Consider the following 478,075-nt stretch of genomic DNA (forward strand, 5'->3'; position numbering starts at 1 on the left):
AATGCTTTGAGAAGTTAAAAGTGCTACATAGATACGAGGAGGTGGAAGAAATCACAAAGCTCTTTCAGCAGTCCTAATAAAGGCTCTTAATGTACCTCGGGGAAATATTTAATCTACTTATTTCCTGTTTTTTAACTGCATTTCTCTTATAAGCAGGTGTTTATTGTGCATTCTTCCTCGCCACCTGCGTTGTGTACATACAAAGTGACAGACAGAGGTCATGTCTTCACCACGAGCAGAACAGAGCCATGGGCTGCTGCTGCTGTTATTGTTCAGTTGCCAAGTAGCGTCTGACTCTTTGCAACGCCATGGACTACAGCACTCCAGTCTTCCCTGTCTCTCATCATCTCCCGGAGTTTACCCAAGTTCATGGTCATTGAATTGGCGATGCCATCCAACCATCTCATCTTCTGTCGCCCCCTTCTCCTCCTGCCTTCAATCTTTCCCAGCGTCAGAATCTTTTCCAATGAGTTGGCTCTTCACATCAGATGGCCAAAATATTGGAGCTTCAGTTTTAGCATCCAAACTTCCAAAGAGTATTAAGGGTTGATTTCCTCTAGGATTGACTGATTTGATCTCCTTGCTTTCCAAGGGACTCTCAAGAGTCTTCTCCAGCACCACAGTTCGAAAGCATCAATTCTTTGGCTCTCTGCTTTTTTTATCATTCAGGATTGAGAAAGGTGTACAACAAGGCTGTTTATTGCCACCCTGTTTATTTAACTTATATGCAGAGCACATCATGTGAAATACTGGGCTGGATGAGTTACAAGCTGGGTCAAGATTGCAGGGAGATATATCAACAAACTAAGATATGTGGATGATACTACTCTAATGGCAGAAAGTGAAGAGGAACTAAAGAGCCTCTTGATGAGGGTGAAGGAGAGTGAAAACACCAGCCTAAAACTCAATACTAAAAACAATAAGATCATGGCATCTGGTCCCATCACTTCATGGCAATTAGATGGGGGAAACTTCAAAGTCCTCACCCAACTCAACTATACAGAACAACTCACCTGGGCAACTGTGTCAAGGTCTCAGCAAAGTGAGGGTCTCTCCAGATACAAGACCCACCTTCCTATGAAAGCAGTTCACAGGTTATGTTTTTTTGTTTTTTTCCATTGAAGAAGGTCTTGGGTTCTCAGCCACTATGTCACAGGCTTCTCAAGAGCAATTTTGATTATGGTAGAAGGTAAGTCCTCAGACTTCAGGCTTTGAAGAAGACTTTATTACTAACCCAAAATCTTTATACAGGAAGAAATGAGGGAAACACACACACACACACACACACACACGACAAAAAGTTTCTACAACACTCACACCCCATCATTTGACTGACCTTTCTCAGCTTACAAATTAAATCTACCAAAGAAACAATGGATTCTTTTAGGTACAATGGATTATTTTAAATAAGAAGCAAACTGATCTCAGCCAAATATTGCAGCATGGCGAGGTGGTCTGTGCAGTTCTCTTAAACTGGAGCCAGGGTTAGCAAGTTCTAAAGCATACTTTTAACTGACTTTTGGAAGAGGTCACACTATTTGTTCAGTAGAACTAAAGCACAAGGTTCTTATTTGTTTTCCAAGGTCTAAACTAGCAGTCTCTGTGACAGCAACTTTATTGTTGTGGGACAAAGAGGGAGGGAAGATTTCTTCTGTAAAATGATGTCTTTCCATTTTACTGCACCAAGTTTACAGTGTTTGCTATGAATGACACAGGAAATGTCACTTGGCAACTATCAGGTCAAGGAGTTGCAGGCAGTGAGAGAACAGTCTTCCCGGGCAAGTAGTAACAAATTGCTGGCTCAGTGGTAAGAATCCGCCTGCCAGTGCAGGAGGTGCAGGTTCCATCCCTGGGTCAAGAATAGCCCTTGAGGAAGGAAATGGCAACCCACTCCAGTATTCTTGCCTGGGAAATCCCAAGGACAGAGGAGCCTGGTAGGCTACAGTCCACAGAGTCATAAAGATTCAGACACAAATTAGCACTTAAACAGCAGCATACAAAGTCTATATTTGAACAATATGTTTTAGAAAAACAAGATCACCAAAAAACAAAAACATATTTGCTTCCTTGAACTAGGACTTTTCATTCCTTGGCTTGTGTTTTCGTACTAACAGATCAGAAGTTTCTGAGCTTAAGACTGTGGTGGAAAAATAGGAGTTTTGTTTTTAAAGCAGTTTAAGTCATAATTTTTTGTTGTATACAAACAAATTCACGTATTTTTCCTTGTTATAAAAACATATAAATCCCTAAAAACAGATTTTAGGGAATCTCCAAACAGAGTACTTACAGCTTTATCAATGGAAACTTTACACTTTCAGTCAAGTGTTTGGTTTTTTTTAATTGTTTGCTTAGAAGGAATGTTCCAAGGGGTCAGTCATTCTTGAGACGTTGCAATACAAAACACCACTGTTATTCAAAAATATCTGTGTTTGTTTTGCTGAATGTTTATGTTTGGGGGGAGTTTGCTGTGATCTAGTATGCTCCATCAGTGGTCAGGCACAGGAGATTATGAGGCTGCTCTTATGCCACTGACCTAGTGATTGGCTATGGGTTCCTCTTGTGAAGCTTGTGAGGCTTGTATGTGACCACAGTGGTGGCCATGCAGCCTCCTGCCTAGCATTTTTCTAACTGTTTTGATCTGGAAGCCTTCCCTCAACCCATAAAATTGTTCCAAAATGAAACGTTTATAGTAAGTCTATGAAAAGAAGGCTCACTATCATTAAGAGGCCATACACATGGCTTCCCTCATGGCTCAGCTGTAAAGAATCAGCCTCCAATGCAGAAGACAGGAGAAGCAGGTTTGATCCCCAGGTCCGGAAGATCCCCTGGAGGAGGGCATGGCACCCCACTCCACTATTCTTGCCTGGAGAATCCCATGGACTGAGGAGCCTGGTGGGCTACCAGTCCATAGGGTCAAAAAGAGTCAGGCATGACTGAAGCAACTGAATACATGCACACACACAAGCCTAGCATTGACTTATTTTCCAACACAACTGCTAGGTTTAGGGAACTGGTTTCTAAACCTTCTGCTGGGGTATTGGACACAGATAATGAAGATGGCAGGAAGAAAAGTCTTCCTAGCAGATATAGCAACTGCAATGGTGAGCAACATAAAGATGGTTAATAATCCTGTGGGAACATGGAAACTCAGCATTTTCAAATGCACATCTCAACATCTGAGTTCACATGGCCTGTGGTTCCAAAGAGTTCTTCATGTCTTTGTAGGTTTCACATAGTCTTCACTCAGTAGATGCCATAAGGTAACCTCTTTTTCCCTCTAGAGTAGGGGTCAGCAAATGTTTTCTGTAAAGGACCAGATAGTAAATTATAGGTTTTGTGGGTCATAGTGTCTTTGTTGTAACTTCTCAACTTTGCCATAGACAATACATGCAAAACTGGCCATGGCTATGTTCCAGTAAAAACTTTATGGACAATGAAATTTGAATCTCATATAATTTTCACATTCAATGAAACAGTTATTCTTATCTTTTTTTCCTTTTAACCACTTAAGAATATAAGAACCATTCTTAGCTTGCAGGCCATACAAAAACAGATGGCAGGCCTGATTTGGTCTGTGGGCCATAATTTTCCAACTGCTGTTCTAAAGAAAAACAGCTGGAACATAAGTTGGAACCAGCCTGAGCCGTCCCCCTTACAATTCACATGGGGTGAGTTCTCTGGCTACAGAAATTCATGTTCATTATGATAACTGGAGAGGTCTCAGGCCATTTAAGGTCTTCACTGAAAAGTCTACTTAATTCTTGCTTCACATCACAATCTACCTCGTCAAAGCTTTTCAAGCTTCTGGGTTCTGTGGTTAGAATTTAATGCTGGGGGCTTTACATAAAAATTGGAAAATTTATCCCATAAAACCAGAAACTCGATCAGAGTCTACATTGAGGAATGTGTTTTTGGAGCAAGGTTTTGGCAAAGTCATATGTCTGCTTTCCTCTAGGGCAGTGGTTCTCCAAGTGTGGTCACCAGATTGACAGCACTAGTAGCACCTGGGAACTCTTTAGAAATGAAGATTCTTAGGCATTACCACGTACTATTGAATGAGGAGCTGGAGGTGTGGCCCAGAAACCTGTATTTTTTAATTGAAGTATAGTTGCTGAACAGTATTATATGTTATAAATGTACAATATAGTGATTTACAATTTTTAAAGGTTATGGTCCATTTATGGGCTTCCCTTGTGGCTCAGCAGTAAAAAATCCACCTGCAATGCAGAAGACGTGGGTTCGATACCTGAGTGGGAAAGATCCCCTGGAGAAGGAAATGGCATCCCACTGCCTGGGAAATCCCATAGACAGAGGAGCCTGTTGAGGTACAGTCCATGGGGTCACAAAGGAGTCAGATACAACTTAGCAACTGAACAACAATAAGTCCATTTATAGCTATCATTATAAAAGACTGGTTATATTCTTTGTGTGCTACAATATATCCTTGTAGCTTATTTTATACCCAAGAATTTGTACCTCTTACTACCCTGCTACTATGCTGCTCCTCCCCATTTCCCTCTCACCACTGGTAACCATCAGTTTTTTTCTCTATATCTGTGAGTCTGCTTCTTTTTCATTATATTCACTAATTTGCTGGGCTTTTTAAATTCCACATATAAGTTATATCATACAGTAGTTGTCTTTCACTGTCTGATTTATTGCACTTAGCATAATATCCCAGAGAAGGCAATGGCACCCCACTCCAGTACTCCTGCCTGGAAAATCCCATGGATGGAGGAGCCTGGTAGGCTGCAGTCCATGGGGTCTCGAAGAGTCGGACACGACTGAGCGACTTCACTTTCACTTTTCACTTTCCTGCATTGGAGAAGGAAATGGTAACCCACTCCAGTGTTCTTGCCTGGAGAATCCCAGGGACGGCGGAGCCTGGTGGGCTGCCATCTATGGGGCCGCACAGAGTCGGACACGACTGAAGCGACTTAGCAGCAGCAGCAGCATAATACCCTCAAGTCCATCAGTGTTGCTGCAAATGGCATTATTTCATTCCTTTTTATGTCTGAGTAGTATTCCATTGTATGTATGTACCACATCTTCTTTATCTATTCATCTGTCAATGGACACTTTGTTTGCTTCCATATGTTGGCAACTGTAAATAACACTACTATGAACAAGGGCCCCTGCAGCTCCAGGAGGGGGGCAAAAACAAGTAACAGCTTAACTTGATCACTTCCCCAGGAGGGGCAAACTGATTCCTTATATGGAGTGAAGGTATGGACAGGCCCAAGGATCAGGCCAGAGGAGTGGCTTGAGTAGTTGGCCCACCACTTTGATGGTGTTTAGTGTAGGAGGCATGCACAGTACTCCGTTTTTGCTCCCAACACCCTATTTTGGGTGATTCATGAACCCCAAATGTTCATAGCAGCATTAATTATAATTGCCAAGACATGGAATCAACCTAAATGTCCATCAACAGATGAATGGATAAAGAAGATGTGGTACTCTTGGTTATTCAAGGCCTTTTGTGTTTCCATACAAATTTTGAATTTGCTCTAGTTCTATGAAAAATGTCTTTGGTATTTTGATAGGAATTGCATTGAATCTGTGGATTGTGTTGGCTACTGTGGTCATTTTTAACAATGTTGATGCTTCCAATCCAAGAACACAGTATATTTTTCCACATGTTTGTGTCATCCTCGATTTCTTTCATCAGTTTCTTTTAGTTTACTGAAAACAAATCTTCTGCCTCCTTAGGTAGGTTTATTCTTAGGTATTTAATTCTTTTTGATGTGATAGTAAATGAAGTTGTTTCCTTAATTTCTCTTTGTGAGAGTTTGCTATTTCCCTTTATGATAGTTCATTGTTTCTAGTAGTTTGGAAACTATTCTCCTAGGGAAAATCCTTGAACCTTCTATAAAATAAGCATATTATAATTAGGACTTGGGGTTATCACTTGATAGGAGACTGTTGATACATTTAATTCACTAGTAGAGAGAGGACATCCAGCTATCAGTCAAGTCCTGGATGATTCCAGCACCAGCTGCCCTGTGCCGTAAGCAAAGAGCACACACAATAACAAGCTGCTTTGTTGGTAATGCAGGTGCACACAGGCAGTTCTGATTTGTTCTGTTCCCTCGAATTTCCTGGATGTCCCCTCCAACTGATGTATTAACTGACAGAGGGGACTCAGGAGTTATGAGATGACTGTGTGGATATAAACAGGTTGTAAAAAGGGTGAAGGAGGGAAGCTGCTGTTTTCCTGATGGCCTTTTTCTAATCAGAGGCCTCATTCTTTAAGTCATATAGTTGTTTTATGGTTGGTAAGTGGCAAGAGGAAATAGATGGTCCTTGAGAGAAGCAGCTTCAGTGGCTGCAACAGCTCAAGCAATTCCCCGACTAATCTCGTTTGTGTAATTGATATAAGCTATTGGTCATGGTTAGAAAGCGTAAGAGGTTAGGAATATACTGGAGAGGAAAAATAATGCATTGGCCAGGTAAAACAATAGAGACCTGAGTTGGGATACTGGATAGTATTAGAATTAGGAACTGTGGAATGAACTGGGCTGACATACAAATGAATGTGGTAAAGGTTTCAGGAAAGCAGTAGACATGTCTGTCAACAGAGCTAAAATTCCCCGACCTCTTTCTTCACTAAGTGTCTAGTGGACTCTGGATTAAAACTAAGACATCCTGTTTAAGGAGGTTATTAATGAAGCCCTCAAAACTTCTGCTTCTTTTGAACATGGATTTTAGGGCATCAAAGTGGCCACATAGGCAATTTGACTTTGGCTTTAGCAGGAAGTACTCTAAGCTCATTCCCCATCTCATTAGGGTATCTCCCCACAGACAGATGGGACTTCTACAAAGGTCAGTCCCAAACTGACTAAACTCAAACTAAACCACAAGTACAGTGCTTGTGATTTAGTCATTGTATTTTCCACTCAAGTTTGTCCAGATAGGAAAATCTGATCCATGTGCAAAATGCTATATTTTGCATTATATTTGAAAATATATATAAACATTGCTATTTTTAATTTACAAAGTGAATGTCAATTCAATACACACACAGGTCAAGGAGGAAGGTATGTTCATTCACCAAGGGTTGAGAGATGGTTTGAAGTCATTTAGTAAAATGATGCTGATTGCTCTTCTTCAGTTCTTGGGGCAATAATCATTCAACCAGATAATGGAAATAAAAAACAAAAGAAATGGATCAGAATATCATTTTTTAAAGGTAACTCATCCTTTAAAGACAAATTTCAGTGAAACCTGCCTTTTGTTGTTGTACAGTCACTCAGTCGTGTCTGACTCTTGCAACCTCGTGGACTGCAGCATGCCAGGCTACCTTGTCCTTCACTATTTCCTGGAGTTTGCTCAGACTCGTGTCCATTGTGTATGTGATGCCATCCAATCATCTCATCCTCTGTCGCCCCCTTCTCCTCTTGCCTTCCATCTTTCCCAGCATCAAGGTCTTTTCAAAAGAGTCGGCTCTTCGTATCAGCTGACCAAAGTATTAGAGCTTCAGCTTCAGCATCAGTCCTTCCAACAAATATTCAGGACTGATTTCCTTTAGGATTGACTGGTTTGATCTCCTTGCAGTCAAAGGGACTCTCAAGAGTCTTCTCCAGCACTTCAATTCAAAAGCATCAATTCTTTGGTGCTCAGTATTCTTTATGGTCCAACTCTCACACCTGTATATAACTGCCTAGGACCTTCAAAATTTTCTACCAAACAAAACTGCCTATAGAATTTCTGTTCAAGCAATAAGACTAAAACAGGCAAATTCAGTTCAGTCACTCAGTTGTGTCCAACTCTTTGTGACCCCATGGACTGCAACACACCAGGCCTCCCTGCCCATCACCAACTCCCAGAGCTTGCTCAAACTCACATCCATTAAGTTGGTGATGTCATCCAACCATCCCATCCTCTGTCATCCCCTTCTCCTCCTGCCTTCAATCTTTCCCAGCATCAGGGTCTTTTCAAATGAGTCAGCTCTTTGCATCAGGTGGCCAAAGTATTGGAGTTTCAGCATCAGTCCTTCCAGTGAATATTCAGGACTGATTTCCTTTAGGATTGACTGGTTTGATCTCCTTGCAGTCCAAGAGTCTTCTGCAACACCACAGTTCAGAAGCATCAATTCTTCAGTGCTTGGCTTTCTTCATGGTCCAACTCTCGCATCCATACATGACTACTGGAAAAAGCATAGCTTTGATTAGATGGACCTTTGTCGGCAAAGTAATGTCTCTTCTTTTTAATATGCTGTCTAGGTTGGTCATAGGTTTTCTTCCAAGGAGCAAGCAAGGAAAATAGATAAAACCCATCCCTAATGTTTGTCAGTTCCAGGGGTAAAAGTATGAGTGGATATTCACATAACCATTTCTACACATATTTAAAAGTTACACATCAAGCTAGAAAATTATGAAAGAAAAGATATTCTATTATGCTAGCCAGAAAAAGATACTTTCCTAACAACTTGGAAGCCCATATTCAAGTTAAAATTCTTAGACTATTTAGAGTTCTGTATCAAAGATGGAGACATGGAGAGAGTCAGTCTCAGGCCAAGCCTTACTCTCCCCAGCCCTGCTCTGTTGCATATTTCCAGGAACTGCTACACCATGCATGTAAACACCCCAGCAACCTAGCTAAGCTTTTCCTTATACCTGCAAAGAGTATACCCCCTCCTCCCAACACGTTCACTGTAGGTGTAGGCAAATGAAAATCAATGGCACAATCAAGAGTAGATCTAGGAGAGTGGCTGTACAGGTTCTAGAACCAGTCTTGGGACCATTTGTGCAAGGAATTCTAGGCTTCCAGCACCCAAAACAAGATCTAGGAGAAAGTGGTGGTAAAGTGACATGGACTCTTGGAGATCAGTTTATGGCGACCAAACTGGTTCACCTATGTCTGTCCTGCTGTTAGCACTGAAAGTCTCCTGTCCTGGGAAACCCTTCTTCAGGAAATTAAAAAGTCCCACTTCTCCATTTTGCATCAAGTGTTAAAGGAGAGTTCAAGGTCCATATGACAGCCCCCAAAATACAGGTTGAAATGATTACTTTTTTAGCGTCATAGAGATAGGGGATTCCCAGGTAGCACAGCGGTAAAGAATCTGCCTGCCAACGCAGGAGACCAGGGGATGCAGCTTCGGTTCCTGGGTCAGGAAGATCCCCTGGAAAATGAAGTGGCAAACTCACTCCAGTGTTCTTGCCTGGAAAATCCTATGGACAGAGGAGCCTGGCAGGCTACAGTTCGTGGGGTTGCAAAAAGTCGGACACAACTGAGGGACTGAATATGCACACACATGCAGTGTCATACAGAGATGGCGAACATTGTCCATCTACCGTAGTCGTTGTCACTGTCTTTTGTCCCCTGGTTGAAAAATGAGACTTTCCTGAAGTGATTTTAAGAAGCCTGAAGGCATTTTCTGACTTCTATTTTTATTACATTAATTTTTGAATAATTCTAATATAAAACTAATGGGCATACTTCTTTTGTGCCATGCATTAATTCTTTTCATTCCAAGCTAGCCTTTCAGAGCTAAGGAAATTTAAGAGTCTAAAATTTCTTCAGATTGGGAGACAAGAATGTGGCTGGTCGGCCTCAGGGGGAATCAACATCCACCGTTTTTTAGGCTCTAAACTACTGCTAGAAGTGTCTTGACCCCCTCCTAAGTAAGATCTGCGACATCAAAAATTCTTTCAAGCTTTGTTGTGAATCTTCCCAGTCCTCTCTGATATTGTCTCCATGGCTACTACTTCAGACCCAGCCTGGGAGACACAGCATCCTAGGGGCAAGACTATAGATGAATTTTGACAAAGGTATCCTTAGGGTATAAGTTGATCTACAGAATTATCAATATCAAAATAACATTCATTCAGTGGAAGCCTCCACGTCTGTATAATATATACCCAGGAAGGAAGGACTCTGAATCAATCACTGTGAAAAATAAGGCTTTCTAGGGTGAAAAGTCTGGTATTGCGGGTTCATTTTATCTAGATATTATCCTCTAAGGGTCCTGGGAAATAATGGCCAGAAGGTCTTCAGCTCTTATCAGAAGCCAGGAAAGAATCCTAGGGCCTCACTCTGGTGGGGCTATGGGAATAAACCCTCAGGAAGGCTTTTCCAGGTACAAGAGAAGCCTTTTTCCTTGAATGTTGATTTAAGTTTTCCACCGTCTAGAGTACTTGTGTCAGAGGCACTCAAGAATTTTGTATCTTATAAAAGATTTTCTTCCTGCTTCCATCTTAGCTCTATCTGCTCCAGCTAAATATGCCTCAGGCTTTTCCTACATTATGACCTTCAAAGTGAAAGTGAAAGTCGCTCAGTTGTGTCTGACTCTTTGTGACCCCATGGACTACACAGTCCATGGAATTCTCCAGGCCAGAATACTAGAGTGGGTAGCCTTTCCCTTCTCCAAGGGATCTTCCCAACCCAGGGAATCAAATCCAGGTCTCCTGCATTGCAGACAGATTCTTTACCAGCTGAGCCACAAGGAAAGCCCAAGAATACTGGAGTGGGTCTTGTATGCCTTCTCCAGTGGATCTTCCTGACGCAGGAACCGAACCAGGGTCTCCTGCATTGGAGGTGGATTCTTTACCAACTGAGCTATCAGGGAAGCCTCATGACCTTTAAAGGAAAGCATAATTTCAAGTTCTCCCTCTTGTGCTTGTTTCGTATTCTAATAAACTTCTTAGACCAGACAGCCTAATGATTTAGTGTGAACTAAGCAGTAATGGGAATCTCTTTTTAAACATTGGACCAAGCAGTGTTCCATGGTCGACTAATTTAGACCAGGGATGGAAACAGAAGAATAAAATATTTTATGGGGTATTCCCAAGTGGCTCAGTGGTAGAGAATCTGCTTGCCAATGCGGGAGATGTGGGTTCAATCCCTGAATGGGGAAGATCCCCTGGACAAGGAAATGGCTACACACTCCGGCATTCTTGCCTGGGAATTCTCACGGACAGAGAACCTGGGGTGCTCCAGTGCACGAGGTCACAAAGAGTCAGACACGACTTAGCAACTAAGAAACAACATAGGAAAGATAACATAGATAGAAATAGGTGACACCAAGGATGGATCACAATAAACTGTGGAAAATTCTAAAAGGGATGGGAATACCAGACCACCTGATCTGCCTCTTGAGAAACCTATATGCAGGTCAGGAAGCAACAGTTAGAACTGGACATGGAACAACAGACTGGTTCCAAATAGGAAAAGGAGTACATCAAAGCTGTATATTGTCACCCTGCTTATTTAACTTCTATGCAGAGTACATCATGAGAAATGCTGGGCTGGAAGAAGAACAAGCTGGAATCAAGATTGCCGGGAGAAATATCAATAACCTCAGATATGCAGATGACACCACCCTTATGGCACAAAGTGAACAGGAACTAAAAAGCCTCTTGATGAAAGTGAAAGTGGAGAGTGAAAAAGTTGGCTTAAAGCTCAACATTCAGAGACTAAGATCATGGCATCTGGTCCCATCACTTCATGGCAAATAGATGGGGAAACAGTGGAAACAGTGTCAGACTTTATTTTGGGGGGCTCCAAAATCACTGCAGGTGGTGATTGCAGCCATGAAATTAAAAGATGCTTACTCTTTGCAAGGAAAGTTATGACCAACCTAGATAGCATATTGAAAAGCAGAGACATTACTTTGCCAACAAAGGTCCGTCTAGTCAAGGCTATTGTTTTTCCAGTGGTCGTGTATGGATGTGAGAGTTGGACTGTGAAGAAAGCTGAGTGCTGAAGAATTGATGCTTTTGAACTGTGGTGTTGGACAAGACTCTTACGAGTCCCTTGGACTGCAAGGAGATCCACCCAGTCCATTCTTAAGGAGATCAGTCCTGGGTGTTCATGGGAAGGACTGATGCTAAAGCTGAAACTCCAATACTTGGGCCACCTCATGCAAAGAGTTGACTCATTGGAAAAGACTCTGATGCTGGGAGGGGTTGGGGGCAGGAGAAGAAGGGGGTGACAGAGGATGAGATGGCTTGATGGCATCACCGACTCGATGGACATGAGTTTGAGTGAACTCCAGGAGTTGGTGATGGACAGGGAGGCCTGGCATGCTGCGATTCATGGGGTCGCAAAGAGTCGAGACACAACTGAGCGACTGAACTGAAGTAAACTGAACTAAAGGATAGAAAGACAAGGGCAGCCTGGTTTTATGACCAAAAATTGAAATGACATAGCCTTCCAAAATGAAACCATTCAAGATCAGAGGTAGCTTTGTTGGCCCCAGACAGCAAAGGGAAATCAAGAGCAGAAACTGAAGATCAGATAGCAGGAGGCCACCTTCCTGCCCTGGATCCTCATGGGACCAACCTCTTCACTGGCCTCCAGGACCTCAAGTCTACATATCTTGCCTATTATGCCAGATTGATGGGGGAAAATAACAGTGCTTCCTATTTTCAAGTACACTCTGTCATTCATTAAAATCAGCAAGCAGAGTAAAAAAGAAGGAAGCACATACTTCCTAAAAGCCAGGGCTTTAATTTTTCCATCTTACTAACACTTAAATCAGAGGTCAGCAAACTTTTTTCTGTGAAGGGCCAGATAGTAAATAGGTTTTCTAGGCCATACAGTCTTCATCACTACTTAACCCCGCTGTTACAGTGAGAAACCAGCCATAGAATGAGTGGGGGCTCTGTTCCAACAAAACTATTTGTGGACACTGAAATTTGAATTTCATATAATTTTCACATGTGGGAAAAGAATATTTTTCTTTTTATTTTTTCAGCCATTAAAAAGCCTAAGAGCCATTGTCACTGAATAGTACACTTTAAAATGTTTAATGGTTCATTTTATGTTGCCTGCATTTCAACTCAATAAAAAAAAAAGAAAAATTGAGCCATTTGATTTGTGCACTATACAAAAACTGACAGCAGGCAAGATTTGTTTCTCAACCTTTGCCTTAAAGATGCAAACATTATTCTAGATACTCATGTTGAGCTAAATTAATGCTTAATATAGTATTTAAGATCCACTAAATCTGTATAGCAAAGTGATTCGGTTTTATATACATTTATATTTTGCATATATATTCTTTTTTAGACTCTTTTCCATTATAGGTTATTACGAGGCATTGAGTATTGTTCCCTGTGCTATACAGTAGGTCCTTGATAGTTATCTGTTTCATATACAGTAATACTCATAGTTTATTTAAGATCAACAAAGTAAGCTATGTGTAATAATCAACATTTTTTTTGAGATGGAGAAACCAAGGTACTTACATGTCTTATATGCAGAGAACATTATGAGAAACGCTGGGCTGGAAGAAGCACAAGCTGAAATCAAGATTGCCGGGAGAAATATCAATAATCTCAGATATGCAGATGACACAACCCTTATGGCAGAAAGTGAACAGGAACTAAAAAGTTCTTGATGGAAGTGAAAGAGGAGAGTGAAAAAGTTGGCTTAAAGCTCAACATTCAGAGACTGAGATCATGGCATCTGGTCCCATCACTTCATGGCAAATAGATGGGGAAACAGTGGAAACAGTGTCAGACTTTATTTTTGGGGGCTCCAAAATCACTGCAGGGGTGATTGCAGCCATGAAATTAAAAGACACTTACTCCTTGCAAGGAAAGTTATGACCAACCTAGATAGCATATTGAAAAGCAGAGACATTACTTTGCCAACAAAGGTCCATCTAGTCAAGGCTATGGTTTTTCAAGTGGTCATGTATGGATATGAGAGTTGGACTGTGAGGAAAGCTGAGCGCCGAAGAATTGATGCTTTTGAACTGTGGTGTTGGAGAAGACTCTTGAGAGTCCCTTGGACTGCAAGGAGATCCAACCAGTCCATCCTAAAGGAGATCATTCCTGGATGTTCATTGGAAGGACTGATGTTGAAGTTGAAACTCCAAAACTTTGGCCACCTCATGCGAAGAGTTGACTCATTGGAAGAGACCCTGATGCTGGGAGGGGTTGAGGGCAAGAGAAGAAGGGGGTGACAGAGGATGAGATGGCTTGATGGCATCACCGACTCGATGGACATGAGTTTGGATAAACTCTAGGAGTTGGTGATGGACAGGGAGGCCTGGCATGCTGTGATTTATGGGGTCACAAAGAATCGGACATGACTGAGCGACTGAACTGAACTGACTCTTCCCCAAATTAGACCCCACAAACCAGTCAATGACAGTATCATGATTTGAATCCAAGTCTTCCTGTGTACACTCCTTTCATGAAAATGATAAAAGCCAACATATATGGAGTATCCAACATGTGTCAGACACTGTTCTAAATGCTGTAGACCAGTGCTTCTGAATCTGGTGACATCTGAAAGTGTCTGGAGACATGGCTGGTTGCCATAGTGTCGGGAAAAGGTGCTTCCTGGCATGTAACAGGTAGAGGCCAGGGATGAAAACTCCTACAATGTACAGAGCAATCCTCCACAATGAAGAATTACCCAGCCCAAAATGTCTATCATGCCAAGACTAGGAATCCCTACTTTAGCGGTATTATCTCATTTAATCGTCACAACAACCCTAAGAGATGTCGTTATATTTCCCCATTTAATAGACGGGGAAACTGAAGCCTGGCGGAGTTAAGTAACATACCAAATCTCACCCTGCCAGAATTCTGGGCTCAAAACCAGACAACCTGGCACCACCAGGCCATAATTCAGAACAAACATTGCAGTTTTTAAAAATACATTCTTTAGTAGGATTATTTTATTAATGCTCTCCCTAGATTAAAATGGACATGAGTATATTGGTCTCTTCTTACCACTGAATCCCCTGTGCCTAGCCTAGGGCCTGCTCCATGGTTGTTGTTCAGTCGCTAAGTCATATCTGACTTTTTTGCAACCCCATGGGTATAGCCCGCCAGGCTCCTCTGTCCATGAGATTTCCTAGGCAAGAATACTGAAGTGGGTTGCAATTTCCTCCTCCAGAGGATCTTCCCAACCTGGGAATTGATTCCCCATCTCCTACATTGGCAGGTGGATTCTTTTCCACTCAACCACCTGGGAAGCCCCTGCTCCATGGTAGACACTCAGGAAATCAATGAATGAATGAACATACACCTTTTACATAAGAGACTCCAGAACCTCTGCTTTTACCATCAGTGAAACTGTCCATTTCTCTCTCTGTGGATGGATAAAGAGATAGATAGATTGGTGCAGTCAGTTCAGTCACTCAGTCGTGTCTGACTCTCTGCAACCCAGTAGACTGCAGCAGGCCAGGCCTCCCTGTCCATCACCAACTGATGGAGTGTGCTTAAACTTGTGTTCATCCAGTTGGTGATGCCATCCAACCATCTCATCCTCTGTCATCCCTTTCTCCTGACTTCAATCTTTCCCAGCATCAGAGTCTTTTCCAATGAGTCACCTTTGTATCAGGTGGCCAAAGTATTGGAGTTTCAGCTTCAGCATCATCAGTCCTTCTAATGAATATTCAGGACTTATTTCCTTTAAGATTGACTGGTTTGATCTCCTTGCAGTCCAAGGGACTCTCAAGATTCTTTTCCAACATCACAGTTCAAAAGCATCAATTCTTTGGTGCTCAGCTTTCTTTATAGTCCAACTCTCACATCCATAAATGACTACTGGAAAAACCATAGCTTTGATAGATGGACCTTTGTCAGCATATTAATGTCTCTGCTTCTTAATATGCTATCTAGGTTGGTCATAGCTTTTCTTCCAAGGAGCAAGTGTCTTAATTTCGTGGCTGCAGTCACCATCTGCAGTGATTTTGGATCCCAAGAAAATAAAATCTCTCACTGTTTCCTTTGTTTCCCCATTTGTTTGCCATGAAGTGATGGGAACGGATGCCATGGTCTTCATTTTTGAATGTTGAGTTTTAAGCCGACTTTTTCACACTCCTCTTTCACTTTCATCAACGGGCTCTTTAGTTCCTGTTCACTTTCTACCATAAGGGTGGTGTCATCTGCGTATCTGAGGTTATTGATATTTCTCCCGGCAATCTTGATTTCAGCTTGTGTTTCTTCCAGCCCAGCATTTCTCATGATGTACTCTGCATATAAGTTAAATAAGCAGGGCGACAATATACAGCCTTGACGTACTCCTTTTCCTATTTGGAACCAGTCAGTTGTTCCATGTCCAGTTCTAACTGTTGCTTCCTGACCTGCATACAAATTTCTCAAGAGACAGATCAGGTGGTCTGGTATTCCCATCTCTTTAAGAATTTTCCACAGTTTTTTGTGATTCACACAGTCAAAGGCTTTAGCATAGTCAATAAAGCATATATTTTTCTGGAACTCTCTGGCTTTTTCTGTGATCCAGTTATTGTTGACAATTTGATGTCTGGTTCCTTTGCCTTTTAAATCCAGCTTGAACATGTGGAAGTCCTCAGTTCATGTACTGTTGAAGCCTGACTTGGAGAATTTTGAGCATTACTTTGCTAGCGTGTAAGATAAGTGCAATTGTGCGGTAGTTTGAACATTCTTTAGCATTGCCTTTCTTTGGGACTTGAATGAAAACTGACCTTTTCCAGTCCTGAGACCACTGCTGAGTTTTCCAAATTTGCTGGCATATTGAGTGAAGCACTTTATTGGCATCATTTTTTAGTATTTGAAATAGCTCAACTGGAATTCCATCACCTCCACTAGCTTTGTTTATAGGGATGCTTCCTGAGACCCACTTGATTTCGCGCTTCAGGATGTCTGGTTCTAGGTAAGTGATGACACCATTGTGGTTATCTGGGTCATGAAGATATTTTTGTACAGTTCTTCTGTGTATTCTTACCACCTCTTCTTAATATCTTCTGCTTCTGTGAGATCCATACCGTTTCTATCCTTTATTGAGCCCATCTTTACATGAAATGTTCCCTTGGTATCTCTAATTTTATTGAAGAGATATAGTCTTTCCCATTCTATTGTTTTCCTCTATTTCTTTGCATTGATCAATGAGGAAGGTTTTCTGATCTCTCTTTACCATTCTTTGGAACTCTGCATTCAGATAGGTATATCTTTCCTTTTCTCCTTTGCCTTTCACTTCTCTTCTTTTCTCAGATATTTGTAAGGCCTCCTCAGACAACCATTTTTCCTTTTTGCATTTCTCTTTCTTGGGGATGGTCTTGATCACTGCCTCCTGTACAATGTCACAAACCTCCGTCCATAGTTCTTTGGGCACTCTGTCTATCAGATCTAATCCCTTAAATCTATTTGTCACTTCCACTGTGTAATCATAAGGGATTTGATTTAATCATTTGACACCTGAATGGTCTAGTGGTTTTCCCTACTTTCTTCAATTTAAGTCTGAATTTTGCAATGAGTTCGGGGTCTGAGTCACAGTCAGCTCCTGGTCTTGTTTTTGCTGACTGTATAGAGCTTATCCATCTTTGGCTGCAAAGAATATAATCAATCTGATGATATCCACCATCTGGTATTGTCCATGTGTAGAGTAGTCTTTTGTGTTGTTGGAAGAGGGTATCTGCTATGACCAATGCATTCTCTTGGCAAAACTCTGTTAACCTTTGCCCTGCTTCATTTTGTACTCCAAGGCCAAACTTGTCTGTTACTCCAGGTATCTATCGACTTCCTATTTTTGCATTCCAGTCCCCTATGTTGAAAAGGACATCTTTTTTTTTTTTTTTTTGGTATGATTTCTAGAAGGTCTTGTAGGTCTTCATAGAACTGTTCAACTTCAGCTACTTCAGCATTAGTGGTTGGGGCATAGACTTGGATTACTGTGATAGTGAATGGTTTGCCTTGGAAATGAACAGAGATCATTCTGTCATTTTTGAGATTGCACCCAAGTACTGCATTTCAGACTCTTTTGTTGACAATGAGGGCTACTCCATTTCTTCTAAGGGATTCTTGCCCAGAGTAGTAGATATAATGGTCACCTGAATTAAATTTACCCATTCTGGTTCATTTTAGTTCACTGATTATTAAAATGTCGATATTCACTCTTGCCATCTCCTGTTTGACCACTTCCAATTTACCTTGATTCACGGACCTAACTTTCAGGTTCCTATGCAATATTGTTCTTTAGAGCATCAGATTTTACTTCCATCACCAGTCACATCCACAACTGGGCGTTCTTTTTGCTTTGGCTCTATCTCTTCATTCTTTCTGAAGTTATTTCTCCACTCTTCTCCAGTAGCATTTTGGGCACCTACTGACCTGAGAGTTCATCTTTCAGTGCCATATCTTTTTGCCTTTTCATACTGTTCATAGATGGATAGATAGATAGATAGAGATATGTAGATCACGTATGCATGCATACTCAGTTGTTCAGTCATGTCCAGCGTTTTGCAACCCAATGGACTATAGCCTGCCAAACTCTCCTGTCCATGGAATTTTCCAGGCAAGAAAACTGGTGTGGGTTTCCATTTTCTCCTCCAGGGGATCTTCTCACCCCAGGGATCAAATGCACATCTCCTGCATTTTCCACTGAGCCACCTGGGAAACCCCACACACGTTTACTTAAGTGAAATCTTCAAAGAACTGAGAGTCATCCCTTACCATTCTGGAACTCTTTTCAAATCTTCCTGCACACATTTCTTCTTAAACATGGAGCTGAATAATTAAACTCAAACATTTACTCTGTGCTTTTAAACTCACAGAGGACTTTCTATCTGTATTATCTTGTTTTCACAAGAACCTGTGCTCCGCTATGAGAATGTGAAACTGGGAATCTGAGGGGGACTTGCTAAAGGTCACATGGCTGTTAAGTAGTGGGATTGGGTCTGACCCCTGGTCTTTGGTATCATTCTCTCATTTTTTTTCCACTTAGGCCTGCTACTCCCTCTCAGTGGTTAACCTCACCTTGACAACTTAGGGTCTCCTTCTGCCCATGGGTTGCCCTACATGTGGTCTAGTGAGCTACAAAGCCATGTCAAGTGATTATACTCTCACTGGGCCCTAGGTGTGGAATTCTCTGTGCAGATGTATTTATTATGTATTAATATAATGTCTCAGTTTCTTCAGGGCTTCCCAGGTGGCTCAGTGGTAAAGAATTCACCTGCGAATGGAGGAGACGTAGGAGACACGGGTTCGATCCCTAGGTCAGGAAGATCCCCTGGAGAAGGAAATGGCAACCCAGCCTAGTATTCTTGCCTGGAAGATCCCATGGACAGAAGACCCTGACAGACGGACTATAGTCTTTGGGGTAGTAAAGAGTAGGATATGACTTAGCAACTGAAAAACCAAACAGAGTATACAATCTGAGAGACTTAATACAGGCATACCTCATTTTAGTGCTATTTGGTTTATTGAGTTTTTCATAGATAGAAGGTTTGTGGCAATCTGAATTGTAAGATGAGGGTTAGCACTTTTTAGCAATAAAGTTTTGTTAATTAAGATATATACATATATATAGTCTTTTTAGACATAACGCTATTGCACACTAAACAGACTATAGTATGGTCTAAACATAACTTTTGTATGAACTGGAAAACCAAAACATTCGCATGACTTGCTTCATTGTGATATTTGCTTTATTGCAGTGGTCTGGAACTGAATCTGCAATATCTCTGAAATATGCCTGTATATGATTTTGGGAATTGTGTCAATATTTATCCCCAGGACAACAAGATTATGCAATGTGAATAAATCTCACACTGACAGGAAGAACTCCAAAGAGGCCAACACAGCTGCCAAGGCTCACTGAGGAGAGTCCTGCTGTGTCTAGTGTCTAGCTGTCTCCAGAGGGGAGGGGGAGCTGGGCATGGAGGATGGAGGGAAGTGAAATTAGATAAGACCTGCCCTCTGGGGTCTCCTTCCCGAGGATGTGAAGGCTTGAAAGCCTCCAGGGCTGCTGCATTGTACAACTCCAGGGGGCACTGGTTCCCCCACACTCTAAGTAAGTGTATATGGTAGCCCCTGATTCTCTTTCAGAGGAAGCTGATCTGCGGGGAGGGAAGCAGACTAGGGACTTGGGCATGTCACCTCTATGAGGGGCTAGCTTTGCTTTCTTCTCTTGGCCACCGTAGGTGGCAATATAAAGTTCAGTTTTTTAAATGTTTCCCTCCTGTGTCTGCATTGCTTCTTACCTCTCCTCACCATTCAGTGAAATCAGACCCTCCCACACAGCCTTCAGAGAGGTGGTTGTGAGAGGTTGGTGGGGGAGGTAACAGAAGGGCACTCTGTCCACGCTCCTGCCTTCACACTCAAGGCAGTGGTACTGATGCAGGTAAGGATGCAGGGGTCCAGGGGCTACCAGAAGTGACATGTGGTCAGGAAAGAGGCCTGTGGCTGTGCTGGGGTGGAAAGGAGAGCCCCAGTTCCAAAGAGTAACAGTTCAGGGCAGGACATTCGAGACAAGCTTCCTCCTCCCAAATATTTCAGACAAAGGGACCCTTCCAGGTGAGGCAGTTTGCACATGCCTTTTGGGTCCAAGGGGAGTGAATTTACTGTTCTCATGTCTCAGAACTGTGAAAATTATTTCTGGCTTCTAACTCATAGCTATTTTTTTTTCTTTTTTAAATTTTCTCTATTAAAGAGAAGGGTACTTAAAAAAAAAAAAAAAGCTGTTATCTTGTAAATAAGAGGGAAAAAAACTTCCCCAGTTGTTTTCCCTTGGAAACACATTTACTTCCTGTTTCTACTTCATGCCTTCCCCCTTTTATTCATGTATTCATTAAGAAAGACTCTTACTAGCTGCCCCCTTCCTGAGCCTGCTAAAGGCTGGAAACCAACAATGGCAGGCCAGGTCCCTACTGGGGAATTGTTGACGACTTACCCAGGAGGCGCCAAACAAAGGCAAGAACTCTGAAAGCCACAGCTGGGGCGCAGCCCCAGGAAGCAGGAGTTGGTCTCCCTTGCAGGAATTCTCTCCGTGGAGGGAGGTGTGCAAAGAATCAGAATCACAGCTCCCCAGGGAGGTCTAATAGGCCCACCTGCAGAAGCATGTCCCTGGCCCCAGCCACGGAGGACACCTTCAGAGTGGAAAGACCCCAACCCATGTCGTTTGGAGTAAGTGACGTTTTAACACTCTTAAAAGGTGAAGAACTTCCCTGGCAGTCCAGGGAATGGACTTCTAATGCAGGGACCACAGGTTCAATCCCTGGTCTGGGAACTAAGATTCCGCATGCATGCAGTGTGCCCCTCCCCTCCCCCCACCCCGGCCAAAAAAGTGTAGGTGTTTCTTCCGTAAAGAAGGGAGGGAAGACAGACCTGGGCAGAGGGACCAGCATATACTAAGGGACAGAGACTTGGAATAGTGTGAGCATTTAGGAATCTTCTAGAAAGGTACCCAAGTGAGGGGACACAGGTAGGAGTGATGGGAAAACAGACTGAGCAGGGAAGGCTAGCTATGATCCAGGCTTGAAAAGTTGAGGAATCCCTTCATCTCTAAAGTAGTTTCTCTGTGTTTGTAGCAAGTTAATTTCCTCCTGTTTGGATAACATTAAGTATTAGGCTGTGAGAGAATGGGGTAGGGAGAACTTTCAACAAAGCCAAAAGAAACCCACACCTTGACAATTCATTCCACTATCTGATAAGCACTAAATTAATTTCCATATTAACACATTATGTGGAGATAAGACACAGAAACAGGAATCACAAAAGACACACAGGGCTCTTATTAAATTTCCGAGACAGTGTGTGAATTAGTCTGAAGCCCAGGAAACATAACACAGGAGAGCTTTGCAGGGAGCAGCTGTACAGAGATGGATTACCTGGAGAAATAGGTTTGGCTCTGGAACTGATGTTTTCTTTTCCCTGTGAATAGAACAAGATAAGACAAGTCTCTTACAAAATGTAACTGTTTCTGACACTCTTTCCCCTTGACTCCCGCAGGCACCTCACGAAGTGCTGCCAGGCACCCAAGCAAGCTCTCGGCAAGACCCAAGAGTTCATTATCCAGCCATGTGGGCCTCTCCAATCCAGGCCCCAGCACATCTTGTGGATGAAATTGTGCAAATCTAGGGGAAAAAGCCTGTTCCCGATCCTCTCAGGCTTGGCTCTGTTCTGTGTTCAGTCGAGCTTTGTGAAGTGAAAGTCTCTCAGTCGTGTCCGACTCGTTGCCTCTCCATGGACTATACAGTCCATGGAATTCTCCAGGCCAGAATACTGGAGTGGGTAGCATTCCCTTCTCCAGGGGATCTTCCCAACCCAGGGTTCGAACCCAGGTCTCCCACATTGCAGGTGGATACTTTACCAGCTGAGCCACAAGAGAAGCCCAAGAATACTGGAGTGGGTAGCCTACCCCTTCTCCAGCCAGTCTTCCCATCCCAGGAAATGAACCGGGGTCTCCTGCATTGCAGGCGGATTCTTTACCAGCTGAGGTACCTTGCATGATGAATTAAAGAATTTTCCATGTGGCTGAAGGCATTGAGGAACTGTACCACTGGTCCCAATACTATGCATTTTTAACTTTCCCCCTTTTAACCAGGAGCCAGGGAGAAAAGATAGACTCCAGCTGAATTCTTTCTACGCTAAGACATGAAGAGCCAGAGCTCCCCAGAGCCCTGCAAGTTGCATTTCTCCAGGTTCACTTGGGCAAGACAGAACCCTTCATTTTCCTTCTCCGTTTAATGAAAAAATTGAGCTACATGATTTCTTTTCTTGTTTTGTTTATTTATTTATATATTTTTGGCTGTCCTGGGTCTTCGTTGCTGTGAGGGCTTTTCTCTAGTTGCAGTGAGCGGGGCTACTCATTACTTATGGTGCACAGGCTTCTTGCTGTGGTGGCTTCTCTTGTTGAAGAGCACAGGCTCAATAATTGTAGCACAAGAGCTTAGTTGCTCTGTGGCATGTGGGATCTTCCTGGATCAGGGATCAAACTTGTATCCCCTGTGTCCCCTGCATTGGCAGGCACACTCTTTACTGAGCCACCAGATGAGCCCCAAGCTGCATGATTTCTAATATCCCTATGTATGTTAACATCCTATCATTCCTAGGATAGTAGTAATTAATAGCAACCTGTGCTTTCACAGAGCTTCCCAGGTGGCTTAATGGTAAAGAATATATCTGCCAATGTAGGAGACCCAGGTTCAGTCCCTGGGTTGATAAGATCCCCTGGCGAATGAAATGGCAACCCACTCTACTATTCCTGCCTGGGATATTCCATGGGCAGAGAAGCCTGGCAGGCTACACTTCATGAGGCTGCAAAGGAGGCTAAGTCAGACACGACTTAGCAACTAAACAATGGCAACAACAACAAATGCTTTCCCATTGTGGTGAGCCCGCCTAGAACCCTTCAGTGAAGACTTTATTACTCAGATGTTAGGAATGTCACTGGAGAGAGTTGCCTCAAGCTGCAGAGAGTGCCAGACTGCCCTGGGACAGCCCACCTGGTGGACATGTTGTATAAGCACCCAGCCCTTTCACCTTTACTGACACTATGCCAAGGGCACTCCAGCTCCAGAGCTCTCCATGCAATTGGCCAAGTCTTTCATTTGGCCTCACCTTCTCCCTCTGCCTCCTTCTTCTATGACATTGCTCCCGCATGCTCCTTAACCAGCATCCTGCAGGCTAACCCCCTTCTCTAAGTCAGGTACTTAGGGAACCCAGCCTACCATGCCTATTCTCATAGACATACAGTTTGAGCCTCTGAGGGACCTCCACCCAGGTCTCCTCCCTCATTTTACAAACAAGAAAATGAAGGCTCAGAAAATTATTTACCAAGTTTGACCCATCGGCAGAACCAGGACTAAATCTTCCGCTTCCCAAGTCTCAGGGATGTCCTCTTCCTATCACACCTCACTGCCTTCTCCAGCTTATCTCATTTCCCTTGCCTGGTGGAAAGAGATACGTAGGCAGAGAGATAAATTGATTTAACCATCCATCTCCACCGCAAAGGAGACTAATAAGCAAACGCATGAATTCCTGAGTTATTCACTGCATCTACTTTAAATACATAAACTATCGGTTTTCGTTTGAGGATTTGTTTTTAACCTCCTTGTGAAGCCGAATCACATAAAGACACACAAGCTCTGAATTAGGAACCAGGAAACGAGTTGTTGTCTCAGATCCTCACTCTTTTGTTGCAAATATGCTGCTGTTTGATATTAGGCTCTTTCATATCCCAAGATTGATTGAGGTTAAGGGGTGCTGCTGCTGCTGCTGCTGCTAAGTCGTTTCAGTCGTGTCCAACTCTGTGCGACCCCATAGACGGCAGCCCACTGGGTTAAGGAGTGGGGACGATGTAAATCATATTATGAAATAATGACCAGTGAGGATGGTTATGTCAGATGCTGTCTTTGGGGGAAGTTGGGTGAAAGATAAACAGGAACTTTCTGTATGCTTTTTGCAATATCTTGTAGTTAAAATTATTTCAAAAGACAAAAGTTAAAAATAATAATAACTGAATGATAGTTTCATTGATCATAACAGGGAATGTTTAGGGATGACTTGAGGTGGCGTGAACAGGGAGGAATGGACAGATTCTATAACATAATCAAAATGTTTAATTGCAAGGCTAGTGCATTCTGAATGTCACTCAGTGGGATGGAGGACAATGTTTCACCAGGCATTTTTTGCTTTTGTTGTTTAATTGAAGTATAGATATTCTGCAGCATTGTGTTAGTATCTGGTATATAGATGTGATTCAGTTTTACACACACATATATATATATGTTCTTTTCCAGATTCCTTTCCATTATAGATTATTACAAGATACTGAATATAGTTCCCTGTGCTATAAGGTAGATCCTTATTGTTTATTTATTTTAAATATAGTTGTGTGAATCTTTTAACCCCTGAAATTAGGATAAACTCCTAATTTCTTACTCCCCATCTTCCCCCTCTGGTGACCATAAGTTTGTTTTCTGTGTTTGTAAGTCTGCTTCTGTTTTGGAAATAAGTTCATTTGGATCATTTTGTTAGATTCCATATATAAGTGAAATCATATGATACCTCTTTCTCTGTCTGACTTCACTTAGTAAAATAATCTCTAGGTCCATCGTGTTGCTGCAAAGATGTGCCACATCGTCTTTATCCACTCATCTGTTGATTTAGGTTGCTTCTATGGCTTGGCTATTGCAAATAGTGCTACTATGAACATTGGGATGCATATATCTTTTCAAATTAGGGTTTTCTCTGAATTTATGGACATGTGTTTTTTAATTTATTTTATCAAAGTATGGTTGATTTAATTTCTGCTCTCAACAAAGTGATTCAGTTATATATATAACACTGAATTTTTTCACATTCTTTTCCATTATGGTTTATCACAGGATATTGACTATAATTTTATGTGATATACAATAGGACCTTGTTTTGTTTATCTATCCTACAGTATATAGAATAGTTTTTGTCTGCTGATCCCAAACTCCCCATCCATCTCTCCCACACACCCCCCTTCTTGGCAATCACAGGTCTGTTCTCTATGTCTGTGAGTACAGGCGTGTGTTTTTAAAAGCATGTCCTCCATGACTTAAAAAACTTAAGGCCTTGTTACAGAATACAGATTTGTCATGTGCCCAATACGCAGTGAGCCTAAACAATACAGAAATGTGGGAGTTTGGAGCAGAGAATGGTTTACTGCATTTCCATGCAAGAAGAACAGGTGGCTCATGTCCCCAAACACCCCCAAATCCTCAAAGAGTTTCAGCAAAACCTTTTTAAAGGCAAGGTCTTTAAAAGAAAAGGGGGGACGGGTCTCAGGGTATGTGATTAATTCATGCACAATTCTCTGATTGGTTGATATTGAGGTAGCAGGGCAGTTAATATGATCAATCCTTAGGCGCCAGTACGTCTGGGAGCTACGTGCTCATGATCATCAAGTAGTTAATTTCTTCCATTTGGTGGTGGTTTTGAACATCTGAAAAACTCAGGAAATATGGAGGTATGCTACAGGAGAGGATATGGGGTAGAGGTCTGTCCCTGGGAAGGCACCACAGGGTCCTGCTCCCTTGCAGACTTATCTGGATTTTTTAAGCCAGAGCCTTGAAAAATGTCTGCTACAGCACCTGCTTTCTGTTCTGGTTAAATCTTACAGTCTCCCCCACCTCGAGGGCTATCATCCACTGGGTCTGACCAACTCCTTCATTTTACAGACGAAGAAAAGGAAGCCCCGATAAGTAAAAAGCTTGCTCAGGTTGTCCAGAGAGTGGCTGATTTCATAGAATAAAAACAGAAAATTCCAAGTTATAAACAGACACCTGGCCTGTGGTTTGCAGAGTGTCTTGTCCTCTCCAAGAGCCTAGTGTGGGAGAAGCAGAAGCCACATACAAAATGAGTGCCTGGTTCGTCTGCCCAGAGGAACAACATCAGGGATGGTCCCTTTCCAGCCCACCGGCTCTAGCCAAGAGCTGCCAGCAACACAGTCCTGCAGGCTGTCCAAGGTAGTCTCCTGGAGAAGGATCCTGAATGCAGGAGCTGTCCACAACTCACTCAAGAACTGAGGATTTTCAGTTTTGAAACTAACCTGCATTCCTGGGTACTGTCAAGTATAAATCAAATGTCACCTTAAAAAGAAAAAGAAACCAATCAACTAACTGAAGACAACTGCCTCCCATCACAATGCCATTCCATAAAATTTCCATTTCTTCTCTGAGTTCTGATGTTTCTCCCAAGAAAAGAAATGTTTTTGCAGTTACAAGATGCAAATATGAACCAAAACTGCTGTTGATTCAAAACGTATATTATCTTAGAGATGTTTGGCTTCCTATAAAATAGTCATGGTTTCTAGTGCATATTTCAATGTTCATAGGGATAAGAAGGACAGTGTGAGGTTTTATCTGTGCACATATTGAAGGCATTTTTTTAAATTACTTGTAAACTGCAATATATACACAACCAAGTGTACAAAGCTGATTAATTGTTATATATTATAGATCTGGTAGCCACCATGCTGACCAAGATAGAGAACATTTTCAACACCACCACAGTGTTCCTAGGGCACACAAATATGGACATGACATTTAAATATTATGCAAATTGAGGCCTCCTATGCCCTCTGCCTGGGTGGCCAGCTTATCCCAGATGTGTAATAGACTCCCAGAGGTAGCCAGGGGAGATTGGAGGAAAAATTTCTCTTAAAGGCAATTGCAAGACATTCAGGCACATAACTTCAGAACCTCTCCAAGCAGTCCCATGCCCTTGAGAACATTTTCTTGACAAAGTAAAGGAAACCTTAAGGGACAGTGATCCCCAACATCTTTGGCATCAGGGACCAGTTTTGTGGAAGACAGTTTTCCACGGACTGAGGCAGGGGGATGGTTTTGGGATGATTCAAGTGCGTTACATTTTTTTTTTTTTTTTAATCTGGCTGTGCTGGTTCTTCATTGCTGCCCTGGGGTTTACTCTGTTGCAGCAGGCAGGGGCTACTCTCTAGCTGCGGAGCTCGGGCTTCTCATTGCGATGGCTTCTCACTGCAGTGGCTTCTCTTGTTTCGGAGCATAGGCTTTAGGCACTCAGGCTTCGACAGTTTCAGCACATGGGCTCAGCAGTTGCAGCTTGTGGGTGTAGTTGCTCCTTGACATGTGGGATCTTCCCCAGCAAAGGATCGAATCCATGTCAACTGCACTGGCAGACAGATTCTTAACCACTAGACCACCAGGGAACTACCAAGGGCACTACATTTATTGTGCACTTTATTTATATCATTATTACATCAGCTTCACCTCAGATCATCAGGCATTCGATCCCATGGGGACCCTGCTTAAGGCAAGGAAAAGGAGAATGGGAGCTGGATGAGGATGGCAGTGAAAGTGAGGTTTAAGGAAAATTCAAATGTGGCGGACCAGAGAAAAACAGCAGCGAAACCTGATAGGCTTGACTTGTAAATTACAGTTTTCAGTAAAGAATGATAATGCTTGCAGGTTTGTTTAATAGCCACTGAGTGGTGGAAACTTTGGTCTAGAGGCTGAAAAAAAGATGCTCCTGCTCCCTTTAAATCCCTAAACTGATGTTTACAGAGAGATGTCTTTTCTCTCTCCTTGATTGTCAAGTCCAGTGCCAAGTATCAGCTTTGATTCTGTTTTTTTCCAGTGGGAAATTTCCTTCCACTCTAAAGTCAGGATTTAATAACATAAAGCTGCTGTCAACCCGGGATTTGAGATCTGATTTCACCAACCTTCTTTTTTCTAGGTCACATTTAAAAATCTTTCGTACTTAGAATCTTCTACCCAGAAGGTTTCCTCTGTCAGGGGCAAAAACCCACTTTTCAAATTAGAAACTTTCCTCTATCTTCCAAAATCCAATTTCTAGTCTGAAAGAAGAGTTCCCCAGCTTCATCCACCTCCCAAAAGCACAGCCTCGTGTCCTGCCTGTGTTTTACCCAGGGCCTGGTTTGCTAATGAACTAAGCCAAGCTGTGCTGAGGACTGCTGCTGCTGCTGCTAAGTCACTTCAGTCATGTCCGACTCTGTGCGACCCCCATAGATGGCAGCCCACCAGGCTCCCCCGTCCCTGGGATTCTCCAGGCAAGAACACTGGAGTGGGTTGCCATTTCCTTCTCCAATGCATAAAAGTGAAAGTGAAGTCGCTCAGTCGTGTCTGACTCTTAGCAACCCCATGGACTACAGCCCACCAGGCTCCTCCGTCCATGGGATTTTCCAGGCAAGAGTACTGGAGTGGGATGCCATCGCCTTCTCCATGCTGAGGACAGTTTTGTTTAAAGAAGACACTTGAAGCTGTGGGCTGCCTGGAGACCTTTAGCATCAGATGGTGTTAGGATCTCCAGGTGGTGACCTTTGACTAAAGGAAGAAAGACAATAATAAATAGAAGGCATCATTTTTCAGAGGGTTCAGCTCATCCACTGTAATCTATAAGCCTTTTAGCTTTCTTTGCTGCCTAGCACAAGTGAACATTTTGAGAAAATATCAAATCTCAATGAGAAGGATTTTTTCTTTCCCTACAAGTTGGGGTTGAGGGGGCTATACACACATCTGTGTGTGTATAGCAAGAATCCCAGTTGAGCTCAAATCAGAGTCTACCCTCTGCTCTAGAGCTAGCGGGGTCCCATCATGCCTTGGAATTTCTATTTGCCTTGAGTTGATATATACAGAGGATTTGTTTCCTGGCTTCGGGAAGGAGGGAGAGTTTTGTGCACAGATATCTGGACCGAGAAATCCCATCTTGGCTTCAAGACCTACGTTTTTCCCCACCATGTATACCTGTCTCCTTACAATGTCATCTGATTACAATATGTAACTATCACACATTCATTGTAAATAATTCCAACAACTTATAAAGATATAATACTTTAAAATATAAAAATGCAATAGAATGTTTATTTTATAAAATTTATTTTATTAGTTTATTTTATATATTATTTATTTTATAAAAATGGTACCATCCTAAATAACAAAGACTAGTATTTTGGTGACCACTCTTGCAAGCATCTCTTTATGCATATATGCACATATCTCTGTAATTTTACAAAAATGGGATCTTATGTAAATGATCATTTTTCCTGTGGACACCTTTCCCCGCCTCTCTCTGTCCTCATCCCGATCAGCAGCCCATACCCATCTCCATTTTCCCCAATTAACGCTTGTGTCTTAGCCAGAAAGCAGAGCCTGAGACAAGGATTGGCACACAAGTAGTTTATTTGAGGCAGTGACCCAGGGAACAGGAATGAAGAGCTGGAAAGAGCAAAGCAAGGAAGAAAGAAAGTCAATACAAGCGCTCTTTATTGAACTGGTCATGGCCATGAGCAATTAGGACTCAATCCCCCAGGGACCAGCTAAGGAGCTATTGGAATACAACTCAGAATTGTCCACCTGTGGGAAGGGAAGATGGAAGCACTTATTTATTCACTAATTTCTGTCTCTCATTGGTCAAGGATTGCCCCCTGAATATTAATTTCCTTTTATTTCTAGATTGTGCACAAGTGAGCAGCTGCCAGACTAGTTTAGGAGCCATTTCATCAAGTGACTTCAGAGAGAGCTCCAGGCAGAAAGTGAGAAATGAGGTTCAGCTCAGGGAAGATGCTGGAAGGTCATACCTGCACGAAGCTGGTCACTTCAGCAATGGACATGGCAAAAGGTAGGCTGAAGGGATACAAGGCATGAGGCATGAGAGCTGACTAATATATTTCACTCCTTAAGCTACTTGCACCCACTCAAGCCCTTCCTGGAGTCTATTCAGTCCCAGTCTTTCCTTTTTCATTGTTATACTTGACATATAGTATTATATTAGTTTCAGGTGTACAACATAGTGACTCAATATTTTTATTCACTATGAAATTTTCACAACAATAAGTCCAGTTACCATCCTTCACCATACAAAATGGTTACAATATTATTGATTATATTCCCTATGTATACGTTACATCCCTGAGACTTATTTATTTTATAACGGGAAGTTTGTACCTCATAATTCCTTTCACCCATTCCATCTGCCCCCCTGCCACACACCCCCACCCCCGCAACCACTGGTTTGTCCTCTGTATTTATGAGTCTGGTTTGCTTTAATGTGATGGCCAGCAGCAGTCTCTACAAAAGAGACAGGAGAGTCTGTAGACCAAGCTGCAGTCCTCCCAGCTGTACACGGTCCCAATACCACTGTTGATGTGCATTGTTTCTTTCCCCCATGCTCATTCCAGACTTCCCTCACCCTGGCCAAACTTTTCATCCCTCATCTCTGCAGAGTCAGGGCCTTAGTTCTCTTACCCCTATTTAGTCATGGTTTCTGTGATGGCCCATTTCTACTTACCAATTGACATGAAGCACAAGTATCCCATGGGTTCCAGACAGGTTCCTTTCTTACTCCATTGGTGATCAGCATTTCTAGCTCCTTATAGTAATCAGGGTTCATTATCCTCACCAATGTAGCTATTTACAGTCCACTTGCTCAAGAAAGCTAAAATGACTAGGCAGTAGTTATAACTTCAAATCCAGTAGAGTAAATATGCCTCTCAACCCCTATTCTACTCCACAGTGTGGGAAGTGCAAATTCCTCATGTAGATTCCTGGGAGTAATGGTGAGAGTAGCTAATCTTCTTTCACCCCTTGGTACCAGGACCCACGTATTCTAGCTATTATGGACATAAACCATATTCTGGCCATGATTCAGTGCATGTATAACATATCATGAAAGTCACATTCCAACACCACTGAGTGTTGTGCCCAAGAGAACATCTTACAGGAATCTTTACTAAATCCATCATCCTTCTTCTTAGCTGTCAACTTCTAGTGATTCCTATAGCCATACATCCAATGGCACACATCTTTCACTATAAAATGGTTTTGAGCCAATGTTTTGTAGGCTCTATGTTGGTAAATCAGGCATTCTGTTGACCCTTGCTTGGTGATGCTGACAGACTGGGATCATAATCTCATATCCAGAGTAGATGTCACTTCTTCTAAGAACAAACTGCTGCCCTATCAGGGTGAAAAAATCTGAAAGAAATTCACCCACCACCAGGTGACTTATTGGTCTCATCGAGTGATGTTATCCCATCAAGAGCTTCTCTATGATTACTTTGGCTGGAAATCTAGGCGCTCATCAGTGGCAATAACTTGATCAACCTCAATAAGAAGAAGCTCCAGGTGATGGACTAGTTATATAGCATTTATTTTGGTTCCTATGGCATTCAAGAGACCATTGAAGAAGACCTTGGTGACCAAGGAGAGCAGCTGGCTGTTATCTACACAAAAGGGCTATCCTCTGTGGTGAATGCTCTCTGGTAAGGATTAACATGAGACACAAAAATCTTACACACCATGCCCACTTTCATGGACACAAATGCCTCATCTCTTAACTTCCTCAACTCTCATCTTTCAGTCTTGTTCCTCGGGCCCTTAGCCACTCAGCCAAACCACTTACTCCTGCCAGCCATCTGTGTATAAGACATATCTCAGATTATCTCTGCCCCCATGTAAATTAAATCATCAATGTACTACTGTAGCTCTTCCTGCAAACAGGACTTTTCTTCTCACCATCCCGTAGGGCCCCCTTGGGTGGGGCTGTAGGGCAGAGGGATCCAGCAACATACTGAACTTATCCATCTGTGAACAATCTCCAAGGTTTTTCCTCCTATGTCAGTTGGTCATAACTCCCTCCCTCCCAACCACAAGGCTGACTGTATTAAGTTGAGGAGGAGGCAATGGTACCACAGAGGCAGGTGACATGGGAGTCAGGGCTGCCTGTTCATGTCACTTACTTGTGCCCTCAGTGCCTATTCATATGCAGTTCAAAAATCTACCGTTCTTTCTGGACAAGTACCTGCTAATCACAGGATTTAGTGCAGGCCATAATGCCAAATTTTGATTGGCACCTGAGGTCGCATAGTCCCTTGATGGTTCATGGCAGATGGTCAGGGTCCACTAGGGCCTAACAGAATACAAAGTAGCATACATTTGCTTTTTAAACGGAGTTAATCTCTGCTGAAGAAGGTGTGACTTTGCACTACATCCCTAGGGTTCTATGCTGTGATTTTCCTATAAGGGTTTTCCAAGGACTCCACACAGCATTCTTATCTACTGTAGATACTTCTCATACTGTTGGATTTGCCAAGTCTTATGACTCAAGTGGCAGAACAGCCTGCCCCAAAGCCAAGATAGGCTGGAGAATCTTCTCAAAACAGACAGGATTCTGAGTGACCCAATCAAAGGACAAGAACTGTATTCCCAAATGTGTTCAATGTAACCTCCAGAATTGAAAGAGGTACAAGTGTAATGTCTCTTACCTGGTATAGGAGGTACAAGAAGAAAATCAGTTATCCTTGGCAACTTGTTGGGACTGTCCTTGCACTTCCCATGTCATCACGGGCCTCAAACACATCACCAGTGTGCCAGATGCCAGCAGTTGTTACCAGTCTACTTCCCACCAGCAATGGGGTCCTTATCACTGTCTGATCAGTGAGTGAACCAATCCCACAATGCCAGCTGAGGTTCTGCTTTCTAGGGTCACTGCTGTGATTAACTTTGTTCACCTAGATTTTCCCCAGAAAGCAGAGACTGAGACCAGGGTTTACATGCAGGAAATGTATTTTGGGAAATGATCCTAGCGAACAGAAATGGTGGTCGGGAATGAATGAGACAGAGAAGGAAAGAAAGCCAGTCCTTCACTTACTGAGCTTGCCCTAACTGTAGGCAGCTAGGGCTAGAACCCCCCAGGAGACTGTTAGCTTCCTTGGCTGCAGTAACAAATCACCTCAAACTTATCAGCTTCAAACAATAGAAGTGTATTTTTTCACAGTTCCATGGGGTAAAAATCTGAGATCAAGGTGTCAGCAGAGCCATTCTCCCTCTGAAGCTTCTAGAGAAGAATCTTTCGTTGCTTGCCCCAGCCTCTGGGGTTGTTGGCATTCCTTGGCTTGTGGCCACACCTCCCTCTGCTCTGTCTTCACATCACCTTCTCCCCTGTATCTGTCTTTTCTTCTGTCTCAAGTGTGCCTCTGCCTTGCTCTGAAAAAGACACTTATCATTGAAATTAGAGCCCACTCAGATAAACCAAGATAATCTCAAGATCCATAATTTAATCACACCTGCAATGACCCTTTTTCCAAACAAGCTAACATTCATAGGGATCTAGAGATTTGACATGGATCTCTTTGGGCAGGTCATTTTTTGACTGACCACAGATATCTGAGGAGTTCAACAAAATGCACCTCAGAGTTGCCCATCTCAGGAGAGAAAGAGGAGAGGATTAATCCACCACATCCAAGGCCTATTGGTCAAGGTTTGCCACATGAGTGTTAACCACTTGGAACCTGCAGATTGCGTAGGCAGGTGTGAATGCTGGGTGCATCCAGCTGCATCAGAGATCTGGAGTGGAAGAAGGGGAGTTGAAGTGAGTGCTGTCAAGTGATGTCTACTGAAGCTAGGAGCTCTAGAAAGTTTGGCAAAGAAGGTGAACCAGTGCACGGGAAACAAAGGAATAAAATAAACAAATGGGCCTATATCAAAAGTAAAATCATTTGTGCAACGAAAAGGTAATCTATGGGGTAAAAAGGTGGCCCACAAAATGAAAGAAAATATTTAAAAATCATATATCTGATAAGGAGTTAATATCCAGAGTATATGAAAAACTACAACTCAACAGCTACAACAAAACACACAAACAGATGGGAAAAGGGGCAAAGGGCTTGAATAGGCATTTCAGCAAAGAAGATAAACAAGTGGCCAATAAGTATATGTAAAGATACCTAGCATCACTAAATATTAGGGAAATGCAAGTCAAAACCATAATTAGTTACTCACAGCCATTAGGATGGCTACTATCAAAAACAAAAATGAAAACAAAAACGAATAAGTGTTGGCAAGGATTTGAAGAAACTGGAAACCTTGTGTACTATAAGAGGAAACACAAAATGGTATAGTCTCTGTGGAAAACAGTGGGGTTTCTCAATAAGTTAAAGCTAAAATTATCATATGATGTAGCAATACTACTGGGTATACACCCAAAAGAACTGAAAGTAGTGTCTCAAACAGGTGTTGGTATACCCATGTTTAGAACAGCATTATTTGCTATAGCCAAAAGATAGAAGCAACCCATGTGATGATTAACAGACAAATGGATGAAGAAAGTGTGCTCGATACAGATAATAGAATATCATTTGGCCTGAAAAAGGAATGAAATTCTACATGCTACAACATGGATGAAACTTGAGGGCATGCTAAATGAAATAAACCAATCACAAAAGGACAAATGCTGTATGATTCCTCTTGTGTATGATACCTAGAGTAGTCAAATTCACAGGCAGAAAGTAGAATTGTGGTTACCAGAGCTGGTGGAGAAGAAACAGTGAGCTATTGGGTAATAGGTTTGGAGTGTCAGTTGGAAAGATGTGAGCTTTCTGGAGAGGGATGGTGATGATGTACTAGTATATTCACGACAAGGTGAATATACATGATGCCACTGAACTATACACTCAGAAATGGTCAAGATGATAAACTGTAGATTGTGTGCACTTTACCACGTTTCTTAAATTTTTAAATAAAAATTTTTAAAGGTAAACTGAAAAAGATGTTGAGGCAAAAGAGGTATTTGATACCTTTATAAAAACCTAAGTTACGTCTTGTTTCTTAATATTAATGCATCTTATAAATGCCCTATTAACTCCTTTACATATGCACATATACCAAAACATACAGATTGACAGTGTACATTATTGTACAAATAATGTATAATACACTGTACAATGTAACCTGTACAAATACACACTATTTGTACAGGTTACACTATTGCACAGGTTCCATTTTGTACAAAAATGGGATCAAATTTCATATACATTTCTACCTCTTTTATTTGCAACTCAATCCTTTCAAGTCATCTGAAATAGTTCTAGTTCATTATCTCTAATGTCTACCTATAATTTCACAGTATGAATATATCATGATATATTCAGTCAATTTCTTTTCTCGATGGGAAATCAATTTATTTTCGGTCCTTCGATTCTAAAGCACATCTGCAATACACATTCTTCTGCCTATTTCTGATGGCCTGTTATTGAGCTCTGTGAACAGAAGAGTTCAAAGTTGAAAGACATAAGGACTTTGTGAGACTGGATACTAGCAGTGATGCTCTGGGGTCTCCACGATAAGATGTAAGGGCTCACCCTGTGGCATTGTCATCTGAAGACACAGGTGATTAAGGCTTCAAGGACCAATGTGCCAAGCAGAATGCATTCTTGCACATTTGCCAGCAGCAGAAGGAGAACTTGAGCACAAGCAAGGCACATCTGGAGACTCCCTCAGATCACTGAGGGATTCTGCGCCCAGGCTTTGAGTTTCCACAGTCATCCCATGATTATTTGTAACATCAGCTTGGGTACCTCTGGGTTGATCAGGGAAAGGCTCCCATATTCCTTTTCAAGGTAAAGATGATCCTCACCTTTGCTCTAAGAAGTTCCAGAGATGACGGACTCTTGAAATCATCACAGGGATGCTGCTCTTTGCAGAGCAAGCTAGAGAATTGCATAAGCAGCTTTATTTCTCCTCAACAGTAAAATAAATCTGGGAGAAGACACTGGGGCTATAAAAGGCAAGTGTCAAAATGATGAAAGATTCCATAAAGTGTGTGGTATGCATAAGAGAGAGAGAGAGAGAAAGAAGCATTTGGAGTCTTTATCCATTTTCCCTCCCTCTCATTGAATCTTAATTCTCCACTTTATTATCCCCCATTTAAAATTAAATTCTCCATGAGGGACTTCCAACAGAGGAACTATATCCAGATGACCCTGCCCAGGGACCCACTTCACCCAAGCACATCAATCTCCTAGATTTATTCTTAAGCTCACAATATATTTAAGTAGCCAGTGTAAGAATGGTTAAGTGTTCACTCTGGGAACACTGGCTAGATTATTGCTAAGTCATTTACATAATAATTTCAGTGGATCTGTATGCTGTTTCCACCTGGTTCTACTCTTCTTATGTGTTCAGACATAATTACAACATTTTAGATATCTTTAAAACTCAGAGGGTGGAGAGAATGACAAGACAGAGAGAGAGAAATAATTAATTTCTGAAATGACCACAGGTTTCAGCCCCACCATCTGCTCTGCTATCTCTACCGCCTCCTTTCAACTTGAAGCTCCACTCCCATCCCCAGGGCTCTGTGATGTTTACAGGATAAAGTCCAGTCTCCCCTGCCAAGTTTTCAAGCCCAGTCCCAACCTCATTCTCCAATTTGATTTCCTGATGTCCCCACCCCCAAGTACAAAGTCACCTTGGCCACTCCCCAAGCCTCCTCTTGTTATCTCCCATGTAAATGTGTCTGAGTTTCATACTATTCCCCTCTCTGATGTTGTCTGCTCTCTGCCAATCAAGGCTCCGCTTCCTTCTGTAGCCAGCTCAAGTCCCACCCACCTTTTCTAACAATATTTCCAAAAATGTAAAACCTCATTGGTGAGGGATGTTTTCATCTCTTTTGTTCACTGATGTATTTCCACAAAGCCTGGCACATCACTGCAAAATGAATAAAAAGCTAAGTTTACTCCTGATCAGTCCATCTTACCACTGGCCAACTTGAGGACATTTGTCACTCTTAATGACCTGCACTTAGATCCTTTGTCTTATTTGGTCTCACCCGAACTTCAGTTAATACCTGCCCACTGTTATCATTTCATCTTTCTTCTAGATGGAACAATTCCAAAGGGTAAGCATCTCTTCCAACTCACCTTCCCTGTCATTCACTCTCCCATTACTCAGTCCTGCTGTTAGCTGCGTATTTCACTTTTCAATTATATGGTCTCAACAATGTAATAACTATATATGTTAATTTTCATCCTTTGCTGCCCCCAGGGACAGAGGTTAGTTAGTTTGAAATCTCCAATCAAGCATCCATACACCATGAGCCTTCAACCACCGTTATAGCCAATCAACACTGGAGGGTTTCCTGAGAGCTTAAGGGATGCTAGAGAGTATTTTTCATCACTGAAATGTAGAAAGCTCAAGGCATGGGGACTGCATACAAATGTGGTCAGACACCTCTGTCATTGCTCAAATAGCTTCAGTGTCTCTCTCTTGGGAAGTTGTATCAGCTTCCTAACTCAACTCCCTGACCCCCACTCTCCTATGCTGTTTTCAAGATTAGCCAACTCCAATTGTCTTTTTAAAAAATTTTATTGATGTATAGTTGATTTGCAGTGTTGTATTTAATTTCTACTGTACAAAAAAATTTTTAATAAAATAAAAATAATTTCTGCTCTACAACAAAGTGATTCAGTTATACATATATACATTCTTTTTCATACTCTTTTTCATTATGGCTCATCACAGGTTATTGAATATACTTCCCTGTGCTATATAGTAAGACCTTGTTGTTTATCCATTCTATTCAATATATATAATAATTTGCATCTGCTAGTCCCAAACTCCCAATCCATCATGCCCCTACCCCTCCTGCTCCCCTGGCAGGAGTCTGCCTAATGTTCTGTTCTCTTTGTCTGTGAGTCTGTTTCATAAATATGTTCATTTGTGTTGTATATTAGATTCCACTAAGTAATATCACATGGTATTTGTCTTTCTGACTTTCTTCACTTAGTATAATAATCTCTAGGTCCATCTATGTTGCTGCAGATGGCCTTATTTCATTCTTTTTATAGCTGAGTAGTATTCCATTGTTTATATGAGGAATTTATATCTATATAATATATGTGGATATATTGGATATCCAGAGAAGATAAAGGATATCTTCTTTATCCATTCATCAGTCGATGGACATTTAGATTGCTTTCATGTCTTGGCTATTGTAAATAGTGCTGTTATAAACATAAGGGTGCGCATGTCTTTTGAATTATAATTTTGTCTGGATGTATGCCCAGGAGTGGGATTGCTGGATCATATGGTAGTGCTGTTTTTATTTTTTTGAGGAACCTCCATACTGTTTTCCATAGTGGCTGCACTAATTTACATCCCAATCTTTACCATGGAAAGTGATATTTCCAAAACACAAGGCTAACTGTTGTTCACTCACTCTCTTAAAACTCTTCTGCGGCCTCTATGTAAAGCACAGCAACTGAAGAGTTTCCAGGCCACTGAGGCCACCTCCCCTGAATACCTCTGTAGCCTCATCTCTCAACAGCCAGTCCTCACTTCACCTCCTCCCACCACACAAGCACATGCAACTGTTTGTTCTACTCTTAGGCAGCTCACACTCTCAGGTGAACCACGCCTGGGGACTCAAACCTATATAATTTCCCACTTTATCTGCATTTTCTGCATAAGAAATGGTGAATTGTGCCTACAAGCCTCTGTGAGGCATCTCATCCACAAAGCAGAAATAATTCCTTTCACCACGAATTCGTCCCTGCAGAGATTGCAATGAATCCATTGAGGATTCTATAATTTTCATTTCTTAAAGGTTGGGAAATAAGGTGACAAGCAAAAAGGAATTGTTGAGCAGACAGAAAAGGCTAAGGACTAATGTTGTGCATCTTTGCTTTGATGTGAATTCTTTTTTAAAATTTTTATACAATTTTTAAAGATTAGTTTCCATTTGCAGTTGTTATAAAATATTGGCCATATTCCCCATGTTTTACAATACATCTTTGAGCCTATTTTATTCCAAATAGCTTGTGTCTCCCCCTCCCCACTCCTAAATTGCCTCTTTCCCCTCTTCCCACTGGCAACCACTAGTTCATTAGCTGTGTCTGTAATATTCACTAGTTTGTTGTATTTTTAAGCTTTCATATGTAAGTGATATCGTACAGTATTTGTCTTTCTCTGTCCGACTTATTTCACTTAGCCTAGTGCCCTCTAGGAGAAGGCAATGGCACCCCACTCCAGTACTCTTGCCTGGAAAATCCCATGGATGGAGGAATCTGGTGGGCTGCAGTCCATGGGGTCGCTAGAGTCGGACATGACTGAGTGACTTCACTTTGACTTTTCACTTTCACGCATTGGAGAAGGAAATGGCAACCCACTCCAGTGTTCTTGCCTGGAGAATCCCAGGGACGGGGGAGCCTGGTGGGCTGCCGTCTATGGGGTGGCACAGAGTCGGACACGACTGAAGCGACTTAGCAGCAGCAGTGCCCTCTAAGTCCATTCATGTTGCTGCAGTATGAATTCTTTTTAATCTTGAGATGCAGAATAATATATTAGTTAGGAGATGAACTCTGAAGCTATAATGTTTGAGGTAAAATCCTAACTTTATCACACTCCTACTGTGAGTCCATAAGCAAGTTATTTCATCTCTTGTTGACTCAATTTCTGAATCTATTAAATGACAGCAATAACAGCATCTTCTTCTCTGGATTCTCGAGAAAATTAAACAAATACCTACAAAGTACTTAGCAATACCCAGCACATAGCAAGGACTCAACAAAGCCTCTATTATTGTAGTCACTCAATTTATATAATCCAAAAATCAGTACATTGTTACCTTTACAGTATTATCATAGGCAGAGGGTCATATATAGTGAAATAATTATACGACTCACCATAATGCAGAATCAGATCATCAGGCATTAGATTCTCATAAGGAGCGTGCAACCTAGATCCCTTGCATTTGCAATTCACACTAGGGTTTGTGTTCCTGTAAGAATCTAATGTCCCCACTGATCTGACAGTAGGCGGAGCTCAGGTGGTAATGCGAGTGATAGGGCAGGGCTGTGAACACAGATGAAGCTTTGCTCACTCACCCCCTGCTGTGTGGCCCAGTTCCTATACCAGCCTGTGGCCTAGGGGTTGGGGACCCCTGTCATAGGAAATGCTCAGTAAGGATGAACTTGTTGTTGATGAAGATGATGATGAGAGCATCGCCATGCTTGACACCTTGACTGGCCACTTCATTCGTGTATACAGTAACAAATATATTTGAAGTGCCTACACTGTGCTCAGGTGCTAGACTAACGCCAGGTCATTTGAAGCATGCCATCATTCTGCCGCAAGAACAAGAAATCCTCTCCCTGGCTCATCTGCCATCCTAAGTTGGAAATGAACCTGACACAGTAACAGGCATCTCTGAGGGCCCAGGCTTATTCCACAGCTACCTTACTAACTGTTCTAAAGTAAAATCACTCTCTGCCATCTAGTCATTTCTGTTTCTAAGATTAGCACTGTAGGAGGTAATATTGAGCAAATACCCTGATTTGTCAACCAAAGAATGTCCTCAATGACTAAGTCTGAGATGAACAGGTCACCTCTGGGTACCCAAGAGAGCATAAAGAAATACCCTCCTGCTGGGGAGATGATCCCCTCTGGTTGTTCATATACATCAGGGAACTGAGAAGAGAAAAATCAATGACAGCCTTGGAAGGGGGATTCATAAGAGAGAACAGACATCCTTTAGTCCATCATAGTGATTGTCATCAATAAGGAGAGATTTCTGGAGAGAAGGATAAATCTTTGGGTCCCAAATTCCAGCCATTTGTGCACACTTGAAATGTCTCCCTTCATTTCCAACCTTGTAGGATTGGCTGGTGGTTCGTTTAGAAAGCCAGTAGGGTTTCCTCACAAGTGCTCCCCCTCACCGGATGTCACCCTGTAGCCCCCATCACTGCTGTCTGCTCTCCACCTAGTTCTATTGGGTTGGCCAAAAAGTTCGTTCAGGAACTTGAACAAACATTTTGGCCAACCCAATACATCAGCCTGTGTCCTTTCCATTATGTTCTTTAAAGAACTGGTCCATGCAGGTTCAAGGGCATTGGCTGGTTGACCCAAAAGAGAAAAACAAAACTGGGTTCTGTCCAAAGTTTACTTTCAGAAGATTGCTAGGTAGTGAATTGTGTCCACCCTCATCACACACACCCCCCTACCCCACTCAAATTCATATGCTGAAGCCCTAACCCCCAATATGATTGTATTTGGAGAGAGGCCCTTTAGGAAGTAACTAAGGTTAGATGGGGCTACCAAGTGTTGTTACTAGTAAAGGACCCACCTGCCAATACAGGAGACATAAGAGATGTGGGCTCAGTCCCTGATTTGGAAAGAACCCCTGGAAGAGGAAATTACAACCCATTCCAGTATTCTTGCCTGGAGAATCCCATGGACAGAGGAGCCTGGCAGGCTATAGACCACAGGGTCGCAAAGAGTAGGACACAACTGAAGCGACTTAGCCGTAGCAGCAAATTTAGGTGAGGTCATAAGGGTGGGGCTCTAATCTAATAGGATTAATGTCCTTAGAAAGAGATGCTAGGACTTCCCAGTGGTTAAGAACCCGGCTTTCCCTTGTGGCTCAGCTGGTAAAGAATCTGCCTGCAATGCAGGAGACCTGGGTTTGATCCCTGGGTTGGGAAGATCCCCTGGAGAAGGGAAAGGCTACCCATTCCAGTAGGACACGACTGAGCAACTTTCACTTCACTTCCGATGCAGAGGACTCTAGTTCAATCCTAGGTCAGGGAAGATCCAACATGCTGAGCTTTGCACCTTAGCTACTGAGCCCTGGAGCTATGGAGCCCATGCACCACAAAGACAATAAAGGTCACGTGTGCCACAGCTGAGACCCAACACAGCCAAATAAATGAATAAATATATATATATATTTTTTAAAGAAGAGATGCAGAAAGCTTGCCCTCTTGCTCTCTTCAAATGCACGCTTGGAAGAAAGGCCATGTGAGGACACAGCAAGAGGTTGTGTCTACCGAGCCAGGAAGAGAGGTCTCACCAGAGCTCAAACACTGCCAGCACCTTGATCTTGAACTTCCCGGTCTCCAGAACTGTGAGAAGATAAACTTTAAGCCACACAGTCTGTGGTGTTTGTATGGCAGCCCAAGCTGACTAAGACAGAGATGTTTGTGTGGTTTAAGGGGATGTCTCACTTAGACTTTGGGCAGCTGAGCTGGCTGAGGAGATGTAACGGGGCATTTGATCACCCCCTAGATGCAGACTTTATGCTGGCAATGAGAACCAACTCCATTCCACTCTTTATGACTCTCTGGAAGCATCAGAATCCTCTCTGGCGATGCGTTTGTTCTTCTGCCATGTGTCAAATGGAGCTTCAGATGCCTCTAGGAAACCAGGCTTTGGAACACCTGGCTTAGTGTACAAGCAACTCTCAGGAAGGCTTTGTGCTCCATCCTGGCTGCCTAACTCAGAGCCCACCCCAGGTTCCTCCACTGCAGGGATTGGGGGCAGGAGGGTAGTGCTAGAAACCTGGCTTCCAGTTGAAAACAAACCATGCTTTAAAATATATAGTAATGCATACAACATAGGTAATCTGTTATAATAGTAATATATACTTACTGTAGAAAAATTGGAAAATTCATTTTAATATGAAGGAAAATGTTAAATCACTCATAATTGCATTGCCTAGATGCATTTCCTTCCATCCTCCTCCTTCCAGTCATGTGTATGTGTGTGTGATTTTTTTTTTTAACAGAATTGGTATCATACTGTACATAGTTATATATCCTCCATTATAGAACGTTACATCATGGGCATTTTGTGAAATCTTTACGTCTTCTCTGAAAAAAAAATAAGATTATTATAGCGCATTTTTTTTGGCCATGCCACACTGGCTTGTGGAATCTTTGTTACCTAATAAGGGATTAAACACATACCTCCTGCCCTGGCAGCACAGAGTCTTACCCACTGGACCACCAGGGAAGTTCTTACAGTGGCATTTTTAACATGTAATTTTTATCTAAATCTATAATTTTATTAATATAAAAATGCTAAGGGGTAAAGGGGGAAAGGATGATTATAGCATTATTTCCTCATGCGTTACACTCTTTAGTAGAGATTGCCAGAACCTAGGGAGTGCTACCAAAGGAAACTGTAGAATCTTTTTTTCTCAAGAAGAAATTTGAAAACAGAAGAGACCCAGCCAGCCAGGGAACCTTCAGCAGGTGCTGAAATAGCAAGTCAGTGAAATTTTTTTAAAAAGTCAGACATGTCAGTCTTTTGGTGTCATCTTTAATCACTTCAGGGCTTCCCTGGCAGCTCAGTGGTAAAGAACCAGCTTGTCAAGGCAAGAGACATAAGAGTCGTGGTTTGATCCCTGGGTCAAGATGATCCTCTGGAGGAGGGCATGGCAACCCACTCCAGTATTCTTTTTTTTTTTTTTTTCACTCCAGTATTCTTGCCTGGAGAATCCCTTGGACAGAGGAGCCTGGTGGGCTACAGTCCATGGGGCCACAAAGAATCAGACACGCCTGAAGTGACCTAGCACATGTGTTGATCATTTCAGTTTTTCACTCACCCTCACTGTTGTGCAGACACAGTCTTAGAAGGATGCTGACAAGCAGACAGGTAGAGTGTTTTCTTTTTTGCAGGCAAGTATCTAAAATCCTAAATTATGGAGGCCAACTCTTTCTAGCTCATGGGTTAGAAAACTGAGGTCTAAAGAGCCAAGGCTGAGAGAGCAAATGCGGGGTAGTTCCATGGGCTAAGAACTCCAGCCCTGCCCGGGTGCTTACTCACCGTCTCAGTCCATTTGGCTGCTGTAACAAAATACCACGGACTGGTGAATACCACTGGCTTCTAAACAGACATTCATTTCTCAAGGTTCTGGAGGCTGCGCGTTCAAGAGAAAGGCACCAGCAGGTTTGGTGCCTGGTGAGGACCTTCTTCCTGGTTCAAGATGGCATCTTCTTGCTGTGTCCTCAAAAATCAGAAGGATTGAGGGAGTCCCCTGGGGCTTCCTTTACAAGGGTGGTAATCGCACTTATCAGAGCTCCACATTCATGACCTGATCATCCCCTAAAGACCCCACCTCCCAACAGCCTCATATTGGGGCTTAGGTTTTAACATACACAACACAGATTTGGGAGGGATACAAGCACTCAGTCTATAGCACTCTCTTTCTCATATTTTTATTATAATGAATTTTTCCAGGCATACAAAAAAAGTAAGGCAAAAATAAGGCAAGTATCTTGTGGCCACCACTTGACATCAGAAATAGAAATATAAATGAAGACTCCTGCTCTTCCTCCCACCTCACCCCCAAGTGGTGACCTCTACCCTGAATGTGTTGTTCTTTGTCCCCATGAAGATCTTCCTGCCTTTACTACTATCCTCTCTTTGTTGTTGTTGTTTAGTCGCTAAGCCATGTCCAGCTCTTTTGCGACCCCATGGACTGTAGCCCGCCAGGCTTCTCTGTCCATGGAATTCTCCAGGCAAGAATACAGGAGTGGGTTGCCATTTCCTTCTCCAGAGGATCAATCCCTGACCCAGCTATTGAACTCGCGTCTCCTGCATGGCAGGCAGATTCTTTACTACTGAGCCACCAGGGAAGCCCTACTATCATCTAATAGATAGTATATTTTCTGCGTCTTTTAAACTTTATATTTCTGCTGTCATATTTTGGGATCCTTCTGCAACCATTTTTTTTCCAGCATTTTTTAAAGTGTCAGATCAGATCAGTCACTCAGTCGTGTCCGACTCTTTTCGACCCCATGAATCACAGCACGCCAGGCCTCCCTGTCCATCACCAACTCCCGGAGTTCACTCAGACTCATGTCCATTGAGTCAGTGATGCCATCCAGCCATCTCATCCTCTGTCATCCCCTTCTCCTCCTGCCCCCAATCCCTCCCAGTATCAGAGTTTTTTCCAACGAGTCAACTCTTCGCATGAGGTGGCCAAAGTACTGGAGTTTCAGCTTTAGCATCATTCCTTCCAAAGAACACCCAGGGCTGATCTCCTTTAGAATGGACTGGTTGGATCTCCTTGCAGTCCAAGGGACTCTCCAGAGTCTTCTCCAACACCACAGTTGTACCCATGTCTCATTCTCTGTAATAATCTATATTATGACTATTTCACAATATTTTTTACCTGTCCTTAGGCTTGTGAACATTTTTAGGACATTTCCACTATCACAGTGGTGCACCTGTGAGCAGTCATGCAGAGATCCCCTGATCTTGCTATGCTTTGCCTGCTAAGCTAAGTGGCAAGTACGTGGAGATTATTTGTGATAATGGCTGCTCCCCAAATACGTGGAGATTCTAGTTATCTGTGGCTGTGCACCATTCTCTTGTAACTAAATGCCTATCATGTCAAGCTGGGGAGGGTGGAAAGGAGACAGAGCAATAGTGCAATAGGTGAGTTGGATCCATGACAACTTGGCACGTGGAGATATATGTAAGGAATACCCTTCTAACAAGTGGAATAAGGAAAAGAGGCCTAGGGGGAAACCTTGGCTCTGATGTCACCCTATGATCAATTCCCAAATTCTTGTCCTGGGAGGAATTCTGAGGCCTCTATGAGGTGTGGGATCATATATTCAGATATTTATTGGTTGGGAAGCAGTTGAATCAGACTTTGCCTTTTTGATCATTAAATTTTAAAAGTCATGGATTTGACTTTTAAACATTTAGTTACAAGTCAAACACACTTGACTGATTCTCTGGATTTGAAATAGTGTTTTTTTTCCCCATCATTGTCTTCTCTGAATTTTTTTAATAGCTATTTTTAAGAGATGGCTCTAGAAGACTTAAAGCAGCACTGTCAAATAACATTTATTCGTTTGAAATTCTACCTTCTCTTTCTGTTTTTAAGACTTTCAGAAAAAGTTAAACATTTAGCCTTCCAATTTGGTCAGCTTTAGCAAGTGCTAAGATGTTTGCCCTGAGTTTTGAGTTTTTAATGAAGCTGAAGTGAAAATTACTCTCTTGACCCAGCTACGAAGGCCATTCCTTTACGTAATGGCCTTCACTTGCATCGGAATCAAGCTTATTATCAACTATCCACCACAGAAAATGAAATTCTCTAAATCTCAATGAAACCATGTTTATCTTTGGCCCTTCTTTACTAAAAGAGCAAAGGATTTAGATACAAAGAGAACAGATAGTTGAAATCTGGGCTTCCCAGAATGTGCTTGTTCCAAAGTAGGTCAGACTGTGTTGCTATAAATCTCAACAATTCTCTTTAATTCTTTCACTGGCTATACTTGGGGGTTAAGAGGGAGGGGAACTCATCCAATTAATTAAAGAAAAAAATCACCCTAGAAAAAGAAAAGCTCCTAAAGGACTGATGATCCTCATCTCTACCCACAATGAGTTCATCAACATGAAAATTATTATCAAAAGGAGGACGGGTGGTGAGGCAATTATGCTACAGTGGATGTTCAGTAGCCTGCCATACTTGACCACAAACATTCAATCTCCCTCCTGCTGTCTGAGCAGGAGGCTGACACAGTGCCAGAGAAAGGCCAAGACTGAGCCCCAAGAAGAGGAGCCTGGAATGAACCTCATCTCTCAGCTTGACATCCTTCCCCAGAAAGCCCAGAGAAGGGCTTCTCACACTGAGGATTTCAGCAGCAACTTGCTAGAGGGCAGAGAATTTGATGGAAGTATGTGAGTGATGGGAACATACTGAAAGCTTTCAAAATCTGTGTGTGCGTATTTTTCCTGAATGCAAATCCTTTCTTTTCTTTGGCCTCTAACTTATATTCCTACCTTAACCACAGAGCAGTACTCCCATTCCCAAGAACAACCTTGCCAGAAAGTAAATAGCACCATTTTGCTACTTAATCAAAAGGTTGCCAGTTTAAATTTTTTCAGTTACATATTTGTGACTTCAAAGACTTTTATAAATCATTACAGGCCAGCAAAATCTCCAGGTTTTAAGGGATTTTTAAAGGTCTTCTAGCTTATTACTGTATCTGAGTCTCTGCAAGAAATTATTCTAGAAAAATGACTCTTTATGAGGCTCTTCTGGAAAAAATTTTTCTGTGTTTCCCAATTAACCAATCTAGGACAACACAGTAACTATTGACATATTATTTTTCCTATGAATCTAAAAGCTAGAGGTCCTTTTTAATCTTCACTGGGAAAGGATATTATTCATGTATTATTATATTTTATGTGTCTAAAGTTACTTCTTAATTGTCTTCGTTGGCTGTGCCAAAAATATGCTGCCTAAGACACAATCTCAAAACTCAGTGGCTTAGCAAAAGCACTGATTTCTTGATCAGGTATTTGTGGGTTGTGAGAGATCTGACTGATCGAGGTTGACCTCAGCTAAGTTGGCATCAAGCTGTGGTTGGGACCAGGGCTACCCAATTTGTCCCTCATTCTCCTCTGATCAGTGGTATCCTGAGGCATGGTGTTCCCTTGGGGAAAAGTAGGAGCACAAAGAATGAGCCCAATCCCATTGATGGCTTTAAAGTCTGTCCTCCTTTCCCATCACTAACATTCCTTTGGCCAAAGAAAATCACACAGCCAAACCCAACATCAATGGAGCCAAAAATTAACTCCTGCTCTCATGGTAGGAACTGTAAACTCACATGGTAAAGGGTATGTGCTGCTGCTGCTGCTGCTAAATCGCTTCAGTCATGTCCGACTCTGTGCGACCCCCTAGACGGCAGCCCACCAGGCTCCCCCGTCCCTGGGATTCTCAAGGACAGAACACTGGAATGGGTTGCCATTTCCTTCTCCAATGCATGAAAGTGAAAAGTGAAAGTGAAGTTGTACTAGAGGACAAATGAGAAACACAGGATGACCATCTTGATCTTTTCTATTTTAAACTAAAGCAGTGGTCGATAACCCTTTTGGGAACCTTAGAAGACCCCAGAGAGAATCTGATAAACCTTCTGTATTTGAATGATGGCTTTCCCAATGATTGGCTCAGTAAACTTGGGAAGTTTATTCAGCTTCTTCTGAAGTTCCTGAATCTATAAAATGGGAGAGCATATCTACTTTTTTTTTTCATATTGAAGTATAGTTGAATATTGTATTAGTTTCAGATGTACAACAAACTGATTAGATTATACATATATGTGTGTATATACTGCTATGCTGTGCTCAGTCATGTCTGACTCTTTGCAACCCCATGGATTATAGACCGCCAGGCTCCTCTGTCCATGGGATTTCCCAGGCAAGAATACTGGAGCAAGTTTACATTTCCTTCCCCAGGGGATCATCCCAACCCAGGAATAGAACCCACATCTCTTGTGTCTTCTGCATTGGTAGGCAGATAATTTACCACTGATACTCTGGGAAGCCCCATATATGTATCTATACATGCATTGAAATTAAAAGATGCTTACTCCTTAGAAGAAAAGTTATCACCAACCTAGATAGCGTATTGAAAAGCAGAGACATTACTTTGCCAACAAAGGTCCGTCTAGTCAAGGCTAAGGTTTTTCCAGTGGTCATGTATGGATGTGAGAGTTGGACTGTGAAGAAGGCTGAGCACCGAAGAATTGATGCTTTTGAACTGTGGTGTTGGAGAAGACTCTTGAGAGTCCCTTGGACTGCAAGGAGATCCAACCAGTCCATTCTGAAGGAGATCAGCCCTGGGATTTCTTTGGAAGGAATGATGCTAAAGCTGAAACTCCAGTACTTTGGTCACCTCATGCGAAGAGTTGACTCATTGGAAAAGACTCTGATGCTGGGAGAGATTGGGGGCAGGAGGAGAAGGGGACGACAGAGGATGATGGCTGGATGGCATCATCGACTTGATGGACATGAGTTTGGGTGAACTCCGGGAGTTGGTGATGGACAGGGAGGCCTGGAGTGCTGAGATTCATGGGGTCGCAAATAGTCGGACACGACTGAGCGACTGAACTGAACTGAACTGATGTATACATTAAAATCTTTTCCATTACAGTTTATTATCAGGTATTGAATATAGTTCCCTGCACTATACAGTAAACCCTTGGTGTTTATTTATTTTGTACATCGTGTGTGCATCTGTTAATCCCATACTCCCAGTTTATCCCCTCCCTCACTTCCCCTTTGGTAACCATAAGTCCATTTTCTATGTCTGAGTCTCCTATTTTGTCAGTAAGTTCATTTGTGCTATTTTCTTAGATTCCACATATGTGATATCATCTATTTGTTTTTCTCTGTCTGACTTACTTCACTTAGTATGATAATCTCTAAGGTCATCTACATTGCTGTAAATGGCAATATTTCATTCTTGTTTATGTGTGCTAAGTCACTTTAGTTGTGTCTGACTCTTTGTGACCCTATGGACTGTAGCCCACCAGGCTCCTCTGTCCATTGGATTCTCCAGGAAAGAATACTGGAGTGGGTTGCCATGCCCTCCTCCAGAGGATCTTCCCAACCTAGGGATGGAACCTGCATCTCTTTTGTCTCCTGCATTGGCAGGTGGGTTCTTTACCACTAGAACCACCTGGAAAACCTTTCTTGTTTATAGCTGAGTAATATTTCATTATATATATGTACCACATCTTCTTTATCCATTCGTATGCAGATGGACATTTATGACTGTTGAAATGACTAAATGAGATAGTATACACATAAAGCTTAGAACAATGTGATGTCCAGAGTAAAATATGCCCAATAAACAGAATCTGTTAAATCTGTTAATACTGGGTCATTCATTCAGAAGACATTTGTAGAGAGTTTACTACACTCCAGGTATTTTTTTAGGGTGTGATGATACAAAGATAAACGACACAGCCCTTGAAGGTGACAAGTATTAATTATGCTTGAAACAAGTGACAGTCAGTAAAAGTTCCTGGGGAAGAGGCACCTAACTGAACCTGGAGCATCAGGAAAAGTTTCTTGAGAGAGATGAGACCTGAATTGTTATTATTGTTGTTCAGTCATTCAGTCATGTCCAACTCTTTGCGACCCCATGAACTACAGCACACCAGGCTTCCCTGACCTTCACCATCTCCAGCAGCTTGCTCAAACTCATGTCCATTGAGTTGGTGATGCCATCCAATCATCTCACCCTCTGTCATCCCCTTCTCCTGCCCTCAATCTTTCCCAGCATCAGGATATTTGCCCATGAGTCAATTCTTTGCATCAGGTGTTCAAAGTACTGGAGCTTCAGCTTCTGCATCCATCCTTCCAATGAATATTCAGGGTTGATTTCCTTTAGGATTGACTGGTTTGATCTCCTAGCAGTCCAGGAGACTCTCAAGAGTCTTCTCTGGCACCACAGTTTGAAAGCATCAGTTCTTCAGGTTCAGCCTTCTTAATGGTCCAACTCTCACATCCATACATAACTACTTTATAAACCATAGCTTTGACTACAGGGACCTTTGTTGGCAAAATGATATCTCTGCTTTTTAATACACTGTCTAGGTTTATCATAGCTTTTCTTTCAAGGAGAAATTGTCTTTTAATTTCATGGCTGTAGTCACCATCTACAGTGATTTGGGGGCCCAAGAAAATAAAGTCTGTCACTGTTTTCACTTTTTCCCCATCTATTTGCCATCAAGTGATGGGACCAAATGTCATGATCTTGGTTTTTTGAATGTTGAGTTTTAAGAATGACAATTTGCCAGATAGATGGGGAAGAGGGAACAGGGAGAGCATTCCAGGCAGAGGAATAGCCCCAAAGAATCTGGTGTTTGCAGAGAACTGAGTCATTCAGTGAGTCTGTGGAAGAGGGACAGAAACTAGAAGACTGTGGTTAGAGCAGGAGACAAGCTCAGTTATCCTAAATTTGTTTTCCTAAGAAGTTAGATTACACCCCAAATTATCCATCCAGTAATGTTCCAATTGGAGGCATTTTTACAACTTCTTCAATTTACATTAATGCTACATGGTCTCATTTAAACTCCTGTGGCCTGGTGCAGAGAGAGTCCTGGCATCTGCTGCAAGAGAGCCCATCAGTCACAGCTACTGGAAGGGAAAGAAGACCTTGGCTACCTCTTCAGTTAAAGTGAAAGTCACTCAGTCATGTCCGACTCTTGCAACCCCATGGACTATACAGTCCATGGAATTCTCTAGGCCAGAACATTGGATTGGGTAGCCTTTCCCTTCTCCTTGGGATCTTCCCAACCCAGGGATCGAACCCAGGTCTCCCACACTACAGGTGGATTCTTTACCAGCTGAGCCACAAGGGAAGCCCAGCTGCCTATTCAAATCCCATGCAATTCAGCTGGGGTTTAGTGGAATGTCCTGTGCCCAGCACTCTACTTGGTACTGGGATGGAGAGGTTCTGGTGGGATGTAATGTGTGAACAGCCATGAGCTCTGCTTCTAGAGTTTTCACCGTGAAGAGTTGGGTTCCAGCTAAAGGGAACCCAGAGTGCGTTGCTTAGACTTGCTCTGGTTATCACATTGTGCCCTCTTCCCTCATCCTCCAACCTGTTCCAGCTCAGGCCACCCCCACTCTGGGGGTCATGCTCCGTGTTTCAGTAAGCAGGATGGCCAAGACATGCTTTTCTGCTTCCTCTCCACAGCCGCTCCCCCGCCTCAATGTTTTCCTGGGGGATGAAAAGTGGAGTCAGCTGGGGGAAGGTTGAGAAATAAAGAGAAGCTTGGACTCATTATGTGTTGTGTTTCCTTTGGGAGAAAAATAAACAGCTTGTAAAGCTTAATTCTGAACCTCCTGAGCACTGAAAATAGGGATTTCTAAAAGCTAATTCTAGGAATGAATTAGTAATGAGTTTCTCCTGAATTTTTTAAAGTTGTACTTGTCACACCATTCAGTGGTCATTACCCCTTTCTGATGAATCCACAAGATTTGGTTTGGGAACCTGCAAGAAGTTCAGAGCTTCAGGAGATACTCTTGTGTTGTGTGTCAGTGATTCCTCCAGGCCAAGGTGGTTCTTTCTGAAGAGTGAATAATCACCTCTCTCTCCAGAGTGCTACGGTTCCTGGGGACCCCTCGGGCTACAGTGTCCTCCTCTGATTCCATTTCACTAGATCCTTACAACCTTCAGGCCAAAGCCCGGACTGCTTCTGCCACCTGAGGTCATGCAGTGCTTTCTTACCATGACTGACTCAAACGCTTAGTACCTACACCTCTACACAATTGCTCCAATCATCTTCTCTTATGAGTACTGGGCACCATTTAATTTCAGTTCTCCCCAAGATATTGGAAACTAAATGTCAGAGACTCCTTCTCAAGCCTTCCTGCTGCCTTAGCTCAGAGCCAGTGGTGGAATTCACTTTCTTTTGACCTTCATTTGTGAATGACGATGATGGAGCTGACTCCCTCCAGGACAGCTTTGGAGGCAGGTCCTACCTCAACCTGAGTCAAGTAGGATCTGATTTTCTAATTCTATTCATTTCCTGTTGCAGCTGTAACAACTTACCACAAACTTGGTGGTCAAAAACTTATTTTAGGACTTTGCTGGCCGTCAAGCGGTTAAGATTCCATGCTTCCACTGCAAAGGGTGCAGGTACCATCCCTGGCTGGGGAGCTAAGATCCCACATGCTGCATGGTACAGCCAAAGAAAAGAAAGAAAAAGGAAACTTATTTTGTAGTTCTGGAGACCAGACGTGCAAAGCAGATATCATTGGGTTAATATCAAGGTGTCAGCAAGGCTGTATTCTTTCCCGGAGAGTCTAGGGGAGACTTCTTCTCGTTGCCTTCTCCATCTTCTAGAAGCTACCCACTGGGGAGGGAAATGGCAACCCACTCTAGTATTCTTGTCTGGAAAATCCCATGGACAGAGAAGCCTGGTGGGCTACAGTCCATGGAGTTGCAAGGAGTTGGACATGACTAAGTGATGGAGTACACAGAAGCCACCCAGAGTCCTTGGTTTGTGGCCCCTCCCTCCATCTTCAAAGCCAGTCATAGCTGTCTGAGTCCTCTTGCTGCATCACCATGATGCTGACTCTTCTTCATCCTTCTTCTATGTGCGATGGAAGGACCACGTGATGGAAGGACCACTGGCCCACCTGGACAACCCAGGATCATCTCCTTTCCTCAAGTCAGCTGGTTAACAACCTTAAATTCTATTGGCTCCCTTCATTCCCCCTTGCCATGTGCATATCAGATTCACAGGTTTCTGGGATTAAGACAGAGACTTGTTTGAGGGCTGTGATTGTAACAACCACACAAATCAAGGTGAAGATATGCAAGACCAACATTTCCCAAGCTTGGTTAGGGGATACATGTAGTCAGAGACGGTCACTGGATGGAATGCTTCCAAATAGGAAGGGCAGAGGAAATAGCTCAAAGCAGCATTTCATTTCCTCCTCTCAACTCCTTTTATCCTCTCCGTATTTCAAGTTGCCAAAAAGGTGGGGGCTCTTCTCTTTATTTACGACTGTTGCTCTGACAGGCTAATGACAGAGAGCTTCTCTAGCCTTGAAAAGAGTGGGGAGGACAGATGAAACGGTAGATAAAGCCTGCCTTTCTTCCATCTGCCACAGGCCTATCAGAGCTGTCACTTAACCTTGCTCGGCAGAGGTTTTCCTCATCTCTTCCATGAGGCTGAGGCCATCTGCTTTCCTATCTGTAATTAGTTGCATACTTATGTTTCTGTCGCTACTGCACTGTTATTATGTTCAGATTTTTTTAAGTATGATGTGTGCTTCCCCTATTTGAGTCAAGACTTCCGCAGACAATGGTACATATTTTCAGATTGATTGTTACCTTCTGCCTTACTGGTGCCTGAGAGCAGGCACTGCACTTAATGGATACTTGAGTGGATAGGGCTCTGGGTGGTTAAGGAATCTCTGGGGGATGTTTGGTGTCTTTCTGTGGCAAGTGAGGTCACAAGCATGCTCTTAGCTCCTGAGGAGGTGGGCGAGTTGTAGTGAATAGAAAATTATCTGCCATCAATTCTGAAAGCAGTACAAGCTTTAAAATCCTGGGCGTTAAAATCCAGGATGGGAGGGAAGTGTTGCCAGCTGTCTAGGAGAGACTAGAAAGGGAAAAGAGGATCTTAAGTTTTTGTGTGTAATTCTCACCATTTTGTCTTCAAAGAGGGAAAAGCTGGCTGTGGGAGCCAAGCAGAGGGATGGACATGCTCTCACCTTGGGGACAGGGAGGAGGGTACTAGGGATGACCCAGCCATGTGCTTGGTAGCTGATGGAAGAGGGAACTGGTGAAAGAAAAGATTGGCAACTCCCACTAGTAAGAACCTATTGTACAGCACAAGGGACTCTACTCAATGGTCTGTAATGGCCTATATGGGAAAAGAATCTAAAAAAGAGTGGCTATATGTATATGTATAGTGGATTCCAGTACTTTAGCCACCTCATGCGAAGAGTTGACTCATTGGAAAAGACTCTGATGCTGGGAGGGATTGGGAGCAGGAGGAGAAGGGGACGACAGAGGATGAGATGGCTGGATGGCATCACTGACTCGATGGACGTGAGTCTGAGTGAACTCCGGGAGATGGTGATGGACAGGGAGGCCTGGCGTGCTGCGATTCATGGGGTCGCAAAGAGTCGGACATGACTGAGGACTGAACTGAACTGAACTGATGGTGGATTCATTTTGCTGTACACCTGAAACTAACATAACATTATAAATCAATTGTACTCCAATAAAAATTTTTTAAAATAAATAAAAGAGCAGCAACTTCCTTTGCCAACTCTATCAGATATGTTCTCTTGTGAAAAAAAAATTTTTATCATTAGTTCTAACAACTAACATATCAACAGCTTACCTGGCAGGAAAAAATACTGAAAAAACACTTTAGAAAACGTGCTCAGGAAAACAACTACTCCCCAGAATGCCCGCCTCGGCCCCGATCTCTACTTCTGGGGACTGGAGGGTGAAAGGGGAGTCAGGGCATGTGGCCTTGGAGTCTCCAAGAGGGATACCCACTTACTGCGCCAGGAGCCATACTTCCTGCCAGGACCAGCATCTTGTGTGGGCGGATTTGGGTGGGAGAGATTGACACTGGAGCTGCCCTTGGTCCCCGGCTGGGATCCTGCGGCCCTGCCATTTTTATTTTCTCTTACTTTATTTTATTTTTTTGTTTTTTGGTGGAAAGTCGAGGGAAACTCGGACTGGGTATTCAGAACTCAACTGTGTCATTAGACTTAAACAAAAGCTGACACTGGGAATGGTCAGGGGTTCTATCACTTAGGTATTTATTTTTTCTTATATAAGCATAGTTGATTAACAATATTGTGTTGGTTTCAGATGTACAGCAAAGTGATTCAGTTATACATATACATTTATCTATTCTTTTTCAAATCCTTTTCCTACTTAGGTTATTACAGAATATTGGACAGTGTTCTCTGTGCTATACAGTAGGTTCTTGTTGGTTGGTATGAGGTATTTTATTTTTGAAAGTATTACATAGTCACAAGCTGTAATATTTTAAAGGAACAAAAGGGTACACAGTGAAAAGTCTTCCCCTCATCCCTAACTCCAGGGACCTAATTACTTCCCTGGAAACAATTGATGTAATTAATTTCTTATCTATCCTGCCAGAAATATGTAATGCATATATAAGCAAACATATCTAAGTACTCTCTCCTCTCCCCTTTTAACTTTCTTTTTAAATTTTTGAGCTTTTAAAAAATAGACTATATTTTAGAGCAGTTTTAGATTCATAGCAAGCTTGAAAGAAACATATGGAGGTTTCCCATATACCCCCTGCACCCACTTATGCACAGCCTCCCCCATTATCAACATCCCCCACCAGAGTGGTACATGTGTTACAACTGATGGACCAGTACTGACATGTCATTTATCACCCAAAGACCATCATTTACATTAGGGTTCACTCTTGGTGTTATATAGTCTCTGGATTTTGATATGTGCCTAATATCATGTATCTGTCTTTATAGTATCATATAGAGTAATTGCATAATTTCAATCGTATAGTAAAACCCTCTAAAAATACTCTGTGTTCCTCCTATTCATCACTCCATAGTTTGGCCTTTTTCAGAATGTCATATAGTGGGAATCCCGTGGTTTGTAACCTTTTCAGATTGGCTCCTTTCACTTAGTACTATGCATTTAATATTCCTCCATGTTTTTTTCATGACCTGATAGCTCATTTCTTTTTAGTGCTAAGTAATATTACATTGTTTGAGTATATTAGAGTCTGTTTATCTGTTCACCTACTGAAGTACATCTCAGTTGCTCCCAAATTTGGCAGTTAGGAATAAAGCTGCTATGGACATCTGTGTGCAGGTCCTTGCGTGGACATAAGGTTTCAGCTCACTTGAGTAAACACCATTTGCTGGATCAAATGATCTCCCTTCCCTCTTTACCCAAGCAGTAGTATTCCATAAACAGTGTACTGCATCTTGCTTTTTTCCTTTTATTTTAGAGATTACTCCATATCAGTTCCAATGAATTAAAGGCAGTTTTTTTTTAATGTATGAAAAGGATCATGAATCTAAGCTTTTAGCAACCAGTATGCTTTTCTATTGGTTGCCTTCTTACAAGACATGATCATGGAAGATGAAAGTTCCTGTTGAGGGAAAAAAACATGGTATTAATAGCTCACCAGTTGGCACCCCACTCCAGTACTCTTGCCTGGAGAATCCCATGGATGGGGGAGCCTGGTGGGCTGCCGTCTATGGAGTCCCACAGAGTCGGACACAACTCAAGTGACTTAGCAGCAGCAGCAGCAGCAGTCTTACACAGGAGCAGTGGTGGGGGTGTGGGTGGAGGGAGACTGGAAGTGGGGACACCATCGTGGGGCACACAGGATGGTTGCAGGATCTGGTAAAAAGAATGAAAGATCTGCAATCAGAAGCTGGTAGAAAAAAAAAAAGGAGAAGCAGGTTCAGATTCTGGCTCTTCTTTCTAGCTGTGTGACTTTAGACAAGTCATTTAAGGGTTAGAATCCTCCATTTCCTCATCTATAAAATAAAGTCAATAAAAATGGTTATCTCATGGGTTTGGGGAAGCATCAGACGCAATAATGCATGAAAGCGCATTGTAAGATGCTTTGTAAGCTTTGTAAGATGCTAAGTGCTAGATGGTTCTATTCATTCTCTCAGCAATATTTGCCCAGTGTCTGCCATGCATCACACAGAGTTCCAGGAACTGGGAAACTGGATGGAAAGATGGCAAATCCCTGACACCATTGGAGTTTATGTTCATATAGTGTGGGGAGAGTGAACAAAGAAGCAAACAAAAGATTCTGATGTATACTGCCATGAAGGAAATAAAACGTGGAGGATTTCCCTGGCAGACCAGTGGCTAAGACTGTACACTTCCAATGTGGCATGGCCAAAAAAAAGGATAAAACGTGGAGACCTGATGGTGAGTGGATGGAGAGGGTGCCCAAGTAAGATGGGAAATCAGAAAAGTGACCTGTTCAGGGGCTCCTTATAGAGCCAGTGCCCCATCACACAAGGAAGTAAAGATGTAGAGGTTGTGAGTAAACCCTCTGTGCCCACCCAGTGCCAAGGGAGGGCCAGCCTCGGGGAGGAAGGATGCTAGAGGGGCAGCTTGCTTTCCTTTCTCTCAAATTACAGGTCCTCTTCCTGGCGCTTCTCTGCCATGAGGCATGTCCGGGGCTGATGGCGCCAAGCAGGGCAGCGAGGGTAATATTAACACCGCTCTAGCCCATGGGCAAATCTAAAACAGGAGCCCTGGGGAGGAGCCCATCCGTCTACCTGCCTTTTCTCTGGCTGCCTCTGCAGCTGGGCTGATCTGCTTGTTTGTTTGTTGTTTGAACTGTGTTTTCTGCTAACATGGCAGAGCAGTGCATTTGTGTACATATGTGTTTTTGAGATGGTGTGCATTCAAAACAGAAGAAACCAACTTTTATATAAATGTATAAGCTTACATAGCAGTATTTCTAAGCTCTTGCTGTGTTTCTAAGTGCAGTGAGAACAAAATAGTTTTTCAAATTCACCCTCCGTTCAAAAGAAAGACATAGAGCATCCCCAAAGGAGGCAAAAGAGGTGTGTCCCACGCTGGAGAAAGGTAAGGGAGACTCACCTGGATTCCTATCTCCACATGCTCAGGCTCTCAGCCTAACTGCAAGTGATTCCCAGGCAACCTTGTGAATAATAGTAGCAATAACCATCCTCTGTTGAAAATATAATATATGTAAAGTACTCAGGCTAAGTATATCCATATGCTTCTTTTTTACTGGGGCTTCCCAGGTGGTAAAGAAACCACCTGCCAATGCAGGAGAATCAGAGTTGTGGGTTCGATCACTGGGTTGAGAAGAATCCCTGTAGGAGAGCATGGCAACCAGTCCAATATTCTTGCTTGGAGAATCCCACAGACAGAGGAGCCTAGCGGGCTACAATCCATGGGATCACAAAGAGTCAGACAGGGCTGAAGCAAATGAGCACGCATGCATATACTCAGTCTGCTGCTACTGCTGCTAAGTCGCATCAGTCATGTCCAACTCTGTGCGACCCCATAGACGGCAGCCCACCAAGCTCCCCTGTCCCTGGGATTCTCCAGGCAAGAACCCTGGAGTGGGTTGCCATTTCCTTCTCCAATGCATGAAAGTGAAAAGTTAAGTCACTCAGTCGTGTCCAACTCTTCACGACCCCATGGATTGCAGCCTACCAGGCGCCCTCGTCCAGAGAAGGAAATGGCAACCCACTCCAGTGTTCTTGCCTGGAGAATCCCATGGACAGGGGAGCCTGGTGGGCTGCCATCTATGGGGTCGCACAGAGTCGGACACAACTGAAGTGACTTAGCAGCAGCAGCAGCAGCAGCAGGCACCTTCGTCCATGGGATTTCCCAGGCAAGAGTACTGGAGTGGGGTGCCATTGCATACTCAGGCTAAGTATATTCATATACTCCTTTTTTTTAAAATTAATTTTTATTGCAGTGTAGTTGCTTTACAATGTTGTTAGTTCCTACTGTACAGCAAAGTGAATCAGCTGTTCATATACATATATCCCCTTTTTTTCTGGATTTCCTTCCCATTCAGGTCACCACAGAGGGTTGAGTAGAGTTCCCTGTGCTATATGGTAAGTTCTCATTAGTTATCTATTTTATCTAATACTTACAACTAAATTGCAAGTTTGGTACTTCTGTGGTGAGTCTCAGGAACTAATAGGCAGGAGGAAAATTAAAAAGAGAATTTGTACTACCCTCCAAGGAAAACTCTACTTAAATAAATTCATGCAATTTGACTAGAGACACAAGTTAGCAGAGCTGGGATCCTAACAAAGGTGTATCAGATTCTAGATCCAGCATCTCTCAACCTGTAGCACTCCATTCAGGCCCCTGAGCCCTGCTACAAGGCATCAGAATCCTCAGGTTGCTGGTCTGCTTCTCAGGGCCCTCACCAGAGACCATCAGGCAGACCCAGTTTCCTAGGCAGTGTCTTTGCTCTGGCTGCTGAAGGTAAGAGGTCCTGAGTGGTCTCTGACTGCTGTGTGTAGCACACAGGTAGGCCTGGCAATATCTCTGCCACTGCCATATTTGGGTTCCTGCCTCCGACTGCCCTCCTCTGACCAGCCTTAGCAAGGTGGGAGCTGCTGCTGCTTACTCACTTCAGTCGTGTCCAACTCTGCATGATCCTATGGACTGTAGATGGCCAGGCTCCTCTGTCCATGGCATTCTCTAGGCAAGAACACTGGAGTGGGTTGCCATGCCCTCCTCAGCAAGGTGGAAGACCAGAACAGAAATCTATTCTGATCTTTTCTCTTTTACTAACTGTCTATCAAAAGTAACATAATGGTTACCAGCATCTGGTGGTTTCCACCTGGAGGACAGGGGCAATATAGGGGTGGGGGAGGGGGAGGTAGAAACTATTGGATGTAAAAATAGGCTCAAGAATTGTACGACAAGGGGAATGTAGCCAATATTTTGTAATAATTATAAATGGAAAGTAACCTTTAAAAATTGTTTGAATAAATAAAAATTTAAATTAAACTAAAAATGTTTAAAAATTAACCTAATCCCCAATGTGGATTAGTGGTTGCCTAGGGCTTGGTGCAGAGAAGGCAATGGCACCCCACTCCAGTACTCTTGCTTGGAAAATCCCATGGATGGAGGAGCCTGGAAGGCTGCAGTCCATGGGGTTGCTGAGGGTCGGACACGACTGAGCAACTTCCCTTTCACTTTTCACTTTCATGCATTGGAGAAGAAAATGGCAACCCACTCCAGTGTTCTTGCCTGGAGAATCCCAGGGATGGGGAGGCTGGTGGGCTGCCATCTATGGGGTCGCACAGAGTCGGACACGACTGAAATGACTTAGTAGTAGTAGTAGGGCGGCTTGGTGAGTGGGAGGAATGGGGAATGACCATTAATGGATACAGGCTTTGTTTCTGAGGTGATGTAAATGATCTGGAATTACTGGTGATGGCTGTACAGCCCTGATTGTACTAAACCCCACTGAATTGTACACCTTGAATTGGTAGATTGTATGGCTATGTCAAATATAGTACAGGAAAACTATTTTTTAAAAAGTTCTTACCTGGACTATCCCCCATTTCTTTATGGCTATTGGTTGATTAGCTGTGACGAGTTTCAGACATGCCTACAAATCTGTGATACTCTTCCATTCAAGAGATGGAGCTTAATCATTCTCCCCCAGAATATGGCCTGGGCTTAGTGATTTTATCCCAAGGAATGGGGTGTGTCAGAAGTGAGAGAGCATAACTTCTGAGTCTAGGTCATAAATGGCATTGTAGCTTCCTTCTCTGCTTCTGGCTCTTAGATCATTCACTCTTGAGGGAAGCCAGCAGCCATGTTGTGAGGATGCTCAGACAGCCCCCTGGAGAGGCACGTTTGGTAAGCCTCTGAGGCTGCCTGCTAAGAGCCAAATGAGTGAGCCATCCTGAAAGTGTTCAAGGTTTCAGAGAACTGCAGCTGCAGCCAAAACCTTAACCACATTCTCTTGAGAGGTCCTAAGCCAGAACTGCCAGCAAAGCCACTCCCAAATTTCTGACTCACACAAACTATGAGAGTAAATTCTTACTGTTTTAAGCCACTAATTTTGAGATAATCTGTCTTACAGGGATAGGTGATGTGAGATACAGAAGTGTACATTAGTAGATAATTTATTAGATTATATTGGCTAACCATTAGCCATTCTGAACTAAAATCTGGGCAAACACTGTTGGGTTAATGCTGTATCCTCCCTGAATAACACCTTTCTATTTTAACAGAGGAACCCTGGAGACACAGTGCCCCAATTCAAAAGCAGTGTGACAATGGTGAGCATTCCAGGTTTGGTAGAAGGCCTGTTGGGAGGTTATTTTTGGTCCAGGGCCGGGGAGTTTATGTGACTTTCTAATTATTCCATGCCACCAGCTGCCTGTTCTTCCTAGGAGCGTCTCTACCCATTCCTCAGGCAACCCAGAGAGACAATTCCTGTAGGAGGCAACTCGGGCAGGGACTTAATAATGTCACCACTGTCCAAGTGATAGAAAAATGCTTCTGTCTCTCCAGGACTCTCTTGCCCCTTTCTTCTCATGGCATCTGCTCTTTTGACTGTATCTCATCTCCCGTGAATAAAGGTCAGGCATTCTCTGCTTTATCTCCTTCACGGAAGGGGTCTTTCCATTCCTGTTAAGTTCTGTGTTTGCTGCTTGCTGACTTTTTTTTTTTTTCCTCTTTCTTTTTTTTCATCTTTTTGTCTCCTTTGACATTTGTTGCCTCTATAGTCCATTGGAAACCCTGGAATTCCACTCACAATGGACAGAAAACTGGGGATTAGAATGGAAGAGGCCTAGGGCCCACAGCAATTATTTCAGTGTTTTTGTGTTTGGTGGAAACAGAAATGAAGCGCCTACACACAGACAGCACACAACCACCAAAGCGACAGAGGGTGGAGTAGGGGGTCATCAGAGTATACCCCGCCATGTTCAAACCCTGGAGGGGCTGGCTGATTCAAGTTCACAGCCTTCTTCCTCTCACCCAGGCTGAGGGTTATTACTGGGTAACAGAAACCAAAATCCTTTAGAGAGGCTTAATAATAATCTCTCAAGTACACAGCATCTCCTTGGCTACCATCTCTACCTTCCGCTGTTCCTTTATCTCCATCTACATTGCATGTGTCCAAAGAGTTTCTCTTTTTTGTTTGTTTGCTTTTTATTTAAATAACTTAATTTTTTTATTATTTTTTGTATTGGAGTTCAGTTGCTTTACAATGTTATGTTAGTTTCTGCTGTCCAGCAAAGTGAATCAGCTCTCAGTTCAGTTCAGTTGCTCAGTCGTGTCCGACTCTGTGACTCCATGGACTGCAGCACACCAGGTTTCCCCGTCCATCACCAAATCCTGGAGCTTGCTCAAATTCATGGCCATTCAGTCGGTGATGCCATCCAACCATCTCATTTTCTGTCATTCCCTTCTCCTCCTTCCTTCAATCTTTCCCAGCATCAGGGTCTTTTCCAGTGAGTTAGTTCTTCACATCAGGTGGCCAAAGTATTGGAGCTTCAGCTTCAGCACCAGTCCTTCCAATGAATATTCAGGACTGATTTCCTTTAGGATTGACTGGTTTGATCCTTGCATTCCAAGAGACTCTCAAGTCTTCTCCAACACCACAGTTCAAAAGCATCAATTCTTCAGTGCTCAGCCTTCTTTATGGTCCAACTCTCACATCTATACATGACTATTGAAAAAACCATAGCTTTGACTATATGAACCTTTGTCAGTAATGTCTCTGCTTTTTAATATGCTGTCTAGGTTTGTCATAGCTTTTATTCCAAGGGCCAGTGTCTTTTAATTTCGTGACTTCAGTCACCATCTGCAGTGATTTTGGAGCCAAAGAAAATAAAGTCTGTCATGTTTCCATTTTTTCCCCATCTATTTGCCATGAAGTGATGGGACCAGATGCCATGATCTTCGTTTTTTGAACGTTGAGTTTTAAGCCAGTTCTTTGTATACATATATCTCTTCTTTGTCCCCAGAGTTCCTCTATCTTTCACCAACAATGCCAATAATTGCTAAGGATCCCAGTATTAACTCCAAGTTTTCCGTTGTGTGGTCTCATTGGGTCTCATTCTCTTTGGGAAACCAGGAACCATATCATGGCCCCAGGATTCCCACACTGGACTCTGAAGTGCATCAGAGTACCTGGAGGAAAACTCACAGGAGAACCCAGGATATTTTACATTTTTGAGGGAAATGCAGCAGTCCTCAACATTGAGGGACACCAGTCTAAGACAGTTCACAATTCAGCATCCCACCCAACTCATTCCTTTAATAACACTATATCTTTGCTGGGGTTTGTGTGGTCATAATGATGAAAATGAAATATCACCCAAAATTCAAGTTGAAGCAGAAAATGATGTGGCAGAGTCCAATCTGATTCCAAGGTTTGAGAAACTGTGCTGGTTCCAACAGGAGTCCTGTTCATAATTAATCATGATCTTTTAAGAACAGAGTGGTAATATGTGTTTTTCATTTAGTTTATGTACATTTTTTTGAGTGGCAATAATCGTTAGGACATAAATACCCATTTAATTGCTTAAACCCAACTATTTAATATATGGAACTGTATTAATTCCATATATTTCTTTTTGCTTCAGGGCACCATGAAAAAACAACTCACAAACTAAGAGAGCAGAGAAATGAGCAAGTTTGGGGGTCTCTGATGAGGCCCATTTTGACCTGGCTTGGCCTCACTCATCTCTGACCCTCCCTGGCTCCCTCATCCATAGCACTCTGGGTGTGTGTGCTCAATCGCTCAGTCATGTCTGACTCTGCAATTCCATGGACTATAACCCACTGGGCTCATCTGTCCATGGAATTTCCCAGACAAGAAGACTGAAGTGGGTTGCCATTACCTATTCCAGGGGATCTTCCAGACCCAGGGATCAAACCCATATTTCTTGGGTTATTTGCACTCTGGGTGCTACTCCGCATGCTTCCTGGCCTCCAGGGCTTCACACATGTCCTTCTCTCTTTCAGCATGCCCTGTTCCTCCTTTCTCTCTTTAGTGTATCTTCTCACTTCCCCTGTATTTGCAACAATCTCAGTACCTGTCACATTGTATCACATTCACTTGCTTGCATAGTTGTTTTCCCACTAAACAATGAGCTTCTTGAGAGCAGAGAACAGATCTTGCACACCCAAAACTGACTGCTGGAAGGAAAAGGGGTAAGTATGTTACTGAAACCTTTGTTGAGAATTCTGCTGGCTAGACTGCTTCTTACCCTCTCCTCCACAGACATTACTATTATCACTAACCTTAGCTGCACTGTCCCTACTGCAAGTACAGAGGACAACTGTGGATCCGCTGACCTTCCTTCCCTCTGAACATAGTCCTTTGATAGAAGGTTATCTAAGGTCTAGCACATGGGGCTTTTGCTGGGATACTCTGGCCTCTTTTTAGGTTTGTATGTACTGGGGCTGGGGCTTCCCAGGTGGCACTAGTGGTAAAGAACCTGCCTGCCAATACAGGAGATGCAAGAGATGCGGGTTTGATCCCTGGGTTAGGAAGATCCCCTGGAGGAGGGCATGGCAGCCCACTCCAGTATTCTTGCCTGGAGAATCCGATGGACAGAGGAGCCTGGCAGGCTACAGCCCACAGGGTGGAAAAGAGCTGGACATGACTGAAGCTACTCAGCATGAACATTACCAACATGCAGCGGCTGCAGCAGTAATAGAGGTTCTAGAGTAGACTGTCAGCCCAGGCGTATCTTGTTGCAAACAACAGAGATTCCAAATTCTTTGAGGAAGGAAGAAAGAGCTTTTTGGTTGTTGTTGTTTGATTTGGTTTGGTTTGGTTGGAATCACAGCTTCAGGCTTGTTCTATTAGCCCAGGAGTAGCATCACCAGGATCCTGGGGGCAAATGGGGCTTACCAGAGCCTGGAAATCTAGTCAAGAGTTCAGAGTTTGCTCCAAATCCAAAGCAACCCCAGTGCCTAGATCATTGTGAGCCTCACCCTAGGGCTCCATTATCTTTGTGACAGTTTCTTTCTCTTCTCTCCAAGCCCCTCTCAATTGTCCTCACAATACCAACTAACTGCCTTTCTCCTTTCAACTGCAGTTCAGAGTCCAGAGACAGGGGGAATCTGATTGATCAGTGAAGTCTCTATTTGAACAGAGATTTTGCAGAGCCTGTACCCTGGTTGTACTTAGATCAAGTGTCTACTTCTTTCCCAGTTTGCCACAGTTAGGAGGAGAAAAGGCTCAGAGGGAACCAGCATGATGACTCACTGGAAGGAGATCCCTAAGGGAGTTGTGGGTACTGCAAATGGCCCGAGAATCTACCTCTTTGGTCCATAGGGTCTTTCCAGTTATGTAACATTAACTAGCTATCTTCTCAACAAGCATTATTTGTTTCAGGGTTTGTATTCATCACTCTGAAATTGTCAGTTACGGTCTATACCCTGATAATGCTCAGACATCCAGTCATGGAGCCGTCAGTATCAAGCACATCATTTAATATTTACTGTGTAACATACTGACAAGGTGACTCTGTTTCCTTGAGCAAATCTCATTCTCTTTTGGGTGCTCAGTTGAATTACCTATGATGGTGAGCATAAATAGGCCTTACCTGCCCAAAGAGAGAACAGAGACCAGCTCACCTCTAAGGTACCCTCTCACACCAAGAGTCCAGGACTCTACAATGATTTATGAAGCTGAAGTTTCCAGGCCACTGAAGTGGGATCTGTGAGCAAGATAAATGGATTGATAAGGTGGGAAAAGAACTTCTTAATTTGAGCAATGAAACTCATTAAATAAAGGAAACCCTTTTAATTGGTATGTCCAAATAATTGAGGACTTAGTTCTTTCTCCTTGGCCTGAAACGATAGGTATTTTGCAAGAATATACACCAGAATTGAATCTTCAATGAGACCCTTGCAGGATCCAGGGACATTCCCAAGGCTAACTTTGAACCTGAATAATGAACTTTCCCCTACCTCTCCCATGAGACTGTGGTCTAAACCACACCATTCTGCCACTGTATTCTTTGATGTTTTGCATTGTTTACTTACAGATTTTACTTTCTTTTGAACTACTCTCTCTTAGATTTTCTATGTCTCTCTTTGCAGCTTTTAAACCCTGTCCCAGATGGCTCTTTGGACTACACTTGTACAGATACTTAAGCTTTGTCCAAAAAATAAATCACCATCCTTGGACCTTGCATGATCCTCTAGCTCTCTCTCTACCCCTTACATGCTGGCTTCAGGAAAAAGTGGTCTGACCTTGTTTTAAGCAGAGTTATAGGAGACACCTAATCTTCCTCTAGGACACACCCTCTTCAGGTCAGAAGTACCCTATCCAGTCCAGAGCCTCTAACCTCAACTTCACCTTCCTTCCTCCCCTCTGGTACCACTGGTTCTCACAGTTCCCTGGGAGGCCTCATTCAAACAAAGCTTGCTGGGTACCACCTCAGAGTTTCTGGCTTAGTAGATCTGGTTTGGGGCTCCAGAAAATGCTTTTCTAACAAGGTTTCTTGTGATGCCAAAGCTGCTGGTGTTCAGGTCAGTTGTTGAGAAACCTTACTGGGAGATGATTTGCTCCCCTCCCTCATCCTGCCCTGACCCTTGGCAATACCTTAAGGCATTCTTGGTTGTCATAAATGGGGGAAGGCAAGATGTGGTACTGGGATCTGGTGGGTAAAGACCTGGGATGATGCTAAACATCCTAAAATGCCTAGGACAGTCGCACATCTCCTCCTAACAAAGAATCATCTGGCCAAAAATACTAATGGTGCTGAGGAAAGCTTGAGAAATCTTGCTGTGCAGATTATTTCTCTATGGCTGGCCATAGATCACCGATCACTCCCTCTCTATTCGTTCAATCCGTCTCTACGGCCCTCTGGGTCCACCTCCTGTATACGTGTCTCATCTGTCTTTACCTCTATTTTGGCCGTGTGGTATGCAGGCTCTTAGTTTCCAGACCAGGAACTGAACCTGCACCCCCTGCAGTGGAGTCTTAACACTAGACTGCCAGGGAAGTCCCTGTCTTTGCCTCATCGCTTCTGCTGTCCATCCTTTTTGCAGATTCATCACCTCCCATATGGATTACTTACTGCAGTAACTTCCTTTTTTTGTAAACAATATTTTATTGTGTATATTTCCTAGTAAGTTTTTAAATACAATTTCAAAGGTTATACCTCATTTACAATTATTACAAAGTATTGCCTGTATTCTCTATGTTGCAGAGTACAACCATATAGCCTATCTCACACTCGGCAGTTTGTACCTCCCACTTCCCTACCCCTAAGAGTGCCTTTCCCCTCCCACTGGTAACCACTACTTTATTCTCTATATCTGTGTATCTGCTTCTTTTGTATTATATTCATTAGTTTGTTGTGTTTTCTAGATTCCACATATAGGTAGTATTGTACAGTATATGTATTTCTCTGACTTATTTTACTTAGCATAAATAGAAGGGGAAAAAGTGGAAACAGTGACAGATTTTATTTTCTTGGGCTCCAAAATCACTGAGGATGGTGACTGCAGCTATGAAATTAAAAGATGCTTGCTCCTTGGAAAAATAGCTATGACAAACCTAGACAGTGTATTAAAAAGCAAAGACATCACTTTGCTGACAAAGGTTCTTATAGTCAAAGCTATGGCTTTTTCAGTAGTCATGTATGGATGTGAGAGTTGGACCATACAGAAGGCTGAGCACTGAAGAATTGATGCTTTCAAACTGTGGTGGTGGAGAAGACTCTTGAGAGTCCCTTGGACAGCAAGGAGATCAAACCATTCAATTCTAAAGGAAATTGACCCTGAATATTCATTGGAAGGACTGATGCTGAAGCTCCAATACTTTGGCCACCTGATATGAAGAGCTGACTCACTGGAAAAGACCCTGATGCTGGGAAAGATTGAGGGCATGAGGAGAAGGGGGCGACAGAGGATGAGATGGTTGGATAGCAGCACCTTCTCAATGGACCTGAGTTTGAGCAAACTCCAGGAGATAATAAAGGACAGGGAAGCCTGGCATGCTTCAGTCCATGGGGTCACAAAAAGCATGACTTAGTAACTAAACAACAACAATACCCTCTGAGTCCATCCATGGTGCTATGAATGGCCAAATATCAATCTTTGTTTTAAAAAAATTTTTTTCAATCTTTTGATGGAAAGTTAGAGATATTCAAACAATAAGAAGTGCTGAATGAATCAAGCACCAGATTGGAACCCTGAACTAATTTTGGCCCTACTCTGTGACTGTGAGTGTGTTTGATCACCCTTGGGACCTTAGTTTTTTCATCTGTAACATAAGACATTGAATAACTTCTAAGATCCTGTATCGCTTAAATATCATGATATTATATAGTGGGATAGAGGGAATTCATCCCAAGAAGTATCCTCTTTTTCTCTGTAAAAGAGGTCTTGTTAAAAAAATCCCAGCATACCCAGCAGAACTGTCCCTTTAACATCAGCTGGCTTTTTGTCCTAAACAAATGGAGAAGCCTCAAAGAAGAAAACAGTGCAGAAAGGCTCCAGAGATAGCCTTTCCTTTCAAGCCAGAGTCAGGCAGGAGCCTAAGCAGACTGGAGATGCCCGCTTTGCTTTTGGAAGATGCCAAAGTTGTCTCTTCAATCAAAGAGGAATTTAAGAGGAGCACAAAAATTCTTTAATGTTCTTTGAGCTGCTCTCTGGCCCACACCCAGGAAACATTGTTATTGTAACTGAGACATCAGGACGTTTGGCAGTGTAATGTTCTTATTTGGCCCAGTACAGCTCTTTATTTATTAAAGCCTTGGGGCCCTTCAGGCCATGGTTCAGTGTATTAATTTATGTAGCATGCCTCCCTAGAGAGAAGACCAATTTAAATACCCTCAGCTTCACTATGACCTAGTTTGCCACCAAGATATTAACTCTGAAGCTTTTTGTTTTCTCTTCTTTCTTATTATGGCTATAAAAGGTACATGGAACCTGCCCTTGGCAAAAAGTCAGGATGGACCATCCCACCCTTTCCATTTCTATGTCCTTCTCTTTCTTCACTATATCAATGTGAACTGAACCCCCAGTTTAATTCAATCAGTTGTAAATTAATTCAACAAACCCAGTATTTATTGAGACTAGCTATCTGCAAGCCATATTCTGCAATGCAATGGTGTTTAGTTGTGTCTGGCTCTTTGTGGCCTCATGGACTGTAGCCTGCCAGGCTCTTCTGCCCATGGAATTTTCCAGGCAAGAATACTGGAGTGGGTTGCCATTTCCTAATCCAGGGAAATTTTCCCACCCCAGGGATCAAACCTGAGTCTTCTGTACCTCCTACATTGGCAGGTGGATTCTTCACCTCTAGTGCCACCTGGGAAGACCCAAGCTATATGCTGAAAATGAAAGTGAAAAGTGAAAGTCACTCAGTCGTGTCTGACTCTTTGTGACCCCATGGACTGTACAGTCCATGGAATTCTCTAGGCCAGAATACTCGAGTGGGTAGTTTTTCTCTTCTCCAGGGGATCTTCCCAATCCAGGGATCAAACCCAGGTCTCCTGCATAGCAGGTGGTTTCTTTACCAACTGAGCCACAAGGGAATCCCAAGAATACTGGAGTAGGTAGCCTTTCCCTTTTCCAGCAGATCTCTCTGACCCAGGGAAGCATGAATTAAATAAGACCCTATCTTCAAAGGGGCTTCCCTGGTGGCTCAGACAATAAAGAATCTCTCTGCAATGTGGGAGACCTGGAATTGATCCCTGGGTTTGGAAGAGCCCCTGGAGGAGGGCATGGCAACCTATCCTAGTATCCTTGCCTAGAAAATCCCATGGACAGAGGAGCCTGGTGGGCTATGGTCCATTGTGTTGTAAAGAGTTGGACATGACTGAAGTGACTTAGCATGCACAACACACCATCTTCAAGGGGCTAGGAATGTCCTGCAGAGACAGACTGGAGACAGCCTCTCCAGGATAGCATGGTGGGTGCAAAACTGGAAGTGAGTACCAGGGATTGTGGAGGAGGGAGTGGGCTCCTTGCTTGAAAGGCACAGGGAGGGGAGATTTCTAGAAAGGGTACTTGCCTTGGATCCTGAAAAGTGGTAAGAATTTGCCAGATTAGGTGAGTGTGTTTTTCAGCCTGGGTCAAAGCATGATGGGGTAAAATAACATTCCATACTTGGGGAACTTCAAATATTGATCATTTCAGTTGACTCAAACATAAAATGTGTGAGAAGAGGTATGAAGATGAGAAAGGGGCCAGATCATGGTGGGCCTTGTTCTTTGAAAATAGATGTGAAGCCCCAAGAATGACGTCTGGCATGTAGAATTACCTATGGTTTCAACTAGACCTTCCACCATTGTTATTCTTTTAGGATTTCCTTGGTCAACTGTTGCTCTCTGGGAAAGCCGCCACAAGTTGGCCTCCATTGTGCCCCTACAGGAGCTGCTCGGTGGCACCCATCTAGTTGAAAGTTGTGGAGGTGGGTAAGAGCTTAACTTGATATCAGATGGCTATTTAGGTGAGAGTGACTAGTCAACTGATCAAACAGTGAGGCTTTGGCGATTGGGATGTGGGAAAGTCCTGCCAATGCCACCCTCATTGTGTGTGTAAAGGGTATAGGGGTAGGAAATAAACTTGACTAAGGGTTTTTGAGATGGTTAGTACCATATGGCTCCAGGAAGGTGCCTTTTACATGAGTATCTATCCCTAGTGCCCCTGTTTAAATTTCTACTATAGTGAAAGTGGGAACCTCAGTAAAACAGGCAGAGAGGCACCAGGACTCTTAAGTGTGTCTGAGACTCAGGATACACAGAAAGTCATAAAGCAAGAGAAAATATTGGGTATGTTTGTCAAAACATATGATGTTTCACCAAATGCGGAAATTCAATGAAGAGCAACATCTCAGCCTCCTCATCAGGATGAATACACAAAACTAGCTTTTAACATTGTTGTGTTAACACAGAGATTGTTCCAACCTCCACAGGATTTGCTTCAAGTTCCCAGCCCAGGTGAGCTGGTGAATTATTCTTGAGCATGAAGTCTCTCAAATTGCTGGGCAAGGACCTGCGGGATGCAGACAAGGGCCACCAGCATGGTTCAGTCAGTGCTGTCCCCCACCTCACTTCTGAATAGCGCTGCTGGGGCAATGGCATGGTCTGAGAGAAGGGGGGAAGGGACCACCGCCATCTTTTGAAGTTAGCCAAAGAAAACACCCATTCTTTTCTTATTACTGACATAAATTGTAATTTGTAGCCTGAAGCATTAGGATAAAATATCTACAAACACATACTCTCTGCCCCCCAGCTGCTGCAGCTAGCTAGAGGACAAAGAGAAACACAGAAACCTAAACACCCATGGCAGAAGCTTCCACAGAAAAATGCCTGTTTCCAAATTAATGTGGGTAATGTTACCATTTGCTTTGTTACTGTGTCAGGCTTTGCTTCCAGGGGCAAAAATGTTTTGCACAAATAGATCATTAGTACTGCAGGAAGTTGAAGTTTACTCAATCACTATGGGAGCCACGGCCTTCAGAGCTTCTGACTATGACCTAATGTAAGAAATACACTTGCTATTATGACTCAGTGCGTATATCCAGAGCCGAAGCAAGATCTCCGTGGTGTAAATGCTCCACCAAAGTTCATTGCTAGCTGTCACCTAATGTCACTGAACTGCTGAAGGTGGAGTTGGAAAGAGATGTATACGGTTAGTTGTCTGTCAGGACACAATGACTACACCTACAACAGCAACAACATCAGTTAAGACTGCCAAACCAGGGTTGCAAAGAATACTTTGGGAAACACTCTCTAATTTGCGAAATTTGTGAAACAAGGAAGAGTCAGTGTGCATGACCTGAAAGTGTACTTTACAGACTTCTCGTGTCTTTAGGAAACCTATTTCAGTAAACATCCTCCCTCATAATTTCAACTTTTTTTTAAAATTTTTAAATCACTGCCTTCTCCAGTTTTTCTCTGATTCCTCTTTGCTTCAGCCCATATGTTTTCTTTGGAAACAGTTTTTATAAAGAATTAAAAGTTTGCTTCATATTCCATAAAATGAAGTGTGTGTATGTATGTGTGGTAAAATTCACATGACTGTAGGTATTTTGAACAATTGGATGGGCATGGGTAATTTTCCCTTAGGCCTTACAGTTATTGTGGAGATAAAAAGAATTGTCTTTCTGCTTAATGAATCACCCTGGAGTAAATGGCATTCAACAATAAGCATTTATTTCTCACATTTGAGGTCTAGTGGCAGAGCCTATCCGCTCTAACTTATTATTTTGTCTGTGGAGCAGCTGGAGGCTCCACCCTAAACTGAGTTTCTCTGGGGCAACTGTGCCCCACACATTCCTCATCTATCTCATGGGACCAGTGGGCTAGACTGATGGAAACATTCCTTCTCATGGCAATGGCAAGAGCTCAAAGGCAGTAGGAAATCTGAAGGACCCATTGAGGGCATCACTTGCCTCTTTCTATGAGTCAAAGCAAATCATAGGGCCAACCTCAGAGTCCAAGTGTGAGGAGGATGCCCCCGTCACAGAAAGAGGGCACTGTAAAGTTACATGACCAGGGGCACAGTTCCAAGGAGTGGTGAACTGGGGCTTAGGGTAGGCTGAAAAGAGCACCACAAATTTGTCACACTCTAATCTCTGGAAATTTTGAGTGTGATTAAGATGTGATCAAATTAAGGATTTGGAGATGGAGCAATTATCCTGGATTTTGTGGATTTGCTCAATGTAACAACAAAGGTCCTTATAAGAGGGAGGCAAGAGACTAGAGTTAGAAGAAGGACCTGGGACAATGGTAGTAGAGGCAGGAAAGGTGATCTCATATGGGATCATGAGCCAAGGACAGAAAACAACTTTCAGAAGTTGGAAAGGGCAAGGAAACAGAATATCCTCTGAAGCCTCCAGAAGAAATGCAGCCCTGTCAGCACCTTGATTCTAGACTTCTGACCTCCAAACTGTAAGTGAGTCAATTGGTGTTGTTCAAGCCACTGTGTTTGTGGTAATTTGTTAGAGCAGCAATTGAAAACCACTACAGATTCTCGTATCTGGATGTGAGGTGCTGCTATAACAAACATCTAAAAATGTGGACATGACTTCAGAATCAGATAAGTGGTAGACGCTGGAAGAAGTTCTAAGAGCATGATAGAAAAAGCCTAGATTGCCTGGAATACACAGTTAGTAGAAATACGGCTGTTAAAGATTGCTGGTAAGGGCTTGGGAGGAAATGAGGAAAATGTTATTCAAAACCAGAAAAAAAGAAGATTCTTGCTATTAATATATAGCAGCAGAAAGGTTAGCTGAATTGTGTCCTACATTTACATGAAAAGAAGAATTTGTCAATCGTGAAATTAGATATTTAACTGAAGAGATTTCCAAGCAAAGTATTGAAGGTACAACCTGGCTTATTCTTGTTGCTTTTAGTAAAATCCAAGAAGAAAGAGATAAATTGGTAAAAGTACTATTAAGCAAACTGAACTAGGACTAAGTAATTTTGGAAATTCTCAGCCTATCCAGATTTTGGCTAAAAGTTGGAGATTTACTGTTAGGAAAGCATGCTCTAGAGGGAAGCCAAGGATATGGCTGGACAGTCTTTTGCTAGTACCTGGAATCAAATATATATCTCTGGGAGATGGTGAGGGACAGGGAGGCCTGGCATGCTGCAGTCCATGGGGTTTCAAAGAGTCAGACACAACTTGGCAACTGAACAACAACGTATATATATATGTATATATGTGTGTGTGTATATATATATTCTGTAGTACAATGATTTCTTTGAAAAAATTAAGCATGTGATCCATCAATCTCTTTAGCCATCTCATAGACCTATCCAAAAATATGTGGAGAAGCATGTTGTCTAATGGACGACATCTCTGGGACAAGCATGGGAGACCCATGAGGTTTTTGATGTTGTAATATGAGAAGAAATATTGCCAGCTTGAACTTGAAGGGAACAGAGAGAGGACAAAACTTAAAAAGACTGTTGAACTCCCAAAATTCCACACGCACGAAACAGATGGGTTAAACTATTCAGGTGAAAACTGGTCCTACTCTTCTTTAAAAAGGAAGCATGACTGAGAGTGGATTCCTGGGTTTAGACAATAGAGCCACAGAAGATTAAAATAGGCCCTGAAATAGTGTTTCATAGTTGGACTTCAAAATTGCTCAGCACTAGTGGCTTCTTCTTCTATTTTATTCCTTTTTGAATGGGAATGTCTCTAACTATTATCCTATGGCTATCTCACCATTCTATTTGGGGGATCAGATCATTTGTTTTCAAGTCTCACAGGTCTAGGGACAGAAAAGAATTTTGCCAAGGATGGATTATACCCACAGTCTCACTCAATCTTAATTTCCATGATTTAGTAAAGTGGTTTGGAACTGTCAAACTGATAAATATGCAAAGAGATTTTAGACTGTACGTTGATGTTGTAATAAGTTGAGACTTTGGAGGATGTTGGAAAAGGGTCATATATTTTGATGTGAGATGGATGTAAATCTTTAGGGGCCAGAAGACAGTCTGGTGAGCTGAAGGATCCTCCAGGACTGAAGAAGACTCTTGAGAGTCCCTTGGACAGCAAGGAGATCAAACCAATCAATCCTAAAGGAAATCAACCCTGAATACTCACTGTAAGAACTGATGCTGAAGCTCCAGTACTTTGGCCACCTGATGCAAAGAGCTGACTCACTAGAAAAGACCCTGATACTAGGAAAGATTGAGGGCATGAGGGGAAGGGAGGGACAGAGAATGAGATGGTTGGATGGCATCGCATACTCAAAGGACACAAGTCTGAGCAAACTCCAAGAAATAGTGAAGAACAAGGAGGCCTGGCATGTGCAGTCCAGGGTGTCAAAAAGAGTTGGATATGACTTAGTGACTGAACAACAACAACAAAGATGTTTACAACCTAATTTCTGAAACCTGTGAATATTACCTTATATGACAAAAGAGACTTTGCAGCTACGACTGTTAAGCATCTTTGGGTGGGACAATCAGCCTGGATTATCCAAGTGGTCTATATAATCACAGGGCTCTTATAAGATGGAGGTAGTGAGAAAGTGATGTGATGACAGAAGCGAAGATTGAAGTGATGTAGCCAGCAGCTGAAGAATGCTGCAACCTCTAGAAGATAGATGCAGCAAGGAATTCTTAGATCCCCCAGAAGAAACCAATTCTGCTGACACTTGATTTTATCCCCTTGATACTCATTTAGAACTTCTAACCTCCAGAACTGTATGAGACAATATGTTTGCATTATTTTAAGCCACCAAGTTTGTGGTAATTTGTTACTTTTGCAATTGGAAACTAATAAAGCACCATCAATACAATCATATATAGGAAGAAACCTAACTCTCCTGTTTTTACAAATAATGTCATCTTAAGCATTATGATTATCTTTAAAATATACTCTATCATTTTTAAGGTATGAAATTTGTAAACATTTGACATTCTCAAGTGTAATTTGCCTTCAAATCACTACTGGGACCAACTTGTCTTCCAAGAGAAGGCTTCCCTTGTAGCTCTGTCAGTAAAGAATTGGCCTGCAATGCAGGAGTCCCAGGTTTGATTCCTGGATCTGGAAGATACCCTGGAGAAGGAAATGGCAACCCACTCCAGTATTCTTGCCTGGAGAATCCCATGGATAGAGGAGCCTGGCAGGCTACAGTCCATGAGGTTACAAGAGTCGGTGCCGGGGACGAGCCCCGGCTGATCCAGAGTATTCGAAGGAGAGATGGCGTAGGCGAAGATCAGGAAACAACTGCTTAATTAAACGTTAATTAAGGATATAAAGAGTAATAGAATGAGGATAGCTCAGTGAGGAAATTCAGTGGAGAAAAGAGGCTGAAATAAGGATAGCTCAGTGAGGAAATTCAGTGGAGAAAAGAGGCTGAATAATTCAGCCAGAAGGTAAGAGAAAGAACGACATGGTGAGACCAAATTTCGGTGAACAAGGCCCACACTTTATTTTTCAAAGTAGTTTTTATACCTTAAGTTATGCATAGAGGATAATGGGGGAAGGGGTAGAGTCATGCAGCAAGCCAGGCTTTCTTCCTGCAAACTTATCATATGCAAAAGCTTAGGTGATTTGCATCATCTTCTGGCCCAGAGGCCTGTTAACATTTTAAGACCCTTTCTTCAGAAAACTTATTTTTCTCTAAAGGTGATAAGTCAAGCACCACCCTCCATAAGCATTAGATAAAGTTGCATTCCTACAGAGCAAAGGTGTGGTGGGCTATAACAAGAAAAAGAATTAACTCAAGGGTCCCAGGTTACAAACATTAAAGCTACTACTTACACCAATTATATTAATCAATACACTGCCAGGGACACAGCAGGTAAGGGATATGGAAACTTAGCAGCAAACATTGGCCCAACAAGTGAAAATCCCTTCACCAATACAATTTCTAATCAATCTTTTAACTACTCAAAAGAATCTGTGTTTAGACAGTTTAGAACATCTCCTGCCTCTCACAGTTGGGAGGCTCTGAACAATCATATGTGGCCGGAAAAACCTATTCAGGCAGGCTAGAGGATTTCCAAAGGAGTTTGTAGGTTAAACACTGTCACACCCAGGAATTATTAACTGGAGCTGTAAGCTAACTCTTTTTTTCAGAGAGGTAGTGGGGGACAGCCCCCGTAAAGTCAGAGGTGTAGGTGAAAGCACAAAGCAGAAAGTAGGCAGACTCTGGTTTTGGGTGTAAATGCTCAAGAATTTCCAGGGGGACTCCTGAGGCTCGATCCCGCCTTTGCGTATGCCGAGCCTCCTTCCTCATGACCTTTGTCATGGGCGGAGCTCCTCTCGCTGGCTACCGGCAGTGATAGAATTCCAGTTGAGCTATTCCAGATCCTGAAAAATGCTGCACTCAATATGCAATATGCACTCAATATGCAATATGCCGGCTCCCGGCAAGTCGGACACAATTTAGCGACAGTAGACTAGACTAATAGGATCTGAAATACAGAAATTTCCATTATAAGCAATTATAAACAAGTATAAAAGTTAAAAATTACCTGTGATGGAACAACAATCATTAATGGGAATGTTAGGAGTCACTCAGGATTACATAGTGGATAATTCTCAAGCCATTAAAGATAAGTCAGGTACTGGGCAGGAAAAACATTCTTTTACTTGGGAGAGCTGCTCCAAAGACAGAATCACATGAGTCTCAGCTTTATAAGGTTTACATGTACAGTTGTTATGTTGTGGCTTATAATTTTCAATATGAATAGGTCAGGAAAGGTGGTTTATCTGTAGTACCTTAAGTATCCCCTTTAGTTTTCAGTGTGCCCTTCAGAGTGGTTTCTGATCTTCATTTCTTCCTGAGGGTGGGCAGCACAACATAGTAGAAAGATTCAGGGCTCCGGGGTCAGGAAAATTTTCCATTTAATCCTGACTGACTACTCAAGAGTGCCTTCTGGTGAGTGTATTAGCTAACTTTTCAGTCTTGGCTTCTTTTTCTATAAAATGGCTACAGTAAAATCTACTCTATAAATTGTTAAAGAGCTTAACATAATTCACATAGAATTTAATAAGCAATTCTGAGAAACAATGGACTTGATTGTATGGACAGAGTTGTGTTTTCTAAGTTTATAATTGAGCAATTATCTAAAGGATGGTACCTGGAACAAACATGGAAAGAAATGGAGAACATTTAGTAACACCAACAGACACTGTTGCATTGTTGTGAATTAATTTCAAACATTTTCTTCTTTGAACCTAACACCATTGTTCACAAGTGGTGAAATGCAGAAAATGAATCACTGTTCATCATGTAAGCCTGGGCTTGACCATCAGCTGCCAGAGCTTTCACTATTGAAATACCACTGTCTTATTTTCTTCCTCTCTAAACTTGTAATCAATTCTCTCTTGAGAGAACGTGATGAAACATACAACTCCATCCTAGTAAGCATCTTTACATCTATAAGTGGTGTTATTTAGCAATTATTATTATAAGTTACAACCTTAACTCTATAAAGAAAACAATTGAGATAATATAATTTCCCTCAAAAGCACTGAAGTATATTATTCATACAAATAGAATATATGTAATACAAATATATATTATATAAATGCATATGATATATATACATGAATATTACACCTAAATATACTTTATTTCTCTATATACACATGCTGCTAAGTTGCTTCAGTCGTGTCCGACTCTGTGCGACCCCATTGATGGCAGCCCAACAGGCTCCCCCGTCCCTGGGATTCTCCAGGCAAGAACACTGTTTTGTATAAAAAATATCCTGAAATAATAATCATCTGTCATATCCTTTATAGCAGTGGGTCCTCAGAGTTCAAATAATTGATGTCTTTCAGAAATCACTAGGCAACCAGGTGGTACAATTATTAAGCACCTGCAGGAACTTGGCTTCAAAGTGAATTTATTAGGATCAGAATCTGTACCATCCGTATCCAAAGCACAGAAAGTCCTGACCACCAGATGTCACCATTCTTCTATTTCCCTCCCAGTGTCCAGAGAGGGAGAGATGTTTTTCTTTCAAGGGACTGAGAGAAAAACGTGACTCCCAACATTCCTGGGATTTTACCAAAAGGTCTCATTAAGAGGAATCATCCTGCCCATACAGATTTCTTTGTGGTTTTGGTCATTATCCAGACAGTTTCTGACAGCAGAGGATCTAAGTGGCTGATAATTTGGGGCTCATCTGGTCAGGAAGTGTTAGAGTCATTTCCTTCAGCTTGAATTAAAAGTATGCCTGATCGATCTAATGTGCCTAGAGCCTAGAGTAGCTCATTGCAAGAGAGGCTACAGGGTGTGTTCTATGGATACTAAGATTCTGGAGACAGGAGACCTCCCTAACCAGCTGGGTGGCCACGATAGCTTACTTACAATGTGAGGCTCTTGGACTAAGTCATTTCTAGGGTCTAAGAACTCCATTATCTTTAGTTTTTAAATGCCTTTGCTGAAGAGGGTGAGCATCAGAGTAGGGTGATCTAAGTTGAAGAAAGAATACCCTAGGGGAACAGTAAAATGGGGGTGGAGAAATTCTGCAGGGAGGGTAAGGGAAAGTTGAACATAAACCCTCATACAGTAACTTGCAGTGACAAGGGCTTGGAACTCGATGGGGTTATTAACATTGTCATTTCCACCCCTAGGTAATTCACCAGGCCACTCTCCTTCCATTCCAGATACTGCTTAACAAGGATCTATAATACTTAGAGATGTAAATGTACAATGTTCTCTCTCCTGGGACTTGGTTGGATTTAATATGTCATGTCAGTCAATGTTCTCTGTGGTGCCTTCAGGGCATGGGATGCTTTATCTCTTTTTAAATTTATAACAGTGCAACATTCGGTTAGGCGGTCCAGGGTGTTCATAAAACCTGGGGGTGGGAGTGGGAAGGAGTAAGAGAAATGGAATTTATTTATTGAACACCTACTATGTGCCACGTATTGCTAAGCACTTTAGGTATATTTTATTTCATCTTCAAAATAACCTCAAGAAACGCCATTTATTATGTTCGTAGATAAAGAAATTGAATTCAGATGGTTAAGTGGCCTGCTCAAGGTCACAAAAACCAGGCTGAAATTTATACTGCTTCATGTAACCCGTTCCCCAAAGTTGGAAATTGAGACTCAAGGCATTGATTCAAGCAGCCTGTACCTATAGATGGTTGAGTCCCTAATCTTCCCCCACTGGGTTTCACTGCTGGAGGAAGGTCCCTGGTCCTGAGTGGCCTGGACTGCACCTCTCTGGAGGATGCACTGTCACATCAGTATGTGCATACTTGCCCCTGACCTTGCTAGATTATTATTTGTGGCCGCAAAGTGTCTCCCTTGCTCCCTTTTCCCTTTGGGCTGCGGAATTGAAGGGTTGGTAGAAGTCCTCTCCGACAGGGTTGGGAGTTTGCAGACGGCCCCTGAGAGGCTGGGGCGTTCCGAATTGGCTGAGCGCTCCGCGGGGAGGGCGGGGAGTTTGCCGAACGTCCCTGGCCGGAATCCCTGCCTTAGAGAGCTGCGAGCTCAGAAGCTGGAAGGAAGTTGGAGGGGTCCGTAAGGGAGGGAAGGAAGAAATTGCAGACAGACCCCCCGCCCTGGTCGGCTGAGCCCTGGAGGAACGTCTCTGCAGTGTCCAGGCCGACTGTGGACGCGCCGTGCGCGGCCCCGCCAGGGCTGAGAGTTTGCAGACTGTCCCTGCCGCGGCCCGCTCAGCGGCGGCCCTGCGGCTCCCGCGGCTGCCGCGGCGGCCCCGGGCGCGATCCAGCCCAGGTAGCCGCGCCGCAGGCTCGGGGCGCCGCGACCCCGTGCCCCGCCGCGCCTTGGGCTCCCCTGGAGACAGCGGCTGGCAGGCACTCCCGGCTGCTGCTACCGCTCAAACAAGGAGGTGAGAGCCAGTGGGTCGGGGCGATCGCGTCGAAGCTCTCCATCTCCGCGGGGAGATGAACGTAGAAGGGACCGCTGAGGGCGCGGGGAGCTGGGCGCGGGGGTGGGGGAAGAGTCTGCACCGTGGGTTGCCCGTCTGGGGTCTTCCGCCCTCCGCTACCCGGCCGCCTGCCTGGGTGCCCTGGCCGGGTTGAGAGACCCGGGAGTGCGGCCGGGGATACGCCTTGAGGCGCCCACCTGCCCGGGGCAACCGCTTCCCAGGGGAGACTGCAGGGCTCCATGGCCCTTGGGAAGTGGGGGTTGTGGGCTTTTCAAGGGACTGTCCGGAGAAGGCTTTAGTTGCGCGGACTGGAGGCGAGCAGCCAGGGATGGTAGATGGGCGCTCGGACCCCGGAGGAGCTTGGTGGGGTCACGCTGAGGGTGTGGGCCGGGCTGGGGTGCCCGGGACCTGGGAGCGCAGGGCGGGCTCAGCCACCGGCCGCTGGGGAGTAAAAGAAGGAAGGCTGGCTCCTGGCCCCTGGGAAAGAGAGATGTGGGGGGCGGGTGCTCTGGTTCAGGGGGCCAGGGAAGCCTGGGGGTGCCTCCCACCCTTAAGGGACCTTCGCGGGCCGCGGATCCCGCCCGCGCGCTCTGGAGGCTGCCTGGCCGGAGAGGCTGCGGGGAGCGCAGAGCCCACACCCGCTCACACAATCCCCGAGAGCATGCTCAGTGCGGCCTTGGGAACTTCCTGCCTAGTCGCGAGCCGCCCAGGCCCCCTCCCGGCCCCCTCCCGGCCCTCGGCTGCCAAACTTGGGGGCGCGGCGCGCGTCAGTGGTCCTTTCGCCTCCTCGTCTTTGCCCGGCTCCCGGCGTTGCTCCCATCGGTCGTCCCTGCGGCTGAGAACGGGGGCGTGAATGTCGCCCCCAGCTTCCCGAGGCCAGGTCCGAGGCCGGGTGGCCAGAAGCATGGCGGTGAGGCCGCCTGATGTAAGGACCCGCTCGGGATGCGCTCGCCGCGCGCGCGGACCAGGCGCGGTGAGCAGACTGGATGGAAGGGGGTGTGTGAGCCCGGGGACGTTCGCGCGCACACACTTGCTGTCACACACAAAGCCGTGGTTTCGTAGCTGCCGCGCGGAAGAGAAAAGAGGTGGCGCTTGCATTGTCCGGCGGCGTTTGGAGCGCAGACAGGGTGCCGGGCGCTTGCGGGCTGAGGTAACCTGGCGATGCAGAGGGTTTTCAGAGATGCCCGAGTCGAGGTCTGGGGCCCGGTACTCCTGTCGCTGACTGCCAGGCCCGGCCCAGGGCGGACACCTCCCTCTGCACCCGGCCCTGACTGCCCAGTTAGGAACGGCTGGGCACTTTGGGGGCGGTGAAGTTTGGGAGGGGAAGGCTGAGGTTTGTGCGGGGTTCCCCAGGGAATGACAGTACTGCACCTGTAAACAACTCGGATCCGAGTGTTAGAGGTGGAATCTCATTCTAAAGAGGGGCGGGTGGGAAGCCGGTGCGCCCCGCCTCCGTTCATTGCCAGGACCTGAGCGACTCCGTGGGTTTTTATTCCGAGAGACACACCCACCGCCCCCCACCTCCCCCCTCCACCCGTCCCCCAGTTTAGCTACCTACATCCTGATCCTTAACTCGGATTAGAAGTTCTTCGATTTTGATTGGAGAAAATCACCAAAATGTTTTTCACGGACGGGTAAACCATAACAGGTGTTTCTTAATAAATGAACTTTTATTCCTCCCGCCTACCTCCCCCTCCCCCCCCCCCCCCCCCACACACACACACACACAGCACAGATTCTTTTTGCTCTTATTGTTCAGGGCTGAGATAGGAAACCCTCACATTTGGTTAGCTCTGTTAGGATTACAGCAAAGCTCCGCTTTCTAGACTTTTTAGTTTCTTCAGTTACTAACTCGAAATCCGTGTAGTCAACTTGAAGTAGAGAGACCCTGAGAAGAGGTGATGGCATTGGCAGAAGAGGGTGACCTTTTGCCTCTTTTAGGGACCGGGGGGGAGGGGAGAAGAAGGACCCTGCTCTGCCGGACCCCTGAATGGCAGACCTGGGTTTCTGGATAGAGGTTTGGTCTTTACATTTTTTCATCCCCTCCTTGGTTCCAGCCCACCTTCTCGAGTCTGGGATACTTGTGACTGGAGTCAGTGGGAAAGGAGTCTACTGTACCAGTTTGGGACTTTGCAGGGTTCGAGCCTACACTAGCGGCTGCAGGTTGGTTTGAAGGTGCCTGCAGTGACAGGCAGGTGGGCTGGGTGGCTGTGCTCAGATCTGCTAGTGGCATCTGTGTTCCAGCAGCTCAAGCGTCTCTGAATTGCCTCAGGTGTGCACATCTCAAGTGCTTTGTGTTTGGAATTGTGAATATAGTACTCATATATATATATATATTCACACATCCGTACATGCATTTTTATAAAGAAGCATGTACACATGTATGTGCATATGCAGTGTTCTCTGGTAGCAGCTTGGGGCTGGAAGGGACCTTAGGAAATCACAGGAATTCAAATTTGCTCCCTTCCTGTTGAGTTTTCTCAGTTTAAACATCACCAACCAGCCTTTGCCCAGTTGGCCTCCAAAAGCATTGCAGCGCCAGAATCCCCATGATCCTAGCCCAGGGAGTGCCTTTGATTCCTCTGTATGAAGTGAGCCTCTTAATACTCCTGTGGCTTTAAGTCATTGCAGAGACTTAATGCTCTAAGTCATTGCAGAGTCACTCTCAGGTTGATTTTGGCAGGGGACAGATGGTGACCACTGTCCCCTGCAGAGCTATCTGGAAACTTGCCAGGAGCATTCATCAATAAGACCTTGTTTGGGAAGTTCTTGTCCTTTTGCACTCTGGTCCTCCAGGCAGGTAGTTGCTCTGCTCCTTCCCTAGAGGCCTAAAGAGCCGAGAGGATTCTTTCTTTTCTCCTCCTCGTGTGTCTTGGCCTCCTAGCTGTAGGAGGTTGGAGTGGCTGTTGAGGGTGGTGTTCTGCACTGATGTTACCACAGGAGGTCTTGGAAAAGTTGGTACTGTGGGGGGCATGATCTCTGGGGGTTTGTTAGAGGGGATGTCAAATTTGGGGGAAGGGTTTTGGTGTCAGGTGAACTGTTAACAGACAGTTTTGGCTGAAGGAAGATGCGTGTGTTTCAGAATCTAGGTACTTTAAGAAAGAGAGAGGTAATACCTTTGAGAGAGTGCCAGGTGGGTGACAGTTGAGAGTCTTACGTGAGAAATAAATTTGGTACTCGCCAGGGCACGTTTTACTAGGCTGCCTTTAAAGTTCATAATTGCTTTGAAGTATAGAGTCACTCTTAATGGCTGGAAGATGGTTAAACTTAAAAAAATTTTTTTTTCTTTAAATCAGAGTATGGTTGATTTACAATGTTGTATCAATTTCTGCTGTATAGCAAAATGACTCAGTCATACACATATATACATTCTTTTCTATATTCTTTTCCATTATGGTTTATTCCACAATATTGAATAGATGGCTAAACTTTAAGATTTCTGTTTGAGATTGAGTTAAGGTCTCCCCAACCCCATCTTCTTAAAGCTGCCAGTCTAAGCCATGCCCCTAAACAGTCAACACTGAAAGTCTGAGCATAGCTGTAAACCTCAGTGCCAGCTGAGGGTTTTCACTGAGTGTTTATCAGGCAGCCACTTTGAGCCGGGTTTGGTGGGTGCTGGTGCTGGGTATGAAGACGTCCTCCTTCAAAATTATCTTCTCACTTTTAATGCATCTGACTTTCTCTTTCCCTGTGTTAAGGCAAACTAATAGCCCTTGGAAAGTTGCCAAGATGGGTCCCAGGAGCCTTAGTCCTGTAACAATGTTCTCAGCTAGAAGAGTTGGAACTTGATCTGTGTTTGCCCACTTTGTTTGTGTGTGCGCTCAGTCATGTTGGACTCTGCAACCCCATGGACTGTATCCCACCATGTTCCTCTATCCATGGGATTTCCTAGGCAAGAACACTGGAGTGGGTTGCCATTTCCTCATTTTTTTCATTACCATAGTTAAGTCTGTCCTTCCCTGACTTTGTCATCTCTGGAAAGCTGTACGTGTGCATGAGAAAGGTCATAGGAATCTTTTTTTCTTCAGAATCCCACAGTTCTCCTGTTTGAGCACCTACCCTTCTGGAAACAGGACAGGGGCCTTTCTGTCAGGGCCTTTGTCCAGCCTCAAAAATCTGGACAGGCAGGGGGGTTAAGCTGTTGTGGCTGGTCTTGTGGGAGCAGTTCTCCCTTTAAACGCCACCCCCCCACCACCACTGCCATGCCTGTGTTAATGCTTGCTGGACCTTGGCCCCAGCTGGGGCAGCAGCCTAGGATGGCTAAGGAGTATTGATCCCACCTTGTCGCCTATGAACTCAGCAGCCAGATGTACCCAAATACTTCCTTATCTGCAAGAGTTAAGTACTGCTGTTTGCAATTGATTTACTTTGTTTAAAAATGTCATCACTTCAAGGTTATCTGTAGAAGAATAACAGCCTCACTGATTTTGCATCCCTAGGGGTTGCGGGTAGGTGCTGGTCCTTGAAGTAAGGTGTACTGTCCTCGACTCCTGCCTAAGCCCCGCCCACTGATCCGGCCTAAGCCCCGCCCACCAAGTCCTGCTCAAGCTCCGCTCACTAGTGCTGCATTCTCAGCCCAGCGCGCTAAGTCCTAGTGTGCTGGTAAGATGCTTTTTCTTTTTTTTTTTAAAAAAAAATAATATCCCACATGGAACAGTCTTCCAGTATAATAGTTTTGGATCTCTTTCATGTCTCTGTCCACCCATGAGAGTGTGTTCTGTTGGTGATCAGCAAAGATTGTATACTTCAGTTGCGTCGCTCAGTCATATCTGACTCTTTGCGACCCCATGGACTGCAGCATGCCAGGCCTCCCTGTCCATCGCCAGCCCCCGGAGTTTACTCAAACTCATGTCCATCGAGTTGGTGATGCCATCCAACCATTTCATCCTCTGTCATCCCCTTCTCCTCCTGCCTTCAGTCGTTCCCAGCATCAGGGTCTTTTCAAATGAGTTAGTTCTTCAGATCAAGTGGCCAAAGTATTGGAGTTTCAGCTTCAGCATCAGTTCTTCCAATGAATATTTAGAACTGATTTCCTTTAGGATGGACTGGTTGGATCTCCTTGCATTCCAAGGGACTCTCAAGAGTTTTCTCCAACACCACAGTTCAAAAGCATCAATTCCTTGGCTCTCCGCTTTCTTTAATAGTCCAACTCTTACATCCATACATGACTACTGGAAAAACCATAGCTTTGACTAGGCGGACCTTTGTTGGCAAAGTAATGTCTCTGCTTTTTAATACGCTGTCTAGGTTGGTCATAACTTTTCTTCCAAGAGGTAAGTGTCTTTTAATTTCATGGCTGCAGTCACCATCTGCAGTGATTGTATATCTGGGTGGAAAAATGTCCAGAACAGGTGGGCAAGAAACTTGGAGAGATGGAGATGAAAAATGTATCTTCTATACCTGATGTGATGGCAAAGGCTTCATTTGTATCTTGTTTGCTCCTGGCTACAACACTGAGATGGAGACTATTGTTATTCCCAGTTTATACAGTAGGAAGACTGAGGTATTTGGGAGGTTATGAAAGCTGGCCAAGGTCATGCAAGCAGCTGGCTGAGGATTTGAACCTGGGTGGTCTAGGTCCAGGGTCCACATTAGCTTAGTTTTAGGCTAGCAAGCTCACCTTGTACTGGCCAGCTCCTTCTTTCCAACAAGGCCAAGAAGAGTCTTAGTCACTTGAGTTGGAAGGGACCTCAAGGAGATCCCCCGGGACCCCTTCTCTTTCTAGCTGCAGTCCTGGAGGTGTAGAGGAGCAGAAGGACCTGCTTGAAGTCTCCCTGCTTGATGACAGTGGCAAAGCCGGACCTTGGTCTCTTAGGAACAGTGATAACAACAGTGATAAAAGCAGATGTGTGCCTACTTTGTTTATAGTCATGACGCAGGAAGAGAATGTGATGGTTATTTGACATCTGTCCCTCCCACTCCCAGCACCCTGTGTGCTCACATCCAGTCTCACCCTGCAGTCTGGTGGGGAGCAGGTGCGTGTGGCCCTGTCTTTTGTGCATACCCAAATAGAAGAATCTGAGCAACTTAAGTGCCTTTATATGAGGTGTTCCCTTGCTTAGGTCACCTTATAAGTTTCACATCTTAGGGATATAGTCTGGGAAGGCTTTTACATTTTATTCTTAAATATTCATTCTCTGTCTCTGTGTCTTAGGGCTCCTGGCTGTGGTTTTTTGTTGTTTTTTTTTTTTTGGCTGTGCTGGGTCTTTGTATCATGTGGGTGTCTCTAGTTGCCCTGTGGCATGTGGGATCTTAGTATCTGGACCAGGGATCAAACACTCGTCCCCTGCATTGGAAGACGGATTCTTAACCACTGGACCACCAGGGAAGTCCCCTGCTTGGTGTTGATTTCCACCCTTTCGGGGTATGGGGTGGGCCAGAGGTAATCTGGCAGATGAGTCAGGGCTATGCCCCAACATTTCCAATGAAAGGCCTGTAAGGATGTTTCCCCAGTGTCTCTGGGATCTTAGATAGAGCTGAAGTCTCACAAAATATTCCTTTGACCACAGAGATTTTCATATTTCGTGGAATTTTTCCATCAAGTGTACCATCGAGTGCTGTTTCTCTTCATTTTATTCCTTATATTTGACTGGCCTCACATTAGGCACGTCGTTGTTCTCACCTGTTCTTGATTCTGAACTTTTGTGGTTAATAAATAGTCCCAGCTGTTCATGGCGGAGAACGCAATGGCACCCCACTCCAGTACTCTTGCCTGGAAAATCTCATGGACAGAGGAGCCTGGTGAGCTGCAGTCCATGGGGTTGCTAAGAGTCAGACACGACTGAGCGACTTCACTTTCACTTTTCACTTTCATGCATTGGAGAAGGAAATGGCAACCCACTCCAGTGTTCTTGCCTGGAGAATCCCAGGGACGGGGGAGCCTGGTGGGCTGCCGTCTATGGGGTCGCACAGAGTCAGACATGACTGAATCGACTTAGCAGCAGCAGTAGCAGCAGCTGTTCATGGAGTTTAAAGTCTAGGCCTGGGCAGGGCCCACACAGAAGAGTTAAATTCAGTTAAAACAAATATGCAAATGAAGAACACATTCATTCAGCCCATGCGACTGCTTTGGGCTTTAATTTTTACATTAGAGACTAAGTGGGGATTGAACAAACTCAAGCGTTCCGTTCAGTCCTCAAATTTCATATAATCTTGCTGCTGCTGCTATTGCTGCTGCTAAGTCGCTTCAGTAATGTCCGACTCTGTGCGACCCCATAGACAGCAACCCACCAGGCTCTCCCGTCCCTGGGACTCTCCAGGCAAGAGTACTAGAGTGGGTTGCCATTTCCTTCTCCAATGCGTGAAAGTGAAGTCACTCAGTCGAGTCCGACTCTTAGCGAACCCATGGACTGCAGCCTACCAGGCTCCTCTGCCCATGGGATTTTCCAGGCAAGAGTACTGGAGTGGGGTGCCGTTGCCTTCTCCGGCGTATAATCCTACACATGTGGCAAAGGAGGTGTAGAATAAAGAAATAAAACAGCGGTATTGAACAAAAAGAGATTGAGGAGAAGCTCAAGTTGTTTTTGCTTTTGCTGGCACACTCTTTAGTAGACAGTTGAACTGTTTACCTAAGAAGATCTAGCCCTCTACCCTCACTGTCTTTTGGGATATGTGTTTTTGTATGTTTAGAATAAAAGGTTGTGGTCCTTCTCAGCCTAAAAATAACCTGCTTCCCCTAGTGAAGCTATTTTTCCCCTCTTGGGAAGTTGAGATTCAAAGAGCAGAAGATGACCAGACTCCTGGAGTTCTCTGGTTCCCCAGCTCAGCACCCTCAAGAAAGCGGCTAAGTGTTGATACTGCCACAAGCTGGGCCAGAGTCTGTTTACGTACCTTCATTATTGCTTTCCTGTGAAATAACTATGTTGAAAGAATAGAGACTTTGACGACAATCTCCTTGAAGCTGCTTTTCCTTTTTCCTTTGGCCATCTGTTATTTTCAACTTTAATTTTTTCATATACTAGTATTTATTCTAATGAGTTTCCCTGGTAGCTCAGCTGGTAAAGAATCTGTCTGCAGTGCAGGAGACCCTGGTTCGACTCCTGGGTTGGGAAGATCCCCTGGAGAAGGGATAGGCTACACGCTCCAGTATTCTTGCCTGGAGAATGCTCATGGACAGAGGAGCCTGGAGGGCTACAGTCCATGGGGTTGCAAAGAGTCGGAAACGACTGAGCAACTCAGCACATTCCAATGAGAAATGTTCTCAATGACCAGTTCTTTCTTTCACGCATCTCGTTTAGGAAAGCACTGTCTATACCTCTTGTTAAGTACAATCTTTTTGTTTTCCTTCTTTTTTTTCCCTTAGTACTTGTGTTCGCTATACTTCTCTCACCCCATCTCCTAGAATTTTTCTCCATCTCCCTCCCCAGTAATGTTCATCATATGAGGAGTTGTTGTTGTGTAGTCTCTGAGTTGTGTCCAACTCTTTTGCAACCCCATGGACTGAGGAATCCTCAGTCTTAATTGAGATCTTTGCAAGCCTAGCTTCCAGCCCCTCTGTCCATCAGAATGGCCTACCTTCCTTAACAGAATTCTCAGCTCCAGTGGCTAAGGATGGTCAGTTTCTCCCTCCTCCCCTTCTATCATGTCTAACTGCTGTGCTTGCTAGATTTAAAGGCAACATTATGTTGGGCCTCCCTGGTGGCTCAGATGGTTAAAGAATCTGCCTGCAGTGCAGGAGACCCAAGTTCAATCCCTGGGTTGGGAAGATCCCCTGGAAAAGCAAATGGCAAACCACTCTAGTATTCCTGCCTGGGAAATCCCATGGACAGAGGAGCCTGGTGGGCTACAGTCCACAGACTCGAAAAGAGTCAGACATGACTGAGGGACTAACACTTTCACTTTCATGTGGGTACTTTTTCACTGTACTAGATAAGTACAGGACAGTGTAATTTTCTTGGGCAAATATTATCAACTTTCTTCTATATGTCCACCATTCCTTATTTCCTATTCTGATGGGAGCGCCAGAAAGGGAGAGTTTCCCGCCACCATCCTCCTCCCCCACCCCGGGTTGGTTAAAAAATTGCATCTGGCCCCAAGGGTTTCTAAGCAAGGAGCCAGGCTCTATAGGCATGACGCCCCATTGCCTCGCAGAGGGCGTGACCCCAGAGTCATGTGATCAGCTGGGCAGCACAGGTAAGCTGCTGCTCAGGCAGCGCAGGTCTCTGTGCAGTTAGCCAGCTGTCCTTGGGCAGGTCACCTCACTGCTCTGTGACTCTGGTTTCTCATCTGTTATGTGAGGCATCTTTTAGTGTCTCCTGCATCTGTGGGATTCTACTAGTCTGACTTGTTGGCTGAGCCCAGCATACTCATCTGCTGTAGACTGTTTAATCTATCAAGGGTATTCTTAAGTGTGTTCCTTTTTTTTTTTTTTCGCATGCCAGCACCACATGAGAATCTTGGTTCCTTAACTGGGGATTGAACTCTTGCTCCCTGCAATGGAAGCAGGAAGACTTAATCACCGGACTGCCAGGGAAGTTCCAAAAAGTCTCTGATTTTGAGTTCCTCTTTGGCTGTGGCTTGGAGTTCTGTTTTTTAAATCCATCATTTAAATCCATCATGTACATTTGGGTGTACACATTTTTCTCCCTCTTTATGAGCATTATTTGTGGGCTCATGAAGTCTCATAAATTGTGACTGTGTGTGTGTGTTCATGTCCACACACCACTACGGCTTGTTACCTTATTGTCATATTATCTACAAACAGAAATGAATGTGATCAGAGTTGGAACTGCATCTCTGAAACAGCCCTCAGTTAAATGAAACCTTTAGGAAGTTTCTGTGGAAGTATTTTTAAAATACGTTTTTTCTCCTAGTACATGCTTGTCAGTTATAACCAGGGATCTTTGGAGATAGTGTGGATAAGTAATGATTTTATTGTACTTCCTTGTAGACTGCAATAACGTGTTTTCCCTGATAATGAGTTGCTTATTCTGTCATACTGCCTTTTCTTTAATTGCCCTGATAACCAGAATCAGATGCAGCTTTCCTTTTTTATGCCATGCTTGGTTAGTGCTTTCTGGATTCCATAGTTTCTTTTTCCTGGTTCAGGGGCTCTGAGGGACTTTCTATTTCCTCACTGTCAGCCTCTCTATGAAGATGACAAGATTACATCATCTTTCTGTCACTGCTATAACAAATAACCACAGACTTGATGGCTTAAAGCAACATAAACTATTGATTTATTATGCTGTGGGTCAGAGGTCAACAGGGGTCTCACCGGTTAAAACCAAGGTGTGCACTCCTGGAAGCTGTAGGGGAGAATCCTTATCCTTGCCTCATTTAGCTTCTAGCAGCCACTCACATTCACAGGCTCGTGCCTCGTTCCTCCAGCATCAAAACCAGCAGTGTTGGGCTGACTCCTTGTCACTCTGCCATCAAACTGGGACCACAGCTTGGAAAGATTCCTTGACTGCAATGGCACCCCACTCCAGTACTCTTGCCTGGAAAATCCCATGGACGGAGGAGCCTGGTGGGCTGAAGTCCATGGGGTCACTAAGAGTCAGGCACCACTGAGCGACTTCACTTTCACTTTTTACTTTCATACATTGGAAAGGAAATGGCAACCCACTCCAGTGTTCTTTCCTGGAGAATCCCAGGGACAGAGGAGCCTAGTGGGCTGCCGTCTATGGGGTCACACAGTCAGACACACTGAAGCGATTTAGCAGCAGCAGCAGCAGCAGCAAGGATCTATATGATTAGATTGGGCCCACCCAGATAATCCCGGATAATCTCATTTGAAGGTCCTTAACTTCATCATACCTCTCCTGTTAGTAGCATATTCACAGGCTCCAGGGTTTAGCATGTGAACATCCTTGGGGCCATATTCCTGCCTGCCACAGTCCCCAAAACTCTTTGTAAAGAAATGACTTTTTAGTTATTATGTAAAGGAACTGTTCTTTTCTGTTAAGAAACTTTACTCCCCAGAAAATTTGCCTATCTCCTTATTCCTCATCTTTTTGAATATACTTAGCTATTCGCAAACACACAGTGTCTAAGGTTTGAGTTCTGAGATAACCAGACACTGACCTACACATGTTCTGTGTTCCAGCTCATATTATGTTAGTAGTTGCTGTGATGAGGAAACTGAGGTGCAAAGGAGACTTGCCCAGGGTCAGGTAGCCAAAAGTGGCAGAGCCAGGCTGAGAAAGTGGATCTCATTGATTCCAAAGCCTGTGTTCTTTTCACTCTGCCTTCCTGCCTTAGGAGTGATAATGGAAAACCAGAATGAGAAATGATAATGGGAAAACTAAAATAATGTAAAATCTCTCTGTTTCTGCCAAGGTGGTGACAAACAGTAATAGTGTCTGCGGCAGAGTGATTGCTCTAATGGCCCCGATTAGTGGCCTCCTTCTTTGTGTCCACACTCTTTGCCTTGTAACTTATAGTCCCCATCCCTCTCCCCTACTACTGGCCTCATGACTACTTTGGCCCCTGGGATGTTAGCTGATGCCACATAAACAGAGTTTAAGAGCCTACGCATTTCTATTGCCTTTTGCACAGCTAGGCGTGCTCACTCAGATCCCTGCCACCCCCGGGAAAGTGTGCCTGGGCTAGTCTAAGGGAGGGACTGAGAGATGCAGGGGAATGAGCCAAATTGTTTCAGTTGAGGCCTTTCTGGACTAGCTGGCTCCCAAGTGAACGACCAGATGCTCAAAGTCTCCAGAGCTTATCTTGCCAAGATCTGTCCTAGGTCATCAGAACCAGCTAGCTGATGTGTAGAGTTGCAGAAAGCGTTGATGATTATTTTAAGCCACAGAGTTCTGGGGAAGTGTGTTATGCAGCTCTTGCTAACTGATATATAGTTTATATCAGATGTTTGCAGAGCATAAGTAGTGATTTTAATGTCCTTTTGAAGACCATTTTGGACTACTTGTAACTAATTCATATTCTTTTTTCAAAATTTTGATACATTTAAAAAATATTTTTAAGATTATATGTTAGACTCAAGAACTTGCCCATTATTTCTACCCTTTTTTCTTTACTTTTTTTGGGGGGACGGGGGAACATGAAAGTCTTTAATCTCTTACCAGTTTCAGTCAGAAGCAAACTTGTGTTTTTCTTTTCAGATTCTTCTTATCGTTTCTAATATGGTGGCTTTTGACCCTCAGCCAACAGTAAGAAATACATATTTACTAAAAGCTCACATATACAGATGTGTATGTTGTTCAGTTGCTAGGTAGTGTCTGACTCTGCGACCCCATGAACTAGAGCACACCAGGCTTCCCTGTCCTTCACTAGCTCCCAGAGTTTGCTCAAACTGGTGTCCATTGAGTCAGTGATGTCATCCAACCATCTCATCCTCTGCCACCCCCTTCTTCTATTGCCTTCAGTCTTCCCCAGCATCGGGGTCTTTTACAATTAGTTGGCTCTTCACATCACATGGCCAAAGTACTGGAGCTTCAGCTTCAGCATCAGTCCTTCCAATGAATATTCAGGACTGATTTCCTTTAGGATTGATTGGTTTCATCTCCTTGCCTTCCAAGGGACTGTCAAGAAGCTTCTTCAACACTACAGTTTGAAATGTGTTGCAGCAAGAAAAGTTTCATGAGACAGTACCTATCCTCTCTCCTCATGGCCTCTGATATATTCTGCTATATTTTATTTGTTTAAAAAATGCTGGTCAGGAGTCAGCACCATGGCCTGCAGCCCATTTTGTAAATAAGGTCTGGTTGGAACACAGCCAATCCTCTTTGTTCATGATTTGTTTATGGCTGCTTTCAAGCTGCAGTGACAGAGTCAAGAAGTTGTAACAGAGGTTATCTGGCCTGCAGAGCCCAAGGTATCATTACACTTCGGCTCTTGAAGGCAGAGTTTTCTGACCCCCTGTTCCGAATTGGTTTCGTAACCCATGGCTGACCTGTGATCCTCCATTTAGAAGACACACTGTTTAAGGGGCCATTAGCTCTCCCCATAATGCATCTGGAAGTTACACTAAACAAATCCAGCAGACGTGAAAACTAACGCTTTTCCTGTGTCACACGCAAGCTCTCTTATTCACTTAGATTCAACAATTAAGTTTTTGCTATTAATATTTAATGTTATACCTGATTGACTTATATAGGAAACTTTTAAAGGGTTTTGAAAATGTTTCATTATAAGCATGCTCCCCTTCTTTCTAATTTAAATGAGGCTTTCTTGTGGAAAGTAGCTGGAATTTTAAAATGGACACAAATTCTATTCAAGTGCTAGTTATTTATTCATTAGACTCCAGCAGTGCCTCTTTTTGTGATATAATGGAGTCCATTAGTGGGAAAAAGTTGGAAAACAGTCACCTTGGGTTCTTTCAGAACCCCTTTGTGGCACCTAGTCCTTACTGTCACATTTCTGAATTAGTATTATTTTTGAGCATAATAAAATTTAGAGACATCAAATCATGGACTTATGGAATTGAAAAGACTTTGGAAAAAAAAATATATATATATATATTTTTTTTACTGAGAAATTTGTTGTTGCTCAGTTTCTCAGTCATGTCTGACTCTTTACCACCCCATGGACTGCAGCACACCAGGCCTTCCTGTCCATCACCATCTCCCGACACTTGCTCAAACTCATGCCCATTGAGTCGGTGATGCCATCCAACCATCTTATCCTCTGCTGTCCCCTTCTCCTCCTGCCTTCAATCTTTCCCAGCATCAGGGTCTTTTCCAGTGAGTCAGTTCTTGGCATAAGTTGGCCAAAGTATTGGAACTTCAACTTTAGCATCAGTCCTTCCAATGAATATTTGACTGATTTCCTTTAGGATTGACTGGTTTGATCTTCTTGCAGTCCAAGGGACTCTCAAGAGTTTTCTCCAACACCACAGTTCAAAAGCATCAGTTCTTCAACTCTCAACTTTCACATCCATTCATGACTGCTGGAAGAACCATAGCTTTGACTATATGGACCTTTGCTGGCAAAGTAATGTCTCTGCTTTTTAATATGCTGTCTAGGTTGGTTATAGCTTTTCTTTCAAGGAGCAAGTTGGCACAGCTCCAAGTCTAAACCACACCCCTGTTCTCAGATAACTCATGAATGTTTCTCCCACCCTTTTCAAATCCTTTTACCTCCACCTTCCTATATATTCGATGTCTCTGGCCAAACTGGGTTAAATTGACTTCTGAACTAGGTTCCCGCTTCATTTTTTGGCCATTGAAGCAGCAATGACTTTATTATTGGCTGTGCAAATCTGGTTAAAAAAAAAAAAGAACCTAGGCTGAGACAAGGGGCCTCTGCCTAGGTTAAGACTCCAGCCCAGGTCTGGTTGACCAGTTTGGTTACAAGGTGATCTTGGATACAAAACCCATTTGTTACCTGAACCTAGAGACCTAGCTTACACATGAGGAGTATTTTGCATGTTTCAAATAAATGTTGACTTTTCCAGTCCGTGAAGAAAGATTGTGGTTTGTTTATTGGGAAATTTACCATGAGGAAAATCACATGGCATCACCACACCACGTGTGTTAGTCAACACTTGTAGCTCACCTGGTTTTTGACACAAGCATCTAACTTCTTAAGCCTTCTAGATTGGTTTTGTCCAACTAATTGCATATTGAAATACAGGTTTAGTTTGTTATAAATTATTTTCCTTTTAGTCTCATTTGCATCTGGTCCCATCACTTCATGGGAAATAGATGGGGAAACAGTGGAAACAGTATCAGACTTTATTTTTTTGGGGCTCCAAAATCACTGCAGATGGTGATTGCAGCCATGAAATTAAAAGACTCTGACTCCTTGGAAGAAAAGTTATGACCAACCTAGATAGCATATTCAAAAGCAAAGACATTGCCAACAAAGGTCCTTCTAGTCAAGGCTATGGTTTTTCCAGTGGTCATGTATGGATGTTAGAGTTGGACAGTGAAGAAAGCTGAGCGCTGAAGAATTGATGCTTTTGAACTGTGGTGTTGGAGAAGACTCTTGAGAGTCCCTTGGACTACAAGGAGATCCAACCAGTCCATTCTAAAGGAGATCAGCCCTGGGTGTTCTTTGGAAGGAATGATGCTAAAGCTGAAACTCCAGTACTTTGGCCACCTCATGGGAAGAGGTGACTCATTGGAAAAGACTTCGATGCTGGGAGGGGTTGGGGGCAGGAGGAGAAGGGGACGACAGAGGATGAGATGGCTGGATGGCATCACTGACTCAATGGACGTGAGTCTGAGTGAACTCTGGGAGTTGGTGATGGACAGGGAGGCCTGGCGTGCTGGGATTCATGGGGTCGCAAAGAGTTGGACACGACTGAGCAACTGATCTGATCTGATCTTATTATTAAAGCAGTAAATACATATGTTTGAAAATGTGTTCAGGAAGTTTATCTAAGAATTGATTTCAGGAAGTAAAGAGGTGGAAGTTTGCTGTAAGCCTTGAGCTTTGGGGCTTATAGAGTTTATACCACAGCACTAGGTCAAGTGATCTGGAAAGAAATTCCCCTCTACCTATGAGTCAACTGAATTGAATAACTGTGTTTCTCCACATTTGAAACAATTTACTTTTAATTGGAAGGTAATTGCTTCACAATGTTGTATTGGTTCTGTCCTACAACAACCTGTTAAATAACCCTTAACACAGAGCCCACAGAGAAAAAAAGAATAGGGATGCTGGCCCCATCCTGCTCCTTCCAAGAGACTCTCCTGGGTGTAGATCCTCCCCTCCCCCCGCCTTATCAGCAGCTGAGGCTCCTGCTGGGTTCAGGTTCTAATGTAGATCTCAGTGATTCTGGAAGAGCCTGAAGAGTAGGGGAGGAAATGAGATTATCGCCTGAGTTTTCATGTGAACTACTACAGGCCTCTTTGCAAGAGATTCAAGGGGATCTGTGAGCTTGCATCGAAAAATATCACACCTTGATTTTCACACCCTTTTGACCAAAATTGAGCAATCCCTTAACTTCTGGATATTGGTCATGATCCACAGTAATATTGGCATTGTTTGCAACTTTGTCACCAATAGAAATTTGATATTTTTGTATCACATTTTAGGTATCTAACAGATAACCTTGAAATGTCACGCTCATTATGACTTAGAAATTACAGTGGTTGTTACATGCTGCTGCTCCTGCTGCTAAATTGCTTCAGTCGTGTCCGACTCTGTGCGACCCCATAGACGGCAGCCCACCAGGCTCCCCCGTCCCTGGGATTCTCCTGGCACGAACACTGGAGTGGCTTGCCATTTCCTTCTCCAATGCATGAAAGTGAAAAGTGAAAGTGAAGTCTCTCAGTCGTGTCCGACCCTCATCGACCCCATGGACTGCAACCTTCCAGGCTCCTCCATCCATGGGATTTTCCAGGCAAGAGTACTGGAGTGAGGTGCTATAACCTTCTATGTATTAACAAAGAAGCAAATGTGTTACTATGTTACAATTTTAAAAGTTTTCTCTAATTCTATGTATTTTATGCATTTCAAGCATTTGGAGGAGTACCACCTCATCAATCTGTGTAGGTCTGGGTGGTACAGAAATTGTGTAGTAGAACTGGGGAGTCCTTGAGACACTACAACCCCACACTGTGCCTTGTCTCTTGCTTTCACTGGGGAGTTGACTACCTCCTGACTCAGCCTTTCCGCAAGACAGCCAGGTATGGGTGTGTAGGGGGCGTGGAGTTATCTCCAGTTGGCTTTTTCTTCCTAGACCTGGTCAAAGAACGGTTCTTGGTTTGCCCTTGGCTCATTCTCTTATCAGACACGAGGAGGCAAGATTGTCGGAACAGTCTTCAGGGAAGGCTTGTATTGATCAGTACAAGGTACAAGATGCATTTAAAACCAAATGTATCAATCGTCTGAATCTGGAACAGAAGTGTGATTTCTGGTTGAGCTTTTCAAGTGGAGAAAAACCATAGACATCCTGCAGGAAAATTCCCTGTGTACAGCCTAACTTCTGTTATCCTCTTTGTGTGTTTCAGAGTTTAGAATCACAGGACTCTAAGAAGTAGCCCATTGCTCAAGAAGTAGATCACTCAATTGGCTGCCTTGGTGTTTTCCTAATTTGTGGGAAAAGGACCATTTCCCAGCAAGTAGGGTTTGGAGTGGAGGTAGACAGCTTCATAAGGGGTGCCCTTTGTCCTGGGTGCTACCTTGCTGCCCAGCAAGTCCGCCCTAGAGGGTGCCGTGCCCCAGCTGTAACTGGATTTCTGGGAGTGGTGTAAGTCTTTTTCTGTTACTAGAAACTTCAGTGGGGAGGAACTGTCTTGACCTCAGAATAGCCTGCTGTTGTTCCTCGATGTCCTCCAGACGCAGTTACTGCTGTGCTGCTATGTACATCTTTTTTGTCCCACAGCTTCTATATTTAGAGCCTGAAAATGCTGAAAATTTCCTTTCTATTTCTTTAGAAGTTGAGCACAAGAGGGATCTTTACACATGCAATACTAATAATACCTTGAGCAACCATATTACATAATGGAATTGTATTTGTTCATTTTGTGTTTCAGAAAATATTATGATTTAAGACTGGAATCGAATAGTTTCAAATGTCGCGTCTTCACGAAGGCGTGTTACAGCTGGGGCATAGCACCCTCTAGGGCAGACTCACTGAATGGTAAGGTAGCACCCAGGACAAAGGGCACCCCTTATGAAGTTGTCAGCCTTCACCCCAAACCCTACTTGCTGGGAAATGGTCCTTCCCCCATAAATGAGGAAAACACCCGGGCCGCCAATTAATTGTATGACCTATTTCTTGGGCAGTGGACTACTTCTTTGGGTTTAGGTGTTGATCATATTTCTCATTGATCAAAACCACTACCTTGAAGTAAGATCAGCCCCATTACAAGGTCTTGTTCCTGCTCATGTGAACATAGGTGTCTTTAACAAGCTGTCACTGAAGTGATAGCATTTTTCTTTCTCTCTCTTTGTAAAAAGGGAACAACACATGCTTCCTGAACTGATGATGCTATTACAGATGCAAGTGGAAGATTGTGGGTACTATTTGGCTTAATTTTTAAAATGAGATACGTTGGATCCTTTTATTGAGAAACTATCCTATCATTGGATTGGTAAGGCCAGTGTTTTTTGGTTCAAGAAAGCAAGAAATTCACCAAGCTCACTCAGTTAAAAGGATCTCTTATCCCTCCCCTGCTCCTGTTTTGAGCCACAAGCACTTGGCTTACTTTTCACAGAGGTTTGGTTTGGGGGTAATTTTGATCTTAATCCTACCTTTGTGGAGAGATTAAATGAAGTCCTGAAGATCTAGAGAATAGGAACTAAAATGTCCATAAGTGATTCACCTGCTGGCCAGAGATGGCAGAATTAATTGTGTGGCTGCTGGACACAGATGCCAGTTCCATTGTATAGATTTTGTCACAATGAAAAATGGAAAATGCAGGTCCTGTCTTCAAACTGACAATCTAAAGGTGAAGATCTCACAGAATAACGCCTTTTCCAGAAGGTGGACCTCTTGAGCATGTAACTAGTGTTTGCAGGAATACTGGGCCCTCCTGGGAACCAAGCCTTGAAGACACTGTCTAATTTCATGCTCATGACAGCCTTGTAAATTAGAATCTTTCGTTTTCATTGAACAAATGTGAAACCAAAGTATGGGAAAGTTAAATGTCCTGTCTTGAGTGACTCACATAACTATAAGGTGATCATATAATTTATCATCCAAACCTGAGCAGTCTTTTTTTTTTTTAATTACTTATTTGGCTGCACTAGGTCTTGTTGCACTCAGGATCTTTCATCTTCATTTTGGCAGGAGGGATCTTTAGTTGAGGCATTCGAACTCTTAGTTGCAGCATGTGGAATCTAGTTCCCTGGCCAGGATCTAATCAGGGCCCCCTGCATTGGGAGTACAGAGTCTTAGCCACTGGACCACCAGGGAAGTCTTGAAACATGAACACTCTTGAGAGTGAAAGGGGTGCTATTAAATTAATGATGAAGCTAGGATAACAGCCATAAATGGGGACATGTGGCCCCCTTACTAATACAGAAGGTACAGATTGGGGGTTTAATTCAGATTTGATTCCAGAGCCTGTCTGCTCACCTGTATTTAATTAGATGCATTAAATTGGGCTGCTACAAATAAATTGTTAAGGCACTTATTGAATAAACTTCTGAAGGTGAGTTCCGCACTGGTTAGAGAGACAAAGAGAAATTCCTCTTAGGCTAGGTTAAAGTTTCCTTTGGCAAGAAAAAGGTCAACTAGAGATCTTTCATGGAAAAGGCAATGGCAACCCACTCCAGTACTCTTGCCTGGAAATCCCATGGGCGGAGGAGCCTGGTGGGCTGCAGTCAATGGGGTTGCAAAGAGTTGGACACGACTGAGCGACTTCACTTTCACTTTCATGCATTGGAGAAGGAAATGGCAAGCCACTCCAGTGTTCTTGCCTGGAGAATCCCAGGGACAGGGGAGCCTGGTAGGCTGCCATCTATGGGATCGCACAGAGTCGGACACGACTGAAGCGACTTAGCAGTAGCAGCAGCAGAGATCTTTCATATAAAAAGGTAAAAGAGGTTTTGTTGGAAAGGCAGATGGTTTTTCTCTTCTGGAAAAATGGTTTTTCCTTTTGTTGTTGTTGAAAAAAATGGGTCTGCTGTAACATTTCCAAGAAAGATAGAGAAAGACTCATAAAATTCCATATGTAGGGTAAACATCTTCAGAGTCAGTGGTTGTTGCCATAAAGGGTAATGTAATGAATTCTCCATGGTAAGGTGGGTAGGTCCTTTACTACCCTTGTCTTTAGTACTCTGTCTGTGACTGTTATTAACAAGGCAGATCTGTGTGGTATAACCATTACTGTGAGATTTTAAGATAAAAGTCCTCACATTTAAATATATTGCACTCCCAGGATTGGATACCCTGGCTTGTGACGAGCCTCTGTGAGCCTCAGATATGCTTGTGTGAATACAACTAGCAGAAGTGCAGGCACAAAGGTAGGTAAAACTCAAGGTACTTGAAACTGATCGTACAGCCTGACCACGGAAGATAATAAAGAACATTACACAGCACTCCGGGATTTATGTTTTCTCTGTGTCTCATTCTCTTGCCACCTTCCAGGCAAGTTGAGGTGTGAAAACGAAAGTTTCCTAACAGAACACTGCTGTAAATCCCATGGCCTCTAAAAACATCTGCTGGATTGCCGCTTGTCATCAAGTCAGCGATGCCAGAGAATGGCATGCCATTCAAAGGCCACTGCTGGGAACCAGGGCAAGCTGGCCCGGTGGGGAAGAGTTATGTGTCTGGCTGGAAATACGGGATCTGGCTTTCAAATGAGAGCTGTTATTTGGCTTCATTCTACACCCAGGTCCCTAAGGGATGTGCGTTCTGAAACTTGGAGCATCCAAAAAAGACTGACTCCCAGAGCAGGCAAAATGAAACTTTCTGGTGACGGAGGAGAAGGCTTCCTCCAGCTAGTGGGAGCAGGAGCGGAAGTGGGGGGTTCGGGGATTGCACCTGCTTGTGATTTGTTTGAGCAGCTCCATGAAGAAGACCGCAATGCTTGGTGGGGTTTTTGTTTTTGAAGGGCCAGATTTCTCCTTGGAAATAAGAGAACCATGGGTCACAAGACAGGAAAAGAAAACAGTCTTGGACGAGAGGCATGAGGGGAAGCAAGGGGATAAAAGAGGTGGCCACAGCCTTTCTGCTGTGGGTAATGAGAACCCGTGGAGGATGCAGGGCAGCTGTCTCGGGTAACCAGAGTCTTCTTGGAACAGGACAGGAGGCTGGGAAGTCAGGAAATCTGGGGGCTGGTGCTTCCCTCCCACCAGTTCACTTTCTTCTGCAAAAGTGGGCAAGTTGGGTCAGAGGTTACACACATGACTTCCAGCTCTCAGTCTTTGATGCTGAACCATCTTTGCAGGGCTAACCAGAGTGGCCCAGTGAACCTCTATGTCAGGCATAGGGGCACAAATGCATCACCTGGCCCTACATCTAGGGTGGGGCCCTGTCGTAAGTTCCCCTGTTGGCCCATCAGCAAGGAGAACAACTAACTTTTAGGAAGCTTTTGTTATATGCCAGGCAGGGTTATAGTTACTTTCCATTGATCTACATCTGTATTAGCTCTTTTAATCCTCCCAACAACCCTATGAGTTAGGCAGACTGCTCTAATTCTTGAGATACCGAGAAATGAAGCAATTTGTCCCAGGTTTCACAGCTAACCATTGGTGGAGTCGGGATTTGATCCCCGGTGGGCCTGGCTCTAGAGCTCACTCTGTGCAGCTGCTGTGTGTGTGTGTGGTGGTGGCTGGGGGCGGGGTGGTTGTTACATATTGTTTACATTGCTGGACTGTCAGCTGCCTGAGGGCAGCAACCTCTTTTGTCTTGTTAACTGTTGTAGTCCTAGTGCCTGGCTGAACATAGGCTCTTGAGGCATTTTTGTTAGATGGATGGATAGATGGATGGTTGGATGGATGGATGGTTGGATAGATGTATGAATGGATGGTCAGATGGCTGACTGGCTAGATGAACAGATGGATGGATGGATGGATGAGATAAACAAGGTCTCCAGGGAGTTTAAGGAGGAAAACAGACTCATAAACACCCAATGCCAGTCATGGTCAGGCAGGAAGGGTGCTTAGTCCAATCTGGGTTATCAGAGACACCTTCCTTCAGGGGCTGATGCCTGAACTGATCCTTGAAAGATGAGAAGAATTTGGGAGAATCTGGTGGGAGAGGCATGCCAAGCAGAGGAGCCATGTGAACTAACTGTAGCATTGCCCCAGGTAGCTATGCCTGGAACAGAGATGGTCAGGCAGGGGCTGATGGAGATGGGGTGAGGTCAGGAGAAGCCTTCCTGGGGAAGGCCTTTGGGCTTGCCCCTGAGAACAGTAGAGACAGAACTCCCAAAAGGGTTTACACAGGGGAGTGAAATGGGCAGCTATGGATTTCAGATGGGGGTGTTCCCGGTTACAGTGTAAAGACAGGAAGGAACAAGGACAAGATTGGGTGGGGGAGAAGCTACTGTGGTGGTCCCAGCAAGAGATCTTGGGATGCCAGTGTGGGTGCGTGGGCGGGGGTGGCTAGAGGGAGAGGAGGGGAAGGTCATATTTAATGTCGGGTGTGTTGAGTTCAAGGGTCCTGGGCTGCTGATGTGTGCCATACACATGCTCCTGGGTGAATGCAAACTAGCTGAGCTGGAGGAGAAGACGGGATAGATGGGGGTTTGGGCAGTGCCTGCATCAGGTGCAGGTTAAAGCCAGGAGAGTGGATGACATCTTCCCCCAAACAGTGTTACCTTGAAAGAGCCAATCCCTGGAAGCTGAGCCCAAAAGAAGCCTGAGGGCAAAGGCCAGAGAGGCCTGGTCCTGCTGGAACAGAGCAGGGTGGCTCAGGTTTTATTGAACTGATCACCGAGGTGATAGCATTTTTTGAGCCCTTCCAGTGTGCCTGGCACATGGACGTGCACTGAGGGTGCTTTCACTCAACTGTTCTTTATGAAACCCCTATGAGGTAAGTGTTATACTCATCCCCACTTTACAAAAGAGAAAAGCGAGGAACAGAGCGTTAGTCACAATTACCCAAGGTCACATGCTTCGCCCTGCCAGACTGCCCTGATCACATGCCAGACTGCCCTGATGAGATGAGCTCCCCGCCCCCCGCCCCCCCACCCCTCCCCACCTATTTTTTTGTCAGTATGGATGGAGAAGGAAATGGCAACCCACTCCAGTATTCTTGCCTGGAGAGTCCCATGGACAGAGGAGCTTGGTAGGCTACAGTCCATGGGTCGCAAAGAGTCGGACACGACTGATCGACTTCACTTGTCAGTATGGAAATCTCTGCAGACCTTTGCAAATCTTGAAGCAGAGCTTGAGAAGAGGAGGATGTTGGAACTTGTCTTGAGGGCAAGAGGAGGTAAGGTCAAGGTTTGTTTTCTGAAAGAAGGAGCCAGCTCAGAAGGAGATTTTGAAGATAGAGGCAGGAGTCACTCTGGGGACTCAGGACCCAGGTATCACATGGTGGATGGCCAACACAGAGGAGGAGGAGGAGGAGCTAGCTGGAGGGAAGAAAGCAGGAAGATCAGAGCTGTTGTCAGAATTGAAGGGGAATCCTAGGGTTCCTTCCATAGGAAATATCCAGAATAGGTGGGGCTTCCCCTGTGGCTCAGTGGTAAAGAATCCACCTGCCGATGCAGGAGATATGGGTTTGATCCCTGGGTCAGGAAGATCCCCTGAAGGAGGGCATGGCAACCCACTGTAGTATTCTTACCTGAAGAATCCCATGGACAGAACAGCCTGTGGGCTACAATCATGGGGTTGCAAAGAGTCGGACCTGACTGAAGTGACAGAGCATGCACATATCCAGAGAAGGTGAATCTGCAGAGACAGAAAGCAGGTTACTGGTTGCCAGGCCCTGGGGGAGGGGTAGAATGGGGTGAGCTGCTGAATGGGTCCAGGATTTCTTTCTTGGGAGACAGAATTGTTTTGGAACTGGACAGAGGTGCTGGTTGCACAATATTGTGAATGTACTAAATGTCACCGAGTTGAACATTTTTAATGGTTAATTCAAAGGTATGTAAATTTTACCTCAATTAAAAAAAAATTGGAAGGGGACAAGTGGGAATGATACAAAGTAGGTCACATCCGGTGACCAGGATTCTCTGGCCCCTGCTTGCTCCCTGTTATGTAACAGCTTTATTGTCAGCATCTCCCAACAGCTGATGGCAATTTGTTTACTAGAAAGTAAGACAGGGCTGTGAGATTCCATCCTGTCTAGTACGGGAGCAGCGCCTGGCACATGGTGGTACTCGGTAGATGTTGGAATGAATGAAAGAATGGTGGCCTGGATGGATGGGGTGGAAGGTCAGACAGGCTCTGGATGTAGAGTGTGGTAGGGGCTGCTGGTTTGGAATCTGGCTGAGGATAACTGGAAATGGAGCTGAGGATAAAAACCTGGGTTCCTGTTGGTAAAAGGTGGCCTGCAGGAGATGAGGGTGTGAAGGCACCTGTAACAAATGCTTTTCCTGGTAGTGCTGAGTGCAGAGGAGCAGGCAGCCGATTAGGTTGAGTTTGCTGCTACAAGGGGTGGGGTGATTACAATGGAAAGACCAGGAATTGGGGGAAGAGAGGGCATTGGTGGTAATAGTTCAGGGAGGTAAGGGATTCTGGAGAGGTCAGCTCTGGACATGGAGAAAATGGAAGCAAATGATCCCCGAACTCGGAGACATGAAGAGCAGGTCATTGGTGTTGGGAGTGGAGACCTGGACAGCTGACCCGAGCTAGAGGTAAGGGTGTGGCTCAGGTGGAGTGAAGGTGACAGCCATTGAAGGCCTCCAAGTGGTCACAGTATTGCTGGGGCAGTCATTTCCCAAATTTGGTACTCGGGATAACCCATAAGGATATGGGAAGAAAAGGTGAAAACTTTAACTTGTATTTTTTAAATTAATTTATTTTAATTGGAGGTTAATTACTTTACAATATTGTAGTGGGTTTTGCCATACATTGACATGAATCAGCGATGGGTGTACATGTGTTCCCCATCCTGAACCCCCCTCCCACCTCCCTCCCCATCCCATCCCTCTGGGTCATCCCAGTGCACCAGCCCTGAGCACCCTGTCTCATGCATCAAACCTGGACTGGCGATCTGTTTCACATATGATAATATACATGTTTCAATGCTATTCTCTCAAATCATCCCACCCTCTCCCTCTCCCACAGAGTCCAAAAGACTGTTCTATATATCTGTGTCTCTTTTGCTGTCCCACATATAGGGTCATCATTACCATCTTTCTAAATTCCATATATATGCGTTAGTATACTCTACTGGTGTTTTTCTTTCCGGCTTACTTCACTCTGTATAATAAGTTCCAGTTTCATCCACCTCATTAGAACTGATTCAAATGTATTCTTTTTAATGGCTGAGTAATATTCCATTGTGTATATGTACCACAGCTTTCCTATCCATTCGTCTGCTGATGGACATCTAGGTTGCTTCCATGTCCTGGCTATTATAAACAGTGCTGCGATGAACATTGGGGTGCACGTGTCTCTTTCAATTCTGGTTTCTTCAGTGTGTATGCCCAGCAGTGGGATTGCTGGGTCGTATGGCAGTTCTATTTCCAGTTTTTTAAGGAATCTCCACACTGTTCTCCATAGTGGTTGTACTAGTTTGCATTCCCACTAACAGTGAAAGAGTGTTCCCTTTTCTCCACACCCTCTCTAGCATTTATTGTTTGTATACTTTTGAATTGCAGCCATTCTGACTGACATGAGATGGTACCTCATTGTGGTTTTGATTTGCATTTCTCTGATAATGAATGATGTTGAGCATCTTTTCATGTGTTTGTTAGCCATCTGTATGTCTTCTTTGGAGAAATGTCTGTTTAGTTCTTTGGCCCATTTTTTGATTGGGTTATTTATTTTTCTGGAATTGAGCTGCAGGAGCTGCTTGTATATTTTTGAAATTAATTCTTTGTAAGTTACTTCATTTGCTATTATTTTCTCCCATTCTGAAGGCTGTCTTTTCACCTTGCTTATAGTTTCCTTCGTTGTGCAAAAGCTTTTAAATTTAATTAGGTCCCATTTGTTTAGTTTTGGTTTTATTTCCATTACTCTGGGAGGTGGGTCATAGAGGATCCTGCTATGATTTATGTCAGAGAGTGTTTTGCCTATGTTCTCCTCTAGGAGTTTTATAGTTTCTGGTCTTACATTTAGATCTTTAATCCATTTTGAGTATTTTTGTGTATGGTGTTAGAAAGTGTTCTAGTTTTTCTTTTACAAGTGGTTGACCAGTTTTCCCAGCACTATTTGTTAAAGAGATAGTCTTTTCTCCATTGTATGTTCTTGCCTCCTTTGTTAAAGATAAGATGTCCATAGGTGCATGGATTTATCTCTGGGCTTTCTATTTTGTTCCATTGATCTATATTTCTGTCTTTGTGCCAGTACCATACTGTCTTGATGACTATAGCTTTGTAGTATAGCCTGAAGTCAGTTAGATTGATTCCTCCAGTTCCATTCTTTCTCAAGATTGCTTTGGCTATTCGAGGCTTTTTGTATTTCCATACAAATTGTGAGATTATTTGTTCTAGTTCTGTGAAAAATACCATTGGTAGCTTGATAGGGATTGCATTGAATCTACAAGATTGCTTTGGGTAGTATACTCGTTTTCACTATATTGATTCTTCCAATCCATGAATTTGGTATATTTCTCCATCTATTTGTGTCATCTGATTTCTTTCATCAGTGTTTTATAGTTTTCTATATATAGGTCTTTTGTTTTTTTAGGTAGATTTATTCCTAAGTATTTTATTCTTTTCTTTGCAGTGGTGAATGAAATTGTTTCCTTAATTTCTCTTTCTGTTTTCTCATTGTTAGTGTATAGGAATGCAAGGGATTTCTGTGTGTTAATTTTATATCCTGAAGCTTTACTATATTCATTGATTAGCTCTAGTAATTCTCTGGTGGAGTCTTTAGGGTTTTCTATGTAGAGGATCATGTCATCTGCAAACAGCAAGAGTTTTACTTCTTCTTTTCCAATCTGGATTCCTTTTATTTCTTTTTCTTCTCTGATTGCTGCGGCCAAAACTTCCAAAACTATGTTGAATGGTAGTGGTGAGAGTGGACACCCTTGTCTTGTTCCTGACTTTAGGGGAAATGCTTTCAATTTTTCACGACTGAGGATAATGTTTGCTGTGGGTTTGTCATATATATAGCTTTTATTATGTTGAGGTATGTTCCTTCTATTCCTGCTTTCTGGAAGGTTGTTTTTTTTTTTTTTTTTTTTAATCATAAATGGATGTTGAATTTTGTCAAAGGCTTTCTCGGCGTCTATTGAGATAATCATATGGTTTTTATCTTTCAGTTTGTTAATGTGGTGTATTACATTGATTGATTTGCGGATATTGAAGAATCCTTGCATCCCTGGGATAAAGCCCACTTGGTCATGATGTATGATGTTTTTAATATGTTGTTGGATTCTGTTTGCTGCTGCTGCTGCTGCTGCTAAGTCGCTTCAGTCGTGTCCGACTCTGTGCAACCCCATAGACGGCAGCCCACCAGGCTCCCCCATCCCTGGGATTCTCCAGGCAAGAACACTGGAATGGGTTGCCATTTCCTTCTCCAATGCATGAAAGTGAAAAGTGAAAGTGAAGTCGCTCAGTCGTGTCCGACTCTTTGCGACCCCATGGACTGCAGCCTACCAGGCTCCTCCGTCCATGGGATTTTCCAGACAAGAGTACTGGAGTGGGGTGCCATTGCCTTCTCCGTCTGTTTGCTAGGATTTTGTTAAGGATTTTTGCATCTGTGTTCATCAGTGATACTGGCCTGCAGTTTTCTTTTTTTGTAGCATCTTTGTCGGGTTTTGGTATTAGGGTGATGGTGGCCTCATAGAATGAGTTTGGAAGTTTACCTTCCTCTGCAATTTTCTGGAAGAGTTTGAGTAGGATAGGTGTTAGCTCTTCTCTAAATTTTTGGTAGAATTCAGCTGTGAAGCTGTCTGGACCTGGGCTTTTGTTTGCTGGAAGATTTCTGATTAGTTTCGATTTCCATGCTTGTGATGGGTCTGTTAAGATTTTCTATTTCTTTCTGTTTCAGTTTTGGAAAGTTATACTTTTCTAAGAATTTGTCCATTTCTTCCAAGTTGTCCATTTTATTGGCATATAATTGCTGATAGTAGTCTCTTATGATCCTTTGTATTTCTGTGTTGTCTGTTGTGATCTCTCCATTTTCATTTCTAATTTTGTTGATTTGATTCTTCTCCCTTTGTTTCTTGATGAGTCTGGCTAATGGTTTGTCAATTTTATTTATCTTCTCAAAGAACCAGCTTTTGGCTTTGTTGATTTTTGCTGTGGTCTCTTTTGTTTCTTTTGCATTTATTTCTGCCCTAGTTTTTATGATTTCTTACCTTCTACTAACTCTGGGTTTCTTCATTTCTTCCTTTTCTAGTTGCTTTAGGTGTAGAGTTAGGTTATTTATTTGACTTTTCTCTTGTTTCTTGAGGTAAGCCTGTATTGCTATGAACCTTCCTCTTAGCACTGCTTTTACAATGTCCCATAGGTTTTGGGTTGTTGTGTTTTAATTTTCATTCATTTCTATGCATATTTTGATTTCCTCTTTTTGATTTCTTCTGTGATTTGTTGGTTATTCAGAAGCATGTTGTTTAGCCTCCATATGTTGGAATTTTTCATAGTTTTTTTCTGTAGTTGACATATAAACTTACTGTATTGTGATCAGAAAAGATTCTTGGAATGATTTCAACTTTTTTGAATTTACCAAGGCTTGATTTATGGCCCAGGATGTGATCTATCCTGGAGAAGGTTCCGTGTGCACTTGAGAAAAAGGTGAAATTCATTGTTTTTGGGTGAAATGTCCTATAGATATCAATTAGGTCTAACTGGTCCATTGTATCATTTAAAGTTTGTGTTTCCTTGTTAATTTTCTGTTTAGTTGATCTATCCATAGATGTGAGTGGGATATTAAAGTCTCCCACTATTATTGTGTTATTGTTAATTTTCCCTTTCATACTTGTTAGCATTTGCCTTACATACTGTGGTGTTCCTATGTTGGGTGCATATATATTTATATTTGGTATATCTTCTTCTTGGATTGATCATTATGATCAATTGATCATTGATCACAATGTGATCATAATGATCACATTGATCATTATGTAGTGTCCTTCTTTGTCTCTTTTCGCAGCCTTTATTTCACAGTGTATTTTATTTGATATGAGTGTTGCTATTCATGCTTACTTTTGGTCTCCATTTGCATGAAATATCTTTTTTAAGCCCTTCACTTTCAGTCTATGTGTCCCTTGTTTTGAGGTGAGTCTCTTGTAGACAGCATATATAGGGGTCTGGTTTTTGTATCCATTCAGCCAGTCTTTGTCTTTTGGTTGGGGCATTCAACCCATTTACATTTAAGGTAATTATTGATAAGTATGATCCTGTTGCCTTTTACTTTGTTGTTTTGGATTCGAGTTTATATACCTTTTCTGTGTTTCCTGTCTAGAGAAAATCCTTTAGCATTTGTTGAAGAGCTGGTTTGGTGATGCTGAATTCTCTTAAGCTTTTGCTTGTCTGTAAAGCTTTTGATTTCTCCTTCATATTTGAATGAGATCCTTGCTGGGTACAGTAATCTGGGTTGTAGGTTTTTCTGTTGCATCACTTTAAGTATGTCCTGCCATTCCCTTCTGGCCTGAAGAGTTTCTGTTGAAAGATGAGCTGTTATCCTAATGGGAATCCCCTTGTGTGTTATTTGTTGTTTTTCCCTTGCTGCTTTTATATTTGTTTTTTGTAATTTGATTAATACGTTTCTTGGGGTGTTTCACCTTGGGTTTATCCTTTTTGGGACTCTTTGGGTTTCTTGGACTTGGGTGACAATTTCCTTCCCCGTTTTAGGGAAGTTTTCAAGTATTATCTCCTCAAGTATTTTCTCATGGTGTTTCTTTTTGTATTCTTCTGGGACTCCTATGATTTGAATGTTTGGGCGTTTGACATTGTCCCAGAGGTTTCTGAGGTTGTCCTCATTTCTTTTAATTCTTTTTTCTTTTTTCCTCTTCTGCTTCATTTATCTCCACCATTCTATCTTCTACCTCACTTATCCTATCTTCTGCCTCCGTTATTCTACTGTTGGTTCCCTCCAGAGTGTTTTTGATCTCATTTATTGCATTATTCATTATTGATTGACTCTTTTTTATTTCTTCTAGGTCCTTGTTAAACATTTCTTGAATCTTCTCAATCCTTGTCTCCAGGCTATTTATCTGTAACTCCATTTTGTTTTCAAGATTTTGGATCAGTTTTACAGTCATTATTCTGAATTCTTTTTCAGGTAGACTCCCTGTCTCCTCCTTTTTTGTTTGGTTTGGTGGGCATTTATCATGTTCCTTTACCTGCTGTGTATTTCTCTGCCTTTTCATCTTGTTTAGATTGCTGTTTTGGGGGTGGCCTTTCTGTATTCTGGCAGTTTGTGTGTGGTTCCTCTTTATTGTGGCGGTTCCTCCCTGTGGGTGGGGTTGGACGAGTGGATTGTCAAGGTTTCCTGGTTAGGGTAGCTTGCATCAGTGTTCTGGTGGGTGGAGCTGGATTTCTTCTCTCTGGATGTCTGTGGGTTTGGTGTGACTTTGGGCAGCCTGTATATTACAGCTCAGGGCTATATTCCTGCATTTCTGGAGAATTTGTGTGATGTCTTGCTCTGGAACTTGTTGGCTCATGGGTGGAGCTTGGTTTCAGTGTAGGTATGGAGGCTTTTGGATGAGCTCTTATCGATTAATGTTCCCTGGAGTCAGGAGTTCTCTGGTGTTCTCAGCTTTTGGACTTAAGCCTCCTGCTTCTGGTTTTCAGTCTTATTCTTACAGGAGTCTCAAGACTTCTCCATCCATACAGCACTCCTTTTGAAGACAATGGGCTGCCTTTCTGGGTGCCTGGTGTCCTCTGCCAGTGTTCAGAGGTTGTTTTGTGGAATTTGCTCAGCGTTCAAATATTCTTTCCGTGAATTTGTTGGGGGGAGAAAGTGGTCTCCCCATCCTGTTCCTCCGCCGTCTAAGGACCATCCACTTTAACTTGTATTTTTCCCTTGAAAATTAAGGATTTATGTTTTAGTTATATTTACATGTTTCTTATTTTTAAGTAAATAAATTAGGGGTGCATGCTCATTTTTACTAATGGAATGTGTGGTCAAAATGGTTGTAAGGAATTTATTTACAAAAGATAAACAGACTCACAGAATTCAAAAACAAATTTATGGTTACCAAAGGGGAAAGGTTGGGGGAGGGATAAATTAGGAGTTTGGGATTAACAGATCAGTCGCTCAGTCGTGTCCAATACTTTGCAACCCCATGATCTGTCAGGCTTCCCTGTCCATCACCAAGTCCTGGAACTTGCTCAAACTCATGTCCATTGAGTTGGTGATGCCATCCAACATCTCATCCTCTGTTGTCCCTTTCTCCTCCTGCCTTCAATCTTTCCCAGCATCAGGGTCTTTTCTAATGACTTGGCTCTTTGCATCAGGTGGCCAAAGTATTGGAGCTTCAGCATCAGTCCTTCCAATGAATATTCAGGACTGATTTCCTTTAGGATTGACTGGTTTGATCTCCTTGCAGTCCAAAGGACTTTCAAGAGTCTTCTCCAACACTACAGTTCAAAAGCATCAATTCTTCAGCACTCAGCTTTCTTTATAGTCCAACTCTCACATCCATACATGACTACTGGAAAAACCATAGCTTTGATTAGACGGATCTTTGGATTAACAGATGTACCCTACTGTCTATGTCTGTGTATCTGTGGGATTAACAGATACACACTCCTATATTATAATAATCAACGAGGACCTACAGTATAGCACAGGGAACTATACTCAATATTCTATAATAACCTACTTGTGAAAATAATCTGAAAAATAATGAATATATGTTTGTATATGTATAGGGGCTTCCCTGGTAGCTCAGATGGTAAAGAATCTGCCTGCGGTGCAGGAGACCTGGGTATGTATAACTTAATCACTTTGCTCTGTACAACATTGTAAATCAGCTATATGCTAAAATAAAATAAAATAGTTGCGATAGTGACTGGTTTGGGAGGTTCACAGGCCTGGGATGACATCTTTGGGAGTAATGTCACATGGGAGAGCAGGTCATATGACTTGCTGAAGGAGAAGCCCTGTGTCTCCTGTCTCTCTCACCATTGCCTGGTTAGCCAGATATGGGTATTTTCCAGAAAGGGCATAAAATTTCTGTGGAGTCACTGGCTTTGTGCAAACCCATTATGCACTGTGGATTACCTTTTAAAATTAATCACCAGCAATTTGCTGGATATTCCTTGTAATACCTGAGTACCAATCAACATCAGTTGTTTCTGGAATCCATCCCCAACCCCCTTTTTTTTTTTTTGAGTTGGACCTTTTCCCCCCTTTTCTTCTGATTTCATGAATATTCATTAATGTTGTTCCCCCTCCTCCCAAGAGACTATGACCTAGGAGCAGATTTTTTAAGAACCTGGATAATGTTTTCCTAAACCTGGGAATTTGAGCTGAAATAACTCAAGATTTGAGGAGTCAGGGGAGGAGAAAGTGGGGTCCTGGGTCTAGGCAATCTTTCTTCCAATTCTGACTGCTGTTATGAGCTCTGTGCTTCTGAGCAAAGTCGCTTACCCTCTCTGACAACTGATTTTATTTTAAAATCAGAGAGGTGATTTTCTATCTGATAAGGTTATGGGAAAGATCAGAGGACTTAATGACACTTGTGGAAGCCCCTTAAACTTGCTAGGGCTCAATAAATGCCAGTTTTTTCTCTTCCTGGAAACCCCTCACCACACCGCCAGTCTCCTGTATCTTTCTGCCCTGGTGGAGGAGCCAGATAAGAACAAAGGGTGAATCGCTGACTTCCTATTAAGCTGGTTTAAAGGTATCGTTAACATTGCTGTTCTTTGCCTTGTGATCTCTTTCGTGGGTTTCTTTCCCCAGCCTCTATACTGTCTCAAGGAGAGTTTGGGGCATCCTGAGTTTTCTTAAGGTGTTTAATGTTGAAAGAACTCCTTAATTATGAGGCTCCCTCACCTCATGAAATGCCTTCTTGAGGAACTGATTTCACAGGAAGCAGAAAACAAAAAATGCAAACACCCTTCCGCCACACCTCCCCCCCCACCCCCACCGCCCATTGCCACCCCAATTTCAGATATTAAGTCAAAGGAAATGAGTTTGGAGAGCATTGTAAATAATGTTTGAGTAGGGTTGTTTCAAAAGCTGTTTTGTAGTTACAGAACAGGAACCTTCTTATATGAAAATGATGACAATGTTTGTGGCCTGGGGACCCTCCCCAAGCTCTTTTGTTGTTACAGACGCTAGGCTTGCTGGGTGCCTGTCTTAGAAGCTGGGTTTCTCTTATCTCTGGGTACTACTTGCTTGGACAGTCTGTATCCTGGGTCTGACTATGACCCAGGTTTTATTAATCAGAGTGCTATATACTTTGAGAATGTAAGGATGGAAGAGGCTTTAACAGTCATTCTTCAGAAAAATATGGATATGAAGAAAAAATAGGCCTTTGAATTACTCAGCTGTCTGTTGTTAGGATACTAGGTGTGGTAGTCCCTCCCCATCCCAGGAGAATATTTTAAAATATTTTGTTGTTTAGATGAAAATAACTACCTTTTAATTTAAAACTGGAGTTTCAACATAGATGCTGATGTATTGGGGGGCTTTCTTTTCCTTTTCCTTTTTCCTTCCTGAGAGAGTGATTTTATAATATCAAGCTCTGTTGTGAAACTCCTTATTCTTTTATTTCTGTGTTACAAGGTGGGATAGTAGTCAGCGTGGATATGAGCATTAGGGCTAATTCAGGAAAAGAGCCCAGCGCTGTGCCTGCAGTGTAACAGTCACTCAATACATGGTAAATTCCATTTTAAATTCAGATGAAAGGGAAAAAAAAGCATTCAGATTCTATGTAGGCAGCACAGCACAGTATGAAAAAGAACCTATTGATTAAACTCTTAGAAAGTTTCCAAAAACCTCCTTTTAAGTCCCAAGATATTGGCACTCCTGTGATGGATGTCTTGAGGCAGATAAAACAGTGGAGGCTTTTGAGTGGAAGGAACAGGGATCCTTTCACGTGAAGTGATACTTGAAAAATACTGCTGTAATTAAAACATACAGTGTAGTTAGTTTTCAGGAAATGTACATTTTTCATGTCTTGAAGGAGCCTTACAGAGTTACTTTAAAAAAATGGCTGGTTGTGGTCGGAGGACAGCTTCTACTGGAAATTAGCACATGATAAAGTTAAAGTTAATCTTAAAGGAAATCAACTCTGAAGATTCACTAGAAGGACTAATGCTGAAGCTCCAATACTTTGTCCACCTAATGTGATGAGCTGACTCATTGGAGAGAAATGCTGGGAAAGACTGAGGGCAGGAGAAGGGGATGACAGAGGACGAGATGGTGGGATGACATCACCGACGCAATGGACATGTTGTTGTTCAGTCGCTCAGTTGTGTCCGACTCTTTGTGGCCCCATGAGCTGCAGCACACCAGGACTTCCTGTCCTTCACTGTCTTCTGGAGTTTGCTCAAAATTTGAAGCCTGGCATGCTGCAGTTCTTGGGGTCACAAAGAATCAGACATGATTTAGTGGCCGAACAACAAAGTTAAAGTTGTTTTTTTCCTTGTCCTTCTGTTTGAGATCTTATACCTTATAGTGTAAGATCATATTCCATAGCTTATTGTGGTAATATTTATGCTGGTGTGACCTGTCCTCCTCCCTCAGTACCTGGGAATCGGTGAGCTTGAATGGGAAAAAAAATCCATCTTTATGTACAATGAATTCTAACTGAAGTTTGGCATTTTCTTCCATTATGAACCTAGGCAGCAAATCAAAGTAGTGTTAAAAGGATCCTGATTTTGTCGTCATATGTCTGTACTGAATTATAGCTGTGCAGAAACCACCAGATGTTATACACACACATCACTACTTCAAAATAATGCTAGATCCCAGAGCTATTTTTCCATCTTATTACTTGGTGTATTAATAAAGAAACACTGATATATTACTGTATCACAGTTTTAACACATAGTGACGATGAAATCTAAGTATCCTTTGTTTTGAAATGTTTTGTGTTTTATGTATTTAAAAACATCATATGGAGGAGACTTCTAGAAGCATCACCTCATTGCCCTGGGGTCTGAGGCATACAAAAGGTTAAGCTCCTCCTCTTTGTGATTTAAATTTTATACCAAGGAACTGGGACTAACAGAGTGACTCTCAACCCTGGCTGCCTATACAAATTACCTGGGAGCTTCAAGTATTGCTGGTGCCTGGGTGGTGTGGTGTGTGTGTGGGTGTGTGTGGGTGTGTGTGTGGGTGGGTGTGTGTGTGTGTGTGTGCGCGCGCGCGCGCGCACTCAGTCGTATCCAACTCTTCATGACTCTGTCCATGGGATGAATACTGGAGGGAGTTGCCATTTCCTTCTCCAGGGGATCTTCTTGACCCAGGGATCTAACCCACATCTCTTGAGTTTTCCTGCATTGCCAGGTGGATTCTTTACCACAGAGCCACCTGGAAAGCCCCACCTGAGTCTTAATGCCAGACTACCAGACTAATTAAATTAGAACTTATGGACATGAGGCCTGTGATCCCAGTGTGTTGCTGCTGCTGCTGCTAAGTCACAGTGGTCGTGCGTGTCCGACTCTGTGTGACCCCAGAGACGGCAGCCCACCAGGCTCCTCTGTCCCTGGGATTCTCCAGCCAAGAATACTGGAGTGGGTTGCCATTTCCTTCTCCATTGCAGAAAAGTGAAACGTGAAAGTGAAGTCACTCAGTCGTGTCCAACTCTTCATGACCCCATGGACTGTAACCTACCAGGCTCCTCCGCCCATGGGATTTTCCAGGCAAGAGTACTGGAGTGGAGTGCCATTGCCTTCTCCCTCTGTCTCCTTTCTGATTCTTTAATTAGAACTTCATTTTCATGCTTACGGTAGAAAATTCAAACTGTACAAAGAGCACAACTCACTCACCTTCCTAGATATAAATGTTGCCGACAATTTTTTTGCATAATTAATCCTTGCAGACACACACATCCACACATACACCCCAGTGGGATTATACTGTACATGTTACCCCATGCAGATATACTATACAAGTTATTTCACATAGCTTTCAAAACTAATTTCTGAGCTAAATTGGTCCTTGAGATTAAATTCCTTTTCTTTGCTGTTTTTGATTTGCCTTCAACTAGGGAGCCTGATCCCTCTAGGCACAATTCAGGAGTAGGTGGAAGACTGGATTCTTATTTCCCTCTTTTTTTTTTTTTTTTAATTTAATTTTATTTTTAAACTTTACATAATTGTATTAGTTTTGCCAAATATCAAAATGAATCCACCACAGGTATACATGTGTTCCCCATCCTGAACCCTCCTCTCTCCTCCCTCCCCATACCATCCCTCTGGGTCGTCCCAGTGCACCAACCCCAAGCATCCAGTATCGTGCATCAAACCTGGACTGGCATCTCGTTTCATACATGATATTTTACATGTTTCAATGCCATTCTCCCAAATCTTCCCACCCTCTCCCTCTCCCATAGAGTCCATAAGACTGTTCTATACATCAGTGTCTCTTTTGCTGTCTTGTATTTCCCTCTTTTAAGAACTAGTGGGATGGACAGGAAAGAACAGCATTGGGGTCAGGCCTATCTGGGGTGTGGGCCTTGGGGCAAGCCACTTATCCTTGCAAACTTCTCTGAATCTGTTTGCTCAGATGGGGACTATGAAGGCTTCTTCTCAGGGCTGCTGTGAAATCTGTGCAATGTTGGTGACAGGTAGCTATTATCAAGGGAGGCTTCCCAGGTAACTCAAATGGTAAAGAATCTGCCTGAAGTGTAGCCAGCTATTATCAGGACTCTCTTTGCAAATTGTATTCCCCAAAGGAGCTTGATATAGTCCTTGGTCCTCTCAGAGTTCTTTTTTCAATTAGTACACAGAAAACAAGAGGTAAGTTTAAAAAAAAAAATCCCTGTGCAACCACTGCAGACAGTCTAGAGGCCCTGAACCCACATTTTGGGATTGCTATCATCTGGCTGGTTTAGGAGTTGGGTCCAAGGTCACACTGATGATGAGTTAGCCTTATCCCTTCTCAGGAAAGTACTTAGACCAGATTAACATATTCTTAGAAATGGACAACTGCCCCCCCTACCCAAGTTTATTGACTTTGTATTTCATCTCACTTGCAGAAGCAGTTATGCTTAGGGTGAGACCCAGTATTAGATCATGTGACCAGAAACAGAATTCACCGCAGATGGTGTGAATGAAGACTAATGAAAGGAGGAGTTACAGAGGCGTTAGCCAGGTACTGTGAGGCACGCAAGGATGGACAACAGTGGGAAGCCAGTGTGTCTGCTAGTCGTGAGGGGGATGGGAGAAAGTAGACTTATTGGAGCCCAGTGGAATCTGGAACTGGAGAGGAGCATTCAAGTAGAATCTACCTCCAAGATGGTGGCATCCAAGAAGCGATGGAGCTGGGAAGAGATACCTTGCCCTGTCTCTTCTATTCTCCAGTCTACTGCTGGGCACAACCATTGGGAAGCCAGCAGGCAGTGGAGCCCTGGTGATGTAATCCACAGGTGCCAGCTGGTCAGGGCACAGGCTAGGGCTGGGACTGTTTGGAGGTGGCCACAGAAAATAAACAGAAAAGCGGCACACACAGTGGCTGTTAGACATCAGTAAGTGAATGAAGTGCTCGCCAGTGGGCTTAGCACCTAAATGGAGCCCAGTACATGGTGTTCCCTTCCCCTGGCATCTTAGGATTTAGATGGCAGCTTGTTCAACCCTGTCTTAAACACCAGCAAGGTTATTCAGGGAGACAGAAAAGGAGGGAGACCTTCACCTATTAAAAAGCAAACCCTCAAATCAAGATCTGTCATATTTTTCTGAGCTCTGGCTCTCTTGCTGTCTGTGTAGAGAAGCTATCAATGTTTGTTGCTCCCTAGTTCATGACTGCCTAGTTGAGAAGATGTCAATTTGGAAACACCCTCATATCTTTCTCCTGACACCCATGCCTGGAGATCTCCAGTAGTAGATTTCATCTCTGGCAGCTAGGACTGGTGCCCAGTCAGCCTCACCAGCCATTCTGCAGGTCAGCCTCTCAGAACTCAAGAGAAGATCCAGCTGCTTCCATCTTTAGAGCCTCCCAGTGTATTTGAAAAGTGGGAAAATGCGTATTAGGATTAACATCACCCTAGAGAATCTTAAATGTTGTATGTAAGAACTACATGTTTTTAACACAAGAAAACATAATATGACCTAATCATGCTTTCCACGAGATAATTAGAGGAGTTACAAAATGATGGAGAGAGCGCACACTCTGGGTGGTGTGATCTGGTAATAGGATATCTGTTCAAAGTTACATGATGAATGACTTCCACTTCAGCCCCATCGCTGTATCTCTGTGAGGCTCTGTGACTCAGTGGGAGAAAGTGCCAGATGTCTGGGCCTGAGGCTGTTGTGACTTGGGCTTTTGCCAAATTTAACCCCCATCCCTCCAGGTTCTATGTGCTTTGACTCACCTTCCCTCTATGCCTTCCGAGACCTAGATTTGGAAAGAATGTCTGTGTTTTGCATAATTGTCAGGCTGATAAAACATAAGGGAGACTTGCAGGAACTTCTCATGGAGCAAGGTGGACCAGCTCACCATCATGGGGACACCTCATCTTTCTGTCTCCAGATGCTGACTTTTGTAGATCACGGCTAGTGCATAGAAACTTCACCAAAGGAAAACAAAGGAAGAAAATGTAAAAATTAATGTCTTTTTTATTTTTTTAAATAATAAGTGTTTGTTGAAAGATTTAGGGGCCAGAGACTTGGGCTGGTGAGCATGGTGAACTCTGTTTTATCTCCCAAGTTACACATAGACATGATTGAGACTATCATGGTTTTAAAAGAAAAGTTGGGGGACTTCCCTAGTGGTCCAGTGTTTAATATTTTGCCTTCCAATGCAGGGGTTGCAGGTTTGAACCCTGGTCAGGGAACTAAGATCCCACATGCCTCACAGCCCCAAAATCAAAACATAAAACAGAAGAAGCAGTGTTGTAACAAATTCAGTAAAGACTTGAAAGATGATCCATATAAAAAAAATCTTGAAAAAAAATTAATAAAAGTTGGGATCAGTCTCAGACTTCAGCCGTCCATAGGGCAGTAGTTTACCTATTTCGGTTGTATAAGAAAGGACTGAAGAAGCTTATTAAAAAGGGAGATCTCAGCCCCTGCAACCCTGTCCCAAGACACGGGGTCCACCTTTATAGCCAACACCCCAGGTGGTTCAAGAAGCACAGTTTAGGAAACACTTCCACATTTCTTAAGTTTTTATTTTCTTCTAGTCTTATTGAGAGACATACAGATACATGGGCTTCCCTTGTGGCTCAGCTGGTAAAGAATCTGCCCACAATGTGGGAGACCTGGGTTCAATCTCTGGGTTGGAAAGATCCCCTAGAGAAGGGAAAGGTTACCTACTCCAGTATTCTGGCCTGGAGTGACTGTAGCCTGCCAGGCTTCTCTGTCCATGGAATCACAAGAGTTGGACACGGCTTAGTGACTAAGCCACCACCACCATAAAGTCCTTGGAGTTGCAAAGAGTCGAACACAACTGAACAACTTTGTTTCACATACAGATATATACTTATACAGCACTGTATAAGTTTCAGTTGTACAGCATAATGATTTACATTCACCATGAAGTGATGAGCACAATCAGTTTCGTGAACATCCATCATCTCATATAGATACATTAAACAAATGGAAACATTTTTTCCTTGTGAGGTGAACTCTTAGGATTTACTGTCTTAACAACTTCTGAATATAACATAACAAGTATAACAGCAATGTTAATTGTATTTCTCATGCTGTATGCTACATTCCTAGTACTTACTTAGCTGATAACTGGAAGTTTGTACCTTTTAACTATCTGCCTCCTATTTCCCAAACCCCACCCGTGCTTCCCCTTAAGCCATTTTTGAGGTACTGATGCTTGATCTGGAGATCTTTGGTCTTTTTTTTTTTTTTAATCAGAATTGTAAAAATCTTCTGGACCTTCTTCCAGACTGTATTTTTTCATTTTGCTTTTTTGACCCCTGCACTTCAGGCAGCCTGTCATTGGCAGGACAGATGCATCAGAAGTAAATTCCCTGGAGGCAGTCCAGCAGTCCTGCTGTCTTATGGGAGGAAGTTCTGTCTGGCTTGAAAACAAAGAAATAAAACCATCCCTTGAATTCAGTGGTCTGTCTGAAGAGGTTGGAAAAATAATCCAGTGGTGTCTATTGGTTTCAAGCCTGTGTTGTTATTAATCCTGTTACAAATAATAATGCTTTCCATTTACAGGCCCGCTGTCTCGGAGGAATTTTGTGTATCTGGTACTAGGCCCTGCTGGGTGATTAAGCCACTCATTCGGCATCTTACAGGCCACTGGAGGACCATCAACTCCGAGATCATGGCTGTACTTCCCCTAGAGCTCCCTGCGTGGTGCTTTAACCGATGCTTATGTTTCCTTGGGAAGGGAGGCTCCTCAGGGCCTCATGCTGTGGAGGCTCAGGCCCAGAGAGATGGGGTGCTCTTTCCCATCCTGTCTCTTTATGTTTCCTACATCATTAGAAGTCTGTTGGCCCCTTCAACTGGAGCAAGGGCAGGGCTGTAGCTTTCTCTCTCTCTCACTTTTTTGTTGTTGTTGTTGACAGATGATATTTTATTTATTTTCAATGAATTAATTTTGACTGCACTGGGTCTCCATTGCTGTGTGTGGGCTTTCTCTAGTTGAGGCACAGGACTGGGGGTAATCTCTTGTTGCGGAGCATGGGCTCTAGGCCCTTGGACCTCAGGAGTTGTGGCTCCTGGACTTAGTTGCTCTGAGACATGCGGAATCTTCCCAGACCAGAGATTGAAACAATGTCTGCACTGGCGGGTGGATTCTTAACCACTGAACCACCGGGAAGTCCACTTTCTCTCTCTCTCTCTTTTTTTTTTTTGGCCAAGTCCCCTACCAGGGATTGAGCCCCCTACCAGGGGCTTCCAATGCCCCCTGCATTGGAAGCATGGAGTCTTAACCACTGGACCACCAGGGGAGTCCCTGTAGCTCTTTTTAAGATTCACTGTCATCTAGGGGAAAAGATACAAGAGCCCTACAAAACAAGAGGCAGTTAGTTTCATGCTTTTGTCAACAAGAGCAAGATGTAGCATTTTTCACTTTCCAGGTTTCACAGTTTCAATGTATAAGACAGAGACATTGCAGCTCAATAAGGCAGGCAGTGCTAAGAAGAGTATGGGACAGAAGAATGGTGGGTGGGGAATGGTTGCCAGAGAGGCTTCAGAAGGACAGCTTGCCCACTTCTGTAGCCTTCAAAGACAAAGCTCTTCAGAACTCTGAAATCCAAGGGGCCTTTTCACAACTACAGTAAGTGAGGCTGTGACTGATTTATATAAGGAAATGGTCCCCACTCTCTCCTATCTAGGCCCCGCCTCTCCTGTTGAGGTCCGCCACGCTCCACAGCTGGCCCATCTGTGAGTTAGAGGGCTGAAGCCAGGCTCATCATGGGGAAATGGCAGCCCCGCGGCTTCCAGACCCGCAGAAGACAGGAAGCCTAGCAGCTCTGGTGGCTGGTGGGGTTCCCCACTGCCAACACAGCTCTCAGTCTGTGGTTTTGGGTCTCAGGCTCTGTCAGATGATTCAATGAAGCCTCACACCCCTGCTTACCCTTTTAAAGTCAGGTCACTCCGACCACACCCCTCGGACTGTAAATGGAACCCAAGGAAATGGATGAATACTGTCTTCCCCAAGACCCATACCATTTCATCAAGCCATAGACAGGACTTTTCTGGAAATGTCAGCCACCCTGAGGGATGGGCTGTCGTACTTTCCCTGATGAACTACGAGGCAGTCAAGGAAGTTAAGGGAAACTCTGTTCACTCAGATGCTTGCAGAAAGCCTCTATCTCCAGGTTTGAACCTGTTCCTTGTTGATGTGGTCCTGTTGCTGTTGGTGACCTTTCCTGATGGCAAATGACATCCATGCTGAACAAGCAACAGACTTTTTCCTCAGAATGCTAAAGTCTGAGATACAAGTGAACTTATTTAGAAAACAGAAACAGACTCACAGATATACAGTTATCAAAGGTGGGTGAAGGGCTAAATTAGGGGTTTGGGATTAACATATACACACTAAAATAGAAACAGCAAGTCCTGTTTAGCACAGGGAACTATATTCAATATCTTATAAACTACAATGGAAAAGAATATGAAAAAATATGCATAAATGAATCACCTTGCTGTACACCAGAAACTAACACAACATAGTAAATCAACTATTTGTTTAGTCACTAAGTCGTGGCCGACTCTTTGAGACCCCATGGACTGTCACCCCACCAGACTCCTCTGTCCATGAGATTTCCCAGGCAAGAAAACTGGAGAATTTGCCATTTCCTTCTCTGGGGGATCTTCTTGACCCAGGGATCGAACCCAAGTCTCCTGTGTCTCCTGCATCAGCAGGCAGATTCTTACTGCTGTGCCACCCATAAAAAAATTTAAAGAGTGACAGTGGCTCCAGTTGAAGAAGCCAAGTTCTATTTCTGTCACAGTGACAACCTTGTGTTTTGGGTTTATCTCCCAGGACAGGGAGCCCTCTCAGCTCTTATGAGTTAGGATGCATTGACTTTTGTTCAGAAGCTTGAGAACTAGGCAAGCAACCCCTCGGAGAGACCACTTTTTCTCTGCACCCAGATATTTTTCTTGATGAACATCTTTTCTCCCACTACCCAGGCCCAGACATGCTATTTTTTCCTGGGAAGATGCAGTGGCCCCTGCATCTGTCTTTTCTTCCCTATCTATACAGCATCTTCCACAAGCTTTTGAAATGCAAACCATATCACTGCCGTCTGTCTTCTACCACTGAGAGGCCTTGTCTCAAGATGATCCAGAGCTTGGATTCTGAAATTGGTCCTGTGTGTGCTCAATCACTTCAGTCATGTCCAACTCTGTGAAACTCTGAACTGTAGCCCACCAGTCTCCACTGTCCATGGGGTTCTTCAGAAAAGAATACTGGAGTGGGTTGCCATGTCCTCCTTGAGGGATCTTCCCCATTCAGGGATCAAACCCGTGTCTCCAGTGTTTTCTGCATTGCAGGAGGATTCTTTACCACTGAGCCACCAGGGAAGCCTGAAGTTGGTCCTACTGGATTCTAATCCTTCACTAGCTGGGTGACGTGGGGCAACTTACATTCTGTCCTCATCTGCAAAATGGAGATGATGATGCTAACAGAACCTACTCATGAGTTGTTGTAAGGGTTATCTTTTTACATGGAACACTTAGACCACAACTGAATAAATTGTTTATTGTCAATGTTCCACCTAAAATTCATGGATCTTTCAAGTCTAGACTCCAACGCACACACCTAACCAAGCCTCTGAGGTGCAGCAGGATACAAGGCTGGACAGCTTCTCTTATTTCCCAAGGACTCCTCCTGCTTCCTTCTCTGTTTTCTGCCCACCCTGGCTTCTCTCAGCATCTCCAAAGCACCATTCTTTCTCCTGCTGCAGGGCCTTTGCACAAGCTTTTCTCTATATTTTGAATGTTTGCCTCCTTCCCTCTTTGCCTGGCCGACTCCTGCTCCTCCTCTATGTCTTAGTGTAAGTGTCTTTTCCTCAGGGAGGCCTCCCTTGACCACTGAGGTGAGAAGAGAACCCTGTCATTCTGTGTTATGGCACTCCCATTTCTTTCTTTCACAGTGTTTGCCAGTTTATAGTTTCTGTTCATCTATAGGTTTGCTTGACTGATGCCTTCAAGCTCTCCTCCCTTGTGTCTGTGTGTGTTAGTCTCTCGGTCGTGTCCAACTCTTTGTGACTCCATGGACTGTAACCCTTTAGGCTCTTCCATCCATGGGATTTTCCTGGCAAGAATACTTGAGTGGGTTGCCGTTTCCTTCTCTAGGAGATCTTTTCAACCCAGGGATTGTACCGGGCCTCCCATATTGCAGGCAGACTCTTTACCATCAAAGCCACCAGGGAGGCTCTCTTCTCTTGAAGCCAAGGATGGTCCTTAGCACGTGACACAGGCCTGGCCTGCCCTGGCTTACACTGCTTCGTAATATGTGATGAATGAATACTGCTGCCCCAGCCAGGCTGTGACCTCCTGCTCTGGGCCTGCAGTTGGTGTATGACATCGTGTTTGCCTGCAGACAGAGAATTTTGCAAACACGCCTAAGTTATATAAGTCGGCCATGGAGGGTCGCAGGGGTTATAGAGTTTAGTGGTTCTCAAGCTATCAGGCATCAGAAACACCAGCAGGGCTTGTTAACATGCTGATTGTTGGGTCCAGTCCCCCAGTGTTTGATTCCCTAGGCCTGAAATGTGACCTGAGAACTTGCATTTCTAACAAGCTCCCAGGTGAGGGTGCTGGTTTGAGAATCACTAAGACAGATGTGTAGATAGCAAAATAGTCCCTGCCACAGTGTTCTGAGACCTGTAAATCATGGAATGCTGCCAAAGAAGGAAAGACTGAGGAAGAATGAACAAGGTGGCTTGTTGTGGGCAGTTCAGCTGAGTTTGCACTGGTTCCTGTTTCACTTGTGTGTCGTGTGTGAGTTTGTTAATGACTTCACAGTGGGAAAAGTTCTTCTTTCTGCTTTTTTGGACTGAAGTGGTAGAATCTCAGGGCTAAAAGGTGGGAGGTACAGGATCCCCCAGGAAATGAATTTTTTTTTTAAATTGAAATATAATTGCTTTGGGGGAGGAATGTTTTCAAGGAGCTCATTATAATCATATAAAGGCCCCAGGGCAAGGATCCTGGAGGTCTGATGGAAGTTGGATTCAGGAGAGTCATTGGTGGCAGCTCCTTCTGCTGCCCAATCCTCTAAGAAAGCTCTTTGTAAGGGACTCTCTAGGGGGCCCCTTGGGTTTCTATTTGCTGCCTGAGAATCATAGTTAACTAGTGGCCCTAGACAGGTAGGTTTGTCTGGAGGCCTGATCCCCTCCTTTCCCATCACAGCCACCATATTTTCATGATTTCAGGAGGCTCTCATGGGCCCTGGCAGCTTCTCATCCCTCGGTGTCCAGGAGGGAGATGGGGTTGCTGGACTGTCTTTGGAGTCAGACACCCCCAGGTTTGCTGCTGCTTCTAGTAGCAAGCCTCTGGGTAACTTGCTTCTCCAAACGGGAATGATGGTATCCAGGAGAGCTTATGGTATAGGGATTAAGTTGAAAAGCCAAACAGTGGCATCAAGTTGAAAGGCCTTGCTAGTGTTCACTGTTAGGACCATGAGTCAGTGACTGGATCTTATTAAGCCTTAGCATCCTCGTTTATCACATGGCGATTAGAATGGTACTCACCTCACAGGGTTCTCGGGAGATAAAATATTTGTGACAATTGGTGGAATCCAAGGCAAGTCTGTAGTTTCGTTAATGGTGTTGTGCTGATGTTAATTTTTTGGTTTTGACAAATGTTTCACGATTGTCTAAGAGGTTGGCATATTCAGGAAGCTGGGTGAACAGATAGATACAGGGACTCTGTACAATCTTTGAAACTTTTCAGTGAGTTGAAAATTATTCCAAAATGAAAAGTTTTTTTTTTTTTTAAATGTTGGTGAAGTAATTAGGGTGCTTGTGATTTAGTTAGCCCTCAGTACATGATAGGGGGCTTCCCAGGCGGCTCAGTGGTAAAGAGTCCGCCTGCCAATGCAGGAAACTCAGGTTCAATCCCTGGGTTAGGAAGATCCCCTGGAGAAGGAAGTGGCAACCCACTGCAGTATTCTTGCCTTGGAAATCCCATGGACGGAGGAGCCTGGCAGGCTACAATCCATGGAGTCACAGAAGAGTGTTGGACACAACTTAGTGCCTAAACAACACACGGTGGCCATTACCATCACTACAAGGACAGCTGCAGTTACTACTTCTGACACCCTGCAGGGGCATAACCCATGTGTGTGTCTAGCTGACCACTCGACAGATGGTATGCTAGTTTTCTACTGCTGCTGCAACAAGTTGATACAAACTTGGTGACTTAATACTGATTCGTTAGAGTCCTGGAGACCAGTAGAGGTTTCACCTGGCTAAAATCAAGGTGTCAACAGGATTGCGTTATTTCTGGAAGGGGAGACTCTGTTTCCTGGACTTGCCCAGCTTCTAGAGGATCTTGACACTCCCTCCATCTTCAAAACAAGTGATCACGTTACTGTGACTTCTGCTTCTGGGATTCCACACCTCTCTGATTCTGACTCTCCTGCTGCTGTTTTATAAGAACACTTTTTATAAAACCTTGGGCCCATCTGAATAATCCAGGCTAGTCTTCCCATCTCAAGATCCTTAACTGCATTATATCAGCAAAGTCCCTTTTGCCATGTAAAGCAACATTGCCAAGTTCTCACAGTTGGGACAAGGACATGATCATGGGCCGATACTTTGCCCACCGCAAGTGCTAAGTCATCTTCTCCTTTCTTCATCTGCCTGTGTTCTTCTTCCCCTTTACAGCCTGTAGATGGGAGGGCCCTGCTGTTTGATTGCCTTGGGTGGAGCTTGTGCCCATAGGACTTGAGAGGGCAGCTGTCAGCTACTTCCCTTGGAGGCCTGAGCTCTATGTGAGGGAGAGTTCACATTGAGGTTCGAAGTCTAGCAGGTGTGCGTGATGTGCAACTGGGTGCCATGTTACTGAGGTAACGGACTTTGATTCTTCAGTTTTGGGCTTGGTGCTTTGGGCACCCAAAAGGTGACACCAGCTTTCCCTTGGTTAGCAACTGTGCTAACGTACTAACTGTTGAGTCTGAAGGTAATTACATCTCACCCCTTACAAACACTGACTGTGGGTCATGGATGTTACTGGGTGCCATACTCCCTTAGTTCTTTGTTCAAGGCTTTATTTTCACCCCTTCTTTTTCCTCTTTACCTGCCTGTGTGTGCATGCTTAATCACTCAGTCGTGTCCAACTCTTTTGTGACCCATGGACTATAGCCTGCCAGGCTCCTCTGTCCACAGGATCTCACAGGCAATAATACTGGAGCAGGTTGCCATTTCCTTCTCCAGGGGATCTTCCAGACCCGGGGATAGAACCTGCATCTCCTGCATTAGCAGGCAAATTCTTTACCACTGAGCCATGTGGGAAGCCCCTTTAGCTGACCATCTCTGTCTAAATTCAGACTCTTGAATGTGGCAGCCACTGGCCACATGTAGCTGTTTGAGCCCTTGAAGTGCCGCTAATCTGAACTGAGATATGCTGTAAATACACACTGACATTTAGAGACTTAGTACGAAGCAAAGAATGTAGATTTCATTAATGATGTCGAGATGCTGATTATATGTTTTACAATAATATTTTAGCTATATTGGGTTAAATAAATGGCATTGAAATGAATTTCACCTGTTTCTTTTTACTTTTCAATGTGGCTACTAGAACATTTATTTAAAATACATGTGTAGCTTGCATTCGGAGAAGGCAATGGCACCCCACTCCAGTACTCTTGCCTGGAAAATCCCATGGGTGGAGGAGCCTGGTAGGCTGCAGTCCATGGGGTCGCTAAGAGTCGGACATGACTGAGTGACTTCACTTTCCCTTTTCACTTTCATGCATTGGATAAGGAAATGGCAACCCACTCCAGTGTTCTTGCCTGGAGAATCCCAGGGACAGGGGAGCCTGGTGGGCTGCCGTCTATGGGGTCGCACAGAGTCAGACAGGACTGAAGCGACTTAGCAGCAGCAGCAGCAGCAGCTTGCATTGTTTTCCTTTTGGTGAGTGCTGGTCTAAATCCGTGTGTGTGTGTGTCCCTGTTATTCCTGTCACTGTGACAAGTAAAAGGCATCTCTCCTTCCTTCCTTTGTCTTTCTTTCCTTTCTCTCTCCCTCTCTCTCTCTCTCTCTCGCCCCCCTCCCCCCTTCTCTTCACTATTTTTACAATGAGCCTGCTAAATGAATCTTTGGGAATGTTACATCCTTTCAAGCATGATGAGGTTGCTCAGTAGAAAAGGCAACGAGTGCTTTATCCTGGGCCACAAAGCTAGGAAGTCATTCACTGTCTCCCATCTTTCCACCTTAAGTCTTTATTCCCTGGAAGATTTCAGATTTCTTGGTTTATTTCTTTGGTTTCATTTTTGTTGGGGGTCATGGCACATCTCTTTAATAGCTCCTGAGGTGGGTGTCTCTCATTCCCTTCCCAAGTCTGCCTTGAGAACTACCACTCTGGGGAAGAGGGGGCAGTCCAGGGGTTCCTGGGTGCATCAAAATCATGTGGGGAGTGAAATGCAGATTTCTGAGCTCTGCACGCTGCTGTTTCCCAGGAATGAGGCTGATTTGCACCCAACAAGTCACTGGACACATTTGCCTGACATTTGCTTGACTGGGAAGGGGCAGTGCAGCCCTGCCTGCAGCATAAGCCTCCAGTGTTCATTTCTGCAAAGCGCTGTCTGGCTTGCCTGAGTCGCTCAGGAGAGGTGCTCATGAGGAGTTGCCTGCAGCTGGGGGTTGACACAGCCAGTGCCCCCTGCCAGCTCCACCCATCATGCAGCCCCTGATGATAGCGAGTTGGGCTTATTAAGAGGTCATCCGTTCCTCCAGTGAAAGGACAGTGAGAGGACAGATGGTGGAGAGTGGCTGGAAGGTACGAGACTGGTCCAGAGGTTACAAGGGAGAGCTCTGTGGTTAGGTAGTTGGGTTCACATCCTGGCGCTGCCACCTGTCAGCTGTGTGACTTGGGGTTGGTTATTTGCAGTCTCTGAGCCTCTGTTCCTTCATCTGCAAACAGGAGGGTGGTTGTAAAAGTCACTGGTCATGGAGATCATGGCTGGTTGGAGAGCAGTGCGTGATGCCTGTTGCTGCTCTACCAAGGTATCTGATTACTTCCGGTGAACCTCAGGCTGGGAACATCCAGCTAATTTAATAGGTTTAACGAGGAACACTTACGAACCCCAGGCAGATTCAGGCGAGGGGAAAACCTGACAACACGTGGAGGAGGAGGTGGTAGTGAAAGGAGGTGAGGAAGCGTGCGGCAGAGAGCTGCTCAGTGGGTTCTGGGGCCGTCGGTGGGTCCGCAGCTCTAGAGACCTGGGCTTTTGTGAAGCACAGCTCCCTTGCCCTGGGTGCCGGCAAGCCTTCCTTGGCCTGCATCGGGGGAATGACTGTCCTTGTACCAGCTGACTGAACGGGACTGGGATAAGAGCCTGTGAGCCTGAGGGAGCCCGGGCATCAAGGGGGTAGCCGGGTGGGTGCTTGGGGAAGTAAAGGAAGTCATCTTTCATCTCTGGGGAGTAAGACCATTGCAGGGAAGACACATGTTTCTGGTGGGAACCTGGTTACCTGCTCACTACTGTCACCCTGGAATGCTGGCTTCTTGCCCTTCCTCTCACCCCCAGCCCTGGAGGAACCTGAGCCAAGGATTCAGCACTGGGGCCTTCTGGGCTCTGGCCTTGAGCTGAGAGGAGGTGGAAGCCATGAACCCCGGAGCCTCGTACAAGGCAAAAGTGGGTGCACCAGGCTTCTCTTTGCTCTGACTGCCCACTCTGAGTTTTCAGAAACTTGCAAATTGAGCTGAAAGAGCAGTGTTTCTTTTCAATAGGAGTGTGATTCTGGCTGGGAGCTGCCTTTCTGGGGTAGTATCATTTCAACCACTTGTTTGAATATGCAAACCTGTGGATTTTTCTCTCTTAGCACATGGGGCTCTTGTTTGGTTAGAATGGCTTCAATTATAGGTTTGTTTTTGATAAGTAGCGTGTTATCTTAGTGTATTTTCCTTTCAGGAAGGACCTTGCTGGTTTTCAGTGTAAATCTGAGTAGATATGAATATTTGGAGATGGGAAAGTGATGGAAGTGAGAACCCAGATACTTGCCTTTAGGAAATGGGTCTCCTTGCAGCTCTGAATGGAATATTCTGGCATTCACTATGTGAAGACTCTAGCTGATGTCCCCGGAGGTGGGGCTTGGCAGCTGAAATTTTTGGTAAACCCGAGTTCAAGTCCCCAACACACAGTGAGGCCAAACAGACCGAATCATGGTTGTTTGGAGTGGAGTAAATGTTGATAACGGGCAGCTGGTGCTCAAAAGACCTGAAGTCCTCGATAGTTTTGGGGGCAGAGTTTTCACAGGCCGAATTTGGGGTGAGGGCTGTAGGGTGTATGATCCTCCTCTGATTGGTTGGTGGGGAGGAGCAGAGGGGTGGTCCAGGGGTCTCAGTCATCAGCCTTCTGGTTCCAGCCAATCTGGGGTCTGTGTGCTTTTGCTCAGCCTGAACGTTTCCTTCCACCGGGGAGGGTGGGAGGCTGGTTCTTGTAGAGGAGCTCAGAGTCCTGTCAGATTGTTCCCCATGTCCCCCAGGAGGCACAGAATCAGGCCCTGGACTGTTGTTTGACTTCCTTTCCTTTATTTCCTGCATTCCCTTACTCCCTCAGTAGTAGCTGTTTGCCCTTTTGGAGCTCAGGAGGCCGCAGCTTTTCCCTCAAAGAAGAAACAGGGCACTGGGAAAGGCTCTTGTACCCAGGAGAGCCCCCCACAGCGTCCTGCTCAGTTTCAGATTGCCCGGAGTCTTGTGTATGGGGTTAATGTGACTCAAAGGGGGTGGGGTGACAGGGATGTGAGGTTACATGGATTTTTTCTTTTTTTTCCCTTTTCAGTTGTGTTTTGACTGAAGTAAAATCATGTTTAGTAAATGACATGAAGTGAATTGCTGACTAAGTACTGGGAACTTTAGGTGTATTTCCTTATTCTTAAACTAGCCCTTTAAGGTGGATTATTAACCCCTTTTACAGCTGAAGATTCTGAAGCTGAGTGAAATAATTTCCCCAAGGTCCTACAGCTGGGATCTGAGCTGAGTTGGGATCTGAACACAGGTTGCTATTACAGGACCATGTTAAAGCAACTATGTTCCGTGTCCCCTTAAAGAAGTGAGTGAATGAAAGTCGCTCCGTCGTGTCCGACTCTTTGCGACTCCGTGGACCATATAGTCCATGGAATTCTTCAGGCCAGAATACTGGAGTGGGTAGACATTCCCTTCTCCAGGGGATCTCCCCAACCCAGGGATTGAACCCAGGTTTGCCGCATTGCAGGCAGATTCTTTACCAGCTGAGCTGCAAGGGAAGCCCCTTTAAGGAAACTTAATAATAATAGGAGAAAGAGGTAAAGGTAACAGTTACTGAATGCCTGCTGTGTGCTCGGTCCTGTGCTAAGTGCTTTCCCATTGTTTCTAGCCCACAGCTGGTGGGGGGTGTTGATGGTGGTGGTATTACAGCTACTACTACTGTTAGGGCCTTGGTTTCACAAAACAGGATGCTGAGACTCCGAGGTGTTAAGTACATTTCCTGGAAGATGGTGGAGTGGGAATCACAACACAGAGTCCAGAGCCTCCTTGGGCTCACAGCGAGCAAACTGGATATGGAAGGGGTCTTAGTGGTCTGAAAATCCACTGTTGAAATGATGGATTTATAAGCATGGACAGAAGCTATTTTCAGTGATTATCAAATACTTGCAGAGCATCAATTTGTGTGTAAGAGTCTGGGTCTGAAATTCTATGCAAAAATACTGGGAAAGTGTAGGACACGCCCTGTTCTTGAGGAGCTGACTGGTTATAGGTCTTACCACACATGGGAGGTGATGGGCATCTCAGGGCCTGTGAGAGTTCCCCAGAGCAGATGTTTATGGAGGGTAAGTTGGCTGTATTGGGGGCGGGGAAGACCTGAAGGCAAGAAGGAGAAAAAGTAGACAAGTTGGCTTGAGCAGAGCCATCCATCCTAATTCAGGAGAACCTTAGAGGCTAAGTTTTGATCTTCGAAATGGTGGCACTTGGGCTATCTTATTGACATGGAATGGCCTGGCCTAGGAGGTGCTTCCCAAGGTTCATCAGGCAGGTGGTCAGGAATGGATTGGGAGGTGGACGGATGAGGCTGGAGAAAGGTCCCCCAGGTGAGAATGCTGTTGTGAGCTACTGGGGAGGAAAGGGTTAATGCTGGGCCTCTCCTTAGAGTTAGTGATTCAGTGGGCTGTGCTCCTTAAGCAAAGGTGAGTAATGCCGACAGGAGAGGCAGAAGTTGGCCTTACTTGTGATTGAGTTGGGAGTTTAGAGATGACTTTCATAGGCTCTAAGAAAGGGACGTGTTAGTTTATCATCACCTCCTCCTAACTGAGGATGACTTGATTTGCATTTTCTTCAGAAAACTCTCCTTCTTGGCAGTGGAGGTGGCATTCAGTCATCCATCTACCACTTTCTGGACCAATGTCAGCAGCCGTGAAGGTTGGCTTGTCTTGGGCATGGCATTCAGTCCTAGAGGTCTGATGATAGTGGGGGAGGAGGAAAGAGAAAGCAATGAAGAATGGAGGGAGAGAAGAAATGCCACGTGCAGGGCATTTGCAGATTGTAATAGTCAAAGGTCAGACCCGTGACTTTGCCTCTTTGTCACTCAGTGAGTCCCACCCAAGGCTGTTCTAATCCAACAGTAACGAACACTGTATTTTGGGATCCTCCCCCAAAGGTTAGCTATACCCAGAGTTTCTCGAATTTTTTAATTCTTGGAAATCTTTTAAGTAACTACTTCCAGGACAGGGGTCACTGAAGAGACTGAGGCTCTCTTTTCGAGCCTACTGTCTCTGAAACCAAAAGCTTGTCTCATTACTAATTCTCCAACTTTTAATGAAGCAGTTGAGAGTGATTGGCGGGAAATACCAGTCTGATTGAAAAATGATTTTCTTGGTGATTAGAAACAAAAGATTAAATGTAGGGCTCTTGTCTTGCCCAGGAGAAATACTGGAGAGGGCTTTGGTGAGGACGAGCCTAGAGAAACGTGTGTGGGTGGTTGTGCAAGTGTCTGTGTGGTTGTTCTGGTGAGTCGTGACCTGTGGTTCCATGACAGCGGTTATTCCTGAATGGAGCGCCTTATAATGATTGTTTCTTAGCGCCTCTCGTTTCTGACACTCTCTATGCTATGAGGTAGGTCTGCTTGCTTTATTTATAAGTTTTCTAAGTGACCTAACTTCTCAGTGGTATTCCTTAAAAGATGACATCTGAAAACTCATAGGTCTGAAGCCCTTAATTAGTTCTGTGAAGAGGCTGTGTCCTCCTACACAGTGTTGGAAGGATGTTAGATGAAAAAGTGCTGTCCTGAAATAAGTCTACCCCTGTGCTGTTTAGTAGAACTTTCTGCCGTGATGGAGATGTTCTGTGTCTCTGCTGTACAGTGTGACAGCCACTAGCCATATGAAGCTATGGAACACTTGAAATGTGCCTAGTGTGGCTAAGGAACTGAATTTTAACTGTTATTTACTTGTCATTAAAATTTAAATAGCCATATGTAGTAACTGACAACTATATTGATGAACCCTGATCTAGACAGTGGCCAGAGATGACTGCTGGCTGTGTTTAGCACTTGAATATAGCTCTTAGTTGAGCAGGCTTGTTTGTGATGGGAGATGTCTTAAAATAAGGGTACTCTAATGGACATGAGAAAGTCTAAGAGATAGTGTAGGATTGTTGAATTTTATTTAAATGTTAGATTTCAGAGATCTAAAAATATATATATACACAATACATATACAACAAACAATATATATACAAATGAACTTTGTAAGTTAAAAAAACTATTGACAAAACAGGAACACTTACAGACTTAGAGAATGAACTTAATGGTTACCACTAGGAAAGGGTGGGAGGAGGAGAGATAGATGAAGAGTTTGGGATTGACATGTACACATGGCTATATTTAAAACTGATAACCAACAAGGACCTGTTGTATAGCATAGGAAATTCAGCTTAATATTCTGTACTAACCTAAATGGAAAAAGAATGGATACTTGTATGGGTGTAACTGAATCACTTTGCTGTACACCTGTGACTAACACATCATTGTTAATCAACTATGCTGTATTATAAAAAAAAATTTTTTTTAATCTTTGACTTCAAAGAAGACTTGGGTCAGTGGAGCTAGAGTAGGCAGGAAAGTTTCTTAGAGGATAATGGCATGCCTGTAGCTTCTACGTCATCTGGAATAAAGTCCATGCAGGTATAAGTGTTCTCTTTCTTTGCACTCCCAGGGAAGCAGTATGATATGGAAGACTTCAGGCTTGGGAGCCTGACAGATCAATATGAAAATGGTGGCTACCTATGCGAGATATTTAGGTTTCTAAGCCTTTGTTTCTTGATCTGTAAAATGTGTATAATATCAGTAGTACCTCCAAGAGCTTTTGTTACGTTAGATGACTTATGCTAGTGTCAAGCTTCTAGTGTCTTGGCACATAGAAGGTTCTCAAAGAATGTAGACATTGTTATTGGAAATAGGATTAGCATATACACACACAGTTCCCTGACTATTAAAGTGCATCACACAACTGAGTTTATACTCCTTTTCTGTATATCCTCTGAAGGAGATCTGACTCTTCACATCCTGAGATTGTCCTAGAGAGATTGGAGAGATGACAAGAAGGGTGTGAAGAGGCTAAGTAATACACAGAGGGACCCTTGCAAAATTGAGAATTATAGTATGATAAATAAACGCATGGCTGCAGTCACTGGTAGGGGCACAAGTTTATCAGTGTGTATTGAGATCTTCAGAATTCCAGCTTTCATTCTCCTTACATCCCAGAAGAGTATTAACTGGAGTTCACGGCTCACACCCTCCCTGGGGTTATGGGTGGGTGTTTGTGTGGTACCTCAGACATCTTTGGGATATGATTCCATTATCATATCCTTACCTGGGTTTTCTGTTTACTTGAACACTTGAAGTTAATTTAGTATCTTACAAGAACCAAACATTGTCTTCCAGACATCATTAATCTCGCCTTTCTTCTCCAGCCTAAGTGTGAAATTAATCAAAAAGGAAAGGGAAATTAATAATAACATCGGTAGTCACAATCCATCAGGAGGCCTCACAGCAGGTAGGATATTAACTTCGAATTAATACACACTTCAACAAATTAAAGGTATAGAAAAGGATTATTTATTATTTCAGAAATGCCCCTTAATGCTTCCCGCTTTGATAATCAGATGATGGGTGATGTCTGGTGATAAGACCATTCAGTATTGAGGTCACTTTAGGGCCCCATGGAAAGCCTTAAGTCAACTTTCTTTTTTTCATATTCCATGTAGATAAGTGAGATCAAGCCAGATGGTTAATGCATCCTTGTTTCCTGTCAGTTGAAAGGATTTGCCCAAACACTTACAGTTTTCATTTCTATTTACAATAAACTAAATTTGATCCCGGGTTGTGTGTTTCCTTGTTATGACATGTGGTATGATCAGTTTCAAAGGATACATTATTATGAACACATTATGGAAAAGAATGGAGCATTATAATTATAACTCTCTATTACAGCTTTCACTGAGGTTGATAAAGGACAGGCTTTTGTTGCTGAATCGTTCTTGTAATTACATCAGCGCTAACAGGCAGCAGTCACCTTCCATTAGGGGTGGGAGACAGGGAGCCTTACTATTTAAGTGATCACATAAGGTGCCGAATGAATCATCTTCAGCCTCATCATGAGGAATTAAAAATAGAAGGGAACAGTTGACATCATCTTATAGCGGGTTTTTAAGGCACAGAAAAATGCCAGATCGTCTTTTAGGGAAAAGAGCTGCCTGAAGTGGTGTCCCCAGCCACATGTGAATAGCATAGTGTCAGCACTTCTTGGACTTGAGGGTACATCACCATCTCCTGGGGGGCTTGTACACACAGATTGCTGCGTCCCAGTTGAATTTCTGATTCGGTAGGTGTGTGGTGGCCGGGTCGGAGATTTTGCATCCCCAACTTCCCAGATGATGTTGGTGTTTCTGGATCTGGGCCTATACATTGAGAACTGGTGGGCTGTGGGAGAGAAACAGGTGTAATGTGGGGATGGTTCCAAAAACAGAATTTTAAGATGAATTTCCCTTGTGCCTCTTAAAATAATTTTTATGAAAATAGCAAGTTTTGTTTGGGATTATGTACAAGTTTTGTAAAGGGGATCTGCTTTTTGTGACACTGTCAATGTTAAAAATAGTTGCAAGTCTACATAAGTGGTCCCCTGACCTGCTGTCATCGTGTCTTGATAAAATCTTGGATAAACTTTTTTGGCTACAAGTATTCTCTCTCTAATTCAAGTTAGTGATGAATTGAAACGTTGCAAGATTTGAATATTTTTTGCTAATTTGTAAATCAAGCACTTTACCTGGGAACCATCTACAGGGTAACAGTCTTGTTAAGTAAGGGTATTCCAGGGTCCAAGCCACTGAATCATTGTAATTGTCACACCTGCCTGATAAAATGGCGGTGATGTGGTCGTTAAGTTGTGTCTGACTCTTTGCAAACCCATGAAGTATAGCCCGCCAGGCTCCTCTGTCCATGGGATTTCCCAGGCAAGAATGATGGAGTGGATTGCCATTTCCTTCTCCAGGGGATCTTCCTGACCCACAGATTGAACCTGTATTTCCTGCATTGCATTCCTGCATCGATTCTTTATTCCTGAGCCACCACCTGCCAAAATAGCTGTTAGCAAAATGAAGATGTAACGCATTGGGCACCACCAGGCTGTGCTTCCAGACTTCTGACTGGTTCTAGAACTGCCCTTTTATTATCCTATTAGTTTATTATCCTCTGATAGCAGTAACAACACAATAGTAATAATTACTAACATTTGTAGAGGATTTGCTGCCCCTCTGATGTGGCAGCTGCGCTTTTTGTCTGTGATAGTCCGTGAGTCTCCCCATCATTTCTGACAGAGACACTGAGGTTGCCTCTGCCTCAGACCCAAGAAGATAGAGCCTTTGGTTGTGAGATTGGGCCTTGCGTTTGTGTCCACAGTGGGAGCCTTGGGGGGCAGATTTAGATTGGAGTTTACTTTGGGGAGCTCTCTGTGGAGCCTTGATTAGACAAAACCAAACAAAGGTCAAGATTATGCAAGTTCTGTTGTCAAGGTCTTCTCTAGATCTTTGTTACTAGGCGGCATTGCACTTGCAGTACATTTAGTCAGTCTGCCCAACCCAAGGTGAAAGCCATACGATGCCAGGATTGTCATTATGGGACTTCTTTCCTCTGTGACTGTCTGATGTTCTTTAGGGGAGATTGAATGACTTAAAACAATAGGGAAGTATACTCAATATTTTGTAATAACCTGTAAGGGAAGAAAATTTGAAGAAGTGTATATTGTGTATATACATATGCATGAACTGAATTGCTGTGCTGTACACCTGAAACTAACATGAAGTTGTACATTTCAATTTTAAAAACTTCTTTAAAGAAGTGAAAAAATTTAAAAAAGTAAGGCGTATAGTGATGGTCATGATTTGTTTCTAATGTGTACCATTCAGTGGTCTCATCATTGAAAATCTTTGTTCTAGGCATGAAAATATTTTCGGCAGAGCAGTAGGCTCCCTTGAACTGTTTGCTCACATGAATCTATACGGGACAGCTTTGGTGCTCTCAGTGAGTCACCTTTGCTTAGACTGTGGAAAAGTGGGGAGGGAAAATCTGCTTGGAGTTGTATCTGAGGTTACATCAAGATTCTGAGATTCTCCATTTGGAGAGGTGCTGTCCATAGGAAATAAGAAGAGGGACTCTTGAGTGTAAAACTGAAAAGGGATCAACCTGACAGATGACAGTGTTGAAAGGCATTAGGGACAGGGAGGTGTGAGATCCACATGCCTGGAATTGGCCTCTGTCATCCTGTGTCATCATATGCTGAGTAGATACTGCAGAGATGGTCCTTCAACAAGCTGGGTTTATCATGGCTCCCCTTTCAAGATGCTTTGACTGGGGAAGGGGCGATAGGCAAGATACTCAGATGCAGATTTCTAATAGAATGCCAGTCTAAAGGGCAGAACTCATCAAGCAGGTTATTTTGTTTGTGGGTCATCCATAATATATTTTATCCAAATTATAGATTGAGAGGGGTAAATGTCTGAAAATGATGCTCCAGTTTTTCCTAACTACTCTTTCACTGTCCATCCCCAATGATTGCCGTCTTATTCTTTTTAGATTGAGTTGCACTCCCATGATCTCTATTTCGGGTTTCCCTGGTGGCTCAGACGGTAGAGAAACCACCTGCAATGTAGGAGACCCGGGTTCAATCCCTGGGTCAGGAAGATTCCCTGAAGAAGGGAACTGATATCTATTCCAGTATTCTTGCCTGAAGAATCTATTTACAAGTGTTTTCACAGTTAGGTTTAATTAAGGTGGGAAATCAAAGCATACACCCAAGATGAGATTGAGGGAACTTACAGAAAAGATACTTTTGGGTAAAATCTTGATGAAAGCTATGGAGTGGTGCTGTTTGGAAAATGGGGATGGAGAACATTTATCTAAGACATTTACCTATAAACACAGCTAAAAATAGTTCTAAACTTTCATTAATATTATATACGTGGTTCTGTAGGAAATGATATTTAAGATTAGCTGAACTTTAAAGTTTTGCTGAGGATAAAAATGAATGGCCTTTGGGCTTCTTGGTGACCATGAATTTTACTAATGTATATTTTCATATGACTCAGGGAGTAGTTTGCCTGATTTTTAAGGTGAAGTCAAGATTGAGTTCTTTATTAGTATGAGTATTATGAAAGAATAAAAAAATCCAGATTTGAAAGCATTGGGGGAGGTAAAAGATAATGAACTTTTTTTCTCTTTTGGCACATGATGAGCATTTTGACTTATGAATCATACCAGTCTCACTACTGTATGATTCATTAGCCACCACAGCCTGTGCACTGGATCACACTATCCAAAGGCAGACTACCATGTAATACAACAAATTAGATGTTTATGAAAACATACAGAAAAGAGCACTGAAAGTAAGTTGGTATTATTCAGGTCGGAGCCACAGAGGTGTTCATTTTGTTAGCTGATACCACTACAAAAGAATGTATTTTTAATGTTGATGAAGGTGCTTAGGATTGTTTTCTCTAAATATATCTTGGTGCTGCTTACAGGAGATAGTAGCTTTTCCTGTATCATGATAACCCAGTTTCACAACCCATTCCTTCACCTCAAAGCTATCTCAGATAATAGCTGGTATTAAAAGGGTCATGTGATCACTGGCATTAATTTGGTACCCTTCCAGCCTTCTACCCTTCCTTAGCAAACATTTGAGGCCAGACTGTTTCATGGAAATCATGGTTTTGGAATGGTGATAGATTGAATCTGCTCTTATAAGTTGCCCCAGTGCACAGCCCTCTGCTATTGTTCAGAGATTGTTGACACACACAAAAATGTTAGTACTGTGAAGGGAAGTTATATGTTGCAGATCATACTTGGAAATAAAAAGCAAAACTTTATCAAATGTTTTTCAGCAGAAGATGGTACATGTTCTTCCACGAGGGGCTTATGGAAGAGGTAGACCTGTTGGCTAGTTTTAAAAAACTTCTGGATAGTCAGCTTGAAGGTGGATCTGTGCAGTATGGTCCTTATTTTCTCTCCCTCCTTCCCTCTCTCTCTACTGAGCTCTCAGTTTTATAATTATCTGCTGATAAATTCCATGAATATCAGAAACACACTGTATGTTATCTGTAAAAGGACTGTTTTCCCCCTTTTACTGAAAAGGAGTGTTATTTAGGGAAAATATTAGTGATATCACAAGCACATAGTAGATATATTTCTAAAATGGCTTTTTACTGCTCTTCTGGTTTGCTTTTTCAAGGTGAAGCAGCTGCAAGTAATGTTATACTTAAATGAACAGGCTTGTCATTCAATTTGCTTTATCATGTACTGCAAAGTCCTTGGTTTTTTTGTCACTGAGCTATGTATTTTTAAAATTGTGTGTATGCATATACTTGAGACTGTGTGTATGAATTAATGTAGTCCAGTCCGGAAAGCATTAGGACTGGTAAAAGCTTTGGTTTAATGCCTTCTGAGACTTAGAACAAGAGAGTGGTTTTGTGGAGATGCTCCATCTTTGCCAAATGGAGCCTTATTCCTGCTGAACTAATAATGGATGGATTTGGATCCTAACAAGTGAGATAATGTAATTTTTTAGAGATATGCCTCTGGGTGTTGGAGTGATAGGGAATTCTAATCTAGCTATTTTTAGGTGTTTATCTTAAAAGGCAGTTGGGTTCCAAAATGTGAGGCATAGTTCGTAGAAGCGCTTTGTCAGCCTGTTTGCAGTGGCTCAAGTCCGTAAAGAGGAGAAACTTAAAGATGTCTTTGTCTTTGTGATTGCAGGAGTGATTACTGTTCTAACGTGGACTTTGGAGGCAGAGCCATCAGGCCATGTAAGTACTATGATAAACAGATATTTAAGCACAGACTGGGATATTTGCCCTTAGGGAGAGGACTGAGTACTTGAGTCGGAGCATTTGGAACCATCAAGACCCAAAAGGCCAGGGGATCACTCTTCTAGTGCGACTCAGTCCCAAGGGCATGTACGTTTCTGGCTATCTGGTTAAGACCTGGTGAAATTTATCATTTGGGTTAATTGGGCAAGGATGTTTTATCTGCTTCGAATTAGTAAAGTGACTGGAGCAGAAGGCCATCTATTACTGTATTCAGTCGTTATCAAACATAACTGTATCGAACTGAATCTTGGCCAGATACTCTTAGATAGAAGTGCAGGCCCCTTCAGACACAGAGGATCGTGGTGTGAACATAACAAAGCCAATGAACTGGAGAGTGTGACTCATGATGACTGCATGATCTCTGAACTGTGTCCGTATCAAAGAATGTTGTAAAAGAGTATATTTTCCTTAGCCCCAGTTACGAACGTATTTTATGGAGGAAGCAATTTGCTAAGTACGCTCCTGTTCTAGTACGAATAGTCCTGAGTGCTTAAAACCATGATCTAAGCTACCTTTGAGAGTCACCTTGGTAAATCAGACTTTCAACTTGCGAGCAGAATTTTTGGATTTTACAGGCTGATAGATTTGGGTGTTGAGGTTATGGGGCCAGCAGAATGAAACATTAAGCATTCATAATTGGTGTTTCTTTCATGTGTGTGGTCTTTGAACAAATTTTGTCCTTAACAACATCACAGAAGAAAAACTACCCCAGCAGCTGACAAGCAGATGAATGTCTGTGAATAAAAGCCTTAGTTAGAACTCAAATCATGTGACCGCGTGACTTTTATCAGAGGCTTCTCCCTGTCACCTTGAGAGTTTGTCCCTCTGGGAGAAACCAGAGAAAATAAGAAGTGTCTCCTTCACAACCTCAAAAAGATTTTGCATCTCTAAAGATATGGGATTTTGTCTGAGATGGAACAAGCATATTTAATCCATCTTACACACCCTCCCCACCCCCACATCACACACATGACTTAAAGGGAATGAGCTTCATTTCAGAGACTGGTTTAGTTAAACCATCTGTCTTCCAGGGTCTGTCTGAAACTAGTGTAGTGTTGACAGATAGGGAAGTTCGTTCACTGCCCTTCAAGAGTTGCCAAGTGTGGCAGCTGGGGGCATAGCAGGCTGACATGGTGAAGACTCAGGACTGGGTCTGTGGTCCCTGGTACCCAGGTGCTGTGGCCTGTGCTCTGGGAAGGATACGCATCTTTCTGGCTCTCCCGTGATATCTTTTGCCCCCTGTACTCTGTTGGGTTAACAGTCTCCATGGAGCAGGCAGACATGTTGGCACCTTGTGGCACTCCTGGGCTGTGCCTGTCTGCCACCAGGAATGGCATCACCTTCCCCCTTCAGTGTGCCAGCACCTAGCTGCCTTTGGAAGGGCCTCTTGGCTCCTTTCGAAATAACTGCTGAAAGAGCAGCTGTCTGTCGGCCTCCTCCAGAGCCGTGGAATTGGGCCGTTGTCAACCTGTTGGAGGAGTTCCCAAGGCAGCAGACTGGCTGTCATTGACATTTATAACTTGAAAGCCATATCACAGATGAGTTTGCGTTTCTTATCATCCTTTAAATAGCGTTCAGGATAGAAAGCACACTCTCCACACTTCGACAACGCCCAGGGCTTGGGCAATGGTTGGGTCTTCCTGAAGGTGGAAGAAGCAGTTACCTTTGTCCCCTGGCCAGTTTGTAAACCCATCATCTCTCTTCTGACTCAGCTGGGAAAAAGATGTCCCAGCTTTCTGCTTGGGTTTATGTATGATCTAAACTGTTAGTTTAGATCAGGGAGGTGGTTGGCTTCTGCAAACAAATGACTCTTGAGCTCTGCCGTGGAGTCTGTGGTAAGAAATGCGTGTAGGGGGAAAAAAAAAGGGTGTTTCTCAAATAGGTTGGTAGATCCCACACCTGTTTTTTTATGCCTTAATTTCTCAAAGAAAATCTCCATTTTGTTTCTGGAGATAGGACTGGAAGAGAAAGATGTCGTGTTTTGTTTTAAATGTATTTATTTGTGACTGTGCTGGGTCACTGTTGCTGTGTGCAGGCCTTCTCTAGTTGCGGCGCAGGCTTCTCATTACAGTGGCTTCTCTTGTGGAGCGCGGGCTCAACAGTTGTGACGAATAGACTCAGCTGCTCTGCAGCATGTGGAATCTTCCTGGGCTGGGATGGAACCTGTGTCCCCTGCATCGACAGGAGGACTCCTAACCGCTGGACCACCAGGGATGTCTGAAAGATGCAGTGTTGATGATAAAAAAATACAAATTAAAACCATAGCCACCCCAGTAGATCACATGAACACATTGCAAAAGAAAGCAGAGGAGATGCGGGAGGGCAGCGGAAGGCGCTGTATTCATTGTGGCTCTGTGTAAACCGTAAATTTCTTGAGCAGGAGGACTGGCCTTACTCCCTTCACATCACTGGTGGGGAGTGAAGATCCTGGCATGTGGCTTCAGGATGAGCTGAAACAACGAATGTCGGAGAGAAACAGGTCTTAGGTAGAAAAGTTTGGTTTCATTTTATTTGTATCCTGCTAGTGCAGGCACTGAAGTACAATCATCCACAAATCCAGATGATGGGGTTTCAAGTTCATGATGTTTTCCTGTTGGCGTCAAAGATGAGTAATCCTGGAAGAGGTGTAACAGAAAGGAGGGTGCTTAGATGGCACGCCTGGGGTGCAATTAAAATGAAACAGCCTTCACTCTTTGTGCTCAGATTTCTTTCTGTGGTTCCTGGGACATGAGTGTTGTCATAGGAAATGTCGGTGCTTGACTTTGGCCATATGCTAGGCAGCTGAGTCCAGTGTGTGGCCTGCCTGGAGTGAGGCAGGACAGGCTGTTGAGCCAGCTTGATGGTGGCCACAGGCTTTGGGAAGAAAATCAGCTGAGGGTGGTTGTCACCTCCCTGGCCCTCTGCCTGTGGCGTGCATGGGAACTCCATCTCAGTCCTCCTTGTCAAAGCCCATGAGGTGCCTATGTTGTATCTAGAGAGCTGCTGCCCATTGATAATAACCACATTGGGTTAGCAATGCTGGCCTCAGGGAAAGGTGGGGGTGCAGGGCGGAGGTCAAGGCAGGGGCCACCCCTTGTCTTGCCCTGGACCAGACAGGGAACAGCAGCGCAGTTGTCTTCCCAAGGCATGCCCAGTTTGGACAGGCTCTAATCAGAGCTCCCTGTTCATGGCAAGAAGTTTCAAAACAGTGTCATGCATCTGTTCTCTGGTTTACTTGAAAAAAAATTTTTTAAATTTCAAATACCCAGAAAAGTGCAGCAACTTAGCAGAACACTCGCTCATTTACATCCCCCTTGACTCCCTGCCTTTCTGATCCATGGTTGACATATGTCTTAATAACTGAGAGGTGCTGAAAATTAAAATTACTATCCTTTTGTCTCTGGAAATTCTGAAACAGTGTGGTCTCCCTGGAACCGAGACAGACACTGAGCCCCGCATAGTGTCCATACTCTGGGAACGGGTGGTGCTGTCTGACTCTGCTGTTTCCTGGGGTTTCTTTTGTTCCTTCTGCTAGGTCATGGCCATCATTGCCATTTGTCTGGTTTTCTCTGCATTCATTTTCAAGGAGATGTATGTGTTTAAATAGTTCTCTCCAGGTCCTCCTCCCCACTAGCTCGGGCTTCCTTGTAAGGGGTTGTTCAGTGGGTCCTGTTGGGCAGAGCTAATGTGGTCTCCACATCCCCTTCCCTTCCCATAATACTTCATCATACCTGATGCCACACACATAGACACACTGTCTCTGATATGCACACTAGCTCTTATGTGTGCATACTCACGCACGCACACACTTGTGCACACTCACGTACTCACACACACTCACTCACACACATGACTCACTCTATAAATAATCTCTCCTTTCTCTCCAAGCCAGTGTGGGATCTCTCCGTGTATCCCCATCTCCCTGGAGGAGAGAGGCAAAGTCTCCTTCACTTTTCATCCCAGGTTGAGATGATGAATAGACATCATCTGTCAGGCATGCTGAGGTTCTCTCTTGGGTTAATTAATGTGGGTAACAGCTACTGACAGGTTTCCAGTCCTTTCTTCTTGTACTGTGACTGCTTTCTGGGACTAGTTGTTGTCATTGTTGTTTAACTGCTAAGTCGTGTCTGACTCTTCGTGACCCCATGGACTGTAGCCTGCCAGACTCTTCTGTCCATGGGATTCTCCAGGCAAGACTACTGGAGAGGGTTGCCATATCCTCCTTCAGGGAATCTTCCCGACCCAGGGATCAAACCCAGGTCTCCTGCATTGCAGATGGATTCTTTACCACTGAGCCACCAGGGAAGCCTTTCTGGGACCAGAGTCCTGTGTTATTGTAGCTGTGTGGATGGAGGACTGATTAATCACTTGACTTCCTTTTGGCCTGAGCTCAGGATGGCTCACAGGAATTGGTATCCACAGCGCATTCATTGGAGGGGCTCCAGGAAAGTTCACCTGTCTAAGGGGAGGCACCTCCTGGAAAGGAAGGGTGAAGGGTGGGTGGAGGAGACCCTGGGTGAGCCTGAGGTAGGAAGGATTGGGGGAGAGGGTGCAGCGATCTTGGTAGAAGAGTCTGGGGACTCTGGGTACCGACAGAAACAGAACCAGCTTTTAAAATTCTAAACAATCACAGACTGTTACCATAAAAATAAATTACTAGAAAAGTGAAATAAAAAAAGAAGTCTAAAATACAAGCCTTCAATTTTATTATGAGATTCAAAGACATAAAATTACCCTGTCCACTGGCTGTAAAAGTTAACACTTACCCTCGGTTTTGGTACTTCAGAGACCAGAAACTCTTTGTGGACTGGCCCTGCTCTGTGGATGCGCCCCCCACCCCGCTTGGAGTAGCATTGACCTGGGAGATGGGGGTCTTAGCTTTGTTTCTGCTGAAAGGCCCCCCCTGACCTCTCTGAATCCTGTTTTTTTTGTACTACACAGTAAAAGCGTTGTTGGTCTGCAGGGCACAGTTCTCCCTAACAGGAGCTGGGGAACCAGGAACAGTGCTTATTCCTGTGACCCTCACTCAGGTGGTTCTCCCTTTGGAGATCTGTCTGGAAGGGACATGCTGGGGATTATTTCATGTACCCCCATGGCCACTTTGACCAGGTGTCTGCCCAGCTCATTTGAAAAGGACACATCCATGCATTCAAGACCTTCTGTAACAGAAAGACCTCGTGTGTGTGTGTGCCTGTGTGTGTTTCAATGTGGACAGTCATTTTGCCCCCAGTGCCAGTTTGCTTTTTTCCCTCGTTCACAGTTTTAGGCTGGTGGAGATGGGGAAATAACCCCTTTTAAAAAGTCGTTTAGAGGGTTTGGAGAAAAGGGAACCTTCTTATACTGCTGTGGAAATGTAAATTGATATAGCCACTATGGAGAACATATTGAGATTCCTTTTAAAACTAATAATAAAACTATCATATGACCCAACAATCCCATTACTGGCCATATACCCTGAGGAAACTGTAATTGAAAAAGACACGTGTACCCCAGTGTTCATTGTAGCACTATTTACAATAGCTAGGATATGGAAGCAACTTAGATGACCATCAATAGATGAATGGATAAGGAAGTTGTAGTTCATATACACAATGGACTATTACCCAGCTATAAAAAGGAATGCATTTGAGTCCATTCTAATGAGATGGATGAACCTAGAGCCTATTATGCAGAGTGAAGTAAGTCAGAAAGAGAAAGACAAATATATTAATATGTATATACGGAATCTAGAAAGATAGTACTGATGATCATACTTGCAGGGCAGCAAAGGAGATGGATCCATAAAGAACAGACTTGTGGACACGGTGGGGGAAGAAGAGGGTGGGATGATTTGAGAGAATAGCATTGAAACATATACATTGCCGTATGTAAAATAGGTAGCCAGTGGGAGTTTGCCACAGGGAGCCCAAAGCTTGTGCTCTGTGACAACCCAGAGTGGTTGGATGGGGAGGGAAGGTGGGAGGGGGGTTCAAGAGGGAGGGGACATTTGGCCAATTCATGTTGATGTATGGCAGAAACCATCACAATATTGTAAAATAATTATCCTCTAATTAAAAATAAAAAATTTTTTAAAGAATTCATTTAGCATAATACATTCTGGAGAGGGTTTGGAGAAAGGGGAATCCTCCTACACTGTTTGAAGTGAAGTGAAGTCGCTCAGTCGTGTCTGACTCTTTGCGACCCCGTGGATTGTAGCCCATCAGGCTCCCCCATCCATGAGATTCTCCAGGCAAGAACACTGGAGTAGGTTGTCATTTTCTTCTCCAGGGGATCTTCCTGAGCCAGGGATCGAACCCAGGTCTCCCACATTGCAGGCAGACGCTTTAACCTCTGAGCCACCAGGGAAGCCCCCTACACTGTTTATGGGTATGTAAATTGGTGCAGCTACTGAGGAAAATAATATGGAGGTCCCTCAAAAAAAACTAGAGATATCATCTGATCCAGCAATCCCACTCTCGGGCATATACCTGGAGAGAACTTGGATTGGAAAAGATACATGCACCTCATGTTCTTTGAAGCATTATTTATAACTGTCAAGACATAGAAACAACCTAAATGTCCATTCACAGATGAATGGATAAGAAGATGTGGTACAAATATACAACGGAATATTACTCAGCCATGAAAATAATGAAATAGTGCCATTGGCAGCAACATGGATGTATCTAGAGATTATCAGACTAAGTGAAGTAAGTCAGAAAGTCAAATATTATATCATTTCTATATGGAATCTAAAAAATAGTACAAACAAACTTGTATATGAAACAGAGACAGACTCATAGACAAAGAAACACATTTATGGTTACCAAAGGGGAAGAGGGGGAGGGATAAATTGGGAGTATGGTATTAACAGATGCACATTGAAAGTGAAAGTGAAGTCGCTCAGTCGTGTCCGACTCTTTGCCACCCTGTGGACTGTAGCCTACCAGTCTCCTCCGTCCATGGGATTCTCCAGGCAAGAGTACTGGAGTGGGTTGCCATTTCCTTCTCCAGGGGATCTTCCCAACCCAGGGATTGAAACCGGGTCTCCCGCATTGGAGGCAGACACTTTAATCTCTGAGCCACCAGGGAAGCCCTTTACCATATATAAAATAAACAACAAGGACTCACTGTATAGCACAGGAAACAACATCTTACAGTAACCTAAAATGGAAAAGAATAAGAATATAGATATATATGTATGGCTGAATCACTTTGCTATATACTTGAAACAAAATATTGTAAATCAACTACACTTCAACTAAAAAAAAATGCTATTTCGTGACCAAGGCTGGATAGGGCTTGACTTTGTGAACCCTTGTCCTCCAGGATCACCCTGCAGTGCTCATTCTAGCCTGTGGAAGGGGGCACAGATACAGGTCCCCTGGACACCGGCCCCCCGCCCCTGCCCCTTGCTGAGACACCTCATCCAGTTGTGTGTCCAGGGAGAAGAGGAATATGCGTTCTGTGCATAGCAAGCATTGCCCACAATCCCCTCCACCACCACCCCCCACCTCCTGCTTCTCTGATTCATTCTTGCATCCTTTTATCTGCATGAGCTGCTTTACTTCTCTTTACATGCTTGTACGTGATTATCGTCAGGCGTTACATTTTTATATGCCCTGGATAAGAAACAATGGGAGGAGAAGATTGGAAATTGCCTCAGGATTAATGGACATTGATTATACCAGCCACTGTCAGCAGCCAGCAGTGGCCAGTGCTGACCAGGAGAGTAAATTGGCCATGTGCCGTTGGCTGCATTTGGATCTTTTTTTTTAAAAAAAATCAAGGTGTGTAGGAGTTGAGAGTACTGCTTAATCTTTTTAAAGTAAATAGCACTTATACAGCGAGAAGCCTTTGATGCAGGGGCAGCCAGGAGCCTATGTTGAAAGATGGGGAAGGTAATGTACTTGATAAAAAGCTGAAGAATAGTTCTCATAGCTTAGTTCTAATAGTTTTGTAAGTGCATTTTTTTTCCCCCTGCAAGCAGTGAATTAAAAAAGAGAAACTAAAGGACCTTTATTTGTCTTTAATCCAGAGATTCCAAATGTGAGAGGTGAGGTTGCAGGAGGGACGGGGGCGTCTGTGTGTGGTGGGGCCTGTCTTGGCAGGAGATTTGCCTGGTTTACTGTCCTTCTAGAGTCATGTGTGGTGGCATGTCAGGATAACTGGACTAAGCATTGTGAACAGAGAACTTTCTACAGAAAACTGGGTTTGTAGGTGATGGAAGAGGTGACAACGACATACCAAAGAGACTGTGTGCAGCCACCGGAAGATACCCACCCCTGGGGCTGCAGGGGGCATGGGAGTTGGCCATGATACCAGAAAGGACTGAATCCCTGGCAGAGATGCCGGTGGGTGGCTGGAAAAGGGGTGAGAGACCCCCGCCTTTTTCCTCTCCTGTCTTCCCAAGAGCTGCTGGTGCCCGGCTACGTGGAAGCTAGGTGGCAGGAGAGTTTGATAAACTGATAAATGGAGTTTGCTACCATATGTTGCAAAAAGGACAAGGTGTCCAGAGAATGTATGTGAGAGCAGACAGTATGTGTATGGAGTATTGGAGTATGTATATTGGAGTTTCAGCTTCAACATCAGTCCTTCCAATGAACACCCAGGACTGTTCTCCTTCAGGATAGACTGGTTGGATCTCCTTGCAATCCAAGGGACTCTCAAGAGTCTTCTCCAACACCACAGTTCAAAAGCATCAATTCTTCGGCGCTCAGCTCTCTTTATAGTCCAACTCTTACATCCATACATGACCACTGGAAAAACCATAGCATTGACTAGATGGACCTTTGTTGAGAAAGTAATGTCTCTGCTTTTTAATATGCTGTCTAGGCTGGTCATAACTTTCCTTCCAAGGAGTAAGCGTCTTTTAATTTCATGGCTGCAATCACCATCTGCAGTGATTTTGGAGCCCCCCAAAATAAAGTCTGACACTGTTTCCACTGTTTTCCCATTTACCATGAAGTGATGGGACCAGAAGCCATGATCTTTTTTTTCTGAATGTTGAGCTTTAAGCCAACTTTTTCACTCTCCTCTCATTTTCATCAAGAGGCTCTTTATTTAGTTCTTCACTTTCTGCCATAAGGGTGGTGTTGTCTACATATCTGAGGTTATTGATATTTCTCCCAGCAATCTTGATTCTAGCTTGTGCTTCTTCCAGCCCAGCGTTTCTCATGATGTACTCTGCATACAAGTTAAATAAGCAGGGTGACAATATACAGTCTTGATGTACTCCTTTTCCTATTTGGAACCAGTCTGATGTTCCATGTCCAGTTCTAACTGTTGCTTTCTGATCTGCGTACAGGTTTCTCAAGAGGCAGGTCAGGTGGTCTGATATTCCCATGTCTTTCAAAATTTTCCACAGTTTATTGTGATCCACACAGTCAAAGGCTTTGGCATAGTCAATGAAGCAGAAATAGATGTTTTTCTGGAACTTTCTTCCTTTTTTGATGATCTAGTGAATGTTGGCAATTTGATCTCTGGTTCCTCTGCCTTTTCTAAAACCAGCTTGAACATCTGGAAGTTCACAGTTCACATATTGCTGAAGCCTGGCTTGGAGAATTTTGAGCATTACTTTACTGGTGTGTGAGATGAGTGCAATTGTGTGGTAGTTTGAGCATTCTTTGGCATTGCCTTTCTTTCGGATTGGAATGAAAACTGACCTTTTCCGGTCCTGTGTCCACTGCTGAGTTTTCCAAATTTGCTGACATATTGAGTGCAGCACTTTCATAGCATCATCTTTTAGGATTTGAAAGAGCTCAACTTTTTACACCATGTGATACGTTATGGACTTGTTTGACTCCCTAATAATTACAGAGAACATTTGTGGAGTGCTTACTATACACAGCTTCCTTTGTGTCTCAGATGGTAAAGAATCCGCCTATGATGCAGGAGACCTGAGTTTCATCCCTGGGTTGGGAATATCCCCTGGAGAAGGGAAAGGCTACCCACTCCAGTATTCTGGTCTGGAGAATTCCATGGACTATGTAGTCCATGGGGTCGCAGAGAGTAGGACACAGCTGAGCAACTTACAGTTTACTACACAGGGAAGGCAGTGTTCTTAGCACTTTATCTGTGTTCATTCATTGAATCATCAGACCTACTCAGAGCAACTCAGTACAGTTGATCCTCATTATTTGCACATTCTGTATGTACATATTTGCTTCCTTGTTAAAATTTATGTGTATAAGACCCAAATCAGTGCAGTGCTTGTGCAACTCTTTACAGACACAGAATGGAGGACAACTTGAGTTACTGATGTGCGCATTCCCAGCTCAGGAGATCTTCTGCCTTTTTGTTTCAGGTCTTATACTTTAAGTAGGTGTCCTCTTCATGGTGGCTCAGATGGTAAAGTGTCTGCCTGCAATGTGGGAGACCCGGGTTCAGTTCCTGGATTGGGAAGATCCCATGGAGAAGGAAATTGCAACCCACTCTTGCCTGGAAAATTCCAGGGACTGAGGAGCCTGGTAGGCTACAGTCCATGGGGTCACAAAGTGTTGGGCACGACTGAGTGACTTCACTTTCACTTTCTTCTTCATGGTATAATTAGTGCAACTCTTGGCATGTTTTGAGTTTTCTTTTTTTTGACTGGTGATTTGTTGTTTAAAATGGCCCCCAAGCCTAGTACTGGGACTGTATCTAGAGTTCCTGAGGGCAAGAAGGTTGTGCTGTGCCTTAGGGAAAAAACAGGTATATTAGATAAGCTGCTTCAAGCATGAGCTTAGCCCTTTTGGCTGCGATTTCAGTTTAATGAACCAACAATATATAGTAAATAAGGTGTCCTAAAACAGAAACACATAAAACACGGTGATATACTTTTTAAATAATTTATTTCTGATTTTTTGGAAAAATTAATAGGTGAAATTAAGTATTTGTTTTATTTTTTATTTACTGGGCACACAGAATCTTAGTTCCTCAACCAGGGATTGAACCTGCACCCCCTGCAGTGTAAGCACAGAGTCTTAACCACTGGACCGCCAGGGAAGTCCAAGTGGATGATTATGCACTGATCAGATGACAAAAATGTTCTAATTAGAGGATCATGGAAACCTAACCACATATTCCCTTCCCCTAGGAGTACTGGTTTAATATTTGCCAAGTCAGTGTTCACGATTTTTGTAGATTTTATAGAGCATCATGATTTCAAATGATGGCCATCATGGTGCCACTGTTTTCCCCAGTTCGTAGATGGAGACCAAGGTGGCATAAGGCCAGAAGGTTGCTGAGCATCACCCAATGGGATGAGAACCCAGGCAGTCAGGCTCCCTGCCCTTCACCATGTGTTCTCTGCGTTCATATTTGTTTCCTACTCTTTTCCATCTCCTGAATCTGCTGTTGATGCTGTTGGAACCAACCCAGCAGCTCTTTTCAGTGATAAAACTCCTGTTGGTAAGGCCAACAGTTAGCTCTGGTTGAGATTCCTGATGTGTATAATTCTACAATAAAGGTAATAATATTTGATATGTGTATGAAAACCTCCACATAGTTCAAACTGAAACCATTTACCTCACATTGGGACTCAAACCCACGTGGCTGGGAGTCGAACCCAGTCAAAACCCAGTTTGGGACTCAAACCCACATGGCTGGGACTCAAACCCAGATAAAACCCACTGTACCTGGTTTCAGGACTTAATGAAGTTCAGGTTCTTGATGTCTCATTGCAGAAGAGACAAAGTGATAGTTAAGAAATGGATTTATTCAGATTCAGAGAGAAGCACACTCCACACGCTGAGTTTGGGCCATCACAGAGGGCGAGTTGTGGTGTGGTTAGTCTTTATAGGCTGGGTAATTTCATATGTTAATCAGTGGGAGGATTGTTTCATCTGTTTTGGAGAAGGGGTGGAGATTTCCAGGAACTGGGCCACCACCCACTCCTTGGTCTTTTGACAGTGCCTTGGAACTGTCATGGCGCCTCAGGGTGCGTCATTTAGCTTGCTGATTGAGGATCCGTCAAAGTGGACGTGTCCACCATCTTGGACCCATTTGATTCTAATTGGTTTATGTTGTGTCCTTGGACTATGTCGTACTTTCAAAAGTGGTGCCTTGCCCCCTTCCCTCCTGTTACAAAATGATTTAGTTCTCGGGGCAGTTCTCAGAAGCATACATCACCCTTGATTTCATAAATAAAAGCTGGCTTCTTGTGAGGTTGTGATTTGGGCAGGGCCCCAGGTTGAGAAAGTGCTAGGTAGAACAGAGACTCAAAGCCAGGTTTCAAAACTAGGCTCTTTTGGTAATACCCAGGCTGCCTCCCTGCCAGGTTCTCCAACACTGGCCTTGACACCACCTTTCCGATTGGCTCCTTCCAGGCTGCTTTGACCTGGAGAAACCACAGCAAGTTAGAGCGTGAAAGAAGTGATTCCAAGGGATAATCCAGAAATACTTTCTTTAAAATAATCATTTATGTCCTTGTTTACAGAGTATCTTTCACTGGTTTGAATGGCCTTTTTGGGAAGATGCTAGTTTTGTTTCTGTTCACTAGGGAAATATTTGAAAATAAAGGAAAATAAGTTGTGAGGGCTGCTTGTGTTTTTCTCAGTCGCATACTCTTTGTGTATTTAAATATGTGTGTTTGAATTAGAAATAGATGTACTTGTGAAGAATTAAAAGGGTGCTATTAAAAAAAAAAAAAAAAGTCTCCTTCCCTGGGGTGAGCACTGGGCTTGATCTGTGTGTTGTTACAAGTTCTTCTAACCTCCACCCCAGGGACTCTCAGCTGTCCAGAGATGGGGGATGACCTTTCTCACCTCTTAGGGTGGAGGGTGTGGGAGTGTATTGCTGGTCTGTGACTGCAGAAGGTAGGGCCTAGGCATGCAGATAAACACCCTATGGCATGCAGGACATGCCCACAGCAGAGACTTATCCAGCCCGAATAGTCAGTAGTGCTGATGTTGAAAAGTCCTGTTTTACCTTCACTACAAATGTTGGTGACACAAAACCTTCTGTGTCTGAACTTTTACATTTTTGTGTGTTCAGAAGGCTTCTGTTTGTAGGCTTCTTTTGCTTGTGTGCAGCTGCCTCCCATGGGTGGGGCCATGGGTGTGGTCCACTCCAAGTGGGGCTGTCAGAGGGTGGAGCCTTTAGAGAGCCTAAAACCAATACAGCTGACTTCAACCTTCTGCTTTTTTTCCTTATCAGCTTATGTGGGCAATTCTAAACAAAGCTAATGAGAAAATACTTTCTGGGAAAAACCCTTTTGCTTGTCTAAGTTCTGAATAATTGATATATATGTATGTGTGTGTGCTCAGTCATGACAGACGCTGTGCAACCCCATGAACTATATAGCCTGCCAGGTTCCTCCATCCATGGAATGCTCCAAGCAAGAATATTGGAGCGGGTTGCCATTTCCTTCTCCAGGGAAAAATTTATATATGATTATGTAAATTGTATATATATAATATACATGTAAAGGATTGCGGGCAGGGGGCAACAGAGAATGAGATAGTTGGATGGCATTGCCAACTCAATGGACATGAGTTTGAGTAAACTCTGGGAGATCGTAAAGGACAGGAAAGCCTGGCCTGCTGCAGTCCATGGAGTTGCAGAGTCGGAAACAACTTAGAGACCGAAAAACAACATATAAATAATATAATCCTTTATTTACATCTCCATCTCTATTCCTGCTCTGCAAATAGGTTCATAAGTACTATTTTTCTATATTCCATATACATGTGTAAATAGATGGTATTTGTTTTTCTCTTTCTGACTTACTTCAGTCTGTGTGACTGACTCTGCTGCTGCTAAGTCGCTTCAGTCATGTCCAACTCTGTGCAACCCCATAGATGGCAGCCCACCAGGCTCCCCCGTCCTTGGGATTCTCCAGGCAAGAACACTGGAGTGGGTTGCCATTTCCTTCTCCATGACTAACTCTAGGACCAACTATTAATACAGTATTTCAACTGACTCAATTTTGTTCCTTTTTATGACCAAGTAATCCAGGTGGCCCAGCTGTAGAGAATCTGCCTGCCTCTGCAGGAGATGCAAGAGACGCAGATTTGATCCCTAGGCCAGGAAGATCCCCTTGAGTAGGAAATGGCACCTGCTCCAGTGTTCTTGCTTGGAAAATCCCATGAACAAAGGAACCTGGTGGGCTATAGTCCATGGAGTCGCAAAAAGTTGGACATGACTGAGCAACTAATGCACACACACAGCTGGTTGATGATGTTGAACAGCAGAAACTAACATTGTAAAGCAATTATATTCCAATATTTAAAAAGTGCCAGAATAACTATATATATACAGATGTGCTGTGCTAATTCTCTTCAGTCATGTTTGATGTTTTATAGCCCCATAGACTGTAGCCTGCCAGGCTCCTCTGTCCATGGGATTTTCCAGGCAGGAATACTGGAGTGGGTGGCTAATGCCCTCCTCCAGGGGATCTTCCAGAGCCAGGGACTGAACCCTCATCTCTTATGTCTCCTGCATTGGAAGGCGCGTTCTTTACCACTAGCACTACCTGGGAAGCCCATATATATACATAAACACTCAGATGGTAAAGAATCTGCTGCAATGTGGGAGACCTGGGTTTGATCCCTGGTTTGGGAAGACACCCTGGGGAAGGGAATGGCTACCCACTGCAGGATTCTTGCCTGGAGAATTCCATGTTCAGAGGAGAGGGCAGGCTACAGTCCATGGGGTCGCAAAGGGTTGGACACTACTGAGTGAGTAACAATTTCACTTTTCAAGTATATATTTAGTTACACAATCAGATTAGCACATGTTTTTAAAAGCTTTCCCTTTAATAAGCATTGTATTGTACATGGACATTAATTTGGGCAGCTCTGTTATCCAGTTGGCCCTGACTCTCGTGGACTGATACTCATTGACTTGAGAGTGCGATCCCAGTGCTTTGGCCGTGTTGGAGCTTCTTTAGAAGTACTTCGTGCCTTTTGTCCTTATGGTACAACCTGTTCTTAAATTTAAATAGGACTTCGAGATAAACAGCGATAGTGCATTTTAAGATGAAGAAACAGAAATCGAGCTTCTTCACTTCCGTCACTCTGTGTGACCATTTGGAGGTTTTGATGTGTGACTAAGATTTAAAAGAGAGAGTGAGAACTCCTAGGTGTCATGTTGCTGGGTAAGTGCGTATTTTAGATCATGGAAGAAAACTTGTGCTGTGTTTTAGAAGTCACTTTAAAGTTGGCCTTCATTTTATTTATTTAAACTTCTTACTTTGTATTGTGGTATAGCTGATTAACAGTGTTGTGATGGTTTCAGGTGCATAGCAGAACGACTCAGCCATACATGTACATGTATCCATTTCTCCCCCAAACTCCCCTCCCATCCAGGCTGCCACATGACTTAAATATTCATTTTAAAACGAAAGGATTCAAGAGTAGAATGATGATTATTGTGTGATTGTTGCTGGACATAGCTGAGTTGTATGAAGGAGGGGAATGGTTAAATAATGATCCATGCTGGGGTTCCCTGTGCTGGGTACACAGCTGTTAGGATGGTTAAGACCTATTTTTATTTTTTATTGAAGTAACATTGGTTTATAACATTATCTAAGCTTCAAGTATACAACATCATATTACTATTTCTAGGTACCCTATAGCGTACTCACCACCAAAAACTTAGTTTCCGCCTTTCATCTAACAGTTGATCCCTTTTATCCATCCCCCGTCCCTCCTTCCTGACCCTTTCCCCTCTGGCAACCACTACTCTTCTCTGTGTCTACGTGTTTCTTTCTGTTGGTTGTTCATTTATTTATTTTTTGTTCTTTAGATTCCACATGAGAGAAATTGTACAGTATTTGTCTTCCTCTGTGTTATTCACTTAGCATAATTCCCTCAAGGTCTATCCATGTTGTTGCAAATGACAAGATTTCATCTTTTTTATGCCTGAGTATTGTTCCATTGTGTGTATATACCACATCTTCTTTATCCATTCATCCATTGATGGGCACTTGAGTTGTTTCTAGATCTTGACAATTGTAAATAATCCTGCGATGAACATATGGTTGGGATCTTTAAGAAAAATGAATGAAAGAGAATGAAAACATGTCTGGTAAAGCAGTTTTTGGTCTTTGTTGCTGCATGAGGGCTTTCCCTAGCTGTGGGGAGTGGGGACTACTTTTAATTGTGGTGCTCGGGCTTCTCACTGCAGTGGCTTCCCTTGCGGTGGAGCGCAGGCTGTAGTCTTGGGGGCTTCAGTAGTTGGGGGACATGAGTTTAGTTGCCCTGAGGCATGTGGAATCTTCCTGGACCAGGGATTGAACCCATGTCTCCTTCATTGGCAGACAGATTGTTAACCACTGGACCATCAGGAAAGTCCAAGAAAACTACTCTTTAACCCATCTCTCAATTTTGTTTCTGACTGGGAACTTTTGAAGTGTTCTAAAATGTGACAGTTAAGCATCTTGGCAACTTGTAGTGGGAGATGAACAAAACTCCCCAGTTTGTTTCATGTGTGGCTTCCCTAAGAGAAACATTGGCCTTCGAGGTAGTAACATTTAATATGCTTCCTTCCATAATAAAAAATGTAACCAACCTAATTATGATGTTACTTGTTGGGCTTTAGAATTTTATTTGGAAGGCAGATAATTGTGTAGTTATCAAATTGGAGTTTGTGGTTGTATCAAAGCTATCAAGTTCATTTGAAGCTAGAATAGCTGGTAGGCTTAAACTTTGGTGAATAAGCAGGATACACTATATAGCAACTTTTAATTAGATTTTGATTGGAAACTATAATGTCGCAGTGTGAGCTCATTGTTTCAGTGTATTATATTCAGGGTACCATTTTCTGAGTAGTAAGTGTATCTTGTCTATGGGGATGGAATGTTTAATAGTTGAATTTTGGGCTGTGGGGATCTGAAATTGTCCTTCATGTTGTAGAACTGCAGTCCTCAGTCTGAAGGCCCTTGGGAATGTTGAACTGGTAAATTAATGTAAAATATTATTTGGAAAAAGCAGCCTTCTCTGCAGCCACCCTCTGTGGTGAGAATATGTACTCTCACTCCTTTCTGGATCTGTCAGAGGCTGGCTTCTGCAAGACGAACTTGGCGGCAGAGCTGGGAGGCTGGTGTGGCTCCTGCTGAGGTGTGAAGTGGCAGCAGGCCGCACGGGACGTGAAGAGCGTGAAGAGCGTTTCCGTGCGGCTTCTGTTGGTCCCAGCAGAGATGAAAACGAACAGTTCTCGCAGAATTACGAAGTCAGTACTGTTTGTCTCTGGGAAACTGCTTTTGCTCACTTAATTTTGGGGGCTTGTGAAAAAAACATCCTTTTCCTTCCCTCCCCCCTCCCGCCCACTTAGTGGTTTCTAGCCATCTTCTCCAATTAAAACAGGGAAGAATCTTCTATTTTTGGGAATAGAAGATTCTTATTTTTTTGGAAATGTATTTGTATCCAGTTACTTAATCTAAATCTGCTTGTCTTTTGCATTTTCAAGCCTATGAGGCAGGAGAGGCAATACTTGCAGTTAAAAACCATCTCATGATATATCTGAGATGGGCCTTGGATCACACCACTCTTGGGATTCAGGCTCTTCAAATTTACTCAACTACAGTGGAGCCCTGTATGGTACTGGAGAAGACTTGAGATTCCCTTGGACTGCAAGGAGATCAAACCAGTCAGTTCTAAAGGAAATCAACCCTGAATATTCATTGGAAGGACTGATGCTGAAGCTGAAGCTCTAAAACTTTGGCCACCTGATGTGAAGAGCAGACTCATGGGAAAAGACACTGATGCGGGAAAGATTGAAGGCAGGAGGACAAGGGTATGACAGAGGATGAGACGATTGGATGGCATCACCGACTCAATGAACTTGAGTTTGAGTGAACTCGGAGAGATAGCTGAGGACAGGGAAGCTTGGTGTGCTGCAGTCCATGGGGCTGCAAAGAGCTGGGCGCTACTTAGTGACTGAACATCTACAACAGGGAAGTCCTGCTGTGACATCAAGGTCCCAGTTACCTTGTCTTGCTTCCCAAGACTGCTCTTGGCCCTTTGCCTCCCATTCCAGGCATGCAGTGGAACGGGCCCTGGGGCGTCCTTGGTCACCCGTGCCTCTGCTTGATGCACAGTCTCCCACTCCCTGCTAGGGATGCCTTCCTCCACCATCTTTTCATCTTTCAAGACTCCTTCCAGGGGTTCCTTTTTCAGAGAAGCCTTTCTTGATCCTCCTGGATAGGATGTGATGGATTTCTTCTGTGTTCTTATGATTATCCTGTGTATGTCCTCTTGGTTTTGTATACTAGCATGTGCTCAGCATTCAGAACAGTGCTCAGCAAACATTTGTGGAATCACTAGGTAGATTCTACTTTTATGCTATAGTTGAATGATCCATTGTTGTCTATCTTTCCACTGAAGTTTGACGGCTGGGATCATGCCTACTCATCAGGACATACTGAGTACCTGACAAAAGTACTCATGTTTGAATTGGGAATTTCCTGGAAGTCCAGTGAATTAGGACTTGGCGCTTTCGCTGCCCTGAGCCTGTGTTTGATCCCTGGTTGGGGAACTAAGATCCCATAAGCCGTGAGTGTCATGGCCTGCGAGGGGGTAGAGGGGGTTGGGGGTGGCGGGGGATGTTTGAATGGCAGGCAGGCAAGGCTGGCCTGATGGGGAGAGCATTGTAGAAGCAAGGGAGAGTTTTCCCTGTACCACATTCACTTGTGTTAAGTCTTGAGTATGGACAGACTCTCATCCAGTGGCTTTGGGATCAGGTGCAAGGGAATCCCAGAATGCTGTGGGGCAAGAACTATGCCCTAAACCCCCCCATCCCCTTGCTTTATTTTTCAAAAGGGAATACTTCTCTGCCTACAGGAAAGTGTTGGTGAAAGTGTTCATCTCTCAGAGAAAAAGCCTGACAGTGATGTCGATCACCCTGCTGATTGCTAATGCAGGAAAACATCAGGAAAAGAGAAAAACTTAAAAAACAGTGGCTTATGTAAAGGCAATATTAATTATCACCCCTTAAGGGAAATAACTGTCATTTTTACATGATGACTGTGCAGCTCAACAAAGGCTCTGTGTGTTGCCTGTCTTGTTTCTGTAGTAATTTTGGCATGAGTGCTTACGTGGAATCAGATACTTAGCGCCTAGAATCATAGTGGTATTTTTTCAGTTCCCAGAAAAAAATTAAATGATGGCATAGAGCTTTCCCAAAGTTGTCTTTTTTTTTTTTTTCTTCCCCTCCTCTAACCGGCTTAGACCTTTGGCAATCACCTATCAGTGAGACCCATGGGTGGTAGAAAGAAGAACCATAGTAAAAACGTGCTGTAGGAAAGTAGGGAGATGTGACTTTAATATTAATCATCCTTTTTCTGAGATGCTGAGGCCTCTGTCCACAACTTGTACCCTGTCCTGTTAGTTGGGTTGTTCCTGGTTCAGAAGGAGGGTGTTCATGTTTCAGGAGTCCCAGAGGCCAAGATGCCAGGGGTTCTGCTCTTTCCCACATTTGGGGATCCCTGACTCACAAACAGAGGCGAGTTACCTGAGGCTCATGGCTCATAGGGCATGTCTCCTTGCTGCCTGAAGAGCCTGAATCCCAAGAGTGATGTGATGCGAAGAACAGACTCATTGGAAAAGACACTGCTGTGGGAAAGATTGAAGGCAGGAGGTTGGTAGGCCCTGTCAGTCACCACAACCTGTCCTTCGTGCCACTGCCCTTGCTCAAAGGAGAGGAGAAAAGTTGTCTTGACCTCTGTGAATGTGTTGAAGGCAGCCTTAGGGGTGAGATTTCGGGCAGTCTTCTCCCCCACACCCCACTCAAGCCTTCCCACCAGGCCAGAAGGTCTTTCAGCCACCTGCTTTTCACCCTGAGGTATAGTTACTGACACCGTATTTTCCCCAACAGCGATTAAAAAAAATTTTTTTTTTACATTGACACTGGAAGCCATCTTTTAATGGCTGCTGCCATATTTTATCATAGTAATTCCTAGTCAAATATGGTTAGTTATGTATTTAAACTATCTCAGAAAGGGGGGCCGTACCTGGTATTGGCAATTAGAAGTAGTCTCAGGAGATTCTGGCCTCCCCTGCTGGCCCAGCAGTAAAGAATCTGCCTGCCAATGCTGGAGACACATGTTCCATCCCTGGGTCTGGAAAAATCCCCTGGTGAAGGGAATGACTATCCACTCCATATTGTTGCCTGGAGAATTCCACACACAGAGGAGCCTGGCCGGCTACTGTCCTTGGGATCGCAAATAGCTGGACACGACTGAGTCAATGAGCGCACATACACACACACACAAAGGAGATTCCAGTTTGGTTGCTGACAGCCATACTGTTTTTTTTTTTTTTTTTTAACTTTTTATTGTATATTGGAATATAGTTTATTAACAATGTGTTAGTTTCAGGTGTACAGCAAAGTGATTCAGTTGTACATATAAATGTATCTTTTTCAAATTCTTTCCCAGTTTAGGTTATTACAGAATATTGAGCCGAGTTCCTGTGCTGTACGTAGGTCCTTGTTGGTCATCCATTTTAAAAATAGCAGTGTGTACACGTCCATTCCAAACTGCCTAACTATCTCTTCCCCCCACCCTTCCTTGATGGTAACCAATAAGTTCATTCTCTGTGAGTCTGTTTCCAGTAGTGATTTTTGAGAGGACAAAGCATTGAGGCTCATAGTGGTTGTCTGAAGGATTCCAGTCTTGCCTTTCTCCCATACTAGACTTCATGAAGCCCCCTGCCCCAGGGACTGACTCTTGAGATTCACTGTGTTCCCAGAGCTGAGCTCACAGCCCCCACTTGGAAGGAGTTCAGTGAGTGGTGACTGAGTCTGTGCAAGAGAAGGGCACCCTGGAGATGGTTTCTACCTCCCCAGGAGTCCTCTCTAGCCACTGCCTGTTGGAAAGGACGACGATCCTTATTTCACTATTTGGGTAAATGTATTGACCAAGAAGCACTTTGGGGCCATTTTGGTAAATGTTGGGTTGTCAGATGATTTTGTAGGACGTCCTCATGCTCTTAGGATCAGAATCACAGGGGGAGGGAATTGGAGCAGTTGGCCTAATCTGATGGAAAGTGTTGTCTTCTGCACTGGCAGACGATAAGAGCTGACCCAAGAGTCTGTGGTCTGTGGGCAGGGGGCATGGAGAGCTCAGATTCACCTGGTTGTGGATTAGGAGGTTGGTGGTATCCTCGAAGCCATTCATCCCTCCATCTGGCAGCCGTTCACTGAGCCCCTACTGTGTGCCCAGCATCAGTCTAGGCACAGCAGATACAGTAGTGCAAAAAGATAGAGGAAGTGGAGAAAGAGGTAAATCATATGTCAGGTAGAGATGAAGGCGGAGAAGAATCCAGTTGGGCGAGGGATAGGAAATATGTATTGGGTGCTATATAGGGTTCAGTGGTCTAGGAGGCTACTTCTGGGAGGGATGAACCTGCCCAGATGTGAGTGACAGTGGAATCCACATATCCAGGGTGAAAGGAGCTCCAGGAAGAAACAGCAGGTGTAGGTGCCTGAGGCAGGAGCAACCTGACTCAGCATGAAAGCTGTGTGGGCAGAGGGGAACAAGATGCTGAGTTTGGAGGGCAAGCACCTCTGGAACACGGAAAACCTTGCTGGCACGATGCGGAGTTAGTTTTATACTGATTGTTTTGATCAGGGACATGGCCTTATCTGATTTCTGTTTTGTAAAGATCATTTAGTTTGGATGGAGAACTGGCTGTAAGGAAGCCTAGAGGTCAAGTAGGAAAGTCAAATGTCCAGTGTAAGGAGGCAGAGATTCAGGGGAGGGGAAGGAGACAGTGATGAGGGATTGGATACCTTAGTTCAGAACCATCTGATCCCTCTGTGTTTTCATCTCCTACCCTTTTCAATCAAAAATGTTGATTTCACTCCAGGAACACACAGCCTGTTCTTCCACATATCTACACTCACTCTATTATTAACATCATTGATCTTTCCCCCTATTTATCCACATGTACACATGCAATGCATGCCAGCCCGCACCTCTCCCTTTTTTGATTTTATCCCCTGCTGGCGTGTAAGTGCCCTGAGGGCAAGCAGACTTTTCTGATTGCCCAGTCCTGAGTGCCTTGAATGCTGAAAAGATGACATGAATTATAAGGACAGTCAGCTGATGTCCTTCTTACATCATTTTTTAATTGTAGTACAAAGCACACTGAAAACATTAACCTTATACTAATTCAATGAAAGTGAAGAAGCATTTATGTAATTCTTTTAAGTAATTGGGGGAAAAAAGAAGGGAGAAAGGGATTCATGTCACCCGTGGAGAGGTTCTGCGTGCGGTGAGCGAGATGGTAATGAAAAGGAAGAACTTTGAATCTATTCATTTATTGCAGGGAAATTTGTCACAAAATTTAATACAAAATTAACAGCTGGATGGCTCCAGATGTAATCCAGCTGTTAATTTTGTATTTTTTGTTGGAAAAGACTTTCAGGGAAACAGTTAATCTCCCCCAGTACTGTAGTGTTCTCAATATTAGTTTTCCTGAGCTCCAGTCAAAGCTGAATAAATCTATCATCAGAAAGCATGCAGTCTTCCCCAAGGGACTAGGCACATGGCCATAAGGATGGAGAATGGGAGCACCTCGGGGTGGGAAGGGCAATGACCTGTGAATCCTTGGAGGGGTGGGACTTCCCAAGTGGCTCAGTGGTAAAGAACCCATCTGCCAATGCAGGAGACAGAGGAGATGCAGGTTCGATCCCTGGGCTGGGAAGATCCCCTGGAGGAGAGCATGGTGACCCCCTCCACTATTTTTGTCTGGAGAATCTCGTGGACAGAGGAGCCTGGTGGACTATAGTCCATGAGGTCACAAAGAGCTGGACACGACTGAGCAACTAAGTAGGGGCGTGAGTGTTGAATGGGGAAAGTTTTCTTTTTTGTGTTTTTTTTTTTAATTAAAATAGTTTATTTACAATGTTTTAATTTCTGGTATACAGCAAAGTGATTCAGTTATATATACATATATTTGTGTGTGTGTGTATGTTTTTTTTCATATTTTTTTCCATTATGGTTTATTATAGGATATGGAACATAGTTCCCTGTGCTATACAGTAGGACCTTATTGTTTATCTATTTTATCTATATATATATATATATAATAGTATGTATATGTTAATCCCAAACTCCTGATTTTCTCTTCCCAACCCTCTTTCCCCTTGGTAACCATAAGTTTGTTTTCTATCCTTGTGAGTCTGTTTCCGCTTTGTTTTAAAAAAAAAAGTTCGTTCATATCATATTTTAGGTCCCACGTTTAAGGGAATATCACAAGATATTTCTTTCTCTTCCTGGTTTGTTTTACTTGGTATGATAATCTCTAGGTGCATCCATGCTGCTGCAAATGGCAGTATTTGAATGGTGGAAAAATTTCTAGTCATTAGCAGTTTGCCTAAATTTTAGCGGGTGAAGCTCTGTTATGTGGACTTCAGTGTTGAACCAGTGTATAGCACTTGAGTCAGTTGGGAATGTGTACTGGGAGGACTATTTTAATGCTACTTAGTTACAGTTCTGATACTGACCACCTGGAGTTGGTGCATCCTTCAGATGCCAACTACAACTGGGGTCTCTAAACCACTAATGCTTCTGACTGGCTGCCAAGTCTGGGGTTCCCGTGACTCCTCAGGTTCAGTAATCTAGAATAATTCAGAACTCAAGGAAGTTCTATACTTACGATTAGAGTTTAATTTTAAAAGATGTAGATCAGGCTTCCCTGGTGGCTCAGATAGTAGAGAATCTACCTGTAATGCAGGAGACCCAGGTTCAATCCCTGGGTAGGGAAGATCCCCTGGAGAAGGGAATGGCTACCCACTCCAGTGTTCTTGCCTGGAGTTTAATTTTAAAGAATATAGATCAGGACTATCCAAATAAAGAGACACAGGCACAGCCTGAGAGGGTTCCAAATGCTGAGCGTTCACACCCTCTCTTTGTGGAATTAGCGTTTGTCACCTTCCAGCTCATCATTGTATTCACCAGCCTGCAAGCTTCACTGAGTCTGGTGTCCAGAGAGTATATTGGGGTTTCATTATGGTGGCATTGAGTCCATCCACGTGGCCAATGATTCAATCTCCAGCCTTTCTCCTCTTCTCAGGATTGGGTTGCCTCAAAGCCCCACCTCTCTAAACACAGGGTTGGTCTTACTGATGATCAGCCCCCAATCTGAGTCTGCTTATCTTAGATAACCTCAGGTGTGATCCAAGGAGCTCATGAATAACCAAGACACTTCTGTTACTCGGGAAATTCCAAGGATTTATAGTCTCCCTTTCAAGAACCAAGGACTAAGATCAGTCAAATTCTTTATTGTATAAGGGGGAATTATATTTGCAGAGAAGGCGATGGCACCCCACTCCAGTACTCTTGCCTGGAAAATCCCATGGATGGAGGAGCCTGGTGGGCTGCAGTCCATGGAGTTGCGAAGAGTCGGACACGACTGAGCGACTTCACTTTCACTTTTCACTTTCATGCATTGGAGAAAGAAATGGCAGCCCACTCCAGTGTTCTTGCCTAGAGAATCCCAGGGACGGGGGAGCCCAGTGGGCTGCTGTCTCTGGGGTCGCACAGAGTCGGACACGACTGAAGCGACTTAGCAGCAGTATATTTGAGTTAGCAAGATATAAGATAGTGGCCTGGGAGGTGAGCCCAGCCCTTATCTTGGTGTTGTCTGTCTAATCCTGTGTCTATAGAGTTGGGTTTATGGTTAGGCAGTAATATGTGATTAGCCTTGATAGTTCTAGCTTTCCTTTCTTTAGAAGAGCTTTATATAGTCTCATGGTGATTAAGCTGTCTTTGGGAATGTTATAGTGACCTTCTATTACATAAGTCACAAAGACAACAGTTCTGCATTTGAGTCTTTCTAAAACTATTCTGTGATGCTGTGTGAATACAGTGAGTTGCTGAGTGTTCAGAAGCTATCCTCCTGACTCCCAGAGGTACCCTTCTTAATAAGTGTGCCCCAATCCTGACTTGTGGATGGGCAGTTTTTTTGCACCTGATGTTCTTGGCCACTGGAGACCTGAGGTTTGCTGATCTATAGGCTAGTGGGAACACCTTTCCTGTGGTGGTGCTGGTTATCCTCAGCAGTTATTAGAGAATGCTCACCTCATTTTCCCACTAGTTCTTTGATTCCTGTACAGGTGTGGTTCTATAGTCCATCCTTTGGAATCCATTTTTTTCTTTTGGTATTCAGACTGCTCGCTTATGTGGAAGTCAGTACAAGTTCTTCCCTGCAGTTTAAGACTGAGTGTTTCTAGAAGGATTTTCATATCTTAATCATTTGTACTCACTCTCAACTTCTGTTGGGCAGCCTTTCCCAGAAAGGTTTATGGGGAATTGATGAGGGCCTGAGTGGCTGAAGCATCCCAACTAGATACAAAGCTCATAGGAGGCCCTTTGCTTCCAATATTTTTTTTAATTGTGGTTAAGTACATATAACATAAAAGGTATCATTTAAACCATTTCTAAATGTACAGCTCAGTGTCATTAAGTACATTCCCATCACTGTGTAACCTTGCCTACTGTTCATCTCCAGAACTGTTTCATCTTCCCACCTGAAACTCTGTACCCATTAAAGAACAACCCCTGCTTCCTTTACTGCCCCCAGCTCCTGGCAACCACCCCCAGGCCCTGGCAACCACGCCCAGGCCCTGGCAACCACCCCCAGGCCCTGGCAACCAGCCCCTGGCAGCCACCCCCAGCCCCTGGCAACCACCATTCTTCTTTCTGTCTCTTTGCCTTTGCCTGTTTTAGGTACTTCACAGAAGTGGAATCCTACGATATTTCTCCTTTTGTACTGACTGCTTTTGTTTAGCTTAATGTTTTCAAGGTTCATCTATACTGTAGCACATGCCAGAATTTTCTTCCTATTTAAGGCTAAATAATATTCCATTGCACATGTATACCGTATTTTGTTTATTCAATGGAGTCTTGAGTTGCTTCCACCATTTGGTTGTTGTGAACAATTCTGCTTTGAGCATAGGTGTTCAGATATACCTGTTCCAGTTCTTACTTTTTCAGTACTTCTCTCTACCCAGAAGTGAAATTACTGAATCCCAAATACTTTATTTTACAAGGAGACAAGTAAGCCACTTCCTTTTACGGGACTGGTGTGACCAGGCAAATAGTTACATGTCAAAGAAGTAAACGCAGGTCACTTTAATGAGTGAGCCAATAGGAAGTACATAGTTTGCTCTCAGATTTAGTTTGTTAGAACAGACAACTCTTGTTTGTCACTTATGGGACAACCCCACCAATGGTGATAATTGAACATGTGAATAAAGGTCAGGGTGTGACAGGCCGGAGATATTTCCAGTGATCCGTCCACCGTATGTTAATCTTATCCCTTCTCTCCTTCTTCCTGATAGTTCCCCCTCTGGTTGTATGGTCTAGTGATTAAGAGCCTGGACTCTGGAACTAGATCACATGGATTCAAACTCCCAGCCCCTCCAGTTACACATGTTGGCAGATGACCTCACTTTCCTGTACCTCATTTTCCCCACCCATACAGTGGGGTCTAGAATATAGCCATACTTCACACTTGTAAACCTCTTAGAACAGTGCCTGGTACACAGTAAGTGCCTAGTGACTGTCATGATTGTATTATTATTATTACTGTTGTTATTATCAGTGGTCATGTGCACCTCACTGATTGGTAACTCATTTTTAAGTGACAATAAAATATAGATAATAAAAACTTTGAGAGCATCGGGTATAGGAGCATCCCTGTACCTTGTTAGTGGGGAGTATAAGTTGGCATAACTTTTCTGAAAGAAAATGTGGTAATATTACTATATCAAAAGCCTAAGAATTCTCTTTTTTGATCTAGTTATTCCTTTTTTCTAAGGTAATATCTGAAATTGCGAGGATTGGAGTGAGAGACATTCTGTTGTTGCATTATTTTCTAACAGAGAAAAAGTGGGAGAAAAATCAATGCCCAGTTGTTGTTGATGTTCGGTTGCTAAGTCATGTTCAACTCTTTGTGACCCTGTGGACTGCAGCCTGTAAGGCTCCTCTGTCCTTCACACTGTCCCAGGGTTTGCTCAGATTCATGTCTACTGAGTCGGTAACGCTATCTAATCATCTCATCCTCTGCCACCCCCTTCTCCTTTGCCTTTACTCTTTCCCAGCATCAGGGTCTTTTCCAGTGAATTGGCTCTTCGCATCATGTGGCCAAAGTATTGAAACTTCAGTGTCAGTCCTTCTGGTGAATATTCAGGGTTGATTTCCTTTAGGATGGTAACATAGTGGAGTACTATTTACCTTTTAAATTGTGGTCTAAAGATATTTTTTATCCTGAGAAAACACTTAAAATGTGTTATTAAGATATAAAAGCAGGCTGTGTGTGTGCTCGGCCATGTCTCTTTGTGACCCCATGGACTATAGCCCACCAGGCTTCTCTGTCTATGGGATTTCCCAGGCAAGAATACTGGAGTGAGTTGCCATTTCCTCCTCCAGGGGATCCTCCCTGGAATCCTCCCAGAAATCAAACACACCTTTCCTGTGTCTTCCTGCATTGCCTGGCAGATTCATTACCACTGAGCTACCTGGGTAGCCCATAAAACCAGGCTATAAGAAAGCAAATAAAATATTGTTTTTGTGATACATATATATGTGTATCCACACATTCTCTGTGTATGTATGAAATATACCAAAATCGTAGTAGTAAATATGTGAGTGGTGAGGTGATAACTGATTTTTTAACTTTATTTGTGCTTTTCTGATGATTTGGCACTGAGTACATTTCTGGCATGAGAAACATAATGTTTCTGTTAAAGAAAAAGGTAGTAACTTCACTTGGAAAAAGAAGATCCTGGTTGGTTCTGAGAGACTCAAAGAGCCCCAGAGGGAGAAGACCACAGAGTGGCCAGTCCAGCACCCAGTGATGGGCTGACCATCCCCCGTGGCTGGCCTTGCACTCAGGCTGAGGTGCCCAGGCAGCCTCCAGAGTCCCAGCTGGGGTGTGAGCCCCTTCAAGTCCTTTGACATCAGTGGCTGCAGGGCTGTCTCCCCTCCCTTCCACTCCCAGGGAGTCTCTAGCTGAGGTGTTGAGGGGTTTGTTGGGATTCCTCGGCGTCGGGAGGAGGGTGTTATTTAATCAAGTTCCATGAAAGCTGGTTCCTGCCAGATCCCATTTTTGGATCCCATTTTCCAGTCTCGTTAAGTCTTTCTGGCGTGTCTAACACAGACATTTATGTCCTTGTAGTTTTGCGCATGAAAGGATAAAAATAAACTTGCTCGCTGCTCAGCATTGATCCTAAGCAATATATCTTTCACTGGACGTGAGTGCCAGATGGCGTGGTACCTCCTACTGGGTAAATGAATAGGCATTTGCTGGGAAACCTTGACTTGCTCTTGAATCGTTCTGTGCACCTTAAACACGAAACTCTGCCAGTGGCAATTTGCTTTTTTCCCCTCTCCCTCATGGAATTTTGGGAAGGAGATAGAGGTGACATCGACTCTCTGGTTCCCAGAAATTGAATTAGTTTTATTGCTAGTGTTGTATAGGATATGTCTCCGTAAATAAACACATGTGCCAACTTCTGGGGAAAGTACATTTTTTTTTCTCAGAGTTATCTGCAAGGGTAGCATTAAAATACAGTTTTGCTGCCTTCAGTAGAATAGTATGCGAGTAGGTATCAGTGTGAACAGGGCCAGAAAAATGGTGCAGGTGGTTATAATATCACTTCGGTTGCAGTGTTCCATGTCCATTCTCTGTCACTCATTCCTGGCACAACTTTGGTCAGCAATAAGGAGGCAGGGTAGAATATTAACTCTTAAAAAGTTTATTTTTAAATTGAAGTATAGTTGATCTACAATATCGTATGAGTTTCAGGCTTACAGCATAGTGATTCAGTTTTATGTCTATACATGTCTATATATTCCTTTTCCGATTCTTTTTCCATATAGGTTATTACAGAATATTGAGTAGAGTTCCTTGTGCTACACAGTAGGTCCTTGTTGGTTATCTTATTTTATATACACTAGTGTGTGTATGTAGATTATTATGTCTTAAGTTCACCCCATAATTGATCAACAGCTTGAAGAAGATATGACTTTCTGGGTGCTGTGCAGTAAAAATAAACGTTTGAATCACTCAGAACTTTTGCTCACAAAATATGCAATAAGTGCAGCAACATGGCTGGGCCTAGAGTGTGTCAACTGAGTGAAGTTCGACAGAGAAGGAGAAATATTGTATGACATCCCTTATATGTGGAATCTAAAAATAAATGATACAAACGAACTTACTTACAAAACAGAGACTCACAGACTTAAGAAACAAACTTGTGGTTGCCAGGGAGTTAGGAGAGGGATAGTTTGGGAAGGTCAGGTATATACGGCTATATTTAAAATGGATAATCAACAGTGACCTATTGTATAGCACATGGAACTCTGCTCAGTGTTACGGGCCAGCCTGGATGGAAGGCGGGTTTAGGGGAGAAAGGATACGTGTATATGTATGGCTGAGTCCCTTCACTATTCGCCTGAAACTACCACAGCATTGTTAATCAGCTATCCCCCAATACAAAATATTTTTGGTATTAAAAAAAAATGTAATAAATGATGGGGCATGTTTAGAATCCAAATGTTTTGGTCTTGCCCACATGAATTCTCTCTGTTCCCCAGGAGGTGTAGATCCCTCTTCTATATAGTTTTGCTCCAGTCACTTCAGTGGATTCTGAAACCCGCCTCATTCAGCAGCCCTTCCAGTGGGAGGAGCGTCCTTCTGTGCTGGCCTCATTTTCTTCTCTGGTGAAGGCCCTGGTGGGAGGTCTTCTGTGAGCATTTATTCCTCTCCTTGATATTGGTTGATATTTTGTGGTTCGGATGGTCCATGCAACCCGAACAAGGCCCTTGCTTCAGGAAGCCAAAGAAGAGAGCTAAAGTTGGGAGCTCTTTTACTAGTATTCACAAATCTTTCTCTCTGATCTGAGCCAGTGCTCAGGTACTTAATGTCTTCCAGTATTTTATTAGTGGTTCTGGAAGTGAAGGTCACATGTCTATTTTATTTTCGTGGTCTCTGACCTCAAATTTCCCCAGAACACAGTTGATATTGGGGTCATGCATAATGGAGTTTGTTGACCTTCAAGACAAAGACAGCTTGGAATATTCCTGTCAATGGTTCAGGTTTATTTCTCACCCACCTGAGAAGGTGACCTAAATCTGAATTAGAAGATATTGTACTAGAATTGAGTCCTTGTTAGTCTTCCACAAATGCAATACCCTCAATGTTTTTAAACTTGACTTAGAAAAAAGTTTCAAGGATGAATTTCCTCTTCTGGAGAAGTATTCAATCTGTCTTTTCAAAGGTTTTGAAAAAGTCTTTTGATTTTAGTCTGGGCATTGTCTGTAACTTCTTGCATCTTATCCACTTAGCTTAGAGTATAATTTTCTAGACATTACCCTAGAAATTACAGAGGGAAGAAAGATTCAAATAAACATTTAATCATGGAGTCAGAAATGTCCCAGAATACTCTGTTTTTGTCTCCCATATGGGATGAAGCATGTGGTTTTGTAATTTATGTATGTAGGCCCCTCTGTTTCCTTCACTTACTGTGAACTCTGTTGGAATGTGTTTCCTTTAGCTTCACTCATTTTTTAATTCCTAGTAAATACCTGCTGCATTAAGTGAATCCCAATGTAAGATTTGCCTGGAGGCTTTTTAATGTCTGTAATTGTTGCTGTATTGAATGCCTGGTATGTGTGTGTGTGTGTTAAGATGAATTTCTGAATGGACTGGATTATCTCCTTTCCTGGAGTTGGTTTTCTCTGTGTAGATTTTGTTCAGGAGTCGTCTTTATTCTTTATGCTGTGCTGAGAGACCCTGGGTTAGATCTTTGAGGACTGGGGAGTCTAGGCTTTGCTGTGCCCGTAACTGGCTTGTGTTCTCCAGCAAGTCATTTTTAATTTTTTATTTATTTTTAATTAGAGGATAATTGTCTTACAGTGTTGTGTTGGTTTCTGCTGCACATCAACATGAGTCAGCCGTAAGTACACATGTATCACCTCCTTCTTGATCCTCCCCCACCATCCCACCCCTCTGGGTCATTGCAGAGTGCCCGGCTGAGCTCCCTGTGTCGTCAGCAGCTCCCCTCTGGCTATCTGTTGTGCCCGTGGTCGTGTATGTGTCAGTGCCACTGTCTCCATTTGTGCCACTTTCTCCCTCCCCTGCTGCGTCCACAAGTCTGTTCACTGTGCTGTGTCTCTGTTCCTGCCCTGCAAATGGGCTCATTGGTACCATTTTTCTAGATTCCATGTGTATGTGTTAATATATGATATTTGTTTTTCTCTTTCTGACCTCCTTCACTCTGTTTGACAGGCTCTCGGTTCATCCATCCACCTTCCAGAAAGTCATTAAATATATCTGGGCATCTAGAACAAATGGCCTTGAAGGTCCCTGCAGTTTTAAAATGCTGTGAGTTTAAGAATTACCTGCTTTATTTTTCAGGAACTCCAGGGTAAAAGGCTTCAATGATCCTTACAGAATTTGAAGTAACTTTTTCCTCAGGTTATCATTTTAGGTAGGTCCCCTCAGGCTCCTGTTTTATATTCTGAACGTGGTATTATTTAAAAGTCGAAGTTTCTCATTGCCCAAATTGTTCTTTAACCTTTAGTTAGACGTTTGCTTAGTCCCCAAGCCATGCTGTAAGCAAGTCACAAAAGTGGGGATTTCTACTGAGCATAGACTTGGTCCAGATTTGCCTTGTACTTGGGAATTGTGACCCATGACCTATTCTTGGTGTTTGTGAAAATACTGTTCCCATTATCTTTGGAAAGAGAGACCTTAGGCTGTTGCTTCCGGCGCTCAAGTGCTAGCATGGAGTGTGTATATACTTTTTTCCCCTTCAGATCTTTAGGTAAAAACAAATCTATATACTATCTAAGGGGACTTTTAAAAACATTATTTAATGTGTGTATGTTTTTGATTCAATGTAGGATCTGCTTTCAAAGCAAAAGGATCATTGAAAAAAGATATGGCCACTCAGACTTCTTAGTGTGCTACCTGTTCTTCTAATTGGTGCAAAATTGTCTTTCCACTAAGTACAGCTTTTAATAAATGATGGTTGTTGCTCATAAGTGCCATGGATCTTTAACTCCACTGTTATCCTTTAAAATCTGAGTTGCCTACCTTAAGAGACTAAGGTATAATATTGAATAATTTAAGGGAAATACTTGTGGTTGTTTGATTTACATGGAAATTTCCTTAAGGCATATGCTCTGCTTTTGAATTTTCAACAATTTTGAAATTATTTTCAAGATAGCATTAACACAATTCAACACCTTTATTCGTTAGTTCACCAAATACTCCATTCATTCATACTGTGCTAGGTACTGATATGCATGGGGCTGGCGATGGTGATGGGGTTACAAAGACGAGTCAGCTGTTCTTGATATCAAAAATGCAACAGCCTTGAGGATTAACGGGCATGTTTACCACAATATACTCCAATCCATTTTTTAAAAAGTCCTCTAAGCCCTTAGAGGGTGGGGACATTTCTACATTTGGAATTGGCACTGATGTGGAGGAATTTCCAGGTCAGGAAGGGCCTTCCAGGCCGAGGGAACACCATTAGCGTTGGAGAAGTGATAGTAGACTTGTTTCAGAAATTGTGAATAGTTTCCATAGTAATTACTGGTGGAAAATTCACTTCAAAAGATAGATTGAGTCATTAGTTGGGTAGAAGACAAAAGGTTTTTGTTTTTTTTTCAGGTGTGTCTAGCACTTAAAAAGTTTGATGTTGGGGATTAAAGAGAGATTTCTGAGTCTCCTGACCTTAACTAGCTATCCTGTGTTGCTGAAGATGGTAATGTCTGCCATATTGAAAGACTGAGGAGGAAAAGGGAGTATGAAGGGATTGCTTTCTGAGCAGTAGTTTTTGTGTTCCATGTAGGAAAGAAAGCCCTTGTGTTAGAATACATGAGCAGCTGCTTTAATGCAAAACAGTAGTGACTTAAACAACCTAGAGTTTCAGTTCAGTTCAGTCAGTCATGTCCAACTCTTTGAGAACCCATGGACTGCAGCATACCAGGCTTCTCTGTCCATCACCAACTCCTGGAGCTTGCTCAAACTCATGTCCATCGAATCAGTGATGCCATTCAACCATCTCATCCTCTATTACCCCCCTCTCCTCCTGCCTTCAATCTTTCCCAGCATTAGGGTCTTTTCCAATGAGTCACTTCTTCTCATCAGGTGGCCAAAGTATTGCAGTTTCAGCTGCAGCATCAGTCCTTCCAATGAATATTCAGGACTGATTTCCTTTAGGATGGACTGGTTGGATATCCTTGCAATCCAAGGGACTCTCAAGAATCTTCTTCAGCACCACATTTCAAAAGCATCAGTTCTTTGGTGCTAAGTTTTCTTAATAGTCCATCTCTCACATCCACACATGACTACTAGAAAAATCATAGTTTTGACTAGATGGACCTTTTTTGGCAAAGTAATGCTCCTGCTTTTTAATATGCTGTTTAGGTTGGTCATAGCTTTTCTTCCAAGGAGAAAGCATCTTTTAATTTCATGGCTGCAGTCACCATCTGCAGTGATTTTTACTCAAGTGGACTAGAGCAGCACTTCTCTTCTGCTAAAGGGCCTGAACGCCTTCCACTGGGCTGCATCTCCAGGGTTTCTCTCTGTCATTTGGCCCTGGTAGCTCAGTGGTAAAGAATTGGTTTGCAATGCAGGAAACATGGTTTCAATCCCTGGGTAGTGAAAGACCCCCTGGAGAAGAAAATGGCAACCCTCCCCAGTATTTTTGCCTGGAAAATCCCATGGACAAAGGAGCCTGATGGGGTCACAAAGAGTCAGACGACTTAGTGACTAAACAAGAACAAGGGAGGATAAAGTGTGGGAGGAAGGGCAAGGGGAGTTAGTGGCCTAGAAGTTGCACACATTTCTTCATCTCTTAACCCTGCCACCTACTGCAGGAGATCCTGGTGCTCTGCTCAATTTCTGAGTCTTTGAAATGAGTGGAGAATGGTTAGGGGTGAACATTAGCAGTCCATCATAGCCCTATTTAGACCTTGTCCTCAGCAGCTGAAGCTGTTGATAACTAGAAATAAAAGATTCTTTAACCCCTGAGTCATCAAGAAGGTTAGCCACAGCCTACTTTCTCAGAGTGAAAAATGAAACAGGCCTTACCCTCTCTGTCTGCCTCTTCCAACTCCCTGAGCCTTCTAGTCGGCTTCCAGCTGCCCTCCGTGACCTTCACCATTATGGGCAATACAAGTGCCCAGGCAGACATGCACATATCTTGCTCTGAAGATTTCTAGCATTCTGACCCAGCATTCTTCAGAACTGCCAAGCTACTGGCAGCAATGCCCAGGAAGTGTTCGGGAGTACTCCTTTTGCTCCAGAGTCCAGCTGGATGGGAGGCTGGGCTGTCTTGGGCCATCTGGACTCCCTCCAAGGTGGCTGAGTTAATGAGAACTTGTGGGCATTTTGGTACAAAGCTGCCTATAGACTTCGAGTTGACATGGTGTGGGTGAGCGCAGTCAACTCACCCTTGCCGTGCCTCCTATAGCAGCTGCTCCCAAACCTGCCTTGTGATCACATGAAGGAGGGGTTGGTTAAATTTGTGGGTTCCTGCAATCCACCACAGTAGACCAGCTCTAGCAGGTTCTTAGGCTGATGGCCAGAAATGGACATTTAAGCAACACCGCCTCCGTGTGGGTTTAACAATAGGCCAGGTTTGGGACCCATTGCTTTGTAACCTTTCCTTTAACTACTTACAACTCATCTCATTGAACTGCATTTCATTGCCCCTTCCACTGAGGGGTTTGTATTACAGCTTAACTTGTAAGTGCAAAGCGCTGGGCTGTTTCTGATGCTCAGTAAGTATTCAGGAGACAAAAGTTTATGTTCTGAATGAATGATATTTGTGTGCAGCTCCCAGGCTCCCTTGAAATGTATTCTCATGGCATATTAAGTTGTCTTAAAACATTTTGGTTAACAGAAGGTAAAAATGAGCGCACCAGGAAATGTTGCATGTGTACCATTTCAGGGAAATTAAATACTTTCAGATCTTCCAAAATTAGTGATAGATTGGAAAGTAAACATTAAACTCCATTCTGGAGGTTTTAGACTGTGCCAGTGTTTCGTTAGGGAAATCTTTTGCACGTAATTTGGCTAGAATCTTAGAGAAGCAAATTCCCTTCCTTTCTTAACTACACTTCTTTGCCCCCCATCCTCCACCTTCCACGGGAAGACAGTATGTTTTCCTGCTTGCTGGTAGGACTCAGAAACTTGTGTATCTCATGAGACAAAATCTTGTGGGATGGGGCTGGATTCTTGGAGGATTCTTGGAGGGAGTCAGGGTCAAGTGGCTGAAGCTGTGGGACAGAAGCTGTGGGCTTTGACAGAAAGCCACTTTTCCTCTGTGCCACCTGCGGACAGTCAGGGTGGTTTCTGATGGAAGCTGGCATTTCAGGGCTGGCTGCAGCTGCCTTTTGTTTGCATGCTCTGTTTTCTTTTTCTAAAAACAGTAGCCTGTACCTCTTTGTTCCATTCACTCTGTGGGGACTGAAGGATTAAATCTCTGTTGAGAGAAACATGATGACTTTTACGCCATTCTGCACGCTGGCCTAACAACTCTTTCATGTCTTTATTCTGTGATTTTTTTTTCCCAACTGTTTGATCATTCAGATATTCATTCTGTGGTTTTGTTCCCTTAGTCATTCAGGATTTTCTTAGGGTTTACCTAGAATCCTTTGCTTTGTTTATTCTCCTCCCTTACTATTTGAACTTTCAACTTTGGGAAGGTGATCCAGAAAATCCTCTGCTTGGGAAATGGCTCTGCATAATGGCTGGTATTCATTGTTGCCATTGGCCCTGCTGGTTTAAGGGAGGCTGGTGTTGATTGGGTACCTACTGTGTGCTGCTTTTGTTGAAATGGAGCAGATAGCAGAATTGAACATTCTTGCCCACAAGGAACTTCTGTAGTCTGGCAAACATAACACTTCATGCATCATTAAAGCAGTTGACTAGAAGTAAGTTTCTGGAATACCTGAAGATTTGTTTTCTCTGTCTTAGGTAAACTTCTCTGAAACGAAGAGTTGATTATGTAGGACTTTGCACATAGCTGTTAGCCTTTTATTTGGACAAAGATGATTGTTTTAGCTGATCCTCTCGCCCCTTCACTACCCCCGCCCCCCGCCCCAATAAGGGCTGAGAAAGTCACAATTTGGGGGAAGTGTTCCAGAAATATGTGGGTGACTGACCTTGATAAGGACACCGTTAATAGTCATGCCTGAAGGATTTCAAGAGATTTTCTGCCAAGGGAGTGTAGCTTTCAGCCTGAATGCTTCAGACAGGGCTGTTTGGAGGTCCCCTGACATCAGCTTCCTTTGTGAGTTCTGGAAATTTCTCTCATCTTTGCAGTGTTGCTGCCTTTGCAGGGACACAGCTGTTATTCCTGGACCAGGGCTGTCCTTGCCAATTAGCAGTGCCACTAGTCTCCCTCTCTTTTCTATTCTGCCCCTCTTTGACCTTCCCTCTCTAATTGTAATCAGATAAACCCAATTTGGTACAGGTCAAGTGTTTTTCAATGTCATCTCTGTTGACCGTTAGCCCTTCTCAATTTATTTATTCACTGAGGGAATAGTTAAGCACTTACTATGCAGTAAGCCTTGTTCTCATCACCAAAGATGGGGGTGGGGAGTGAGGAGTAGGATGAAATGAGGTTGGGGAAGGTGGCTGACCGAGATAGTCTGCATATAGCCAGGGTAAGGAGCTGTGAATTTTCCCTGCAGTGTAATGGACGTCATTGGAATAAGGAAGACAGACCTACTAAGGAAGTCTGTGCCAACAACCTCACATTTCTGTCAGGGCCAATAGGCTGAGTTACTTACTTGTATGTGGGCATTGAGATCCAAGTGCCAGGTTATACACTTGATATCCTTCCTAGAAGTGACATGCCATGCCATTCTCCCTTCCTTGATAACTTCATCCTAACATAAGCAAGGGCTTTATCTGCCACTGTAGAAGCTGTACTTGGTGATCATCTTGACTCGTGGAGCTGCCGTGGAAAGGTGAGTTCAGGCCAATCCCTGGCTGCCTGTCTGTCCCTGTGTTGGCATATTAACTAATACTCCTTCTTGACTCTGGATTCTGGAGGGAGAGAGAAAAGAAGTTGAATCAAGAGTGCCTGGAGCAGATCATGGGTCTCCACATTCTGGAAGCTGTGGCCGGCTTTCTCAACCCTCCTTTCCTTTTCCGTCCCCATCTGGGGCTGTGCCTAGAGTTTTCTATCTCCTCCTCTTCTGTTCCTGTCAGTTATCACCAGGGCTCATAAAGACTTTAAAGGTCATGCATGATATAGGATAATAAAATGCACAGTCGTGGACTTTATGTCACGTCAGTGCCTAGGTGTTCCATAAGCTGCTTTGGAGTTTGAACACACAAAAAATGGATTCAGTTTGGGGGAGCTTATCTGTTGTACTTATTTGTTCAATTACTTTTATTAAAGACCTACTTTGTGCCCGATCTTACTCCTGGTGCTGTTTCTGAAAAATGGAGAGGATGTGGTCTTTGCTTTCTTGAATCCTCTCTGACATAGTTGGGCAGGTGCATCTGTGAATCAGCAGGTACAGTGAAGTCTTAAGTGATCATGTAAAGGCAGATCCAGGGGTGAGTGGGGGCACAAAGATGTGTCTTTTGGGGGGCACCAAAGAGGGGCTTGTCCGCTCTTCTGCTATGATGGAATAGCATAGGGGAGGATTCCTCTCTTAGGTTTTGGCCACAAGCAGCAAATTACTTTCCCCTCTCTCCTATTTTTATATCTTTCTACGTTAGGTAACCAACTGTTAGGCAAGATGAGATGATGGGGAGGGAGGGGGGAAGAGCAGGCAGTCCAGTGCCCTTTTGAATCCTCCAGAGGCCCTCGGAAAAGAAGTCGCCATCTTCTGCCGTGTCTAGTCAACCTGTGACAGCTCCAGTCAGGGTGAAACAATTTCTATGATTTGTCTTTGGCTCCATCTCTCCCCTCGCCTTCAGGGTGACCTGTGCTTGTCAGATCCCCCAGGGCGGGTGTTATTGTCTAGTGAGGTAACAGCTGCACGATGCTAATGAGGAAACAGAATGGTGGCCTGTGATGGCCTTGGTGGCCGCCAGGCGCCAGCGTCTTTATCTGCCTGACACAGTGCTCAGGAGGCCGTGCTCCCTGTGCCAAGTGCCTGCTGCTGCTGGGTTTTTTTTTTTTAATTTCTTTTTATTAATATGAGAACAGTGACTACTCACCATCCCTCTTAGAAGCTGCCAATGAGTTCTCAGGCTTAAAGGGCTCTGTACTAACATGTTGCTTCTTGTCTGTTATGCAAGCTGCCAGGGTTTAGTACTATTGCTAGGTTAATCATTTTCCTTTCTATGATACAGTAGTTTATTGATACTAATGAAAAATGCAACTAGTTTCATAGCGTTATTATTATTGTTGCTATTGTTGTTGTTATTGAATAACTTTGAAACCACCCAACCCAAGGACTTGGACTTGCCAGGAACTCATATCTCTCTATTCCTCTTTCTCCCATCCCCTGCCTCCTGCCCCAGCAACCTTGTGCCAGAATTTTATGTTTATTGTTTTTTCATACAGCTTGTCTACCTTGTGGTTGGCCCAGGGCTCAGTTCCTGGATAGAGGTGCTGCTGTAGGTGTCTGCTTTGGCTGCCAGTCCCCAGAGCCCTGCTCATTGCTTTTTTTCTTTTTTGTATGTGGGTAAATGGATGGCTGGGCAGTGTCCTTTGGGACCTCCCCTACTAGTGAGACTGGCAGCAACATCTCAAAGAGTACCTTTTAGCCAGGATTTTTTTAGTTAAATTTTAATCTGTAAGGCCCATTGTCTTCTTCTATAACAGTTATTTTGTCCTGCTCTCTTTGCCATGTGTAACGCAAGTCACAGATGATAGAACCTACTAGCACACATAATCGGAGGGGGAAAAAAAAAATCAATGCAACTTCTTATCTAATATGAAAAAGAAATGAAAGTAGTGCATACTCAAATAGGTATTTCATTATCTAAATGCTTGGACCCAACTGTACTAATGAGTTGAGATGACATTGTCAGATCCCTGTAGGTACTGGTAATATCACCAATAAATCTAACAACCCTAAATACCTGGTTGATTAGGTGACTCATATTCCAGGAGTGGTTTTGTCATCAGTGATACAATTTTTTTTTTTTTTAACACTTAGTAGCTTGTGGTAAAGTTGAGAAAAAGGAAAGTAAGTCTTGGTTCAGTTGTGTTCTGCGAAAATTTAGAAGATGTTGAAACTGTGCAAGGGGTGGTTTGTCCCCATCTGGACCCCTAATCAGTGGGTCTTAATCTCCACAGCAGATCAGACTCCCCTGCGGTGCTTGTTTATAATGCAGATTTCTAGTCCGCAGGTCTGGGGGTGGGGCCCTGGAAAGTATAAAGGTGAAAGTATTAGTTGCTCAGTCATGTCCCACTCTTTATGACCCCATGGACTGTAGCCTGCCAGGCTCCTCTGTCCATGGAATTCTCTAGGCAAGAATATGGGAGTGGGTTGCCATTCCCTTCTCCAAGGGATCCTCCCCACTGAGGGATCAAACCCATCTCCTGCATTGCAGGTGGATTCTTTACTGTCTAACATGCCAGGGAAGCCCCAGGGCCATGGAATCTACATTTTTAAGGAGTGTGCCTCGTCATCGCAGAGCAGTTATTAGTCCCAGGACAAGCTTTGAAACAAGTTGTTTGAAAATCAGTCTTTATTTGCCTTGAGGGTTCCCTGAAGAAAGTCCTGGGAATAGGAACACTCAGAGCCTACTTGTTTTAATACGTTAGGAACAACTCGTCTTCCAAGCACAGGAGGAATGGTCTGGTATTTGGTGAGTCCTGAAAGGTACATTTCTAGGTCTATGATTCTTTTTTTTTTAATTTATTTTATTGAAGTATAGTTGATTTACAAAGTGTTTGTGTTAATTTTGTTGTGTTAATTTCTGCTTGTTGTTTCATTTGCTAAGTTGTGTCTGACTCTTTGCAACTCCTTAGACTACAGCACACAAGGTTCCTCTGTCCTTTACTGTCTCCCAGAGTTTGCTCAAATTCATGTCCATTGAGTCAGTGATGCTATTTAACCATCTCATCCTCTGTGGTACAGCAAAGTGATTATATATATATATATATAGAGAGAGAGAGATATCTGTCTACACACACATACACACACACACATTCTTTTTCATATTCTTTTCCATATGGTTTATCACAGGATATTGAATATAGTTCCCTGTGTTATATAGCTCCTTGATTCTTGCATTGAAAAAAAATGCATTTTCAGGAAATTGATGGAGACATTTTAAAACCTGGGAGTTTTCAGGGTTCCATGAGACATTAAAAGTATGAGTGGTGTTCTGAAAGAGAGCAGGGCTGGTCTGGCCTTTTCTCAGCTCTTGGCTTCTGGCGACCGTAGGTATATCACCCCACCTCTTCAGAGTCACCCTAGGACTCTCGAGGGCCCCAGGTACATTGAGTTTAACAGACCCCTTCCTATGTGAAAGTACTGAAAATTTTAATGATTGCATTCATTTTAATGCATTGCGTATATTTTAATGTTTGCATTCAGGGTGAACTATATTCACTTTTCCCTTCTTATTAAAAACAAACAAAACATGAAAGCATTTTCATGGCCCCTAAAAGCTTCCTTTCATGTATGCTATCGGGCCCTTGATACCATACATGTCATGCCTCCCAGATAAACTGTCCTTACACCATTATGAACATCTTTTCCTTCTCCTGGAAAGGGAGGTTGTGGTTCCTTTGCAGGCGTGTTGTAGGCATTAGCTCTGATTTGAGCAAAAGCTTATAGCATGTTTACTACCTAGCACAAGTTGGAGTTGTTGTACGTGAGCCAAGAGGAAGCCTTCCACCAAAGAGCAAGCCTTTGTACAGGCATTTAAGGAAGGATCAGACGTGTCCTTGCACTGCTTAATTTTTCTTAATGAATCACATTGTTTACACAGAGATTCATTTCTCCCCTAATCTTCATTCTCATTTCACATGTCCTCTTAATTCCCACCATCTGCTGGGTTTGACACCCCTCCCACCCTTTTGGGATGATCCTGTGGTCACGTACTCATCTTCTCAGGGAGAAGGAATGGAGATGCATTTGGTCCCTCAACTGTTGGGAGGATTTCTTCATCTCAGTACTAGAACTCCTAGTTCTGCCTGGGTGTTCTCCTTCTATACTCAGGCCAGGGACATGGTCTCCCAGGAAGAGGAATTGAGAGATGTAAGAGAAAGCTTTGTTGTTAGCAAGTATAGTGACCCACTGAGCTCTATGAAGAAGTAGGAACAATGTAAAATGAAAGGTTAGGAAGCCAGCTAGCTGGTAGGAAGCAGAGAATGGGATACAATGTAAGAAAGCAGAGGAGCCGGGAAAGGGGATGGGAATGTTGTGTGTGTGTGTGTGGGGGGCGCTCTTGATGCCTTCCCTGTTGGAACCCAGGAAATCATTCTTTCTCAAAGAGATTGGATAAATTGGGAGTTTTGGATTAACATACACATTACTATTAATGTATATAAATTAGATAATCAACAGGACCTACTTTATAGCACAGGGAACTATATTCAGTATCTTGTAATAACCTACAATGGAAAAGAATCTGAAAAAGAATAGATCTATATATATAAAGCTGAATCACTTTGCTGTACATCTGAAACAAAGATAGCATTATGAGCCTTTTATACTTCAGTTTAAAGAAAAGGGAAAATAGTATAAAAAAAAAAAAAGCTAAAAGAGACTAAGATGATTTGATATTACCCTTGGATTGTAAGGGCTTCACTGGTGGCTCAGCTGGTAAAGAATCCACCTGCAATGCAGGAGACTTGGGTTTGATCCCTGGGTTGGGAAGATCCCCTGGAGAAGGGAAAAGCTACCCACTCCAGTGTTCTGGCCTGGAGAATTCCATGGGGTCGCAAAGAGTCGGACATGACTAGATTGTAAAACTCTTAGCAGCTTGTGACCAAGTATTCCTTGTGTCCCCGAGACATGCCAGGCACTGGGGAGACCGTGGTAAAGAGTCCTGCCCTCTGTGAGCATGTACTCCCCCAGAAGGGCACCACACTTATATCCGCAAACAGTGAAGACCTATTCGGGTACTCTGTTCTGAAGAGGACAAAGTAGGGTAGTAGAAAAATGGGTGACTGAAGGGTCTTTTTCCCTATGCTTAAACCTTTGAGGTGAGGCCTCAGCATGGAAGAAGACAGTCATGCGAAGATCTGGAGGATGGGCATTCACAGGTGAGGGGCAGCAGGCACCCAGGCTTGGAGGTGGGATAAACCTTTCACGTTCCAGATGAGGACAGAGGCTAGTGTGTGTGCATGTGAGCAAAGGGGAAGAGAGCCTGTGGGCTAGGCACTGGCCAGATCGCCTCAGGATCGAGGTCAAGTGTGAGTCTGTGGGTAGCCGGAAGCCAGTTCACAGTGTGGGGTGGATTGGATTTCTGATTTAGAAAGATGTCCAACAGCCCTGAGGAGGGTAGAGGGTCAGGTTGGAGGCAACAGTGCCTGGGGCAGGAGGATCAGCGGGTAGCCAATAGCTATAGTCTGAATGGGCCTACCTTGGTGACTCAGACGGTAAAGAATCCACCTGCAATGCAGGGGACCTCGGTTTGATCCCCAGGTGGGGAAGATCCCCTGGAGGAGGAAATGGCAACTCATTCCATTATTCTTGCCTGGAAAATTGCATGGACAGAGAAGCCTGACAGGCTAAAGTTAGTGGGGTCACAAAGAGTCGGACACGACTGAGCAACTAACAAACACACATAGTCAGATTGGGAAGTGAGGGGAGCTTGAACTGGATTGAAAAATAATTCAGACTTGGGAAAAATATTGGAGATAGAGGCTGGTAGACTTGCTGATGAATTAAATATGAGGGGCAAGAAGGAATGGAGAGATCGTGAATGTGAAAGCTGTGGGTTTCATCAGAGCTCTCGGTGGATCATGGTGGCATTTATGAAGCCGATGGATGCTTCTTTGTGCGACTAGCAGCCCTGTTTGGGGACCGGCCCAATTGGGGAGATTCTAAACGTTTAACTGGAGGAGGCATTTGGACGTTTGGAGCTGGAGCTCTCTTAGGTGAGGGTCAAGGCTGGATATATGGATCTGAGGTTGTAGACAGGGTACGCTCACTAAGGGAGAGAACCCAGAGAGGAGAGGGCTGGAGACAGAACCTATGGGTGTGCCAGCATGGTGGATTCTGGGATAGGATAGGAGTCTGCCCAGGAATTGCTATAGTGTCCTGAAGGCTGATCAGTGAGAAGGCGCAATTCTGTAAATAGAAACCCCTACAGAGAGAAATTCAGCAGTATAACCTTCCCTGAGAAAGAACAGTGATGAATGAGTGCTGGAAAGTGTGATGTTCTGGCCCTGCAAGGATAGGAAAGCTATCAGAAGAGGCTATTCCTAATTGAGGGATACAGTCCTTCAAGGTCTTATATTATCTTATATTTGTGGTAAGGATTATTGGCTTTGTGAGCAAAACCCATTGACATTTGTGGATGGAGCCTACTCATTATATGATAGAGGAATTCCTGGAAATGAATGGCAGTTCTTTTCTCGCCCCTAAGCTTTGCTTTATGAATTACCATAAAGTTTATTTAAGAACCATTCAGTAGTTGAAAGGAAAGAGAGAAGGGTGATTTCCGAAGCTTCTGTTGGCCACCTGCTGCGGAATCTTAGCAGTCTTTCACATCTGGTGGGGTGAGAAGGGTGTCATCTTTAGATACAAAGGCCCCCCAGCATGTCACTAGTAGGGATGGGCTAGCTCCTTTCTCTCATCCAGGCTGTCTCATCTGTAGCCCACATTTGAGAGCCAGGAGCTTATTAGTTTCCTATTATTGCTGCTGTAACAAGTGACCATACTTGGTGACCTAAAACAGCACACATTTATCTTAAGGTTCTGGAGGTCAGAAGTCTGAAGTGGGTCTGTGGTAGGCTGAATAATGCCCTCCACACATTTTAGGCTCTGACTCTTAGACCTTATAAACAGTACCTTATATGGAAAGACCCTGATGCTGGGAAGAATTGAAGCCAAAAGGAGAAGAGGGTGGTAGAGGATGAGATGGTTGGATAGCATCACTCATTCAAGGGACATGAACTTGGGCAAACTCCAGGAGATGGTGAGGGACAGGGAGGCCTTTGCGACCATAGGGTCGCAAAGAGTTGGACATGACTTAGTGACTGAACAACAACAAATATGGAAAAAGAGACAGAGACTTTGCAGATACAAGTTAAGCATCTCAACATGGGCAGGTTATCCTGGATTATTAACATGGGCCTTAAATGCTATCACAGATACCCTTATCACAGAGAGTCAGGAGAAGATGACACAGAGACAGGAGAGAAGGCAGAGTGACTGTAGGGGCAGAGACTGGCCTGATGCAGCCACAAGCCAAGGGGTGCTTGCAGCCCCCAGAAGCTGGAGGAGCCAAGCAACAAATTCTGTCTTAGGCTTCTGGGTGGTGGGTGGGGGTGGGGGGGCAAGTAGGGCCCTCCTGACATCCTGCTGCTACTGCTAAGTCACTTCAGTCATGTCCGACTCTGTGCGACCCCATAGGCGGCAGCCCACCAGGCTCCTCTGTCCCTGGGATTCTCCAGGCAAGAACACTGGAGTGGGTTGCCATTTCCTTCTCCAATGCATGAAAGTGAAAAGTGAAAGTGAAGTCGCTCAGTCGTGTCCGACCCTCAATCATGTCCGACCCTCATCAACCCCATGGACTGCAGCCCTCCAGGCTCCTCCGTCCATGGGATTTTCCAGGCAAGAGCACTGGAGTGGGGTCCTGACACCCTGGTTTCCTCCTGATGGAATGGTTTGGACTTCTGGACTGTAGCAGTTTGAAAGAATAGATCTTTGTTGTTTTAAGCCACTACGTTTGTGGTCATTTGTTATAGCAGCAATAGGGGGCTAATACAGAGCCTCTCTGGACTAAATTCATGGCTAGCAGGGCTGCGTTCAGGGCTGCGTTCTTTTCCAGAGGGTCTGGGGGAGAATGCTAACTTGCCTTTTCCAGCTTCTGGGGGCTGCCTGCCATCCTTACTGGTGGCTTTCTTCCATCTTAAAAATCTGTCCTGATGCTTGTTAGACATTGACTCTTGTGACTTTGACACGACTCCACATGTAAGGTCCCTTATGGACCCGCTTGCATAACCTAGCCTCATCGTCTCAGTATCATCCAGTTGGCAACCTTAAGTCCAGATACAATTTTGTATTTTCTTTTTAACTGAAGTATAGTTGACCTAAAATATGAGTTTCAGGTGCACAGCATAGTGAGTCAATATTTTTTATAGATTATGTACCATCCAGAGTTGTTATCATGTTATTGATTACACTCCCTGTGCTGTACATTACATCCTGTGACTTTTATAACTGGTAGCTTGTACCTCTTCATCCCCTTCCCCTAAGTCACCCATCCCCACCCTGCACGCTTCGTGTGCAGCTTTAATTCCCCTTGGCCATGTAAGGCAACATATTCACAGGTTCTGGGGATTAGGACAGGGGCATTTTTTAGGGGGCAGGCAGACATTTTCTGCTTACTATGGATGGTGGGCAGTTACTTAACACATTATTAACTGGAGACGTATTCACGCCACAGGCATTTGTTTCTGCAGAAATCTGCCAGTCAATGATGTGTCAACAATAGTATATAAGGTGGAAAAAATAGGTCTTCTCTGGGAAACCTAACTTGCCCACCTGGTGTTATACTCCTCTTCCAGTCCCTGAGCCAATCAGACCTTCATGTTTCAGCCTTCAAGCTTGCTTTCTCAAGGCACATGGCAAACCCCAGGATGAGACTGACAGGTTAAAAAAAGATAGTTGCTCACCAGAGATACTGGTCATTTGCTTCTTCCCGGCTCAAAAGTGATCTTGAGAGCCTAGTGATGAATGACCTTGGAACATTCTCTCTTCCTGGGAATCCTGGGCATGGTTGCCACTGAGATCAGACTCCAGGCCTCAACGATATGTATTGTTGGTGCGCCACCATCTACTCTCCCCAGCTCACCACCAAGCAGAGCTCGGGAGGTCCGTGCCTGCAGGCTTGGCAGGATGACTTTCCACAGCTCAGGGAGCTTCTACGGAGGCTCAAGCTTTCACTCTATTACCCTTTCGGTGTATGTATCCAAACTATATTGGTCCATGAGACTCAGCTGGACAGTAGCCACACCTTAATTGAAGGCAAAAAGCCCTCGTGTTCTCTTTTAGAAGATTTCGCACTTGTCACCCTGCCCTAACCCTGTCAGCTTCGTTGCCGTCATTCTTCTAGCAATGGCTGCCCAGGGAAGGAAGGTGGAGGACCCCCAAGGACACAGACAGGCAACTGTGGAACCACAGCTCTTTGAATCTTGGCAGGACTTTTTTCTTTTAAAGCAGATCAGTATTTTCCAAACTTCATGCATAGTTTTTGCCATCTTCTTATTGCCACTTGTATTAGTTACTTAACATTTTTTCTTCAAATTTATTCTTGTTTTAATAAGAGTGTTTTGTTTATGTATAATAAATTTATCATGTATTTTAATTTGGCCTTGTCCTAATTCCTAATTGACAACATATACAGAGGTACACATTTGGTGTGTGTACGGGTTGAAATGATTACTGAACAGCTAGAATCAAGACTGTGTTTGGATATTATGTGTCCTCTCAGAGTGCACCTGTACGACGCTGGGAACAAACCTGTATTAGACTATGCTGACTGCCCTGGGGGTTTGGTGCTCTAGGGAGATAGAGTCATCAGCCAGACTTCTGTTTAGCTTTAGCAGCTAAGAAGATGGCTGGTTAGCTATTTAGAAGCATTGCAAATAGAATTCCTGTCCACCGGGGTGTGGACAAGCTGATATTCCCAGCAAGCAAAAGAGTTTAGTTACCAACACTAGTATTTACAATATAGATAACACAGAGATGTGTACCTGCTCCCCTCATCACTGACCCCCCCCCGCGCCCCCCCCCCCCCCGCAAAAAAAACCCCAACAAACCTTCGTCTTTATCCTACTGGGAATAAAGCTATGGAAAAAGTTACATTACTTTTATATGGAATGACTATGGAAATAGGGTCAAAACAGGGCCCTTACCAGACCATGAAACTCAATATTCAAGTGAAGCAAAAATGTAATAAACAAAACTCTGTTTGACCTTTCTCAGTTGGGCTTTAAACTTTTAAAATCTTTTTGTGTGATAGTCTTTTAATAAAACTTGGTCTTACTTTCAGCCTCTGGGGAAAACAGAAGAATTAAATAATAAAGAGAATCAGTAGGGAAAGGCCCCTGGGTTGTGATCAGCATCAGATATTGCCAGGGTCTTGAGAGCAGTGTTGCTGGGTGGTCTCTGTTCTGTCAGCGTGAAGGCCGTGTGCACGGGAAGACCAAGGCCTGTCCTGCAATTGTGTGTCACCAGCAGTCACTTGTCTTCCTCTTCCTCTTGCTTTCAGGGGGTCAGGGGAGTTGTATATGGGGTTGGCTTCTTTGTACAATATAAAACACCTTGATATGATCGCCTTGCTTCCTGGCCTCCTCTTGTCCAGCTTTGAGAGAATGTAGAATCAGAGTTCTCTGGAAATTTGGAGCATCTCCAACTTCCCTCCCCAAAACAAAAGTTTTATTTTACATGGAAAATTGTGGGGAAAACTTGAATTTCCCTGGTTCTTGCATTATGTCCACCTCCCCGCCCACATCATCTTCTCATTCTTCTTCACAAATACTCCTTTCATTATTCAGTTGTGCTGCGTCAAACCAGGGCAAGGGAGGATGTCAGTAAGACCTTGAGACTCCAGAGGGAGCGAGCGGTGTGGGTAAACGAACCAGCTTGAGTGCTGGGCCTCACTGGGGGAGGAAGGCTGATTTGCTGAAGTCAGCACAGGTGCAAAATGTTTGGCTTGTCTTCTCTTTGACATTGAGATAGGTTTTGTTCTTGGAGGAGCCCGATATGGATGAGCCTTTTGAATATTTGCACTTTATTTTCAGAGGGCCTTTGCTGCTGACTTGTGTAAAAGTATCACTTTGCTTATACCCTATTGACTCCTTTTCCTAGAGGAAAGAAAAGGAGGCAAGTGACAGATGAGCAGCAAATTGAGCTCTTGGGTTGAAATTGCAGATCCAGATGGTGAGGTGCCTGCCATTTTGTCTAATCAGAGACTGGACTGGCTTTGGAAACATCAAATGCTTCTGGATAGTGAGACTTGGGCCTCTGTCCTTTTAAATCTTGCATTCTAAGATGAAGAGGGTCAGTTCCAGGTGCTCCCTCTGGTTCCAGCAGGATTCTAAACCCCAGCCACCTTCCCCTGTGATTCCTATCCACCTCATGAAGGAATGGATGAGGAGGGCAACATTATAATCTTTAAGAAATAGAACTGCGAAGGAACCTGAGCCAGCATTCTGTCTAATCTTTATTAACAAGTTCAGGCAAGTGGGGTAAAGAGTTTGCCCCAGGTCACAAAACCGGCTAGTGCCTAAGCCAGTTGGTTACCAGTCCCAGAGTAGCAGTCAGCAAGAACCTTAGCACCACCTACTGGCCAACCAGCATTGGCTAGTCACTCAGGCAAGCAGGGACTTACCCAAGAAAACACCACCCTTGATTTTATTTTTAACTTTTTAATTGGCATTATATATATATATATATATGCATAGGAATTGGAGAAGGAAATGGCAACCCACTCCAGTGTTCTTGCCTAGAGAATCCCAGGGACGGGGGAGCCTGGTGGGCTACCGTCTATGGGGTCGCACAGAGTCAGACACGACTGAAGCGACTTAGCAGCAGCAGCATATATGCAGGAAAGTGCCCATGACACGTGTACAGCTTGGTGGATTTGCACAAAGTGCACACACCCACCTAACCACCCAGACAGACAAACGGAACATCACCAGCAATTCAGAACCACCTTGTCTCACCCCTTCTGGTCACTCCCTACTCATGCAACTCTCCTGACCTTCACCAGTACGGATGGCTTTGGTCTGCTTCTGTGTACTCTATATGAATGAACTCCTGCAGTGTGTGCTATTTTGGGTTTTGCATGTTTTGCTCAGTGTTGTGCTATGAAATTCATATCATCGTGTATATTTGTAGACCATCCATTCTCTTTGCTATAGAGTCTTCCATTGTGTGACTATGCTGCCATTGATTGGTCCATTCTACCACAGATGAGCATTTAGATAATTCCCAGTTTGGGGCTCTTCTCAATAGTGCTTCTGGAAACACTCAAGTATATGGCTCTTGGTGGACATAGGGCCACGTTGCACATTGACTATATACTTAGAAGTGGAATTTCTGGATCACAGGGAGTATGCATGCTCAGCTGTGTGAGAAAACCACCAGTTTCTGTAAATAGTGGTACCAGCTTGTACCTTGGCCAGCGGGTGAGAACCGACCTCCCTTGTGTCCTCAGTACACTATTTCCTGTCCATTTCCCCTTAGCCATTCTGGTGGGTGTGTAGTGGTATTATGTTGTGGTTTTAATCTCATCCTTTGTATTTGATTCCAAAGGACCTGGTTATGTGCTTTTGTTTGGTGCTTATAATGGACTTTGTAATCCTCACTAGTTTTAGATGGCAGCCTTAGGCAGGCATAATTTTTTAAGTTTCCAAAGAGGCTGATGTTTTCTAATAGACCCCACCATCTCCCAGCTGTTCTATAGGGGAGAAGCGTGTGAAGTCGGTGTCTTGTACTGAATAACCATTCTGTTCACTGTATGGTTGGTTGCAGTGAGATCAGCAAAAATAAGGAACAAGGCCTAAGTCAGGCTGGCTTAATTTGGTCTAGTTGACTTGATTAGTACCCACCGTGGGCATTTACAACCCAGAGGAGTCAGCGGGCGGAAGATGGAGAAGTCTGAATCTTGTTCAAATCCAGGTCTGGTGAGACCAAACTTGATTTTCAGGTTTTGAGTGGGAAATTCCCCTGTTGTCACGAATACCTTTCAGGATGGAAGGATTCCAAAGAAGAAAAATGAAGATGAAGTAGCTCAAAACCCCTGACAACCTGAAAGCACATTGTAGTATTACTTCCTAGAATGGAATTCAAGTTTTTCTGTTTGTCAAGGCAATTGAATGATCTAAAGAATGTACTGTGGAGATCCTGAGGGGAAATTAAAGACTCACTAGGAAACAGTGTTGGTACATGAAGCACGTTAGAGACTCAGGTCTCCTTATGTAAACGGGTTATCTGAGTCATTCTCCGGCTCTTTTCCTGAGAGTTTCACACCAGCAGAGGAAGGTGATTAATGAAGACAGATTTGGCATCGTTTTTTATGTTGCTCCTTTTGCTGTGGCTGTTTTTATCTAGGGACCAGCTCAGATGCTCAGGGAATGAGGGAGGTGGGAGTTGGGGGTGGTGAGGTCTCGAGAGCAGGAGACATGATCCATCTTGTGCTTGACAGTTGAGGGCCAGCTGAATAGATCGGATCCCTCGCCTGGACATGTCCGGAGTCTTGCTTAGCATAAAGATGCTTTTGCCAGAAAATAAAGTCACTATGGACTTGGCAGAATACTGACTTCAGTGGGATAATGAGATGCTGTTTGCTGGGACCCCAGTGCCTTGTTCGCTTGTTAGTTGTTCTGTGGATTGTTCAGAAGGTTGTCATGATCCTTTCTAGTAAGAATAATGCCCTTGGAGGTTGGTGGGAGCCTCAAGGTTCCCATGTTGATCATACCCCATGTGATGTTGGGTAAGAGTTGAATGAATGTCTGTGTTTTGGGGATCTGATTTGCAGAACATTATGCTCCTACTATTATTACCAATGTGACATTATATTGGGCAAAAGGGGGTAAGTATGGCCTGAAGGAGTGTGAGTGTGTATATGTTTGTTTGTGTGTGTAGGGTAGCACCTGTGTTTTTGTAGCTGAAAGGAAGGAAAGCGAACATTTGTGAGCACTGATAGGTGCTTGGGACTGTGCCCAGCCTTTGGATTTTCATGTCATATCAACTTATTCAACCTCATTCCTTCTCTACTTTGTATGTGTGAAACTAAGGCTTTCAGGCCTTGAGAATTTGCTGGACTAGGGTTCCCTGGAAAAGTGTAAGGGAAAGTGGGTGTGGGCACCTTAAAATTGAACTGAAAGCTGCCTTCCAGAGGAAATGCATCATGGGGAGACGCTGCATGTGCCATCAAAGTGTTAGGGGAAGCACACTGACTGAAACCACCCACCCTGGCCAGGCCCTTTAGTAACCATTCCCATGAGTTGTTGTATGACAGGAGATCCTGGTAAGGAATACGGAACTGATAAGCCACCACCAACTGGAAGAGTTCGGGAAAGGTCAAAAGGAGACACCACGTGTCCGTCCACTTCCCAGAATCCCTCTCGCTAGCACCTCCCCCTTCCTACAACAAAAGCAGCAGTCACCCTCCACAAGGACCTTCTTTCTCTCAGAAATGGGGTTGAGATTAGAGGCTTTCTACACCAATGGGACAGCCACCATGGTAGGGGTGAGGGGGTGGTCACTAGGCTTTCTCATTTTAGATTGCCGGCCCTAGGGCTCACCACCTGCTGTAAATGTCGGACTTTTATAGCCAGAAGGAATAAGGATGGGCCCTTATCTAGCCTCTTGTTGAGACAAGTAGGCCTCTTAGGTCAATCAGACTGGAGTTCCCTGGGGGCAGAAGACAGGTCTTTGGTTTCCTCAGTGCCAAGCACAAATAGGCAATATGTTGATTGAAGGGGGGAAAGCATGGAAGGTTGAAGGAAAAGAAGAATGAGTTGTAACTTTGAAAAATGTTTTTATGCCTTGCCCTTTCTCAAAAGGATTTGACATCATCACCGGAAATGGTTGTTTAGGTGCACTGGGAGCTGGTTTCCAGGCAGAGGATGCAAGTGGAGAGGGTGGGTAAGACAGGTGTGAATACCTGCTGGCTGTGACTATTATTGCTGGCTTCTAGGAGGCATAATAGGAAGTAGGTTCTTTCCTCTTCTGCCCTTTTCTTTCCTCAAGAAAGCTGATCACAAAGCAGAGAGGTAGTGTTACAGATGAGGGTAATGATGAATGCACACCTAACTTCAAGTAAATCCCTTGTAAAATTCAGAAACACTCTGTTCAAATCCCTTACAACAGTGTTTCTCTCTAGATGTGAGTGTGATTGTAAAGACTGATATGAAACCAGTCTTTTTTAAAAAAATATATATATATAATGTTGGTAAACATCTAAGTGTTCATGAATAAAACTCTCATTTTTTTCAAACAAACAAACAAAAAATACCTGACAATAGATCATGAGATAACCTCCTAAGATGGGCCCACAATCTGCTCAATAACGTGGGTGCTCAACACAGGACAGACACTCACAACCCCTGCCTTCTAGGGACTTGACTGCCCTAAGTTAGACTGTTCATCAACAGTCAGCCATTGTCATACCAACATGACAAGCTATCCCAACTCTTAGCGGCTTAAAACACTGTCTTTTATTGGTGTTCCCGGGTTTTGGGTCAGTTGGGTGGTGGTTCTGGTTTCCGCTAGGTTCACTCATGTAGTGATTAGGGGGTCAGTCTGCTGTTCTTAGCTGGCTTCTCACATGTTTGGGGGGTGTTGGCTGGCTGAGTTTGGTCCAGGATTGTCTCAGCTGAGACTGTAACTAACCAGGGTTCTTGGCCTCCTTAATCAATCGAAATTGGTAAGAGGCCAGACAAGAAATTCAAGCAAGACTTTACTGGGGCCCCTGCTGCAGCAGGAGGGGAGTGAAAACAAGTAACAGGTTCCTTTGCTCACTTGCTCCTTACTGGGAGGGTGAGCTGGTTCCTTTCATAGGGTGAGGGTAGGGCTGTGGCCGGAGGGGTGGCTTACCACCACCCTGTAGTGGTGTTGGGTGCCAGGGGCATGCACAGTACCCTGCTTTTGCTCTGGGCTCTTCAGAAGTGGCAGTTGGGTTTTTTGGTCTTTTTGTATTTTTTTGTCCATAATTTGCCCCAGCGGAAGATCCCCTGGAGAAGGGAAAGGCTACCCACTCTAGTATTCTGGCCTGGAGAATTCCATGGACTGTATAGTCCATGGGGTCGCAAAGAGTTGTGCACAGCTGAGTGATTTTCACTCACTCACTCATACATTCACAGTTATTTTTAGTCCCTTATAGTTTCTCTATATCTTGTTGTTTAGGAGATACTTGTCCAGGTGCAAACACTGCAGCAAAGGCTCCCAGGTCCCAGCCAGTGTTGGCTGGGCTCCCTTCCACATGGCCTGCCCTCTTGCAGCCGTTTGATCCAGGTTACAGGATAAGCAGAAGCATGCGATGAATGTCTTTTTGAGGCCCAGGTTCAGAACTGGTATTCCTGACTTCTACCACATTTATTAGCAAAGCAAGGTACAACATGTATCCAGATTCAAAAGGTAAGATGGAGACTCATCTTGGTGAGAGTTGCTACAGAGTCTCATTGCAAGGTGTGTGGACATCTCCTACATTTATCCTTTTTTTTTTCATTCACCCCATAATCCTCCTTATGGTCCCTCAACCCATCCTTCGCTCTTGTTCCATTCTTTATTAATGAAAACTCAAAAGACTGTGTGCCATTTACTGTGTAGAGTCATTGAGGAAGTCACCAAGATGAGTGAGATACGAGCCCATCCTGCAAAAGTTCATCACCAAAGGGGTGGGGGAAATACACATGAAGACGGCCAGTTGGAGTCGCCCAGCAAATCTTGTGTGCAAAGTGGGCCTTGACCCCAGAGGAAGAGGTGAACCAGGTCTCTCTGTGGGTGGAGAGACTGCTCAGAAGAGGAACTAAGTCACCCAGGAGCTGGTAGCAGGAAATGGCTGGACGGAAGGGAAAGCAGATGGCAGGACCTTAGCAGCTTGTTCTGGAAGGCGTGGGTCCCTATCAGGGTGAAGTGGCAGGAGAGCGAGTGGGCCAGGTGGACCCTGCAGCTCGGAGCGCTCAGGGCACAGCCATTCCTGACAGCCAGAGGGCAGTTGTCGGCAGACTTCTTTTTCTCTCTGACACATGTACTGGAAGGAACAGCCAGTGTGATTACTGCAGGCTGATGCCTTTTCCTCACCAGAAGGAGGAAGGCAGGCAAGTGTGGTTCTGTGGATTCCAAACTGTATGCCGAGGCACCCTGGGGTGCCCCAAGGAAGTTACGAGATTAAGTGAAAGTCACAGGATATTGTGTAACTGTGAGGAAAATAGCTCTCTTTGCCACCTCACTACCACCACAAAGTTGTTTGGACCTAATGCTTTGGTAAGTGGAGCTTTTCTTAGTTACTTCTTTTGGCCAAAGGGTGTCCTGAAAAAATGACTGAAGACTAAATCTCTAAAGGGACAGTAAAGTGGAAAAGTTTGAGTTTGGGAAAGGCTGAAAGTGTTAGTCATTCAGTCGTGTCTGACTCTTTGCGATCCCATAGACTGTAGCCCACCAGGCTCCTCTGTCCATGGGAATTCTCCCATACTGGATGGGTTGCCATTCCCTTCTCCAGGGGAGCTTCCTGACCCACGGATCGAACCTGGGTCACCTGCACTGTAGGTGGATTCTTTACTGTCTGAGCCCCCAGGGAAGCCCCTTGAGTTTGGGAACTGCTGGTGAAATTGTTAAGGGTCCTGGGTTCAAATGCTGCCTCCTGCTTCTTATTAGAGGTGTGACCTCAGCAAGCGAGTTGCTTTCTTGGTCCTGCATCTGTAAAGTGGAGATGGTGCCTCCCCCTGGGGTGACCAAAAGGAATAAATGAGTTTGTATAAGTAAAAGGCTATAAGTGGAGCCTGGTAGTGGGTAAACACTAACTGGCTAGCCGCCTTAACATTCAGCATCACGCCTGTAATTGGGCTCTTGCTGAGTCCATTGTCTTTTGTAAGGGACAGAAGCATAGGGTGTCACTGAGTTTGACAGGACTGAGCAACTGAGCGTGCACCCGTGTGCACGCACACACACCCCCAGAGTCTACAGAAGCACAGCACAGGTACCAACAACAGCATACCCCTTGTTGGAAGGAAGGTCTGCAGAGAAGTCCACGAGTCTTTGAGTGGCCAGTGGGACTTTCTGTTCTGTGTGACACTGCAGGGCAGTGCTGTGCATCTTCACGCCTGTCCGTGGGATCCTGGTTCTCCCACAGCGTCTCATTTCAGGAAACTTTACTTTCCAGATGCAGCTCTGTTTCAAAGTCCTGTCCTTAGGCACCTGCATTCACACTGAGTCTCTTTTCCACATCCCCACCTCTACCCGCAGTGAAATGACCTGTCTCCACCATCAGTGGCTCAGATGAAAGGAGCATAAGAGGGTGTCACTCTGGCTTGTCGTTTCCTGCATTAGTGAGCAGGAGCCACCTGGCCTGTGATGTGAGGGTGGGGCCCGGGAGGCGCTCCTGCAGGTGCCTGCAAATTCTTCCATGCACCAGGTAGGCTTTCATTCGTAATTTTAAGCTGATTTGTGATGGCCTAGGCTGCTCATTGTCCCCTCCCTCTTTTTTATTAAGATTCTCTGCTGTTCTGTGTGTGTGACTGTGATGCTGCCATGTTTTATTTTCTGCAGCAGCTATCTGTCCATGGTCCTCCTTATCTCTCTCTCTCCTTCAGTCCACTCTGTTCACTCCCCTTTCATTCAGGGAACTTTTTCTTTTCTCCTCCACGCAAATGTCACTCTGACTCCTCTCTCTGACTTGTAGCTGGGAGTTGGTCGTGGCCTCATTTCTCATTCTGATCCTGCTCTTTTTGGATTCTGCCAAATCTCTTTTGCATTTGTTTTTCACCTCCGCACTCTAGGCTGTCAGCAGTTCAGTGAGCCCTTTCCAAGCTCATTTTTCCCCATTTGCTTTTTAATTAGTTTTCCTCTCTGCTTCTCCTCTGGTCCCCTCCATCCTACAGTCCTCTGTGGCTGAACAGAACAAGTTCCAGCATCTCTTGCATGCTTTTAAGAAAATGTGGGTGGGGTAGTGGCCATCACAGTTATTGTTTCCAGGCTGGTGGCTTTGTCTTGAAATTTGGGCTTTCATTCATTTGTCATCTAGCTCTGTAACAAGGCATGTTGCCTGTTTGCAGGCATTTTATGATCTGCAGAAAGTTTCCAGAGACAGGGACATGATATCTTCCATGGAGTATTTGTAGAAAAGGATTTGTATTTTAAAAATAAAGTGTTCTGAGTCTTAACCTGTTTTTTTTTTTTTTTTTTTGGAGTACAGCTTCTAGAAGACAGGGCACAGGCTTCCTTTTATAGATTCAGCACCGTCTTTGAAACCTCTGAAATGTTAAATAACCTTTAGTGTCTGGGTATTTGGGGAGCAGAGAATGTTCATAGCTTTTTTCAGATTCCCCTTGGATTCTGTGGCCCCCCAATATTTAGCTTCCCTGTGACAGAGGATGAGATGGTTGGATGGTATCGTCAACTTAGTGGACATGAGTTTGAGCAAACTCCGGGAGTTGGTGATGGACACGGAGGCCTGGCATACGGCAGTCTATGGGGTCGCAAAGAATGGGACATGACTGAGTGAGTTAATAACAGAAGAGATTGGAAGTTAACAATGTATGATCTGAAGAAAAGACTAGAGGCTGCAGGAGCATGTAGATACCCATTTCTAGTGAGGATAAAGCCCTCACCAGCATCTGGAGGTTCATGGCCCAGATCACCACAGCTGTGGCAGCCGCACAAAGGGTGGTCAGGAAGGTGCTTGAAATTTGTTTTTGAGAGGTTTTTTTCCCCCCGCCCTATACTAATTCTTACCCATTAGGGATGACTGCTGATGGATTGTCAGAGCTCGAATGAAATAAAAGGGAAAGGTCATTGCCTTAGGAATTGCCCATCTAGAGCACGTCTCATCAGTTCTGCCCTCTGCTGTCTGTCACCCCAGCTCCTTAGGGCATAGCGTAGGCTGCAAGGAACCAAGGCGGTTAGGGTCCCTGTTGGAGCTCCTAGATCCTTGTTGCTCAGAGGCGCTCCACAAACTGGCAGTGTTGGCCACAGCTGGAAGCTTAACAGAAATGCAGACTCTTGCAGCTGGAGATCACCATACTAAGTGAAGGAAGTCAGAATGAGAAAGACCAATACCAAATTATTTATCACTTATTAAAAAGCATATCATTTATATGTGGGATCTAAAATACAGCATAAATGAACTTACATATGAAACAGGAACAGATTCACAGTCACAGAGAACAGACTTGTGTTTGCCAAGGGCTAGGAGAGGGAGGACTGGGATTTGGGACTAGCAGATGCAAACTATATTATATATAGGATGGATAAACAACAAGCTGTGACTGTATAGCACAGGGAACTGTATTCAGTATCCTGGGATAAACTATAATGGAAAATAATATTAAAAAGAATGTATGTATGTATAATAGAGTCATTCTGCTGTATAGCAGAAGTTAACACAACATTGTAAATCAACTTTAATTTTAAAAAGGGAGCTTGGGATTGATGTGTACACACTGCTGTACTTGAAATGGATAACCAACAATATCCTACTGTATAGCACAGGGAACTCTACTCAATGTCATGTGGCAGCCTGGATGGGAGGGGAGTTTGGGGGAGAATGGATACATGTATAGGTATGGCTGAGTTCCTTTGCTGTCCACCTGAAACTGTCACAACATTGTTAATTGGCTATACTCCAATATAAAATAAAAAGTTTAAAAAAGTAAAGCAGAAGCAATATTATAACACATTCAATTCAATAAAGACTTTAAAAATGATCCACAGCAAAAAAAAAAACTTAAAAAAACTGTGATAAAAAATGTTATTAAATGCAAAAAGAAAAAACAAAACAAAACAAAGAATAAGTGCAGATGCTTGAGGCCCACAGACTCAGAATCTACAGAATAACCAGACTCCCAGGTGATTCACAGGCACATGAATGTTCAGGGAGCAAGGTTCTAGGCTCAGCATGTTTCATGGGCAGCAGTCATATCTCTCTGAGGCATTGTGTCATGGGCATGGCCCCTCCCTGCATCAGATTTGGTTCTGATTTCCTATCACTATTATGATAAATTCTAACACAAATATATATAGGCCACTTTGTGTTAGAATTTATCATAAAATAAATATATATGTATCTGTAATATATATCTGTATGTGATTTGTTTGGTACTTTGCTGTGAGTGTTGAGGCAAATGTGTAGATCAGAAAAAGAATCCTTTTGACTACCTACTCATACCCACCGTAGGAAATCACTGTAGAAGATTCTGGGGGTTCAAGCAGTAAGACCTTGGTTCTGACTTTGAGGAGTCTGGTCCAGGAGGATAAACATTAAAAGAGTGATTTCATCTCATAGTATATCTTGTGGTTCATAAGAATCAGAGAAAAGAGTGGGTAGATTTTTGTCCTACTGCTGAGGTGTCACCCATCTCAGTAGATAGTGATAGGTGGACAGCCCTGTGTGATAAAGTTATTTTTAGACCTTTACCAGAATCTGACCTCTTCTGGGAGCTTCTGTGATGGCCTCCTCAAACTGTGACTGGATAGCACTTTTTGTGTTTTCAAGCAAGTAGCTTAAATAGCCACTTGTTCAGTTACCAGTCAGCTGGTATGTAGCCCAAGAGAGAATGTTTGTCGTTGAGTGCTTGTTCTGGGCTCTGCCCCTTGGCTAAGGATCCCTACTTCCTATTCCGGGGAATGACTTCCCGATGTGACTTTTTGTCTTGTGATCTCACACTGAAGGCATGTTATGTTTCAGCTGAATGCTTTTCCTTCTGAATTGCCTAGCTGGAAGCATGGTCACTAATCCCTATAGCTGAATTAACCCATTTGAAGATTTAGGAGGTAGTTCTTCTTGGCTTTCTCTCTCTTTTTTAAACTGAAAGAGTTTAATTAGAGAGATACACATTCTACAGGCAGAGTGTGGACCATCTCAGAAGGCTAAGAGACGGTGAGAGAAACGCATTCCATAGAGTGTGAACACACAGAAGGCTAGAGAGGCTTTGAGAGAAAGCATTCCAGAGTGTCGAAGATCTCAGAAGGCTAGAGAGGCACTGAGAGAAAGGCATTTGATAGAGTGTAGACTGTCTCAGAAAGCTAGAGGATCCTTGAGAGAAAGACATTCCACAGACAGAGGGCAGACCATCTCAGAAAGTGAGAGCGGCCCTGAGAGGAAAAGTTTCCATAGAGTGTGGTCCATCTCAGAAGATAAGGGAGACCTTGCTCGCGTCTCTTGGTGCAAGATTAAGAGTTTTACAGAAGAAAGAAGCAATGACCCTATAAAGTGTGTACTTTCTGTTGACAGAGGTAGAACAAAAACTGCATCTGGGAAACCAGAGTGTTTGCCTCTTTCTGTGTGTGTGTGTGTGTGTGTGTGTGTGTGTGTGTGTGTGTGTTTTTTAATGAGAAACTCTTTATACGCTTACTTGCTTTTCCACACTCCTTTGTTTTGGAATCACATAAACTTGGGATCAGTACTACTAGCTGGGTGAGCTTTGAAAGGGCAGTTGGCTAATTCTCTGAACATCATGTAAAGTGATGAGCGTTTATTTCAAAAGGGTAAGAATGAAATGAAGTGGTGTGTACAGAGGGTCTAGCACAGTGTTTGATACCAAGCGCCTAGTATCCAGCAGGCCCAGCTGCTGGTCACTGTGCCCCTGACACTGTGTTGAAATATGCTTATGAATAAAAGTAACACGTGGCCTGCCCTCCTTAGATCTTACAGTCATTTAGTATAAGACTTAAATGCTAGGCAGGTAACAGATATATAAAGAAGTCTGCATGGTTTCCATGGAAAATTGGAGGGCTATGCCCAACACTACTGCCAAAGTCCTCTCAGAGGAAAGGGTTTAGTGTGACCAGATAGTCCCATTTTTCAGGAGCTGCCAGAAACTCAGTTTTTTATATTAAATATCCCTGTTTTCCAAATGTTGTTAAGTCACTAAGGAAAAATGATTTCTTGTCTGCCAAGGGTATATCCACAAGGTTTTGTTTGTGCCCTCCAAGACTCTGTTTCCTCAGTCCTGGATTTAGAAAAGCCAGAGGAACCAGAGATCCAAATTGCCAACATCCATTGGATCATCGAAAAAGCAAGACAGTTCCAGAAAAACATCTGCTTCATTGACTACGCAAAAGCCTTTGACTGTGTGGATCACAATAAACTGTGGAAAATTCTGCAAGAGATGGGAATATCAGATCACCTGGCCTGCCTCCTGGGAAATCTGTATGCAGGTCAAGAAGCAACAGCTAGAACTAGACATGGAACAACAGACCAGTTCCAAATTGGGAAAGAAGTACATCAAGGCTGTATATTGTCACCCTGCTTATTTAACTTGTATGCGAGTACATCATGTGAAATGCCAGGCTGGATGAAGCACAAGCTGAAATCAGGATTGCCAGGAGAAACATCAATAACCTCAAATATGCAGATGACACCACCCTTATGGCAGAAAGCAAAGAAGAACTAAAGAGCCTCTTGAAGAAAGTGAAAAAGGAGAGTGAACAAGTTGGCTTAAAACTCAGCATTCAGAAAACTAAGATCATGGCATCTGGTCCCATCACTTCATGGGAAATAGATGGGGAAACAGTGGAAACAGTGTCAGACTTTATTTTTTTGGGCTCCAAAATCACTGCAGATGGTGACTGCAGCCATGAAATTAAAAGACGCTTACTCCTTGGAAGGAAAGTTATGACCAACCTAGACAGCATATTAAAAAGCAGAGACATTACTTTGCCGACAAAGGTCTGTCTAGTCAAAGCCATGGTTTTTCCAGTAGTCATGTGTATGTGAGAGTTGGACTATAAAGAAAGCTGAGCACTGAAGAACTGATGCTGTTGAACTGTGGTGTTGGAAAAGACTCTTGAGAGTCCCTTGGATTGCAGGGAGATCAAACCAGTCCATCCTAAAGGAAATCAGTCCTGAATATTAGTTGGAAGAACTGATGCTGAAGCTGAAACTCCAATACTTTGGCCACATGATGCAAAGAACTGACTCATTGGAAAAGACCCTGATGCTGGGAAAGATTGAAGGCGGGAGGAAAAGGGGATGGCAGAGGTTGAGATGGCTGTATGGCATCACCAACTCGATGGACATGAGTTTGAGCAAGCTCCAGGAGTTGGTGATGGACAGGGAAGTCTGGCGTGCTGCAGTCCATGGGTTGTCCAAGAGTCGGACACAACTGAGCAACAGAACTGAAGAGCAAGAATGCGTTGTGCTAAGTGAAAGATGACCATCATAAAAGACCACATAGTATAGGATTCTATTTATATGAACCATCTACCATAAGCACATCTATGGAGACAGAAAGTGAGTTAGTGATTGCCTAGAACTGGGGGATGGGTAGAGGACTAGGAAGTGAACTGAATGGTTTTCTTTTCAGAATGATGGAGATATTCTAAAATTGATTGATTTGATAGTTGCACAACTCTGTGGACATTCTAAAAACTTTGAATTGCACACTCTGAAAGAATGGATTGTATGGTATGTGAAGTATATGTCAATAAAGCTGTCACCAAAAACAGGTAACCTAGACAAATGATAGTCAGGTAAACCACATCCCTCAGTGGTGGGTGGTAAATGCTGCCGGTGTGTAAACGTACAGGTCCATTGTCCACAGGTCAGAGGAGCTTCATGAAGGGCTTTCTCTTTGGATGTCCTTTCACATAGAACTTTCCTTTTTAATTTGGAGACCATTTCTTTAAGGGAGATTATTGCAAAATGAACAGAATAACTGTATGATTTCTTAACAGGGCATTCCTCTCCTCTCTAACTCTCCAGTATAGGAAGCAGTTTGGAGGACCAATGCATTCTCTGAACTTTTATTTCTCCTGGTTTTCCATCACTCCTTAAGTGTTTAAGGTCTAATTTTATATCCTTTCTGCTCAGGGTCTTGTGATAGTCGCTGCCCAAGGAATCTGTAAATTACTTAATTTATAAGTGATGCAAAGCCAAAATGATATCTAGAACTTTAATTGACAGAAACAATCAAAGAAAAACAGTGGGATAGACCAATGGACCAAATTTAGCAATATAAAATGTTTTGGGTCCCCTTATCTGAAGTTTTGCCTTCTGCAATTTTAGTTACACACAGTCAACCACAGTATGAAAATGTTAAATGGAAAATTCCAGAAATAAGCCATTCAAAAGCTTTAAATTGTGCACCATTCTGAATAATAACAATACACTGCTTCCTGCCCGAATGTGAATCATCTTTTTGTCTAGCATACCCACCTATTAGCCACTTAGTAGCCATCTCAGTTTTCAAATCAGCTGTGATACTACAGAGCTTGTATTCAAGTCATCCTTATTTTACTTAATACTGACCCCAGTGCACTGGAGTGGTGATGCTGGCAATGTACATGTGCCAAAGAGAAGCTGTAAAGTGATTTCTTTAATGCATAGGTGAAAGTTCTCAACTTATTGAGGTTGGTAACATCTACAGTAAAAACGAATCTTCTGTCTGAGATGCTGTAAAGAAGAAAAAGGATGTTTGTGCTAGTTTTGCTGTTGCTCCTTGGACTGGAAAAGTTATAGCCACAGCACAGTGTGTGGTATTTAATTAATATGGAGGAGGCTTTAAATTTGTACAGTAAGATATTTTGAGAAAGACTGCATTTATATAAGCTTTCTTACAATGTATTGTTATAATTGTTAATCTTATTAGTAGTTATTATTAATCTTACTGTGCCTAATTTATAAATTAAACTTTATCACTGATATGTTCGTATAGGAAAAAAAATAGCATATATAGGGTTTGGGACTATGCACAGTTTCAGGCATCCACTGGGGGTCTTAGAACATATCCCCCAAGGATAAGAAAGGCACCTGTAAATAGGAACTCATGCATGTAAACGCAAACAACTATACCAACCCAGAGTGGACAAGAATGGGCTTCCCTGGAGGCTCAGATTGTAAAGAATCCACCTGCAATGTGGGAGGCCTGGGTTCGATCCCTGGGTTGGGAAGATTCCCTAGAGATGAGAACGGCTGCCCACTCCAGTATTCTGGCCTGGAGAATTCCTATGGACAGAGGAACCTGGCAGACTCCATACAGTCCATGGGGTCATAAAGAGTCAGATGCCGCTGAACGACTTTCACATTCACTTTCTTTCAGAGTGGAGAAGACCCTGCTTAATGGTAATTCCAATTATAAATAAAGTTGTGGTGGTTTTAATTTGGTTATGGTCAGAAATGTTAAATAAGAGCCAAAGATTGCTCTGAGTTCTAGAAAACTAACCATGAAGTTTGAGTCAGACCCCAGATCATCACTTAATGACTGAATGGTGAGGGCAGGCTGTTTAACTTCACTGAATCTTCAGTTTCCTCATCTGTAAAATGGGTATAGTCACATCAGCCTTACAGGACTGTTGTGAAAATCAACCGTGTTAATGTTTGTGAAGCCTTAGAGCTGTACCTGGCACCTAGTAGGTACTATATGATGATGATGCAGATGATAGAAGATGGTTCTAGCAGTAGGGATTCCAGATTAAGGAAGATGACAGTGCCAGTACTTGGCAAACGTCTGACCCCATGGGATCACTGAGACCCCACTAATGGAGTCACTGGCTTACAGGGCGTGCAGATAGAGGGTGGCCCTGCTTGGGGAGGGTTAGTGCGGTTTAGCAAATAATCATTGTGTATCTTTACTCACTAAAGAGTCTTTATCTTCTGGGGACACCTTTGTGGGAAAACCAGAATTCAGTGTGCTGGGGATAAAATCCTCACATCACATATGTAATGTGAAATAAACTAAGGTTTACAGGGAGAGGCAGCCTGCATTAGGACAGAGAAGTATCACTAAGAGCATTTCTGTACTTCAGTACAGAATTAGTATCTCTCAGTCTTGGGTTCTTTTTCTGTAAAGCAGATAACTGTACTGGCTGTGAGAATTAAGATTTACATAAAGCTTCTAGTTGGTACATAGCAAGCACTCAAGAAATAGTTCTTATAACAAAATAATATAGTCAGGAATAATCCAAATACAAAAGTGACCCTGCTGCTGAATTGCTTCAGTCGTGTCTGACTCTGTGCGACCCCATAGATGGCAGCCCACCAGGCTCCCCCGTCCCTGGGATTCTCCAGACAAAACACTGGAGTGGGTTGCCATTTCCTTCTCCAATGCATGAAAGTGACAAGTGAAAGTGAAGTCGCTCAGTTGTGTCCAACCCTCAGCAACCCCATGGACCGCAGCCTTCCAGGCTCCTCCTTCCATGGGATTTTCCAGGCAAGAGTACTGGAGTGGGGTGCCATCACCATCTCGGAAAAGTGACCCTAGCACAGACATTTCACAAAAGTCACGAGAGAGAAACAGACAGGAGGAATCCTATGTGTTTACAACCTAACAAGGCAACGTTTCATTTGAAAATGGCCTTTCAGTAGATAAAGATTGGGGTGGAGGATGGGGTAGATGGTGAAGAAGCTAATTTCTGATAATCAGTGATATTGAAAGGATTCATTTAGGTTATAGAGAAGGTAATATAAGTTAACTTTTTAAAATTTATTTTCATTGAGGTATGCGTGCTAAGTCACTTCAGTTGTGTCTGACTCTTTGTTACCCCATGGACTATAGCCCACCAGGCTCCTCAGTTTATGGGATTGTGTAGTCAAGAATACTGGAGTGGGTTGCCATTTCCTTCTCCAGGGGATCTTCCTGACCCAGGGATTGAACCTGTGTCTCTTACGTCTCCTACATTGGCAGGCAGGTTCTTTACACTAGTGTCACCTCAGAAGCCCAATTATTGAGGTATAGTTGACTTAAAATTTTGCATTCGTTTCAGGTGTACAGTTGAAGTAACTGTTTTTGAGGTCCCTTCTCCTTCTTATGATTTTTGGTAATTTATTCTAGGAACGTTTCTTTTGTTGCAGGGGGTTCCTGAAATTTGAATGCTCTGCCTCAAAGAAATGCATTCCTAAATATAACTTTGAGTGGTTGTGGCAGTCCACCCAAGGAAATGTTTGTCCAGGGACCCTTTTCCTATTCCCAATAAACTGTACTCCTACATGTAAAAGAAAATGTAGAAACATCTGTTGTAGGATATTCAATTTTGAAAAAAACTTTTAAGTCAGATTTCATGTGGTGTTTAGTTCTGTTTATATTAATCTAACATCTCTAGATCCTGTGGGAGACCTCTCGGTTGGGTAAGCTCTTTTCCAAGTGGAAGTATGTAGGGTTAATGCTTGGGAGTGTGGTTGGCTGTGAGAATCGTCTGACCATGGCCACATGGCTGACGTGGCTGAACAATGACCGCCCTTCTCACCCCCTGTGCTAACTTGTCCATCCCCAGTTCTTTATGCCCCATCAGATAAGGAAAAAGGGATTTCCCCACTGCGGAAGATAATACATAAACCTGTTGCCCTGTAGAAACTTAAAGCAGCCTTTCTGATCCTCCTTCACACACCAGCTCTTCATTTTCCTGTCTTGATGCATGATAACCCCTGCTACCCAAGATGAAAGTCTAGTGGTCATCTGAGACTCCTCCCTCTACCCCCTTCACTTAGTTATCTTTCACTGTCCTGCAGATTTGACCTCTTGATTGTTTCCACCTACCATGTCTACCATTACCCTGTGGAGGCCTTTGTCTGACTCAGTCCTCACCAAGAGTTGTACAATCCTGCCTCCAGAGCTATGGTCAGGCCCTCTTTAGATCCTCCACATAGCAGCCAAGATCAAATACGGTGGTCTCTCTGCTTTTAAAAGTCTCCAGTGACTTACATTGTTTGGGGCTCTTATTGAACAGGGGAGGTTGTCCAGAAACATCTGCAGACCCTTTTCAAAGTATTTAGGTATAGGTCCCATCCTGGACCCATCAATAGAAAGGGGGCACTTGGAATGGAGTTTGGGCTTCTGTATTATGAAAAATGTTGAAAAATCTCCCCAAACAGAAAGAAACTCAATAAATAATGCTTTGAGAAGCAACGTTTTTGTTGTTGTTGTTGTTTTGAAATAATTATTTAATAGGAAGTTGTAAAAATAGTACAGAGAGTTTTATGAACCCACCTCCCTCAGCAATGTCATTTTATATGCCAGGACATTGACTGCTGTTCAGTTGCTCAGTGGTGTGAGACTCTTTGCGACCCCTTGGACTGCAGCACGCCAGGCTTCCCTGTCCAACACCAACTCCTGGAGTGTGCTCAAACTCATGTCCATCACGTAAGTGATACCATCCAACCATCTCATTCTCTGTCATCCCCTTTTCCTCCTGCCTTCAATCTTTCCCAGCATCAGGGTCTTTTCCAATGAGTCAGCTCTTGTTAGCAGGTGGCCAAAGTATTGGGGCTTCAGCTTCAGCATCACTCCTTCCAATGAATTTTCAGGACTGATTTCCTTTAGGATTGACTGGTTGGATCTCCTTGCAGTCCAAGGGACTCTCAAGAGTCTTTTCCAACACCACAGTTCAAAAGCATCAGTTCTTCAGCACTCTTCTTTATGGTCCAACTCTCACATTCACACATGACTACTGGAAAAACCATAGCTTTGACTGTACCCACCTTTGTCGGCAAAGTAGCGTCTCTGCTTTTTAATATGCTGTCTAGGTTTGTCATAGCATTTCTTCCAAGGAGTAAGTGTCTTTTAATTTCACGGCTGCAGTCACCATCTGCAGTGATTTTGGAGCCCAAGAAAATGAAGTCTGTCACTTTTCCCATTGTTTCCCTATCTATTTGCCATAAAGTAATGGGACCAGATGCCATGATCTTGGTTTTTTGAATGTTGAATTTTAAGCCAGCTTTTTCACTCTCCTCTTTCACATTCATCAAGAGGCTCTTTAGTTCTTCTTTGCTTTCTGCCATAAGAGTGGTGTCATATGCATATCTGAGGTTATTGACATTTCTCCCAGCAATCTTGATTTCAGTTTGTACTTCATCCAGCCCAGAATTTCGCATGATATACTGTGCAAATAAGTTAAATAAGCAGGGTATCATTACACAGCCTTGATGTACTCCTTTCCTGATTTGGAACCAATCTATTGTTTCCTGACTGATTCTAACTGTTGCTTGTCGACCTGCATACAGATTTTTCAGGAGGCAGTTAAGGTGGTCTGATATTCCCATCTCTTTAAGAATTTTCTAGTTTGTTGTGATACACACAATCGAAGACTTTGGTATAGTCAATGAAGCAGAAGTAGATGTTTTTCTGGAATTCTTTTGCTTTTTCTATGATCCAGTGGATGTTGGCAATTTGATCTCTGGTTTCTCTGCCTTTTCTAAATCCAGCTTGAACATCTGGAAGTTCTCAGTTCATATACTGTTAAAGCCTAGCTTGGAGAATTTTGAGTACTAGTTTGTTAGACACAAGTAATGTTTTTTATTGCCCATTTCTCTTGCTAGGTTAGAATGTCAGACTTCTTATTATGTGGACTCATGGGTTATTTCCCAACTTTATTGGGACACTTTTTGTTTTTTTAACATTTATTTAAATTTGGCTGCATCTGGTCTTAGTTGTGGCGCACTGGCTTAGGTGCTCTGTGACATGTGAAATCTTAGTTCGCTGACCAGGGTTTGAACACATGTACCCTGCATTGCAAGGTAGATTCTTAACCACTGGACCGCCAGGAAAGTCCTGTGACACATTTTGATTCAAGATCAGTGTGGACAGTCTTACATCTGTGTACACTGATGGTCATGGCAGTGGTCTTTGCTGTATGTGAATGTAAGATTTTGATAGCTGTCACTTGTTTATCCTTGCAAAGTGGATTATTCCCCCAAAGAATAAGTCTGAGCACTGCAATTCTATCTGGTGACCTGAGGTCACAACTTTCTTATGTAAAAAGAACTGCCACAACAGGTTTTATGCTAGAAGAACAGTGCAGACAGTTATTCTTCCTGAATCTGAGATACAGTTCGCTTAGAATGATGTCCATGTGCATTGTTTCCCAGACATGTGTAAATCTTGCTTTGTTTTATCTTGTTTAGATGGTAAAACATAAGGGCATAGGGATTGTTTTGTTGTTGTTGTTCGGTCTTGTTTTGGTCATAATTCTAAACTACAGCTGCTTGGAGGGAATGACTCTAGGCTGTGAATCTGAAAGTGGAGTTTTGCTCTGAGTGACGGAGTCCTACTGAGTTACTATGGCTTATAATGAATTCAGGGGGATGGGTTTCAGGCTTTTAGGTGCTGACCTAGGACATTCTTTGAAGCCGTCATCTTTTCCAACACCAGGCATTGGGCTTGGTGACTGAGCTCTGCTCCCTTCTCCATCAAAACTGATGGGCGAACTAGAAAAATCCTTTGTGTCAGTCATGGTGACATTTTGCTGACACTTGCCTCCGCTTTCTGCATCTCAGACAGATTAGCTTGCGTGTTTTGAAAAAAGGAACTGAGGGGCAGTAAGGAAACCACTGTCTGATTCAGAATAAAACCTGGTTAGCGGAGGCTGGTGGTATGTTCTAAAATAAGGCAGTAGTGGAAAGATTTCTCACCTCAGTCACAGTGGCTGCTGGGGAGCCTTATAGGAGTCCTGAGACTTATTCAGTAACACTCACCTCTCATTAAGGACCAGCACTGTTGCAAATTAAAATCCTGCAGATTAGACATTTTATAGACAAGGATGCTGTATCTCCATTTCTATAACTTCCCACAGGGAGAGGTGTATGTGCGCATGCTTAGTTACTTCAGTCTTGTCTGACTCTTTGCGACCCCATGGACTGTAGCCCACCAGGCTCCTCTGTCCATGGGATTCTCCAGGCAAGAATACTAAAGTGGGTTGCCATGCCCTCCTTCAAGGGCTCTTCCCAACCCAGGGATCAAACCATGTTTCTTACGTCTCCTGCATTAGCGGACGGGTTCTTTACCACTATTGCCACCTGGGAAGCCCCAAAGGAAAAGGGCTCAGGGCCAGTTCTGAAATTTGAATCTGGATCTTGCAGCCACACCTGATTGCCTTTCCATCCGTGCAAGACACTCCGAGTTCAGCTCCGGCCCTCATGAGTAGTTCCTGGGCAGGCGTCTGAGAGAGGACCGCAGAGTCTGACTTCTTTCACGGCTGAGAGGCTGCCTTTCGAGTGGAGAATTCGAAATGCGCTAGATGCCATGTCCCTTGATGATGGGTAATAACCTCATTAGGCAGGAAGGAGACTTAGTGGTCCGAGGAGAAAAGGAAGCAGCCAGCTGCAAGTTACTCATCTGGTTCGTTTCTTCGTGTTTCTCACGCTGTCAGTGAAGTGGTGAAGCAATCATCAGGGGCTGAGATGGAAGCTTCTGTGAATGGTCAAGACCTTGGGTTCTGAAGAGAAATTCCCAGAGCAGTGATGCCTGGATTCTCCTGGGACAACACTGGCAGGCATCTTTATTGACCACGGAGATACAAAGACTTGCCCCAACAAATGTTAAGTACTTAATTTGCAGGACTTGAATCCCTTCCTTCAAGGAGTTTGAATCTTAACAGGGCTACATGAAGCTACAATGTATATATGTATCAAGAATTCCAGATGATAGAGGTGCCTTCTCAAGGGACAGCCATGTGGCTTTGTCCTTCATTCAGGGCAATCAACCATCCTGGTTTGCCTGGGTCCTTATAGCAGGATGGGCTTCCCTGATGGCTCAAATGGTAAAGAATCTGCCTGCCATGCAGGAGATGTGGGTTCAGTGATGAACCCCATGGACAGAAGAGCCTGGCGGGCTACAGTCCCTGGGGTCACAAAAAGTCGGACATGACTGAGCAACTAACAATTTATATGAGGGCAGAGTTGGTCACCACACCTTCAACAGTCTTTGTGGTCCTCGGCAGGTCACTTGCACTTTTTGGGTCCTGGGGTCTGCATCTCTCTTTCTAGATGGCTTTTAAATGCCCTTCCAGTTCTTAGGGGTGGCAGTTATGTGTCACTGGTTCACAAGCTTGTGTTGGGTAGAGCATGTGACCTAGAAGCTAGAGCTCTGAAGCCAGAGAGACTGATGATCAGAAATTAGTATTTGGTTGAGAACAACAGTGGCTACTGTTTAGAAGGTTAAGAATGGTTAGGCGATTAGGATAAAGTAACATACCTGTGATGAGGTGGCCTGAGCAGGTGAACAAGACTAAATTCCTTTGAACTTGGGCCCATCTGAACTTAAGTTAGTGCAGACATTGATACATACAGAGATCTGTCCTAAGACTTTGGTTTTCTGGTTGTCTGGAAAGACTGAAAGATGTAGCCAACCCAGACTGTCTTTCTTCCCTCAAGTGGTCCCATGTCGGGATCTGCATAGTGGTTGCCACCTCTAGATGGGTCTCTGGTTCATCATGACTGCTGTTTTCCCTTATCCATCACTTTCTCCCCTCAAACACATTCCCCGCCCCCCGCCCCCACCACCCATTTTTCTCTCTACTCCGTTGAATTATCTGTCTGGTCCAGTACTCTTGCCTGGAAAATCCCATGGGCAGAGGAGCCTGGTAGGCTGCAGTCCATGGAGTCGCTAAGAGTCGGACACGACTGAGTGACTTCACTTTCACTTTTTCACTTTCATACATTGGAGAAGGAAATGGCAACCTACTCCAGTGTTCTTGCCTGGAGAATCCCAGGGATGGGGGAGCCTGGTGGGCCTCTGTCCATGGGGTCACACAGAGTCAGACTCGACTGAAGTGACTTAGCAGCAGCAGCAGCAGCAGCAGCAAGGTGCACACTTTAGCCCAAGAGTGCTTAGAATTTGGGTACATGCTTAAAATTATACTGGCTTTACTCGGGCCAATTGAATCATCTTGGGGAGGGGTTGGGCTGACATTTGTATTTAAAGTCTCCCCAGGTGGTTCTGAAGCACTGTAAGGGTTGGAGCCAGTGCCTTAGCATGATCCTGGGGTAGGTTTCAGCGAGGAGAAGCACCGTGAGGCAGAGGAAATGGGGAAACAGTTTACCTTGTTCTGTTGGTTGGGGCCGTCACAATGTGAACACAGTGGGAGCTGAAAGTGTTAGTTGCTCAGTCATGTCCCACTCTTTGCGATCTCATGGACTGTAGCCCGCCAGGCTCCTCTGTCCATGGAATTCTCCAAGCAAGAATACTGGAGTGGGTAGCCATTCCCTTCTCCCAGGGATCTTCCTGAGCCAGCAGTGGAACCTGGGTCCTCCTGCATGCAGATGGATTCTTTACTGTCTGAGCCACAAACTGAGCTCACTGGGAAAAACTCAGGGAACTTTTTCTCAAAGTAAATACCCCAAGGGTGTATTCATGGCACATTTTGCTAAGGCATTAATAAACTCCCCCCAGATCTTGCCACACTGCTGCAGGCATTTAAATCATTTATAATAATGACCATAGTGTTTTGCACAGAATGATTATCAAAGTATTTTTTGATGGGCTTATAAATCTAGTGGTCCTGAGAGGCAAGTGACATGAATTTAGTGTATTCCAGGCAAGGGATAAAATGGAGGTGACGCAGTTAAAATGAACTTTGGTGGTTTCTGTTTTGCACAGTGGCCTCATTTGTGTATAGTTCCCTCACTGTAAATCAGTTTCTGCCATCTGATGCCTACTTGCCCATCCCCTTCCTGCCAGGATTGCATTCTAGGTTATGAGAGTGGTCATCCTGAATGATCAAAACATTTGAGTATTTGGTCAATAAACTTATGTTCTTATTTGAATCTTAAAATATAGGGGACTTAGGTATCACCTATCTGCTGCTTCCTTTCAAGGGCAGACAAAACCAAGGTGTTGAGATGTTAAATAACTCATTTAAAACTCTGTCCCTAGTCTTAGAAGTCTGTGCCTCATGGCCCCCTTCCTCTGGTTTAGAGCTGTTCTCCCTGAACCCTTGAGATTGCAGAGAAAGTGGGTATCTCTCTTGCTGTGTACCCTTCCTCAAGCTTGCGGCTTGCAGTCAGTAGCTTCCAGAACTTTTATTCATCCTTTATCCCCAGGTGACTCGTCTGGAGCCTGGCATTAGTTGGAGCTTAACAAATGAGGGAAAATGAAAGGAAGAGACCCAATTTATGTCAGGGGGGGTCTCTGAAACTCTTGAGGGGCTTCTCTTCATTCCCTGTGTCTTTGGGACACCCTGGTGTCATGCCTTGGACAGAGCCCAGAGTTAGCATGTTCTGCACAGCTCTGTGTGTGTGTTGGGGGCGTGGTGACACTTGTCTCTAAGGGCAGGGACCATTTCTTGAACCTTTGGTGTCTTCTCTACAACACACAGAACCATGAAGGGCACACAGTGAGCTCCTTCATGCATGTTTGACTGATGGGGGTCTCTGTGGTCTAGTCGGTTTCTCTGGTTTTGTTCTATGGAAAATACTAAAAAGATGCTGCCTTAATATCACTTTGATGAAATCACACGGGAAAGAGAGTAAGATTGTGATCTTGTTCTAAATGGGTAACATGAGAGTTATCTTCCATTCTCCCCAGGATAGCCTCTGCAGTGTAAGGTAGGTGTCTGTTTTCATCCCTTTTCTATATCTGGCTGCCAAAGCTCTCATATTGTAATTATTTTGCTGATGGCATCAATTTTGGTTGTGCTTCCACATACCTTTGAAATTAAGTCTCCACCATGAGGTGGCTCAGTAGTAAAGAATCCACCTGTCAATGCTGGAGATGCAGGTTCAATTCCTGAGTCAATAAGATCCTCTGGAGAAGGAAATGGCAATCTACGTCAGTATTCTTGCCTGAGAAATGCCATGGACAGATGGGACTGGTCGGCTACAGTCCACGGGGTCGCAGAGTCAGGCATAGCTGAGCACACACGTATGAGGTTCCACACTCAGCCCATTCTGGGTTCTCTTCCCTGTCACGGGAGCCAAGACATCTCATAATAGAGACGCTTTGCTGGCTGCGGGTGGGAATAGGAGTGGGTGTTTACAGGATCACCTGGAAAGTGATTTTCTTTTTTAATCCCTAGATAGAAGCCCAACTCAGGATGACTAAATTGGGGGAAGAGGATGATGGAGGTCTTTGCTCAGGGCTATATCTTTTGAAAAATTTCTCGATGATTATTATATATTTCCCCAGCTCCTCATTTGAAGAGCTGACTTAGGGTTTCCTTCAAATCAGGGGAAAAGCCTGACACTCAGTGGAAAACAACTGTTATATATTAAGTACTTATTGTTTTGGCTTCCCTCGTGGCTCAGATGGTAAAGAATCCTCCTGCAATGTGGGAGCCCTGGGTTGGGAAGATCCCCTGGAGGAGGGCATGGCAACCCACTCTAATATTCTTGCCTGGAAAATCCCCATGGACAGAGGAGCCTGACAGGCTATAGTCCATGGGGTCTCAAAGAGTGGGACACGACTGAACGACTAAGCACAGCTTATTGTTTTATGTGCCCAAGCAAGTGATTTAATCCCTTTGGTTTTTCACAGACTCACTCCATTAATTCATCAGTGGGATACCTTCAAGGTGTCAGGCTCTCTGATAGGTGCTGAGGCATCCAAGAACCATAGTTAAGAAGCAAGATGGCTGGAGTCTGTAATAGCTCTGCCACTTTTGGCTGTGTGGCCTCAAACAGATTGCTTATGGTCTTTCATACCTCAGTTTCCCCTGCTCTAAGTGGGGATAGTCATCGTCCCTACCTGATCAGCTGAGAGGATGTACGATAGATGATAACTGACAGCTCTCACTGCAGTGAGGAGGACAGTCCCACCTTCAGAGAGTGGATACCTGCGTGGAAGCCAGGATCAAGTGAGGAAGCACCATGGTCAGCGTACATGACATTTGACCCCATCGGTGCTTTTCCCATCTCACCGTATGGTCTTCCCTCTCTGTACACTCCACCCCCCATCCATACCTCATTTATCTGTAAGTGAGGAGCTCAGCTGTATGAATTTTTCCAGAAGTATCCCAGAATTCTGTATCACAGCTTGTTAAAGAGTGAGGCAGTATCATTATCATGAAAATCAGTTTTGGTCAGAATCACAGGATGATGCTCCTGGGCCCTCCTGAGAAGCTGCTGGCCCTTATACCAAAAGGCCCTAAGTTATGGTCCTTTTCTGCAATTACTTTCTGTGCTGTCATCTCCATTTGTGGCCTCCTTATTTTTATCTCTCACTACTAGAGTAGAACCAAAGGTTACCAGGAGAAACTAAATGACCAAATGTGTTACATCAGTGTGCTTGATTTTATGCAAACAACTTGGTAATCAGTCTGAGTTCTTGAGACTGTTATATCCTTCTGACCTATCCTCTGTCTCCCTTTTCTACTTTTAAGGCTCCTGTGATTACAGCGAGCCCACCAGGATAATCCAGAATCATCTTCCTATTTTAAGGTTATCTGATTAGCAACCTTCAGTCAGTTCAGTCACTCAGTCATGTCCAACTCTTTGTGCCCCCATGGACTGCAGCATGCCAGCCTTCGCTGTCCAACACCAACTCCTGGAGCTTGTTCAAACTCATATCCATCGAGTCGGTGATACCATCCAACCATCTCATCCTCTGTCGTCCCCTTCTCTTCCTGCCTTCAATCTTTCCCAGCATCAGGGTCTTTTCTAATGAGTCAGTTCTTTGCATCAGGTGGCCTAAGTATTGGAGCTTCAGCTTCAGCATCAGTCCTTCCAATGAATATTCAGGACTGATTTCCTTTAGGATTGACTGGATTGATCTCCCTGCAGTCCAAGGGACTCTCAAGAGTCTTCTCCAACACCACAGTTCTAAAGCATCAGTTCTTTGGCACTCAGCTATCTTTATAGTCTAACTCTCACATCCATACATGACTACTGGAAAAACCATAGCTTTGACAATATGGACCTTTGTTGGCAAAGTAATGTCTCTGCTTTTTAATATGCTATCTAGGTTGGTCATAGCTTTCCTTCCAAGGAGCAAACGTCTTTTAATTTCATGGCTGCAGTCACCATCTGCATTGATTTTGGAGCCCAAGAAAATAAAGTCTGTTACTGTTTCCATTGTTTCCCCATCTGTTTGCCATGAAGTGATGAGACCAGATGCCATGATCTTCGTTTTCTGAATGTTGAGCTTTAAGCCAACTTTTTCACTCTCCTCTTTCACTTTCATCAAGAGGCTGTTTAGTTCTTCTTCACTTTCTGCCATAAGGGTGGTGTCATCTGCATATCTGAGGTTATTGATATTTCTCCTGGCAGTCTTCATTCCAGCTTGTGCTTCCTCCAGCCCAGCATTTCACATGATGTACTCTGCATGTAAGTTAAATAAGCAGGGTGACAATTAAAGAGCCTTGATGTACTTCTTTCCCAATTTGGAACCAGTCTGTTGTTCCATGTCTGGTTCTAACTATTGCTTCTTGACCTGCATGCAGATTTCTTAGGAGGCAGGTCAGGTGGTCTGGTATTCCCATCTCTTGCAGAATTTTCCACAGTTTATTGTGATCCACACAGTTAAAGGCTTTGGCATAGTCAATGAAGCAGAAGTAGATGTTTTGCTCGATCTGGAACTCTCTTGATTTTTTGATGATCCTACAGATGACAGCAGTTGACAACCTTAATTCCAATACTGTAATCCCCCTTTTCATGTAACATACTAGGTTCTGAGGCTAGAATGTGGACACATTTGGAGAACTACTATTCTGTGTGCTACAGCTGTCTTGTTCCTTTTTGTTTAATTACTTATATGTTTCAAAAAAGATTAAAATGTGTAATACCTTTAAAATGAAGAGGAAAAAAATGGAGCAGGGAGAAAATTAGAGGAAATGAAGAGTCAGGGATGAGGTTTAAACACAAAATCGACACCAATTTGTTTCCTAGAAGTGGGCCATGATTTTGGCTTTGAGCTTTTCCTAGGAACTTGAAAGGTGAAGCAATATCAGTTACATTTTAATGTGTCATTGAGTAAAATCCAACTGATTGTTCAGATGCCCAGATGATACTGAGAGAACTTCCCAGGTAGCACTAATGGTAAAGAACTCACCACAAAGAAGACACAGGAGACACGGGCTCGATTCCTGGGTTGGGAAGATCCCCTGGAGTAGGAAATGGCAAGCCTTTCCAGTATTCTGGCCTGGAAAATTTGATGGGCAGAGAAGCCTGGAGTGCGACAGTCCATGGGGCCGCTAAGAATCAGACAGGACTGAGCACAGCAACAACATCATACTAAGATGAAAGAACTTTCTTCTCTGGGTCCTTCAGAAAACAGAAAAGAATAATGAGGAAAACCTTTGCCATGTTTATGGTAAACACAGAGATAGGTTTTATCCGGCCATTTCCTTTTTACTGCTTTCTATTTAGGTTAAATATACATTCCTTTGAAGATTTCTTCCAAGAAATGTTGTCTAGGGTCAGCGCAAATCCAGGGATTGGAAATGTCTAGAGCAGCAGTTGCCATGTGATGGATGGTTCTTATGCCCTGGGGGCTCTTGGGGTTGCCCTAGGCTTTCATCCTGAATAGTGGTGATGTCCTTTTTAATGTTTCTATTTTTGAAAGTCATTAAATATAATATATATTTACAAACATAATCTCCAATTCCTGTTTAAGATGGAATGGTTTGAAAGTCTACCAGCATTTATGAAGAGCTTATATTGTGGTCAGTAGTTCTAAACCAGAAACCCAGGAAGTTTCTGGAAGTGATATGTTATAAAAATATTTATTTATATCCCTAATAGGCTGTTGGTTACAGACACAATAAGGAACACTGAGGTCAAAAGTAAAAATTTGATCATTTTACTGACAATTCTGCCAGTTTTCCTCCAGATTATCTTCCTTCTAGCCAAAAGTTGGATTCATCTGATCAGGATTCTTTTGGCATATCTTACAGTATTTTTTTTTTCAATCGATATTTAGAAAGAGAAAATATTATGACTGTGATAGTCATTTTGTCTTTTAATTTATTAGAATTAAAGATTCATACACCTGCAATGTGTTATTTGTGGAGAAATGCTTCCAAGTAGCTGGTGGAAACCACCTGTCTTACCCTGATATTTAGAAACAAAACAAGGAAAACTTGAAAAATAAACTTATGGGGAGTTGGAGATGCCAATTAATTATACCCTTCCTTCCTTCTGGGTTCTAAAGTAGAGGGAATGGTAGAAGCCAGATGAAGATTACAGTACCAGCTTTATTAGAGTAAGCTGGGTTGGAAGATGGATCTTGGGTGTAAGACTTCTGACCCATCCTAGATGGAAATCTACACAGCTGCCTGGGTGTTGGCCAAGAAGCCATGGGCAGACTCTGCTGGGTAGAGAAGCCCCATCTCTTTAACTCCTGGAGGCAGGGAAAGGGGGACTGCACCTCCACCCCAAAGCAGGAAACCCATCCGTCCAGCCCATCCTCTCCACTGAGATGCTGTCCTTCCTGCCCCAGAAGGCCTGTGAGCACTGATAGAGTGGTTTTAGAACCCTCTGTGGTTCTTACTGGGAAGTGGAACACACATTCTGCATGAAAATGTGTCCAGAGGAAGTAAAGGGTCCTCCTTTTATAAACCATTTGATTTGTTGTTAAATTCACATATAAGAAATTGGGCTGTTTCCTGTCTGGTTTTGTTTCTGGGACTGATAATTAGATTGCTTTCTGGTTTTGAATAGACATTGGGTCCCCACCCCAAATGTGTACTAATATGACTGTAATTGTGAAATTGATTTTGTTGACTAATCATATATTTTTCTCATATAATGAGCCAATTGTGTGTAACAGCCTAAAGAGGCAAAAGGTAATTTGTCATTAATCATTTTGCACATGAACAAAGATGGTATCAAAATGAATGAATTTCATAAACTAATATCGTTTCAAAAATGAAATAGGCATTAAGAAATATTTAGAAAGTTGCTAAGGTACGTGTGCTTGTGCGTATGTGTGTAAGAGAATGAAAGATGATTAAAGAGCTCATTTGTTACAAAAGGTTAGGCTAAGTCAATCTAGAACAGTGGATGGATGAAGTCATCCTTCAAATAGAGTTTCTTTCAGAGAGAATTTTAGTCATCCTTCAAAAATAATTCCTTTCAGCAAAACATTGAAAGGCTTAGAGTGGCCATAAAGTCAGTTATGTGCCCTGGAAAATACCAGAATTAGAAGCTTTTCTAGAAACTTGAATATTGGTTCACATCATCTTAGGCAAAATTAAGCATCCTCTGATAAGGATGGTTACTTGAGTTGAAGACTATTTCACTTTGAAGTCATCTGGGACAATAGTCAGAATTGTTAAGCAAGTTTTCTAAACTGAGCGCTTCAGCGATTATAACACAAAAACCCAGTAACCCCTTTCCCCTGATGATATCTAACTTTGAGCAGCACAGAGTATATGTTGGGTTGCTGCATAGAATGATTTGCAGTGTAGAGTTACTTGCTGTATCAGAGTTAATGTTGAAAGACATGGATCCAAACCATGTCTTGGATTTTAGCAAAATGAATCAAAATCCTGCAGATGCCATTCTCATTGACTGGATGCATCTTACAGTAACTAAGTCTATAAGATAACTGGTTTTCTTGAAATGCCTCCAGTATATTCAAAAGTAATTTGTTGTTGTTTAGTCACTAAGTTGTGTTTAACTCTTTTGTGACCCTATGGACTGTACCCGCCAGGCTCCTCTGTCCATGGGATTTCCCAGGCAAGAATACTGGAGTTTCCATTTCGTTCTCCAGGGGATCTTCCCGACCCAGGGATTGAACCTGCATCTCCTGCATTGGCGGGTGGATTCTTTACAACTGAGCCACCAGGGAAACCCCATTCAAAAGTAATACCAAATCATTCATTTCTTTGCACATTAAAAAAGAAGAATTATGCTGTTTTCTCCACCATACCCCACTGGAAATTAGTGTCTTAGAGGCTCTCATTCTTAGTATCCTGGATGAGATAAAAAGCTACACATCTCAAACTTTAATGTGCAAATGCCTATACATCTCGTTTTAAATGCCAGTTCCAATTCACTTGCTCTGGGATTGGGCTTGAGATTTCCAACAATCTAGCAGCTCATCTCAGTGCTGCCAGTCCACAAGTCAGACAAGGTTATAGAGGTGCTGGTTACTAGACACATTGGTAGACATTGAGGTCATTATTTTAGCCTCAGATAATCTCTCATCTTTGGAGCCAAATGCCAAGGAGAGATTAATAAAAGCCCTAACTGTCCAACATTCTATTTCAACATGTCCTTCCACAGCACAGAGGTCTAACAGGGCTCTGTAGTCATCTAGCCCTTCCTGAAAGGCTGCCTCCTTGGGCAGGGTGCCTTGGGCATTGACCCGAGAAGATCAGCATGTGATTCCTGAAGGAGAAAACCAGAGGGCCTTGCATATATATTGTCCAGTAAACAGCACACCTGCATTTGTACAGAGAAGAGGGTTTATCTTTGTAAATACTGGGTAGGCTGTGTTTTGGATCCCACTAGATAGGATTCATAGACTTGCTAGAAAGGATATCTTTCCAAAGATGTAATGGTTATCACATCTGCCTGTATATTAAATAAAAATACCCTTGCTTGGGAACACCTCAGACCAAGTTAATCAGAATCTTTAGGTATGAGACCTGGGCATCTTTTTTTTTTTTTCTCTTAAGGAGCCCAGGTGATTATTGGGCTTCCCAGGTGGCTCAATGGTAAAGAATCTGCCTGCCCATGCAGAAGACACAGGAGATGTGTGTTTGATCCCTGGGTCAGGAAGATCCCCTGGAGGAGGAAATGGTAACCCACTCCAGTATTCTTGCTGGGAAATTCCATGGATAGAGGAGCCTGGCAAGCTACTGTCCATGGAGTTGCAAAGAGTTAGACATTTCTGAGTGACTAAACACACATGCCGGGATTCTTAAATGCATCAGGGTTGAAAGGTCTGGATTTAGGCAGTTCTTAACTTGGAGGGCTTCCCTGATGGCTCAGACGGTAAAGTGTCTGCCTGCAACACGGGAGACCTGGGTTTGATTCCTGGGTCGGGAAGATCCCCTGGAAAAGGCAGTGGCAACCCACTCCAGTACTCTTGCCTGGAAAATCCCATGGACGGAGGAGCCTGATAGGCTACAGTCCATGGGGTCGCAAAGAATCGGACACGACTGAGTGACTTCACTTTCACTTAACTTGGAGGGCAGGAAACTCTCCTCATTTAACTTGAGATAATTCATCATTTGTGTAATCCTGTAACTTGTGACCAGATATTTGTAGTTATTGGGACAGCTGACCTTGGTTTATATATTAAGGGACAAGTAAGCTTATAATCTAGTGTTGGGTGGTTAAGTTCTTCTTTAAGAAAATTTAGCTTTGGGGCATTTAAGACCCAGGATCTGCCAGAGTCCAGGACTTTGTGCTTCATAGGGATTTGCTATAACCCCATTTTAGAAGTGATGGGGAATTCACTAAACTGTTTGTGTTTGATAAGCCTCCGACTGGCACCTCCAGTGGTGTGTGCATGTTTGCGTGTGCGTGCACTCATCTTCTCACTCACCAGCTAGTCTTTTTTTTTTTTAAGAAAAAGAGCTTTTAACTTGCTGATCTTTATCAGATCCAGTGCTCAGAGAGCTGTGCTGTTTCTGCAGACAGTGCAGATAGAACACTTGTGGTCCAGCACTCAGCCTGTGCTCCACCCAGGTGGAGGAGTAGGGTTCTGGGCTGATTGGGTTCTGGGAGCACTTGTTGAATAATGAGCTTTATCTTGAGGCATTGTCCTACTTTCTGGAAGTAATTTTGATGATCTTTGTGACCCTGGTTTTCCAGGGTTCTCTAGGGCCTGTTGTCATTTGTAGATGTTTTCTACATATAGAGAGCTGCCAGAAATCTGATCCTCAGGGGGGAAAAGTACATTTCATACTTTTAAAATTCCTTTGTGGCTTTATTGTCCTTTGGCTCTGAGTGGAAGCGAATATTTGAGTGTTTCATCCAATGTTGGGGGATCAACAGATTTACACACTGTGTGATCTTCTCACAGACCATTCCTCTTTTCTTCCTAGAGAGTCATTATCAACCTGTCATAATGTGTGTTCATGGTTTCCTGGGCTGGAAGCCAGATGACAATCCTTTTCTATTTAAGACTGTCTGATGTAGCATCAGAGATTGTCTTCTCAAAGCTTCTTCCCTGTGCCTTGATTTGTAGACTCGGATCTCTGTGGAGTGGAGCCTGCATGCCATGTACTAATTAGTAAATGGGGGCATAGCCAGCCCAGGCATGAGCTCCTTGGCAGTTACCAGGATAGCACTGGAACTGAAGGATGTGGACAAAAATGAGACTCATCTGTCAGTCAGCTTGGGACAGCATCAGGAATCAGCTGCTACCCCTGCTCTGCCCTGTCCGTCTGTGGCCTCTAGTCTTAGCTCAGGGCTCTGAGCCTGCGCATCTTCAGGGCTGGTGACTGACTCCTGAGTTCTCTTGGTTTGCTTCTTCTTGCTCTTCAGTCTAGTCCTATAGCCTCACCTTCCCTGAGCCTCATCCAGTGGGGTGGGTGATGTCCTGCTGGTATGCTAAGGCAGTGGTTATCAACCTGGGTGCTTTTATCCTTTAGGGAACATTTGACATTGTCAGGAGGCACTTTTGATTGTCACAGTTGGGGGTGGCAGGTTCTATCTAAAGGTGTCTAGTAGCTAGAGGACGGGGTGCTGTCAAATTCCTATAATGCACAGGACAGCCCCTTATGACAAAGAATGATCTGGCCTCAAATGTAAGTTGTGCCAAGGATGGAGACCCCTTGGATTAAATGGGTTTGTTTCATTTTTCAGGGACCCATGCTTTTTGTTATGGCTTAGTAGACGTTTTCCGAATTCTTGGACTTACTGTGGTTTCATTTTTTGTTGTTGTTGATGATGGGAAATTCTGTCAACTGTGAATAACCTGTGAGCCTGGTAAATGAAACTTACAGAACAAAGATATTATCTGATCCAGAAGTGACAGCTTCCTCTGCATTCCTTTGTCATCTTTCCTTTTTGTCCACTTGCCCGTAATGTGCAAGCCTTCTGCCCAAGAGGGGAAGTCAGAATACAGTCATCACGTGCCTTTCCAAGTGTTTTCCTTGCCCCTCTGCTCCCCCTAGTGGAGATGGCCACATACACCAGAGGATAGTTGGCGGTGGAGATGGGGAAGGGATGGAATAGAGAGGGTGGGAAGGAGGGCCTGTTCTGGATACAGAGTCACTAGCTTTATTACAGTATTTGAAAACTTATTTATTAATTCCAGTTATGGAGCTCTGAACTACACTTAGTCAACAGTGTAACTGCAAGGCAGATCTTGCTTCAAGTGGGCATGGCCGGCCGTTTCCCTTCTGTCTGTCCACATGGAGAATGCAAGTGCCGCCTGATAAATGCAAACCAGGCACAGGGCTGTCTTGGTTTGATCACTTCAGATGTAAAAGGCATGGGTCATATAAAACCTAAACATCAGAACCACCCCCCGCCCCCGTAGCAAAGGTGTGTTGTTTTAGCCGGTGTCTTTGGTTAGTGACTCAAAATAAGACTTGTTTAGCCGGTTCTAAAGAGAACAGTCTGTTTTCACTTCAAATGTGTTTTTCCTGTTTATAAAGGACTAGAACATGTCAGAGGATCCAGTCAAGAAGGTGGACGAAGAGGGCCCTGTCTGTACGTGTTCATCAGTGCCTCCAACACTGTTGGTTCCTGGGCTCCTTTGCTCCACGAATTGGGAGGCGAGCTCATGGTTAGCACAGCTGTCAAGGACTCACACCTCAGACTGGGGGCAGCTGGTGAGTGGGCCCTGGGACTGGCTTCAGGTTGGTGGCACTGAACCATGCAGGCAGTGAGTATCCACCTTTGGGGCATCTTCCTAGGAATTTGGACTTACTTGGGAGGAAAAAATTGTTTTGGTTGTCCTTCCCTCCTGCTCAGCTTCTCCTTTTAACAACAGAAGATACCACATTTAGAGCAAGACTCCCACCCCAGGCCATCTGCCTGCCTTGCACCAGTAATTCCATGAATGTATGTTTTTCTTTTCACCTGCTGATTCTCCCAGCTCCTTGAGCTTGGTACGGTGTCACAGTAGACTCACAGGTCCTTACTGTCACTGGACTGTGGTTTCTGGTTGGTGTTTCATTTGGTAAGTTTCTTCCCCTTTGAGTTTTCTGCAGGCAGCTGGGAGATACAGCTTGGTGTGGAGCAGATCAAATGGGATCAGGAAGCTTGAGTTATGGTTTGATTCTGACTCTCATTGGAAAGCAGAATGTTTTCTGGACCTCAGTGTCCTTCTCTGTGAATGAAGAGTTTGTACTTGGTTATTATTTTCCTAAGCCAGATCTCAGATGTAGTATCCCAGTCTGCATACAGCTATTTTATATGCTTTAATTTATCCTACTTCCTTTTAAAGTAGATGACTAGGCCAGTGAGCTACTCTGGAGAGGCAGAATTAGTGAGATGGTGTGCACTCGTATCTAGTTAGCACACAGTTGATTTCTGTGCTGAATTTTGGCTGTAGAATAGCGGAAGTCCAGATTCACCCTGATAGCAAATGGTAATGGCTACTATTTTTTAACACCGGGCACTCTTAAGTTGCTGTTAATGTAAATTCCTCCAGAGGCTGGAAAGAGAAGTGGTGGGGAATTGTTTCAGAGTTGAGTCATTAGCATTCTCTAAAGACTGCTATTATTACTTGTAATGAAGAATGATCAGCCAAAATGTTTCTGAAACATACAATTTATTATGGACCCTCATCTGGCATTTAATCTGGGTCTCCTAGTATTTGGTATCATGCAATCTTACATGAGTAGATATGTGGACCTGAATTTTATAAAACAAATAAGCAAATAAGACCGCTGCCAAGCATTAATTTTCCTACCAAATTAGCATAAGAATTCAAAGTTTAAACTCCACATACAGAGGTATGTGGAAGTTTTGTTGAGAATCTATAGTATAAAACTTTTCCTAACCAAATTTTTTAAAGAAAAAAATGTTACACTAAGGTAGACAATTCAAATGAGAACATTTATAGAACCTCAGAAACGTCTCTGGGGACCCTAAAGTCCTTTGGAACACAATTTGAAGACCAGTAACCCCTATTCATCTAGTTTACCAGTGTGTTCTGTGGTTCCACAACTTTCCCTATTTTACTTATGCAGAACCTGAGACAGATTTGTCTACAGTCCCACAGTGCTAATGGGTGGGGCCAGCTGTGGATTTCCAGGCCGTAGATGCAGGAGTTCTTTCAATTCCCCTTCATCACCCTTCTGATGTCCTGGGATCATCTTGGATACCCAGTGATGGAACCAACAGCCTCTACCTAAGTTCCCCCCAAACTTGTTTCCCCTCCCATCCCTTGTCTTGGACAGCTTTTTGGTGCCAAAGTCACTGCCCCTTCTAGAATTATTTCCTGAAACTTTTGTCCCTTTTTTTCTTTTTGTGCCCATCTACCACCGCATCCCCTTTAGTTTAACCCCCATCTAGTCAAGGGCATAATAATCGTTCACTGCTATGTGACAGATCTAAAAACTTCTAACAGGTGAGGTTAGCTTACATTCTCAGAGTGTCCAGCTTCTTTGTGGTTCACCCCAGGCGGTGGTCCCAGGGGTCACTACTCATTTGTGTTTTTGTCATCCCTGTCATCCCATTCTTTCATCTGACAAACACATAATGACCATCCCCAATGTGCAAGGCAGTCCCATTCCTAGCACTTCCTGTCTCTAGGGAAGTTACAGAACCTGTATGGGAAATGAAAGAAAAGATTATCCAACAGAGTAGTAGTTAAGAAGCTCTTTCGAAGGAGCACATACTTCTAGGGGATGCTCCAAGGAGGATGGGCCCTCCTCAGTCCAGGGATCCAGGGAAGGTTTTAGACAGGATATGGGGTTCATTTGTGAGAAAGTGATGGGGTTTCCAAGGCAACATGGATGACTACAGTGGACTCAGGATTTGTGTGTGTGGTTTTTTTTAATAGTTTAATGTATTTTAATAGCAAACTTAAAAACATGTACTTGGCACGTAGGACAACTCAGAGAAGTATAGTGAATGAATGGAATCTACTGTATGATAAAAATGCTACAAATACCATTTAGTTGCAGTCAGTAAGAAATTTACCTGTTTTTAAAAAAATCCAAATGCTGGCATTGTCCAGAAAATTTTAACAGGTTTATTTATATTGTTATCAACTTGAACTGCTGAAACTTGTTCACTGAAGCATTTTGACTTGCATTAATGCTTTACATCCCCACATTTATATTAAAAATTCACGGAAATAAAAGTGGAAAAATTGCCAATACTGATTCCCCACCCCCACCTCATTTTCCACTTGCAGTTATATACTTAGTTATCTTTTGACCCTCATGGGGGGGAAATAGTTTAACATTCAGAACTACAGTAATAGGAAGACGAGAATTTTTCTTAAATGTTTTTCACCATAGTGGATTCTTTTTTGTTTGTTTGTTTGTTTTTCACCATAGTGGATTCTTAAGCAGGATCTCCAGGGATGTGGTGTGCTAGCTGGATATTTTTTGGCATGATGGTTACACATTTGGCATAGATACAATCCAGGTTGATGTGTTTTAAAAGGCAGCAGGTCTTGCTTGCCTCCTGCAAAGCACCAGTCGCTGCAGTCTGGAAGCACAGAACTGTTTTGCAGTCCTGAGCAGTTTCCGGCACCAGACGCAGGAATGAAAGTTTGCGAATCAGTTTCACCAGGCCTGTAACAGTGAGGTTTCTCTACCCTTCTAATAGAGGGCACACTCTTGTGAGTGGCTTGCGTAGCCAGTTGCTTCTTTGATGCTTTACCGTGGGTGGATTTCCTGGCAGTCTGTGTAGAGACCTCTTTACTTATCTTCTTCTGCCGCTGGAGCTTGGTGGGCTAGAGGGTGCACTGGCTTTGGAGAGCCGGAGAGTGATGGTGGCATGGCAGCAGCCTCTGAGAACACAAATAGGATTTCTTGAATATTACTGCAGAGGGGGAGGCAAGAGGTAGGCCGTGATGGCTGCCATCCAAAGACAGGTGGGAAAATCGGGTGACCCGTGATAGGACAGCAGAGCTGTGGGAATGACTAAGTTCAGGCGGTGCTATCCATGTATATGTGGTACCTACGGGCTGTGTCGGGACTGTCTTGTGGGCCTGAGGAAAAGGTCTCCGTGGCTGGGGCTGGTATTGCTCCTGAAGGGATAGACATTTCTGTCTTCATCCATCCTCCAAAGACACGGGTCCTGATGTGACAAATGGTCTCCCACTAATGTCAGCCTTTGAAGGAGCTTCCTTACTGCTTCTTCAGTCTGGTTCTGTCCAGAACAGGGCTGATTTTGAGAGTTTCTTCAAGTGTGTTGAGAAATTGGCATCTGGCATGCAAAGCAGGCCTCGCCTTGAAGAGTGAGTGATCCATAGCTGAGAAGGGTTAGCAGTGTCTGGTAAACGGGTGGCAGGTTTCCTTGCGTAACTTCCTTCTGTTGCAGAGCCTGTGGTCAGCCCTTAGTAAGGGTCCAGCCCTTATCTCGGCTGTGGAAGTAGGGGAAGGGGTGGGTCCTGACTGGGGCCACAGTGCACCTATTAGGCTCCTCTGCCTGTTTTCAATTCAGCTCTCCCTCCTACCCCACCTTTGGAGGTGGGCTTGCTTGCTTTTTGTTTTTTGGGAAAGTTTTATTAAGATATGTTTAACATATCATACAATTTTCCCATTTAAGTATACAATTCAGCGTTTTTCGTATATCCACAGAATTGTGCATCCATCACCACAGTCCATTTTAGAACATTTTCACTACCCCTCAGAATAAACCCTGCAAGACTTAGTTGTCCCCTCCTAATTCCTGCCCCCGCCCCCCGAACCCTAAGCAACTACTGTGTACATTCTACTTCTAGGATTTGCCTATTCTACTAGACAGTTTGTATAAATGGAATCACATAATATGTGGCATTTTGTGACTGCCTTTTTTCACTTAGGATTTCTGGGGATCATCCATGTTGTAGCATGTATCAGTGCTTCATCTCTTTTTATTGCTGAATAGAACAGATTTGCCCCATTTTGGTCATCCGTTTGTCACTTGGTGACCATTTGGGTTTCACTCTTTGTCTATTTTGAATAACGTTGCTGTGAAAGTTCGCGTTTAAGTTTTTGTGTGGACGTACGCTTTCATTTCTCTCAGGAGAATCCCTAGGAGTGGAGTTAGCTGGGTCATCTGATAACTCTGCTTAGTCATTTGAGTAAGTGCCGGACAGTTTTCCACATCGGTTGTACCATTGTACAGTCCTGCCCACAGGATATAAGGGTTCTCCTATTCCTACATCCTCACCAACATTTGTTCTTATTTGTCTTGTTTGATTATAGCCATCCTGACAGAGGGGAATTGATATTTCATTGTGCCTCTTATTTGCATTTCCTTAAAGGCTAGTCATTTTGAGTATCTTTTCACATACTTTTGTTTTTTAAATTAAGATGTATTTCCTTGTCAAATGTGATCTTTGATCACATTTCAAAGGGAAACCATATTTCAGCATGTTGATGAGTGGATGGGAAGGGAGGGAAGTGATCACTGTTCTTTTAGGGATTTTACCACGTCTGGGTTTTCAGACGGTCTTTTTGCCCCTGGCATGTATCACCTGGGTGGGTCCTGACTGTCCCCAAAGCCAAGGCAGAGAAGCACCACCTACTATTGGGTCCTTGCTCAGTTCCTGGGCCTGCTCTTTCCTTTGCTTAAACTTTGCAGCCTTGAGCGGCTTCTTCGGGGGTTCATTAGGGAAAGCAAAGCAGGGCTTCTTGTATGAAAGCTGACAGGTAATTTCTATCTGCTTTGGGGGCTCTCCTAAAATAGCAAAAGAAAATTACCCTAGGCTGTCTTTCTTGGTAAGCATCTTGTTTGCTTGCTCTGGGAAAATCCGTTCAGCCCTGGGGTGACATCAGCTAACTGGCATGGCTTATTGAAAAGGAAGTGCAGCCACTTCCTGGAGGGCGGGGGGGTGGAGAGGGTGGCTTCTGAAGCCTCAGGCCTGAGGATGGGAGTCCTGTCTTATCCCTGTTCAGTCCCCGGAGTGAGGATGGGAGTCCTGTCTTATCCCTGTTCAGTCCCCGGAGCCTGATGGCTACACGTGCTCAGTGCATCCTTGTAGCGGTGAATGCAGGTGCCTCTCAGCTGGCCCACATGAGAAGGGGCTGAGTGAAGTGCCACCGAGCCTGGGTAACCAGCTCATCCAATCTGTAGGGATTTTATTGGTTCCCTGGCAGCATCGTTCTCTGAGAACACAAGTGGGGAGTCTCTTAAAGGTGTCATGGATCCCATACAGAAACTGGTTAATAGTCCAGGTAGACAGTGTTTTACAAACTTCAGACTAGGAGGGAGCATCATGCCCTGGAGGGAGGGGAGGAGTCTGAAGCGAAAGGAGCTGGTTGGGGGTGAGGAGGGGGAGACAGGCTTGGTTTGGATGATCCGTGTGATGTGGGGCAGGGTCAGCCAAGTCTGGGGAGCAGCTTGAGGGAAGACAGGGAGACCCTGGGGGTTAAGGGGCTAGTAGACTGGCGGATGTGGAGGGTATGGTGGACCAGAGAAACTTACGGGATGAGAAAAGGGAGATACCGCCACACGGACTGGCAGCACCATGGTGAGGCATTGTGAGGGCATCTGCCTGTGTTCAGGGCTCTCAAATTTGAGCGGGCATCAGAATTGCCTATTGAAGTACAGGTTGCTGGTTGCTATTGCTATTGAAGCATAGGTCCACCCGTCCTACCACTTTCTGGCCGCCTCCAGTTGCTGCTTCAGTAGGTTTGAAGTGGGCCCTGAGAATTTGGTTTTCTCACTGATGCTCCTGCCGCTGCTGAGTTGGGGACCACACTCTGGGAACCACTGGCTTAGAATTCAGCAGTTGGTAAACTTTTTCTGTTAAGGGCCAAGAGTGAATGTTCTAGGCTTTTGAACTACGTAGGATTTCAGGTACATATTCTTCATTGCTTTTCACAACCCTTTAAGCCTGTTCAGACCATTCTTGGCCATAAACAGATGGGCAGGGAAGAGGAATGATCTAGGGAAGGCAGGGCCTGCTTTGGTGCCTCCCGGGCTGGATGTCTGTAGATTCTCTCTTCTCTGCCATGTAGGTGATCTCCATGTTGTTTTTTTGTCTGTAAAACAGACATAGCATTAATAGTTCTTACCGTATAGGACTGTTTTAAGAATTCAATGAGCTAAGGCATAAAAAGCATCTATCACAGTGCCTGGGACATCACTAGAATTTATTTATCATTTACTATCAGTATCAGTAGAGGTGTTACCAGCTACTGATGATGGTTGACAGGCGAGGAAAAGAGAGAGGAAGACCAGCACAGATCTGGTTCATTATAGACCCTGAAAGCTAACTGCTCCAGGGTCCCCTATCATTTCTTCTTACGCTGCTCAGGAAGAGGAATCCTTTGACTCACAACATAGGCACACTCAGAATACATCCCGGGTCAGTCCCTCGAAGGAGGGGATGCTCAGCTTCTGCTTTCACACGCCTAAAGAATCGTGCCATTTGTGGGCTGGCTGGTTGGTGAGCCCAGGACTCTGAGAAGGGGGCCCATCTGTGCCACTGCAATGCATTTGTAACCCAGGCTTCAGCCTCATTTGTTGGGAAGGCTTGATTCAGGACCACAGTGCAGCCTGTGCTGATACCAGATAGCATCTGCTGCATTGGTATTGAGAGGATGCCTTGTAACCTCTCATTTTGCCCCATGGTGTGATTAAAAATGAGAACCACAAAAAAGCAGGCTGTCGTGTGCCCCACATTTCCTGTGCTGAAGTGTGCAAGTGAGAAGTATGGTGCAGCTTTCACTTGTATAGCTGGCATGAAAAGATAGTCGGGTACCCCTTGCACAGCCTCTCTGTGCTGCTGTCTGGGGAGAGGCCACCTGGTGGCCCTGAGAACTTCAGCTCGGCTCTAGACACTGCTACTGAAAGCTGACCATGCTCAAATAATACCGGTTGCGGGGGGTTGCGGGGGGCTCTCTCTTTTCCTTGTCTGATTACCCCCTAGGGGGCATCCACTTTCTGGCTCACCTCTCCAGCTGCGGGCTCTAATCCTTGCCAGAGCACAGAATCTTGACTTGGTAAGTTCAAGTTTCACAGGCACAGAAGTGCCTGCTGGTGATACGACTTCACCCTCCTCTTGGGTTTTTGCTGACATTCAGTAAAATATCCTTCTCTCTCCTCCCCACCTTGCAAAACAAACTTCCTGTTTTGAACTTGGTCCAGACTGGAACAGCCCTGCTACTACACCTGTGAACATGCGCAGACACACATTCCTCCCCTCCGTATTTGTACAGCTTTCTGTCGACCAGCCAGATTTCCCCTCTCGGCTTACAGATCCTAAATCATAACACGAGATAGGCTACCGGCAGATGAAGAAAAAAGGAAGTGCACATTTCAGAGCTGTTTGAATGAAAACAAGGCTCTGGTTTATTTCGCCGTGTTTTGCCACGAGGACTCTGCTAACTTTCCCCCTTCTTCACAGCAGGATGGAAACAAGGCAAGGAAATCAGCTGATGCAGGAGCCAGAGTGAGTCGAGGAAACCCGCAAACCCAGCCAGTACCATGAGCTCGCGTCTCCCCTCTGCGCTGTAGGAACCCGGGGCAGGCGAAGTCGGCAGAAAGCAATGGCTTTCTTCACTCCGTGGAAGCTGTCCTCTCAGAAGCTGGGCTTCTTCCTCGTGACTTTTGGCTTTATTTGGGGTATGATGCTCTTGCATTTTACCATCCAGCAGCGAACTCAGCCCGAGAGCAGCTCCATGCTCCGGGAGCAGATCCTGGACCTCAGCAAGAGGTACATAAAGGCGCTGGCTGAAGAAAATAGGAACGTGGTGGATGGACCCTATGCGGGGGTCATGACGGCCTATGGTAAGTTCTGCACTGCCGGGGCACCTCCATCCAATTCTGCTTTGCCTCCGAGGGACCCCAGAGGCTCTCACACTTGGTCATGGATTGAGTCTACCTCTTGCCACTCCCTTCCTGGCGACACATTGCACACAAAGGGACACCTTGAGAAAGTTAAAGCAGTGCCCTTTGGGAGCTTCTGACCTCTTAGACACACTGATGCTTAGTGCCTGGAGCAGTGGGGCTTCCCTCTTGGAGCTCTGTTGGTTGTATTTGCAGCTGGCTCCTCTTCGCTGGACACATGGCTGGATTGCATGGTCTCATCTGGGAGGATGTTCAGGGAATGTAGAAAAATAGTCTCATTATTGTTCCCTAAACAAAACTTAATTAGGATGGGTAGGGGCGAGGTAAGGAGGGTGAGGAGGAATGTTCTAGGCCTGCCAGAAAACTCAGAGCCAAATGTATGCCTCCCTCCGGCCAGTACGCACGTCATCAGAGCCTACATGCTGATCAGTAGTTTTAACCTTGGGTTTCCTCACAGTTTATGGCTCTCTCGTTTCTTGCTCTTGTCTCTGATTGCTCTCACTTTGAAAGAGATCTTTTGGTACTCGTTGCTTTTTTTGTCAGGTGCTCAAAATCCTTTTTGAAATGAGGTTGAGTGAAAAGATATGCATATGGAATATTATTTTTCTTTCGGCAAAAGTTAGGCTTAATATAGAAAAGTTGGAAGCTGTAGACAAACCAAAAAAAAAAACAAGATTAAGGAAAATCACATATAAATCTACAACTGTGGGAAATAGCCACAATTAACATTTCAGTGTATATCTTTCTGATATATATATGTATATACATACACACTCACACACAAATATATACGGACACAAAATATTTACCAAAGCATACACAAATACAATATGGGGGCTTCCCTCATAGCTCAGTTGGTAGAGAATCTGCCTGCAATGCAGGAGACCAGGTTTGGTTCCTATGGTCAGGAAGATCCTCTGGAGAAGGAAATAGCAACCCACTCCAGTATTCTTGCCTGCGGAATCCCATGGACAGAGGAGCCTGGCAGCCTACAGTCCAGGAGTTCCAGGAGTCAGACACGACTTAGAGACTAAACCACCACACACATAAAAAACAAAAACTGCAAATGAAATTTGGATCAGACCGTGTTTCGGAGAATCCAAGTTGCAGCCCTCCCATGGTCACTGAGTATTAGAGTGGACTTAATTCGCAGTGGATGACCTTTGTGAAGTCGTGCAGTGACAGTTCTGGCCATTGAATGGAGACTTCAGTGGCCTCAAGGTTTGGAACCCGAGGTATAATATAAATCAGATACAAGGGTGGGGTTGGTTGAGGTGGGAAACATTGATGGACTACTTTAGCGTTCAGATGACGATTCCTGAAAGTGTGCAGCAACAGGTGTTGAACTTTGAGTTCAAACACAGGAGCTGTTGTTGTTTAGTCACTGAGTCATCACCAACTCTTTTGAGACCCTGTAGACTGTGGCCCTCCAGGCCCCTCTGTCCATGGGATTTCCCAGGCAAGAATACTGGAGTGGGCTGCCATTTCCTTCTCCAGGGGATCTTCCCAACCCAGGGATCAAATCCATAGGAGGATTCTGTGCTGCTAAGCCACTTCAGAAATCATACTCAATTGTACATATATGTTTTTTTCTTTTTAAAAGAAATCCAAGAAATATGGTTACTTTTAATTATATATATACATATTTTTTTTGGTAAGGAGGAAATGGTTGTTTTTCATATACAATGTGGACTTTCTTTTTCAGTGCCCACTATTTGAATGATCACACAATCTGCTTTTAATCCAGTCTTTGAGGATTTGGCAGTGTCGCAGTGTCTGTTGGCACTTTTTTTAATACATCTAAATGTCACCTTTCTTTGATCTGATGGATCAAAAACTGAGACTAGTTTGAGAGCTGATGTTGAAAAACCACTAGGTAATTTTTTGGAGGGTGGATTTTAAATTATGTGTTGACTTGGACCTTCTGTATTAATACCCAAATATTATAGATAAACCATCAGAAAAAGATAAATAAAGCAAATTTTCACTGTTGGTGTTTTTATTGTGTTACAAGTAAATGTCATGAGTAAAACAGGTACGGCTTTCCAATTTCTGGTTCCATGCATTCCATGTTACACATTTGGAGAGAAAGGGGTCTAGTCCTGTAGTAATTTCCTCCTGTTTCTCTCTCTCAAATCTTTATCATGGAAAGGAAAAACCACTTGAATGGCAAATGCATAGACTTTTTTTTCCCTAGTTGTTGGCAGTGGTTTTATTTCTTGTGTACTGCTAAACATCTCATAGCGTGAGTTTCCTCCACACTAAAGAGCAATGATCTGGTCTTAGCTTTTTAGCCTCACAGAGACAGTATATTTTTTTTAGAAAGTTATTGAAAACTTCCGAGTAGCCTAGATAGAATATCAACCACCTTGTATGTTTATAATCATAAGACTTTGGAGCTCAAAGAAACTATAGAAATTTATTTCAACTTTCTCCCTTTACAGAGGAATTTTAGCAGAATAATTCTGTTCCTCAGAAACAACAGAGAAACAACCAAACAGCAAGTCTAACCTGTTTTTCTCTTTCATCTAATCAACTCAGCCTGCCAATCAAAGTGGTCCTTGGAGCTGAGGTTCAAGAATTTAATTGGACTGTGCATTTGTGCTTGAGGTTTGGGGATCATCATGAGATGAAATCTTACCAAGACACAGGCTTTCTTCTCAGCACCATTGACATCTAGAGCCAGATAATTCTGTGCATGGTGTATCTTGTAGGATGCTTAGCAGCATCTCTGGTGTGTCTATCCACTAGCATCAAAAATATCTCCAGGCTTGGGGGGCAAATGTTCCCCTCTCCCCACCTTAGAGAACCACTGAACTAAGACTGAAAACAACAAACCCGTCTAACAGCATCTTCTCATGGAAGTCCTCAAGCAGATAATTGAATTTTGTTATTTAAATCTTGCCAGCTTGGTTCTCCCTGGTTCTCATTTCTGGGCACCAGCAACTGGGATTGAGCCCCGTGGTGCAATCCAGGCCCAGTCCTGAAGCTGGAGAGCCACTGTGAGGGTATGCGATCCCCTGGAGTCCATCACTAGCAGCTGTGGGCATGTCGGTTGCTGGGCAGCTCTGGTGGGTGAGGTTATATGTTGGCTGGAGATACAGAGACTGCTGGACATTCAGCGGTGTAGCTGGGCTGGAGGCGTGGGGATGAGGATGCATGAGCCATTGGTTTGCCATGTTTTTCTGCCACAAATGCAGCCCATGCACAGAGCATCTCCTGGACGTCTGCTCTGGGACAGTGAAGAGCTGACCCTCAGTGGCTGGGACCCGTGTCTGATTTGAATGAATCCAATTGATAGACCACCTCCCCCTCAAAAAAAAAATCCCTCCCTTCTCTCGTCCTGTATTGGTATAATCAGAGGCTCTTAATGTGTCTTCAGGAGCTGCAGCAGGTGTTTGAAGAACTGTAGTAGATGATTTGGGGGCTTCCTAGGTGTCACTAGGGGTAAAGAATCTGCCTGCCAAAGCAGGAGACACAAGAGACGTGGGTTTAATCCCTGGGTCAGGAAAATCCCCTGGAGTAGGAAATGGCAACCCACTCCAGTAGTCTTGCCTGGAAGTTTCCATGGACAGAGGAGCCTCATAGGCTACATAAGTCCATGGGGTCACAAAGAGCTGGACACGACCGAGCACACACGCACACAGCAGATGACTTTAGATTATTACTGACTTATTAAAATTTCTGACTTGAGATGCTGGAGCAGAAGTGTTCAGCAAACTATGACCTGTGGGTCCCATTTGGAACTCTGCCTGTCTGTGTAAATAAAGTTTGACTGAAACACAAACACTGTCATTTGTTTATAGCAACTAATAACAGACAAACGTGACAATACCAGGATTTATTTCACATAACATCTAAAGTGTGCTGACTCTATCTTTCAGGAGGCTCCATAGTTCATTCTGCAATGCTCATCTGATCATATCCCTCCTGTGTCAACAATTTCCCAGGAATCCCATGGCCTTGGGCCAGACCTTCTTGTTTTCATATGGCTTTGAAAGGATTTGGAACCCAGCATTCCATTGTTCTGTATTGTCTGTGGCTGTTTGCTGCGATAGTTGGAAAGCTGAGTAGTTGCTGCAGAGAGTACAAAGCCTAAGATGTTTACTCTCTGGTCCTTTGCCAAAAATGTTTGTCAGTCTCCAACAAGATTGCAGTTGGTTGTTCATTTGACTAATCCTCAGACAACAGTAGAAGAACTTTCAAATGATATCTCCTCCTCCCCCAACCCTGGTCTGGTGATACAAAAAGAGATTTCTGACTTTCTTTTGGGATTTGGTCACTCAGGAGCAGTGCCTGGAAGATGTCCCTGGCAGCCTGTGTGGAACAGTTGGAGCATTCATCCCTGGGGTGTGGAGGGCATTTCTGAGTGCTCCCCTGTCACTGTGGAGAGGAGTGTGTAAAGCCAGCGCCATCCGCAGCTCAGCCTCCAGCATGACTGGCAGGGCCATGCCTGTCTGTGATTTCTCAGGAATTGCATCACAAATGGTGTCATTCGCTCTAGTCAGTGCCGGGCTTGTTCTGAGGTGAACTGATGTCTGTCTCCAATGGCCTGACCCAAATTCTGATGTTCTTTTCTAGTAGGCCAGGCATGGTCCATCCTGTTCTCAAAGTAATAGAAACCTGGGCTGATGAGACACACCTCTCCCCAACCAAGGGGTCCATCCTCACCCTATTAACCTTGACTCTTCTCACTTGATTCTCTGTATACTGGGATGCTCTGACCGGGATAGGTCACCAGCTCAGGCTGAAGCAGTCGAGAGCCCCAGCTTCTCGGCCAGCCCCCCACCAATATCCTGTTTCCGTGCTGCCTGCTTCCTCTTGGCTTCCAGGTCTGTCCACATGCTCTGCCTAACCTCCTGTCTCCTGGTTCCCTGAACTCCTTGGGCCTAGACTGTCCCCTAGATTGGCTGTTACCCTTCTAGCCTGCCACTCTGGACCATGTCTGTGCTGTGGGCCAGTATCTGTCAATGCCATCGAAGCTTCATATGCACAGCTGGGAAAACACCGTCAGGGTTCCTGCTCTCATAGAAGTTACACTTACTTGGAGGGAGAAGTAATATCCAAGAGAATGACAGATAACAGTAAATTCCAGGAAGAAAAATGATTAGAGTGGAATTTTTTTTAAGTACTTGTGGAGCTGTTGATACTTTGGAAGAGAAGGTCAAAGAAGGCTTCTCCTGGGAGGTGTCTTTTAGCCCAAAGGATGCCGAGGAGCTACTGGGCGTGGTGGGAGATGGAGGCAGATCAGGCCAGGCAAGAAGCATGGTGTATGCCAGGTCCTAAGGCCTTGGGCAAATTCTGGGAGATAGTGAAGGGACAGGGAAGTCTGGGGTGCTGCAGTCCATGGGGACGCAAAGAGTCAGGCACGACTCAGCTACTGAACAGCAGCAGCAGCAAAAGCCTCATGTGCACTCCTAGGGCAGAACAGAGGCCACTGCAGCTAGAAGAAAGTGAGCACGGAGTAGCTTGGCTGGTGCTGATGTGGAAGAAGCAGGCAGAGGGCGTGGGTGCCGTGGCTTTGCAGGCTGTGGTCTCGGTGAGATGGGAGTGGTGGGGGTGAGATGGGTGGGTGCCCTTCTGTAGAGCTCAGGCTGTCTTGCCCCTGCCCTCCTGTCCACTGTCATTTCCACAGCGGGGTAGGGAAGTAAGAAGGAAGGGAGTTCTTTCTGTTTCCTTAGGGACGTGGGGGTGGAGAACTAGGGTGGAGTTTTGGTTGCTGGCCAGCGGGCAGTGGAGCAGTAGCAGCTTTGGGCTTCTGTGGCCCCCGTTGGCCTGGGGATGTACATTTCCAAGACTAACACCATTTAGTGTTAGGAAAAAAAAAATGAACTTGGATTTCATTGGCTAGGCCTGTGAAGATTTGTGTTTTTTTGTTTTTTTTTTAAATTTTTTCTTTTTGCCTCTGTTCCTCCAAATTTGATCAAGGGACATTTTTTGGAGGGCTGGGTGATATGGGAAAACCACCATTGCCCTTGAGGGAAATACATTCTTCTTGGAGTGAACCAGGTATGGGGTTAAAAAAAAAAGAGAGAGAGAGAGATGGGCCATTTGGTTGTCTGAGGAGGCCCTGGTTACTCTACAGTGATATGGCTGGTATGATTCAAGAAAGGGCTCTGCTTTAAAAGCTTGGAACCTGAAAACAGGCCTCTCTGGGGCTTGGGGCTTTGCCACGGAGCCTGTGGTAGAGGCCTGGCCCCCACAGCGTGCCCGTCTGAGCTAGGCCAAGTTCACGGGCACACCCGCCCAGTCTGGATGTCTGAGGAGGACCTCGGGTGTGTTTAGGACAGCTCTGTAATCAGAATCTGGGTCTCCAGGAGGCACTGGAGACTCTTTCTTGTTTTCCCTTTGTTCTCAAGCTCTTTTCTTCACACCACACTGCTGCTTCTGGTCCTGGCTGGAGAAGGGAACACAGGTGTTGAAGGGATTGGCCTCAGACTCAGATCCCGCCCTGAACTGTAGGTCCTTCAGCTTCCCTGGGGGCCATAGCTCCTCCCGTTTCCAGCTGTGTCCCTGGGCTCTTTCGGTCAGAACTGCTCGGACAGAGCTCCCGGCCACCCTGAAGAGCTGTCCACCCCGCTCATGCTGCCTCATGGCGCAGCCATCTTCTAGGACCAGCTGTTGGGTGATGGCCGTGCATCTTCCTGCCTCTGAACCTCAGCGATTGCTCTTCCCTCCACCTGCACAGAGATGTCTCCCGCCTCTCCTTCCGGACCCTTTCAGAAGCAGAGCCCCACCCCTGCTTCCTTCTCGTTCTTCCTGGCACTTAAACCACCTGTCATGACACAGTCATGTCTGTTTACCATCACCTGTCTCCCCCACTTAGATTGTAAGCTCCCAGAGAGCAGGGAGTTGTATCTCTCTTGTTCCCCACAGTATTCTGGGGCCTCAGCACCTGCCTAGCACATAGTGGGACCCACGGGTGAATAGTAGCAGCATCCCCTCCACTCTGACTCTGTGTAGTATGGCTCCAGCTGAGGCTAATTTGAAAATCACAGTGACTCAGTCATGTTTTCAGTGAGACAGGAAATGAGAAGAGATTCCCTATGAACTGGGTGTCCAGGTGCCTCCAAGTAGCTATTTATGCAGGATCCGGATATGGGAACCATTGTGTATTCTGGAAGGCATTGGGAATGTGTTTATTTGTGACTTGTGGAAGGATTCTTTACTAGATGTGTGACCTTGGGCAAGTCACTGATGTTTTAAAAACCCGCCTTCTCTTTTAAGAAACAGCAGATTAAGTATCACTGACCTGATAGGCTTGCTGTAAGGATTGCAAGCGACCAAGCTTATCAAAGCACTTAGATCAGTAATGTGTATTTGTTATGAGTTATTGCTCACTTTGGCCTGCACCGACCTGCAGTAGCTATGAGCCAACAAGAATTGTCCGTGTAGACCTGATGTTGTTTATTCACTTGAATATGGGGCTTCAGGAGCTTGTTTATGCGGCTGTTCTTAGGGTTTACAGAGGACAGGACCCAACCAGACAAGAGAGGAAATAAGCTGTGGTGTGGAGGAAGCAGGCTTGCCACTCCCTCCTAAACAAGATTGGCAAGGTGTGCCCACCAGGATCCCCAGGGCTGCTGTGACAACACAGATGCTGGGCTCCACCCCAGGGTTGAGGCCCGCTGCTCTGGACTCTATGGAGAGTTTGGCGCTGCCCTGGGTCCCTTTTTAAAGGTGTGTTAGCACCACTGAGTGACTTTGGCATCTTAGAAACAGAATGTGTGATTGTCATTGTCTCTTATTCAAAGATAAGTCTTTCTCTGATGGGTGTGGGATGGACCAGTGCAGCCTCTCTCGCTTTGTCTATGAAGTGGGCACCTTTGGAGCAGTTTCTGGGGGTGGATGGTGAGTGGGGAGGGCTATGCTGTGGCTCCTCTTTCTTGACAAGGAAGATGCCCTGGAGTCATTGGGGACTTCGGATGACAGTGGACTTGACCTTTCAGAGCCTGTGGACTTTTCTATACTGATTGCTAAGTTGCTTGAGTCCTTTTCCATGCAGCTGGCAAAGTGTTAGGAAAAGGGAGAAAGCAGCCCAAGAACTCCATCCTGGCTGTTTACAGATTCCATAAAGCACTAACTACTGTCCACAGGCCTAGATAAGATACGGTCTCAGATTGTGCTGCCTCAAAATTCCTTGAAATCCTCACGACCCTCCCCACAGCACAGGAATAGGTGCAAGTTCAAGTCACAGCTTGATTGCCTCCAGCTAACCCAGGAGAGCGTGCAGTCAGTGATGCTGAGCCTCCGAAGCTGTTCTTCACTGGGTGGTAATTGTTCCCTTTGTGACCTGGTCTGGCTGCCTGTGACAACTGCAGGGTGAAGGGCTCACTGGTGAGTTTAGATGTGGGTGAGTTGTCCTCTGAATGGCTTGAAGAACTCAGATGAGCTGGAGCTTGGTCAGTGACCGAGATGCTTCTTGGAAGGGTAGGGGATGTCAGGGTACCTGTGGCCAGTGTTTTGGAGTTCTGAGGTAGAATACATGGTTCTGACTGCATTTCCAGAGAGCATTTCATACCTTTGTGATGGTCAGAGTGATATGAACATTGATAGAAAATTCAGAGCATCTGGAACATGAGGCTGACAAAACCTGGGACCCTCCAGGCACTTTTCCTAGGTCAGCTTCTTTTTTCTTCAACTGTGAAAGGAAAAAAAAATCATTTTCAATTCCAGCAGCCATGTGAGTCACTATTTCAAAGCTGTTCAACACAAGATAAAAGATACTATTCCATAAAACACACAAGGGCAGAGGTAGTCCCAAGTCCATCATCGCATTCTTATAAATAAAGAATAAGGAAGAAAATACTTCTTACCCCCAAACCCAGATAAATTTGATTTCTCTCTAGTCCTTTATTTAAATGCAGATGGATATATGTATGCTTATTTTTTAAAATTGGAATATTTTATACCGAGCTTTTAAAGCTCATCTTTGTTGTATTTCCTCATCCATTAGGTCTTTTTAATGACCGTACACTTTTCCTTTTTCATCAAAACGTTTCATTCAATAAATGTTTATTGAGTTCTTGGGGTCAATAGCTTGTGGCAATAAACAGAGATGACAGGATGGACCTGCTCTCTGCTCTCCCCAGGCTCCAACCTAGTGATTTATTCCATTTTAGGAATAATTGGACATCATATAATGCAACCTTTTTGCTGGTGTTTGGGTAGTGTCCACAGCTTATCTGTAATAAATAACACTGTTCTCTTTTATAACTAACACTGCTTCGAATGTCCTTGTACATAATGAATGGACTGTATTTTGGTCATTGCTCTAACCGTATTATCTTTCTGTGGAAAGGTCACTTTCAAATTAATTTTCAAACATGTAACTGATGAAACCTGACATTCCTGGCAGTCAGTGGGAATGGGAGGTTGGGGTTAATTCATTTTTCATTAGCACCTTCCTTTCTCATTATCGCCCTGTCTTTTGCTGGCTTCTCCAGAGCAGTGAATGAATCTGCTCTGTGGTCCTCTGGTTCGAGCTCTGCCCTTGAGGGTGGCCATGGTAGAGAGGGATTTGCGTTAGGAGCAAGCCCAGATATAAATGATTTTTGGCAGTTCTGATGTAAGTCCTTGCTCATTGCACAGTTGGTTCTGTGCCAGTGAATCATGGCAGCCACTTTAAATGTAGTTCTCGATTGTGGCTGGGCCCAGAATCTTTGACGTGTGGGTTGTGCAGGTTCCAACAGAGTGGCTTGAGGATGGAACCTGGTACCTCTGACTCCACAACTGAGCCTGATGGACTGCAGGCTGGAGAACTCCTGCTTGGAAAGCATGTTGCAGGGGAATGGGGTGGGGTCAGCACATCCTTGCTTAACTGACTTGCCGATCTGGGCAGTCTCACAGCTTTAGCCAGTAGACCTATAAACCGATAGATCTTTTTCCACCAGCAGGACCCCCTTTCTTTAGTTTCCATCTCCTTGGACCCCAGCTATGGGAGAAGGTATAGCTGGCAGTGATAAATCCTTGACTGTTCTGCTCAAGGATATGAAAACCTCTTCCGGCCTCTCTTACCATTACTGTCATGGCTTTCCAGAAAGGAAAACTTACAGAGCTGCCAGGGCACCTGTTCTGAGATTTTGTTGATCTCCTTCTTTATCAAAGAACTCCTGGCCTGATAGAAACCAAAGCTTTCTTTCCCCAGAGGGACATTTAAAATGTTTTCACTTACTTTGATCTCTTCTTTATCACGTTCAATAAGTTTTCAGAACACAGAATTGCAATAGTAATGTTGGGATTAAATTTTTATTACTGAGGCTTTGAAGCACAAACAAAATTTTAAAAGTCTGTTAGTAATTGGAAACTGTAATCCTGCTGAGGATACAGTTTATGGCTGTAATAAGTATAAAACACAATGATAAATATGAAGATATTATACTGGAATTTGGAAGAATATTTTCCTTTCATTTCTTTATTAAACTATATGAAATTAGTCTTGAGTGTTCAGTCTTATCAAATATATGGGTTAACATTAAGACTAAGAATGCATACAAAAATACTCTGTATTAAGTTTAAAATTGCAATAAAACTCTTTAACAGTTCTTGCAGATTTAGCTGTGAAATACAAAGGTGAGAAACAATTGCATCACCTAGAAAGGTATCGCTTATTCAGCCTTATTTGTGGGAAGACTGTAGTTCATTTATTTGTTGGTTCATTCATTTACTTATCCACTTAGGTAACACACACTTACTGATTACTGTAATGTGCCAGGCACCATGCCAGTTTGTAAGGACTCAGAGATGAACTTGGGATCATCTTTGCCCTTGTGTATTTTATTGACACAAGTATCTTTTATCTTGTGTTGGAGTGTCTCAAAATAGTAACTCAAATAGCTGCTTGAATTGAAAATGAACTTTTTTCTTTTTTTCCACATTGGGAGAAAAAACATGCCTACTCAGGAAAAGTGTCTAGAGAGGCCAAGGTTTTTAATAGCCTTGTATTCAATTCATGGAATTTAAGGGAGAAGACACAGAAAAACAAGTTCTTCATTATGTTTAAGTGTTGGAGTTGCTCACAGAACTGCCCCATCAGTGAGTCTTGAGGGAGGTTGGGGTGTGATTTAACAGGGACACACGGCAGAAGCCCAGGACTTAATCCCTACTAAGTAAGTGTGTTCAGAAGCAGCAAGTCAGAGATGCTTGCTGGCTAGAAGGTCCATAAGGTTCCTTAAGAAGCAGTAAAGCATGGTGGGTAAGAACTGTTGGGTCTGGAACCAGGTTGCCTGGGTTTGGACCCTAGATCTGCAGTCACGTGGGACAAATTAGTTAACCTCTAGGTACTGTGGTTTACTCATCTGTATGATGGAGATGGGAATGGCAACATGTTTCTCATATTGTCTTGTGGGACCAAATGAATTAATCCATGTAAAATGCTTAGCCCAGTAACTAACACATGAGGTTCAATAAATGGTATTGCTGGTGCTGGTGGAGGAACAATAGTAGCAGTTGCATCAATATAGTGATAATAGCAGCAGTAGCAACCTTAGCAGTAGTAGTATTGGAGTAGAGTGATGATGGTGAACATCAGCATTCTCATCATCATGAATTCCTTTATACCGTGTCATAGAGTCACAAAAGGTCCATCTATGTAGGTGGGATCAACAAGAGATAGTAAGTCACATTTATTGATGGATTGTGTTTTAAGAATCGAGGAAGAATGTCTTCTTAATGCTGATGTGACCACCGTGTATTGTATCCAGGGTGTGTGTGCCAGCAATAACTATCACCAAAAGCTGTGGTTGGGAGACTCTCACCAGGAGTCCTGCTGCCTTTTAACACAAGGGCAAAAGGCTGGAAGGGGTTACCAGCTCTTGAGAGGCCTGCAGCATGGGCCTCTGTCAGCTCCCACCTTCTCGTTGTACTTTGCATCACATTTGCAGTAGTGTCACCGTGGAAGTCATACATAATGCAAGTTTAGTGACTATCTTTTCACTCTTCATTCTTTCTCCCATAACCCTTGTGTCCAAGTTCTATCTTGATAGCTCTGCAGAAGGGCAGTGCAGAAGACAAGCGTTGGGAGAATGTGCTTAATTCAGTGGTTCTCGAATGGAGTGCAGTTGTACTCCCCAGGAGGGACATTGGCAATGTCTGAAGACATTTCTGGTTCACACAGGAGGATTGCTACTCTCATTTAGTGTCTAGAGTCCAGGGATGCTACAGACACCTTACAGTACAGGATAGCCTCCTTCCTCCTGCTCCCCACCCTCCTGGCAAGCAAAGAATTATCTGACCGAAGTGTCAATAGCGTAGAAACTGAGAAACCTGAGTAAAGACAGACTAGCAGATCGGGCCTCTGTGTCTGGCTAACTACTATTGCTGGTAAGAGTTAAATGCCTTTTTTACACGTGGATGCCTTGGCTGACAATTCAGGCTCTGGGCAAAGAGGTTGAGACTGCGGGGCAGGGGAAGGGAGATGGATATCATTTTTCTGAGGAGTGGTTTCTTTAGAGTGCACGCAGCCACCTCTGAGCAGCACCATGGCCCCCATCTGTGTGGCTAGCCTCTGGCAGTCTTCAGAGCTCTGGAGAGGCAGTCAGTGCTTCAGAGTCAGTGTAAGACCAGAGCTGGTGGCTGACTCCTGCTGCCTGTGTCAGCTAATGATGTGTCAGGGACAGGCTGTGAGTCACACTGGTTGTCAGGCTGCAGCCCCCGAGGAGCGTGATCTCATGACCCTTTGGATAAAACGATAAAGCTTTGCATCACTCGGGGAGAGATTTCTCTAGGAAGGATGAGAGCGTTTTCCAAAGGTTTTATTTTTTTAACTTACCTATGTAACAGACAGTTATGTAGCACTTATTATGTGCCAGGCAGTGTTCAAAACATTTTACAAATATTAACTCATTACGTCCTCATTATAACGCCAAAGAGGTAGGCTTATTCTTTTCACTCTTGTACAAATAAGGGTACAGAAGTGGAGAGAGAGGACTCAAACCTAGGAAGTGATTAGAGTCTAAGCCCTTAATCACTAGGCTGAAAGTCACTGAATTTCACACTTGGTTTCTTTTCTCAGCCCTGGCTCTTGACTTCTGGCTGGTAGCAGCGAGGCATCAGGGAATTAGGCAGACCTGAGTCAAGTCCCCATTTGTGATTTTGTATGTCTGGAACCACGAGCATATTGCTTCCTGTCTGAACCTCAGTTTTCTCATCTGTAAAATGAAGTCACACCTGCTTCATGGAGAATATGAAGTTATTAATAAATGCAGTTCCTTATATATGTACATGGCACCTGATAGACATTCAGGAACTCTTAGTTCCTTTTTAACCTTCTTTGTTATAATCTTATTTTTGGCCAATTGCTCTTTTGCATGGCCAGCTTATCTTAGTATCTGTGGGTAACATACTCAATGAAGAATAAAAAGTAGACCTGGTCAGATGTTTGTTAGAGAGACTGAATGCACAGACTGCTACAGATCTTAATGCTGTGAAGAAGTCTTACGTTTGGTGTTGGGAGTGGCGGGGAGATTGAGATTATGCTAAGCACAAAGATCCAGACTTCCAGGATAAAGATGTGGCTTCTGTTTCCAGCCTTTAGTGAGCTTCAGTGATGCTGTCTGTAAACCCCGGAAATGCAAACTTGCATGTCAGTTATGTGTCTTGTTTCTGTTCGGATGAGTGTTTCTCTCTTGACTGGAAATAGAAAGCCTGCCTGCTTGTTAGTGGACGGTCATGGGCTGTGCTCTGGGTTGGTGGATTGGTCCAGACTGTGCTGCTTCCCTGGCCAGATCTGAGCACCTGTTCAGTGCAGGTGTGCTCTGTTCTCAGCAGAATGGAAGGTTCCCCTTTGTCTGAATTCAGGATTTTGCTGCACCCTGCTCCCCTGGCCCACTCCCAGCTCATAAGTGAATCTGAATTCTGTTCACATAGCTGCTGCCCTGTGGTCCTCCTGCCTTGCTCACATGTACGAGTCAGACTGTCTTTGAGTTTCCAGAGGAGGGGGGCTAACTTAATCTCTCTCTGTGTGTAGAGTACCTTGTATACAAACTTAATAAATACCTTATGTAGGCCTGAAGATAATGCGTCTGTAATTTATCTGGAGAGAAGTACATTTCTCTGTAACCCATAGCCAGATATGTAAGAAAGAGAATCAACTCGTAAATGTAAGCACCAGAAGAAAATAGTCCCAGCATCTAGAACAATGCTTGGCACATCGTAGTTGTTTAATTAATATCTTTAATGAATGAACTCCTTCCCTGATAGCTCAGTTGGTAAAGAATCCTCCTGGAATGTAGGAGACCCCCACTCGATTCCTGGGTTGGGAAGATCCACTGGAGAAGAGATAGGCTACCCACTCCAGTATTCTTGGGCTTCCCTTGTGGTTTAGCTGGTAAAGAATCTGCCTGCCATGCAGGAGACCTGTGTTTGATCCCTGGGTTGAGAAGATCCCCTGGAGAAGGGAAAGTCTACCCATTCCAGTATTCTGGCCTGGAGAATTCCATGGACTGTATAATCCATGGGGTTGCAAACAGTCGGACATGACTGAGCGACTTTCACTTCGAATCAATGAATGAATCTGGTGTGCTTCTAAATTGCATTATAGTTAACTTTGGATTATCCAGCATATCTGAAATCTGAAACTGTAGCTTTTATCTTGTTGTTGTTATTTAGTCGCTGAGTTGTGTCTGACTCTTTTGTGATTCCATGGACTGTAGCCTTCCAGGCTTCTCTGTCCATGGGATTTCCCGGGCAAGAATACTAGAGTAGGTTGCCATTCTCTTCTCCAGGGTATCTTCCCAACTCAGGGATTGAACCTGCATCTCCTACATTAGAAGGTGTATTCTTTACCACTGAGCCACCAAGAAAGCCCATAACTTTTTATTAAGTATTACCATATGTAACCAACGGCAGTAAAGACTTTTCAAAAAATTGGGACTTGCAAGAGTATACAGCACTAAAAAACAAACAACAACAACAATGAACTTGATCTGGAAGTTTTCAAGGCCTTGCATTTGGGGCTTGTCATTCTGTGTGTTAGTAACCACCATGCGAGAGGAGGAAGAGTTGAATGCTTTGGTAGGATGCTAAATAACAGCATCTCTCAACCTACTAGCCGAACAGTTTTATGTCACTTACTGTGAAGCTTGTGTTACAGAGCGAACTGATGTGTTTTGGACTCTCTGGGCCCCTTGAATGTGGCCTCTGTTGCCTTTCAGGTGGAGTTTGTTAGGACAGATCTTCATGTGGTGCTTTTTGATTTGCCACATTTTGAGGGAAAGAGAGAACGAGCGTGAGTGTGCATGTGTGTGCCAGGCCGATATGGGGGGGACCGGAGGACATCTAAGCTGTTGTACTTAAACACTGTGTATATTTTCTGTTGCAGATCTGAAGAAGACTCTTGCTGTGTTGCTGGATAACATTTTGCAGCGCATTGGCAAGTTGGAGTCAAAGGTGGACAACCTCGTAAGCAATGGCACAGGGACAAACTTGACCAACTCCACCACACCTGTTCCCAGCTTACTTGAGAAAATTAATGTGGCAGGTAAGGACCACGAGTCTATGCCCAGATGTGGAGTCAAGGCCTGCTCTGAACTAGGAAGAGAACCACAGGGGCACAGTGGTTCTTATTGGTATAAGATAAATCCCATCAACTTAGTATGGTCCCTGTAACCCTAACTTTAAATTTATTTTTGAATAATGTGTTCAAAGGCTTTTACAGTCTCATGATGTGTAATATTGGGTGGTTTCTGTGATATGTTTCCCATAATGAGCTCCTGGAATTACTTTTAATGAGAAGATTCATAGCAGGGATAAAGGAAATACAGAGGTGATCTGGGAGGCTCACACCAGGTAGAGGTTCCTTCCCCTCCCCATTTTCATCAAACAATTTCAAAGTCTGTTCCACATAATAGATTCTCTCCTCCCTGCTGTTAAAGAAGAGCCATGGCAAACTTGCCTCCTTTGTGGATCCAGGGAAATAGGCGTTCTAGAAATGGCATTTGGGGAATAAATGGCCCCTGCCTGATCTTGGCCTGATTCTGTAGCCCCTTGTGGACACCTGGATGTGTGTGTCTGACCCCCTTCTTGAAACTGGACTCTTGGATAAAAGAATAGAAATGGATTTAAAACAATCCCCATATCATACATAATGTGTATTGTCTACAGCTCACATTTGGATCCACCCACCCACTCCCCCACCTCCCCCACATCGCTCTGCCCTGACGTTGGCCTCTTGGCCTTTGTGGTTAAGCTAGGCCTTGCCCTTGTTAGGTGACCACTGTCATTTCCTGGGGACCCAGGACAAAGCAAAGAGCTTTGATGAGGATAAGGATTAGGTGCTTTGAGTGAATGGCTGTGAATAAGTTGTCTATACTCCTGGTGGGTGGTATACAAGCTCTAGCTAATGGATAAAATAAATAGCTGGGTTACTTTTGAAATTTTAAAAATCTACTTTAGTACCCTCTCTGGCTTGTTTTTCTCTCCCTTTCTTATAGGAAACTCACAGCCTTAAGTGGAACGAGATTCTTTTCCTTTCCCACCTCCCAGTGTCAAAACATTTAACTGTTTCACATTATGCAAGCTTGTTGTATTACCTTTCTGCTGTGTTCTCTGCCCTTTAGCAAGTTTTAAATTGCAAACTATATTTCTAATAATCCAAAGTATCTGACCAAACAGAGGCATTAAAAATAACTTTTAATTACAACACAGAGGCAGTGTCATCTGGGCCATAAATCCTGTCTTCCTTGCAGTTTCCAGCAGCTTCTGTAATTAGACAAGAAAACCTCCCACTGTGTTGAGCTGCTTATTAATAAATGGAACCCAGGCCTCTCCAGCCTCCACTCCTCCACCCCTGTTCCCAGTAGGAAGTGCTGTTGAGAAGGTCCTCTCTGATTTCCTGGCAGTTCTGTAGGTTCCTGTTTCAGAGGGTTGTGTGTGTAGGGGGGTGGTGGTGTTCTGTCTCTGGCATTGCTGCCTCCCACTGCCTCTGTCCTAGAGGGCCCATGTCCATGTGTCTACCATCATTCTTTTCCCTGATAAGGGACCTCACTGCCTCTGATTGTCTTGTTTGTGTGCCAGGCTCACAGGGAGATTTCCTGCCTGAGTTTCAAGTCCCAGGGTACACAATTGTGGAATGAAATGTGATGGAGGCAGTGACTACTCTTTTCAAATGGAGTCCCTGGCCCATGCATGGAGCTAGTACACTTGATTAACAAATATCTCTGAGCACATTCTCTAAGTCAGGGGTCCCCAACCTCCAGGATCGAATGCCTGATGATCTGAGGTGGAGCTGATAACAATAGTCATAGAAATAAAGTCCAAATAAATGTAATGCACTTGAGTTACCCTGAAACCACCCCCCTTTCCTGTCCATGAAGAAATTGTCTTACATTGAATAGATTCCTGGTGCCAAAAAGATTGGGGACCTCTGCACAAAGTCCTTGGATTTGAAAAGGGCTTCTTTAAAAGTGCCACTGGTGCTGTGCTTTTACTAATATTTATAGAACCAGAGAATTTGGTTTTTTATCTTTCCTTTTTGGGAAAAGGGAGCTAATTTAAAGTTCTGCCTTTGATAACTAACCTCATTCTTAATTGTTTTCATCTTTCGTGTGTGACACGCCCCATACCTTTGAGATTTTTACTGGCCAATTAGAAAAATAATACACATGCATGGAATAAAGCAAACTATGGTCACTGTAAGAGGGGCTGTCTTTGGAAGGCTTCTGATAGGAAGGTAAACTTAGAAGGTGGTTAGGACGGAGGCAACTGGGGATTGAGGAGGAGATGCAGACTAGAGATGGATTGCTACCCAGGTAAGATGTTAGAAGGAAGGAGAGGAAACTCGCCATTCTCTGCCATTAAACTGTTTCCAGTTCCTGAGCCTTGGAGGAACTTGGAGCCTTGCTTTTGTTTATTCTTCTCAGCATCTCAGAAGTAAGTGCTTTCGCAGGTTTTATGAGTTTAAGTATGTGGGAGGGGGTGGGGCTGAGGTGAAGACCTCCTCATGCCAAGCAGAGAAGAGATTGTTTTCCCCGCTCCTTGCTTTCCATTTTGTGAATCATCTCAAACAGTGAGTCTAGAAAAATGTGCTCCCATTTTCTTCGAGGTTCCTAGAGAGCTGGCAGTTTCCTGGACTACTTAATATCCTGTCTAAAATGGAAGTTTTTTCTGTCCGAGGGTCTGTTTCTTTGGACCTGTGTGTTAAGCAACAACAAAAAGAAATGTCATCCTTCTGTGAGTGCGTGCATGCATATGCACCCCTGCCAGACACGGCACTAGCCACAGTGACTATAGATGTGATGTGAAGAATGCAGGCATCCGCCTTTATTTCCTCCAAAGGTCGGAGGGGCCATTGTGTCCTGCAAAGAACACACATGTATTTTTATTTGCCAGGTCTGTGGGTTAGTGTGCCATAAAGAGGGCCAAAGCGCTTGAGTTCCCAGTCCTAGTTCATGGTCAACCCCTCATGGCTTTTTTGCCCTCTTCCCTGGTCCATGGCCAGGCTAGCAGTTCTCACATCCCTCCTGTCATAGCAGGGGTGGCTTTTGAGCTATGAGAGTTCATTTTTTATTGGGTTCCAATACTAGTTGAGTGAAGTGGTTCTTCCTCCCTCGCTGCATTAAGACATGTGGTAATTGCTCAGAAATGTTCTCCCTGGTGTGTCTTTACTGCTTACTCTGGTGTCTTATTGCTAACGGATGTTTCTGATTGCTCACTGTTGTGTCTTATTGCTCGCTGATATATCTTCTGGTTGACTATAAACTGTATCTAAATTGGATACCATAGCAGTTGAAGAAGAATTCTCTAAATTTATTTTCTTTTTAGGGATATGTGTGTGTGTGTCTCCCCTTGCCTTGCTCTGTTTAACTATGTTGTATGTGATTTTTATCCAAAATGGCTTGTCTTACCAAATTTATTACTCTAGGGCTTTTTTATTATGTGAAAATGAATGTTCCCCTAGAGAAACTGTGGTGGAAATGGACTTTAGGAAAGTAAAGAACCAGATTTGAACTGCATTTTTGAGCAATCTTTATCTTACTGAAGAGGAAGGTGAATCAAAGAAATGAAAAAATAGATTGAAAAAAACCCCAAACCTACCTTTCAACCAATCATGATTTCTTCAGGTTTAATCACTGATAGAACTTGTATATTTCCTTGTCAAAATTACTTATTTTAGGAATGATACTTGGGTGTTTTTTTTTTTTTTTGAAAGACCAATTCTGCTTTTCTCTGGATTTGTGATTTTAAATTCTGAAGGGGAGAGAATAGGGTAGGGTTGGTGGTTCTTGGTCACGTACTGACATGGGGAGAGGTAAAGAGCTACAGGTGTGTAATGTGAAAATGCTGGCCTGCTGAGGACTGTCATTGTCTGCTTCTATCCTTGTTTGGCCATCTGTGTCTGGTTCAAAGCCTGGCTGTTGAAGGTGTTTAGTAAGTACTGTCCACATTGATTGGATTATGCTGGAGGGGAGAGCATTTCACTTCTGCAAGGAATTCCTCCCTGTAGCTCCCCTTCTCCACTTACATGTACAGGGATTTGCTTACAAGTGGGACTTGGCTTCTCATTTTCCTGTTTTAGACAACAGTGGCAGACACCATCTAATAAATACAACTCCGTGTTTCTCGACCATGACTGAACTTCCTGTGGGTGATTTGGTGCTGTGGAGCCCTGATAGTATGTGATGGTTCCCACTCTAGGCTGTAATATTTGCAGGGAGTGGGGATATTGTGCAGCTCTCTGGTGAGGGGAGGGGAAGCAGGAGTGTGGGCACTTGTGTGTACAAATTTATTCATTTATACTCTCAAGGGCTTGTTGTCATTCAACATCAGCTGAATAACTGGCCAATGCTAACAGTTGACTAGAAGACAGAACATCATGACCACATCCATCCCCTTGTGCTGTGATCGCTTACAGTTGCAAGGTGAATGAATTGGGAAACATTCGCAAAATCGAAAATACAGGCACAGCTTAAGAGGATGCTTTCTGATACTGAGTCTAAATTGAACATTAGGCAGCCCTGCGTTTTCCAAATGTAAGTTTCAGCATGCAACATATTCTAGTATTTGGAGTTGAAGTGTGGTGTATTTGAACTGGGATGTTTTTCTCAAGAAAAGAACCATAATTGTTATTCTTAGCATTCGAAAATTGAAAAATGTTCCTGCTGAGTTCCAGGGACTGTGTTTGGAAGTGCAGCTTCCCCCCTCTTGGTGCTGCTAATGGACCTTGAAATGAAGTCGAACCTGTGCTGTTTCCTTGTTTGTGTCCCTGTGACATCAGATATGCTGGCCTAGCACCTGGAGTGTCCCAGCCCCGCCCAGAAACCAGCACAGCGGATGACTTTCCCAGGATCAGGTTTTAGCCTGTCAGTGGCACTCCAGGCTCTGCCTGAGAGAAAGGAGAGAGAAAAGACTGATTTTTATTAATTAAAGAAAGATTTTTTATTAATCTGAGCAAGAAGCCAGTATGTTCCTTCTGTCTATCTACCTGTCCTTGTCTGTGTCATTCTTTGCACAGGGGGCAGTCAGTATTTGGCTACTTGTCAGAAACAATCCCTTTAGTACCATCACAGGGAATGTATGTCTTTGTTGGTCTGGTTTTCACTTTATGTGGTCAAGGGCACTTTGATTTTTATCACAAGGAAGGAGGAAAAGGAAGAAAATACAGTTCAGGAGGAGTGGTGCTGACCTGTGTGCCTGGGTATTTTTCTTTTTTCTTTTTAGCTTCTTATTTTGTATTAGGGTATAGCCTTGTGATAGTTTCAGGTCAACAGTGAAGGGACTCAGCCATACATATACGTGTATCCATTCTCCCCCAAACTCCCCTCCCATCCCTGCTGCCACACAACATTGAGCAGAGTTCCATGTGCTATACAGAAGGTCTTTGTTGGTAATCCATTTTAAATATAGCAGTGTGTGCATGTCCATCCAAACTCCCCAACTGTCCCTTCCACCCCCTGGCAACCGTAAGTTTACTGTCTAAGTTTGTGCGTCTCTTTCTGTTTTGTAAGTTCATTTGTATCCTTTCTTTTTAGATTCCACATGTAAGGAATGTCATAGGATATTTCTCCTTCTCTGTCTGACTTGCTTCACTCAGTGTGACATTCTCTGGGTCAATCCGTGTTGCTGCACATGGCATTATTTCATCCTTTTTAATGGCTGAGTAGGATTCCATTACATATGTGTACCACATCTTCTTTATCCATTTCTCCATCAGTGGACATTTAGATTGCTTCCATTCTTGGCTCTTGTAAACTGTGCTGCAGTGAACATTGGGGTGCACCTTTCAGTTCATGTTTTTCTCTGGATATGTGCCCAGGAGTGGGATTGCAAGGTCATATGGTAGCTCTATTTTTAGTTTTTTAAGGAACCTCCATACTGTTCTCTATAGTGGCTGCACCAATTTACATTCCCACCAACAGTCTAGGAGGATTCCCTTCTCTCCACGTGCTCTCCAGCATTTATTGTTTGTGGATTTTTTGATGATAGCTCTTCTGGCTGGTGTGAAGTGATATCTCATTGTAGTTTTGATTTCTCTGTGCCTGGATATTAATATCATTGGTTCTCAACTGCCTGGGGTTTTTTCCCCCCAGGCAGTTTTGGTTGTCACAACGGAGAATGTTGTGATGTCTAGTAGACAGAAGCCAGGGGTGCTGCTGAACAGCCTGTGGTGTACAGGCTGGCCCACAGCAGAGAATTATCTAGCCCCAAATGTCAATTGTGTGGTAGTTCAGAAACCCTCATCTATAAGGCATTGTTAAAAATTGGTTTTCCCACTTATGACCCGTGGAGAAAGATGTTTGAGACATTGAGGTTTCCTGATCACCAGCTGAAACCTTTAGTCTCCTTCCCCATTCATACAAGGCAGTTTGCAAGCCTCACCACTTTTTGCTTTGCAACTGGTCTTTGAAACCTTTAAAAAAAATGTTATACACTCCCAGAAGACTGTTCTAGGATTCTGACCTTAAGAAGCCTCTTTCCTGGACCCAAACCGTACAATTTTGGCAATTTGCATTTTACTCTGGCTTATATAGAATATAATTATTTCTTTTCATAAAAGAGCCACTAATTCAGAATAATGATGGCAAAGTAGTTGGAGAGAGTGGATTTAAATTACCAGGATGTTTTAGAAGAAATTCCATTTTATTAATTTTAACTAGAGTATATAATTATCTAGATATGAGCGAGTAAATTAACTAAGTTAAGGGAAGCAAGAGAGGTCCCTAAAGATCTACTTCACAGCATGAAATACCCTCCAGACCTTAACTGGAGCAACATAAAAGAAGATGAGACAGGAAAGGTAGGTTGGGGGATCTGTGAAGAGTTTTTAATGTAGTACTAAGGAGTTTCTGTCTTATTCTGTATGCAGTGACAGCTGATGAAGGTTTAAAGCAGACAGATGATTAGATGAGGTCTGTATTTTCAGAGAAAAATGTGGATGCAGAATGCTTTCAAAGGGGGTCATAGAGAAGCCAGGTGAAAGTTTAGTTGACGCGTGTAGAAGGATTGAAAGAGGTGTGTGAGGGAGGCTAGGGAGAAGGAGAGGATTTGAGATCCACATCAGGTGGAGCCCACCTGATGGGGTTGCTGGTGGACCATGGGAGGGGTTGAGGGAAGAGGCATCATAACCGATTCTCAAGGATGGAGCTTACATGATGGAACACGGGGGTGGTGCATTTATGGAGGAAAGAAGCCAGCAAAGGCAAGATTTGGGAAAGACAGTTGCCATGTGTTAATGTGGACTTTGGAGTATAAATTGCTTTGCTACAAGCCATTTGTTTAGAAATACCAGTTTAAAGGAAGTTGGAGCATTAGTTCTCAGGAGATGAGGGACAATGAAAGGCAGTGTTTGTTTCATGCTGTTGCTGTTGCTAAGTCACTTCAGTCGTGTCTGACCCCATGCGACCCCATAGACGGCAGCCCACCAGGCTCCCCCGTCTCTGGGATTCTCCAGGCAAGAACACTGGAGTGGGTTGCCATTTCCTCCTCCAATGCATGAAAGTGAAGGATACGCTCGGTCATATCCGACTCTTAGCGACCCCATGGACTGCAGCCCACCAGGCTCCTCCATCCATGGGATTTTCCAGGCAAGAGTACTGGAGTGGGGTGCCGTTGCCTTCTCCGTGTTCCATGCTACCCAGGCTCACACCCTTCTCTACTTTGTGACATTGGGTCTGTTTCTTAATGTTTCTCTCTTTTTTATATTTATTTATTTGGCTGTGTCGGGTCTTAGTTGTGGCACATGGAATCCTCACTGCGGCGTGTGGAGTCTTGTGTTGTGGCACGTGGGCATCTGTAGTTGTGGTGTACAGGCTCAGTGGTTGCGGTACCCAGGCTTAGCTGCCCCACAGCATGTAGGATCTTAGTTCCCCAACTAGGGATGGAACCTGAGTCCCTTGCATTGAAAGGTGGAATCTTAACCCCTTGAGCACCAGGGAGTCTCTCTTAATCTTTCAAGGCTTACAATTCCTCTTCTATAAAATTGGGAAGATAATAATAGTGCCCAATAGTCCCCCAATAATAATAATGGGGGTTGTTTATGAGGGTTAAGTGAGATCAGCAAACTACATAGAAACATACCTGGTGCAAAGTCAGCACTAAATAAACATTGTTAGTTACAGTTTAAAGGCTACGCATTTGGAATATTGATATAAGAATGAAGGCCATATTGATTAATTATTAGTTGTTAATGTTTATATGTAATATAATACTGACTAATTGTTAATATTACCACAGTGAAACTAATAACTGATATTTGGATAGTGTTTTATGGATAAGAAAATATTTTCATACACGTATATTACTTCCTTGAGTACTTTAAACTTGAAGTTCCCCAGTTGACCTTTTTGTCCGTTCTTAGAGACTTTTGTTTGGAGAAGGCAATGGCACCCCACTCCAGTACTCTTGCCTGGAAAATCCCATGGATGGAGGACCCTGGCAGGCTACAGTTCATGGGGTTGCTACAAGTTGGATACGACTGAGCGACTTCACTTTCATTTTTCACTTTCATGCATTGGAGAAGGAAATGGCAACCCACTCCAGTGTTCTTGCCTGGAGAATCGCAGGGACAGGGGAGCCTGGTGGGCTGCAGTCTATGGGGTCGCACAGAGTCAGACACAACTGAAGCGACCTAGCAGCAGCAGCAGCAGAGACTTTTGTTATCAATACTGAGAGGAAATCCACATATTTATCAGTAATCAAACAGAAATAGAATTGGGGGCCCATGTAGTTGGCGGGTTCAGAAGATGAGGCCGAGATCACATTGCTGGATGCAGGCAGGCTTGGGACCATTTCCAGGAACCTCAGCAGTACTGCTGTGAGCATGGGCGTCACTCTTTGGCCATCCTCACAGGGTGGTGGCAGAAAAGTCACCGGAGACTCTAGGTTTCTGGCAATAGTATTTGGGAACAGCTTGGGTTGCAGTGTATGCCTCTCCATGACCCAGTGACACTGCAGTAACCTCCTGACTGACTTGGCCTACATCACATAGGTCACCCCGAGGTTTCATGATGGGAGAGTGTCCCTAAAAAGATTCCAAGCAAGCAGATAGAACATAGACAATGACCACAGACTCCTATCATGTTATGGTTTGGATTTCCAGAGTCATCATAAGCCCAGCTCAGGCTTTTCTTTCCAGCAGGGTTCAGAGGACAAGGCTTCTGGAATGCTAGCCTTTCTGCTCCCCCAGTTTATTTTAAAGTCATTATTGAATTGTTACAATATTGCTTCTGTTTTATGTTTTTGGATTTGGGGTTGGGAGGCATGTGGGATCTTGGCTCTCTGATGAGGGATCAAACCTTCGCCCCCTGCATTGGAAGGCGAAGTCTTAACCGCTGGATTGCCCGAGAAGTCTCCTGCCTCCAATTTAAATGCTGCTGTGGCTGAGTGTGTACCCCAGCCCTTCTGGGAACTGGCCCAGCCTACAACGTGCTCTTTGTGTGTGCCTTAAACGTTGCCTTGTTTTTGTCCTCAACCTGGATGCCCTCCATTTTTCTAGCTTACCCTTATTTATCATATTTTTTCAAGCCTCACCTGAAGCACTGTTTCCCATAAGAAGGCTTCCTTGATGTCCTTCACTCTCAGGGATTTCTTTATGCTTTATGTTCCCCATGACTACTATGTGCATCCCTGGACTTTTCCACAGCCAGGCTCCAAGCTCTTCAAAGGCATCGGCAAAATAGCCTGTGTTTTTCCTTTCAGCCCTGTAAGCCCGGTATATAGCAGTGAGCAAAAGTAGCTCAGTCGTGTCTGACTCTTTGTGACCCCATGGACTGTACAGTCCATGGAATTCTCCAGGCCAGAATACTGGAGTGTACAACCTTTCCCTTCTCCAGGGGATCTTTCCAACCCAGGGATCGAACCCAGTTCTCCCCCATTGCAGGGATCCTGGTAAATAGCAGGATTTCAATGAATGTTTGTCCAACTGAACGCATGCCTCCCGCATCTGGAACGGGAGGAATGTTTGTCCAGCTGAACGCATCCTGGCCACACACCAGGTCAGCCACAGTTCTGAAACTTTTAGCACGACACTGGTGTCCACACTCTCAGTTCTGAATCACTGTGTCCGCTGCCTTGGCAGTTTCCTGAATATTTTAGGAATTCCTGAAAGTACCTAGAAAGTTGACTGCTAAGTTGCTCAGAAGGAAAAATACTTTTGCTTTCCTGTGCTTTCTGGAAACTATGATTCCGTAATAAGGTAATTTACTTTGTCAGTTCTTCACGGGTAATTATAAAAATGTAAGTAGGATTAAAAAAGAATTCTCACCAGCTACACTGTATTGAAAGTGAAAAATATTAGTCGTTCAGTTGTGTCCGATTCTTTGCAACCCCGTGGACTGTAACCCGATAGGGTTCTCTGTCCATGGGATTCTCCAGGCAAGAATACTGGAGTGGGTAGCCATTTCCTTCTCCAGAAAATCTTCCCGACCCAGGGACTGAACCTGGGTCTCCAGCATTGCAGGTGGATTCTTTACCATCTGAGCCACCAGGGAAGCCTTATATTAGGGATTTCTCTGAATGAAGAGTTTTTGCAGAAGAGAGGCGGGGACCCACCAATCTTAGTGCTTTGGACTCGTTACTGACACTTCAAAGTGGCTTTTTCCATTTCAGAAAGTGAGAGTGAGTATCCCTTTGGGGGGATGCCATGCTTCCCCAGCCGTTTGAGGGAACGCATCAGGGTGAACAGCAACCCTTAGGAGCATGCATGGCGGTATTGGCCTTGGGAACTTGTGCAGGCTTTACTGTGTTTATGAAAATGCCTCCAGGGTGGTTCTGCGGATGGGAGATAGGACATGCCAAAATTAGACGTGTTTGTTTTAATCAGAAGGCGACAGATCCCACTTGCTCTAATTTGGCTTAATGAGGTATGTGTATACAGTTGTGCTATCAGCTTGCATATGGTATTGATTCAAAAGACGTTCCACAGCGACAGCCCCGCATATGCTTTACCCAAGATGTTCCCTTGTCTTTGCCGCCTCATCCTCTCTCTACCTGTTTAACACATTACTTCAATAGAAGCCGTCTAGAGCCTGAGATGTACAAACCCAGCAACTTTTTGGAATGAAAGCTGTTTGGATGAAGCAGGGGACTGTCTCTGTCTCCACGTGGTTGAAAAGGATTTTTCCGTTCAGAGGCTTTTGCGGTTTTGAGGGATTTTCTTTTAAACCATGCTTTTGCTTTGCATATCCCTAGCTTCTAAAATTAGGCAGCCTCAATGAAAATCAGTTGCCAGTTCAGTTTTTCTGTCCTTGTTGGATCTCAGAAAAAGAAGAGATGGAGCCTCTGTGGTAAAGGTGGTCTGAAGTTCTTGGCTGAGTTTAGAAATGAAGGACAAAGGTGTCCAGTTTGAAACGTGAAGAAGAGGATCTGAGTTGCCCCATGGTTCAACCTGCTGACCTCATTTCATGGCGGTCTCCTTTTTCTGTCCCTCCCTGGCCTGTGGACATAGGGCATATCTCATGTGCGTAATCACAGCCTCCCAAGTCCATCCGTACCAGACTGAAGTTCTGTTGCATTGACAGAGTCAGCAGAGGGGCTCCTGTCATGGGTTAATAGAAGGTTTGCAATGCATTTTGATGTGCTTTGAGGTAACCAGCTACACTATGAACTCCTTTAAAAAAAAATTCTTTTTTATTGAGGTATAGTTGATTTGCAATGTTGTATTAATTTCTGCTGCACAGCAAAGTGACTCAGTTGTACGTATATATACATATATATTCTTTTTTCATATTCTTTTCCGTTATGGTTTACACAGACCTTGTTTATCCATCCTTATGTATAATAGTTTGCCTCTGCTAATCCCGAACTCCCTGTCTACTTCTCCCCACCTTCCTCCCCCTTGGGAACCACGCGTCTTGAACTGCTTTAAAGCTGTCTTGATGTCTCATCTTGGTGAACTTCCCAAGTCAGCATTTACAGTGGGGACTTTCCTCTCTGCTTGGGTGCAGCTGGAAATGGGCTCTTGAAACAGAGTCATTATGAAAGAACCATGGTGAACAGCAAGTGAAGCCCTTGTGGGAGGGGAGGGTGGCCAAACTGCGGTCATAGGATTCTGGTACAGACCCTGAATCCTGACTGCTTGGGTTCACATCCCAGCTCTTCCCCGTCCTAGCCGTGTGTCTTTGGAGAAACCCAGTCAATTTCCTTATCAGTAAAATGGGATTAGAGTACCTGGGCTGTGGTGCTGTTGTGAAGACTGTGACTTACTCCTTGGAAAATACGGAAGGCCACACACAAAATAAGAACTCAGTAAAGTTTGGGCACTGGGACGTGCACAGCTTAAGGACACAGTTCAGGGTTGGACCTGTGGGCCAGGCGGGTAGAAGATGGTCAGTGCTTGGTGAGTGTGTAAACTAGCCAGTTCTCATGCCATTTTTCCTGGAGAAAACTGGACCTGAGGAACAAAATTCCTGGAAGCTTCTGGCACTCACAGACTGTACAGTTGTTATCAAATGATCTTGAGCAGAACTCGCAGTCCCCTTTCTAACCTGCTGTTGGTGATTTCTTACTATTGCAGAGTCTTAGCTTTGTCGAAGGTGCCAGAGACATAGTGATGCCTATGTTCTCCCCATGAGTGGCAAGTGTATGATGAGATAAACGTGTGCTGGGAGCCTGGCATGGCATCTTGTCCCCACTTACCTACAGATCCCACCCTTTGTGGTTAGTGCCCTGTTGGAAGGGAGGAGTCCAAACATAATACAGCAAACACTGATGTGCGTTTTATACCCAGCCCTGTCTGGAGGGTGCTGGGTCTTGTGCCAGGCTTGGGGCGGTAGAGGTGGGGTGTTGGGGGCAGATGGTGGTGCAGCCAGGTCACCAACAGAAGCTAAGGCTGTTGTGGGCAATATAGGGCTTGCCATGTAGCAGAGAAGGAAGAGAGGTTGACGGTGCTCATGGTACCTTTCTTGGCTTTCAGCCTAGAGCTTCTTTCAGGACCTGTTGGCTTTGCCTGGGGAATGACCTTCAAACTCTGTAGCCATCTGGGGATAGGTCTGGGAATGGCCTACAGGGATTGGCATAGAAGGAATGTCCACTGAACGATGGCTGTCATATGGCCTTCGTCACAGCCAAGTCTGGCCTTCTGGAAACTGTGCTGACCCTTCACTGCACCGTCTCACTCCAGAGCAGGGTGGGGAGCTCTCATGCTGTAGAGTTCAGCTCCCAGGGGAAGGCAGTCATTAACCTGTCTAAACTTTATGCTAATATAACTTTCTCAATAATTGCTCTCATTAAGTTTGGTTAATAGGAGCAGTACATGTTATAGCAAGATGAGCTAAAGAACAAAGTAAATATTTAAGACTTTATTTCAGGGTGCAGTTGGGTTGGGGTAAAGAGAAGATTAATAAAAGCTGAGTCTGCTGGTGTCTGACGTGGAAAGACAGTGGAGTTCTTGGATGAGGCTCCAAGGGTTTCTCTTGGGTGGCTCCCCTGTACTGAGCTGGGGGAGGCCAGTGGGTGTCTTCTGGGGGACAGTTGTGAGGCCTGTTCTCTCCTTACGTTTCTGGCCCCCATGAGATGGAGTAACATGGCAATGTAGAGAAACTGCCTTCTCTGTACTCCCAGGCACGCCGTGAGGATTAGGAAGGTGGCTGTTGGCGCATGGCTCTGCCATGCAGGGAGGATGTTGTTCACTAAAGGCAGAAGGCCATTAGCAGCAGCTGAGTTGGCCAGGGAAGCCCATGATGAATGCCTGCCCCTGACTGGGCGTGCTGACCTGTCATCTGAGGGCACCAGGGGATTAATTTAACATGGTTTTCATGCCTCTAGGCTACCAGTGACCAAAAGCAGCCATAATCTCTTTGAGTTTATGTAATAATAGGGTACTATTCTCTAAAGGAAAGGCTTTTATAAACAGGACTTTACTTCTGTGTTATAAAAAAGGGGTAAAATTTGACTGCTAAAAATTTAGAAATTGCAGCTAAGCACAAAGATAAAAATACAAAGCAGCAGTTATTCTATAACCCAGAGATTAATTGATTTGCTGCTCTCCTACCAGATACTGTGTGTTCTGTGCTGGGTACTTCCTACTTCCTAGGCACTGGAGATAGAGGGGTGAGCAAAACCAAGTGTCTTCATTCATGGAGGTAACATCCCAGCAGTGAAGGCAGATGATCAACAAATACAGAAACACACTGTGCCCAGGGGCGATAAATGCTGTAGGAGACAACTAAGCAGGGTGAGAGATGCGGAAGGGGGCTGTTTCAGGCTGGGGGGTTGCCAGGGAAAAATCTCTCTGAAGAATTGGCATGGATGGAAATCCAGATGAACAAGGAAGGGAACCACGAGGCCACCCGGGGGAGGTTGGTCCATGCACAGGGATCCCTGGCACAGCCTTCCTAGGTGCATTCAAGAAACACTTGTGTGCCCTTTAAATCTTTTACTGCAGAAGATGGTTTATTAAAACCCCAAAGAAAACATTTACTATCAACTGTATCACTTGAAGTTTATGCTTCTGCTAGACTCAGACTGGGTATCTGTGAGATGATAATGGAACCATGGTCAGGTGTTGTGTTAACGCAGGGGTTTGGTAGGTGATGATCTGCATATGTGTAGAAGCCATGAGTACAGGCCCCATGCTCGAGCTGTTGCAGTTTGAATCTGACTTCCACCAGCTGTGTGGCTTTGGCTAAGTCATTTAGAGAAATCAAGTCTCGGTCCCATCATCTGTACTACAGAAATTAGTTCACTGGGACATTGGGAGGCCCTTGTGAGAAAGTATATACGAAGTAATGGCAAACAGAAAGTGACCAGAAAATACTGGCTATTATGATAATGATCAAAATGAGGTTTTGGCAAATGGTAGGTGACTTTGTGGAGAAGGCAATGGCACCCCACTCCAGTACTCTTGCCTGGAAAATCCCATGGATGGAGGGGCCTGGTGGGCCGCAGTCCATGGGGTCGCTAGGAGTTGGACACAACTGAGTGACTTCACTTTATTTTTTCACTTTCATGCACTGGAGAAGGAAATGGCAACCCACTCCAGTGTTCTTGCCTGGAGAATCCCAGGGACGGGGGAGCCTGGTGGGCTGCCGTCTGTGCGGTCGCACAGAGTCGGACACGACTGACGCGACTTAGCAGCAGCAGCAGCAGCAGCAGGTGACTTTGTTCCATAGACAGGTTAACCAAATCTAAAAAACCTGTTGTCCATTGTATTGACAGGTGGGCAAGAGATGAATTGGGAGTTTGGGATTGGCAGATGTAAATTATGATTTATTAGAATGGATGACCAACAAGCTCCTACTATATAGTACAGGGAGCTATATTCAATATTCTGTGATAAAGTGTAATGGAAAAGAATGTTTTTATGTGGAACTGAATCACTTTGCTGTACAGTAGAAAGTAATACAGCATTGTAAATCAACTATCCTTCAATAAAGTAAAGTTTCAAAAAATTGTATTTAAGGCACCAAAGTGGGGACAAGTTCTATTCATTTGCCAAGTAGGCTTAATATAATCAAAGCTTTAACAGAAGGAACATGCATTTGGGGTGGGGTTTGAGCTTTCTGTCATGAAGTAGATGCAGATTTGGTTGCAACAACTTCTCTGTTTTTGCCTGTCTCTTCAGATTTGAAACCATTGTCGAAGAATGTAGTGTTTGTTTTTGTAGAAAGTGTTCTCAGATTTGGGGATGTTGGTGTGTGACAGTGAGTCTTCAGAAGGACACAGTGACGTCATCATTGGTCCTGTGTGGTATTTGTGGCTTGATCTACACTCGGTTCTTAGCTTTCAGCTTATTGCTTCCTGAAAGATGGTACGTAGATGAGAAGTCATCATGGTGTTTCTGGGTCCAAGATGCAGATTTTCTTAGTGTTTCAGTCGCCTCCTCTGCTCTCCTTGACTCAAGATGAATTCTTGGACACATGGAGTCATGAGATGAAGGTCTGCCCCGCATCCCAGCTCCACAAGAATTCCTTCTACACATGATCTCCAGCCTCTGCCTGCTCTGTTCTTAGATCCAAAGGAGAGAATCATGTGCATTCCCCTGGCCACTGGGTTTTCTCTGTGTGACGTCAGGGATGCCAAGATGTGGGCATCAGTGCTGGAAGGTTTCTGAGAATATGTGAGTGGCTCGTGATTGACTGGCTAGCATTTAGAAGATTTCTGAATGTAAGCTGGCCACAAGTTTGAGGAATCCCAGGCCTCTTATGCAGTGAACTGTGGTGAAGGCGTATAGAACCAGGGACCCAGGAGGTCTGGGTTCTAGACCTGCTGCTGTCAGACTGACTGTGAGATCAGGTTTTCTGTTTCTTCTTTCACAGACAGATTTTCATGGACTTCTAGAAGTAGAGAAGACTTTCTATTTAGAGCACCCTTTCTAGACTAAAGGATACTCTAACCTTTCCCCCAAATTGAGTGACTGCAACCTTCTGAAATCCTTGGTGGGCTGCTCTTCTAGCCTAGATCTTATGAAGCATCAGTGGATCTCTGTCTATGAGGGGTTAACAGATTATGGCCCATTGGTCACATCTGGCCCACCACCTGTTTTTTAAATAAAGCATTGAAATCCATTTGTTTCCATATGTGGCTGCTTTTATGTTACAAATATAGAATTGAGAAGTTGTGGTGGAGACCATATGATCCACAGAGCTGAAAAATATTTACTTCCTAGCTCTTAACAGAAAAAGTTTGCTGCCCCTGGCTCTAAATGAGTGGTACTCCCTGGAGTGCAGTGCATGGCCTGTGCTTTGTGAGCTATGGCCCTAGTAGGGCTCAGCCAACATAAAAGATAACCATCTGAGTTTGGGGCCATTCTGATCACTCATCTTGGCTTTGCCTTCTAGAATAACTCCTAGTCTTTGGAGACTTGTATCATGTGACTGCAGAGTATTCCTTTTCAGGCATTACATCCTCACCCTCTCAGATCTGTCCCAGTCCATTCCTGCATGATGTGTGGTATCTCCATTCCCCTCCAGACCCCATGCTGTCCTCTGAGCATGCTCCAGTTTGCCAGGACTCTGCACTTACAGTGGGATACCAGAGTTGTGTTCATTCCTCTGGAAACTAGCTGCATGGTCCAGAGCTTGGAAGAAAGGAGGGGCCTTACCTTCCTCTTGATGCTTTAAAGTTTTTATTGTCTTCTGAATTAATAGTTTTTTCTTCCATTTTTTGCTTTCATTTAATCAGTGAAAGAGCAGAGCCACAGTGGTAGCACTAGAGACAACTTCCAGGTTGACAGTGGCCCATTGATCAGTATGGTACTGGTATAATTGCTGGACCAGGTACAATGCAACTAGTTAGCCAGTCACTTTCCCATCTTAATCACAGGGATATCATTAAGAGTGACGTCAAGATGTCATGTCAGAGGACATTTCACCCTTCCCTCCTTTCCCGATCTGGTACCCCTTTAAGAAGGGGGAGGGATGCATTGGTGGATAATGATAGTTTAGTTGGTGTTCTAATTACTCTTAAGTCATTTGTGTAGTAATCTTCTCTAGAATTTTGCCAAGAACGAACAGGAAGCTTATTCTTTTCATAATCTTATCTCCTCTACCACATTTGAGTGGAGGAAACATTTGCCCATCTCTGGTCTTCTCAACAATTTCTAGATAATGGTGCAGGTATTCCCATCCTTCAAATCTATATCATACTTATACTTTGCCACCCTACAGATTTTGGCAATAGAAATTAAAAGCAAAGTCGTTGAAAACACTATTAAAAATGTTTAAAGCCCTGTATGAAATTACTATGAAAATAATCACCTAAGTGTGCCTTGTGTGGCTGTAACACACTGACCTTGGTACAGCGTAGCTTTTGTTATTCACCACCGTACATTCCTTGTACCTCTTGAACCTTCATTTGTTATTTGTCAAAAATAAAAAAATAAAAAGAAACTCACAAGTCCTTTGCAAGTTGATCAGATTCCCTTGGAGATAGCTGCTTTCTTAGTAAAGGATGAAGTTGTAAAAATGTGACACAGTGAGCTGGTCACTGCTGTGTAGTTCTTTGAAATAAGTCATCCCTTTTCCCATTCTCAGATCAAGCGCATGTGGCCCATAGTTAAGTTTGGGAGAAGGAGTCGGTGAGTGGATGAGTACACACTTTGTATTAGTGGCTGTGGCTAAACAGATTTGACTTGTGGGGTGTTCATTAAATAAAACACCAACAAAAAAGGCACCATTTATTGATGGATTGCTATGTCCCAGGAACAAATAATCATTTTAAAATACTTTCCTAGTTCTTAGCTCAGAGCAAGGCTGCAAAATAATTATCCCAATTTAATAGAGGAGTGGCAGAGTAAGAGTGTATAATCTGCCTAAATTGGTGAAAACCTGAGCTGGGACTCAGATCCTGGTTGGCTCAGAACAAAACTGCACATCCGGAGATACCCACAGCTGAGACAATAGAATTTCATCGCCCCTCAAGCCAAGGTGACATCCGGGGTGTTTTAAAAGATGAGATCAGTTTAAGCTATGACAGTGGAAGATAATGTAAGAGACAGGACCTCTTTTGGTAATTCTGTATTATAAATGTGTCAGGCACCATGCATACTTTATTTTGTGGGTTTTTTATTTTTGGGGGGAGGGGATTTCTTTTTGCTGTTGTGCATTGATTACCCTTTGATTTTCTTCTTAACCATTAAGTGTTTAAATGAGGTCATTTTTCTCTAGAGAAATACCAAAAATTGTTTTCCAATTTTTATATTTTTCCTACTTTGTAAATTAAAATCACTGTAAAAATGCTTGACCAAGTGATACAAATTTACTGTAGGAAATTTGGAAGATACAGAAAAGTGTATAAAAGAAATAAAAATGACCTGTAAACCTACTATTTAGAGCACCTGACTGTTAATATATACTTGCTTGTTTCTTTTTTCTACGCAACTATCCTTGTACTCTGTATAGTCTCTAAGTCCTTATCTTTAAAGGAGCACTCTATTATGTTTTCATTGTTCTTCAAAAGCTTTATTTTTAAAAGAACTACATAATGCTCTCTTATTTTATTACCTAGATCTCTAATTTTTCTATTATGAAATAAATAATATCAATAGATCACCCCTTTTTTTCTATTATGAAGATTGCTACAGTGAACAAAAATCTTTGTATCTCTGATTATTCTCCTGGGAAAGTTTCATGGCTATCAGATGGCTCGGCCTAAAGTATAAGCCTTGTCTTAGATTTAATTTTTGTTTTTATCAAATTAGGACATACACTTAATTAACACCAGGGTTCTACAAAACCAGTCACCTGACCTGTATTTATTCATTCTTCCCTCTCCCTGACAAGTGTACATACCTTTAACTCTATTTAGTTGTTTCTTCCAATATATATCTTTGTATTTCTCATTAACATGTCTGTGCTACTGCTGCTGCTGCTGCTAAGTCGATTCAGTTGTACCCAACTCTGTGCGATGCCATAGACGGCAGCCCACCAGGCTCCCCTGTCCCTGGGATTCTCCAGGCAAGAACACTGGAGTGGGTTGCCATTTCCTTCTCCAATGCATGAAAGTGAAAAGTGAAAGTAAAGTCGCTCAGTCGTGTCCGACTCCTAGCGACCCCATGGACTGCAGCCTACCAGGCCCCTCCGTCCATGGGATTTTTCAAGCAAGAGTACTGGAGTGGGGTGCCATTGCCTACTTTTCCTTATCTTGTAGTTTGCAGTGTTACCTCCTGGTTTTCTCTTGTTGAAGATGGGAATGTAACTTTCTGACACTACATACCACCATTGTCAGGAACCTTCCCACACATACTTCTCTTCCCATCTGCTAGAATTCTGATATTCTGATTTTCTTCTTTTTAAATTAAAACAGCTGTCATAGTATAAGTATAAAGACATAGACTAGCTCTCTAGTAAAATATTATGATACTGAATATTGCCTTCCTGATGCATCTTTTTGTTTGTCCCAGAGTTAATAATTGACTTTCTATATTTGTTTCATTTTAATAAGTATAATAAATGTTTCAGGGTGCCAGGAATAGATCATTGAACAAAACAGAAACAATTTCTTGCCCTCATCAAGCTTCAGTCCTAAACTTTGCATCAGAATTCCTGTTAACTTGGCCAGCAGATCAGATAGTTTCTTGGAGGTGTTTTTATTTAGCAGCTTTCTTCCTGGAAACTTGTGCCCTCCTGTTGCAGCCAGGCCTGGTTGGTTTCTGGCCCTCCTATTCAGTCTGTCGTGGGGCTGCTGCCCTATTTCCAACATTCTAGGAAGACTCTTTCCCTCTCTTTTGCTCCTTTTTAAAATTGTTTTATTACCTCATCTAGGTAAAGCTCATTTTCAGGTAGTTTCCTAAGAGAGGGTACATGGGGAGAAAATGTTTGACTGTTGGAACATATCCTTTTTTAATTGACATGTAATGTTATATTAGTTTTAAGTGTACAGTGTCATGATTTGATATTTGTATATATTGCATAATGCTCATCACAGTAAGTCTCAGTAAATGGAAAGTATCTTTGTTCTGCCTTGAATGGGAAATTGTTATTTAATTGCTAAGTCGTGTCCCACTCTTTTGCAACCATAGACTTTAGCCCACCAGGATTCTCTGTCCATGAGATTTCCCAAGCAAGAATACTGGAGTGGGTTGCCATTTCCTTCTCCAGGGGATCTTCCCGATGCAGGGGTTGAACCTATGTCTCCTACATTGCAGGTGGATTCTTTGCTGCTGAGCCACTTGAATATAAAAGTAGTTGAATATAAGATTTTAACTTCGAAAATTGTTTTTCTTAAAAATTTGAAGACCTGTTCCTTTGTGTTATTTTGAGATACTGGTTATATTCTCATACCTGGGTGTGAACCTGTGGCCCCCTGGAAGCTGGTGGCCTTTGCTTTCTGCCCTGCGTCTGGTGTGGGCTGTTTCATCATGATTCTGACCCTTCGGTGGACTCTTTCAATTGGGATATTTATGCTTTTCTGTCTGGGAAGTATTCTTAAACTATTATGTTTGATCTCCCTCTTTCTCTCTGTCCCCGCAACCCCACCCCAGCTCACCATTTCCCCCTACCGTTTCTTCTAAAACATCTGTTGGAATTTGCACTTGTAATTGATTTCCCCTCTCCTCCCTCCTAATTTTTCTCTTCTATTATCCTTCTGTTCATCTTTTTGCTCTGTTTTCTGGAAGATTTCCTCAGCTTTATATTCAGCTCTTCTACTGAATGTGTTAATTCTTCTGCTTTACTTTTCATTTCCAAGACTGCTTGTTCTCTCAGGATTCCTCTTTTAAAAAAAAAAAATAGCATGCTGTTCTTGTTCTGGTTTCCTGAATCTCAGTGTGTTTCTTGGCATCTGTCAGGTATTTACTATATTTAAAAATCGTTATTAATAAATCATTTTCTGTTGTCTGTGCTACCTCTGTTTCCTCTGAGTTAATTTTCTTTCCCTTTGTGTTTATGAATTTATTGTGATTTCTTTCACTTTAGAATATTTTCCTAAATGTTTAGTAACCTGTAGGTATTTTTTCCTACTAGAGGGAAAGGTACAGAGACCACAGGGCTTGGCAATAGGTGAGGATTGATAGCTGCTGTGCCAGCTCATAGGAACCATAGGGGACGGTGGAAGAAGCCCCCAGGTATCTGATTTTAGGCTTTTCTCTCTCTGGTTAGTTTCCTCAGAGACCCAGGGGACAAAAAGCATCACTTCTAAAACTGTTACAAAGCTGAAGATTGGGACCTTTTAAAGCTTGGAGTAGGGACCTCTCCCACACTTCTCTATCCCTTCTGTTCTAGATCCAGAAACTTTTGGGTCCAGAGAATAAACTGTTACTGTTTCCGACTGGAAATCTCCAGTGTAAGCATCTGAAGTATAGATGTTACAAATGACACTCTTAACCAGTAATGTCTGAATATTCCTGTTTCACATTCTCTGTCTAAATCCTTGATATTTTCCTTATTTTAAAAAGACGACTTCCAACATAATAAATAGAAAATGATATTTTACATGTGTTTCTTTGATTACTAGAGAAGTTGGATGTTTTCCATATGTTTCATGAGACTCGTATATTTCATAAATATTCTGTTCATGTCCTTTTTTGGTTTTATTCTCCTGAGAAACCAATGAAGTTTGAATCCTGGCATCTGAAAGTGAAGGCCTTCTTTATATTTGCTGGCTTTGTGTCTCCCTGACATGGCACCGGTACCCTCATGTGAGGGCAGAGGCACCTGAATTACTTACTCTGACCCGTGATGTACGTTTCTTCTCAGATAGGTCAACACCAGTTCAACTAAAACCTTAAAGGCCATCCGAAATCTGTTTTTGCCTCTTATGAGTTCTATATATAAATTAGACCAGTGGTCGGTAAATGATGGCCCATGGGCCAAAATCGGGCCCACATCCTGGTATGTAAATCAAGTTTTACTGGTCCACAGTCATGCTTGTTTGTTTACATGTTGCCTATGGCTACTTTCTTGCTGCTTTCATGGCAAAAGTTGAGTAGTTGAGACAGAGACCATTAAAGTCCAGAATATTTATGATCTGGCTCTTTTAAAAAAAAAAGAAAGTTCACAAACCTTTGACCTAGATGTTTGTTGGTTGCTTCAAACTATATAGGTATTTGCAAAGGCTCAGCAAAATTGATGCTTCCTTGTTCTTATTAACAAAAACTAATCAGTGTCATTGTCATGCCTCCTGCAAAAACTAACAAGATGACAGTGGCAGTCATCTTTCTTCTAGTGATGTATGTTGGTGTAAGAGCTGATCAGTCCACCCTTCAGTGAACTTCCCAGATAATTGGTTTCCAAGAATATTGCACTTTTTTGTTGTTTTATAAATTGAAGTATAGTTAATTCACAATGTTGTGTTAGTTTCAGGTGTATAGCAAAGTGATTCAGTTATTGATACATATATATATATGTGTGTATATATATAACATATATAGGGCTTCACTGGTGGCTCAGTGTTAAAGAATTAGCCTGCGTTGGGAAGATCCCCTGGAAAGGAAACAGCAACCCACTCCAATATTCTTGCCCAAGAAATCCCATGGACAGAAGAGTCTGGCGAGCGATAGTCCATGGGGTCACAAAAGAGTCAGACATGACATAATGACTATTAAAAATATATATATACACACATATTTTTATATATTCCTGTTCAGATTCTTTTTCATTATAGGTTATTGCAAGATATTAAATATAGTTCCCTGTGCTATACAGTAGGTCCTTGTTTATCTGTTTTATATATAGTAATGTGTGTCTGTTAGTCCCAAACTCCTCATTTAGTCCTTCCCCCTTTTCCCCTTTGGTAACCTTAAGTTTTTCTATGTTTTCTGTGAGTCTGTTTCTGTTTTGTAAATAAGTTCATTGTATCATTTTTTTTTTTTTTTAGATGTCACAAGTAAGTGATATCATATGATGTTTGTCTGTCTGACTTACTTCACTTAGTCTGATAATTTCTGGATGCATCCCTGTTGCTACAAATGACATTTCTTTCTTTTTATGGCTGAGTAAAATTTCATTGTATATATGTATCACATCTTCTTTATCCATTTATCTGCGGATGGACACCTGTGGGTTGTTTCCATGTCTTTGCTATTGTAAATTGTGCTCCTGTGAACACTGGGGTTCATGTATCTTTTTAAATTAGAATTTTTATCTTTTCTGGATATATGCCCGGGAGTGGGATTGCTGGATCATATGGTAACTCTTATTTTTAGCCTTTTAAGGAACCTTGTACTGTTCTCCATAGTGGCTACACCAATTTACATTTCCACCAACGTGCAGGAGGGTTCCAGGAATACTGCTTTTGTAGCCACATCCTACCTGCAAACCACACCACTTCTTTTTTCTACTCTTCTCCTCCTCACCTCTTGCCTTGCGGAAATACCAGATGTACAAAATGGGCTTAGCCTTCTCAAACCTTGTTTTGTCTATTTTCAAAGCATTGCACGGGCAGCCGGCAAATGGATGCCAGTGGTTAGCACGTGGAAACTGAATGCCCCTCCATATGTTTGAACCACCAGTCTTTTTTGGATGTCCTTCATCTCACTTTGTCTGTAGTGCCCCAGTGTTCCTCCTGTGGCTTCTGCACACTCGCCTCCACGGCTGTGACCTCCAGCCCCTCAGGAGCCAAACTCTGGCTGTGCTTGCCCTGGGGCATGCATGGGTGGCTCCCATTGGATGGCTTTTGCTGGGTGGGGCTTGTCTTCTGTGGTGTGGCCCTGACTCTCCCTCTCTGACTGTGGAAGGAGAATTATTGCTGGGCTCTGTGCCCTTGGAGACAGCCTCTCTTTTCCTGGTACTCATATCCCCTGCATGGCTGTTCTAGAGTCCCTGCCAACGACAGTACCCCTGGGTAGTGGCCTGGACACAAAGCTGCCAACTGCTGCTTCCTGCCCACTCTCTTGCAGACTACATGAGACACAGCCTCTTGGCAGCAGTGCCCTGTGTGTTGTATGTATGTAGAGGTGACAGACTTGGGTATGGTGTAGGGGTGTCCATGCAGAAAGGGTTCACATTGTGATCCTCAGACCTGTTATCCTTAGACAGGCCTGCGTGAAAGGTTGGCCTGTGACTGGCATCTGGAGGCGCGGAATTCAGGAAGGTCCCTACCATTTCCTGATAGGAGTGGCTCACTATGCCCAAATCACCTGTGCAGACAATGTGGTTCATGCCAGACACCTGCTTTTCTTCTGGGAGTTTCGAGTCTTGGCTCATGCTGGCCAGAGTCCCTATGTGACCAGTCCCCAGTAAAAACACAGAGCATCAAGTCTCTAATAAGCTGGATGACATTTCACTTGTGTGTTCACAACTCGTGGCAGGAGGAATTAACTGCATCTCATGTGACTCCACTGGGAGAGGACTTTTACCTCGTTTCCTTTGACTCAGCCACCTGCACCTTTTCCCTTTGCTGGTTTTACTTTTGCTGAAATAGATCTTAGCTGTGTCTTTGGAATTGCCAAACTTAGGAGCAGTCTTGAATACTGACCCCTGACATGAGGGGGTGTTTTCAGGGCTGGCTGTCAGGATGTCAGGACCCTCACAGGCTATGCAGATTTAAGACAGGCTATCTGGTGTCAGATCATCCTACACACACTTTCTCAGGTTCACCCTCTCTTTCAGAAAGCATACACTTGCACCAATGAGATGAAACTGAGAAGAGCTGCTTCCACCAGCCTTATCTTGGCCACTTGATATATTTTAGTGCATTCTGAACTTTGGCTCTTACCATTTCTACAGTAGCTGTCCCCTTTGGGTTTCTCTGATTGTGTTGCTTTGGCATATTTTCGGGGGTTTGTGGGAGATGAAAACAGATGACAGAGATCAATCCCACTTACAGTACAAGAAATGTGAGACTAGCGGTTCGTTTGCCACCCCGCTCCCCCGCCCCGGTCACACTCTTCCTTCCTGTGTTCATTCCACGCGAATGAGACATCTCTTCCTGTCTTAGTCACGTCATGCAGTTGGGTTTGTACTGATGTTTGACTATATATATATATATATATAGTTTTCTGAAACCTCTTCCAATCACCCTTCAGTTCCCTGCTGGTTTTGCTTTGAAAGGGGTGCCCCCCTGAAAATGCACACCAGTGGGCTGATCACGCATAGTTGATCCCTGTGATGGAGGGGCTTGCTGATTCTGTGACTTTTTCTCTACTTCATATCTGTAGCCAGCAGAGAAAGATATACTGGAGGGAGAAAACCAATTTCTTCAGCACTTTACAGTGGTGGCAGAAAAGCATAGCAGAGAACACTTCATCAGTGGAACCAAGCAGGGCAAGACCAGTTCATGATTAGATTGGGTTCGCAGAGCCTGAAAATTATTTAGACAACTCAGTAGGTGTTTGTGCAGCCTCTTCTAGGTGCTGGGACATAATACAAAATGAAATGGACAAGAACTTACCTTCTGGGAGCCTACATTCTAGTGAGTATAGCAGGCAGTAGATGAACAAGTTTACATATAATATTAATGTCAAGTAAAAACCATACAGCAAGGTTAAGAGAGAGAGAGGCTGGATGAGAGTGCATTTCTGATGGGTGGGAAAGGCCTCTGAGCCAAAAATCTGAATGAAGTGAAGGAGCCACTGTCTGGAGAAGCATTGAAAACAGAGAAAACAGCAGGGAGACAGTCTGGGAGTTGGCACATTCCTTAGCATGTCTGTAGGTCAAAGTGAGGCCAGTGTGGCCACAGAGCAGGGAATAAGGGGGAAAGGGATACAGGCTGAGGTTTGAGAGCCTTGCCGGACACGTTAGAATTGTTCATTGGCTGTTGGAAGACTATATTGATAGTTGTGACAGTAGCTGCTATGATTATTACTTCTTCAGTCCATTGTTACTAACAGCTTATAAAACTTGGGCCCTGCTAGAATCTGTGAATGCTCTGTATTTGGTGGTTGCCCAGGCTGGTGGCTCAGTGGTAAAGAATCCACCTGCCAAATACAGGAGATGTGTGGTTGATTTCTGGGTTGGGAAGACCCCCTGGAGAAGGAAGGAAGTGGCAACCCACTCCAGTATCCTTGCCTGAGAAATCCCATTGACAGAGGACCCTGGTGGGTTATAGTCCACGGGGTCACAAAGAATGGAGCATGAGTGAGCAACTGAACAACAACAGGCTTTATGAAGTATGGTACTCCGTCTCTGCCTGTTTACCAGCAGTTGTAGAGTCTGGTCCATTCTGGGACCTTCCATGACTGTTTATCTAGAAGGTGCCCCTCTCAAAGGCATTTACCCAGTTGGCTGGGACCATATACATACATATCATCTTTTTTTTTTTTTTTTTAATCTGGAGTTTGACATTTTTAACATGTGAAAATGTTGAGCCCCCTTAGAATGAGTGAGTCAAATGGAAACCTTCCAGTACCTTGGCTGGGAAACATGGCCTCATTTAGTGATGAGTTTTCGGATCCTGTGTGTGTCTTCAGAACAGAGTGCCCTGCAGGAAGCAGGCCGAGAATATCCCTCCTAGTTCTCTTTGGCAGGACAGCAGAGAGGAGTGTCCTTTGCTCAAGATCTCCCGTTCTTAACTAGAACATCTGTGACCTGACTCTGAGTTCTTTGAAACAGTCCATCGTATTTGTATCCTGTCACAGTAGACTTTGCTTCTCTTGCCAGTTCTGCTCAGTGGAGTGTTAACCTGAGGATAAACCCAGATTCTGCTTTGTTTATTTTTGGAATTAGAAGATTTGGCTTCTCTCTAAGGTCTTTCAGCTCCAAAATTCTGTGATTTTAATAGAATTTAGGTTTATCTCCCCCCACCCTCCTACCCCAACCAGTCCAGGATCCCAGCCACCACTTAGTATGTCTCCCGCACTATTCGCCTCCCGCCTGCCCGACCCCGAGTTAGGATCTGTCTTCCTCATTATTCTTGGCCTTGGACCATAGCTGGTGGCTAAATTCTGCTTTGGAGATTCCACAGGCAACCCTAGTCCCCAGTGGTTGTGCTGTAGGCTCTCCATGCCATGCAGGGACTCTTTATCAAAGCATGTGACTCCTTGTTCTTGCAGCTCTTTGAAAAGCCACTGCATTTGGCCCAAATACCTAAGTTGATAAGAATAGGTAGGTACCTCAAAGGCCATGTTTCAAGGTGAGATCTCCAAATAGCATTCAGATGAGAAATCATGGGTCTCCACTCACCCCTTCCCAGATGGATTCCAGGCTCAGGGCAAATCCACTGTTGTCACTGGTAAAAGTACAAGCATACATGCCTCCAGGGAACCCAGGTCCTTACCAGACCTTCACACAGGAGAGGTAGCTACTTCTCATTTAATTGCAATTCATTTTGGGCACCACTGTGCACCCTGGCCCCTCCTGCATGTTTTTATAACATGTATATGATAATAAGTGTTACTATTCATTGAGTGGAAAATAATGAAAATTGAAAATTCATGGTAGATTCATTAAATTGCAAATGAATCCATTATCAGCTGGCACTTGGCTCCAAGCGGTAGGCTGGTTACTCATGTTGTGATTTTAGGATAATAAGTATGGGGTGGGGGTGCAGTTATAGAAGCCTGTGGATATTGGTACAAGTAAGTGGGTACTTTTTTGCTCCCTTCTTTTTCTTCCCTCTTCATCTACATATCTACCCCTTTCTTCCTCCTTTCCTTCATCTTCTTATGCCTCCTCTCTCCTCCTTTCAATCAAAGAAGAGCTGAACTGGAAAACTGTCTATTTTGATAGTGGCCAAGCCCCTGGATGCTAGAGTGGGCTGACACGGGGATATGCAGCCTCTCCCAGGTGTGTGATCATGGCTTTGCTAGAATGAGATAAGACCCCTTCTGTCCATACTCTCAGTCTCTTCTTGCACAGGATGCCATGGATGTGAAAGACAGTGGGGAGGTGGGAGAGTGGGCCACATGGGAGAAGTAACTCACTATTTTTCTGCCCCTCCCAGATTCCTGCCTGCTTGTTGGTGTTTTAATGGACAGAAGATACATCTAGCAGGGACTAGTTCTTGGACTGCTTCACACAGAGTTTCCCATCCAACAAAGAGATCTTCTGCATTTTTTTCTGGTGGCCACAATCCTTTTGCTTCTGAGTGAGGGACACACAGAGAGAGGTGAAACTGTGCTCTGCCTTCCTTCATGGTGGCCAGTCTGCATTATTTCAGGCATTAATTAAGGGCCACACCTGCTGTTTTCCTTTGTGGCTCAGCTGGTAAAGAATCTGCCTGCAATGTGGGAGACCTGGGTTCGATCCTTCATTTGGGAAGATCTCCTGGAGAAGGGAAAGGCTAACCACTCCAGTATTCTGGCCTGGAGAATCTGTATAGTCCATGGGTTCGCAAAACTTTCACTTTCACACTTGCAGTCTAGCCCCATAGACCTTGTAAGTAGTGAGAGGGTCTCTTGTAAGTAGTGGCAGTAAAGTATCTGTCTTCAGTTTAAGTTTTTCATTTGTATTTTCATTTGTTTCCAATGCTTAACATAGGATCTCAACGTAAGGATATTTTTGGGATGCTGGGTGACTTTGCTTCAGAAGCCCCTAGGATTAAGTATTCCAAGTATGATGCTCTTATTTCTAAGACCTTAGAAATATGTGGTGTAACAAGGTATTTTTATCCCAGACATGTCTCACTACAGATAAACTTCTGTATAAAGGCCCTGCATGCTGAGGGTTGTGGTTTCATAAAAGGCTAGTCCAGATATATACTTTTGGGTGCCCATATATTGACTGACATTGGATGACCCTTAAGGGCTTTGAAGATGTCAGAAAAGAACAAGTAGAGACTTGAAATGGATAAATTATGGGTAAGGTACTGATAAGTTGGATTTAACCATAGTAGATTCAGATTGTGCTAGAAGTATCTGCTGAGGCTGACATTGGGGATGGGGCGGGGAGGAGGCAGGGATGTGGACAGTGAGAGGGAGGTCAGTGGACCCAAGTCCTCTACATGGCTTTCTGCAGTCAGGCAGGGAAGATGCAGTCATTTGAATGTCCTATTTCAGTAATTTTCAAACATTAGCACTATGAAACAGGATGATACTTGAAAAGAAATCTTCTTGATGTTAAAAGTATTTGTTCCCCTGATTGGCCTTCTCTTTTATTCTCACCCTTCTCTGTCTTAATTTTGGCAGGTACTTTTAAGATCATTTTACTAAGAGTATTCATTGTATTTGAACACATCACATAGATTCTCTCCAAGAATTACAAGAACCATGTAGTGGCCTGATAGTGGCATATTGATTATGTCACTGGCTTTAGCCAAATGGGACAGGACTGTTCAGAGTTTCTGTTGGAAGCGTCAGGAGCTGTCTGCAGCTTTGATGCTCAGCAGAGTGGTTTCCGGAAGCTTGAGTTACACCAAGGTGCCGTTCGTCTTTCAGGCCAGTCGCTCAGCCTTAACACAACAGATATTCCTCTGTCTTAATCTAAGTTCTCCTTAAGGATGGGAGGATGGTTAGATGGTTTCACAACGTTCTTTCCGACTCGTAGAAATCTATGGGTTTGTGGTTTGTAGTGGGATCCAAAAATGACTACACGTTTATTTGTGAAGTGGAAAGTAAGGTGAAATCCTTTGGAGGTGAATAGTAGTTCATCTGGTAGTACTTGGCAGCCTCAAGCACATGTGTGTGTTCTTATTTGAATTTTGACCCTTTGGACAAAGAAATACTATGTTCTTGACCATTTAGGCAAAAAGATGGGGTGGAGGGAGAAAAACGTGGGAAACAGACTAAATTCATTAAATTTTGTGTAGTATGGTTGGCAAAGCCAACTGTATTTGAGTTGCTGTGTTTTCCACACAGCTGCGTTTCCGGCAATTGAGAATGGACACCTGGTACTCAAAAAACCCTACACAGTTTTAAAAGTCACAATGATCGTATATAACTGGCTGAACCTGGAAGTCATTTTCTGGAATTTGTGGGCACTAAATAAATACCAAATATTAAATTACTTGGTTTGGTATGGAGGGAGTGGCTGGCTCCTTCAGTTTTTCTGAACTTCCTATTCTTAATATCTTTGGCTTCAAGTTTTTATTGGTAGGAGTTTAAATATATATATATATATTCCCCCCCACACACACTTTGGAGCATAGGACCAGAACTTAAGGTTCTTTTACTTCCTCTTTCTTTTTGTCCTTCATGTTTCTCCATTTTACCCTTTGGAGTTAATTTTAATACTTGAAAGAAAAAAAACACTTTTCTTATTCTTACAGAGTATATGAGAGACAGTCAAAAATAGAGAATCTTTTAAAAATTGACCTTATTCTGCAGAGGTTGTAGTCTATTTCATGTAACCCCTCTTTCTTCTCTTATTTTATGTTGCTAAAATAGACTGAAATAGTTGATAGCCTTTTGCCTGGAGTTGCTGCTGTTTTCCACCCCAACTCAGTCTAGCAGGGAAAGACAGTGTGAGAAAACCAGCAGCTTGATTGATAGAAAGGAGACTGACTTGATCTGGAGCAAAGCAGAGAAAAACTCCATGTCCAGTCAGTAACAGTAGTGATCCTGGCAAATGAATGTGAACACCACTGGCTCAGCTGGATGGAGGTTGCTTCCCGGTTTGGGGCAAGCGGTGAACCAGAAGACTTAGCCAGATATGGAGATCTGGGAAATAAGACAGTCATAAGAAGGTTTTACAAGCTTTCCACAAATCTACTCAGGAGAGACCAAAGAGGGCTCAAGCTGCCTACTCATCCTTAGCTGACCATAAACCTGCGTGCACATACAGAGGAAACACAAGGGGCTATGGCAGAATATAAAAGCCAGATGGATTTAAATACTGCTGAATATTGAATGCCCTATCAACAGACAGATTTCTGAACAATGTGCTGATTAAAAAAAAATACACAATGTGAGAGTTTCAAGCTAAGTTTTATTGGGGGTAAAATGAGGACTATAGTCTGGGAGACCACATTTCAGATAGCTCTGAGAAACTGCTTCAAAGAAGTAGGGGGAAGGGCAGTATATATGTAATTTTGGTGAAGGAGGAATACATGCAATCAAGCATCCTATATTTTGCAGAAGGTTTCTGTTCGTTATGAGGAGCAGTTGTCACCATGAAGGATTTTAGTGTTTTCTAGATATGAGGGGATATAAGAATTGGGCTCACAAAATTGGCTCTTGAAAATATCTATCTGAAGACCTGTTTTGCCAGTTTTTCTCAGAGCACAGAGTGCCCCACTTCTGCTCTCCACCCTGAACTCCTTTCAGAGGGTGTTGAAAATCAGCATGGAAGCACATGATTTAATTCTTACAGAGGTAGATGGCAAGGGCCAATGGCAAAAGCCAGTTTGTAGTGGACAAGTGTTTGGCTGACTACTAAGCTGTGCAGACACAGGGTTGACTCTTAGGATCTGGACTTTAAAAGTAAGAACGAGGAATTAAAAAACAAACAAAAAACTTGAGCAGAAACATCAGCCAAATACCAAGGAGGAAACAGATTTCAGATTTAGTCTAGGCAGATTGCTATACAAACAAAATCTTAGCAACAACAGCTTCCAGCAGGGGTGAGGTGGTGGTGGTGGACAGACTCCAGAGCTGCTGTAATAGATATCCAAAGCATCGAGCTGGGCAAAGAAACAGGAAGGAAAACTATACTAGGAGTCCAAGAGAAGCAGTTAATAGAGGCTCTCTGTGAGTGGGCATAGATCTTAAACTTGCCAGAAAAGCACTTCCAAGCAGTTGTTTTAAGAACTAAAGGAAAGCATGTTTTAAAAATTAAAGGGAAGCATGATGACAATAACTCAACAATGAGAATCCCAGCAAAGAGATAAACTATAAAAAAAGGAACCAAATGGAAGTTCTGGAATTCTAACATGAAATAACTGAAATGAAATATTCACCAATGGGACTCATGGCAATATTGGAGATGTTAAAAGAAATCATTAGTGGATCTGAAGATAGGTAAATAGAAATTACCCACTCTGAATTTGTCTTTTGTTTTTGGGAGGAGCACACTGTGTGGCATGCGGGATCTTAGTTCCCTGACCAGGGATCAGACCTACGCCTCCTACAGTAGAATTGTGAAGCTGTAACCACTGGACCACCGAGGAAGGCCCTGAAATTATCCAATTTGAAAAGCAAAGTATAAAAGAATGATGAAATGTACACTCAAGAGACTTGTCTGAGTTCAAGCATACTAATATATGTTTCATAGGAATCCCAAAAAGAGAGAGAGGAAAAGAGGTCAGAAAAAGACATTTGAAGAAATAATAGCTGAAAACTTTCAAAATTTGATAAAGAGCATTAACCTAGCGACCAAGATGCTCAATGAACCCAGAGCAGTATAAACAGAGAGATTCACACATAGGCAAATCATAGGCAAACCATTGGAAGACAAAGATAAATTTTTGAAACCAGTAACTGGAAAATAACTCATCACATCGGAAACAATGACTAGAAGACACTGTTAATACACAGTGCTGAAAGGAAAAAAAAAACAGCAGTTAATTGTGTTTCCATCAAAACTGTTCTTCAACAGTGAAAGCAAAATGAAGACATCCCCAAAGACTCAGAGAATTTGTTGCTAACTATGACTTGCCTTAAAAGAAAAACTTAAGATGTCCTTTATGCTAAAAGGAAATGATACTACATGATAACTTATATCCACACAAAGAAATGAAGAACACCAGAGAAAGTAAATGTATGGGTAAATATGAAAGATTATATCAGTAGATAGATATAGGTACTTTTTTTTCTTTTATTTAAGATTTAATGAAATATTCTTAGGTTTGTAACATATGTTGGTATGATTTATAAGTTTAAATCTTTATATTAGAAAAGAATAAGGTTCCAATCAATAACTGAAGACTCTCTGCTAAGAAATGAGAAAATGAAGAGCAAAGTAAGCCCACAGCAAGCAGGAATCAAGAAATACTAAGATCAGAGTAAAAGTCAGTGAAGTGGAAATCAAAACACCAGAGGAAATCAGTGAAATTAAAGGTGAATTCTTTGGAAAGATCAAGAAAACTGACAAATCCTTTGCTGCTGCTGCTGCTGCTAAGTTGCTTCAGTCGTGTCCAACTGTGCGACCCCATAGATGGCAGCCCATCAGGCTCTCCCTTAGCTAGGCTATTGAAAAAAGAAAAGAGTAATGTAAATTACTAAAATCCTGAATGAAAAAAGGAGCATCACAAATGACCTCACAGAAATTAGAAAGACTATAAGGAAATACTATGAATAAGTTTGTGCCATCAAATATGGCAATTTTGATAAAATTGGGCAAGTTCCTCAGTTCAGTTGCTCAGTCATGTCCGACACTGTGACCCCATGGACTGCAGTACACCATGCTTTCCTGTCCATCACCAACTCCTGAAGCCTACTCAAACTCATGTCCATCGAATTGGTGATGCCATGCAACCATCTCATCCTCTGTCATCCCCTTCTCCTCCCTCCTTCAGTCTATCTCATCATCAGGGTCTTTTCCAATGAGTTGGTTCTTCGCATCAGGTGGCCAAAGTATTGGGAGTTTCAGCTTCAGCCTCAGTTCTTCCAATGAATAGTCAGTACTGATTTCCACAAGTTCCCAAAAAGATGCAAATAATCCATCTATCTAATGCTATCTCAAAATTGTCTGAATATCTCAGTAACAAATGAGGAAATTTAATATTTAAACCTCTTCCCACAAAGAGAAATCCACCCTCATATGGCTTCATTGGTAACTTTTATCAAAAGTTTAAAGAGGAAATAATACCAACCCTTCACAAACTATTCCATAAAGTGAAGGAAGAAGGAACGCCTCTCAACACATTCTAGCAGTCCAGTATTATTCCCTAGACACTAAAGATTGGACAGACATCACAAGTAACCCAGCTACAAGCCATGAACTCCTATGAACATAGACACAAAATTTCTTAAAGTACTAGGAAACCAAATCTAGCAATATATAAATAGGATTATATATCATGACTAGTTGAATTTAATCCAAGAATGCAAGGTTGCTTTAGCATTCAGAGATCATTAATATACCATATTAATGAAACAAAGGTCAGAGATTATATATCATTTTAATAGATGAAGAAAACCATTTGAGGAAATCTAACTTAGGAAAAATTCTCAATAAACTAGGAAAAATCCTACAAATAATATCTTAATGTACTTCCCAGGTAGCTCAGTATTAAAGAATCCATCTGCTAATGCAAGAGACACAGCTTCAATCCCTGAGTCAGGAAGAGCCCCTGGAGAAGGAAATGGCAACTTACTCCACTATTCTTGCCCAGGAGATCCCATGGACAGAGGCGCCTGGTGGGCTACAGACCATGGGGATGCAAGAGAGTTGGACATGACTTAGCAACTAAACAACAACGGCATCCTAAATAGAGAAGAGCTGAATACTTTTCCCCTAAGATCAGCAGAAAGGCAAGATTGTCTGCTCTTGTCACTTCTATTCAACAGTGTATTGTTTACTGTTGAAGCTGAGCAATGGGCAGTAAAGGTTTATTATTTTATTCTACTGTTGGGTATGTTTCACCTTTTTTTCTAATAGAAACTTAGAAAAAATAACCTAGGTAATTTAAAAAACTTCCAAGACCTTAAATCTGTTGTGTTTTGTGTTTGTCCAAATTGTAAGGTCACATAAGCAGTTTTTTTTCTTTTGAGTGTGAATGTGTACTTCCTTATGTGTTAGCATTGAATCTTTGTTATAAATAATGTAATTGAAAATTTAGAGTTAGAATATTATTTCTATTTGTAGTAAGTCATGTCTCTTATTTTTTTCCAGCCCTAAGAATGATCAGATAATTGGAGGAGCTATTTATAGTGGAAACTGGACATCACATAAATCAAATTTTGTTGTTACAAATCCTTGTTTATCAAAAATTAATGTCAACTAAATATAGATTTCCAGTTTCCAGGTGCTGGAAGCTATTTTCAGTATGACCTGTATCAGGACCACAGATAATTTGAGGTAGTCTCTTAGCAGCAGCAACAGCAGCTTAGGGTATCTTACTAGTTGTTATCGAAAGTGTACCAAAAACTGCATCTAGGCTGGGGATAGGGGAAGGGGTAACTTTTCTTGGTGGTGGTGATGGTGGTTGAGTGTATATGTGTGTGTAGGGCACACATACATGTAATTTATGTTGGTGGCCAGGGCCATGGGTTGAAACCGGGGCTGGTTTAGAGTGAATGTATACAGCTGAGGTGATTTCATAACACCAGACACGGATGCAGGTTAAGACAATGACTTCCCTCTGAAGGAAGAAGGCAACAGAAGAATGGAAGAGGAAAGTGACATTTAGAAAATGATTCTTTCTCTGAAAGAGTGATGTCCTCATTTGAGAATAATATTGTTACCTAGGTCTTTCTGACAGCACTTTTCCATCTTGCTCAGAAACACAGGAACTTAACATTTTTGTTCTCCCCTGGGGTTCCTGTCTGACCTTTTCAAGTACAGGCACTGCCAACACCATCTTTAATTCACGAACCTTATCAATGGTGTGAGCTATTGTTGTTCTGTTTTTCTGGGAAATAGAAAAGAAGCTGATTTATATAGTCACTGACCTTGCAGAAGTTAATCTTACTGACTTTGCAGTATTTTGGGGTTGTACACACACAAACACACCTCAATTAGAGGGCAAGATGACGAACACACGACAGAGTTCTAGATCGTGCAGTACAGATTAAAATTTTTACAGATGTTCAGAAGCAGTCCAGGGTATCTGTTTGAGTGGAAGTAATGTTGCCAAGGTTGTAGGTAAGGGAAACTTTGAGCTCTATCTGCAGGCTGGCTAAGATTTTGAAAGCTACTTGCATGACCTTCATTGCATTGAATAAGTGGATACAGGATTTATATTTAAAGTTTTGTAGCTCTTTGATTTTGTTTTAAGTGTGTCTGCATCAGTTCCATTCAATTCAGTCGCTCAGTCGTGTCCTACTCTTTGCAACCCCCATGGACTGCAACACGCCAGGCTTCCCTGTCCATCAACAACTCCCGGAGCTTACTCAAACTCATGTCGATTGAGTCAGTGATGGCATCCAATCATCTCATCCTCTGGTTGTCCCCTTCTCCTCCTGCCTTCAATCTTTCCCATCATCAGGGTCTTTTCCATTGAGTCGGTTCTTCACATCCAGTGGCCAAAGTATTGGAGCTTCAGCATCAGTCCTTCCAATGAATATTCAGGACTGGTTTCCTTTAGGATTGACTGCTTGGATCTCCTTGCAGTCCAAGGGAGTCTCAAGAGTCTTCTCCAACACCACAGTTCAAAAGCATCAATTCTTTGGCACTCAGCTTTCTTTATAGTCCAACTCTCACATCCATACGTGACCACTGGAAAAACCATAGCTTTGACTAGACAGACCTTTGTTGGTAAAGTAATGTCTCTGCTTTTTAATATGCTGTCTAGGTTGGTCATAGCTTTTCTTCCAAGGAGCAAGCGTCTTTTAATTTCATGGCTGCTGTCGCAATCTGCATCAAGACCTTCTTTATTTCAGCAAGGTGAACTTCAGGTGTTGGTAAGGGTAGTTGCACCCTGTCTTCTAGTTCCAAGTGGGAAGACTAACACAAACAGGAATATCTGAGGCAACTCCTGGAAATTCTTGCCCTCTCTTATGTAACATTTAGATAATATTTGAATAAATATCAGTTATTTTTCGTATCTCACCTTTGATTCCTCTAGAACTTCAGAGTTAACATGTACAGTCTCCAGAAAAAAAATTTTTTTTTTTCCACTTCAAAGCTGTCTTCCTTTAATCCCAGAGGTCTCCTTGGGCAGTGTCCCATTCCTGTAGCAAACGCTCACCCCTGGAACACATAAACTTTGCTTCTTCCCAATGGACTACTCCCTGGCTTTCTCCTTGCCTTGCCCTAAACTTACTTGGAACTCTTTGAATATCTCCAAGCTCATATCCTGCAGTTTTGTCACATAGATGTAGAAATCATTAATGATTACTCGTCGGTCCGCAGTTCTGAAGCACTGTGCGTAGTCTCTCAGTTGTGTCTGATTCTTTGTGGCCCCATAGACTGTAGCCTGCCAGGCTCCTCGGTCCATGGGATTCTCCAGGCAAGACTACTGGAGTGGGCTGCCGTGCCCTTCTCCAGGGGATTTTCCTAACCCAGGGATCAAATCCAGGTGTCCTGCATTGCAGGTGGATTCTTTACCGTCTGAGCCACCAGGGAAGTCATCTGTGGCACTTGCTACTATTAAGTTCATTTCTGTGTTCTAGTGAACAGAATGGAAGTCAAGTGAGAGTTAGTCCTGACAGTCCTGCTTGGTCACTTTAACTTTTGCAAGAAGCCACCGTTCTCTGACCCTTTGGTTTATTATCTTTGTACAGTGCTGAAAAATGAACAATTCCCAATTCTCCTGTCTGCCTCACTTAGATCAGCGGCCCCCAACCTTTTTGGCACCTGGGACCCATTTCATGCAAGTAAATGTTTCTGCAGACCCAGGAGGAGATGGTTTTGGGATGATTCAAGCATGTTACATTTATTGTGCATTTCATTTCTATTACTATTACATCAGCTCCACCTCAGATCATCAAGCATTAGATCCCAGAGGTTGGGGACCCCTGACTTAGACCATCCTCTCCTCTCACTACTTGTTTAGGAGCTTAGCTTGAAAGGCAGAATACCACATATTACAGATAGACTGAGCAATCAGAGTTGCATATTGCAAATTGAATTCAAGTGATTTCTGTCGCAGGCTGCAGACGGGAGGAGTGAAATCACAGCCTTTCTTCTGTTGAGTGTCTTTTGGGTGATTATTTCCTGGGACTGCTGACTCTTCACTCTGCCTATATGCAGTTACATTTTAGAGTGAAGGATATTATTTAAACACCTCTTTCAGCTTCATGCTGAGCATTATAAATGCACAATTAACTGGTCTACTCTAAATAAGGGACACCTTGATGCAGTCAGTAACCGGAGGGGAGGTGGGGAAGCACTTTCCCAACAGATTGTGCTTAATTCCGAGACTGTAGTTTCTAGAAGAAAAATTAAGCATCATTTCTCTCTGTGCTTGTGTAACCAACCTAAATGAGGGAGCCCCCAGCACAGCCAGCCCAGGGTGAAAAGTGTATTAGAGGCCATTGAAGGCACTGGTGTTGTGAGATGCTTTAAGATGTATGTGAGCTCATTGGAGAATGTATCTTTTCTTCTGAAGATGTTTGGCAAAGCATTAATAAATGGAAATTAGCAAAGGAAAATAGTATTCCTTCATCTATATTCCTAAGCATAGAGAAAGCATACACTTTTTAAAGCAATTTGGCTTATGTGAGAGCCAAATTACATATAATGCAAGACACAGATCTTAAGTGTACCATTTGATGGGATTGATAGATGTGTGCATCCATAAAAGCAATGCTGCAGGCGAGATACCAAACCTATTCCTCACCCTAGAATGTTCCCTCAAGTCTCCTTCCATTTATTCTCCCTCCCCTGTAGGAAACCATTGTCCTGATTTTTATCATCATAGATTAACTTTGCCTGTTCTTGAGCATCATAAAAATGGAATCATACAGTATGTGCCTGGCTTCTTTCTCTCAGGATGGTATTTTTGGATTCATCCGTGGTATTGCATTTATCAGTTTGTTCTTTTTTTTAATCACCAAATAGTATTCTGCTTTATGAGTATAAGCATAATTGATGATATCTGTTTTCCTGATAATGGACATATGAATAATTTCCAGTTTTGGACTGTTAGGAATACTGCCAAAAATACATGAGCCCATCATATTTTTCTAAATTCTAGACTATATTGCCATAAGTTGTTCCTATTCTTACACTTTGAATATCTGTAGAGTTTGTGGCAACATTCCTCTCTTAATTCCTAATATTGCTCATTTAAATTTTCTTTTTCTCTTGATCACTTTTGCTAGGAATTTTAAATTCTATTTGTCTTTTCAAAGAGTCAACTTCGGCTTTGTTCATTTGTCTGCTAGTCAGGATTAAATCAGAAGCAGAACCACTAGTTCTGTGTATATGTGCAAGCACGTGTTTATTAAGGAATTTGTTTTGACCATACACACTTGGGGGAGTTGGTTTAACAGTTTGTGTAAGGTATTGCTTTTGTGTCTGATGCTGGAACTTGAAATCTGTAAGTCAGACAGCCAGCAAGGGAAGATGAATGTTAAGTAGAGGAAAATAATAGCATGCTGGAATCCACAAGTATGAGCTGGAGCGAATGATGACAGAGTGACACCCTAGTCTTTTATTTTTTTTCCTGCCTCTGCCCTTGGGATATGAATGTTCTATAGAAGCTGGGGCTCTTTGTCTTGAAAAAGAAACTTGGTGGAAGCAAATCATTACATCCTACCTACTAGATAGCCCCCCAAAATCCTCTCAGGACTAAGACTAACCAAAGGATATTATAGCAAAGGGATTACTGAACTAGTTTTGTAAAACACTAGATAGTAAATATTTTAGCTTTGTGGACATATGATCTAGTGCAGAAGTAGCCATAGCCAATACATAAATGAATGGCATGGCTATATTCTGGTAAAGTTTATTTAGAAAAACAAGCAGTGAACCAGATTTGACCTCTAAGTTGTAGTTTGCTGTTCTCTGTTCTAAAAATTTCAATAGACCTTCTTAACTTACCACAGTCTACTTGGGGGTTAATATTGCAAACATCATGTTTGATTCTGTTAATCCTGCTTGCTTATCCTTTGCACTATTGTTAAATATCTTACATCTATGTATATTTTAAACCTCACTGTACCCTCTTTTGATTATTGTATTAGAAAGTCAATTAATGAAGAAATTAAGGGAAGGAAAAATGATAGTCTTTAATATTTACCTACATATTAACATTTCCAATGACTTCTATTCCTCTGTGTAGTTCCAGGTTTCCATCTTAAGTTATTTCCCTTTCAATGCAAATAACCACTTTTGTTTATTTCTTGCCACAAAGGTCTGCAGGTGGTAAAATTTCTCATTATTCATTTATCTGAAAATGGCTTTTTGGGAACCAGCATTTTTCAGGATTTCTTGTAGAGAATTCTAGATTGATAGTAATTTTCTTTCAGGACTTTAAAAATGCTGTTTCTTTGCTTTTTAAACCTCCATCCTTTGTGGATGAGAAGTCAGGCAACATTTCTGTCTTTGCACTCTGTAATGTGTCTCATTTTTCTCTGGCTACTTTCAAAATCTTCTCTTCATGTTTGGCTTTTGCCATTTTGATGGTGGTAAATGTAATTGTATTTTTCTTACTTGTGATTCATTGAGATATTGAATCTGAGTTTGGAAAGTATTTGGCCATTATTTCTTCAAGTTATTTTTTCCCCCATTTTTCCCCTCTTTTCTACCTTTAGGTATCCATTTTTACAGAGTGTAGCTTATATGATGCCCACAGGTCACTGTAAGGCTCTTCTCAGTTTTTTCCTCCAATCTTCATTGTCACTCTTTTTCAGATTGAAGAATTGTTACTTTCCCTGATAACTCAGTTGGTAAAGAATCCGCCTGCAATGCAGGAGATCTCAGTTCGATTCCTGGGTCAGGAAGATCCCCTGGAGAAGAGATAAGCTACCTACTCCAGTATTCTTGGGCTTCTCTGGTGGCTCAGCTGGTAAAGAATCCGCCTGCAATGCAGGAGGACCCCGGTTCGATCCCTGGGTTAGGAAGATCCCCTGGAGAAGGGAAAGGCTACCCACTCCAGTATTCTGGCCTGGAGAATTCCATGGATTGTATTGTCCATGGGGCTGAAAAGAGTCGGACACGACTGAGCGACTTTGACTTCGAGTCCATTGATCCTTTCTTTTGCCATCTTCAAACTGTTGTTAATTTCATTTGTCAGCTTTTCATTTTTGTCCCAGAATTTCTGGTTTTAAAAACTGTCCATTTCTTTATCTTTAGTCATATTTATGGTAATTGCTTTAAATTATTTGTCAATTCCAGCAGTACATCATCTTGGGATATGTTTTTGTTGACTGCTTTTCTTGACCCTGGTCCACATTTTCTGTTTTTCCACAAGTCTAATAATTGTTATATATTTGGCATTATAATATGTTGTTGAGTGTGTGAATTCTGTTGTCATCCTCTGAAGAGTTGATTTTTTCATTCTAGCAGGCCGTTAAATTACTGACCACTTTGAGCCTAAGAGGTCTTGATTTTATGCTTTGTTGGGCATGTCTGTCTCAGTTTTTATCCTAGTCTTAGGAAGTCTTAAGTCCTGGGCCTGATGCAAGGCTTTCTGTGATTTCAATGGAAACCTTGAAATGTTGGCCAAACCCCTCTGACTTATTCAGTTTCAAACTCTGATTCCCCAGCAGCAAGCAGCAGCTGAATCTCTGAGTGCCTTTAGAGCTTTCCTCGGACTCTCCCAGACAAATGCTCAGTGATAGGGTCATTCAAGGATTTTAAGGTAGTTTATATGCTGGTTCGGGGGCTCCCCTTCTTTGGTTCCTTCTTTATGGAAACATCCTACCTCAGTTTCTTTGCTATCCTGATTACCCAAACTTAATCCTAAGACTAACCTTTTGCTTAACCTTCTAGTGATCCCACCACCACCCAGAGTCCCCTCCAGGCAAAGCTGTTGAATGTGGGTTTTATCCAGTGTGCTCAGTTGCTCAGTCATGTCCAGTTCTTTGCAACCCCATGAACTGTAGCCTTCCAGGCTCCTGTGTCTGTGGAATTTTCCAAGCAAGAATACTGGAATGTGTTGCTGTTTTCTACTCCAGGGTGTCTTCCCAACCCAGGGGTCCAACCCGCATCTACGGCCTCTGCTTCACTGGCAGGCAGATTCTTTACCACTAGTGTCACCTGGGAGTCCCTTTATCCAGTGTAGTCCCTTTCTTTTAAGGTTCAAACTCCTTCTGGTTTTGCCCTTTTTCCTTACTCTTCATTGTTTTATAAATATTATCTGTGGGAAGGTTATTCCTATATAAGCTTCTCTACCATTGCCAATGTATGATTTCTCAGGCTTGCTTTATAAAGAGTCCCAAGTTAAGTTGATCACACAGTTCTTGCACAAGTAGTACAGTTTAGAGTGTGCCTGACCAGCAAATCATCTGAGCTATTTCTTATCATTGCTCTGACTTTCCCCTGCCTTTTGGTATGTATGCCTGCCAGCTCTCTATATTTTGATGCAATAACCTCCATTTCTACGTTGACAAGGAGAATGTGTTTTTAATGAGGATTCTCCCTCTCCTAGACGCCGTGACTAGAGAGCGAGTGGGTAAGTGCAGTTTGCTCTATACTGACATGGTGGCATGGGTCCTTAGGTGAAGACGTTCAGGTAATCCCACTGCCAGAGGGTCACCACTGGCAAAGAACTGACTCAAAAACCAACTTTCCTACTTTCTGAAACAGATTCCTAGGCCATTGAAAATCATTTTTCATACTAGAAAGAACTTGTGTTCACGTATTTACTAATGTTTTCTATTGAGTAGATGACTAGCATTTCAGGGTAAGACATAATGTTTAAGTATATGCCCATTAGCCTCGCAATTTCTCAGGCTGAGTACCATTGTCCAAATTTATATGGTCTTAGGCAGACATGTTTCCTTTCCACAAGAAGAAAAACCTATTAAAGGCTAGGAGAGATAGGAATTAGGTTTTAAGACAACTTGGTGTTTGAGAGACAACCCCCTAGCCAAGGACATATCTAGCAGGCATAGCATATATGTGGTGTGCCAGGGGGCTTGCAGATTTCATGCAACTCTGGATAAGTCAAATGGACCTAAAAATTAAGTAGCTCTCAGCCTGTCTTCTAACATGTACTCAAAGGTTTGATGCACTGGAGGGTGTTCTCAATATTGTAGACCTTAAGCTTCTTTTTTTATTGTGTTTTGTTCTCACTCTGCCTCTTTTTGTAGTACCTAAAACTTATTATCAGGGTGTCATCTTGATTCTAAATTAATTTACAATTTATTTTTCCATGCTAAAAAGTGAGGAGAGAGGCTATAACCAAGCAACCAAAACAAAAGGAAAAACTCAGTTCATATGAGTGAATGAAAAAATTTATCTTGATCTCCCATTAAAAGGGTAATCAAAGAACTTGCTCATTGCCTGTAGATGTCTGATGTCCAGTCATACTTCCTGTCTTTACCAACAGCTACAAAAAGGCTTATGACAGGTGGTTCAAAGGGGGCCTTGTGTGAAGGGGGAGAACAGTAGTTTCTAGTAGTTTGTACAATCAAAATAGCCTAGGGATAGGCTTCCCCAGTGGCGTTAGTGGTAAAGAACCTGTCTGCCAGGGCAGGTAGACTTAAGAGATGCAAGTTAGATCCCTGGGTCCGGAGGATCCCCTGAAGGAGGGCACGGCAACGCACTCCCGTGTTCTTGCCTGGAGAATCCCATGGACAGAGGAGCCTGGCAGGCTGCAGTCTGTAGAGCAGCACAGAGTCAGACACGACTGAAGCGACTTAACACACATAGCCAATCTTCTCCAATTATTAATTCCGTATTGCTTGCTTTTCTTCTTTAGTTTCAACAAAGAATACACACATTCATACACTGTGTGTACATTTCTTTTACTTAGCGAAATCCAAACTCCAAACACTTTGACAGTTTGATACGAATAGTTAGAAATGTGTGAGCTATGCTTAACTGTGTTTTAGAAGAAAAATAGAAGTATTTGTTGTTGGAGGGGAGACGGAAGATTTGTATATTCTTTAAGTGTCAGGGACATGTGGCTGTTACAGTAAGCTGCATGTGAAAAGAGGGACATTATGAAAAGCCCTCTCCTGTTTATTGAAAAAGGAGAATAGGTGTGAAACTTGCCTTAAGGCTCCCAACTTGAGAATTTTGCAAGTCTGGAATTTTTAATGTCTGCCATCTACTTCCCATTTAATCTTTCTTGAATCTAAGTTAACAGCTGAGAAAGCATTAAAATCTGTCAGTAGTATATCTTAGTTTTTATTTGAATGTCTGAATTATTTTTTTATTTATTACTTTTTTATTGAGGTGTAGTTGATTTACAACTATATACATTCTTTTTCAGATTCCCTTCCCTTATAGGTTATTAAAAAATATTGAGTAAAGTTTCCAATGCTCTGCAGTAGGTCCTTATTGTTTATCTATTTTATATATAGTACTACTATACTTAATTGCTTAGTCGTGTCCAACTTTTTGCAACCCCGTGGACTGTAGCCGGCCAGGCTCCTCTGTCTGTAGGGATTCTCCAGGCAAGAATATATTAATCCCAAACTCCTAATTTATCCCTTTCTCCCACTGCCTCCCCCCTCCCACCACCACACCATTCCCCTTTAGTAGCCACAAATGGATTTTCTATGTCCGTGAGTCTCTTTCTGTTTTGGAAATAAGTTCTTTTGAATTTTTTTTTTTTTTTTTAGATTCCACATATAAATTATATCATATGATATTTATCTTTCTCCATCTGGCTTGCTTCATAGGTCCATCTATGTTGATGCAAACCACATTTATCTTATTTTTTAAAATATTATATATGGAAACTATTTTTTCTGGATATACAATACCGTTATAACTTTTTGTTTTTGATGCATAAAAGTGACATTCTCCCAATTTAGTGACTGTTATGTCCATTTATTATAACTGGATACATAATAGCCACATGGAATATTTTATGTCCCTTACATTGTTACTTAAAATGCCAAAGAACATTTTGTTGCAGAAGAAAAGATAGTGGAAATGAAGTACAAATTTATAGAATATGATACTTCATGGAGATAAATATAGGTAGATTTATGCATGAAAAGAATGCTGATGGCCTAAATCATACTGCACACTCAGTTCTGTCTTCCAGTCCCAGAGCTCTTAGAGTTTACAGTGTGTCCTTTGTGCTGTTCATTTAAAAAGACTTTGAACTTTTTTCCTTCCATAAATCCAAAGCATTTTAGTCCCTGGCTGTATCTCACACCCCACCAAGCACTGTGACATTAAAATGAATCAGAGACGGGTAACGACACAGAGATATAGGGACAGTAGAACAAGTATATTTTACAAATAGGCGAATTGAGTGAACGAGAGCTAGCATGTGATATTTCAGTGTAACATACACATCTTTCTTTCTTACAGCTCTATCTCCCCTGGCATTTCTTATTTGACTTTGAAGGCTAAGGAGGATGTGAGACAGTAAATGAGTGCCAGGGGCTGTACCTGACACAGTAAAGGTGGTAACTCAGGTGTTAGCAAGTTTTACTGACTCCATCTGTTGCATGAAGAAACAGGCTCAGGAAGGTCCAGTAACCTGCCTAATGGTAAGAAACTGAGCGATAATCCCAGTGGCAATCTCTTAGATACCTCAGTCCTCTCCAGCACAGAATCTCTACTCACCTTTTCTACCATTTCCACTGCTGGGGTGCAATGTGGTCAGGCACTCAAATACCAGGACATGGCGGGCTGCTTTCTCTTGGAACGTTTTGCTGTGTCAGTTCCAGATGCAGGTTGCCTCATAATGAGAAGGCACATAGTATGGTGGTTGGGGTGGGAAGATAGCATTTGATGAGAGGATTGATCTACTAGTTGAAGCATAGACAAGACCGATGTTTTCCTTTGTTTTATTGAGATACAATCGCCATACAGCGCTGTGTCAGTTTAAGGTGTACAGCATGGAGGCCTGACTTACATAATATTGTGAAATGATTGACACAGTAAATTTAGTTAGCATCCATCCATCCTCTCCAATAAGAAAAAAAGGCTGGAGAGGAAAAAAAAAAAAAAAAAGGTGTTTTTTTGTTTCCCCTTGTCATGAGAGCTTTTAGGATCTCCTCCCTTAGCAACTTTGAGATAAACCACACAGCAGTGTTAACTATAGTCAGAAGACAGATATTTATCATTTTACAACTTGAGAGGCTTATGCCACATCATTTTGGAAAACATTTGAAAATTTGAAAAGAATTTACCCCTACCTGCCAAGTAGGCATCAATGAGAATTTCATTAAATGTAAATGGAAAAAGAATGGCATTAGAAATGGCTATAAATCAAAGAAGGGCTTAAACATTCATAATTATCTTTCAAGACCCCGTGTTGGAAAAATAGCATGAGCTTCCTTACCAGCAAAGACAGCTTTCCGCTCCTAGACAGTTTACAACTTTCAAGATAAACTCTACTCAACTATAAAGACCTGATGCTGATGAAGTCCACAGGATCAAATTTTCATCCTGCACATGGCTGTTGCTTTGCTTTTTCCTTGGATTTCACATTTTTCAGGGTGTTGCTTCTCTCCTCAAAGACTGCCTTTCTTCCCCAGTGCCACTGCACGCACGCCCCAAGTGTATGCAGTGTGTTCCCGCAGTGGGAAATTTGTGATTCTGGGAGGTGTGATGCCGGCTTGTCTTTCCAGCCTGTCTCTTCCTGCTCTGAGGTCACTGCTTTAGCCAGACTGATCCCCTTCCCCTCTCCCATACCTCTCAGACATTGATGGTGGATGGATTGCTCTCTTCTACTGAGGGGTGGATTTGCTGTCTCAGTAGGACACTCGGGGTTAAAACAAGAGATAAAAATCTGTTTTCCATTCCTAGCCTTTCCTCTTTTTCTGGGTAACCATCTTACTTCCCTATTTATTCTATTGTTTCTCAACAGTAACTGCCCATCAAAATCACCTTAGGTGAATGGAGCATAAAAAAGCACAGTGACCAAACCATTCTACAGACTATTAGAATCTCTGGAGGATACAGTCCATTTTTCAAAGCCCGCTAAATGATTTTAATATGTGGAAAGGCAGATTTATTCTGTGACCTTGGCCGAGTTAGTCAGTCTTTCTGGGCATCAGTGTCCTCTGCTGTAGAATAGGGGTAGTGTATGTATTACTAGCTCTCAAGTCACTGTGAGGATTAAGTGGGATGCTCACATGCATGGATTTTGGCCGATGCTCAGTCTGTGTTGGTTGTCCTCATCACTGTTTTACGCAGTAGTCATCTTCCTTTTTCCCTCCTGTCTACTCCTACTTCTGCTTTGAAGCTCAACTGAAATCCCACTTGCCTGAGGCTTATTTCAGGAACAAACTAAGCTGCTGTAACGAAGAGACCCAAACACAGTGCTTCGGTGAGACAGAGTGTCTTCTCTCTCACATGATAATCCAGCAGCCCACAGTCAGGCCTCCTGGGTGGCTCTTGTCCACACACTGCCTTTCGAGATTCCCCATCCCTCCCATGTTGCTGAGTCATCACAGATCTATCTTCCAGCCCACAGGGAGGGGATCAGAACTGCAAACTTGGCCTGGCCAACCTCAGGCCAGTCCTGTAGCTCTGTAACTCCCTCTCATGTTTCCTTGGCCTGAGCATAGTCTCATGGTCATATCTAGATGCAACAGAGGCCCTACCTGGCCGGCCAGGGGTTCACCTTAAAACTCTGTTACTGTGACGTAGAGGGAGATGAGACTGGAGGAATGGTGGTTGGCTGCCAAGTCCAGGCCACTGCCGCCTACTGCTCATCTGCGGTCCTTTATTCTCCAGTACACCAGGCTGCCACCTGCCTTTTCTGATGGCCAAGTTTTAGGTGTATTCTAGGCTCCCTCAAGGTAAAGATTACTTTGTGTTCCTCTGTATACGTCTTAAAGTGAAAGTGAAAGTTGCTCAGTCGTTTCTAAATCTTTGCAACCCCATGGACAGTTCATGGAATTCTCCAGGCCAAATTACTGGAGTGAGTAGCCTTTCCCTTTCTCCAATGGATCTTCCCAACCCAGGAGTCGAACCAGGGTCCTCCTGCATTGCAGGCGGATTCTTTAACAGCTGAGCTACCAGGGAAACCCCAGTATACATCTTAGGATGGGACTAAAAGCATCACAGGTACTCATTTAGGTGCAGTGATTGTTGAATGAGTCAGTGGCAGGAATTTGGGGGTTTTCTTAGCAGCTTTATTGATATATAATTTGTATACCCTACAGGTTGCCTTTTTAAAAGAGTATAATTTAAAGGTTTTAAGTATATTCACAGAGTTGTGCAACCATTGCCACAATTGAGTATAGAACATTTTTATCACCTCAAAAAAGATTCTGTACCAGTTAGTTATCATTACCTACAACCTGCCCCAACACCCCTAACCTCCCTTTCCCCCAGTCTTAAGCAGCCACTAAGCTACTTTCTGTCTCTGTTGATTTGTGTTTTCTGGACCTTTCATGTAATGTGTGGTCGTTTGTGACTGCCTCCTTCACTTAGCTTACTTTTTCAAGGTTCATCCATGTTGTGGGATGAATCGGTGTTTCATTCCCTTTATGCCTGAATGATACCCCGTTGTATGGATACACCGTGTTTTGTCTAAGCATTCATTCATTGGTGAGCATTTGGATTGTTTTGGTGTTTAATTTTTGGCTCTTATGATTAATGCTGCTGTGAACTTTTGTATGGGTCTAAGGTCTTCTTTTGTTTTGGGTATCTATCTACCTGGGAGTGGAATTGCTGGGTCAAATGGTAACTCCATGTTTAACTTGTTAAGGAACTGCTAGACAGCTTTCCAAGATAGTTTACACCATCTGAGATTCCTATCAAAAGTACTTAAGGGGTCTGATTTCTCCTTGCCAACACTTGTTATGACCTGAATTTTTTATTCTACCATCGCAGTGGGTATAGTGATATCTCATTGTGGTTTTGATTGAGTTTCCCTGAAGATTAACAACGATGAGCTTTTTTTTTTTTTTTTTTTTAAAGTCACTGGCAAGTGTTTAACCCTAGCTGTTTTCTGCCCACTATGCATATGGGGTCCTAGGTGTGAATTCCGAGGAATCTGACATGATTTATCAGAAGCAGTACCTAGGGGCATATCAGAATAGGGTGTGTGTGTGCATGAGTGCACACATACAACATTCTTATGAACCCTGCCCCTCCTAGAATCTTTTAATTATTTAAAAAATTTATTTCATTGAAGTGTAGTCAATTTACAATGTTGTGTTACTTTCTGGTACACAGAACAGTGATTTAGGATTCAGTCATATATATGTATGAATATATACATATATATATATATATATATACACATATCAGATTCTTTTCCTTGATAGGTTATTAAAAAATATTCAGTAGAGTCCTTTTGCCCTTCAGTAGGTCCTTGTTGGTTATCTATTTTATATATGGTACTGTGCACATGCCAATCCAAGTCTCCTAACTTATCTCCCCTACCTTTCACTTTGGTAACCATAAGTTTGTTTTCTATGTTTTTGGGTCTGTTTCTGTTTTGTAAGTAAATTCTTTTTTTTTTTTTTTTTTTAGATCCCACATATAAGCGATCAGTTCAGTTCAGTCGCTCAGTTGTGTCCGACTCTTTGCAACCCCATGAATCGCAGCACGCCAGGCCTCCCTGTCTATCACCAACTCCCGGAGTTCACTCAGACTCACATCCATCGAGTCAGTGATGCCATCCAGCCATCTCATCCTCTGTCATCCCCTTCTCCTCCTGCCCCCAATCCCTCCCAGCATCAGAGTCTTTTCCAATGAGTCAACTCTTCCAATGAGGTGGCCAAAGTACTGGAGTTTCAGCTTTAGCATCATTCCTTCCAAAGAAATCCCAGGGCTGATCTCCTTTAGAATGGACTGGTTGGATCTCCTTGCAGTCCAAGGGACTCTCAAGAGTCTTCTCCAACACCACAGTTCAAAAGCATCAATTCTTTGGCGCTCAGCTTTCTTCACAGTTCAACTCTCACATCCATATATGACCACAGGAAAAACCATAGCCTTGACTAGATGGACCTTTGTTGGCAAAGTAATGTCTCTGCTTTTCAATATGCTTTCTAGGTTGGTCATAACTAGTAGTCCATGAGGCCCTTGGAGAACTTATTCAGAGACAAGTGAAAATTGGTCATTTTATTCTTCAGTGTTGACTGTTCAGATTTCTAGAGTAGAACATGAATATACACAGGGTGTAACAGAAGAAAACATAAATAATATAGGTTTATTTAGCTATTACTATGATTTGAAATTTTGACATTAATTATACTTGGCAATGTATTTTCATAGTCCTCACAATTTCTTTCTTTTTACACATTAATACCATCCTTGAAAAGCTGTGCATAATTGGAAAACTTCATAAAATGTGATTTTCCTATTGACTTCCCGTATGCCTATAGCATTTCTTCATGGGAAGTAGATGGGGAAACAGTGTCAGACTGTAGCTCCGGGTTTTTAGCAAGTCCATGAGGCCCTTGGAGTACTTATTCAGAGACAAGTGAAAATTGGTCATTTTATTCTTCAGTGTTGACTGTTCAGATTTCTAGAGTAGAACATGAATATACTGGTGGTAGTGTGCCTTTTAATACCAAAAGCCAGAAGTGGAAACAATCTTGAGTTAAAAGACAGAGGCCAGGGTTTCAGAATGCATTGTGCATGGGAGGTAATTAGTGAATTTTGTTAAATCACTGAATAAGGAAGGCACTTCATCACTCAGTGCATTCTTGTGAATCAGGAAAAGTCAACAGCTTACTAATATGGCTTCAGAAAGTCCTTTGCAACTCTCAAATTCTTTGGTACAGTGATTGCATTTCTAGCTTCTTGGGCTGAAAACCCAAACAAGACCAACAAAACGCAGACAACCCTTCTCAAGGCGCTCATTGTCCATCCCTGGGAGTCTGAGTGTGTCATGCCCCATTACCCATCATGACTGCCCCAGCTCCTTCAGGGGGCAGAGAGTTTCCTATTCCTGTGGGCCCTGGGTCTGGAATATGTGTACATGATTCAGTTATAGAAATTAAATCAGTTTTTCATAATGCAGATATAAAGTGGCCCTGAATGAATATTTGCCAAGCTGAGAATGACTGGTGAGGTCACCTTTAATGGGAGATTACATTTCACCATGGCTGATTTCTGTCCGATTTATTGCTATTAACTCCTGACACGAGGCCAGCTGACAGAGGTGCTGGCAAGAGCCTGGTCTCCAGGCTGAGCGCAGAGCTGGAGTCGGCTCCCGGCTGGCGCAGTGCTCACGTGGGCGCCCTGCAGGGGCCATCTGATAACTGGGGCTGTGTGTTCCTATCAGGTGTTCCCAGAGAAGCACTTCCTTGTCTTACACACAAAGCAGATCACTGGAGACCCTTTATCTTTTAAGAGGAAATATGCGTGGGGTACCTTTGGGCGGATCAGGCCCTCACTCATGAAGATGGTTATCTGAGCTGTTGGCAACGGAACTGGACGAGGAGGTTGAACTAGGTTTCCTAAAACTTCTGGAGGTGGACAGATGGTCGTGTTTTTTGAGGTTTCTGAGAGGCTTCTAAAACACTTTTTCTATCTTTTCCCCCCTTTTCTGTTAAAATAGTGATGGTAAGGAAATCAGAAACACTTAACCTATCGATGCCTGTTGAGTTCTAGATTAAAAAATTAATGGCACCGTGTTTTACAAGTTCTTAAAAAGAAATGCCACTTCAAAACACATGTTGCCTTTGCTATAATTAATACTCAGAAAAGTGAGCTTTCACAAAGGAGGCTCTCTTAGGAGGGTCAGCTTTCATTCTGAAATAACTTTCTTCTGTGTGGGGCTCACTTACAACCACACCTCTCTTCTTTTCTCCCACCTCCTCCTCAGCCTCCACCTCCCTCCACACACACATCCACTCCCTTCCCCTCCATGTCCTCACTTTATCATCATCAACCAGAAGCTTGTAGCTGACTTTCTTACAGGTGGTACCACCCACAAGCATTGATAGAATCAGATTCAGAGTGACACCTGGCTGCCAGATTCTTGTTACGAGTTTCTTTTTATAACTATATTTCTGGATCACTTTTGTCCTTCAAAATGAGCAATGGTTATCATTAAGTTAATGTGAGTTTGAGTAGGTGAGTGTTCTATGATGCTGCATGGTTGATCGTTTACTTTAAAAACACAACAGCATCTCCATGTATGTGCATTGAACTGCGCAGTTAAAAGATAAAGGTTTCCTTGTGTGGTGCCCAGTGTCTGTGCTTGGTTTGTGACTGCATCAGGACAGTTAGCATAGAACTCATGAAGATCATATCTCACAAAACTATAAGCCTCTCTTTTTAAATACTGATAAGGCATGAATATCAGTAATTCACCCAGGGAATGGGTCCACTTCCTCCCTCTCTGCATAGGAAACAAATCTTTTTTTCACTGCTGCTCCTTCTGTCGTTTTCCTCGTGTGGAACTCAGATTCCTTCAGCTTCTTTAGTGTGTGGTCTGGAACTCAGAGTTTCTGGTTTAGGGATTCCCAGTGAGGAATGCTCACCCCCTTTCTTCTGTGGCTCATTCTCCTTCTCCTCCCTGCACTTCTCTGGAACTGAGGCTCTTGATCCCTTTGTAACGGTAGTTCATTTATTTGTTTAAAAAAAATTCTGCAGAGTTGCCAGGGTGCCCGGCAGTAGGTGGGGGCTAGCCAAAGGGTGGCTGTCCAGCCTTTCAGGAGGTTTATCTGAGGAGGGGTTCCGCTGATGTGTGCCTCACTCTGCTGTATGTGGTTGCTCCTCAAGCCCTGGGGAGCTCCTCGAGGATACAGACCATATCTTTCAAGGATGCGGCTTTGACATCTCAGCACATGGCAAGCCACAGGCTTTGGGGAGAAATTCCAAGTAACTGTGGGCTGAGTTTGGAGGTAGATGCTGAGGATTTTGAAGCCTCTTTCCAAACCATAAGATGAGGTAATTGCCTTCCTTGTTCAGGAGGATGTGGTGAGTGTAAAATGTGACAATATGTGTACCAGCACTTTCAAAAGGCTGGTCATATATCTTGAGAGGTCACGATCATCCACCTTCATTTCCTGAATCACCCATTTTCTGTTGTCACCATCCCTCTGAGATTGTCTTCACCATTTACTTCCACCCCGTTCTCTCCCACTTTCCTTCCTTCCTCGGGCAGAGAAAAGCATGAGTTAAAAACATCTATCTGCCTGGTTCCATATCTCTTGGTCTCTGTCACTTCCAAATGTATAGTTGAAATCCCATTGTGTCTCTCTCAATCTGTATACACATGTTAGGGCTGTCGGGGAGAATCTGTTTCCACGCTTGACAGGAACACCTCGCTCTGGATGTGTTTATGGCATCTTCTGTCACTTCTCCTGCAGTACATGTGCTCTTCCTGAGTTGTGAGCATTTTTGATAATAAAACTGTTCTCTTAGATTCAGCCTAATATTTGATCTCTTACTACTCTGATAAAACAACAGAGTTTTCACACCTAGATATCCTGCCTTTTTTCTAATACCTGGTTGACAGCACCACAGAATCAGTTCAGAGGTGATGTTTTCAGTGCGGGGCACTACTTGGGCTGGTTATGACGATGAGAAATGAAACTGGATCCTGAACAATAGTAAGAGCTGAGTTTCTTTGCTTGCATTAGCATCTTATTTTACATTTGCATTTTATATTAGTACCTTGCCCTTTCACCATTAAAAAAACAATTTGACAGGTGGGGGAGGGTGGGGAAAACAGCAGGAAGAACCTTCTAGTAACATATCTTGGCAGAATCCTGTCTCCTTTTTTGGAGGGGCCTCATGAGCAGTAAGCTAAATGCCCCTTGAAAAGCAGTCATGTTAAAAAGCAGAGACATTACTTTGCCGGCAAAGGTCCATCTAGCCAAAGCTATGGTTTTTCTGGTAGTCATGTATGGATTTGAGAGTTGCACCATAAAGGAAGCTGAGCACCGAAGAATTGATGCTTTTGAACTGTGGTGTTGGAAAAGACTCTTGAGAGTCCCTTGGACTGTAAGGAGATCAAACCAGTCCATCCTAAAGGAAATCAGTCATGAATATTCATTGGAAGGACTGATGCTGAAGCTGAAGCTCCAATACTTTGGCCACCCAATGCGAAGAACTGACTCATTTGAAAAGACCCTGATGCTGGGAAAGATCGAAGGCAGGAGGAGAAGGGAGTGACAGAGGATGAGATGGTTGGATGGCATCATGGACTTGATGGACATGAATTTGACCAAGCTCCGGGAGTTGGTGATGGACAGGGAAGCCTGGCATGCTGCAGTCCATGGGGTCACAAAGAGTCAGACGTGACTGAGTGACTGGAATGAACTGAGATTGGAGGCTCTTCCAGAGGTAGAAAAGTCTTCTGTTTCTATTAGAAAAATCTAATAAAAACATGATTCATTGGGTTTTTGTCCTCGTGATGGAAGCAAGATGGGGAACTGCCCTGTGAGGTGCTGAGACTCCTCAGGGCTTGGGGGGTAGTGGAGGGTCTTGTTTAGGTTACTTACTGGTGGTTGGATTCTGGGAGCATTTCAACCCCGTGCTCAGAAAAAAGGCTGGCACTTCCTGTGTCTCCCTTTCACAGATCCCACCTACCGCAGAGCCTTCAGCCACGAACTGCACTTCTGGAAGCTGCCATCTATTCAAACCCATCACTGTGTAACAAATAGCGAAAAAAGCCCTCCTAAGATCATGGAAATGCAGAGGAGCCCTGTTGGATTAGCTGACACACTGCTGCTTAGTTAGTTAGTTAAAGTCGCTTAGTCGTGTCTGACTCTTTGCGACCCCATGGACTGTAGCCCACCAGGCTCCTCTGTCCATGGGATTCTCCAGGTAAGAGTATTGGAGTGGGTTGCCATTTCCTTCTCCAGGGGATCTTCCCGACCCAGGGATCGAACCCAGGTCTCCCGCATTAGAGGCAGACGCTTTAACCTCTGAGCCACCAGGGAAGCCCCTGGTGGATTAGCTGACACACTGCTGCTTAGTAGAGAAATAAAAAACACTGAGGTCTCAGCTTAGTCTCCTTCTCCTTGATCCAAAGTGTCAGGTGTCTGTGTATGTGGCAGTGGGGGAGGTGGGGGTCAGGCAGAACATGTGAGTGTTCATTCAGTCCAGCAGCACTTGCTGAATGCCTGGTGATGGAGCAGAAAGACATAACCTTCCCACAATGTTCTCATGTCCTAGGAAAGGGGGTGGACAGATGCAAAAAAGAGAACAGGATTGCTCACTGCCATGGGAGGGCCAGGAGCTGAAGGGGCAGCCCTCAATCCTAACTCAGTCTTGATTGAACATAGGGATAGGGAGGAAGGATCTCAGCTTTCTTCAGGTGGGGATGGATGCTCCAACTCAGTTTTAAAGGAGGAAGGGTGTTAAGTGTGTGGAGGAAGGGCACACCTGGCAGGAGAGTACCTGCAGATGTCCTTTAAAACGTCAGTTCAGCAGGTCTTTGAAGAAGCGAGGATCCTCTTTTGGGGGTTCTCTTAGCATAGCAAAAAGCAGGGTCTGAACCTGTTTTTGTAAATAAAGTTTTATTGGAACACAGCCACACACATCATTCCATTCCCCCTGTTGTGACGGCTACATCCCAGCGACCATGTGGCCTGCCCAGCCTTAAATATTTATTGTCTAGCCCTTTGCAGAAAAAGTTGGCATAACATAGTTTTTTTCCTTGAAACTCTTAGATGATGTGGACCCACACTGCCAGCAACCAGGCTTTGCCTGCACCCTTCATGGACCTGCTGGTTAATTTTATCACCTGGTGGTTTCTCTTTGCCCCACATTAGCATACCTCCACTTCTGGCTCCAAACGTCCAGAACTAGAATAATCCCTATTGTGTGTAATGTAAGAGAGGTACTGACCCCTAATGCATGCATGCATGATAGGTCGCTCTAGTCTTGTCTGACTCTTTGCAACTCTATGGACTGCAGCCCACCAAGCTCCTCTATCCATGGGATTCTCCAGGCAAGAATACTGGAGTGGGTTGCCATGCCCTTCTCCAGGGGATCTTCCCAACTCAGGGATTGAACCTGAGTCTCTTATGTCTCATGCGTTGGCAGGGGGCTTCTTTACCACTAGCACCACCTGGGAAACCTACTGACCTCTACGGATCCCTTAAATGTTCAGTTACCCGCAAACTTCAGCAGTTCTAGACTCTGCTTAGTTTCTCGGAACCTGTGCTGCCTCTTATTTGCTTGTTGAATGTGAGCAAAATTGGAATTAGTCATTGGAGCAGTAGTCATTGGAAAGTATCTTTCTTTTTTGGTAAGGCAGCCCATCTGTCTGAGGATACTGGAGCTGGCTGTCGCCGTGCGAGTGAGACAGAAGGGGAATTTTCAGGAGATCCACCATTCAAGCCTGCGGTTATTTTAAAAACAAAGAGAATTCATTTCCAGAAGCAGCTGTGCATTTGAAACACTGCTTTCCTGGATATAGTGATTGAAGGTTGTGTGGAATTATACAGCAAATGCCAACTCTTAAGCACCTGCCGTGGTCTCTGATACCAGCCGATAGGAGTGCCAACCAGGCTTTTTACAAATGTTAACTTATTTAATAAGACCTGCATGAAATAGAAGTGCAGCGATTCTGATTTTACAGATGGGAAAACAAAGACTCCAACAAGCTAAGTGTTTTTTATGTTATCAACTAACTGACAGCCTCCAACCTATGATAAGGAAGATACTGATTTTATGCTCTAGTTATCCTTAGCAGGTAGAATGCTCATTGAAAAGGCTCAATCAGGAGGTCTGGGGTTTCTGTTTTAGACTCTCAGATGAACTGAATTTCAAGGAACAGGTACAACTAAAATTTCTCTTTGCACTGACTTCTGTTTTAGCCCTAGCAGCCATCAACATTGTTTAAATACCATTGTCAAATGACATTGTAGTTTGGGATCTAATGTCTGACCAGTACTTTGAATTGAAAATGGTCAGCAGTGAGAAATGGGGACATTTTCCAAGTGTGTCTGGAAAATATAGTTGGTCCCAGAAGAGAAGCATGTAGGTTTAGGAGTGTCCTAATTTCCAACTAAAATGATCATTCCTAAACAAAAGCCTGATCATAATTATCTTCTCCTTAAAATTTTCCAGTGCTCCACCAGCCATGCCCTTAGCACAGAGGCTGGAGTCTTCGTGGCCTTTCTGGTTTGGGTCCTGCCTGACTCTCAGTGTTGTTGTTCAGTCGCTAAGTCATGTCCAACTCCGCGACCCCGTGAACTGCAGCACTCGGGGCTCCCCTGTCCTTCACTGTCTCCTGGAGTTTGCTCAGATTTCATGTCCATGGAGTGGGTGATGCTATCTAACCATCTCATCCTCTCCCTTCTCCTTTTGCCTTCAATCTTTCCCAGCATCAGGGTCTTTTCCAGTGAGTCAGCTCTTCGCATCTCAGTACCTCACCCTCATTCACTCTCATCAGATCAGGTCCTCCATGTGGACGTTTCGCTGAACACCGTCTTTACCATGTCCCCCTACCTGGCTCACTCCTGCACCTTCACATCTCAGCCGAGATGTCTCTGGGTGCGGGAAGTCTTCTCTGATGCTTAGAGACTGGTATGGGCATCCTTCCCTGGCCCTCCCTAATATAAGGCCTTTTAAGCTACTGTTCAGTTGTTGACCAGTTTGTCTGCTGTCCATCACTTAACTGTAAGCTTCTGGAGGGCATTCTTTTTAGTTTTGATTCTGTAGTTACAAGGAATAGGAGTCCACTTGAGCTTGCTGATAGAAAGGGAGTTATTGGGAGGAAAGATTGGAAGAATAAGGAGATCTTGGTGGAAATATAAGAACTGGGTCTGTAAGAAGTTGTACCTTGCACAAGCATCTTGGGGCTTTCTGTTCCTCTGCACACCTTCACCTCTCTCTCTCCTGGGCTGCCTCAGCTCAGGCACTTGTGTGTTTTGTTTTATTGAAGTATAGTTGATTTACAGTGTTATATTAGTTTCAGATATACAGGAAAATGATTTCTCTTTTATATATATATATATATTTTCATATTCCTTCCCCTTACAGGTTATTATAAAATAGTGAATATATTTCCCTGTGCTGTAACAGTAAGACTTTGTTATTTATTTTATATATAGTAGTATGTACCTGTTAATCCCAAACTCCTAAGTTATTCCTCCACTACGCCCCCCACTTTCCCCTGTAGTAACTGTAAGTTTGATTTCTGTATCTGTGAGTCTATTTCTGTTTTGTAAATAAGTTCATCTGTACCACTGTTTTCAGTTCCGTAAGTGACAAGCACATGTGTTCATGAAACTGCTCGTGGCCTCAGTTTGTCCTCGTGGCCCAGCCTGGCTTGACCCAGGGACCCTCCTAATCTCCTGGCTTCTTTTCCTGCGCCCCTCAGCCCCGCCCACTTGTTTGTTTTCTCGGTTTCACAGTTGCAAGTTTCTAAGTATTCACTATGGTTGGCCTGACTCTTCCTTTCAGACTTGGCCTCACCCGTCACAGGTCTCCGACCACCCTGGAGACTGGCTGTGGTTGGGTCAAGTCCTCACTGCAGACCAGTCAGCATGTCACCAGCTGGAGGGGTCAGAGCCAACGTGGTTCCCAGGATAGACCTCTCTTTTCTGTTTCTCTTTCTGCCCCGCACTTGCCATGAACTTGATGGTATCCTTTGTTCTTTTCCCTCTTTTTCAGATATCATTAATGGAGCTCAAGAAAAATGTGTATTGCCTCCTATGGATGGCTACCCCCATTGCGAGGGGAAAATCAAGGTAAGTCAAGAGTGATATCCATTTACCCCCTCCTCCTCGACCTGCACTGACAGCCCCTGGCTTCCCCTTCCCTCTCCTCTCCTCCCCAGCGATGCAGATGGGTGATCGAGCCCTCTTTAAGGAAGTCATGTAGGGGGTGTATCAGCCCTGCCAGTTTGGGGCTGTGGCCGTGACAACCGTTCCCTGCTTATGCCAGCTCCATGGGATTAGTCAACAGTGACTAACTGGTCAGACTGAAAGAGCTGGGGCATTGCAGGCACCTGCTGTGTCTGAAATTGCGTTTCCCTCTTTCCCATACTCCAGCGGGTGATCCTTCAAGAGCCAAAGACAAGGGGCTTCCATGATTTAGTGTCCAGCTCCCTTCTCCCAAGTCCCCAGGCCTCAGCTGTGAGGTCTCCAGATTGTTATTTAAATGTCACATTTGCGTGTGCAGTTGAGTGCCCAGACGCTGTTGGCCACTCTGACTCTTAACGTTTGTTTGTTTGTTTTTCACTGCATTTATGTGGCCAAACCTTGGGGAGACCACTCCCTGCTCAGTAGCTTTCAGAGAAAAGTTTTCTGTTCAGACATCACTTAGGATGGCGAGACGAGCCCCAGAGCATTTTAAATGGCTCCCATATGGGATTTAAGTGCACACTGTGCTCTTGCCTTGATTCCCGTGCTGTTTTCCAGGCTCCGTGCTGGGGCTGGTGTGACTGTAGGTCTCCAGGAGGGCACTCTCATGCCAGGGTCTATGAGGCACTTGCTCTTGAGAAAACATCCCTCCCCACCAGTGCTCCTGGGCTTTACTGCTGGAGGAATCTCACAGCCTCTAGGCAGACGTGCCCGCTCAATGAATGGCTGCTCACCAGTGCTCTTCCTCCTCTGGTTGTTTCAGTGGATGAAAAATATGTGGCGCTCGGATCCCTGCTACGCAGAATACGGAGTGGATGGGTCCACCTGCTCTTTTTTTATTTACCTCAGTGAGGTGAGAGGCTTCTTGTGTCTTTCGGGGGGTGGAGTCGATGTGTGTGGTTGGTCTGTTCCGTAGCTAAGCCTGGAACTTGAAAAGCTTAAAAATGTATATTGTTTTTATGTGAACAGTTTATGATTTCCTTTTTCATTGCTCTCCTCTGTCCCCAAGTAGCATGATTTTTTCCCCCCCCTTGAGGAAAAAAATAGTCTGAGTTCACTAATTTTTTTTTTTTACTAATTAAAAAAAATGTAGTAAAATACACATAACAAAATGTACCAGCTTAATCGTAAAGCGTACAGTTCAGTGTCATTAAGTACATTCATGTTGCTGTGTGACCATTGCCACCATCCATCCATCTCCAGAACGCTTCATCTTGCCAACCTGAAACTGTTCCTATCAAACTGTGACTCCAGAGCCTCCTCCTTCTTCCAGCCTCAGCAACCACCATTCTGCTGTGTCTGCCTCAGATTCTGATTACTCCAAGTACTCCTATAAGTGAAATATACAGTATTTGTCTTTTGTGATCTGCTGATCGCACTTAGTATAGTGTACTCAAGGTTCATCCATGTTATAGCAGGTGTCAGAATGCCCTTCCTTTTTGAGACTGAATAATATTCCATTATGTATACAGACTGCATATTGTTACCCATTCATCTGTCACTGGACACTTGGGTTGCCTCCATCTTCCATCAGTTGTGAATGGTACTGCGGTGAGCATGAGTGTACATATAACTCTTTGAGACCCTGATTTCAATTCTTTTGGGTATATATCCAGAAACAGAGTTGCTGGATCATATGGTAATTCTATTTTTAATGTTTTCAGGAACCACCAGACTCTTTTCCATAGCAGCTGTGCTGTTTTACATTCCCACCAACAGTGCACAAGATTCTAACTTCTCCACATTCTTACCAACACTTGTTATTTTCTATTTTTTCTTTTCTAATGGTCATGTGAATGGGTATGAGGGAGTATCTCACTCATTATATCGCTGGTTGTATTTCCTTACTGATTAATGATGTTCAGCATCTTTTCATATGCTTCTTGGCTGAGTTTGCTATTTATTGTACTTACAGACTGAATTATTAACTTTCTCCCTTTTTTCCACCTTTTTATCTAAACTTCATTTTCATTTGTACCCTTGAATTTAAATAGAAGCTTGTTTTTTAAGAGTCATAGGGCATTTTTACAGACCACATGGAATCTGTTACATGCTTCAGTGATTCATTTCACCTTTAGAAAGGTTGATGGAGTGGGGTAGGGTTAAGACTTTATTCAGAGCCAGCTACAGGAGAGAACTGAGCAGGGAATGAAAACTCCATTGGCTCTATCCCCCATCCCTTATGGGCAGTGGCAGTAGCCCTCAGAGCTTGTGGAACAGATGCTGGCTAATTTTTAAGGTTGTGCACTGGGCAGGCTCTTGGCTTCCATCTCCCTAGTTTTGGTACTTAATAACATCTCCCTGGTGATCCCGTGCAGAGAGGAGAATCCCTCAATTCTGAGGCTAAATGAAATGTTTTTGCCATACTTTTCCTTGTGGGGTTCAGGTGTCTCTCCTCTGTGGCCTAAGATGATGGGGGATGGAAGCCAAACCAGCATTGCTCTAGGGCATGTGGCCCTGGAATCTGTGGGATTTGTCCCTCTTGGCTTCCTCTGTAAGAGTCAGACCTTTTTTTTTTTTGGATGCGGTTGCTCCATGGCCACCCCAGGGCCATCATGGGAACCGTCAGAGTAAATGATAGTTAAAATACCTCTTGGAAATGAAAAAGCTCTGAGACTTGGGTGTGTGATGTACCTTACTAGCAGGCTGCTGACAAGTTGATTCTGTAGTGTGTACTTGAGTGCACTGGGTGCTTGGGTGGCCTGGGGCCCGCCTCCTCACTTTCTTCTCCAGAGGAGTAAGGCCTGGGGCTATGGGTGAACCTTCACTCCAGTGAGAAGTCAGCTAAAGGCACCTTTCCTGCCCTGAGGAAAAGTCCCTCATTTAGTTCAATTTTCAAAAAATTTTTTCCCATTTCCATTTGATAGAATTTAGCCACAGTCTAACTGGGCTCCCTGATTGACAAACTGAGCTAATTTCATGCCTCCCTAACCGTTTGCATCTTGGGGAGGACTGCTGAAGTGAAGAGAGAGGAAGAGGATTTGAGGTGCCCGCTCCAGCCTGGGTCTTCATTTCCTGAGCCAGAGCTCGGGAGGTGCGGGAGAATTCAGATGAAGAGGACCGCGATTACATATGACCTGGTTCCCTTCCTTTGAAACAGCCACCCTACCACTACCAGAAGGGAAGGAAGGATGTAGCTAAGATGAGAGAAGAGGGAACCTCTGTGGAGGTAAATTGAGAGGAGTGTGGGATAGACTGGGCTGCATAAACATGTGATAGATCATGTAGACTTGACGTTGGAGCCTGGGTGTCTTGTTTCAGAACCTTTAACCTTTTTTTTTCTCCTTCCTGGACATGGAATGGTGCTTCGTTTGCCTATTCTACTCTTTTCTTATGCAAATGATCAGACTTTTCTTTTTGTTCCACTGAACTCAGTTCAGTGAGCACTTATTGAACATCTGTTATGTTCATTGATTGTCAACAGTTACTGAGAATTCATTTGCTTGGCACCATGCTATGCATTCATTATCTTTAAAGTCTAATAGAAGAGAAAGCATGGATACAGGTAAATTGAGCCAGGAAGGGGTCCTGGGAAACAACTAGGAACTTCTTCAAAATTTTAATGTGAAAATTATCTTGAAACTTTGGCACTCAAAGAAAATATTTTTTCTTTTTTCGAAGCATCTTAATAGATACCCTGTAAGAGAAGAAAATGTAATCAATATGAGCCTTTCAATAGTACTGTCTTAGAGCCTCACACTTGACTTCAGCTTCTGTTTCTGATGCTTGCTAAACTCTGTGCTCTTGGAAAAGTTGCTCTCTTTGTGCCTCAGGTTCTTCCTTTATAATATAAAAGTTTTAATTTTGTTCTTAAAGAATCTGCCTTGTGGATTCCTGAGTCTATATGGGACCATGCTTAGAGTAGAGCCTGATAAATGATAATTATTTTAACTGATGCTTTCATAGTAAGTTGTTTTTTTTTTTTTTTTTAACTTTACTTTCGAGGAGGGTATTTAGTTTTTTTATTGAACTATGGCTGATTTACAATGTTGTCTTAGTTTCAGGTCTATGTGTGTGTATATATATAAAATATATATATATATATATTCTTTTTCAAATTCTTTTCCCAAATACGTGCTAAGTTGCTTCAGTTGTGACCGACTCTTTGCGACCCTATGGACTGTAGCCCGCCAGGCTCCTCTGTCCATGGGATACTCCAGGCAAGAGTACTGGAGTTGTTTGCCATGCCCTCCTCCAGGGGATCTTCCCAACCCAGGGATCGAACTTGCATCTCTTCTGTCTCCTGCACTGGCAGGTGGTTTCTTTACCACTAGCGCCAGCTGGGAAGCCCCCTTTTCCTATATAATTACAAAATGTTGAGTATAATTCTCTGTGATATATAGTAGGTCCTTGTGGCTTATCTATTTTATATATAAAATAGTGTGTGTGTGTTACTCCCAAATTCCTAATTTATCCCTCCCCCACACACACCTTTCCCCTTTGGTAACCATAAGTTTGTTTTCTATGTCTGTGCACGATAGATTTTTGATGTTGCCATTATTTGAGTACAGTTGTGGAGTGTCATATAGCCCGGGACAATTTCTGTTGGGACCTTGATTTCCTTTTAGAATTAGAATGAATTTCTGGTTCTCATTCACCAATCTCATTTAATTCTAGATCCCTAGACTTCTAGTCGGAGAAGGAAATGGCAACCCACTCCAGTGTTCTTGCCTGGAGAATCCCAGGGACGGGGGAGCCTGGTGGGCTGCCGTCATGGGGTGGCACGGAGTCGGACACAACTGAAGCAACTTAGCAGCAGACTTCTAGTAATATAGAAGAATATAGTTCTCCTTGGCTTCCTTTCTCAGGATGTGATGCTTGTTCACATTAAAATCATGAACTGGATGTGTGTAGCTGCAGTGCACTCTTGCCATTGTTAAAATAAAATTATTAGAGATGATTCCTAAACCCTGTTAATTCTGTTCTAGTAGTCTATAAATCCTGGACAACATCTATGGCTTTGTGGTGCTGTTTTTGTCTATTTTTTTTCCTCTTTCTTCACACTTTCCTTCTTTTGTTACTTCATTTAACCTGTATCGTATGCCAGCTTACTCTTGCAGTTGGGAAGGTGATTGACAGACATCTTCATTTGATTTTTTTTACTTCGTCAGTGAATACACTGGTGACTTTGATTCTTTTCTTAATCCTTATTGAAGAGCAGGAGATGAGATGATTAGCATCACCGACTCAATGGACATGAATCTGAGCAAACTCTGGGAGGTAGTGAAGAGCAGGTGTGTTGCAGTCCATGGGGTTGCAAAGAGTCAGACTTGACTTAGGGACTGAACAACAACAAAAATTGAAGAAGAGCCAGTTCTTGTTTCCATGTACGTTTAACTTCAGAGCTTTGACAAATATGAAAGAGGACATGAAGTAAAATATCTCCCATAGTCAGTCACTAGTTGAATTGAGGCATTTAGATTCAGACCAGTCTTAGAAGACGGCACTTTTCCTGCATTTTTCTTCCCCTGAAACTTCTACTCTTCCCCTCACCAACTAGTAGTCTACCAGCCTCTACGGGGACTCTCAGAAGGTAAAGCCATCAGTGTTTACCCTTCGTCATCCCCACAGGTGCTTGTACTGTGTCTGACGCTGTGTTAGGGCCTGGGTGTGGTGCTAAAAGTCTCAGCATTGCCCTTCCCGGGTGGCAGGCAGAAAGAAGAATGAAGCATGAGTGAGCCTGTGTGTCCCGGACACCTCCAACGCACAGTGCAGTTCCAACCTCTCCCCAGCTCTGAGAGCTGCATCTTAGAGGCTCCGAGAGGTTTAGTTGCTTAGTCCCTCTGCACTCACCATTACTGTTGCCCTTTCACATCGAATGAAAGCTGAGCTCAAATGAAGTCATTTGTCATCGTTGCCTTTGCGTTCAGTTCTATTCTCAAATCCACCTGTGTTTGACATACAGCTCTAAGTTAGCTGGTTTCCATTAATCAGTCTTCATTGCTAGTTTTCAAATACTCATAATTTTAATGATTTACTAGCCCCCTCCCCCACCAAAACAGCACCAATTCTCCTGAAGATACAACTCATGAAAACCAAGTACTTAGGTGGGAGCAAATGAATGATTCGTGTCCGTTAACCAGCTTGCATTTCCAGATCATCGGGCAGTTCATTTTCTGTATCTGTTTTTGTGAGCCACGTAACTACTCCCGTTAGAGACAAGAGCCTATCAAGTAATTACTCTGAATGTCATTGTTTCAGGTATTATTAACTTAGCCCTCCGAAGAGCCTTTTACTGCTATCAGCTTTTACACAATTGAGAATAAATGTCTTTACCCCTATTGATATTATATTGATAGATGGTGCTGATATATTTGATGCCCACACGTTCTTGCTGTCTACACAATTATTATAGCAACTAGCAACCATCACACCCTGCCAGACTTCTTAATTTGTTTGTACTATTTTTTTAAGGACTTATGTTGCCATTCAATTGCTCAGTGATTGATTGCTAGATCTTAGGATGTGTACAAGCTGTTGCTTCAAATGCCAATTTGGACTGGTTGAGTGAGTGACTGTATGTGTCTGTGTCTGTGTCTGTGTGCACACCCACCGGTATGTGTGAGTCCCTCATAAAGGAAGAAAAGAAGCAATTTCATGCCTTACTCATCAGTCTGTTTCTTATGTTTCAGAAAAAAACAGACATAAAGCTCTCTGTGTCTTCCTGTTCTCCCTTGGCAATATGTAAAACTAATATTGGCTGAGCGTGCTATTAACCTTGAGTTTAAATTCAGCGTACTTAATCCGTTGATTAATGCCAAGATTAATGCCCAACAGCAAAGGTTGAAAGCTTAAATGTTTGTGAATGTGAGCATGAAATGAAATCCTAATAACCAGTACCATGATTTGGATTTATGGACTGTGTTGGCTGCTAAAGATATCTTGGAAATGGTGTCTCACAGACTAATTTGTCAAAGTGGGCCGTGGTAAAGAATAGACTGTTCAGGTTGCAGGAGAAAACCTGAATGAGAAAATATAACTAACATCTTGGGACAGGTCAGGGAGTACTTTAAAAATACCACTAGACTGTTGCCTGAGATTACCCACACACACCTTTTAAATGTTTAGCCATTTGACACAGAAAATTCTCTTTCTGTGAGATAATATATTTTGGCAACACAGGAGGTGGCAGAGATTTATGATCTTGTTCTTTTCAGTTCTTGAATTCAGCCTTTATTTTATCTTCTTTATCTGTGTGTTTTTTGTGTCTTTTATTACCTGAATTCTAAGACATCTTTAGAAACCACTTTTTTAAAACAATCCTGATTTTACCAAACAGTATTTGTCGTCAGCTTAAATGATCTCTCAATTTCCCTCAACCTCTACCTCCTTCTGAGTTCGTTCTTTTATGACCACTCCTGTTTGTCAGTTTCACATACTCAACATTTAGTTTTATATCTTTTTTGTTTCTCTTTTTAAATTATTATTATTTTCACAAACTACAACATTTAGACTGAGATTTCTTACTCTGACCTCCACCTTCCAGAAATTAAAAGGGACTTGCCAAACCCCAAACCATTACCTGTTTGCTCTTTAGAAACATGTGGCAGATGGGGGCTTTGATGCAGTCATCTCCAATTTGTGTTTTTACAAACTTTTAAACATTGTCTCTGATCATTCATATTATATACCAGTAAGACATTTGTAAAGTTTTATGTTTTAAACTTTTTTTAATGTGGAAAATGTCAAACCTATGTAAAAGAAACAGATATAAGGAAATTCTGTATGTCTGGGACACAGATTCAATAAGTGTCAGTTTGTGGCCAATCTCATTCATTGACACTTCTCCCAGATGGTTATTTTGAAGCAAATCCCCCAAATCCCATCATCTGTGAATGTTTCACCACATACCTTTAAAAGAGGCTCTTTTTTAAAACTACTAAAACTGTTCCGTATTTTTAAAATCACAGAATTCCATAATATCTTCGAATATCAGATTACTATTCACATTTTGTAGACCATTTTGTAACCTGAAGTTTATTATTTGAATGGAGTTTCAAGCAATAACCATAAATTACAACTGTTGGTGCCCCTTGTAATTTTTCACTGACAAAACTTTACTTGCCTTAGAAGCTGTTGTTGTACTCTGTACTCTTAGAAGAGTTTGTTGTACTCTGAGTTTTTATGACTGTATCCCCATGTTGTTGGATAACCTACTTCCCCAACCCTGTATTTCCTGTAAATTGATAGTAGATCTGAGGCTTGATCAGAGTCAGGCTTAATATTTTTTTCAAAATTGTTTCATGGATGATATTAAATGTGCAGGAGACACATAAATGCCTAGCTTTTTCTCTTTTTGTGATATCAACAGCCAACGATAATTACTGCCTGGATTCATCAGGATTCGTTCGTAATATATCAGGAATACTCTATATAGAGAAATGAGTCCTCATCTGGTATTTGGTTACCCTGAGGAACAGTTCATAAAGGAAACCTTGATTTCTCTGTTGATTTCCTGCCATCTTCCACTGGTGACCAGTAGTTTGGTTGGTTGCTTGTTTTAATGCTTGTGGTTTCAATCAGCACCTTGTTTCAATCAAGGCTTTGAATGAACTATATTTGATATGTTTGATCCATTCCAATTATTTTCTTTCTAGTTCTCATATTACTCCTTCTTTGACCAGTGGGAGCCAATGCATATTGTCTTCTGAGGCCTTTTGACATAACCCTGGGTGTTTTCTGTAAGTCCCCTTGGTTCCTCTTACTGGGAAATAAGACAATCCATAGTCTGGGTACCAGGGAAATTCATTGCTACTAGGATTTTCTGGATGCTGGGCATATGACAGCGAGCCAAAAGGCAAACACTTCTTAAGGTTATGTTTTATAGGAGGGGACGGGCAACAAAAAGTAAAATATATATCTTTTAGATTACAGTAGAGCTGTGGAGAGAAATAAAACAGATGGAACTCAAAATGCTCATGAGGAGTGATGGTGTCAGTTTTAGATAGCATGTTCAGAAAATGCCCTACTGAAAAAATGGGAGGAGGACGTGTGAGCACCATATTGAAGGAAGTGAGAGAGGAAGAGGTTCAGAAGTCTGATACAGGTATTTAACAGGTTTGGGGAACAGTCAGTGCGAAGGTCTTGGGGTGACCATCAACATCCAGCATTAAGAAAAGGTATATGAAAAGTCATCTCCAGAGAGATTTTTGTCTGTTTTGTTTACAGGAATAATAGTGCCTGACACACATATTTATTGAACGAATGACTATTTAAAGCATTTTTTGAAGTAGTTGATAGCTTTTTTGTCTCTTTGTTCTAAGTGGGTGACTTCACCAGCTATCATCTTTCTAATCTTGAAGAATTGTTTTTGTAAAATTTTAAGATTAAATTCTGCTAAAAACATTAAGTTTGAGACATGAAGCAAGGGCATTTTGAGCACTTATTAGCGGTTTTAATATAATGCTCTTTAATACTTTATCTATAGGGGAATGCAGAGGATCAGGTTAGACTGTTAGATGGAATTAGCCAATTATATTAGAAGGCACAGTTTTCTGGCCCAGCTTTTATTCTTATTGTCACTCAGCATTATTTGCCTAAATGTACGCTTCAGGCAAAATCGCGTACTACTGCCAAAGAAGAGCTGTTTTGCATGTGTGTGTGTTCAGTCGCTTCAGTCCTGTGTGCTCTTTGCCACCCTATGGACTGTAGCCCGCCAGGCTCCTCTGTCCAGGCAAGAATACTTGAGTGTGTTGCCATGCTGTTCTCCAGAGGATCTTCCCGACCCAGGGATCGAACCTGCGTCTCTTCCATCTACCTGCATTGGCAGGTGGGTTCATTACTACCAGCGCCACCTGGGAAGCCCTTTCTTATTGTCACTCAGCGTTATTTGCCTGGATCTACACTTAAGGCTAAATTGCACACTGCCACAAAAGAGGAGCTCTGTCCTTGGTGGCTGGAATGTGACCACTTTTATCAGCTGGGTGACTGTGGCTCTAGTGTCCTCAGTGTGAATGCAGGCCCAGAGGGGCCGAGTTTGCCTGTGTGCAGTGTAAGAAGCATCTCTCTATTATCTGAATAGTTCATGACAGAAGAAGAATTTGTTGCCTCTCCTGTTTAAAGGAAATTGACAGGTCTCTTCCCACAGAGATTTGGGATGAATTTTTGAAACTCAGGAGAAGGCAATGGCACCCCACTCCAGTACTCTTGCCTGGAAAATCCCATGGATGGAGGAGCCTGGTGGGCTGCAGTCCATGGGGTTGCAAAGAGTCGGACACTTTCACTTTTCACTTTCATGCATTGGAGAAGGAAATGGCAACCCACTCCAGTGTTCTTGCCTGGAGAATCCCAGAGTCGGGGGAGCCTGGTGGGCTGCCGTCAGTGGGGTCACACAGAGTCGGACACGACTGAAGTGACTTAGCAGCAGCAGCAGCAGTTTGAAACTCTGACATCCTCTCATTAGAACCCCACTGGTTTGGGGTGTGTTGAAAACTCACAGCAGTTTCTCTTGAAGTCCTATCCTTCCCTAATATCCTGAGTAGTCCTGTCTCAGGTCTTCCCAGCCCTCGGCTCTCTTGCACATGACTGATTCCATACTTTCTGTTTCTGATATTCCTGCCTTCCCCCGCATGGTCGGGGGCAGCACTGCATATTGCAGAAAATTCATGGATAGCTTGGGAGTTGGGGTTTGATATGTATACACTGCTATGTTTAAAATGCCTTTCCATGAAAAAAAAAAAAAAAATGTCTGTCTGGATTCAGCTCCTACCTGTGTGGCCTAGAACATTTCCTCAAGGTAAAGCCTGCCATGCTTGCCTCAGGGTGTTGTTGAAAGATTCTAATACAATGATGAACATACATTGTGCCACTTAAAAGGAAAAGAGTATCCTTATAATGAATATCTATAACACTCAAGTCACCCATTTTTTCATTCAGTATGTAACAAGTAATGATTGAGGACCTGTTGTGTGCCAGGCCCTGTTCTCCGGATTGAGGAAAGAGCACTGAGCAGGCTAACTGAAGTCCTTAAGGAGCTTACATTCGTTGGGGCAGCAGACAGTAGCCATCCCGTAGGTCAGATAATTTCTGCATGTGGTTTTTGTGCCAAGGAAAAGCAGAGTAAGGAGGTAGAGTGGCCAGGTAAGCAGATCATGGAAGGCTTCTCAGGAAAAGTTGGAGCATAGTGTGTAGGAGGGAAGAGAGGGAGGCATGCGCGCTCTGAGAGGAAGAGTGTTTCAGGTAGAAAGAGCGTGGATGCCGAAGCCTGAGGTGTGGGGTTACCAGGTAAAATACAGGATGACTAATGATCATGAATTTCAGGTAGAGTGTTTTATTTATTGAATTGTGAGTATGTGATAAATGGCGGTTCCCTGGTGGCTTAGATGATAAAAAAAATTGCCCACGATACGGGAGACCCGGGTTTGAAACCTGGGTCGGAAAGATGCCCTGGAGAAGGGACTGGCTACCCACTCCAGTATCCTTGCCTGGAGAATTCCATGGACAGAGGAGTCTGGTGGACTATAGTCCACAGGGTCACAAAGAGTCAGACACTAAGCGACTACACTTTCACTTTCACATATGACAAATACTGCATGCAGCTTACTCAAGAGAAAAATCATCCTTTGTCTGAAATTCGAATTTAACTGAGCATCTTTTCCCCTCTTCTCACAAGTCCGGCAACCCTCCAGAGGCAGGAATGAACCTGGCGGGTGTTTGGATATGGAAGGAGGTTCTTGTTTGGAGGGCAGGAGGGTAAATTCTGGGTTTTATTCTAAGGGTAAGGAGAAGCCCCTGGAGGGTCTGAGTTAGTGTAGGATGTAATCCAGTTTAGGCTTTGAAATGATCACCTCTGCTGCACAGAACAGACAGCAGGGAAGAAGGCTGCAGGCAGCAAGTTGTCATCACTGTCATGGCCCTTCCAGCAGCCCCGCAGTGGGAGTGGAGTGAACCCTTTCTGGAGGATTTTGTGGAGAAGATCTAGGCAGTCCTACTCTGATATTGGAGGCTGGACTGTGCTCGTGGGACTGTAGGAACCACATGTCTGGTTTCGCTGCTAAGTGCCGGCCCTGGACAGGACAGATGGCACTTCCATCCCCAGCCACGGGGCCGCCCTACCCATGGCCTCATCTGTCATGATGAGCGACCTTGCCCATGTGATTACGTGGAAACCAGAGGATACAATGTGTGTGAAGCGCTTGGCTCTTGGTGCAGTGTCGTTTTTCTTGTTCTTCTCTGTCATCCACCTGCTTCCCCAGGCACAGCCTTTCCTAACAAGCCACTTGGCCAAAATATTCATCAGCTCAGGTATTTGATGGAGAGGATGGGGCCAGGTAGTGGAAACGCTCACATGTGGAGACATCTTTTACCATGTGCATTTCCTTTTTGAATTTTTAGAAAAGGAGAGTAGGCCTGGGAGGAGCGTGGAGTGGGGTAAAGAGATCTTTCTTTTACATTTTTTTTTAAAGCATGTTCTTTAATGAGTTCATTAGATAGGTTATCAGTACAACAAATATGTGTATGCATATACATGTGTGTATCATCAGTTTATCTAATGAATATAATCAATTGTGTCATTTTGATAGGTAACCCACATGGTGGTGTCTAACTATATTTTTTAGGTCTCATAGATAATAGAATTGTTATAGAGTACCCAAGCTGGCACCTTTATGTTGTAGATGAGAAAACTTGAAAGTCAGATGGTTTAAGGTTATACCCCTAGATGTTTGTGGAGTTGGACATAGAATCTGTTTTGGTGGATTCCAGATTCAGCAGCCCTCTTGTCCCTGCCCTTTAAAGTGTCTCTGACACTTCATGTCCTGGTTCAGGGACAGGATCTCAGTCATCACCCAGCCCCGCCACTCACTAGTGAGTGAAAAGTGAAAGTCAAGTCGCTCAATCATCTCCAACTCTTTGTGACCCCATGGACTGTAGCCTACCTAGCCTACCAGGCTCCTCCATCCATGGAATCTCCCAGTCAAGAGTACTGGAGTGGGTTGCCATTTCCTTCTCCAGAGGATCTTCCCGACCCATGGATCGAACCTGGGTCTCTCGCATTGTCGGCAAACTCTTTTACCATCTGAGCCACCAGGGAAGTCACTAGTGAGTGGACCTCTGCAAGTTCTCAGCACCTTCAAGTCTTGCTTTCCTCACGTGTAATCTGGGCATGGTACCCACCTTGTAGGGCACTTCAGGGGATTATATGATGGGATACAGTCAAGTTTATTTGTTTTTTTCCCAGATGCACTGAACTGTAAACCTTCAGTCAATGATTGTATGCTTATATAATGTAATGCCTTTAAAAATTACTCAATAAATGTTCTTTGTAAAAACAAAAAATATGAAAATTTACATAAAGAAGAGAATCCTAAGCGTTCAAGACATCAACCTCTAGAGGTAATCTTAGACTTTTCTTATGCATTTTGCATATTTACTTTTTGACCACACTTAACTCTTGGAAAAATATGGATGAAATTCGGTATGTCAGTGATTCATTAAAAGCAAAACCCTTCACATTATCCATAAGAGAAGAGGCCATATCAGAGCCTGATTATTATTCTTTCCAAAAGAACAGACTATTACTGCAGAGATTAAGTCTAGTTCTGCAGACGTACACGTAGATATACATTAAATCTCCTACTCATTCTTGCTGTAATTTTATTATTTCTTTTCCCTCTTTAAAATCCAATTCGAGCTGTAGGCATCTCTGTTGGTAGTTTCTCTTTTCTTAAATGTAAGAATTGTCCATCTGAAAGAGCTTGAAAGTAAGTATGACCTACCTGATGTCTTTTTAGAAACTTTGCTTTGATTTACGTTCTACGTTGATGAAGCTGCAAAACCTTCTCTCAGATCAAAGAAGTTTAAATCATTGGAAGGGGGAATGTCAAAAATAAAATTGGTTAATTTTAGATCTCCTTGCTCAAGAAAAGTGATTCTTTGTGCCCTCTCTCTGAGAGATGCCTTCCTGTTCCAAAGGTCTAGCCTGGCTGGTCTTTTCTGGTTCTATTTCCTCTTCATGCCACTACTGCTAAGTCGCTTCAGTCATGCCCCACTCTGTGCGACACCATAGACGGCAGCCCATCAGGCTCCACTGTCCCTGGGATTCTCCAGGCAAGAACACTGGAGTGGGTTGCCATTTCCTTCTCCAATGCATGAAAGTGAAAAGTGAAAGTGAAGTCGCTCAGTCATCTCTGACTCTTCACGACCCCATGGACTGCAGCCCACCAGGCTCCTCTGTCCATGGCATTTTCCAGGCAAGAGTACTGGAGTGGGTTGCCATTGCCTTCTTCTTTTTCCTCTTCATATTTTTTTTTTTTTTTATTGAAGGATAATTGCTTTACAGAATTTTGTTATTAACATGAATCAGCCATAAGTATACATATATCCCCTCCCTTTTGAACCTCCCTCCCATCTCCGGCCCCATTCCACCTCTCTAGACTGATACAGAGCCCCTGTTTGAGTTTCCTGAGCCATACACCAAATTCCCGTTGGCTATTACTGCATATAGTAATGTAAATTGCCTTGTTACTCTTTCCATACATCTCACCCTCTCCTCCCCTGCCTCTTTATTTCGTAGCCTTGGGCTAGTGCACTAAAAAGATTAGTTCCGTAGAAGTTTCACCTTCAAATCAAAGGTTATTATAGTCATGGTTCTGCTCCTCTATTGATTGTTGCATGCGTGTTGCCATGAACTCAGATGATTTTCAATTCTTAGACTCACTACAGTGATTTGTGGGAGATTTTAAGGCTGCCCAGTCCCTTCCCTGGCAGAGGGCTTGACAGAGGACTTGCCAGCTTGCAGGAGCTGGGTAGAGGTGGGGGTAGGCAGTGGGAGGGTCCAGCACCACAGATCTTATCCCAGAGAGAGCTCTAAGTTTGCAGTTGGAAAATTGTAGCCAAGCCAGTAGGTGACCACAGGCAGAAATAGGGCCCTAGGGTTCTGAGAGCCAGAACACTAAGATGATGAGAATGAGTTGAAGTAGAAGAGCTTCTAGATCAGGAAGACAGGGGGCTCTCCCTGGGGTCCAACTTTCTTAGGTAGGATGGTATGCTGGGTGGTTAGACTCATATAGGGAGCCAGGGTAGATTGGACAAAACGGTTAGGGATGAGGAAGTTGAATTACGATCCCTGAACAAGATTTTCCCTGTGTTGTCAATGATGTTCTTATTTAGGAAAATGTTGCTCATTTGAGGGCTGTTTTGTTTCAATACATGGAGTTACTGCCAGTGCTGGCTTTCTTCCAGTCCTGGTAATCCACTGAGATTTCAGAAAGAAATGTGTTTGTTTGTTTGTTTTTCCTCCACTCCCCATGGAGTAATTGATTTAGGTATAATTTAATTATTTTGTTAACCAGTTAGCTTATCACTGTGTACAAAAACAGCCACCCTGAAAACCCACTGTCTTCATTCTGTGTCAGGATATTCAGAATGGATTTTTCCTCTATTGTGAGTGTGTATGTAATGGTAAGATTTCTTGCTAAATTCAAAATACACTGACTCCATTTCCCATACTTTCTGAGATGCCCTTGAAATCTCACATGGTATTATCCAGTGATTTATCGTAAGAAGAACTGAGATAAATGATCAGTTTCAAAGAGGAATTAAAGTCTTGAGTATTCTGTAGGGAAGTCATACTTTAGAAGATCACCTTGGACTGTATTTTCATCAGAGTAAATTTTGGAAGATTCTTCGAAGGGCAGAGGAGTGAATGTACTCTTCTTTATCTGATCTCACTAATGTGTCTCCTTTTGCTTGATTTTCTTTATTCATAGTCGTGTCTCATCTCTCCCTATCATGCTCTTCATGAGGACATTTTTTATTCTGACATGCTGCTGCGTGCATTTTGTTATTTATTTAATATGGGATTGACTATGAATCTGTGCCCTGCTTGCTCACCCTCATGCTTTTGTGTGCAGTGGAAGGTCTCCCAGTCAGGTCAGCAATCTATTTGAATCCTTCATGGTATAAATATGCTTTAAAGCACTGTCTTACTGAGTCCATTTACAAAAATTTAATTTGAATTAAATAATTCAGTCCAGCCTAAGCATACAAGGCACAGATGTGTACAGTGCTGCTGGGACCAGCTTCGTCCTCTTGGAGGCTTCTTTTCTGCTGGTTCTTCCTCACTTTTCTCACTTATAGAGTGCTTTTCCTTTGTGATTTTTGCCTTTCATGGTGATGCTGCTGTATAAGCGCTCAGTTTTTAGACATAGGCATTTCAGGCAAGTTGGTATTTTCTTATGAGTAAAAACCATTGCATCCTTTCTTATGAGGAGTCCTTTTGAGTCTCTGAAGCCATTCACAAAGCTGGTCAGGTCTAATTTCACTCCACAAAAAGAAAAGAGAATATGATGCTTTTCCTATCCGGGAATTCCACCCACCCCCAAACTTAGCTGCCCTCTGCATATTGCTTTCAGATCACTTGCCGCAGCAGAGGGCTTTATGCAAATTGCCCAATTATTTTGGGTCCTCGTCAAAATCACCTTGCTTTATTTCTAGAGTAGTGAAACTGCTTTCTTTGAAAACTTGCCCAGAGCTGGGGGGCTAACTAGCTTGTCTGACTCTGCATTGCTGACCTGAAAGTCTAACTCACTTACATCCCTGCCTTCTTCATGGTCCTCCAAGGATGCCCCCCACCCTCTGGCTCTGTTCATTTTTATGGGTCCACCTGGCCATAGAAACATTATTTTCATTTCCTTTTCATTTTACTAGCCATCTTTAATAATCTCATATTAGTGAATGGGTGATATGCTACCTTGGAATTATATGGCCAGTTTTGGCATAGAGGTCAGACATCAATATCAGTCAGTGTATTCTTCAGTTACTAGAAAGTGTAAATCTGCCTTAATTTTCTTTGGTAACCTTTTTTGAAGTCATTCCTATAAAATTTGGTACTTCTGCTTTCTCTTTTCTCCTCTCCTGCTCTCTAAACTCTGGTGCATTGACAGAACAATCAGTCTTCCACAATGGCTCTCACAAGATTGCTGAAGGATTTTTTTCTTTCCTCATCTCTTTCCAATAGGTTTTATCACCCTGTTCCTTGAGATAGTATGAAGTGAACAGCCACAGAATGAGGAGAAGCCTTGATCCGTTAGCCTTAAACTCTCAGTTGCCTTCCTAATTTGGAGATAAATGATGGAGTTCTGTGCATCAGATGACTTGCTGTTACCTTTCCAGACACGCCAGAGCAAATAACAAATCATTCCTGTCCTTTTGCTAAATAAATGGCACAGAAGCACCTTTGAATTCCTATCCCCTGGTGGCAGTGTTCATATCTTTTAACTTTCTACCATAAGAGCTCCCCTCTCCTTCTGCATAGAATTATGAAGATTAAATGATTAAGGAATTAGTCATTAGGAAGTTTTTGAAGGATGGATGTACAGTGTAATCATAGGCTCCTTGGGACCTTGACTGGTTATTGTTGCATCTGAGAGCAGACCTCTCTGGGTTGCTAGCTAAGAGTGTGGGAGTCTGACTAATGTATTGATAAAAACCCACTTAACCCGCTTTCTGTGTACAAGGCACTGTGCTCCGGCTTGGCACAGACGTTAATTCCTTTGCAAATGAACCGGCATACTCAGTGTCTCTGGTTCCTGTTTTTCAGGTTGAAAATTGGTGTCCCCATTTACCTTGGAGAGTGAAAAATCCCTATGAAGAAGCTGATCGTAATTCATTGGTAAGTGGTTTTGGAAACCTCTTACCTGGCTTGTGACTTGGGGCTGCTGCCAAGTGATACATGTAGAGTCTTCTCGAGATGCCAGCTGTAATCTGAAATAATAGTAAACTGAAGAACTTCTGTCCCCAGCCCTGTGGAAATTTGAGTGGCCGCATCAACCCGTTAGCATTATGTTTATTTACTGAGCAGTTCTCTGAGGGTTCCTAAGTCAATAAGACCTGGTACCAGACTTGGAGGTGCCCAGTGATCTGGTAATGAAGGTGGGGTTGTAAATGGTGACTGCACCCTTGTCAACACTGAAACACAGGCCCATGGAAATTAATGAGGAAGTGGCCATCACAGCCTGCGTGGGTCAGGAGAGATGTAAAGAGAAAATGACCTTGGAGTTGAATGTGAAGTGATGAATGGATTTATACCAAGTCAAGGAGAGAAAGATGTCTCTGATGTGAGGTAAAAAGGTGCCCATACAAGAGCCTGGCATTTTCAGGAGAAGAGCCTGGGACAAGGCTATAGGGGTCTGAATGAGCTGGAATGAAGAAGAGATGGGAAAGGTAGGTAGGGGCTGTGAAAAGCTTAATATTAAAAACTCAAGCCCTTATTCTTTTCCTCAGGGGTCAGCAGACTTTTTCTGTGAAAGGCTAGATAGTAAATACTTTCCTCTTAGTAGGCCGTAAGGAAGTGTCTGTTACATCTACTCAATTCTGACCTTGTAGCCCAGGGCAGCCCTCACCATATGTAAATGAGTGGGCGTGGCTGTGTTCTCACAAAACTATGTAGAAAAACAGGCAATGAGGAAGATCATCAAAAAAGCAAGAGAGTTCCAGAAAAACATCTACTTTTGCTTTATTGACTACACCAAAGCCTTTGACTGTGTGGATCACAACAAACTGTGGATAATTCTTAAAGAGATGGGAATACCAGAGCACCTGACCTGCCTCCTAAGAAATCTGTATGCAGGTCAAGAAGCAACCATTAGAATTGGACATGGAACAACAGACTGGTTCCAAATAGGAAAAGGAGTACGTCAAGGCTGTATCCTGTCACCCTGCTTTTTTAACTTTTATGCAGAGTACATCACGCGGAGTGCTGAACTGGATGAAGCACAAGCTGGAACCAAGATTGCCGGGAGAAATATCAATAACCTCAGATACCCAGATGGCACCACCCTTATGGTGGAAAGCAAAGAAGAAGTAAACAGCCTCTTGATCAAAGTAAAAGAGGAGAGTGAAAAAGTTGGCGTAAAACTCAACATTCAAAAAACTAAGATCATGGCATCAGGTCCCATCACTTCATGACAAATAGATGGGGAAACAATGGAAACAGTGACAGACTTTATTTTCTTGGGCTCCAAAATCACTGCAAATGGTGACTGTGGCCATGACATTAAAAGACGCTTCCTCCTTGGAAGAAAAGCTGTGACCAACCTAGACAGCATGTTAAAAAGCAGAGACGTTACTCTACCAACAAAGGTCCGTTTAGTAAATGCTATGGTTTTTCCAGTAGTCATGTGTGGATGTGAGAGTTGGACTATAAAGAAAGCTGAGCACTGAAGAAGTGATGCTTTTGAACTGTGGTGTTGGAGAAGACTCTTGAGAGTCCCTTGGACTGCAAGGAGATCCAACTAGTCAATCCTAAAGGAAATCAGTCCTGAATATTCATTGGAAGGACTGATGCTGAAGCTGCAACTCCAAATACTCTGGCCATCTGATGCAAACAACCGACTCATTGCAAAAGACCCTGATCCTGGGAAAGATAGAAGGCGGGAGGAGAAGGGGACGACAGAGGATGAGATGGTTGGATGGCATCACATGACGCAACGGACATGAGTTTGAGTAGGCTCCAGGAGTTGGTGTTGGATAGGGAAGCCTGGCGTGCTGCAGTCCATGGGGTCGCAAAGAGTCAGACACAACTGAGCAACTGAACTGAACCGAGAAAGATTTGGTCAAAGAGCCAGAGTTTGCTGAGCCTCACTTAGACCATGGGATTCTTGGGACATAATTGAGTCATGGCATGGTCAGATGAGTGTTTAGAATCAATTATGGTGACTGCTGAAAGATGGATTCAGCATGCTTTCTTTAGATGTTATATGAAAAAAATACTAATGTTATTATTTCCCCCTGTTCTTTCAATCACTGATTATATCCAGCTATTGTAGAAAAATACTCTTTATAACTTTTAAGTTATTCTGGCCTGAATTCAAAATGTTATTCAGTTATAATAGTAAAGTGATATTCCTGGCTTTTAAATTCCTTGTAGAAAATAATAAACTTTTGTTTATTTGGATTGGGGCAAGACTAGAGGGTTAGCTTGTATTTTCCTTCTTTGTGGACGGAATGAGGCTTTGTGGCAGCCTCCATAATGGCAGGTAGCCTGTTAAGGATAAACTTCAGTTTTCCCAGGAGTCTGCTCCCCCGAAGTAGATCCAAAGGGCCAATAAATTCAGGTGCAGATAATTTCAAGATGCACTTCACTGTAAAATACACATTTTGACCTAGCTCAGGGCTTGGCAATGCCTGTGCTGCTTTTCTCCACTTCTAATTTTTTAATGATGTCCCTTATATAGCAGAGCAGCAGTCAGTGGCCGTTTGCCTCAATTTGCAGCCCCAGGACCTTCAAGCAAAGCTCTTCAGTGAACCAGACTCCCTTTTGAAGCCACATGTTTAATTGACTCTCTCTTTCAAGTTTTCAAACGTCACATCATGAAAACCATTATGCTTTTGGGCTTCTTATCTCCTATTCGTTTTTATTAAATTTCTGTTTCTAGGCAGAAATTCGTACAGATGTTAATATTCTCTACAGTATGATGAAAAAGCATGAAGAATTCCGATGGATGAGACTGCGGATCCGGCGAATGGCTGATGCGTGGATCCAAGCAATCAAGTCCTTGGCAATGAAGCAGAATCTTGAGAAGAGAAAGCGGAAGAAAGTGAGTTTCTGATTAATTCACTTCAGCTGAATGCCAGTTTTCTTGAAAATTTGATTTTCATGGAGACGAGACTAAGAGAGGTGTCATGTCCCCAGTGATATTCCCTGGGGGTGAATCCACACAGTGTCTTCTTGTACAGCCAGTTTTGGGCTTTCCTTTCCCCGGTTTACAACAATCTTAGTAGGAACTAGCACGCGTTTTTCTTCAGTGAAGCCAAGCAGAATATCTGCCTGTAAGATTTTCCTATGTACCATCTGACTCACTCTCAGTAGCATCAGGAAGTTTAATTCTGTTTTCTTTACTCGAATACAACCTTAAAGAGCTTCCTGTCACATCATCGTGACAGTTTCGTTCTCTGGGTATTTGTCATTTCTGTCATTTGGGCAACCAGCTGGTGAGTTTCAGTGATGCTGTGTTCGATGGCGGTTCTGCTTGTGTTCCTGAGACAGAGAAACTGTAAATTAAACTTGAGCCAGTTTGTTTTGACGTTCATGAGGAGATGCTTGGGAAACCCCTGTAATATCCCTGAGCGTGAAGCTCTTCCACCCTAGGTTTAGTTAAGCTAACAGCGCTGTTTTCCTTTCAGACTTCAGTCAGTTGGACCACATTAAAAGCTGCCTTGCCCAGAGGGATGGTATGGGGAGGGAGGAGGGAGGAGGGTTCAGGATGGGGAACACATGTATACCTGTGGCGGATTCATTTTGATATTTGGCAAAACTAATACAATTATGTAAACTTTAAAAATAAAAAAAAAAAAAAAAGCTGCCTTGCTACTCTGAATTTACATCTGGAAACCCATACTGAATGCTGTTCTCACTGTCAGCTAAAACATACTGATATGTATTAAATATGAATCTCATGTGAGCATAATATCTTTCTACATATGAAAAAAAAGAAATGATCAAAGACTACTAGAATTTTTTCAAAGAACTTGAAAGCCAACTTTAATAGCTTCCCATTGCCCAAGGTGGCACAATTTGGTAATCAGTAAGAATAATAACTGCAGTGTACTGAAAGCCATCAAATATACTTATGTTCATGTTCATGTATAATAATACACATATTTAAAAAAAAAATCTTCCTTTGTCATCATTAGAGAATGCTAAAGAACAAATTTGTTATTTTGAAAACCAGTTAAGTAAAAGGAAATAATCAGGTATTTACCAGGCTTTTTCTTATGTAATCTGTCCATGAGGGATAGTTTTCTCTTTCTAGAAGTACCAATATTACAGCTACTGAATGCAGAAGGAATGATAGAATGTCATCAATGGCAAGCCATAATGGATTAATGCATCTAGTTAGTGATCATCAGTAGCTGCAAACACCACAAAACAGAAACACCCAGATATTGTTCCTACCACTGCAAGTACACAGCACTATCTATGAAGTAGTGTTGCCCAAAAAATCAAATACAAATTTGATTGTGGCTGCAGCTGTAGTTATTGATTTACCATAAATACAAGGGACAGAAAAATCTGTTTTACGGTCAGTGAAATCTAGAGGGTGAAAAACTCTACTAGAAATACAACCCAGTTTCTTTGACAAGTAAATTACAAGCCCCTCTCCCTCCCAGAAAGGAAGATCAAGCAGTTAACTACAGTTAAAGAAGGTTAGAGAGGTATGAGACATTACAGTTTATGCACTTTATTTGAATTCTGGCTCAAATAACTGTTCTTGGGAAAAATAAGGGACAGCTGAGCAAGTGTATGCACTGACTGGATATTGGATGATACTAAGGAATTAATAGCTGTGTTAGGGGTGACAGTGATATTACAGTTGTATTTTTTAAGTGAAAATGTATTTCTTTTAGAAATTCCAGCTGAGATTTTTACAGATGATAGGCTCTGTCAGATTTGTTTCAAGATAAGCTGGAGGGGTTGGGAGAAAGTGAGGGGTGTATATTAAATAAGATCTGTCAGGAGTTGATCATTGTTGAAGTCAGTAATTGTTAAGTACATCAGAATTGACTATATTGTCATACCTGTTTTTGTTAGTGTTTGAAATTTATCATGTTAAAAGCTTAAAAATTTTCCAACTGTGGAAAAAAAGCCCAGTATTGTTAAAAGATATTTTATTGTCCTGGTTGACTGTCCTTTACTCCTGATTTTTCACCTTTGGACAACGGGATTATCTGTCCAAAGCCATACCAAATGCAGTAATGACTTTATTTCTCTAAAACAACAATGAGAGATCATTTCCTTTCTTTCTATTTACCTTCTAGAAAAATTATTTACCCCATGTTGAGATTTTATTAGAATATAAACCTGACTTTGGAATTGGTGAGTGATTTTTTTGGTAGGTTACTGTGGAATTTGTACTTGATCCAATGAGAATCAGTATGTCCCTCTTTTTTTTTTTTTCAGGTCCTTGTTCACCTGGGCCTCCTGACTAAGGAATCTGGATTTAAGATTGCAGAGACAGCTTTCAGTGGTGGCCCTCTTGGTGAATTAGTTCAGTGGAGTGATTTAATTACATCTCTGTACTTACTGGGCCATGACATTAGGATTTCAGCTTCACTGGCGGAGCTCAAGGAGTAAGGAGATTACTTTTCAATTTTAAAATCAGAATACAAAAAAGAAATTGTAAACTCTTAAAGCCCTCTATTAGTGTGTAATTTCTTGTGGAGGAAAATGAAAGTGATAATTCACTAAACAGGAGATAAGAAGATTATTTTCAGGAGCTAAATACATACACTGTGAAAAGGCTAATATGTTTTCATTGTAGCTTCAGGCTCCAGAGGCTTGATAAATGAATGCCAGAAAATTCAAACTAAGGAGCTTATTCTCTGCTGTTACAGGTGCTTCCAACATCTGCAGCACAAAACATTATTAACTTTCCTAATTCCCTGTCTCTTGCTGAAATGCATACCCTTCCCTCCTCAACATCACACTTTCTAAATCTTCAAACAGGGCAGGTTCCTGTTTGTAATTTAATTTGTAGAAGATGAGTTTCTCGAAAGCACTGATCCAATCCTATTTCAATTAGCCCACTTGCAACTCTGAGTCTGTTAATTCTACCTGGGTTTTTTGGATTCACTGAAATGTCCTTCTAGCTTGAGTCCGCCGTTAATCACTTTTAGACTGACACGGCTGACCAAGCAGAAGTGCTTAGCTCTCCTTCCCTCCTTTTTGGATAACTGCCCATTGAGACTCTCTACCCAACAGCCAAGTTAGCATGAAGCAATATGTCAACTGTTCGAAAAGAAAACACTTGAAGGGACATTCTAGAGATGGAAGACATAAGACAGCATATGTCCCACCTTGCTCCTACTTTATTGTCCAGCGAGGTCACTGTGTTAGGTCCAAGGTCCACACAGGATTAAAGGCAGTATTGAGATGAAAAAGCAGTATTATCAATAAAACAATGTCAGCTCTCATTTGTTAAATGGTTTCCATATGCTAAATCCATGATCTGAGCTTTAGTTATAGCAGTAATATCAACAGTTAGGATACTGATGGTGAAAATATCATATGTCACCAGTTATGACAGCCATAATATTGATGGTGCCCGTTTAGAACTAACATTTGTTGAACACTTCCTGTGCACCAGATATTAAGCACTTCACATGTTATATTTTATTTAGTCCTTAGTGCAAGCCAAAAGTAGGTACTATTGCTTTCTGCATTTTAAAGATAAGGAAACTGGGGTTCAAACCAAAAATGGGTTCTTCAAGGTCCTATTGAGGGTTTGTGGGAGAGCCAGGATTTGAGCCCTCTGTCTCTCTAACCTTAGAGCCTGTGCTTTTGACCATGGAACCACAATACTCCTTTCAAAGCTCGAGAAACCCAAGGTCTTTCTGAGCCCTTCACCACTCTTTAATAGCTGCCTGCCATTGCCTTTGTCCTGCTTCCTTAAAAAACACACTGGGGACACAATCTCTGAAGTGGGTGTATTCATACATTGCAGGGTCATTCCTTCATCTCCTCCTTTGGGCTGGTTCTTGGTATGGGACATAGAGATGATCAGCCTGTGGTCAAGGAGATGCAGATCTTTTGATAATTACAACTAATGCATTGTACAATAGTGACACTAACTGCAATGTGATTAGTACTACTTGAGGTGAGGATGATAAGCCCAGGGAGTGGAGAAGCTGTGAATATTGCTCACCAGTGTGTATTGATTGAGCACCTAAAACAGCAGGTACTCATAACTGTTTACTGAACAAATAAGTGAAGAGATCAATGGAAGAGAGGATGGTGAAGAAATGGAACACTATGGGTGCTCTGGGGATAGGTACTCCCTAGGGAGGCCCAAAAAGTCATTTTAGGGATCTACTAGGCAGAGATTTGATTTGCTGGTCAAGAAGATCATGGAGGTCTTTAAGCCCTGGTGTCAAAGCCAGATGTGTTTATTAATTTCGGAGCAGTGGTTCCCACACATGCCTGCACATTAGAATCACCTAGGGATCTTTTTAGACTCCCCCAGCCCAGACCATATCCCAGACTGATTAAATGACAGCTTTTGGGGGTAAGACTCAGGCATAACTCTCTGTTGATGCTCCCAGGTATAGCACAGGGATCCTCTTTTATTAATCAAGTTTCATGGGCCCACATCCACAACCATTGTTTGTATATTATCTGTGACTGCTTTCCTTCTACAAGAGCAGAGTTAAATAGCTATGACAGAGAATATGTGGCGAAGATGAAAGTATTTACTACCTGGCCCTTTACAGAAAAAATTTTCAAATTCTTGGTAAGAAATTGGTTCTTTCAGAAACCCGGTGGAGAAAAGGGTGCCTAGAGCAGTGTCATTGAGGAGCTGTAGGCAGAGGCTTATTGATGACTCTTGTCTCTTGGAATAGGGTGTCCATAGTCTGGTTAAGGATTATTATGGGATGTGAGCAGGGATAAATAGATAAATGGCCAATTTCTGGGCAGGTGGCAGTATGGTTAGCAGTTATATGCTTCACCATGTGAAGCTCACCTACAATCAAGTATGTTGGCTCTGAGTGCAAGGCGAGGTTTAAATAGATGATTAGGTTTATGTTAGTGGATGGATGGAAGGATAATGAAAAAGTATAAACCATAGTGCCAGTTCTTAAATACAGTCTAGTCAGAAGGAAAAATTAGACATAAGAGAAAAAATTAGCAAACAGCCCAGAGCAGTATTTTGTTGTTGTTCAGTAGCTTAGTCATGTCTGACTCTTTGTGACCACGTGGACTGGAGCACTCCAGGCTTCCTTGTCCTTCACCATCTCCTGGAGCTTGCTCAAACTCATGTCCATTGAGTCGATGATGCCATCTAACTATCTCGTCATCTGTCGTCCCCTTCTCCTCCTGCTTTCAGTCTTTCCCTGCATCAGGGTCTTTTCCAGTGAGTTAGCTCTTTGCATCAGGTAGCCAGAGTATTGGAGTTTCAGCTTCAGCATCAGTCCTTCCAATAAACATTCAAGATTGATTTCCTTTAGGATTGACTGGTTGGATCGTCTTACAGTCCAAGGGACTCTCAAGAGTCTTCTCCAACACCACAGTTCAAAAGCATCAATTCTTTGGCACTCAGCCTTCTTTATGGTCCAACTCTCACATCCATACATAACTGCTGGAAAAACCATAGCTTTGACTAGATGGACCTTTGTTGGTAAAGTAACGTCTTTACTAGGTTGGTCATAGCTTTTCTTCCAAGGAGGAAGCGTCTTTTAATTTCATGGTCACAGTCACCATCTGCAGTGATTTTGGAACCCAAGAAAATAAAGTCTGTCATTGTTTCCATTGTTTCCCCATCTATTTGCCATGAAGTGATGGGACGGAGCACCATGATCTTAGTTTTCTGAATGTTGAGTTTTAAGCCAACTTTTTCACTCTCCTCTTTCACTTTCTTCAAGAGACTCTCTAATTCTTCTTCACTTTCTGCCATAGGGCGGTGTCATCTGCATATCTGAGGTTATTGATATTTCTCCCAGCAATCTTGATTCAGGCTTGTGCTTCATCCAGCCCAGAATTTCGCATGATGTACTCTGCATATATGTTAAACAAGCAGGGTGCTGATATGCAGCCTTGACGTGCTCCTTTCCCAATTTGAAACCAGTCCATTATTTCACGTCCAGTTCTAACTGGTGCTTCTTGACCTGCATACAGATTTCTCAGGAGGTGGGTAAGGTAGTCTGATATTCCCATCTCTTGAAGAATTTTCCACAGTTTGTTGTGATCCAAAAAGGCTTTAACATAATCAGTGAAGCAGAAATAGATGTTTTTCTGGAATTCTCTTGCTTTTTCTATGATCCAACAGATGTTCGCAATTTGATCTTTGATTCCTCTGACTTTTCTAAATCCAGCTTGTACATCTGGAAGTTCTCGGCTCACATACTGTTGAAGCCCAGCTTGGACTATTTTCAGCATTGCTTTGCTAGCATGTGAAATGAGTGCAGTTTGCAGTAGTTTGAACATTCTTTGGCATTGCCTTTCTTTGGGATTGGAATGAAAACTGACCTTTTCCAGTCCTGTGCCACTGCCGAGTTTTCCAAATTTGCTGCATATTGAGTGCAGCACTTTCACAGCATTATCTTTTAGGATTTGAAATAGCTCAGCTGGAATTCCATCACCTCCACTAGCTTTGTTCATCGTGATGCTTTCTAAGGCCCACTTGACTTCTCACTCCAAGATGTCTGACTCTAGGTGAGTGACCACACCATTGTGATTATGTGGGTCTTGAAGATCGTTTTGTATAATTCTTCTGTGTATTCTTGCCACCTCTTCTTAATATCTTCTGCTTCTGTTAGGTCCATACCATTTCTGTCCTTTATTGTGCCCATCTTTGCATAAAATGTTCCCTTGGGATCTCTGATTTTCTTTAAGAGACCTCTAGTCTTTTCCATTTTGTTGTTTTCCTGTATTTCTTTGCATTGTTCACTTAGGAAAGCTTTCTTATCTCTCCTTGGTATTCTTTGGAACTCTGCATTCAGATGGGTAGATCTTTCCTTTTCTCCTTTGCCTTTTACTTCTCTTCTTTTTCTCAGCTATTTGTAAGGCCTCCTCAGACAACCACTTTGCCTTTTTGCATTTGTTTTTCTTGGGGATGGTTTTGATCACTGCCTCCTGTACAGTGTTACAAACCTCCATCCATAGTTCTTCAGGCACTCTGTCTATCAGATCTAATCCTTTGAATCTATTTGTCATTTCCACTGTATAATTGTAAAGGATTTGATTTAGGTCATACCTGAATGGTCTAGTGGTTTTCCCTACTTTCTTCAATTTAAGTTTGAATTTGGCAACAAGGAGTTCATGATCTGAGCCACAGTCAGCTCCTGGTCTTATTTTTGCTGACTATATAGAGCTTCTCCATCTTTGGCTGCAAAAAATATAATCAGTATGATATAGATACTGAACATCTGTTGATGTTCATGTGTAGAATCGTCTCTTATTTTGTTGAAAGAAGGTGTTTACTATGATAGTGCATTTTCTTGGCCAAACTATTTTCTGTACAGGGCGGTATCGAAAGAAGTTTGTACTGTAGAGGCTTGTATTGAAATGGAAGGAGGTCAATAAGGGCAAGAACAGACTCTGGGAGAAACTGATAGGTACTGAGTATCCAGTATATGTACTTTGCTTTCAATACCTATTTCAACTACCTAAAGAATTCCCGAAAGGTTTCTGTCTTACCATCTTCTCCGTATCTAATCCTTTTTGTTTTGTTTTTGATGAGGAAAGATTCAGAGAAGTTAACTTCCTAAGATCTCATGGCTGCTAGATTGGAGAGTATGATTTATGTTGTCTGGAATATATATGGCCTGGGCTTAGGAAAATCCACCAAGATCACTGGGTGATTCTAATGTGCAGGCATGTTTGGAAACCATTGCTGCATGTTGCTTCCACAATTATCTGTTTAAATAACACATCTGGCCCTTTCACCAATGCTTAAAGACCTCCATAATCTTCTTGACCAGCAAATTAAATAGAGATAGACAGACCCAGATCTTCTTTGGTTTCTAAGGCTGTATTTGTATACCACCATTTGCTTTTGCAAGACTCAGAATTGAGGCTTTGGATGGACCTGATGACTGGGCAAAATTTGGATAGGCAGCTGACTGGGAACAGCTGTGTCATTCTTCCTGATAAGGATTCTTGGGATGTTTCTTTGCCTATTAAAGTTGCTAAGTGTAATGCTTGTAGTAAATTGTTTTTCTTTTTTTCTTCTTTCTGTTCTTTCTCTAGAATAATGAAGAAGGTCGTTGGAAACCGATCTGGCTGCCCAACTGTAGGAGATCGAATCGTTGAGCTCATTTATATTGATATTGTAGGACTCGCTCAATTCAAGAAAACTCTTGGACCATCTTGGGTTCATTACCAGTAAGTGCTCGTACTTATTTTGTTCTTAAATTTTTAGAGCTTTTTATTTTGTTAACAAGAGTTGCATGGTTGCCAGTAGAAAAAGCTTATCGAATATCATCTTTTGAGCTGTGCAGAGTGTTTCTCATTCCTAATTGAAGTTCAGATTCTCCACGGTGTCTTTTGACTTTCAACACTCTTCATTAGTTTCACTGATTTAAGAGTAGAATCCAAATGTCCAGCCTTATTTTTCCTCTCCTAACACTTAGCTTGCATCTCTGTCTGCATACACTAATCTCATCCGTTTAATCAAGTAACAATTTTGATAAAATATGGACAGTGTCATTTCTTGTGTTCTTTAGATTTGAGATGGTGACTCATTTCTCTGTCCCTTTCCTCCATCAGTATTGTTATTCTTGGAAGAAAAAGCTGGGTGTAGCTTGTCTAAATGCTAGGGTCTTATATTTTTAAAGATATGCCTTATGCTTAGTATGACTGGAGTTCAGTGTTACTCTGCACAGTTTTATTATTTAATAGAAGATCTCACTATTTCCATATATGTGAGTTTGAGACCATGACTTAGTATTTGAAACAGTTTTACATGGTACACAAGCCTGACACTAAATAACATTGAATTCTATAATGAAGCTTATTAATTTTTCAATTTCCTTACACTCTTTCTAAGAGAGGCTTAGTTTAATGCTACTGTGTCTAAGATACTACTTTTTTTAAATTGGAGGATAATTGCTTTATAATATTATGTTGATTTCTGCCATATACAACGTGAGTTAGCCATAGGTATACATATATCCCCCCTGACACTACTTTTAACACTTGCATGAGAATAGCTGTAAGTCTCAGTGTTCAACAGGCAAAATAAAGTATCAGTTTGACTTTAACAATTCTTATTAATAAAGAATAATAGGTGGATTGATCAGGATGGTGGAGTAGGAGAATGTGGAACTTGTCTCCTGCTACATACACATCCAGAATACATCTAAACATGGAACAGTTCTCATTGAAAACTAACTGGAAGTTTGCAGAAATAGTCTGTATGACTAGGACTGTAAGAAAGACCCACAGGTAATCAGGGAGGAAGGAAGGAAAAGCGATCAGGCAGGGATCCCTGGGAAGGGGCTCCGGAAAAGGGACACTGCCCTGGAAAGTGGTGAGAGCTAGACTGGGGCCCTGAGTCATGGGGTCCTACCCGAGAGAGATGAACCCCCTTGTTAAGTTGGTGGGCCACCGGCACTAACAGAAGAGCTGTGGGAAGCTTAGACCCTGCTTGTGAGGAGAACGTGTCCCCGGGCTTGCCCATGAGGCAGGGCAGAGAGGATAAACAGAGGCTTCCTGCAGCTGCCTCAGAGTGTGCCAGCCCTAGCTGACTAAATACTCCAGCCCCTCTTACTCCATGTCACAGCATGGCCCTGGATCCAGGGTGGCCATGATGAGAGAGGGAAAATAGTGGGACACAGAGGCAACCTGGACCCAGGATGGAACCTGAGTGGGTGGCAGTGGCTACTGTTGACGCTTACTCAAGCAGTGCATCAGAAGCAGCCCAGATCTCTGACAGCAGCTTACCCTAAATACCTGGGCACACAGGCTCCACCTGCCAGCAATGCCACAAATAGGCAGAAACAGAGGAGATTGGGGGCAGCAAAAGGCTATCTGTGAGCGGCAGAAGGTACTTGGACCCAAGCCTACATCTCAGTAGAGGAAGGGAAACAGTGGCTGGTGCCCACACAGCGAGCATGTCAGAGACAGCTCGCGTCTCTGTGGTTGGCTGACAAGCTGAGAGCCTGCACCCTCTGCCCTTGCTTCAGCACTCTGCACTCAGGGGTGAGGGTCTCAGTGCTGGGACAGGGACAAGCACACACTTAACAGGAACAGGTGAGACTTCCCTGGTGGTCCAGTGGTAAAGAATCCATCTTGCAATGCAGGGGACATGGATTCAATCCCTGGTCAGGGAACTAAGATCCCATAGGCAGCAAAGTAACTAAGCCTGCACACTACAGCTGCTGAGCCCATGAGACGCAACTAGAGAGTCCACTTACCACAACAGAAGATACCGAATGATGCAGCAAAGATACTGTGTGCTGCACCATGCAGCCAAATAGATAAGAACAGAGCCAGCTTCACCCGAAATCTCAGGATTCTGCTCCAGAACCTTAGGATCAGATCACCTCTGATAGGAAGGTGACGGCCGCCTAGCCCAGAGGAAGCCCTACCTCACCCCCAACTTCAGCTCTAGCCCCTCCATCTCCAGTCCCACCCATAGCAAGGTGATAGCTGCCAGCATTCCGGGAGGAAGGGCTACTTGAATCCACATCAGATCCAGCTGCCGTAAGGTGAATGCCACAATAAATCGAGTCCCACGTTTTTGTTTTTGTTTTTTTTGGGGGGGGGGGTTGGGTTTCCCAGTGCATATAAAAGTTATGTTTACCCTATACTGTAAGTGTGCAACACCATTATGAGTAAAAAAAAAAGTACATATTTAATTTAAAAAATACTTTCAGTTATGAAATGCACAGTGTGAGAATATAGTCAGTGATATGGCAACAGATGGTAATGAGACTTATCCTGATCATTTTGTAATGTACAGAAATATGGAATCACTAAGTTGTACACCAGAAACTGGCATAGTGTTATGGGTCAGTTATACTTCAAAAATAAAGATGAAGGCAAACTCATGGAAAAAGAGGTCAGGTTTGTGGTTATAACAAGTGGGGAGTGGGGGAGGAGGAGTTGGAGGATAGTAGTCAAAAGGTATAAACTTGCAGTTATGAGATAAGTGAGGGATGTAATATACAATGTGATAAATATTATTAACACTGCTGCATTACTTACCAACGCTGTTAAGAGATCAAGCCCCAAGAGTTCTTATCACAAGGAAAAGAAACTTTATTTTGTATCTCTACAATGATGGTTGTTTACTAAGCTTGTGGTATTCATTACACATTGTATATAAGTCAAATCATTATGCTATACACTTGAAACATTCTGTGCTGTGTGTCAATTATTTTTCAGTAAAACTGGAAAGGGAAAGGAAACTCTTTTAAATAGGTTATTGCTAAAAATTGCTAACCAACATCTGAGAGTGCAGGGTTGCCACAAACCTTTAATTTGTATTAAAAAATTGAAAAAAGAATGAGTATCTGCAAAATCCAAAAAGTGAAGCACCATAAAATGAGGTGGGCCTGTAGTTTCTTAAAAAAAAAAAACAAAAACAAAATATAAATTTGGGGTGGTCCAGGATGGCAGTTTGTTGTTTTCTTTTCAAATCTTCAGACCACGATAAATGTTCTCTGTTATATGGGAGTAGCCATCTTTATGCTTGGTTAATAAGCCTTATCAGTGAATAAAGTTTTTTTCTTTTTAGCAACAGCATTAAAAACAAGAAGGACAGAGCTGTTTTTCTCTGGCTTTTGCGAGTGGCAGGCCTCTGATAAACATGCCAAAGGAACTGGGCATTTTGAGAGTCCCTGGACTCACATATTCTCATCATTAAGAAAGGCTGTCTGGATGGAAATATATTCTCGGTGGTAGCATTTAGGTCAATTAAAAAGGATGATTTTATTATTAAAATGGTCACTGCTGATGAGTATTTGATTCTTGTTGGATGAAAAGGCTCTATCTCAGAGGGGATTTTATGGGAGAGTGTAATGTTAATCCCTCCATTCTTTAATAAATCATCTGTGTCAGTGATATTAGCTGGCAGGAGGTCTGTTAGGACTTTAGCATTGGTGTCTTTGAGGTGTGATATGTCTTGAGATTCTCATCCAAAGGCCAAGCAGATTCTCTAGAAAGTTTCTTGCCTATTTCTTTTCCTTTTAAAGGTTAGAAATTAGTGGTGCTCCCTATATTCATCATGGGTAATGGAAGATGATAGGAATTGTATTAAATGTTAAGTTTATCATTTGATGTTTTGTTTAGGCACAAACTTATGAGTCCTGTTTATCTTGAAAAAATATAAATTCTGTCCAATTTATGTAGGGACCCAGGATGTACTGCAGTTCATGGGGTCGCAAAGAGTCGGACACAACTGAATGACTAAATTGCACTGAGGGCATTCAGTTAAACATGTATTGAATATCTACATGTGACTAGTGTCCTGCTAGGTACTGCAAAACTCATACCTGTTTTGCTTCATGTGAGGCCTTTGCTGGGCGTTGAGAACACACAGGAAAGGGAGATGCAAATAGTCCAAGATACACTGTTTCGCATCAAACTCCAAATTAGAAAGTAGGTCCTGGCAAGGAGGTTGTGAGTATCCAATCTTGTAATAGCGGGGCTTAGCACAGAGAGAATGTTCCAGGAATCATTTGGCATTGCTGCAGCCATCCCTGTTAGGAAGCCAGCTGCCTCGGGCAGCGAGGCAAGTATCTTTTAAAGTCATCAGTCTATTCCTGATGCTCCAGACACACAAAAGGCATTAGAGGAACAGCATAAATATTAACAACACAAACCCAATTCCAAAACACACAGATGTAGAAAGTGATTGAAGAGGGAAAACTATAATGTTCAGCCTCCCCTGTCACAGACAGTGATCAGTCTCTTGCCTCTGCTTTGTAAAACAAACCAAGATAAGCTCAAAAAGAAAAGAAAAAGGACAATTCCCAGATCAAAGCTTTGAGTATGTAGAGCTACAAGCTTAGAGACAAGTGTAGAGGCATCCCATCATCATTCATTCTGTAGTCTTCCATTGAGTAGAAGCCAGCATCATTTAGCATACATTTAGACCCCATCTAAAAGTCCAGGATTTCAAGTGTGAGGCTCCTGCCAGGCGTCTTTACTCATCAGGCTTTGTTTTAATTATCCAAATATAAAATAACACCAGCAAAATTCTAAGTTAAAAATAGAATCACAAGCTAGAGAGTGTTAGAGTCCATTACAAACAAGTGTAGGCAGCCAAAGCCTCCACGGCAAAGGTTTCTGTGAGGGGGGGTGGCTGGTTCCCCCTGCCGCGCCTGCTGGGAGCACTGTCAGCTTTGGCCCCCAGCTCTGTGCGTCTCACGGGAGCTGAACCTTCCCCAGTCCCACAAGTCAGTGTGTGTCCTCCCCCTTCCTGTAGCAACCTTCTACAGAGCTGCCATCATCCCAGCTCTTTTTTCTTTCTTTTTACTGAAGTATAGTTGATTTACAACATGGTGTTAGTTTCAAGTGTACAGCAGAGTGATCCAATTACACGTACATATAAATTCTGTCATTAGGTTGATCCCTTGTTCCTTGAGAACCATGTGGGGACCTGGAAGGAGGACACTGTTTCTGTAGTCAGCTTGTATTTTACTTTGTGGTCATGGCCCACCCGCCTTCCACCTTTCTCTCCCTCTTTCTTTTCTTCCTTGTCTAGACAGATAATGCTGACATGAAAATCATCACACTAAAATAACAACTTAATATTGCTCTTCCTGGAAGATTCAGTCTGGCGATTGCATTCTTTTTTTCTGCATCATGCATTGCTGTAAAACTGACTGAAAGATGGATTTCCTCCTAGTGGGGGAAGGAAGAAAGAAACTGAATCAAATCAAAAAGTTATTGTCATCATCTGATTCTAAAATGTGGGCTCTGATCTCTCTTTACTATTGTGCTTATTGGTCCAGTAAAAGCCATTTAGAATGATTAATACATAATAATAGTGCTGAAATAATAATAGATACAGAAAATAGTGCTGTTTCATTGGCCAGTCATGAGTTAAATTTACATCGGTGTCTTGAAAATCAGTGATGATATAAATGTAACCAAAATCAATAAATTCTGTTTTAGTATTGATTCCTTTCTTCTGATTGACCATTCTTTATGTACTCCAAAGCAATGATCAGAAGGCTTTATCTGTAAAGAGCCAGGTAATAAATATTTTAGTCTTTGCTTGGCCATGTGGTCTCTATTTTAGCTACCAAACTCTGCTGTTACTCTAGGTAATCAACCATAGACATACAGAAACAACTAGGCTTGGCTAGTTCAAATAAAACTTTACTTTTGAACACTGAAAGTTGAATGTCATGTAATTTTCACATCACAAAATATTCTCCCCTTTTTAACCATTTAAAAATGGAAAGACCATTCTTAGCTAGAAGACCACACAAAAACAGGCCATAGACTGGGTTTGGTTGGGGCTGTTCTAAGGCTTTGGTGGAATAACCAAATGAAACAGCTTCAGTTTCAATTCATTTTGAGCTCCCAGAAATGCAAATACAAACAAATCATGACTGTCTACTGAGTGAGATTCTAAGCTTTACCAAAAATCTTGTACTCTAGTCAACTGATGAAAATCTTGAATAATTGTTGAAAAAGAGCAAGCTTTGTGCTCTGAGCAGAATAAGACCTCTGTCTCAGTGTGCCTGGGCTGCTGTACCAAATCCTGGGTGACTTATAAATAGTAAATGTGTATTGCTCACATACTGGGGAGACTGAAAGTCTGAGATCAGGATGCCAGCATGGTCAGGTGAGGTGGCAGGCTTCATATTGTATCTTCATACTGTGGAAGGGGCACTGGAGTTCTGTGGAATCACTTCTGCTGCTGCTGCTAAGTTGCTTCAGTCGTGTCCTACTCTGTGGGACCCAGAGATGGCAGCCCACCAGGCTCCTCCATCTCTGGGACTCTCCAGGCAAGAATACTGGAATGAGTTGCCATTTCCTTCTCCAGTGCATGGAAGTGAAAAGTGAAAGTGAAGTCGCTCAGTCATGCCAACTCTTAGCAACCCCATGGACTGTAGCCCACCAGGCTCCTCAGTCCATGGGATTTTCCAGGCAAGAGTACTGGAGTGGGTTGCCATTTACTTCTCCAACCCTCATGAGCTTATCACTTCCCCAAAGCCCCACCTCCTAATACCATTTCCTTAGGATTTCAGTCTATGAATTGCTGGGGTGGGGTTGAGGGGGGATGGGGGGCTGGTTGTGGGGGATGGAGATAAGCATTCATACCATAGTAGCCTCTAAAAATGTTAATTCTTTTCTTTTTCCACAGTTGTTCATTAATAGTCAACACTGTATGCTCAGCCCTGGCTTGGGGCGCAGCAGTGACCATGGCCTTCTACAGTTCTAGCTTTAGGGAACTTTTTATTTCACTGGTATTTGAGCATCTTCTGTGATTAGTCAACTTGTCCAAAGCAGATTGTATGGACATTGGCTCTGGCTCGAAAGTCACACCTGGGGATGTTTAGTAGACAGGCCAGTGTAAGACCTCTCGATTCCTGCCCAGTGGCATTTCTTACTTAGAGGATTTGTCCATCTTTGGTAGTTCCTGAGAGAGAGGGTAGAGCTTTTGGTCTTTTGACTTTGGGGTCAAGGTTGTTATTTTACTCATGGCATCGTCTATCTTTCAGGTGCATGCTCCGAATTCTGGACTCGTTCGGCACAGAGCCAGAGTTCAACCATGCCAACTATGCCCAGTTGAAAGGCCACAAGACGCCCTGGGGCAAGTGGAATCTGAACCCACAGCAGTTTTACACCATGTTCCGTGAGTAGTTGTGTCTCAGCTCTGCTTTCCAGACTCCCATCAGAGACGAATGGGAGAAGAAATGAGGCTACCATGCATTTGCATTTGTGATTCCTGGGGTCTTTAGCTGTAGAAATGTGTGCTCTGGAACCTTTTACTTGAGAATAATTGGATTTTTTTAAACTAGAATTGAAAGGCTCTGTGAACATTTTGTGAAAAGCCTTGGAAATGTTCTGGACAAACATGTTCAATATTAAAGTATGACTGAAAACCACCTGGGAAAGACTTTCGGTGGTCTTTGATTGGCAGACACTAAACATGCTTCCTGCCACACAGACCCTGTTTAGGGTCCACTTGATGATTCAAGAGGAATGAGATCTTCCGTGTCTGTACACTTTTCCAAATACTGTAATTGAACCTTCATTATTTTAGGTATCAAACTTTATAAAGAAAAAGCCAGCCTTTTCAAGATGGAATGATTTAAAAAGCTGTCACATACCTTACTGACTTCTTAAACCCGGGGCTCAGGATGAAATCTTACGCTCTCTTGCTCATGTGGTGTCTTGTTGCCAATACCAGTGATTATTTTGCAAAGTGATGTAATGGACAGACTAAAAGATGATGAACTCACTGGCCCCAGCTGTAGCCTCTCAGCGTTTTTTTTGTGTTTCTTTCCCACACTGACCATTTCTCGCTGCTGCCATCAGTCTCCCTGCCTGCAGTTTGATTTCATTTACAATTAGTTGAGGACTGTGAAGCCAAATGCCAAGTCTGATAGTATTCATGCCAGAGATAAATTTTTTGTTTCAGTTCAGTTCAGTTGCTCAGTCGTGTCCAACTCTTTGCAACCCCATGAACCGCAGCACGCCAGGCCTCCCTGTCCATCACCAACTCCTGGAGTCCACCCAAACCCATGTCCATTGAGTCAGTGATGCCATCCAACCATCTGATCCTCTGTCGTCCCCTTCTCCTCCTGCCCTCAATCTTTCCCAGCATCAGGGTCTTTTCAAATGAGTCAGCTCTTTGCATCAGGTGGCCAAAGTATTGGAGTTCCAGCTTCAACATCAGTCCTACCAATGAACACCCAGGACTGATCTCCTTCAGAATGGACTGGTTGGATCTCCTTGCAGTCCAAGGGACTCTCAAGCGTCTTCTCCAACACCACAGTTCAAAAGCATCAATTCTTTGGTGCTCAGCTTTCTTCACAGTCCAACTCTCACATCCATACATGACCACAGGAAAAACCATAACCTTGACCAGAGGGACCTTTTTTGGCAAAGTAATGTCTCTACTTTTAAATATACTGTTTAGGTTGGTCATAACTTTCCTTCCAAGAAGTAAGCGTCTTTTAATTTCATGGCTGCGATCACCATGTGCAGTGATTTTGGAGCCCAAAAAAATATAGTCAGCCACTGTTTTCACTGTTTCCCCATCTATTTGCCATGAAGTGATGGGACCGGATGCCGTGATCTTAGTTTTCTGAATGTTGAGCTTTAAGCCAACTTTTTCACTCTCCTCTTTCAATTTCATCAAGAGGCTCTTTAGTTCTTCTTCATTTTCTGCCATAAGGGTGATGTCATCTGCATAACTGGGGTTATTGATATTTTTCCCAGCAGTCTTGATTCCAGCTTGTGCTTCCTCCAGCCCAGCGTTTCTCATGATGTACTCTGCATAGAAGTTAAATAAGCAGGGTGACAATATGCAGCCTTGACGTACTCCTTTTCCTATTTGGAACCAGTCTGTTGTTCCATGTCCAGTTCTAACTGTTGCTTCCTGACCTGCATACAGGTTTCTCAAGAGGCAGGTCAGGTGGTCTGGGATTCCCATCTCTTGAAGAATTTTCCACAGTTTATTGTGATCCACATAGTCAAAGGCTTTGGCATAGTCAATAAAACAGAAATAGATGTTTTTCTGCAACTCTCTTGCTTTTTCAATGATCCAGCAGATGTTGGCAATTTGGCCTCTCGTTCTTCTGCCTTTTCTAAAACCAGCTTGAACATCAGGAAGTTCACGGTTCATGTATTGCTGAAGCCTGGCTTGGAGAATTTTGAGCATTACTTTACTAGCGTGTGAGATGAGTGCAATTGTGCGATAGTTTGAGCATTCTTTGGCATTGCCTTTCTTTGGGATTGGAATGAAAACTGACCTTTTCCAGTCCTGTGGGCACTGCTGAAATTTCCAAATTTACTGGCATATTGAGTGCAGCACTTTCACAGCATTATCTTCCAGGATTTGAAATAGCTCAACTGGAATTCCATTACCTCCACTAGCTTTGTTCGTAGTGATGCTTTCTAAGGCCCACTTGACTTCACATTCCAAGATATCTGGGTCTAGGTGAGTGATCACACCATCGTGATTATCTGGGTCATGAAGATCTTTTTTGTACATAATTCCCCTTGATGAGGTGAATGCCTATTCTGGAAATGACCATTCCCCCAAGTTAAACAGTTCATTTGTACACTCAGAGTGCAGATTTCTGTTTTCGTAAATTCTTGGAGTAATTTTAATCCAGAGCTTTCCATCCTAGAATTACTGTCTGAAAGCTAATCTGTTTCCCTTGTTAAGACCCACAACCCTCCTCTCCTTACCTTTTCCCCGTGTGCTGACCCGTTCCCCTCACGAACACCACCTAAAGGTGACCTTTTGTTGGGTTCACTAAGTACAACAACAAATACACTGGACTGCTCCTTGGGTGTGAAGTGTGGGAAGGAAAACGAATTGAGGGCTGTGGCAGGTGGGGAAATCTGCTCATGTTTGAATGTTCATTTTAGCTCAGAGAGGCGTGTCAAAGTGTTCTGTATGCATCGTGAACATTACTATCACTGCTTCTGGAGCACTGTCATCCTGCTGTCATAGTCTGTTCCTGGGGCAGAATTCAGGGGGCAAACTAATATAGGGGTGGTGGGTGACAGGTGGCCGGCAGCATGGGGAGACATGGCTGTGCAACTTCGAGGAGCCAGAATGGGGTGACTCGTCTGTTAATTCACATAAATACAATGTTTAGCCATGTTGTGCAAAATGGCCAGAACTGCTTAAATGACATGGTATATTTATACCCTCCATGGGATGGTGTTTCCCTACATCTGGGGCATAAACATAGGAGGCTTTTCCAGAAAGTAAGTTCTCATTTAGAATGCTGGGATTCAGAGTCCTGAGAAACCTATTTTATTTTCTATGAATGGAGGATTTGAAAGTGTTGGTTGAATTGAAATCCATTCACTGCTTAAAATATAACTAAAGATAGAAAAAATAGATCAGTTCTTGTTAACCTGGGAAGGAGATAGTTTTCTAAGTGACTCAGAATTCAGCAGGACTCGGGGGCAAAGCCTATACATTTGAGTGCCTTAAAAAAAAAAAAAAAAAGACCTGTATGCCCAAAACAACAATATCAAAAAAATAACACCATAGCATATTCTGTTACAGAGGGTTAATATCACTGATGTATAAAGAGCTACTAAGAATTGAGACAAAAATGTTCCACAATCCAATAGGCAAATGGTCAAAAGCAGTCCAGAGAAAAAAAGAAACGTATTGCTCCAAATACATGAAACATGTTAACCTCATGCATAATAAGAGAAGTACATTTTAAAATTGCACCAAGATCCCGTGTCCCACATATCAAATTGGCAAGAAGCTGAAAGTTTGCTCACGGAGCTCTTCCTCAGGTGAGACTTGAGGAGAGCACTGGGAATGCAGCCCGGCTGCCACTGCCCCGTGCCAGGGCATCTGTCACCGTCTAGCACAGCTTCTAGGCGTCTTTCCTTTGACTGAGCAGATCATATCTAGGAATCCACCCCAAAGACAAGTGAACAAAGATCATACATGGCATGCATACAAGGCCATGTATTGTGACGCTGTTTGTACTAAGGAAAGACTGGAAATAACCCAGAGGTTCCTATTAGAGAACTGAGTGAATCATATTGTCCATTGATAGAGTGAAATCGTGTGTAACTGTGCAGAAAGACTGAGGGAAGATTACACTGTCTGAAGGGAGATGTCTAGTCTATATTAAGTGATAAAAGCCAAAGTTCAGGGCAGTGTGTGGAGTCCCTCCCTTCTATGCAAGAAGGGTATGCAGCAGGAGGAAAATGTATGTATGCCGATGTATGTGAACGTGCTTGTGTTTTCAAAAGAAACAATGGAAGACTAAAAAACAAGCTAATAAAAATGATTACCCCTGGAGGAGGGTTTGAAGGGACAGGGATAGAAAATAGATGTCTTTTTTTTTTTTTTTTTTTTACTTTAAACTGAAGTATAGTTGATTTGCAATGTTGTGTTAATTTCTGCTGTACAGCAAAGTGATTCAGTAACACATATCTATATATTCTTTTTTATAGTGTTTCCTGTTATGATTTATCCAGAATATTGAGTATAGTTCTCTGTGCTAGATGTCTCTTAATGTACTTTATTTTGACTTTAGAACCATATAAATGTTTTATTTAAAAAGAAATAAGAATTCACTAAAGATTGAAGAGATTAAAAAACATGAAACACACCTAGTGATATGTGAGGTTGGTATTAATCTCTCACACAGATAAAATAGTTATTTCAACTGACTTTAAAACACAATCTTTGGACCGTACATTTGTAGTGGGGAATATTTATTACTATTTGAAACTATTCCAGGTATACTGTGGGAACCAGAATTTGCAGTGGATAGGAAGAGGGAGTGCTTAAAGAAGTTAAGACTGTATAATATTTGGCTTGAATGGGAAATATCAATGTGAACTTATATTTTCTCTTTAAAAAGTAAATGTTTCCTAACTCTGTACTTTGAAAAGGATCAAAAGTAAAGACAATCAGGTGGCAATGAGTATCCTTAACACTTGTTTGGGGCTTCCTAAGTACCTTTCCCACTGAAGAAACCTCTTTCTAAGATAAATAGGTGATTTTAGGTCTAGGGCGGCAAACATTAAAAATGTGACATCTTTAATCTGGAAGCAAGGAGACTAAGAAAGACCCCTGGGGTGGAGTCAGAAGGACATAGGAGCCAAAGATGAGGTAGTTTGAGCATCAAAAAGAATAAAAAGGACTTCCCTGTGGTCCAGTAGCTAAGACTCCGGGCTCCCAGTGCAGGGGGCCTAGGTTCAATCTCTGGTCAGGGAACTAGACCCCATATGCTGCGACTAAAAACCCTGCATGCTGCAGCTAAGACCTGACACAGCCAAATAAATTTTTAAAAAAAAGAATAATGACTGCAGTGGAGGGAATCAAACCAACAGAAAATAATCCATGAGTCCAGAATGATAGTCCAAGCAAGAAAAACCCACAAATCAATTGATCACCTTTAGGCTAGGACACCCTCTTCATGACTCTGAAAAATAAAGGGAAAGAATCCAGTTTTGATCCTGCTTTCCTAGGACAAATTGTATTTGAAGATAATCAGATAGTTGATGAGAGAACGTTGTTAATTATGGAGAAATCACAGCTAATAAATGCAAAAGGAATGAAAAATTAGAATATCAATATCTTACAACTCTTAATAAGACAGTGGAGCAAGGCAGGGATTATCAGTGATGGCAAAATCCATCAGTGAACAGGTTGATGGAAAACATCCTTATGGCAGAGTCAGTCTTGAATGGGGGAAACAGGGAAACGAAGCAGTTGGGGACCTTGATCTTGTTGAGGATGTGCCCGAGGTTGGAGAACTTGTGGAAAAAAAGCAGTGCCTCCCTGCTCCACCCTACCTCCAGAGCCTGCCCACAGAGAATTTGGCTGCACCCCTCAGAGAGGGTCCTTCCCTTCCCACATGACAAAGGGGCCAGATCCAGTCTAACCCAGTTGTTCCCACAGAACCTTCCATCCCCCACCCTTTGGGTATATGTGGCTGTTCTCACAACCTGAAGCGGAGGGGGTGGGGTGTGGGGAACCATTCCTTTGAATAGAAGATAAAAGTGTCAAAAGTTTACCTATGTCTTGTCAATTAAAAAAAAAAGTGAAACATTTACTAGTACTTAAAAGATGGGCTGATAGTAATCTTTACATAACTGAAGTAAATCAACCCTGAATATTCATTGGAAAGACTGATGCTGAAGCCCCAATACTTTGGCCACCTGATGCAAAGAGCCAACTCATTGGAAAAGACCTTGATGCTGGGAAAGATTGAGGGCAGGAGGAGAAGGGGGTGACAGAGGATGAGATGGTTGAATGGCTCACCGACTCAATAAAAATGAGTTTAAGCAAACTCTGGGAGGTGGTGAAGTACAGGGAAGCCTAGTATGCTGCAGTCCATGGGGCCACAGACAGTTGGACACGAACTAAGCTGCTGAAAAGTGTGCGCATACACTGTGGATGCATTTAGATTGTTCTCTCCTGATGGGATGGTTGCACAGGGAGAAGTTTGGAGACCACAGAAATAATGTTGTACTTGTAAAATCATTGTCATCAACTCCAGCTGCCTTGGGTGTTTGGCAGGTATGGAGTGCAGGGGGAGGGTGGGAAAGGCTGGTTAGAAAGGGCCCAGCAGGAGGATAAGGAGAGAGTAAAACACACCCACCATTGCTGAAGCATCTTTAGGAGCAGAGAAGTGAGACAGATGCTCCTGGCCAGATAGATACTGTTGAAGATTCAGAGAGCACACCTCACTTTGAGGCTGCTTATATTTCTCCTCTAGCTCATTTCCTCACCAAGTTGATAGAGTTTCTACAAGTTGGAAAGGCTGGCTTTTCTTTACTGTTTTGCCCCAAATCTCAGAATTTCAGAGAACTATCTTCGTGTATTCTGTTTGCATTTGAGCATTTTTATGAGCATAAACTATTCCCAGCACCTTCCTACACAGCTTCTATAGGGCAAACCAGATGGTCAGAGAATAGTAAGGACATTTAATTAGATCTTTGAATGATGGTTTTTTTCCCCCAGGAAGCTGAGCTGAGAAGTGTGGTCCCTACTCCCTCAGGGCAGGCCTCTTGTTCCTGCTTTTCCCTCTTGTCCATACACTAGTATGGCTTTGAGCGTGGCTTCTGAATTGGACTCTGAGACCCTTTTCCTGCCCCAGAGCCAGCTCGGAAAAGCTCAGCTTGGATCAGGCTGTTCCTCCTTACAGACGTAGCGCCTTCCCCTTGCCCTTGGGGTTGGATTCAAAGTCCATAGCATAGCTCTCAAACCCTCCGTCTTCTCTCCCCCACCACTGCCCTTCATCTGAACCTGGGCTCACCCAACAGCCTGCTGCTCTCTGAAGGTGCCCCTATGATTCTCACCACCTTTGCCTCCTTTAGATCACCCCAATAGCAGGATTTTATTTTTTCTCTTGAAGTATGATTCCCTCCATATTTCTAATCAAATAAAATAATAGTAATAATAATAACCCTATCACAAAAACAGGGAAAGCCTCCCCTTGGAAGAAGGTTCCCATACCCTAATATAAGCATTATTATCTTTTTTCAGAGGTACATTTTTACAGCATTGTAACATGCATACTATAATTTTGTTTCTCCTTTTTTTTTTCCCATTAATTTTCCACTTAATACATCAAAAGTTTTTTTCAAGGTTGTACTTTTTCTTTGGCCATGCCTCTTGGCATGTGGGATCTTAGTTCCCAAACCAGGAACTGAACCCATGCCTCCTGTAAGTGGAAGCATGGAGTCTCAACCACTAGACCGCCAGGGAAGTCTTCACGGTTTTACTTTTTTTTTTTAACTCTTTATTTTGTATTGGGGTAAGCCAGTTAACAATGTTGTGACAGCTTCAGGTGAACAGCAAAGGGACTCAGCCATACATATATATGAATCCATGAATCCGTATATATGAATCCTCAAGGTTCTAGTTTTTAAACTAGTGTTTCCAGGACTGTTTTGTGTAGTCTGCCAAGTAGACTTTGATTTATGTGGGGATACTTTTGCTATTTCTTGTTGAGAATTAATAGTTGCTTTTTATGGACTTGCTAGGGACTTGACCCTGTATTTAGGCATTATTTCAGTCAATAGCCTTTAATCTGCTGTCTATACTGCTTTTACTAAGCTCCTGAAGGCATGCTCTTGTTTTTCTCAGTCCCAAACAAGGTGCATTATACCCCAGTAAAGGAATGAAAGAAATCTGCCCACACAGAAAAATCAAATGCCTGTACCATTTACAAGAGAAAATAAAACCCTGAAGTTGGTGTCTTGCATCTTGAATTCTCCCGTGTCTGGATAGTGTTCTGGTTATCTGCGTGATGCCCTCATTCACAGCTTCTTCTGGCTTATGTGAAAACATGAGCAGTGATAAAACATCTTCATCTAATTGCATTATCTTCCTCTCTCGTTGTGGAGACTATGGCTGAAGGTAGCAATAGCAGAAATTACCAGAGTCCTCATTCCTGGTTTCAGGCAAATTGCATCTCAGGTGTGTATTTATCTCCTGTCATTGAAAAGTTTCAGTAACATTAGTCTGTTTAGCAACCTCACTGTTCATATCACTGTCCTAGAATATTTCCAGTTGAGGCAAAGTCTTGTTTACATTAGTTTATTTTTACTTAAGTAATTTTTGAGAATTTGCCTTCTGGCTGCTTGTGTCATGTAGTCCAGCCTGGGGGATGTTCAGTGTTTGTTGGCACATGTGGAAATTTGGAAGCTGTGATAGTTGAGTGAGGAACAGAGTGGAGGGGCTCTAGAGGCATTATCGCCTCCCGGTTTCACCTCCACCCCGTTTCCTTTTGCTATCCTACCTCAGCCCCGCTGGCCTCTTTGATGTCGTCCTGCCTCTTCTCGGCTTTTAGGTGTCCCTCAGGACAACAGCAGGCCATTGCATGCGCTGTTCCTTTGTCTGGGAGCCCTGTGCCTCCCCCGCACCCTGCACACCCTCCGGGGAGGTGCTGTCCTCCGGAAAGCCTTCCCGCCCTGAGCCACACTCTCCTGCCCCGTGTCCTCCCCACTCCCACGTGCCAGCCCGGGTCGCACCTTGTGGTCTCCACGAGCATCATCACTGCTGAGTCTTCCACATCTGAAGCAGCATCATAGGTGATCAACGTGTGTTGAATTACTGAATAAAGAACAGATAGACACAACCACAGAATGGAGTTAATTAAAATGTCAGTCACATCCTGACCCTCCTATTTCCACAGTGATGTAGCCTCTCACTGGAGGGGAAGATGAGTCACCCCAGTAGCCTCAAGGCCTGAAGGGGTCTGGCCCCGCTACTCCCCGGGCCTCATCTCTTACTCACTTCTCTCTAGCATCCCTATTGTTTTTTAGGTGGGCCAGACACACTCCTACTCTAGGACCTTTGCATTGATTGCTCCATCTTCCGAACATTGTTCCCTTTAATTGGGTCTGTGGCTCAAATGTCACTTCAATGAGATTAATCCTGACCCCCTTCCCCTTTTTGAAATGCAACTCTTTTCTCTGCAACTTCTTACACCCCTTCCCTGCTTTCTTTTCCTCTAATTGCTTTACCATGCAGCATTTATACTTCACAGACTTCTGTTAATTTTCTCTTCCTCTGCCGGATTCTAATAGTGTTGGTACGAGTTTTGTCTGTTTTTTTTCATCGCTGAGACTCCAACACTTTAAAGACTATCTGGCACATAGTAGGCATTCAGAAAATACTTACTGATTTAATTAAATTGAATGATCATGTTTGTTCTGTTTTTAGACCATGCAGCAATGTAGGGAAAAATAAGGAAGGTACAATATACAAATCTTAAGATTACACTATATAGCACAGGGAACTATATTTAATATCCTGTAATAACCATTACAGGATATTAATAACCATAATGGAAAAGAATATGAAAAAGAATATATATGTATATATACGTAACTGAATCACTTGGCTCAGTTCAGTTCAGTCACTCAGTCATGTCCAACTCTTTGCAACTCCATGGACTGCAGCAAGCCAGGCCTCCCTGTCCATCACCAACTCCCGGAGCCCACTCAAACTCATGTCTATCGTGTGGGTGATGCCATCCAACCATCTCAACCTCACCTCATTGAGATGGGATGAGAATCACTTGGCTATACAGCAGAAATTCACACAACATTGTAATTCTACAATACTTAAATTAAGAAAAAAAAATTTGAGAGTACAGAAGCTTCTTGAAGCTAGTGACCTCAGGTTACTCTCCCTTGTCTTCCCACAGAATTTATTCACACGGTTAGGTTTTCAAGAGTTGTTGAAGTCTTACTGATGATTGTTGTCGCTGACATTCTAACTCAGTTTCTCCAGGGACTTGGGGCTTGCAGCTGAGTCAGAATAGTGGCTTGTAGACCAAAACTTTTGCCTTACAAAACAGGAATTTTAGAAACAAGCTAGTTTCATTTCATACAAATGACGAACATGCTGGCTTCAGCCAAGGATGCATTGCTTCCATGTACGACTTTATTTTTAGAGGCTGACAAGCAGAGGAGCTATTTGTGATTCAGACGGCCTTTTTGGCCTTTAACTTGGATCAGGAGGGCTCTTGCCTTTTACTTCTGTGCAGACCAGTGAGTAATAGGATCAGCCTTGCAGTTCCTTCAGTCTGAGTCTCAGCCTTCAGGAATGATGTTCTTCTAAGGGGTCCATTCCCTCCTAAATTGCTTTTTGACACTTGAAAAATTTACTCTGGTGTGCCTTCTGTCAACAGTTCAGATGCTCATCCTTTTCAACTCAACTGAACATAATAGTTTCCCCAGCCTATATCCAGCCTCCTGTCTCTCAAAGAGCCTAGCATCACTACCATTTGGGGAAAAAACATCAGTTTTGGTGAAATTTGAAGCATCACATCACTATGTACAGTTTTTAAAATCAGATTGCTTCTTGTGTGATGTAACTTTATTTTTTTGGTGGAGTTTTTTCTGTCATGTCAGTTTCATCATCAGAATCAGCATCAACACTGTGAATGCCGTGCAGCCAATATTCTTCCCCGTTTTGTTACGAAATTTGTGAAATATTTGGAAAGTGGAGGGGGGTGGGGAGAAAGGTACAATAGAATCCCACAGCCTGGACTCTGCAGGTAACAGTTTGCTTTATTTGTTCCATGACCTGTGCATCCATATGTTTATCTTCTCCCCATCCATCAATCCAACTTTGTTTTTCTTTTTTGCATAAAAGAATACTTAACCTTTAGATATTGCAGCATGACATCATTAACTAGAGTTCAATACTGCTCACCAAATGAGTTGTGTTTATTTTTATGTATTTCACTGAATTACTCTGTTTACTTATTTACTTTCTTTTTCTTCAATGAGGGGAGCTTCATCCATGCTTATGCTGTTCTCTGGTCCATCTTTAACTCCTAAGCTGTTGCCTGGTCTATAGTAAGTGCTCAGTATATGTGCTGAATGTTGAATGAATGAGGATATTTTGAAACTTGTGATGTTAGAATTTTAAAAGCCCAAATGACTGATTTGTTTCCCTTCTTCCCAACACTTTGTGACCTATATTTTTAAAAAAAGATACGCTCATTTATCTATTTAATAAATATTCATTGAACACCTGTACTATACCAGGCCTGAGCGAGGTTCTAGGCTAGGGTGGTAAGCTACCTTCGATAATGATGAATCTTGAGAAGAATGGGCTTTGGTTTGGGAGCTTGTGTACAAAGAACGTGCTGCTGGAAATGGTTCAGGCAGCATGGCCTCTGCTGCCTAATAATGGAGCTCTGCCTATGAAGTCAGTCACACCAGGTAATTAAACATTCATCATTAATCAACAAGCTTAATCATTTGTGCAAACAAAAAATATTTTCTCAATGCCTACTATGCTCTGGGCCCCCAAGAGTCAGAGACACACAAAACATGACTCAGTCCTCAAGGAGTATATAGCCATAAGTAGAAATAGTGATGTGTGACAACAACTCTAACTCTTCCTGATCTAAGAAGAAAGTTACTTACCTCAGTCTTAGAGAGTCAGGGAACACTTCACCTGAGAGGTGATGAGAGCTGAGACTTAAAGGGAAGCAGAAGTGATAGACATGCAGACATATGCCAGCAGGAAATAAGATGGGAAAACATGGCATTAAAAGCCCCAAGTAGGTCGTCATGGAGCAGAGGTGCCCACGGAAGGGTGACCTGAAATGATACGAATGCTGGGCCCTGCTTCCCCCTGAAGGAAGCGAAGCTTTTCAGCAGAAAACTATCATAGTCACATACTTGTTTCAAAGAATACCTTGTCAGGCAACAGAGAACATGACCTGGAGTTAGAGGGCACTGAGAAAGAAATGAAGGGGCCAAGGCTGGAGATACGGAGACTACTTGGAAATCCACTGCAGAAATTACCAGGGTGCAGTGATGTTCAATATTTGTTGGTCTAGACAGTCAAAAATTGGAAAAAATCCTAAGTGTGGTAGGCTTTCTTAGAATTTCTGTCAAATTGACTTGGTCCCAAGGGTTTGTTGGTGCTTGTCACTGGCAATTGTGACACTGAGAATTGAAACTGACTTTCAGTTCCGTCAGTTTAGTCACTCAGTCGTGTCTGATTCTTTGCAACCTCATGGACTGCAGCACACCAGGCTTCCCTGTCCATCACCAACTCCCAGAGCTTGCTCAAACTCATATCTTTCGATTCAGTGACACCACCCAACCATCTCATCCTCTGTCATCCCCTTCTCTTCCTGTTTTCAATCTTTCCCAGCATCAGGGTCTTTCCTAATGAGTCGGTTCTTCGAATCAGGTGGCCAGAGTATTAGGGCGTCATCATCAGTGCTTCCAATGAATATTCAGGGTTGATTTCCTTTAGGATTGACTGGTTAGATCTCCTTGCAGTCCAAGGAACTCTCAAGATTCTTCTCCAACACCACAGTTCAAAAGCATCAATTCTTCGGTGCTCAGCTTTCTTTATAATCCAACTCTCACATCCTTACATGACTACTGGAAAAACCACAGCTCTGACTATATGGACCTTGGTCGGCAAAGTAATGTCTCTGCTTTTTAATATGCTGTCTAGGTTGGTCATAGCTTTTCTTCCAAGGAGCAAGCATCTTTTAATTTCATGGCTGCAGTCACCCTCTGCAGTGATTTTTGAGCCCAAGAAAATTAAGTCTGTCACTGTTTTCATTGTTTCCCCATCTATTTGCCATGAAGTGATGGAACCGGATGCCATGATCTTTGTTTTTTCAATGTTGAGTTTTTTTTGGTTTTGTTTTTGTTTTTTTAATTTTTATTTTATTTTTAAACTTTACGTAATTGTATTAGTTTTGCCAAATATCAAAATGAATCCATCACAGGTATACATGTGCTCCCCATCCTGAACCCTCCTCCCTCCTCCCTCCCCATACCATCCCTCTGGGTCGTCCCAGTGCACTAGCCCCAAGCATCCAGTATCGTGCATTGAACCTGGACTGGCATCTCGTCATACATGATATTTTACATGTTTCAATGCCATTCTCCCAAATCTTCCCACCCTCTCCCTCTCCCACAGATTCCATAAAACTGTTCCATACATCAGCGTCACTTTTGCTGTCTCGTACACAGGGTTATTGTTATCATCTTTCTAAATTCCATATATATGCGTTAGTATACTGTATTGGTGTTTTTCCTTCTGGCTTACTTCACTCTGTATAATAGGCTCCAGTTTCATCCACCTCATTAGAACTGATTCAAATGTTTTCTTTTTAATGGCTGAGTAATACTCCATTGTGTATATGTACCACAGCTTTCTTATCCATTCATCTGCTAATGGACATCTAGGTTGCTTCCATGTCCTGGCTATTATAAACAGTGCTGCGATGAACATTGGGGTGCACGTGTCTCTTTCCCTTCTGGTTTCCTCAGTGTGTATGCCCAGCAGTGGGATTGCTGGATCATAAGGCAGTTCTATTTCCAGTTTTTTAAGGAATCTCCACACTGTTCTCCATAGTGGCTGTACTAGTTTGCATTCCCACCAACAGTGTAAGAGGGTTCCCTTTCCTCCACACCCTCTCCAACATTTATTATTTGTAGACTTTTGGATCACAGCCATTCTGACTGGTGTGAAATGGTACCTCATAGTGGTCTTGATTTGGATTTCTCTGATAATGAGTGATGTTGAGCATCTTTTCATGTGTTTGTTAGCCATCTGTATGTCTTCTTTGGAGAAATGTCTATTTAGTTCTTTGGCCCATTTTTTGATTGGGTCATTTATTTTTCTGGAGTTGAGCTGTAGGAGTTGCTTGTATATTTTTGAGATTAGTTGTTTGTCAGTTGCTTCATTTACTATTATTTTCTCCCATTCTGAAGGCTGTCTTTTCACCTTGCTGATAGTTTCCTTTGATGTGCAGAAGCTTTTAAGGTTAATTAGGTCCCATTTGTTTATTTTTGCTTTTATTTCCGATATTCTGGGAGGTGGGTCATAGAGGATCCTGCTGTGATGTATGTCGGAGAGTGTTTTGCCTATGTTCTCCTCTAGGAGTTTTATAGTTTCTGGTCTTATGTTTAGATCTTTAATCCATTTTGAGTTTATTTTTGTGTATGGTGTTAGAAAGTGACTATAGTAAAGTTGCAGGATATAAAATCAACACACAGAAATCCCTTGCATTCCTATACACTAATAATGAGAAAACAGAAAGAGAAATTAAGGAAACAATTCCATTCACCATTGCAACGGAAAGAATAAAATACCTAGGAATATATCTACCTAAAGAAACTAAAGACCTATATATAGAAAACTATAAAACACTGGTGAAAGAAATCAAAGAGGACACTAATAGATGGAGAAATATACCATGTTCATGGATCGGAAGAATCAATATAGTGAAAATGAGTATACTACCCAAAGCAATCTATAGATTCAATGCAATCCCTATCAAGCTACCAACAGTATTCTTCACAGGGCGAGAACAAATAATTTCACAATTTGTATGGAAATACAAAAAACCTCGAATAGCCAAAGCGATCTTGAGAAAGAAGAATGGAACTGGAGGAATCAACCTACCTGACTTCAGGCTCTACTACAAAGCCACAGTCATCAAGACAGTATGGTACTGGCACAAAGACAGAAATATAGATCAATGGAACAAAATAGAAAGCCCAGAGATAAATCCACGCACATATGGACACCTTATCTTTGACAAAGGAGGCAAGAATATACAATGGATTAAAGACAATCTCTTTAACAAGTGGTGCTGGGAAAACTGGTCAACCACTTGTAAAAGAATGTTGAGTTTTAAGTGAGCTTTTTCACTGTCTTCTTTCACTTTCATCAAGAGGTTCTTTAGTTCCTCTTCGCTCTCTGCCTAAGGGTGGTGTTGTATGTATATGTGAGATTATTGATATTTCTCCTGGCAGTCTTCATTCCAACTTGTACTTCATGCAGCCTGGCATTTCTCATGATGTACTCTGCATATAAGTTAAATAAACAGGGTGACAATATACAGCCTTGACGTACTCCTTTCCTAATTTGGTGCCAGTCCATTGTCCCGTATCTGGTTCTAACTGTTGCTTCTTGACCTGCATACAGATTTCTCTTGAGGCAGGTAAGGTGGTGTGGTATTCCTATCTCATTAAGAATTTTCCACAGTTTGTTGTGATCCACACAGTCAGAGGATTTAGCATAATCCGTGAAGCAGAAATAGATGTTTTTCTGAAATTCTCTTGCCTTTTCTGTGATCCAACAGATGTTGTCAGTGTGATCTTTGGTTCCTCTGCCTTTTCTAATTTCAGCTTGAACATCTGGAAGTTCTCAGTTCACATACTGTTGAAGCCTAGCTTGGAGAATTTTGAGCATTACTTTGCTAGCATGTAAAATGAGTGCAGTTTGCAGTAGTTTGAACATTCTTTGGCATTGTCTTTCTTTGGGATTAGAATGAAAACTGACCTTTTCCAGTCCTGTGCCACTGCTGAGTTTTCCAAATTGGCTAGCATATTGAGTGCAGCACTTTCACAGCATTATCTTTTAGAATTTGAAATAGCTTAGCTGGAATTCCATCACCTTCACTAGCTTTGTTCATATTCTTCCTAAGGCCCACTTGGGTTTGCACTCCAGGATGTCTGGCTCTAGAGGAATAATCACTCCATCTTGGTTATCTTGGTCGTGAAGATCTTTTTGTACAGTTCTTCTGTGTATTCTTGCCACCTCTTCTTAATATCTTCTGCTTCAGTTAGGTCCATACCATTTCTGTCCTGTATTGTGCCTGTCTTTGCATGAAATGTTCCCTTGGTGTCTCTGATTTCCTTAAAGGGATCTCTAGACTTTTCCATTATGTTGTTTTCCTCTATTTCTTTGCATTGATCACTGAGGAAGGCTTTCTTATTTCTCCTTGCTCTTCTTTGGAACTCTGCATTCAGATGGATATATCTTTGCTTTTCTCCTTTGCCTTTCTCTTGTCTTCTTTTCTCAGCTGTTTGTAAGTCCTCCTTAGACAACCACTTTGCCTTTTTGCATTTCTTTTTCTTAGGGGTAGTTAGAATCACTGCCTCCAATACAGTGTTACAAACCTCCGTCCATAGTTCTTCAGGCATTCTGTCTATCAGATCTAATCTCGAATCTATTTGTCACTTCCACTGTATAATTGTAAGAGATTTGATTTAGGTCATACCTGAATGGCCTAGTGGTGTTCCCTACTGTCTTTAATTTAAGTCTGAATTTGCCAGTAAGGAGTTCATGATCTGAATTACAGTCAGGTCCCAGTCTTGTTTTTGCTGACTGTATAGAGCTTCTCCATCTTCAGTTGCAAAAATATAATCAATCTGATTTTGGTATTGACCATCTGGTGATGTCCATGTGTAGAGTTGTCTCTTGTGTTGTTGGAACACAACATAACTGGTTGTTATGACCAGTGAATTCTCCTGGCAAAACTCTGTTAGCCTTTGCCCTGCTTCCTTTAGTACTCCCAAGGCCAAGCTTGCCTATTACTCCAGGTATCTATTGACTTCCTACTTTTGCATTCCAGTCCCCTTTAATGAAAAGGATTTTTTGCGTGTGTTTTTTTAGTGTTAGTTCTAGAAGGTCTTGTAGGTCTTCATAGAACCATGCAACTTCAGCTTCTTTGGCATTAGTGGTTGGAGCGTAAACTTGGATTACTGTGATATTGAAAGGTTTGCCATGGAGATGAACAGAGATCATTCTGTCGTTTTTGAGACTGCACCAAAGTACTGCATTTCAGACTCTCTTGTTGACTATGATGGCTACTCCATTTCTTCTAAGGGATTCTTGCCCACAGTAGTAAATGTAATAACACTCTGAATTAAATTTGCCCATTCTGATCCATTTTAGTTCACTGAATACTAAAATGTCGATGTTCACTCTTGCCATCATCTGTTTGACCACTTCCAATTTGCCTTGATTCATGGACCTAACATTCCAAGTTCCTGTGCAATATTGTTCTTTACAGCATCAGACTTTACTTCCATCATCAGTCACATCCACAGCTGGGCGTTGTTTTTGCTTTGGCTTAACCTCTTCTTCAGTAGCATATTGGGCACCTGCTGACCTGGGGAGTTCATCTTTCGGTGTCATATCTTTTTGCCTTTTCATACTGTTCATGGGGTTCTCAAGGCAAGAAAACTGAAGTGGTTTCCCATTCCTTTCTTGAGTGGACCACATTTTGTCAGAACTCTCCACCATGATTCATCCCACTTGGGTGGCCCTACATGGCATGACTCATAGTTTCATTGATTTAGACAAGGCTGTGATCCACGTGATCAGTTTGATTAGTTTTCTCTGATTGTGGTTTTTGTTCTGTCTGCTCTCTGATGGATAAGGATAGGAGACTTGTAGAAGCTTCCTGATGGGAGGACACTGGCTTTAGGCAGAGCTGGATTCAGGCTTGGAGGATCTCTTCAGTCTCTACCTATCTCGCCTTAGCATTTCTCTGTCTTGGCGTTATTCTCAGGCAGGCTGTCCTCTCACAGACACAGGGATGGCATTTACAGTTCAGGATGTCTGCCCTGCCAGCTCAGTGACTGTAGCAGAAAGATCTTGACCCCAAAAGTAGCTGCCACTCATCATGGAGCAACCGTGACAGATGGAACTTGGGTTATAAACCCGTCTTTCAACTGAGCCATGGTCAGGTAGAGTCCTCTTGGTCAAGTGCCCATCCTTGGAGGCATGGGGAGCTGGGGAGACAAGGGATCAGGACTGGCACCAGTTCAGGCTATCTGAATGGAACATAATTGCATGGCTGGTTGGGAAGGGCAGTTAGTTCCACATAGCGATGCTGGCAGACCAGAACTAGGGGCATTGCATCTAATGGAGAGAGTCCAGGGACTGAAGCCCTATGCTGCTTTAACAAGCTGTGATGGGCTGTGGTTGTCACTCCTAGAAAGATGCCCATGGCACATTGCATCTAATGGGGAGAGTCCAGGGGCTGAAGCCCTGTGCTGCTTTAACAAGCTGTGATGGGCTGTGGTTGTCACCCCTAGAAAGATGCCCATGACACATTGTGTAAGTGAGAAGAGAAATTCACAAAAGAGTAGGCACAGTAAGATCCAATTTTGGTTTGAGGATTAAAAAGGCTCCATGAGTCTAGAAAAAAAAGGAGCCTAATAGTAGTTATTTCTAGGTGGTAAAATTGGTGGGTGACATCTTTCTTTCCTTCTATCATTCTCTCTTGTCTGAGAAAAGTCATACACTGAGACTATGTTTCTATTTAAAGAAAAGAAAAACTTATCGAAGTTTTGGCAGGACTTGATGAGGTCATAACTAAGTAGGTGAAGAGGAGACAAGGAGATGATGGGTTTTCAGAAGCTGACATCCCCTGGACTTGGTGACTGACTGGCTGTGGGGCTGCAGGGGGAGGCCAGCTGGCCCTGCAATTTCTGCCCTTGGTGACCAGGTGGCGTGGGGGTCCCCAAAGCTGCAGGGCCAGCTGCAGTTGGAGGCTGGCAGACATCTGTTAGAATGAATTTTGTACTTCTTAGAGATGTTTAGAACTGACTGTTTGAAAAATCAGACCTGGGAGAATTTATGCCATTGAAACAAGGCTTAGTTTGACTTGATAAAAATTGTGAATTACATTTCCAAAGAGGCCTTTATAACTGCCTGGTGAATATGGTGTATCTATCCCTCTTTTATTAAGTAGTTGGTAAGCCTCATGAGGGCAGAAACTCATCTTTATGTTTTAATTCCTCAATACCTAGCACATAAAATTGGTTCGCAGAAAGAGTCCTCTAAAATGTGTGTCAAGTCAGGAACATCCCCTGGAGAAGGGAATGGCAACCCACTCCAGTATTCTTACCTGGAGAATCCCATGGACAGAGGAACCTCGTGGGCTACAGTCCATGGGGTCATGAAGAGTTGGATATGACTGAGCGACTGACACTTTCACTTTTCAAACTAACAGTAATTCTTTAAAAAAATCATTGCGGGAGTCAGCTCAGAAACAATGTCCCATCCAGTTGCTGCATAGAAAAAATCAGCTCGGTTCCATATACATATAACGTAAGTTGCTCAAGAAACTGAGGAAAGACTCCATATTGTTGTTGTTCAGTTGCTGCATCATGTCTGACTCTTTATAACCCCATGGACTGCAGCACACCAGGCTTCCCTGTCCTTTGCTTTCTCCTAGAATTTGCTCAAGCTCATGTCCATGGAGTCAGTGATGCCATCCAACCATCTCATCCTCTGTCACTCCCTTCTCCTCCTGCCCTCAATCTTTCCCATCATCAGGGTCTTTTCTAGGGAGTCAGCTCTTTGCGTCAGGTGGCCAAAGTACTGGAGTTTCAGCTTCAGCATCAGTCCTTCCAATGAATATTCAGGACTGATTTCCTTTAGGATGGACTGGTTTGATCTCCTTGCTGTCCAAGGGACTGTCAAGAGTCTTCTCCAGCACCACAATTAGAAAGCATCAATTCTGAAGACTCCATATATATATTTATACTTTATTATTCTTTCATGTATATCCTGGTCTGCCTTATAAGATTATTTTCCTATAAAGCATGTTTACCATTACGGTTCACAGAGTCCGGAAAATAAGATACTTGGTGTCTGAAGCGGTGTATTAAAGTGCTTTAAGGAGGCTGGATTCTGGGAACAGCTGGTCTGACTCTGAATCCCAATGTTGCCATTTCCTGGCATGTCAACTTGGATAGTTTAAGTGACTCTCTCTCTGTTTTCTCATCTGTACAAATATGTTATAAGGTTTTTGTGAAGATATAATGAAATGATCACTATAAAGCGCTCAGATTGTCAGCTATTTTTTTTAAATCTCATTTGTTTACCTCCTAGAATGGAGTGATTTCCAAAAAGTACAGGATTTCCTGTGTCTCATTTATGATGGGATTTCTTTGATTTACCTTGAAATGTAAATACCCTCCCTTTGAACCCCTCCCAACACAGCTGAAGTTTGTGTTCCCTTCTGAAAGCAAAGCAAAAAAACAAAGCTTGGCCTGAGGGTAGGTCTCCACAGAAAGGTCCTTGCAGATCCATCAGCCTGCTCTTGTGGCTTGTGGTTTACTATACTCGGCTTCAGGAAGGAGGCTTGTGTCAGATGGAGTCTCTTGAAGGGCTTGTCACCAGGCAGACACCCAGCTCCTTGGAGGCCAGGCATACCTGCTCTGTGGTTACTTCCAAGTCCCCTGCCGGGCAAATCTCAGGCGAGCATCTGCTCATGTTGCAGACTCTCAGTGTCCCGGGACAGGTCCACTGTGGCCTGGAAAGAGACATGGCCAATCTGCCTGGCGCTCGTGAAGTGTGGCAGTGTGTTTGTAAGTGCTACCTTATTTCTCCTTAAGTCTCACCTGAGCTGCTTAAATGGATCCTGCAGATTGTCAGTCCCCAAGTTTATAGTGGGGACAGGAGAAGAGTTGAAGTAAGGTGTGTGGATGAAAACTTCAGAGGAGAACTTGTGTGTGTAATTATTTCCTCATACAGTGTCCAAGTTAGTTTAATACCAAATGGCCAGTCATAAAATAGTAAAGGCCCACCATTCCCCACACGTTTTTTTGAGTAGGTTGTTTACTTTCCCTCCCTCTTATTGTTTAAGCTATGGGGAATCTTTGACACAGAAATATAAACAAACAATTTTTTTTTTTCTTCTTGGGTCTTGATGATCATTTTCTTTTTGAAAGCACCTTAGTACCTGATCTATTTTTCTAACCTGTTAAGTGTTTTAGATGCTAGATTATTTCATTTTTTAAAACAGGCCCACCTAGAAATTAGATAATGGAACTGCAGAAACAAATATCTAAAGCATGGAGCTTAGTCACCACATAAATTTTCTGAAGACAAAACCACAATTTCAAAGTTTAAAGCATCAGATTCTATTTCAGAATTTCTACAAAGAATCAAAAGTTTTAGAAAGAGATTTTTTTTTTAAACTGCCTTATCAACATTTCAAATGCACACAGGCTCTCTGCCCCTCCCCTAAACCCCATCAAACCCCCTCCTCGCCAGCTCTTCCAAAAGGGGGAGAAATAAAAAAGCAACCATTGCCTCTTGTTGGCAGTAGAATTTATTCAGTAATTTACTTTCCAGCCAACTGCAGCCATTGCCATTGCCTCTGGGCACTTGTTCAAAAACGCAGAAATGAAATAACAGATTGGCCAGACCGCACACAACTCCCCAGTCACAACCCTATTATCTCCTCGTTCTGTCACCCCCATTAAGCAGCAGCCTAGGAGACAGGCTGGTGATCACAAGTATTTATGCAGCTTCTTCACGTCCACGGCTCAGGGCTCTCTGCCCAGCTCCCTCGTTCATCTTCTTGCGGGTGCCTGAGGGGGACCCAGGCCTTCAGGTCCCTGGAGCATCTTAAAGGGCTTCTGTGCCCTCTTCCTGCCTGGGAAACTCCTGGGAAAACCAAAGCAAGACAGGGGAAGCAACTTCCGCCTCCGGTTGTGGGTTGTCAGCCACCCACCTGTGACCAAATACGGTGGGAGCGTCGCTGTGTAGATTTTATTAAATATTCAGTCTCTCTCCATTTAAGTTATTTTTAGTTATGTTCAGGTCAAAGTCAAGCCAAGCAGTTGCTTTTCCTGTGGTGGGGCCTCTGCTGGGTTGTCATCTTCTGCAGGGTTCTGTGGCCAGATGTTTGGAGAGGAGAGAAGGGTCTCTGTTTCCTCGAGAGAGACTGTTTTCTGATGGTTGCCTTCTGGTGAAATTCCTTTTTAAAATTATGGACATGAGAGATAAATGTTTGTGAAGGGTATGGGCTTGCTTTCTCTCTTTGTCAGGTGTTAAAACAGAGAAGTTTTAGGGACTTCTTTAGCAGTCCAGTGGTTAAGACTCTGCACTTCCAATGCAGGGTTTGATACCTGGTTGGGGAACTAAGATTATCCCACACGTGGTGTGGCCCAAAAAAGAAAAGAATAAATAAATGAAAAAAAAAATAGAGAAGTTGTAGAATTCAAATGATGAATGATCCAGAGGAACATGCCTTTTCTCTTTCAGAGTTGTCTATCTTGGAGACTAGACATGCTTTCTTAGGTTGGTTGGCTTTTCAGAAGTGGTTCACAGCCCGGTGAGCTTCACCTTTTATTCTGTCTTCGTTCCATCCATCCATTCAGAATTACATCTTTCATTAGTGAATGATTCTTAGAGGCGGTGCAGAGTGAGGGTGATGTTGCCTGGTTCACTGGACAGTGAGTACACCTGGAGTTGAAGGAGAGCGTGCAGGGTCTGCTGACCTTATTGAGGATGGTGGACTCAGCCCCGCTCCCTCCAGGTTTCCAGCCACTAGTTGGTATAACCTGGATGAGGGCATTTCTGTCAGGAGCCAGTGTCTTTGTGCTGAGGAGACAGGATGGGGGGGGAGTTTGCAGCTGAATGGTTTTTAAACAGATGGACTTTCCACTGAGAAAAGCAGGGTTGGGCTTGGGTTAATCCATCCTGGAGAGAATTAGTTCTCTGTGAAGGTGGAGTTGGGGCTGGGTGGGAGCAGGCCACTCCCTTGAACCCCTTCCCAGGTAAAGAAAGAACGAGGTAACATGAAAACATTTAATTATGCTCGCGACAGCTTGAGTGAAATTGGTAATGGTTGGTGTTTGTTCCTGCTGATTGAATTTTAACTGCCATGTCCCGTCCTCTCCACACCAGCTCACACTCCAGACAACAGCTTCCTGGGCTTTGTGGTCGAGCAGCACTTGAACTCCAGCGACATCCACCACATCAACGAAATCAAGAGGCAGAACCAGTCACTCGTGTACGGCAAAGTGGACAGCTTCTGGAAAGTGAGTCGGCCTGTGTGCGTGCCTCTCGCTCTCAAAAGAAACTTGCCGTGTAATTTAATTCAGCTTTGATCCAGGGAGTAATCAAGCCAAGTGCCCACAGCTTAACAGGGTCTGCTTAGAAATAAACAAGAGCATGCAGGGATTTGGGCCGATGGGTATTTGGGTGTCTGATCAAAGCTATACCTGCTCATCTGTACGGTGGCTGCCCCACAGGGCCCCTCATCCTTTGCATGTTGAAAGTGACATGTGTCGGCTCCTCTCCCATCCTAGGCTTGCTCCTGGAAGCCCGGGCCCCTCAGAGGCTGCATGCATCTCTGGAGCAAGGCATTGCACAGGGAGACCCTTTGCCAAGTGACTCATTTCCTGTGCCTTCTGTGAAATGGTTCGTAAGGGGAGGCAGCTCCCTTTGCCTGGGGAGGGCGTTGGCCCTCACATCCTCTTGGCTTTGGTCACTAGTGTGGTCAGTAGTCAACTAACCAGGGAAGGGAGATACCTGCCTGGGCTGACGGCAGACAGTTTACTTGAGGACATCTTGGTTGAAGCAGCATTCTTGGCCACAGGCTTAGCCAAGTTTTCCAAGAACATTGGATTGTTGGGCCCTTGGGGGCCCCTTGGTTCTCCTGGGTGATTTCCAGGTCCCATCTGAAAAAAATACGATAAAAAAAGAGAAATGGATTGGGGGTGTGACCTGTCCACATGGCATGCAAAGGAAAGTCTTTCTTAGCATGTAGATGTTGCGAGTTTTTTTGGAAGATATGTTTGTACAAGACAGAACAGTCTCCAGGACTTGGAAAATATGTGTCTTCCTAAACATAAAAGTTATTCGCTTTCTGGAATGATCAGGGAGTCTGACCGCTGAGGGAGCACACGTGATGTATGCAAAGAAGATTCACTTGCTCTTGGTTATCTGACCTCGTGTTCAGAAAAGGGAAAGCACTACACCCCCTCTTCAGTTCTAAGTGCTAACTATGTGGAAGGGACAACACATCAGCCTATTTCCAGGGAAGCTAATTTATTTCCAGATAACTGCCTTTGCTGTAAACAGCTAGAATCCTGCTTTGGTTTAGTACAGTGGTTCTCCGGTGGGGACATCGGGCAATGTCTAGGAACAATTTTGGTTGTCTTGGCAGAGGGTAGGGACCCCTGGCGTCTACTGGGTAGAGGTCAGGGATGCTGCTGAACCACCCAAGAGTGCACAGAACAGCCCCACAGCAAAGAATTACCTGGCACAAAATGTCAGTAGTGCCGAGGTTGAGAAACTAGGGCTGGTTAACAAGATTTATTTTCTAATATATTATTCCATGTGTTCTCCTCTCAAGTAAAATAAAATCAGCTGAGATTGTAAGTGGTTACTTAAGGTGTTCCCCTGAATGTATACATCTTTGTTTCCTTTGTGTCAAAATCAGCCCCTTCTGAATCGGGCATTTTTCAGCTGCCATTCAGGTGAACTTGGGTTTAAAAGTGCACATTGGATGTTGTCATTCTCTGCTTCATTGTAAAATAAGTGGATTGTAGTATTAGTTTTAAGACTTTCAAAGCTGATTTTAGTAAGACTTGAGCTCTTAAAAAAAAAAAAAAAAAGTAACTCCCTTCCCCCTCCTGTACCTGCTCAAAAAACAGGTTGTGTGTATGTCCACGTGGACTTGAAACTACATTGGTTTTGGACCCCAGTGCTTCCTCCTAGGTGCTTCTGGCAGCTTTTTCAGTTTCACAAGGGTCTTCCCAGCTGCTGCTTCTGCTGCTAAGTCGCTTCAGTCGTGTCCGACTCTGTGCGACCCCATAGACGGCAGCCCACCAGGCTCCCCCATCCCTGGGACTCTCCAGGCAAGAATACTGGAGTGGGTTGCCATTTCCTTCTCCAATGCATGAAAGTGAAAAGTCAAAGTGAAATCGCTCAGTCGTGTCCAACTCTTAGCGACCCCATGTGACTCAGTGGTTAAAAAAAAAAAAAATTCAACTGCCAATGCAGGAAACTCAGGAGACACGGGTTCAATCTCTGGGTGGGAAGATTCCCCTGGAGAAAGGCCTGGCAGCCCCCTCCAGTATCCAGTATTCTTGCCCAGAGAATCCCATGGACAGAGGAGCCTGGCGAGCTACAATCCGTGGGGTCGCAAAGAGTCAAACATGACTGAGCCATCTAGCCCTAGAAAAACAAAACAGTCAATTGGTTCTGAAAGCTTTTCAGGCACCTTGGACAAAGTAATACTGCCACTAAAAGGATGATTTCCGTGATGCCAATCAGAATCCTAAACTACTACCCATGTTGGCCAAGAGATTTGGGGTGTGATTTGGAAATTCCTCCAAAACTCCACAGGGTACCTGACCTCCCATGTGCTGGAAGTATTACAAAAGATGGAGTAGCAGTGTGTCTACTTTAGAATTTGAGTGCCAAAAATCTGGGACATTGTTTCCATTTTAATGCATTATAACTACCCAACATTCTTTGAGGCGAAAGGCGCCAAAAGATGAAAAATACCCTAAAGTTTTCACATAAATTCAGGATATCCTCTCAGGCTTTTGAACACAGCACAGTATATGAGAACTTAGCTTCCTCTTTCAAATCTTCCCCATCCTGTAGTGCCTAGTGGATGTTCATAGAAATCAGACACACCCTTTAAGTGCAGTGTTATTACAGTCATGTTTCCAGAGTCGTGTTCAACACTGACTTCAGCAGGAAGGTCAGTGAATTTTTTTCCCATCCCTTGTCCCTTTCTCTCCTCCCACCCAGCATTGCTGAGAAGGGAAGTGACGCCGTCAATCCTGGGCGGTTGGGGACTGCAGTGAGTGCTTGTGGGCAGGCACTGGTTTGGACCCGATGACTCAGGAGGTCCTTGCTCACCCTGAGATTCTAGACTCACTGAAACTCTGAAGATAGCTGCGAGGCTATTACTCCTACTCCACATACTCCCCACCTTCTGAGGCATGTGATTAGGGAATGCTACCCCATCAGCCCTCCACCCTGGGATGATTGGCCCGGGGAATTGTCCTCTGGCCTGAGGCAGCCCCAAGGCTCTTCAGTAGTGGGCTGCCCTGACTCTGGCTCAGAAAGCCACACTGGATCCATGGGATTCTTCACTTGACATTGGAAATTAGAGGGGCAGTGAGCCATGGGGACAGAAATTGAAAGAATGTGTCCAGTGTTGTGATGAGGCCAAGGCAGAAGCCTTCCAGGAGGCCAGCGAGGAGGAAGCAGGACCAGTTTAGAAAGGGAGAGGGTGCTGTCGAGAGGATGACGGGGGCAGAACCACAGTGGGGGAGAGGTCCCACTGTGAGAGCCGTGGGGTGCCTTGGCAGGGGTTGGGGGTGAAGGGTTGGGGGGGCTGGGGGCAGGTAGGAAGGCAGACAGGAAGACACCACCCATGCAGCCTGGAGACAAAGAGAAAGTAGCTGCTAGAGTTCCTGGAAGCTTTCTTTGTGTGTGTGTGTGCTTGAGCGTGTGCAGTTTTAAATTTCATTTATTTATTTATTGGTTGCGCTGGGTCTTTGCCGCTGTATGTGGGCATTTCTCTGGTTGCGGCAAACAGGGGCTGCTCTCTAGTTGTGGTGCACGGACTTCTCACTGTAGTGGCTTCTCATTGCAGAGCACAGGCTGTAGGTGCAATGATCCAGTAGTTGCGGCTCTCGGACTTTAGAGTGCAGGCTCAGTAGTTGTGGAACATGGGCTTAATTGCCCCTTGGCAAGTGGAATCTTCCTTGGCCAGGGATCGAACCTGTGTCCCCAGCATTGGCAGGCAGATTCTTACCTACTGGGCCACGAAGGAAGTCCTGGAAGCTTTCTTTTTCTGGATCATACGTCTCTATCTCATTGTGTTCCCTTGTAGTATTCTGGGTTGTTTCTGTTCCTTGTTGTTAAAAATACAGGCAAAGGAGGAGTGGGCTAACTCTTCAGCTCTTCCCTAATTCATGGTGGAGTTACCCTTTGGTCCTCTCCTGATGTTATAATACATAGTGGAGAGGTGACTGGGAGAGAGAGGACCTGGCTGTCCTGAGTCCAGAATCCCAAAGACGCCCACTTAGAAAGCATCATTACTCAAGACCCTTAGCATCACATGAGATTGCAAAAGCCTGATCCCAAGTACAAACCTGTTTCTTAGCCCAAGAACCCACAGATTTAGATTGTCCTCATCTATCTATGGGGCAGTCTGGTCATTGTCATCAGCTAATACTTGTGCCTAGAAAGAGGGACATCTGTCCTGTGTTTCTGAATTCAGAGTCCTTCAGCTTCCTGTTACCTTAAGTCATCAGGGAGTAAAAACTAAGGTAGTTTCTTAAAAGTAAGAGATTTTGAAAATTGTAGAAATTAAGTCATTGAAACTTGCTTAACTGAATTTTTCATTTTCATGTTTCTTAACAATTCATCCTGAGCACAATTGCATATATTGATCCACATCAATTTTTCTATTGATGGTAGGTCAACATGTTACATACCATGATATTTGTATTACTTCTTGATACACATTTGCTGCTGAAGTAAATGTCTTGAAGAACTTGCTTTGAGCCCCTCCAAGAAATAGGCATAGCCCCTAAACAACAAGCTGGAGTTCAGACATAAGCCTGCAGTTCACCAGTGTGGGAAGTAATTAACCTCTTCGAGCCTTAGGTGCGTGACCCGGGAAATGGGAGCGGTAACAACTGCCGTGTAGGGCAGGGCTTCTCAGCCTTGAGTGCAAGGGAACCACATGAGACCTTGTAGTAGATGCTCACTCTGATTCAGACCTTCTGGGGCAGGGCCGAGATCCTGCATTTCACACAAGCCCCTCGGTGATACCCACGTGAGGTTGATCAAAGCATAAGGCCTTGGGATGTTTGGGGTTGTGGAGAGTGCTTGGCCCTGAGTAGTTGGCCAGTCCGTGAATAAATAATTCCTTTTTCCTCTTTACTTTGGCCTTCCTGCTCCTCCTGTCAGGCTGCCAGCTCTCATGTTACTTTTTACCCATGCTAGTTACTCATTCCACCAGCCCCCCAGTCTTACTTCCCCCCCAGTCTTACTTAGTAAGTACTTACTTACTTACTAAGCACAATGGCAAAGTGTTGCTCCTGCCAGTCTCTGGTGCCTGACCCCTTCGAGTGGGGCAAGCCCATGGTCAACAGTGGACTCTCCGAGGAGGTAGAAAGCCCAGTACCTGCCTAGTCATCTGTCATCCTGACATGTACAGTTGGTACCTGCCAGGCAGTAGGGCATAGTGGTCAAGAACACTGATGTGGAGCCAGATGGCAGGGTTCAAATCCTGCCTCTACACCCCAAGGTAAGTTGCTTAACTTGACTTGGCTTCGTTTTTCATGGGAATGACGACAATAGGGTTTCTTCATTGATTTAATTTGGGTAAGGTATGTAAAGTGCTTAGAAAAGGGCCTGGCACAGTGTAAGTCTAAATGTTTGCTATTATTAACATAATTATTGGGGTCAGATCGGAAACATAATGAGAACTGATGGCAATGTGAGGTTGTGGAGGAGCTGGGGTTCAGGGTAGGACTTTTAAGGAACTGCATTTACAAACCTGCTCTCAGATATTCAGATTCCAGTTTTTAAACTCTGTTGGCAAACTCTGGCCCTTGAGCCAATTCTGTTTTTGTAAATGAAATTTTACTAGAGCATAGCTCATTCTGGTTGGGGCTCTGCCCTTCCAGCACAGGGGGACACAGGTTTGATCTCTGCTCAGGAAGCTAGGATCCCGCATTCCTGGTGATGTGCGAAGAAAAAAGAGAAAGAAATTAGAAAAAAAAGAAATTGTGAGTCCCATATGGAAAAGAATATGAAAAAGAAAAAATATGTAGTTGTAACTGAATCATTTGCTATACACAAAAACTAACAAGATACTATAAACCAACTATTAAAAAAAAAAAAGGCCATAGCTACACCTGCCCATTGCCTATGGCTGCTTTTGCACTAAAGTGGCAGAGTGGTATATTTGCAATAGACACTGTGTGACAATCAAAGCCTAAACTGTTTATTATCTGGCCCCTTATAGAAAAGTTTGTTGACCTCTGAACTACACCATGTCCTTTGTAAACTGAGTCTGTCTTGAAGGACACATTTGGCCAACAGTCCTGGCATGGATCTCATCACATCTTTTTAGCTGTTTGAGGATTCTTGGTTATGTTCTGTGTAATTAAGGCTGATGGATAAGCAATCCATGGAAAACGAAGTGTGACTTTACTAAGATCTGTGTTACTGTAAAGACGGAGTCCCCCGCCCTGGGCCTGACATCTCTTGATAGTAGGCAGTCAGCAGAGGCTACCACTTATTCAATAACTAACATGATAATAAGTGAAACTGAAAGTCGCTCGGTTGTGTCCAACTCTTTGAGACCCCATGGACTATACAGTCTATGGAATTCTCCAGGCCAGAATACTGGAGTGGGTAGCCTTTCCCTTCCTTGGGGGATCTTCCCAACCCAGGGGTCAGACCCAGGTCTCCCTCACTGCAGGTGAATTCTTTACCAGCTGAGCCACAAGGGAAGCCCCAACGCTATACTGAAAGAGGGCCTAGTATTAGTGCAGGGTTTACACTTCTCAACTGTGGTGTTGGAGAAGACTCTTGAGAGTCCCTTGGACTGCAAGGAGATCCAACCAGTCCATCCTAAAGGAGATCAGTCCTGGGTGTTCATTGGAAGGACTGATGCTGAAACTGAAACTCCAATACTTTGGCCACCTCATGCGAAGAGTTGACTCATTGGAAAAGACCCTGATGCCGGGAAGGATTGGGGGCAAGAGGAGAAGGGGACAACAGAGGATGAGACGGCTGGATGGCATCACCGGCTCAATGGACATGAGTTTGGGTGAACTCCGGGAGCTGGTGATGGACAGGGAGGCCTGGCGTGCTGCGATTCATGGGGTCGCAAAGAGTTGGACATGACTGAGTGACTGAACTGAACTGATGTGAACTGGGCCTTTCACAGCCATTATTTAGAGAGTGCATGGTGACTCCATCTGAGGTATCAGCTGTCACTTCCTTCACCAGCTTGCTTTCTAGCACAGAAACCAGCTTAAGGAGATGAAGGGGCGTGGCCCATGGCAGGACCAACCCACAGCCCGGTCAGTGTTCCAGCCCCCGCTAGGAAACATGCCTCCTGGCTGCCACTTGCACTAGGAGCTTGAGCAGAGGGAGTCCGTGCTTCAAGCAGGATTCAGAAACCAGGAAGCGTGGGTGATATTGGTGCACTGGACAAACATTAACAGGTAAACCATTGCTCCTGGGTGCTTACCACACACAGAGTCAGCAACAGCCTCACAGCCAGTTCTGCAGAGTAAATATGCCTGATTTGAGCACGTTCAATTGTTTCTGGCTGCAGACCCGGGGGCCTGACGCCCCAGCCCTAGCCTGCCTGGCAGCAACCAAAGTCAGATAGTCTCATCCAAATTTGGAAAGTTCCTTTTTATCTCGCTGACAAAGACTGTGTGCTCTTTTTATTATTATTTTTATTAAGTATAGTTGATTTTGTTAAGTATAGTTAAGTGTTAGTTTCTTCTGTACAACAAAGTGATTCAATTATATATATATGTGTATATATATATATATAAATACACATTCTTTTTCATATTCTTTTCCAGTATGTTTTAGGTAGGATATTGAATATAGTTCCCTGTGCTCTACAGTAGGACCTTTTTGTCTATCCATCCTATACATAACAGCTTTCATCTGCTAACCCCAACCTTCTACTCCATCCTTCCCCAACCCCTGCTCCCCCTTAACAACCATGAGTCTGTTCTTTATAAAAGACATTGGTTTTAAAGCTTCCCCTAAAATGACACTGAACAGTACCCACAGGACCCAGGGTGCAGGGAGTAGGGTGATTTTTTTTTCTTGTAATATAGTTTTATTATCACATTTCAATTATTAAATGATGAAATTTCCAAACAGATATCCCACAGAACTGCCATTTTTTCAATAAAAATGTAACACTACCACGGTTGCTTCTCACATTCAATGTTTACCCCATATTCAAGTTTCTGATAAATCAACTAAAAGTTGAAATTCTGTCTCTGAGGCATTTCCTGGAAAACTTGGCAGTGCATTAGAATGAGATGATATTGCCTTTAATCTGTAATAATCTTTACATGTCTGTATGTAATAACAGCCATTCAAAACGAATGTGCAAATGAGGGAGAACAAAAGCAGTTTCTGAACATGTAATTCATCATCCAGGATATAGATCCCTACAGCTACCGACAGAAATGTGCCACAGCCTTTCCCTTCTCTGTTCTAACTTCCTGGCCTTTGTAATCCCGTCTCCACACAGCAGCGGCCCATGTGATCTTTTTAAAAATATAAATTGGACTGTGTTCCTCCTTGCCTGGAGTCCCTGCAGTGGCTTCATTGTAAACTTGGAGCACGTTGTGTCCTGTGAAATCCAGTTTGCAGGGGGATTCAGGCTCTGCAGGGCTGCTCCCTGCCCCGGCTTCCCCCAGCCCTCACCTCCTGGGGCCATCGTGTCCCATGTGTGTGCTCTCAACCAAATGTCACCTCTCCCCATCCCAAACACAGCATCCTCTCCCCATCTCAAACACAGCATCCTCTCCCCTACTTTTTATGTAAATCATTTTGTGATCATATACTTATCATTTCTGTCAATCTCTTCTTGATTGCTAAGAAATGAAGCAGTCTGGGGACAGGAATCATTATTGATGTTATTCTACCCAGCACAGTGCCTGGCACACCGTAGGCACGCAGTACCTACTGGATGAATGAATCAATCTCCTTTTGATTTCTTTTCACGTTGATTTATCTGTGCAATTTAGGGTATGTATGACTTGGGAGATTCCAAGTGTCTCTGGCCTGAGGGACACCAGAAGGAGGGATTTAAGGGGAAAGGAATGGAGGTAGTTGTGCAAGTTCCTCAGACCATCGAGAGGTGTCAAGAGGTTTTCAAGGGACTTCTATGGTGGTCCAATGGTTAAGACTCTGTGATTCCACTGTAGGGGATGTGGGTTCAATCCTTGGTCAGGGACCTAAGATCCCTCATGCTGCACTGCACAGTCAAAAAAAAAATTTTTTTTTGTTTTTCAAAAGCTCTGGTGAAATTAGCAGTGAGAGAGCCTGGGAAGAGGCTGGACTATCTGTGGGATTTTTTGAGTAGCACTTCCAGCTTCCTTTTCCTGCCCTCTCCCCTGGTGGCTCAGTGGTAAAGAATCTGCCTGCCAATGCAGTGAGATATGGGTTCAATCCCTGGGTTGGGAAGATCCCCTGAAGGAGGAAATGGCAACCCACTCCAGTATTCTTGCCTGGGAAATCCCATGGATAGAGGAGCCTGGTGGGCTACAGTCCGTGGGGTTGCAAAGAGTCGCACGTGACTGAGCGACTAAACAACATGAATGAAGAAGATTGAATTATTGATAAACACAGCAACATGGCAGACCTTAAAATAATGACACTGAGTGGGAGAATCAAACATGAGAAAGAGTCTATACTATATGAGTCTTTGAATATAAAACTCTGCTGCTGCTGCTGCTGCTAAGTCGCTTCAGTCGTGTCCTACTCTGTGCGACCCCATAGACGGCAGCCCACCAGGCTCCCCCGTCCCTGGGATTCTCCAGGCAAGAACACTGGAGTGGGTTGCCATTTCCTTCTCCAATGCAGGAAAGTGAAAAGTGAAAGTGAAGTCGCTCAGTCGTGTCCGACTCTTAGTGACCGCATGGACTGCAGCCTACCAGGCTCCTCTGTCCATGGGATTTTCCAGGCAAGAGTACTGGAGTGGGGTGCCATTGCCTTCTCCGATATAAAACTCTAGAAAAGGCAAACTGATACATGGGGATAGAAGGCAGATGGCTGGTTGCCGGGAGGAGGGGTGAGAGAGGTGGGCATGTCTGCTGTCTTGATGGTGGTGATGGGTCCGAGTTATATCCATATGTCAGCACTTACAAATTGCACACTTTAAATATGTGCCACTTTTTTTCCTTGGAGGAGGGGCAAACATTTGAACAGATGACCGTGTGGAAGGAGCAGGCTTTTTGAATACATCTGTACAAGATGCCTCAGAAGTCAAGCATCTGGGAGGGAAAATGTTCATTGTTACAATGTTGCCAGAAACTGTTATATTGCTTTTAAAAAACACACCTGGCCATGGGTGCAAGTTTAAAAAAACAAACAAACAAAAAATGCAGTTTATTATACACCAATCATACCTCAATAAGGCTGTTAAAAATTAAATCAAAGTTAACAGGACCTGTGGGCCTTTGGCCTGAAGCTAGAAATGGTTTTTACATTTTTAAAGTTGTAAAAAATACAATGAATAATAAGTAAAAGCAAAGGGATATATGACAGAGAGCATACATGCTCACACAAAGTCTAAAATATTTGCTGCCTGTCCGTTTATAGAGAAAGTTTGCTGAGCCCTGGATGAGATCAGTGATTATTCACCTGTGTCCTTCAGAGCCCCGGAGACCAGCTCCTCCGGGCCCACTTACTACAGCAGCCCCGGTTTGTCTGTGGCATAGATTTGGATGTCCAGTCAGATTTCTCTGGGAGAAAGAGTACAGCTGCTTTAAACAACCAGAAATAAATCTTGAAAGTCTCTCTTCTGAGTCTGATAAAATCTCATTCTAGAAACTGTGTCATCATCTAGCTCACTAATTTCGTTGATTTGGACTTAATTTAAATTAATGCAAAATTGGAAATAGTTGTTTGGAGAACTGCCATTTTATTTCATAAGAAGATTTAACTGCTCTTAGTATGTTGTTTCGGAGAAGGCAATGGCACCCCACTCCAGTACTCTTGCCTAGAAAATCCCATGGACGGAGGAGCCTGGTGAGCTCCAGTCCATGGGGTCGCTAAGAGTCAGACACGACTGAGTGACTTCACTTTCCCTTTTCACTTTCATGCATTGGAGAAGGAAATGGCAACCCACTCCAGTGTTCTTGCCTGGAGAATCCCAGGGACGGCGGAGCCTGATGGGCTGCCGTCTATGGGGTCACACAGAGTTGGACACGACTGAAGCAACTTAGCAGCAGCAGCAGCAGTATATTGTTTTAATGAATCACCAAAGACCTTTGTCATTAAAGGATGTATTGAAATCCTTGAAAGGAACATGTTTTTGTAAGCAGGTTAAACCTTGTCATCTTGTTCTTTAAAATACTTGGCCAGACTTTTCTTCCCAGATGAGATGGAGATAAACCAGATACATTCAAATCTGTTGTTTAGTCGCTAAGTCATGTCCAACTCTTTTGCATCCCCACAAACTTTAGCCCTCCAGGCTCCTCTGTCCACAGGATTTCCAAGGCAAGAATACTGGTGTGGGTTGCCATTTCCTACTCTAGGGGATCTTCCCAACCCAGGGCTTGAACCTGTGTCTCCTGCATTGGCAGGTGGGTTCTTTACCACTGGGCCACATAGGAAGTCCCATATTTAAGCCTACCTTAAGTCAAATTGGCCTATATATTTTGAAATAATGAAATTAAAATCAGTCTTACTAAAGTTTTTCCGGAAAATGTAGGCATTGTGATCACAGGTCCTGGTTCTGGTTTCCATCAGAAGAGCCTTTGGAAGCATCCCTGTATCTTTCCCGGTTTATCCCCCTTGAATGGGCAATCAGAAAAGACCCCATCACGGTCTCTGTGAGACCACCCTTGCCAGAGGCAGGGAGTACGTCTCTTCCCCTCAGGGATGACTTCCATGTCCCCGAGTGGACATGCTCCTCCTGGGTGATTGCTGGCCAAGCCTTGGTCACCTGTACATGCTGTCCTGTCTGGCTCAGTGCCTGGCCCATGAAAAGGGCAGTCATTCTGCAGAGCCTTTGCCCACATTTAAGTATAAGCTTAGGGGTGTGGGACAGGGGAACAAGGAAGAGATGCCGAACGCAAAGAGAAACATCAGGCATGAATCATAGTCTTTTAAGACATTAAAGCCTACAGTCCAGAAGACTTAAGGACTTTTCAAACACTAGCCTGGGCTGCGTGCTGACTGTACCTAAGCCCGCAGGGCATCTGGCATGAGCCCGTCGGAGTGTAGGAGCGAATGTGCGCAGGACTGAATGCTGAACTCAGAGCTCAGAGAGCCTTGGGCGGCCTTTTCCCCCCAATCTCATCATCGTAGCGGTCTGCCCCCTGATTCAGCCAGCTCTCGGCTGTCATCTTAAACCCACTGAGGTTTCCTTGTCGACTGGCACATAGAGCACATTTTCCTCGTCATCCTCCTGTTTAAGCCCAGAAACATGGGCTGAAAACAGTCTGGAGCAGCTGGAGGAGCCCTGGGTGGGAAGCAGATGCCCAGGTTCTAATTTCGACTGCACTGCTCGCTGGCTGCTTGTCCTTGGAATTCTTTTGCCGTCCAGGTCTCACTTTCCTCATCTGTAAAATGAGGTGGAGGCCTGGATGTTCTTTTGTTTGATTCCCCAGAGTTCCACGATTCTATAATCTGAACTCCTCCTTGGCCTCCTCCTAATTCTTTTAAGAGCAAGGGCGCAGGGAAGAGCACCTCCAGGACAATGTTATGGGCCATCAGAAATAGGACAACAGGGTGGTAATTGGACCAGGCCAGGCACAGAGTCCATAAAACCCACCGCCTGGGGAAAGGATGGGGTTCCTGGGACTTAGCATTCGTTTATGTAAAAGAGATTTCAGAGAGTCACTGACAGTAAGCTTATGTGAGTCAACAGTGTGGATAATGGACCTTCAGTGGTGAAGGATTGGTGTTCCCATCCATTTGAGAGCACTTTGTGCTCTAGGGTGTGGTGGTGACTTCTGATGGGGTTCCATCCTGGTTCTGCCCTGACCAGCTGTGTGGTCGCAGGCCAGTGCCTTAGGCTCCCTGGGCCTCTCTCCTCTCATCTGTAAAATGGGTGGTAATAACAGCACCCCTCTTAGCGTTCTGAGTAAGAATGCATGAGTTACTAAATACAAAGCTCTTAAAGCAATGCCTGGTGTTCCTTAGTATCTGTTAGGTTTCACTGTTACTGTTATAATCTAGGTAAATTAGACCTTTTGATTGGAAGGAATACAATGTACGGAGACTCGGACCTTGCTTTACAAAGACTGCTTGAAGAACCTAGCGTGTTTGGCTGGGAAACAGTGAGCGTGATGGAGGCTATGGGTGAGAACTCCACAGGGGCAGCCAGGAGATGAGGAATCAGACTGGTCCTGGATAATCCACCAAAGGATGGTAAACAGGCTGCTCTTGAACTTGTTGAGCTTTCAAAGAAGATCATATGAAGTATAACTCAGCCGTCATTGCTGTCCAGAGATGAGGCCACCTGGGAAGCCATCAGCCCCCGCCCCCGATTGCTGCTGGCTGCAGGAACACTGGCAAGGTTTGGGGAGAGGGGTCACTGGTGCCAGGGGACAGGCCGCCTGTGTGGTACTGGCAGCCAGAGAGGATGTGTCTAGAAGGTGGATGGAAAGGGGCAGGAGGGAGGGAGGCAGAAGAGGGCACTGCAAGGACCAAAAGCCCCCACCAACATCCCCCACAGACATTTTTTTAATTGATTAATTTTTTTATTGATATATAGTTGATTTTCAATGTTGTGTTAGTTTCAGGTGTATGGAAAAGTGAATCAGTTTTATATACAGATATATACATATGTATACATATATATATGTAAGTATCTGAAAGAGAATATATATATATGTATGTTTATATACATGCATATAAGATATGTACATATTTTTTTTCAGATTCTTCTCCCACATAGCTTACCCCACAAATGTTTTTGTTTAACCAGCACAATGTATTTTTTTTCCACCACACCGCAAGGCTTGCTGGATTTTAATTTTAGTTCCCTGACCAGGGATTGGGCCCATGGCCCCTGTGGTGGAAGCACAGAGCCCTAACCACTGGACTGCCCTGGAATTCCCAACACAACCTTTTTTAAATTGGGACATTTGCCATTTGGGAAAGTTCATCTGAAAAGCCAGAATCCCCAGTTTCTCTTGAAAATGCAGGTGGTATGGCAAACCGGACTCTCTTTACATACCATAGGGTGGCTGAGCTGAGTAGTGGCAACTGCCATGTAGGGGTTAGGGGATATTCCAGGGTGACAGTCCTTCCAGGTCCATCTCTAACCTCCATAAGCTGCTCGGCCCCCAGAGGTGTTTGAGACTGTGACTTGCCCCTGGGAGGCCAGAAAGAAGCCCCCCTTTCTATCTCCTGCTCTCAGGGAATGTGTTTCTTCACAAAAGGGTGAAATGACAGAAGAAGCTTTGAATGGGAGAATGAATTCCATGTTTTATCTGGGCCACGGCATCCTTTGAGTGGCCTGTGTGGATGTCAGTCAAGTTTTGAGGCATCAGGGAAGTTTTGAGAGGAAGATGAAGGCCGTTTTCAGCTGCGGCTCTAGTAGGAAGCCCTGGTTCTTGAAATTTGACTGTGAGACTTTGAGTTTTTCTTCTTGTCAGAGCCCAACCCTGATAATACACTGCCAGAGCTGTTTCTGCCAAGCTGTCTTGTGGTTTGAAAATGAAGTTTCAACCTCTGGGTTGGCAACTGGGGGAGCCCGGGAAGAATGCATGGCCGTCATCGACTTTGTGTCTGGGATGTGGAGCCTGTCAGCTCACGCTCATGTATAATGTAATAAAGTCTTTAGACTCCTTCCCACCTGGGAGTGAAGACCTCCCCTTTGAACCCAGCTGATAGAGCTTCTCAGGGCTATAGTTTCAAGCAGCGGCTCTGTTGTAGGTCTGTGCAGGGAACTGGCCCAGTGCTCTGGGGGTAGCAGAGATTTGTGGGGTTTTTTGCTTTTTAAAAAAATGATTTCCAGCCTCTGTTCCAAGGAACCACAGGGAAGCTTAAGTTGGTGCTTAGAATCTAGGTCAGCGTTAAACAAACTTGCCCAATCGTAAGTTCCACCTGGAAATTTGTGAAGCATCCAGATGTAAGGGACCCTGCTCAGCCTCACTGAATCAGAACCTCCACCAAAGAGACCTGGGAATTGTATGTTGCTCTAGGTCATTCTTTTAAACAGGCGAGTTGTACTAGGGAGTCAGAATTTTCCTAGGTGAGTAAAACCTTAATAGCTTCTTTTTCACACATGGTGGATTGGTGGATGGCTGCTACTTGGCTAAGAACCACCCCATGTCAGAAGGCATGTACGCCCTTGTTTTACTAGGCTGTATCCTGTGCTCATAGCCCAAGGACCTGCCCTCTCATTTCCGTGGTAATAGCAAGTTGCCTAAATTAATCCATGCAAGAGTGCCGAGTTGGTACCAGTTGCAGTGAATTCTCTCTCAAGAATGCTTGCTTTTTAATCCAGTAATTCAGATATGAATTTCAGGAATTTGAGAAGTTGCAAAGCAACTTCAACATAGCCTCATGAAGCATGTGTCAGTTTTACAGTTAACAAAACAAAGTTTTGGAGTTGTTGTACTAAATCACTTCAATCATGTCCAACTCTTTGTGACCCCATGGACTGTAGCCCACCTTCTCTGTCTATGGGATTCTCCAGGCAAGAATACTGGAGTGGGTTGTCATGCCCTCCTCCAGGGGATCTTCCCAACCTGGGGACTGAAACCAAGTCTCTTATTTCTCTTGCACTGGGTGGTGGGTTCTTTACCATTAGTGCCAGCTGGGAAGCCACCTGTTTAGAAGAAACAAATCCACATAAAGTTATGGATGAGTGATAGTTCTCTTGATGCCATGCACTGCAACATGTATTGCATTTAGAGTGCTCACCAACGGTCCAAAGGTGTGAATGATGAATGGTGGAATTTCAGGCCTTTCCGCAGGTGGTTAGGCAGGCATTCGAGGGCCCTCAGGGTGGACAGTTGTTTTCTTGTTGCCTCTGCAGAATCGGCATCCAGTTGCCTATTTTGTCGGTGACTGGCAGCCCTCCCAGAGGATAAACAGCCGAGTGTAAATCATTGCAGCTGGGAGAAGAATACAGATCAACGTATTGTGGGTGAAAAAAGATCCCTGGTGCGAAGCATAGGGTCCCCTCCAAGAGCTGGGACTGGCTGGGGTAGCAGGAGGCTGAGGCAGCCAGTGATCATCCTGAGGGTGGGGTGTTTCTGGAAGGTTCCGAGCCACTGCCTGCCCGCTCTCATGACGCTGGGATGAGTTCATTTGTAAAGCTCTTAGTAAACACAGCTGTTGTGGTTGTAATTTGCCTCGAGGCTTTTTACTATTACTCCAGCCCTAACAGTTTGGCACACGGTATGGGAACAATGGTGTTTAGGGATGGGAAAAGAAATTGCCGTCTGTGAGCCGAGACAAACGGCTTTCTGTGGCCAGGAGCCATTGAGCGACACCAAATGTGCGGAAGCTATGCTCCCTGAAAAAGGGGTGGCCAGCGGGTCTCAGGTACCCACATGCTCACCAGCATGGAGAAAAGCCAGAGGGCTGTGTAAAGAAGAGTTACAAAAGCCTTGCGAGATTGTTCCTTTCAAGCGAAGAAAGGGTTAAGATAGTTCTTGAAAGGAGAGAGACATAATGCTTGTGAATGTACAATAGTCTGAAAGGCGTGCCTTTCTGAATGTGAGGCCCAGATGTATAAGGACAACTGAGATATCATACTGGTATCATGAATCCCTCAGATAGAACATTATGCAAGCACAGCTTAGAGGAAAATGGTTTGGGATGCAACTTCGAGGCATCATTTGAGTTCTTCCAGAAGCACAGTCACAGCTATAGGGAACACATCTGTGCTCAGCCATGCCCAGTGGAAGCTGGTTGGGCCAAGAGGATGTGGCCACCCTATGAAACACAGGGGTACTGAGAGAGGAGGCTGAGCTGGGTGGTGGTCGCACACACCTGCTGCAGTGGCTCAGCCCAGCAGAAGATGCTCAGGCCCTGGAGACTTGAGAGCTGTGGAGAGGTTGTGGAGAAGGCAGATCCCTGAGGCTGCCTGGCCACCTCCTGGGAGAGGGAGTTCCTTCCCCATCGGCCTTGCCAGAGAGGGGCTCAGACACACCCCAAAGAGGAGCCTTTACATGGGCTCCCTGTGGTCTGTTTATCCTCCCTTGTTGAGAAACTCGGTGAAGAAAGCAACCCACGTCAGTAAAAGGAAATAGAAGTGTGGATTTCTGGCTGTTTCTCAGAGAAAATAGTCAGGTAGACATGTTTTAAAATGAGATTAGAGGCAACTCAGATTATAAATCTGAGAGTGGTAGTCAAATAAGATACTTGAGTGTGTTGGGCCAGTTGAAGGAAGTTTGAACTCTTCCTGGTGCTGTGTTCACTGCCTCAGGGACCAGGTATACGAGGTGTCTGTGTGAGCTGGCTCCCAGCTGGCTTCCCAAGCTAGCCTGAATCCCCAAGGAATCATTCTTGGTGAGAACTGACACCATGAACTTTGCCCTGTATTACTACCTTCTGCATCAGCACAAAGCCAGTCATTGAGACTTTGAAATAGGCCCTGCAAGAACAGAGCTGGTTGGTGGAGTTTTATAGCAAAAATACAGATTGGGAGCATCATTTACAATGTTTTTTTGTAAATTTACAAGCATCAAGTGTTTCTGGAAGCAAAATTTATCACTTTATTATAAGAAGAGGTACTATGACCTTCGAGAAATGGATAAACCAATTGAGAAGATTTTTATAATGTAGTAATATGTATGCTTCTCAAAATCATATTTAGCATCTATATACAATTTTATACTTAAGTAAAATTCATATAAACAGCATATGCTCATAAAATCTGGTGTGAGTCTGTCTGCACTCAAGATAACGCAGGACTTCCCCCTCAAGAATCCTGGTCCAACCTTAGGGCTGGAGGGAGCTTCAGGGAAGGCTGGAGTTATCTATAGTCAGTTGAAATTTTTACAGCTAGCTGGCTTTGCTTCTCTCTTCTCTGATTCTGTTTTTAACTACTTTGGGCTCCTTGGGGAGGTGATGATAATAGCTAATATTTGAGGACTTCTATATACCAGGCATGATCCTCACAACAGTTCTGTCAAGTCATTACTATTAGTGGGGCTTCCCTCATGGCTCAGATGGTAAAGAATCTGCCTGTAATGCAGGAGACCCAGGTTCGATCCCTGGGTCAGGAAGATCCCCTGGAGAAGAGAACGGCTACCCACTCTATATTTTTGAGACTCCCTGGTGGCTCAGACATTTTTGAGTGAGCAACTGAGGCAAACAGAGGTTAAGACCCTACACATAATAAATGGCATGGCTGAACCAAGATTGAATTGAAGGGTTGTATACTGCAGCCCCTACACTGGACCATCTCCCAAGAAATGGACTCTCCATAACTTCTTCCTCTTTCTCCTGCCTGTCCCCTCAAATCCCAGGAGCCTGATTATATCTATGATGGATAGATTTCAAGGAAAAGTTCTATGGGATTCTATGTGGCAACTTAAACTGAATGGGTGAAACCATTTGCTTCTGCCCCAGATCCAAAGATGAAACCTGGCCCATTTTCATTGTATCTGAAACAGTTGTTGTAGAACCAGTTATCAGGAACCTACTTGAATATCAGGACTTGCAAAGGCATATCTGCCTTAATAGAGCTTGGTGAGACAGAGATACTGACCTAGACAAGAGAAAAGTAGCGGGGGGTGGGGAAGAGTATTTAAAAATGAAGTTTAAAAGTAAGTGGGAGAGTACTCCCATGAGCCCAAATGGCTTTTGAAGATGTCAGAACTCGGAGGATAAGGATGGCCCCTATAAGGGGTGAGTGATAGTCCATGTGTGGGTTAGGGAGACTCCATCTGATTTCCTCAATGAAGTCACAACTCACAGCTCAAGTGAAGGAGGGGGGAAGGTGGGCCGGGGGTGGTGAGAGGAAGGGGTTTAGGAAGCCACCCGCACTGTCTTTTACTCAGTATCTTCATCCTCTGTCCAGACTGCTGGGGAGTTTCAAGACCGCTGGGGGCTTGCAGTGGGAGTCAGCAGAGGGCTTCCCCATAGGGTCCTGCAGCTCTTCCTCAACACACCCCCAGAGGTCACGACCATTACCATTTTAGGGAATGGAGTAGGGCAGCGTACAGCCCTGTGGATCCAGACCAACTGGTGGTCATTCCAGGTCCTCAAAACCTGCCAGGGTTTGTCCAGATCTCCAGATGGCGCCAGTACACTTGCAGTGAGTGATGACAGACACGCGGGGCCTCCCCACCACCTTGTAAGGAGCACTGTTACCTGCATTTACCAGGAGGAAACTGGGTCTGGGAGAGATGGAATTTGAACCCCTGCCAAAGATGGGATGCATCCAATTCAAAGATTTTCCTTTCTTCTTCCCTGTCTCCTTCTGTCCCTTCCTGTCTCCCTGCTTCTCCCCTTCCCTCTCTTCCTCTTTCCCTCTTTTCTACCCTCCCTTTCCTCTCCTTCCTTCTCTCCCCCTCTTCCTTCCTTTAATCCTCCCCTCTTCTTTCCCTCTTCTTCCTTCCCTCTTTCTGTATTTTAAAATATTAGATCATTTACTAGAGTTGCTATAGCTCATCTGCTGGTATAGAGACTTTGTCCTATTTTGTTAGGCATGATGTTTAGCTGGAATGAATTGGCAGTTGGGTAACTTAAACCAGGGGCAGTTTGGTAACAACTTGAAGGAGAAGGGGAGGTGTAGCCACTTTCCTGGACAAATTCCTCACCGTTTGGGCCAGATAATAATTCCTCCTCAATGACCCCCAGTACAGCACATCTCCTGGTTTGCAGGAATCTTAGGAAGGAGAAAGCTGTTCCCCATCCTTACTCAGTGGCTTGTCTGATGCCATTGTAACTAGCAGGGCTCTTCCCATTCTTCAGCTGAAGCCAGGACACAAATGATTATAGTTTTGCTTACTTTTATTTTGTGATCGTGTGCTGACTCTTACAGGATCATAATCCAAGGATAACTGCCCCCTGAAATGAAAGTCAGTTGGCAGCCATTGGCAGGGTGCATCTTTGTACCAGTGCTGTCCAATGTGATATGAGCTCAGTGCACTCAGACCCCCGCCCTGCCACTAGTCGTCTTAGTGCTCTGACCTAATGGCTTCACGTGCTAAGCCGTGTCCTTAGCTTCATATGAGCTCACAGCATCTGTTTCACCTATTTTAGGGGTTTGACATAAGAATCAAATGAGATATAGTTGAGAAAATACCTTTTAAACTACCACATATTAGACAGGTATGCCCAAGACCCGTTGCTTCAGACCCAGTAGAAGTTCATTCAGCAGGTGTGGGCAGGGTACCTCACCAGCAGTGGGGCAGACAAGAGTTTACTTTTCACCTGGGAGTCCACAGCCCACGGCAGGGGCATTTCTCCTCTTGAGGGTCACTAAGGACCCAGGCTGCTTCGGTCTTTCTGCTTGACCCCGCCACCCCCCTCCACCTACCTTAGTGTGGTAGCTGTTGGTCATAGGAACTCCTGCAGCACCAAGCATCTTGTCTGTGGTCAAAGCAGAAAGGAGGGTGAAGAGGCTGGAGCCAGCCATGTCTGTTCCTTTTATCAGACACAGAAGCACCCCCTACTCATCTCCCCCTGATGTGTGCTGTTTTCTGATTGGCATCACATGGGCACAAGGGAGTCAAGGAAGGTGGAGGAAGGGATGTTTGTGATTGGCCATCAGTCAGGATTCCAGGGACCTCAAGGGTGTTGGGATTCCTATGACAAGGCAGGAGGAGAGCGAAGTGGACTTTGAGTCTGTGACATATTCACTTACCCCTTTCTCTTTATCACAGTCAGATGACACTTTGAAGATAGAACACTTCATCAGCAATATCGAGAGAAAAAAAGTAAAAAGCGTGTGTCCCCCAGGACCTTGCCTCCCCACCTGATGCACCTTGGTCGTTCAGAGGCTCCCGCCATCGACACTGATCAGTTTTTCTCAATTTGATCCTCTTTTTCCACCTGTTTCCTGGAACAAACCTGCCCCCAACTTCTCTTTTACAGAGAACTGGCTCATGCTCATACTGGCCTGATCAGCAGATGAGTCCAAGCAGGGACTGAGGGCTTAATTCCAGCACAGTTCTCAACAAAGTCCATGCGGCGTCTACTATACACAGCGCACACCTGGGTGCTTTTGCTAGCCCTCCACTCCCAACCCCACTTAGGCCTCCAGACACAGGGAGCTTCTTGCCCTTGGCAGGAGGGTAAGCCAGTGTGCCAGGTACCTGCTTACTGAGGCTCAGTATAAATTCACTCTTTCTAATTGTTCCGTGACAGTGGATCTGGGCCCTGGAAATATTTCTCCTTTGTAGCTGGCTATCGAACATTGTCGGTACAGAGTTCATGAAAGACGTAGGAGAAAAAGAATTAGGCATCTGGTTCTTAGTGGCTCCTGCAGCACCCAGGCCATAGAGCCAGAGAGAGGAAATGGGGACCATGTCACTGGAGCAGAGTATGTGGGCTCAGAGCTCATCATCTGGGAAGCAGAGCCTGTGGTGCAGTTCTCATCTTCTAAAATTTGTCTCTCTTATTTACCCTTAGAGTCAGATTTCACAGGCTGTTTGACCATAGACATGTCTATAGAACCTTAGAGGCAGGACCCAGCAGTGATGAGCACAGGCCTCAGAGATAGACCAGGATTCATTTCCAGGGTCTGCCAGTTACTCACTGTGCTCTTTTACCTGACACTGAACTCATCTAAGCCTCAATGTTCCCAGCTGTAAAATGGGGAGAGTAATATACAATTCACAGCGTTATCTGTAATACTGGAGGTCATTGTTAGACATGAAAACATTTAGTGGAGTGCGTGGTATATAGTAATCACTCTGTAAATTGTTGGAAGGCTCTCTGTGGGTGATGGGACCAAGTGATTCCTGAGTCCTTCCCACTTTGAATCCTCACTTACGTGTGGGTCCACGTGGCTTCAAGCCTCTTGCCTCACCTCCTCTTCACCTCTGCCTTTCTCTCTTTTTCTGGTCTCTACATTCTCCTCTCTCCCCTGCTCATCCATCCTATCGTCATGCATCTCTTGATCCTCTCTCCCTATTTTTAGGTTTTGGCTGTGATGAGTTAACAAGGGCTTGATGAAACAGTTTAGAAATATTTGCTCAGGGCCTTGCAGAAATGCACATGTGTTTGTTCTGAGTATCTTATTATCTTGTGATGACTTGCTTGTGTTACTTGTCTCCAGGGTCAAGTGTTCCCTTTCTAGTTCTGTTCTTTCAGAAATAAGAAGGCAGCGCTATTCTGGCCATGACCCGAAAGATCGATGAGTCACGGCTCGGGATCAGACACAGAGGTTTCAGTCTAAGTAGTTTCTGGTCCTTGGGAGGAAACATCTGTAACTTGAGGGCTCCCCTCCTCCAGCTGGATATAGAGTTCAAAGAATTACATTTTGTGCAGGCAAACCAGCAGACAGGGGCAGCCCGCCAGCACCAGGAAACCCAGAGCAAGTGGTTCTGTGGGCAAGTGCTGCCTCCAGTTGGACTGAGACTCATTGTACCAGCAAGCAGCTGTGGGCTGGATGGCAGGCTTCCTGAGGGCAGGCACTGCGGGTCTTGTTCACATGTGAACCTGGTGCCCAGCCAGACTGGCCACAGGAGGCACAAAATAATCTTAGAAGTAAACTGTGAACATGTGGGTGAACTGGCCAGGGGGATGTGCTGTCTATTCCAGCCCCTCTCAATAGCAACTCCTGCATTTTACAGTGAAAGAGAAAAAAAGAGTGATTGGCATCTTGAAGTTGTATTTCTTCAGTGAGTGAATTTACTGTGGACTCTGGACTTGCTCTTAACTCCGTTATGTGCTATGAGCACCTTTAAACCTCCATAAACCCAGCTTTCTCATCTGTAAAACAAGAATGACACCAACAGTGCCTGGGTCATAGGGCAGCAGAGATGAAATAAGGAAGGTCAGGGAGTGGTTCATTTAGTGTCTGCCACAGAGTTTCAAGGAAAGCTTGCTGGCAGCTTCCTTTCCTCTAAGTCAAGGAAGGCATCATTCAGACTCAGAGTTTTAGCACGAAGAAAGGGTTTATGAGATCATCTTCTAGTCATCCTCTCCCACATCTGCTCAACTCAAGAAGTTTTTAAAACTTCATCTGCTAAACAGGGATGATGATGCTCACCTCAGAGGATTGTGGGGTTCCCAGGTGGCTCAGAAGTAAAGAATCTGTCTGCCAGTGCAGGAGATGCAAGAGACGTGGGTTTGATCCCTGGGTCGAAAAGATCCCCTGGAAGGGGAAATGGCACCCCAGTCCAGTATTTTTGCCTGGAAAACTCAATGGACAGAGAAGCCTGATGGGCTACAGTTCATGGGGTCTCAAAGAGTCGGAGATGACTCAGCACGCACACACCAAGGGTTGTGGAAAGGAGTGAACTAGAAATACACATTGGATTTCTTCTTCACTACCTGACACATGTGCTAGATAGACCTCACAAGAGGAGAGCGTAAACATTAATGCTGTCTGAGAATGGAAGCCATCTTTGGTTGTGATTCTCTCTCAATTCTGTATCGCTTTCACTGTCAAACCTGAAATTAGATGTTGCCACATTCAGCTGCTTTGTGTTTGCCCCACTGCAGCTCAGTGGGTTAGACTCCATTTTTAACTTTCCAGAAGGCAAGAACCGTGTTTCATTCATTCATTCATACTGAACGCCTGTATGCCAGACGTTGTTCCAGGGTCTGGTACTGCAAGAGTAAATAGGTCATAAGCTTGCCTTCATGGAGTTTATATTTTAAAATAAGAAAAAAGGTGATGATAAACCACTAAGTAGCTACATAGTCTAGTAGTATAGTGATGCGTTCTATGAGCAATAATAAGGTAAGAAAACTAAGAATAATGGAAGTTGCCTTTTTTGAGAGGGGCCTGAATATTCTTTTTTTTTATGTACACCTGCCGCCTCCTTCAAATTCCAGTAAAAATCCTTACAAATAGAGGACCCAGTGTCATAGTTTTGTGGAAACAAGTTTTGAATTCCTCTTGAATCATGGGAAGTTTGAATTCATGTCTCTGGCTTTATAATGATTTTATAATGACTTTCTAGAATGACTGATTCCAGGTACCCATATAAATGTCTGAAAAGAGTGATTGGCTTCAGAAATGCAAACATTTATCTAAAATCCTGCCCAGGCTCTCAAATGCATATCTTAGTCTTAGCTGTTTCAAACCTTGCAATCAACTCAGGAACTTGGGTTTTAGAGGCTTGTTCTGTCCATCATTGCAATTTTCAATCCTTTACAAGTTGATTTTTTGCTGTCTGCATTCCCTGGGCCCTGCTTCAGTATGAACATAGGTCTTCTATGATAAAAAACACACACATACATGCACACATTAGAAATGTGTATTTTTGTTGAAAACTATCATTTGCCTACTAAACCCTGCTTGTGTGAAATAAGTTTGGGTTTGGGGTAGCTTAGAAGCATCTTTATGAGCTGGCCCTGTCAGTAATACTCACTTTGGAGTGTGGTGGTGGTTCTCAGCCCCAGCTGCTACTGCTCTTAGTTACCTGGACAGCCATCAAAACTCCCAGTGCTCAGGACCCATCTGCCCCAGACCAGTTAGATCAAAATCTCTGTCTAACCTCACCAGGTGACTTCAGGGTACAACCAAGGTTGACCACCACTATTGTGTCTTATGGGAAGGATCAGGCTGCCAGGCAAGCCTCTTTAAAGGGTGATTTTCCTAAATGGGAAGGAATTCCAAAAAAGAGGGAATATATGTATACGATATTGAAAAGCAGAGACATTACTTTGCCAACAAAGGTCCGTCTAGTCAAGGCTATGGTTTTTCCTGTGGTCATGTATGAATGTGAGAGTTGGACTGTGGAGAAAGCTGAGTGCTGAAGAATTGATACTTTTGAACTGTGGTGCTGGAGAAGACTCTTGAGAGTCCCTTGGACTGCAGGGAGATCCAACCAGTCCATTCTAAAGGAGATCAGCCCTGGGTGTTCTTTGGAAGGAATGATGCTAAAGCTGAAACTCCAGTACTTTGGCCACCTCATGCGAAGAGTTGACTCATTGGCAAAGACTCTGATGCTGGGAGGGATTGGGGACAGGAGGAGAAGGGGACGACAGAGGATGAGATGGCTGGATGGCATCACCGACCTGATGGATGTGAGTTTGAGTGAACTCCAGGAGTTGGTGATGGACAGGGAGGCCTGGCATGCTGCAGTTCATGGGGTCGCAAAGAGTTGGACACGACTGAGTGACTGAACTGACTGACTGACTGATAGCTGATTCACTTTGCTCTACAGCAGAAACTAGCACAACATTTTAGAGCAAATATTTTATTGTTGTGTTGTTGTTTAATCACTAAGTCGTGTCCAATTCTTTTGTGACCCCGTGGACTATAGCCCGCCAGGCTCCTCTGTCCATGGGATTTCCCAGGCAAGAATGCTAGAGTGGGTTGCCACTTCCTTCTCCAGGGGATCTTCCTAACCATGGATCAAACCCATGTCTCCTGCATTGCAGGTGGATTTTTTACCACTGAGACACCCAGGAAGCCCGTAAAGCAACTATACTCCAATAAAAATTAAATAAATAAATAAATAAAGGATAGTTTTCAAAGGTGCTATGCATCAGAGTCATCCGGGAACTGGGCAAAAGCAACTACCACATCTGGAGATCTGAATGAAGGAAGACCGGGCAGGGCTGGAGGATTACAGGTCTTCTGTGTGATTTTGGTAGAGATGGTGGGTGGGGGACCAGACTTAAATTTTTTTAGCCTGTGCCTCCCCTATATGATTCTAAGGCATTCCAGAGACTTGAGGATATACTGAAAAGTTGAGACTAGACGGAAAGATCTCTTGACCAGCCCCACTACTCAAAGACCTGAGTAACCTACATCTGCTATTTCCTTGTCAAACGTGCCAAGCCCAGAAACCCTTGAAATTTGAGCCACCCTCACAGTGGCCAGTACTCCTGCACCCATAGTTTGAATTGTGCGCATATCTAGCATCAGGTATGTCTGTTACCTAACCTGTTAAGGCCACATACGTGTGTTGTAATTACATAATTTCATTAAATGTTACATCAACTGATAAAATATAAATGTGAAAATTAAGAATAGTCACTTATGTACAAACTTAGGTTGTTACTCGGGAAGAATTTGATCGAAATGAGTCCTCTGAAAAATGATTTGCTATTCAATTATGGATGATTGAAACAACAGTAAAATAATGGGAAATTCATAAGAGTTTTGAGGCTGTGTTTATATTGCTCTGGGGACTCCCTGGTGGCTCAGACAGTAAAGTGTCTGCCTGCAAAGCAGGAGACACAGGTTTGATACCTGGGTGAGGAAGATCCCCTAGAGAAGGAAATGGCAACCCACTCTAGTACTCTTGCCTGGAAAATCCCGTGGACAGAGGAGCCTGGTAGGCTATGATTCATGGATAGCAAATAGTCAGACACGACTGAGTGACCTCACTTATATTGCTCTACAAGTATTTTTAAGTTACACAACACAAAGTTTAGATACACTGTTATAGTTTTTGGTTAAAATAAAACATTACTGATATATAAGTATCCCCTTTCATTTTTGTCTACTTTTAGCTGACCAACTACTTTTCCCTCTTCTGTTAAATAAGAAACGATGAGCAATAGATGCTGTAAATGAAGAGAGTAGGTGTGATTAGCTTTTAACATATTGATATAGCATTAATTTTCTATCTTCCTAAACAACAATGAATAATTTAGTGAACTTTCTATTTTTCTTGTAAGACCAATACCTCTAATTTAAATCAGGCATTGAAAGGAAAATTAGTCTAAGACCAGTTACTCATCTAGCTGTTGATCTGTACTATACTAAAAGATTTGCTTTTGAAATTGTCTTCCTGGTCACCCCAGGCTCTTGTCAATATTGCCATTGTCTACTTTTGCCAGTTTGTATCCAACTGTTACTTGTAATACAGTGGTTCATCTCATCCTTCATGCATCTCAAAGCTCTAAATCAAGGTTGGCAAATTCTGACCCCCAGACCCACCACCTGTTTTGATACAGCCCCTAAGCTAAACCTGGTTTTTATTTTTTTTATTTTTTCACTTTATTTATTTATTTTAGAGGCTAATTACTTTACAATATCGTATTGGTTTTGTCATACATTGACATGAATCCACCACAGGTGTACATGTGTTCCCCATCCTGAACCCCCCTCCCACTTCCCTCCCCATCCCATCCCTCTGGGTCATCCCAGTGCACCAGCCCCGAGCACCCTGTATCATGCATCGAACCTGGACTGGTGATCCGTTTCACATATGATAATATTCATGTTTCAATGCCATTCTCCCAAATCATCCCACCCTCTCCGTCTCCCATAGAGTCCAAAAGACTGTTCCGTACATCTCTGTCTCTTTTGCTGTCTCGCATACAGGGTTATTGTTACCATCTTTCTAAATTCCATATATATGCGTTAGTATACTGTATTGGTGTTTTTCTTTCTGGCTTACTTCACTCTGTATAATAGGCTCCAGTTTCATCCACCTCATTAGAACTGATTCAAATGTATTCTTTTTAATGGTTGAGTAATACTCCATTGTGTATATGTACCACAGCTTTCTTATCCATTTGTCTGCTGATGGACATCTAGGTTGCTTCCATGTCCTTGCTATTATAAACAGTGCTGCGATGAACATTGGGGTACACGTGTCTTTTTCACTTCTGGTTTCCTCAGTGCGTGTTCCCAGCAGTGGGATTGCTGAGTCATAAGGTAGTTCTATTCCCAGGTTTTTAAGGAATCTCCATACTGTTCTCCATAGTGGCTGTACTAGTTTACATTCCCACCAACAGTGTAAGAGGGTTCCCTTTTTTTCACACCCTCTCCAGCATTTATTGTTTGTATATTTTTGGATTGCAGCCATTCTGACTGGTGTGAAATGGTACCTCATTGTAGTTTTGATTTGCATTTCTCTGATAATGAGTGATGTTGAGCATCTTTCCATGTGTTTATTAGCCATCTGTATCTTCTTTGGAGAAATGTCTGTTTAGTTCTTTGGCCCATTTTTTGATTGGGTCGTTTATTTTTCTGGAATTGAGCTGCAGGAGTTGCTTGTATGATAAATTATTAATTATCATACAAGCATTATCATACAAGATTAATTATTTGTCAGTTATTTCGTTTGCTGTTATTTTCTCTCATTCTGAAGGCTGTCTTTTCACCTTGCTTATAGTTTCCTTTGTTGTTTTAATTTTAATTAGGTCCCATTTGTTTATTTTTGCTTTTATTTCCAATATTCTGGGAGGTGGGTCATAGAGGATCCTGCTGTGATTTATGTCAGAGAGTGTTTTGCCTATGTTTTCCTCTAGGAGTTTTATAGTTTCTGGTCTTAGGTTTAGATCTTTAATCCATTTAGAGTTTATTTTTGTGTATGGTGTTAGAAAGTCTTCTACTTTCATTCTTTTAAAAGTGGTTGACCAGTTTTCCTAGCACCACTTGTTAAAAAGATTGTCTTTTCTCCATTGTATATTCTTGCCTCCTTTGTCAAAGATAAGGTGTCCATAGGTGGGTGGATTTATCTCTGGGCTTTCTATTTTGTTCCATTGATCTATATTTCTGTCTTTGTGCCAGTACCATACTGTTTTGATGACTGTGGCATTGTAGTAGAACCTGAAGTCAGGCAGGTTGATTCCTCCAGTTTCATTCTTCTTTCTCAAGATTGCTTTGGCTATTCACAGTTTTTTGTATTTCCATACAAATTGTGAAATTATTTGTTCTAGCTCTGTGAAAAATACCATTGGTAGCTTGATAGGGATTGCACTGAATCTATAGATTGCTCTGGGTAGTATACTCATTTTCACTATATTGATTCTTCTGATCCATGAACACAGTATATTTCTCCATCTATTAGTGTCCTCTTTGATTTCTTTCACCAGTGTTTTATAGTTTTCTATACATAGGTCTTTTGTTTCTTTAGGTAGATATATTCCTAAATATTTTATTCTTTTCGTTGCAATGGTGAATGGAATTGTTTCCTTAATTTCTCTTTCTGTTTTCTTATTGTTAGTGTATAAGAATGCAAGGGATTTCTCTGTGTTAATTTTATATCCTGCAACTTTACTATATTCATTAATTAGCTCTAGTAATTTTCTGGTGGAGTCTTTAGGGTTTTTTATGTATAGGATCATGTCATCTGCAAACAGTGAGAGTTTTACTTCTTCTTTTCCAATCTGGATTCCTTTTATTTCTTTTTCTGCTCTGATTGCTGTGGCCAAAACTTCCAAAACTATGTTGAATAGTAGTGGTGAGAGTGGGCACCCTTGTCTTGTTCCTTACTTTAGGGGAAATGCTTTCAATTTTTCACCATTGAGGATAACGTTTGCTGTGGGTTTGTCATATATAGTTTTTATTATGTTGAGGTATGTTCCTTCTATTCCTGCTTTCTGGAGGGTTTTTATCATAAATGGATGTTGAATTTTGTCCAAGGCTTTCTCTGAATCTATTGAGATAATCGTATGGTTTTTATTTTTCAATTTGTTAATGTGGTGTATTATGTTGATTGATTTATGGATATTGAAGAATCCTTGCATCCCTGGGATAAAGCCTACTTGGTCATGATGTATGATCTTTTTAGTATATTGTTGGATTCTGTTTGCTAGGATTTTGTTAAGGATTTTTGCATCTATGTTCATCAGTGATATTGGCCTGTAGTTTTCTTTTTTTGTGGCATCTTTGTCAGGTTTTGGTATTGGTGGCCTCATAGAATGTGTTTGGAAGTTTACCTTCCTCTGCAATTTTCTGGAAGAGTGTGAGTAGGATAGGTGTTAGCTCCTCTCTAAATTTTTGGTAGAATTCAGCTGTGAAGCTGTCTGGTCCCGGGCTTTTGTTTGCTGGAAGATTTCTGATTACAGTTTCAGTTTCCATTAAGCCTGGTTTTTATGATTTTAAATGGTTGACAACAAATTTTAAAAAATAGTAAGCTGTGACATGTGAGAAATACATGATTTTGGATTCCACATATGGGAGAAGGCAATGGCAACCCACTCCAGTACTCTTGCCTGGAAAATCCCATGGACGGAGGAGCCTGGTAGGCTGCGGTCCATGGGGTCGCTAAGAGTCAGACACGACTGAGAGTCTTCACTTTCATGCATTGGAGAAGGCAATGGCAACCCACTCCAGTGTTCTTGCCTGGAGAATCCCAGGGACAGGGGGGCCTGGTGGGCTGCCGTCTATGGGGTCACCCAGAGTCGGACACGACTGAAGTGACTTAGCAGCAGCAGCAGCAGCAGATTCCACATATAAGACAGATCAGACAGTATTTGACATTTTCTGTCTCTCTTACTATTTCACTTAGCATAATGTCCTTAAGGTTCGTCCATGTTGTAAGGTGTCAGAATGTCCATTTTTTTTTAAGGCTAAATAATATTCTATTTTGTGTATGTGTGTGTCACATTTTCTTTATCCATTCACCCATCAGTGGACATTTAGGTTGCTTCCATATCTTGGCTGTTGTAAATAATACTGCCATAAACATGAGAGTGCAATACTTTTCAAATTAGTATTTTTGTTTTCTTCAGCAAACACTCAGAAGTGGAATTTTTGGATCATGTGATAATCTTGAGGGGGAACCTCCATACTGTGTTCCATAATGGCTGCACCATTTACATTCCTATCAACAGTGTATAGGGATTCCTTTTTCTCCACATCCTCTCCAATACTTCTTATTTCTAGTCTTCTTGATAATAACCATTCCAATAGGTGTGAGGTGTTTTTTATTTGTGTTTTTGATTTGCCTTTCCCTAATTATTAATTTGATTTGCATCTACTTGTGTTTTTGATTTGCATTTCCCTGATTATTAATGGTGTAAACATCTTATATACCTGTTGGCCACGTTGATTCAGATATGCCCATTTTCTAATCTGATTGTTTTGGGGGGTTTTGCTATTGACTTGTATGTGTACTTTATATATTTTTAGATATTAGCCCCTTATCAGTTATATGACCTGCAAATACTGTCTCCCACTCAGTAGGTTGCCTTTTCATTCTCTTGATGGTTTCCTTTGCTATACTGTTTCTTTTGTTATACAGAAGCTTTTCAGTTTTATGGAGACCTACTTGTTTATTTTTGCTTTTGGTGTCAAACTCAAAAAATCATTGCCAAGACCACTGTCAAGAACTTTATTGCCCATATTTTCTTTTAGGACTTTTACAACTTCCTTTGTTATGTTCAGGTTTTTAATCCATTTTGAGTTAATTTTTGTATATGGTGTAAGATAGTGGTCCAGTTTCATTCTTTTGCATGTGGCTGTCTAGTCTTTCCATCACCATTTATTGAAGAGACTCCTTTCCCAGGTGTATATTCTTGGTTTCTTTGTCACAAGTTAATTGACCACATATGCATGTGCTTATTTCTGGGCTCACTATTCTGTTCCATTAATCTCTGTGTTTGTTTTTATGCCAGTACCATACTATTTCAATTATTGGAACTTTGTAATATAGTTTGAAATCAAGATGTTTGATACCTCCAGTTTTGTTCGTTATTAAAATTGCTTTGACTAATTGGGGTCTTTTATGATTCCTTACAAACTTGAGGACTCTTTGTTCTATTTCTGTGGAAAAGGCCATTGCAATTTTGATAGAATTGCATAGTATCTATAGATTCCTTTGAGCATTATGAACATTTTAACAATATTCTCCCAACCCATGAGGACAGGATATCCTTCAGTTTGTGTCTTCTTCAGTTTCTTTCATTAACATCTTGTCATTTTCAATATACAGCTATTTCTCATCCTTGCTTAAATTCATTCCTAAGTATTTTATTCTTTTTTGATGCATTTGTTAATGCTATTATTTTCTTAATTTCTCTTTCTGACAGTTCATTATTAGTGTATAGAAGTACAACAGATTTTCATGTATTTATTTTGTATCTTGCAACTTTACTGAATTTATGTGTTGGTTCAGAGACCCTAAAATATTTATTATCTGGCCCTTTAAGAAAAAAGTGGTGGACCTCAAACTCAAATGCCAGCTCTCCCTGAGTCACTTGTCTGTTTAGCTGTCCCTCTGGTGAGCCACTGTGTCTAGTCCTACACTTTTCCACTGTCCTTGAGGGCTTGCCTATAGCCTGGCTTTAAAGTAAATGTGGTGAATGTAACTGGGTCAGTTTTTCAGGGGTTCTTTATTCACCTATTTAATTCTGGCCAGTCCTCTCGTGTATAAGACCTAAAGCTCCTAGATCTTCTAAACTATAAAATATTTGTAAAGTCAGATCTCAGCTTTAAAAAAAAATTTTTAATGAATCAATAACTAATGTCTACAAATACACGTTTATTTTAAATTCCTATTTATTTTGGTGCTACCATTACCTTTTTGAGGCTGGATGTGCAAGCACTTCTGCTATATCATATCTATATTCCCAAGACATCTCCAACTGCAAAATCACAGACTGAAAATAACAGAACTTAGGAGAAAAAAAGGGTCAGAGCAGATGACTACAAATCTGAATACTGTGAACCACAGCCATTATACAAAGATAATGCTCCTAATAAAAACTGCAGCAGAGTTGGAAAAGATACATTTAAAGTCTAAGAAGTAAATACTATAATAAATATATAACTTTACCTTTAAGAAGGTCAAATCAGTATGCTTGGGAAAGAGGGGAGGTTAAGGTGACTGGAGCTTCCTTCCGCTTCATGGGAACAGGATCAGATGCATAGTGATGGAGGAGAACCCCACAGGAGTACTTCCCAGATGGAGCCTATGGCCACACTGAGCCAGGAGGGAGAACATTCATGATGTCCAGTCCTCTGTCCCTCTGTGGCTTGTGCATACAGCTGAGTGAGTTTTCTTTTGCATTCAACTGCTGTTTCTGATTGTATAGAACATTAATATGCTGAGGGAAAAATCGTGTATGAACGCCACTAACATGCTCTGTTCACATCACTCCTTATCCCTCATGTAGAAGCTTATTGGCATTGAGGAAACGTGTTTTAGCAGAACTGACTGTACTTTTCTGCTTTAGACTCTGTCATTTCTTCCCTTTCTCAAAATAACTTTATGTATTAAACAACAGTATGGGCAGAAGAATCTGAATCCCAGTAACTGGCCAAAAAAAACAATCAGATATCAAATGAACATTAAAAATTCCAGGTCAGCATTTATGTCAAGACAGCATATATATATATACCACAGTATATATTAAATCCAAAGAGAATGAAGAATAAAAGGTTGACTAGAAGGTTATTAATCACCTGATCTTTCCCTGTGCCAGGTAAAGGCCCTCACTTCTGGCTCCCCGTTGGAGAAATTATCAGCTGCTGATCGAGTAGCATGTTTATTTATTCATTTCTGGCTGCACGGGTCTTTGTTGCTGCACATGGGCTTTCTCTAGTTGCGGAGAGCTGGGGCTGCTCTCTAGCTGTGGTCCACAGGCTTCTCACTGCAGTGACTTCTCTTGTTGCGGAGCATGGGCTCTAGGCACAATGGGCTTCTGTAGTTGCAGCACAAAGACTCAATAGTTGAGGACCACGGGAAGCATAGGCTTAGACGCATAGGCTTATGCTTCTAGAAGCATAAGCTCTAGAGCACAGGCTCCATAGTGTTGGCTCATCGGCTAGGTTGTTTCATAGCACATGGAATCTTCCTGGACCAGGGATTGAACCTGTGTCCCCCACATTGACAGGCAGATTCCCAGCCACTGAACCACCAGGGACGTCCCTGTGAATAATTTTTTTTTTAAGACACACATAAGGTTGGATATTTATAAGTATATATCAACACACAATAAGAAATGAAAAACCCATAATGATGTAACACTAGAGAAAAATAATAAACCCGCTGCAGTTGAAGAATATTGAACATTCTCAGGAGGAAGAAGAAATACAGAAAATTAGACTTTGAAAAATATTGTTAAAGATAAATCTAGTATTTTTTTGCTCGGGGCATATACAATGAGGTCATATTGGTCTTAATAGAGAAAATAAAGAACAGTTCAGCAGAAGCTGTGCTCAGCAGCAGCAGTCTTGTGGAAGGTGAGATAAGGTGTAAGGAGTACCTTGTTATCAGCCAGAATCACATAACAGTAAGCACTGGGAACATTTTGGTATGCTGGCAGAAATCCTCAAAAGGGTGTCAGAGCAAAAATTTGAGGCAAAGTAAAATAATGGGTTATTTCTAAATGTGCAGAATTAGCTTGTGACCAGACTATAGAGAGCCAGTTAAGTGTCAGGGCTTGAGCAACTGTCAGAGGCAAAATATGAAATGTTTGAACAAGCCATTGATGGAAAATGTAAAAGGGAAGAGTGACCTCAGAAGTGTTAGAAGAAATGCCAGTCAAATGAGTAACTGCATAGATAAAATGTTGGCATTAAAGTTTCCCCAAACTGGAGTGTTGCAATGGGTGGTTGTGTTAACTAAATTTGGAACTGCTTTCAAATGTGAATATTAGATCACACAGACACAAAAAATTTCACAAATAAATTAAGGATTTTATTTTCTCTTATTTAAGAAAGACAGGCAACTCAGGGTTGCTTTCGTGGCCTGTCATCTGGGACCCAGCCTGTTTTTGTCTTTCTACTCTGCCATAATGATGTGCATTCATGCGCGTGTGCTCAGTTGCTTCAGTTGTGTCCGACTCTTTGCAACCCTGTGGACTGCAGCCCGCCAGGCTCCTCTGTCCATGGGATTCTCTAGACAATACTGGAGTGGGTTGTCATGCATCTCCTGCCTTGCAGGCAGATTCTTTACTGCTGAGCCACGGAGGAAGCCCACCCATCCTCAAATTTATCTTTTTCAGTATGGATGCTGAAACTCCAACCATTAGGTCCTCAGTCCACTTAGGATGCAAGAGAAAGAGGGAAGGATAGAAAGGAGACATCTCTGGTGAGGTAGCCCTCTATTTTTCTTTAACTGTTATTTTGTATTGGGGTCTAGCCGATTAACTATGTTGTGATAGTTTCAGGTGGACAGTGAAGGGACTCAGCCAGACATATACATGTGTCCGTTCTCCCCAAATTCCCTTCCCATCAGGTGAGGCAGCCCTCTTCAGAGTTTTCTGGAGAGTTGTACACAGTCCTGACCTACCCTAATTGCTAAGGAGACTGGGAAATGTGACCTTTTATCTGGAACTATTTTTGCCCTAAATAGAAGTGGAGTTCTGTTCATAAGAAGAGGAGTGTAACTACCAGTTGTCTCTACCACCAGAGGGATATGTGCTGAGCTAATCTTTGTATTAAATGAAGGGTAGGGAGGATGCCCAGGAAATGTGCCTGTGTAGGACATCATCTCAAGATAAACTAAAGTTGGGGTAAAGGTAAAAATAAAGAACAATAAAGATGTTGCCACAACAGGAGTATGTCAAAGACCACTTGGCCAGAAAAAAAGATATGTATGATAGAGTCTCTTTACTAAATAAGCTGTCAGAGACACTCACTTTCATAGAGTGATGGTGAAGAGCTTTGTTCCAATGCTGATTCTGCCATGTAATTTGCAGGGTGACCTTAGGCAGGTGTCTTGGTCTCTCTGAGCCTCAGTTTGTCCATCTGTAAGGTGGCAACAGCAATCCCTCCCTCCTAAGGTGGTTGTGAGGATTAATTGAAATGCTGCATGAAAAGTCACAGCACAGACTGAGAGCCCAGCACACAGCACATCACGCCCACTAATGTGGCTGCTAGGAGTCCTGTTCAGCAGAGCACAAAGCAGCTGGCAAAGTCTTTTAACCTCATGCTGGAGGGCGAGGGAGGGATCACATTCATCCTGACCCAGTCCTCAACACTTGTCTGCTGAAGAAGAATGAGAAGGACCAGGAATATTGGGAGGAAGGAGCCCACTCTTAGTCAGGGAGAATTGTGTATTCAGTGTGTACCTGAGAGCTCCAGAGCCAGAAGAAATAACATGTCTGTGAGTGGATGACTTGCCTGGAAATCCCCAAGATAAGGTGACTGATTAGGTGACTGTTGAAGAATCAGGATGATTCCCCTACGTACAATCAATCCTGTGATTACAGCAATCCAAGTGATGAGAAATTAGGAAACATCAAAATCGTTACCTTGGACAGCAAAAAAGAAAAAATGTTTGAAAAGTTCTGAGTGTTTGAAAGCTTTTCTCAGAGTAAAGTAGGATGACTTTTGTATAGTATCATGGAGAATATCTAATAAAAGATTACTATAACGAGCCCCTCACCCAGCTTCACCAGTTATCAACTCATGGCCAGCCATATTTCCTCTTTGTCCCCCACCCCCAGATTATTTTGAAGCAAATCCAAGACATTTCATCATTTCATCCCTAAGTATTTCATTGTGTACCTCTATCAAGACTCTTGAGAGTCCCTTGGACTGCAAGGAGATCCAACCAGTCCATTCTGAAGGAGATCAGCCCTGGGATTTCTTTGGAAGGAATGATGCTAAAGCTGAAACTCCAGTACTTTGGCCACCTTATGCAAAGAGGTGACTCATTGGAAAAGACTCTGATGCTGGGAGGGATTGGGGACAGGAGGAGAAGGGGACGACAGAGGATGAGATGGCTGGATGGCATCACTGACTTGATGGACGTGAGTCTGAGTGAACTCCGGGAGTTGGTGATGGACAGGGAGGCCTGGCGTGCTGCGATTCATGGGGTCGCAAAGAGTCGGACACGACTGAGCGACTGATCTGATCTGATCTGATCAAGTCTCAAGACAGTTTAACCACAGTACCATCATCACCCCTGAAAATAATTATTAAGTTCTTAACATTGAATACACAGTGTGCAGATTTCTTAGACTACACTCATAATTTTTTTGAGTTTATTCAGTCAGGATGCAAATAAGATCCACACGTTATGATTGGGTACGTTCTATATAAGTCTCTTAATGGAGGTTCATTTGTTGAAGAAACCGGGTTATTTATCCTGTAGTTTCCCACAGTCTGAATTTTATTAATTGCATACTCATGGTGTGATTTGCCATCTTTCTCTCCCTACTCTCTTTTCTGAAATTGGTAGATAAGAGATTCCAGCTTGATCAAATTCAGGTTTGACTCTTTGGAAGGCCATTTCGGAGGTGTGGTTGGGGACCACCCTCAGGAGGTACAGAAGTCTGTTTATCTTGTTTTTCTTGATGTTCTCAGCTATTAAGAATCATTGCCTAGATCCATTAGTTCATCAGTGTTTGCAAATGGCGATTTTCTAATTAAGTGTTTTTACAAACGCACTTAATTTAAATATATTAGATGTTTTTCAGTCTGTCAAAGTTATTCCTACTAATATTATATTGACTTTTAAATTCAGCCTATTTAAATTTCGTGAATGCTAAGTTTGGGAACATTTGAAAATTCATCTAAGTAAAGAGACCTGGCTAACATCTGCACTGTTCTGGCACCCTCTGCCTTTTCCAGATTTTCTCCTTTTTTAAAGCTTTCTCACTTTAATGTTTTTAAGTGGAGTTAAGCCTCAGCCCTGTGCTATGTCCATATGCTTTACCAGCTGAACTTTCAGACCTACCAGCTAGATAGGTTCCCCAGTGATTGATTTTTTTTTTTTCTGGAGACCCAGAGGCCCATAGTGGTGCACATATGGTATCTAATGGTGAGTAACTGAGTTAATGGTGTGTGAAGGTGACCTGAATAAATATGAATCAGAACTAATGTGGAATATGGCAAGCTGCTCCTACAGTTAATGTGGAATATTTCTGTTTATGCCTAAGTGGGTGTTAGGTAACTCCCTTGTGGGGAAGCCATATAGCCCTGAGCAGAAATTCTGTCTAGGACACAGGAGTTCAAAGGCCTCCTCTTCTGAACCTTTTTAAGGAGGACATTCACTTTCCCTTTTTCACATTCTGCTGGGATTTGGAAGGCCGTGCTGTTCTTCTTTTATGTTTCCTCTTTCTAAATTGAGAACTGCAAATGACCAAGACCAATGAGGCACTGGTGTGGTTTATCAGCTTTTCCCAACCGTTCCTTCTAGGAAAATTGGACTTGCCGGGTTTTTTTCTCAGTAGGAAAGTGGTTATTTGCAAGCATCTCTTCAGGGCTGGATTGCTCCCTGGCCTCCAGCTTGATTTTAATTGTTACAGCCGTGTCAATGAAAAAAAAAATTTGAGCAAGACCACCCTCTCCCCCTGTCAGTCTATGGATGTTAATATATTGATAAAAAATGAACAGTACTAGAATAATGTTATGTGTATTCTGAAAACCTTGAAAACTACAAACATTTTCACTTTTTTTTTTCTTACATCCCACTGGATCTCCTTGCACATCCCACTTTGGGGTACACTTCATCAGTTAGGGTAGACGCTGTATGAAGTTCCAGTGAGGCAGTGGTAACCTCCGGACAAACCATACCTCAAAGGCAAGATTTAACTAATTTTTAAAATCAGGAAATACAGTAAGAGATTATTTTCAACATAAAAGTTTTTTACTGTTTTCGGAAGTGAAACTTTATTTTGAATCACAGGGCCCCATAATCACAGGCAGGCCCCATAACCATTTCAAAGATGGAACTTCTTGAAGGACTTGAATCTGACCTTATGTCCACTCATGCATGAAATAATGTGACTATTGCCAAGGACAAAGTAAAGTTACATGATACGTATTATAATATGTGAAACTTCTATCACCAACCCCCCAATCTGTGATAGTGGTCACTGATTTCTGTTAAAATAGTCAGTGCACAGTTCCTTTAGAACATTAAGTTATTTGTGGGCCAGGTCTCCCCTGAAGTAGGCCACTTGCCACCATTTTCCAGTTTCTTTTGCTGGATAAATACCCCTTTTTTAGTATCAGTTACACCAATCCTCAGACTTGTGCTGCTCTGTGTCCTGTGTCAGACCCCAGAGGTCTTTGCCTTTTGGACTCCTGTTTATTTTTACAGATGCACATTGAGCAACTTTTTTTATTATTAATTTATTTATTTTAATTGGAGGATAATTACCCTACTACATTGTGGTGGTTTTTGCCATACATCGACATGAATCGGCCCCAGGTATACATGTGTCCCTCCCCGCCCCAATACCAAACCCCCCTCCCCTGCCCCTCCGCACCCCATCCCTCTGGGTTGTCCCAGAGCACCAGCTTTTGGTGCCCTGCTTTATGCATCAAACTTGCACTGGTCATCTATTTTACACATGGTAATGTACATGCTTGAGTGCTACTCTGCCAAATCATCCCACCCATTCCTTCTCCCACTAGTCCAAAAGTCTGTTCTTTACATCTGGATCTCCCTTGCTGTCCTGCATAAAGAATCATCGGTTCAGTTCACTCACTCAGTCATGCCCGACTCTTTGTGACCCCAAGAATTGCAGCACGCCAGGCCTCCCTGTCCATCACCAACTCCCAGATTTCACTCATACTCACGTCCATAGAGTTGGTGACGCCATTCAGCCATCTCATCCTCTGTCGTCCCCTTTTCCTCATGCCCCCAATCCCTCCCAGCATCAGAGTCTTTTCCAATGAGTCAGTTCTTCGCATGAGGTGGCCAAAGTACTGGAGTTTCAGCTTTAGCATCATTCCTTCCAAAGAACACCCGGGACTGATCTTCTTTAGAATGGACTGGTTGGATCTCCTTGCAGTCCAAGGGACTCTCAAGAGTCTTCTCCAACACCACAGTTCAAAAGCATCAATTCTTCCGTGCTCAGCTTTCTTCACAGTCCAACTCTCACATCCATACATGACCACAGGAAAAACCATAGCCTTGACTAGACAGACCTTTGTTGGCAAAGTAATGTCTCTGCTTTTTAATATGCTATCTACCATCTTTCTAAATTCCATATATATGTGTTAATATACAGTATTTGTATATTCTCTTTCTCTTTCTGACTTACTTCACTCTGTATAATAGGCTCCAGGTTCATGCAGCTCATTAGAATGGACTCAAATGTGTTCCTTTTTATAGCTAAGTAATATTCCATTGTGTAAATGTGCCACAATTTCCTTATCCATTCATATGCTGATGGACATCTAGGTTGCTTCCATGTTCTAGCTATTGTAAATAGTGCTGCAGTGAACATTGGAGTACATGTGTCTCTTTCAATTCCATTTTCCTTGGTGTGTATGCCCAGCAGTGGGATTGCTGTGTTGTATCACAGTTCAATTCCCAGGTTTTTTTTTCTTCCCTATTTTTAAAAATTAATTAGTTATTTTAATTGGAGGCTAATCACTTTACAATATTGTGGTAGTTTTTGCCATACATTGACATGAATCAGCCATGGGTATTCCCAGGTTTTTAAGGAATCTCCACACTGTTCTCCATAGTGGCTATACCAGTTTGCATTCCCACCAACAGTGTAAGAGGGTTCCCTTTTCTACACACCCTCTCCAGCAATTATTGTTTGTAGACTTTTTGATGACAGCCATTCTGACCGGCGTGAGATGATACCTCATTGTGGTTTTGATTTGCATTTCTCTGATGATGAGTGATGGTTAGCACCTTTCCGTGTGTTTATTAGCCATCTGTATGTCTTCTTTGGAAAAATGTCTGTTTAGGTTTTTTGCCCACTTTTTGATCGGGTTGTTCGTTTTTCTGGTATTGAGCTGCGTGAGCTGCTTGTATATTTTGGAGATTCTTTGTCAGTTGTTTCATTTGCTATTATTTTCTCCCATTCTGAGGGTTCTTTCTTCACCTTGCTTATAGTTTCTTTCATTGTGCAAAAGCTTTTACATTTAACTAGGTCCCACTTGTTTATTTTTGTTTTTATTTTCATTATTCTAGAGGATATGCTGTGCTTTCTTGGTGTTGACTGAGACTAGTGCTCAGAGACATATTTGACTAGGTCTTTGCCTTCCCTGGAAACTGGGAATCAAGTTGGGGACATAGACACTGCATCTTCATCACTGTTTAAGGAGATAGGAAATAGTAGGCGGGGAGGACAATGGTCCGTGGGCTGGGGGGAGGCAGCTAGAAGAGTAGGAGAGGAGGTGGTGCCATTACTGATTGGCTTGAGGAAAGTGGGGAAAAGAAGGTACCATCGGATTGCATCTGAGCCATGAGCTCGGGATGGAAGAAAGGTTTGACAAGGTTGAGAAATCCTAAGGAGAATGCTAACCCTGACACAGCTCTTTATAGTTTGAGTCACTTGTGCACATCATCTCATGTAATTTTTTAGGACCTCTCTGGAAGGGATGGTGGTTATGACCTGAATAATCTGGGTTCAAGTGGATGAAACCACTTGCACAAGGGCACAGAGCTGGTAAATGACCAAACCCAGGATGAAACCCAGATCTCCTGACTTCTGGTCTCTCACCATTTTCCCTGTGCCTCCCTTGAGCAGGTTATGATGAGTGCTGGTTTGGTGGTAGATCTTTGGAAATGTGTGAGAGGTGGGGGAAGAGGTGTGGACTGAGGGGGAGAGAGGGGATTATAAAAAGCCTGAAGGAGTTTCCAAAGTGATGGGCAAGCCTTAGACCTCAGCTTTGTATTCCCAGTGTATTTTAATTGTTTCTGTTTTCAAACTGTTGCTTCTAAATTAGATACTTTGGCTGTTTTTCGTTTCTAAATATATTTATTTGTGGCATTTTAGATTCAAATGTGTGTGATTAGGCTAATCACTTGTATTTTGCTAACTTCAAGTTTTCAGAAAGTGAGGAACGAAGGGAAGAGATTTCAAGAGACATGTGATTTACTTCAAGGAGTGGAAAAGAGTATTTTTAGCTTCCCTCTTAAAAATCAGTCCTTTACTTAAAGACCAGTGGTTAGCCATCATCAAAGGGAACATTCTCTGCTATGCCAAAGTCAGAATCTATATGCTCTGACTTCCTCAAAAAGCACAGGGTTATTATGCCTGTGCCTGGAATCGGGAAGGTTATTCTTGGTTTGATTGGAACAGGACAAGGAAAGAGCCTGAGAGAGAGAGTCTAGTGTTTTAAATGACCTGGTTTATCACATGTCAGGTCCCAGCCTTTACAACAAAGATGTGTTGACACTTGCTATTCAGAGGGGAGAGATTATGCACATTATTACCAACTGACACATCCATCATCATGAATTCCTGGGTATTAATGCATATGGTGCTGGGCTGAATGCCTTGGAGAGGAAATTTAACAAGCACAGCCCTGACGCAGTAGAGCTTAAGCCTAGAAATTTGAAACTGCAGTGGAAGCGAGCCTGAGAAGACCCACCCAGAAGTGGGATCATGGGCCCAGTATCGAGGACAAAAGACCCGTCTGTGAGTGAAGGATCTGTCCTGTTCCACAGGAGGCACTGCCTCCTCAGGGTCAGTGGGGTGCCTGGTCTCTACCTGGACAAAGCGTGGGTGTTCTTTCAGAGGCCTGTGGAGAGTGGGGTGCATGACTCTGCCTGTGTGTCGGATAATATGGTAGGAACTGTGACCCTGTCATGTAGTGATAAGACTCATTTGTTTCTGCAGATGCTCCTAGGAGATCATAGGGCAGCTTTGCTGTTGCCTTATTTTACAGATAAGAAAACCAAGCTTGGGAACTTGCCCAAGGTCCCACAAGAAGTTAGTTACAGAGCTGGCATAAAAGCCTAGATTGCTTCTTTCTTGACCCCAAACTGCCTACTAAATTTTACACAAGTGTGAATGGGTCCCCAGAAGGGACCAAATCACTTCAGATCAGGGTAGGGGCTGGCCTGCCCATGGAAAGGCTGTCCACGGGCAGACAGCAGTCCCCTCCCCTCCTTACTCTGAATAATGAAACAAGGCTGGGACAGGTGGCCCACGTCTGCCATCCATTCTGGGAGATGGCGTTTACGCTGAGTGCCAACTGCTGGTAAGAACCCTAAGCATAAGGATCTTCAAAAGGCCCTCAGTGTTTTTGAAGCAGTGTTGTTCATCACCCAGCGTGTAACTGGCCCAACAGTGAGAGCCTCCTGGACGTGTAATTATGTCTTATTCAGAAACGTCTCCCTCCTGTGCAGGCTTCGCAGTCAGGATCTGGGACAGCACCGCTGGCCACATTTGTGACCTACCTGATCTGTGTGGCTGTCCTGGTCTCCCCAACAGGGTACTTTTGATTATTCATTAAGGCTTCAAAGAGAAGATACCTCCAAATACTACCACAGAATCAAATAATTTTATTAATTCTCTGAAAATCAGTGAAACCATAAACAAGGCTTTTTTTCCCCTAAAGGAAACTTTTCAGTCCCAGACTGCGTGTTGCTGTTTGTGTACAATGCAGCAGCCTGGTCTTGTGGTTGTATAACTCAGAATTAAATTAATGGAGCCCATCTTCCTGTGCCTCCTCCCACTCCCATCTTCACAAGGTCCAAGAAGAAGCACACACGTATTCAGTGCAGTGTAAATCCTGTCTGTGTGTGTGGTTCAGCAACTGGAGCTTTCCTTCTCATTCAGAGCTGGGAGACGCTCGCAAGACAGAGAGGCCTATGGGAAACCCTCCCTGTTTAGAATGAAGGATGCAAGTGTGCACTCTCCCATAGATGTGCGTCATATACTACCTTCCCTTCCTGGTTTCCCCAAAAAATAGGGCTGTCTCTGTTTATTCCACCTCCCAGATCTCTACACGATCTCTGCATTGAAGTGTACCCTTCAGGGCTACCCTGTGTGATTTTGGAGAGAGGTAGTTATCTTTTTTTTCCCCATTGTCTGTAATGTGGGAAAGTCAGAAATTACAGGAAAGCAATTTCCTTTCATCCTGTGTGCATCCAGGTTAGATGTGTATTCCGCCAGTTACCTTGTGTGTGCTTATTCATGTATTTCTTCATGTGAAAGAAACTTTTTGAAATTTAATAAAATGTGTTTCTGTATAAACTATGAGTAAAGTTAAGTGGACAGATGTGGCTACACTGTAACATGACAATATGAAAAGCACCGATCTTGGAGTCAGTGACAGATCCACAGAAGCTGCCACTCGAAAACAGAAAATGTCATGTTGTTATTCGTTACTGAGAGAGACCAACAGAGAAGATTTTTCCTGTAAGGAGATCAAACCAGTCAATCCTAAAAGAAATCAACCCTGAATATTCACTGACAGGGCTGAAGCTGAAGCCGAAACACCAGTATTTTGGCCACCTGATGCAAAGAGGTGACTCATTGGAAAAGACCTTGATGCTGGGAAAGACTGAGGGCAGGAGGAGAAGGAGGTAAGAGAGGATGAGATGGTTAGATAGCATTGCAAACTCAATGGACATGAATTTGAGCAACTCTGGGAGACAGTGAAGGACAGGGAAACCTAGCATGCTGCAGTCCATGGGATTGCGAGTTGGACACAACTTAGCAACTAAACAACAACAAAAAGTAGAAAAATATAGTAAGTGATTTAAAAGTATTAATCTGTCACTTGTTTTTGCATGGTCATATTTTTATTCTTAATTGACATGATTGTATAGGTCTTATATACAAAGTTCAGAAAAGAAAATATTCCCAGTCTATGTTTCTTTTCTGACCATTATTACTATTTATTTCATTTCATGGTTATTACTGAAAATAATCTTTGATCCAGAGAAGAGGGTGTTAACAAATGATCCCCTTCAGCTGTCAGGTGGTCCAGGGATACTGAGGATTTTCAGCTAGAGACCAGCCTCAGTCTGATTCTTTGGTGGGGAGTGAGTTATTGGAGAGGTGACCCCACCTTGTGACAAGAGGTCTGCCTTTTGGAACCCTTGACAGCCTCTGGCCTTCTTCAGTGGAGAGCTGCTCTCTAGAGATAGGGTAGTTGTGAGGTTAATGGTCAGAGCCAAACACCCAGGGATGGTGGGATGGTGGGGACGGGGGACCTGGTTGATCGCCAGCAGCTACCACACCTCCTTTCCTTTGCAGACGAATAGGTATCACCCCTGGGAAAGCAGAGAGGAAGGTGCTTTAAGTCATAAATTTAAAAATCTTGCAACTTTAGGCCTCAAAGGACCTTCAAACCATTGGCTCTTTCATTTTAAAACCGAGGAATTTGATGTTACAGTAGATAAAGTAGGTTGTTCAGGCTTCTCTCAGTCATTACAGAAGAGCTAAATTGTTCCAGAAGAGCTAAGCTTATATCTAGGTGCCCTGCCTCCTAAGCACTTCATTCTGAATAGCCTTGCCTGGCCTCACTCAAGACTCTTCTTTGGGGTGAACTTGAGAAACTCACAATCCAGACAGAGGGGAGGAAATTCCTGCGTGATGCTTGCAGTTGACAGCTGCTGTAGGGTGAGAGTGTCATTGATGAGGAAGCTTTCCATCCCTGGACTTTTGCAAAGCAAGAGAACATTGAGGGAAAGTTGACCACTTCCTTTTTCTCTTGACTCTGAGACCTGCCACCCACCTTTTCCTTCCACGTGCACTTTCCCTGCTCAGAACCGTTTGGCCTGGTTCCTCTTGCCTTCCTCTGTTCCCGCCATTAGATAAAGGGAGTGAGGAGAGTGATCTTGAGTCCCTGGGCCATGGACTTGCTGCCAGTGTGCATGGTGGAATGACAGTGTGACCCTTCCTCACCTGTCTATATCCCCCCACACACACATCACTGGCATTGCCCCCTTGGACTGCTCATGTGGCTCCCTCTTGGCACCAGTCTCTAGTAGCCCCCACTGCCTGTGGCCCCTCTTATAGAGCTCTGCCCAGTGGGACCCAGCTGGGCACCCTTCTGTGGGATTCACACCTGCACCAAGAGAAAACAGCATCTGTTCCTCTGAGAAATTGTGGGAGCTCCTGCTGATGCACACGCGGGCTCTGCTCAGGAATCCTCCTTCCGGGCATCCTCTTGACCTCAGTCTCCATCCATGAGGCATTGCAGGCTTTGGGTCTGGCACTGATCTGTGTGCCTCAGAAATTCCCAGGGGTGCAGTGAAGCTCTGCAAAGTAGTCCCTTCAAGGGCCTTCTCACCCACTTAGGTAGCAGAAGGAAACAAGTCCACAGCTCCCCCAGGACAACCTCCCTTCTTACCTCTCAGGGTGTGGGGATATAGGCTGGCTGCTCACTTTGAGAGATGTGTAGTACCCTTGTTCAGTAGCCGGCCTGTGGGGCCTCAGTGTAATTGACAGGGCAAACCCACATTCACATGGTCTCACCTGCCATGCGTGTCCTGCTGCTCTGCTGAGGCAGCACCCAGCCCCAGCACTCCAAAGCCTTCCCTGCAGACACACAGAATACTCCTTTGTCAGCCAGGTCTCCTTTGCCATCAGACAGCATCTGATTGCCTGTCGCCGGCCAAAGCCCACAGGGTAACATCGCCTCCACTTTGTCAGGAGTGGATGCATCTCTCAGGTCAAGTCCGTTCCATCCACAAGTCCCTGATCCTGTGGAAATTCCATAAAAAAGGCAGCTCCATGTTGCCAGGCAGCCTCTTGGTTTTCTGACCTTCCCTCGTGATAGCTCTCTGCCACCGGCCAGTCTTTCTGTGATTACTGCCTAGATAGACTGATTAGCAGAGCTCCTGAAGGAGCCAGGTGACACATTTAGGCCGCAGTGGTCTGTTTTTAACCTTTCAGCCTGTTTTCTGAGCACAATCGCATAGCTGGGGGGCTTTGTTTTTCTCAGGCTGGAGTGAGTGAGGGGTAACATTATCCCTAAGTGACTCCGTCTGCACTGGCGGGGAAACAAGCCAGTTTTACAATTTGAAGACCTCCTGCCTGTCTCAAAGCAGAAAGGAGGTCATGTCAAAGGGCTTCTTGTTTTCACAAACTGGCTAGCGAGTCCCCAGGGTCCTTTAAAAGGCATTCGTTAAGTATCAGAAAGCTCCAGTGCAAAGGCGGAGAAATCCCAGAAACCTAAAAGTGCTGGGAACAGGGAAGCGTAGGAACTAACCCGCTGGTTCCCAGAGAACAGTGTGCTGTGGGTGTAGCCAGTGGTGTGAAGGCTCTAACCATCTCCAGACTCAGCACTTGTTTGTCCCATTGGATGCCTCAGGGTAGTATCTGCACTCTGTTTTACACTAAGAATACATTTTTAAACAGCTTTTACATACATTTCATTATTCCCACTTCTAGCTCAGCACAGTTAGTGGGTGTCTGATAGAACTGGGAGGTGATGTTATCCCATTTATAGATCCATCAGATTGCAAAAACAGGACTGATGGCTCTGTCTGCATTACTCATATATTTAGCCTCAGAAATCTCCCAGTTTCTTTTTTTAAGCTAGAGACCAAATTCTTCACCTGATCAGATAGTAGAGAATAATAAGTCAGTTCAGTTCAGTTCAGTCGCTCAGTCGTGTCTGACTCTTTGGGACCCCATGGACTGCAGCACACCAGGCCTTCCTATCCATCACCAACTCTCTGAGTTTACTCAAACTCATGTCCATTGAGTCAGTGATGCCATTCAACCATCTCACCCTCTGTCGGCCCCTTCCGCCTTCAATCTTTCCCAGCATCAAGATCTTTTCAAATGAGTCATTTGTTTGCATCAGGTGGCCAAAGTATTGTAAGTATAATAAGTCAAGGGCTCCTGAAAATTCTTCCTTTTCACTCCATCCCAAACTCAAAGGTAGGTACGAGAACCACTCATGTCATACTTTAAGGCAGACTTACATACAACCAGCTATTCACCTGCTGCTCTAGGTGAGTTGTAATTAATTATACCAGGTGAGGTCCAGTCAAGAATAAATATTTAAAATAGCTAACCAACAAGGATCTACTGTATACCACAGGACCTGTGTTCAATATTCTGTAATAATCTAAGTAGGAAAAGAGTTTGAAAAATGATAGATATATGTATGCTGCTGCTGCTGCTGCTAAGTCGCTTCAGTTGTGTCCGACTCTGTGCGACCCCAGAGACGGCAGCCCACCAGGCTCCCCTGTCCCTGGGATTCTCCAGGCAAGAACACTGGAGTGGGTTGCCATTTCCTTCTCCAATGCATGAAAGTGAAAAGAGAAAGTGAAGTAGCTCAGTCGTCTCCGACTCTTAGCAACCCCATGGTCTGCAGCCCACCAGGCTCCTTCATCCATGGGATTCTCCAGGCAAGAACACTGGAGTTGGGTGCCATCGCCTTCTCCAAGATATATGTATATATACATATAAATATGTGTGCATATATGTGTGTGTGTGTGTATATATATATATATATATATATAAAACCAAATCACTCTGTTTACCTGAAATTAACAAAATCATTGTAAGTCAATTGTACTTCAAGATAAAATAAAAATTAAATAAAAAGGGTAAGTATAGAACCCGCTACAGCCAAAGAAACCAGACCCCCTTTTAATTACCTGTGGGCCCATAGCTGGACCACTAGCCAGACTGGAGACAAGAGAACAAGGTTCCTCTTATTATTATTCCCCCTGTAATCATTGAGCACCATCTTGTCTCCCAGAGAGGTAAGGATTCGGAGAGGAGTCAGAGGTGGGTAGGCTTTAAGAATCTTAGCTTCCTGGAGTCTTCAAGAGTCCTAGTGGCCTGAGTGGGACAGAGCAAGGACTCCCCCACCCCCCAACCCCCACACACACCTTCACCTTGGGAAGTTACTTGAAATAAAGTAGCCAAGGACTCACAAAAAAAAAAAGCCAAGGACTTAACTTATTTTGTGATGTAAATTGTTTCTGCTTCACTGCTGAAATGCAGAGATTTGCATTTTAGAACTCAACTTCTAATCTTGGAATAAAAGAATCTTTGTTGAATTTTTGACTCCGGTAACAGGCAGATGAGGTCGTTTCTTTTTGTCTCTCCCTCCCTCCCTTTCTTTGACCTCACTCCTAAGTGAGAACCTCATACTTGATTGCTACGTTAAAAGGAAGATGAATCAACCATGAAATATATCATTTAAGGTTTGCAGCTCTCTTTTTATTTTATTTTGATTTAAATACACCCTTAGGTAAAGTCACAGACGTTAAGCTCATTGGCTGAGAGCAGGCTTTGATATAGAAGAACTTGGCCCCTGAGACATCTCTTCCCATAAATGTCTTGTGTTTCCTGCACTGCCTTAGTCTTCAACTACCCTGTGCCACACCTACAGACGTGGGACCTACAGTGTCCTTCCCTGACATTCACAGACCCACTGGGTGGGCACCTACAGTGACAACGCAGTCCAAAGGGGCCAAGCAGGAAGATATCAAGGGCTCAGGGGAGGTAGCAGCTGACCTCACCTCGGCGAGCCCAGGAAGAGGGGGGAGGAATCCGTTCAGGAGAGAAAAGGAGGGAGGGAAGAAGGGTGTCTCTGGGGAAGCCCATGGCAGGTCAGACACAGGCAAGAGAGCATGTGGACCTTAAGCAAGGGAGGAGAGGGCATGGCCAGTGGTGAGCTGCAGAGCCCGTAGAAACCCAGTTTGTGAAGATCCCCGTGTGTGCAGAGCTGTGGAGGTGGTCTTTCATTGCCATGAGGAGCCTTTGAAAACTTTTATACAGAGGAACTAAATCTTCAGTTTTGAAAACTGTGGCACTGGGGAGGATGGATTGAAGGGTGGGGATCCTAGAAACAGTGTCTTAACCCAGAGCTTCTAGAAAGCAGGGCCTGCAGCAAAGGTTGAGTGTTACGACCTGAAGTAGTACTAATATTCCTGCTTTACCAGGAGCCACGCAGACACTGGGCACTCTGGATACCCTTTGAGGTCTGCAGGGAGGAACTCTTCCTTTAGCATAACCTGTAGAAGAGAGAAAAGAGGCTCCCTCCTGCTTCTTGGCTCACATCACAGGGAACTGGTGTCCTGTACTTCCGGAATGCTGTTCTGGGATGGGGGCCTCCACAGCCTAGCCCCACACCGACCCCTGATGTAGCTTCTTCCCAGTCTGACAGCAGAGGGCAGCCTTGTTTTTGTGAGCTTGAGCTGAGAAAGAGAAGAGCAGGCAGTCTGGGGAATCTGAGAGGTCCATAAGTGTGTTACCAGTCAGACACCAAGCTCCCCTCAGAGACCGTCACATCAGTCCAGGAAGGAGGGGATGGATGCCAGAGTGAACGGAGAGGGCCAGTGTAGAGAAAAATGTGCAATTCATTCAGTAGAGTCGACAAGTCCCACCCTGACCTTTCAATGAGATACATCACAGCAGCAGTCAGTAAGGGCTTCCCTGGTAGCTCAGTTGTTAAAGAACCTGCCTGCAATGCAAGAGACCCCAGTTCAACTCCTGGGTTGGGGAAGATCCCCCTGGAGAAGGGATAGGCTACCCACTCCAGTATTCTTGGGCTTCCCTGGTGTCACAAATGGTAAAGAATCCACTTGCAATGCGGGAGACCTGGGTTCAATCCCTGGGTTGGGAAGATCTCCTGGAGGTGAGCATGGCAACCCACTCCAGTATTCTTGCGTGGAGAATTGCACGGACTGAAGAGCCTGGTGGGACACAGTCCATGGGGTGGTAAAGAGTCGGACACGACTGAGTGACTAAGCACAGTACAGCAGTCAGTAAAGGGCTTCCATGGCTAGTATGGAGCTAGGCATACTCTATGGACTTGAAGTTTCCTAAAGAAAATGATTCATCATTGAATACTCATTCATAAAGTCATGGAATAATCCAATTCCTATATTTGTCAGGGAAGAAGAGGAAGCTACTACTTTAAAAATGATTAAAAATCCAAGGTCATCAAAATAAGGAATCTGATCACAAGTATACCTATCAGAATTCTTTCTACTGAAATGGCAGAAACCCAGCTCTCCTAGCTTAGGATTGGGAGACTCTCAGCATCCAGGGAGGGGTAGGCATGCACTGGGCAGAGATATCACTGGAGCTAGGGACCATGACCCCGCCAGGACATACCCCCTCTCACACTTGGCCTTCTCTGTGAGGGGACTTTCCTCTTCTCTGTCTGGAGCCTGACCTTCATGGGACAGGACCCACACTGGCCTCAGCAGCTGGTTTCCTAACTGATTGCTTTGGCTCTAGAGAGCATTGACTCTTCACACCACTCGGCCCTTCCTGGGGAGGATGCCCGCTAGCTCAGCACTCACCAGGCGCTCTCCATGGACCAAACACCTCTGCACAGGGTGGCAGAATTATTACACAAAGTGCCAAGTGGATGAGGGGAAACAGGGTCCAGGAGAAGGGGTATGCATATCTCCCCTGGGGGGCAAGGGTGTTGATGGGGAGAAACGTACATAACGTCCCTGCGGCCCAAAGCTCAGAACACTGCCATTCGCCAAACAACCTTCCTGAACCCCTAATTCACCAGCTGGAGAAGAAAAGGGCTCCTGACTCTGTGCTTCTGCCTTCTGCCTCTCCTCCTGCTAAGGACTCAGGCGAGTGTTGCTTTATTGAATTGTTTTCCCGAAGCTCTCTATTAAACCTCTGAATATCTTCCTACCAGCTCTGCAAACAGAGCTGCCTCCAGCTGCAATCACAGCCACTGAAGATGCACTGAAAGCCGCTCCAGTGTGTTCTTTGCTTGTCCTTTCCTTGGTATCGTCCCTTCCCCCATCTCCTAATGAGTTTGCTGCTGCTGCTGTTTGGTCGCTTCAGTCGTGTCCAATTCTGTGCGACCGTGGACTGTAGCCCGCCAGGTTCCTCTGTCCCAAGAAATTCTTCAGGCAAGAATACTGTAGTGGGTTGCCATGCCCTCCTCCAGGGATCTTCCTGACCCAAGGATCGAACCTAGGTCTCCTGCATTACAGGCAGATTTTTTTTTACCACTAAGCCACCAGGGAAGACCCCTAATGAGTTTAGGTAGATCTAAATGAGTTTAGGTAGATTGAAATTTTAATCAGTTTGATTGCTTGTTTTTAATGGGAATTTAAATTGAACTGGAGACTGAGAGCTTTAAGGAGCTGCAGGCTGCTTGGTGGGGCATTTTGGAGGCATGTCTCACCCCTGAGACAGGGGTAGTGGCATGCTGCAGTGTGGTGACTCTGTGCAAGCCCCTTCTGACTACATCTCAGCAAATTTGTAGGTAATAGGGTTTATGAAAGAAAGTGAAAAGTGAAAATGTTAGTTGCTCATTCGTGCCTATCTCTTTGCGACTCCCTGAACTCCTTGGTCCATGGAATTCTCCAGGTTGCCATGCCCTCCTCCAGGGATCTTCCTGACCCAGGGGTTGAACCCGGGACTACTGCATTGCAGGTTGATTCTTTACCATCAGAGCCACAAGGGAAGCCCGATAGGGTTTATGGAGGAGGTAATTTTCTCTGACCTTGTCCTCTTAAGTCAGAGAAGACAACTTTCTAAGGAGTGATACTGATCTAGTTCTTGGACCAACAGGACCCCTAGTTCTGGGGTATTACCTTGACCTTGAACCTGGATGTCCAAAATCAGGAGGGGAGGGGTCTGCTGGAAAATATTCTTCCCCCTGCACACACATCCCTCCCTGCTGTGGACCTTCACATGGGTGGAGAAAGGCAGGCCAGGACCATGGTTGACTTAACTTCAGCACCTTCTTTCTTTCTAAACAACTTTAATATTATTTTTATAGATAAAAAAACAACTTTTATTTATAATTATAATCAGTTTACAGTGTTGTATTAGCTTCAGGTGTTGGGCAAAGTGATTCACTTATACATGTACATATATCTGCTCTTTTTCAGATTCTTTTCCTATAGGTTATTACAGAATATCGAGTAGAGTTCCCTGTACTATATAGTATATCCTTGTGAATTGCCTAATTTATAAATAGTAGTGTGTATATGTTAATGCCAGCCTCCTAATTTATCCTTGTTTCTTAAACACAAAAGATAGCATTATCCATTGAAGAGAAAAGAAGATCCTTTGAACCTCTTTACCGAAAGAACTGAGCCCAACAAGGGGGCTTCCCTGATAGCTCAGTTGGTAAAGAATCTGCCTGCAATGCAGGAGACCCCTGTTCCATTCCCAAGTGGGGAAGATCCACTGGAGAAGGGGTAGGCTACCCATTCCAGTATTCTTGGGCTTCCCTTGTGCCTCAGCTGGTAAAGAATCCGCCTGCAATGTGGGAGACCTGGGTTCGATCCCTGGGTTGGGAAGATCCCCTGGAGAAGGGAAAGGCTACCCACTCCAGTATTCTGGCCTGGAGAATTCCATGGACTGTACAGTCCATGGGGTCGCAAAGAGTCTGAGACGACTAAGCGACTTGTACAGGTACAGGAGCCTAGCAAGAGATGTGAGATGGCGATGGTGTAAGCCTCAGTGTCATACAGACTGGTTTCTATTTTTTGTTAATTACATGCATTTTAATTTTTCTCTCTTTTAATTGTGAAATATATAAAACATACCCACCACCTAGATGTACAGATGTTGATACTGTGCAATAGTTTTCTTTACCAGAAAAATGATATAGTTCAAATATCGTTGAAGCTCCATCCACCTCCCCAAGCCCTCCCTTTTCTTCTCAGTAATCAATAGCCGGAAGTTGGTATCTATCATCCCCATGCATATTTTTATAGTTAACTACAAATATCCATGTAAAGTATTGTTGATATGCATACCATTGAATAATACTGCTCTTCATGGTTAAAAAATGGCATCAAGCCATACAGATTCTTTTGCAATCCGTCCCAGGGCTGCTGGACCATGGACAAGTTGTGTCATCTTTCTGAGCCTCAGGCAGGTTGTTAAGATACTGGTTGTTTTCATCCTAGTCCAGTCCAGGTGAGCAAGGATTGCAGCTTGGAGGGGAGGAGACAATTTGATATTACAAAGGCAGCATCAGCAGCACTTTGTGACTAATTTAATGTGTGAAATGACAAGTGTGATTCTGGTAACTGGCTAGCAGATAATGCCAGTTACTGAGATCAGGAGCTGGGGGTGGGGGGGGGGTGGGGGGGCAGGGTGGGGAGCGGGGCGGCAGTGTGATGCTGGTCTGGGAAAGTCAGGCACTGCATTCCATTTCTGACCCATTAAGAGTTGGAAGTGTCTGTGGCAACACAGATGGAGAGGTACAGGAGGTAGCTGGATTTTTGGACCCCAAATTCAAACAGTGGTTGGGAGCCCATGGAGATGCTTCTTTGGGCATCCGGTGAGCATTCACTTGGGAAGGGAGGGGCCAGGGCACTCAGCATTCGTGGTTCAAATTCCTTTGCCTGGAATCCATAGTGTGGCTCACCCTCACCTGATTTCTTCAGAACAAGTGGCAACATGAGATGGAAATTTCTTCATTGTCGTGTCAACCTGAAAGGTTAGGGTTATGTCTGAAAACTTTTTTTTCCACTCAGAACCTGTTGTGAAATTAACAGAATCATCTCTGAAGGGTACTTCTGCTTTCAGATTTTACCATGCTTTCATGTTAATAAATTCATAGACTTTATTGAGCTTGGCAAATACTTCTTCATATTTGCCTAAACTTACCCCCTGGTGAAACTTCAAGGCACCACAGCCTTTTCTGGGATGAGTGGCAGAGCTCCTGTCTCCTCCTGCTCCCTTCCCCAGGGTTTGGTTCAGGAACCCAGTTGAGTGCTCTTCTCCAAGTTAGGACCCGGGTGATCTCTCCCTGCTCTCCTTTGTGGCTTACTGCGGACCTGGTCAGGGACTGTGGGTCTATCCTCACTAGTTAGCAGCTGGTTCTTCACAGGGAAATGTGTTTTTTTGCTTTATTAAAGGAAGGATGCTTGCCCCCCACCTCATCCCCAACCCAGTCCCATCCCTGCCAAAAGCCCAGCTTGATGTCCTAGCAGACCTCCTTTTGGATGGTAGGAATCTCCCTACAGTGGCCCAGATACAAACAAGTGCTGGGAAGGTGCTGTTACTGTAAGGATCCAGAAAGACCTGGGGGTTTAGAGCAGGGAACAGCTGCGGATGGGGTGGTACCCAGAAGCACCTCTGACCCTGCTTTCCTCTCTTCTGTCTCCCTGCTTTCTTTTCTCACTCACTCCTCTCCCCATCTCGCTTTGTCCCTCTGCTCTTCCTTCCTCACCCCCTCTTCTAACTCTCCGCTTCCCCTCCCTCCCTCTCCCTCCTCAGTCTGTCTCCCCCTCCCCCGTCTGTCTCTCTTCCTCCCTCTCCCCTTTCTCTCTCCCTCCTCCACCTCTTTCCTTGCTCCTCCTCCTCCTCCCCTTCTCTCTCCCTCCTCCCCCACCACCTCCCCCGCTGTGCCCTCTCCCTGTCACACTTACAGGAGGAATGTCTAGGTCTCAGTCAGTCTAGGTCCCTCTTACTATTTTCTCTTTGCTCCATCCAGCTCTTACCTGTTTCCCTTGAACTGGCAGCTGACTTGTATCTGGTCTGTAATTGCCCAGATTCCAACACCACATGACCTTGGTGCTCTAAAGCCCCTGGCCATCTGGCAGTCATCTCTCTGTGACTAGGATCTAAGCCCCCTAGAAAGGGTCCTGACTGGCTCAGCTCATTTTCCTGAGTCCGGCCACTCTGTCCCAGGCTGGCAGGCAGCCTGGGGATGGGTCCCCCTCAGGAAAGACACACCTGGGCCCATCAGCACTGGCAGGGGGTGGGCCAGGGTTACAGAAGCCCCTGCCTACCTAGCAAGGGCTAGGGGAGGGGGTAGAACCCCTGAGAAGGAGTGATCAGGTCTCTCTAGCACAGAAAGTGTGTCATAGACCCCCTCCTGTTTACTCACACCAGGAAGGTGATCCTAAATTTGGCTCAAGCTGTGAGTGGGAGTCATGGTTTGTAAACTGTTCCTAGTCACCTCTGCACGAATGGAAGGGTATACATCTCTCAAGTAATGAATTTAGCATTTTCCGGCCCCACCAAACATGGCATGAAATTAGACTTTCAGTTGGAGCGTTTATTTTATTCATACAGTGGGGTGCAAGGTCGACTTGCTTATTCCCACACAAATTTCTTCGGTGCATAAAATAGAGACTGTGAAGTGTACTGTTTTTCCATCATGAAGACTTTGGATGCCTGATTTGAAACATGTATCCCCCGAAGTTGAGTGCTTTGTAATATCCTCACTGAGTGGTAAAGCGGGGGCAGACACTGAACAGGGCTCAGGATGCCCGTTTGGTGGAGGGAGCTGCCCCCGCAGGTCAGAGTGCGGGTCCCACCCCAAGGCTGCTGCTTCCCATCAGGGGCTCAGTGGCCGCTGATGCCATAACCCCAGGTCCTTTGTGGTCCTAAGTCACAAAACTGGCGATTATTATACTTGCCTGGAGTGTGTGAAAACAGGCTTCAAATGAGAAAAACCTTGTCCCACTCTCCTACAACTGGAAAACATTGCAGACCTTGAATCTTTCAAATGTCCCCCCCAAAAAACACCTCAAAGGACAACCCACAGAATCCGGCTTCTATGACTTAGTCACACAGAAACGTGAAGAGGGACAGGGAGCCTACTTCCTCCTCCCAGGTGGTTTTGATTTAGAAAATGTGCCTCAAATTCAATGCTCACGAATAATAGAGAGAGGTTCTGTTTTGCCTCTAAGAAAAGTAAGACTACTCGTGAATGTTTCAGGACTCATCTGAGTCTACATTTAATCTTTCTTCCACCTTTTGTCTACCTGAATGTTCTCATTATCTCTATCTGCCAAGTCAATCAGTGTATACTGTGGGAAACGCTCATCTCCCCATGATCTGAATTAGGTGGGATCCAGTTCTGACAACATGAGTTAATCATCACTAGAAATATTGGCAAGAGCTGAGGATGTTTGTGTTCCTCAGGGACAGCTTACCATCTCCAGATAAGTATTCCAGTCCAACTGACTGCCTTCTCTGTGCTCCTTCCCCCAAACTTCCTCCCTCATAAGGAAGACAAGCCAAAAGCAAAGTGTTGGATCCCTGGTAATTTACAAGGCGAGGACAGTACTTCAGAGCAGTCAGCCTTGAGCCATCGCTGGTATTCAGTAGTAGGTCACTATATAATATATTTCTTCTTGCAAAGTTATACAGCATCCATGTGACTTTTTTTGCCCTTAAAATCCAGTCAGGTTACTTTTAAAAGAAGTTTTACGAGTTGGATTGCCAAATTTGTGCAGTCTCCATGTTAAGAACTCCTGCCTTTGTGGTCTCCAGCCATGAGACAGGTTGTTATGAGAATGAAAAGAGAAATGCCTTCTCCTTGTGTCCCCTCTTTAGAATAAGAAGGTCTACTTGGACATCATCCACACATACACGGAAGTACACGCGACTGTTTACGGCTCCAGCACGAAGAACATTCCCAGTTACGTGAAAAACCACGGGATCCTCAGCGGACGAGACTTGCAGTTTCTTCTCCGAGAAACCAAGGTGAGTTTTTCATTGTTGTTATAAAAATGCATCCATGATGTTGGGCAGAGGCTTGTTTTTGTTGGTGTTGAAAATGGGATTGACATCTTCCATGCTTTATTTCCATTGGTGTACGGATCTTCTGGTCATTTCTGGGTAGTGATACTTTAAACCAGTTATAGCTTAAAAGGTAGTGAATTGGGGAAGGAGGTTGCTACCATTGAAGGCTTATCTGCTGAGGACCTGCTTTGTGCCAGCCATTAAGTGAGGGGCTGGAAACAGTGACAAGCAGGAGAGGTGAGGCTGTCACCCTTTCTCAGAGAGCAGCAACTTTCTCAGCAAGCCTGCAGTGCTCAACTCCCCCACCTCCCCAGGCACCTCTGTTAGTGGTTCATCACATTTCCCTGTTCAAAAAGTTTATGCTGGGCACTGGAGAAGTTCTGATAAGGGGAGAGTCTTGGTGGCTCAAGGAGCAGAGGAAGCGTCATGAAAGGTGTGAGATGAAAGATGGGTGGGGTGTGGATGCACCTGGCATTTGGCACAAACAGGAGCGAGTCAGATTGCAAGGGTGGCGATGATACATTCAGGAGAGTCAGGAGACCAACCCAGTGAGTCTGTGTTGGGAAATAGTGGAAGATAAACTTTGACAAGGAGCTGAGGGTCTTATTGTCACAGATGTAGAGTTCAGTATATGTGTGTGAATAGATGGGAGAGCCACCGATGGAAGGCATTTTTGTGGCATGATGAGCATGGTCTTGACACTATAAGGGCATCCTCTTGGCAATCTCTGTCCTTTCTGGATGTACCCAGTGCAGTTAGGGGACCTGCAAATAGATCATTGTTGGACCTCTAAGGGTTGGCTGGCACTTTGATGTGTTCCTCATGTTTATGAATATTTTTTTAATCCAACATATTTAGTATTGAAAATATCCAGAATGAATGTGTATGTGTGTTTATGTACATGTATAAATATATCTTGAAAATCTTTCCCTATCAGAAATTGCTGGACTAAAGGATATATATATTTTTAGTTTTAAAGGTTACAGCCAAAATGACTCCACGGATATTATATAGTCTGTCAGTGTTCATACTTTTCTCATTTTTTGAGCAAGATAGACTACCTTTTCACACGTTTATAACATAGATTCCTGAAGGCTGCCTAAAAATGCTGCACGTTCTTTAGGTAAAATACTACAATCCATTAAAGGGTTATAGTATTGTACACAATAGCATCACAGGTATAAGACAGATACATCAGGCTACAGCGAATTGTTTATAGATAATAAAAGAATTGAAACCGCAGAATTGTTAGATAATAAAATTGCAATACATATGAAAATCATCTTTATTAATTAACACATATATATGGAATTTAGAAAAATGGTACAGATGAATCTATCTGGCAGGGCAGGAATAGCGATACAGACGTAGAGAATGGACATGTGAGCATGTTGGATGGGAAGTGGGGATGGGGTGATTGGGAGGCTGGGATTAACACTCATACACTACCACGTGTAAATAGCTAGTGGGGACCTGCAGTGTAGCAACAAGGCACTCAGCCCCATGCTTGGGGATGACCTAGAGAGTGCGGTGGGGTGTGGTGAGGGGTCCAAGAGGAAGGGGATATGCACACCGTATAGCTGGTTCACTTTGTTGTACAGCAGAAACTAACACAACATCGTAAAGCAACTATACCCCAATTTTACAAACAAAATAGTAAAAAAATAAACTGTGAATTTTACACACATATCTCAAGCAGCTCCTGCATGTCAGGCATCACACACAAGATACAAGAGCAAAGAAACAAGTATGATCTCTGCCCGAGTGTTTCCTCAGGCCGAGGGAAGCACAGTATCAACAGTGAATTGTTCAGCCCTGGTCCCTGCTGGCTGCATTTTCATTTCCAGGGTAGAGGACAGAGGCTGGGTGGATGAGCGTCTGTGGCATCACAGCATTTCTGATCCGTGTGTATGATACATCAGTGTGGGAAAGCATATTCACAAATGCTGTCCTGTTTGCTTCTCACAAGTAAGCAGAGGCAGGCAGGGCAGGTATTACTATTAACTTCATTCTAAACAGGAGGAAACAAGACTATAGAGTTGGGCTTATCCGCAGTCACTGAGCTCACCCTGGAGAGAACCATGACTCAGGAATTCTTTTGGTGAGGGGGTAGCAAATGAAAGCTCTGCTAGGCCCTCCATGAACCATCCTAATGAATAAACACATGTACATAAGAATATTCAGTGGATACTCACCAGCTGAAAGAATCTGCATCTCCTTTCTGCGTTTGAACAATGCTGCCTCCCAAGTCATGCACATGGTGCCGTGAATACATTCATTTGATAGTTTTCTCTTCTTGGCCAAAGATCTGGTTTGCTTAAGATTTTATTTCCATACAAGGTCATCTGCAGGCTGATGACGGGGGCCATTCCAGAGTGAAGTGTGCTCACCGGTTTGTACTGCTGACTTTGCGTTCACCTTCTGTCTTAGGAGGACATTTGGACGCATTAGAATGTCAGGGCTCTTTGGTGGCAGTGTTTTTGCCTCATTTTACTTTCCCCCACCTCAGAATGTGGAAACAGCTCAAGCTCCTTTAAAAGTACATCTGGTAGCACTGGTTCTCCGTCGTCACTGTCTCACGTGCTTATGTTAACCTAGCCGCATGAATGTCTTACTCAGCTTTGTAAATCTTAAAAGAACCCTTCCTTACCGATCATCCACTTACTTTGTTAGAGAACGGGAAATAGGCTGAAGCTGGGGTCCCTGGTATTTGGGGAGGAGCAGAGAGGGGGTCTGGAAGGCCTAGGCCATGATATAAGATATTGCCCAGGAACCAAGGATTACATTGGAATTTTGAGTGCAAGAGCAACTATTTATCCTTGAAAAACTAGTACCTTCAGAGGATGTCACTGATCCCATTTTGTATTGCTTGTTCCTCTGACTAGCACATATGAAAGCTCTCCAAGTAGAATTACGGCTAAAACAGTTGGTAAATGCAATGAAAATGAGGCAGTGTATCTCTGAGCCTCCCCATATACCCAGAACACAGCAGCAGGCAGTGAAATGAATGAATCTTGGGCTTTGGAATAATGACACTAAAGACTAGTCAGGCTTTGCATTTATAACCCTTTCTGCCTCTAATTCCTTCCTCAGTGTCTCTGAGCAATTTAAAAGCGATTTATTCCAATCCACATCGAAAGTGGAGAACTGGGGATGCAGAGTAGCAAATGCGCGTGGAATGAATGGGACTTGCATGCTCCTCAGACTTGTTATGAGAGCGGGAAGTGGGTCGGGTGCCCCTCGAGGTCTAGACACAGATTGAAATGATGGATGCATAATCAGCTTCTGACTCATTATTTTTCTTTATGAACCATCTTTGAATCTCTGCATCAAGCCAGGAAACCGTCTGCTCAGCAGAATTTTGTCCTGGCGTGCCAAGAGGGGCCCAGGTACACAGAGCCTATGGAGACAGGATGGGATCCGTGTCACCCTCATGTCAGGGCTCAAAGAGCCGGGAAATTGTCAAATCTGGAAGACTCTTCTAATAGGCATATACATGTGGATGAACTCATAATGTATCAGAAAACTATAGACAAGCCACTCAGGCCAGCAAAATCCAGGAGAGCATCTTAAACCAGCAGTTAAGGGCTGAGTGGGGTGGCACATGTTAATTTTTAGCTTCAATCCCCATCTCTCTTATTGAGGTTTCTTTCTTCCATTTCCCAAATTTCACCTCCCTGTGCCCACATACCCCCCTTTCAGTCTCACCGGGGAATTTCCTTATGAAATGGGGCATTCACATCCCTCACTGGGTTGGAGGACCATTTGGAGTGAGCCCAAACAGGAACCCCCATTTCTGACAGTGAAAGTCAAGAACACATTGTGCCTATTTGAACGCAGAGGAAGTAGCAGCTACTGCTCTTGCTGTTGCCACGTGTCTTTTCTACCCACACCTCTGGCCATGTCCCCCTCCAGCCCTTGGTAGGGTGTGACGGCCCTGTTTCCCTACCAGGTCAGCTCAGCAACTTAGCTGTGGGGCTCCCCAAGAAGCCTAGACAGGGTTGGAAGACAGGCAGTGTGCACTTCTGTCCCTGCTCTAACCCATCCTTGAGTCTGGCCTCCTCAGTCAACTGTGGCTCATCCCACGAGCTTGGATGTGGTTGCACAAGCTCTCTCAAAAACCCGGGGCTTCAGGCAACCTCTGTCCAGGGACCAGAGATGGAACAGACTCCTTGCACAGCTCCAGGAGAATTCAAGGGCTCCACTTGTTCTGTTGGCAGATGCCTTTTCAGGGCCTGGCTTGTAGAGGCCTTCAGGTAACTGTATAAAGAATGATGAAGGAGACAAAGAGAAGTCCGCTAGTCATCTGGGACCTTGGAGCCATGCCCCTAGGAGTGATTTCTTGCATTTCTCAAGAATCGTGTGCCTTGATCTCTAATATCTCCCCAGCAGGGGACAAGGTCCTTCTGATACCCAATGCCTACCTGTCTCTCTGTGCTATGCCCACATCTCCAGGCCCTGTGAGAGAGCCCAAGAGTGAGCTTACTGATGGAGCAATCCATCTTCTATGTCTATTTCAGATACTGAAATATTTACCCTCAAGCAGTCAAGCAAGTGACCAGTTGCAAAAGCCATTCTCTTAACTGGATGGAGAGTATTTTGTGTACACATGCACACACACTCCATCCTCTCCCCTCCCCTCACACGTATGTATGTAAAATGAAGAATGTTTGGACATAGGATTCAGTTAACCTCTGGGACTTCAAGAACAAAGGTACCTCCTCACACACAAATAGCACACAAAAATTGCTCATCCTCTCCTTACAGAGATGCTCGATTGCTGGAAGATCTGGCAATATTTAGTCTTTTGCCCATTTATCTGACAAATGTTGGTGAAGTAAAGAATATATTCTAGGACTTGTGCTAGGCTTTCTGGATCTGGGGCTGACGAAGGCAGTTGTGCCTACAGGAGGATACTACTGTGGCAGAGGAGGCAGACAGGTAAATAGGTGACTTAACTGTGTGAAAAGTACACAGATAGGAGGAGTAATAATGCAAAAAAAAAAAAAAAAATAGTGATCCCAACAGGAGACCTCACTGGGTGGGACCCCTCATACGCAGGGCAACCATTCGGTTGTGGAAAATGTTGCCCTGTGATTGGTGACATCAGGGAAGTACCAAGTTGAGCCCACGTGGAGGGCATGAGCCAGTTGTGACACATTTAACTGGCTCATGTTACCATGGTACACGTGACCACGGGGTTTTGCACCCATTTTCTCTAACGTTTCCTTGTGCTAAGCCCTTTCCATGAATTCTCTCTTCATCACTAAAGTCCTCTGACCTCAGTATAGAGCCCACTTTCCTGTGGTAGTGAGCAGGCCTGTGACGCCTCCTCACTGTTGAGAGCTGAGTGGTTGGCCTGGCGTGGAATTGGGGTGAGAGGTGCGTGGGGGAGGCTTCTCCAAGGGGTGCACCTGAACTGCCTTTTCGTGTAGACCTTTCACACAGGCACAGTTGAAGATGGTCAGCATCTGCAGTTGTATGTGTATCTGAATGTTCTGTTCCTCCTCGTCTTCAAAGTTGTGGATTTGCAGTGCAAATTGTGATGTGTTTGATTTTGTGCTGGGGCTTCCAAATGACCAAAGTGCAGAGACTTTGCACAAACCAATCCTGTGGTTTTGATGTTGCTATATGTTTTGTTTTGTTTATGGAAGGCCCCGTAAGTAGCTGGGCATAGTCTTGGAGTCTGCCCAATGAGCTGGTCTCCAGGAAACAGACTTGGATTTAACATCCAACTAACCTTAGGCACTTAAACCTGTTTGGCAAATATTGCCTTTGTCTCCTTTGTCCTTGTGGATCTTTAGAAGACAGTTTTCAGGTAGTATCGGTTAGGGGCTTATGGAAGTCAGGAGAAAGTGTAGTCACTCAGTCATATCCAACTCTTTGTGATCCTATGAACTGTAGCCCACCAGGCTCCTCCATCCATAGGATTTTCCAGGCAAGAATACTGGAATGGGCTGCCATTTCCTTCTCCAGTGGACCTTCCAGACCCAGGAATAGATCTCTGGCCTCCTGCATTGCAGGCAGACTCTTTACCATCTGAGCCACCGGGGAATCCTGGAGATCGGGAGAGGGAGTAGCTAAATGTATAGGGAAGAGATTTTGGCCACTGTTGCCTCCTCTTTCAGTACTGAACGAAAGACAGATGTCCAGAGAGAGACCCTTTGGGTTACATGAAAGCATCACTTATCAGGAAAATAAAATTTCTCCATGCCCAGCCTTGTGTGGATTCTTTTTAAAAATATAAAAGGGATACCTGTTACCAAATAATGATTCCCAATCATTATCTGAAAGGTAAACAAGACTTAGCCACAGCATGTGGCCCATAGGGGTACCAAGTGGAACTTGGGTTTGAACTTAGTCAGTGTTCACTAAACACTAGAACCAAACCTTGGAATACATCCTTTCTATGAAATATCTCCTTGAATCCTCACAGCAGCCCCATGAAAAAAGCACTATTACTTTCAGCCATTTTACACATGAAGAGACAGGCTCAGAGAGCTTGTGTTACCTTGACTGAGACCTGTAACTAGAGAAAATGCATTATCACTGGACCTCAGATAATCCATGGAGAGAGGCACATAACAATTTCTTACAGTTACAGAGCTAGGGGATGGTACAGTCAGGCTTAGAAACCTGGTCGACCTGACTCCAGAGCTTGTGTTCTTAACCACTTTGTTGTCCTGATCACTTTGTGTTGATAATCTATTTATTGGATGAACTGAGGCTGACTGTTGCTCAGACTCCATCCTGAGTGACTCCATCAACTTCGCTAATGAAAACAAGTCAGAAAAGTGTCTGTTGGGCATGCAATCTCCTGGTTTGGGTTATCCTGGATATTCCACTTGAGAGAGAGAGCCTGGAAACCTACCACAGCCATGGAATCTGCCTAACAACTACCTTTTGAAAAACAAACAAACAAAAATTTTTAAATTGGAGTTTAGTTGCATCACATTGTTGTATTAGTTTCTGCTGTACATCAGAATAAATCAGCCACGCATATACATATATTCCTCTTTTTTGAATTTCCTTCCTGTTTAGGTCACCACAGAGCACCAAGTAGAGTTCCCTGTACTATAGAGTAAGTTCTCATTAGTCATGTATTTTATACAGTCCATTCTGAAGGAGATCAGCCCTGGGATTTCTTTGGAAGGAATGATGCTAAAGCTGAAACTCCAGTACTTTGGCCACCTCATGCGAAGAGTTGACTCATTGGAAAAGACTCTGATGCTGGGAGGGATTGGGGGCAGGAGGAGAAGGGGATGAAAGAGGATGAGATGGCTGGATGGCATCACTGACTCGAAGGATGTGAGTCTGAGTGAACTCCGGGAGTTGGTGATGGACAGGGAGGCCTGGCATGCTGGGATTCATGGGGTCGCAAAGAGTCGGACACGACTGAGCGACTGAACTGAACTGAATAGTGTGTATATGTGAGTCCCAATCTCCCAATTCTTCCCACTTCCCACCCCTTTGGTGTCCATATGTTTGTTCTCTACGTCCATGTCTCTATTTCTGTTTTGCAAATAAGTTCATCTGTACCATTTTTTTTTCTAGATTCCACATATATGCACTGATGTCTAAGAACTACTTTTATCTGCTCTTAAGGGATTCTTTGTCAACTGCTTCACTTACGGGTTTAAAACAATTTCGTTCCTCCTTTCACACAGAGTGAAAATCTGAGTAGTTTAACTGAACTCTGTTGATACCTAGGGACGTCCCAGTCCTGGAGCTTCATCTGTCCTCTCTTCCTTAGTATTAGTTCAAAAGTTAAATTTTAGAGCATGTAATTTAGAGCTCTATTTAGAAACGCTCATTGATGGAGTCAAGCTGCAGCCATGGAGATGTTCTGTCATCTGGAATATCCTCATTACAGTCTAGGCTTCTGAAGACAAGATGAAGTATCAATAAAACATACTGCTTCCTCCTGAGTTGAGCCTTTGCACTTGAATGCATTCTTGCAGTGTCTCTCTTGTTCCTGTGCTAAGGAAATCTAAGTGGACAGAATGATGGGGGAGTGGGGAGTTGGGGGAAAAGCAATTCAGTGTGGTTAAGTGCCAGTGTGTGGCAAGACCATAAGTCCTCACAAGTTCACAGAATGCCCTTGGTGGTGACAAACTCTGCCTGTCCTCTTGTCATTCAAACCTCAAGTATGCTATTTGACCTTAATACATCTGCTACATTAGAACATCACAGGTAATGAGGACACAGGAAGCAAGAAGAAAAGTTGTTTGTTGACAGGAGGGACAAAAAACTGTTGTTTTGGTGTTTGCAAGTAGTGCATTTCCTGCAATCCTAATTAGTGTGATGAAGACTCATTGCCAAGAAGTTGTGTGGTGTTTGCTTAAGATTCATTATGAACTGGTGGGGCTTTGGAGAGTCAGCCCAAAGTGTTTATTTTATGTGTACTGAGATACTCAGTTGCCAGCAGGGCAGAAGAGATGGTGCAAATTGTTATTCAGATATAATTAAACCTGGGTCACATTTGAGTCCATTAAGCAACAGCCTCAAATCCTTTTAATTAATGGGTTCAGATTGGTAGGTCTGAAGGAACTAATTAAATTTCTTTTTCCAGGATTTTCGATTTAAATAGACAAGCATTGTGGTTCCTGCATTTCCTCCAAAGTTATTCTTTGCAGTTTGGCGTTGATGACAGTGTCAGTGCTTCATGGCAGGCCCTGATTTTCAGAGGTTAGGAAATACTGTGGTCTCTGGTTAAACCAATGGAGACCCCTGTCTGCATCTTTCAGGATCTGGAAGCCCTGTGCTTTCCTGAGTCCAGCCACAGCCTGATAGAGGTCCTCTTTTCCCTGGAGAGCTGGCACCTCCTCCCCTAAATCCGTCTGGGGTGACAGATCACAGAGATCAAAAGCCTCAAGGATAGTATCCCTGGATTCTTCATGTTTAATGAAGCTGGATGTCTTGGAACTAGATCTTCCCGCCAGTTCCTTCATTTCTTCTACTGTTGTCAGTTGTACCCCACCCCTAAGGCGCATGCACAGGCCACACCCTGTACATGTAAGTTCTTCTGACAGTCTAACTCCTATTAGCTACATGTTGTTGTTGTTCAGTCGCTCACTCATGTCTGACTGTTTGGGACCCCATGGACTGCAGCATGCCAGGTTCCCTGTCCTTCACTATCTCCCAGAGTTTACTCAAACTCATGTCCATTGAGTCGGTGATGCCATCCAACCATTTCATCCTCTCTCGTCCCCTTCTCCTCCTGTCCTCAGTCTTTCCCAACATCAAGGTTTTTTCCAGTGAGTTGGCTCTTCGCATCAGGTGGCCAAAGTATTGGAGATTCAGCATCAGTCCTTCTAATGAATATTCAGGGTTGATTTCCTTTAGGATTGACTGGTTTGTCTCAAGAGTCTTCTCCAGCATCATGGTTCAGAAGCATCAGTTCTTCGGTGCTCAGCTGTCTTTTTGGTCCAACTCTCACATCCATGCATGACTACTGGAAAAACTATAGCTTTGACTAGATGGACCTTTGTTGGCAAAGTGGTCTCTCTGCTTTTTAATATGCTGTCTAAGTTTGTTATAGCTTTTCTTCCAAGGAGCAAGCGTCTTTTAATTTCAAGGCTGCAGTCACCATCCACAGTGATTTGGGAGCCCAAGAAAATAAAGTTAGCTACATAATAAGACCCAAAATTGGGGCCTACCAGACAGCTTCCAGGATCCGGCTACCATGTTTCCCTCCCCTCTGTGTCTCTGGTTCTTCTGCTCCAGGAGAAATGACCGCCACCAGCAGAGGAAGCTCAGCTGGCTTCTCAAAGCTTTTCCTCCATGGTTCCTTCCCTTGTGGATGTCTCTGAGAATCATCTCAAGGTCTACAAGCTAGGAAAGGTTATTCTTCTAAACAACAAAACACTTCAGTACACTGTTCTGTGCAAAAGAGCATACAGTTATAGGATGTCTCTCCAGAAAACCTGAGATTTTAGTTTCTTGCCCCAGAAAATTCCCTGCAGGGGCTTCCTGACTCTTCAGTATGGCCAACGTGGGCCACACTGGGTTAAGCCCTGGAATCGGGTGCCCAGCACATACATGCTTCATCTTCCAGTGTTGCCTGGGGAACCCAGCAGCTTGTACTCAGGGCTCTCTAGACAGAACCATTCCAAATCATCATTCAATTAAAGCTGCAGAGATAGGATGGCTGGGGAGAGGACCCAGGAGAAGAGAATCAGGCATCCAGCCATGTCCAAGCCAGCAGCTTCCTTCACTTTGGGGGCCTGGCCATGTGGTTGTTCCCCAGTGTGATGGCAGAAGGAAAGGAGGCGCTGGGGCCCAGTTGTCCTTTGCCACTGGATGTGCCTCCGAGACTGGAGAGGTTTCAGGAGCAGCTCCTTCATGTGGCTAGGGAGATCTCACATGTCACCAAGCCCAGACTCAGACCCTGCCCGTCAGGACACACAGCCCCTCAGTGGTGTGAAACACCCTGGGAGGCGGGTTCACAGGGAGGCCTTTCTATGCGATGATGTTTCATTTCTGGTCTCAGGAATCAGAGCCACTGAACTGCAGCAAGTCCCTTTTGTCACGGGGGCTCTGGGCCGCAGCATTCTCTACAAGGACTCTGAGATGTGTTTTTGCTGCCATCTGTTGTCTGCTGTGGGGACAACTCAGGGGTTACTTGCTGGAGAGGGAAAGCCTTGCCCAGTCACAGCTCTGCACCCTTTCCCCACATCGAGAAGAAAATAAAAACCAAGATGTTGATGTCCCCCAGTGAAAACCCCATTATGAAAACCCATGTTTGCTGACCTCCCATCATTTCCAAGCAGCTCCATGTGAACTGCAATCACACTGCCGAGCGACCTCTCTGTCCCTGTGCCCAGCATCCCTGAAAGGGCCTGTTGTTCCTTTGGTTCAATGAAGAAACCTTCTGTTTAGTTAAGCAAGTGTTTTTCCAGTCATGTCTCCTGTTGCATTACAGAAAGATTATTGTTAAGTCTTGAGGTTTGTTGTTGTTGTTGTTCTTTGAATACCCCCACCTCCCTACCCCCTCAACTACCCACCCCAACACTTACTCCTTTACTTTTTTTTTTTTACAGAGAAGTGAAATTCCTAATGACCTGAACACCTTCCTGGGCCAAGGTCCCTGGTCATGTTTTTCAGGTCCTCTTGTAAACTGGCTTCTCATCACCCCAGCTCCCCAGGGCCTTGGAACTTCCCAGTCTCAGAGGTGTCTGCACAGGCATGGAGCCCAGAAGAGACCCCTGGGAGCCAGGGATGCCAGTCCTGGTCGACGTGTTTACATGTGGTGTGCTTCTCTGTCTTACAGCTGTTTGTTGGTCTTGGGTTCCCGTACGAAGGCCCAGCTCCCCTGGAGGCCATCGCAAATGGATGTGCTTTTCTGAATCCCAAGTTCAACCCACCCAAAAGCAGCAAAAACACAGACTTTTTCATTGGCAAGCCAACTCTGAGAGAGGTAAGCATCTGTAAAACTCCTGCTTTCACTCGTATGAATGGTACCTCTTTATTGAGTGCAAGGAGCCCATTTGAACCTCAGAGCCTTGGACGGTAGGTATTGCCAACTTCATTTCACGCACAGTAACTCCCCTATGTACACACCTTCAAGTTGTGGCCTTTCAAAGACGCGAACGTGTGTTCACTAATCAGTCACATTCGTTCACGTGTCTGGGATGCACTGCCACGTGCTTGCGTCCTCTACAAGCGGCTGTGCTTTTGTGTACTTTGCAGTACTCTATAGAGTACAGTAGGACAGTAGCTTCATTTCAAGCCCAGGATGTCCAGAAGCAGGCATAAAAGCCGCAGTGATGTAGCTGGTACTTGCCTGTTCGCTTGATGTCAGCCCCTCTGTGCCAGCTGTTGCACTATACTACTGTACTTTCTAAGATACTGTACTGTAAGATTAAAAATGTTTTCTTTACTTTTTGTATTTGTTCTTACATATTATTTGTGTGAAAAGTATTATAAACCTATCACAGTACTCCTGTATAGCCAATTGTGTTAGTTAGGGACCTCGGTTACCTTTGTTGAACTTACAAACAGACTAGATTTTCGAATGTGCTCTCAGAATGGAACTCATTTGTATGTAGGGAACTTAATACAGTTGGGTGGAAGGAAGAGGGTGTACAGGGACTCAGACATGGATGGCTTGATTACATCCCCTCACTAGGTAGTTTCAGAGCCAAGATCCAGTCTAATTTCCATCCATCTACAAAACCCCATCTCCATCTTAATTTGAACAGATATCTCCAACCTTCTAATTGGCTGGACTCTATTTTTCTGAATGATTAGTTTATGGAATAAAAAGAAAATCAACTGGTTAACAGGTTTTTTTTTTTTAAACTTTTAATTTTGTATTGTGGTATAGCAAAGGGACTCATGTATCCATTCTCCCCCAAACTCCTCTCCCTTTCAGACTGCCACATAACATTGAGCAGAGTTCCATGTGCTATACAGTAGATCCTCGTTGGTTATCCATTTTAAATATAGCCATGCGTACATGTCGGTCCCAAACTCCGTAACTATCTCTTCCCTCCCTCCTTTCACCCGGAAGCCATAAGTTCATTCTATAAGTCTATGAGTCTCTTTCTGTTTTGTGAATTCATTTGTAACATTTCTCCTTAGATTGCACAGATAAGGGATGTCATAGGATATTTCTCCTTCTCTGTCTGACTTACTTCACTCAGTGTGACCCTTTCTAGGTCCATCCATGTTGAAATAAATGGCATTATTTCATTCTTTTTAATGGCTGAGTAATATTCCATTGTATATGTGTACCACATCTTTATCCATTCCTCTGTCAAGGGGCATTTAGATTGCTTCCATGTCTTGGCTATTGTAAACATTGCTACAATGAACACTGGGGTGCATGTATCCTTTTGGATCATTAATGGGTATTTTTAAAGAACCTACTCTCTGTGATGAGCTTTGGGGAATAAAAAGTGGGCTGTGGGGTCCTTCCTTAAAGAATCATCATCCTTAAGAGAAATGATGTATCAGGAGTGACTTAATAGTGTGCCTGGTATTTTAGCTGTCAGCCAGCACCACCCTGAGAAGCAGTTCTGCTGTTACTTGAACTGTTTGTAGAAGCCTTATCTGAATTGCCTTCAGGGGTTCTCTTGAAAATCCACAACAGGGAATGAATCACTGTTGAAGGCAGTTGGATTCTATTTGGGACAATAAACAAAAGTGCATGTGAGTGACCGAGCTGGGTATTTCCTTATCTGCTTAGAAAATAAGCATGTGCAAGGAACAATAAGATCAATTTCTTATTATTTCGTATTTATTTAGTTAGTAAGTGGCTCTGCGGGCTGCTTGCAAGGAGGAAGCCTTTAAGTGTTGAGTTGTCCCAGTGCCCCTATCATTCAGGACAAAAGGATGATTCTGCTGTGCAACCCTCCCGACCCTGACCCCCACACATGTTTTTAAAGCATACTGTTAAAAAAAATAAAATAAAATAAAGCATACTGTTTTCAACTCTGCTACTTTCAAACCTTTATAGGACAGTGCTCCTGAAATGCCCCCAGTGAATAAAGCACGTTTTCCATGATTACTCTTTACCAGTTAGAGAGCTGACCAGTTAATAGAGTTGATTATTCTGAGAGTTCTTTTCTTTGACCCTCCCCATCATTGGTGAAAGGGCAAAGGAGATGGGGGAAGATCAGCAGGACCACAGATTATCCTGAAAAAAGATGGACCTTGTGACCCAGATAACCTCTGACAAAAGTTAACAGGCTGTGTGAGTCAGTGAATGTGTGTGTGTATGTGTGTGTGTGTGCGTGCGTGCGTATTTGCCTGCTTTTTCCTTCTGCTAATATTATGAATTTGAGTTCTTTGTTTTGGAGGGGCAAGTATTTGAACTTCGCATGCTGTGGGAGGCACCAGGGCACAGATCAGGAACCCTCAATCTTATTCTTTGAGAACTTATTCTTTGGAAAACTTTGAAAAGATGCTCTCCAGCAGTGAGAACATCTCAATTTAGGCATCTGTGCTTTAGCCTATGACCGATTTTGAAACTTTGGAGCTCTGGGAAAAAAGTGTGGGCCATCAAGTCATTCCTCTGTTTTTATTTGAGTGTAGGAAACGTGAAGTTTTTATGTCTGCCTAAATTGGATAATTATTTCTAATTTTCAGTGTTTTTTCCCACTTTTTGCAATAAATTATACGCAATGAAAAATTATGATTTTAACCTTTTTTGAGTGGGCAGTTCACTGGAATTCAGTACATTTGCAATATCATGTAATCATCACCACTCACTACTATCTTTTAACATTTATTGTTCCAAACAGAAACTCTGCACATTACTAATAATGCCCCATTCCCCATTCCCCCAGCCCTGAACAGAATAGTAACCACTACCCTACTTTCTGTCTCTTACTTCCGCTAGTTACCTAATATAAGTGGAATCATGCAGCATTTGTCCTTCTCTGACTGGCTTATGTCACTAAGCGGGTCTTCAAAGTTCATTCATGTTGTAGCATGTGTCAGAATCTTGTTCTTTAAGGCTGAATAGTACTTCATTGTATGAATGGACCACATTTTATGTATCCATTCATCTGTTTATGGACACTTGGGTTATTTCCATTTCTTGTCTGTTACAAATAATGCTTTTGTGAACACGGGGGTACAGGTATCTGAATCCTTGCTTTCCGTTCTTCGTGGTATATATACCTATGAGCAGAATTGTTGGAACTTGCTTTTTATTTATTTTGAAATAATTTTAGTCTTATGGAAAAATTGCAAAAATAGTACAGAGTTTGGTTATGTGCTTCATGCAGCTTCCACTAATGGTAACATATTATAAAACTACAGTGTAATTGTCAAAACCAAGAAATTAACATTGGTACCCTAGCATTATTTAAGCTGCAGACTTTATTTGGATTTCACTAGTTTTTCCACTAATATCCCTTTCCTGTTGCAGGATCCCAGGTGGGCTTTACTTGTCGTGTCTCATTAGTCTCCTCCAATCTGTGACAGTTCTTTAGTCTTTTACTGTCATTTATGACCTTGACATTTTGAGTACCAGTCAGTGATTCTAAACACTGTCCCTCAATTTAGATTTGACTGGTGTTTTCTCCTGATTAGTTTAAGATTAGACATTTTTGGCAAGAATCCTGCAGAAGTAATGTGACCTCAGTGTATCATATCAGGGGGTTAGTGATGTCAGTGTCTTATTACTGATGATGTAACCTTGATCACTTGGTCAAGGTCATGTTGGCCAGCACTTCTCCACTGTGAGGTTACTAATTTTTTCTATTTTGGGGGGAAGTACTTTGAAACCATGCAAATATCCTCCAACTTTTTTTTTTTTAATTTTTGAATTGAAGGATAATTGCTTTATAGAATTTTATGGTTTTCTGTCATATATAAACAAGAATCAGCCATAGGTACACCCATGTCCCTTCCCCCTCAGACCTTCCTCCCATCTCCCTCTCCACTCTACCCTTCAGCCTGTTGTAGATCCTCCAACTTTTGACCATTTATTTTTACTATGTGTCAGTAGATCTTGCTTGCAACCATTATTACAGTGGTGTTCTAATGGTGATTTTTCCATCATCTTGAATTTTTTTTTTTAGTGCATGGAAAGCAAAGAAACCCATCTCTTCTTATTGCAATTTCTATAACAAGCCTTTGGGAAATGAGTTATCAAAAGTATTTTAGATTGGTACCTTCTAGATCATTAGAGTTAGATGATAATTTAAATTTTGATTCATGAAGATTTTGATAGCACTGTGTTGCAACTGACTACTTTTTCCCGGAAAAAAAAAAAAAAGTAGGCCTCCTCTTAAACACAGTCTACCCCTTTCCCAGCATGTGATGTGATGTAATGTGATGATATATAGATCAGATCAGGCTGCAGTGGCTAAGTGTGTTCACCCTGTCAGTTGCATTCCTTTAGTAATTGACTTCTTTGCTGAGATGATAGAGGGTTTTCATCCTTCACAGCATAAAAAGGGAATAGGTGTTGGAGCTGCCACCCAGGCATTTGCTTCCTCCTGTTCCTTCACATGGTCCGACCAGTGCTGGAATGAGACTCCAGTTAGACTGGCACTGGCGGAGCCTTTCAATAGCTGCTCAATGAGTGACCTCCCACAGGTGACTCCATCAGCCATGGGCCCCCACAGGAGGGCTGGGATGCAGAGGTCAGCTGACAGATGTTCACTGTATCCCCACAGGATCTGTGGTACTAAGTCACTACATTAGAGGAACTTACCAAGACACATTTCCTGTTCCCAGGAGCTCAGACTGATTTGGAAGCATGATAAGAATGATGCTTAATCAATGGGAATGCATAAGGAAATAACCAAGTACATTAAAGAAGGCTAGTTAACTTGGAGTGTTGCCAGGTGGTGAGTAGGCTGGGTTAGCTGAGATGGGGATGGTGGAGGAGCTGTGCTTTAAAGGAAAAAAAGAGGTGGGTTTCGAGTTTGAGAAACATGAATGTCGATGAGTTGGAGGGAAACCCCAAGCAGGTCACTTTGCTTTATGCAGGAGGACAGGTTCCATCTGATGTCCATTTCCTTCCCTGCTGGAGACAGTGCAGAGAGCAGGCTGATAGCCAGCGACGTGACTCAGCTTTGAGAGGAGCCAGTGAACCTGACCTCATGGGCATGTGGGCTACCGCACTCTGCTTTTCAGCTCACAGAATCCCCCTGATCAAAGATACTTTTAGTGCCCACTTCGGCGGCACATATACCAAAGATGCTTTTAATTGGGAAAGAGCTATCAACACTTGTACCGATTTCTAAGGGTCAAGAATCCCTAGAAGGTATCATTTTTTTCCCCTCAACAAATTGAAAAATTCTAACCGAAGCATATATAATTTCATAGCCATCTTTTTGTGCCCTAGCTAATCTTTTGAGCTAAACAACAATTGATCCATATAAATTGTATCTATGTCTCTTCTTTGCATTCATTTGAAGAGAAGTCTAAATTTTTCTTTGTATTTAGCAGGGAAAAAGCTTTGTTTTTATTTTTGCATCTTGCCTGGAGGATCCCAGGGACGAGGGAGCCTGGTGGGCTGCGGTCTATGGGATCGCACAGAGTCAGACACGACTGAAGCGACTTAGCAGCAGCATTTTTATTTTTGTGGCTGTTCTGGGCCTTTGTTCGGAGAAGGCAATGGCACCCCACTCCAGTACTCTTGCCTGGAAAACCCCATGGACAGAGGAACCTGGTGGCCTGCAGTCCATGGGGTCGCTAAGAGTCAGACATGACTGAGCGACTTCACTTTCACTTTTCAGTTTCATGCATTGGAGAAGGAAATGGCAACCCAGTCCAGTGTTCTTGCCTAGAGAATCCCAGGGATGGCGGAGCCTGGTGGGCTGCCGTCTATGGGGTCGCACAGAGTTGGACACGACTGAAGCGACTTAGCAGCAGCAGCAGGGCCTTTGTTGTGGCACATGGGCTCTTTGTTGCTGCACGGGGGCTTCTCTCTACTTGCTGTATGCAGGCTTCTCTTGTTGTGGAACACGGGCTCTAGACCTTATGGGCTCTATCACCCTGAGGCATGTGGGATCTTAGTGCCCCAACCAGGGATTGAACCGATATCCCCTTCATTGGACCCCTTTTTAAAACCATGCTCTACATACTCAGGAAGAGAAGTTCATGTGCCTTAAGTATAGTGTGGTTGGTTCAAGTTATACTTGAAATGTAATATGGATTGTATTTTAATCTTTATATTGGGAAACATATTAGCAGGTTCTTGATCATTATTCTGACATTGTAAACCATTGGAAATTCTCTGGCTCCAGCGTTTCCTCTTCCATAAAGAGAACTCATGTTCTTCCTGGAGATTTAATGGCCACTCTGAAATAATGTCTCATAGTTAATAAGATTTTCATGACTTTTACAAACTATATACTTCAGTAAACATACTAATGGATATACAATGAAGTAGCTCAAAGCAGATGGTTCTCAATAAATTAATGAGGAGGAGTGTAACATTCAGATGGGGAATAACGCATCACAGAAAGCCTTACTCATAAAATTAAGTAACCCTCCATAAATGTAAATGAACATGATGATAATGGCTCAGCATTTCGTATCTTCTAAGTGCCTAGAGCAACCTTGTAAATAAGCAGGGACCTTAAGAGGCAGAGGGGAGACCGAGTGCTAAATAGTGACATTGACGGCAGCTTTCGTTTACCCTGATTCAATTGGAAGAATTAATTACTTGGTTCTCCAGGTCGCAAAATGAAAATGGTGTGACGTTTTGCTCAGCTTCAGGGAAGGTCTTATACAGACATACATTCAGTCCTGTAATTTTTCTTTTTTTAGCAAGTTTTTAAAAAATGATGAAAAGGCTGGTGTTTACATTGAGCTTCTTTTGGTCTTTGTCTAAAGAACTCAAGACCATCTTTTAAAATTGTCATCTTCCTTTTTTATCAAAAGCTAAAAGTTGTTGAAGGATCTGGATTTGAATCTGCTCTGTTACTTTCTGGCTATATAGTCCTGACGAATTGGAAACCCCTCTAAACCTGAGAATCCTCGCTGTTACACGGGAAACCTGATAAATAACACCTGCATGGGTAATGAGCACAGTGCCTGGCCAACGAGGGGCTTCGAGGATACGTGCTCAATCTACCGTATGTGCTGAAAAAAAGAAAAGGATGTTCCCCCAGCTCCAAGAGCCTGCAGCCACTCTCCTTTTTCACTCAGCACACAGATGAGCAAAAAGAAGAGGGTACATGTCAGACGGATGGGGAACTGCAGGCTAGCAAGAGGTGTGACTCTGGCAGAGGAGGCAGAAATAAAACCTAGGATCCCTGCGTCTAGAAGCGTATGAGTGGGGGCCAGCGAAGGCTCAGATGGGTGCCCAGTAATTTATCTTCTTCCCCGCTTCCCCACCACCAGCTATTGCATGCACATCATTCATGTGGTAAGACACAAAGAACAGTGATCAAAAGCAAGATGGAGAGCTGCCCATTGAATCATCCAGTTCTCTGAGTATACTGGGGTCTAAAGGAAAAAAGAGAACCAGCCCCTTCTTTAAGTGTATTATATCTACTTGTCTGTCCTGAAATGAATTCATGTAATATGCCCTGCTAACATACATAATTTTTTAAAAGGCTGATTCTCTAACTCTAATATGAATGAGAAATGAAAATACTTTGCAAAAAGGTGAAAGAGATTTTGTATATGCATAGTCCAGAAATGCTCTACCATGCTCACGAAGCACACCAGAAGGCAGCGGTGGTGTCTCATGCCTCCCTACGGTGAATATGTTTGTATTTAAGAGGAATAAGACGTTGAGGTGAAGCTGGTCAGCCCTTTTTGCTTATAACTGCCATCAGGAAAGATAAGCTAAATAGAAACGTGCACACAGATACGCAGACACACACAATTGGCGTTACTGTGACAGCTTCACATCTGGACTAGTTAGGGTACATTGTCCTGGAGACCCAGAGCTTCTGGGTGGCATTGACTTTACGCCATGATTTTTCTGAAACAATAATGACTCGTTGGTGAAATTCGAATAAAACAGAACACAAAGGTTCTTTGATTTACATGGCAGTTATGTTCCTGGAAAACTCAATATGTATTCAAATTGTGCCAAAGAGTAGATTCTGTGAACCCACATGAGAGCTTGGGAGGCATGTGAAGGCCTGTGGGGAGTGGACAGCTCTGCCCCATGCAAGACTGTTATCCCATCTCAAGGCATCTGGCATCCTTGGTCCTCAGCCAGGGGCTAGGAAAGCACCCGCCAACCCAAGAACTGAACATGTGCTCACAGGGTCTAGAATGCTGTCTTTATATCACACCCTTATAGGGATACAAGAATAAAGGTGGGGATACGTCTGAGGGACAAATTTAGTTTTCTTAAAAACTGGGTTTTTTAAGAACTGAGAGTTACCAGTATTCCTCTGGGTCTCTTTGGTCACCCTTTGTTTTTAAAATAAAACCTCCTTTAGAATAAAAGCTGCCTTTCCTTGCTTTTCTGATCACAAATTGTCTTTATGACTGTTAAGGTTCCAATGTTCTGCTGATGATTATTACAAAAATTCTGTTTTTTCTGGTTTTCTTGTTTCTCTTTTTGTCACCTTTCATATGTGCCATTACGTGTCGTTCTATGACTTTAAAACCTGTAATGACTTTATTGCAATTTTATTATGCTTATCTGTCCTAACCAGTATTTTATAGTAGATACTAGTTCCATCCAGGTGATTTTCAGGGCTGGGATATAACTGAGGAAATAATGTTCATTGTTTCTTGGCGTGATTTGAGGGGTTGAACAGCCACTTGTAACAGCCCCCACATCACCTGGTTATGACATGTAACTCTTTCTTCCAGATGGTATTCAGGGTGTGGAGACATCACTGGACCTGCCCTGTGGGTCTCAGGCAGGGCCATGGCCTGCCTCTTACTCTTCAGGGACCCCTAGACTCCTAGAATCCCCTCTAAAGTGCCCAGGATCCAGGCCCAGAGGGTCTAAGACAGCCTGGCTGTATGTCTTTTTTTTAATATATATATATTTTTAATTAAAAAAATATTTTTTCTTTACTTGAGACAGGTCTCAGTGATAGCACTCGGGATTGTTGATCTTCGTTGTGTTATGTTACATCTTGCATGTTGCAATCTTTTAATTGTGACATGCAAACTTTTAGTTGAGGCACGTGGGATCTAGTTCCCTGACCAGAGACTGAACCCCAGGTCCCCTGCATTGGGAGCTCAAAGTCTTAGCCACCAGACCACCAGGGAAGTCCCCATGTGTCTTTTTAAATGTCCCACATGAACCTGATGGGCACCCACAGGCACTAGGGGTGATACCAGCCGGGCACACCTTACAGCCTTGGTTTCCTTACCTGAACCCGTCAGTGCTGTGCATGCGAATCCAGAGGGTATACATATCCAGTCCTGACTTCGGAGGGCCCAGTGGATGTCCTGCTGGGTCAAAAACAGAGAAGCTACGGAGCCCTCCCCCTTTTGTTATTATCTGCTTATGAGGTTGACTTGGCTTCCCAGGTGGCGCAGTGGTAAAGAACCCATCTGCCAGTGCAGGAGAGGTAAGAGACACAGGTTCGATCCCTAGGTCAGGAAGATCCCCTGGAGGAGGGTATGGCAACCCACTCCAGTATTCTTGCCTTGAGAATCCCATGGACAGAGGAGCCTGGCAAGCTACAGTCCATCGGGTCGCAAAAAGAGTTGGACACAAATGAAGTGAGTTAGCTTGCACGCATGCTTATGGGGTGCTTAGGAGGTTTCCATCGTCAGGAGGAAGAACAGAAAATGACTTGTTACCTACACAAGTCCAACTCTGAATCATAGACAGCATTACACTTCACCTGGCACAGAAGGCTGAAAAAGTCAGTGTTCGTGAGACTGAGGTTCTGTTTTTCCTTTTCCAGCTGACGTCGCAGCATCCTTACGCTGAAGTTTTCATCGGCCGGCCACACGTTTGGACCATTGACCTTGGCAATCAGGAGGAGGTCGAAGATGCCGTGAAAGCGATTTTAAGTCAGAAGGTTGTTTCTTTTATTCCATCTTCTCCATTGGTAATGTGAATGGGATGGTGTGGAAAGCATCCCAGCCCCTTTGTTCGAGTAGTTAGAACATTTCCATGTCAGCTTAACTCTGGCATTAGAAAACAGCCCAGCTAAAGGGCTGGCCTGCGGATTTGGTGGATGTTCTATGACATGGAAACGGAGCTGGTGTCCAGATGAGTGTGGATTCTGCAGATCTTTTGACATGACTCCTGGGTCCCATGTATGGTAATAGGAGCTTGAGTTGTTACTTGAGTCTTCGACCTAATTATGTAGCTCTTCTAAAGATCATGAAAGATAGTCTTGCTCCCCTGCAAAAAAAAAAAAAGAAGAAGAAGAAGTGAGACGGATAAGGAATAATTAAGGAATTACTGGGAAATGTTTTTCTATAGCATCTATTTATTTGACTTTTCTACCTATACATCTTATAGAGTTTTATATAAGAAACTAACTTCTCTGGACTTTTCCTGATGAGTTCAGCATCATGTATTAAATACCTACTGTATGCACAGCACTTTCGGAACCACTGTAGAGGATGCTTACTTCATAAACATAAAGGAGGCTGGTTCCACTTAGGATCTAGCGGCACCCCCTCGGGCAGTTACTTAACCTCTGAGTTACTAACCTTCCTCATCCTTGATGAAGGATAGTTTCATCTGGTTTACAGATGCTTGAGAAGATTCAATGAGACAATGAATATAAAGTGCTTAAAGGCAGTGGCAGCATCATAATAAACATTTAATCAGTCGTATGAAGTCAGTAGGCTTCCCAGGTGGCTCTAATGGTAAAGAACTCACCTGCCAAGGCAGGAGACATGAGAGACACGGGTTTGCTCCTTGGGTCAGGAAGATCCCCTGGGGAAGTGCATGGCAATCCACTCCAGTATTCTTGCCTGGAGAATCCCATGGACAGAGGAGCCCAGCAAGCTACAGTCCATAGGGTGGCAAAGACTTGGACATGACTGAAGTGCCTTAGCACACATGCACACATGAAGTCAGTGTTAGTATTACATATGCCATAGTATTCTTTTTTATTGAAGTATAATTGATTTACAGTGTTGTGTTTCAAGTATACAGCAAAGTGATTCAGTTATCCGTATATAAGTTCTTTATCATATTCCTTTTCCACTATGGCTTATCACAGGATATTGAATATAGTTCCCTGTGCTCTGCAGTAGGACCTTGTTCATCCCTTCTATGTGTAGTGGTTTGCGTCTGCTAGCCTGGACTCCCAGTCCAGCCCTCTCCTGCAACCACAGTCTGTCCTCTATGTCTGTGGGTCTGTTTCCGTTTTGTAGACAAGTTCATCTGTGTTGTGTTTTAGATTCCACAAATCAGTGATATCATACAATGATATGCCTTTCTCTGACTTGCTTCACTTATATGATAGTCTGTTGGTCCATTCATGTAGCTGCAAATGGCATTATTTCATTTTTGTGGCTGAGTAATATTCCAGTGTGTGTGTGTGTGTGTGTGTGTGTGTGTAGGTAACATATATACCATGTCTTCTTTATCCATTCTTCCATCAATGGACACTCAGGTTGTTTGTATGTCACGGCCATTGTAATACTATAATATTCTCATTTTTGTTAGTGATAGTCTTGATTTTCACTAGATTGTGAAACATGGGCAGGAACTATATCTGTCTCACTGCTGTGTTCTCGGGACCCAGCATAATGAGGTACCTAACAGGTGGCTGGGAAGCATGCAGGGAGTGAGGATAGGTATTTGCAAATCACCGCACTAAGGCAGAGTGTGTTTGGTGCCAAGACCAACATGCCAGAGATTGAGGAGTGTCTGTTTTCTCTGCTTTTTTTTTTTTTTAGTTGAAGCATAGTTGATTTACAATATTTTGTTAGTTTTCTGTGTACATAAAAATGATTCAGATATGTGTGTATACTCTTTTTTCATATTCTTTTCCATTTTACTTTATTACAGGATATTGAACATAGTGCCCTGTGCTGTACAGTATAGGAGCTTGTTGTTTACCTGCTTTATATATAGTAGTTTGTCATCTCAAACTCCTAATTTATCCCTCCCTGCTCCTTTCCCCTCCAGTAACTGTAGGTTTTTCTGTGTGTCTTCTCTGCTTCTTATAAGGACATCAGGAGAATGCAGCATTAAGTCTCAGAGGATGAGTAGGGATCTGCAAACCTACACTGAGAAGTGGGTTCAAGAAGATAAGAGTTGGAGGAACAGTGAGAGTCACGGGGAAGAATCTAGAAAGGCATGTATCCTGGGAGGAGTCACCAATTGGCCATGTAAAGGACCATCTGACCCCTTTGAGAAATGTGTACCCCACAAGAGCCATTTTCAGCTTAGTAAGAACATCTCCAGGGAACAGGAGCATTCCAGTGTTGTCCATGTCCCTTTAGAGGGAGTATACTTACTGAGCTCTGGGGTGACTGCTCAGAGCTTCCCATCAGTGACGTGTACAATAACATCTCTGCCTCAACAGTTTAGGGCAGAAGTTCCCCAGACCTCTGGTGGCCCAGCCAAGAGGTGAAGTGCCTAGTGAGTCTGGTTGCCTCAAGTGTCTGCCGCACGTCTGAATCTTCCCCACCAGAGGGTCCTCCTCATAAAGATTGCAAGCTCTTTTTTCTTCAGTCTCAGAGTCCTCTAGGGTGTTAGCCTCAAGAGCTGCCATAGAAAGAACCACAGCTTGGTGGTTTAAACAACACAAATTTATTCCTTCATAGTTCTGGGGGCTCCAAGTCTAAAGTTAAATGTTGGCAGGGCCTTGCGCCCTCTGAAGCCCCTTTGGGAGGGTCCTTCCTTGTCTCATCCACCTTCTGGTGTTCTTGGCTTGTAGCTGCAGCACTTTAATCCCTGTCTCTGTTGTCATGAAATGGTCTCCATATGTGTGTCTCTCTGTCTTTTCCACTTCTTACCAAGACATCAGTCATATTGGATTAGAAAGAAAGAAAAGAAAGTGAAGTCACTCAGTCGTATACGACTCTTTGCAACCCCATGGACTGTAGCCTACCAGGCTTCTCCATCCGTGGGATTTTCCAGGCAAGAGTACCGGAGTGGGTTGCCATTTCCTTCTCCAGGGAATCTTCCCAACCCAGGGATCAAACCCAGGTCTCCCGCATTGCAGGCAGACATGTCACCCTCTGAGTCACCAGGGAAGCCCTTACTGGATTAGAGTACACCCTAAATCAGTATGACCTCATCTCACTTGATTATATCTATTTGCATCTCCAAATAGAGTCCCATTCACAGGGTTAGGACTTCAACATATCTTTTTGGGGGGACAGTTCAACCCACAACACCTAGTTAAGTGTGCATGGCCTCAAAGAGGAGTAATTAAAAAGTTAATGTACAGACAGAAAATCTTGGATCATAAAGTTCAACACCTTGTAGCTAATAGATCCCTTTTGTCGGACAGAAATCTCGTGGGAATGCCTGACACATAAAGCACTGAGTGGCTGCCAAGTTCTGTCCACTCCTAAGTGAGGCTCTGTTCACTCCATGGAACATCTACTGTTCCACATTTTAAAACCCTTTCCCTTGGTGGTTTAAACAACAAAGATTTGTTTAAATAATTTTAAACTAAGGCCACTTAACTGGGGTGGGGGGGGGAGGTAATTATAATAGATGATATGTAGGGAGAAGCTCTTTCTACACATGTAGAATGTCTCTATGCATCTTTATGAGCCTTATCTCATTTAATCCTTTACAGATAAGAACATTAAGGTTTAAAGAAATTAAATAATTTACCTAAATTCACACAACTAGTAAGTAGTAGGACCTGGATAGAAACTAGCATTTTGACTGGTTTATTAAGATAAAATTTAAAAAGAAAAAGAGCATGAAATGAAGTAAAGGAAAAAGTGAGAGTGAGAAAAAGAGATAAAATAAGGGATGAGAGTAATACAAAAATGATTGTCATCATAACCCTTAGTTCAGTTCAGTTCAGTCGCTCAGTCATGTCCGACTCTTTGCGACCCCATGAATCGCAGCACACCAGTCCTCCCTGTCCATCACCAACTCCTGGAGTTCACTCAAACTCATGTGTATCGAGTCGGTGATGCCATCCAGCCATCTCATCCTCTGTTGTCCCCTTCTCCTCCTGCCCCCAATCCCTCCCAGCATCAGAGTCTTTTCCAATGAGTCAACTCTTCACATGAGGTGGCCAAAATATTGGAGTTTCAGCCTCAGCATCAGTCCTTCCAATGAACACCCAGGGCTGATCTCCTTCAGAATGGACTGGTTGGATCTCCTTGCAGTCCAAGGGACTCTCGAGTCTTCTCCAACACCACAGTTCAAAAGCATCAGTTCTTTAGCACTCAGCTTTCTTCACAGTCCAATTCTCACATCCATACATGACCACTGGAAAAATAATAGCCTTGACTAGACGGGCCTTTGTTGGCAAAGTAATATCTCTGCTTTTTCATATGCTGTCTAGGTTGGTCATAACTTTCCTTCCAAGGAGTAAGCGTCTTTTAATTTCACGGCTGCAATCACCATCTGCAGTGATTTCTTATAACCCTTAAGCTTGTTATAAATGTGTCAGAAATTTGGTACCAAGATTTCTCATATTTAATTACAAGATTTTAGGTTATATAACACCCAAAAAAGCAAGAAAACATTATGCATTATTAAGAGAGGACTCTGTCAATAAAACCAGACCCAGAGATGACCCAGATGTTGGAATTATCAGACAGCAAATTTTAAATGCTGAGACAAATATATTAAAATGTTTGATGGAAAAAGTGAACAGCATATGTGGATGGGGGATTTCAGCAGAAATGGAAAAAAGAAATTTTAAGCCAAATGAAAAAATACTAGAACCAAAGGTACAGACAGTATCAGAAATGAACTCTTTCACTGGATTTATCAGCAGACTATACACAGCAGAGGAAAATAATCAGTGAACTTAACGACTTGTCAGTAGAAATTATTGAAGTTAGAGAAACAAGATAAAAAGAGGGGGTATATGAGATCTGTGGAACATCAAACAACCCAACTTATGTGTGATGAGAATCTTGGAGGAGAGAACGACCAGAAGAAACATTTGTGAAAAGATGATGGCTAAGAATTTTCTAAAATTGATGAATGACATCAACCTACAGATCCTGGGAGCTCAGTGAAGGCCAAGCAGGATAAATATGGAGAAAAACACAGTTAGGTACATTGTAGCTGAACTGTCAAAAATATAAGATAAGGAAAATAATCTTGAAAGTAGCCAGAGAAAAATTTATTATATTCAGGGGAATAATAGTATGAAAGACAACCAACTTCCTATTGGAAATAATGGAGACCATAAAAGATTCCATAGGAGCCAGAATATGTAGAGCCTTTAAAGAGATCACCATAGGGATTATGGATTTTATTCTAAGTATGATGGGTAGTTTTGAACAGTGGAATGGCATGACCTGTCTTACATTTTAAATCATCAAGAGAAATTACATGAAGTGTCTAACTTAAAATTCTCTAATTAGTAGATAAAGAAGAGAAGACTCAACCCATGGTCTTCTGCCTTCTAAGACCATATCTCATTGACTGGTGCCAAGCCACATGTCAGGTGGAGCCATGCAGGGGTTAACTGATCTCAGATTGTAGTTCCCATAGAAATCCACACTCTGACTTAGAATACTGAGTGATGCTAGAGGAGAGAGGAAATCCCACAGGAAGGAAGAAGATAAAGAGGAGAAAATGAAGGAAAATGTGGGGGGATAGGGAAAGTTTCCAAGGCCAGGAGGGACTGCATGGTGCAGTCTGCAGGCATCCTTCCTGTGGCCATGACTAACAGTCCTTCCACCAGGCAGGATGATCAAACAGCTCCCCCTGCTTCTCCATAACTGGCCCTATTTGGGATTCTCAGTCATTGTGGTTTCACATTCCCTCTCCTTCCATTTCCCCAAAGAGGCCTTGACTTTCCCTGAAGGACTGACAGAAAACTCTCTCACTGACACACACACAAAATCTGTGCAACAGATCTAACATCAGAGACTAGCCAGTGTTCAATATTCCTTAAGCTGCAGAGCTTTCCCACACAGAGGGCCCTGTTCCCATACACAGCAAGATGGCTCATGGAACTTACTGGCAGAGATGGTGTAAGAATATAGTTTCTTTTCTTTTTGGCTTTTCCTGTATAGGAAAATTGGTTCCTTATCTTTCAGAGTAGTGAACTGGCCACAGAGCAAGTAATGAGTCGGCATCCCTTTGGTTAACCTGGGTTTGGTTGGTAGGGTGACATAGGAAGAGGCATTTTTCTGTGTTTATTGCATGAGCTCTTTGAATTAATTCACTTTCATTTCTAATGGATGCCCTTTGGAATATGTTGTAGGAATTACCTTTGAGTGTTTAGTATGCTTTCTACCGCATAGCTGGACCTGTTGGTGGCATGACACATGGCCACTGCTGTTTGTTTACCTCACTCTAGAAATCCTACTTATCCCTTTATAAATGAAACTGACATGCCAAGTCCTCTATTATATGTTTTTTGTTGTTGTTCTTATTCCTCCATATATTTTCCCACAAACATGGGGGGAGACATATTCTCTAGCCAATTAGAGAAAGCTTCTGGAATCATTCACAGGTTGGTTAAATAAATATTTTTTAAAAGAAAATAAAAAGTATACATTGGGTGTAAAGGACTACGTTTGGGTTAGAGAGGGCACAGCAGGTGCAAAAGCTTGAGATGAAAAGATGCAGGATTGGAAGATATAAGTCAGTTAAAGAATTTTGTGCTCATCTGAGAAGAACTATCTAGGGACAAAAGGACCTCAGTTCTTGCAGAATAGTCCTGCCCTGGTATGACAGTACTTATGGCTCTGCCTCTTTTGGCTCTCTCTGGGTAGATGTGGGCAGCAATGGCTGTGTGATATGTCATCTAATTGTGTATTCAAAGACACGTTATGAAAGTAACAATGATAGATGATGAAGATTTCAAATGTAATGTATGAATCAACACAGAAAATGGGAGAATACGCCTTGAGCCCAACTGCTTGACTTCCCACAGATGAGTATCTTCTCTGTCAATTTCCCATTTTCATCAGGCTTCACCTCACAGACGTTTTGTCCAGGCTTCCACCCTGTAGATTTGAGATAGGCAAGTGCAGACTTGGAGAAGGAAATGGCAGCCCACTCCAGTGTTCTTGCCTGGAGAATCCCAGGGACGGGGGAGCCTGGTGGGCTGCCGTCTATTGGGTCGCACAGAGTCGGACACGACTGAAGTGACTTAGCAGTGCAGATTTAAGAGGGAAGTGGTGAACGTGCTAACTGCTGTTGGGTTCTCTGAAGTTGTTAAAAATAGGATTACTGGTGATTTTCTCCTAAGTGTAATGTCCATTTCAGGTTAATAATGCCAGACGGCTGCCCCTGAAGACACAGACCTCAGAATGTTGGCATAGGCAGTGCAGAACTCCAACCCACTTTTCTTTCCCTTCCGTCAGGTATCACAGTATTGATCAGATTGCCTCCCCCACCCCAGTGAGGCACCTTCTGCATTACTTGCACCCTCAGATAAAGTCCAGGCTCCTGAGGGTAGAAATCTCAAGTCCTTTGTGGAAATCCAGTGACCTGCTTTCTAGCCTAGCTCGTTAGCTTCCATGATCCTAGTTCTGTCCTCCCACACTCCTTCTTTCAAGTAGTTTCCCGCTACTTGCTCCCCATAGAACATCTTCCATATCTTGGTCCTCCCTCAGTCTTGGCTTGCTAGAATCACAGATGGTCTTAAGAGCCCAACATTAGCAGAAGTTGGCTTTGACCTTCTAGCCTCCTGGGACCTCTTGCTGAAATCTCTGTGATGCGTCATCACTGTGTTTTGCTCCATGAGTTCTTTGGGTACATATTCAGCTACCAGTACAAAAGGAAGTTTTTTCACTGTCATGAAATAATTCATTACATGCCTTTCTCAGGGTAGGAGGCCTGCATTCATTCACCAGGTGTTTGCTGGTTCCACTGTGTGCCCTGCTGCTCAGCGCCAGGATACAGATGATCCCGCAGCCATGGACCCTGCCCCATAGATCTTACCTTCCAACAACTGACCCTCTCTACCTTTGGTTGAATGCCTGCTGTGTGTTAGACACTGAACTAAGCACTTTACTTTTTCCCTCGATGTAATATTCACCACAGATTCCAAAGAATGGGTTTTTCTTATCACCATTTCACACATGAAGGATCTGAGGCTCAAAGATGGTAGTTCATTTGCTCTGGATCCCACAGCTGATAAGGAACAGGGAGGTTGTGAAGACAGGTCTGCTGATTTCCAAGTTCATATTCTAAGCCCCTCACCTGACTGCCTGCAGGCATTGGCACCTGAGTGTGGGTGGATCAGTGGAGAAATAGGTACAGATTACATGAATCATGTCCTCCTCTTTCATGATCTGTTCTGTTTCTGCAGATTGAGCCATACATGCCATATGAATTCACATGCGAGGGGATGCTGCAAAGAATCAATGCTTTCATCGAAAAACAGGTAAGACTCTCCTAAGTCCATCTGTCCTCGCCATTCCCCCCCTTCTGGTACCCCAGGCAACTCGTGAATAAGTAAAAGCTCACCATGATCCTGTGAGATTTTCCTGATTTGGAGGATTCCACAAGCTAGATGAGGGCTTCTTGAAATTCTAACATATGAACTGCCATGGTCACCCAGAGGAGTCTGGCTGTCATTGGAGTAAAAATGTTCCTTGTGGGTGGAAGGTCAAATGGATACTGAAAGGAGGGACCGGATGGTCAAGATGAAGACCTCCTTCACCATCAGACCTGTGCCTTGTCCGGGAATCACACAAAGACTTGGGTGGGGAGGGGGACAGATAGATGGCTCAATATATGTCGGTAATTCCAAATAGGTAGGACTCTTTAGTGGTTTTCAAACGTTTTTAAAAATAGGATTCCTTTTCAAATGAAACTTTACTTGAAATCCAAGTATATAAAACAGATAAAAGCAAAACTTTACTTCCAAAGCTGGGGAGGGCTCCTAGGGTCCCACCACCCCCAACAGAGTTGGGACACTGTGTCTTGTGCTCAGAGAAGTAAAGGCCAAAAGTATCATTGCCATCATTTTAAAACATCTTAATTCCTTAGGCTTCAAAAATAACACAGAGATATAAATAGTCAGGCCGAGAGCCCCCGTGGGCAGGGAAATATGAGGTCCTTGACCAGGTACAAGATATGAGGAGCTCTGCTTCAAAGCAGAGCATCTTAGTGCGATCAAGAGATCTTGACACATAGGCAGGGAGGACTCTGAAGGCTGAAAGTAGGAATGGCGTGTTCAGACTGAAAGTAGGCATGGACTGTAGGCCAAGGCAGGTTTCCAAGGAAAGATCTGAGGCCACAGACTGTGGTAAGCCATGGACATCCCTGAATGCAGCCGCTGGACGGGGCCAGCCAGAGACAGAGGCTTCAGGGGCCCGGGCCTGATGTTCTGAACGTTTGTTAATGGAAAGAGAGACTACAGTGCAGCCATCCACTGGCGTTCCAGCCCCTCCGCTGAGGCCTTCTGGCCGTATGACTTGGATGTGTTAGTTTCCTCCCCTGCAAAATGAGGATGATACTAGAACCTCAAGCGGCTAATGTGGAAATGAGCTAGTACATATGAAGTGCTTGGAACAAGGCCGACACATATGTTCAATAAAGACACACTATTGCTGTTGATTATTTAATATATATTATTATATTATTATGTGACAATGTATTCTACAGTAGTATTCATCAGACTTTACCACGAGAGCTGAGCATTTGAATCACTATCTCATTCACTCTTTATATGACACTTAACTCAAGAATGACAGTATCATTATCCTGACAGGGGCAGCCCTTTACATACAGACTTTACATCCCAACGCATCATCTCATTTATCCTCACAGTAATCCTGGGAGGTAGCAATCATCATCCATTCTCTGGATAACAAGAACCAAGAGTCTCAACCATAGGGCTCAGTCATGGAATCAGGGTTGGATGCTGGGTTGGTTTGAGCCCATGCAGGCTTGCGCCAACAGCATTGCCGGAGCCTCAGGCGATGACACTTATCCCAGAGCTATACTTCCCATCTTCTTTGATCTCAAGAAGCTGCCAGCCCTTCCCAAAGGTGCAGACAGGGATGCTGTGGCCTGTGGCAGTGAGATTTTAACACATCACAGACTTTACTACCCTTCCTGGAGGCTGAGATCTTACCAGGATCCCTGCCAGAACCCACTTCCACCTTTCCTATCTCCACTTCCTCTCAGGGAAAATGGTTACTCACCACCACATTGTAAAAAGACATTTTGAATTTTATATCAAGAGTATATATGGTTTACAATACTGTATTAGTTTCAGGTATACAGCAAAGTGATTAAGTTATACATGTACATTCTTTTTCAGATTGTTTTCCCACTTGGTTATTACAGAATACTAAGTATAGGTCTCTGTGCTATACAGTGGGTCCTTGTTGATTAGTATATATATATATTAGCGTGTATATGGCTTCCCTGGCGGCTCAGTTGGTAAAGAATCTGCCTGAAACGCAGGAGATCTGGGTTCGATCCTTGATCGGGAAGATTCCCTGGAGTAGGAAATGGCAACCCACTCCAGTATTCTTGCCTGGAGAATTCCATGGACAGAGGAGCCTGGCGGGCCCCAGTCCATGGGACCACAAAGAGTCAGACACGACTGAGTGACCGTCATTGTCACCTGTGTGTATATGTTAATCCCAAACTCCTAATTTATCCCCTGACCACCACCACCTTTCCTCTCTGGTAACCATAAGTTTCTTTTCTATTGTCTGTGAGTCTGTTTCTGTTTTGTTTAAAAAAAGTTCATTTATATCATTTTTTAGAATCCACATACAAGTGGTATCATATGATATTTGAAAAAACTTTATCATATTTATTTGAAGGCCATCTTTCTTTCTTCCCTAAGATTCTTGAATGCTAGCCAGTCCTTAGAAGTTATCATGTGACCCATTCTTTTTAAACCTATTACTAGATTTCCCTTCAAACAGGAAGGTCCTGTTCCCCAAATAGACCTTGTTAAATGTCCAGGGATACAGGGCCACACCCAGTTTGGTCCCCTTGACATCCAAGTGCCTAGCCCTCTGCCTGTCGGGGAGAAGGTGAACAAAACTGAAAGAATGATTAAATGAATAAGGAAGGTAATGAGTGTGTGTGCTTTTCATTCCTGTGTGCCAAGATCCAGCAGGCTCCTCTTGACCCTAATGACTTGGAGAGACAATTAATAAAATTGTTTCCTAGAAAACATACTCATAAAATTGCCCTTTCACACTTCTCCTGGGTAGAGATTTTCTTCTGCAGAGTTCTGCAGCTCACAGAAACCCAGGGGTTTCTTTTCTGCCTGCTGTTATTCATGCATCCGCTCTGTAAGTATTTGTCAACTGGAGGGGACTGCAGACTGTTCCTGGAGTTGGGGAAGAAGAGGTGTCAAAGGATGAGTCTCTGTTCTTAAGTAGCTTCAGGGTCAGGATGATAGGCAGTGCTGCTGCCATTGACTACATCTGTCACAGCGACTACCCAGGTGTGCTCTGGGATCCTGTAACTCAGGTACAGGGTGGGGACGGGGGAGGGGAGGGAGAGTATCTGTAAGCACTTGGCGGGAGATGAGTCCTGAAGGCAAAGTGGGGGTACCTGAGAGGTCGAGATGTGAAGGCCTGGGGGAAAAACAGAAATGGTGAGTTGGAAGGTGGCTGTGACTGAAGAGAGAGAGATGATGCAAGAGGAGGTCGGAGCAGACACATCATGAAAAGATGGCTGAGGCTCAGCTCAAGAACTCAGAATTTGATTCTGGGACAAGAGGAGGCTGAAGACAGGTTTTAACTCAGGAATAGGGCAGTGATGCTATCAGACTGGTGTTTTAGAAAAGTCACTCTAGGAATTGTTTGTGTTTAGGGGCATTTCTTATCAGCATTCTCTCATTGCTGCTAATGAGCAATAAAGGGGCCTATTTTGAGTTTATCCTAGGCCTCTGGGGAGGGTTTTCTTGAAGCCATAATGTTCCCCAACTCCAGAAGGAAATTAGGAAGCCAAGACCCCATTGGTTCACAGATCGGGTCTTCTGCCTCTTAATGATTAGCTCCAGGCTCTGGTGTTTCAGAGCTTGGAGTGTTCATTATTTTTGCCGCCCAAAGACTATCTTCAAAGAGCAGTGAGAGGAGAGAGGCTGTTTCTGGTGTGAACAGGAAAGCCTCAAGCTCTGAAGGGTGGCGGCAGTGCACGCTTGCTGTCGGAGCGCCACAGCCCTAATTAGGCTGATCTCTGCCTTCAGAGCCCTCCGTGTGATCTGCTAAGGGAATAAGGAAGCTTTAATCCCAGAACCCTTTCAAGGTTGTTCATCACACTCACCCCAGGCAATGGGGGCCAGAGGATGCCATTTGACCACAATTGAGAAAGCCCTGGGCCTCAGTGTGTACTCTGTACAGAGTGCTTGACAGCAGGCAACCTCCCCCTCCAAACCAGGCAGCACCCAACGGGAATGAATCCTGGCTTTAGGAAAACCACTTGCTTTCCCTCTACTGTGCTAATAGTGCCGATTTGCATAGCAAACCCTATTGAATTGCTCTCCAAGAGAAACACCCTCTCCCACAGTAGGAGCTGGTGCCAAGGAGAAAAATCCAGTGTATTCTAAGATCCAGAGCACTCTTCTCCCCTAACCTGGGTGTGTTCAGGCTTGTTAAGGTTCTCCTTATGCATTTCTTGGGAAAGACTTCAGTGCCTCAGGCCAGAGAGTAGAGCAAGTTCTTTTGATGGAATGTCAATGCTCAGGTTAATTTCTGAAAGCCATGCTCACATTATTTTGCAAGGAGCTGTATCATTTATGAGAAAAGCACTCTGGAGATAGGGAGGGGGAGAAAAGAGTTAACTCCAAGAGCCGCAGTGGAATCAACTTTACCTCTTGGGAAATCTGGTTCATGGGGGCCCAATCCTGACCTCCAAGGGGCATGTTCTAGATGCAAGAACAAACCTGGCAGGGAATCTGGATAGCTCCGCGTAGCGGGGAGGGTGGAAGTGCCAGGTCACAGGGAAAGAGGAAGAGGAACTGACACAGGGAGAAGGTTGGCAGTTGCTTAAGAAGTATTCACTCTTTTGAAAAATTGGTGGTTGCTGTTTGCCCAGCCATTCCTGAACCCAGGGGGGTTAAGTGGGTAATGGTTGAGTGCTGGGCCCTAGAGTCTGACAGCCAAGTTCACTTCCTGGCTTAGCCCCTACTCTCAGTGACCTTGGTCAAGTTGCCTCTTCTGTACAGTGGGGATACTACTACCTACCCCATGGGGTTGGTAGAGGAATCAATAAATGAATACATGTTTAAGGCTGAGAAGGTACCTCGCACAGAGTAGGTCCTCTGAAAGCCTTAACTTCTGCTGACGGAGCCCAGAAACCAATATACTTGGTTTTCACATAAAAGACACAGCTTCTTGCAAAATGATGTGCGCACAATCATCCTGTATAGTATTTATAGGGTTTTTACAGGAAGTAGAAAATATAGCTGAAGAGCATGTTGTAAGAGCATTTCAGGTGTGTGTGTGTGTGTTTTTTAACAACTTTATTGAGGTGTAATTTACAGACCCTCAAATTCACTCTACGTAAGGGTACAATTCAGTGGAGCTTTTTGTTGTTGTTAATTATTAGGGTTTGGCAATTACTCCCACAATCTAGTTTTACAACATTTGCATCACCCTAAAAAACTCTTGTGCCCCTGGGCAGTTTCTCAGCATAACGTCTGTAAGGTTCATGCATACTGTAGCATGCCTTAGCACTGCATTCTTTTTCACTGCTGAATAGTATTCCATTGTATGGTTAGACCACAGTTGGTTTACTCCAACTGATGGACATATGGGTCATTTCCACCTTTTGGCTTTTGTGAAGAGTGGACTGCTACCTTGAACATTCGTGTGTACGTGCACATGTGTTTTTGTTTCTCCCAATAGACTCCTCATGTAGAAGAGTTTGAAATGTGGGAGGTTCATGTCTGAATCTTTGCAACATGAACTTGTTTGCTTGCAGTGTAAAGATCACCATAGAGATTCATTACCACAGCTCAGCTTCACCACCACCTTATCTATTGCACTTGTGGAAATGTAAATTTGCACCTGCTGCTGGGAATCAGCCCCAGGGGCCACCCATGGACAGAGTTCACTCTTTTTGAGGACAGGACAAGTTGTTTCTTGGCAGGTGCCAGCAAGCAACTGAAATGTGTTTAATCCAGTCAGTCACGCATGATGTATTGAACACTTTTTCTGTGCTTGGCTCTGGATTCCTCTGTTGTAACATAAATAACAAATATGCCCCTTACTCCTCACCTAGCTGGCTAAACTTGGCCCAAATCCCAATTTCATAGCCTTGAACCTGCTTCCCACTCGCCACCCCTTTTTTTCTTTAGCAAATTCCTGACCTTACTTCTTTAGATGCTGCTTCCAGACCTGTATCTGAATCCACCTGCACCTGATATGTCATGGTGTAATAACTCAATCGAAGGTTTAGCCAGACGCCCACTCAAGGTAGAGGGTTAACGGAAAAGATCCATCACCTGAACCAAGAGGGAAGGACCACCCATGTTGTCCCTCCTAGTGCTTCTGTCCAAGGGGGCAGCCTCCCCTTCTCCCCACCCCGTCTTCTCCAGCTCTGTGGGTGTTAGGTGAATCACATTTTCTCCAAACTGTTACTTAGCCTTTGTTACAAGGGCAGCGCCCTTACTTCTTTTTCATAGTATGTTGTGTTCATTGGTTCAGAACATTACTTCTCATAAATGTGTTGATTAATAGACCTTTCTTACTATTGTTACTATAGGGAAATTTCATACTGAAGCAAACTTAGAGAAATTTGGTGACTGGCTAAAATCATTATTAGAGAGGAATGCAGATGTTCTGTGTCTAAGTGAGCTTGTTAACCAGATTGGAAATTACTGTTTATGTCTCTTCTGATTATGTAAAGCTTCTGGGTTAGAATAGTATCTTTTTCTATTTCTATCAAAGCCCCAGGATGCCAAAACCATTCAGTGGCTCTTTATTGAGCACCAATTATCTGCAAAACACTGTTTTTGTGCTAAGCCACTAACTTCTATTTTGCCTACCAAACCCAGCCCGGAAGTCCCTAATTTCCTGGAAGCCTTCTCTGACACTTACCCCACCCCTTCCCGTCCCCAGAGTTAATTCTCTCTCTCCTCTCAGTGGCCTTTACATCCTGGTTGGACATCTGTTGTATACTGCTCTGTAATTTTTTTAAATGTGGGCCTTTGTCCCCAGAGACTCTGTCTCATCCACATTCAGATGTCCAGCACCCAGGGTAGTTTTAAAAGTTGTTTGTTAAGTTTTGAACAGATGCCTGAGAGACCCTTCAAAGCCACCCTATGAGCATTTCATGGAGGTTTGTTGGAAAAAGATGCCTGAGGCTGTCCTCTTTATCTCTCTCTTCTCTCTCTCTCTCTCTCTGTGCACTGCTGTGTGGCTTCCTAACTGTCTCTGTTCCTGCTTCTGCTCCTGTCTACTGTTCTCAGCTCAGCAGATCCTGTCACTCCTCTGCCCAGAATTCTCCAGTAGCTTCTATTTCACTCCAAGGAAAAGCCAAGGCTTTATATGGGACCCCCCCCACCCCCACCAACAAGCTCTGGGTGCTCTGACCTCCCAGATACCATCTCTTCCTACTTCCAACCCCCAATGCATGCACACACACACACATGCACACACGCACATATGGGCACACACACATATGCCCGCTCCTCCTGGAACCTGCTGGACGCTTTGCTGTCACGGCTGCCGCACTTCATTTGCTGCTTTCTATTATGTCCTTCCCAGACACTTGCATGGCTCACATTTTTCCCTCCTCAGGTCTTTTCTTGAATGTTGCCTTCTCAGTGATGCCTTATCTGAATACCCTCTTCCCCAACAGTCCCAATTCCTTATCTTCTCTTCATTCTTACTTAGAGCAATCACTAGCTTTTAACATTACATATAATTAATTTATTTTGTTTCTCTATCTCCCTCACTAAAAAGAAGCTCTCTAAAGGCAGGTGTTCTAGTTCCTTTTTTTTTTTTTTAAACCAAGTCATCCCCAAGGGCGTAGAAAAGTCCCTTGCTCATAATTACAGTAAGAGCCAACCCATGGTGTTTGATCATGCACATTTCTGAGCACTTTACACAGTATAATTAATTTACTCCCCCCATCCCCACAGCTCTCTGAGGTGGTTGCTGACATTTTCATCATTTTACAGTTGAGGAAACTGAGGCAAAGAAAGGTTATGGGGCTCGCAAAGACCACTCAGCTGCTCGGAGGAGCTGAGATTCAAACCTAAGCAATCTGAACTCCAAACCCTTATTTTCTGCTTCATAGAAAGTACAGTATTTGTCAAATGAACAAACGAGTGAGTTGAGTGAGTGAACAAGGAGACGAGGCCAGTTGGCATTGCCCTGTTAGCTGATGCTGAGGTTGGGTGAAACAGAGGACCTCTCACTTTCCATGAGCACCCAGTGGGGCTGGCACCTGGGGTGAGAAGAGGTTTATGACAAGCTGTTGTGTCTGTTGTGCCCTGCAAGCAGCTGGACAAAGAAATGGCCCTTGTACACAATTGTCATAGGTAATCCAGGCAACTCGACGTTTCCCTCTGAACCCTGGCAGCAAATAATGTTCTACCTTGAGATATTTAACATCTCTTGGTGCCCTCTTGGCTTCCCTGGTGGCTCACGTAGTAAAGAATCCACCTTCAGTGCAGGAGACCTGGGTTCAATCCTTGGATCAAGAAGATCCCCTGGAGAAGGGCATGGCAACCCACCTCAGTACTCCTGCCTGGAGAATTCCATGGACAGAGGAGCCTGGTGGATTGTGTTCCATGGGGTTGTAAAGAGTTGGACATGACTGAGCGACTAACATTTTCATGGGTACCCTCTTAAGAGTCACTTCATTTTTTATCTCACAGGAGTTATATAAGGACTGAAAGACAAATGGTATTATCTGCATTTTAGATGTGAAAGCAGGCAGAAGGAACTTGAGGGGCATTTGTGAAGTCTTGCAGCTGGGAGCCAGAACTGTAACTCAGATCCCCACTGCCTCCTGCCTTACCTGTTGCCACATTGACTGGGACACTTTTATTCTCCCTCTCTTCAAGCCTGTTCACCTTCGGGCTTTCCACATGGTTCACCGAGCCTTAAAAAGGGCCTGCTGCTATTTTCCCTACTTCTTTCTTTTTCTTTAAATTTATTTTATTGAAGTATAGTTACTTACAGGAGAAGGCAATGGCACCCCACTCCAGTACTCTTGCCTGGAAAATCCCATGGACGGAGGAGCCTGGTGGGCTGCAGTTCATGGGGTCACTAAGAGTCGGAGACAACTGAGCGACTTCACTTTCACTTTTCACTTTCATGCATTGGAGAAGGAAATGGCAACCCACTCCAGTGTTCTTGCCTGGAGAATCCCAGGGACAGGGGAGCCTGGTGGGCTGCCGTCTATGGGGTCGCACAGAGTCGGACACGACCGAAGTGACTTAGCATAGTTACTTACAAGGTACTGTGCTTTCTGGTGTATGGCAGAGTGATTCAGTTTTACATATATATAATAGTTTGCATCTGCTCGTCCCAAACTCCCAATCCATCTTTCCCTCACCCCCCTGCCCTTTTTGGCAAAAACAAGTCTGTTCTCTGCGTCCGTGAGTCTGTTTCTGTTTCATAGACAAAGTCACGCACCTTCTTTCACATCCCACATATGAGTGATGTCATATGGTGGTTGTCTTTCTCCATCTGACTTATTGTGACACTCTAGGTCCATCCCTGTTGCTGCGAATGGCATTGTTTCGTTCTTTTTCATGGCTGAGTAGCGTTCCATCGTGTATGTGTATGTATATCGTATCTTCTTTCACCGTTTTTCTTTCCGGGGACGATTAGGTTGTGTCCATGTCCTGGCCATTGTAGCAGTGCTGCCGTGAATGCTGGGGGCATCTGTATCTTCGAATTAGTGTTTTCTCCAGGTGTATGCCCAGGAGTGGGGTTGCTGGATCATGTGACAACTCTAGTTTTTGGAGGAACCTGCATACTGTTTTCCACAGTTTTGCACCAGTTTACATTCCCACCAATATATCTTCATTAGTTCTGGTCCTACTGGTACCCAGAACGGACTAGTGAGAGGATACTGAACCATCCCCCGCCGAGCCAAAGCAAGGGTGACCGGGACCCAAGAGTTCATGTGGAGTCGAGTTAAGCTCTCCTGCTAGAGGGAACCTGCACTGGGGGCTGCAGGGGTTTATTGCGAACTGAGCAGGTGGGCTAGGTCTGCCCTGCTTGGGGGGAGGCACAGGGCTCCATCCGTCCAGCGCTGCCCCGCTTCTGCACTTGCCAGTGCTGCGGTGCCCCCAGAGTCTAATACAGGGCACAGGTATCGCCTCCACACAGGGACAGGGGAGGGGGATGAGCATTAGGGGAGTGCCTGCTGTGTGCCAGCCTTCAGCGTAGCCGCGCCACCCACAGGCTGGCAGCATCACTCCGTATGGACCAGCAGTGGAGGCAGGACCAGACTGAGCAGTGTGCCCGAAGCCCCGCCCTGGTGAGGCCAGGCCTCAAATCTAGGTCTTGGATCTGAAGCACATTCCCTGGCCTCACCACCTCCTAGTTTAACATGGAAGAATCTTTCTCCCCGTTTCAGTTTTATCCCTTGGACTGCGTCACCATATGAGGCTCAGAATGAATAAGAAGCAGTATGTTAAGAGTCCACCAGACTCAGCAGGTGTAGACACCACCCTCAGCTCCCACTGCCTGTAGGAGGGACATTCTGCAGTGTTCTTACCAAGCTGTAAAAGCCAGCGTTTGCATCTTCAGCTGTCGTGGTATCCAGTGATCTAGGTTTCCTAGTTGTTTGCCTGTTGTGTACAGTCACACAGTAGGCTTTGGTGTCCATCAGACTTTGAATCTCTTTATTATAATACTTAAAGGCTGTAAATGCTATCAGATTTCTCCTAAAGAATTATAGGCAAAGTTGCTTACAGTTAGTCAGTTCAGTCACTCAGTCATGTCCGACTCTGCAACCCCATGGACTGCAGCACGCCAGGCTTCCCTGTCCATCACCAACTCCCAGAGCTTACTCAAACTCATGTCCATTGAGTTGGTGATGCCATCCAACCATCTCATCCTCTGTCGTCCCCTTCTCCTCCTGCCTCCAATCTTTCCCAGTGTCAGGGTCTTTTCTAATGACTCAGCTCTTCACATCAGGTAGCCAAAGTATTGGCGCTCCAGCTTCAGCATCAGTCCTTCCAATGAATATTCAGGACTGATTTCCTTTAGGATTGACTGGTTTGATCTCCCTGAAGTCCAAGGGACTCTCAAGAGTCTTCTCAAACACCAAAGTTCAAAAGCATAAGTTCTTTTGCTTACAGTAACCAGCCAGAAAAACAAACCAAAAAACCAATGCTTAACCTTTTCCAAATATCCATGTACATGCTCAGCTTTGATCAGCAATAACTATGTTGATCATCATGTGTCTTCCTTCCTATTTGACGGACATATTTTCAAAGTTCAGCCGGTAAGTTTCCATACGCTGCCTGGTTAGAGAGTGACAGCCACCAGGGAACACTCAGGGTTCCCATTCAGGGTGCCTGGGTCTGCCGTCACCCTTAGTAACAGTGTCCAGACCGAAATAATTGTCTTACACAGGCCATAGCAACTCCATGGATCATGCTGAAGATGATCACAAATCTGAAGACCTCACTGAGGTCTTCCAGCCCTGGGCTGTGAGATAGGACACTCTGCATACTGTCCTGCTCTGTGGCACTGTCAAAACCTTAAACTGGATCCTATTAAACCAGTGCATTTCCATCATTTCTGAATTGTTAGACCCTTCTGGAATCTTCTGTTTTCAGCTGATACAAATTAAGGCCCTAGGTTTGACCTCATGCTGTGAAGTATTTGTTAAGCCCCAAACTCACTTGGGCTTCCCAAGTGGTGCTAGTGGTAAAGAACCCGCCTGCCAATGCAGGAGATGCAGGAGGGTTCGGATCCCTGGGTTGGGAAGATCTCCTGGAGGAGCAAATGATGACCCGCTCTAGTATTCTTGCCTGGAGAACCCCATGGACGGAGGAGCCTGGTGGACTATAGTCGATGGTGCTGCAAAGAGTCTGAAGCGGCTGAGCACACACTCACTCAGGCTCAAGCATGCGCATCCTCACATGACAGGATGTAATGTGGGAGACGACAGCAAGTCCACCTTACTGGTGGGATCGCAAGCCCTGATGAGGAGACTGGAGTAGAAGCCTACTTGCCGCTTACCTTCCTCCACATGTAATAGCATCACCTCCTTCAGGAAGGAAGTAGGGAGAAGCAGGAACCATAGGAAATCATCAGTTTCATTGTCTACATTTTTCTGATGAGGAAGCTGAGGTTTGAAAGAGGAAAAATGCGAACAGCACAGAAGGGCCCCCTGGATGCAGCTCTGGCCTGCATTCTGGGGCTTCACCCACCTCACTGCTCAGAGACCCTGCAGGGCCCAGTCCTCCTGCAATGCTCCAAGTGACCAACAGGAGGAGCATGGAACCTGTGCCTGCTGGCTCCAGTTCTGAAAGCCTGAGATGGTTAACCAGCTCCCCATCCACAAAGAGGATAGAGAGAAAAAGGATATTCCAAGAGGAAAAAGAATATTCCAGAAGGACATACATTGAAAAGTAAATTCCCTGATGATCCCTGACCCCGTTACCGTGATGCCAGAGATATTCTTACAGGAACACAGGCCTGATTATGTGTATTGACACAAAAGGAAACACACTGTATACCAGCCTTCAACTTATTTTTTTCCCTTCTCAATCTGTACTGGGGATGTTTCCATGTCAGGGCATAGTTACCTGTTACATTGCTTGGTTTTCTTTGTATCTGAACAGTTACCTGTTTAAAGACAACCTTTAGATTAGTTTACTTCAGTTCTGCCCCTCCTGTCTGACTCTTTACTACTCCATGGACTGCAGCACACCAGGCTTCCCTGTCCGTCACCAACTCCCAGAGTTTGCTCAAACTCATGTCCATCGAGTTGGTGATGCCATCCAGCCATCTCGTCTTCTGTCATCCCCTTCTCTTCCTGCCTCCAATCTTTCCCAGCATCAAGGTCTTTTCTAATGAGTCAGCTCTTCCCATCAGGTGGTCAAAGTATTGGAGCTTCAGCATCAGTCCCTCCAATGAATATTCAAGACTGATTTTCTTTAGGATTGACTAGTTTGATCTCCTTGAAGTCCAAGGGACTCTCAAGAGTCTTCTTGAATGCCACAGTTCAAAAGCATCAGTTCTTCAGCGCTCAGCCTTTATGGTCCAACTCTCACATCCATACATGACTACTGTAAAAACCATAGCTTTGACTAGATGGACCTTTGTCAACAAAGTAATGTGTCTGCTTTTTTATGCTGTCTAGATTTGTCATAGCTTTTCTTCCAAGGAGCAAGCGTCTTTTAACTTCATGGCTGTAGTCACCATCTGTAGTGATTTTGGAACTCAAGAAAATAAAAGTCTGTCACTGTTTCTCTTGTTTCCTCATCTATTTCTCATGAAGTGATGACACTGGATGCCATGATCTTAGGTTTTTGAATACTGAGTTTTAAGTCAGCTTTTTCACTCTCCTCTTTCACTTTCATCAAGAGGCTCTTTAGTTCCACTTTGCTTTCTGCCATAAAGGTGGTGTCATATGCATATCTGAGGTTATTGATATCTCTCCCAGCAATCTTGATTCCAGCTTGTGCTTCATCCGGCCTGGCATTTCACATGATGTACTCTGCATATAAGTTAAATAAGCAGGGTGACTATATACAGCCTTAACATACTCCTTTCCGGGTTTGGAACCAGTCCGTGGTTCCATGTCTGGTTCTAACCGTTGCTTCTTGACCTGCATACAGCTTTCTCAGGAGGCAAGTAAAGTGGTCTGGAATTCCCATCTCGTTAAGAATTTTCCATAGTTTGTTGTGATCCACACTGTCAAAGGCTTTGGCTTAGTCAATGAAGCAGAAGTAGATATTTTTCTGGAATTCTCTTGCTTTTTCTTTGATGCAATGGATGTTGGCCATTTGATCTCTGGTTCCTCTGCCTTTTTCTAAATCAAACTTGAACATCTGGAAATTCTTGGTTCACATACTTTTGAAGCCTAGCTTGGAGAATTTTGAGCATTAATTTGCTAGTATGTGAGATGAGTGCAATTGTGTGATAGTTTGACCATTCTTTGGCATTGCCTTTCTTTGGGATTGGAATGAAAACTGACCTGTTCCAGTCCTGTGGCCACTGCTGAGTTTTCCAAATTTGCTGGCATATTGAGTGCAGCACTTTAACAGCATCATCTTTTAGGATTTGAAATAGCTCAGCTGGATTTCCATCACCTCCACTAGCTTTGTTCATTGTAATGCTTCCTAAGGCCCACTTGACTTCACACTCCAGGATGTCTGGCTCTAGGCGTTTAAGCACAACCTTTTAATACAACCTGTTTCTATACAGCCTTTAGGTTGTTTCAAGTCTTCCACTTCTCCTCTCAACAACATTGCATAGGTTTCCCTGTGTCCTGAGTAGGTTTCTTTGCCCCATGTGTCCCATATGTCTGGGGTGAATTCCTCCAAGTAGAATTGAGAGCCCAGGATTCTAACCATCACTGGGTACCCCGAGGCCTAGCCCACCCCCAAAGAAGTTAAACACAGCTTTTCTTCTACAGGTTGGATGGCCCAGAGATTTGGAGGGCTTTGACTAGGGTTCCATCTGCAACATTTAGGCAGAGCGGGCTCTGGGTGCCAGTGGTACCTGAGTTCCCACCCCCGGTACCTGTTCACACTTGCTCCTGGCATAGTTGAGATGAAAGCTGGGGTCCCAGGTTCCTGCTTTCCTCCTCCAGGAGCAGGAGAGTTCCTGCTCCTCACCTGCCCTATCCCTGGTCCCACTTCACCTTTCGCTCAGCTTATCCATGCTGCACGCGTTTGCTCCTGGTCCTCCCCGCCCATGACTCCCTTGGACATGTGCGTTTCCTCCGCTCCCTGTAGATCCTGGAAGTGACTGAGCAGCCCCATCCTGAGCACACCCCCACCTCCCCTGCCTCCGGGTGCCTCTCCTCTTAAGGGGTACCAGGTGACTTCATCTCCTATCACACATCCTCAGACAGCTTCTCTAGCTATTGAATTTGTGTTACATTTGTTTCAACCAGCTGAGCTTCTATCAAGACCATGTCCCCACAATAGGTTCTATTCCAGAGACCTACAGACCTCTTTTGCTTCCCTGAGTTGAAACTAGCACTCACAAAACAGTGTTATATTAGGTAACCGTTGTTAAATTCTGTGTCAAATTAGGTAGTCGCTGAAAATGTCTTAGGAATTAGGGCGGAGGGAACAGAACAGCTGGTGAACGTGGGCCTGGAGATGGGCCTTCAAGGGCGGAGACTTTAAATAGCTCGACTGTATTATGGACAGTGACATGAAGGGATAGCCCCTGTTACTGCAGGCACGGTGCTGGGCATAGGAAGCTGGTGAGTAGAGGTGTCAAGGCCAGGCCGCGTTCTAGCTGAGATCCCAACCTGAGTCCGTGTGGCTCCCATCCGCTGCCCCTCTCTGCTCTTGCACAGCTGGGGCCCAGCTTGTTGGGACAGGTTGGGAGACTGGGGATCCCCCGCTTGCATCCCTGGTCCCTTGACTGACAGTTTAATTGTCATTCTAGGACTTCTGCCACGGGCAAGTGATGTGGCCGCCCCTGAGTGCCCTACAGGTAAAATTTGCTGAGCCCGGGCAGTCCTGCAAGCAGGTATGTCAGGAGAACCAGCTCATCTGTGAGCCGTCCTTCTTCCAGCATCTCAACAAGGACAAGGACCTGCTGAAGTAAGTGCCGGAGCGCGGGAGGGGCGGCTCCGCCTCCAGCTTGTATCACAACGGCTGTGAGCCTGGCACTGCCAGGTCCCTGAGGGTCCCCGAGCAGGGTGGCGGGCACAGCACTGGGATCACAGCCCAGAGTCACCCAGTGGGGTCTTCTCTCTGGCTGGCATTGCTTCCCTTGTGCTGCTTCTGTCACTTAACAGTTGTTGTTTAGTCGATAAGTCATGTTCAACTCTGCCACCCCGTGGTCTCTAGTCTGCCAGGCTCCTCTGTCCATAGGATTCTCCACGCAAGAATACTAGATTGGGTTGCCATTTCCTTCTCCAGGGCATCTTCCAGACCCAGGGAATGAGCCCACGCCTCCTGCATTGGCAGGCGGGTTCTTTACCACTGAGCTACCAGAGAAGCAGTTACTTTCAGTAACACCATTAATTTCCTTTTGTGGTGGCATTTTGAGTTTGATGTTTACATTTTCCAGATTTTCATCTGAGGTTTCTTCTGGCCTCTGAGTCATGACCTCAGTCAGGGCTAAATCTGTGCCTTGATATTTATCGCACCCACCCTGGGCTTGTGATTCAGCTGGTAAAGATTCCACCTGCAATGAGGGAGATGTGGGTTCGATCCCGGGTTGGGAAGATCCCCTGGAGAGGGGAAAGGCTACCTACTCTAGTATTCTGGCCTGGAGAATTCCATGGACTGTATGGTCCATGGGGTCAAAAAGAGTTGGACACGACTGAGCGACTTTCACTCACTGGGCCACAACCTAGTTAATTACCTGTCACCTCCCTCCCAACCTTAATAGCTCTAATGTGGTGTTTTCCCCTAGGGGATTTGTTCTCCCAACCCCAGATATTCTGCAGAGCAGTCGTTTGGTCCCAGTCTTTTTTTTTTTTTTAACTTATTTATTAGCTGCTTGGGTCTTTGTTGCTGCACAGGATTTTCTCTAGTTGCAGCGAGTGAGGGCTACTCTGGTTGTGGTGCACGGGACTCTCACCGCAGTGACTTCTCCTGCTGTGGAGCATGGGCTCCAGGCACTCGCTTCAGTAGTTGTAGAGCCTGGCTTAGTTGCTCTGTGGCACGTGGGCTCAGTACTTCGTTGCTTCCAGGCTCTGGAGCACAGACTCAGTAGTTGTGGTACAAGGGTTTGCATGTAGGTTCCTCCCCACCCAGGGATCGAACCTGCGTCTTCTGCAATGGCATGTAGATTCTTTACGACCTGAGCCACCAGGGAAGCCCCTGCCCCAGTCTTAAGGAACAGAGTGGACTCAGGGCTCCAGGCTTACGGGTCTCCATTCTGGCTTCACGCCCTGTTAGAGCACAGTTGGCCACTGCATTTATCTGGGCACAGTGGTCTGAGCTGGCCTGGCCCTGCCTGTAAGCCTTATTATGCTCACCTCAAGTAATGAGGTGTAAAACCCTTTTCAGAGAGGAAACGTGATCTCTAGCACCTTGCCTGCAGGGCTCCTTTCCTGAGTAGGGACTCGGGGGATTCTATTTTTTCTCATTTTTTTACATGAAGACCAGGATCAGAGGTGCCCTCAATTCCACCAGCAGAATAGAGGCCAGACCAGCAGAGTTGGTCAGCATCCTGCTCTGCATCCAGTGACACTGTGTGAGAGGCAGCGCTGGTCTGATGTCTGTGATGCTAGAAGCTTCTACCTCCAGAGCACATGTCCCCAATTCTAAGTGCAGGAGGAGCTTCCCACTCACCCCTGTTGCAGACCACTCCTGTACCAAGGTGGCTTCCTGAGAACCCTGAGTGTCTCCCTCTGTTTGACAGGAAGTCTGGCGTCACTAGGGACAGACTGCTAGCTGTCCACACCCAACTGTCCATGTGCAGCCCCGCCTACCTCTGGAGGAGGCAACCTTGATGGGACTGCTCAGAGGCGTGGGCCTTCCTGGCCAGGCCGGGGGCTCAGAGAGCCCAGAGCCCCACCGAGCCTGCAGGGGAACAGGAATGAGCCAATGGACCCATTTCCTCTGTTCTATCAATCTGCCCACCTGTGAAATAGGGACGTCCCCAGTGATGGTGAGCCTGTGTACAGCAAAGTCCTTTCCTGCAGGAGTGTGGGCCGCGGAGCAGGCCTGAAGTCGCCAGGCTGCGACCAGAAAAGCCAGTCCCCCGCCCCCACCTCAAACCCCACCCCACCCCCCACCGGTAATCCCGTACACCAGGCCGAGCCCAGGGGAGCAGAAGGCCTGAGTGAGGGGCTACCCTGGGTCAGGCCCTTTGCCAAGGCATTACTCAGCAGCCCCCTCCCTCCTATCCCCTTGTAGATATGTGGGTTTTCTCCCTAAGAGGCTGCTGCGAATGCTAATTTTGCAATAGAGCCGCCTGAAATTAATTTTCTGAATGTAAGAGCCCTACTGAATACCTTTGTTTCTGCATTTGTAAATACTGATAATGTCATAGCTCTCTGGCAAGTCTGCTGAGTGCCTCCTCAGCGCAGCAATCCTGGCTGATCCATATTCATGGCCACTTAGCAGCGAGCGGCTCCTCCGAGCCCATGCTGCTGTTCCTCCTCCAGCTTGGGGCCTGACTCTGAATTTAAGCTCCTTTCCATCTCCGGGTGTCCCAGCATGCAGTATGACTTGATGTAACAGATGTCAAGTGTCCCGTGCTGTCATCTTGACTTGGGGAGTCAGGCAGCTGGTCTTGGAGCTCCTGCTCAGGTGGGGCTATGGGAGTGACAGAGGCGACCACAAACCCCTTGCACAGAGCATGCGTGATTCAGGTGCAACCTGACTTGACCCAAACCAGGCCCTGAGAGGTCAGAGGACAGAAGTCCTAGAAAGAGCCGGAGTCCATGCTGATGGGGTCCGGGGGGAGCACCTCACCCCCGGAAATAGAAACACATGTTAGTGGAAGACCTCCTTTGTAATGTTGCTACCTTTACAAGTTGTATCCTCTAAAAGATTAATTTATTGAGTTTGGGGTGTTTTTTTTTTTTTGAAGAGGAATTCTAAGCCATGAAGCCTGGACTGTGAGCACTGTGGTGCCTCAGTGCCTCAGAGTGGTGACAAGGGAGCTTGGGGAGACTTGGTGGATACGGGGTTGGGATTAGCAAGGAGGAGTGCAGGGAAGAGGGAGAGGAGGAGGGAGACCAGCAGGTGGGGCCCGGCTTCCTTCCTTTCATCCTGCACGGGTCTGTGTGTGGAGAGGGCTGCGGGGCTTCTGTCCTCTTGGGAAATAGGCAGCCCCATGGGAAGGGGGAGGCTTGGCCTTTTTCTTCTGTTTGAAGAGCTCTAAGCTCTCCGGCAAGGGCTGAAGGGCCTCAGAAGCCCCAGTTCCCATCCTGTGAGAGAAACCGTTCTAGGGCAGTTAGAGAGAGGCGAGCACCCCAGGGGCTGCAGAATGGAAACAGCACAACGGGTATGTGTTTGGTGTGTGTGTGTGTGTGTAAGATAGAAACAGCACAAGGTGTGTGTGTGTGTGTGTAAGATGGAAACAGCACAAGGTGTGTGTGTAAGATGGAAACAGTACAAGGTGTGTGTGTGTGTATAAGATGGAAACAGTACAAGATGTGTGTGTGGTGTGTGTGTGTGTAAGATGGAAACAGTACAAGGTATGTGTGTGTGTGTAAGATGGAAACAGCACAAGGTGTGTGTGTGTGTGTAAGATGGAAACAGTACAAGGTGTGTGTGTGTGTATAAGATGGAAACAGTACAAGGTGTGTGTGTGTGTGTGTAAGATGGAAACAGTACAAGGTGTGTGTGTGTGTAAGATGGAAACAGTACAAGGTGTGTGTGTGTGTGTGTAAGATGGAAACAGCACAAGTTGTGTGTGTGTGTGTGTAAGATGGAAACAGCACAAGGTGTGTGTGTGTGTGTAAGATGGAAACAGCACAAGGGGGGTGTGTGTGTGTGTGTGTGTGTGTGTGTGTGTGTGTAAGAAGAATGGAAACAGCACAAGGGGGGTGTGTGTGTGTGTGTGTGTGTGTGTAAGAAGAATGGAAACAGCACAAGGGGTGTGTGTGTGTGTGTGTGTAGGAAAAATGGAAACAGCACAAGGGGTGTGTGTGTGTGTGTGTGTACGCCTGTGCAGGCAAGACAGACATGTTAGGAACAGAGGCAGGACAGCAACACACATGCCCTGAAGAGGCAAGGGACATCGTGGGGGTGAGGATGTGCTCTAGCGATTGGGAAGGTCCCCTCCTCCTGCTGAGCTCAGCAAGGATGCTCAAGGGGCCTCTCTGCAGGCCTAGGGCTGTGGAACAGAGACCTCAGACCAGGGATTGGGTCACATCCAAGGATGGCCCCACCACCACTCCGCTGAGCCTCTGGGGAGCTTGCTGGGCCAGGTCACCCATGGCTCCGGGGAATACCCACTGCTCAAGTGCTTTGTGGTGGTCTTTGGACATTGGCCTTGGACAGGCTGCTACTGCAGCCCCGTGGCCACGGGCACGTGTGCTCACACCGTGGCACGCTGGGCCTGGAGTCCAAGTCCAGGAGGCCAGGAGCAGATGTGATTCTCCCTGGCTCTTGACAGTCCCTCCCACTCGCCACGGAGTCCGAGATGAGTTCTGGAGACTTCGTGCCCCTGATGAGCCGTGTGCCAGGCAGATGGCTTGAGTTAAGACACAGTAGCTGCTGTGATTCACCTAAATACATAAATAGCATCAGCACAAATCTGGATCCCAAGGCCACATTCCATGTGGAAACTTCATGCCCAGCTGGGCTCTGGAGACCCCCTTTCAGTGTTGGCCAGGAAGTAGGCAGGACCAGGTGGGCCCTGACTCTGACTTGTGTTTCCTTTAGGAAATCCATGGAGCCCCCAACTCGCTGCCCTCGCCATGACCCTAACCCTCTGGTTGCTTCCGTCTCCCAGCTGGCACATCTAACATGAGGTGTTAGGCCACTGAGAGAAGTCACAGAGCTCCCTGGTGACTGCAAGAGCAGGACAGGAGTGGGTGCTGCCCTCCTAAGAGCCAGGAGCTGGGCTGGCAGCCTCGGAGAACTCACCGGAAGCCCAGGAGATGCGCTGGAAATCACAGATTAATGCTGGCAAAGGAGCAAGTGGGCCCAGGCAGTTAGTTGGCTCGAGGAAGACGAGCGGGCAGGAGTAACACTGGGTAGGGGGTCAGATCCTTTTCTCAAAACATTTGGAAGCTTTCCAGAAGTGGCAGGAAACCTCAGGTTCCCCGCCCAAATCCCCTCCCTGTCAGCAAGAATCAGGACTTCTGTGAACAAAGCAAAATGGAGATACTTGGCATGTGTGTAAACTCACAGTGTGGGGTGAGGGCAGAAGGTGGCAGTCCACCCAGCATCTACCAGCGGGAGCAATCATGCTAGTTCTCATGTGCTGAATGCTTACTCAGAGCTGGACTCTGCCAGCTGCTCTGTAAACATTTATTTAATCCCTGTACTTCCCCCCTGTGAGTGGTTAAAGAATCTGCCTGCAGTGCAGGAAACACAGGAGATGCAGGTTTGATTCCTGGGTCAGGAAGATGATCTGGAGAAGGGAATGACAACCCACTCCAGTATTCTTGCCTGAAAAATCCCATAGCACTAAGCCCATGGTGGGCTCCAGTCCAAAGGACTGCAAAGAGTCAGACATGACTATGCGACTAAGCGCATGACCTTCCCTGAGAGTCAAGGGTTATTCGTCCCCATTTCACAGAAAAGGAAACTGAGCCACAGGGAGGCTCAGGCATTGGTCCAAGGCCACACAGCTCATATAAAGCCGGGATGCAAACCCAGATCTGCCTGGACCTCCTACACCACCTTCTCTGAGCTGGTCCCCACCAGGCATGTGGGACAACGGGGCACAAGGTGGTGGGACCCGAACACCCCATCTAGGACGAGAACTTCCGTGGCTCCTCTTTGAGATGAGAGGCCAACACTGTTCTCCTGAGCCCCCCAGGTGGGGGTTTCAGCCTGAGGAAGCAAAACCCCAGGGGTCTGCAGCCCACAGCCAGAGGGGTGGAAGAAGATGGGGGAGGAGCAAGAACCTGGGCTTGGGATCAGGGCCTGGACTCAGTCCCCGCTCTGCACATCCACAGCCCTCAAGGGCTGGGGGCCAGGGTGGGTAGCAGGACGATCTATTGCCGCAGTCGTGGAAGGCGGCTGCAAAGGTCCCGTGGATTGAGGCCCCAGGACACACCATGCCCAGGAAACCATCGGATTGCTCTCCAGCGGGAAACTAAGGTCATATAACAGAGATCCCTCTAAGCATTAGTTTTAAAGGTAGACATAGTTTTAAAATGTTCTAAAAAGCATTTAAATAATGCATATCATTGTCCCAGTCTCACTTCTCAGAGGTAACCATTGTTAAGTCTTTAGTGTACCTGCTCTACTTTCTTTCCCTCTTCTTGTCTCCCTCTCTTTTTCTCTCTTCTCCGCCCCCCGCTCCCCCTCGCTCTCCCTCCCACACTCACACACACACGTGGATACACTGCACCCCCTGTTATTACTTGCTCTCATGCTGGTGCTCACATTCCTACCTCCTTGTCAAGTGCTGCGTGTGCTGATAACACAGCTGAGCCACAGGGGATCCAGCCATTCCCCACGTGCTGAGTCTTCAGGTTATTTCTGGTTCTTCTCCAGCCTTGAACACATACCGCACCCACATGCGCATCCAGGCGTTTGCACGCCCTTCTCGAGCCCGGGTTCCCAGAAGTGAGGATGGCTGGGTCAGAGGGTGGCCAACAGGAGCCCCAAACAGCCTTCCCCACTGGAGGGCAGCAGAAGGGGCCAGGGCTGAGGACAGTCCCTGCCTCTCCAACCCCTTCCTCTTTCTCTTCAGGTACGATGTGAACTGCCAAAGCTCAGAGCTGGCCAAGGACATCGTGGCGCCCTCCTTCGACCCCAAGAACAAGCACTGTGTGTTTCAAGGCGACCTCCTGCTGTTCAGCTGTGCTGGTGCCCACGCCCGCCACCGGAGGATCTGCCCCTGCCGGGACTTCATCAAGGGCCAGGTGGCTCTCTGTAAAGACTGTCTATAGCGGCCACCACTCCACCCGCGCCTATGCTCTGCAGGGGGGAGACAGTGGCTCCCGCCCCATCAGGGTGGGGCAGGGACACAGACGCAATTCAGGGACTCTCCCCAGAGCCTGAACATTTTGGTGAAAGGTCTCGATTTGGTACTGGTCCCGCTGCAGTCAGAGCATCACAGTGGAGCCAACCTCAGGCCGGGAACCTGGTTTCTCCCTGGCACAACTTTGTCTTTAATTTTGGAGGAGCTACTGTAGGGAGACTGTGCAGCTGCTCCAGGATAAAAAAAGAATCTCAATATTCGTTTAAACAAAACAAAACCAGAGGAGGAGTTGAGCTAGTCGGAAAGAACTTCCTACGGGAACATTCCTAAACCCATTAATTTATTTATTTGGGAGGGAGGGAGGGGGAGCTGGGGAGGGCAAAGAGGGATTGATTGCGCGTCTTGCTACTTCTCTGATTTTCCTCTGTTGGCCATCCCTCTTCACTATAACATGACTGTTGTCTGCTTTGGGCAGGGTGCACCGTGGGGCTAGTGGCATGATTAAGGGCAGCTGTGGGTACCTAGCTCCTCAAAGTGGATGGTGGCAGAAGAAAATAAATTCCTTGTGCTTAGCAGGTGGCAGAGGCTAGGGGATAGGCACCCCTTGGTTGTCCGGGGAAATGCCTGTGTGGCCCAGAGAACCCAGCAGGGACCAGAGATGGGCTGCTTTGCAGTGACAGGCTCCTTCCTCTGTTCCATCACACCCCCCACGGTGGGACACACCCCACACAGCTGGGCTGTCATTTCCGGTTAGGATTAAAAGCTACCCTTGCACGTGGAGGGGTGCTCTTTACCCCCTTGAGAAGGGGTGTCTTTGAACTGCGATTTGGACAGGGATGAAGCTGGTCCCTAAGAACTAGTGGCATCACCTGAGCTGGGCTTGTGTTATTTCACTCCGTCCGATGTCACCAAAGTCCAGGGAATGGGGCTCTCAGTGAACTTTTGATGTTTGCTGGGGGAGCAAGGGCAGGCCAGGATGAATGTGCACTGTCTTGGCTGCTGACTATGAGTGTGGGTGTGGTTTGCAAGGGGTAGGAATCTGATACTGGTTTTTACTCCAGGCAGAAATACTGGGGAGGAGGGTGTTGAACTGGTCAGCAGGTTGGACCAAACCCTGGAGTCCCTGTGCTCTGCTCTTGGGCAAGTTCCCCCAGCCCCTTCCACTCCCCTCCCCCCACGCCGTGCTTCAGTGCTTAGCGTGTGTGTGTGTGTGTTTCCTGTGATGCCCCTTGGCATCTCCGTGCTGGTAAGAGTGAGCTCCCTTCTCCCTGGCAGAATGTCCCCCTTGAAAGCTGTCCCATGAGCCACCCAGCCCTCACTAAAGATTCTGAGTGGCTTGGTTGCTGAACAGAAAAGCTGGACACAGCTAATGGCTGGGTGAGCCTCCGGGACGCAAGGTTCAGGTTAGAATTCTCAAGTCTGAGGCCCACCCAGGAGGAGTGTGGGGCTGTGAGGGATGGGAGGTCAGATTCTACCCACTCCTCGATTCTTCCTCTTGGGTATAAAATTAATATCAAATGCACAGCCGGCCTTCTTTCCTTAGACTAACCTCAGTGGATCTTAGAGAATGGAGTGGGGGAGTTAGGGCAGCCAGGATCTCCCCCACCCCATAGGTGGCCCCTGAGTACCCGTGCCAGGGAGAATTCTGATGGGGAAGCCTCCGCGCTGAGCATGGATGCCAGGGCCCACTCCTCACAAACTGGCTGAGAATAGAAACAAGGGCAGAAGTTAAAAGGAAATTGGGCAAGACGGTGTGAATGCCCGTGTGCTTTTGAGTGCTTCACGAGGACAGTTTCCTGCAGGGGGAGGAAACAGCTGCCATCCCTGCTGTCGGGAACCACTATTTCCTATGAATGGGCCTCCTGGCTGCAGCCTTCCTAGAAGGAATTCGCTTTAGCGCCCAGACCAGCAGTTCCTGGGCCAGTGCTGCCCTCTCCTGGGCCCTTCTGGCCGTTTCTGGTGCTGAGGATGTGCGTTCCCGTGTTTGACCAGCAGAGAGAGCCTGCGGGCCGAGACCAGTTTCCCACGCTTTGCCAGACTAACCCATCTGGCAGAGATCCGTTAGAACAAGCACAGGAACTCTGAAAGCAAGGAGGTTGGAAAGCCCGGTTCTCAGAAACACGCTGTGCCGGGCTTGTGTTCCAAAAGCTGCAGGGATTGTTTGCCGGCTGCCCCTGAGCTCAGGGACTCTCTGCCTTCTCAAGAATTCCTCTTCTCTACGCCAGGACCCTCAGTCAGGCAGCCCAGGGAGCACTTCCCCACCTTAAGATCCTTCTTGCTCCCCCCATCCCAGTACTGACCGGAAGTAAGCCAGAGTTCTGCCCCGGGGTGGGGTGACGTGGCTGCTGCTCCTGGTGCAAAGAAACCCACACTCCAGTTGTTGAGGGCAGAGGGGGTGACACCAAGTGTATACTGGTTCCCAGGCCTCCACAGACTTGGCCCCAGTCTGGTCAGTGACCCCAGAGGACATTAGGGTGGGGCCTCCATCTGCCCTGTGCAGGAAGGGCTGCAATTGCTGCCTGCTATGCGAGAGGAAGGCGCCTTTCAGGGTGTGGGCTAGAAGCCTTGGGTGGTTTTGCCAGTGCCAATCTTGATAGACTCCTGAACCACCTTGTAATTGATGACAGTTCCACAGGAAGAGATATCCCCAGTCAGGACTAGCGTCTTCCTGTGCTCTGAGCATCTCTCACCTCTTGCCTGGTTTTTTAGTTTTTTGTACATTTTTTCCTAAAAGTTTGGATTTATTTTTCCTCCACTGTGATCCTAAGTTCTTAAAAAACTTGAGGGAAAAGGTTTAATTTATTAAAGGAGAGAAAGCTTTCCTTTGAAATGTAAACACTTTCAGGAGTAAAAATTCCTGAAAGGGAAAACACACTTCTCATGCCAGTAAACACCTCATTTATTTCTGGTATGCAGTTTGATTTGCACATGCACAATTGGAGAAGCTTTTCACATTTTTGCTTAGATTGGGTTTTTTACTTTGTGTTTGCTGTATGTTTGTAAGTATTAAGCGATCTTTTCTTTGGTGATATTTATTGTTTCTCTGAGGTGCCTTTTCACTTTTCTTTTGGGTTGGTTTTTGGAATCTGGTGTCAGTGTTTGGAATCGGGTTTTGTTGAAGGAAGCTAGCAGACTCCTCCAGCTTGGAGATAGATAGGACCTGTCCTTGTGAGACAGGTCCTAGGGCAGAGGGCAACCCAGGCTGGACGCCAGACATGCCCTCCAAGCTCCCCAGGTCGCAGCATATGTGCACAGATACCCCCATGCAGCCACGAGGGCCCCAAGAAGAGGGTTGACTTCCTCCAGACCAAGCTTCACCCTCCCAGGCTGCTCGGCTAGGTCTCTGGGTTTGTCTGGAGACGGATGGTTGACAGGTGCCACCCTGGGTGCTTGGTGGAGGGTGGCAAGGGCAGAGAGCCAACCCTGTGTGAGGGGTTGCAGTGAAGGGAAGCAGGCCCCGCTGGGCTCGTTGGAAGCACTGGCCCCAAATCATTCTATCTCCCTATCAGGATGAAGGGGAAATAATATGTACCCCCTGTTTTTATTTCCTTGGCAAACATCAGCCTCCCAGCAAGCTCCCTTGGCGTCCCAGTGCAGCTCACTGGTAGTAAAACTGTGATTGTGAGCAGTTAGGCAGAGACTGTGCTGTTATGGGCGGGTTTGTGCTTTTTAGACCAGCCCAATCAGGCCACCCCCTCTCTGGGGTGGATTCCCTACTAGATATGTATATAATTGGGACATTGCCACCCTCGCCCACCCCCCACACACACACCAATTCTTGATTTTAAAAAAGTTCTATTAACGACAGGCTGTGGTTGTGTTACTCTCCCAAGCCTGGAATATTTTATTTATTGAAGAATATTTTCATTTCCACAGTGGTTTCATTCTAATCCCGCCCATCCCCTAGGCTGCAGAGCATCTTCATGTGAAGAGACGGACAGATGTCAAGAGATTCAGGCTGCTCTAAGAAGGTGGGAGTTGTCTAAAGCAGAGGGTGGGTTCTTTTCCTTCTTGTTGGCTTCAACAACAAAAAAAATGGAAAACCCAAGTTTATATGGCAAAAGGCCAAATTAGCTGTCTAGTGTCAGATGCAGAAAAAAAAAAATTTTACCCTAGCTTTCTTAGCACTTAGGGGTTTTGTGAGGATTCAGTGTTTAGCAATGTCTGGCAAATAGTTAAGTCCTAGTAAATGTTAAATATTGTTGTTTTTCACATTTCATACAAGTTGAGGAAAAGAGCTGAGCTCACTTCCTATCATTGATTCCTGTAGGTACGGGAAGATACTCCAAGTTGATAGAATGTTGTAGGAATTACAGGTTTAAGATGCCCAGGTCCTGTGTCCACCCTGCTGGCTAAAATGGTACTGTGTCCCTGAATGCACTGACTGATTTGAAAATATGCCCGACTTCAGCCCCAAGTGCAACTGGGCTGCAAAATTAGTCAGCTTGACATAGAGTGGCCACATGCCAGATCCTACCCCACTGACATCTTCTGGACCCTTCCAGGGTGTGTGCAGAACTTTTTGAGCTGGAAATTAAAATAAATCCTCTGACAGACTGTTCCCTTAAAGTTACCCATCTTCCTCTGAAATGCAATAATAGAGGTGTTTCTGTTTTTTTTATTTAAGAGAAAAGGAATGACCTCTTGAACGTACTCATTCCCCCAGGAAGTCCCTTTGCTGCCCCCTGCTGGCCAGGGTGGCTTCTCCAGTGTCCAGTCCAAGAGGATCAGATTCCCAGGCTGGTTAGTTGTTATGTTTCTATCAAATTAAAGGTTAGTTCCATGGAGAGAGTGAGGGGTCTTCAGAACTCCAAGAGGCTGCTCCTAGCTTAGTGATGTTTTTCCAAATCACCCGAATGTCAGTTGGCTTTTTGGGGGGGCGTGGGGGGGGAGGTGGCGTGGTTGGTGTCAGCCTCTTACTTCCCTAAATAGGCTCAGTTTTTATCTCCTATTTTGGCGTATTCTGGAAAGACTGCATTTGTGGAAAATGGAGGAATCTGTTGGTGTCTTTTTAAGATCCTTTGCATTGTCTTCAGCTGCATCAGCAGTCTTACATGTCTGTGGATGTAAGATTGGAGTGCACCTTCTTCCAAGCATTTCCTCGATTCTCCCCAGATCTTGTGGAGCCCTAGCCCCCTGCAGCTGGTGAGACAGGGCAGAGGGATGGAGGGCATCTGTGTGCTAATGCGGAGACCAGGGCCCTGTGTCTGGGGAGTCGGGGGGTGCAGCCCTAGGTGCTCAGACCACTTGCAGGAGGTCTCCCTGGGACAGCTGGACAGGAACCTAGCTTAGTCGGCCACCTCTGCCCACCTCTGAGATGGTGCAAACTTGGGAAGCATTTGTTCCCTGTCCTGCCCAGGTGTGAACAGGACAAATGGGAGTGGGACAACCGATGCCAGAGGACATGGCGACATCTTTTCTGCCGTAGTTGCTGTCGCGAGCCCGGTGTCTATAAGCTAACGGCCATCCGCGTCTGTGTCTTCGGCCAGCTCCTGGTACGGCTGTTTTCTGCTGTTCCCCCGGGGTTAAGTCGTGCAAGGTTTTGCCAGTGAGGTGTTGCTGTCACACGTACTGTACCGGCGTAGAGAGCACTGCTTTGTTTTCCACTGTTGTAGAGAAAACTAGGGAGAACTTTATTTTTCAATAAACTTTTCTTGTGTGACAGGTGGACCTGATTTGTGGGGGGCGGGTGGGAGGTTCCGGGTGGGTGCACGGGGTGTGATACAGCCACTCCCCCAGCACTGGCGGCCGCGGTTTCACCGTCTGCAGACCCGCTGCTGGAAACCTTGATGGGAAGGTAGGTGTAAGGCACTGGGGGAGGGGTAGGTGTTCACTGTGTAAGACTCTTCCCTTCGATCACATCCACCGGTACTGATGGTGGAGCGCTCCTCCTCCCCTGTACGTACCTAGAGGGGAACTCAATTTGTCAGTGGATTCCTAGGCTTTCCTTTTTTAAAATAACCGGGGGCTACAATGGATGTTTAAACTGCTTCAGGATGTGCTAGTACGGTAGCCCTTAAGAGGCTGTCTGTGGGCTTATTAGACCTGGACCACATTTCCCTGCCTCAGAAAGAACACCCTGACCCCACAGCTCAGTGGTCCATGAGCACTTGGTTAGGCATGTGCCCCAGGAACAAGGAAGGTCAAGTTCATGCTCCCACTAGGGGCTTGTTGTAGGTGATGCTGGAGGGCATGGCACAGCCTCTCTGAAGACAGCAGAGTGCCTGGATGCTGCCCGGAGCAGAGACTCCATGGGAGACACCTGGCATCTTTGATGGGACACAAGTCCCCGGAAAGGTGAGCATAACTTGAGTGCTTAAGTTTTGAGGATGCGACGCAGATTCCACCGTGGGAACTACATTAAATACAGGAAAAAAAAAACCTGCAGAAAAGGAACCTGTTGCATCTTGTATTTCCCAGACCAGAACAGTG

The 478,075-nt window shown here is 43.8% G+C and overlaps 1 protein-coding gene across 35 annotated transcripts; it reads left to right on the forward strand.

Annotated features, from left to right (window-relative positions):
* The first annotated feature begins 79,479 nt into the window (after positions 1 to 79,479).
* MGAT5 (alpha-1,6-mannosylglycoprotein 6-beta-N-acetylglucosaminyltransferase) lies at positions 79,480 to 477,305 on the forward strand. Of its 35 annotated transcripts, none has more exons than XM_086367683.1 (20): positions 79,480 to 79,854; positions 84,333 to 84,495; positions 139,312 to 139,361; positions 205,119 to 205,241; positions 229,242 to 229,621; positions 245,001 to 245,159; positions 303,535 to 303,611; positions 304,489 to 304,578; positions 321,265 to 321,336; positions 324,101 to 324,262; positions 326,626 to 326,795; positions 332,410 to 332,544; positions 339,846 to 339,979; positions 362,804 to 362,937; positions 419,309 to 419,458; positions 430,770 to 430,916; positions 440,806 to 440,922; positions 449,293 to 449,367; positions 464,516 to 464,673; positions 471,413 to 477,305. In XM_086367683.1, the coding sequence occupies exons 5-20, from the start codon at positions 229,381 to 229,383 to the stop codon at positions 471,609 to 471,611; spliced, it is 2,220 nt and encodes a 739-aa protein (XP_086223809.1). In that variant the 5' UTR covers positions 79,480 to 79,854; positions 84,333 to 84,495; positions 139,312 to 139,361; positions 205,119 to 205,241; positions 229,242 to 229,380; the 3' UTR covers positions 471,612 to 477,305. The 35 variants fall into 35 exon arrangements, with proteins under 35 accessions (XP_086223809.1, XP_086223867.1, XP_086223704.1 ...); XM_086367741.1 differs by lacking the exon at positions 205,119 to 205,241 and adding an exon at positions 221,371 to 221,547 and having other exon boundaries at positions 229,239 to 229,621; XM_086367578.1 differs by lacking the exon at positions 84,333 to 84,495 and adding an exon at positions 221,371 to 221,547 and having other exon boundaries at positions 229,239 to 229,621.
* Positions 477,306 to 478,075: the final 770 nt, after the last annotated feature.

This window comes from Bos grunniens, chromosome 2, assembly GCF_055505025.1.
Source record: "Bos grunniens cultivar Pamir isolate PY7600 chromosome 2, Bosgru_T2T1.0, whole genome shotgun sequence".
In the NCBI taxonomy this organism is placed as follows: domain Eukaryota; kingdom Metazoa; phylum Chordata; class Mammalia; order Artiodactyla; family Bovidae; genus Bos; species Bos grunniens.

Coding starts and splice junctions, on each gene's coding strand:
- MGAT5 (XM_086367683.1), top strand. CDS start 229,381: ATGGCTTTCTTCACTCCGTGGAAGCTGTCCTCTCAGAAGCTGGGCTTC. Junction 332,545..339,845: donor CCATCTTGGGTTCATTACCA/GTAAGTGCTCGT, acceptor TCTATCTTTCAG/GTGCATGCTCCGAATTCTGG. Junction 419,459..430,769: donor TTCTTCTCCGAGAAACCAAG/GTGAGTTTTTCA, acceptor TCTGTCTTACAG/CTGTTTGTTGGTCTTGGGTT.